At 42.3% G+C, this 576,716-nt stretch overlaps 3 protein-coding genes, 3 long non-coding RNA genes and 1 other non-coding gene across 11 annotated transcripts; 2 read left to right on the forward strand and 5 right to left on the reverse strand.

Moving 5' to 3' along the window:
* Window positions 1-28,755: 28,755 nt before the first annotated feature.
* ADAMTS18 (ADAM metallopeptidase with thrombospondin type 1 motif 18) lies at window positions 28,756-186,400 on the forward strand. Its single transcript, XM_033406432.2, has 22 exons — window positions 28,756-29,500; window positions 32,424-32,740; window positions 102,912-103,194; window positions 105,437-105,630; window positions 105,898-105,981; window positions 107,526-107,685; window positions 112,379-112,484; window positions 115,811-115,948; window positions 117,981-118,134; window positions 123,576-123,671; window positions 127,941-128,089; window positions 133,994-134,166; window positions 138,210-138,340; window positions 139,167-139,290; window positions 140,232-140,476; window positions 157,051-157,192; window positions 160,043-160,169; window positions 163,474-163,678; window positions 166,008-166,193; window positions 172,061-172,273; window positions 178,086-178,233; window positions 185,421-186,400. Exons 1-22 carry the CDS (start codon window positions 29,227-29,229, stop codon window positions 185,534-185,536), a joined length of 3,765 nt encoding a protein of 1,254 aa, XP_033262323.1. The 5' UTR covers window positions 28,756-29,226; the 3' UTR covers window positions 185,537-186,400.
* LOC125962755 (uncharacterized) lies at window positions 170,828-174,753 on the reverse strand. The gene is made up of 3 exons (XR_007474461.1): window positions 173,677-174,753; window positions 172,181-172,304; window positions 170,828-172,071 (listed from the first exon to the last, which is right to left on the reverse strand). It is a non-coding gene; the product is annotated as an uncharacterized LOC125962755 (long non-coding RNA).
* Window positions 174,763-251,572, reverse strand: LOC117196727 (uncharacterized). Its single transcript, XR_007474460.1, has 7 exons — window positions 250,932-251,572; window positions 189,128-189,312; window positions 182,101-182,189; window positions 179,660-179,826; window positions 178,097-178,221; window positions 177,276-177,342; window positions 174,763-174,854 (listed from the first exon to the last, which is right to left on the reverse strand). It is a non-coding gene; the product is annotated as an uncharacterized LOC117196727 (long non-coding RNA).
* LOC117196737 (U6 spliceosomal RNA) lies at window positions 217,926-218,032 on the reverse strand. The gene has a single exon (XR_004477068.1). It is a non-coding gene; the product is annotated as a U6 spliceosomal RNA (small nuclear RNA).
* A 7,705-nt stretch (window positions 251,573-259,277) lies between the features above and the next one.
* SYCE1L (synaptonemal complex central element protein 1 like) lies at window positions 259,278-271,170 on the reverse strand. 2 transcript variants are annotated; one of them, XM_049703843.1, is made up of 12 exons: window positions 271,055-271,170; window positions 265,842-265,904; window positions 263,836-263,895; window positions 263,570-263,644; window positions 262,953-263,060; window positions 262,630-262,684; window positions 261,366-261,449; window positions 261,055-261,118; window positions 260,043-260,112; window positions 259,869-259,956; window positions 259,607-259,685; window positions 259,278-259,419 (listed from the first exon to the last, which is right to left on the reverse strand). In XM_049703843.1, exons 1-12 carry the CDS (start codon window positions 271,113-271,115, stop codon window positions 259,351-259,353), a joined length of 876 nt encoding a protein of 291 aa, XP_049559800.1. In that variant the 5' UTR covers window positions 271,116-271,170; the 3' UTR covers window positions 259,278-259,350. The 2 variants fall into 2 exon arrangements, with proteins under 2 accessions (XP_049559800.1, XP_033263193.1); XM_033407302.2 differs by having other exon boundaries at window positions 259,278-259,685; window positions 262,953-263,000.
* Window positions 269,087-280,680, reverse strand: MON1B (MON1 homolog B, secretory trafficking associated). 4 transcript variants are annotated; one of them, XM_033407299.2, is made up of 6 exons: window positions 280,463-280,680; window positions 279,763-279,920; window positions 277,570-277,890; window positions 276,225-277,044; window positions 275,716-275,863; window positions 269,087-272,556 (listed from the first exon to the last, which is right to left on the reverse strand). In XM_033407299.2, exons 2-6 carry the CDS (start codon window positions 279,908-279,910, stop codon window positions 272,347-272,349), a joined length of 1,647 nt encoding a protein of 548 aa, XP_033263190.1. In that variant the 5' UTR covers window positions 279,911-279,920; window positions 280,463-280,680; the 3' UTR covers window positions 269,087-272,346. The 4 variants fall into 4 exon arrangements, with proteins under 4 accessions (XP_033263190.1, XP_012392518.1, XP_004280722.1 ...); XM_012537064.3 differs by having other exon boundaries at window positions 280,333-280,472; XM_004280674.3 differs by lacking the exon at window positions 280,463-280,680 and adding an exon at window positions 280,137-280,320.
* Window positions 280,681-280,690: 10 nt separating this feature from the next.
* On the forward strand, window positions 280,691-283,302 carry LOC125962756 (uncharacterized). Its single transcript, XR_007474462.1, has 2 exons — window positions 280,691-281,049; window positions 283,198-283,302. It is a non-coding gene; the product is annotated as an uncharacterized LOC125962756 (long non-coding RNA).
* Window positions 283,303-576,716: the final 293,414 nt, after the last annotated feature.

Raw genomic sequence — 576,716 nt, forward strand, 5'->3', positions numbered from 1 at the left:
AACTGTCTTCTCACTTTCTTAAGAATGTCCTTTGGTGCATGAAAGTTCTTAATTTTGATGACGTCCTATTTATCTATTTGTTGGTCATGTTGCACATCCTTTTAGAGTCTGTATTAGTTTGCTAGGACTACGGTAACAAAGCACCTCTGGCTTTTTGTTTTGCCATAACAGAAACACCTTTGGTTTCCTTTGAGATCTCTCTCTTTGGCTTGCAGATGGATGCCCTCTTGCTGCCTCTTTACCTGTTTTTTTCTCTGCACACACACATCCCTGGTATCTTCGTGTGTCCAAATTTCCTCTTCTTATAAAGACACCAGTCCTATTGAATAAGGGCCCACCTATACAACCTCATTTAGCCTCCATTACCACTTAACGGATTCTGTCTCCAAATAGGGTCACATTTTGAGGTACCACCAATCCATCCCATAAGAGAGTCATATCTAAGAATCCATTGTCAAATCCCATTCGTTGAATTTTGCTTTCAACAAATACTTATTGACTGCATAGCCTACGGCAGAGAATGTGCCAAGAACAAGATACATAAGACAGAAAGACTCCTGCCCACATGAAGCTCACTTTCTTGTTAAAGGAGACAGAAAATAAATAAATAACATTTGACATTTTTATAAACATTTTAATAAACATTTTTATCACGGGACTTGTAACAAGTCCTGCGATTAAAAATAAAATAAATATTAAAAAAAAATTTAAATTAAATGCCAGAATATAATAGGATAGAGAGTGACTGGGGGAGAGAGAGGGTACTTAAACTGAATGATCAGGGAAGCCCTCTCTGAGGAGTTGCTATTTCACCCGGCACCTGAATGATTAGAAAGGACCTGTTATTGAAAGACCTAGGAGAAAATTCAATCTTAACTGCCTTGAAAACCACACTCTTAAATCCAGACCACTTGCCCATAGTAGCAGAGGCAAGATTTGTGCCCACGTCTCCCAAGTTCCTTTTGAAACAAATTGTATTGTGCAATTCAAGATTAATCAGTCAAGTCTGAATGACTCAGTAGTTTATCGCTAGTGGGAGAAAAGGTAAAGGGTAAAAAGGGATGTGATTTCTATTTATTTATGTATCAAATTTAAAGAATCTTTGGCAGCCGTGAGAGGGTAATCAAATGACATATTAACTTGACCAGTATTTTGACAAGCTGCCCTGGAATGTAGGTTCCCAGAATTACTTAAAATCAATAAACAACATTCCTTGCTGGGGAAGGTGGCAGGCACCCTGATCAGCTATCCTGGAAAGGAAAGCAACGCATGCATTCCAGGCTGGCCGAGGGCTGGCCACATTAGGATTTCTGGGTGGCCAAGGAGAAACAAGAAGATACAAACGCATGGTCTTTGGTGAACTCGCCTGATGAATATCGAAATGACAAATCGAGTCTTATAGTGCCCAGTGCCTGATGGCAAAACACAGTGGGAGCTCAGTGTACAAGTCGCACTGCACTCTTGCAGGATTGCGAGGAACCCAGCCCAGCTGTCAGAGTCCTTCTGGATCCCAGACCAAACTCTTCTCCTTGAGAAAGCACCGCCCAAAGAAAATCTGCCCCAACACACTGTCTTTTCTCAGAGCGCAGCTCCCGGATCGTTGCATTTCCCAGCACAATCTCAGCACACTACTGTCTATAAAATAGATAAACAACAAGGACCTACTATATATAGCACAGGGAACTCTACTCAGTATACTGTAATGACCTATATGGGAAAAGAATCTCAAAAGAAATAGATACATGTATATGTGTAACTGTGAATCACTTTGCTGTACACCTGAAACTAACACAACATTGTAACTCAACTACACGCCAATGTAAAATCAAAAAGTGAAACAAAATAAAATACAAAGAGTAAGAGAAGACCCTTTTCTAGGGAGAGAGTTTATTTCTGATTGCCTAGGAATCAGTCTTATTTGCGCTGTTCTCTAACTTGAGCAGCAGAGACAATGTCTCTTTGGGGTTTAGCTGAGTCTTAATCGCCATGAACTCCACCACCCCGCTTCTTGCCCCAGGCAGAGTGTTTTAATCCCAGATTCATTTCTCCAACCTTTGCACATAGCATTTTGTACACTCAGGGCATTTTCCATATTCTGCCTCCTTTTTCTGTGGGTTTTTTTTTCCCTTTATTACTCCTCCTCAATTACATGTCTCTGAATATAAGGGCCGTGTCTTATTCATCTTTGCCTGTACCACCGCACCTACCATGCTTGGAACAAATGCTTTCTCCATAAATTTTGGGTTTTTTTAAACGGCAGACAAATTCAGTGAGTTTTGAAAGCTGGTTCACTGTTTGCCTTTACAAATTGAGAGCTGCCATTGTAGGTTTCTGCATAGCTGTCATAAGCTAGCTCTCTGATGAATGTACTAGGTGGATACTATAGAAAAAAATGATGTAAGGTTGCCACATCAGAAAATCTAATTGCCCTGTTTCAAAAGGAGAGGAACAAAACTAAGTAGAACAAGTTTGTTTTTAATTTACCAACTGGGGAAATTGATATAACAAATGTCTACTGTCTAACCATCTACAAGCCACAAATGTAAGACTTGATGCGACAAAGACAAAAGAGTTATTAGAACAGAGCATTCGAAAAATGAACAGTATATATAACGCAGGTGTAGTTTTAACCAACACATCTGTGTGTGAGTGGTAACACTATAAATTATTTTAAACATAAATAGTAATATACATTAAAAGGAGTGAGAATACTCATTTGCTTAGACCCAATTCTCTGTGTCAGGGGAATTCGTATCAAGGAAATAATTCAAATAGATAAAAGGCAATTCTTTACTAATTGAGACAAGATTTTTTTTCATATCTATATAAAAATTAAATTTACAAATTTATAGTTGTTCGACTTTCAGTATTTTAACAGCAGCATCATAATTCAGGCAGCTGACGTATCAAACTTTGCTTGCTTGTACCACTAGAATATGAAACAGCACAAACTAGGATATGTTTTGAGACTAGTTTAAAAATGCAACTGTAAAGGTATGTCGGTGATTTCCAATAGCTAAAATATGCTGGTCTGAAATGAAACTTCAGGGATCTGTCTTCTCACAGCAAAGAAAAGATCACATACATTTTTGTGGAAACTTTCCTAGACAGGAAAAAAAAAAGTGGAAACTTCCCTAGATAGGAAAGAAGATAGTGATCGCATGCCGCAAAGCAGGTATCTTCCTTCAGGGCTTGTGAAAACAATGCTGAGATCTGAAAGTTCATTAGCATAATTTTCCATAACCTTTGAATTTTCTTAGAGACTAGGAAAGATGCCATTAGTTAGAAACACCCAGTGCTCTAAGAGGGGGACTATTGAAGTCACTTCTAGAAACCGAATAAATGACTTAATCTTTTGAAAGAGAAATAATCTTCTCTAAAGAGCCTAGTGCCTTTTATTAAATTGATGAGCATTTACAAATGTGTGTTCATATTAAAAGGCAGTTTGTTTTTGTGCCAAAATAACTCTGCATACGTATGAGTAGTTTTCCTACGAGGCTGGTGAGTCAGGGGACAAAGGCGAACTGGTGTGAGAGAAGGATTTGATCAAGTTGCCCTGATGGTTGTGTGTGCAGGATTATGACATGGGAACTAGATGATGGGACCCCTGAACACAATCATAGATGATTGAGGAGGTTGATTGATAACTTCTTGTCAACTTGGTGGGAGGTCTGCAGCAGCGTGACGTAGGGATCACTCCCTGACTCTGTCCTGTTTGTCATTTTTTTTACCAGTTACTTGGGTTGAAACTATGCTTATCACATTTTCAGCTGCCACAAAGTGGGGAGGGGTTGCTAATAGCACAGATGACAGAACCAAGGCACAATGAAATCAACAGGCGGGAACAGTGTCCGAAAATGGAATGCAAATAGGGAGAAAAGGAAATCTTGCTTTGGGGGCTAATAGTAAAATCAATAAGTTTACCATGGGAGACATGAGACTTGGTGAGAAAGCAGGAAAAAGAGGTCTGATTTTTTTTTTTCCCCATGCATTTCCAAACCCAATAGGGATCTTTGAAATCATGAAGACATTGAAATTTCAAAAATCAGTGTGTTTATGTCATGAAGTCTGATGGTTCTACCTTCCTTTGCCTCAGACTACCCCTGGAGTACTGTGCGTAGATGAGAGCCTCGCATTTCAGGGGGTTCACTAAAAAAACTAGGAATCAGAGGAAGGTCGACAAAAGAGTGAAAGGGAACACAAAGCCAAACGGTACTAGATTGTTATTCTGTGCCTGGCACTGTGCTATGCTGGAACCTTCATATTTTATTTCCCCAGAGCCCTGTGACATGGGCTGTGTTCATCAATTTATAGATGAGGGGACTGAGGCTTAATTTAAGGAAATTGTTTACAGATTAAAGGGTAGCAAAGGGCCAAATTGAGATTCGAATCTAGGTCCATAAGTTGCCTAAACTTAAACTTTCTCCTCCAGAGAAGCCATCCAAATTCATTGAGGACACAAGCATTGTCTACATATATTTTAAGCCTTAGCATATGGAAGAGGAAACAGACTGAATGATGTGGGTTTCCAGACACAAGAACTAAGGCGTTTGGTACAATTTCGTGGAGCAACTAATTTCTGCTTAATTTAAGGAAGAAGTGTTACTGAGAATTATCCCACCATGCAAAGTTCTGTCCACATAAATCTTGAATTTCCTTTTACTGGAGCAGTTGAAGCAAAGAATAGAAGGTCATCTATCATGGATATGTGGAAAAGATTCCTCTCTTTCTGAGCTCAGAGACCTGCACCATCCTTTCCAGCACAAAAAATTCTGCGTCAATTAGCCAAGCCCACAAGAAATTCAACTATATTCAGAAAGGACCCATTTGCCAACTTCTCTGCTTTAGTACTTTTGAGCTCCTGCTGTTTAATCCCATGTAACATTCCAGATTGCTGGCATTTCGTTTCCAGCCCTACAACTCACTGGCCCTGTGACCGTACATAGATCAGGTTACCTAACCTTTTCAGTGTCATTTTCTCCACATGCAAATGGGGACGATAATACTGCCTTCTTCAAACGGTTGTGCAAACATCAAATAAGACATTCATTTTAAAAAAAATGCTAAGCACCCTTCCCAGATCATAGCAAAATCTCAGTCAGTGTTAATGATTGATAGTAACAGCATTGTGACTGTAGTTGTGATAAACAGAGTGACTTACATTTTGTTTTTCTTTTCTATTGTTTAATTCTTCAGCAAGGATATGAAGCTGCTCAATGAGGCAGTTTGAGGCTCAGATGGCCCAGAGTATCCGAGGGGCTGCCTTTCCTATTACTCCACTGCACAGTTCATCTTAGAATCAAGCCAGCCCCTGGCAGAGTATCATCAGTTCTGGGGAGGGACCCAGACATTGAATTCCACTGGGTTTCAGGACATGAGTCAAGGACCAAGAACCCCTTCCATGGGCACCTTTTATCTTCTTGCCGTTTTTTGTTCTTGAATGTCTTTTTGATCATTGACATTTATATGGGAAGCATGTTCATTTTAACTCATTCATCTAGTTTGGAAGTATGTAAAATACAAAATGGGAGTCCACCTGCCACGTACTGACCCCGGACCCCCAATCCCCAGAGCCCACCTCCACACGCGCGCACATCCCCAACAGGACAGCTTGATTGAGAACTTGACGTGTTGTCCTTCCAGATTTTTTTTTTTTCCTTTTCAACCACAGAGTTCCCACTTTCCTATTTCATTTATATGCTCAACAATCGTGAAGTGTCGCCGCTTTACACATGACCATAAGGATCAGAGCGGGCTATTCTCCCACAGACAGTAAGTAGCCATTAGGGTTGGAACTCTGCTCTAAATCTGCTGATTCTTGTCCCAACAGAGGCTGCCTTAAGGTTGTTTAAACCAGCCTTCTGGCTTATGGCATAAAGAATCATCAAAAAGATTATGCAGGGCTTCCCTGGTGGCACAGGGGTTGAGAGTCCGCCTGCCGATGCAGGGGACACGGGTTCGTGCCCTGGTCCGGGAAGATCCCACATGCCGCGGAGCGGCTGGGCCCGTGAGCCATGGCCGCTGAGCCTGCGCGTCCGGAGCCTGTGCTCTACAACGGGAGAGGCCACAGCAGTGAGAGGCCCGCGTACCGCAAAAAAAAAAAAAAAAAAAAAAAAGATTATGCAAGCAAAATTGAATTCATTAGTGTTTGCTTTGAAGATTTTACATTGAAGAGACTACTAATTTATAGAACTCTGCAGAGAAATATATAACCAAAACCTTTATCATCCAAGAATGTGTCATAATTATTTTCTTTAAAATGTAAGACAAAGAATAACACTTAAATTTTTAAGAGGCGATTTAGACATTTTGATATCTTATGTTTAGAATAAAATATGATTTGATAGACCCTCAATTTCTAGTTAGTTTAGTCTTTTCCTACCACCAACTTGTGGGACGGGTTCACAACACTGCAATTCAGGGGAAGAAAATGTCTGTCTTTTTCCATAATGCTTCCTTTTTTAAGAGTTGTTTACTTAATAATCAGAATCAGACTCTTTTTTTTTTGCCGGCTTGGCAAGTGGCTACCAGTTTCGGATCCATTCTGATTTGATTAATTGGACTGCAGAGAAGATACTGGAGCAAAACTGACTAGAAGTTTCCTTTTTTGAAACTAAACATTTGTGCTTTGCTGCATTTTTTTGCCTGTATACATGAGACCACAGTGTTATATGTTCCTAAGTCCACTGTTGCATTGACAACATTTTGGGTTTTATTTTGTGATACCTTCTCTTCCTGATGGATAACTTTTTGAATTTTAAATTCAGTGCTCGTGATACATGAAATTTTCAGACTCAAGGTGACATGTCTGTGACAGGTCCTTGGTGTAGCTGGCGGCCCTTTCATATGTCACAGGATGCCATGTGGTCAGGTTATACAGACCAGAGTTTCCCAGGCAACCAAGTCATGCCCTATGGGGATTCCTTGGGGAAGTTGAAAAAAGATGTCAGAGATGAGAGGTCTGGAGCCACCATGTCTCAAAGCCATTGTTTGCTTTCTTTTGTCTTCTTCCCCGCATTCCCCATCATTCTACCGGAGTGCATTGTGGGAAATGCATTCCATCACTGGCACTCCAGAAGGTTCTTGGGGACACAGAATTTTTTTTTTTAATTTTATAGATTTGTGCTTTAAACTAGTAAGATATTCACACTGGATAAAATCACTTTAAAGTGAAGCATGGTAATGTGAATCAAGGTACATAAAATCATTGTAAAGTGAATCAACTTACATGAAAATAAGTAAATAGCTCAGGTGATACACAGATTTGGGGAGAAAAAAGTAAGAAAAATTATGAGGTTGGCAGAGAACAATTGGACTCAGTTTCCAAAACTTCTATCATTCTAGTTTTTCTTTTTCTTAAGTCCTTAACGACAACGATGGTTGATACCTAACACTTTATTTTCCTTCAAATTCACAAAAGTTTCATATCTATCGATGCCTATCTGTGTAACTGTATGATCGTCCTTGAGTTTTTTTTCAACGAGGAGGAAGAGTTATTATTTGTTGACTGGAGGGAGAGAGAGAGACCTACAAAATTGCCTCCTGGTTCATGTCAAGAGAGCTCAGTCTGGAGCCTGATAAGCCTTTTTCTCATTCCCAGCCTCATCATTCACTAGTCGAGTGGCCTAGGGGAGTTCTTTGACCTCCCTGTGCCTCAGTTTCTTTCTCTCTACAGATTTTTTTTAAGTGATGAGCTTGTACACAGCAACTGGCATAATCCCTTCTTATACATATTACAGAGTAATACTTCCTTAGAGAATAGCCTCATGACAAAGATAATCTAATCTGTCTTAAAAAACAAAATCTTGCTAGGTTGAAATCAAGCCTCAGTTTTTTTGTTTGTTTTTTTTCCAATTTCTTCAAAGAGGATAGAGGCTCAAAATAAACGCTTAAGGTTACTGGATGGAATGCAAAACTCAAACACTTTTTCCCCCACCCCCGGCTCTATTACCGCAAAGTGGATCTCAGCAAAATAGTCCTTTGAGAAAGGGGATTGATTTACTCCTGTAATAGTTCCAAAGATAATATTAAAAGTCTTTTCTGTGCCATGCTCAGGGCAACGATCACTAAGGTTTGTTACTCATTTGCTATGTACGAAACATTACATCACATAATTCTCACGATACACATGTGAGATTTGGACTGCTTTCTCCCTGTTTTACAGATGGAGGAACTAAGGCTTGAAAGGAATAAGTAACTTGCTCAGATGACTGAACAGTTTTATCCCAGTGCAATCTGCCCTACTCTCATTCCCCCCCGCTTTCTTCTTCATGTTATTATACAAACCTTGACGGAGCCCTTGCTGCACGTGAGTCACACATGTCAGAGTCCCGCCAGGATGGGTCCTGAGACCTACTGTCTTCTCATTCTAGACTCTGTGGCTTCCACCCTGAGACACACACATGTGAGTCACTTCTCGTCACTTCACGTTTTGATATCTGCAGCCTGGATCTCTTCTCTGAGATCCTACTCCAGGCACACACCTGTCAGTCTCAAGGACAGGCCAGACTCAGCATTTGAAAAGCTTCCTTCTTTGTGTCTCACCTCTCACCTCACCTCGTCTCAAACTAAATGCTCTTCAGAGACGTCACCTCACTGAATGGTATGCCCATCCCTCTAGCTGCAAAGCCAGAAACAGCACTCTGTCTCCCTGCCCCCAGGACCAGCTCTTGCCAATGCCTCTCACTTCCTGCCATGTCTCTACATCTCCACCTTCACCACCCTGGCCTCCCGACCTCACCTCTGGCCTCCACAAGAGCACTGCCGTCCTAACTGTACCCCCGACCCTTGTCCCTTCCCAGTCCATCCTCCACACGTCAACCAGACTGGGATTTCTCCCAGTGCTGATTTCCTCATGTGGCCGCATCCCTGTCTTCAAGCTTTTCAGTGGAGGCCGTGGATCTTGTAATAAGGACCAAATTTTTAAGATCCCTCCAAGCCTCTTTTATGCGTCCTGTCTCATCATTCTCTGCCCTTTGATCTCTGCATGTCGGCCACCCTGATCTTCTGTCAGTCCCTTCAATGAGCCACCTTCATCCAGTGCCTTGACACGTGCTGTTTCCTTTGCCCGAAAAGCCACCTGCATTCCAAAGTTTACCAACATAATGTCTGTGTTCCCTTTGTATCTCAATAAGCAGAGATTCTTCGCTGAAGCTTTTCTTAATCTCCCATACTGGATCAGGTCTGTCGATTTCATTCACAGCACCTCGAATAACTGATGCTTGTATACTTATCTCTGTGTTTGACTAATATCAGTTCTCTTGGCTAGAAGATGAGCTTGTGAGCACAAGGACCATGTCTCTTCAATTACCATGATACCTTCCCATGCCAAGCCCAGAGCCTAGAACATAGTAGTAGCTCAATAAATATTTGACCCGATATGCTGTGATGAAACGATTATGACATAGTTAAACTGTCTTGTGTTCTAATTATCGGTGAAAACACAATCTCTGTCTCTAGAGCAGGGATTCTCAAACTTTAGTGATGATCAGAATCGCCTGGAGATCTAAAACAGAGTACTCGGTCCCATCCCCAGAGTTTCTGATTCCGTAGGTGTGGGTTTGTCCAAAATTTGCATTTCTAATGAGTTCCCTGGTGATGCTGCTGCTGTTGGTCTGAGGACCAGGCTTTGAGAACCATTGTACTACCCCACATACATTTTTAGAAAACAGTTACTACATCAGTGTCTTCCAAACATTTTTGAGAAATCACCCCTTCTTCATTTACTGCACTACGTACAGCCTTGGATGCTCTGGGAGAGGAACAGGTTTGCTCTTGGCTTAGTCATTTCCAGACCTGGGAGAAGCTTCTTACGTCAACCACTGTGCCTGGCGTTGCTCAGGGATTCAGTATCCAGCAGGGATTTGCTTTTTAGCAGGACTCTCCTGATTCTCAACAGGGACAAGTGCCTGCAACTGACAATAAAAAGGAGAGGGAGGTTGGGGAGGCTTAGGTTTCAAACATCTTTCAGTGAGGAATTAGTTTTAAAGAGACACACAACAATAAAGCGTACTCTGAGTCCAGACACCATCATTCACAGCAATCTTACCCCCTGCAACTGGCTGCATGCCAGCTGGGAGCCAGGTGCCTCTGTTGGATCTGAGTCAAGTGCCCTGCGGCCACCTACAGAGCACTCAGGTAGGATTCTGAAAGCCCCTCACCTCCATCCACTCTGCTTGATTACTATTTCAGGTCCCACCGAAGGACTCCCAGCTGGCTGGCCAGGATCCAGAGGCTCAGACGTGCCCCTCCCATCATACGAGCTGCCCTCGGGAGGGTGACCAGGACCCGCAGGAGAGGAATGACGATTGCACTGCCTCTCTGCTTGGAGCTCACCTCAGAGAGGTATTGTTTACACATGATGAGGTGTTTATAGCTTATTATCCTGGGCCTAGTGGCTTCGGAAAGAAACAGGAGGGCCAGACAGTCGAAGCAGAGATACAGGTTTTAATAGGAAGCAGAACGGCATCATAGATCATTCTGGGGCGAGGTGGGATGCAGTGAGAGATCACCTGTCCACGGAGAGGGGCAGGTATCACATGTCCTGCAAGCAGGTGAGCTCACTGGTTCTAAGCTAGCACCACAAGCAGATGCTCGAGTTCAGTTCCGAGGACAGGCAGGTGACACGCTGCTTGCCCAAAGGGCATGTGTTTGAGGACATGCATGTCTAGTTGAATCGAAGACAGATTTGTGGGTGTTTTATTAGACATTTAAAAGTACCTATGGGGCTTCCCTGGTGGCGGCATTGGTTGGGGGTCCGCCTGCCGGTGCAGGGGACGCAGGTTCGTGTCCCGGTCCGGGAGGATCCCACGTGCCGCAGAGCGGCTGGGCCCATGAGCCATGGCCACTGAGCCTGCACGTCCGGAGCCTGTGCTCCGCGGCGGGAGAGGCCACAACAGTGAGAGGCCCGCGTACCGCAAAAAAAAAAAAAAAAAAAAAAAAAGTACCTAGCATGGTAGTCATGAGAATATATCTCACAAACGCTCAACTCCAGGGAAGGGAACCAACCAAGGGCCCAGCTGCTGTACACTGAATTCCCTTGCTGCCTTCATGCCAGGCCATTTCCTTGGGCTGCACTGGGTGCAGCAGTGACACTAAGCAGGCCCATTCCTAGGAAACACAAGACGCCTCTGCTGGCTGGCTTTGGCTTGAGGCCTCTTCCCTGGCCTTCTGGAAACTTCCTTAGATTGCACAGAAGTCTGAGCGCTTCCACTCGACCATCCTTCCGTCTGTCCTTCTCTTGGGGTCAGACCCACATCATGGGCTGATGGGTTTTTCAGACATCCTGTTTCCTCCCTGTTTCTTCTTACGAACATGACCCCTAATATCCTTGCGGACTTATTCCTTCTCAGAGGATCCTGGTAAAATGAGAGGGTGCAGAGGAAAGGGAAACAGTTACTGAAAAGGGGTGGACTGAGATTCTAAGAAATGGAGATTTCTTTTTTCAGTTGGTCCAGGCTCTCCTCAATACTGTTTACCACGATTCTCTCTCTGTTTTCTGCCATCCACTAAATCTCCCCTTCCCAACACACACACCACACACACACACACACACGCATACACATATGCTCACACACATGCTTGTTCTCCTAAAAAGGGTCTGCAACAAAGGTTCATCATCCCTGGGGAATAATTTGGCATTCAATATTGTCTACAATCATGGCCACTTTTTAGACGTCCTGTCTTCTCTCTTTACCTCAAGTGACAGTCTAGCACCTGTCAAACCACCCACCATAGCAAAAGTCATTTTCAAGCCTCTAGCCTGAAAGCCTATTATATTCATGGAGTCATTAAACACAAAAAAATGAGGCCACATAAATAATCTTTATAACAGCCCTAGGAGGTATATACTATGATTCCCAATTGCTTTTAACCTGGTAGGCAATTGTGTGTGATAGTTAGGAATCAGGAAACCTGAGCCAGACCCTGTGTTGCCTTGGGAAAGTTACTTAACCTCTCTGAGCTTCTACTCTATCATTTGAGATAATGGCGTTACAGAGTTATTGTGAAGATTATAGAAGATAATATTAGATACGTGAAGAGTTAACATAGGACCCTACTCCCTTTAATGCTCAATAGGGTTGACGATTGTTATCACAAAAATAGTTACGGTAAGGAAACAGGCGCAAGTTTTCCAACCCTTAGTACAAGGTATGATACATAGACAGTACTTAATAAATATTTGCTAAATGAATAACCTTTAAGATCAAGGTTTCTCAACTTTGGCACTGTTGACCTTTTGGACCGGATAACTCTTCATTGCGGGGGTTGTGTTCTGTGCAGTGTAGGATGTTTAGCAACATCTTGGCCTCTGCACAATAAACGCTGGTAGCAACCCCTAACCCAGTTGTGACAACCCCAAAAGTCTCCAGACATTGCCAAATGTCCCCTGGGTATAGGAAATGACCCCGGTTGAAAACCACCATTTAAGATAGAATTGACATAGCCCCTCGATCTCAGAGGCTCAAAGTCCAATAGGGAAGCCATCCCACCTTATTTTAGTTTTTGATTTAATTCACTATACGGTGACAGAGCAAAATACTGCAACCGAGCAGGACCCTATGGGGCCTTCCCGGGAGAGACCTCACCCCCATATCCTCTGCTGTAGCGCCTCTCTGAAGTACCTAGATAATAGTATCTGACGCACATTCCCTGAGTTGTTTTACAGATGCTAAAACCACCACCAAAGGGAAGATTTAGCTACTTGATGATCACGAGCTCGTAGCCCCCAGACCTACTGGCACCTAAGTTTTGATAACATTAACCCCTGTGATACCACCCTGTTACCTCACCATCAACCAATCAGAGAATTGTGCACAAGCTGATCGCATACCCTGGGATGCCCCTCCCTCACCTTTTGCTGGGACTTCCCTGGTGGCGCAGTGGTTGAGAGTCCGCCTGCCGATGCAGGAGACATGGGTTCGTGCCCCAGTCCAGGAAGATCCCACATGCCGTGGAGCGGCTGGGCCCGTGAGCCATGGCTGCTGAGCCTGCGCATCCAGAGCCTGTGCTCCGCAACGGGAGAGGACACACAGTGAGAGGCCCACGTACCGCAAAAAAAAAAAACTTTTGCTGAAACCCATCAGAGTTCAGGGTTTTAGATCACAAGCCATCTGTTCTCCTTGCTTGGCGCCCTGCAATAAACACTGCACTTTCCTTCACCACAACCTGGTGTCAGTAAGATTGGCCTTCCTGTGTGCAGGCGAGTAGACCCAAGTTTGGTTCGGTAACAATACTGAGTGTTTAAAGATCAGAGAGCAGGGTCATCAACCCATCTGGAGGGGTTGGGGATGGTTTGAAAGGCTTCCCACTGAGAATCTGAGCTCAGGCTCATGCCAATGACGGTCTATTGGATCAACCTCCATACATGGACCCATTCGGTCAGTCTGAACTAATGATGAGAAGATAAGGCTTGGTCTCACTCCTAGCTCCATGGTTGAGAGAATGTATTCTAGCTTTTATATTTTAAAAGTTAACAACAGGGACTTCCCTGGTGTCCAGTGGTTAAGACTTTGCCTTCCAATGCAGGGGGTGCGGGTTCGATCTCTAGCTGGGGAGCTAGATCCCACATGCCTCACGGCCAAAAAACCAAAACATAAAACAGAAACAATATTGTAACAAATTCAATTAAAAGACTTAAAAAAAGTTAAAAACAAGAGTAATTTTTTATCTTAAGCCTAAAATGATGATTCCTATTTCTTGCTTCTGAGGGAAACAGCAGTCTTCAGAACCATGAGGAAATCAATCTCTTTCCAGCTTTTCTTTTTTTGTGGAGACTAGGTAAGCAGAAAGGAGATCTGAAACATCAGTGCTTTTGTTATTCTGTTCTACTGAAGAGTAAAGCAAGGCATGAATGACCTTCTAATTTTCAAGAGCCCATTAATGAGTTATTTGATATGCTAAGATAGGCCTGGACTGGGGCGGAAGCTAAATTGTCCTGCACAAAAGGTAGGGGAGAAGGAAAGGCAGAGAGAGAGAAGTCTTTGGGTTTAGGGAGATGGCACACAACCTGGTGGGTGGCCAGGTGACTTGTAAGAAAAGAATATCTGGGATCACTTTAAATCAGCTTAGACCTCTGTGATATAAACCCCTCTGATGGTGGTGAGGGTTGTACAACATTGTGGATGCACTGAATGCCACTGAAACGCACACTTCCGAGTGGTTAAAATGGTAAATTGCATGTTGTGTGGACTTATGATGCTTAATTTTCTGTGTCAACTTTTTTTTTTTTTAATTTATTTTAGGCTGCGTTGGGTCGTCACTGCTGCACGTGGGCTTTTCTCTGTTTGCGGCCAGCGGGGCCTACTCTTCGTTGTGGTGCGCAGGTTTCTCGTTGCGGTGGCTTCTCTCGTTGCAGAGCACGGGCGCTAGGCACGAGGGCTTCAGTAGTTGTGGCGTATGGGCTCAGTAGTTGTGGCTTGTGGGCTCTAGAGAGCAGGCTCAGTAGTTGTGGCGCACAGGCTTAGTTGCTCCGCGGCATGTGGGATCTTCCCGGACCAGGGCTCGAACCTGTGTCCTGTGCATTGGCAGGCAGATTCTTAACCACTGCACCACCAGGGAAGCCCTATGTGTCAACTTGACTGGGCTAAGGATGCCCAGATAACCCATAAAACATTATTTCTGGGTGTGTCTGTGAGGGTGTTTCTGGAAGAGATTAGCATTTGACTGGGTAGCCTAGGTTCAGAGATCAGTCCCCACCAATGCCTGTAGGCATCTTCCAATTCACTGAGGGCCTAAATAGAACAAAATTTCCCCAAAGTGGGAGGAAGGGTAAATTCCTTCTCTGAGCTTGAGCTGGGACATACACTTTCCCTTGAGTTTGGACATCAGCACTTCTGGTTTTCTCAGGCCTTTGGACCGGGACTTAGACCACTGGCCCCCGCCTGGTTCTCAGGCCTTCAGGCTTGGACTGGAATTGTGGCACTGGCTTTCCTGGGCCTCCAGCTTGCAGATGTCGATTGTGTGGTTATGAACTGGTCGACTGGACCCGTGCCAGGGTCCTATCCCAGGCCAAGACCCCTTGTCTTGGCCAGGGAGGTTCATTTTCCGCTCGGATTTGCACAGCCAATAAAGAAACCGATGCTGAGACTGGGACAGCACAAGCTTTATTCAACAGCCAAAAAGGGAGAAGCGGGAACTTAGTTCATAAATCAACTTCTCAGCCCAATTCGGGGGGAGACACCTAATATATTGGAGGGTTGAAGTAAAAGGGGGGCATTGGAAAGAGTAGGAGGAATATTCATGAGTTGTCTGAGAACCTGGGTATGGTTTGGACCCAGAACTGAAGCAATTCTCCTTTTCAGTCCTTACATGGGCTTTTCTGTTGTTGTCACGGCAATCATCAACATCGACTGTCATGGCGCCTGTGGGTGTGTTATTTAGCATATGCTAATGTATTACAATGAGCGTGTAATGAGGCTCAAGGTCGACTGGAAGTCAAATCTTCTGCCATCTTGGGCCTAGCTGGTTCTAACCAGTTCTTATGTTTTTTCTCTTTGCAGCTTCATCCTGAAACTTAGATAAGAGCAATTACTTTCCATTTGAGGGAGGGGCAGGGGTATGATTCTCAGCCAACAGGCTTGGTAACGATGGGGCTTCTCAGCCTCCATAATTGGGTGGGCCAAACCCAATCCCTCATAATAACTCTCCTATGTATCTACATGTGTCCTATTGCTTCTGTTTCTCTGGAGAACCCTGACCAAGATGATATTTTTCCACAATCAAAAATAAAAAGCATTTGGGTCCCCAAACTTTAGTGACAACTGCTACACACACAAATGCCTTTCTTGAGTGGTTTTGGGGAAACAAGAGATGCTGTGTTCTGTGTCTGGGTTGATGCAGGACAGAGAAGAGGAGAGAACAGTGGAGTAGGTGAGAGCCGGGGATGTAGTGAGTTTGGGGAGAGCCAGCGGAAACACGCGAGGCAGAGTCTAGAAGTCATTCCAATTCTGGCAAAGCCACTAGACTTCCAATAGTATCGGGTTGGCCAAAAGGTTCGTTTGGGGTTTCCCGTAACGTCTTACAGAAAAACCCGAAGGAACTTTTTGGCCAACCCAACACAACGGAGTCAGGGATCACACCACTTGTGGTCACATTTTAAGGGATAGGGTACACCTAGTCAATCATCTGGCTTAACATAAAGATGGAATTAAAAAGGTTCACAAAGACTGTAATCTACGTGCTAGCTTAGAGTTTATCAATTGCTATTTCTATTAGCAATCTCACAGGGCTGTTATAAGGGTCAAAGTTAAATAGCTGTAAAAATCTAATACCTACCAATTTTAATGTCGGGATGCTACCTTTTCACACACTGTTTCCTCTCTTTGCACCTTTTAAGTGGTTCACTTGTCTTCACATTACATTGCATCCATTTGATAGTTATTGTCTTTGGCTTTTGTTCTCCATGCTTTTGCCCTCAATTTCCTCGTCCCTCCAGCAGGCCCCTGATTTTTGCTTCTCTTAGCGCCCTTTCCTGATCATCTGAGCATAGAAATGCCATCTTGCATCAGGCCCGTGGCCTGCCAGGTGAGTGTTATAGCACCCGGGGATAATCTGGGTGAATTATGAAGGTGTTTTGCAATGTAACTCTGAAAGTTCAGGATGAATTTCAAATGCTGTCCATTCCCAGCTAAGGTCTTGTCTGGCCAAGCCTTCAGGGATGGCTCCACAGACATCTGCTGCTGGATCCCAGGAGTAGAGTGTCTTCTTCTGTTGAGACTCCCTGGAAACCTGAAACTCCTGCTGGCGTGATGGGGGGCAGGGGCGTGTTGTACCCACTGGCCCAAGGTTTCATGCTACCCAGTAAATTAGGAGGCTGAGATGAATCTGGCATCTGAAAAACAGTAGACCCACTTTCAGATTCTACCCCTGACACCCAAATTATGTCAGCGAGGAATTACTTTTTTGTGCATTTGACATTCTTACTTTCCTTTTCCAGATTAGGCAACGATGCTATGGAGTACTTTAATGCTTCTGCTCTTTAAATGTTCATGTTACCAAGTCTAAGCTTTCTCTTCTCGCTGCGCGACAGGCCAGTAAATTGGGAGACAAGGTGTTGAGGCAAGGAATAGAGACTTTATTCAGAAAGCTGGGCATCTGAGACGATGGCAGACTAATGTCCTAGAGTACCATGTTATCGGGGTCTGGGTGCCAGTTTCTTTTATAGAACAGAGAGGGGGAGGAGGTGAGGAAGTAAAAAGACCATAAGTCTTGCAAAATATCTCCTGGTTTTGGCCATCCTAGGGGACGGGATGTGTTAATTTCTTCTTTACTGCGGCCATTCACAGGTGGGCAGGGTCAGGGTGTTTCCCTGTGGCCTGAACAAAGGCACTTTAGTTTAACATTCAGGCAGGGGCAGGGTTCCCCAAGGGAGGCCATTGTGTATGCCAGTAGCTATAGACAGAACAAAAGCAGTGGAAAGCAAAGGTCAAAGTAAAAGAAACAGATCCAACATGGAGTCAGATTTTGTTCTTCCCTGTTACATTCACGGTGTTTGGCCCACCACCAAGTAAGCAATTAATTAGTGGGAGTAACTTCTATTATTTTCATTGTCCTCACTACATTTCTTTCTCAACCAAACTCGAGTCTCTGTCTACCACAGTGGAACTTTCTGAGACATACGTTTGCTTTGTGCCTCGATTTTCCTAGTTCTACATTATTAACTAAACCTATGATATCCTTCATACATAAAATTAAAATTTTAATTGGAGCTCTTGGGAAAAAAATATGCCTCGTGAATGTAACGTTTTTTGGGTGCAATCCACAAAAGGTTTTATGTTTGTGAGTGAGAGTACTCATGAAATTCAAAGTAGAATGAAAGGTACTTATGAAATATGTATTCATTGGGCGCTTAGCTTTTGCATGGTACGTGAAAGGACACTTAGACTCCAAACTCATGCCCTTTGAGTATGCTGCTGTGTCTCTTCAAATGGATGAGAAGGAAGAATGAAGGGAGAACCTGACACACTTGCGTCATCATCCTGGCTGTGTCTCACTAGCTTAGTAACCTTGGCCGGTGACCTTACCTATCAGTGAACCCCAGTTTCCTTCTGTGTTAAAGGGGATTAGAATGACCCCCTCGGAGTGCTGTCGGACAATGAAATGAGGAACCCTACAGAACATTACCTGGCAAAACGTTTGGCCCAGTGTGACTCACAGAATATGAGTCCCCACCGCTCTTCCCCATTCTGGGGGCAATGGCGTCGACGTCCCTGCTGCTGCTACTGTTATAGCTTAGCTGTTCTACAGCAAGAGAGCTTCCAAAGTTTTGCTAAGTGTGTTACGTTACACTCCTCTGATGGATTATGTCCCAACCATTAACAACGGTGGTGCAGGGAATTTTAATACCTGCAACATATATTCCACATATAATACTAGTGAAACAAAGCCATTCACAAAAGTATATTGAATGCAGTTCTCAACTATATAAAACAGTGCTTCCAGAAGGAAGGTACCATGATAGCTGTGGTCATCTTTGAGGGGTGGATGATGAATTACGCTTGTTCTCTCATCATACTTTATTTTTCTGAGGTTTTCAAAAACAGCTTGTATTGGTCTTGTCATCATTAAAAAACAAATACTTATTACTGTTTTTAACTTAAGCCCGATCTGCAGACCTTCCATACTCAGTCTACTTGTCAGGCAAATTATCTGCTTTCTTTGTGGCGGGGGCAGGGGGGGGGTTGTTTTTGTCTGCATTCTCTTTCTGTGCTTTTAAACCAGAGAACTGTTTCCTAATGAGAGCAGTGTGTTCAAAGCTGCATGTCTGCAAGAGATCTTTCATTTACTGTACGGTTAACTCATTGGGCAAAGCAATATTTAGGCAATCCTGAAGAAGGGTTTTTTTTTTTTTTTTTAGGCATGAGGGAGCATGGGGTGGGGGGTTTAATTGTGATGATTTTCCTCTGTGTAGTTTAGCAGTTTTCCAGGGCTTTTCATTATGGCAGCACTGGGCCATTTGAGGTACCTGCTTTCTAATCAGCGCTGGCTGCCTTCCAGTCAGCCTCGGCGGAAACTCACTAGGCACAGGGTTTAATTGGGGCCACCCACCATGGAAGCGCTTCCCCCCTTTGTCCGGAGAGATGGAAGCTCTTAATGTAATGCACATAAAAACGTCCAGTACTGCAGAGCAGGCACCGGCGCTCTGATGTCCCAAGGCTGTTATTATGTCCCAGTTCAATGTCAGGTTTTCAGAGACTCCATGCAATCGCAGGGGATGCTTGAACTCTCAGAAAGAGAGCAATAGAAAATATTGGGTTGTAGTCTGGACACCACCCCTGATGTTTGGAACCTCTCTAAATAGATCCCAGACTCCTGTAAAAATTTGAAATCAGCCCCCTCCCATCCCTTTTACAATGATCCCTCTGGCACCTTGGATTCCTTCAATTAATTCCTTGCAGAAGCCAGTTGAGTTCCAGTCCTTGGTTTTAAGTGATCAGCCTCTTGAAATGGTGCCCGGTAGCCTTTTGGAAACGCCAGCCTCAGGCAGGGTGGGGACCAAAGTGACTACGCAGCTTCTGGAAAGAGACTGCCTGTGCAACGGGGTGCAGGCCCCATACAGCACTCCTGGTGGGCAGGTGATTGTGTAATTGGGTAGATGGGGTGTCTGGCAGCCCAGATCAGGGTGGTGGTTCAGGTGATGCAGGTTAATCAAGGGAAACAGAACTTCTTTTGTGCTTAAAATTGGAAATGTTTAATGTGGATGTGACTGTGGCATCTGCCAGCCTCCTACTGGCTGTGCTTCCCGGGATAACACAGTTGGCATCCTAGAAATAAAGAGTGGACCTGCTTTGCCCACCCCCAGCCATCGCAGGGAGAGGGATGGAGAGAGGCAGGGAGAGCGAGAGAATGCATGCTAATGAGACTGTCACTTAGCAAGTGCTTCATCGAGCGCCGCCCCTGACGGTCATGAAGATCCCTAGTTCTCTTCCGTCCATCCCTGGGAGACAGTACTGTTTTTATCGCCATCTTGTAGATGGGGAGACTGAGACTTCTAGAGGGCACGAGGTTATCCAGGTTTACCCAGTGGTGTCGCCATCCTACCTGTTTGACTCTACGGCAGCCCTTCTGAAACGTTCACGTGTGGACAACCACCCGGGGACCTGGGTCTCATGCACGTTCTTGATTAGCGCAGGACGTGATTCAGGCCCGAGGCTGGAACTGAGATGCTGCAGGTGATGGGAGGCCTGCTGGTCCGGGGATTGTACTCTGAATATAGAGGAAACAGACAGCGGTTGGGTCTTGACTAGCTGCATTTTACATTCACCTGGAGCCAGGGGGCTTTAAAAATGCTCCTGATGGGCATTGAGACCCCCTAATTCAGGATCTCTGGGGTTGGGATTTGGCCAGTGTGCACCCAGGTTGAGGCCATCTGCAGAGTTGGGGAGTCCTATGGCTGAGATGATCACGGTAAGCCTCAAGGCCCTTAGGTTTACTTGAACAACAACGAGAATGAACGGTTTGGTTAGGAAGGGGAGGGGAAAAAAGAAAGACCACTGTGTCCTGGAGGGTGAGGTACGGGATACAAAATGAGGCCATGCTGGGGAATAAGGGAGGGAGTGAAAAAAAGAGCTGGAGCTAGTTCACAGGCAGGTGTGGGGCCAGTTGGGTGGTGGATTCTGTTCGTCACAGGAGGTGGGAGTAATGAGGTTCCCTGGTTGGGACTCGCCAAGGAGGGCTGTCTCAGCAGCCTGGATTGTTTTCCTTCCAGGCAATGAGGTTTCCATTCAACACAGTATCACCGTGAGTGAGCCCTGTTCCTGGTACTGGAAACAAAGATGTCGATGGCATCGTCTCTGCTCTAAGCAGGCGGTGACAGTTGGGGTGGGGTCTGGCCTCCACTGTGCTTGTCTCACTGACCGATCAGAGGCTGAGGGAATGGTAGGTTGTAGGAACACAGGGAGATGGACTTAACCCAGCCAAACTCAGCCCAACCCACCCAGCCACAGTGATCAGGGGAGTCTGTCCTAGATGAGATGCCCCTTCTCTTCAGTCTCAGGGGTGACACACGCTGAGGGCCTGAATTAAAGCAATCACGGTGAGGATGTGGGACTGATCTTGAGGCATCCTGAGGTTTGATGACAAATATCTCCCCCTCCACATCCGAAAAATACAACAAGCTAGTGAATATAACAACAAAATCAAACCACGGGGGGAAAGTGGTGGGGTGGGGGTGGGATGAACTGGGGGATTGGGATTGACATGTATACACTAATATGTATAAAATAGGTAACTAATAAGAACCTGCTGTATAAAAATAAATAAAATTCAAAAAAAACCCAGACCTAAAAACACACACAAAAAAACAGACCCACAGAAACAGAGAACAAACTAGTGACTTCCAGCGGGGGTGGGGCACTATAGGGTCGGGGAGTGGGGTGTACAAACTATTGGGTGTAAGACGGGCTGCAAGCATGTATTGTACAACACGGGGATATAGCCAGTATTTTGTAATAACTGTAAATGGAGTGTAACCTTTAAAATTGTATTAAAAATAATTTAAAAAATAAAAGAAGTTGATCAGCAGAAAAAAATAAATCTCCCCCCTCCCGGCTTTGCCTCCCAAATTCAGGGGAGATGCCCAAACTTCCCAGCTTGGGGTTCTGGGCAGATGGCGGCAGACGGAGAGTAGCTGATGGTTCAGGCTTGGTGCCTTGTTGAGTTTAGGTGCCTCTGATGCAGCCAGTCAAATTGCCCTGTAAGTGGCTAGAAATGTGTGTCTAGAGCTTGGAACAGAGATTTGAGCTGGAAAAAGAGATCTGGGAGACACCGGCACATCAGATGGGATGTGAATGTCCAGGAACGGAAGAGGTGATCTTATGAGAAAAGACAAGGGGAGGGAATGGAAGTCTGTGGATGCCAACCTTTAACGGACATAAAAAGGGTGGGAAATTTTTTGATAAGTAAAAATTAAACAAGAAAGGAGAAAACAGGACAAGGTAATGACCTGGAATCTGAGCAGGTGAGAGGTTTTTGAAAAGGAAGCAGTGACCATGAATTTCAAGTGCTACAACAATTTAAAGACGATACACTGCCAGGGGCTCAGTTTCTCTCTCTCACAAACATTTTTAATGGTTCTCTCTGAGTGAAAGGAGCAGGGTTTACACATTTTGATCTCTCTGTATTTTGTAATTTATTTATTTATTTCTTTTTTGCGGTACGCGGGCCTCACTGCTGTGGCCTCTCCCGCTGCGGAGCACAGGCTCTGGACGTGCAGGCCCAGCGGCCATGGCTCACGGGCCCAGCCGCTCCGCGGCATGTGGGATCCTCCCAGACCGGGGCACGAACCCGTGTCCCCTGCATCGGCAGGCGGACTCTCAACCACTGCGCCACCAGGGAAGCCCTGTAATTTATTTTTTTGTTGAAGTATAGTCGATTTTATTTCTCTGTATTTTAAAATAGCTTTTCTCATCTCATGATTATGAAATTACCGTTTGGAGTCTGGCCTTGGTGGGGACAGTTTCAGGAGACTGAGGGCAGAAGAAGTGAAGGGTAAATGACCAATGCATTTACCTTCACCTACACAGTCCAGCCTTTTGAAAGGGCACTCCGAGAGAGTGGGAACACATGGGAAGGATGCTGAGTACGTGGGGGGAAATGATGAAATTGGTCATTTAGAAATTGTAATGCAGTACTCAGCAGTGGGTGGGATGAATCTCTGCTCCCATTCACTTCCCCAAGCCAAGATAAGGAAAGGCTTAAGAAAAGATTGCAACCCAAGCTGGGCACTGTGGATGGCTGTGTCCTGCCTGGGCTTGAGTTGAAATGGAATCCAATAGCTCCTAGGCTTCTAAATCCTGCCCCCAAAGGAGTCAGTAGCCCAGAGGCACACTCTTGTCCTAATTTGCAGAGCTTCCAAATTTTGGCTACTTTACTTCGAATGCTGCCTCAGAAGGGCACACCATTTTTTTTCATTTAATTTTTATTTTATATTGGGGTACACTTGATTTACAGTGTTGTGTTAGTTTCAGGTGTACAGGAAAGTGATTCAGTTATACATACACAGAGAAAGATAAATATCATATGATATGATATCATACTATACGTGGAATCTAAAAAAATGATACAAATTAACTTATTTACAAACCGGAGACAGGCTCACAGACTTCGAAAACAAACTTACGGGTGCACCATTTTTGAATGCACACTGTGTCTAGGAGCTGCAGCCCTTAAATCTAATGGAAGATATCAGGGTCCAGCCTGGAGTTTAGATGAAAGAATATTCAGATGACATCCATCTCTAAGCAACAGTTCACAGCCGAAGGAAGTGGAGTGGCTACAGGAATAAGGTTCAAAGAAGTTCCCAAAAAAGGGGAGAAGAGCTATCCTTTAACAAGCACCAGTGGTTTGGGGTTCTGCATCAGACATTTTCTGTTTTATTCAACCCTCATGAAAAAAAAAAAAGATGTGAAATAAGGATCGTTCAGCCTGTGTGACAGATGAACACATAAAAGACTGCGTTCAAGGTCACATAGCAAAAATACAAGGACTACTTTGACTGAAACCCAATACAAACCAACTTAAAAGGCAAAGGAATTGGAAAGAGCTTTCTTGGCTTAAATGGCAGTGATTTCAAGGATTAAAGGCGCAGGTACGAGAATCATGGTCTCAAACTGGAGCGTGCATATTTTCCTCTTTCCTTCCTCCTCGATGGATTTCATTTTTGCAGCTCAAGAGGATGGCTGCTGCAATATCCAGGCTTTAATCACATATCGTGTCAACCTCAGCTGAAACACGGTTTATTCTCCCAAATTGTGTAGATCAGCACCAGCAAATGATTCTAACAAGTTACACTTGAGTCCAGACCACCGCGCGCCCCGCCCCCACCCAACCCCGCTTTGGCCAAACATTTTTTGCCCAAAAGAAAGTGTTATTATGTTTGGGCAGGTCTAAATCATGGATTAAACCAGAAGAATGGAGATGGAAATGTTTAGAAGGCAAATCACTCTCTCCAAACTTCAAAGATCTAATCAAATAACAAATCCTTCCTGCTCATAACTGTATCAAGGAGCCAATCCCAAGCCCGTCCTTTATTCTTTCTATTATACTTTGCTTTCTCCGTGAATAAAAAAAAGACTCAAAGGCATCTCAGAAGCTTTAAACCCTATTGGCTAGGAAGCAGTGCTGGCATTCACATGGAGGTGTAAGTACAGTGGGCCACAATTACGGGTTTGTAATATATTTAGTTACATCAGAAACACCCAGGTGTTGGTTCAAAGACAGATGTCTGGGCCTCATCCCAGACCCACTTAATTGGAATATTCATAGGGATGCCCAGAAATGTCAGGTCTAACAACTGCCCAGGTGATTTTGATTAGCAGTAGTTGTTCCCAATCTTGGCTGTCCCGGGCTTCGGGCAGATGAGCTGGTGTTAAACCTGTGAGTTTGGGAGTCATCAGGGCAGATGTCTAAGCCTGCGCGTGATGAGATCTGGTGGTTGAGAAGGAGAGAATACTTCAGGTAGACAAGAGTCATTTCCCTTTCTCCGGCAGCCTGAGATTTTCCAGAGCTTTGGCAAAATATATGCTCCATTCTTTGCTGCACAGAGAGTGCAGAACTTGGCCTTGAGTTCGTCTGTGGGAATAGGGAGTCTAGTTGTAACGCTGCCTCTCCAGTCTGGAACAGACAAGCTACTTTTAATTGTAGGGCTTGGGAAAGGGCTGAAAATAGAGCCGTGAAGCAGCACATATAGACAGAGCAAGGGAAGCTGAGATGAATAGAGAAAGTCTTAACACAGAGACAGTCAGACAAGCGCAGGTTGCAAAGAGAAGAAATTGATGCCAGTGTCCCAGGAAAGCGGCATGAACGACTAAATACAATTTGAGCTGAGAGAACAGTTGGTAGTTCCTAAATTGGGTTTGCGGACGATCTCCTGTCACTAATGAAAACCAGTCTATGCGTGTCATTTGCTTGAATTTCACTCTTTATTTTGCATGGTGAAGGAAACACTTTATCTTTCTGGATGGTTATCTCTAAAGAAGATGCTGCTCTGTCCTCCTCCCTTTCCCCCTCCCCACTGTTTTTGAGGACGCGGTTGTAACTGCACCTTGTTTTCTGAGACATTGGCCAGGAGGCAGCCCTTGCCTCTCAGGGCTCAAGGATGGAAGTCCGTTTCCGTCTCTTTATTTTTCTTTTTGGCTACTGTGTTGAAATAAGTCCTGCTTACTGTTTCTAGGTTACCCTGTTCTAGGTTCAGATACTTGGCTTTGGACATCTTTCTCTTTGGACATGAAAATGCTTTCTACAGGAAACCGTCAGGAACCTGACGCCATTCAGTGCAGCTTTAAAATGCCAGAGGAGGGGCAGCATCCCTCTGTGAAAGTCAGCTGTGACGGGAGAGGGGCTAAACGTTTCTTCCTTTCTGTGCAAGAGACCCTTGCATCCTCATGGAGCAGGAAAAAGTGAATCAATAACAGGGATCACCATTTATTTCTTGCTCTGACCAGGAGGAGGTATGTGACTTAAAGCATATTATCTTGAAAAAGAGGTTAAACTTATGTCGGTGTAAAAAGATGAGAAACCAATACCTAGAACTGTACCACTGATTTTAAAGGATGGAAAAGAGTGAAACTGTGTGATCTCTCCATTTCCATTTCCCCACCATTCCCTCCCTCCCTCACTCTGTCCCTCTGTCCCTCCCTCCCTTCCTTCCTCTCTTTCTCTTTCCTCCCTTCCTTCCTCCCTCCCTCCCTCCCTCCCTTCCTTCCTTCCTTCCTTCCTACAAATACTTACTGAATGTCTTCTCTGTGCCAGGGTCTGGGCTAAGTATGACAGAATACACCATGAAAGGGATAATTTTTTTCTTTTCCCCATTTGTTCATGCAATGTTTGTATCCCTCTCCCAAACTCATATATTGAAACCTAATCCACAATATGATGGCATTTAGAAGGGAGGGCTTCGGGAGGTGACTGGGTCATGAGGGCCGAGGCCTCATGAAAGGGATTAGTGCCCTTATAGGAGAGATCCCTCGCCCCTGCCACCTTGTGAGGACACAGCAAAAAGGCCATCTATGAACCAAGAAGCAGGATCTCACCAGACACCAACCGAATCTGCTGGTGCCTTGATCTTGAACTTCCCAGCCTCCAGAACTGTAAGAAATACATGTCTGTTGTTTCTAATCCACCTAGGCTGTGGTATTCTGTTATAGCATGTCAAATGGACTGAGACAGATTACTATGAACTTTAGATATTCTTTATAGTGTCTTAGATTTATAGTTTTAAAATCAGCTCAGATTTAGATTTCCAAGTAATTTAGAAGCTGGTGCTCCTTTGCAGTTCACAGCTGAAAGGACCATGTGCTCCCACCTCTCTGTCACCATCTAGAGGAAATTTATACATATTGCAGGGCTAGTTCCTGCAATATCGAGTGTGGAAAATCATCCCAGAAGTTGGGGCTTGCAGTGTTTGTGTGTCAGCCCTACAGAATAAATTGGACCCAGGCATCTGCAAATGAATGGAATGGGAAGTTTTGCTCACGTAGGAGTATATGAGACGGGGGTCTTGATTTCTGTACCAAACCATGGAGGGTCGGGATCTCCTGGGTGCAAACGTGTCCGAGGGTACGGGAGAAGAGCTGTAAAATCAGTGGGGGATGGGACACTTAGAGGAAGTTCAAGAGGAGGCCTCCAGTCCCTCAGTGGTGGGCACTCAACAAATACTTGTCCAATTGAATGAGAAGCTATGAGGCTCCACATCAATGGAGAAAAATGCCACAGAGTAGGACTGGAGTCCACACTATTCATCCAGGTTCTCACTAGGGGTGATTTTGTTTCCCAGCGACATCTAGTAACATCACAACATTTTATCACAATTCTGAGGGTGCTACTGGCATCTAGTGGGTAGAGACCAGGGATGCCGCTTAACATCCTACAATGCACAGGATGGCTTCCACCACAGAGAATTATCCAGCCCCCAAGGTCAATAGTGCAGAGGGTGAGAAGCACAGGTAAGAAGTGTTCTCTGAGACTCAAGCCCTGACCATGGTGAGGAACCTCTACCCCTGGTCGCAAAAGAGCAAGACCAAAGGGGTGTGGATGACTTCATGCAAAGGTGTCTCACAGGAGAGATGCAGATCAGGGACATGGTTTCATTGGGCCAAGTGTGAGCACACCATGCACCCCTCCAGCTTCCTTTAGAAGCATAAAGCACTGAAGTTACCTGGGTCAGAATCACCCACAGCTGCTTGCTACAAATGCATATTTGGGCCCAACACCGAATCTCCTGAATCAGAATGTCCACGGCTGGTGGCCCAGGCATCTGTATTTTAAGCCAGCATCATGGGTGATTTTGATGCACATTCAAGTGTGACATAAGATGGATAAGGAAAAGCAATTCCGGGTATCGTCTGTTCTTATTTTTAAAGCCCACTTATAAAGGGCTCAGAAGGACATGCACTTAATCCTTGCGATGCTTTTGCTATATTGTGCTGAACTCCCGTTTTACAGATTATACAATGGAGGCCACAAGAGCTTAAACAGATTACGTCGTGAAGCCCACGTGATTTGTTTAACCTAGATTTTCTCACCGTGAGGCCTTTCCACACAGAAGCTGTGCCACCTTCTCTGCTTTTCTAGCCCCAGCTTTAGATCTTCACTGATGCATCCAGTGAAACAGACTCTGAACACACACACACACACACACACGCACGCACACACACACCCCTTAAATCTAAGTTTCTTACATGCTTCACCCACAGCCCACAAGGTCCTGTTGACCTGGCCATCTGCTATTTCGGTCTCTCCCTCTGGCCTTCCATCATGGCAGGTACGTTTCCTACTTCAAGACCTTCACTTACACTGTGCTCTGTCTCCGGACATGCAAGACCTCACTCCTTTCTTTCTTTATAAAACTGACCCCCTCTCTTTGGTCCTCTTTGAAATGTCAGCTCCTAACAGACATCTTACAGTTACACGCCCACTCTTAGACCCCCTCCAATTAAATTAGATTCTGCTCTTATTCTTTCTAACTTAGGACCCCATTCTTTTCCTGTAGACTATTTGTGATCATTTTGGTTCTGGTATTGTCGAGTTATTCCTTGAGGGTCTTTTCCATTAGCCTGTGAGAAGAATATATTTTGTTCATCACTGCAAACAGTGGGGATCGAAAGATCAAATAAATGTGGTGTGTAATCAGCAGGGACCCAGCAGAGGGGATGCGCATTCGTGGCGATGGCAGCAGTGTATGTTACGGCTCATTTCTGCACGTTGCGGGGTCTGGGGCCAGGATTCAATCTTGAGGAGCTGGAAACGCGGTCACTTGAAGAGGTGAGGCCACCGCCGGCCAGCCTGGGTTTTCACACGCTGCAGCCGGTGGCAAGGCTCTTGCTTCCAGCCCTCCAGGCCGCCTGAGATTTGCGAGTTACCGGGATTACTCTCTGGGTAGCGAGGTACTCTGGAGCCCAGCCAAGCCCGGTTTCCTCAACCTTATCAAGGGGTTAATAAGGCCCACCTTTGCAAGGAGAGGGTCCGAGGTGAGCGAGATAAAGCAGAGGAGGGCAGCTGGCCCTTTGGAGGTACTGAGAACGCTAAATACCTGGGCTGTCTCGCCAGGAGACTTGTAAAACAGAAGTCTGCACCGGCAGCGAGAGAAGTCGCGCCACTCACCTGAGTGCCGCCCTGCTCGGCTCATCCCTCCGTGCGCTTCAGTGACGTTTTCCCAGCCTGGCCCAGGGCGCTCTCCTCCCTCCCTCGGCGGTCGCTCCCTCCCTCCCCCTTCCTCTCCCCCAGCCTCCCCTCCCCGTGCGCCCCCTCCCTCGGAGCGGGAGCGGGGAATCCCACGCCCTTGCACCAGCCCGGGGGCTCGGACGGGCCCGGGAGCCGCTGGTCGCCAATCACCGTGCGGTGGAGAGGCGGGCGCTCGGCTCCGGCGCGCTGGGGGAGCCAGCTGCCTCTGCTGGCCCCGGGAGCCTCAGACGCTCATCCCGACACAGACAGACGCACGGACGGGAGGACAGGCGCGAACAGAGTCCCCCGGCCATCTGCGCTCGGAGGCGCGCGCCAGCCCTGGTCCGGGGCTCCCCCGTGCCGCCTCCAGGAGCCGCAGGCGGCGCTGTGCAGGCCGGCGCCGGCGGGAGGGAGGGCGCGCGAGCTGCCGGAGCCGGGGAGGCCCGGCGCTCCCGGCCCGCGATGTGAGCGGCGGCGGCTCCCACCTGGCGCCGCACCTGGAGCGCCGCGCTCCGGGGCGGCGGGGAGGATGTGCGCCGCCCGCAGCCGCCGCGCCCGCACCTGACCATGGAGTGCGCCCTCCTGCTCGCGTGCGCCCTCCCCGCCGCCCGCTCGGGCCCGCCGTGGGGGCCGGCGGGACGGGGGCGCGTGGCCAAGGCAGGTGCCCGGCTGGGAGGCGCCGATGGCGGGTGGCCGGGGACCCCAGCCCCGCCGCGCCCCTCACGCACGGTGTCACCTTTTCTCTTGCAGGCGCTCCAGCTCTGCTGCCTTTGCTGTGCGTCGGTCGCCGCAGCCTTAGCCAGTGACAGCCGAGGCGGCGGCGGCAGCGGATTAAACCACGGTTCGTATTCGCCCCCCCGCCCCCACCCCGCAGAAGGGCTTCTCCAGGCACTTTGTCCCTTCCTTCCCCCTAAAGAGAGAAAGGGCAGACGAGGCCACCCCTCCCCCCCACGTGGCAGGTGTGCGCGCGTCCTGGAAACGGTTCCTGTTTGGAGAGGGGGATGTGGCCCGGACTCTGAACTTATCGGAAGAATCAGTGCCTCAAGCTGCAAGTCACATAAATGAGAAAACAATACTTTCCCTCGTTCACAGACGGCTGGTTTAAAAAAAAAAAAAAATCCGTGCTGTGGTGAGAAATTAGAAAGTGAGTGGATATTGACTAGGTAGCTGGTATCAAAGGGCACCGTCCTCATCTCCTTCCTCTTCCGGGAAAGGACATGCCCCCTTCTTCCCCCATCTTCTTTCCTCCCCCATCTTTCCTCTCCCCCATCTTCCTTCCCCCCGCTTCACTTCTGTCCCCTTTCTCCCTTTCCTTCCTTCTTTCTCCGTTTTCTCTTCCCTCGTATCATTGATTCCCAAAGATCACTTTTAGAGAGAGGAAAGCAGGTAGCCTCTGGTGGGGGGGCGGGGGGTTTTGCTTTATCTCCTTTGAAGTTCCGTCGCTTCAGACTTCCAGAACACTCTTTACTTCTGTCATTTATTAACTTCTCCCTGGCACCTGGAAGGAAAATCCTTGTTTCCATTGTTCCCAGGGGCTACTGGAGAACAGCTGATTCCTGATCCAAGGTTTCTATAGCAAGACCTTGATGTCTAGCTGGGGTTTTATCATTTTTTAGTTTTGCAGGGTTATCTCCTCCTCTCAGGGGACCAGGGATCATCCTGGGGAGAGGGGGGATGGCAGAGTCATGGAGAAAGGCTGTGCCGCCAGGGAGTGGGTGAGTGAGGGGACAGGGGAGAGCCAGGAATTTGCCCTTGAGAAATTCGCCTTTTGTCCAACCAGAAAAGCTGGCTGCAGTTTCTAAAACAACCCCTCATTGTTTCATCAGGGCCAAATGGCTGGAGGTCCCCTCCATTCCAGCTACCACCTGTAAGGACCTCATCTTTAGGTAGCCCCTGAGCCGATTAATCAGATCACTCACTACAGGGGCCCTGACTGCCCCTCGTCCCATCAAGGACTGAATATTACCATCAGCTTGCTTGTTCATTCTCCCCTTGGAAACAAACTAGTAGCAGGTGTGTGGGTGGGGGGCTTTGCAGGCTGATTCTGCAGACCGCTGGCTGGATAAGGCTTCTGCGTGTTCTCTCAGCTAAGAGCAGGCAGAGTTTCAGATGGCTTTGGTCAAGGAGGTAAGAATCAACTTACAGAGACTGTGTCTGAGCACATGTCAGGGATGCTTTTCACAATTAGGTTTTAGTATGGGGGAGGGAGAAGGTGGTTTGTCCCTAAGAAAAAGCTGTGTTTAATCAAAAGCCACATACCAGGAAAACGGCATAGTAGCAATTTTAAAGAGAGGAGAAATCATGTATATCCCACTCAATTTTTTTAAGGTTAAGAGAAAAACATTTTTTTCAATTGCTTTTTAATATGCATGTCAATTAGATAGTATTTCTAGTTAAAGGAGTGAAGAAGAAAATGGGGGAGAACGGCAAGAACCTTGTAAGAATGAATTTCTCAAGCAATATGAGTAACAGATGGTTCATACACAGAACATAGTTGAAAATTATTGTCATATTGGGATTTTTTTTTTAATGTAGGACCAATTAGAATATCACTCGTTGATCCCTACTAGCTACAGGGCTTCTGTTCATTCCTTAGCTTTTTTCTTTCTTTTCTCTTCTTGTTTTTTTTTTCTTTTTTCTTTTTTCCGGTTGTTGACTATTTTGGGAAAAGGGAAATTCCTCTTGCTTTTCCTCCTCCAGTAACCAAGGACCCAAGTGACTCAAACATGCCTCTTGGTTATTCAGAATCTTTCTAAACACGGTCCAAATTAGTTTCCCATTCTGTGGCTAGAAAGTGGAAATACAGAGCGTTTTTTAATGCGCAGAGGGCATATTCCAGATCATCTTGTGGGATGATACTTTTCAGTTTCAATGTCGTGTGATAGAAAACAGTTTGCTAGCCTCGTTTTTTCAAGCAGCAAATTGTTGTTTAACTTCTCTTCTCTGGGACAAGCAGTAATTAGCGCTGCTCTAGGGAGCAACAGTGAAGGTATTTTTAAACACGTCTTTCCAGGTGTCCCCTGATCTGACACGCCCCCACCAACATGTCTGAGCAATTTTCAGCAACAGACTGTAGTGGGAAGTTCTGACAATTTCGAGGCATTTTTATGTATCCACTCTATTTTATACTTACAATTAAATGGAATTGTCCCAGGGAAAGCTCGTTTGTAAAACGCTGAGTGATACAAGTGCTGGAGTTTTATTATCACATATAATTAATATTGGAAACATAAAACTACAGTTACTTGTTAATTACCTGAGAATTCATCTCAAGTTACTCAGTGCTGTGAGTTACATTTGAAATTTAAACTCTGTCCCCCCCACCCCAATGCTCCCAATGTAGTTTAAGCACAAAGGTATCATCTTGGAAAAAAGTGTTCCTTTCTTGGCTTTGTGGTTTTTATAGTTATTAATACTGTCTCCCCCAAATCAATTTTTATGTATGGATGACTCTATGACTAATATATAAAAAGTCCATCTCTCTCTGCAGACCATGAGAGTTGTGGCATTTTCCAGAAACATTCTTGACGTTCTACAAGATGGTGCCTGACTTACAGTTTCTGTAGGAATTGCTGTGGCAGAGCTAATTGTCAAGATCACACAATTCCCCTTGTCATGAGCTGCTCTGAATTATAGGTAGTTTAGGTGCGAGGCAATAGAACAAGTACCTTTCAGCTGTGTGTTGCTCTTTGCCAGCCTTTTGGAAAGGGACCCTCGGGCACTGCGGGCCGTGGGTGCTGACAGCGAAACCTTTCCCATTGCAGATTACGTCTTTGTCACGCCGGTAGAAGTGGACTCGGGCGGGTCATATGTTTCACACGACATTTTGCACAGCGGCAGGAAAAAGCGGTCGGCGCAGAGTGCCAGCAGCTCCCTGCATTACCGATTTTCAGCATTTGGACAGGAACTACACTTAGAACTTAAGCCCTCGGCAGTCTTGAGCAGTCACTTTATTGTCCAGGTACTTGGAAAAGATGGTGCTTCAGAGACTCGGGAACCCGTGGTGCCAAGATGTTTCTATCAGGGATTTATCAGAAACGACAGCTTGTCCTCCGTCGCTGTGTCTACATGTGCCGGCTTGGTAAGCACCCCCTACTCCCTCTTTCCTGTGTTTTGTATAACTGGAATGAACAGATGTCTGCAATCCTAAGTGCTCTTGCAGCCAACTCCACACATTCACACTGTCAGCTTTGATACGTATAATATTCTCAATTGAATTAATCTAATCTGCTCCCAGAAAAAGAAAATCTATCTAAAAGAACTTTAATTACCATTTAGAACGTTCTTTTGATGTTTAATGGTCTGGGCCTCTTCATTTTCCATGTTTGAGACGATCCCCCAAGGAAATTAATGTGATGGATGCCATTCGCTTTGGAAAGTCTTGAGAGACCAGGCTTTATATAAATCTAACAAGCTGCGTGCCTCCACAGTGCTTTGAAACAGGGAAAACCGTATTTAATGCAAAAGTGTGTTCGCTGCCCTGGGAAGCCCAACCTTCCCTGTGGAAGGGAGGCCTCTTGTTTTCTTTCAACTAATCTGTTCATGTTGTCCTGCTCACATAAAGCGTCCTTTCTGAGTGTGATGTGGTGTGTTCAGGGGCTGGTGGGATTACGTGTGGCATCCAGGAAGGCAGGACACTTAAAGAGATTTGGGACGAGCGTTATTTCCTCTTGTGTAATCCTCAGCTGTTGGGCTCGAGATCAAGAATATTGGTATAAATGATGCTTGTCTCAGGATTCAGTCATCTGTGAGACAATAAATGGTGATCTGGGTCGATTTCATCTTGTGTTGCAATTGAGACGTGTCTGTAACTGACAGAAGAGTTTGTGTGTGTTCAGACACACCATGGTCATGCTCTGGCATGGCTAGAAGAAGGAAAATGTGAGAAAGCCCAGCTGAGGATGTAGTTAGTGTGATGTACGTGATGCATCGTGACTGAGCAAGAGAGAGGGGCTCAGGCGCTGGTGAATGAAGACTCCCGTGTTCTTGGCTAGCTGAAACTTTATTATTTAACTTTTTTGTTTTCATATTGTGACTTGACATGTAGTTAAAATCTTTTATCACAACCAGAGTTACGATATTTTTTCGTATGGTCTTTAAACTACAGAGTGAAGCAAAGATTTAACGATTCCTGGCTAAGCTGGATCTGTTTAAATGAGCAATATGGCTTGCTAGTGACCTATATGTTCTAAGATAGTTACACACACCTAGGCAGCCCACACACACGTGAATATATCTTGTTTTTGTTGTTTGGTTGGTTTGGTTGTCATGAGTCTACTGCTTGTTTGGGAACGTCCCCCTCTTTTCCCTCTCTTCTATCTATTCCAGTATCCTTATGTCTTCAGAAGGAGGTTAGGCCCTCCATCACAGTGGCTTAAACTATCCCATTCCAGATAACCCAGTGGTGAAGGGTAGTCTGTCCAAGTTCATCTTTCATAGCAGCCCTTACTAGTAGGACCGTGGGCAAGTTATGAATCTCTCTGTGTCTTAGTGTCTCTCTCTCTCTACAATGGGAATAACAAGAGCGTTTACAGCACCGTGGGGATAAAGTGACTTCCTACATGGAAAGTGCTACAGCAGCTCTTGGAAGGCGCTTAGTCTCCCCGTGGTTAATGCGCTCAATATTCCACTTTCTGTGAGTGATAGGAAATCTGACCAATTATCCCGTATTCACAGATGTTAGGTTGTTTCTCCTAAGAAGGAGATTCACTTTTGAACAGGGAATGACCACTTAACACAAAGAATGAGGCAAATTAAAAAGTTCCATCTTTGGGCTGCAGGTGAAAGAAGTCATTGGCAACCACATCTGCCCGTGTATAAGGCCGAGATAATGTTTTTCTTTGCGTACCAATCTGACTTTTGTTTGTTTTTATCTTTTAAATTCAATTTTTATTTTATATTGGACTGTAGTTGATTTACAGTGTTGTGTTAGTTTCAGGTGTCCAGCAAAGTGACTGAGTTATACATATACGTACACATATATGCGTTCTTTTTCAGATTCTTTTCCCATATAGGTTATTACTGAATACCGAGTAGGGTTCCCTGTGCTCTACAGTAGGTCCTTGTTGATTATCTATTTTATATATAGTAATGTGTATATGTTAATCCCAAACTGCTAATTTATCCCTCCCCCACACCTTTCCACTTTGGTAACCATAAGTTTGTTTTCAAAGTCCGTGAGTCTGTTTCTTGTTTGTAAATAAGTTCATTTGTATCATTTTTTTAGATCCCACATATAAGCAAAATCATATGATATTTGTCTTTCTCTGTCTGACTTACTTCACTTAGTATGATCATCTCTAGGGCCATCCATGTTGCTGCAAATAGCATTTCATTCTTTTTTATAAGGCTGTTATAAATTGAAATCATGAAACTCACAATCTGTTCCTACTTTTCAACAAGCCAGCCACATACACTTAATTAACTTTAGTTCTGTAGGCCTCAGTTTCCTCTCCTGAGCCATGTGAAATTAATTCTAAGACCACGGCCATCTCTAGGCATCTGAGTCCAATTATCCAATTGTTTGGGCCCATGGGGCATGGGGTAGGGAGAGGATCAAGCTTATCCCCCTTGCATTACCCACCTCCCCAAGTCCCTGCCGAACAGCAGCAAAATACAGACACAGCCATCCTCAATCAAACAATAAGGAAAATAAAACAAGGAAGAGGACAGAGCCACAAATGAGAAGCTGAGACACTGCTCTGTATTAACGCCTGTAACTTCTATTGAGGTATAATGTGTATACAGAAAAGGGCAAAAATGTATACACAGAAAAATGCAAAAATCGTGGAGTACAGCCTAATGAATTTTTACAAAGTTCACACCGCTGTAACCCACAACCAGATCAAACAGGACATTACCAGTGTCCCAGAAGACCCCTACCCCACATCCCCTTCCAGTGACTGTCCACCAGAAGTAACCACTGTCCTAATTTGTCACATAGCTTACGTTCGCCTCTTTAAAAATTTTTTACCTAAGAGACGGTCATACAATAATTCCTCTGTATGAATATTCTACATTGTTTCCATCTAATTGTTGGTGGCATTTAAATTGTTTCCAGTTTGGGGCTGTTAGGAGGAGGAATACTAAACATTCTCGTCTATGCCTTTTGGTGAGCTTATGGACACATTCTGTTGGAAACATACCAAAGACTGAAGTTGCTGGGTCATAGGTTAATATATATGTTTTCCCTAAAGCAAAATAGCGAGCAGTATGGTCAGTGTCCGTTTGTTGGTTTTGCGGCTAACCCTTATACAGGCAGCGCTCACCCTAAGCAGGGAGAGCGGCACCGCCCAGCTCCTTCCCCAGGAACTGCACTTACCGCTCTTTTCCTAGATTCAGCCAAACAGCTTTTCAGAGCGGTTGCACTGATTTACACGGCCATCAGCAGTGTGTAAGAGTTCCAGTTGCTCCACATTCTCATCAACACTTGGCTGTTGTCTGTCTTTCCCATTTTTGCCGCTCCCACTGATGGATGTGAAGCAGTATCACACAGTGGGTTTGGTTTGCATTGTTCTGATGGTTAATGAAGTTGAGTATCCTTTCTTATGCCTACTGGCCACTTGTATACCCTCTTTTGTGATATCATATATGGACAAGAAGTATTATACAGGTTTTCCCTGTTATCTGAAAGTAGAGCGTCCCTATGAAGTCTTTCGTAAGCCAAAATGACAAAAGCAAAGAAGCAATTACCTTAGGACACATCTTGGCAATGAATGCACAGAATAAATGGACATAAAGCACAAGTGCTCACAGACGTAGTTCAGAGCTACAGTGACTTGATGCAGAGATGCTTAGTGCAGTTCCTGGGCAAGGAGCTGGGCAGTGCCACTCTCCCTGCTTACGGTGAGCGCTGCCTGTATAAGGGTTAGCTGCAAAACCAACCAACAAACACTGACCACGCTGATCGCTATTTTGCTTTGTTTTTTTTCCATAAAAACGAAAATCCTCTTCGTATTTCTTTTGGTTAGCAAAAACCAGGTGCTAATTGCGTTTTTCATAAAAGCAAAGTGACATAAAGCAAACTTGCGAAAGTGGAGGACTCCTGTATATGTTTTCAGCCCAAACTGTGGTGCTTTTTCCTTTCTTTGTGAAGAGAAACAAGGCTTCTGAGCAAAAACACCTTTGCCAACTTAGCATCTTTGATATCATGGCTTTGCATCTCTAACGATGCATTGACCTGCATATGAAACACTGTTGGATAGCAATAGTGAACTCTGGGAAATCACTTGAGGCTCCACATTGAAGAATCTCTTCTCTAGGCCCATTGAGAGATGGGGATGGAGGAAAATCATCACTCCAGGAGGAAGAATCTTTCCTTCTAGCTACCCAGAACCCACGAACACTGCTCACCTTCTTTGGTCAGACAGGGGGTTCCTAAGGTGAATTAGCAAGTGCTGTAATGCATTCAGAATAGAATAATTCAAGGCTTCAGGAGATGGGCAGGTCTCTAACATGCTTGGTGGACGGGCAGGTCTCTTACACGCGTGTCAGAGTTCACAAGCCGGAAGAGATAAACGACTCTTCTGGCACGAATACAGAAACTGGCATGAGGTGAAGGAGACTGAGATGAATCTTCTTTCACCTGAAATGTCTCCGTTGGTGTTTCCTCGAGACGGGGGCTGGCAACTGGCATCAGAGTGACTTTCAAGGTTCTAGCAATTTCCTAGTGTGCATCAGTGTGTACTAAAAAAGTGAGAAGTCCCCTTTAGATAATAGAGTACTGACAGGAAAGCTAACCATTAACTTGACTTGGTAGGGAAACTCCAAGAGCGAGCGAGAGAGGGTGGAGGGGTTCTAATAGTGAAATATATTTGCATACATACATATTCCGGTTAGGATTTCTCCGGCAGGGAATTCAGTAATTCAGAATTAAACTATACTCGAAATAGTCTCTTAAAATGTACCCCCCATACACGATGGGTCTCATTTTATTCAGGAGTTAAGTAGGCAGTTATTTACTTGGAATAATCCATTAAACAGGAGTTGTAAACTTCCACGAGTGAATCTGCCTACCGTTATGTCTGGAGGGGGTGTCCTTTAAAATTTTTTTTGGAGTATAGTTGCTTTACAATGTTACGTTAGCTTCTACTGCACAGCGAAATGAATCAGCCATACGTATACATATATCCCGTCCCTTTTGGATTTTCCTCCAATTTAGGACACCACCGTGCATTAAGTAGAGTTCCCTGTGCTCTACAGTATGTTCCCATCAGTTGTCTATTTTATATATAGTATCAATAGTGTACATGTGTCAAGCCCAATCTCCCAGTTCCTCCCACCCGTCTCCTTTCCCCCTTGGTGTCTGTACATTTGTTCTCTACGTCTGTGTCTCTATTTCTGCTTGGCAAATTAGGTCATCTATAAGATTTTTCTAGATTCCGCATATATGCATTATTATACAACATTTGTTTTTCTCTTTCTGACTTCACTCTGTATGACAGTCTCTAGATCCATCCACGTCTCTACACATGACCCGATTTCGTTCCTTTTTATGGCTGAGTAATATTCCATGTATATATGCACCACGTCTTCTTTATCCATTCCTCTGTTGACAGACATTTAGGTTGCCTCCATGACCTGGCTATTGTAAATAGTGCTGCTATGAACATTGGGGTTGCACGTGTCTTTTTGAATTATGGTTTTCTCAGGGTATATGCCCAGTAGTGGGATTGCTGGGTCGTATGGTAGTTCTATTTTTAGTTTTTTAAGGAACCTCCATACTGTTCTCCATAGTGGCTGTGTCAATTTACATTCCCACCAACAGTTCCCTTTTCTCCACACCCTATCCAGCATTTATTGTTTGTAGATTTTTTGATGATGGCCATTCTGACCAGTGTGAGATGATACCTCATTGTAGTTTTGATGTGCATTTCTCTAATGATTAATGATGTTGAACATCTTTTCATGTGTTTGTTGGCCATCTGTGTGTCTTCTTTGGAGAAAGGTCTGTTTAGGTCTTCTGTCCATTTTGGGATTGGGTTGTTTGTTTTTTTGATATTGAGCTGCATGAGCTGCTTGTATATTTTGGAGATTAATCCTTTGTCAGTTGCTTTGTTTGCAAATATTTTCTCCCATTCTGAGGGTTGTCTTTTCGTCTTGTTTATGGTATCCTTTGCTGTGCAAAAGCTTTTAAGTTTTTGTTTGTTTGTTTGTTTGTTTGCTGTATGCGGGCCTCCGGCCCCTCCCGCTGCGGAGCACAGGCTCCGGCACGCAGGCCCAGCGGCCATGGCTCACGGGCCCAGCCGCTCCGCGGCATGTGGGATCCTCCCGGACCGGGGCACGAACCCGTGTCCCCTGCATCGGCAGGCGGACTCTCAACCACTGCGCCACCAGGGAAGCCCCTGCTTTTAAATTTTTTAAATTTTGAATGCCTTTCAACAGGAACAAGCTCTCTCCAGCTCACCACTGCCCCCTATGCCTGGCTGCCTTACACCCTGTGAAGGTTATGTAGGTTTGCAGAACTTTGTCCCAGAATCTCAGGGTTGCAGATGAGCCCAATCTAATCACTCTCTGCCGTGCACGTTCTTTTGACCATACCCAGCATCTCCTTGACCACCATGTTGATGAAACTGTCATTACATCCAGGAAGCCTATGCCATTGTCAGGAGACCCTTCATCTTGATGTTGAACTACATACAACCTGCCTTCTTATGACTTTCACCTGTATTTCTTAATTTCGTTGTCTGGGATGCTTTGTCTTTCTTCCTACATACTAGGAGATCTCAAAGACCCTTTTGCCCCCAATTTTTCTACCTCGGCATTCCTTTTTCAGGAAGACAGTAATTTTCAGAGTGTGGTCAGCTGGATTAGCTTAACTTGAGGTGTTGAAAATGTCAATATCTCTACATACAACAGAAGGTCAGGGAGGCTGGGCCCAGGAGTACGTATTTTTAATTCTCCAAGTGATTCTAATAGGTATTAACATTAGAGAACCATTGGATTAAGACATTGGACATATAGGCAAGTTTTTTTTTTTCTTAATTGCTGTTGGTTTGACAGACTGAGCCCATTTCTGCAACTTAGTAGAAATGTCACATTTGGAGAACTGACCGGAAAGATACATTGAATGACTGTCATTCAGGTATCGATGGGCTTCTGTTATGTCAGGCACTGTTCAGGGCACAGGGTGGAAGAAGCTGCAAGCAAGGTGGATGCTGTCTTTCGTGTCACTGGATTTCATTCTAAGGAAGAAATGGAGTGGTGATGTTAGACCGAGAAATGCTATTTTATTTTGAACCAGGCTGTGAGGCAGCAGAGCCCTGGAACAAAGGGTTCATGGAGTATGGTTTTAGATTAGGGTGTTAACAACTCAGAAATGTCCTGTGTTAAAGACATTTGCTTAACTGTTTAAAAAGTTTCCCTAACTTATTTGACTGTGGAAACTTTTTTTCAAGGAACCTCTCTTCATAGTCTGCTAGTGACAAGAAAATCACCAAAGCACTAATTCCCAACAGAGGTACTATAATATTATGTATTGATTTCTAACTAAGAGGTATTCCAGCCATAAAAGGGTTTTATGACCCTATAAGTGGTATCATGGTCGTATATGCCGATAAAATTCGGGAAACTTTTATTAAGCAAATGTCTTTGCTCTAATACATTTCTCACCTTCTAATGTGCCTTGGGAAGCTCTAAGCGGTGGAATTTTGATACTAATTTGACTGCTTCCCCATCCCCCCTTTTAAGCCATGCTTCCATCCACAACTTGCCCAGGGTTCCATGGTTCACCACGAAAGAACAATTCTTAGGTCTGAGATTATTTGTACGTTATTGGTACCAGATGAATCCAGCTACTGCGTATGTCTTCCAGTTGGGAAAACGCACCTCTTGCTTAAACTCTGGACACTCAGCTCCAATGTGAAGATCAAAGCAAGAGGCATGCAAAAATGCCACCCCTATAGCATTTGTGCCCAGATCTGTGATACGTGGGTGCTTTGCCTCTGATTAATCCCCTCAGCAGGGGGCCCAGCTGGCGGGAGTGGTAGAGAGCTGTGCTGTTCCTTTGGCGTCTTCTGTCCAGTCTCTGATTAGGATCCAGCCTCAGCATCACATCAGGGGCTCAGAGTGGAATATGTACCACGAAATCCCTCCAGCCTTGACTGCCGATGCACCGTCCAATTCTGTCCCTTGGTTTTCCTTCCTTTCCTTTTGCTTTGTCTGCAACAATTAAACCATAAGTGGTGTTTCTCTTCCATGGCTGGCTGCCCTAATGTCCCCATTGTCTCTTTCTTAGTGGTGGCCTTTTCGGACTCCGACGGCAGGGACCCGTTCTCCGGAGAGCCTAGGTCCCTGAAAGGAGCTTTGGTAGCAGTTGGTTTCAATAGGCGGTAGGGGAACACTTTGATCTCCTTGTTTTTCAGAAGTATTTTATGACTCAGAAAGCTCCGCCATTGAGTTGTCTGTTGCTGGTCGCTGGCTGCCCGGTAGTCTTTAGAAAGATTTCCATTCATAAAAGGGCTGAAGTTAAATGACCTTAGTCCAGACAGGCAGAAAGAACGCAGGCTCTCCTGCTTTGTGGGGCCTCGTTAACCAGCAGAGGTTTGCTGCGTGACACACACCCCCTCGGCACTTTTTGGTCACTTGACAGGATCACGTGAGGTTAAGGATTAGACTGGGTTCTATTTACAAGTTTTTGGACACAGGCTGACCCAAATCAGAGATGTTTTCTTAGGTTATGCCTTGTTTCATCAAGGGTAAAAAGATTTTTTTTTTCCTCTTTCCTGTATGCTCCTTTCAGACGTGATGTGTGAAGATGATTATTTGCTCATAACAACACTTTTAGCAAAATGCCAGGCAGTCTTTTTTTTTAAAAAATTGTCAAGGTGTTCTGATGATGGAATGTATGATGTACACTAAAGTGGAAATGCCTTTGAACTTAGCTTTCAGTCTCCAATCCTAAGTTTTGTTTTTAATCACTAAAGACTCTTAAAAACAATTACAAAGAAAAATCTAAAAGATCAAGATTCATCATTTTGGCAACTGTGTAAAGTATCTTGTGAGTTTTATAGCTATTTTGACTGTGTCGTGTTTCCTGAGTACCAGTGTCTCTCTAGAAAAATTCACTTCTCTGTGAAGACTAGGAAGCGTGTTGTATATTGAACTACTTCTTTGTGTTATTTTGATATTTAAAACAAATGTAAAGTTCTTTCATCCTAATAAAGCATATCTAGGTTTCATTGAACAAAAAACAAACAAAAAACCCCACCAAGGTTCTTGCCAGAGAGCGGGACCCCCAGGCTGATTTGAAGGGTGCTCTCATGGGAGGGTGGAAGGCTGATCCTTTCTCCCCATGCTCTCTGCCTGTTAGAGGATGGCCACTGAAGCATCAGTCTCCCCGAAGGCCAGAATTGTGAATCTTGGGCTCTGCACCTCAGTTTTCTCATCTGTAAAGAGATGAGAAATGGGCAATGGTAACTCCCTCTCTCAGGATTGTGACGAGCTGTGAATGAACTCTATCCTCGATTATTCTTTTCATTGTTGTTTGGTTTTTTATTGAGTTATAGTTGGTATACAATATTATAAAGTTACAGATGTTCACTATAGTGATGCACGATTTTTAAGGGTCATCCTCCATTTATAATTATTATAAAATATATATATATATAAAATACTCCATTTATAATTATTATAAAATACTGGCTGTATTCCCCATGTTATACAATATATCCTTGTAGCTTATTTTATATGTAATAGTTTGTACCTCTTACTCTCCTACCCTTATATTGCCCCTCCTCCTTTTCTCTCCCCACCGGTAACCACTAGTTTGTTCTCTGTATCTGTGAGAGTTTACTTCTTTCCGTTATATTCACTAGTTTGTTGTAGTTTTTAGATTCCCTGTGTAAGTGATACCATACAGTATTTGTCCTTCTGTCTGACTTACTTCACTTAGCATAATACCTCCAAGTCCATCCATGTTGCTGCAAATGGCACAATTTCACTCTTTTTCAGTAGTATTCCATTGTGTCTGTGTGTGTGTGTGTGTGTGTGTGTGTGTGTGTGTGTGTAGATACACACACACACACACATCTTCTTTATCCATTCACCTGTTGATGTACATTTAGGTTGCTTCCGTATCTTGGCAATTGTAAATCATGCTGCTGTGAGCGCTGGGGGTGCGTGTATCTTTTTGCATTACTGTTGTTGCTTTCAGATATAGACCCAGGAGTGGAATTGCCGTGTCATATGGTAGTTCCTTGATTATTCTTGACTTTGGTCTCTGAGAGGGTCTAGGAAGGAAACGGTAATTGAAGCTCCTGCCCTGGAGCCTTTTCGAGCTCCTCAGAACAGGAAATGAGCCCTTGGATGTTGGCAATCGTCCTGGTGAGAGTCCTGGGGGTTTTGTGGGGGAAGGTAACCACTACTTGATCAACTGTGAAGACATAAAATGAGAGGAAGATAAAGAATCAAAGAGGAAGGAGCAAAGAAATCGATAAAGATGGGCATCAAGGTGCATAAGATAAAGCAGGGCAGTGTAATGTAATGCTACACTGCAGGTAATGTAGTGTAATTACAGGTAACGTAGTGTAATGCTTTACTGTGTGACCCAGGTCAGATTACTTACCCTCTCTGGGCTTAATTTCTTCACTGGCCAGATGAGGATAACAGTAGTTCCTCCCTCAGGTTTACGGATGCTTAATTGAAACAAAAATGGTCCGTGTACAATGCTAAAAAACAGTGCCTGGCACATAGTAATAACATTGATAGTGTGATAATATATCAAGTAGTAATTGGTATTATCGTAGCAGAATTGGCTAATGCCAATCCACCTTACCACCCACAGACAGTAAAGTTGTAGTCTAGATATTAATAACAGTTTATATTGATTGAGCATGTATTGAATTACTAAAACTGGCGCCATGGGCTTCCCTGGTGGTGCAGTGGTTGAGAGTCCGCCTACCGATGCGGGGGACACGGGTTCGTGCCCCGGTCCGGGAAGATCCCACGTGCCGCGGAGCGGCTGGGCCCGTGAGCCATGGCCGCTGAGCCTGCGCGTCCGGAGCCTGTACTCTGCAACGGGAGACGCCACAACAGTGAGAGGCCCGCGTACCGCAAAAACAAACAAACAAACAAACAAAAAACCAAAACTGGCGCCGTGGAGAGGAAGATTCAGCTAAGACACAGATGGAGGCCTTAACGATATTTAACCACCAGTCGGCATATTGCTATTCAAGGTCTAAAGTAGCAATTTTTTTTTTCCCATGCGCTTGAAAAAGACTTGGGCACTTTGGAGGGGAAAAAACTATATATATTTAGGCTCTGCTTCTGAACATTCAGTAGGTACTAGGTAGAGCCTGTGTGTCCACTTGAATAAAGGAAAGAAAAGCTTCACAGATGGTTCCGGGGGCACTGGGGCCTGTGAATCATTGTCCTAAAGAAGTCCGCAAAGAACCTTCTCCGGGGAGATAGAAGACTAGTGGAACATGCTTTTGGAGAATTGTTTTTGCTTTTGGAATGCATCACACCTTGTAAAAGTGTGGTCATTGATGCTCTGACTAGCGTTAGGCACTGTGTGTACTAAGCGGGGGCAGGTAGGGGTGGCTAATGTGAATCCAGGTGTACAGATGGTTCTTGTTTCTATATTATAGGACTTCTCAGTGGCAAGTATTAGAACAACTCCACCTTGAGCTTGGTTAAGCATAAGAAAATATATTTTTTGGCTCTGGGATAAACTTTCTTCTCTCTCTCTCTCTCTCTCTCTCTCCCCCCCCCTCCCCGCTCCCTCCTCCCCCCCCTCCCCGCTCCCTCCTCCTCCCCCTCCCTCCCCCCTCCCCTCCCTCCCCTCTCCCCTCCCCCTCCCTCTCCTCCCACCCCCCTTCCTCCTCTTTCCTTCTTCCCCTCCCCCACCTTGTACTAGATGACTAGTTTTCAGCAAGGCTGGACCCAAGCTACCCAATGACATAATCACTGCCCTCTTTCTATCAGTCTTTCAGCTCTCTTTTCTCTTCTATCTTGCCCTTCTGCATGCAGGACCACCCGAATTCCAGACATGATTCAGGCGTTTCACTGGGTGCCTGGGTATCTCTTGTGACTTACGGAGCAGTAACTCCGCAGTTGTAACCTATATCATGCGTGAGAACAAGTGGGTGGGGCTCTGGGCTGCATTTGCTCTCTCACCTGTCAGTAAGCCTCACAGGGCCACAGTCAAACCATCTGTGTGTCCAAACAAGACTAAATCGTGTTTTGGTTTCTGTATTGGCGTGTGAATTAACGCACAGAAGGAGGTCTGGGATCATGTACTGCAAGCCAAGAGCTCCCCAGTTACCTATCAGTTTGAAGCTCTTTTTGAAGCCAGAGTTGATTCTTTCTGTTGTGTGTGTGCCCTTAGGATGTACATAAATTGTGTTAGCCAGTACTATTTCTGAAGCGCTTTTTTTTTTGGTGGAGAAGTCCTTAAAAATAATGTGTATCTTGGAGTTCCTTATCACGACGTAAGCATCTATCTTATTCTTTTAACTGCTGTATATGTAATCATTCCCTTCCGGTTAATATATTTGTTTCCAGTTTTTTTTTTTTTTGCTGTTGCTGAAAGAGCATGCATATATATGAGTCTTCTTTGTGTGTGTGGCGGGCAGGGGGGTTATTTTTATAACATCTTTATTGGAGTATAATTGCTTTACAATGTCATGTTAGTTTCTGCTTTACAACAGAGTGAATCAGCTGTATGTATACATATATCCCCATATCCCCTCCCTCTTGCATCTCCCTCCCACCCTCCCTATCCCACCCCTCTAGGTCGTCACAAAGCATTGAGCTGATCTCCCTGTATATGGGTCTTCTTAGTTGCATGCAATTCTATATTTTATGAGAGAGAGAGAGACAGAAAGACCTACTTTGTGAAAAGCTGAGATGCCAAACGCATATGGGATGTAAGCTATGGCCAGAGATTGACTTGCTGATACTGACGTTATCCACCCAATATCACTATCACCTTGGTTGTATAACACGCAGAGTTACTGAGAACTCACTTCATTCTTTGTTTTCCATGAGCCTAAGACAGTGGCTTAGAAAACCAGTTCTCTCCAGGGGAGCATGTGTGCTGGTAAAATTGCATGGTTTCCCACCATCAACAATAAACAATTTAAGGGAAAATGGTACTGATTAATTCCTGAAGTCCAAGTATAAACAGGCCTAATGTTAACAGTGCACATGAAGGCTCTCATGACCCAAAATATTTGCCTGGCTTTCCTGCACATCTCTGTCCACAAACCCAGGAGTTCCTCCTCAGTTAGATCAAGTTATTCCCATGGAAGCGCGTTCCCACGGTTTTTCTATCCAGTTACAGGGCCCCGTACACTCAAATACCATAATACAAGTCTGGTGAGAGTGTGCTGTCTGGACTGCACGCTCACCTCTCCTGAAGGGATGCCTTTGATGTATGGAAGGATTTCATGTTCAGCTGAATTCTTTTGATTGCTTATTCATGCCACTGAGCTTTGAAATATCTTATCTGCCCTTATTACCACCACAAGTCAAGGGGGCATGCTTTCTAATATAAATTATAAAGTGCACATCACTAATTTACTAGAAGCCGGCTATGTGCACACCCTCCTTTAGAACCGGCACTTGAAAGGGATTGAGATAAGCTAGTCAAAGGAGATTATCTCTCTCATTATTTACTGAGTTCTCCCACAGCCGAGTGCTGCTTGAGTGTCTGTGGGTTCATTCTGTGACTTTACAATTCCTCAGCTCCCTTTCATATTTTCCTTTGTCACTTCGAGGAGGCGAATGAAGAGTTACCCCAGATGAATTTCTCTGTCGATAAATAATGAACGCAATTTTTATTTCTACCTTGATTGTCGAGTTGAGGTCTGTTGTAGGCAGCACAGAGATGTGGCTGAAAGAAAATGTTACTGAAAAGCGTTCTCACTCTTTAAATATGCTAATGTGTTTTCCTAAGGCTTAGTCTTGTCTCAGGTTTTACAGTCATTGTTTTCCTGTGAAAGGCACTGAAGTAAGATGAATTCCAGTCCCTTTAAAAGATTCCTTTTGTGCATAAAACAAATGCTAATTTCTGTCTAATATATATTTAGCACTGTCATTTACGATAAAATAATATCTAGATCAGTGAGTCTCAGCCTAGAGAGCTTTAAAAAAATGTAGATGCCCAGAGCCCACCCCAGGCCAATGAAAGCAGGATAGCTGAGGATGAGGCCCAGGTATCTGTGTTTTTAAAAGACTCCCCAGTTGATTCTAATGTGCCGTCAAGTTTGAGGACCCCTGCTCTAGATAAACGTCCTCAGGGACTTTAGAGATGCTGTCACCTTAGAAATGCCTTGTGCAGTAACTTAAGAAGGCAGGATGGTATGTTAAAATGCATGGGAGTTTTAGAAGTTCATCTCTTTCACTTAAGAATTACGTGATCTTGGTGAAATTATTCTTTTTAAAGACAGTTTATTTTTAATTAATTAATTAATTTTTGGCTGCGTTGGCTCTTTGTTGCTGCGCATGGGCTTTTCTCTAGTTGCAGCGAGCGGGGCTACCCTTCGTTGTGGTGCGCCGGCTTCTCATTGTGGTGGCTTCTCTTGTTGTGGAGCACGGGCTCTCGGTGTGCGGGCTTCAGTAGTTGTGGCATGTGGGCTCAGTAGTTGTGGCACACGGGCTTAGTTGCTCCGCGGCATGTGGGATCTTCCCGGACCAGGGCTCAAACCCATGTCCCCTGCATTGGCAGGCAGATTCTTAACTGCTTCACCACCAGGGAAGTCCAGACATTTTATTTTGAAATAGTTTTAGACTCACAAACAGTTGCAAAGATAATATAGAGAGTTCCCATGTATCCTTCACCCAGCTTTGGGACATTATCAAATTATCTGAGAATCTAGTTGCCCTGACTGTAAAGCAGAGATAAAAAAAAAAAAAAAAAAAAAATCAAAAACAACCTTCAAAGTGAAACCGTACACCTAAGGTTGGGACTTGAACCCAGCCAAAACCGACACTGGGACTTGAACCCACTGTCTTTTAATTGAGATCACACACCTGGTCTCAGGACTTAATGAAGCTCCCGTTCTTTCTCTAATTGCAGAAAGAATTCAGTGAGACAAAGTCATAGGTAAGAAGTGGATTTATTTAGAGAGATACACATTCCGTAGGCAGAATGTTGTCCATCTCAAGAGGCGAGAACGGCCCTGGGAGAAACACACTCCACAGACAGAGTGTGAGACATCTGAGAAGGCGAGAGTCCTCGAAATATGCATTGGTTAGTTTTTATGGGCTGGGTAATTTCATAGGCTAATGAGTGGGAGGATTATTCCAACTATCTTGAAGAAGAGGCAGAGATTTCCAGGAATTGGGCCACGCCCACTTTTTGGCCTTTTATGGTCAGCCTCGGAACTGTCATGGCGCCTGTGGGTGTGGCCTTTAGCATATGCTAATGTATTAGAGTGAGCACATAATGAGGCTCAATTGGAAGTCGAAACTTCTGCCGTCTTGAACCTAGTTGGTTCTAACTAGTTGGTTCTCACCAATTTATGTTGTATCCTCAAGGGCTATGTCATGCTTTTAGAGGTTGTGCCCTGCCCCCTTCCTTCCTGTTTCAAAAGGGTTACCTTGAGAATTAAATGAGATAATGATAACATATAAAAATTGTGGGAGTAGAATTCTAAATTGGCCCCCAAGCTTCCCAGCCTCTGGTATATGCACACCTTCTCCCAGTGATTCGATCAACTGCTAATTTAGGTGCTGCTGGGAAGGGATTTTGCAGATGTAATGAAGGCTTCACATCACTTGACCTTAGGACAGGAAGATTGTCCAGGTAGGTTTGACCTATTCTGTGATCACACAGAATCAGGAAAGGCAGAGAGTTTAGCTAGGGGGATTTGACATGTGAAAAATTCTCCATTGCTGGCTTTGGAGGTGGAGGGGGCCACGTGGCAAGGAATGCAGGTGGCCTCTAGCTGACGGCCAGCAAGGAAACGGGGCCTTGGTCCTATAACTAGAAGGGACTGAACTGTGCCAACCATCTGAATGAACTTGAAAGTGGATTCTTTCCCAGAGAAAGGAATGCAGCCTGGCTCAGGCAGAAACCCTGAGCAGAGAACCCAGTCACACTGTGCCCAGACTTCTGACTTGCAGAACTGTGAGCTAATAAATAGGGGTTATTTTTAAGCTGCTAACTATGTGGTAATTTGTTCTGTAGCAATAAAAAAACAAATGCAGAAAACGTCTAGAGTGCTTGCTCTGTAGCTGGCTCAAGCACACGGTCCCTTCCCTTTGCAGAATCACGGTCATCTGAGATTATCCATCAGCCCCTCATGCTGCCTCGTGGGGCAGGTGGGACAGTAGGTCCAAGGAGAAGCAGCAAAAGCCTCCTTCGATTTCACTGTTTACAACTGCGGAGGAAATTGTGATGTGTAGCCCACAGTTTCTCAGGGCACCATTGAGGCGGGGGGAGGGGAGTTTGCTGTGCATGGTAGGACAGACCTCTACCCATTGGATGCCGGTAACCCCCCCCGGCTGTGTCCAAACATGTTTCCAGACATGGCCAGGTGTTCCCTGGGGACATCTTTGTGCCCAGCTGAGAACAGTTGGTACAACACAATCACAAACTGGCCTCTTTAATAGAATGCATTCACGTAAGTTTATTTTTTTCAGTGTATAGTTGTTGATCTCAGTGCCATTAAGAATAATGATTTTAGGTACTTCACCTGCTTTTGAGGAATTTAGCCCAGGAGATCGAGAGGAATGGTATATGGGGACTGGCAGGTGGATTAGGTGGCAGCAGGAAAACCGTCTGAAAGTATATTGAAAGATGTGTATTTGCTTTTGAATTTCACAGTATGCCAATCCAGCCTGCTGAAAATAACTGGATCTCTGAAGGCACAGGGATATATTGATAAGAAAATTGACTCTTGTATTCTTGTGCGGGACGGAGTCTGACCATGTGGATGTAGGTTAGAAATGTGGATTCCGTTTCTGGATTTGCAGCTGAGCTTAGAGAAGAGTTAAATACCCTGTGTGTTCTCTTGATCTATAGGACGGGGGTCAGTGGGCAGTTCTGGGAATGAAGGGAGAATGTCCTCTATGTTTTGTGATCGTGTGTTCAACCCTAGGAGTCTTGTAAAGGTATATTCGATTTTTGTATCTACTGCATGGAGTGGGGCAACTTATTATACATTAACCTCTTAGTACTTGGAGTGGCGAGGTACTTGGAGGTGTTTGGAGAGGTACGGAGCTCTGTTTTAATTGGAATGCTGGGTAAGAAACCTAATTCCCTCATAGTCATAGACTCACCAGCTGACCTGATCGCTGAATCTATTTCTGTCATCCCTTCTTTGAATAGACCCTTCATCTAAGAGTGAGTAGTACATGGGTCCTATGTAATTTGCAACATTCTTTAAATTACTCAACCTCTTTATAAATATACCAGGGAAGCCAAGTCAAGGTCCCTTGGGGGCTTGTATTCTTCGTTCTCAGTAACGAATTGCTGACATTTCTTCTTTCTTTTCTCTCTATTCCTTCCTCTTTCCCACCCATCTACTCATCCTTCTAACCCAAAACATTTATTCCCAGCTTACTATGTGCCTCAGTCCTATCATAGACTATGAAAATACAAAAATGATAATATGGTTCTTAAATTTTAGGATATTCCAACATGAGAGTGGGGAGTATTGTGGACGGGAATATAAACACATAAGGACAGTGTAACAACATCAATATAATTGCTAAGGTGTGTTTAAAGAACCATGAGAGCACAAATAAAGTGATGAGACTAATTTTTAATTCAATGGGCAGGCAATTTCAATGATCCCATTAGCCCATGAGGATATATAAATACCAGGTGATCTTATGCACACGTCTGTGTAAACTTCATTGCTCACAGGTCAATTCAATACCCAGTTCCAGCCACTTCTTACCACCTTCACTGTCGCCACTGTGATCGAAGCCACTCTAATCTGGATTCCCCTGCAGCTTCCAATCTGATGATTCTCTTACGTTGTGTCCCTATGAGGTGTTTTTCTCAAGTAGCCAGATGATTTCACCCTCCTCTTCTCCACCAGCTAATGGCTTTCCATTACCCATAGTATATAATCCAGATTTCTTACCACGGTCTACAAGGCCCTGTATGATCTGGCTCCTTTGGCCTGAGGTCCTATATCTTCTCCCATCGTAAACTCCACCCCAGCCCTTCTGATATCTAGGGAAGGAGCAAAGGGCAGCCACAGGAGTGGGGGCCTTTGAACATCCCCAGAGCCCCCCACTCCTGTGATTGCGCTTTGCTCCTTCCCCCAGATACTCACCTGTTTTCTTCTGACACTTCAGTTCTCTGTGCAAACGTCATCATTGCAGAAAGTTCCTCCCTGACACCCGGTTACTCTCCCTCCCCTGTTCTTGCTTTATTTTTGTTCCTACTCTTTACACATACTACCCGGCTGACTTGTTTACTACCTTGCATATGCTGCCTTCCGCTCTTAAATATCTGTTCCTTGAAGACTGGAGCTTTGTCTCTGCTGTTCCACAGCTGTGTCTCCAGTGGCTAGGATAATCCCTGGCCACTAGTAGACACTCGGTTAACATTTGTTATGTGAATGTATGTAATTAATATGCTGGTAATTTAGAAACAGATACATCATTTCTATGTTTGGCATACATCAGGGATTGGATATTTCTTATGCACGCATGCATTCATTGGAAAAACTCATCAATTGTGTATCTTTTATATGCAGGTTAGATAATGGAGATTGAGAGAGAGCAGTGGCCACCTATAATTTTTTGTCTGCCCAGCATCTGTTTCCCCAGTCTTCTGGTAAAAACATTGAAGTTTTCCTTGGGGACCTACCTTCCTTACCTGTGCCTTGGAATTGGGTGGAGGTGACTTATTTTCCATAGTGACCAGTCAGAACATCAGCTATCCTTGACTACAGTGATTGGTTCAGGGGTGAACATGTAACAGGATCAGAGCCAATAAAATCAATTCTGGGACACCTGGGGGAAGCAGAGAGGATGGAATGTAAGTCCAGAGTTGCAGCCATCTTTACTATCATCTGTGATGATAGTAGAATCATCACAGCCTTGATGTCCAGTTACGCCTGAAATTAAAGTGTGTTGGCCTTTTCATTTCTATGAACCATAAACCGTCACCCCATTTTTTGGATTAATCTAGTTTAACTTTTTTCCCTTTGAAATGAAAGTCCTAACTGTGGTAGGGATGAACAAGTTCTGGACACTTTCTACGAAGAGCTCCTAGACTCCCAGAGTAAATAAGCTTACGGCAACCAGGCATTCAGCATGGAGTAGCCGATGGGTAAATGCAATGGGCAGCTTGCCTACGCGTTTCGTGATCAGCATTCCTTGGGTGTGACGCCCACTGCACAGAGTCTGACCGCCTCTAGAATTGTCAGTATCTGTTCCTTACAGTGCATCTTGGATGCATCATCTAACTTGTTGATTCACTACTTTATCTGTCAGTTGTCTTTTTACCACACACCTCTCTGTGTCCGCCAACCATGACTGCACAAGGGTTTCAAACAGCCAGTACAAGTGAGCACGTTACGTGCCTGTCAGTGAGCAGTTGGAGGGAGATGGGGCCTCCATGGTTGGCTTAGAGGATGACTTCACACTCTGAAACCACTTTTCATTGATTTCTTGGGACGATGACATGTGCACCGTTATTGTAAAGCAGGAATGCTTATCGATGGATTACGTGGTTCAGCGTTCATACGCCGTTCATTTGTGTCTTTGAAGATGTTTATTTTAATCAACCTAACTTTAGTCTGCAGGGATTTTTTTTTTTTTGAAATGATAACAGAAGTGGTTTTGTTCACCCCATGAATTCTTCTATTTCTTTTTTATGATGCATAGAATTCCATCTCCTCTTTGCTCCGGTACAGTGCTGTTCGATAGACTATAATGCGAGCCAACGTGTGTAATTACAAATTTTCTAGTAGTCACGTTAAAAAGAAAGTAAAAAAATGGGTGAGATTTGTGTTGATATTTTATTTGATTTAATCCAGTATATCAAAAATGTTATTTCAAAATATAATCAATACCCAAATTATTAATGAGATATTTTACACACAGGTCCTCAAAATCCAATGTGCATTTTACAGTTACTGCACATTCATTTCAGACCAGCTACATTTCAAGTGCCTGGTAACAGCGACTGGATTGGACCGGATAGGTGTATTCATCTCCTATCTTGAAGTTTCCTAACATGGACAGTGAAAGCAAACAGTCAGGAAAGATTCCCTTTTCATTGACTAGTTGGCTAAAATTCCAAATAGTACTTGGAGAACAGCTCCAGTTTTTATTTAGATACTCTCTGGTGTGGACATGTCGATAACTTTGACTCAGAGACGCCTCACCGTTACGTAGTTACGTAGAGAATTGTGCAATCTAATGGCGACAATCAGATTTAAAGTACAGATGTTGAATTAAATATTTCTCTTGAAGATAAGTGAAAGATACTATGTTTCGAAAAATTTCAGAATATACACATGTATTTTCTTCTAATTATACTTGGTCCAAACCTGCTAGTTTAATTAACGTTTGCTCTCTTTTGAATGGAAACCTCTTTATTTCCTCTCATCTTTCTAGTTTGTTTTCATTATAACTTTCTTAGCTATACTAATTAACATATTTAGAAGCCAAAGTAAAATTGGCATTAAAAGATTCACGGTCAGGACATTAAAAGTTAATGTTACATTTCTTATTAGGTTCCCCCTCTTATGGAGGGTTCGGTGGCCAAAGTCATCCAGATCAGTGACGATTCAAAAACCCATTGTATCTGATTTAGAATCATATTTAATGTATCATAAAATGTAGTTACCCCATTGTATTTCTGCTCCAGTGGATATCTGAGCCCATTTCTGTGGCTGGCGGCGTGACTCCCTGAAGCCAGCGGCTCCCACAGAGAGGTGGGAGCCGTCAGCAGAGGGAAGGGTTTCTCCAGGCCCTGGCCCAGCAGTGGCTTCTCCAGCTGCAGAGTTCAAGCTGCCTGACCCTGGTACTGAGGGTCTAGCCCTTGCTGAGTCCTGCCTGCCTTAGGCCAGAAAAGTAATTAATATATACTACATTAATACATTTAATATATATATTTAATATACAGTATATTTAATACATATATTTAATATGTATTATAACATTGTGTGTATGTATGTTTTTATATTTACATGTGTATGTGTGTATGTATATATATGGAATTGGCTCTTGCATTATTATATATATGTAAGGAAATGGCTGATGCATTATTATATATAACTAAGGGACTGACTCCTGCATTATTGTATATATGTAAGGAATTGACTCATGCATGATAAGGGCTTGGAACTCAAGATTTGGCAGTTAGGCAGCTGAGACCTCAGGGAGCCCATGGGGTGAATTCCAGTCTGAGTCTGAAAGCAGAAAACTGATGTCCCAGCTCAAGGACAGGCAGGCAGAGAGAGCAAGCCCTCCCTTGGTCAGCCTGCAAGAACTGACTGAGGCCTACCCACATTGGGGAGGGCCTTCTGCTTTCCTCAGTCTCCTGTAACTCACAGCTTCATGTCCTCTAGAAACACCCTGGCAAACCCACCCAGAATCACTTTTCACCAGCTGTCTGGGACCCTGTGGCCGAGACAAGTTGACACAGAAAATTCACTGTCACGGGGTCTTTTCACTGTCCTTCGGCAAAGTTGACTTTACACCCCTTCTTCTCATAACATACACCAGCTGTGCTTTCACACTTAGTAATGTGATGATTACAATAACGTCCGTCTCCTGGGCTAGATGACAAGTGTCCCTGAGAGTGTGAACTCTGCCTTAAGAATCTTCTTTCTCGTCATTGTATCTCAACGATCTGTTATAGTGCCCAGCACTCACTCTTTCTTCAAATATATATATTCAAGTATAAACGTATACAAGTGTTTTTCTGCATTCATAATGGAGTAATATAATCAAATAATATTTTAAGTATTAAAAATATATCCAGGGGCTTCCCTGGTGGCACAGTGGTTAAGAATCCACCTGCCAGTGCAGGGGACACGGGTTCGAGCCCTGGTCCGGGAAGATCACACATGCTGCAGAGCAGCTAAGCCCGTGTGCCACAACTACCAAGTGGGCACTCTGGAGCCTGCTAGCCACAACTTCTGAGCCCACGTGCCGCAACTACTGAAGCCCACGTGCCTAGAGCCCATGCTCTGTAGCAAGAGAAGCCACCACAAGGAGAAGCCCGCACACCGCAAGGAAGAGTAGCCCCCGCTCGCCGCAACTAGAGAAAGCCCACGCGCAGCAACAGACCCAACGCAGCCAAAAATAAATAAATAAAATTAATTAATATAAATAAATAAATATATATCCAAATGACTTCACTCAGTTATCAAATATGTATTGAGTGACAACCAGGTCCACCCAGGAGGTGTTCAGGAAGCAGTATAGCCTCGCGGTCCTGAAAGGGGACGTTAGTATTAGACTGATTGCATTGTGAATCTGAGCACATCCACATGTGAGCTGAGCAACCTTAGCTCCACTGTGCTTCTCATTTTCCTAATTAACAACCTGTGGATAAGGTCACCTACCTCTTACAGTTGTGTTGTCTTACCTTCATGCAGAACACATCTCAGGATGCACTGGAGAGGGCAAGCATCTATCTCTTAATCGTTGAATGTGTAATTTTTGAGTGCCCCCTGTCTGCCAGGATGCATTCTAGGTACTGGAGATAGAGCAGTGACTAGAGAGACGAAGTCCCTGCCTTCATGGGACAAAAAACAAACAAGTGAACACATCGTATGTCAGAAGGTCAAAGTGCTACAGAGCGAGTAAGGCAGATGGGGAATGCTGGCAGGATGGAAGGCTGGAGAAGGAGGCGTTTTTTCTTCCCTATCGGTGGTCAAGAAAGGTCTCACTGATGAACTGAAAATTGCATGGAGACCCAAAGATGTGAAGGAGCCAGTGGTGACCGTGCTGGAGAAGAGAACTCCATGAGGAGAAGCGGTGAGTGCACGTGCCTTGGGGTAGACGGGAATAGGTGGTGTGTTTCAGGAGCCCCCGATACTCAGTGGACATCTTCCATCACCGTAAATCTTTGCTTCCACACTCATCTCTCCTGCTTATCACCTAAAACGGGTAGGCAGTGGATATTTATGCCTCAATGACACTTTGCAGGAAAATAGGGGTTTCAGCTGGAGTAAGTGGGCCAATCTGAAGTGATGTGAGGGTCTTCCAAAAGTTCTAGGTAAACAGGGAGTATCTGAAAGGCCAGGATATTCTCTTGCTGGCCACACTCTGAGGTATGAGGGCAATAAGGAAGGTTTTGGAAAGGTTGACTCTGCTGAACACATCCTGTTGCCATATTAACTGGGAGGAAGAAGATGCTCTCGGCTTCCTGTACTCAATCCTCGGTTTGATTCTAGCTAATTCCTGAAGACGAACGTCTGGTGTTTGAGTTGCTCTTCCAACTTGCTAATGTGCAGGTTTTTTTCTTCACTCTCTGAATAGGGGTTAAAATAAGGGGAAAGGTCATTGGCCACCTGCTGAGATGGTCTGGGAGCCCAGAGACTTGGTTCTAGCCTCAGGACTCTTATTACCTACTCTGTGACCTTGTGCAAATCATTTCCCTTCTCTGAGCCTGGGTTTCCTCATCTCAAACTGGAGGGATGGGATTAGAGAAGCATTTCTCAAACTTCAGTTTACTTGCATAGGCATTGTTTGCTGTACTTGTTAGAAATTGAAATTCCTAGGCCCTACTTGAGATCTGTTAGAATCTCTGAGACAGGGGTCCTTGGCATCTGCACTTTCAATAATTCTCACGCTCACCACATTTTGAGAATCGGTGAAATGAAAAAATGATAGCCTGGGGATGGAATATACAGCATGATTGACTGTAGTTAATAATATATGTCATATGTTTGAATGTTGCTAAGAGTAAATTTTAAAAGATCTCATCACAAAAGAAAAAATGTAACTGTGTGCGGTGATGGAGGTTAACTAGATTTATTGTGGTGACCATTTTGCAATGTATACATAAATCATTATGTCGTATACCTGAAACTAATATAATGTTATATGTCACATTTCAGTTTAGAAAAAGGTTGCCTGGCTCACACATTTGGGAAAAAATTATAATTCCTTAGAGGAAATATCTTTTTCACACTTGGGGTTGGGATCAATTAGTGGATCATGAATCAATTTAGGTATTATGATGAACGTTAGTAAGAAAGGAAATACTACAGAGTGGCGTAAAAATAAGGTAGAGTAGACAATACCAGATTAACTGGTGTCTAGGAAGGGTAGTTTATGACATTTCGCAGTGTGGGTATGTATGTGTGCCTTCACTGAGTCAGGTTATAAAATGTGTGGGGTGTGTATGCTAATTTTTTAGACATGGCTTTTAGTCAAAATGGTTTAAAAGACACTGTTATAGAGCATTCATATTTAATGGCTGTGATATGGTCTCTGTCATTGTACCTCAAGAAAGTGGTATTGTGTGAGCCACTTAGATCCAACCCAGACAAACACTGAGAGTTGTGCTATGGTAACATAAACAGGAACTATGGAGTCATTGAACAAATGTCTTTTCTAGCACTGATAGGTCTTAAAGATTACGTACAGCTCTATACACTTATGCCATTTTTTCCCCTTTACTCCCAAAGTGCGAGTAAGATTTCCATTAAGTCGTTGAACAGAAGTGGAGCATTCTTCCTCTCCTGGTAGCAAATGCTTGCCTTTCATAGCCCAGCTTTTAGCTGAGCTCAGATTCAAGACAAGGCTTGTTTGACCAAGTAAGACCCGTCGGAGCGCTTTGCCGTAAATGCCATAAACGTGTTGATTTAAGGGTTTCACTGTATACTGTAGGTCATCAAGCCCTAAACAGAGCACACAGTTTTTGATCTGAGGATTCAGTTCTCCATTGTAAATCTGTCAGCCTCGGCTGTTGAGTCAGCTACTGAGGGCAGAATGTCTGTGGGGCTATTTATCCTGTCATATCAGCTTAGGTGAACAGTTTTTTGTTACTCTCTGTGGAATAAGCCAGTCCCCGTTAAATGTTCCTTGTGACTCCAGCATATAGCTCTTATCTCCACTTTCTGTTGTTGCCTGTGTCAGTAGGACAGGGCTTCAGGCGATGTAGCTTTAGTCTCGAGTTTTTGCCTAAATGTTGCCATTCCATTTACAAGGTGATGCTGAAATCCTGCATACCACTTCTCTCCTTTAGAGAACGTTTCTATTTCTGCTTTACAAAAAAATCGAAACAGCGTAACTTAGAAAGACGCACGAATAATGAATATGTAGTTCGCTTAAATTTTGTGAAGTGGCCGCTCATGTAACTAGATCGAATGTAGAGGATCAGCGGCATCCCTGCAGCCCTTCTTATGTGTCCCTTCGTTACGTAATTGCCTCACTGTTCAAAAACAATCGTTATCATGACTTCTATGACAGAAGATTCCTTTTGCGTGTTTTTTTTTTTTTTTCTCGGTACGCGGGCCTCTCACTGTTGTGGCCTCTCCCGTTGCGGAGCACAGGCTCCAGACGCACAGGCTCAGCGGCCATGGCTCACGGGCCCAGCCGCCCCGCGGCATGTGGGATCTTCCCGGACCGGGGCACGAACCCATATCCCCCGCATAGGCAGGCGGACTCTCAACCACTGCGCCACTAGGGAAGCCCCTTTTGCGTGTTTTTGAACTTTGTTTAAACACAGTCTACGGAATGTTCTTATTTGACTAGGTTACTTTGTTCAGCCGCGTGTTGTGATAGCCACCCATCTTGTTGTACACAGCTGTAGTTTATTCACTTTCATTGCTCAAAGTATGCCATTACGTTAATTGCCACACTTTATTCTATTGTTGATGGACATTTGGGTTGTTTCTGCCTTTGCGCTATACAAATAAGGCCGCTGTCAGTATTTTTTTGCAGGTCTTATTGTTCAAAGATGTAGTCATTTCTGCTGGGTATCTAGAAATGGAATCTCTGGGTCATAAGGCGTGTGCAAATTCAGTTTCACTAGAAGCTGTCCATTTCTGAAGTGGGTTTACCAATTGACATTCCCGTAAGCTGTATATGAGTTTCACTTGTTCCTCATCTTCGCCAGCACTTGGTGTTTGTTTGCTTGTTTGTTTTTTCCCCTTTTTTCATTTTAACAAAGCTGGAGTGTGTGGAGTATATCATACTGTGATTTTGCATTTCCCTGATGACTGAAGAGTTTAATGGACCTGTGAATAACTTCTTTTATCCAATGTCTCGGTTGGGATTTTTTTTTTTTTTTTTTTTTTGCCATTTTTCAATCGGTTTATCTGGAGATGAGATCTCTTTTGGATAAATGTATTTTCTCCCACCCTCTGGCGCATCTTTTTACCCCATTAATGGTTTCTTTTGATAAATAACATTCTTAATTTTAATGTCTCCCAATTGATCAGTCTTTGTCGTCCTCTATTAAAACCCTTTCCTACATCCAAGATCATAAAGATGTTTTCCAATGTAAAATTCTAGAAGCTTTATTTATTTACCTACACACTTAGTCTATACTTGGAATTTATTTTTGTGAATAGAATGAGGGGTGGGACAAGATACCTTTTCCCCCAATTGGATATCCAGCTGATATAGCACCATTCATTTCAAAGATGCTTCTTTTAAGAGTACTGCACTGCAGTGGTATCTTTCTTGTGAATCACGTGATAGCATGTGTGTTGTTCTGTTCCTGATTTCTCTATTTTATTCTATTTTTTAAGTCTTTCTTCAGTACCACACTTTATTAGTTACTGTAGCTTTCTAACCCGTCTTGATATCTAGTCGTGTAAGTCCTACGTCTTTGTACTTCAAGGTTGGCTTGGCTACGTTGGATTGTCTGCGTTTTTGTATGCAGTGTAGGATCAGTTTGCCAATTCCCATTAGAATGCTGCTGGGATATTTACTTGGATTACATTGAGTTTATAGGATAATCTTTACAGTATTACTTTTCAGTGCATAAATATGGTACATCTCATTTGTTTAACTCTTTAAGTTCTTTCAGTAATGGTTTGTAATTTTCGTTATAGAGGTCTTGTGTTGTTAGATTATTTTTCTTGACCAATGTTTTCAGTGTTGCTTGAAATGAAATATTTGTACTTATTTCATTTTCTAAGCTTTTGCCACTGATAAGTAGAGTGAAATTGATTTTTGCGTATAGAGTTTTATCTAGAAATCCTTCACGTCTCAATTTTAGAAATTTACTTATAAATTTTTTGACTTCTCTATATAAAACCGTGTCTTTGAGTGACAGTTTCTCCCAATCTTTTTGAATTTACTATTATTATTATCATCATTATTATTATTTTATTATCATTTTGCCTCTTGCAAAGTCAAGCACCTTATGTACGATGAAGAATAGAAGTGATAATTTTTTTTTTTTGCGGTACGCGGGCCCCTCACTGTCGTGGCCTCTCCCGTTGCGGAGCACAGGCTCCGGACGCGCAGGCTCAGCGGCCATGGCTCACGGGCCCAGCCGCTCCGCGGCATGTGGGATCTTCCCGGACCGGGGCACGAACCCGTGTCCCCTGCATCGGCAGGCGGACTGCCAGCCACTGCACCACCAGGGAAGCCCAGAAGTGATCATATTAAACATTTTTGTTTCAGTCCTGATATTGGGGGGCAATATTTTTACTCTTTCACCATTTAGCATGATGTTAGCTGTAGATTTCTTTGTTGATATACTTCATCAGATTGATAATGTTCCCTTTATTTGTAGTTTGCTAATAAATTGTACTTAAAACATTTTTAGCATCTGTTGAGATCATATGATTCTTCTACTTTTTTCAGTAAATATTGATATATTGATGTTTTTCAAATGTTAAGCCAACCTTGCCTTCCTTTACTCGTCCATGATGTACTATCACTTTCAGTCATTGCTGACTGTGATCTGAAAACATTTGTTTAGGTTTTCCCATGGATGTTTGTGAGAAAAATTAGCCTGTAATTTTATTTTCTTATTACATCCTTGTCAGGTTTGGGTAACAAAGTTAGGCTGGTTTCATAAAATGAATCGAAAAAATTTTTTTTCCTACTGCTTTCCTTGGGTTTCATTTGCTGTTCCTTTCTCTTTTTTTAGCATGGAGTCTTAGATCATTGCTTTTCAACCTTTTTCCTTTTCTAATATATGCCTTTAAAACTAAACATTTCCTCATAAGCATTACTTTAGCTATATATAACAAATTTTAATATGTTAAATCTTTATTGTCATTTATTAAAAATATTTTATAATTTCCCTTTGGATATCTTTTTCAACTCAAGGATTATTTTGAAGTTAATTGATTAATTTGCAGGCATTTGGAGGCATTCCAGTTCTTTTTGTTTTTGATTTCTAGTTTAGTTTCACAGTGATTTTAGAATATCCATCCACTTTTCCACTCTGAAATTTATTGAGTCTTGCATTATGGTCTGGGATGTGGCCATTTTTAGGTTCAAGATAAATGTTCCATATGCACTTGGAAGGAATGTGAATCTACTCATTGTGTGTACAGTGTTTTATGCATCAATTTTGTCAAGTATATTAACGATGCTAGTCAGATCATTTTTGCCATTACTGATTTTTCTGGCTGCTTGGCCTTTCAGCTTTTGAGAGATGTACATTAAAGTCTCTCATTATGATTGTGAAGGTATCTATTTTTTTTTTGTTAGTTTCATAAAATTAGCTTTATCTATTTTGAATTTCTGGTATGAGCTAATACAGATTTAAAATTTTTATCTCTTCCTGGTCAATTAAACCCTTTTAAGATATGAAATGTCTCCTTTTATCTGTAGTAATGCTTCTTGCCTTAAAGTCTACTTTGATTAGTACAGCAACAGTTTTATTTTGTTTGATGTTTTTGTGGTATAACTTTGTTCCATCCATTCACTTTCTACGTTTTTGCCCTTAGTTTTAAGGTGAGATATTAACTGATTAATTAATTTTTTAAATTAATTAATTAATTTATTTTTGGCTGAGTTGGGTCTTCGTTGCTGTGCGCGGGCTTTCTCTAGTTGTGGTGAGCAGGGCTACTCTTCATTGTGGTGCGTGGGCTTCTCATTGTGGTGGCTTCTCTTGTTGCAGAGCACGGGCTCTAGGCCTGCGGGCTTCAGTAGTTGCGGCACGCGGGCTCAGTAGTTGTGGCGCATGGGCTTAGTTGCTCCGTGGCATGTGGGATCTTCCCGGACCAGGGATTGAATCCGTGTCCCTTGCATTGGCAGGTGGATTCTCAACCACTGTGCCGCCAGGGAAGCCCCTGATTAATTAATTTTTAATTGAAGTATAATTGACTTACAATATTATATTAGTTTCAGATATATAATGTAGTGATTTGATATTTTTATACATTACAAAATGATCACCATGATAAGTGTAGTTACCATATGTCACCATACTGTTAATGTATTATTGGCTATATTCTCTATGCTGTACATTTCATCCTGCATGATATTTATTTTATAACTGGAAGTTTGTATCTCTTAATCTAAGATGAGTCATTTATAAACAGCACATAGTGAAGTTTTTAAAATCCATTCTGATGTTCTTTGCATTTTAAATGGAGTATTTTGTTCATATATTCTTAATATAATTACCTGTATATTTGGTATTAAATTTACTAGCTATTTGTTTTCATATTGTCCCACATTCTCTGCTTTGTTTTTTCTCCTTTTTTGCCTTATTTTGGATTAATCATTATTTTTATCTCTACTGTTCTATTTTCTCTCTTTCAGCTTATTATATGTGAATTATTATTATTTTTTTTTTGTGGTACGTGGGCCTCTCACTGCTGTGGCCTCTCCCGTTGCGGAGCACAGGGTCCAGACACGCAGGCTCAGCGGCCATGGCACACGGGCCCAGCCGCTCCAAAGCATGTGGGATCTTCCTGGACCAGGGCACAAACCCGTGTCCCCTGCATCTGCAGGTGGACTCTCAACCACTGCGCCACCAGGGAAGCCCTGAATTATTTTTTAATTCTTATAACGATTATCCTAAAGATTTTGACATCTATCTTTGTTTTGTTAGAGCCTAACGTAAATGAATACCTTTACTACTTCTGTTATATTATAGTAAACTTAGAACACTTGAAATCCATCTGCCCTCAGCTAGGTTATTATTGTCAAGTGTTTTAATTTTATATATACTTTAAATTCAACAAGATATTATCACTATTGCTTATACCATTAATATTCACTTAGATGTACCCACATTTACACATTAAAAGAAATAATTCTTTTATTTCCATTCTTCCATCTGGGAATGAATGTGTGTGTGTGCATTTGTGTTGTAAGTGTGTGTTTTCATTCATCTATGTCATGCTGAAGAAATCTCATTAATATTTTAGTATACATCTGATGGTGACAAATAATTCTCTCTGTTCATTTGACTGGAAATGTCTTTGATTTTTCTTTGTCTCCAGTGGCTTTAGAATTCTAGGTTGGCCTTTATTTTCCTTCATCTCTTTACAGATGTTAATCCATTATCTCCTGGCTTCCATTGTTTCTGTCAGGTCAACGACTGTCATTCTTACTGTTGCTTTTTTTAAGGTAATATATCTTAAATTTTTTTTTTATTCTGCTTTTAAACATATTTTTTTACACCTTTGGTTTGCAGCAGTATTACTATGATGTGCCTAGATATCTTTTTCTTTTTTATTTCAACTTCTTGGCCCTAGTAATGCTTCTTGGATATGCGGCTTGAAGTCATTTTCAGTTCTGGAAAGTTCTTGATCATTATCTTTTCACATGTTTCATCTTATGTTGTCTCACCTCGTCTTCTGAGACTCCAGTTGCCTATGTATTACACATAGATTCTCATAAAATATACCAATAACATGTATATTAAATATTTTCTACTTACCTGTTTTCCGAAATGTTAATCCTCAGCTGTATCTGAATCTTTTAAAAATCCATCTGAGTTCTTCATTTGAATTATAACTTCTAAAATTTGATTTTTAAAATAAATTTTGGTTTTCTACTGAAATTTTCTCACTTGCTACTTATTATTATTTTTGAATATGTTAACCACCACAGTTACTTTAATGTCTGTGGCTAATAACACCAATATTTACATCACTTGTGGGTCTTTTTCTAGGTTCTGGGGTTTCCCCCTGCCCCCCATCCTGCTTCTTGTTATGCCTTATAATTTTAATTAAATGGTGAGTGTTATGTATGAAAAACTGTAGAGATGCTAGTTCAGCCTTTAGCTTCTTGAAACAGTTAGGTGAGGGTATATCAGTTTATTTCAAACAACAGTTTTGAGGCTGAACTGCAGTCTTTTTAAAGTCAACTCTACTTCCAGTATTCCCCTGTACCTAGCATGTTCACCTTCAGGTGTCTCAACTGAAGACTGAGAGATGTTTACCAGTTTTCTTCTTCCATGATGATGAATGAGCTCAATCTTCTTTTTATCTCTGCATGAAACTACCAAGGCCTTAGTTTAGCTCCCTCAAACTTTGAGTTGTCACTTTCTGTTTGGCTTCTCTGAATCATCACCATTGATGAGTTAGCAACTTCCGCAGAGAGAAAAGCATTTCAGACTATTGCATTCGCTTCTATGTGCTCTTCTCTACGGAATGTTGGGACTTCAAGTCCTAGATATTTTGACAGACCCAAACACAAGTTTCAGTCCTCCTAGTTTCTTGACTCAGCAGAAAATTGGGCTGAGGTTTCTGTTTCTTACCATCTGGTTTAAATTACTCTCTTCAGCCTCTTCATTGAATGTCTTGAGGGGAAGATAATGTAGAATGCAGAGATCACTTCACAGCCTTTTCCTTCCCTCTCGGTTCGTTACCCTTTGGGTCCTGGGTATCTTTATAGTTGTTTAAAATCCTGAAATAGATTTTGGGGGGAGGTAGACATCTGATAAAGCTTATCTAGTTGTTCTTAATGGAAGGGATGGTGTCCTACAAGATAATCTCAATGTATGTCTTTATTGTTTTACTATTGAATTATTGAGGACACTGTAGAAAAGAGAGAAAAGTAAAATTTGAGAATGATGAGAACAGCTAACGTAAACTATTGTACACCTATTTTGTGGCTGGCTTTATGGGGAACTGAGAGACAAAGAAACCACACAGGTATTGAAAAGAAGAGTAATTATTTTGCATGTAATGCTACTTTTTAAATGAAGAGTTATACTTAAGGTAGGGGAACATTTCATTTCCTTATCAGCATTCCTTCTGTATATAGCTAGTAATTTTTAAAGTGTTTTTCTTGGTCCAGGGTCTGAGATTTTAAGCACTATACTGTACTATATTTCAATTTATAATAACGGTTTTTCCTTATTTTAAATATGTTCTAAGTGCTTTACTTAATTATTCATTTAAGTCTTATAATAACTGTGTTACAGAGATTTCATTATCATCGCCATTTTACTGGAGAAGAAATGAAGTATTAGGTGTTAGGAACTGAATGTTTGTGTCTCCCTCCATTCCCAAATTCGATGGTGAAGCCCTAACTCCCTAAGTGATTGTGTTTGGAGATAGGAAGTAATAAAGGTTAAATGAAGTCATAAGAGTGGGGCCCTAATCTGATAGAAACGGTGCCCTTATACAAAGAGGAAGAGACGCCAGAGCTCTTTCTCTCCCATGCCGAGGACAAAGCAAAAAGGTGATTGTCTGCAAGCCAGGAAGAGAGCTCTCACCAGGACCTGAATTGGCTGACACCTTGATCTCAGACTTCCAGCCTCCAAAACTGTGAAAAGATTAATTTCTGTTGCTGAAGCAACCCAGTCTGTTATTTTGTTATGGCAGCCTTAGCTGACTAATGTAAGAGGTTAATCACTTAAAGCCTCTTATGTGTTGAGGCAGAGGAATAAGTTTTGCAGGAGTAATACTGTTTTCTTGTTAATAACACACTGGATGAGTTAATTTCCTAAGCAGTATACTTGAACATTAAGTGGAGTTGAAATCTGATTATAGCCTGTCTGCTCCTTGAGAGCATTAAAATGTATCTGTTCTGTTGATGATTGAAATCAGGGCTGCATTGGACGATGGATTGGACATTGCAAGATGTTCTCCCACATGGGTTGGAGAGGTGCTGAAGATATTGAAAAGAATTCCATTGTTTCAGTTTGATTTTCATTCAGGATTGAAAAGTTTTGGATGCATTTTTCCAAGAGCTGCTTGTCTGGACGTGAATTTCGGTCCACGTAGCTGTCAACACACCACTGGGATGCCCAGATTTTCTCTTCCACTCCCAGCACAGGGGTGGCCAAATGCTGCTTCAAGACGAAGTCTTAAACTAAGTCTCTCTTTTGCATTCTCCTTGTCTGGATTTCAATGTCACTTTTAGTCAGAGCTGATCTGCCCAAAATCAGTTGGAATTTTTTCCTCACCAGTGGCTCAGACAATTAACAGCAGTGCTAAAAAACATATTTCTGGAGGCTCTGCCCTTGCCTTTCATTAAGATTTTGTTCAAACATCCTTTTCATCAAGAAATCTTTGATGCTCCCACACTGAGTTAAGGACTCAAGCTTTGTGCTTTTGGGGCTTACCTTGGTCATCATGCTGCATGGCAATTACCTGTTTACTTAGCCGTCTCCCCGACAGGTAACTCTTTAAGGAAAAAGACCAGATCAAAATCTTTGCAGTCTTAGAACCTGGCATAGAATCCGTCACATTAGATGCAAAGGATCACAGAGTGAACTGGGTAAGAAATACATAGAAAAGTAGATGGACAGAATGACCTGAGTTGAGCTTTGAGAGTTGATAGCTCTTCATTATACAAACAGAACAAAGAGAAAACCCCAGCATTATTAACTACCCCATCTCCATGTATTTGAGAGTCAAATCATGATGACTGTTGTTTCCCAAATTGAATTTTTTTTTTTTAGAGTGAGTCTTTATTTTTTTTATCTTTATTTTTTTTAACATCTTTAGTGGAGTATAATCGCTTTACAATGGTGTGTTAGTTTCTGCTTTATAACAAAGTGAATCAGTTATACATATACATATGTTCCCATATCTCTTCCCTCTTGCATCTCCCTCCCTCCCAACCCAAACTAAATTTTAAACAATAGTTAGCCTTGGAGTTTACTGTAAATTTTCTATGGTTTTGTTTCTTCTCATAATTATGTTGCTGTTATTGGTTCAGTCATTAACTTAGAAGCCCTGGATCCATATAATATAGTCGGACAGAATTGAAGTTCACCCTCAAAATCCATTTTCTCTCAAACCTCATTTTTTTGTGACCCTGAGACATTCTCCTCCCAATCTCTGTTCTTGTCCCTCTGAGAAGCACCTCCTTCCCCCTGGTCACAGGCATCCGTTTTCTCATGGGGCTTTATGATGGTTGTAGTAGGGATGCAGAACTCAGTTCAAGCTCTTGATTCATTCCTTCCAAGCCCTTTGCTCTTCTGCTTCCTCCTCCTCGTCCTGCAAGGAGACAGTCTTCTTAGAGGCCAAGACTTTCAAGTCACAAGAACCAGCACCTGAAGAATTTTCAGAGGTGGTACCCTGAAGAAACCTTGCTCCAAATCTAACTCCAGTTCTCCTTCAGACCTCTCTTCCAAGTCACATTCTTAGGAAAGCCCCCTTTCCAGACTAGATTCGTCCAAGTCCCTTCGTTTTACTTCTTTACAAACTTGTGATCTCCATTTGTAATTAGCATATTCTTCACTGTGTGAGTCTTTGGGTATTGTTTCTGTCTTCGACCAGACCTCAAGGACTGCGAGGCAGGACTGTGTTTTGCTCGTATTATCTGGCGTATACAAGTACCCCACATATATATTTTGAATGCAACAATTACTCCGTGTCCTGTAATAGATCATAAACTGGCTGAGATGTGAAGCTCGTTTAGACCTTGTTCAGAGGACCTGCTCAGATGGCAAAGGGCTGTATTCCAGGCAAAGGGATCCAGATATCCAGAAGCCAAAGGACTTCTAGCCATATCGGTCCCCAGGACCTCCTAACCCCCTTTCCCAGCCTCATATATCACATGCAGTGTGGTATAGTGGGTTGAAAGCATAGGTTCCGAACCTAGACAATCTTAAGTTCAAGTCTTGTCTCTGCTACTTAGGATTGTGACATTGGAAAAATGGCTTGAATATTCATTTCTTTATATCCTGCCTCCAAACATGGATAAAATATTCCTTCTGTCTGGATATCATTATGTGGATTAAATGATGTGAGTCAAAGAAAGCATACTCAATAAATGCTTGCTAGGGCTTCCCTGGTGGCGCAGTGGTTGAGAGTCCGCCTGCCGATGTAGGGGACACGGGTTCGTGCCCCGGTCCGGGAGGATCCCACATGCCGCGGAGCGGCTGGGCCCGTGAGCCGTGGCCGCTGAGCCTGCGCGTCCGGAGCCTGTGCTCCGCAACGGGAGAGGCCACAGCAGTGAGAGGCCCGCTACCGCAAAAACATAAATAAATAAATGCTTGCTTTATTATTCCCAGTAATATCAAATCTTAGCCCAGGGATAAAGTCTCTCCAGACTTGTGTTTACTGTTCACCTCTTAATGGTATCAACACCCCTTAATGATAAACTCCTCTTCTTTCCTCTCTTTATCTGTGTGATATTGGCCAAGGTACTCAGCCTCTTGGCACATCGTTTGTCTTAACTCTAAAGTTGACATTATTGTTATCAATCTCATAGTTGCATTGAGCATGAAATTGAGTTAATGCCGGTAGAGCGGTTTAAACAGTGCTTGGCACGTAGTAAGCAGTTAAGATATTAGCTTCCTTTGTTATAACTTATAGGAATTATTAATAACATATCACCGCGTGACTATTGTCCAGTGATTGCTTCGTGTGTATTTGGTAGAGATTGTGTTGTTAGGGCATCGTGGGGCGTTTTCCATGAGGAAGCCAGGTGCAGAGGTGAAGAATTCAGGGCATTCAACCATGGCTGGAGCTCTTGATCTTAAGCCAGGCATTTCTTAAAACTGCAGAGAGTTAGGATCATTTTGTAAGAATAAGAACTGGAAAGTTAAAGCTTTGTTTTTTGTGGGGGGGCCAGCAGTGCTAATCCAGCCTTCCTTCCTTTCTTTCATAAAAATGTATTTTCTATCTAGTCTTTAGACTAATGATCCGTGTTGATCCAATGCAGATTCATATATCAAGGGGATGAGAAGGCACAAAAACATTCTTCCACTTAAGGTCGATTTTTAAAGTTGTTTACATTCTGCTTAAATCTGGGACTTAAAATTTACTCTCAGAGTTTAAAGCCCATCAGGAAGCCCAGCCAGCACTCAGAAGTGGGCTCCGTTCTCTGCTTCCCTTGCTCGGACACTCCAGGTTGCACTCGGGGGGTTGTGGGAGCCTGGAAGAGCCCCCTGTGTGCTAGAGCATCTCTTTAGAAAGGTGCTCTCAGGACTCTCAGGGTAACGAACCCTGCCATCCCCTGCAGCTTCCTTCAGGAAGAGGACAAGAGTGATCAGAGGTGGAGGGGCAGATATCTCGCAGTAGAATAGCCCTGTCTTTGGGTGGGAAGCAAGTGTTGGGTCATATTTTGTGCTGTAACAGGAAACTTAGGAAATTGAATATTTCATTAAATAACTCAAGTTCTTTTCTACATGTGTTTTTCCAACTGTTCTAGAAGGATACAGAGCTTGTGAATTCTAGTGTCTGATGAGGACAGTATAACACAGGGATTAAGGGTCTGGAAGCAGACCAGGTGCAAACCCCAGTTCCACCATTGGGTGGCAAATGACTTAAATGCTCTGTGCCTCAGTTTCCACAGCTCTAAAGCAGAGTCAGGGACTTCCCTGGCAGTCCAGTTGTTAAGACTCCATGCTCCCAGTGCTGGGGGCAACAGGTTCGATCCCTAGTCAGGGAGCTAGGATCCTGCGTGCCGTGCGGTGTGGCCAGGAAAAAAAACAAAAAAAATCAAAAGCAGAGTCAGTAATATCACCTACTTCAAAGGACTGATGAATTCATTTAAGTAAAACTCTGGTAATGGCACCTAGAACACAGTACACATATTAGCTCTGATTATCTTGCATTATTCAGCCTTGACTCTGTCTTAATTTGGTCTCTTTCAAAGCAGAACCTGAGACAAGGATTTGGGTGCAGGTGGTTTATGTGGTGGGTGATCCCAGGAACCAGAAGTGAGAGAGAAGGGAGAAGGCAGTAAGGAAGGAAAAACGATAGTATTCGGGTGCTTTCTAGAGGATTCTTCTGGGGGTACAGTGAGCTCCATTCAGCAAGATATCTTGAGAAGCACAGGAATGCCTCCAGGAGTTCTCCCTGGAGGGTGGCGTTTATTGAGTCCCATCCTCCATTCGTTGAGGGTTACCCTGAGGGTCTTAACTCAGTCTCTCCTCAATGCTGGGCTGGAGAATGAGCGGACTTTGGCATTGAAGAAAGCTACGGGATAGACATGCAGAGATACGCAGTGGTGGTTTGAGGTGGGATGTGGCCAACTGGACGTAAACCTGAGCTCACTCTGAACTGTCCATCGCAGTGGGGCTGAAATCAGAGGCGGCTCGAGGGGATGTGATGTGAGGCACCAGAGGGGTCTTCTATGAGGTCCTGAATCACAGGGCGAGTTTTTCCATTGTGCGGTGTCAGAAATTCCATTTTCAATTTTATTAGCTTACTTGAGAGATCTGACTGCAGGCATTGATTCACTGTAACCAGTGCCACTGTACACTTCTTAGTACCAGAAAATCTTTTTGTTTATTGTAAGGAGAGATAGACCTGGCCAGGTATTTGTATAAGCCACTGTTTTCTTAGAAGTAGGCCGATATAAATTTTTAGATTGTAGATAGCAAGGTTATCTGTAATTATATATGTGATAGAATTACTTAGGATGATTACATTTGTGGTAATTATTATTAATAGTAGCAGTAGTAGTGGTAGTAATAGCAGTAGTAGCAGTAGTAATTAAGTCATGGTTGAATGCTGAATAGTAACTATTGACATGTATTATGTACTGAGTGCTTGACATCACCCAGGCACCATGCTCTGTCTCTGGCAGTATTAACCTACTTGCAGCCCAAGACAACTCTATGAAATGTATAGTGTCATCTTTCCCATTTGGTGATTGAAGCAACTGAAGGTCAGAGAAATTAAGTAACTTTCCAGGGTCCTAACACCTTACTTAGAAGAAACAACATGTACCACTTTATATTTTTTTAGAGGGAAAAAAGTGAAAAATTTAGAACTCCTTTAGCTTCCCTGAAGCTTCCATGAGGGAAAAGCTTGAGTTAACCGATTTGAGTGAAAAAAAGGAGTGTCCAGTTTGGGGCTTTTCTGGATTCAGGTGCTAAACAAGGCCATCAGGACTTGGTCTCTCTCCCTCTCTCGGGTCCGCGTCCCTCTGTGTCGGCTTCTTAATCAGGTCACTCTAAGTGGTGGTGAGGTTGGCCAGCACAGTCCTGGTCTCATTTCCTACAAGTTTAATGATCTCCGACTAGAGACGACCTCTCTCCCGTGAGATCCAGCTCCGTGCACAGGGCTGACTGTCCTCCGCCAGGATCAAGGTGGGCTCATCTCTGGACCCAGGTAAAGTGGCAGCTCCCAAAGCAAGTGGTGGGTCCACCTGGCACCTGCACCACATGGAATGGCAGGGGGGTTGGAAGGCATTTGCCCTTAAAGAGGTGTGGTTCTGGCCCAGAAGAAGGGACACCAGGCAGGTCAGAACGCTGACGGCCACTACTCAGGCTCATGTCATCTCTATCTTTACGTCCATACATAAATACGCCATCATTTCGTATACGCATCTCCCAGTGGCTGTCATCCTATGCCTGTTTTTTCTTCATCGAACCCAAACTTCTAGATACATATTTTCAATCCTCCCTCTCTTCAGTCTTGAATTTCTGCTTAAGCCTCTATCTGTTTTCTACCTAGAGCAGTTCTCAATCGTGGGTGATGTTGCCCCCGCCAGGGGGCGCTGGATGGCGTCTAGAGACACTTTGGGTTGTTCCCTCTGGGGAAGGGGGTGCCACTAGGATCTAGTGGGTTGAGGCCAGAATGCGGCTCAGCATCTTACAGTGCACAGGACAGCCCCCCACAAGTCTGCCCTGGCCCCAAATATCAATAAGGCAGAGGCTGAGAACCCAAGATCTAGATCAATGTCTTAAAGCTGTTGTGACCACTACTATATATAAAATCGATAACCAACAAGCACCTACTGTAGAGCACAGGGAACTACGTTCAGTATCCTGTGATAAACCATAATGGAAAAGAATATGAAGAGGAATATGTACATTATTATATATAGTACATATATATCAATATATAAGTGAATCACTTTGCTGTACCCAGCCTTGTAAATCAACTATACTTCAATTAAAAAAAAAGAAACCACCGAGACAAAACTATAATTTGAAAAGATACATGCACCCCAATGTTCATAGCAGCACTGTTTACAATAGCCAAGACATGGAAGCGACCTAAATGTCCATCGACAGATGAATGAATAAAGAAGATGTGGTATATGTATACAACAGAATATTAGCCATTAAAAAAGAATGAAATAATGCCATTTGCAGCAACATAGATGGACCTAGCGATGATCCTACTAAGCAAAATAAGTCAGAAAGAGAAAGACAAATACCATATGATATCACTCATATGTGGAACCTAAAATACGATAAAAATCAACATATCTACACAACAAAAACATACTCACAGACATAGAGAACAGACTTGTGGTTGCCAAGGGGGGAGGAGGAGTGGGGGAGGGATGGAGTGGGAGTTTGGGATCAGCAGAGGCAAACTATTATATGTAGAATGGATGAACAACAAGGTCCTACTGTAGAGCACAGGGAACTATATTCAATATCCTGTGACAAACCATAATGGAAAAGAATGTGAAAAAGAATATATATATGGATAACTGAGTCACTTGGTTGTACAGAAGAAATTAACACAACATTGTAAATCAACTCTACTTCAATAGAATTTTTTTTTAAAAAACTCCTCTTCGTTGCTAAAGCTGGCACACTCCTCTCAGCCCTTAGATTATCCAGCCTTTCCAAAAGGTTTGGCAATTTTGGCCGTGGCTTTCTGGAAACCCTCCATTGCCGTGGAGTATGTGACTGTGGACTCAATATGTGCCAATCTACGTTGCTTTTTAAGATACATTATTCCAGGGCTTCCCTGGTAGCGCATTGGTTGAGAGTCCGCCTGCCGATGCAGGGGACACCGGTTCGTGCCCCGGTCCGGGAAGATCCCACATGCCGCTGAGCGGCTGGGCCCGTGAGCCATGGCCGCTGAGCCTGCGCATCCGGAGCCTGTGCTCCGCAAAGGGAGAGGCCACAACAGTGAGAGGCCCGCGTACGGCAAAAAAAAAAAAAAAAAAAAAAGATACATTATTCCAAATCTAATACTATTATTTCCACCAGTAAAGAAGAAAGAGTAGCTTTCAAATCTGTTTGGGACACGGGAGCCATGTTTTAGACATAGTTTTAAGGCATTGATTAGATCTTGGTTTCTCAGCCTCTGCATGATTGATATTTTGCACCAGGTTAGACATTGTCGTGGAAGGTAGGAGCTGTCGTGTGCATCATAGGATGTTTAGCTGTATCCCTGGCCTCCTCCCCCTAGGTACTAGTAACAACCCCTCCCCCTGGGTTTCCTGGTATTCATTGGACTGCTTCTTCCTAGTTTCTTACCCTTATCATTGTTTATATCAGGTGTCCCAAATTCAAATCCTGGGCCCAGGCAGGATAAGCAAGTATATAAAGCAATATCAGTGCACCAATGCATGGAGGAGGGCACGGAGGGGGGACCTGTGGCAAAGAGGGGCTGGGCCTCAGCTGAAGAGGGAGCTACTTGTCACCTCCAGCTTCTCAGGAATGTGGCCCAGTGCTGCCAGCTTCCTTGAGTTTCCCAGACAAGCCATGCATCTGGATAGTGTGTGAAATCTTCCCGTGTTTAACGCGGGAAACTTATTCTGTGTTATCAGTGTGTAGCCACCTCTGCCTTCAGTATCAGAATTTCCTGGGGATTTTTAAAAACTAAGCTCTGTTGCGACTTCCCTGGCAGTCCAGCGGTGAGGACTCCACATGTCCACTGCAGGGACACGGGTTCAATCCCTGGTTGGGGAACTAAGATCCCGCATGCCATGCAGCACGGCCGAAAATAATGATAATAATCTGTTTTCTTCTCATGCTCTGTATAGTGGCAAACTTACCCAGTTTCTTGGAGTCAATTTATATATGCATATATATATTTGTTTTCTTTTTTGATGCAGACCATTTTTTAAAGTCTTTATTGAATTTGTTACAATATTGCTTCTGTTTTATGTTTTGGTTTTTTGCTCGCGAGGGCTGTGGGATCTTAGCTCCCTGACCAGGGATCGAACCCTCACCCCCTGCATTGGAAGGTGAAATCTTAACCACTGGACGGCCAGGGAAGTCCCTCTTGGAGTCAATTAACATCAATAAACTAATGACTCCAAATTCTACAAGGTCTGTATGTCTAGCCAAGATGATTCCATTCAGCTTGTCAAACAAAAGGGCGCTCTTTGGAAAGGAGTTAATTGTGCATTTCTGTGAATGTATTAGCCGCTGGGTGATGGTGCCGATGAAAATGATGACAGAAGAGGTCCTATGATGTATTAATATTCTAGCCACAGCATTTGATAAGTCTGACATCATCTTATATTTGTACTTAGGAATATTGGGGAAATGAGGATCCTGCCTTCCTTTATGTATATATATGAAGTTATATATATATATACTTTACTTATATAGGAATAGATAAAAGTTCCTCCTTTCCACATGGTTTTTTCTTCTTTCCCATGTCCGAAACAGATTTGCAAATGACTTTTTCATCTTTACTGGTGGAAACAGTAGTATTAGACTTGGTATAATGGGAGTACCCTAAACGGCAATGCAGATTGGCACAGGCTTAGTGGACAAAGCCGGGGTATGCTTTAATATGAAACTGTCTGAACACAATCACGGTTTTGGAATTCACCTGGTCTGTGACGTTGGTTTACAAAATGAACCAATCCCCGTTTCCGACGTGCTTTCTCGGAATCCAGACCTGCCCCGTATGCTGGAATTTAGAACTTGGTCTTTGCAGGTTTTCTCTTGACCTGTTGTCTTACCTTCAGCAGTCGTTTCTCCATTCAGATTTTTACCTTTGAAAAGTTCCTGCGGTTTTGGTCGAAAATGATTTTTCAACCTTGTGATTCTGATAACAACTTCCTTCAAAAATTACACTAATCATGTGAAACTGGTCCATAACCCATATGGCATCTGGAAATAGTTATTTTTAAATGACTTTATGCTGAAGTATAGTCATAGTTTTGTAGAGAGGCGGTGATCTGTTTTTAATTTGCAGCAGTTTGAAACCATATTGATACTTTTTTTTTTTTTCCTGCTGATATTTCAAATTTCCCTTTACGGCAAACACAGGAAGTCGATTAACCTCTTGGCTTCCCTTGCTGTCAAGTGGCTAGGCTTTACTTACCCAATGGGGATGTCTAGAGATTAAAAATGCTTTGATTCTGTGTAAAACTTGGATGGAACGTGTTGGAGAGTTCTAAATTGTTGTGGTTTAGTGCTCGAGCTTGGTAGTCCAATGGCTAGTGCAAAGCCTGGCTTCCCCTATCAGCTGGGTAGCCCTGGGCAAGTCGCTAAACTTTTCTCATCTACAAAATATTAATGGTATTTTTCCCACCTGACAATGCTGTTAGAAGAACTAAATGAGATTAAGCACCTTGGCACCCTGCCCAGCTTGTAGTGATAAGTGCTTCCTACACATTTGAAAGAACTACTACTGGGCCTGGTACTTGTAGTTACAGTGGTAGGAATAATAATTCTGTCCATCACATTTCTCTAGAGTGGATCTAAACATACCTAAAGGCTTTCCCAATTCTGATTTCTCCAGCATCCTGTTTGTTCATTCCATCCTTTCATTAATTTTGTTATTAACTCCTACTCGCTGTCGGGGCCTTTAGGAGAGGCTAGAGATGGAATGATTGCCTTTTTAAATGGTAGGTTCCTGCCCTTGTGGACTGCATAGCTTATAACCTTGTCAGAGTGCGTATGTCCGTTCAAGAATCCTAGAGACATGCAATTGCAACTTTGGTAGGTGCTTCAAAAGAGAGGTGCCGGATGCAGTGAAGGAATGCTTGACTCAGAGTGGTTAAGAGGAGGCATTTGCCGGGAACTTTCTGCTCATTGACAGCCCAGACCCACCCAAGTGGGAGGACCGTGGGTTTGTAACTTATGTGCAGGTGGTCATGTTATCTTACAGCTTGGCTGCCCACCCAAGTGTGAGAAGGACTGAGTAGTTTCACCTGTGGAGCTTATAAAAGCACAGATGCTAAAGGACCATCTCAGATTTGACGAATCCCAGTTTATCATGGTGTGGCCTGTACAGTGATATTTATCCCAAGCTCTCCAGATGATTCCAAGGCATATGGCCTTAGAGCATTAGCTTTCTAAAGGCAGTGACTACATTTTTGTGTGTTTGGACCCTTAAGCCAGAGATCTCTATTATATTACCAATTCCCAAAAGACAAGATTGGTTTTCAATGAAAAGAGAAGGATAAGAAATATATATGCATTATTTTAAGTGTGTGTGTGTGTGTGTGTGTGTGTATCTGTGTGTACCTATTCTTTGTCACCCATTGGTGATAAAATGTCCTAATTTTTATTTTATGAAATGATGTTGCTATAAGATGGTAGTTTGGGGAATAAAGGCAGAAACTACATGTAAATATTAATCAGCTACAGTTTCTATTTCCAGTCCAAGAATTCCAAAAGTCTAAGAACTCCTCGCTTTTCATGCTATGTATTTTCTTGAAAATTTCCTTGTAAATCATACTTTGGGTGGAAACATTTTTTCAGCAGCAGAATTTTTATTTTTTAATGAGGTGTAATTGACGTATAGCATGTTAGTTTCAGGTATACAACATAATGATCTGTTATTAGTAGCTATTGTAAAATGTTCACCATGTAAGTCTGGTTAACATCCATCCCCACACACAGTTAACAAATGTTTTTCTTGTGATGAAGACTTTTAAGATTTACTCTTCTATCAGCTTTCAAGTGCAATATAGTGTTATTGACTATAGTTGCCATGCTGTACGTTACATCCCCATGATTTATCTATTTTATAACTAGAATTTGTACCTTTTGACCCCTTCGTCCATTTCACCCACCCCCTGGCAACCATCAGTCTGTTCTCTGTATTTATGAGCTTGGTTGTTTTTGTTTTTTCTTCCAGATTCCACATATAAGTGAGATTATATGATATTTGTCTTCCTCTGTCTTACTTCACTTAGCATAATGTCCTCAAGGTCCATCCATGTTGTTGCAAATGGCAGGGTCTCATTCTTTTTTATGGCTGAGTAGTATTCCAGTGTGTGTGTGTGTGTGTGTGCGCGCGCGCGCGCAGTTCTTACATCTTCTTTATCAGTGAATATTAAGGTTGCTTCTATATCTTGGCTATTGTAAATAATGCTGCAATGAACACAGGGGTGTGTGTATCTTTTCAAATGAGTGTTTTTATTTTCTTCGGATAAATACTCAGAAGTGGACATGCGGGATCATCTGGCAGTTCTATTTTTAATTTTTTGAGGAGCCTCCACGCCGTTTTCCATAGTGGCTGCACCGATTTACATTCCCACCGACAAGCGTTCCCTTTCCTCCATAGCCTTGCCAAAATTTGTTATTTTTCATCTTGATAATAGGGGGATGTTATTTTATTCTTATTCATAAGGTAAATCAAATGCAGTTTATCTTCATCTCCAGCAGATCATTTTTCCTCCTCCTTTCTGTTTATTAAGGTGCTTTAAAATATTGATCAGTTCTTTTGGCAAATTTCTAATGCCTGTGTTTTCTCCTAAAACTTTCTTCTTGAAGTAACACTAATGACTCACATTTTTGTCTGTACCAGGTATTGAACAAATATCAAATTCTCATATCAGCCCCCAAATAAAGCTATTATTTTCTCATTTTTTAGATGAGACCATTTAAGCTCAGAGAGATTAAACAGCCTCTTAGCTAGTGAAAAATGTCACTTAGCTAGTGACCAGGACTTAAAACTAGGGTTAAATAACTCCTTGCCTATTCTGTGACGGTGGGCTGTCTCCACATACAAAGCAATGAATAGTCTGTAAACAAACACTTAAATTCATAGGGCCCTATATGTGAAGTGAAAAATCTCTCAGAAGTGAGATCAGTTTCCTTCCCACCCACACTCCACCCAAATGACTGCTAAAGTTGTATTTTTAATGTACAGTGATATCAAGTTTAATGGATACCGGGGAATAAATCTTTACACAAAGCTCTATACAAAGCTGATGGACTTGAAAAAACAAAATCATTGTCAATCTTGTGAAACCCTGTTAACTTGAATCAAATATCTTGGCAACAGTAATCCCACTGGGCTGCGTGCAGGGTTCATAGCCAGAATCAAATGAAATGCAGTGGTGCAAACCTGGCCTAAATGAATCCGACTAGACAGATATGTCTCCATGTGTGGCTTACATTTGCCAGAGATACTTGAAGAAAGAATGGATCTGGAGTGAGAGTCATATGAGAGGCCACTGGACCATAACAGGCTGGGCTCATGGAGAGTTTAGTTAGGCTGCTTTATATCGCAGCGTAGGGTTCAGACAACTGTCCACTGGGCTATGCGTGATCTCAGTACGAGCTGCCTGGCCCCTGCTGGCTCCAAACTACCCCGTTCCTCGTTTTGAATGGACTGCACTTCCCCAAGCAGCCTTTCACTTTGAGACGCCTGCATTAAGCCCATGGAGACTGTGCTGAACCAGGCGACTGGCTTGAAAGTGTGCACGTTGGGTTCTAAGCACAGCTTGGCTGCTCTCTGACCTCGCAAGCCACACCCTCCTCCGGCCGTCCGTTTTCACCTCCATGGTGACCAGATGGTGACTAGGACCCCTTTCAGTTTTAGAGCTAAATAGTATCCTTACAAATACAGCTGACTTTTGGTGAAGTTGTGATCAGCACATGACTCCTTTCTGGTACCCACTGATTTCCTACTGTGGGTCCTTTTCCTTCCTTAATGACTGCCTTCCCCTTCTCCTTTAGGTACGTTCAGCTCTCCATACTGTCTGAAAATTCCCTCTGCCAGCCCACTCATCAATCAGCACAGAAAAAGACTTGCTAGTTGCCATTTATGCTTTCTGATTTAATGCCTAATTAAACTTAATCGTAAATGAAATACACCATTCCTCTTACATCTTTTAGTATTTAATGATACTTTGCACAAGGTTCTGCCATCTAGGATGTATATTCCATAAAGACGGAGGCACTCGTTCATGGAACAAATATTTTTCATGCCAGGAGCCGGCTGGGCACTGGGAATACAGCAGTGAGTCAGTAGAAGTGCCTGCCCTACTGGAGCCTGTACTCAGTGGGAGGAAATGGACCCTAAGCAAACACATTTATAATTATCAGAAGGTAAAATGTTCGGAAGGAAAGTAGAGGCAGAGGATAGGCATGGGGAGGGGTGGGGTGGGAAGTTCATGCAGGGTGGGCAGGGAAGGGCTCGCTGAAATTGATGTGAGCAGGAAGGAAAGGAGGGTGCAAGCCAAGTTGGGGGGAGTGTTTTTGGCAGAATAAACAGGACTAACAAAGGCCCTACACAGGAACATTATACTTGGCGTATTTCAGGATCAGCCATCAGGCCAGTATAGCAGGTGCTCAGTTAGTGAAGGACAAGCATTAGGAAATAAAGTCAGAGAAGAATGGGTGAGTTCAGATCATGAAAATCATGAAATTAACATGACACCCCCAGGTAGGCCATAATGACCACTCTGAATTCTTTGTTTTTTTTAAGAAGATGTTGGGGGTAGGAGTTTGTTTATTTATTTTTGTTGTGTTGGGTCTTTGTTTCTGTGCGAGGGCTTTCTCTAGTTGTGGCAAGCGGGGGCCACGCTTCATCGCGGTGCGCGGGCCTCTCACTATCGCGGCCTCTCTTGTTGCAGAGCACAGGCTCCAGACGCGCAGGCTCAGTAGTTGTGGCTCACGGGCCTAGTTGCTCCGCGGCATGTGGGATCCTCCCAGACCAGGGCTCGAACCCGTGTCCCCTGCATCAGCAGGCAGATTCTCAACCACTGCGCCACCAGGGAAGCCCAACCACTTTGACTTTTGCTCTGAGCTGGACAGGAGCCGCCCAAGAGTTTTGAGCAGAGAAGGGAAGCGATAGCCCTTGACCTGGATTATCTCCTTTCCCATAACATTACCAGTTGTGCCCAGCAGGTAGTATGTGCTCAGCAATTTGATTAAATGCTTCTCATTAGTTTTGTTCAATTTCCTCTACCATGACTGGGTATCCTCCATGTGGAAGGGACTGCTTTTCCGGTACTGAAGTTTCCATGAACATAGGTAGTCAATGGAATTATTTTCTTAGTTAATAGCAGTGTGAATTACATTTTTCAAAGCAAAAGCACATTGTCCAATTCACCAAGCCACCTTCTCCCCCCTTGGCTGCCCCCTGCTTGAAGAAAACAATACCTTTTTTTTCCGTTCAACTTGAAACCAAATACAGTTGTCATAGTTTTTGTTACTGTTTTCAGATGTTGTAATTCGCATTAATTCTAACCCCAGCAGATTACAGGTTGTTCATAAGGCTCTTTGCAGGTATTAAAAGGGAAATTGGTAGAATCTTCTTGCTGACGCCTCCTCTTCCCCCTTCCCCTGGTTGTGGTTATTGATACTTTATCAGGAACACCCAAAGAATGACTTGTTATTTGATGTGCCTAGGTCCCAGCTTGTCCGCAGCAAGCCTTTTCTAGTTTTCTCTAAGATGGAGGAAACATAAAGGGTTGGTTTCTAATCCTGCCACTTTTCTCTTCCAAATGCACGTATGCAGTGGCATTTAATTTATGCATATACGTAGATAGAGATTCCTGTCTTTAGAAGTAGCTTGACATCTTTTAGATTGAAAAGGAAAGCAGAATTTAAGTGTGTGGGATCATGGACTATCTCCTGGATACTGTTGATGTAAGGATGGTGGCGTAGTATGTCCAGTACAACTTTCTGCGCTGTCCAAGGTGGCAGCCACTACTGCATGTGGTTAGTGAGCACTTAAAATGCGGCTGCTGTGACTGAGGAGCTGCACTTCTGTTTCATGTTAATGAATTAAACAGCTACATGTGGCTCGTGGCTCCTGTATTGAACAGGATAGATTTGATGGGTTGTAGGAGTTGTCTACAGGAAGTCAGCAGGGCGGGGTGACTCTTTAAAAATTGAGACCAAAGGCTCTTTTTACCTTTGATCTACCCAGTTGCCTGCAAAAGAGTTCCGAGTACCTTCCTTAACTACCCATTCCCAATTATTAAACCCTTGTAAGTCGACATTCTTTTTTTTTTTTTTTTAACTTGCCTGCTTTTTTCCGTCTTTACCACCATGACTTAATTTCCGTTGCCATTTTCTCTTGCAAAACCCCAGGCAGTAGCCTCTGCTGGATTTCTTCATCTCAATTCTTAACTTTGTTTTGATCCATCCTCCACACTGCAAGCACATTAACTCTCCTCAGGATTAACTCCCCAATGAATCTTCATTTTTGGAAGGATAGAGCTCACAGTCCTGAGCTTTAATGAGCTGAATGGCTCTTTCTCTTCGCAAGTTGTAAAATTCTGGCTGTTTCTGTGTCAGCTGAATGTAAGTTTTCCGAACGATGTTATTTTTATTTGGAATCACATGTGGTTACACATTATCTTTTTCGTATTTGGGGACTTTAAAAAGTCTGCCACTTTCCACTTCTAAAGCCATATGCATGCCAGTGCACAGGACCATTCTGTGCTTGACGTATCCAGTAGCTGCAGGCAACGGAGCCTCTCTGTCTTTCTTTCACCTTTGCTCCCTCACCTGGCTATCCTCCTCTGCCCCCTACCACCACCTTGTTCACCTGGCCTCATTCAAGATTAAAGACTAAGCTTAGATAGCCCTCCTTCTAAGAAGCCTTTCTAAGAATGTGTTGGGTGCCCCTCCAGCGGTCTCCCAAGCTCCTTGGGAGGATGGGGGCGGGGCAGAAGGAGACTGTCTTGGGATGTCTGTTTAGCTGCTGGTCTCCCTGGTCAGTATCAGAGCACCTGAGGCAGGGGCCGGAACTGTTTCGTTCCTAATCCCCAGGGCCTAGGTTAGCATATAGCCCATTGTAAATACTCAATATTTGTTGAATGAATTCATCTGACAGTCACGTGCCGTCAGGTGGGGAGTTTTCCAGACCCCAGCCTCCCCCACCCCACACCCCATAAAAGTAACAAACAAAAGAAAACCCAACTCCTCATGTAGACTGGAACCCTATATACAGTTCGTGGAGCTAGCTAATACAAGCTTTGGGATACTTTCGTTTTTATTTATTATTGAATCACATCCCGGGTTCTCCAGGTAATGACTACTTAGTTGACTGCCGACAGCGTCATTAGTGGCTGCTACAAAAACATCGTTTGGACATTATTCATCCAATCGGTGAATACTTACACATGATCTGCCATGTGCCAGACACTTTCTTTTATTGAAGTGTAGTTGCTGTACAATATTATATGTTACAGGTATGTAATATAGTGATTCGTAACTTTTAAAGGTTATACTCCATTTATAGTTATTGTAAAATATTGGCTATGTTCCCGGTGTTATACGATATATCCTTGTAGCTTATTTTTTACCTAATAGTTTGTAGCTCTTACACCCCTACCCCTATCTTGCCCCTCCCTACTTCCCTCTCCCCACTGGTAACCACCAGTTTTTCTCTGTATCCTTGAGTCTGCTTCTTGGTTATATTCACTAGTTTGTTGTATTTCTTAGATTCCCCACGTAAGTGATATCATACAGTATTTGTCTTTCTCTGTCTGACTTAGCATAATGTCCTCCAAGTCTATCCATGTTGCTGCAAATGGCAAAATTTCATTCTTTTTTATGGCCGTGTAGCAGTCCATGGTATATACGTACCACATCTTCTTGATCCATTCATCTGTTGATGGACGCTTAGGTTGCTTTCATACATCAGACACTAGTCTTGACGCTGGTAAGCTTAAGGATGAAAAACGGGCCAGGAACATACAAGGTCCCTCCTCTCTGCTACCCCACATGCTAGAAGGAAAGATAAACAGCCAGTCTATTGGGAAACACGATACTTTTAGGCAGTGAAGTAGCAACTGAAATAGGCCAGCCAGGCACTCACTGTGTGTCAGTCACTATTCTAATATTATACTAGAATATTAATATATTATTAATGCTAATGTTAATATTAATAATCTATAATAATTATTAATGATTAATATCTTTGCCCAGAGCAAGTCTATATCCTTCATTTGTCCTCAGGAAACTGAGGCACAAGGAGTCAGGCAGCTCAGCCCAGGTCACAAGTCTTAGTAGTGGAGCCAGAACTGAAACCCAGACATTGGGTTCAGGTCTGTGGCACAACCACAACACTGCCTGCAAGGAGGACATACAAGGGGTGTTTTAGATTAGATGGTCAGGAAGAACTTTCTGAGAAGGCGAATCCAGAGTTTCAGAGAACGGGGCTTACAGTGTTCCTAGTGGGGAAAGCCCGGAATAGGTCTGGCAAGTTGAGAGAACAGCAGAAAGACCCGGCTGCTTTAATACTTCATTAGAGGGAAGCATGGGACATTGGCGGGGGCGGGCGGGTGTAGTGGTGAGAGAGAAAGTCAGAAACAATATAAGAGCAGGGCTTCCCTGGTGGTGTAGTGGTTGAGAATCCGCCTGCCAGTGCAGGAGACACGGGTTCGAGCCCTGGTCCGGGAAGATCGCACATGCCGCGGAGCAACTAAGCCCGTGCGCCACAACTACTGAGCCTGCGCTCTACAGCCTGCGAGCCACAACTAGTGAGCCTGCATGCCACAACTACTGAAGCCTGCGTGTCACAACTACTGAGCCTGCGCTCTTGAGCCCACGTGCCAAACTACTGAGCCTGCGCTCTTGAGCCTGTGAGCCACAACTAGTGAGCCCACATTCCACAACTACTGAAGCCTATGTGCCAAGCCTATGTGCCACAACTACTGAAGCCCACATGCCACAGCTACTGAAGCCCACACGTCTAGAGCCCATGCTCCACAACAAGAGAAGCCACCGCAATGAGAAGCCTGGGCAGCACAACGAAGAGTAGCGCCTGCTCAATGCAACTAGAGAAAGCCGGCGCGCAGCAACGAAGACCCAATGCAGCCAAAAATAAAACAAATAAGATAAATAAATTTAAAAAAAAAGAATATAAGCGCAGGCGCCATCTTTCTCACTCAAGCTCTGTAGATGAGTCCACAGCACCCAACGGAAGGCAGCAGCTGTCAGGTAAAGAAAGAAGCCGCGGGAGAGCGAAGTTATAATTCTGCTCATAGTGTTGGTTGTTGACGGATCGATGTAAAGATGTTAGCTGTAATCTCAGTTCACGTTTTCTTAGCTATGGTTGCAGAATCAAATAAAACCTTTTTTGGCAGAAGTTAAAGAACTCAGCATCCTGCTACTGATTTTCTCAGTGTGATCATGGTAAACCACTGATACGCAGTCTGTAATCTCTGATTAAAGGAGAGATGTGACGGCAGGAGTAGTTCACTTTAAACTGCTTTACGTTAAAATAAAAGAATGGGTTGTGGAGTAAACTGCAGTGTGTGAAGCATCAGCAGCTGAGTTACGATAGAGCCGTCTTCGTGTGTACACTCTTAAACAGTGCCTTTGGAGATCGCTTCCAAGAACCTAGTTACCTGGTTTGTTTGTTTGTTTTAATTTTATTGAAGTGTAGTTGATTTACAATGTTGTGTTCATTTTTGCTGTACAGCAAAGTGACTCAGTTATGCATATATATACAGTCTTTTTCATATTCTTTTCCACTGGTTTATGTTGAATATAGTTTCCGTGCTGTACAGTAGGACCTTGTTTATCCATTCTATATATAATAACTTTGTAAACGGATCCATGGCCCATGACAGACTAATCTGTAACTACTAGCATTAGATGGAAGTGACCCAACATGGGGTAAGAAAACCTCTTCCTGTCTTCCTGCTACTCTGTGCTTGTAACAGGAAGGGAACTTGCATGGAGGTTGGATAAGTCAAGGAAATCTATGAGAGTGTGAGGAAAAACTTGGAAATCACGGGGTACACTCAGGTAATCCCTCAGTTATATGTTAACGAGTTAACAAAATATGCGTTTGCCTTACATCCTGTGTCATTTATGTCTTTCTGAAGCTGAATGGGTATTCGCTTAATTGAAGGCAAACAGTCCTTTGCTATTTTTGCCCCCAGGCTCCCTCCTCCATCCCCAGCATCTGTTTAGAGTAGTAATTTGGATGCTACGGAAGGCAAGTTTGGTTCACAGAGCAGAAATGTTTACCCAATTGCAGGCTTCTGTAGTTTGTTTCCTGCATGAAGGTACCGAGTATTTGCAAACTCACAGACCTCACAGGGTAAATAAACTAGGCTTCTCTTCCAGCCTTCTAAGAAAGCTGTGTTTATCTACCTGCCTCATGAATGTCTGTCAGCAAGCAGTGTGCTTTCCAGGCGTTTCTTAATGTCATCCCAAGCAATGCTAAAAATTAGAATTCAGTTATTGTCATTTTACGGATGAGGAAGCTCGGACTAAGGTAGGTCATGCAAGGTTGCAAAGATTTTATGTGTTGGGTGAGAACTTGAGTCTAAGTCCAGACTCTGAATCCCAGCTCTTCTTCTTTTTGCTCAGTATAGACTCAGGTATATTCCTCAGTTATTAGGTTTATGTGTGACAAGTTTCGGGAGTTAGCCTTGTCCTAGGTGATCTGGCAGGGTGTGAAAGAAGGATAAAGAACTGCCTTGGAAAATAAGACGTGACTCTTACACAAGCCATGCATCAAATGTAGGTTGAATTAGGGCAGAGGTCACAAAGGCAGATGTCTGCAAGAACCAGACTAGTAGTGTTGTGAGGGACACGGGACAGTGGGGAGTGGTGGGGACTGTGAAAAACTGGAAAGTATCCTATATCCTTGCGGGGCAGCCACTCCTTAGCAGTTGCCCAATAGTTGTACATACACATTAGAATTTCTGACTTCCTTGAATAATTGGATGAAATGACAATATTGGGGTCAAATTCCTACATGGGAGAAAACGTTAACGCAGAGCTGAGGAGGAGTTATGTCAACAAGATGGTGGAGTAGAAGTTTCCAGTGCTTGTCTCCTCTTAGAACTTCCATCCATGAATGGAAATATCTTCACAAAAGTGAACCTAAATAAATTAAAGACCTAAAAATAAGACCAGAAACTGTAAAACTACTAGAAGAGAATACAGGTAAAATGCTCCTTGACATCGCTCTGGGCCATGAATTTTTGTATATGACCCCAAAAGCACAGGCAAAAAAGGCAAAAACAGACAAGTGAAACTGCATCAAACTGAAAAGCTTCTGTACGGCCAAGGAAATAATGGAAAAAGTGAAGAGACAATTTACAGAATGAAAGAAAATATCTGTACCACGTACATCTGATAATTGGTTAATATGCAAAATATGTAAGCAACTCAATAGCAAGAAAACATATATCCTGATGAAAAAATGGGCAAAGGACCTGAATAGACATTTCTCAAAAGAAGACATACACGTGGCCAACAGGGCTATGGAAAAAAGACTCAACATCACCCATCAAGGAAAAGCAACTCAAAACAATGAGGTATCACCTCACACCTGTTAGGATGGATATTCTCAAAAAGACAAGAGATAACAAGTGTTGGAAAGCACGTGGAGGAAAAGAATACTGTTGCTGGGAACGTACCGTCACTAAGGAAAACAATATGGAATTTTTTCAAAAAACAGAGCTACCATATGATCCAGTAATTGCACTTCTGGGTATATATCTGAAGGGAATGAAACGAGGATCTCAAAGAGATGTCTACACTCCCATGTTTACTGCAGCAGTATTCGCGGTAGCCAAGATGTGGGATCAACTGAAGTGCCCATCAGTGGATGAGTGGATAAAGAAAATACACACGCACACACGTGCGCATGCAATGGAATATCACTCCGCCATAAAAGGGAAGGAAATCCCCTGTCATTTGCAACCACATAGATAAACCTGGAGGACATTATGCTAAATGAAATAAGCCAGATACAGAAGGACAAACACCGTATGATGTCACTTATGTGTGGAATCTAAAAAAGTCACACTCATAGAATCAGAGAATAGAACGGTGGTTGCCAGGGACAGGAGGGGAAATGCAAAGATCTTCGTCAGAGGGTACTCAGGCCAGATGAATAAGTTCCGGGGACCTAATGTACAGCCTGGTGACTATAGTTAATAGTACTGGATTGTAAACTTAACATTTGCTAAGAGAGTAAATCTTAAGTGTTCTCAGCACATACACAAAATGTATGGGAACTCTGTGACATGATGGGTATGTTAGCTAGCTTGATTTTGGTAATCATCTCACAGTGTATTTGTATATCAAAACATCGTGTTGTACATCTTAAAGATAAACAATTTTTATTTGTCAATTATACCTCAGTAAAGCCGGGGGGGGAAAGAATCCTACTGAGGGCCAGGTTGGGCCTGGAGGCATCAGTTTGTAGTCTCTGTTCTAGAAGATTGGTTTTGAAACCCTAGGCATTCAGACTCTAGAAGGGCAGAGTTGGGTACACGTGTCTTCATCTCTAAGCTGGGTGTTCAGCTGGGTTGAAGATCGGACCTCAGGGCTCTAAAAGGGCTCTGCTATTAGGCGACACAATCAACGAATAACGTTCCTTGCTATGTGTGTACCACGCTCTCAAGCGAGTTTGCTATCCTGTGCGGAAATTGTATTTGGCATCACAGTTAAGTTACCTGCGTGTCATACCAACTGATAAAAAGAAAAGAACGTCAGATGTGGAAGGGCCCTTAAATCAACTCCAGTCTCTTCATTAAGTATACGAGAAACTAAACCATCTGCTGCTCATCAGTTGTGAGACGCTGGGTACCTCCTTTGTTCTCCCTTGATCCCATTTCCTTTCTCTGTAAAATCAGGGGGGTGAAATACACAATTGCTAACACCCCATAATCCCGTGATTATTTTCCTTGGTTTTACCTTAAGGCAGGGGGTGAGGAGGGAAAGGAGAAGATAAATAACTGAGGAAAATTGGGACCAGGCGTTTCCAATATGGTGTCTCTGGCTCTCACACCCCACCCCTGGGAAAACTTGGGAAGTCCAGTCAATCATCCAGCCTCTGTGTGGCCGCCCAATGGGATGCCACCACGTGGCGGACGTCATCACATCACTAACAGCTGGTTACCGGCATGGCTTCCAGCTCCAGCTGTCTTTTTAACAAATGAATGCTGTCAGTTCCAAGGGAGGTGGGGAAAGGTGGGGTGGAGAGTTTGACATAAACCATCACCACTACAGAAACAAGTAAAAACATGTGTCTTCCTGATGCTGTGCATCAGCAGACAGCCTCCTTGAGCATGGAGGAGATCACTTATTCCAAAAACGGTCGCTCCACTATCTTGTAAATACAGCAGACACTATTTGTACAGCTCCAGCTGAATCATAAGACCCACATCAAGTCTTCGTTGTAGGAAAATCACTACTTTCAGCAAACATGTATTAAGTGCCAACTACATAAATACTCTACTCTCCAAACCCAGAAACCAAAGAAATTTGGATAGTGAGAATTTAAATAGCAAGTGATACCAATAATGTATTAATTATTTTCCGATAGTGAGCAGTTAGAATTTTGATAACCAGGGATACTAACCTTATATGAAGTATTCATCTTAATTGACACTGAGAGTTTAGGTTTCAATACTTGAATACCTCTAGCTAGTAATATTTAGGCTCTTTTAAAAAAGAAACCTGAAGCCAAAGATGGTGCATAGTAAGAATTGACAAACTAGATGTCAGTTAATATATGCTCATTATGTAATTTTCTTTTCTTCTCTAAATTTTTGACATATTTCCCAATAATGCCAGGCAGAATACAAAGTGTCTAAACAGTTTATCTTTCACCGTTAACAGGAGGCAGAGAGTCCCAACAACTTGGGTCCAACCAGTTTTCTATTCCATAGATCGATTCTTAGGGCTTTTTCCTTCAAAACCGTCAGTTGTCCCTCACTGTACAAGAGTTAGAATATTATCCTCAAGAGGTGGTGTGCCCTGACTTTGCACTCGCCCAAAATTTTGTGTATTCCCTCATTCATTGCAGGATGGTGGAGAAGCCTACACCAGAGATAGGCAAATCAGATGAATCTGGAAAAAGGTACAGTATGTCTGATTAGTTGGTTATATGTTTGTCTCCTGTTGTAGAAGCATCCTTAAGTGCAGGCTTCGGTGTCTTTTTGTCTCCCTTCGTACCAAGCATGTTTCCTTGTTCCTAGCTCATTAATTAGTTCCACAAATATTTACAGAGCACCTACCATGTGCCAAACGCCGACCATATGAAAATGAGCAAGAGAGAGACAAGCCCTTTAGGGAGCTAACAGGAGTAACAGACAATAAACACATAAGCAAACAGCTACACGATGGACCGTCAAGTAGGGATAAGGGCTGTACAGAAAAATAAAGCTGATTGAGATGGAGAGTGACAAGGTCTGCCTTATTTTTATAGTATGGTTCAAAGAGGTCGCCTTTGGGCAGAAATCTAAATGAAGTATTTGGGAGAAGAACGTTCTAGACACACAAAACAGCAATCACCGAGTTCCTTGCATGGGTTGGCTGTCCTGCTAATGGAACAACAATGGAGCCAACGTACCTGGAGTTCAGTAAAAGAGGGTAGAAGGTGGATAGAAAGGCTACCGGGGACTGGGCTTCAAAGTGGTTTGAAATCCACATTTCTTGTTCTGGCGCTCATCTTGTGATAATACAGCATGAATGTGACCTGTTCAAAGTGATGCTTTAGAAAAGTAATTTTGGAGCAGAAGAGGGTGGGGACTGCCAACAGAGAGATGAGATAGGAGGTCACTTCTTTATTCTCCACCTGGGGTGATACAGGACTAAGCTGGAGTGAGAACGCAGAAGGACAGAGTTTGGAGCTCAGAGGTCCCTCGCACCTCGATGTTGTCAGCACTGTGAATCGTGTAGTTCTGCGTTCTGTAGGACACTGTTTGAAGAAGATGGGATAGTGAGGTTGGGAGCCCAGATTTAGATTCTGAAATTGACATTAAAAAAAGCAACTTGGATATTAGTTCTGAACATCTCCTCCCAGACATTTAGCACATCCCGTCCCCCGTCTTCCAGAGGTTGCTGACATGTGACAGACTGTTATTAGCAGACACAGCACCAAAGCCTCCAATGATCTGGGGGAAAGGCTGGCTGCATGGTCCCGTGTGAAGTTTGTGGCACATCTGGTTTCTCTTAAATCCAGACATGCTAGCTGTCTCTACTTGGTCACTCACAATGAACCAACAGCCGTTACAGCAGTCACGTGTTTTCCAAATGACATCCTTCCTTAAGCTCCCTTTGAAATGATCTGATTCTTGAGAGGGAGCTGGAGCAGAGGATCATGTGACACAAAGCTGTCAGATGGCTCCTACCTTAGTCTTTCCTAGATGAGAAAATCTTCATGACGGCACTGCTTGTAAGGGTCATGTAGCTTTGACATCTGTCTTTCGTGTTGATGGTCAGGGTATAGCTGGCTGTCTGAGGGGCTGGGAAGATATGCTTTCTCTTCCTTATTACTCTGTGTAGATCTCTCCCAAAGACGTACGAGTTGCCTATGACGTCCAGGGTGTGACATAGCTGTTGCAAAGCAGAAGAGCCCAGCACTGCTCGCAGAGTACTTGCAGTGCACTAGAAGAGAGCAAACCACAGCACTGCAGGGTGTAATTAGAGCTAGATAGGCCTGTCCAGTGAGGCCACATTTGAAGGTTGAGCCAGTTTTCTCCAGATCCGTGGAGATGCTCTCTCAGTGAATACTGTTCAGCACCCTCTCTTTGGGGTGAAAATGGAGAGGAGAAGCCAAAAAGATGAGTCTCTGATTTTAGTGCCACTTGCCTCCAGCTTCCAGCCTCCATTTCTGGAAGGTCTGAGTTTGTGGCCATCTCTCTGTGTCCTTCAGGTCCCTCTGAAATGGAAGTAAAAAGTAATTGACAGGGAGTTAGGACCTAGGTTAAGCGTGCCTGGAAGTGTTTTGTTCTTAAGAGTCAGTTTGTGCTGCTACCCTACGCCCTGCAGGAAGTTATATCCTCTCTGGAATCTTTCTTTTCCTTTCTTATTTAGCTTTATTGAGGTACAATTGACAAATAGAAATGTAAGCATAAACTGAAAAAAAAATTGCACAACCTATAAGTTGAGAATTATGTTTTATTTGGCGGACAAAACTGAGGACTTAAGCTGGGGACACAGCATATCAGATCACTCTGAGAGATTGTCCCAAAGAGGTCAGAGAGGAGCCTGGATATATAGGAGTTTTTGCAACAAAGACCAGGTAGACGGAACATCAGAAGATGACTATTAATTAAAGAAAACCAGACATCGTGAGTTAAGGAATTTAGCGCTTTTCTGTGTATGGGGAGATGCAAGAGTCTGGGCTCCTTGAAATCTTTCCTTTGATGTGCACCTCAGCTATCTGGGGCCAGCATCCTGTGCTTTTTCATCAAGTCTCCTCAGGGGGTATCACTGGGGGTGGCTACAGTGGCTGACTGCTTGATGGCGGGGGTCCTGTTTCCATCCTGAGTTTCCTCAGGGCTCACCATGGGGGCGGCTGTCATGTGATGGCTGGATGGCTACAGCATCCTTTGTTTACTGACATGGCAGGCAACATTTTTCATTCACATAAGATATTTAAAACATGCAATGTCATGACTTGTATATGCACTCAAAGGATTCCCTTCATTGAATTAATACATCCATCACTTCACATATTTACCTGTGTGTGTGTGTGTGTGTGTGTGTGTGTGTGTATGAACATCTAAGTTCTGCCCTCCTAGCAAATTTCAATGACAGTGTTTCTGGAACTTTTCTTGACTCCTAGCAGGATGTGTGTTTAAGAGTGAGGGAAGGCTGTGGACTCAGACAGCCGTGGAATATCGAGAGGTAAATAAACGTACCCATCAAATGGAACTGCTCTAGGGGTGAGATGAGAGTTTGCAGGTACAATGCTTTGCACAGAGTCTGGTACGTAGGAAATCAGGAACTGTTCCTCCAGATGGAGCAGTATAGGAAGGTAGAGAGAGAGAGAAGGAGAGAGACTCCCCAACACCTACGGATCATGTTTAAACCACTTGGATTAATTTCTAAATGTTGAACCATAGATTGTGACTGCTTATACAAACTGAGTGCATTTTTGAGCATGTGTGCATTTAATTTTTTAGAAATTAATACTAAAATGTATACAGTTAGGCCAGGGTAAATATGTCAACCATTTTGATGTTAATAAATTGTTTTTAAAAAATAGTTTCTTAGAGGTATTTGCCCTTCTGAGAATGGGCACACGGATGAGTTGGACAGAATTGTCATACACCTCTCATCCCCATGTTGAGTTGTGAACCACTGTATTCTGGTCTCATGAGATTTGGACTGTGGAAGTCATTAAGTGTTTATTTCACTAGATTGTTAATTCGCCAAATAAAAAAGTTTCGTCAGCATGTTATGAATATCTCTTTAGAGCTGCTTGAATGGCATAATCTTTACCAGTAAAGATGGTTATGGTTGAAATGCTTTGAAGAAAGGGGCTGAGTCGTTTCATCTTTGAGTCAGTAGCATAAACAATTGCATACGGTCAAAGCCGTCTTAGTTAGTATTATTTGGGAGCCAGATTTGGTTACTGTAAGTGAAAGAAAAGGATGATTTATTTTGAGCCTACTGGAGTATTTGAAGAAGTAGTCAATCCCTGGCTAGGAAGGAAAAAAGCCAGGCATTTCTAAGAGCTCCTGCAGCAAGATTTTTGGACCTTTTTTCAAATCCATCATTATCAGTGTGATTCAGAAAGCCACAGGGACTGAGAGTACAGGGAGGCTCTACCTGCCTGGCTGAGGTCAGGGGTCATCTGGGTAAATCATCTTTGCCCAGTGATGCAGCTGCGTGTACCACAGGCATAGCGCTCAGTGAGCATCTCTTGAATGGCTTGGAGTGATCTGCTCAGGTGTTCACTGGGAGGAGGTGGGCCCTTACCTGTCCCATCTGAACAGATGGCCAGCTTGTAACGTGAGAACGCTAGTCCACAGTTCTGGTGCATTCTACCCTATACTCCAGAAAGTCCACTTTGCTTTTTTCTTTTTTCTCTCCCAGCAGCAACCATCCATCTAGTCTTTAAGGCTGATCAAAAGCATCCTTTTCTCCATGACATTGTCTCTTTTCAAGGAGGGCAGGTGGGTACGAGGTTGGGTTTTCAGAAGGGACTAAGCATAGACTTAATTTAACTAAAGAACATTGTGGAGGAGAAGTTGATGGGCACAAAAAGGATCTGTAGAGGAGCAGTCCGTGATTTCATCGCCCATCTCTCTTTCCCATCCCCATCAAAACCAACCACCAAGTTGAAACCAAAACCTAGAATTCCAGCAATTCTCCAAGGTAGAAAAATTCATGATTTCACCTCTGTCTTTAAATACCTTCAGTTATGTTTGCAAGAATTTCATTAATATGTCTCTTTTCAGGTCTTAAAGCCTTGTTCAGTCCTTTCACTGTTTTTCTCAATAACAGAACACTGATGCCACTTCCCAGAATTTCAGGTCCAATTGAAGGGGAGAATTTTAATACACACTGTTAGAACAAGGCCCGGCTTCTCTGCTCTGTTCCCTCAAATAATCAGATATAATAATTATAACAACAATAAACACATTTTGAATGTTTTCTTGCCAAGAGCTGTTCTTAGCACTTTAAAAGTATGAACTCACTTAATTCTCTAAAAACGCGATAAGGGAAGTGCTATTACTATTGTCGTTTTACAAATCAGGGACTTGGAAAATGAGAGGTTTGTTCTTGAGAGGTATGTAAACTTCCTCAGGAGATAAGAGAAAAGCTGAAAGGGGCACTTAACCATCACAGGACTGAAAATACCTTGTGGCTCTTATTAGCATCATACCCCCTCCTCTCTCGCCAGGCTGTGAGGAATTTGGGGATATTGATGGTATCTGATTAAATGTTTATGGACTGGGCTTTACAGTTTTTTGAAGAAAGATCACCATGTATATGACTCTGGAAAACATAAATTCCCCTCTAAATCGTATTTGTAGTGTGAGTCCCATTGATGTTCATATTAACATCAATGAATGGATGAGAAATGCTAGATTTTTGTTGACATACATATGTTTGGGTTTTTTCTCCCAGCATATGAGATTTTTTTCCCCCTTTGACGGGAATAGGGAATCCTGAACACACATTCCACGTGTAAGGGCCTGTTGTCCGTTAATCCAGCTCTGCATGTGTAGATGCATGTGGCAAAAAAATTCGATTTCAGTTTCTTAGAATTACATACTTTATAGAGAACTGAGGGTGTTAGCAGGGTCCACATGCTCTTGGCAAAATTTTATCAGATTTTGTCTCTTCTCTGATCATGGGACTGGAAATGGTTCCACATGTTTTTCACCTGGAACCTGTTTTGTTTGTTTTTTAATATACTCTCAAGTCCCTAATTTTCTTTTTAGCAGTCATTATGGCTCTATTTTTTATGTTAGCATTTACTGAGCAATACACAGCTAAGCACAGTACCTGATAAGTATTCATTTATTTAACCAATGAGAAACCCCCAAGGTCGGGATACATTTATTCCCATTTCACAGATGGGAAAAAGAAGGGGGATAAAAGCGCACAGAAGTTCAGAATGCTTAAGCCCAGCTACCAAGCGGCAGAGCTTAAATTTTGCCTCTAAACTTTCATTTTTATATTGAGTGCTTCCCTAATGTATTGTCCTTGTACCATTCCATTTTACCTTGATAATATTTGTTCCTTCTTCGCAAAATCCTAAAATATTCTATTGCCGATGGTTTTCCTCAGTTGAAGTCTTTCTCGGACTTTTCCTTACTTCCTGGTCTTTCATTTCTCTGATGCTTTCTTTTTCTCCTTCCCGAACCCCTGGACGGTGGAATTTTGTTTCATACTGATGACATTTCTTAAGCTTTTTGCTTATTCTGAACTGAGATTTCTCCTTTGGAGTGTCCTCATATATGTTGGACAACAAATTAATTATTATTTAGTACTATTATTTAGACAAAAGAGTGGGTTTTTTGTTTTTGTTTTTGTTTTTTGTAAGAATGTGATGTCTTCACCTCTCCCGTCCCACTGGGAGTTAAAGTAGTTGTTTATTTTTTTCCTGCCAGTTTTATTGAGATATAATTGACATACAGAACTGCAAAAGTTTAAAATGTAAACCATAATAGTTCGACTTAATACGTCATGAAATGATTACCACAGTAAGTTTAGTGAACATCTATCATCTCATATAGAAACAAAATTAAAGAAATAGAAAAAGATTTTTCCTTTGTGATGAGAACTCTTCAGATTTACTCTCAACAATTTTCATAGATAACATACAGCAGTGTTAATTATATTTATATGTTGTACATTACATCCCTGGTACCTATTTATCTTATAACTGGAAGTTTGTACCTTTTGACTGCCTTAATCCAATTCTTCCTCCCCCCAACCCCTTGCCTCTGTTAACCACTCATTGGATCTCTTTCTTTATGAATTTGTTTTTGAAGTAAAACTGACCTACAACACTATGTTAGTTCCTGGTGCACAACAGTGATTCAGTATTTCTATACATTTCAAAATGATCAGCACAATAAGACTAGTTATCATCCCTCACCATACAAAGATATTACATAATTACTGACTATATATTCCCCAGACTGTACTTTTCATACCCACAACTCATTTATTTAGTAACTGGAAGTCTGTGCCTCTTAATAGCCCTCACATATTTCTCTCCCCCTCCGCTTGGCAACCACCTGTCCTCTGTATTTGTGACTCTGTTTCTGTTGTATTATGTTTGTTCATTTGTTTTTCAGATTTCACATGTAAGTGAGACCATACGGTGTTTGTCTTTCTCTATCTGACTTATCCCACTTAGCATAGTACCCTCTAGGTCCATCCATGTTGTCGTAAAAGAAAGTGATGTCTTCAATGAAGTCACAGTATTTTTATGTTGCTGTAGCTGGAGATACGTTAAAAATTTTTAAAGTGAAAAATAATTTGATTATTGATAACCGCAAGTATATGTCTTTGCCATTACTTCTCCAGCCAGCCTCACGGGGGCTACTTTGTTGTTCTGTCAGTTAGTCCTTACTAAAAATAGAAATAGATTAATGATACTGCCTGTGGAGTTCTTTTTCAATTATTATTTCATTTGAAGTTCCGCTTCATTTTTAACAAACCTCATTAACCCATTAAGTCTTTGGTTTTTGATTATTTAATGTGTGTAAATGTTGGGATACAAGTCACGTAACACACAGACCCTGCTTTCAGGGAGCTTGTCTTGTCCTAATTTTCATTGATCTTTAAGGTTGTTCACTCCGAACTTTTTTTTTTTTTTTTTTTTGGCGGTACGCGGGCTTCTCACTGTTGTGGCCTCTCCCGTTGCGGATCACAGGCTCCGGGACGCGCAGGCTCAGCGGCCACGGCTCACGGGCCCAGCCGCTCCGCGGCATGTGGGATCTTCCCGGACCGGGGCACGAACCCGTGTCGCCTGCATCAGCAGGCAGACTCTCAACCAGTGCGCCACCAGGGAAGCCCAACTCCGAACTTTTGGAAAAAAATTGTGCCTTCATACCAGCATTTAATTCATCAACTGTTTCTAGAATCTGCAGTCTCCATTTTTCTGTTAAATCTAAAGCCTTTGATAGAGTTCAAATATGACCTATAGGGAGGGAGTTTTAAATGGAAATTGAGGGAAATTTCTTGAAGTCTGTTTTGTACCTGACATGAGTCCTTTGAGAAAACTTTAGGCCATTGAAATCTAAAATAGGAAACAACTGCTAACAAATAAGACATATTCTCTTACAGTATCTCCTTTTTAAAAGCATAAAATGGAAAAAATCTGATCTGAATATATTATTGACTCTTGGTCATTATCCATTGAATTTTTAAACTTAGCAGCTGAACTACAGGACTGAATTTCTAGGTCTTCAAACTGGAAGAGATTGAACTATATTGATTGGAAGAGATTGAACCATATTGATTGGAAGGGATTGAACCATATTGATGGAAAAGGTTGAACACGTGGGAACAATATTCGGTCCAGAAGGGGAGCTGGGAGCAGCTCTCAGCTTATTGCATATAGATAACATACAGCAGTGTTAATTATATTTATATGTTGTACATTACATCCCTGGTACCTATTAATCTTATAACTGGAAGTTTGTACCTTTTGACTGCCTTAATCCAATTCTTATTGCACCCACATCTTATTGCACCCACATCTCCATTGCACCCACATTTTTGCACCCACATCTCCATGGACCTGGGGCCTTTCCTGTCCTTCTAGCCTAGGGGACGCCTAAGGGTGTCCTCACGCTGCAGCCTCTGCTGAGCGGACCTCTAGGTCTCCACCAGCCTCCTCTGCCTGGCCAGCTTCTCCTGTCCTCAGTTCTGAGCTGTCCACCTCATAGTTCTTTCTAGGTTCCCCCTGCATGAACCAAGAGAGGGCTTCTGGTCTCTGTGAAAATACCTGTCCTCAAAAAAACTTTCGAAAACAGGGCTTCCCTGGTGGCGCAGTGGTTGAGAGTCCGCCTGTCGATGCGGGGGACGCGGGTTCGTGCCCGGTCTGGGAAGATCCCACATGCCGCAGAGCGGCTGGGCCCGTGAGCCATGGCCGCTGAGCCTGCACATTCGGAGCCTGTGCTCCACAGTGGGAGAAGCCATAACAGTGAGAGGCCCGCGTATCACCAAAAAAAAAAAAAAATTCCAAAAACAAACTTATGGTTACCGAAGGGGAAAGGGGGTGGGGGAGGGATAAATTAGGAGTTTTGGATTAGCAGATACACACTACTATATATAAAATAGATAAACAACAAGGTCCTACTATATAGCCCAGGGAACTATATTTAATCTGCTATAATAAACCATAATAGAAAAGAACATGGTAAGAATATGTATGTACATATATATGAGTGTGAGTGTGTATATATATAACTGAATCACTTTGCTGTATACCTGAAGCACTGTAAGTCAACTATATTTCAATTAAAAATTTTTTTTTCCTAAAAACCTTCCAAAATCAGTCTCCCCTCTCCCCTCACTCTTTCTGTTATTTTCTCTCGTAGAACCCTGCTTGTTTTCCTTCATACTTGACACAAAGGAATATTTCCTACCCAGTTGTGATCATTACTTGTTTCATCCCTGCTTCTCCCATTTAGTTGGAAGCCCATGGGACCACAGATCCATCTTCCAAGCCACGTTTTGTCAGAATGTCACCTGTGTTCAGTCACTCAAAACGCTTCATACACTCTACAGTTAAACAGATGGTTCCTTTTAGAGGTACTGGGTTTATATTTTTAAACTATAAAATGTATTTTTGGTTAGACTCCACTGTTTTCCATCAAACCAAACCCCCCAAAAGAAGATTTTTCTTCCTTAATATCGAGCCCTGTAAAATGCTGGTTTTGCTGTAAAGAACTTTTCTGAAGCTTTGTCCTTGTTGCCCTAAACTGTAATACAAAGGGTTGTTTGGGCCCCATGTGTTGTCCCAATATAAGATGCCCATTTTTTTTTTATTGCTTTCTTGATGCAGAAGTTGTCACTCTGCATTTGCGTTGCCTACGGTTCTCCAGAAATAACGAGGAAAGAGAAAGCTTCTAAACCGGTTAGTCCAGTTAAGGCAGTTGAGTGGCTTAAGCCGTTGATATAAGTTTAACCAAGTTAGGAAGTTAGCAAGGCTGCAGCGCTTTCATGGATAATTCCCTTTTTTTTTTTTTCCCTTTAACTGTTCACTCTGTCTGCTGGGGATTGTAAATGGGGTCTTTTGTCTTCCCGCAGCTTGGCGAGGTGAGGGCACTGGGAGGCCGGACTTAGACGTGAGGGCCCTGCTCAGGGAAAGGGGGCCTGAATCCTACCTGGGCTCCCAGCAGAGAGTCGTTCACAGGGTGGCTGTGAAGTTTAACTAAGGTATTACAGGGAGGGCTCCTGCCTTCACACTGCTACCCCAAAACTGGATTCGCCTCTTGGTGGGTATCCAGCCAGTAGACACAACCAAGCGAAGGGGGTATTACTACTTGCAGCAAGTGAGGAGAACACTGGAGAAGATGCTGCTTCCCAAAGCACCATCTCCCTGAACAGCACAATTGGGGAAGTTTGAAGCTCAGGGTACATGCGTATTCATGAAGGGGCTTGAGCAGAGAAGGACTCAGCACAGAATTGGGGGCCAGGGTCGACAGAGTGCAAGCTTTAGTTGATTGAAGTCAGGAGGGTCAACGTCATCATTCCATCCTCCACCTGAGTTGGGGTCTTAGTTCCTGCAGAACTCAAAGACAAAAATTACGTATATCCCTTGAGGAGGAACTAGGACCCTGCTTTATCACTGCACTGTTACTTGACTGCCTTTCCTGTGTTCCTGCATTCCTTTGTTCCCTTAAGATCATTGGCTACTGAGACCTGTTCAAGGGCAAGCATGGTGGCCAGGCTGAGATCACAAAATGGCTTAGGCCAAAATGGCTTCTCTCGTGTCAAGAAAGCCATGCCTGCTTCTCTTTCTCCAGGGACCCCATAACCGATCTGCTTACAAAATCTGTAATATAGAAAGAGTTCAAGGTTTTTATGAATTTGAACATGTCACTTCCCAGTTCTGGTTTCCCTGCCTGGGAAGGGAGGAGAGTGCTGGCATGCCCGCCCTCAGCATCCCCTCCACTCTGAGATTCTTCAGTTCACTTATTCCACAAGTGTATGTAGGATGAGAGCCAATTATTTATTGGTTGGTGATGTGTGGCATACACCAGGGATGCCAGTGTACAACTGGACGTTTAAACTGGACATCAGACGTGGTGGGAAGTTTGCATTTTCATTGTTTCCTTCATTGAAGTAGGACACACAGCAAATAAACTGTGGCCTGAAATATGGGAAGTGGAGAGGGTAGTTTTCAGCAGCATCCTGAGTCCTGTCTCTCTGGGAAGACAGTATTGAATCTAAGACGAAGCAAAGAGCATCAGAAGGCCAAGCAAGTGAGTCTGTGGAGGAAGAAGTTGGCAGAGGAATGGAAAAGGGTGTGTGAACTCGGTTAAGAGTGTGTAGGCAAGGAATAAAGACGCAGACGTAGAGAATGGACTTGAGGACACGGGGAGGGGGAAGGGTAAGCTGGGACGAAGTGAGAGAGTGGCATGGACATATATACACGACCAAATGAAAAATATCTAGCTAGTGGGAAGCAGCCGCATAGCACGGGGAGATCAGCTCAGTGCTTTGTGACCACCTAGAGGGGTGGGATAGGGAAGGTGGGAGGAAGACGCAAGAGGGAGGAGATATGAGGATATATGCATATGTATAGCTGATTCACTTTGTTAAACAGCAGAAACTGACGCACGCTGTTGTAAAGCAATTATACTCCAATAAAGATGTTAAGGAAAAAAAAAAAGAGTGTGTAGGCAAGGAAAGGAATTTTCTCTTTACCCTTTTAGGTTCTTGGCTAAGACCACGCCCCCAACTGTAATAAAGGAGAGATTAACAGGAGAAAACAAATAGACATTTAGTAACAAGTATACCTCCTGTGTGCACGGGAGATGCCTAGGCAAGCTGAGTAACTCCCCCAAGAGGCCGAAGCCATCCCCGCCCCCTTATATACCATCTCTAGCCGTGGGAGCCTATCAGGCAAAGCCCAGTAAACAAGGGTATGGCTGTTACGCAGACACAGATTTAAGGCAGAAACTTCTCAGTTGATAAGAATTTCTAGAGATTTAGTCAACCTCTCCTTCCTGGTAAAAGAGGGAGGCCCCCGACACATGGACTTTTCCCTTATAAAAGTAAATGCTCTGGGGCTTCCCCGGTGGCGCAGTGATTAAGAATCCGTCTGCCAATGCAGGGGACACGGGTTTGATCCCTGGTCCGGGAAGATCACACGTGCCGCGGAGCAGCTAAGCCCGTGCACCACAGCTACTGAGCCCGTGTGCCACAACTACTGAAGCCTGTGTACCTAGAGACCGTGCTCCGCAACAAGAGAAGCCACCACAGTGAGAAGCCCGCGCACAGCAACCAAGAGCAGCGCCTGCTCCCCGCAACTAGAGGAAGCCTGCGCGCAGCAACAAAGACCCAACACAGCCAGAAGAAAAAAGAAAAAGTCAAAGACGTGTCCTCTTCAGGATGGTATGAAGGAGAGGGGACAGACACAGCTGCCAGCCTCCAGAGTAAGCAGATGGTGGAGAGATTCGTGCGCCAGGAAAAGGGATTCGGATTTGAGATGAATACCAGGGCGCATGAAGTGAGTTGATTCATGTTGGCCGAGGACACTGGCCAATGTCAGGAGACCATATTGGAGAAGATGGGGGATTTGGAAGATTCAATGGCAAGTGTGCAAATGAAGGATGAAAGTATCTGCCAGCCTGGCACTGGGCTGGTGGGGGGGGGGACGGGCTGCTCTGAGGTACAGCCTAAGGTACGGTGGGTGGGCAGGATTTCTGGGATCGTGAGACTTGACTTCTTTAAATTTTGTTGCCAGTTGATTCTCCCATCATCTCTATGATAGCAGGAATGTGAACTGCTTCGTGACTTTGTGCCTCTTTGTGCCAGTGCCTAGAACAGGGCTGTGAATTAGATGCTCAGTGTGTTTTCTGAACGCAGGAAAGCATCAGGCTGGTGCCGCAGGCCATAAGACAGTCTTTGTTTTTTTGTTTGTTTGTTTTGTTTTGGCTTGGTTTTGGGGGGGGGGGGTTGGCCACGCCACGAGGCATGCAGGGTCTTAGTTCCCTGACCAGGGATCGAACCCGCGACCCCTGCAGTGGAAGCGCGACGTCTTAACTACTGGACCGCCAGGGAAGTCCTCATAAGACAGTCTTTAAGAAGGCAGCCGACTTCTGAAGCGGAAGGAAAATCAGGACCACATCACACATTCTGGAACTCCTTTTAGGAGTGAGAAACTGAATCATGACAGAGGGTTAAAATAAGGTCTGGGGACAGCCCCTCTGATGCCACCCGTCCACCCCACACACGCCTCTGTGTTCCCTTGGTAACCTGCCCTCACCCTGACACCCCCTTACGTCCTTGAATATTTACGTGTCTGGCTCCCCAGTAAACTGCATGCTGTGTGTGCGTATGTCCTGCACAGCTATGTGCTCGCAGTTACCTAAATGCCTGGCACCTCGCTGGCGCTCAGTGAATGTGGGTTGATTCACTCACTCATTATTGTCGGTCATCCAAACTGCTGGGATTGAGAGTGTTTAAAGGGCTTCTGCAATGGTTATTTTATCTCCCCTTGAAAGGTGGTCAGGGCAGGAAGAATTCTCCCCATTTTGCACATGAAGAAGGTGGGACCTGAAGCACTGGGTCACAAACTCTGTACTTTGGTGTCATCCTTGGAGCAGTTAAAAAAATTTGTGATACATGAGTCACAAGAGATTTGGTTTTTGATGGTATGGGATTTTGTCTGGGAGTGAGTGACTGTGTGTGTGTGTGTGTGTGTGTGTGTGTGTGTGTGTGTGTGTGTGTGTATTTAGATCTGCAGGCGTTTCCTATGTTCAGCAAAGTTTAAGAATTGCTGGCCTGTGTCAGTGCTTTGCAAACGTTAACAGGCAGATAATTCACCCGGGATCTACGTACAATGTAGATTCTGAGTCCGCAGGTCTGGGGAGAGACCTAAGAGTCTACATTTCTAACCAGACCCCCGGCTGAGGCTGGAGCTGCCGGTCCACAGACTACACTTTCCATAGCAGCGCCTGGAGATCAGGGAAATTCTAAGCCAAATGCAGAGAAGAGAGAGCACGAAGCGTGCAGGGGACAAGGCAGGGGTGTGCTGTGGCCAAAATATCAGGTACAAAGATAGACGTATTGTGCCATGAGCCTGAAAGTGACGTTGTGATTGGATGGGCTCGCCCCAGTCCCCTCTTTCCTCTCAGTTTAGCAGATATGTCTCTTCGTGATGGTGCAACCCATTTGATTCCCCAGACCTCTCCTTGGAGATAAGCGATAATCTCTCACTTTGCAATCCTTGCTACTTCTTTTGTCGAGCGCTTATGAAATCAAGATGGAATGTCTTTGTTTCCACTGTCTACACTATAAGCTCTTTCAGGGTGGGGCTGTTTTTCAGCTCATCACTCTGTCCTGTGTTTACCACAGTGTCTGCCATGTCCTAGATGTGGAGACTCCCAGGATGTGACATGGCTTAGCCCTTGAGTCCCAAACATCAAGCCTGGCAGCCTGGAATAGTAATTAACAGCCCTGCTCCAGTAGGTGGAGAATTCTGGGTGCCAGTACTAGCTTTCCTACTTACTATCTTAGCCTAAGTTTTCTCATCTGTAAAATGGGGGTAATAACAGTTGCCACGGCTCATGGTGCAAATAAAACGACATGATACACGCCAAGCATTTAGCGCAGTGCCTGCATATGGGAAGAAGCCGATAAACGGTTGCTGAAAATCACCACATCAAAAAAGGGATGCGCGGTATCCTTAATGTTTTCTTTGTGTTTGGCTTTTTAGTCAGGTCTCATAAGGACACGAAGAAATGAATTCCTCATCTCGCCATTACCTCAGCTCCTGGCCCAGGAACACAACTACAGCTCCCCTGCAGGCCACCATCCTCACGTGCTATACAAAAGGACGGCGGAGGAGAAGGTCCAGCGTTGCCATGGCTACCTGAGCTCCAGCGGGAACTCTGCTGGTCACCCCCCAAGTCGCACTCCCCACACATCTTGGAGTCCAGAAAGAAAACATCACCACGGAAGGTTGCAAAAGCAGCATTTTTGTGGACGACGCAAGAAATGTATGTAAGGAAACTTTTTCTTGTTCTGTTCCTCTCTGGGCCCTCGACAGGTTTTCCCAAGTGCCACTGGGTGTGCTGACTTTGCAGGTTAAAATTGGGCTGCACTAAGCCCCCACTGAAATTAATCTTGGAGATGAACCATAAATCATCCCTGTCAGACAAAAACTGGGTGATCATTTTTTCTAAGTTAAACTAGAAAGATTTATTTTCCTCTTTTAACATCTTTTACTTTTTAGTCGAAGGTCCCAATATTATTTTAGTTTCTGTACCCGTGAGAAAAGGACCCAGTCTTCCAAATGATGAAAGAAATCACAGGTGAATTCCCAGGTGTGGTTGGGTGTTCCTTTTGAGGATTTGAGGGAAAGACTTCCCAGTTAACAAGAATACTGGCACCTGATTGGAGGTGGCGATGAAACATAAGGACCCTTGCACTTGGTTTGTGACCCGGGCCCAACCGTCTGCATTTTTCAGACCAGCAGTGTCCAATAGAAATATAACACCTGCCCCAAATGTAATTTTACATTTTTTAAATCCCACATTAAAAAATGTTTAAATGGGTAAATTAATATTAATAATATATTTAACACAGTATATACAAAATATCTCAACATGTCATCAATATAATCAATGAAAACAAATTAAAATGAAGTATTTTATATTCTTTTTTCATATTAAGTTTTGGAAATCTATTTATTTAACACTTCGAGAACAATTTCAAATCAGACAATAAATTCTCACCAGAAATACTTCATCTGTATCTCGATTTCATAAAATTTCAAGTTCAAGTTTAAAAGTAGACTTACATAGTCAGACTGTTCCAAATATGCTTAAGGTTTTCAACAGCTGAAACAAATATTACTTTTTAAGTGTAAAACAAAATGAATAAAAATTCAATAAAATTAAAAATTTGGTTCCTTCAGTGGCGCCAGCCCCATTTCAAAGTCTCAGGAGCCGTAAGCAGCACATGACTAGCCAGTTGGACAGAGTGGCCAGGTGATGTCCACGGAGAAGAGGAAGTGGTATCCCTGCCGTGCTGATCAGGAGGAAGATGCAAGACTCTTTCTACCATTTTAATTGGTTTTGGGGATTTGGGTGTAACTGAAACATCCTTTTTAAAGAACATCTATTTGGCATGAATTTATACTAGTAGTGGCGTTAATTAATGATAGTAATGATATTTATAGTGGCAGTGATATGTATTTGATATGAGATGTAAAAGCTAATCTTTAGAGCAACCTTATGGTTGGATATTATACTCTTTTCATTGATGAGGAAACAAACTCAGAGTCATTTATCAAAATGGCGTACTTGAGGTTTTAAATCTAACTCTCAATGATTTGATGTTTTAATTTCTCTCTGGGGAGCGTTGACTTCACTATAATGACTATACCGGTTGTTAAAGTATTAAAATATATCTATATTAGTAGTACATACTGTCCTGAGCTTTTCAAATGCGTTTTCCTTCCCAGCAACCCTTGCATCTGTCACAGCCCATTAACTAAAGGGGTCGTGCTTAATCCAACGGGTACTTCCGGGTCTCTGCTCAGAGACTGTGGCCAGTATCCATGCCTGTACCTTATCTGTTACAAAGTATTAATTTTAAATATCACTTCTGACTGTGCTGTCTCCCCAGCAGCTAAATTAATATCAGGTCAAAGAGCCCTTATTGAGCACTTATTTTGTGCTACATTAAAGTTTGTGTTGATGAAACAAGAACATGGGCAGTGTTCTACAGGATACATATTTCTAAATTTTATTTAGAAAATAATGTACAAAGTGTGATAATGAATTCAGAAGCAAAGGATAATGTCTTGTTTCTGCAGTTTCTTAGCAATAAAATAAAATGAGCATTTCCTTCCCACCATACTGATTTTTCTTGACCCACTCTTCCAACTACAATTGTAGCTTGTTTTCTTTGACTCTTTAGAAGAACATTTTTGAGTTACTGAATCCATTTGTCCATCCGTCCGTCCGTCCGTCCGTCCGTCCGTCCGTCCGTCCATCCATCCATCCATCCATCCATCCATCCATCCATCCATCCATCCAACCTTCTTTTGAAAGAATCTCTCTTGACCATAGATTAGGTCCATAGCCCCAGGACAGGTACCAGTGGCGGCATTTATCAGGAGATGAGTGAAGTGTTGGTTACATGGTCTCTCTCCTCCCCTTGTTTAGATTTCTGTCTGTCTCCCCTGGAAGATCTCTGCTGATAGCCCTCCAAATGCTCTTCTGTTCCTTGTAGATGCCCCTAAGCCTCCCACAGAGGATACCTATCTCATGTTTGATGAATACGGGAGCGCAGGGCGGCCCAGAAGATCAGCTGGAAAGTCACACAAAGGCCTAAACGTGGAAACCCTTGTGGTAGCAGATAAGAAAATGGTGGAAAAGCATGGCAAGGCCAACGTCACCACGTACATTCTCACGGTCATGAACATGGTAAGGGAGATTATCAGGACCCCAACCCCCTGCCTCTCCAAGATAGCTAAGAATCATGGAATTCCCTCGCATGGGTTGAAGAGCAGGTGTAGCCACATGATTTTATTGAAAAAAATTAAATTTGGAGGAAATTGGCTTCATACCTACATGTATTTGGTAAAATCAAAACATACATGCTTGTATATATGTCTGATCTCCCCTGGCAGTTTTGGAAATTTTCCAATTTTGTTTCTTTCACTATTGTTTGATTTCAATTTGTTCCAACAGGTTTCCAGCCTCTTTAAAGATGGGACCATTGGAAGTGATATAAACATTGTTGTAGTCAGCCTCATTCTTCTGGAACAAGAACCTGTAAGTGCCAAACCTCATTTACTTCATCATTCATCCTGCCATTCAGAATACACTTATTGAACACCTACTGTGTGCCAACCCATGTCATTGTCATTAGAAGTTCAAATTGGAAAATTTCCAATTACCCTCAAGGAAAGTACAATCTGATAGGGTTGTGCATTTAAATTCTAAAACATCACAAAATAATTATTTATATATAAACATACAAAATATATATGCAATATATATTTTTCAATATACGGTGATATCCAATATGATTAAATGTGCATATATAATATGAATACAAAAGTAAAGTATGGATATTACGTTATATAAATATTATGGAAGCTTCGCAAGGCAAGTGCATTTGGTAAGAGCTTTAAAAGTTAGCTGGATTTTGCAAGTTGGAGATGCTGGGTAGGTACAAAGGGTATTTTGAAAATATACTGGAAATAAGTCATCTGAAAATTCTGGTGGTAAACCTACTGTCTCCCAAAACCAACCACCTTAGGTACTACAGAAACTGAACAAGGAATATTCAACTGCCCTTGACCTGCTTACAGTGAGATGCAAGACAGAACATATAATAAAGTGTTAAGTTGCATGGCGCCTACTGCTTTGTAGCGTTTTGATGTTGAAACTGTATTTTCTGAGGTGGGGATTACCAATACAACTATTTTTAAGTCCCCTGAGGCTTTTCCTCTCCATCTGTAACTCCAGTAATGAATGGACAAAGCAGAGAGTCAGAGACCAGAGAAAAATGAACCTAACTGCCCAGGTCTATAGCGCTACAGAGGTTAACAACGTATCAAATTATTCTTAGAATTTTGGAAGGGCAGAAAAGGTGTGTGTTGTTCGGGAGACCCTTCTGTCTAACCTACCACTCACACTTTGCCCAAGGACTCAAAGACAGCAACCTCCTAATTCACTGATAATTAAAGATTTTGCCTAAAAACGCTTTTGACCCAAGTCAATAGTTCTGAGAAAACATTTTGATAAAAATTATTTGAAGACTAGGTCCTTTCTTACCCTTTAGAATATTGTGGCTATTTGTTTCTTCATCCATTCAGCGAGCTTTCATTTTATTGGTTGACGGATTGTAACCTATGATGTGCCGAGCCTTTGGCTGGAAATTTTGACATGGGGTAAACAAGCTGTGGTCAGTACCTACCGTCCTCATGCTTTGTTGAAGAAGCCATGGAACTTTATCCCCATTAATTAATAATTATGTTCTAAAAGTAATAACAGTTCTATAAATACGGTACCAGCGTGAGATGAACAAAGGTGTTTCTAACTGATGCCAGTTTATTTGTTGTAGAAACACAGTTGGTCGTAAAGCCCACTACTGAAACTCTGTAGTAACTAGCAATACTGTGAGCATTTACCCAAAATATTTTTAGTTGTTTTTTTAACACCAGTATGTCCAGCCTTAGCTCAAATGTTTTCCTCTGCTGACCCTTCCCCCAGAAACAAGATGCTTCTGTGTGTGCCTGTACAAATGGAATGATGCAACATTCTCATCTCTGTGACAAATTCACACTTTAATTTGTGTGGGTTTCCCATAGGGAGGATTATTGATCAACCATCATGCGGACCAATCTCTGAATAGTTTTTGTCAGTGGCAGTCTGCCCTCATTGGAAAGAATGGGAAGAGGCATGACCACGCCATCTTACTCACGGGATTTGATATCTGTTCCTGGAAGAATGAACCATGTGACACTCTAGGTATGATATGAGCAAATGCTTCATGCACACCCATGTTAGCTAAAAACACAGTCTGGAAACTTTCCATTGGGTGGGTGGCCCTCAGGTTTCTTAATAAGGAGACTTAATCTGCACATTGTGGAGTATCTTCATTGTACCCTCTGCTGAATATTGTTCTTTTTAACTGAACTCAGTGTGGAATGGGAACCCCTTTACTTTATTCCTGTTGTGTTTTTCTTTAAACCTTTTGCTGATCCTTTAGGCATGAGATAAATTGTCATGTAACTACACAAGTTGTAGGTTATTCCATAAGCATCTTGACGGCAGAACTGGATAGCTGAAAAGAATTTGACTGGTCTCCGTGGCATTCAACTATGCCCCTAGGTAGCACGCTTCTTTTAGAAAGTTACTTGAACTTTGAAGCACTCAGCTCTTCCATATTTGTACAACACAGTGAATTAGAACTCTATCTTTCACATCTATATTATATTTTCTAGTATAGTCTGTTGCATACAGTAGGAATTCAACAGTGTTTTGAAATGAATTGATGCTCATCTAGATCGGGGTGGGCAAATGTTTTCTGTAAAGGGCAAGACAGTAAATATGTTAGGCTTTGCGTGTGTCACATAAGCCCTGTTGAAACTACTCACTTCAGCTGTATTAGTGAAAAAGACAGTATGTAAACAAGTGAGCATGGCTGTGTTCCAATAAAACTTCCTTTACTAAAACAGGCAGTGGGAACCATATTTTTCAGACACAACTGATAGTCCAGATTGATGGTAAAAATTTGGGGGTACTGAGAAAAGTTTACATGATTTACTCCCATTTTTTCCTCAAAATATATTTTTCCTTGAAGTGCTTTATAATCCTTCATAATATCTTAAAGATAAAAGTAGATTAGACTTTAATGGGCTTCCCTGGTGGCACAATGGTTAAGAATCCACCTGCCAATGCAAGGGACACGGGTTCGAACCCTGGTCCAGGGAGATCCCACATGCCGCGGAGCAACTAAGCCCGTGCGCCACAACTACTGACCCTGTGCTCTAGAGCCCGCGAGCCACGATGACTGAGCCAGCGAGCCACAACTACTGAAGCCCGAGTGCCTAGAGCCCATGCTCCGCAACAAGAGAAGCCGCCTCAATGAGAAGCCTGCATGCCGCAACTAGAGAAAGCCCGCGCACAGCAACGAAGACCCAACACAGCCAAAAATAAATAAATAAAATAAGTTTGTTTAAAAAAAAAGTAGATTGGACTTCTAGAATTTTTTATATTTTGTATTTTTCAAATTCTCTGTAATTGGTAAAGTAGCAGGATACAAAATTAATGCACAGAAATCTTTGGCATTCCTGTACACTAATGATGAAAAATCTGAAAGTGAAATTAAGAAAACACTCCCATTTACCATTGCAACAAAAAGAATAAAATATCTAGGAATAAACCTACCTAAGGAGACAAAAGACCTGTATGCAGAAAATTATAAGACACTGATGAAAGAAATTAAAGATGATACAGATAGATGGAGAGATATACCACGTTCTTGGATTGGAAGAATCAACATTGTGAAAATGACTCTACTACCCAAAGCAATCTACAGATTCAATGCAATCCCTATCAAACTACCACTGGCATTTTTCACAGAACTAGAACAAAAAATTTCACAATTTGTATGGAAACACAAAAGACCCCCAAATAGCCAAAGCAATCTTGAGAATGAAAAATGGAGCTGGAGGAATCAGGCTCCTTGACTTCAGACTATACTACAAAGCTACAGTAATCAAGATAGTATGGTACTGGCACAAAAACAGAAATATAGATCAATGGAACAGGATAGAAAGCCCAGAGATAAACCCACGCACATATGGTCACCTTATCTTTGATAAAGGAGCAAAGAATATACAGTGGAGAAAAAACCCACGCACATATGGTCACCTTATCTTTGATAAAGGAGGCAAGAATATACAGTGGAGAAAAGACAGCCTCTTCAATAAGTGGTGCTGGGAAAGCTGGACAGGTACATGTAAAAGTATGAGATTAGAACACTCCCTAACACCGTACACAAAAATAAACTCAAAATGGATTAAAGACCTAAATGTAAGGCCAGGCACTATCAAACTCTTAGAGGAAAACATAGGCAGAACACTCTATGACATAAATCACAGCAAGATCCTTTTTGACCCACCTCCTAGAGAAATGGAAATAAAAACAAAAATAAACAGTTGGGACCTAATGAAACTTAAAAGCTTTTGCACAGCAAAGGAAACCATAAACAAGACCAAAAGACAACCCTCAGAATGGGAGAAAATATTTGCAAATGAAGCAACTGACAAAGGATTAATCTCCAAAATTTACAAGCAGCTCATGCAGCTCAATATCAAAAAAAACAAACAACCCAATCCAAAAATGGGCAGAAGACCTAAGTAGACATTTCTCCAAAGAAGATATACAGATTGCCAAAAAACACATGAAATAATGTTCAATATCATTAATCATTAGAGAAATGCAAATCAAAACTACAATGAGATATCACCTCACACTGGTCAGAATGGCCATCATCAAAAAATCTAGAAACAATAAATGCTGGAGAGGGTGTGGAGAAAAGGGAACCCTCTTGCACTGTTGGTGGGAATGTAAACTGATACAGGCACTATTTAGAACAGTATGGAGGTTCCTGAAAAAACTACAAATAGAACTACCATACGACCCAGCAATCCCACTACTGGGCATATACTCTGAGAAAACCATAATTCAGAAAGAGTCATGTGCCAAAATGTTCATTGCAGCTCTATTTACAGTAGCCAGGACATGGAAGCAACCTAAGTGTCCATCGACAGATGAATGGATAAAGAAGAGGTGGCACGTATATACAATGGAATATTACTCAGCCATAAAAAGAAACGAAATTGGGTCATTTGTAGAGACGTGGATGGACCTAGAGTCTGTCATACAGAGCGAAGTAAGTCAGAAAGAGAAAAAGAAATACCGTATGCTAACACATATATATGGAATCTAAGAAAAAAAAAAAGATCATGAAGAACCTAGGGGCAAGACAGGAATAAAGACACAGACCTACTAGAGAATGGACTTGAGGATATGGGGAGGGGGAAGGGTAAGCTGTGACAAAGTGAGAGAGTGGCATGGACATATATACACTACCAAACGTAAAATAGATAGCTAGTGGGAAGCAGCCACATAGCACAGGGAAATCAGCTCGGTGGTTTGTGACCACCTAGAGGGGTGGGATAGGGAGGGTGGGAGGGAGGGAGGGAAGATATATGGGAACATATGTATATGTATAACTGATTCACTTTGTTGTAAAGCAGAAACTAACACACCATTGTAAAGCGATTATACTCCAATAAAGATGTTAAAAAAATTCTCTGTAATGCCTGTATTATGTCCTATGAAATAAGTTTATTTTAATAGTTCACCATTAATCACAGTCTTCAAAACACGGTGCATGACTGAGAATCAACCGTTTGGGGTATTGTTCCATAGGTTGGGTTTTTATGATGGAGGTGGTATACATTCAGTCATATTCTGAGCTTGGAATTTGCAAAGTGACATTTGATAGCCCAGTGCATTGTTGCTGTTTTGAAGAGGGATTCTGAGAAGAGGTAGTTTTATCAGTCAGTCAGAGACCAAAATATACGGAAAGGCTTGGAGAAACAAGTACAGTCATGTCAGGACATAACCCTAACAACTGGTGTACAAGTCACTTATTTAAAGCAGCATGTCCTATTGCAAAGAACATGGGTGTTGACTTTCGAATATGTCTGCACTTAAATCCTGAGTCTAGAGTTTATGACTGTGAGATCTTGCGCAAATTAATTCACCTTTCTGAGCCTCAGTTTCTAATATATAATTATGCACATGTAGATGTACACGAGGCATATAGGACAGTGTATGGTATTTAACTGCCATTTATTTAGCATTGATGATGATGGTGCCATGCACGATGTTTGCCTGCCTATACGTTAGGTTTACCAGATGACCCCACTTAACATCATGGCAGCAAGGTGGAAGCAGTCAATTCACAAGCATATATTTCATACTCTTGGGTACATATCCTTGTTCTCCTAGTTATGAAGACCCACACTTGGGAAGAAAGGCATTCAACACTATAACGTAGTTCAAGATAAACTCGAGAACAGGCTGGAATGATTTTATAACTGCTCCTAGGAGAAAAATAAAGTTAATCTGCTAACACTCTTTAGGCTTTTCCATGTTATCTGCTTTAGAAGAAAATGAGGGTGCGTCTCTTAGAAAATATACCTTGTTTTCTCTTAGAAAATACACCTTGAGCTTTGATGCTAATACTACCGTTAAGTGACTTTTTTACATTGGTTTAGCTGTCATTTTAGCAATTGTTCTGACCCAAATAATGAGCTTAGATCAGGCATATAAATACCCTGTGACTTGCTATCCATCCTGTATATAAAATGGGAATTACAATACTCATACTGCCTTCATACAGTTGTTAGGAGGGTCAGTTGATGACAATATCTTTTAAAAGCAAGAAAGTATTAAGTCCTACTCTTATCTATTTAGAGAGAACAGAGAGGCGTAAAACACCTTTAGTGTTTTTCTACCAAAAAAAGAAAATACATTAATCCTTTGAACTAAAACTGTACAGAACATTTTGAGGGCATCAGAAATGATCAGGTATCTGTGTGTGTTCCTTTTGAATTTGGGTTTGAAATTGCTCTTTCAACAGGGTTTGCTCCCATCAGTGGAATGTGCAGTAAGTACCGAAGTTGTACCATCAATGAGGACACGGGACTTGGCCTGGCCTTCACCATCGCCCATGAGTCAGGGCACAAGTAAGTGACCCCTTGATATACCACTTTATATGAAAACCAGTTGGGCGATTCATTGACATTCCTCTAATGATTATTACTGACCTGGGTAGAATCAACAGGATAAATCTTGTATAAAGCTTAGAGTAGTACTTGACTCTAAGGAGGGCTCAATCGAAGGCCAGTCATTGTCGAGGCTTTTGTTAAAGACATTTGATAGCTACTCCATGGTAGATTGTATGCATAAAGGGACTGCGAGTTATCTAATGGATCCGCTGGTCATTTAGGCATGTGTTTATTTTCTTCCAAGTTTTGCGGCAGTAAAGATACTTTTAGTTCATTATACTACAGAAATAGTCATGGGGACATGTCAATTCCTAGAATGTAATGACATGTTAATTGTTTAAAAACTTTTGTGTATGCTGGATATTCTTTTCCTCGGTGTCATTGCGTGTCCTTAATATTCTTTTAATTTAATTCTTTTGTGAGAGTAGGGTTAGAAAGGAGGAATAAGAAACCTAAGAGTAATGAGATGAATGTATTTTATGAAGCATATAACCTGGTACACATACAGTTCTACAGAGAATTTTCAAACATTATTTAAGCAGTAGCATCTATATTGGAATAAGCATACTGCTTCACAAAATGACTGTCTCAGAGGGTGTATGAGTTTAGGAGTGTATGTATGTGTGTCTTGTATTCAGCATTTATATTGAATGCTCGTTTTCAGAGCATTAGTTAATTTCTGACTTAAAAATAAAAGCAAACACGATCTGTTTCGCAACTATGATTTATATTTTGGTATTTTGGTATTAGTGTGTCTTGTGAGCTATTTATTATCTTCAGAAAATTTGAATCTTGACCATTACTGTTATCCAACAGTCACCCAGCATTTTATATCTATGCACAACTGCTTTTATAGCAAGATATGAATGAACCAATTTTATTGGAACAGTGGTGCAAAAATGCCCATTAGGCACAAGGTCCCTGATAAGTGCAGAAAATAAAATATCTAAATTTGTCTCACCAGCATGAGGTCCACATGAACCAGTCTCTCACTTTTAAAAAAGTATTGGCCTTTAGGGACTTCCCTGGTGGCACAGTGGTTGGGAACCCACCTGCCAATGCAGGGGACACAGGTTCGATCCCTGGTCCGGGAAGATCCCACATGCTGCGGGGCAACTAAGCCTGTGTGTCACAACTACTGAGCTTGCGCTCTGGAGTATGCGAGCCACAACTACTGAGCCCACGTGCCACAACTACTGAAACCCACGTACCTAGAGCCCGTGCTCCGCAACAAGAGAAGCCACCACAGTGAGAAGCCCGCGTACCACAACAAAGAGTAGCCTTCACTCGCCACAACTAGAGAAAGCCTGCGCACAGTAACGAAGACCCAATGCAGTCAAAAATAAATAAATTATAAATAAATAAATTTTAAAAAAAACGTATTGGCCTTTAAAAAATGTAATCATCTTTGGTCATGAGTTAAAGTTACCAAAATCAAAATCCAACACATTAGTAAGGAAAACCAAAGACATTCTCCAGGTGGGGTGAGGAGAGTCAGAGGTAGCAGGAAGAACAGATATAATGGAAAGTACATACTCAAATTCTAAATAACGTGGCCTAACAGAGTTACATTTTGAAACAGACAATTCATGAGATTTTGACAAGACTTTTGACATGTGCTAAAGAAAATGCATGTTATCTTCTAAAAGGGTGTTAAATCAAAGTAAATTAGAAAATTAAGAAATTTCAAGTTCAAAATTCAATTCAAACTTGGTTTTCTTATGTCCGTAAAACTACAGTGAAATGCTGATTTAATGAGCTTCTCCTCTTAGAGTAATGGCTTTGATCTCTCCCCACCTTATCCCCATTTCTGTGATTCTTACCCTTTCCTGTGTTGCTTTACATGTAAATTTCCTTCTGCTTTTGACTTTCACAAATATTTTTAGAAAGAGTGTCTCCCAAACTCACTCCCTTAGTTTCCTGGTTAGGTACAGTGATGAACTGAATTGGGCAAAGTGGAGGATGGGGAAATGCTTTCCCCGAGTGTGTTTTGAGGTTAATTAATACCTGTGTGTGAATCCGTCACCTCTAAAGCCCTGGGGTACTCACTGATAGGACCACAGTATACCACCATCCTACCATTCCTTGCCTGATAAATTGGGAGGAATGATGGGAAAATAGCTAGTTTGCAGACATGGGTCACAATAGGATCATATCTATGGTTATAATACAGTTGTTTATTTGGAATAGGCTACCTTCGAAGGATGGCTATATTGATAAATTATTATATCAGAGTAGCATGCTTATTTCCACAGAAATCCTACCTGCCTCTTAAAAATATGTTCTTAAGAGACACATTTTACTCCTCTAAATAATTAGGCTAAGAACAATCTAAATCAGTGATAAATTGGTATCCCTCCATTCTCTACCTCCAGAAAAAAGTCAGAAAAAGCTTTTTTGGGCCCTGAATTTTTTGGAGATGACCAAAGAAGCTTATTTTCCCATCCCCTTCCAATTTAATATGGCCTGAAGGAAGCTCTGTCTTTGTGGTGTGTGTATTCTATGTGCATATAAACTTTAATGTCACATTTATGCTACCAGTTAGGAGATTTGGGAGTCATTGAGTCACTGAGGTGTAATGTATATGATTTCTAGGTAAACCACCTAAAATTATTTTTACTCTGTTATTGCTAGAACCTTCTTTGGTGAAATAGACCAAATTAAAGTCTTCTCAAAAAATGCATTCAAAAGAAGTCCATCATGTGCCTTCAGTATATGGATTCAACCATTAATTTTCAAAGATGTTTATGGCTGTAGGTAGGGGAATTCAATTATATAAAGAGTCTGTGATTTCAGCAATAAAGTGATCAGCATTAGAAGTTTATATGTCACACTAATGCATAGAGTCAGTAAACAAGTATAATCAGCTTTTGTCTGTACTTACCTCCTACTCATTCTGAAGTTTCTTACCACAGTTCCATATGGGTGGCAAGAAAAAAATTTTTGCTGTTTGGAATAAAAGAATTTGACTGTCTCATCATTTTAGTTTAACTTGGAAATCTTGACCAAAATTTTCTTGCCCTTAAAATCTGTAGCACGTATGCCATTCTTTGATTTTGTGGCCAAGATATAATATAGAAAAGCCCTTAGCATTCTTTAGAATTTTCTACATGAATTTTACAACAATAGATAGTACCTCGTTTTGTCTTTCCCTTTTCTTACAATCTCAGTGACTCTGTCCCTCACTTGGGTTCCCTGATTCTCAATACATCTTTTTCTTCCTCTGCTTAAAGTTTGGGAAACGGGTTCCCAGAAGGCTTTCTGTTTTCTTCTTTGTGTTGTAGTTTCGGCATGGTTCACGATGGTGAAGGCAACCCCTGCAGGAAAGCGGAAGGCAACATCATGTCTCCCACGCTGACCGGAAACAATGGGGTGTTCTCATGGTCCTCGTGCAGCCGGCAGTACCTGAAGAAATTCCTCAGGTAACACAGACCAGAGCCAGGGGCGTTCCCAGGTTTGGAGTAGTGACCGTGAACGGTGCTCAACAGACATGAAAACAAATACTTGGTGGATTGATGACGATGATATTGTCATGATTATTGTTGAAGGTCTAACATTGTGCTAAGTGCTCCTCATATATTGCCCCATTCCATCCTCACGTCGATCCCATTATTATCCTCATTCTAGAGTTGAGGAAATTGAGTCTTAGGGAGGTTACTTGTGCTTAAGGGTCTATAGCTGGTAAGTTGTCAACATAAGCCTCACACTTAGGTCTGTTGTGACGCCATGGTCTGTGCTTAGAACTCTCTCTCCTCTATGATGTCCAGAGGTTGCTGGATATATTGCCTTTTTACTGTAACTGATTATTTTAATGTGATCAGTCACCTCAGTCATAAGAGTATTAAAAGTGCTAAAATGGTGCGCTTGTGTTACGGTGAATGGAGCCTTGTGTTGACTGGCTATTTTGTTTGAAATGGCCACGAGCTCGCTCAGTGTCCAAGAGACATCCAAAGGGCATGATGATAGCTACGTAAAATCCCTTCAATAACTCAAAACTCCTAGACTTCATTAGTAAAATGGGAGTTAGGAAGGTAGCACTGTTTGATTCATAGTAAATGATGACCACAAACTTGAAACTCTTGGAAATTTCCTTTGATTTTCTTAAATATTATATATATTTGACCATTTTACAACACTAGAGTTGTGGTTAAACATACACGTATTGCATTATTTTATATGTATGTAGATATAGCTTGTTTATGTTGACTCGTAAGAACACTCAGGTTCTTATCGCATCTCCCTTTGACCAGATATTAGGGAAACTAACCACGTTTCTTTGAGAATTCTTATTCCCCTGATACTTCTTGTTTTGAACTTGCGCCAGTGCATATTATTTGCAAATGTTTACAGAATTAGCCATACACACAGGCAAGGCTGATTCAATGGAAGGATGTCTAACCAAATGATGCCCCAAAGGACAGTAAAAAATGGACAAGCCTCTCGCTATGTGACTTTCGCACATAGAAGATTTTCTAATTCATTTTAAATTTATGATCCGGGGCCTGAAGTTATCTCTTCTATCTCATGTGAGAATGAAATCAATAAATATTATAAATCAAGGTCAATTTAGTATAGATTGAACTTCCATCATTTTTATGATATAGTTAAATGCTTTTTTGTGTATAATAATAATCACAGCAACAGAAGCTAACTTTGAATGCTTCCTGCGCTGTGGTGAGCAGGTTACATTGTCTCGCTTGATGTGTTAACAACTCTTATGGAAGTCTAATTATGTCAGTAATGAGATGTATAAGAGTTGATCTTGATTGCATGGTTGACTAGGACCCCCATCTGTCTGACTCCAAAATGCCACATAACCACCATACTGTTTTACCTCTCAGTGACATCCTAGTTTAATTATTTAAGTAAGTGGAGATAAGGTGCTTTCTATGAAAATCCATCCCATTAAGACTGATTTTTTTTTTTGCTCAACACATCCTTTCTCCTGATTCCCTGATTTGTTTCAAAATCTTTTCTGTTTTTTGCTCATAAAGATTATTTGAGGTAAAATACATCTTTGACCACTGCCCCATTGTCTGTAAAAAACACAGCGTGACTTTCAACTCTTTGAAGACAAGTAACTGTCTCTAACTAGTTTATTTTGTAACTTGAATACTCACCACAGAGTAGGCACTCAGACAAATTTGTTGAACATTGTTGAATGAGACTATTGGGGAAAGTTTTCAGATGTACTGACTTCTCCCATCTCCTAGTAGGTCAGGCCTCACAAGCTGGATGGCTATAACTTCCAGTACCATGTACAAAAACCCTTTGCAGTTGTGTAAATTTCATCTTCTTAGACGGGACAGGACTCACTCTTTTAACTTTAAGCATGTACCTATTTCTTTGCCGTGTTACATTTTTCTTCACATGAATGCCTTCAGAGGTATGTTGTTTTGTGTGGCCAGATGACAGATAGACATGGTAACTAATAAGGATGTGTTATCACTGCAGTACACCTCAGGCTGGGTGTCTGGTGGATGAGCCCAAGCAAACAGGACAGTATAAATATCCGGACCAACTACCAGGACAGATTTATGACGCTGACACACAATGCAAGTGGCAATTCGGAGCCAAAGCCAAGCTATGCAGCCTTGGTTTTGTGAAGGTATGTTTGCTTGTGATTTCAAACTTACGTTAAGATTCTATCGCGTGTCTGTGTATCTACCAGAAGTATAAACATTTGGTTTGCTGAGGCCAAGGGTTAGAGTCTGGGTTATCTCTACAATGTCATCTGTTTGGCATGATAATTAAGTGGCAATTTTACTGTCAGTGAATTATCCAGGCTTATCCCCTATAGACCGTGCCTGGTTTAAATACCATCTGACTGCGTCCTTGGAAGAAAATTCCTCCTCTGTAGACAAAGATTTTATCACAAGTAGTAAATCTAGATACAGTAGCTTTTACCTACTGCTCGTAACTGTTTTTGTTATCATTGTTTCATATTCCCTTTTAATGTAATTCATATAAGATCATCACCACCTCAGAAGACATACATATGCCTTTTACAGTAATAGGACCATGATCATTGGCAGCTAACTTTTCTTGTGTCTTGAGTAATCTTAACACTTCTTTTGTATGTATGTTGAGTAATCTTTTGTTTTTTTGAGTATCAAGGTGTATCTTGAGTAATCTTAACAAAATTTTTGTGTCATCTTTCATTCAAGAAAGACTTACATGTTTTGTAAATAAGTTGATTTGTATCATTTCTTTTAGATTCCGCATATAAGCAATATCATATGATATTTGTCTTTCTCTGTCTGACTTACTTCACTTAGTATGATAGTCTCCAGGTCCATTCATGTTGCCACAAATGGCATTATTTCATTCTTTATTATGGCTGAGTAATATTCCATTGTGTATATATACCACATCTTCTTTATCCATTCATCTTTGCTCTACACCTGAAAGTAGCACAACATTGTTAATCAACTATACTCCGATATAAAATTAAAAATTGAAAAAAAAGAAGGACTTACCTTTCTGTGAAAAAGATATATGGGAAGACGCAAAAGTCCAGGACGTAGAAATGAGAGAAGCATGGTTCCAACTGGTTGACAACTACATCACTGACCATCTCAACATCCCTAAAAAGTAGAATCATTTTTAAGTTGGTTAATTCCTAGTATCCAAAGAGAAACGTGGAAATTCTAGGTATCTGGATACATGGAAATTTTGGAGATTTATAGCTCCTCTTCCCCTCTCTATTTCTATTCCTTCTCCTCCTCCTTTCTTCTCCCTCTTCCTTTTTGTCCACCACCATCACCACTACCATTACCACCACCATCAGCAACACCACCGCCATCGCTATCACCATCACTGCTGTCCTCCGTCACCACCATCCACCGTCACCCCCCAGCAATTGCCAAGTGAGTGCTCCACATAAAGCATTACACTTAGAGACTTATTTTACTTTTCCTGAATCTTCACAAAAACCTTTTGAAGTGAGAATTATCACCCACTTTTTTTTTATTTTTTTGCGGTATGCGGGCCTCTCACCGCTGTGGCCTCTCCCGTTGCGGAGCACAGGCTCCGGACGCGCAGGCTCAGCGGCCATGGCTCACGGGCCCAGCCGCTCCGCGGCATGTGGGATCCTCCCGGACCAGGGCACGAATCCACATCGCCTGCATTGGCAGGCGAACTCTCAACCCCTGCGCCACCAGGGAAGCCCTATCACCCACTTTTTAAGTAGAGCTTAGAAAATGTATTCCATTGGCCCAGAGCCACAAAAAAAAAAAAGCTTCCTTGGTGGAAGCTAAACAAGCTTCATCACCCACATTGATGTTAAGCTTCCTCTTCTTCATTAGTTAGCACCAGTGTTTCCTAAACTTCAGCATTAATGTTCAGTCCTTAACAATTACCTTTATTAGTGGTGCCATATCTTTGTAGTAGTTTTCACTTGTTGCTTTTCTATGAATCAACTCACTTTAAAAAAAAATAAAAGTCCAGAGCTTCCCTGGTGGCGCAGTGGTTGAGAGTCCGCCTGCCGATGCAGGGGACACGGGTTCGTGCCCCGGTCTGGGAGGATCCCACATGCCGCGGAGCGGCTGGGCCCGTGAGCCATGGCCGCTGAGCCTGCGCGTCTGGAGCCTGTGCTCCGCAACGGGAGAGGCCACAACAGTGAGAGGCCCGCGTACCACCAAAAAAAAAAAAAAAAAAGTCCAGTCCTGAGAAATAATAACCACCAAAACGCCAGTTTTATATGGGATTGCATATTTTTCTAGTGCAATTTAAATGCGTAACCATTAGAAAAGTTTATGCATACACCATCCACATTTTTTGGTGTATCCTCCATGGTATGTGGATCTTAATTTGGCAAACGCTAGTGAGCTGGAGAAGGCTGAACATGGGACAGATTTGGGGGGACAGCTGGGGAATTTTGTTTTGGACATGTTAAGCTTGAGACGCTTGATAGAGTTTGGTATGCAAGGACCATTAACGTTTTGAGTATGTCATGCTTCCCCTGAAGGGGCATCCAATCTTTAGAATACAACAGGAGAAGGTGGCCAACAGGGACAGGACAGAGCAACATACAGCAAAGAGACTCTTTCCTTAAAGAGCCACATCCAGGCAACCTGAGACCTTTGGAGTCTCCGTGGTTATTTTCCTTTCCCTTAAATTATGACTTAAGACTAGGGAATTATATAGATAAGGAAAAGTTAGATGAATAGGCTGGGGGAAAAAAGAGGGAAGAATAAGCAAAAAAGTGCAAACTCTCATTTCTGTTTACTTTGAAAGGAAGCCTTCTCAGAGGGCTCTCGGGTCGTCAGAGCATGTCGTTGGCTATAATTACGTTTGACTTCTGTACTTCACCGCAAAAGAAATAACATGTTCATACAGCCTGTCGTATTTCACTCTGGAATCCCTGTGTTTTTGTGTTTTGCTTTATTTTCCTGGTCTTCTCCAGCTGCCCCCTTTCCTTAGCCCTGTGGCTTGGCGTTGGCTGTGGAATGAGGGGGTCTCCTTTGCTTTGGTCCACCCTGGGGTCATCTGGGTGGCTGCCACCTAGGCTCCGGGTGTGGGTTATGGCTTTCCCCTGGCTGTAAGAGGGAAAACAATTTAATTCTGAAAGCCTTTCGAACTGCGGCTTTGTTTCAATGGTTACCTCCCTTTCCTCCATTTTGATGTAGATTATCCTTTTCCCAGCTTAACTTGTCCCACCTATGACCCAATATGGGAGCACACGGAGATGATGAACGTCATTCATTTTGTCGGAAGGCTGCCTTAGGCTTTCTACTAATGTCAGTAGCAGGTCCATTTCCATGGGAAATGTTTCCATATTGTGTCTTCTGAGCTGTATCGAGCTTTGGAAATAGTGTGTGTGGTGCCTATCTGGGGCTGCTGCTGGTGGTGGTGTTTCCAAGCAGTGTCCTGGAGGTCCTTCCCTTCTCTTTTTGGGAGAAGAATTTTACGGTCCGTAAGACCAGGCTCACTGCCTGTATCTCTCGTTTCCTTGTGTTTTCTTTTCTCAGTCCTGTGGAACACTTTTTTTGTGAAATATTTCTAAGTATATTCTTGCCATATTTTCTAACCATGAAATGTCTGTTAACTGGAATGCTTGGAGAATCAGGTGCCTGCCTGGTTCATTGAATTTTCAGGAGTACAACAAGTGACCACAAAAATCATTTTGTATTCTCCCTCATCGTTACTATTTTCCCAAAAATAGATGTGTTCACTTTCTACCTTAGTCAGTAGAATGTGGTGAACAAAATGGAATGACTTTGGCGATTCATGATTTTGACATTCCATTAATGATGTCATTCTGAAAAGCAACTCCACCTTTTGAGCTGGAAGGAATCTGGTTCAGTCCCCTTCCTTTATTTTTTTCTTTTTTTTAATTAGTTTTTTATTTTTGGCTGCGTTGGGTCTTCATTGCTATGTGCGGGCTTTCTCTAGTTGCGGCGAGCAGGGACTACTCTTCATTGAGGTGCGTGGGCTTCTCATTGCGGTGGCTTCTCTTGTTGCGGAGCATGGGCCCTAGGCTCATGGGCTCAGTAGTTGTGGCATGGGGGCTCAGTAGTTGTGACTCACGGGCTCTAGAGCGCAGGCTCAGTAGTTGTGGCTCACGGGCTTAGTTGCTCCGCGGCATGTGGCATCTTCCTAGACCAGGGTTCGAACCCATGTCCCCTGCATTGGCAGGCGGATTCTCAACCACTGTGCCACCAAGGAAGTCCCCCCCCCCTCCTTTATAGATAGGCAGCCAAGGCCTGGAGAAGCTGAGAGCTTTCTAGCATCCATTGGTGGTACATCCAGGTCCAGAGCAATGGTCAAGGATCCGGACTCTGAAATCAGGCCAGTTTGAGTCCTGCCTTTGCCACTTACCAGCTGGGGGACCTCACAGCTTGAAACTGTCAGTATCTTGCTCAGTTTCCTCATCTCAATGAGTTTATAAGAGGAATTGCTGTTCACCACTAAATGGTGTTAACGACAGTATTTATTTCCTATGCCTGCTGTAATAAATTTCCACAAACGTAGTGACTTAAAACAACTCAGATTTATTTTCCTGCAGTTCTGGAGGTAGACACCTGAAATGCATCACACCAGGCTAAAATCGAGCGTTGGCCAGGTCGTGTTCCTTCTGGAAGGTCTAGAAGAGAGGCCATTCTCTTGCCTTCTCCAGCTTCCCAAAGTGGCTGGCATTCTTGGGTCACGGCCTCTTCCTCCATCTTCAGAATCAGCAACACCTCCCTGAGTTCTCCCCCCGCTGCCATCTCTCCGGTTCTCTTCTGTCTTCCTCTTCCCTGTTTAAGGACCTTTGTGATTACCTTGGGCCCATCTGGAAAATCTCAGCACTTCCCCATCTCAGGGTCAACGGATTAGCAACATTAATTTTATCTGCAACTTTAATTCTCCTTTGCTATATAACCTAATATAGTCACAGGTTCCAAGAATTAGGACATGGTTGTTTTGGGGGCCATCCTTCTGCCTACTACAATCCAGTATGAGAGTTACATTATTTCCTAGGCCTAGTGTAAGAATTAAATTGTCCAAATGCTTGAAAACTATTATAAAGGTGAAGAAGGAACGATGATGATCATTTACACCATTTATCCTTGAGAACAACCCTGTTGAGGCATGTGCTAATTTTATCACTTATTCACAGGTGAGGAAACTGCAGTTTAAAGGGCTTCTATAACATGTCCATAGGTCCTGCAACCTGGAAATGCAGGACAAGGATTTGAATCAGACATGCATTATTCCAGTCTTGGTCTGTTCTACTTAAATGATGATGATGGTGGTGATGATGATGGTGGTGATGACGGTTAGAAACCAGATCTCTTAGTTAAAAGGCAAATAGTCTCCAAATTAACTATTGTGACCTCCCAGTCATTACTAAACACACATGAATATATGGGTAGTGTAGAAGTTTCCTGCTTACATATTTGCTAGGACATATTACTGGTTACCTTGCTACTACTAACTTCACTTGACTCTGCTTTCTGGATAATGTCCCATTTCGGCCACCGGAAAATAGAATGTTTTATACAACAGCTTTGGATGTCTTTGTTTTTATTGCATCATCACCCTTGCCATCTTCTTTCCTTTCAGGACATTTGCAAATCACTTTGGTGCCACCGAGCGGGCCACAGGTGTGAGACCAAGTTCATGCCTGCCGCGGAAGGGACCGTTTGTGGCTTGAGTATGGTAAACTGCCTACTTGTTAGTTTTTAGTTCTAGAGGCTTCATAAAGTATAGAACCCAAACTATTTGTACTGTTACCTCAGACCGGAACACTTTGGCTTCATCTGTTTTCGGACTTTGCTTTCAATTAACCAGCATTCTTTAGCAGCTATTCTAAAACCCACTGCGAATATAACCGAGTTGGCTCCATCTTTTAAGAAGGTTTCTTTCCTTTTGCCTTTGTTTTCCATTTTTAGATGGAGGCTTGGGTTCAAATGTTTCTAGTTCAGTGAGCTGGAGGGCTTCATTGTTTACTGTTTGTTTTTTAAACTTGATTCAGTGTAGACAAGCCTTGGGAAGCAGATATTTCCTTTAGAAGCAAGGGAAGGACTGTGCCTGCATACAAAGCCTCTGTGATGCACCTCACAGGACCAGTCATTGAGCTTCTGACATGCCCGATAGCAGCATCCTGTCCCTTATAGCAGCATCTCTTGAGGGGCAAGCTGAATCTCCATCTAGGTTGTACAGAAAGGCTTTTCGCTCGCAATATCTTCAACCCTAAGAACCATTTCTATTACAGAAGATTATGGGAGATTTCTGTGTTTTGAAGGAAGGACTCTCATATATGAGTTTCTGTTTTTCTTCCCCTTTCCCAGTAGAGTCTGGAGGGGAAGATACACTTGAGGATGGGGCTTCCCTGGTGGTGCGGTGGTTGAGAGTCCGCCTGCCGATGCAGGGGACACGGGTTCGTGCCCCAGTCCGGGAAGATCCCACATGCCGTAGAGCGGCTGGGCCCGTGAGCCATGGCCGCTGAGCCTGCGTGTCCGGAGCCTGTGCTCCGCAACGGGAGAGGCCACAACAGTGAGGCCCGCGTACCGCAAAAAAAAAAAAAAAAAAGATACACTTGAGGTCCCAGTAGAATGATCCAGATTTGGGGCATAACTTTGAAAGACCATGACAGAGAAGCTGTGAACAATGAGAGAGCTGGAGATATTGCAGGTTTTTCGGTCTCTGCCATTGGCTCTCTTGAGACAGCCAAGCCTGTAGAAAAGAATTGGCCACTTAAATTGAATTCAATTCCATCATAACTTCTTGACCACTAGATATCAGTGAAATATCTACAGAGATAAATAAAACTCCATTTTATCTCTTCAAACATTTATAGTCCAATGGGGGAACCTGCACAGAAGCCAATAACTTTGGTTCTTTTTAAACACATCTTCTTGAAGCGCGTAGCTGCTATCGAAGCCCAAGTGAATAAGAAATGAATCCTGCTTGGAAATAGGGGTGCACTTAGAATAAACTACGATGAATGGGTACCCCAAGATGGCTGTTGGAATTTGAATTTGAAGTTCTTCAGTTGGGTGAAGCAATTTGAATTTGAAGTTCGTCAGTTGGGTGAAAGAGAGACTTTTTCGAAGAGACCAGCAATAAAGGCAAAGACACAGACACACGAAATAAATGAATATTGAGAAGATGCTTTCTGATATTCGTTAAGGCATTTCTTCAATACCTCTAAAAAGATTTTATTTTTTAACTCTTTTTATTTTAAAGCAAATAAACATTTAAAAAATTGAAGCATCATATGCAATTTTTAATCAGATGTCCTGGTCTTAGGAAATTTCAGTAAGGATTCTCAGCGAAAATGTGCAGAAGGGTGTTTTAGCTGTGGTGATACAAAACAATGAATTAATCGAATATGTAAATACTGCTCACATCATTTTTATTTTTGGAGTGTCAAAGTTGCAAACTTGCAACTTGAGGATTAGTGGGCATTCTTTCATTAAGAAAGCAACAGCATTAATCATGAGAGGGATGTACGAGAAAAGATTTATATAGTAAATGAGGAAAATAAGTGGTAAATGGCATAGATCAAAGGTCTGTTATGCAAATACACCCAGGATCTAGTTCGACAGGGGCTAAACTGCTTCTGGATTAGACTTAAGTTAATATAGCATGAGATTAATCAAGCCAGAATTAGAAAATAGATGTCCTTAGACCACTGCCCCCATCTCACTATTTTGAAACACCAGACTATGGTTATATAATAAACTGCGGAAAAGCCCTTACCGGTAAGGTCACCCTCAGTTGAGAGCATTCTGGTAACTTCCACCCAGCTTCACTCCAGTATAATTACACTGCACTCATAGATATGGTTCTTAGAGTCTTCTTTCCCTAGGGGATGTAATTGGCTATTCATTAGACTGTAAACTCCATGAGGCCAGGGCCATGTCCTGTAGAGTAGCAGTCACCCCATGTTTTGTTTCTTTCATTGTAACTGAAACCCACCTGAATCCTCCCTGCCCCCTTCTCGCTGGTCCTTCAGTGGTATTTGTGCCACGAATACTGGGTAAACACGTGAGGATATGAAAGTCTCATACTTCTATCTAGGTTATGTGTACGAGGAAAGAAAGGTTTGTGCTTGCTGTCTATTATAAAAGGTATTTGCCCAAGTCATGGCCATTTAATTTGAAATTAGAAGCAGTGATAGAAGCATATATGAATAGATCCATATAACTACATGTGTATATATCTTGTGTATTACGCTTTATATGTAATAAACATGCAGATCATGCATGTATGTGTGTATATTCCTATGTATTCCTGATTTCTCTACTGATTAAAAACGCCAGAGGAGACAAATCTCTGAGCAGCTTAACTTGATACCAGGATGAATATTGAAATAAAAGAAAGGCAAATTAATTGAAGGATTGGAACAGATCTCAAAACCATATTTCTAAAAAATAAAAAAAATTTTGAGTTAAGATGCATTGGTCAGTCATTTGCCTCCGAGGTGAGTAGTACATATGTCCTTAGGCTACTGAGTTTAAACCCAGTCTCGGCTGGTTGTGTAGCTAGTTGGGTAGTTTGACTCTGAGCAAGTTAGTATTTCTTTGCTAAATTTCTTTCACTCAGAAAATAGTTATTAACTGCGACGTGCTTTGTGAAGGTTACGTTAGATACTGCATCTGAAGTTTTCCCCCATCTCCCCCCCAGCACCATTGTGCACACAGTGAAGCAACTTAATAAACTGTAGCTGCTGTTGTTGTTAGTATTGGCTCTTGTTATCATTTTGTCCCAGCCACTGAGCTCAGTGCCTGAGAGACGCAGCCATTCTTGGTGGGGAAGATTCAGGTTCGTGCTTATGGTTGACAAAATCCTCAAATGACCCATTGCTTCCCCCGTCAAAGTTCTCAACAACGTTATATGATTTCATGCAGACTCTGAAGTAGCAATTAATCCAGGGGAAAGAAAAATGGAAAACAGAGGAATTCATCAGCACATGGCAAGAAACTGAAGGAAGGAAGCCATCTCTTGACCTAGTCAAAGCGCGCTAGCAACCAAGCCTCACAACAGACCGCCTCGAAGCCAAGTGTATCACGGGGGAAAAGTGGAGATTTGAACGCGTAACCAACTCCCCGTAATTCTGTAACCGATCCCCACTCCTCGGCAGAACCTGGCACGATCCAAACCCCAACCCTTTGGATCTAATTGCAGAGGCTTTTAGGCAAGTGTGCAATTATGCTCTAAATCATGCAGAACTTGCTCATAATAAAAGCGCCGCAGGGGGAAAAAGGAAAGCACTCCCAGCGATGAGTGCAACCCCAGAGGACAGAGGTGACCCACAGAACTGGACTGGATGACAAAGAAGAACTCAAATGGAAAGGTCAGCACAGAAAACAGCTCTCGGACTGAGCAGATCACCAGCACATGAGAGACCCAGAGCTGATTCAGAAAAGACACTCAGTTCAAAGTCATCAGAGGGTCTGACACAGGGACCTTTCATACAGACAGAAGGGCAAAGGTGTTATCTAAAAACACAATTTGTGTAGCCTGAAAGCTACTCGGTTTCAACAGAAATGCTCTATAGGGATGATTTGAAATAAAAACGTATGCATACTTAGATCTGTCTTTCGGATGTGATAATCATGATAAATTCTGTGTTCATATCTGAAAAGCTGATTCTCCCGGAAGAAAAATGAGCCCAAGGGTTCTCTGAGCCCCATTGTTTCCAAATGTCAGGGGAGGCTCGCCTTCGTGTCTGCGCTGCCTCTGTAGGCGGGAGGGTAGATCCTTATCTGAACACGTCACCTGGACAGCTTGCAAAGCCTGTCCTGTTATACTCAGCCTTCTGGTGACAAATGCCCCTTCTCCCTAGATGTCAGCCTTTCAGAATGCACGTGGGGAAGGCAGGGTACCAGCGTGTAAGCACAGCCAGCGAAAGGGATGCTATCAAGGCATCTCCGCGTGCTTTCCCAGGTGGTCTCTGAAAGTCACACATTCTTTTCACAGTGGTGTCGGCAAGGCCAATGTGTCAAGTTTGGGGAGCACGGGCCTCGGCCCATCCACGGCCAGTGGTCCGCCTGGTCGAAGTGGTCAGAATGTTCCCGAACGTGTGGTGGAGGCGTGAAGTATCAGGAGAGACACTGCAATAACCCCAAGTAAGGCTCTGACACGAAGTCAGCATTTGTAAGGCATGAACCTTCAGCCTGTTACATATTGGCATATTTGTCTGTCTTGTTTATACCTGTTTATAACTGTAGTTTTATTCCATCTGCTTAATAGCAATCAACGAATGAGGTTTTTAGTGCTTGTCTATAAAGGCTGTATGCGCTGGGGGAGGTATGATGGGCAGAAACCTCAAAACAGCAAAGGAGTTATTCTCTGTGTGAGTCTGCTGTCACGGACTCCAGTAATGGTGTGAATTACTTTCTGCATCTAAATTACAGCTGCATGCCTGGGATATTGTAGAACAGAGAAGCTTGGCTGGTAGACTCTGTGTGTGTATGTGTGTGTGTGTTGCAAACTGATGAACTGGAGAAAGTATGCTGATTTTTGCCTTACAGGAATGTACATCAACATGTGTTGACAGATCAGCCTGACTTTTCGAGAGAAACCAGAAATCCGAAACACTGTTGTGTGAAATTTCCCAATTTTTAAAATATTGACAACAAACTCAATTTTCTTTAGAAAGATCAAATGCTGGGAGGACTGATCAAAACCTCCCTGGGTTGAGATTGGCTTGCGAGCACCATCTGATCTGGTGGTGCTGGGAGTCTGAGCTGCCCTCTGTGCTCTGTGAGATGAAGGTGGTTTTAGGTTACTTTTATCTGCTCTAATTCCCCTGTGAAACAAGTGTGAGATGTACATTTCCTGACTGGAGTGCTGATGTCGAAAGAGCTCAGAACTTGGAGATGGAAAGATATGACTCCACATCCTGGGTCTGTCACTTATTAATTGTGTGGCTTTGGGAAGATCGCTTGAACTTGGAGGTTGGATTTATGTATAAAATGGAGATGACAGCGCCCACCTCACATGGTTTGGGGGGATTAGAGATTGTGTCTGTAGAATTCCCGGCACGCTGGGGAGCATCCAGTGGGCATTCGGCAGAAGGTTCTGGGGCCCATGTGGTTTTCATCATCCTCATCCTAAACTCGGCAGGAACACGGGTAACAGAGGGTCAGTGCTCAGAAGCAGCGAGCAGAGGCCTTCCTGATGAAATTGGACTTTGGAGAAGGCTATGGGGGTGAGAAGAAACTGATGGGACCCTGAAAAACTAGTGGATTTAATTTGACCACACGATTCGGTTGGTGACACAGCATGGAGGTTGAGAACAGAGACTCTCAAGCCCAGGAACCTAAGCGGGCCTCCTGTCCACCCCTTCCTTGCTAGGCGGCCTTGGATGGCTAACTCTCCCTGCTCTGGGTCCCTCATTTGTAAAAAGGGGATAATGATGGGACCTACCTCAACTGAGCTGGTACTTGTAAAGGGCTTTTCAAAATTGCCTGGTACATGGCAAGCATTGCATAAATGTTTGGTGGATTGCAAATTTAAATAAATAATGAAATTAGAGCAAAAGGAAATTTTTGAAAAGACAGATCGTACTTCATCTGAGCTGGATCAAGAGGCCAGTTTGTTCCAAAATGTAAGGGAGGGTTTGGAGATGCTTTGAGCATGGCTTGTTAGGTGCTTGCAGTATCTCAGGCTGATCTAGGATCACTCAGCTTTGGCACTCTTTAACATTTTAGGCTGAAAATTTTTTGTTTTGGGGGTTTGTCCTGTATGTGGCAGGGTGTTTAGTAGCAATCCTGACCTCTACCCACTCGATGCCAGTAGGATGAGTCCCCCTCCCCCCAACCTCCAAGTTATGGCAATGAAAATATCTCCAGACTTGGCCAAGCATCCTGTAGGGGGCAAAGTCATTCCCAGTTGAGATGCTCTGCTCTAATCTGACCCAATAACTAGGTCTAATGGTAGGGAGGCTTGTGATACATTTGCAGTTTATACCAGATTATTAAAAACACCCTCCTCATCCTTTGAATGTAGCCCGTGTCTTGGATAGAATTGTTAAAGTCATTGTATTACTTTTCATTTTTGCAGCACATTTCACGAATCTGGTTTTCATACATCGCAACATTTTACAATCTCGCTACTTTCCCAAGAAAGAAAGAGATTACCTAATTTAATAACTCTGCCGGTGAAGTGCATGAATGACGCCCCTGAGATTTAAATTAAAACCTCTCTCATATCTGTGGGATTGGGAACACTCATTATAATAGGGCCTTGTTCGTGGAAATAGCATACTGTAACTTTAGAGATGCCTATAAAAGAATTAATCACTCGAGTAGTTCTACTGGGTGCAGTTTTATCATTTTAAACAAGATTAAGGCTAATCAAGATTCTCTTTAATTATGCACGAAGTCACAACTAAAACAAGTAAATGATCGGCTGCTTCACGACAATTGAATCCGTTCTCCATTCTTATTTCACATTGTTGTCGTAAAGCTGTTTTTTCCTCCCTCTTTCAAGTTACTTATTTCTCGCTTGCTTCAGTTTAAACACTTGGTCTGTTCAGATCAGCTTAACCGTTTCATTTTTTCACGTGAAAAGCAGTGTGAGCATTTCATTGCACAGTAATGATGGTTTTCTCAGAACATAGTTTGTTTCATAAAAAATGAATTATTTCTGGTTGGGTCATGGATTTATCCAACTTTTCAGCTTCAAAAGAATTGAAAGGTTTTCTGGTTCTGGAATGGCCAGTCTCTGGCGAACGTGGTCCTTCTTCTTCGTCCGTGTCTGTGACAGACCTTATTAATTGATCAAAGCCTCCCCACTGTGCCTTCTCAAAAGACTTCTCCAGGCGTTTGCTCCCAATCAGGTTAGAACAGATACGCGAGTTGAAGCCTGTTGTTTCCTCTAGTTATTTTGCAAATGGGTAACCAGGGGAGACAGAGGGTCCCATTCAGAGGAGCAGCTCTTGCTGGGTCACCAAGCTGGACATGGGAGAGTCAGACCAAGATCCCACTTTCTTAATCCTTACAGCGAACATTTTTTCTGGGTCCCTGGAAGAGAGCCTCGTGAAATGCCTATACACTCTGTTCAAGAAAATTAATAGTGAAAATTCAAATAGAGATAAGTAAGCTTGCTAAGGCATTCTAGAACTCTCCTAAAACGTGAGTCGATTTGAGAAAGAATGTCATGCCACTGGAGTCACAGTGCCAGGAGAATTGTTGAATCATATCTCTGGCCCATTTTTCAACCAGTAAATTCTGGGCTCAGCTGATTATCAGAATCATCAAGTGTGCTTTAAAAAGCACTGATTTCTTGATATCCCTCATCATGTATTTTTATTGAGAAAGCCTGCAGAGGGCCCAGGAATATCATTTATGTATATGTGTCCGTGTGTGTATGTAAATCATATATATGTAAATATATGTACATATAAATATATATGTGTATATGTATGTGTTATATATATATATATTTTTTTTTTTTAAACAGAGCTTCCCAACTGATATTAGTGTTCAGCCACTCAGCCAACAATAACCATTTGTAGTCAGGACTTGGTAAATTATGCAGAAGCAAATATGGGTATACTTTATAGTAGCTTAATACAAAGAAAAAATCGGGTGCCTAGATATTTGTTTTCTGGTTTTTTTGTTTTTTGTTTTTAATGATAAAGAACTCATTGTACCAAGGGCCATCATGGTAGAATTTTCTGTTAATTTATCCTAATACTCATGTTCAAAGCTGCAGAAAAAAATGTATCTGTAATTGAGGATTTGATGGCAAAGTCCAAATTTTTGCCAGTCATTAAGAGTAGCAAGCACTTTAAAATAGTTACAGTTTATTTGTGCTAGCTGGGCTGTAGACTCTGCCCGAAATTCTTTACCAACGTTCTCTCAGGTAATCATCACAGCTGTCCTCATTTTACAGATTTAGGTGGTTAGCTAAAATTGCCTAAAGTTAAGCTGGGAAAGGGCAGAGACTGTTTCGATTCAGGTCTGCTTCACTGTCCAAGGCCAGTTCCCTAACCATTGGACATCACTGTCTCCCTCTCGGTCCTCTCATGCCCCGCCCCTGTAGCCTAACTCAGTTAAATGCATGCCTGGCAGGGCAGGACCGGCATCCGGGAGAGCGCAAAGGGATGAGGTTGAGCTCTGTTCTGTCTCTTTCTAGACATGTGACCTTCACTGAGCACATTTTGGAAGCTCTATTAGCCGTTTTCCACTTCATCTATAAAATGAGGGGATGGCTCTATGAGTTTTGAGGTCTTTCCCATGTTACAGTGTCTGAGTTGAAGCAGTCACACGTGGTCCTCTTTCACTTTATTGAATTTGAGTAGTCTAAATGAAGCTTATTTGTAAACTCTCCGACAAGAAAGACTTACGCTGAGAAAATTTTAATTATGACTCATGAAGATGACCGGGAATAGAGTAAGGCTCTCATGTGGCACTTTAAGGTTTTTCGAAACGCTTTTCGGATAATGATTTAAGAAGTCTTCAGGGATTTAATCTCGCACAGTGACTGCTGAATGTTTTAGTAGTTGTTCCAGAATGTTTTGAAATAGCTGAAAAATCTCATTCTGGCGGTGTGACACTTCCCGTTTCTGTTGAATCCATTTTAGCATAGGAGAATTTGATAAAATGTGCCGAAGCAAATCCAGGGGAGTTTTATAGCATTCCTGTGCTTCCTAAAGAGACAAGGAATTTTAATCACAGAAATTTATTAACTTGGAGCCTTCTTTCATGTTACATGTTTGCCCTGAGCTTTTGTACGAGGTGATCTGTAGTTGGTGTCTAGCCTTAGGAGAAAGCTACAAAAAAAAGTGGGAATGAAAAGAAGCAATTGCTTTGTGCCAGGAGTCAGCTGGGTAAGGTGTCCCTGGTAACTTTCAGTGTGGCTGACGCTCCTTTTTATTTTGCTTTCTGGTTTTTGCAGTCTGCCTAGCGAGATCTTAAAGAGCTTGCCATTAGATCACAATTATTTATGTTCTAATGGGATTCCCTACTCTGGAAATCCATTTCCCATTGTGCTTGGCAGGAAAGGAGCAGGCCACCTACAACGTTAAAAAGTGATGATGCAGATGAAAACAAGGACATGTTTTTTCCCCCAGCATTTAGAATCAATTAGAATAAAGCACACGTGAGTCTGACAGTCATCAAGCTATCAGCTCAGTGACTGACAAAGCTGGATTGGAAAATATGGCATGTAATATCCTCAGTGTCCTGACTGACCTTCTACGTCAGGGGTCCCCAGCCCCCGGGCTGCGGACTGGTACCGGTCCACGGCCTGTTAGGAATCGGGCCGCGCAGCAGGAGGTGAGTGGCGGGTGAGGGAATGAAGCTTCTTCTGCCGCTCCCCATGGCTCGCATTGCCTCCTGAACCATCCCCTGCCTTCCGCCCCCCACCCCGGTTCCTGGAAGAATTGTCTTCCACGAAACTGGTGCCTGGTGCCAAAAAGGTAGGGGACCGCTGTTCTACATCACAGCAGGTGCATGGCAAGCTGTAGGAAGATTATGGGAGTGGTCAGAGATGGCAGACAAGCTGGGGAGGAGTTGGGTCTGCGTTGGAAGAGCTTTGATGCCAACAAATGGGGCGTGTGTGTTTGCATGTGTAGCACACAAGCACACATCTACATTAACAAGAACATTTAGGTGTGTTTACAGATTTCCCTAACGCATGAGGTGATAGGATGAGTGTCAAGAATATGCCTTCATCAGTCTTTATGGAAATCGCCAGAATGTAAAAATTGGCTCAGAGGTGGCAAGTAAGTTTGGTCTAACATGGAAATTGATGAGCAGTGGTAGTGGCTGCCCAAGGGCTATGCTGAGAAAAGAAAGCAAAGAAAAAGAAAAATCCTTGATTGATTAGTTATGTCTGCCATGGGTATAAGAAGGGTTGGGACATAAGGGTAGTAGACTACATATTTCCATTTTTGTAATGGACTGTATGGACTGCATACACTGTGACCATGATCATCTTGACTGTCCCTCCTTATATTATTGCCTGTGACTAATAGCCTTTTGATTGCTAGTGTTGAAGATCTTTAATTTTCTTTTTAGGCCTCAGTATGGTGGCAAGTTCTGTCATGGCTCTAGCCGTGTATATCAGCTGTGCAATATTAACCCTTGTAATGAAAATAGCTTGGATTTTCGAGCCCAGCAGTGTGCAGAATATAACAGCAAACCTTTCCGTGGATGGTTCTACCAGTGGAAACCCTATACGAAAGTGGAAGGTAATTTGGTCTCTACGAACCTCAAACAAGTATGTCTCTACGTGAACAGTAACGTGAATGAACAGCACAGAAGAAATTGCTGCCTGTGTAAAAAAATTTCCATGTTTACCTTTCATTCCCCAGACCCGTCCTGGCCCAGTTTTTCATTCACTTCTTTAGGTTTTGTTTATTTTTCCACACTTTTTTTTTTTTCCACAAGACACCCCTTTCCTCCCACATGTATAAGTCAAAGAGTTCATGTGTTTGGAATGTACTTACGTTTCTAAACTTACCTTTGACATTTCAGCGATTAAGTCTCCCAGGGATGTTAATTGAAATTGGTATGAATTGTCCAGACCAAAAACTCATGAAACCATATATGCCCCATAGAGACACCACACTCGGTACCTGAGGTGGTAGATGATTACAAGCATGGAAAGGCCTGTTTGCAGAGTGTACACACACACGCACACGCACACACACACACACACACACGCATCATGAATAAAAAATGTCTCTATATTAAGTTCTTGGTACTTATTATACCTTAAAGTAATGGCTTGTATTTGACCTTTTATGTTGATTTGATCTTAGCTGAGCATCAGAATTTATTTTAGTTACCATGTGTACAAAGTACAAGTACCAAATTTAACGTACTTTGTGTTACCTGTGCAGAATACGCTGTCACCATTTTGGTTGTTTCCTTTTCATTTTTTCCATTCACTTGCTTTATCAAAACTCATCCACTCTTCCTTTGGAAAAGGGATTAACGTGAATCGCAGTTGTACATATGCAGGATGGGAAGAGACCAAATTTAATGATAATTCATGGGAAATAAGATGGAGGGCTGCTTCTGTGCGAAAGCTCAGAATGAACCTATATGATCAGAGACCAAAAAGAAGCTAATGTAATCAGAGACATCGTTATGACAAGTAACATCTCCAAATCAAAGGGGGTGGTACTCAGCTTTGCTTAACACCAGCCCAGCCGTTGCAGGAGTGTGAATGTAGTTCTGGGTCCAAAAGCTGCTTGTCTAAAACCACAAATTGGGACTGACATTAAAATTCTGAAATCTGTGTCTTAGGAGAAAGCAGTGAGGGACTGACAGATGTTGACTGTAGGAGAGAAACTAGTTCCCTTCAAAAATTCAGAGAGATTGAACAGAGGGAGATTTCAATTTATTGGAAATTGCTTCTGAAAACAGAATTAATTCACGTGCTCAGAAATTCCTATGGTTCCTATGGCCGTGTCCTCAGAGAGACCTTCCTTCCTGTCATTTTCTGAATCCTTTGCCTGCTTTATTCTGCATTGCTCTTGGTGCGAGAATTGATATTATATTGGCATTTATTCATTATCTTTCTCCCCACAAGAATTATTAGGTTCCCCAGGGTTGAAGCCTTTGTCCGTTTTGAGTATGCTTGTATCTCTCTCATCTAAGAACAGCACTTGGAACATATTTATAACTTTTGGAACAAATGAATAAATAAATATCAACTGTCCTTAATGGAAGTGTGTCCCATCCTGAGCAGTAAATGCTCTATCACTGGAGACATTCTATCAGGAACTAAGAAATTACCTAGGAAGGGTACCATGCAGCAGGTTCCCACGAACATTTAGGATAGCTGCAGTTGCTCTCAGTTCTGACACTTGAAGACTTATTTTCTCTTGGCTGTATTTGCCCCTAATTCCATGTTTCTCATCTATGGTTCCTTATCCAAGACTCTCTTGTCCTTCCTTTGCTTTGTCTTCTTGGATAATCCTTGGTCTTTCCCACATCTTCCTTTAAATATAGTGTGCACAGAATCTGTTGTTATCATCCTTTAGATAAGTTGTGGGTTGAATACATAAAGAGAAAGTGAAGCAGGTAAACTTTGTGACTTATAAAATGGTTTTTGATTTCAAATTTCTTTCACTAATATTATTGCAGTTTTTACCAGGTAGGGAGCCTGGCATTTCATTCATTCACTCAACAGATGTTGACTGAGTACTTACTGCCTGGGAGACACTCTGCTAGATACAGAGGCGAGTACATTGAATAAAACAGAGACCCCAGGAACTTCCCTGGCGATCCAGTGGTTTAGACTCTGCGCTTCCACTGCAGGGGGCATGGGTTCTATCCCTGGTCAGGGAACTAAGATCCCACATGCCGCTTGGCCAAAAAATAAAAATAAAGAATAAAAAACAGACACTTAGGGTCACACATCCTAGAGTGGGAGACAAAAAAGTTAAGGCCTTCTCATCCTTCCCTCTTCTCCTTTTGATACTTATTTAAAATCGAAAAGACTGACCATGATTTGAAGGTCTGTGCCATTCATGCAGTTTGGGAAAGAATTTATTCATAAATGTAGACAGTCTTTGTCTTCCAGTGATGAGTTTCCTTCTTCTTGTTTCTTTTTTTCTTTTCTTTTCTTTTTTTTTTTTTGCGGTACGCGGGCCTCTCACTGTTGTGGCCTCTCCCGTTGCGGAGCACAGGCTCCGGACGCGCAGGCTCAGCGGCCATGGCTCACGGGCCCAGCCGCTCCGTGGCATGTGGGATCTTCCCGGACCGGGGCACGAACCCGTGTCCCCTGCATAGGCAGGCGGACTCTCAACCACTGCGCCACCAGGGAAGCCCCTTGTTTCTTTTTTTTAATTGAAGTATAGTTGATTTACAATGTTGTGTTAGTTTCAGGTGTACAGGAAAGTGATTCAGTTGGTGTGTGTGTGTATATATATATATATATATATGTATGTGTATATATATTTTTTCAGATTCTTTTCCATTACAGGTTATTACAAGATATTGAGTATAGTTCCCTGTGCTATGGAGTAGGACCTTGTTGTTTATCTGTTTATATATAGTAGTGTGTATCTGTTAATCCCAAACTCCTAATTTATCCCCTGCCCCAGCTTCTTTGTTTCTTTCTAATAGACTAGTTCCTAAACTTTCCCAGGAACCTGTACTGGAAAAACTGAACTTTCTAGAACTTGTTAATTCCTGGGAATGAGGGAGAAAAAAGAGGGTAACATGTCTTCCAGCTTCCTAATCTCATATGCACAGGGTAGGAGGCGTGAGATAAAACTTCTATTAGAAAGAATTCCTAGGTGAGAAAAAAAATGGAATCCATCCACATGGCTGCATGTTTGGACCATAATAATTCCACTGCCTTCATATTTTTGACTTTGTCTTTTATTGAGAGATTTTGTGAAGCACAACCGTTTGCAAACTGTTTACACGTTTGTTGTAAAACTGTTATCAGGGATATCACACAGTTGCACATCAGGTCTCATGGGAGAAACGTCATCTGGAATTCCTGGTCAAAAAAGAACTCTTTCTGTTGGAGAAATAGGCACAACTCCTTTCTGATAACAAGTGCTCTATAGAGATAATACTTCTTTGTTTTTGCCTGTGATACCAGAAACTTCTCAGGGACTTAATGATCAATAAAAATTACATTTTTTTAGCCTGAATGTTTAGTTTGTTTGCTTCCTCCTCCTTTTCATGATATGATTCTTTTCTATATGTTTTATAAACATTATTGACCATATGCCTTTTTTCCAAAGTGCCTAGAATTTTCCCTCTTAAGAGACTGAATAAATACGTAAAATAATCCGTGTCCTAAATCACAGCCAGCAGACTATGACCTGTGGGCCAAATCTGGCCTGTTTTTTAAAAATAACGTTTTATTGGGACACAGCAATAGTCCTTCATTTACGTATTGTCAATGGCTGACCTCAGGGCCTGTAAAACCTTAAATATCTACTATCCAAGGAGGGTAGTGACACAACCCACCAACCACGTGTATTATGGCTCTTACTCAGGATTAGAGAAATAAAATTCTCATGTATCAATGTTAAAGCAGACTTTATATGGACTACTAAAAGGAACTCATGTTTTTAAAAGCCACACACATCTGCCCTCGGGCACGCCCTTGCACACACACCCCGCCAGAAAACCGTGTGTGACATCTTCCATCTTGATCATAATAGCTTTCTAATTAAATTTAACTCATCTTTTTGGTACTCGTGTCATTTTTCTATGATTTCCTCTTGACCATGACCTCTTTTGGTCTCTTTGCTTCTAGAGGAAGATCGATGTAAGCTGTACTGCAAGGCTGAGAACTTTGAATTCTTTTTTGCCATGTCCAGCAAGGTGAAAGACGGAACTCCTTGCTCCCCACACAAAAATGATGTTTGCATTGATGGGATTTGTGAAGTAAGAGAACATCTTTGCTTTGGGGTGTATGGTCATGCTTGTGTTGCCTCCTGTCAAATGCATAGCGTGAGAAGTGTTCCAAGAGATTCTTGGGTCTGGATAAAAGCAGGTGGTGTAGGGGGGAAGAGGGTAACATTTTCCAGTTGGATGTGAGTTTTATCTCCAAATTCCCTCTTAATTTCTGCGTGACCCCCGTCCAGTGTTTTGAGTTGCCTTTTCACTCTTTCCACATATGGAGATGATGATATATCCTACTTTACACAGTAGTTGTCAAAATTCAATTAGAATGTAAATAATAGTAGTAGACTTTTCTTTCGTGTTCACTAAGTATTTTCACTCTGTGATTAGAACCTCATAAGTGCGTTTGGAAAGAGCACTCTGTTTATTTCGGATTAGTTTTTCTTTTCCTTCCGGTATCCACTTTCTCTTTGGTCTTAATTGGATTGTGAGCTCTGTGATCTTTTAAGGGTTGTGTGTGTGTTCGTGGTGGGGAAGGGGGTGGTGTCCCAGCATTTTTATGTTTCACTGGTAGAGCTGGCCTGAATAAATTCCCCTCCCATTAGTAGCAGTGGTGACGTTTCATTCCAGTTTTACAGATGTCTGTAAGTTATGTAACTTACCTAATCTTACATCCAGTCATGACAGAGGAAGGATTTGAATGCCTGGTCAAACTTGAGACTCTGCTTTTAACCATAAAGCTGCCCTACCTTCCTAATGTTCAGTAAATATGGAAAACCATGTACCTCTTGGTTATTCTAAGCTACTGGCTTCTATAGTCTTTGACTTTTCTCCCTTTTTTTTTTTTTTTTTTTTTTTTTGGTTACAGCCAGTGGGATGCGATCATGAACTTGGCTCTAAAGCAGTTTCAGATGCCTGTGGTGTTTGCAAAGGTGACAATTCAACTTGCAAGATTTATAAAGGCCTGTACCTCAACCAGCACAAAGCGAATGGTAAGTGATGCTGCAAATTCAGTGCCGTCATTGGTGGGACACACCCTTTGCTGCTGAGCAAACTTAAGTCATGCTAAGTACGCTTGAGCCTTTTACTAACTCACCTGACACACAGTAGATGATGGCTTTTAGTGCTTATGCAAGAGCAAGGGAGAATTGGTGGGTTTTTCGTGTGAGTAGTTTCATCAATACATACATCCCAGGGCTTCCCTGGTGGCGCAGTGGTTGAGAGTCCGCCTGCCAATGCAGGGGACACGGGTTCGTGCCCCAGTCCGGGAAGATCCCACATGCCACGGAGCGGCTGGGCCCGTGAGCCATGGCCGCTGAGCCCGCACGTCCGGAGCCTGTGCTCCGCAACGGGAGAGGCCACAGCAGTGAGAGGCCCGCGTACCGAGAAAAAAAAAAAAAAATCCCAGAGGGGTGTTCAACAAACGCCTTTCTGCTTAGCAATTTCAATATTCTGACCAGGCTGCCATATGCCCCACGTGCATTTGTTAAACAAAGAATGTATTATGGAACTTAGATGGTCCACACTTACAATGTTAGATGAATATTTGAAGCAATTCTCTATCTTGAGTAGAATTGAACTTTGAGCCCTGTCTTCTGCACATCACTGTTGAGAATAGGTGGCTCCAAGTTTTTTCCAGGTAGATTAAAAATAAAAAGCATCCTTGAGTTGCATGGCCTTTGTGGTTCTGGAAAAGGGAAGAGTGTTTCCTGTCCACACACATGTGCTTGGGAAAAGGTCACCCATTTTCTCTCTCTGGTGTTCCTACCACTTGGAAAATGAAATAACTGAGTGTTTTCACTTCATAAGAGTAGAAAGGAATGTCAGCTGATGATCGAACTCCCCACTCTGTAAAACTGGCCACTACCTGTCTCTGAGCCCATCTCCAGTGCACGACGTGGATGTCAGAAATACTCTGTTCTTTTCCACTTAGAATATTATCCGGTTGTCACCGTCCCACCGGGCGCCCGCAGCATCGAGGTCCAGGAGCTTCAGATATCCTCCAGTTACCTCGCCGTCCGAAGCCTCAGTCACAAGTATTACCTCACGGGGGGCTGGAGCATCGACTGGCCAGGGGAGTTCGCCTTCGCGGGGACGGTGTTTGAGTACCAGCGCACCTTCAACCACCCAGAACGCCTGTCCGCGCTGGGACCCACCAATGAGACCCTGGTCTTTGAAGTAAGCCCCTTCTCTTTATTCAGTTCTCAGTGCCTCTTGCGGAATTTGTAGTGATGACCCCGATTTGAGCTAGCTTACAAAAATCCTAGTTCACATTTGCTTCCTAATAGGCTAAATCTCAATGTGCAAAGGGGAAAAGACAGCAGCTCCATCTGGGGGAAGCGGGCAGGGATCCAACGGGTCCTGGAGAGAATGTGTTGATGTTCACGTGCAGATGCCCACCTTTCACGGGTACACTTGGCTGTTGTGATAGCTGAGGAATATAAGGAATCGTCTTTACATGATTCCAGTTTGTGTGTGTCTGCTGTTGGGACCATCCATTGTGGCTGTTCATCACATAGATCAGTAGTTGCAGCACACGGGCTCAGTAGTTGTGGCATGCAGAGTGATGTAACAGAAAGCACACTTGCTTGATGTCAAGAAAGTCTTAGTCATAGCAAACCACCTTACTTTTGTAAGCTATCATTTCTTTAGAGGTGAGAAAAGAAAAAAAATAAGTGGGTAATGATGAGGATAATAAAAACAGCCACCATGTCTGCAAATGACTCTGTAACGCAATTATCCTGGGTCCATTTTCTTTGGTCCTCATCACGTCTCTGGGTTTGCTTTTTCCAGTTTGTAAAATGGGGCTAATTGTGCGCTTTCAGAGGCACGTGATTTGCTTGAGGTTGTGTAGAAGTCGTGGCCACCATGTACTGAGGACTCATGTGACCAGGCACTCCTGTTAGTGACATGGAGTTTCAATTTCTCACTTGCAAAATTGGGATAGAAAACCTACCTCACTGACTTGCCAGAAAAATAAGCAAGGAAGTGTGAAGAAATGTTAAAAGATTTGCCTAACTCACATAGCTAGGAAAAAAGCAGAGTTGAGTTGGAGTCCAAATCTTTTCCATCTACAAGTATGATATCTCCTCTCAGTCCAGTCATACTGCTATACTCTTCTGGAATCAAGGAAACATAAGCTTAATTCAACTATTATTATTATTGTTATTATTTAAGGTACTAGTCTTAAACATTTACTAAGGAAGATGAATTTAAAAAAAGATAGTTTAAAAGTATGCCTACATATAACTTTTTTCCCCCTTGAAGGGACCTATTTTATTTTATTTTAATTTTTGCTATGAAATACATTTTTTTTTTTTGGCTGTGTTGGGTCTTCGTTGCTGCACGCGGGCTATCTCTATTTGCAGCGAGCAGGGGCTACTCTTCATTGTGGTGTGCGGGCTTCTCATTGTGGTGGCTTCTCTTGTTGTGGAGCATGGGCTCTAGGTGTACGGGCTTCAGTAGTTGCAGCACACGGGCTCAGTAGTTGTGGCATGCAGGCCCTAGAGCGCACGGGCTTCCGTAGTTGTGTTGCGCGGGCTCTAGGGTGTGCAGGCTTCAGTAGTTGTGGTGCGTGGGCTCAGTAGTTGTGGTGTGTGGGCTCTAGAGCTCAGGCTCAGTAGTTGTGGCGCACGGGCTTAGTTGCTCCACCACATGTGGGATCTTCCCCGACCAGGGATAGGACCCATGTCCCTTGCATTGGCAGGCGGATTCTTAAGCACTGCGTTTTTTATTTTTTTAATTTTTATTTTATATTAGAGTATATTTGATTAACAATGTTGTGTTAGTTTCAGGTGTACAGCAAAATGATTCAGTTATACATATACATGTATCTATTCTTTTTCAAATTCTTTTCCCATTTAGGTTAATACAGAGTATTGAGCAGAGTTCCCTGTGCTATACAGTACGTCTTTGTTCGTTATCTATTTTAAATATAACAGTGTGTACATGTCAATCCCAAACTACCAATCTATCTCTTCCCCCCACCCTTCCCCCTGGCAACCGGGAGTTCATTCTCTAAGACTATGAGTCTATATCTGTTTTGTAAATAAGTTTATTTGCATCTTTTTTTTTTAGATTCTCCATATAAGTGATATCATATGATATTTGTTTTTGTCTGTCTGACTTACTTCATTTAGTATGTTAGTCTCTAGGTCCATCCATGTTGCTGCAAATGGCATTCTTTTTAATGGCTGAGTAATATTCCGTTGTATATAGACTAAACATAACTTTGGATTCTAAGTCAGATGTTGTACCCATTGTATGGTTAAGAGTACAGACTTGTAATTAGCTATGTAACTTGGACAAGTATCTTCACCTCTGTGTCACTTAATGTCCACATTCGTAAGAATGGGCAAACAATACCAGCTAACTGTCAGTGCTAGCATAAGAATTTAAGATAACTTCAGTGCTTACAGAGTGCTTGGCGCATAACGTTTCTAACTGTTACCATACTTCTGCCTTCTGAGCATATAACAGATATATTTTTTAAAAACCTAAACCTCAGACCATGATGAGCAAACTGGCAACCACAGGCCAAATCCAGCTCCCAGATCTTCATAATTTTTAAAAAATGGATCAGAGGTTTAATATCAGATGATTTCTTATAAAAATATAGATTTTGACATCTTTCACGAAAAAGGAACTTCTGGTCCCAGTAGATATTTGAGTTTGCAACCCTGGCCCTAGGTCTTGACCGTGAGTTAATTTCCCATTATCTTGTGAACTTGAGATACTAGGTCCTGTCATCTCTGTGTGATAGAAGGTCCTGCAAAGATTTCACAATTGAGAGCAGCTGTCTTTAGGAAATATTCTTCCAACCCTCTCAGGTCTTTTTTTTTTTTTTATTGGAGTATAGTTGATTTACAATGTTGTGTTAGTTTCAGGTGTACAGCAAAGTGATTCAATTATACATATACATGTATCTATTCTTTTTCAGATTGTTTACCCATATAGGTTATTACAGAGTATTGAGTAGAGTTCCTTGTGCTATACAGTAGGTCCTTGTTGGTTATCTACTTTATATATAGTAGTGTGTGTGTGTGAATGTGTGTGTGTGTGTTAATCCCAAGCTCCTAATTTGTGTGTGTGTGTGTTTACATATTTATTTTTTTAACATCTTAATTGGAGTATAATTTCTTTACAATGGTGTGTTAGTTTCTGCTTTATAACACAGTGAATCAGCTATACATATGCATATATCCCCATATCTCCTCCCTCTTGCATCTCCCTCTCACCCTCCCTATCCCACCCCTCAAGGTGGACACAAAGCACTGCCAAGCTCCTAATTTATCCCTGCCTGCCACATTTCGCCTTTGGTAACCGTAAGTTTGTTTTCTAAATCTGCATGATTGTTTTATAAATAAGTTCATTTGTATAATTTTTAAAAAATTAGATTCCCTATATGAGTGATATCATATGACATTTTTCTTTCTCTGTGTGACTTATTTCACTTAGTATGATAATCTCTAGGTCCATGCATGTTGCTGCAAATAGCATTATTTCATTCGTTTTTATGGCTGAATAGTATTCCATTGTGTATATGTACCACATCTTCTTTATCGATTCCTCTGTTGATGGACATTTAGGTTGCTTCCATGTCTTGGCTGTTGTAAATAGTGCTGCAGTGAATATTGGGGGCCCATGTATCTTTTCGAACCATGGTTTTCTCTGGATAAATGCCCAGGAGTGGGATTGCTGGATCATATGGTAGTTCTATTTTTAGTTTTTTAAGGAACCTCCATACTGTTCTCCATAGTGGCTGCACCAATCTACATTCCCACCAACAGTGTAGGAGGGTTCCCTGTTCTCCACACCCCCTCCAGCATTTATTGTCTGTAGACTTTTTGATGATGGCCATTCTGACCAGTGCGAGCTGATACCTCGTTGTAGTTTTGATTTGCATTTCTCCCATAATTCGTGATGTTGAGCATCTTTTCGGCCATCTGTATGTCTCCTTTGGAGAAATGTCTATTTAGATCATCTGCCCATTTTTTGATTGGGTTGTTTCTTTTATTTCAGAAGATGAGATTAGGAACCCCAAATCAAATTGGACTATTGTTAGGGTAGTTTGGAGCTCAACAATGAATCAAGGCCCTAAAATCACCCTGTAATTACGCCTAAGGCATAGGAATTGAACTTTCTGGTTAAGGATTTTGAGACTTTTTATTCAGTCCTAATTTTTTAGGTGCATATGTTTATTTCTTTCTATCAAGCATTTGAGCAGCAAACATCTTTTCCATTTCTTTAGAGAGGTATATTTAGCTTGCAAGGGATTCGTTTTAGAGCAACATGGTTTCATTAGTTTTGCCACGAGGCCTTTGATCCATCTCTAAGCAGATGTACACAAACCAAGTTCTGTGGCTAGAAAGTTACCAGATTGGAAGGTGGGTGTCTCTCAGGGCTTCTGCCTCGGGCAACCAGAACTACAAGCAGCCATTTTTTGTTGTTGCTGTTTCTCTGTCCAGTTTTCATCATCACAAAGCCATTCCGGTAGGTTTTCACAGTTCTGTTTGTAATTTAAGGTTTGCTGTTAAACATACGTTATCTGCGGGAAAACCACAACAAAGAATGAGACAAGAAGTGATGGAAAGTGCAAAGCAGAATCGCAGAGTTCCTTCTGACTTTCATCTTTAGAACCTGAATGTCCCCTGTCATTGTCTGTGTTGATCAAATTGACCAGATAACGGCCACATTGTCACCGAGCGCTATGCCAGCCTGAAGCTGAGAATTTTTATTTGGGCTTTGCTTAATTGAAGCGTAACTCCTTATCTCACTCATCTCCATTATTTAGTGCTGATTAAAAGTAAATCTTTGGACTGTTCACCAGGTCCAAACATTTTCCTGACGATTAGGAGCTATTTTTGAGAAATGGAAGGGTGGCCTCAATTGGTGATGGAGTTCTGCAGAATCGGTCAGGTTCGTCATCGATTTTCTTACAGGGAATTCCCAGGCGTGGTTAGGACTCCTCTTTCTCTCTGCCGAAGGCCTGGGTTCAATCCCTGGTCGGGGAACTAAGATCCCACAAGCCGTGGGGCACGGCCAGAAAACAAACTAAGAAACAAACAAAAACAGCTGGATTGTCCTTGCAGATACAGACACCTCCTCGGGGGAAAAACGCAAACACATAAACAATCAAAATGTAAGGATAAATTATTGGATAGATCTAGTAAAATTATAAAAACGTAAAGTCTTCCCCAGGTTCAACTGGATATGTACGGTTTTATAAAATAATTTTCCCTACTGTATAAATAGGGTAAAAACTATAATAAGATCTCTATAAATACAAAATTGTAGTTTCACCACAATGCAGTAAGGTCACATTCGCTTAGCTGTTGTTTTTACAAAGTCTTACTTTATGTATACATTCTACTTACAGATTCCATGAAAGCTTCAATTGATGTCCTAAGAATGTGACTTGTCTGAAAATATTCCAGAGGGAAACATGTATGATTAATTGGTCATGCCTTGCTTGTATTTTTTAAAGGAGTTATGGTTTCATTCAAAACTTGCAACTATTTTAGGAGATTTTAAAAAATCCAATCCAGTAACCTCGTATTATGTCTATTTTATCTTTTCAAAGAATTTGGGCTAATGACTTTAATATTTAAATTGTACTTTATTGCTCTCAGGAGAACATCATCAAATTTCAGGTCGGTTTTTATCGCATGCTCATGCCTTTCCAAAATCGAGAGAACACAGTGACTTTAAAAACTGAAAATCACAATAAGCGATAAATTACATTTTCCAAAACTAGGCTATATATCAACATCCAAGTAATCCATGGCCTTCTTCTTTAAAGGAAGTTAAATAAAGTTCATATGCCTTTCCATGCAACTATGAATTGAACTAAAATGAATACTTTTGGAGCCAAAAATATGTTCAGTCCAATACGAAATGTTGAATGTGTTTCACAATCCTGTGGGATGATGAAAGTGGGAACCTACCAAAATGGAAAGTGCTGTTCTATCCACAGAAAGTATAAGCCTGTGAAAGAAAGCACTTTCTCTCTTGGCCGCTTAAAATGACTGCACGTCCACTGAGCTCGTATTATAGTGTAAAATTCAGCAGAACACATGAGGATAGCAGTGTAAGGATAACGTCCCTTTTTATATCTCATTCATTTATTTTAATCAGATCCTCCCAATATCTTAGCTAAGTCTTATCTTCAACTCCTTTGGCATGTGTTGATTTAGGTAGCTACCTTCAAAGCAGTATTCCTCTGTTTATTTTCTCTTGACGTCTGATAGAAGAAAACTAAACTTTTGTTGAGTGCCCATTTGGGCCCAGCCCTGTATAGACATTGGAGATGCACCAGTGGTTAAGACATAAATCATGTCACCAGATCATTATAGTCTCAGGTCTTTAAAAAATGTAAAGAGTGAGTTTTGGTAGGTTGATCCCATTCTTTTTGGAAGCAACGTGGGTTTGAACAGGGAACATCTCTATAAATAGTTGGTGATACGGGTCACTCAGATACTACTCTGTCACTTTGCATGAGTCACTTAAACTATCTGAGGCCCAGTCTTCTCATTTGGGAAATGATTTCCCCAGACTAAACTAATATTTTCTACTCTGTCCTGTAACACTGTCTTGAAGCACTTCTAAGCACCTGAAACCCTATGTTGCCGAAAGATGACTTAACTCCTCTTCGTAGATTCCACAATTGGCACAGTATCTGGAACGTCGTGGTCACTCAAAAACAAAAGTTTACTGAATGAATGACATCCAATGATAAAATTCATTCATTCATTTAAAGAGTAGAAGGACTTCCCTGGTGGCACAGTGGATAAGACTCCACGTTCACAATGTAGGGGGCCCAGGTTTGATCCCTGGTCAGGGAACTAGATCCCACATGCATGCCGCAACTAAGAGTTCACATGCCACAACTAAGGAGCCCACGAGCCGCAACTAAGGAGCCTGCCTGCCGCAACTAAGGAGCCCACGTGCTGCAACTAAGGAGCCCACCTCCTGCAACTGAGACCTGGTGCAACCAAAGAAATAAATAAATATTAAAAATAAAATAAATAAATAGTAGAATCTTCTTTCCAAGTTGAAAAATCATACATGGAGACAATAAATCAAGTGCAAGGAGACTTTCTCTGACCAAAGTCAAGAGTGACAGGGCCCAGAGGCCAGCCTCTCCTCCCCATTTCTGTCCCAAACCACAGTCGTAATCTGAAGTTGTCTGAAAGGCTTAGACTTCTGCAGTACACATTTTAAAAACCACTGGATTTCATCATCTCTTAGGACTAGTCCTAGAATTGTACAGTTGAAAGTTAAGTACAGTGAAGGGCATTTAAATATTGAAATTTGATCTCCTCAATTGCATTTGAGGAATCGATCTGCTTTCTGAAAGGCTTGCCTTTCCCAAAGTGAATAATTTACACATAAGAACTTGCTGACCAGTTAGCTCACAGTTGACTTACCTTAATCTGGGAGAACAGCAACTTGCCCTCCCAGGGTGGGGGGTTTAACAGATCTTTTCACTTATTTCTGGGTGTTTTCTAGTGCAAGGCAGGGGTAATGCAGTCCTGGGACAGATTGACTGCTGTCAGTTAACCTCAAGAAATAAGTGCATGGCCTGACACAAAAGTGTCTTCTGCTTCTGGTTATTTTTAATGTCAGAACTTTACAGAATGTCTTCATAGGGAAGCTCAGTTTAAATGGAAAACAGATTTTCACTTTTATCACCAAGTCATGTGCCTGCCTAATTTTCAAATACAGTCTCTGTTACAAACCTTCATTCTTCTCGGAACCCGGATTCTGCATGGTCCAACATTAGCAACAGGTGGATGTCAATTTAGAGTGAGCTGGCCCCTTAATTTCCTCAGTGGCCAAGAGGAAATTCCTAAGGGTAATCAAGGATTTATATGATTGTCTGAGGTCTTAAATTTTTAGGCATTATTTAAGCCCATCAATCAACTTTTTATTTTGAAGTACAGACATACATATACATGTAAATGACTTGGAGAAATGGAGCTAATGTTCATGACCCTGTATCATATTTCTGCGTTGCCCAGGGGAAAATGACTCACACACGTGCACACCCCAGCACAGAAAGAAATCAATATTGATTTGGCAACCATATACTTTCTGAGATCACTACAGACACAGTTATTATAAACTAGATAATTTCCACATCTTTCTTTATTTCAGCTTATCCCCTACAACGTGAGTCTGGCATAGAGTCTAAGGAATTTCTCATTGAACTAGTGCACTCATTAGTCATCTGAAAGATTTAAAAGTCAGCTTATATTTCAATAGTCTTCAGGATACTATGCGTAGACCTACCGTATTTATTTTACTGGGTTTGGGAACACAAGAAAAACTAAATCTTCTGCACCTCACATAGCTAAATTGTGTGTGTGTGTGTGCGTGTGTGTGTGTATGTGTGTGTCTTGTACAAGGAATTAAATGTTGAAGTGGTAGAAATGTGAAAACTGAAGTTCAGAGTTGAAATTTACACGTCTTCGTTGAAAAATAATCTTTTAATCTGAAGTAGATGTCTGTATGCTGGGCGTTTTGAGTTTGGCTGAAAATTTAATGTTTTTCCGTTTTGAGATTGAGCTATAGGTAATGTAAGGTCACCGGTTTTGTCCTTTGTATAAGTGCAGTGCAAAAGGCCCGTTTAAGATATAATTTTAGGGAGGCTTGGCAGTGAGAATGGAAAACACAAAAATTTTCTTTTCGTGATTAGTGAAGGTGTCCACTTAGAGATGATACATTCTTTAGAAGTGACTGAAGATCAGCTTTTTTTGCTAGCTGATGCACTCTCACACTCTCTCTCTCCCCCCACTTCTCCCCACCTCCCCGCCTCCCCCTTCCCCCTCTCGTGCCCCTCCCCCCTTTCTTCTTCCTCTCCTTTATTCTCTTTCTCTGTTTCTCTCTGTCTCTGTTTCTCTATCTGTCTCTCTCTCACACACAACAGTGAATGAGTCATATTCTCCATCAAACTGTCATGCAATTGGAGGGTAGGTGAGGAAATTCATCATGAGTGTTTCATTTATAAAGTAACTTCATCTCTGTCTGATAAACAGTGAGTCAGGACGACATGATAACACAGGTTGCTAGTCTAGGACTGAAATATGATCCCCTGTGTTTTTACAGCATTCCTTTTTTTTAAAAAAAAAGTCTTAAAAATGAAAGCTCTCCTTTATGTTAAGGATTTTTTTTTCTCTCTCTGTTAAGAGGCAAAAGGGGGTGTTTAACTCTTTGAAAACCCTTTCCCAATGAATCGTGTACCAAGAGAGAATCCTGCAGCTGACAAATACAGCAGCCTTTGTAATGATAGTAAGTGAGAAATAGGTTAACCACAGGCCAGTTTCAAGGCAGAAAAAGACATCTAAAGAAAATTACTATAATAAACAACTTCCTCCGCTCTCTGGCAAAAGGAGATGATGGGGTGGCGGGGGACCAGGTAGACAGGCACATTGATCACTGAGTTGACAGTGTGCGAGCATCACTGACAGAGACTCACCTTCTCAGCCAGCTCCTTCCTTGTGACCCTGCTGTCTGCATCCCCCGCCCCCCACAAGGGGAAGGGGCTGAAATGAGTAAAGATGTGCCTCACGATAAAATCAGTGTAAGGGAAAGTAGATTATCCAAGGAGCAGGGATGGGGTGAAGACACAAAACACAAAAGAGGCAAAGAAGTAATGGAGAATAAATTCAGAACAGATGATAGGAAACTCCAGACTCCAGAGGACGATTCAGATGTGCTTTCATGATGCCACATGATTTGTCTAGAGATTGCCATTTGCTATTTGAAGTGCAGGCCCCCAGTTAATTCATGGCAAATACTTCTGTGACAGGTCGGAGAACACTATTTCTCTTCACTAAACTCTGAGGAATGTTGATGAGTTGAATTAGAACTGTAGTCGGGGTTCAATGTGTCAGCCCACACCTTTGAAGCTGCCTCACAGATGTACTTCCAAGGCCCCGATCGGGGTCTTTGTGGTGCTGTGTCTTGTCAAATCCAACTCACTCACACCTAATAGCAGTGGTGATACCTGGTCATGTTTTTCAGGCTTTGAAGCAAACAAGAAGGCAAAGACAACTGGCTGATTTTTCACATCACGAGGCTTCCAAAAAATCACAGGATTATACAAAAACAGGAATTCACACTACAAAACTATCCCTTCCCTGACTTAGCCAACGCGTAATGTACGGCGCAATTCATCATTTCTCGGAAGGGGTCAGTCTATAAAGTAGGTTGTATTTCAGCGGTTAAAACAATGGTGAAATCCAACAGATCTATAAATGCAGGGGAACATGGATTGAGGAGATTAAAAATCATGTATCCTTAAGTCAGATATTAGCGTGTTCAAGAAACAACGTTTTCAGGTTGGAACCCGATAGCACAATGTAAATGTTATAGCATGCTCTTGCATCCCAGTGACAACGTCTTTTCAACAGTTCATCCAGTTTTTAGAACTTTAAATTAGAATCCTAGATGTGACATTTCAGAGCTGGAGATGCAGTGTCCCAAGAGTTAAGATGTCCAGTTTGGGAGTCGGACAATATCAGAGACTTGCGTTCTCAGTGTTGCTACTGACTAGCTACGGGACCTTGTGTATTGGTGCATTCATCTACAGTACTAAGATATTAACAGCACTGTGCCTTCCTCATAGTATTGTCATCAGCTTTATTTTTTTTCTAATATTTATTTATTTGGTTGCCTCAGGTCTTCGTTGCGGCAGGCGGGCTCCTTAGTTGCGGCTCGCCGGCTCCTTAGTTGCGGCATGCATGTGGGCTCTAGTTCCTGGACCAGGGATCAAACCCGGGCCCCCTGCTTTGGCAGCGCAGAGTCTTATCCACTGTGCCACCAGGGAAGTCCCGAGTGTTGTTATCTGCTTTAAATGAGATAATGCTTGTACAGCGCTTTGCCTGGCATAACACTAAGTATTGCTGCTGTTATTTTTTTAAAGCGATCAAGTACATTACTGAAGACAAGAAATAAGCTTCCAAGCATGCACTAAATAAAAAGTCGGTCTTCAGAACCTATGCATAACTCTTTAGTTTCCATGGGAGAATTAGGACAACTTCCTTAAAAGGAAAAAGGGGCCTTAAGTAATGAAACAAAAAAGAAGCTGATTGAAGGCATTTATAGTTTGCACATTAAAAATTAAAAGTGGGAGTGACAGAAAGCAAGCTGTTTACCCAAGATTACTCAATGTGTCCTTTGTTTTAACTTCGTGTGCCCCAAGCAGAGCCTGCATCCCCCTTCCTTCAGAGGGCAGTTGGTAGAGTCCAGCCCCGTCTGTGGTTTTCCAACTTAAGAAGCTGTAAATTTTATAGCTCCGCACCCTGCGGTCAGAGCTGCTGAGTGCTGTGTCTGAAGTCAGGTGGTTGGTGTGTTAAAGGTAGACACTGAACAGTTCTACTGAGGACCTGGAAGCATTTAAGGAGGTTGCTTGCCAACTGTAAGTTAGAGACCCAGTGCCAGTTGGCTGGAAAATCCTCTGGACTGAGTCCAGTTAAGTAGACTGAACTGCTGGCAGTCTTTCCAAACTTGTGCATTTCGCAGCTGGGCTATACAGTCCGACGCGCAGCACGGGGCGTTATTGTGATGTTGTGCTATGATGGGGGGTGGGGAAGGGTTGTGGCATCCACGTGACCTGGAGGGCCTTTGTGTTCTCCACTAGTGCTGAAAAAAGTTATCGACTGCGCTTGACAGGGTCACTGAAAATATCTCTAGATGTGAGTGATGGGAATTAGCATTTTCAAATGACGTATTGTTTCAGATGTGTTCGCTCCTCAGCATCTGCAGAGGCAGTTAGAATCTTAGCTACGCGGTTATCACACATCGTTCCACGGTCCTGCTTCCGAGCGTCGGGTGGGTCGCACTGTCTGTGGTCAAGGTGATGGTCATGGTCACACTGAGGTACTTAGGTACAGCCGAGCCTGCCAGATTAGTGGGTGTCATCTCCACTGAGAGGAGTGGGCAAAGTCATTGTTAGACCGCAGGACCATTTAGAATTTGGAACATTTAAAATTGTGTCTTAAAACTGATGCAGGTGAGAAAACCTCAGCCTTCAGGTCGGGCAGAGGTGGCTTCATGGACGTGGAACCCGCAAAGTCACAGGGGACCTCGGACCCAGAAGTGCCTTATGTTTGGTTTACTGTTCTGTTGTCACCAGCTTGAAATCCTTAATCATTTTTTTAAACGAGGGGCCTTGCATTTCCATGTTCGTCTGGGCCCCGCAAATTATGTAGCCACTCCTGAGGGTGGGATTGACTTTTTTTTTTTTTTTTTGAACAAAGTCCAGTCTTTCTTCAGAATGGGGTAAAGAAGGGACTTAGAGATTCTTTCAGCCAGACGATCAGTCTATTTCCAAAGGATTGGCTATTGCAAGCATCAAACAGTAGAAGATAAGACAACTGCTGTGTATTCCATTCTCGGTTACTTTGTTCCTCATACAGGATTAGAAAAAGGGCAGAGAATGCCTAAATTATCATAGAGAAGCAAATAATGTAATTGGCAAATACTCATCTTTTATATATTTGGTCTTGGTGTCCATTTGTTTAAATAATTACTCTCTTTAAGAAGGCTTTGTGAGCTGATGTTAAAGTAAATTCTAAAGTGAGCTTTCTGCTGGTTTATACAAATACTGTCCTTCAGCCTACGTGATTACGCATAGAACTCCCCTGTGACCTTACAGATACACAGATGTTATAGTGAAGCTGTGAGTCATCTGATTTTTTTTAAAGTTGAGAGTCTTATTCATTTGTGCATTCAATGAATGCATTAATAATGTCCAACAAAAAAAATATAAACAATATGTCCTGTAGGCCATTGGCTATAGAACTATACTAGTAATATGACAGTAACCAGCTACGACATATGTTATGAGTTAGTCATTTAAAGTTGCATAATTTTGTGCACATTTACAGTAAATCGTGGGAGTTATTTCTCTTCTTGACGTGGCTGCATAAGTAAGCGTCTTTTATTACCTTGATAGTATGAAATGGAGTAGTTGCCTTCTTGCTATTAACTACTTTTAGCGCAGACGTTTTACTTTTCAGAGGATCTTTACATATTTTTGCTTCACCTAAGGGAAGGAAGGTGGGAAACTCAATATGAAAGTTTGTCCTTGGGCTTCCCTGGTGGCTCAGTGGTTGAGAGTCCGCCTGCCGATGCAGCGGACGCGGGTTCGTGCCCCGGTCCGGGAGGATCCCACGTACCGCGGAGCGGCTGGGCCCATGAGCCATGGCCGCTGAGCCTGCGCGTCCGGATCCTGTGCTCCGTAACGGGAGAGGCCACAACAGTGAGAGGCCAGTGTACCGCAAAAAAAAAAAAAAAAAAAAGTTTGTCCTTTTGGGGGGAATAGAAATCCTCAAAGAAAACAAATTCTATTGTTCTTTTGTGGCTTCTTGGCAGGAATCATCACCAAAATACTTCATTAATTAAGTAACAGCTACACAGTTTCCTTAGGCAGTCACGTGATCCCCTTCCCCCAGGTTCACAGGAACATTTGATTTCCCTTGGCAGGTTATACGACACTTCGTTTTTAACCTCTGAAGTAACCGTATTATTTTTAAGCGTGGATGTGTCCATCTCCTCCGCTAGAGAATACGGCTTCTTCTCATCCCTAGAGAGCCATGATCATGGAAATCCAAAGAGATGATGGCGGCTTAGACCAAGGAAGCAGCAGTAGCAATAGATAAAGTGAGACGTGGTCAGATTTGAGTAATATTGGAAGTAAAGATAACACCATTTCTTGGTCGATTAGGCGTGGGGTGTGAGGAAAAGAGAGGAGATCAACTTTCTATGTTAGCCTGAACAACTAGGAGGATTGGGTTGCCATTTTGTGAGACTGGGAAGAACAGCCTTTCGGAGAACAGGGTGGAAAATCCCGAGTTCGTTGTTAGACTTTGTTATACCTTTTAAACGTTCAAGTAGAGATGCTCAGTAGACAGTTAACTCTTCGAATGTGGAGGTCCAAGGATGGGCTTCATTTATAGCTGTCCCATATGGTAGCCACTACTCACACGGGGTTCTTTAAGTTTAGATTTAGATGAAATTAAACGTAACGTTTTACCCTTCAATCACAATGTATACTACGGCTCAAGAGCCACATGTGGCTTGTGGCTGCCACATGGACCAACACAGGTTTATAGTGTAATACTTGTCATCATTGCAGAAAGTGCTACTGGAAAGCGCTGCTGTAGAGTTACGAATTTGGGAGTGGTCAACCTGTAGATTGCACTTAAACTACAGGACTGGATGAGATCACCTGAGGGGTGAGGATAGAAAAACAAGAGGTCGAGAGGTTGGAAGTCAATCTGACATTGAATCATTAGGAAATAAGGATTCAGCAAAAGAAACTAGGAATGAAGGTCGGTCGGTCACTAAGGGAGGAGAAGAACTGAAATGATGGGTTTCTAATAGTGAGAACAGGAGGAAGTGATCAGCTATGTCCAGTGCTTGATGATTGGTTGAGTAAGACAAAGCCGTTGACTGTTGGAAATGACAAGGTGCCCTTGAAAGAGAGGTTTCAGTGATGTGGTGGGGAGGGATGCCTGAGAAGGAGGGACCACGGGAGAATGAGGGATACGCGGAGATCCAAAGTCAAGGCGACTCTTAGAGGGATTTTTGCTACAAAGGGAAACAGTGAATGTGAGCTGGAAGTGTACGTAGAGATGAGATCATTTTTTTCGTCTTGAGATGAGGGATATAATAGCATGTTCATGTGCTTATCGAATGATCCAGTAGACAGGGACATTTCAATAAGGTTCAAGAGAGAGGGGACGACACTAGCAGCGATGCCCTTAAGTAGGTGAGGGAAGATGGGATCCAGGGCAATAGTGGACAACCCGGCTGAGCATCCTGGGTAACAGAAGGAGAGGAGGAATGTGTGGGTCCAGACTCAGAAACACAGTTGACGGGAGAGATTGCCTACGTTCTCTACACCTGAAAGTAACACAACATTGTAAATCAACTATACTCCAAGAAAAAAAAAAAAAGAGAGGATCAGGAAGGGAGGCAAATAATGTGATAATGTGTTTGCCTAAACCAAAAACAAGGTGATATCCAGACACAGAAAACAAACTTACGGTTACCAAAGGGGAAAGGGTCGGGAGGAGGTATAAATCAGGAGCTTGGGATGAACAGATATACACTACTATATATAAAATAGATGAACAACAAGGCCCTACTGTATAGTACAGGGGACTCTATTCGATATCTTTTTTTTTTTTTTTTTTTTTTGCGGTATGCAGGCCTCTCACCGCTGTGGCCTCTCCCGCTGCGGAGCACAGGCTCCGGACGCGCAGGCTCAGCGGCCATGGCTCACGAACCCAGCCGCTCCGCGGCACGTGGGATCTTCCCGGACTGGGGCACGAACCCGTGTCCCCTGCATCGGCAGGCGGACTCCCAACCACTGCGCCACCAGGAAAGCCCTATTCAATATCTTGTAATAACCTATGATGGAAAAGAATTTGAAAAAGAATATATATACATACACACATATGCGCACACACACACACATAGATACACACACACCTATAACAGAATCACTTTGCTACACCTGAAAGTAACACAACATTGTAAATCAACTATACTCCAAGAAAAAAAAAAAGTGATATCTTACAGTCTTTAGGCACATTTTGTTGGAGGGCCGAAATTCTATTTTAATTTCATTCACCAGTCACCTGTGTGATCTTGCACAAGTTCATTCTTCTCAGTTTTTTTTTTTTTCGATGAAAAAATAGACACCTACATTATAGAGTTGTTAGAGGACTCTTGAAATAATGCATAGAAAAAGCCCGGCAGAGTGTCTGACACCTGGGAAGTGCCTGATAGTGTCAGATTTATCCCAAGTCCTTGCCCTTTTGAGGTCAGATCCGTTCCAGTATATATATTACCAACCACGACGTCTGATCGTATTTCTTTTTGTCTTATCTGCTCATCCTGGTACACAGTTAACAGACACCTACTCTTTGGGCAGATTCTCTTTGGAAATCCTATTGGGAATCTGCCTGGATTCTAAGGTTGATGATAGGGATTCTAAGTGGGGTGTTCTAAGGTTTTCTGAGTGCTTCCCTTGTGTCTAGCATCTACTGGCATCCAGGAGAGGGATTATAAGTTGTGGGCCAGGATAAATCATAAAAGTCTATATACGCTGATTCAATTTCAGCCGTTATCTCTGGAGCACCACCATGACTAGAATCTCTCTACGAGAGTTGTTGAACTGTCTGGTGTCATACCTAAAATAATAGAACAAAGATATATGGGCCAAAGGTTTGAGACCCTGGGGGGGGGGAAGACATTTCAGCATCCCAAACCTGGGAGGTTCCACATATATCTACCCAATATTCAATATGAGAATGATTTCTGCTGGGAGAGTTATGCCTATGTTGAGAGTTAGCATATTTTAGTATCATGCTAGGCTTTCAAGTTTAAAGTGAAGGTTGAGACCTCATAGTATAACCTCTCCTTCAACATAAGGTAAAAATCTATTTTCTTGCCTTATTCATTGGATATGCCTAGAACTGAGGGTTGTGGGCTTATAGCAATGTCCTGTTTCCCTACTGTCTTTCTAAATCCCAGTTCTGATGCTCTAGAGGTACACAGTTTAAAGTGTCATGGGCGAACTTTAAATCAACATAAAACCTACTTGGGAACAATGATGTGAACCGGCTTTGAGGTCAAAATGGCATGCAAATATCTCTAAAATGTTCAGTGAGATTTCTGGAATTCCAGGGTCTGACCTGTATCTTGATCTCTGATTTGTATCTTACACTGTCCAGATTCTGATGCAAGGCAAAAATCCGGGGATATCTTGGAAGTATGCACTTCCCCAGGTCGTGAATGGAACTCAGCCAGCCTCAGAAAGACACAGCCACACCTGGAGCACAGTGCAGTCAGATTGCTCCTTCTCCTGTGGTGGAGGTAGTTGATTTCCTCACCGTCTTCCACGTCTCTCCTCAAACAGGGTCTTTCACTGGTTTGCAGGGTAGAAATAGAGACATAGTTGTAGAGCACAAACATGGACACCACGGGGGGAATAGTGGCGGGCAGGGGTGGTGGTGGGATGAATTGGGAGATTGGGATTGACATATATACACTATTATGTATAAAATAGATAACTAATAAGAACCTGCTGTATAAAAAAATTAAATTCAAAAAAACATTACAGCAACAGAAAAAAAAATGAAATTATGTTCTTCTACTTCAAAGTCATCCATGGTTCCTCTCTGCACTTGGATGAAACCCACGCTCCTCGTTGTGGCCCACTGGACCCCGCGTGGTCTGGCCCCCGCCTCAGTTTCCTTTTGTAGAACCCCCCCTCACCTGCCCTGTTTTTTTTTAAAAAAAAAAAAACAGGTTCTTTCACTCCAGACATCTTTCCATTGTATGGTTTAAATAAGCAACAAAAGAACTATCTCTATGGGAACTGTCACTGTAAGAAAAAAAAAAAAAGCAAATATTATTTGTACTCTTCGGGGATTTTCCTAGGTAGAAAGGAACCCACTCACACAAATCTCAAGTCAGCCACAACCAGGACTCAAGAGTTACGCATCTGAAACTTACAAGGGGGGGAAATAGAAAATATGTGTCCATTTCTTATAAGGATTGAGTCATTGATGGATTTTTCAGCTCACAGCTTCGTGTGTTTCTGTCCTGACTTTTCTGTTGTTGTCAGCCTCCCAGTGGGACTTAGAGAAGGTAGGGGCAAGACAGTGAAAACACATGCAAGGCAGACTTAAGACAGCGATCTGACACGTGGAAGCAGTGGCATTCCAGCCCCGCAGGGAAATGGATTAAATCCGAGAAATAGCCCTTGTAAGGAAGGGAAAAACCACAGCCATCCTCTCAGTGCGTAGACGGGAGGCATTTTATTTAGGTCCCAAAATATCACATATTGGTTGGTAAGTCAATCTTTGTCACACTTGCCCTTTGGGAAGAAGAATGAGTCCATAAATGAGTCCATGAAACCAAAGCATGAAGGTTGGTCCCTCATTTCCTCATGCTCAGAGCACCTGGTGACAGCAGGTGTCCCTACTGTGTTCATCCCACTGAGCAAAATGGGGCATCTTGGGACCAGAGACAGAGCAGAAATACAGAAAGTGAAGAAATTCTGTCTTCAGCTGCCCATGCTAGTTAACAAAATATGAAGAAATACTTCTTTTTAAAAATATATATGAAATAATTAAAAGGAAATATATTTTTTATTAATACACATTTTAAAAGCAATATGCTATAAAGAAGAAAATAATCTCCCATAATCTTTTTTTTTTTTTTTTTTTTTTTTTTGTGGTACGCGGGCCTCTCACTGTTGTGGCCTCTCCCGTTGCGGAGCACAGGCTCCGGATGCGCAGGCTCAGCGGCCATGGCTCACGGGCCTAGCTGCTCCGTGGCATGTGGGATCTTCCCAGACCAGGGCACGAACCTGTGTCCCCTGCATCGGCAGGTGGACTCTTAACCGCTGTGCCACCAGGGAAGCCCCTCCCATAATCTTTTAATCAGCAATAGCCAGTGTTAATACTTTGGTCTATATCGTATTCTTTTTCTTAAGCAAACATAAAAACATGTGTTTCACATACTCAGACACATGCCACACATGTATCATTTTATGTTCTTTTTTTTTTTAACAGAACAGTAACCATAATCTTTATGCTGTTTTTCACGTAGTCTTCGAGCATGAGCAGTTGTTCATGTATCAAATGCTCTTTGAGATCATTCGCGATAACTTCCTGGTATTCCAGAGAGAGCACAGGTTCCTTGGGAAGGAGAGAGATTCAATCCATTTTCCATTTACAGGGAATAAATACAACCAAGGGGAGGATGCTGGACAAGTGCATTATGGGATTCTCCTTTGCCTTGAGTTAGCAACACCTTCGTGTGACTCACAGACCATAGCATGTCGGAAGTCTAAGAGAAGACAAGTCCAAATGAATACGTTCTCCAGAAGCAAACTCTTGACTTTAGGGAGTCCCAATATTTTGATCAGTTCCTCCTGAAAGCAGACCCCCTTCAACCTAATCATTCTAGCGGGAGTGACTTTTCACTGTTGCTCAGATTCTATTTTAAGGAAAAGTCCATGTGAATAAAGAGAATTGAAAGAGGGGGCAGCGTTCCTATGTGGGGAGCTGACAAATACAGTTAATCACACACAAAATAAAGTGCATCTTGATGAGAGGTCCTGAAATGAATATCGAAAACAAGGCAGTGGGGTGAACAGACAGAAACAAAAAACCAGAGTCCTTGCGGACAAGTATGAACACATATTCAGTGAGTTCAACTTTTTGTTTATATGTGCACGTACTCAGGCAAGTGTAGAAGATGCTTCATGAAAAAGCAAAATCTTAGAGTTTCCACACAGAATTCCCCCAAGATTTTTCTTTGCAGAACATTTTCCATTAGATATGTGCAGTGTGAGTTAAAGCTTCTGGGATACTTCCCTCAAACAGATACTGCCCCGTTTTCAAAATTGTTTTCAATTTCAAAATATTGCTCTGTCTTTATTACTATATCGTTCTAGAATCCATGGCAGTCCTGAAAACTAAGACGCTACTTGTTAAAAAGTATTAAAATATGAAAACTGTTGGGGGGGCGTGGCATGAGGGTGGAATTCACATGAGTTGTAGATTTTATCAGAAGGAAGTGTTTTCGTACAATATTTAGGTTCTGTATCTTCAGTAAATTATCAGAGCCCTGGTAAACCCGAAGCTACACTTGGAAGCTAAGTGGAATTGGTTACCTGCAATTTTCACTTTGTAACTTCTCATGTCTTATTAGGTTACATAAGTGTCAAGGCCATTTGCTTACGGGATCAAAACACTCAAGTCAATTCCTCATTCTGCAATGCGAGAGCCAAGCCAGCAACTGAACCCAAAATGTGCAATGCCTTCTCCTGCCCTGCCTAGTAAGTCATCTGGAAATGTCTTTCTGGTTGCATCTGTACTTGTGTGCCTTTATTGTTGATAGGAGACGGTTGAAGCCACTGTCGATGCCTCTGATCCAAAGTGATTCAAAAAAAAAAAAAAAGTGATTCAAAGATAGACAGAATACCCCCCGCCCCACCCTACCCCCAAAAAAAGGCAATATAAGAAAGGAGACGAGAGTTGCAGTTAAAATATATAACTTGAAAAACACAAATTTGCTTCAGACACTCAGACTCTGGCTATGCCAACATAAGCTTGGGGTAAAAAAAAGGCATAAAGGCATCTTTTTTCAACCTTTTCATAGAGACCCCTCTTCTCTGAACTAAAACAGGTATTTAAATAACACAGAATCGTATGTTAGTTAAATTTCTATGTGGTTGTATGCTTAACGTTTATAGAGTCATCCAAGAATTTAAAAATCATATTACTCTGCAACCCATGAAAGCCCAAATGCAAATTACACAGTAGCAAGACACAAAGTTAAAAGGAAGGGTGTAGAGCCCAAGTGGTAACCCCATTTTTGATGAAGAGACACGGTGGGGAGCTCAGTGGGTTTGCTTTTGGATTGATTTTAGCCACACTACTATTTGAACGCTAATTTTAACTAATGTTCCCAGCCAAATGGAGTCTCTTCTTGTTTGATTTATCTTCTGCCAAATGTATTTATATAGAGTTGACAGGGTTTCTTCTACAGCACTGTTGTGTTCCCTGCTGTTTCCGATCATCTTAATAAGTAGTGTTTGCTTTGTGGTGATGCGATTATATTGCACAGTCTTTTTATATACATACATATTTTTTTCCTTGTAAATAGTGTATTTGTCATAATCGTTTGGGGCTTCAGCTCCCCACCAATCCCCTAGGCCCAATTGTCAACTCCGTTTTTCCCTTAGAGTTTGGAACCAGCTGTATCCTGAACACAAAAAGGAGAAAGACATGTGGGGGGGCTTCCATGGAATTTTCTCTCTTGCTAAGAAATGTCTGGCTCTAAAAATATCCCGTGGCTCTAAGACGTGATAACCAGACAGTGTTACTGATCCTTGTGGAATAATCTCTCCCTTAGATGGGGGTGTGTGTGCGTGTGTGCGTGTGTGCGCGCGTGCCTGTGTGTGCGCGCATGTGTGTGTACGTTTAGGTACGTGTAGGGATTGTCAGTACACTTGAATGTAAGCTAATGTTTTCTTATTTTAAGCCTCCTTTCCATCATTGTTTATCTCCGCCAAGAAAAGAAAGAAGCCCCATTCGTATGTACCTCCATGAAAAGGGAGAGAGAGCGTTAGTCATGCTTAACTCCCAGAGCTTTCCTGATAGCTCCACGTAGAAATGATATTCTGTGCAGTAACAAGTTTGCTGGCTCTTTAAAAGCAGAACAGCCCCTGCAGTGACTCTGCAGAGTTGGAGTGAAATGGGCAGTGTCTTTTGCTTCTTTTCCCTTTTATGCCACCCTATTTTTTTTTTTTTTTTTTTTTTTTTGGCCTCGCAGTGAGAGGCATGCAGGATCTTAGTTCCCTGACTGGGGATCAAACCTGCGAAGTCCTAACAACTGGACTTCCAGGGAATTCCCTGCAACCCTATTATTTATCTCAGTATTTCCTGTTGAATAATGGGACCTTTTAGGGACTATTCTTCTGCAGAGATATACTAGAAATAAGGGCTTAGACTATTAGAGCTCTAAGGACAAAGGAGTTCATCTGATCTAACTCCATTATTTTCCCATGTAATGACCATGTTATATGTCCTACGGTACGCCAGGCCCTCAGCTGAGGACTGGAAGATGGAGATGAATAGCTTGTATTTCCTGCCATCAATGAACCCACCATCGAATGGGAAGAGCTGGATGTGTAAACAGATAATTGAGATGCAGTGAGATACGTGCTATAAAAATGATAAATATAAAAAAGCAGTAAGGGGACTTCGCTGGTGGTCCAGCGGTTAGGACTCTGCACAAGGCACAAGACACGGCCAAAAAAAAAAAAAAAAGGCAATAAGGGAGAAAATGGAAAGTAGAGGAATCAGGTCTGTGAGGTCGGGGTTGATTAAAACTAATAATTTCATGATAATATATATCTTTTCTTTGCATCTTACTGTAAGAGAAAATGATTATACAAATACAAGGAGTTCTTTTATTTGGTATCATCTCTTTAACTAAGATAACATGGATTATGCAATGTTTTAGAATCCTAGAACTCATGTGCTAAATTCTCTGGACTAACAGAAAGGTCTTTAACCTCGCACCTCAGGCTTGAGGGGGGCAGGGGAAACCAGAGCAAATATCCTAGGACTAGGAAGATGCAGAAATGCAGACGTGTAACAAACACACATTTGGTCTCGGTGATGTTTTTATGCTTTCAAAGGATACTTAGAAGATTTGTAAACCAAGAGCAGTTTTAGACATTGATGCTTTGAAACGTATCGTGATCCTATCTGGTGGATCTTTTTAATGCTAGGCCTTCGAATCAGAGAATTTCAATTAATCACAGCCAGTTGTTGACAAGGATTCTTGGTTGCAGTTGACCATTCTTCAGTGTACACCAAGTCTCAGACAGCTGTGAAAAAAAAAGTAGCGACCTGGCAATCTTTAAATAAAGAATTCGAGAGTATATCTCTAACCCATCAGTAAAGTTTAAGGCTAACCAGAAAAAGTTATTTCTAAGTAGGGAACCACCTACTTAGAAATAGTCTTTGTAAGACTCTCTCCGAATGTGCCCCTCTCTCTTTCAGATGCTTGCACGCGCGCGCACACACACACACACACACACACACACACACACACACACACACCCCTCTCTTCCCCTCACTGAACCCTTGTTTCATTAGTCTCATTATTGTACTTTTATTAACTTCTTTGTAGCAATTATCAGCAAGTATCTTCTTTATTTGTCCACATAGCCACCTCTTCCATAAGCTTCTTAATGGGAAAAGCATTGTTTCATCCATCTTTTCCAACCCTAATGCCTAGGAGATCCCATGGCGCAGGGTTTAAGATCCCAACTGGCTGAACGAATGAATCGCTCACACTTCCAGATGGCACATGTTTCTTTGCCTGCAGAGGACAGGAACGTATTTTTCCCCAGAATCACGTGGTGATTCCATGTGATTCCCTACAAATGGACCACACTCACGTAGGCTTGAAAATCTATAAAAGCAGAATCAGTATGAATTGGCCATATTGGTTCTACAGTTGACCTTAGACTTTCATCAGGTGGTTAATCTTTCACAGTAACTGCTTTGGAATTGATGATCCTTAGTCTTAGCTTCACCAGAAGTAATTCTGTCTTTCACTGAAAGCTGGAAGCCAGGTGAATGGAGCGTGTGCAGCCGGTCATGTGCGGGGGGCCAGCAGAGCCGGAAGGTCCAGTGTGTCCAGAAGAAGCCCTTCCAAAAGGAGGAAGCGGTGTTGCATTCTCTCTGCCCAGTGAGCACACCCACTCAGGTTCAAGTCTGCAACAGCCATGCCTGCCCTCCAGAATGGAGCCCTGGGCCCTGGTCTCAGGTAAGTGGCAAAGGCTTGGAGTCATTGGATTCATTCCCCATGGAAAAGGAAGGTGACAAAAATATGGGTGGTATCTTTTTTCCCCTAAGAGTGTCTCAGCTGTTGGTACGTTTGTGGGAATCACACTGAGTTAATGGGAAATGGGGCATTTGAATGAGCATTTGTAGCGATGCTTATGCAGCCGGAAGTGTGAGACCCCCCTGTACGACAGCTTAGAATACTTCAAAGTCTGATCTCCTAAAAAATTAGAATATGGAGGCCATTTAGGCTAGACTAATTGGCAGATGAAACTGGCTACTGAATTCTCCAAAGCAAACAGAAAATAGCAAGAACTAGGCATAGAAACGTAGAACGAGGCATCATCTTGCTTCAGTGATAAGAGGTGCAGTTATTAGGCTACAGAGAGGAGTTGGGCATGAAGTTGGCTCTTGCCTCGAACTCCCAATGAAAGGTACAAACTCATGAAGTTGGAAGAGCCCTAGAACTACCTGACTTTCACAACTCAGAGGGTCTCAGCTGGAGGCAGTTTGCCCCCCAGGGGAATTTGGCCGTGGAGACATTTTGATCGTCGCAGCTCTGGAGGATGGTGCTACTGGCATCTGGTTGGTAGAGGGAAACATCCTACAAGGCACAGGGCATTGTAAAAAATGTCTGGCCCCCCGACATTATCTGGTCCAAAATGTGCCAAGAACCCTGGTACACGGCATCCTTGCAGGTGAGAGCCCAGCCTCTGCCCAACCATGGATGGCAAGCAGAGGTTTCATCACCTGGACTATGAAGCCAGGTAGGAGCCCCTGGCCACATTTCTACCGAGTTTCCGCATAGGGTGCATTACATCCTGGACAGTATTGATTTCGGATGCAGTTTAGCCTTGCACCCTTACACCCCCTTTTATTTCACAGCTAAAACCAAATATGTCCTTTTGAGAACTTACTCAGTATGAAAGGGGTCCTTCAGAACTGTGATAGCCACCAGTTCTTCCATTAGAGACCATGGCTCTGGAAACCATTTGGGAAGCAATTTAAACATTTTACCATGCTGGAAAAAAATCGCGATAAATAAGAATTCTATTGAATAAGAATTTAACTACTTGGATGTTATGAACATGAATGAGAGATGTTTAGGGGTGCGGAGCCCTGGTCTGATATCAGACGAATTTGCCCATCTCCACAACTTGGCAGACGGTCGATTCATCTTGGTCAAGGTACCTAAGCTCTGTGACTCTCAGACACCTCCTTTGTAAAACGGGATAATAGCAGTTATCTCATGGGCTGTTTGGAGGGTCATGTGATATAGGCCCTGGTATACACTAAGGTATATCACCGTGCACAGAAGGCATTCGATAAACATTCTCTGCTGTGGTTTGCAGAGAGACGATTATTATGATATCATCATCATTATCCTGTCTCCATCTCCCTTAGAAATAGGAAGAATGAGAATTCCCACCGGTCCTCTGAGCAGGCTTGGAACGGTGCCCCAGATGTTTGCAAACTCACAGACAGCCAAGACAAGCGGGACCACATCTCGTGCGGCCCTTCTCAGAGGCCAACAAGAAGACTGTAAAGGCCAGGGAGGGGACACGTCCCTTGAGGGCACACCCCAGCCTGGGGCCAAAGTCTTCTAAGTGATCTTGGCAACTCGTGAAGTACAAATCTGAAAGCCAGGAGATGATTTGCCACCTTACATATTTCACAGTGCTTGTGAAGGTCAGGACAGTAAGAGTAGAAGAGCATGAGACCACCGTGCACAGTTACCTCCAAATATTTGACGAGTGTCGACTTAGTTTTTCCCCAAGAGTTAGCACAGTGCCCCGCCTAGAAACAGCAGATGTTAGGGGCAGGAATTGGACACTCCCAGCCCATTTTCATAAATGTCACGGTCTGCTGCCGTCCCTATTGTACATATTATACTTTGCTATTATTCTCCTTGTCCGAAGCACTGACGGTCCTCTTTCACCAATGCCCAGATTGACTCTGCCTTGTGCCAGAGAGAGATACAGTTACATCCATGAATAGGCCCTGTACCATTTTCCAAATTGTTATCATGTGTGCTGTGCACAGAACCCCTCTCTTCTCCATTAAGAATAAAACTTGTCTTCAGACCTGGGGCAACACAGCAACCCCTGGGCATTCAGAATGTTGAAAGGGAACAGTAATCTGTACTTAGAGGCTCTGGAGGGAGGAAAGATTTATTCTGCTGGCTGCAAGGGATTTTATTGGGCATTTGGTTCTAGTGCTTAAAAATTGCTCTGTAAACCCTTCATTAATGCATTCGTCTGGAAGACAGTCTTTTGAGACTAGCATGTACATGCCTTTTTTTAAATCTCAAGTGTTCTAAGACCTGTGGACGAGGGGTGAGGAGACGTGAAGTCCTGTGTAAAAGTTCTGCCACGGTAGAGGACGTCCCTGAGAGCTTGTGTGCCAGCAGCCCGAGACCAGAATCGCAGGAGGGCTGCGTCCTAGGACGATGTCCCAAGAACAGTCGGCTCCAGTGGGTCGTCTCTTCGTGGAGTGAGGTATGAGTTTAGATGTAGTGCTGGGTTTTGTTGGGAATGCTCAGCTCATCCCCCAGCATCCACTCAGTGCTCCTCTCTGTTCCACACGTGTATACCAAGTGGCTGCTTACTATTCATTCTTCCCTGCTGATTTCTTCCTCACACATTAATAAAGCACCCATCACACTGATTGGGCAGTGCCTGGGCCGTGGAGGTACCAAACCGTACGTATAAAGCATGTGTATAAAAATACAGGTGGGACTTCCCTGGTGGCGCAGTGGTTGGGAATCTGCCTGCCAATGCAGGGGACGTGGGCTCGAGCCCTGGTCCGGGAAGATCCCACGTGCCGCGGAGCAATTAAAAGCCCGTGCGCCACAACTACTGAGCCTGCGCTCTAGAGCCTGCTCGCTGCAACTAGAGAAAGCCAAGGCACAGCAACGAAGACCCAACGCAGCCAAAAATAAATAATTTATATAAATTAAAAAAAAAATACAGGTAAGGTAAGCGGAGTGCTGTGGTAGAGGTCTGTGATCCCACAGGAGAGCCTGAGGTCCACCCAACCCCCGCGTCAGGAGGAAACCTTGGCGGAAGAGACGTTCCAGGGAGTGAGAGCCTGAGGGATGAGCAGGAATCAGGCAAAGCCAGGGCCACGGCTGTTCAGACAGAGGGTGCACCCTACGCAAGGGAGAGACCGGAGAATATAACACAGTCAGGGCGGAACTGGGCAGGGTGTTGGGGTGGAAGCTGGAGGTTTCATCAGGCACAGCTCGTGAGGGCTGGGGGTGGCGGGCTACAAATATATCCTGTAAAGGTTGGGGAGCTATTTAAAATTTTAAATAAAGCAGTGGAACAATCAGGTTTTCATCTCAGACAGAGGGGAACCCAAAGCCAGAGGCAGGAAAGCCGCTTGCCTGGATGTTGCAATGATGAAAATGAAAGATGAAAGTTTTCCAGGGATGGCAGGAAGCAGGGTCTTTGAGAGTTCCCAAAGAAGCCGGCTGGTACCTTCAGGCATATGTTGGGTAGGGGAGAGGGAAGATTTAAAGATGCCCCCCAGACTTCTAGCTTGGGAAAATCCTTTGAGTTCACAGGCATAGGAAACATGAGAAAAGACGCCAAACCGCAAGTGTCCATCAGAAACACGTAAGGCGAGGTCTCTGCTCTTATGGAGTCCACCGTCTGGTGAGCAAGACAGATGCCCAGAAAGAGAAAAGGTCACTAGTGGGGCTGGTGAGGTCCAGTAGTGGAGGGGCTTCTATCCCAACAGCCTCTGGGTCTTTTCCATCAATGCCCTTTCATTCTATGTAGATGACAAGTATAGAGCAACGCGTCCGCCTCTCTCCTCCTCGCTCATTTTCTTTAAGAGACATTATAACCTAATGGCTAAAGGCATGGGCTTGAATCAGACTTAGCCCGTTAAAAAGCAGCCTTCAGTGATTACTACAGGTGTGACCTTGGGCTAAGCCTCATTTTCCTCCTTGGCACCTTGGAGCCAACACTTGCACCTCCCTCCCTCATAGAGCTGCTGTAAGTATAAGCTCAGTGTTATCCTTTATCATTTATTTATTTTATCTTTATTGAAGTAGAGTTGATTTACAGTGTTGTGCTAATTTCTGCTGTACAGCAAAGTGACTCAGTTATACACATGTATACATTCTTTTCTATATTCTTTTCCATTATGGTTTATCCCTGGAGATTGGACATAGTTCCCTGTACTATAGAGCAGGACCTTGTAGTTTATCCATTCTAAATGTAATAATTTCCATCTACTAACCCCAAACTCCCAATCCATCCCTGTGCCTCCACCCCTCCGTTTTGGCAACCACAAGTTTGTTCACTATGTCTGTGTGTCTGTTTCTGTTTCATAGATATGTTCATTTGTGTCATATCTTACATTCCACGTATAAGTGATAGCATATGGTATTTGTCTTTCTGCTTCTGACTTACTTCACTTAGTATGATAATCTCTAGATCCATCCATGTTGCTGCAAATGGCATAATTTCATTCTTTTTTATGGCTGAGTAATATTCCATTGCATATATGTACCACATTTTCTTTATCCATTCGTCTGTCAATAGACATTTAGGTTGGTTCCGTGTCTTGGCTATTGTGAATAGTACTGCTATGAACGTAGGGGTGCATGTATCGTTTTGAATTAAAGTTTTTTGTCTGGTTATATGCTGGATCATGTGGCAATTCTATTTTTAGTTTTCTGAGGAACCTCCATACGGTTTTCCACAGTGCCTGCACCAACTTACGTTCCCACCAACAGGGCAGGAGCGTTCCCTTTTCTCCACACCCTCTCCAGCATTTGTTATTTGTAGACTTTTTAATAATGGCCATCCGACCAGTGTGAGGTGGTATCTCACTGTAGTTTTGATTTGCATTTCCCTAATAATTAGTGATGTTGAGCATCTCTTCACGTGCCTATTGGCCATTTGTACGCCTTCTTTGGAGAAATGTTTATTTAGGTCTTCTGCCCATTTTTCAATTGGGTTGTTTTTTCTGTTGTTAAGTTGTATGAGCTGTTTGTATATTTTGGATATTAAGCCCTTGTTGGTTGCATCATCTGCAAAAGTTTTCTCCTGTTCCACAGGTTTTCAGTTTTTTTATGGTTTCCTTTGCTGTGAAAAACCTTGTAAGTTTGATTGGGTCCCACTTGTTTATTTTTGTTTTTATTTCTATTGCCTTGGGAAGCTGACCTAAGAAAACACTGGTATGATTTATGTCAGAGAATGTTTTGCCTATGCGCTCTTCTAGGAGTTTTACAGTGTCATGTTTTAAGTTTAAGTCTTTAAGGCATTTTTCATTTCTTATTTTGTTTATTTGGGTTCTCTTTTTCTTCTTGGTGAGTCTGGTCAGAGGTTTGTCAATTTTGTTTACCCTTTCAAAGAACCAGCTCTTGATTTTATTTTTTTCTATTGTTTTTTAATCTGTTTTATTTCCTCTAAACTGTATTGTTTCCTTCCTTCTGCTGCCTTACGTTTGTTTACTCTCCTTTTTCTAATTTACTCTCCTTTTTCTAATTATTTCAGATAGTAGGTTAGGTTGGTTGAGATTTTTCTTGTTGTTTTGAGGAAGGCATGTATTTCTAGGAACTTCCCTGTAAGAACTGATTTTGCTGCATCCCATAGCTTTTGTGTGGTTGTGCTTTCATTTCATTTGTTTCAAGGTACTTTTTAGTTTCTTTTTTGATTTCCTTGTTGACCCATTGGTTTTTCTAGTAGCACATCGTTTAGTCTCCATGTAATCGGTTTTTTTCTCATTTCTTTTCCTATGGTTGATTTCTAGTTTCATGCCATTGCGGTCAGAGAAGATGCTCAAAATAATTTCTATACTCTTAAATGTGTTGAGGTTAGTTTTGTGCCCTAGTATGTGGTCAGTCCTAGAGAATGTTCCATGTGTACTTGAAAAGAATGTGTATTCTGGTTTGTTTGGGTTTTTTTGATGTAATGTCCCAAAAATATCAATTAAGTGTAACTGTTCTATTGTATCATTTAGGATCTCTGTTGTCTTTGATTTTCTGTCTGGAAGATACGTCCATTGATGTGAGTGGGGTGTTAAAGGGAGAGATTGACAGGAATACAATAATAGTTGGAGACTTTATGTCTGTTAGGACTTGTTTTATGTATTTTGGTGCTCCTATATTAGGAGTTAAGGAGTGTAAAATCCTCTTCTTGTAGTGACCCTCTTATCATTATATAGTGTCCTTCTTTAAAACAGAGGCCATAAAGAAAAAGTCTATTTTGTCTGATACAAGTATTGTGACTCCCGCTTTCTTGTCGTTTCTGTTTGTATGAAGTATCTTCTTCCATCCCCTCATTTTCAATCTATTTGTGTCCTCTGCCCTACGGTGGGTCTCTTGTATTTTAATCCAGTCTGCCACTCTATGTCTTTTGATTGGAGCATTCAGTCCATTGACATTTAAGGTAATTATTGATACATATGTATTTATTGCCATTTTAAACCTTGTTTTCCAGTTAATTCTGTTTCTTCTTTGTTCCGTTCTTCTTGTTTTTCTTTTTGTGGTTTAATGATTTCCTTTTATTTTATGCTTGTGTTTTCTTGCTTTTGGTTTTTGTGAATCTATTGTACGTTTTTGATTTGTGGTTGCCCTGTTTTTCAAGTATGTTCACCTCTTCCTATATCTGCTTGCTTTAGACTGATAGTCAAATAGGCTCAAAGACATTCTAAAAAAAAAAAATCTACATTTTCTTACTCTTTCCCCACATTTTATGATTTTCATGTCCTTTTGTACATCTTCTTGTTTATCCTTTTGCTGTTCCTGTGTTTATCATTGCTTTCACAGATAGGTTTTTTTTTTCCTTTTGATCTGTATTTTGAATTCTTTAAGTGATTTACTTTCCATTTGTGATTTCCTCCTTCCTATATCTTCCTTTCTGTTTAGAAAAGACCTTTCAGTATTTCTTCTAGGATGGGTTTAGTACTGCTGTATTCTTTTAGTTTTTGCTTGTCTGAGAAATTCTTTCCCTCCCCTTCTATTCGAAATGGTAATCTTGCTGGGTAGAGTAACCTAGGTTGCAGACTTTCCCCTCCAGGACTTTGCTGCCGAGAGTGCCCTCACAGAGAAAGAAGCTCCTATGGCGGTCCTGCCCCTCTCCTAGCACACCCCCCCCCCCAAACAATAGTGCCTTGCCTCTCTAATGGGCCCAGGCTTCTTTCTCAGCTGGGGCATACCACGCCCTAGCCCCCTCTGGGTGTCTCCAAGCAACCGACCCCAGTCCTCTCCCTGGGTCTGACCTCCAAATCCCGAGCGTCAGCACCCAGCCCCTGCCTGCCTCAGCGGAGGAGCATCTCAGGCTAGGGGGTGCCGGGCAGTGGTGCCAACCCTCCATGCAGGTCTCTCTCCTCTTTGCCGTCTACAAACTGGTTGCTGTGCTCCTCCAAGGCTCCAAAGCTTCCCCTCTGTCCTGGTTGATCTCCCTGCCAGTGAGGGGACTTCCCAGGGTGCAGAAAGCCTTCCCCTTGCACAGTTTCCTCCCAGGGGCACAGATCCTGTCCTCTCTTTTTTTTCCTTTTTTCTTTTGTCCTACCCAGTTATGTGGAGATTTTCTTACCCTTTTGAAAGTCTGAGGTCTCCTGCCAGGGTTCAGTAGATGTTCTGTGAGAATCATTCCACGTGCAGGTGTATTTTTGATGTATTTGTGGCAGAAGGTGAGCTCCATACCCTGGTCCTCCAGCATCTCGATCCCATCCCTGTCCTTCGTTATTTATGATGGTTACACGGATGCCAGTTCTTACGGATTTATTCAGTTCATCAAGGCTTCGTACAGGATTCCATAATACTGTTTAAAACCAAAACAGGTTGTCTCATACGTTTCATCAGCCTCCATCCTTCTCTGTTTTTCCTGCCATACCACAGCTGCAGGTTGTATCTCAGCCAAGAGGGAGGCAGGGTAGAAATGAAGGCAAGTTACTTGTGATCTGACGGTTCTTCCCCTGCCCTGCATCTAACCCCAGTCTCCCTGCCCTGCTTCCTTGGCACACTGAGCCCTGACTCTGCAGAGAGGCCTCAGGTATTCCTGGACATCCAGTCACTATACAGAGATCCTGATCACATCCTCTGCCAATCTTGTCTCTCTCTCGGACTTTGTCTCACTCCCTCCACGTGGCGTCTCCTGGTCCTGCTGGGCAGGGCCTCATTTTGTTCTACGGTACGGATGCATTCTGTGACTCCGATTCTCTGGCCTCTACAGCACGAGGGACTGGGTGCAGTGCTTTCGGGATCCAGGCGTGGTGTGGTTGACCTGCTGCAGTCCCGTCCCTCGGATTACACGTGGATGGTGCCTCCTTAGGTCAGAACGCATCTGCGCAGCAGACGTAACGGTGGAGCCTGCACACTGACGCCTCTTTTCTTGGCCCCTAGTGTTCCGCTAGCTGTGGTTTGGGGGTAAGGAAGAGGGAAATGAAATGCAGCGAGAAGGCCTTCCAGGGCAAGCTGGTAACCCTCCCTGAGCGACGGTGCCGCAATATTAAGAAACCAAACCTGGACTTGGAAGAAACCTGCAACCGAGGGGCGTGTCCAGCCCGTCCAGTGTACAGTATGGCAGCTGGGTGGTATTCGTCGCCATGGCAACAGGTGAGTGCACACAGATTGAGGGGTTTTACACCTAGGAGAGATTCAAGAAAAGGAGGCAGTTTACAACTGCTGCTGTTACAGACCTGTCCAAACAACCTGAGCTCCTTGGCCAGCTCCACTGCCCATGCGGCCCTGGGGAGATTCCATCATCTGTGAGCCTCCATTTTCACATCTAGAAAATCGAGATGATAATATCTTGCAGAGCTGGGTTTTTTTTTTTTTCTTGCGGAGCACAGGCTCCGGACGCGCAGGCTCAGTGGCCACGGCTCACGGGCCCAGCCGTTCCGCGGCATGTGGGATCCTCCCGGACCAGTACACGAACCCGTGTCCCCTGCATCGGCAGGCGGACTCTCAGCCACTGCGCCACCAGGGAAGCCTTTTTTAATGAGTAAATAAAGTCCTTAGTCCCAGGGCCGTCACATCGTGCTGGTGTTCAAACCATCACGAGAGTCTTCTGTATTTTAGAAATGCTGCTCAGAGGCTTGACTCGCTTGGTTTTTATGTCATGTTTCTGAATAATATAATAGCTAACATTTGTCAAACGCTTTCTATGCTATGGACTGTACACGCATCCTCTATTCCCTCCATTCATCCTGGAAACAGTCTTATCAGTGGGTATTATTGTCCCTATTTTGAGGCAGGTAAAGCTCAGTGACTTCGGCAATTCAGCCAAAGACACCCAGCTTTTAAACTCAGATGTTAGAGACACCCTTTTCCTCGAAAGACTTGGAGGCAACTTTAGACACACTGCTTTGGGCTAGGATTGGTATGTGATGCTAAGTCTCAGAGAATGATACGCCCTCAGGAATCCAAAGCTGTGTTTTGGTCCGTGCGTTGTTACAACCAATGGGAGTTACATAGCTCTTCTGAGACCCCACTGGCTTGAGAGGTGCTACCCACCTCATCATGCAACACAGGAGCCAGGTAGGTTTGGGTATGTATTGGGGAGGCTCTGGGAACTAAAACATGGAGGAAAGATCAGGAAGTTAGCATGATTGCATATCTCTAATTGGCTAGGCTCCTACTAGGTGATATGCCTATTGCTATGAATTCCTTTTTACAATTTTAACAGATTTGGAAATTGATTCATGTAAAATCATTTAGATCAGGGATCAGCAAATAATTTCCAGCGGGCAAATCATCTCCGCCAGCTGCTGCCTGAATAACTTTTATTAGCGCACAGCCACGCTCATTTGTTTGTGGTGTTCACGGCTGCTTTAGTGCTGCAAAGGCAAAGTTGAGTAACTGCAACAAAAATCGTATAGCCCATAAAGCCTAAAATACGTACTACTGTGAGAGGAGAGTTCCCCAGATGACAGAGTAGGAGTTCACCCCCTCTCACGGGCACACCAAAATAACAACTATTTACAGAACGACAATTGACGACAAAGACCGGAACCTACCAGAAAAGATCTTCTGCAACTAAAGATGTAACGAAGGAGCCACAGTGAGATGGGTAGGAGAGTCAGAGTCGCAGTATACCCCCAGGTGGGTGATTCACAAATGGGAGAATAGCTACAGTTGCAGAGCTTGTCCGCAGGGAGCGAGGGATCTGCACAAGGAAGATGAGCCTTCAGGACGTCTGGCCTTGGAGGCCAGTGGAGCTTACTTTCAGGAGTTCCGGAGCACTGTGGGAAACAGAGACACCGCTCTTAAAGGGTGCACACAGAATGTCACACGCTCTGAGACCTAGGGCATAAGCAATGCTTAGAAAGGAGCCTGGGTCAGACCTACCTGCTGATCTTGGAGAGTCTCCTGGAGAAGAAGGAAGCAACTGGAACAAACCCTGGGTACAGACACTGGCATTGGGGGAGCTCATTCTACCACATGGACACTAGTGCTGGCAAGCGCCATTTTGTAACCTCCCTCGAGCTGATTAGCCTAGGGATCCAGCCCTGCCTGCCAGCCTAAAGGCACCAGTACTGGGACGCCTCAGGCCAAGCAATTTAACTGGGTGCAGATGCTGCCCCACCCACCAGCAAAGAGGCTGCCTTAAGACTCCCTGGGCCCAAGCCCAGCCTACCAGTGAGGCTGCTCTAGCCTCAGAACCAGCCTCACCCACCAGCAGGTGGACAGCAGCCTCAGGACAACTGCAGCCATGGCGGGACCCAGCCCACCCACCAGCAGGCCAACAACAGCTCTAAGATACCTTGGCTGCCAGCTGCCCTGGGATCCAGCCCAACTCATCAGTAGGCCAACACAAGCTGTGAGACATGCCAGACCCACAGCAGCTGTGTCAGAAAATGGCTTTACCCACCAACATTTAGACACAACCTCTGGGACCACTGGACTCTGCAGCCAGACGCCAGGACCTGACTTTGCCTGCCACTGGGCTGGCACTAGCCCCAGGACCTGGCTGAATGCACCAGTAGGTGGGCCTCAGCCCTGGGATCTCCTGGACCCTGACCCTGCTCACCAGCAAGCCAGCACTAAGCCCAGGGTTCTGCAGCCAGCCACCTTGTGACACAGCCTCACCAAGCAGCGGTCAGCAGGGTTCTGCAGCCAGCCACCTTGTGACACAGCCTCACCCAGCAGCGGTCAGCAGCCTCTGCACAAGGCAGGGCAATAAAAGGAATCCACGCTGGAAAAGAAGAAGTAACACTGTCACTGTTTGTAGATGACATTATACTATACATAGAAACTCCTAAAGATACACCACCAAAAAACTACCACAGTTCATCAATGGATTTGGTAAAGCTGTAGGATACAAAATTAATATACAGAAATCTGTTATATTTCCACACACTAATAACAACCTGTCAGAGAAATTAAACAATCCCATTTACAATTACATCGAAAAGAATAAAATACCTAGGAATAAACCTACCCAAGGAGGTAAAGGACCTGTACTCATAAAACTATAAGACACTGATCAAAGAAACTGAAGAGGTCATAAACAGATGGAAAGATATACTGGGTTTGTGGATTGGAAGAATTAATATAATTAATATTGTTAAAATGATCATACTACCCAAGGCAATCTACATATTCAGTGCAATCCCTATCAAAATACCAATAGCATTTTTCGCAGAACTGGAACAAATAATCTTAAAATTTGTTTGGAAACACAAGAGACCCTAAATAGCCAAAACAATCTTGAGAAAGAAGAACAGAACTGGAGGTATCATGCTCCCTGACTTCAGACTATACTAAAAAACTATGGTAATCTAAACAGTATGATACTGGCACAAAAACAGACACATGGATTAATGGGACCGAATAGAGAGCCCAGAATTAAACCCATGCACTTAAGGTCAATTAATCTACAATGAAGGAGGCGAGAATATACAGTGGAGAAAATAGTCTCTTCAATTAGTGGTACTGGGAAAACTGTACTACTGCATGTAAAAGAATGAAATTAGTACATTTTCTCGTACCATATACAAAAATAAACTCAAAATGGAGTAAAGACCTAAATGTAAGACCAGAAACCATAAAACTCCTAGAAGAAAACATAGGCAGAACATTCTTTTACATAAATTGTAGCAATGTGTTTTTGGGTCTGCCTCCTCAGGCAAAGGAAACTAAAGCAAAAATAAACACATGGGATCTAATTAAACTTAAAAACTTTTCACATCAAAGGAAACCATAGACAAAATGAAATGACAACCTACCGACTGGGAGGAAATATTTGCAAATGATGTGACTAATAAGGGGATAATATCCAAAACATATAAACAACTCACACAAATCCATATCAAAAAACAAAACAACCCAATCAAAAATGGGGAGAAGAACTGAATAAACACTTTTCCAAAGAGGACATGCAGATGGCCAAAGAGTACATGAAAAGATGCTCAACATCACCGATCGGCAGAGAAATGCAAATCAAAACCACAGTGAGGGGCTTCCCTGGTGGCACAGTGGTTAAGAATCTGCCTGCTAATGCAGGGGACACGGGTTCAAGCCCTGGTCCTAGAAGATCCCACATGCCACAGAGCAGCTGAGCCCATGCGCCACAACTACTGAGCCTGCGCTCTTGAGCCTGCGTGCCGCAACTACTGAGCCTGCGTGCCTAGAGCCCGTGCTCCACGACAAGAGAAGCCACTGCGATGAGAAGCCCACACGGAAGAGTAGCCCCCACTCGCCCTGCAACTACAGGAAGCCCGCCCGCACACAGCAACAAAGACCCAACGCAGCCAAAAATAAAGTTACATTAAAAAAAAAAAACACAGTGAGATGTTACCTCACACCTCTTAGTATGGCTATCATCAAAAAGAACGCAAATAACAAATGTTGGCAAGGATGTGGAGAAAAGGGAACCCCTATACACTGTTGGTGGGAATGTAAATTGGTGCAGACACTGTGGAAAACAGTATGGACATTCCTCAAAAAACTAAAAATAGAACTACCATATGACCCAGCAGTTCAACTCCTGGATATGTATCCAAAGAAAAAGAAAACACTAATTCAAAAAGATACATGCACCCTAATTTTCATAACAGCATTATTTACAATAACCAAGATATGAAAGCAAACTAAGTACCTATCGACAGATGAGTGGATATAGAAGATGTGGTACATGTATATAATGGACTACTACTCAGCCATAAAAAAGGAAATAATGCCATTTGCAGCAACATCAATGGACCAGGAAGGTATTATGCTTAGTGAAATAAGTCAGATAGAGAAGGATAAACACTGTTATCACTTATATGTAGAATGTAAAAAATATAGAGAACAAACCAGTAACAGAGTGGGAGGGGCATTAAAAGGTACAAACTACTGTATATATAATAAATAAGCTACAATGACATGTTTTACAGCACAGGGGTTATAACCAATATTTTATAATAACTATAAACGGAATATAATCTACAAAAATTTTGAATCACTCTGTTGTACACCTGAGACTAGTACAATATTGTAAATCAAATAAAAATATTTACTGTCTTGCTCTTTACAAAAAAAAGTTTGCCAACTTCTGGTTTAAATGATTTGATAACACTAATACAGCTATATTTGAATTTGGGGCTAAATGCAAAACTCATACTCTTTTTACCTCAACGTATTTTTTCCTCTCAAATGCCAATCCATATAGTGATGCTTGTCCAAGATGAAGTCCGCACCTGTCCACAATAAAATAAGAAAAATAATAAGGATAATTTAGTGAATTTTTTAAAAGCAAAATACATATAAAAATCTATTTAAAGGGCTATCTTTTCCCCTGATAATATTTTCTTGTTTTCCAGGCACAAATATCTTTATATGTGTGCCTGGAAAAATATAACTTGATACTCCTTATTAGTCTTTTTTTTTTTTTTTTAAACTTCAGTTGGACAGTGAAATAATTGACTTCTAGGAAGCACCATATCCACCAGGCTAACTCAGAATTCGGCTGGGCACAGAGGGCATAATTCCAAAGCTGTCTCAGAGAGTTACTTCTTTTGCTGTCCAAGTTTTGAACTATCCCCCCCACTATCGTATCTACAGAGATTGCCTGGAATTCTTTAAATACTGTGATGAATTGCCTAGATGTGTCTCTCTTTGTTTCTGCATTCTTATAGCAGCTTCTGTATTTCTGGAAGCTCTCTTCTTTATGAGTCACTTAACTGGGAGACACACATTCTTGGGGGAGATAGACAGCATTTGCTTAAGAGCCTTCTAATCAGATCCCATGGCTCCCACATGTTAGAAGAGACTCAGTGTACCACGAGCACATTGTGCCTGGCTCTGGACAGTCCCTGTTTTATGGACAGGCATCTTGGCGATGTCATGAAGCATGGGGATTCCTTTTATTTGATGTCACTGACATCACACAGGACACCATCCCGATTGTTCCTGACTCCTTCCTCTTTTCCCTTTTCTGCAGTGCACGGTGACCTGTGGAGGAGGGGTCCAGACCCGATCAGTCCACTGTGTTCAGCAGGGCCAGCCTTCCTCAAGTTGTCTGCTCCGGCAGAAACCTCCGGTGCTACGAGCCTGTAATACATACTTCTGTCCAGCTCCTGAAAAGAGAGGTAAAGGACCCTGCGTGCCAGTTTTACTGCTCTTTGGAATATTTTTCAAAAGCCTACCATATTTGATTGCGTAGCTTATGCATTGCACAACACTAGGGGGCGCCATTCACATCCAAGTCTATGTGAAGAGCACTCCTGAGAGGTGTACAAGGCACAAATCCAGGAAAGTTCCTGCTCAAAGTGATCTTGTTTGCATGGGTATGCAAGAACATTTAATTCTACAATTAATGGCTTTTTAGCCATTCATTTTTACTTTGAAAGGACGAAATGGTAATGTTGCAAGGCCCTTTTCTTAAACTAAGTTTAAATTGAAGAAAGTAACCACCATGTGCCAGAGCCATAAAAAAGAATGAAATAATGCCATTTGCAGCAACCTGGATGGGCCTAGAGCTCATCATAAGTCAGACAGAGGAAGAGAAGTATCATATGATATCACTTATATGTGGAATCTAAAAAAAAAAAATGATACAAATGAACTTATTTACGAAACAGAAACAGTCTCACAGACTTCGAAAACAAACTTACAGTTACCAAAGGGGAAACGTGGGGAGGGAGGGATAAATTAGGAGTTTGGGATTAACATATACACACTACTATATATAAAAGAGATAACCAATAAGGACATACTGTATAGCACAGGGACCTCTACTCAATATTCTATAATATCCTATATGGGAAAAGAATCTAAAAAAGAATGGATATATGTATAACTGAATCACTTTGCTGTACACCTGAAACTGACACAACATAGTAAATCAACTATACTGCAATATCAAATAAAAATTACATTTAAAAAAAGAAAGAAAAAAAAAGTTGAACAAAGTAACCACCATATGCCAGAGATAATGCTGCCACCAGAATGCAAGAGTGAACAAGAATTGCCCTCTAGGAACTTATGTACGCGGACCTCTCACTGCCGTGGCCTCTCCCATTGCGGAGCACAGGCTCTGGACGCGCAGGCTCAGCGGCCATGGCTCACGGGCCCAGCCGCTCTGCGGCATGTGGGATCTTCCCGGACCGGGGCACGAACCCGCATCCCCTGCATCAACAGGCGGACGGACTGTCAACCACTGTGCCACCAGGGAAGCCCTAGGAACTTACATTTTAATTGAGGCGACAGATAAATTACAATTGCAGTGAATATGCATTATCCTAGCACTACACCTTGAATGGTTTTTTTTTTGGTTCAAGTTAGGTCAAATGAAGTACAGTGAGTGCTGATGGCAAAATGGGAAATTCACTTGTCTGAGTGAACCATACTCTTCTTCACTAGTCCATCTTATTTTAAAGTAATCTGACAAACACCAGGAAATATTTCTTCAGCCTAATCAGATTTCCTTGTGCCCAAGAATCATTTTCCATCGTGTACCTGCTGAGTTTTCACTTTATCCAATCACAGCTTTTTGAAAACTGTCCAGTCTCTTACCCCAGGTTTTCCAATTTGTGGTGAATCAGGTTCAGCCCTGTTCCTCACTTCCTCTTTCACTGTCCATACCACTTCCCATCTCTAAATTGATGTTGTTGTTTATCTCCTTCTTACAGCCTTAGCTCCAGGCATCAATTTTCTCTCCTCTGCTCTTTCTCCTTTCTTATCTGGGGTTTGCACAAGATAAGAAAGCAAATAACATAGCAGAGCCAGATCACCTCTAAGGCAATGCCAGAATTCTACAAACCTGCAGCCTTTCTCAGCATAAAGCTTATAGGGGAAGAAGTAAGTGGTCATATACTCCCAGACTGACGACCCCTTTCCTCACCATCGGTGATTTTTCACTTTCACCCTTTAGTCAGTTGGCCACAGACAAACCCACACATACAAAGGCTCAGTCTGGAAGGGCCACAAATAAAGGGCATGCCCCCTCAGTACTTTCAGAAAGGCCAAAGGCCAATCCTGAAAATAAGAGTACGTATTTCCTGGGCAGGACTGTGAGGTAGGGAGAGTCAAGAGGCATGCTAGGGGCAAGGCGGTGGGGAGGCTGTCGATGTTTATTATTTTGTGCACCCGTCACCACACATGGCACACAGTAGGTGCTCAACACGTGTTACATGAACAAATGCAGGAGTGTATAAATAAAAGACTGTGTGTTAAGTACTCTTGTTTCCCCTTTACCGCTCTTCTAGGGATAAAAGAACATGGCAGGGTCTTGTTCTTAAGCCACAGGGAGCTCAGTGTCTCAAAAGAGGAGAAAGACACCCCTGCAAATAAAACAGGGGGAACGTCCCTAGCGTTGTGACGGCGGTGAGCTCTAGCTGGTTTGCAGGGATGGGGCGAAGTGAAAAAGGAGGATGTGGGGAAAGGCTTCCTGGAAGAGGGACTTCTCTCCATGCCTCTTGACCGAGTCAGGTCTCCTTTTAGAAAGAGGAGTAAAATGAGAAGGCAAATATGAAGGACACAAGCCCAGGTGTTTCTTCCTGGCCAAAAACGTGGGCTATAGTCTTACTAAGTTGGAGATTTCCTCTCAGTTCTCCCATTGCCATCCCCAGGGTAAGGAGGGTGGCATGCACACGCTACTGCCCAGAAGTCTTCCTTCTTATGTTGCTGGCTGGATGCCCACTGGGGGAAGTGATTTGAGTGTATTTTCGGCCCTGAGTTTTCAGGAACTGTGAGTGGGCAGTAAGCATTCCCGTGGGGATACAGGGAAGAGGTTTCAGTTCTCTGAATCTTCTCTGAGACCCCTGCGGGGGGCTGCGTGCTCTGCTAGGCACTGTGAGAGTTTCAGACATACAGTCTTGCCCTCAAGGAGCTGACAGTCAGGTGGAAGTTTTGAGGCATTGCAGTAACTCAAACTGGACCCCAGAGCAGATGTTTCTTCCATCCTGTCTTCCAGGACAGCCAAGCAGGTGTGACATCCCTCACACCCCCCGCCATGCTGGCAGCCGGTCTAGGGCATTCACCTCATACCACCATCACTGTGGGATGCTTTACCTGGATGTATTCATTGGATCTCCACTTTGGGGACGAACCCTATGACTTGGTATTACACATATTTTATGTGTAAGGCTTCTTCAGAAAAGAGCAAAGCCCTGGGCTGTAACCACCAGACACTTGTCGGTCACACTGCCCTGTAACTGGTAACCTCTGGAAGATGCCTGGACTGCAGACTAGTGAGATGAAGTTGGAGATGACTAGACACACAATACAAACAAGCTACTCCTCATGGAAGTCCTCACGTCTTCAAGTCGGGAGGGGGACGGGTGGGCAGCACTGTACAATGAAAGGAGCAAGGACTCTGAATTCATAAAAATAGATTTGATATAAAATAGACAGCTAGTGGGAAACAGCCGCATAGCACAGGGAGATCAGCTCGGTGCTTTTTGACCACCTAGAGGGGTGGGATAGGGGCAGTGGGAGGGAGGGAGACGCAAGAGGGAAGAGATACGGGGATATATGTATATGTATAGCTGATTCACTTTGTTATACAGCAGAAACTAACACACCATTGTAAAGCAATTATACTCCAATAAAGATGTTAAAAAGAAAAAAAAAGTTAAAAAAATGAATAAATAGTGTTGGTGAATTTAAAATAAGAATCTGGATTATTAAAGTTACAAATCTTTGGTCTTTATACCTTTAATAAAACATGCATCTATTAATAATGGGGAAAAAAATGGATTTGAGTCCACATTGTGCCACTTACTGTGTGGACATGGACAAGGTTTTAAACTTTCTGAACTATTTATAAAATGGACTATTTATAAAATTATTTATAAAAATAGTTTTTTATAAACTATTTTTAAAACTATTTATAAAACTATTTATAAATAGTTTTAAAACTATTTATAAAACTATTTATAAAAAGCATTTAAGGTAATGCTTACCTTAAAAGGTTACTGAGAGTTAAATAAGGTAATTCAGTTCTTAATACTTACCTATTTAGTGCTTACTGGGAACCAGGAACTGTTCTGATGTCTGACTGTAGATAGAGCAGGGAACAAAATGGGCAGTTTCACCTTCATACCTGGAAACAGACAACAAACCAACCAATTAATGTACAATGTTATATGGCAAAGTAGCAGAGAATAAAACTGAAGAAGGGTGTATGACAAGAGAATAGTTGGGGTTGAAGAGGTGGTGGGAAAACCAGTTTAGATAGAATAGTCAGGCAAGGCCACTTTGATGATGCGATATTTAAACAGAGACCTGAAGACAACCTAAAGGAAGGTGAGCTATGTATGCATCTAGGAGAGTGTTCCTGGCAGAGGGAACAGCAAATGCAAAGGCCCTGAGGCAGGAATATGTAAATCTGATCAAGGCAGGACAGCAAGACACCTGGAGCAGGATGAATACAGTGAAGGGGGGTTAAGCCATGAGCTAAAAGTGATCCTGGAGGCCCTGTAAGTTATTATAAGGACCTCAGATAAAAGTCTGAGTTCGACAGAAGGCAACAGAGAACTTAGAGCAGAGGTGCAGGAGGATCTGACTTGGAGATCATTGGCACTTATACTGAGATGAGGGCAGGGGACCTAGAACAGAACGAGGACTTGTCTGCTCTGCAGAAGGCAGCTCCAACAGTCCAGCGAGGGGACGAGTTCCCACTGGGGCAGTCGCAGGTGTGGGGGTGGCTGGATGCTGACTGTATTTTGAAGATGAAGCCAAAAATATTTGTCAGTTGTCTGCATGTAAGATGTGAAGCTCACTCTAGGGTCGTCCTTAATAGTGTAAATAAAATACCTGACTCATAATAGAAGCTCGAATAACAAGCTACTAGTAATGATCATGATAACTATAACCCAACACGGCACTTACACTGATAGCATAGTGAGACCCCTCACGTCTGCTTCGGGACTTACGTTTAGCTTACAGCACAAGCTGCAGCTGCCTGTCAAAATTCCATTCTTATCTCGAGAGGGATAAGTGACGATAAGCAGTGCAGTTAGGACCATGCTTTTAGTGGTCTGTTTTTATCCTCCAGTATTTCCACTGCATCAAGAAGATAATCTCTACAATCTAAATAGAAACTGATCCAGACATACATTCTGATTGATTAGGGTACATGCTAATGGGGTATAAGACACTGTACAAGTGTATATTAAAAAATAATTGAGGGGCTTCCCTGGTGGCGCAGTGGTTGAGAGTCCGCCTGCCGGTGCAGGGGAGGCGGGTTCATGCCCCGGTCCAGGAAGATCCCACCTGCCGAGGAGCGGCTGGGCCCGTGAGCCATGGCCGCGGAGCCTGCGCGTCCTGAGTCTGTGCTCCGCAACGGGAGAGGCCACAACAGTGAAAGGCCCGCAAAAAAAAGAAAAAAAAAAATTGAACTTGAAGATGTATAAATAGACACATAGGCAAAGTATTCATCTCATGTCTAGCTTCCATCTCTAACAATACATCCTAAACCAGTCTCCTGGTGCCCTACCTCCACTCCTGTAGAGGTCCCCGTGTCAGTAAACATGATCCCATTCTTCTAGATGCTCAGGTCAAACTCCTAGAGTCATTCTTGATTCTTCTTTTTCTCTCATACCCTTTACCAACCTTTCAGTAAATCCTTTAGACTCTACCTCCAGAATACACGCAGGACTTACTGGAAAGACAATAACAACTCCATTCCATCCTCACACCCAAGTTGACAGTATAGTCTCAGTTGGTTGTTTCAGCCATGAGAGGTACAGGGAGTTTATTTTTTCAACAAATACTTTTTGAGTAGCTACTCAGAAGACACTAGATGTTGGGAACAAAGCAGTGAAAATAAGTAGATAAAATCTCTGCTTAAGGATCTTGCACTCTAGAGAGGACCCAGATAGTAAACATAATATGATAAATACCAGTAAATCCAGTGTAGAAAAATAAAGCAAGGGAGGGCATAGGGAGTCCTTCCTGGGAGGCCAAGGGGCTTGCTGTTTTTATAGGGTGGTCAGAGAAGGCCCTACTGATCGCTGACCTCTGAGCAAAGACTTAAGGGAAATGAAGGAGAAGTGTCTCAGGTGTCTTAGGGGAACCAGATCCTAGGGCCTCCTCGTCAGTCATTGTAAGGACCATACCTTTCACTCTGAGTGGATGGGATCCAGTGGCAGAGTTAGGGGCAGAGACATGACATGAATGGATTTCTGTGTTAAAAGGATCACCGGAGCTACTATGAGACAGGGGTGAAGTGTATAAGAGGGAGTTTTAGGCAGAGGAACCAAGTCTTAAGGAAGGGAAGAAGGAACTGTAGGCAGTTCTGAATCGCAGGAGGACAGGATAAAAATTGGGAGCAGCAGGAAAAACAGAAGAGCGGCAACCTTTCATGACATGTCTAAAGGCACACAGGGGAGCCACTGAAGGGTGAATTCGGAAGGGACATGATTGGGTGCCTGTGGGCAGAGTGTGGTTTTGGGTGAGTTGAGGGTGACTTAAGGCTTTCATAGAGAAAAAAATTCCATCTATGAATGAGAGTATAGGGTAGACCCTAAATATTTCTGAAGTCAAAAATCCTTGAGAATCCAGTAGAATGACTGAACCCTAGCTCCTAAAACATGCATTTATGTTTACGTAAAGAGAAATTTACATACAACTTCATGTGCCTTCTGTACCTCCTGAGGCCCTTTTGGGTAAAACCCTTTGATGCCCAATGTTCTGCTTCCAATAGATAATCACGTCTGTTATCTTAAAGAACTAAAGAAGTTTGAAAAGATTGGTGCTGACTTAAATTCACTTATTTGCAAATTGGCCATGAGATTTTATTTAAACCTACACAGGATGTGGCAGCTGGGCCTTAAATCCAGGTTTCCTGACTCCCAATATATTAGGTTCACTGCTCCCCAAAGTAACATGCCTCGATTAGCAGCAGCAACCCAGGGGTGCTTGTTAGAAATAAAAACTCTCAGTCTTCACCCCAGACCTTCTGAAGCAGAACTAGTGGTTTAACAACACCCTCAGGGTATCCCTAATGCGCTGTTCTAGGGTACGTCCCTTGGAGGCAGAATGGTAGCCCCCGGGTTATTTGGGAGGATCTGACATTAACCTCAGGCTGGATATGACTTTTTTCAAACACCCACTTTCCCCCCCACCTGTTTACATTTTGTTAATGGTTATGGGTCCCTTTAGGTGTCTTAATCCTGCTTTCCCCACTCTCCCACCAAAGTCCTAATGTATAATGTAAGAACCACTCAGGGCACAAGGCAAGTCGACCCCAAGTCTTTGTTCTCTAGGCCCTGACCTTAAGAAAAAGGCTAAGAACCTATCCTAACGTGCTGAATGTGTTCTCTCACCTTAGAGGATCCATCCTGTGTAGATTTCTTCGGCTGGTGTCATCTTGTGCCTCAGCATGGTGTCTGCAACCACAAATTTTACGGCAAACAGTGCTGCAAGTCATGCACAAGGAAGAGCTGATCTTGACACCCTTCCAGCCCGGAAAGGGCCCAGGGTCTTACCTCCCAACCTCCAGAGAGACCAGCCACGTTCCCATCGAAAGCTGAACACTGCAAACCACGTGTGAGCTGACCGCAGTGTTGGAGGGGCCCGCTCTCAAGTACAGACAGGCTCCTTTTTCAGTTCCCCAATGCACATGGTACTCAGAAGCACTTGAAAATGGGAAGCGATGACAAATCTGATTTACAAAAACGTAAAACAGAAAGAGAACAGCTTTGATTTGCACTGTTACACGCAAGAAGTGATAACTTACAATGAGATGGAATTGTGACAAAGTGAGACTCTTGTTAACTTTGGGACAGACCCCCCCTGTGAACCTCAGAGGGTTCCATGACCAAGATGTCAGTTGTGAAAAGGCCCTTTAAGACTTCAAGTCAAAGACTGAGACTTGGAGCAATCAAATGTGGACGGAACACACTGCCTAACTTCCTTGGAGCTCACAGTTTGACGCAACTGTGGACACCCCAAACCAGAAGTTATACAAACGCCAGATGGTGCTCGTGACTGTGCTTGCTGCTGGACTAGCAAGCTTCATGTCCTGTTTATTTGGGGGTGTGTGTGTGTGTGTGTGTGTGTGTGTGTGTGTGTGTGTGTGTGTGTGTGTGTGTGTGTGTGTGTGTGTGTGTTGTTTTTTATTATTTTGTTTAAAGTATATTCTACTTATAGACAGTCTCCGAGACTAAAATTCACAACTTGAAAAGGAATATTCTGAAAACAGGGCAACGTGAACTAGTTAAGATCGCCACTTAATTGAAATTCACACTCTGAAAAAAAGGAGAAAAAAAAAAAACCCACAAAACACTGTTGCCCTACACACTCTATCAACCTCATAATTTTTGGTGCTAGTTGAACAAGTACTCAGGAGCCTCAAGTCTGCTCTTTGGGAATCACAATTGGTGAGATGTTCATTTCTGGTAAAAATCTAAGAGGAGCTAAACAGCAAAACAGCCCTGTTTTGAAGGAGAGGAAAACATCATTTATAATGCTCCCTACATATTATCAGGGATGCTTGGAAAATTAAAGGCCGCTTGTGGTTTTTTTTCCCTACCAACTGACATGTTTAAATTTGCCCTAGGATTTAGTTAACAAGAAAAAAGTCACAGTAGCAATAGAAAAATCCATCTGTCTTCTTGCTATGTGAATATTAATAAGTCATTATATGCCAAGACCCTTCAACGAATAAGAATGTTTTATAATCTTTCAGGTCATAGTTTCAGTGTTCAGAAACCAGCTGTTGGTAGGCACTAATGAGCTTAAAATTGCGCTCAACTGGAAAAATACCACAGTATTTTGCCAAAACCAAAGTAACTTACGAGACTGTGTCCTTCTGTAATTTTTTGAGATGTGGTTATTAAGGGCATATTTATATAATTCTTCTCTATTCCTCAATGTCTTTGATGAATGTAACCCAATTTTACTGCTTTAAAAAGTCTCAATTCAAACAGGGATTTGCCAGCTCAGCACAACCAACGAGACAGCGGTTTGTTAAATTTAGAGCATCCTTTGTTCCATTCTAATTAGAATCATGCATTCTCAGATCTCAGAGAAATGATGATTAGAATATTCTCTCAATCTCCTTGGCTTGGCCCAGAATAATGGCCATTTTATCATAAAAAAATATATATATATCGTGCTACGTCACCACCCCCTTGCCCTCTGAAAACTTGCAAGTTGTTTCTTTATATAATTATCATTTTATTATTTTATGGAGAATTAATTTATTAATTAATAGCCTATTCTTATGTGTTCTCACTTGCTTCGCTAAGTGATATTAATTCTGAGGAAAAATGTTGAATAAATAAACATGGGTTATAGAGAAAAGTCAAAATATATGTGTAATATTTAATTATTTTATAAGTTTTATAATAAAGTGTTCTGTTTCTTTGTCTTTGAAACTTGTTAAGTTCTTGAATAAATTAGTGAGAAGCCAGTGATTACCAAGGTGATATAAGTGTACAAATGTTGATTAAGAATCTCAGAGTAATTTCTCAAAAAGTTGAGAAAAGGTTTTGGGGTAAGATATTCATTAATCATTTTTTTTGTTTGTGTATGAGAAAATTACAAACCGTCAAATGCTGGGATGAAATACATGACATTTACCATCTTGTGGAGATACTGAATTATTTTTTTTCTACTCTTAATAGTCATGTAATCATTTATTTATGGACGTCATCCAAGTTAGATAAGCCATAAATGTAGTTGCATCTCTTTTTTTTTCTGCTTGAAAATCTTTTTGCAGAAAGAAAGAGAGGGAAGGGAAAGGAGGGGGGAAAGAAAAAAAAACTAAGTAATAAATTGAAAAGCAAATTGTTCTCAGGTTTTTGAAATTTTGAATATTCAGACCAGAGAAAAATAAAACTATCTGGGCAAAGTAAGTCCAAATGACCTGAATAAACAGTATTTTTTTCCTACATGTGTGAGAGAGATATATATATATATATATATACACACACACACACACACACACACATATATATGTATAAAACTTATGCATGCTATTTTTAAAATATATTTAAGAGGATTTTTAAGTGAATTATTGCTATTTGGCAGACATAACAAAAATTATGGTTAATAATGAAAAATGGAATAGATGGCAGATAAGTTACCTTTCTACTACCTGTTAATAAAATATTATTAATAAAAGCAACCATATGTTATCTTATTTAATCCTCACAACAGCCTAGTTAGGTAGATACTATTATCTTCCCTTTGCAGATGGGGACTCTGAGATTCACAGAGATCACATATTTGGCCCAAGGGCACATGGTCATTGAGTGATGGGTCAGGACTCAAATCCAGGTCTGTCAGACTTAAAAGGTTATTATTTTGTCACTGTGCTGCATCACCCTGGGAAAGATTTTTAAAAAGAGACAGAGAAAGAAAAAGAGAAGTCCATCTAGGCCTTAGAATTTTGTTATGGCCCCTGAGACACACGTGAAGAGGGTTTGACAATAAATGATTTAACAGTGAAGAATTATGAGGAGAGCTGGGATGACTTAAGGAGGGGCATTGGAGATGGGAGGCAATACATTCCCACTTAGCCTGTCTTTTCAATAAAGGATGCTTAAAGACTTGTTGGGACTTCCCTGGCGGTCCAGTGGTTAAGACTCCGCGCTTCTACTGCAGGGGGCGCAGGTTCAAACCCTGGTGGGGGAACTAAGATCCCGCATGCCGTGCGGAACGGCCATAAAAAGATACCTAAAGACTTGTTGCATAAGTCTTTATTCTTTAATAACTGTTTCCCTCTGGGATGGTAGTGTTTCCTGGGCAACAGGACCTCAGTGTTGGGAGCCTGCAACGCCAAGTCCATGATGATCGAGAGAGAGAGTGAGGAACAGTGCTCTTGGCATAGATTCTATATGCCAACTGTGGGGAAGGACGCTGTCACAGCAGCATGCATGATGCAAGAGATAGTTTATGGAATTAACTGCATAGAACCCGTTACTGCAAAACGTGATATATCGATAGAAAAGGCCACTTACTTATGTCCTATACAGGTTTATTTTGGAAACTAAAAATTTGTTGGCAGATTCCATGTATCGTCTGCCTTACCTTATCTTTCCCATAAGATCTTAAGTCCTCAACTCCTCTGTGGTCGCCACTGATGCTGAGGCTCTGAACACCTCATCAATCACCCCTGTATCTGGGTGATTTTTACCTTCGTCCTCCGGAAGGTACCACAGGAAGAAGTGATTCTTGAACTGCTGTCATTCATTTACTATAAATCTTGAGTTTCCCTGTAAGCACAAAACACCTCTACTAAATGTGTTATTTAAATTTATCTATTTAATTAAAAGTGATGTGATCTAAAGAAAATACTGTTTAAAAAGTAAACTTTTTATAACTCCTGTAAATGGAAAATTTATATTATTTCCCATAAATGAAGACAAAGAAAAGCCCACTGAATAGTATTAACATTTAAATTTATTTTAATGAAAAATAAAATATAGTCACTATGACTGGCTCACAGAATTCATATCTAAGAAAAATTTCTCCCTGAGAATAAGTGACTGTTCCTAGTTCCTCAGGAATATTCAATTTAGCATCATTAAGCTTAAGATAAAGTGCTGTGTCAATAAGATTATTTTGGTCTTGAATCCCACCTCATATTTGTACATAGAAAAGGCAGATTATATCCATTTAACTGTGCCTATGCTGATAGAATTAGACATTGAGAATCATACTTGACTTTTGTTCAACAAATTTTTGTGCACAAAGAAGACATGAGGAGAAATATCCAGAAAGTATTTTTCTAAATGTATCCAGTTAGTTGTTAGTTTCTGCAAAACAATGGCAAACTGCCTTACCCAGTGCACACAACGGGCATCCCCTTTTGAACACTATGAAGGGATACTTGCAAAGTATTTCTAAGTGTTTTCCTAAACTCTGTTTCATAAGGGACACAGCTGAGTTCATAACCAGGTCATTCAATTAAAAAAAAATTTATACGATTGTTGGTTGGTAAAATGGACAAATGATGTTCATGGATTGTTCCCAGCACGCTAACTGGGATGAGAAAGAGGCACCAAGGTCTAGGGAAAGGAAATCCTGTAGGCCATCTCTCCCCAACCCCTGTTTCCTTATTCCCCTCTTCTCTTCTTCCTTCCATCGCCTTGGCCTCCTGATTTAGGCTGCCTCTGCCTCATACAGGTTAGGACATCACCTGACATTACCTGGTGTTGCACCAGAGCGTCCATACGCCATGTTGGAAAGCACTACTCTAAAGGAACACTTGGTACGCCTGAATCCTCCATCCCCGTGGCTAACAGACTTAACTAAAACTGATGTGCGGTACGAAGAGTAGCCCTTTCTCTGTGTTAACAATCAGAGCCCTGGAGGAAATGGCCTTTCAAGGTGAACCAGGGCCAGGAGCTGTTCCTGCCAGAGACAAGGCCCAGACCTGTTTCTCTCTCTGACTTCTCCTCTCTTCTTTCATGTGGCCGGAACACAGGAAGGATGGGGCAGCCCCCCACTTGGCAGAAGGTCTACATAGTCTACCATTCTTGCAGATTTCCGTCTCATATACCAAGGGGCATAGTATCTCCCATTTCTTGGAAAGAGGGTCCTCTCTCCCCTGCCCCATCCCCTTTGAAAGGCAAGTTGTATCTAGAATAAGTCTCAGGACAATAATTTCTAAATCATGAGCTACATTACCATCACCTAAGGATATTTTACATAGAACTTCCCAGGCCTCATTCCAGAAATTTAATTAAGTAACCTGGGGGCAAGACCTGGGCATTTATATTTTAAAAGGCATTCAGATTGGACTTCCCTGGTGGTGCAGTGGTTAAGAATCTGCCTGCCAATACAGGGTATACGGGTTTGAGCCCTGGTCTGGGAAAATCCCACATGCTGCGGAGCAACTAAGCCTGTGCAACACAACTACTGAGCCTGCGCTCTGGAGCCCACGTGCCACAACTACTGAAGCCCGCACGCCTAGAGCCCGTGCTCTGCAACAAGAGAAGCCACCGCAGTGAGAAGCCCACGCACCACAATGAAGAGTAGCCCCCGCTCGCTGCGACTAGAGAAAGCCTGCACGCAGCAGCAAAGACCCAACGCAGCCATAAATTAACTAATTAATTAATATTTTGAAAAAGGCATTCAGGTTTCTTTGAGGAACAGCTAGGTTTGGAACCACTGGTCTAGGGCAAATAAGCAAGTGCCTTGGGTCTGTCTGCCTTATACAGGCAAGGGAGTCCCCGAGGTACCACGCCCTGCAGTGCAGCTCTGCAGCGGTCATACAGGCAAGGGAGTCCCCGAGGTACCACGCCCTGCAGTGCAGCTCTGCAGCGGTCTGGGCCAAACTCAGCTGAGAATGAAGGGCCTCTGGCCCCTTCTCATTCTTTGCATGTATGTTTCACCTGGAAAACTCTTGTGACGGTAAATCGTGTGTCAAGAAAAGGATTTGCAGGCAGGGACCACCTGCTCACCTTTTTCTCTCTTCTCATGCCCAAACATGTCAGTAGCCTACAGAGGGGTTTGGCGGGCAGTGGAACAGTATTGAGGGAAATTAGCCATTTCTCTCAGTCAAGCACCCACATGCAACAGCTACTGTACTGTCGTTTATTTTCTTAAAAATGGTGGGGGAGGGAGGGCCTACCATAGAGAAGCCAGTGAAATCCCCATCGGAAAGTGTCTTTTGGCAAATCACTCCCAGCGCTCTTGTGTGTGTGAAGAAACACACAGTGCATGAAAACAGTTGTAGTCCTGAGATCCAGAGTCAAGGCAGAATGAAGGCTTCCGTCCTATTTCCTGCCCGGTCATTAGGTGCCAGGAGGTGAATCAATCATTTTTAGGAATTAGGCCAACTGTCCCTTCGCTACAAACTGCAAAAAATGCAATGGCTGACTCGACTGAGTGAAAATGGTAACTTCAGCTTTTGTCCAACAGAAGACAAAAGAAACATCTTTTTTTTTTTGCAGTACGCGGGCCTCTCACTGCTGTGGCCTCTCCCGTTGCGAAGCACAGGCTCTGGACGCCCAGGCTCAGCAGCCATGGCTCACGGGCCCAGCCGCTCCGCGGCATGTGGGATCTTCCCGGACCGGGGCACCAACCCGTGTCCCCTGCATCCGCAGGCGGACTCTCACCACTGCGCCACCAGGGAAGCCCTGAAACAACATCTTTCATAATAATAGGGAAGAGCTGCTAGGAGGATGCTTTGGGGCCATGCTAAAGAATAAACAGTTTAATTCCATGGTTTGTGCCTTTCTGGGCCTCTTATTTTTCTTGTTTAATGGCTAATTTTATTAATTTATGGGGTTTTTTTGTTTTTTGTTTTTTCGGTACGCGGGCCTCTCACTGTTGTGGCCTCTCCCGTTGCGGAGCACAGGCTCCGGACGCGCAGGCTCAGCAGCCACGGCTCACGGGCCCAGCCGCTCTGCGGCATGTGGGATCTTCCCGGACCAGGGCACCAACCTGTGTCCCCTGCATAGGCAGGCGGACTCTCAACCACTGCGCCACCAGGGAAGCCCTGGGTTTTTATTTTTAAGATTGGTTCCAGATATTTAAAATGAACATGTCTGTCTATGTATATATCTGCATCATTTTAAAGCAATAAAAGAGTAATTGTTATTGTATACAGCGAATTTCTGCCTTTGTTATGAGGCCCACATTACCCAGAGCTTTTATGACATGCAGATAGGTCGGCAGACTTCACGTGTTTGTGGAAGTTAGTATTTGTTTTCACACTAAAATCTCTCTGACATAAAATCACATGTACTCTCTTGTAGTTCGCTCTACCTAAACTAACATTTTTTCCTGTATTTTTGCTATCTAAAACATAGTCTTCCTTCAGCAAGCATTTATTGAGCATCTACTACAATGTGAGATCCAAGCATAGAAACAGATCTTCTTCCTGACCCAAAGGGACGGATTCTTAAAAATCTGAAACGCTCATCCACACAGAAATGAGGCAATGGTCCAAGGTCATACAGTCCTAAGATTTCTTTAGAATTCCTCACTTTTACATTCACCCCACTCAGCATTTGAAAATGCTTGTTTGCAGCCTGTATTATTGTCCATATCACATAATGCAAATCAGGATCATGTAGATGTAGAAGGCGGGGTCCCCTTCTAAAATAATAAAATCACCCAATTATAATTGAGCAGAGTGGCCCACTTGCAAATTAATGTGTAAAAACTATGAACTGGAAGAGAATTTAATTATCATTTCCTTCTCTCTCCCTCACAAATGTAGAAACTGAGACCCAAATATTTGTGGGCCTTTCCTAAAACTACCCAGTGAGTTAATGGTAAGTCCAAGAGTAAACTCAGATGCAATAGTTTTATACAAGTATTCTTTTCACTGTATTACAAAATATTTGATCTTTCACTTGGTAAGGAAATGCTTTTATTGACAATTACTCTGGAGACCTCAGAGAATTTTAACGAGTAGTGAGCTTCAGACAGAAACCTAGTAAGAAAAACTGCTGGGTTCATGTGATATCTATGGTATTAAGTTCCCCTTCCTCAAAAGAAATACTCTGGGACCATAAAAAGCATAAAGATGTTGTCATACTTCCTCTCTGCAGGGCAAAGGGGACTTCATGAAAGAACAAAATTTTTTTAAATATCTGACCCATTTCCTTTCCCAGAGGCTGGTATCTTCAGGGAACTGAACTACTGCTTTGCTTTGAGCCATGAATTAGTAAGGATGTTGAAGGTGACAAAACTTTGTAAATATACTCAAATACATTGGATTGGACACTTTAAATGGGCGATTTTATGGCATGTCGATTATACCTCTTTATTGAGATATAAAATTGTTTAAATAAGAATGTGGTTGAGGGCTTCCCTGGTGGCGCAGTGGTTGAGAGTCCGCCTGCCAATGCAGGGGACACAGGTTCATGCTCCGGTCCGGGAAGATCCCACATTCCGCGGAGCAGCTGGGCCCGTGAGCCATGGCCGCTGAGCCTGCACGTCTGGAGCCTGTGCTCCGCAACGGGAGAGGCCACAACAGTGAGAGGCCCACCTACCACAAAAAAAAAAAAAAAAAAAAAGAATGTGGTTGAGATGAGGACTGTCTTTGCTCACACCTATGATCACATAGGAACTTGGCTGTGTAGCACTAATTCTTCCTGTACTGTTCACACCCCATTTACTTGGTTCAAGAGTGCCCCAAACCAATTTTGTTTACAGAAGGGGCAACTTCATTCACTATTTGCTATTTCACTCAACCAGACAAGGGTAACTTTCAGCCACTGTCCTTGGTACTGAAGATATAATTAGAATGTAAGGTCCATGAGGGTAGGGGATTTTTCTATCTTGTTTAGTATGGTATTGTCATTACCTACCATTTCTTGAATGGATGATACACAGGGGAACAAGATAGACATAGTCTCTGCCTCTTCAAACTTATAGTCTAGGTGTTAGGGATTCAGAAAATTAAATAGCGCTTTTTGGGGGGGGGGGTTTACAATACGCGGGCCTCTCACCGCTGTGGCCTCTCCCATTGTGGAGCACAGGCTCCGAACGCGCAGGCTCAGCGGCCATGGCTCATGGGACCAGTCGTTCCGCGGCATGTGGGATCCTCCCGGACCGGGGCATGAACCCGTGTCCCCTGCATCAGCAAGCAGACTCTCAACCACTGCGCCACCAGAGAAGCCCATTAAATAGCGTTTTTACTATAGAATTGAAATCATCTATGAAAGAGAACTCTGCAGGGCCAGAAAAAAGAGCACTAAATCATATTGTTTCTAAAGTTCTTTTTTGTGATTATCTCACTTGATGACTGAGATGAAAAGCTCAATGTTAGCACTTGTTTTAAACATTTTCTAAATGGATTCCCTTATACTCTTTCAAAAAGGAGAAACATTCACAGTATCAATATTTAGGACAGAGATAGCAAGCATGTTTTGACCCAAATGTTATCATGAATCAATTATGTTTAAAATGGCCACATATGCTAAGTTAAAATGGTAGTTTGATTTACTGTATTTGATCTCTTAATAAACATAGAACAATTGAAGCAATAGTTAAACCCTCCTGCCCCTGCTTGGATTGTATGAGGAAATTAAGCAGCTTGGAAGTCAACCCTTCATTTTTATTGGGATGTCACTGAAGGATAAGGACCTGTCAGGAGCTGGTCTGTTTCTGCTGGACAAGAGTAAGGTGGGAAGCATTTTTAAAGTTCTGGAATCTGGTTGTAGAAAACAGTTGGGAGGGTAGGGGCTACCCTTGGCATTATGCCTTACTCATTCAATCTACTCTTCAGGAGTTTGGCAGGGACAGCTACATCTGGCATTTCTAGCCACCTCCATCCCCCCAAAATTATGATAAGGTTGGAGTTGGAGAGGGTGGAAGGAAGAAAAAACGAATTTGATCTTACTCCCTTCTTCCTGTCCCACACATTAAAAGAGAAAATGAGGTATACCTGAGGGAAGGTGTTTTGGACCCAGTATTCTTTAATATCATGTGCATTCTATGAAACAGATTTTTTTTTAATGCTTTAAGAGTGATTTGATGAAATGTAAACGTTTCATTTATTTTCATAAAATTTTCCTAGGACCTACTTGGAAAACCAAAAATAACAATGTAATAAGATACTAGAGTGGGAACAGCAGGGAGAGGCAATGATGATGTGATGATGATAATAATAATCATAACTAACATTAATGCACATCTGCTATGTGCAAGGAATGTACTTGGTATTTTCCATATATTAATCTCAATTTCTGTAGTTATCTGAATCTTAAAACAACAATGTAAAATAATTATTATTAACTCCCCTAGTTTTTCATAAGAAATAAGGCTCCCAGACGTTTTATACGATGGCATTAGATTCATGGTGACACTATTATGTTGATTAAGAGCAAGAAATTTGCATCTACACAAACCTCAAATTCATATCCTGAATTCCCTCTGAGAACCCATCTCATTAGTGGCAATATCACTTCATTTCTTTGATCCTTAATTTCATCATCTAGGAACAGACACTGCATCATTTATTCAACAAAAGTTAGCACCACCTGTGCTGGATACTACACGGTTAAGGAAAAGTAGACAGAGTTCTGCCCTCTTTGGGTTTTTATTCATGGGTGAGTACAGCTATTAACCAAGGCATCGGGACTTCCCTGGTGGCGCAGTAGTTAAGAATCCGCCTGCCAATGCAGGAGACATGGGTTCAAGCCCTGGTCCGGGAAGATCCCACATGGTGCAGAGCAACTAAGCCCGTGCACCACAACTAGCGAGCCTGCGCTCTAGAGCCCGTGAGCCACAACTACTGAAGCTCATGCGCTCTAGGGGCCCATGCGCCGCAACTACTGAGCCTGCGCTCTAGAGCCCTTGAGCCACAGCTACTGAAGTTCATGCGTTCTAGGGGCCCACCTGCCGCAACTACTGAGCCTGACTGCTGCACCTACGGAAGCCCGCGAGCCTAGGGTCCGTGCTCTGCAACAAGAGAAGCCACCGCAATGAGAAACCCGCACACTGCAATGAAGAGTAGCTTCTGCTCGCCGTAACTAGAGAAAAAGCCCACACTCAGCAATGAAGACCCAACGCAGCCAAAAAAATTTTTTAATAAATTAATTAACCAAGGCATCTCATAGACAAACATAAAATTACAACCATGATAAGCACTAAGCAGAACAAGCATATCGTTGTAGCAGAAACTACATGGTATTCTAGCCATATGTGCTTGGAACCCTTAATCAATTTCTTGCACACCAGTCTGTGGTGTGATTTTGCTCCCAAAGCCAGCACCTGCATTTATTTTTCTTAAGATCATGCTCTCACTGCCAGCACCCACTTTGCCTGCAAGCACAGTAAACCACTGGAACTGTATTCCCTGACTCAACCCTGCACAAACCCTCAACCCATATGTCATTCATTCATTGGTGACTAACCTAGTCAGGAGTAACTCCAGTAACTAAAATTGTTTGAATGCTCAGTAAGGTACTGTTCACTAAATGGGAGATCCTGACCCACCGTAATACTGAACACATGGTACCCATAAAAATGACAATCAAGAAAAAGAAGACAGAATCGTGAAGAAGGCAACAGATGCTCTTGCAACAGCAAAGGAGATTTAAAGGGTAAAAGAAGAGTTTTGTGATTTTGAAGCTTTCCAGGAAATAACTTGAGAAGCAGGTTTATTCATGGCCAAGATTTCTTGAGGCCCTGGATCATCTGACCCTCAGCTGACAGCGTCCTGGCACAGGTGCACGGCTGAGGATCTCAAAAGTCTGAGAGCTGGCAGCCTGGGAATGGCCACCTGCCCAACTCCTCCTTTTCCCAGAGTGGGAGGAAGTTGGTTCCTGTGTGATTATTAATTAAATCCTGACTGGGTGGGCACTTTTAACGTCTTTTCCAAGGGGAGCCTTGCTAGCAAGATCTCATAACTGAACTGGAGCCAGCCTCAGTCAAGGAGCAGGAAACCACCTTTGGCTGGGGCCAGAGCACTTGTTCTCCATCCAAATTTACTCACCCAGGTAGAGGTCTGAGTTGGAGGTCAGCCTGCGATTCTCAATGGATCAATTGTTTCCACCCACCTCCCCTCTGCAAGGTCCGGAAGACATGAAATAGGATTGCGGGGAAGATTAATGTGTTTCTGGACCATATTGTCTACCTGGAAGGCACACTCTGGGTATTGTTCCTAGCACAAAGCGTCTTTCAGAGTTACCCTGTAAAAAAAACTGCTTTTCAGAAGATTATGTTTGGGAGTTAGGTGTCTCGGTATCCCCAGTACAAAGTGGCAGGGAGATTTAGCAGTGATCTAGATAATCTTATCAACTCAGATAATTCAGATGTTGGTTTTACTGCCTTCAAATGCAGGAGCCAGATAATCATCACCAGCTAGTTCAATTCCTTTCCAAAGCCTTTATTGCTGCACAGAGAAAAGTGGGCTGATAATTACCAAACCCCAATCATGTGCCAGATATTGTCCTATGCTCTGTTTCTGCATTCTCTCCTTTAATTCTCACATCAAATCCCTTATTATCATTTCCTCCCTTTTAAGGATGAGGAAACTGAGGTTCGATAAAGGTAAATAATTCTCTTGAGGTCACAGAGCAAAACATGATATTGCTGGGTTTAGAATATAAGTCTGTCTCAGGTAGTAAAATCTTTCCACTTAGGAAAGAGAGAAGCTAATTTAAAAAAAAAAAAAAACAAGCCAATAATAAGATTTGTTTAAAAATTGCCCTGTGACTTCCACTTACAGGATGATGGTTTAAGTCTTCTAGAGATCAAGTCTCAATCAAAAAAATTTTGGATAAAATAGGAACAGCACTTGCCTAATGATCTTGAGAGTAAACATAAACACGCACATTGTTGAAGGGACAAGTGTGGAGAAGCAAAGAGCAAAGAAGTTTCTTTGCTTTTCCTTTCTTTTCTTTCCTTTCCTTTCCATGAGGAAGCTCAGATATTAGCCTTAATTTTTAAAAAGGCTATAAATCAGCTATTTCAAATATTTCAAAAATGAAAGAAAATCACGCCTGAAGAACTAAACAAAAGTGTAAGAGTGATAGTAAAGTATGAGAACAATGGTCCAAATAGAGAATGTCAATAAAGAGGTTGAAATTATTAAAAAACAAACAAACAAAAAAAGAAACAAAAATTCTGGAGTTTAAAAAGTCCACTAACTGAAACCAAAAATAATTTACTAGAGGGGCTAAGAAACAAGTTTGACAAGGCAAAAGGAAGAAGCAGCAAACCTGAACACAAACCAGTTGAGATTATTATGGTTTTGTGATACAATTTGAAATCAGAAACTGATGACTCCAGTTTTGTTCTTTTTTGTCAAGATTGGTTTGGCTCTTCTGGGTTTTTTGTGGTTCCATATGAATATTAGGATTTTTTTTTTTTATTTCTGTGGGAAAAAAATGCCATTGGAGTTTGGATAAGGATTGCAACGAATCTATAGATCACTTTGGGTAGCATAGACATTTTTAACAATATTAATTCTTCGAATCCATGAACATGGGATATCTTTCTATTTGTGTCTTCAATTTCTTTGATCAATTTCTTACAGTTTTCAGTACACAGATATTTTAACTCCTTGGTTAAATTTATTCCAAAGTATTTTATTGCTTTTGATGCTATTGTAAATATAGAATTGTTTTTTTAATTTCTTTTTCTGGTAGATTGTTGATAGTAGAGAAGCACAACTAACTTGACCTGGTGAGGAGAGATCAAAGTGGCAAAGTAGGGAGACGCTGAGCTCACTTTCCCACACAAACACATCAAAAATACACCTACACATGGAGTAATTGTCACTGAAAACAAACAAGACTGACAAGGCCAATACTAGAAACTGGTTTTACCTGACTTGCAGTCCCAACATGCTAAGAGCTCTGCTGCCTCTCAAAAATAATAAATTCAGCCCAATTCTCAACAACAAGTAATAGAACCTGATATTCTAGTAACTGAGGATCCTGAAGCCCTGAGTTTCATTACTTAAAGAAAGAGATCTTAAGATTTACTGTCTCTCTCTTCGCTGAATTGATTAAGCAGATATTACTAAGTGCATTAATTACTAAATGCATTGCTATGGTGCACTGAAAAGAAGACCACATTGGAAGCCAGAAAATCTGGGGTTTAGGTTTTATTCTGCATTAATTCTCTGCATGAACTTCATTTATTCTCATACCCTTCTTGAACCCAGGATATCATTCGATCTTGCGATTCTCAACCCTGAATGTACATTACAGCAATGTGGAGAGAATGTAAAAAAGATTATGCCATGCCTCACCTCCAGAGATTCTGATTCCACTGATTTGCGATAGAGCTGAAAGTTTCCCAGGTTATTTTTATATTCAGCAGGACTTGGAACCATTGATCCAATTCCAACAACATTGTAGATGAGACATTTAAGGGCTCTTCCAAGCCCTTGAACCTTCCATAATTTTACGGTGGTTTCCAGTCTCTGGAAATCTAAGAATGACTTCAGCCTATTGTGTAAGTGGCCCAAAAGTGCAATTGCTGAAGAAATTTATTTATCTGCCCTGCGTGGGCTCAAAAAGCAAAGATTGAAAACATCTGTGCTGAGTTATTAGTTGCCTCAGTGACATGGGACACAATGAGGATGGGGGAAGATGGTCCTCAGGGAACTTGTTGGAAAACTCGAATCAAACCTTTTTAGTTGTATGTCACTGTTGCTATGATGCTAGCAGCAAACATCCTGCCTACACTCTATTGGTAGCTTTGGTACAACAGGCAGTAGAGTTCTCTGGCTCCACAATTACCTACTTTCCTTCTCACCTAAGAACATCTGAAAACGCACACTGATATTGTCGTAACTCTTGACAATAGAACTACTCAAACCACTTTTGGTTGGTGAAGATCACAGAGGAATGAGACAGGGGCATAAATGAGCCCTGCTCTACTGAGAAAAAAAATACAGCTTAAATTCAAGATTGAATTTGAAAAGTTAGTGTTCTCTCTCTGTCCTCTTTCCAATTCCCTAGATTCCCTACTCCTAAAAGGAAGTCAGTTTTACTGTTCGATTTTTTTTAAATAGAACTTTATTGGAGTATAATTGCTTCTCAATACTGTATTAGTTTCTGTTGCACAACAAAGCGAATCACCATATGCATACACATGTCCCCATATCCCCTTCCTCTTGAGCCTCCCTTCGATCCTCCATATCCTACCTCTCTAAGTCATTGCAAAGCACTGAGCCAATCTCCCTGTGCTATGCTGCTTTTTCCCACCAGCCAAGTATCTAACATTCAGTAGTGTATATATGTGGATGCTACTCTCACTTGGCCCCAGCTTCGCCCTCCCACCCCATGTCATCAAGTCCATTTTCTATGTCTACCTCTTTATTCCTGCCCTGCAACTAGGTTCATCAGTACCACTTTTTTTTTTTTTAGATTCCATATATATGTGTTAGCATACGGTATTTGTTTTTATCTTTCTTACTTCACTCTGTATGACAGACTCTAGGTCCATCTACCTCGCTACAAATAACTCAATTTCGTTTATCTTTATGGATGAGTAATATTCCATTGTATATATGTGCCACATCTTTATCCATTCATCTGTCGATGGACATTTAGGTTGCTTCCATGTCCTCAGTATTGTAAATAGTGCTGCAGTGAACACTGTGGCACATGTCTCTTTTTGAATTATGGCTTTCTCAGGGTATATGTCCAGTAATGGGATTGCTGGGTCATATGGTAGTTCTATTTTTAGTTTTTTAAGGAAGCTCCATACTCTTTTCCATAGTGGCTGTATCAAATTTACATTCCCACCAACAGTGCAAGAGGGTTCCCTTTTCACCACACCCTCTCCATCATTTATTGTTTCTAGTTTTTTTGATAATGGCCATTCTGACCAGCGTGAGGTGATACCTCATTGTAGTTTTGATTTGCATTTCTCTAATAATTAGTGATGTTGAGCACCTTTTCATGTGCCTCTTGGCCATCTGCATGTCTTCCTCGGTGAATGTCTATTTAGGTCTTCTGCCCATTTTTTAACTGGATTGTTTGTTTTTTTGATATTGAGCTCCATAAGCTGTTTGTATATTTGGAGACTAATCCTCTGTCTGTTGTTTCATTTGCAAATATTTTCTCCCATTCTTAGGGTTGTTTTTTTGTCTTGTTTATGGTTTCCTTAGCTATGCAAAAGCTTTTAAGTTTAATTAAGTTCCATTTGTTTATTTTTGTTTTTATTTCTGTTACTCTAGGAGGTGGGTCAAAAAAGATCTTCTGTGGTTTATGTCAAAGAGTGTTTTTCCTGTATTTTCCTCTGATAGTTTTATAATGTCTGACCTTACATTTAGGTCTTTAATCCATTTTGAGCTTATTTTTATGTATGGTGTTAGGGAGTGTTCCAATTTCATTCTTTTACATGTACCTGTCCCGTTTTCCCAGCACCACTTATTGAAGAGGTTGTCTTTTCTCCATTGTATATTCTTGCCTCCTTTGTCATAAAGTAGGTGCCCATATGTGCATGGGTTTATCTCTGGGCATTGTATCCTGTACCATTGATCTATATTTCCGTTTTTGTGCCAGTACCATAGTGTCTTGATTACTGTAGCTTTGTAATAGAGTCTGAAATCAGGGAGCCTGATTCCTCCAGCTCCGTTTTTCTTTCTCAAGATAGCTTTGGCTATTCGGGGCCTTTTGTGTTTCCATACAAATTGTGAAATATTTGGTCTAGTTCTGTGAAAAATGCCACTGGCAATTTGATAGGGATTGCACTGAATCTGTAGATTGCTGTGGGCAGTATAGTCATTTTCACAATATTGATTCTTCCAATCCAAGAAGATGGCATATTTCTCCATTTGTTTATGTCATCTTTGATTTCTTTCATCAGTTTTTTATACTTTTCTGAGTACAAGTCTTTCGCCTCCTTAAGCAGGTTTATTCCTAGGTATTTTATTCTTTTTGTTGCAATGGTAAATGGGAGTGTTTCCTTAATTTCTCTTTCTGATTTTTCATTGTTGGTGTATAGGAATGCCAGAGATTTCTGTGCATTAATTTTGTATCCTGCAACCTTACCAAATTCATTGATTAGTTCTAGTAGTTTGCTGGTGGCATCTTTAGGATTTTCTATGTATAGTATAATGTCATCGGCAAACAGTGACAGTTTTACTTTTTCTTTTCCAATTTGGATTCCTTTTATTTCTTTTTCTTCTCTGATTTCTGTGGCTAGGACCTCCAAAACTATGTTGAATAAGAGTGGTGAGAGTGGACATCCTTGTGTTGTTCCTGATCTTAGTGGAAATGCTTTCAGTTTTTCACCATTGAGTATGATGCTTGCTGTGGGTTTGTCATATATGGCCTTTATTATGTTGAGGTAGGTTCCCTGTATGCCCATTTTCTGGAAAGTTTCTATCATAAATCAGTGTTGAATTTTGTGAAAAGCTTTTTCTGCATCTATTGAGAAGATCATATGGTTTTATTCCTTAATTTTTTAATGTGGTGCATCACATTGATTGATTTGCATATCCTGAAGAATCCTTCCATCCCTGGGATAAATCGCACTTGATCATGGCGTATGATCCTTTTAATGTGCTGTTGGATTCTGTTTGCTAGTATTCTATTCAGGAATTTTGCATCTGTGTTCATCAGTGATATTGATCTATAATTTTTTTGTGTGATATCTTTTTCTGGTTTGAGTATCAGGGTGATGGTGGCTTCATAGAATGAATTTGGGAGTGTTTCTCCCTCTGCCATTTTTTGGAAGATTTTGAGAAGGATCGGTGTTAGCTCTTCTCTAAATGTTTGATAGAAGTAGCCTGTGAAGCCATCTGGTCCTGGACTTTTGTTTGTTGGAAGAGTTTTAATTACAATTTCCATTTCATTACTTGTGATGGGTTTGTTTATATTTTCTAATTCTTCCCGGTTCAGTCTTGAAAAATTGTACCTTTCCAAGAATCTGTCCATTTCTTTGTGGTTGTCCATTTTATTGGCATATAGTTGTTTGTAGTAGTCTCTTATAATCCTTTGTATTTCTGCAGTGTCCATTGTGATTTCTCCTTTTTCCTTTCTAATTTTATTGATTTGTGTCCTCTCCCTTTGAGGTCTCTCATGAGGTTTCAGGAAAGATGTTAGGGAGGTCTCAGTAATCTGAATGCTGGGCTGGGGAATCTGCTTCCAAGATGGCTCACTTACATGGTTCTGGGCGGGGGACCTCACCTGGGAGCCCAGCAGGCTTCCTGGGCTTGAGTGGGCGGAGCAAACACCCTCCTCTCCTCTCTTCTCTTGCTCCTCTGGTCTGGGGTCAGGAGGCCCCCTCCCACCTGCCGCTCCTGATCTCCCCGGCCTCAGGGGCGCCAATCTTGTCTGGCCTGCACTTCTCCTCCCCCTTTTCTCCCCCTATGTCCTACCGGTTCACTCTGGGGTTCCACCTGTCTCCTTGGAGGTTAGAGTCCCCCACCAGTGGCCGGCAGGCACCCTAGTTGTGGGGAGATGCTAACTCTACATCTTCCAACTTGGCCATCTTGAATCTGCCTCTGTTGTTGAATACTGATCTTCAGTACTTAGCCTCTGCCATTGTATTTATTTTTCTCTCTCCAGAGAAAAACCACCCCACTCTGGGAGTTAGGATTCTATATCAAGAACAGAGAATATTGGAGCTCAGACAGAGGTGAGTTGGGCCTCCTCCAAGCTTTCTCTTTCTTTTTTTTTTTTTTTAAAGACTTCTTTCTACCTATGCCTGGCACCAAATGCCTGAGTTTTCTCTTAATATTTTGGAGTTAATATCTGCTTTAATGAGATAATATCTCATTCAATTTAATTCACTCTGTTTCTTTTCTTTAAGGTGACTTATGGGGATGAAATTAGAGAATTTGGATTATGAAACGGATAAAAGAATAAAAACCAAATCTACTCAAGAGATTTAATTCTCTTTTTATCAAGGTTAGTTAACCCTCTTTTCCAGTTAAAATGTGTGTGAAAATGTGTGTGAAAAATATGTGTTACAATCAGGCCTCAATTTTTACAATTTGCAAAAGGAGAAATTTGGACAACATAACTTTAAAGGCTTTTTCCTGCCGTAACACTTAATTTCCATTTTGTCTCAACTTTTCCCTACAGAAAGTTGTTTCCTATTAAAATTATACTTAGGTTTAGGGTTTAAGTAAAAAAAATAACACTTGGTGCCTTTTACTTTGCCTTAGGTAGTATTTTGTACTTTAATTCACTTGTATTAATTTTGGCCCCGAAAGTAGGTTAGAGATGATAAGATGAAGAAAATGATACTAATTCATTGACATGTTCCATAAATACCTGTTATTTGCCAAAACTTAACTCAATATTAGAAACACTAGATAAGATGTGGCCCTTTCTTTTACATACCTCTTGGCCTCATCTTTTATATGTCTCTTAGTGGAGAGATAAAACTGTACTTTACAATAAAACATATCTTTTTATAAGAGATAACGTAGCAGTATGTACAAAGTGCTTTGGGAAAACAGAAAAGAAAAATTTTAGTTCTGTTTCATGGATTCAGAGAAGATTTCACAAATGGGATGGGATCCGAGATGCTTCTAGAAGGATGGCTAGAAGAGTAATAGGTAGAGAAGAGGCAAGGGAAATCAAGGCAAAAGGAACAGCATACTCAGAGTTATGAGTGTGGCAGCCAGCTTCTGAGAAAGCCCCCAGTGACCTCTGAGAAAGCCCCCAGTGACCTCTGTCACCTGGTATTCATGCCCTTCTGTAGTCCCTTCTTGTACTGAAGGAAAAAAAAAAAAAAGCCAACCTGTGTAACCTATAAAATATTGCCTAAATGATCATGTGTGTTTCCAAGGCTAGGCCATATAGAATATTTTCTTGTCTGTCTTGGTCCCTCTCGGAGTTCGCACTCTGAGGGAAGTCCATCACCATGCTGTAATGGTGCTCAAGCAGCACCATGGAGGTGACCCCACGAAGAAGACCTGAGGCCTCCTGACAACAACCAGAACCATGTAAGTGAGCCATCTTGGCTCAGCAGATTCCCCAGCCCAGCATTCAGATTACTGAGACCTGCCTAACATCTTTCCTGAAACCTCATGAGAGACCTCAAACCTGAACCACACAGCTGACCGCTTCTAAATTCCTGTGAGATAATACATGTTTATTAGTGAAAACCACTCAATTTGGGGGTAATTTGTTACACTGTAATATGTAGTTAATGTAGGTGGCATCCAAGTTTATGTCATGCTCTGAGATAAGAGGGGGACTGGTAAGGGATGAGGTCCAGAAGGGAAGGGGATGATGGGATTGGAAAGATCTTGTAGTCAGGGGGGACCATAGAGAGCTGTAAGAGGGGACTGTTGTTGACTTTAGCAAAAAATTGATGCAACTGAATTTGAGAGTTAGAAGGTAAATGCCTAGACACCAGAGCATGATCTGAAGAAAGCTGTTGGCAGATATGATATTAGCCTTGAATTACAGTGATTTTTTTTTCCTACTGGATTGTCTGTGTCTACCTTTATGAGAGGCTGACTTTCAGAGGAGTTGCAAGAGAATTTATGGATTCCCACTTCCTTCCCTCTTCAAGGCTCTTATCCACAGCCTACTTAACTGATAACCTTCCTACACCTGCTTGATTATCTCCAGGGATGGGAAGCTCACCACAAGCTGAGTCAGCCACCAACATGTTGATTTGAAGAGTTCTATGACTCCCTATAATTCTAATGGACTACTGGACTGGGTGTTAGGCTTGTCTCTCCCACTAAACAACTGGTCACCTTGGGACTAGAATTTTTAAGATCAGTGAAGACTTCGATGGGGTTCAAGATTCTAGGGGCTGCCACTAGTCTGCTCATTCTCTTGAGATGAGTTCAAACAGATCAGTAATAAAGTAATGATTCTGAGCTCTAACCCCAGAGGTACTCATTAACTCTAGGTTGGGGTCTGAGAAGTAGAGTGACTGAAACTTTACCATTACTACCATCTCTAGACCTGGCTTTACCAAACTGAGCAAAGGAATCATCTGAGGGAAAGCTGAACCCAACTCACTCTCTAGCTGATATCTTATTCTGCAGCTATTGTAAAGCACTGGATTGAAAGAAGAGGCTTTGCATTGATTCGTAGTTTTCTGAATACTCCAGAGAGTTCACACTGTAATAGATCAGGTGCCGTCTCACTCTGATGGCCCTCCTGTGGCCCTGGAAAAAGGTGGCGGGAAGGCTGCAGTCCTAGGATGTCTGTGATGAAGATGAGGTCATGGTTAATCAAGACTTGGCTCAGACCAAGCCCTGGTAGAGGAAGCCTGAGAAGCATTCCAGCTTGTATAAACCCCTTGCCTTTCCAGCCCAGGGTTACAACACTTGGCGACCATGAGAGGCCTGTTAAGCGATTTGGATGTCCATACAGTTGCTTAATCAGTAGGTTCAATCATGTGGAGTTCTAATAACTTTTAATCATTCAGTATATTATACAATCCCTGTAGGTCCTGCCAAGACACAGTTTCAAGAGAGAGGAAATAAAGTAATGGAAGCAAGATTGTGAATGAGCAGGTCACCTTTTCTCTTGTTTTACATAGGAGCTTAAACTCAAGTGTCATATTTATGTTGGTATCGTGTTAATGTTGGTCATCCAGTTGATTTATGAAACTTTATTTCAGGATATGTAATAGGAGGCCCCTTAAATTTCAGAAGTGTAGTGTAGTAAAAAAAAAAAAAAAAAGGCTTTAAAGTCAGAATGACATACTTGCAAATTGTGGCTTTGTTGGGACATCTAGATTCAATATGGCAGGGAGTACAGTTAGCTGAGAACTTTCAGCTGCAGTACCCTCATTGCTCACATCAGCCTTTGAGCACAGTGGGGATACTGGAGGATGACCATTTCTGCTCAACGTGGGACATCCCTAATGAGCAATCATTGCTCTGGAGCTCCCTGTTGAATTGGCCCACGCTTTGTCAAAGCCCCTGCCCCATCCCCCAGCCCTACACACACACACACAATGAGCCACTAGAACTACTAATTCCATCTCAATGTCTCCTTCCCAAAGGATCCAACTAACAGAGTAAGTTACTTAAACTCTCTGTGATTCCATTTTTTCCTCTTTCAAATTACATTGTTACCATATACATCATCAGAATTTGGAAGAGGTTAAATGAGGTACCATATGTAAAATATCTTGGCTCATAACAGACCAAGATTTTTTTCCTTCACCCAACTCACTAGAAAGACCTTTTCCACCACCGGTGTGTAAAAATGAGATAGCTTCTTCACTTCCATTCACCAACTGTGATATGCCTAGGATAGCATTAACCACCCTAAAGGGGATGGGATGCTGGAAACATACAACTCTAGAAGCAGCACAGGTCTGTGGGCATCTTGGGGGTGGGGACTTCGGGTTTCCTAAGTGCTATGACAAATGTAAATACAGGGTGTGAGAGGGGAGCACAGAGAAGGAAAATCTATCCTGAAACGTCAAGAAAAACTACCTGGGGAGAAAACACTCCATTTGAGCCTGGAAGAATGAGTACACCGTCACCAAGCAAAAGAGGAAGGTTGTTGCCAGAAGAGGGGCCAACCTTTGCCAAATCTCCAAGATACCAGAGAACAAGGTCAAGACAAAGGCAAGATGTTCCACAGATATTACAGAACAAGCTGGGGAAGAAGGAAGAGGGTCCCAGCAGAGCAGCCCCATGTGAGGTTCATGGCAGACATTATGTACCGCACTGCCCAGAAAAGGAAGCTGAGCAGGGCCAGGAGGGGTTAAATGCCTGGTCCACGATCGCAGAGTAGTAACGTCACTGAGCCACCCAGAGACAGCCCAGGTCTCTGATGCTCCTCCACCTGCAATTGTATGAATATCCCCCCCACTGGAAGTTCCTAGGGGGGGTCCAGACAAGCCCCAGCTAGGTCTTAATTAGCTGATCACCTATGGAGCACGGAGAGGGGCACAAAATCAACACTTCAGGCCTTTTCTGGGGAGAGGATCTCTGTGCTCAGTAGTTCAGGGAATTTGAGCTCCTTGAAAGCACAGTTTTGGAGAAACAGAAGCCAGTGTGCACATTCACAGGATTCAGTCCCCCCCGAATCAATTATGCTTAAGTGATGTCAAGAGCCTGACAGAGCCACAAAAGAAGGAACAATCTTTAACCTCAAAATTGAAGCTGATCCTCGTGCCTTAACCTAAGCCTTTGTGTCTGGCCCTCCTTGCAAGCCCAGGTCTGGTTCTCATTGCTTTTGTGGATTTAAGTAAAAGCCTTCACATAACTTAATTTAGGGTTTGCATTAGTATTTCTTTTGCTATAATATAAAAAAAGAAGAAAAACACCCAAATCCCTACAATCCAGGCCATTGATCTAGTGGACACAGGCTGTCCTAACAGAGCATTTTCCCCAAGAATGAAGAGGACACCGTACAGGCAATGGCATGAAGTGGGTGAAGTACAGCCCCTTTTAAACGAGCCAGAGGAATGACCTATATAGGAGAAGAATCTAAAAAAGAGTGGATATATGTATACGTATAACTGATTCACTTTGCTGTATACCTGAAACTAACACAACATTGTAAATCAACTGTACTCCAATAAAAATTTTAAAATTAAAAAGAAAACTTTTTTTTTTAATTAAAGGGCCAGAGGGACTTGAACTGTTCCCATCCCCTGCTATTGCTTATTGGTGCAGGGAGGCTAATACAAGCCACGCAGATCAGATGGCTACTACAGGAGGCTGCAGGAACAAACTGAGACGGCTGGACCAAAAAGCTGCCTTCAGATGCCATTTCTCTAGAAGAAACTGCATCTCATGCCGGGCAAGAACACAGAGACCAATCTAGCTCAGCTCCCTCCACCTTCTACGTGGAGAAATGCAGGATTTGACTGGACAGGTGACCTGCTCCAAATCAAGGTCAAGTTCATGGCACAGGCAGAAATGGAATCCGAACTTTCTGGTTTCCAGACCATCACTCTGACTTGGCTCAGCTACTCAGAAGGCAATGAAAGGCTCTGGGTCCAAGCTTTTCTCTCCATTTGGGTGAGAAAACTGGGACACGATTGGAAAGAAAAGGTTGCCCGGGGAACAGTGAAAAAATTTTTTAAAATAAAAACCAAACAGTTTTGGCAGCAATAGAAAGCTGTGAAATGCTTTTTTAGATGTTTCATATTCTCATCGTCTTTGTGCACACAGATGGGTGTGTATTTTATCCATGCAGCTCTGTGTAAATATAGACTTCTCAGCTGTCCATGCCACATGGTTTGGGATTGACAGATGTGACCTGTATCAACAATGAGAGCATCCTGACTTATACCTGAGGCTGCAACTACAGAAAGAAACATCAAACGTAGGTGATGTTGGCAGAGGGGAAAAGATCGTCAAAGTTGAAAAGGCTCTTAGGAGATAACCCACTTCAGTATGTCCCAAAGAATAATCCACGGGAAAGTAATTTGCTTTTATAAAGGGAAAAAGGTCCGGTGATCAAATGGCTTTGGGAAACTTCAGTTTAAACCCAATCAAACAGATTTCTTTATTATCGGACTCCTTCACTGCAGGGTCTTTACTATGGTGATGTGTACTGACGATTTCTAGGAGAGGAATCTAAGATACAAACTCCCCCAAACTTATATGCCCACCGAACCCCTTTTCATTCTAAGGACAATCTCATGAGACTAACGTTTCTTGGAAGATAACCTTTCAATGTTGACCTTTTCCAATATCCTAATGTTACAGATAAGAAGAAAAGAGTCTGAGAGAAAAAGTGACTTGGAATAGGTCACATTAATCATCAGTGGCAGAGTCAGGACTCAAACCTAGACCTTCAGACATTAACCAGAAAGACCAAATCCCTCTCTTGCTGCTGTATCCCTAATGTGCTTCTAATAGAGTTTTCAATAAGTAGTAAACCAGCAACTCACCAATAAGAGTTAAGTGTTTTACCTATATTATCTTATACGGTCTTGAACAAGATCTTAAGGGATAGATACTCATACTACCAGTTTTACAGATAAGGACATTGAAACGTAATATATTGGCCATTTGATCTCAGGCAAGTAGTAGTACACAGAAAATGAGTCAATGACTGAATGATACAGGATAAGATACTTTTTACTACACATATAAATGACTACCCCCAGATATTTCCCCCAAAAGAGGAAGCCATGGGGACAAAGGGAGAAATAATAAAGGAATTATGGTTTTCCTGTGACCACGGCAGAGATTCCTCTCTCAAACTTGAGCTGAAGACCGCAACCCAGATCCAACAGCTCCATAGTTCAGTCCCACGTCCAACACAATTTGTGCACAGACTAGAGAGACGATGTAGGTCTTGCAGTATAACCTCATTTCTGAGGCTCCCACATCAAAGCCTGAGAGGTCCAATCCTGGCCATAAGGAAGGCATTAGCCCAGCCTTCCCACACTTGCACTGTCTCTTGAAAGTTGCTCAAGTCTTTTCTACCACCACAGAAATCTCATCTCTTGGGATTTCAAATTGTTTCCCATCCTTGCACTTAATTCTGTGCTCCTGTGTCACAACAGAAAAACCTTACAACTTAAAGCTAGAATTCCTAAGATTGGACCCTGGCTCTGGACCAGGGTCACATGCTATGTGACCCTGGACAAATCATCTGAGGGATAAGAGAATCACTACATTCATCATCATCATCTAAGTGCCTATTATTATTATTATTATTTTTTTTTGCTCTACGCGGGCCTCTCACTGTTGTGGTCTCTCCCGTTGCGGAGCACAGGCTCCGGACGCGCAGGCTCAGTGGCCATGGCTCACGGGCCCAGCCGCTCCGCGGCATGTGAGATCTTCCCGGACTGGGGCATGTACCCGCGTCCCCCGCATCGGCAGGCGGACTGTCAACCACTGCGCCACCAGGGAAACCCTAAGTGCCTATTATTGACTTTACCTATCATTATCAGCTTTAAGCTTCACAGAAAACCATTGGGACAGCTGTTATAATTGCCCACCTTTTCTAAACAAGGAAATGCGGCACAGAGAAGCTCAACTAGTTTGAACACAGATAGTCTAGGTCCACTGCTTATTAACCACCTGGCAAAATAAGCACTTTTGACTTGCGTGTACTGTATGTTGTGAGTGTGTAACGTGAATGAATTCTGCTGTCACAAGCCTAGGAGGTAGGTATTGTCATCCCCACTGTAAACACGAGGAGACTGAGTGTCAAAGAGATTTTTAAATCTCAACGTCGTGCTTGCAGCAAATGACGGGAAGGTACAGAATGGGGGCTCAGAGCTGTGTGTCTGCAAGACCCAAGCTTCTGCATCCGTGGTGCTGACGTTCACAATTTCCTCGCTTACGCATGAAGGTAGTAATAATACCCCTCCCCTCAGTGACTGTAGCGAAGCTCATGGTATGTGAAAGCTCGCGCGAACTCTATGCCCGAGGACGGCTGCCTGTTCTCATCTTTGTCTATACAAACCAACAGTGAGGAATCTCTCTGGCAGGCTGCCAACTGCTGACTCTGGGTTCATGTGTTGGCTGGATGTTTGATTCACTCACCTAATTTTTTTTAGGGCCTTTTAAAACATATGAGGTAATTTGTCTTTGTGGGTTAAAAAAAAAAAAAAAAAAAATTTAGTGATGAATTCACCCAGCAGCATAATTAACCCCAGGCCTGTCTGTCCCTGAGGGAATCCTTCCTATCTTAGCAAAACACAGGCAACCCAGGGCCCAGGGGCACTTCATTTCCAGCTAACCTAACACAAAATGCTTTGAGTCAACAGGTTTTTATTCCTGCCACCTCTCAGAGCCTCCACTTCTCCCCAAAGCAAAACAAAGGAATCGTTTTTGCCAGCCTTAAGGCTGACCAAACAACACGAATGCCCACTGATAACTATTAAGAACGGCTGGATTCTTGGTTTGTATTTCGAAAGATGCTCCTTCGGGTTGAAAGGAACAACGGGGGATGTTTAGGAAGCGGAAGACACTTGTTACGCCTGCCATTGCTTCTAGAAACGTGCCCCTACTTGATTTTCAAAAGGCTTTCTCAGCATATAGGCTACGTGGTTGCCAGCCCACCTCAAAATGACAGAAGGATTTGCTCAAAACAGAGAGTTTGCGTTTTAATTTGAAATCATGCTTTGTTCCTGCCCACAGAGCCACCAAAAATGTGAGGAAATGTTTGCAATCCATCCGCAGTGGTTTAGATCATCTGGCTATCGTATGACCTTCGGTGATCTGATTCATCCCTCTCTTGGCTTTGCCAAAAAGTTGCTTGCTCTCCAGTTCTTCCTCTCACTGGCTGTTCAGCAATAAAATGTGTTCTCCCTACCAATTAAAGGTAAATGGGGGGGGGGGGTAGGGGGGAATCCTGTGGAGATCCTACTGTCAGCAGGTGTGTGTCGGTTTAGATGGCTTCTGCCCTCACGTGCTGAAGTCCATGTGCTTTCCTAACGGTCCTCAGACTCACTGGTTTGTGTCCACGAGGAAACCCAATGGAGTTTTTGCAGCCAGCTAAGAAAACAGCATTTCTCCTCTACTCCTAGGGAAGTAACGTGACCAAAACAGGCAGGACTCACAGAAATAATCGAACTAGGAGACGCAGCAAGTCCTAGTAATTAAGGTTCCAACCAAATCGATAGGAATGAAATAATTCTGAGGCTGCTTCATGCAGGGTCTGTGAAATGACACTTCAGATGTACAAAAACAAGACTTATGGTCTAAATCTCCTTATGTAAATGTTATCTTGCTGAGCTCCTACCTTGATCATACAGGGCCCTGTATGATCACTCCATAGGCATCCCAGTGCATTGTGGGATACTGTTGAGAGGTGAGGATGCTTTTCTCCTGCTGTGTCTTTTCCTGCAATTACTCCCCTGACTCTGATACCCAACCCTGTGAACTTCTCCAAACAGTCCAGCCATGCTCTCCAGCCTCCCCCTGCTATGCTGTGCTCCCTTCTGTTCTGCTTAATAAAATCTTATCATTAAAGACTGAGCTCAAACTTCACGTTTCTGGACTCACCTTTAATCGACTCTACTTTGGGTTTTCTCAGCATGATACTGGTCGGTTGAAAAACATGATCACAGTATTTTGCAATGCCTCCCAACAAAAATAGGATTCTAGTTACTCATTCTTTAGCCTTAAATTTGCTTTGAACAATACAATGTGGTGGAAGTGACACTATGTTAATTCTACAACCCAGTTCCCAAGATGCCTTGAAATGTCCTCTTTTGCTCTTTGGAAATGCTGGCCTGAGCCCACAATATTAAAAAATTCAGTCGTTCCTACTGGAGAATATAAAGCCATGTGGAGAAGATCCAAAGTGCCCCCAGAGAATGCTGACACCAAATGCCACCAACCCACCCAGGCTAACAGGTGACAGCAGCCCCATGACAGATCCCAGACAAGCCAAGAGAAGAACCACCCAGCTGAGCCCAGCCCAAACGGCAGAACCATGAGGAAACAAATAGTCACAGTTTCAAGACACAACATTTTGAGGTGGTCTGTTGGATAGCAGTAGATAACAGATGAAATAAGACATTTTTCCAGGTGTTTTAGAAAGGTTCACATACATATAGGAAGTCACAGGAACCTTTGTTTTGGGGAAGGTGGGTTATTTCCATAGGAAATGTCTCTCTTTCTCCATTCTCTTTATCCAACTAGCTCCTATTTGCTATTCAGGTCTCTAATTAGACAACCTTTCTGTGGGGATTCTTCTCCAACTCCCCTGAGATGTGATCAGGTGCTTCTCTGCCAGGCTCCCTAGCACTCTCTTCTTTCTCCTATTATAGTACCTTTCACACACTTATGGTTGTAATACCTGTTTTCCCATCCAACTGAAGGCTCAACAAAGCAAGCACAGAGCCTGCCTCAGCCGTTATTGTGCTCCCAGCTTTGGTTTAGCACATGCCATGCGTGGGAAGAATTTTCTGCTTGTGTGTCTCATCAGTCCATCAAGTGTTTACTGATGCCCTCACCAGGTCACCCATTCCACTGCAGGACAGTGGTACGTGTGCCAGTGTTTTCCTTTAAATGAGATACACTCTGCCTCTATTTCTATTTTCTGTTTATAGGCTTACATCTGATCACCGAGAGCTCCCAAAACATCCCCTGCATGTTTGCATATTTGAATACAGGTGCTATGCTCCCCCCTTAAACATCTCCTCTTCAGCCTACAGACTAAGAAATCGCTGAGGGCCCTGGAGAGGTATGGCCCAGAGTAGGATCTGACTAAAAAGTCTTTGTTTAATTCAACTGCATTCTATTTGGAAAAGGGAAAACAATCACAAGTGACACTAAATTCCTTTCAGGGGATTGACTATTTCTTGTTGTCCCTGTGTTGCAGGGGAAACTGTAGAAAGAGGCTGTAGAAAGAACAGTGTTTGCCATCAGGTAAATTTGGGATTGAACCTCTTTTCCACTACTAGGTAGTTTATGACAATGCAGAAGCGACTAAGAAACAACACTGAGAATCAGCTACCCAAAGTTTAAAGGGGGGGGATACAGTTACTTCTCTCACAAAATTGAACTGTATATATGTCTAAAATCTCATTGGTTACATACATTCACCGCATAGAAGCACACAGAGAGTCCTAGCTCCTTATTTGCTGTTGTTTCCTACTGGATACAACTTCTGTCCATCTGGTGCCCTGGTTGACCTGGGAGTCTAATAAATCCTGCCACTGAAACAGGTATTTAATGTAGAACACTCCCCGTGACTGCCAAAGTGTAAAAGAGTAGGTAAAGAAGAGATGACAGCTGCCTCTGAACCTTGAGATTTGGTAGCTCACTGGTCCTGTGTCAGCTTGGAAATTGAGAAAGTGAGTGAGTGAGTGAGTGAGTGAGTGAGTGAGTGAGTGAGTGTGTGTGTGTGTGTGTGTGTGAGAGAGAGACAGAGAGACAGAGAGACAGAGAGAGATAGTCACACCTCTGCAGACAGCCACAGGACCCTCTCTGTGAAGAGGTGTAGGGTGGAGACTTGGGGAGGACTGTTCCCTACGAAGTGCTCTGAACCAGCCCCATCTCTGACCAGCAGTGGGAACGTAGCGCCCTCTAGTGTTCCTTGAACACATTCCACGGTGCTGCGAGGCAGCAGCCGCTGCTTGGCGCATCTCTAGGTAGATGCTGCCATCTCCTGGTTAGAGTCACATTTTGCAACCTTCAAATGCTCAAAGTTCTAAGCCGGAAGCTACAGGGGCTGGGCGTTTTTCACCTGAAGCCCCAAAGTCGGCTTGTGGAAGGCATGAAAACACGAAGGAAAAGCGAGCTGGCTGTCAGCAGAGCCCACGCAAAACATGCTCTGGGTCCATCTTCCCGTACACATATCTCTGCCATTGCACTTTGCAAACTGGCATGTGCTCCCAGCTTTCCTTCTGGTCTTTGAAGACCCAGGATGAGAGTCATGATTCTGAAGCATCAATGTCATATGAAGATTTTGTTGTTGTTGTTGTTTGGGGTGGGAATTCAGCGATTCTACACATTTAAAAGTAAATTTGAAAAGTTCTTCATACACTGAAACATGTGGTCCAAAATACTGGTAGATAGCCTAAACATAGCAGTTATTTTTCACTTAATAACTCCCTTTCTAACCCTGGCCCTCAACACAACACACCCCAAACAAGCCTGTTATGTTCACCTCCCCAGAACTGCATACATCTGTGACTGCACACTCGTCAGCTACTGCCTAACCTGTTTGATTACCTCTGGTGATGGAGCTCTCACTACCCAAAGTGGATGCTGACTCTACTGTTGGACATTGTTTGTTAGCAAGTCCTCATCTGTCTGGCTCCTTTTTCGTGTGACCCCCGTTGAGAAGTACAAAGGGGATTTCACTATCCATGTTCATCAGAATTAATTTTCTTAGGTGCCTCAGCTCTCATGATACAGGTTTCAAAATCTTTATCGTCCTTCTCCTACTTATTTGGATATGCTTTATTTTGTTAATATCCCTCTCAAACTGAGTTTATCAGAGTTTTACAAAATGCCTTGATCAGCAGGACCATGATCTTGTTCTGTACACCAGAGTTGTATCAATGCATTTAAAGAAGCATACATGTGGGCTTCCCTGGTGGCGCAGTGGTTGAGAGTCCGCCTGCCGATGCAGGGGACTCGGGTTCGTGCCCTGGTTCGGGAAGATCCCACATGCCGCGGAGCGGCTGGGCCCGTGAACCATGGCCGCTGAGCCTGCACGTCTGGAGCCTGTGCTCCGCAACGGGAGAGGCCAAGACAGTGAGAGGCCCTCGTACCGCAAAAAAAAGAAAAAAAGACGCATACATGTGGTTTGAAAAGGTTAATAAACATTTTTATACAATGTCATCCAGCTCTCTTTCATACAAACTTCTACTAAATTTTCTATATACTGACCCTGGCCTTTCAGCCAGAATATAAAGTACCCACATTTATGCCATGACAGGATTGGCTCTGCCTTCTGTTTTCAGACTTGCCATCTACTCATCTTCCTCTTTGATTATGAGAGTTTAAGGCTACGGTTTCTGTTTACCACCTCTGAAGTATGGGAAATGCTGATTTTCAGGCATGTCTACACTGGTCATAACTGTGTAGAACCCACTCATGCTATTTTAAATATTTCTTTAAATAAACTCATTTTTTTTACTTAACTGTACTTAAAAAGAATCGTTTTATTACTATCATACTTGAAAACCTAGCACCATTTGTCTTTAGAAGGAAAGTGCAAAAATAAATTGAGGAAAAACTAAACAAATATTAAGTTCTAGAAAAACAGTTGCTTGTCAAAGGCTTTATTGAAAGAGGAGGGGGCATTAGACATTTTTGCGATGTATTTTAGGCATTTTAAACCAAAGTAAGAGGTTTTTTAAAAATTTTTATGGGAGTATAGTTGATTTACAATGTTGTGTTAGTTTCAGGTGTAGAGCAAAGTGAATCAGTCCTATATATACCTATATCCACTCTTTTTTAGATTCTTTTCCCATGTAAGTTATTACAGAGTATTGAGTAGAGTTCCCTCTGCTATACAGTAGGTTCTTATTAGTTATCTATTTTATATATAGTAGTGTGTATATGTCAATCCCAATCTCCCAATTTATCCCTCCTGCCCCTTACCTCCTGGTAACCCTAAGTTTGTTTTCTACATCTGTAACTCTATTTCTGTTTTGTAGATAAGTTCATTTGTACCCTTTTATTAGATTCCACATATAAGTGATATCGTATGATATTTGTCTTTCTCTGTCTGACTTACTTCACTCAATATGATAATCTCTAGGTCCATCCATGTTGCTGCAGATGGCATTATTTCGTTCCTTTTTTTTTTTTTTTTTTTTTTTTTTTTTAGCAGTACGGGGGCCTCTCACTGTTGTGGCTTCTCCCGTTGCGGAGCACAGGCTCCAGACGCACAGGCTCAGCGGCCATGGCCCACGGGCCCAGCCGCTCCACGGCACGTGGGCTCCTCCGGACCGGGGCACGAACCCATGTCCCCTGCATCGGCAGGCGGACTCTCAACCACTGCGCCACCAGGGAAGCCCCTATTTCATTCTTTTTTTACGGCTAAGTAATATTCCATTGTATATACATACCACATCTCCTAAAAATATCAAACACTTCACACATTTGCATGTCATCCTTGTGCAGGGGCCATGCTAATATTCTCTGTATCATTCCAATTTTAGTATATGTGCAGCTGAAGCAAGCACCAAAGTAGGTTTTTAATGTATTTAACTATTCTGAACAATTCTGAGCAGTGAATAACACCCCACCATGTGATTCAATGTTATTAAATGGGTCACCTGGACCACATGGATGACAGGTGATATGAGTCCCACACTTTGGTGAAACACTGACCTCAGCCATGGATAAAGAGTGTTGCATTCTGACCTATAAGGGAAAAGAATCTGAATTGCTGTGCTGTATACCTGAAACTTACATGATATTGTAAATCAACTATACTTCAATTAAAAATTTAAAAATAAATAAAGAACTACCCAAAACATCAAAAAAAAAAAAAAAAAGGAGTATTACATTCTGACAGATATATTTAGCATTCAAAGCTTCAATTCAGGGTAAATAAACAGAACTGCTTATCATTCCCATTAATATATAGACGCATATCATGAAATAGTGATCCCCTTAATAAGGAAGGGAGGTAAATTGACACGACCTTATTTCATCCTTACAGTAACTTTATTTAAACCTCTATTGCCAAAAAAAAAAACAAAAAAACCTCTATCTCAATCTCTACTTACAGGTGAGGTATTTGGCAATTAGGAAAATACTTTTTCCTGGGTCATGTTTTCAGTTGTGAGGATCTCAGGCTTGGACCTAAAATTTTCTACCTTCAAAGGCTGCCATTTTTATTATTATTATTGTTGCTGTTATTATCATTATTATTAAGTCTACGACAAGAAGAGACATGAAAAAGTACAAGACTTCAGAAGCTCTTCCTTGTGGTACTTCACTAGTTCTCAAACTTGGTGGGCAGGTAGTTTATGAGTGCTGATATAGATCTCCCCCTTTTTTCTACACTGGAGGAAAAAGTGGCCAAAAATGAAGTGATCGATGGAAGGCTGTAAGAGCAAATATGAATTAAAAATAAGAGGCTCAGTTCTTCCTGTTGAAAATAAGGGAAGAGGCTTCTCCTGCCTCTTCTTTCAGCATCTACTTTAGAAAACTTGTTGGCTCTATCTCTGTTTCTTTGAAATGCATATAAATCTTACTAAAAGCTAAATAAGCCTCTTACCACCTTTATGACCCAGGAGTGTCTTTCTCAAGGACCTAGGAACCATCTCTTTGAAATGTCATCATTAAGGAAGACAGCACCTCTATCTCGCATTTTCTGTGAGAGGGTCAGAGCCTGATTTGGCAGGTGCCTGGTTCCAAAATGACCTACTGTCATTTGATTTTTCCTTTGGATAAATCATACTAGCTAACATATATGGTCACTCCAATTACCAAATGAATTTAGGATAACCTATGTGGGACAAATGGTGCTGTCAAGCCTGCTGTTTGAGGATGAGTCATTGTTTATCACTTTTGGTCTGTTCTTTAGTGGAGTGCCTAGATGTGCATCACATTCTAGTTTAATGCTTATTCAGTAATAAAGCTGTCTTCTTCCTCTTCTACTTTTTGCAGAGGTTTTGTGGGTTGGCAGAAGATCTTGTTTTAGTAATCTTTCCCCAGCATGGTCACACAATGAACCAGGACTGAGTGAGTTAGAAAAGGAAACACCTGATTCCTGGCTGGATACTCTTTCCATTGGCCCTGCTTCCTCCTAACAGTGAAGGGGAGCAAAACATACCACCTCAAAATATGTCTCTTTGGCATACTGATTATTTTCAGCTGGTTATTTTTAAGAAAGAGCAGACATAGTGAAACTGAGCAGGACCGAGTGGGGCTCCTAGGCACAGAAGCATTTCTGTGTCCCTCGTTTCTTGTTTGTACAGAATGGGCTTCAGCTTCCATGTCCTTCCCTGAGTTCCAAGGGGCAGGTTCAAACAGTTGCTAATCACGGAAGGGAGGGGATACAGAAACAAGGGAGGAGCAGTCAAGAAACAATAGTGCAGCCTTGAGACAGGATCCTGGTCCTGCCTCAAGGGATACACATAACAATATCTTTGAGCTCTTCTACAGAACTAATACCCCCAACAAATGGAAGATGTTAACTAGCTGATGAAGCATTCTTCATTCCAGAGAAGGTCACAGTTTGATAACCTTGAGAACCACAGAAGCTCTTCAAGAGACCACCTGAGGCCAGATTACAGGAGTGCAGGCCCTGAACACACCCTGATCCTTATCAACAACCCCACCCTTGAACCAATGCTATAAAACTCCTCACCAAATCCTTCCGGGTTGAGACACACTGTTTTTGAGGGCACAAGCCCACTGTGTCCCCCTTTGCCTGGCAAAGCAATAAAGCTCTTCTTTTCTACTTCCCCCAAAACTCTGTCTCCGAGATTTGCTATGGCACCAGTGCAAAGAAACCGAGTTTTCAAAGCTCCAGGAACTCTTATCAGTGGAGAAGGCGATGACTTAAAGCTGCACAACGTCACCTCTGTTTACCGCGCTTCTCCTGGTCCCCTCCAATAAGTGGCCTCCCCTCCCCCAACAGCTTTTGTCTTTAGCTGGAGATGGTATTTAAGGCCGTGACTTGGGCCATTTAGAGGAGTTACTCAGTTTATCTCCCATGTATACAGGAGGTATACATGTTATTAAACTTCTCCTTGTTGTTCTCCTGTTAATCTGTCTTTTATTACAGGGGGTGTCTCGGCCAGGAACCTCCAAGGGTAGAGGAAAGATGATCCTTCCTGCCCCACAAATGCGTACTGTTTTATGTTTGCTACTGTTAACTGTGTAAGTCTTCTCCCTCAAGTGAGTCTGTAAGTTCCTTGAGAGCAGAACGTGTGGCTAAAACACTTTGTTATTTTCCCAATGACTAATAATGTGCCAGGGATGTGGCAGAGTCTCAACAAATGCAAGTTGAATCACTGAACTTCAAAGAATTAAGTCAAATGGACTGTGATCTTTACTCACTACCAGATTGTAAAAACAACAAGCTCAAATGGAGTTGCTTATGCTAAGCTCCACACTAGTTAGGTAACGTCCTAGGTAAGCACTAGTTAGGTAACGTCCTGATAGACCCCTACTACCCCCCAAAGGAAACTGACCTTGCGATAACCAGCTTTTTTGTCTAGTGTAACTTCCTTGTTCCCATTCCCTTCTGCCTATAAAAGTCTTTCATTTCATACAGCTCCCCGGAGCTCCTTTCTATCTGCTAGACGGGATGCTACGTGACTCAAGAATCATTACATAAAGCCAATAAGATTTTTAAATGTATTCAGTTGAATTTTTTTTAAACAGTTTAGTGGCATTGATGGGATCTGGACACTTCTGACAGCTTTAAGGACAAGAAGAAATGCCGGCATTGGTACCTGTGAACGTTTTGAGCTCTGTTTCTTTTTTTTTTTTTTGCTGTCTCCAAGGGCCGTGGGTAAGTTCCTCTTAGAACTAAGCTCTGCTGTCTGTGTGTTGAGCTCCTGATCGAACTGGCATTGCAGTCCACGGTTAGGGAGTCAGTCTAGACTGACAGGTGGCTCTCACTCAGCATGAGTCCTTAGCCACTGGTTAGCGTGTGATCCTGGCCCAGGGCTTCAGCTGGCAGACAGAACCTGAGTCCCCAGCCTTCGGTTGGCCCACAGTCCCCATTTGCTGGGTTCTGCTCGTTTAGTCCGTAGTTCCACTTGGGGAACTACTGGTTGTGAGCACCTAAGGCCTTCTCTTGGCCAGTCCGCAAGACCATCTCCTGGGCTGCTGCTGGTGTGCACAGCTCTGTTTCCTTGTTAACTGCTGATTCCTATGGATGGGTACATGAGGTAAAGGAATAATAAATCTATTGTTAGTGGGAGTCTTGGAAGCCAAAGCCACAGAATTGGTGGGCATGGATCGAGCACATAAAAACTATCCTAGCACTTGCCACCAAACTCTAAGGCTCCTGCGCTAGAATAAGTCGGTCATGCAATAGGTTGGATTGACAGTAAGCTGCTGGCCATCCTCATGAAAATTTCCATGCCATGAGGCACAGTGTAAAACACCACACGATCACCAACTCAGTGGCACATTTCTCTTGGGTACTAATTTGTCTTAGGAGAGACTTAATAAGTCTTAGCTAAAGAAACAGGGTCCTCACGTTTCAAAGAATTGAGCATGCCAGTGTCTGGCACAACCGCATTCTTTTCTATCTAAGAACTGTGGTCCTGGAAGCTGTAGATATTTATCAAAATGGCAGAATCTTACTGAGACAACCTAGGATTATAATTACCGTTACAGGGAATGTTCTCACAAGACAAGATCTTTCATCTAAAAAGGACACTTGAAAGGAATGGGTGCCAAACAGTATGGGATACCTGCTTCAACTGGCACGCTGAAAGCTCCAAGAGCCTCAGTGCTCCAAAGCAGCTTCACTGAAAGGTTCACCGCAAAAGGCTAAAAAAACCTAAAGACACAGGAGGTACCTACAAGACTCAGACTTACATGACTCCTGCTACACACCTCTATCCTCCTTTCCCTGAATATTCAGAGTCTACGAATCCTCTATCTGAATTGCTTTTCCACTTTGAAGAAACTACAAGACCATAAACAAAAGTCCAAGTCGGTGGCCTAACTAAGTGGCCGGAGTTAGTGGCCTAACAGACAAGCCCATATCTACCCTCCCATATGAGCTGCTCAGAGTTTATGGGACTCCAAGGGAGTCCCTGGTAAACTGTTACCAGAGGGGAAAATAAAATTAAAATTAATGGAAAACCTTGCCAAATTCTGGAAGATATCAGAGCTCTAGTCTACTTTAAACCTCACTAAGCTAAATGTATGCAAAGGAAAAACAAACAAACAACAACAACAAATATTCCAAAGACAAAGCTCTAAATCTATAACATGGCAATCTTCTGATTTCCATCGTAGGTGAAGATCCTCTCGCTGATATAAAGAAGAAACTTAAAGATAAGTAGTTAGAATGGGAAGGACGGGGAGCTTTTGAACTCATCCAGGTTGCAACCCAATTCTTTGAGGAATTAAAAACAACTCTCCTTGTCTTACAAACTGAGTCTTTACAATAACAGAAATGCAGCTCTGAAAGCAATTCAATGCCCACCTATCCTGTTCCCAAACCTCCCCTATTCATCTCAAAGTCTTGTAGATATTGTAAAATTCTGGCCTTAGGGGGGAAAAGTCCTTCTTGGAGGAACATGCGTTCTTCCTCTGTGCCTTTGAGTTGTAAATGTTCTACCAAGTTTCTCCAAGCACTCTTATCTAGGCCATCTCTTTGAAATGCAAACTTCAGGAAGGTAATTCTTATCAGAAGGGTAAAAAAGAGGGGGAAGGCTATTTGGAAATTAAGCAAGTGAAAAATCTTAAGTTTCTGTTCCACATATATCAGTAAAAAGCTTTAGCCATCTGAGCAGAAAATTCATTCCCTCTGCCAGAAACAATTTAGAACCAACTTTTTTTTTTTTTATAAACTAGTGGTTTTTGCATTATTGTACCTGTCTCATGGCTAAAATTTTAAAACAAAAGCTGTAAGATATCTGTTTTCATTTGTCTCTGTGTTTATGTATGTTATAAAATCTGTGATTTTTTTTGCACCTCTGTATGGTATTACTAAAATTAACTTGTAAAGAGCTCCATTTAATTGGCTGAAAGACAAACAAGCATTTATAAAAGAAATCAAGTATGCCCTCAGAAATATAGAAACTAAGCCAAATGTTTTAGAAGTTCACATGATCTAGGATAATCTTCAGTAAATAAAAGCTAGTTTGTTGATTGAATTAAAACATGCATGTCTTTAGAATTATCAGCATTAAATATAATACTTTTATTCTACCTAGGTTTACTAAAAGTCAAATAAGTGGAACTGAAATGGAGCAAGACACTGTGAGGCCCTCCCTGGTACAAATCTTTTCTATGTGCCCTGTTTCTTATTTGCAGGAAAAAGGCTTCAGCCTCCTTGTCCTTTCCCGAGTTCCAAAGGGCAGATTCAAACAGTTGCTAGTCAGGGATGTGAGGGAGTGCAGAAACAAGGGAAGAGCAGTCAAGAAACAACAGTGCAGGGCTTCCCTGGTGGCGCAGCGGTTGAGAGTCCGCCTGCCGATGCAGGGGACACGGGTTCGTGCCCCGGTCCGGGAAGATCCCACATGCCGCGGAGAGGCTGGGCCCGTGAGCCATGGCCGCTGAGCCTGCGAGTCCGGAGCCTGTGCTCCGCAACGGGAGAGGCCACAACAGTGAGAGGCCCAAGTACCGCAAAAAAAAAAAAAAAAAAGTAAAAAATAATAATAATAAAAAAAGTTAAAAAAAAAAATGAAACTGTGTATGAAAAGTAGATAAGGAAAGTAAAATGACTGATTGTTCCAGAATGAGAAAGAGGAAAAAAACCTTAAAGGAATTAGGAAAGCTTCACAGAGGCAGTGACATCTCAGCTGAGATCTAAACAACTATAGAGGACAATGAGGTAAGAAATGGGGAGAACGTTGTCCACTCAGAGCCAAAAATATACACAGAGGATGGAGAGTGTTGAGCAGCTAACAAGGTAAATCCATGCTGTAAGGTTTAGAATGTAAAGGGGAAGAGAAAATGGGGAAAAATGAGCATGGAGAATTAAGCAGAGGCCCTTGTGAACCACTGGAAACCAGGTAAAACCACATTTAAAAACTCCATCTCAGAATCAAAGAGTATTCTGAATTTTAGCATTCATCGGTCATTCCTGACAGCAACCAAAGATTGCATAATTGCATAATCACAGGATATTGCCTGTAATTATAACCATGGTGCAACTTCTCTCTGAAGTTAAAAAATAATAATAATAGGGTTGGGCTTCCCTGGTGGTGCAGTGATTAAGAATCCACCTGCCAATGCAGGGGACACGGGTTCGAGCCCTGGTCCAGGAAGAGTAGACGTGCTGTGGAACAGCTAAGCCTCTGCACCACAACTACTGAGCCTGTGCTCGAGAGCTTGTGAGCCACAACTACTGAGTGCATGTGCCACAACTACTGAAGCCTGTGCGCCACAACTACTGAGCCCGCGTGCCACAACTACTGAAGCCCATGTGTGTAGAGCCCGTGCTCCACGAGAAGCCACCGCAATGAGAAGCTCGCGCACTGCAAAGAAGAGTAGCCCCTGCTCACAACTAGAGAAAGCCCGCACACAACAACGAAGACCCAAGGCAGCCAAAAATAAATAAATATATATATTTTTAAATAAATAAAATAAAAATAATAGGGTTTATGGGAAAAATAAGTTTCCCCCCATCTACACAACCTTGTTGCCAGAATACTAACAAAAATAAATTTCTTCTGAGGAGATAAGTTTTTAAGGTCAAAGCAGGCAGACAGGCAGGCGAATGCTGCCACGGTAAAAGGCAACAGTTGTTTGGAAATGCTGCAAACCCTCTGCTTAGAGCGGGGATGGCACATGCTGACACCACGCAGGTGAAATGCTGTCTCTCAGGTGCCCCAAGAGGCAGTGCAAGATGCCACGGGCAAGGGCTGCACAGGGCTGACTTCGGCAAAAGTCATTCAAACCTAAACTGAAAAGATGCAAGGGACGATATTCCTTTCTTCTCTGCTCATTCTTATCTTTTCTACGTGATACCTGGAACCCCTGTAGCCATCACGCAACACAGGAAGGGAGGCTGTGTGGAAAAGCACAAGACAGAGGAGAGACACGGGAAGCACCAAGGTCCTTGAACACGTCAGTGAGGGCGTCACCACCCAGCCTGAAGCCGGCCACCCCTCCAACAATCGTTACGGCAGAAAACAACCTTCTCACTGCATTGGGCGTTACTGTAGTGAGGATACCGTCTCACCTGCAGCCCAAATCATCCCAACTGACAAAGGAAACCCACGATAATCTTAGTGAATGGAGTTGCAGAGAAGCAGCCCAGGGGGCCATGTGCCAATATCTGTTCCAGGCCACTGAGAAATTATCTGATTACATGTGTCATATGTGCTTCTAACCTCTGCAAGTCAGAGATGGAGATAGAGACAGAGATGGACAGACAGACACACACACACACACACACACATGCACGGAGCTACCACGATGTTTTGAGTGAGAATAAATATATGATGAACATAGGTGAAACATAGCTAGTAAAACAGAATTCTTCTTCTCTAATTTAACTTTTTAAAATATTTATAAATAAGTAAATATGTATGAAGTGTGTATTAAATTCTATTTAGAGGGTATACCTTACCCACGTCCTTAGTGTTTCAACGTGAGGTTTTATGGAATAGGAGGAAAGGTCACAAACCATTCACACCTTATTACAGTATGGAGAAAATCCCATCGCTTTACGCTGCACACCACAGGGTGTCCCCAGTTCTCGTTCTTTGGAAGGATCACATAATCATCTCTGTGCTGCTGTAACTGCATCCCTTTTCTGTGGGGCACAGAGTGGCAGATGAACCCAGACCAAGCCTATCTGTGTGAATTAGCAAGTAAAGCAGGTTCCCTGGTTTCAGAGACATCAGAGATGAGTCCTATGTATTTCACAATCCTCCTTTCCTCCTTCTAGGTCCTAAATGTTACATATATATGTAATGATTTAGGGAAATGGAATAGCTGTAGATATTATACTGGAAACGAGTATAATCTTTAAAGCACAGAGTTTTCTTTCAAGTAGTTGTTTTTGTTTTGGATGACAGGAAGAATAAAAACAACAGGATGGAGTAAGGTAAAGGTTTTTTGCTGAGAATCTGATGAAAATCAGAAAAGAGCACAGCTCTCATTTCCACCGTCCATTCCCTGAAAGTGCCAACAGTGAACTGTCCAATTATTTTGGAGGCAATAATGTCACTCAGATGATACAAGTCCAAGAAGACAAAGAATACAACATGGTTTTTGTTCTATAAAATTAATTGTCACGCTATCACTACAAATAGTAACTCTGGAGCACCCTCCCCGATGGGGAAGATATTTTTTGCAAAGAACTTTCTTTTCTATGGATTTTAGGGATTACGTAGTACAACCATCCTTTAATTTTCCTGTATACTCTACAGTGTATTCTCTAAATGGTTATTTACCTGACACCAAACAAAAGGAATTACAAGAGTGAAAAGAAAACCTGCTGTCTCTAAGCCTGGCTTCTAAAAAGAATCTCATCAAACAGTGATGACTCATGCTGTATTTTCAGAAATGACTGCTCTTTGATGGAAATGTTAATTTTTACTTCTATACCAGTGGCATTGTTAATAATTTTAGGACTGACATGATACTTAAATCTCAAGTGACGACAGATCACACTCAGGTTGAGCTTACAAGATGGCTCCCCAAGAGTTTGAAATTACAAAAAAAGGAAAAATAATAGTGACTAATCCTTGCATAGTGTTTTAAATTTACGAACCATTTTCTCGAGCAATTTACTCATCGAGGAAACCTAATTAAAAGAAGACAGTGCAGCCCCGATAGGAAGATTTCTTAGTGGTCAAGTTGTAATTCAAATGCTATGTTTAGAACTCAAGGACTGGAAATTCCCTGGTGGTCCAGTGGTTAGGACTCGGTGCTTTCACTGCTGTGGGCCCAGGGTTCAATCCCTGGTCAGGGAACTAAGATCCCACAAGCCACACGGTGTGGCCAAAAAAAAAAAAAGAACTCCAGTACTGGCCACTTCCCAGGGCAAACTCCTGGTTGTCATGGCACGGACATTGGAATGCCACCTAAAATAAATGTTTCCATTGTATAACTCCTCAAAGACAAACCATAAGATTAAATTACATTCAACTTCAGAAACAAGCTAAGCGATTTATTGTTTCTTCTCTCTGAGTTGTGCTTTCATGTATGATTTCTAATCGCTTGGGTGGGAAATGGTGGGATTTGAAGAACCCAGAGGAAAATGGGATTCTTGGTAACTTAAGTGAAACAAACCTTAGTTACCGCCCCCTCTATGGACTCCCAGGGCAGGGGGCTGAGTTAGAAAAACAGCTGCTCTCTTCATGCCTGGATTCGGTTGGTTTGCTTATGTATGTATTTGCTGCTTAAATCTGCAGCAAATACATACCTATGCAATACATACTATTATCTGCTGAACCTGTAGCCACTAAAACGAGGACTCTGATCACCCTGTTATGTGTGAACGTTCTTTGTACACAAAACCTGCCTTTAAAAGAAAATGGTGATCCAGCATGGCCAGGTTGAGTTAGTGCCTTGAACATCTCAATCATTTGGTGCCGGGGTGTCCCAAAGAGTTATATTTACCTCAGACGACTGTGGTTTTCATGGGGTTATTTGTGCTGGCTTTGGTAGGAATGAAACTGAGCCGGACCCTGTGGGGCTCCTAGGCATAAAAGTCTTTGTGTGTCCCCCATTTCTTATTTTCAGGGAATGGGCTTCAGCCTCCAGGACCTTCCCTGAATTTCAAAGGGCAGGTTCAAACAGTTGGTAATCAGGGAAGTGAGAGGATGAGGAGACAAGGGAGGAACAGTCAAGAAACAATCGTGCAGCCTTGAGGCAGGGTCCTGGTTCCCCCTGAAGGGATATAAGTAATATCTTTGAGCTGTTTTTCAGATACTGAAAGGCCCACCAGCTGGGAGGATTAAACTGTATGCTGCCCACAAGCATGTAGACCACAGACCAGTTGGAACCAGAAGGTTGATGATGCTGACTCCCACTTACCTCACCACTGACCAATCAGAAGAATGTGCACGAGCTGATCACCCCTCCTCTTTGAACCATTACTACAAAACTCCTCACTACCACCCAGGTTGGGACACACAGTTTTGAGGGCATTAGCCCACTGTGGCCCCCTTTGCCTGGCAAAGCAATAAAGCTATTCTTTTCTACTTAACCAAAAACTCTGTTTCCAAGATTCAATTCAGTATTGGGGTACGGAGCTGAATTTCGGCCACAGGAAGGGGCGAGAAATGATGTATATTTATTGTATCTTTACTTGAACGACAGTAGCATACTAAAAACACATTTAAGTATTTTTAAATGTTTGATGAAATTTGTAATCCAAAAGAATTTAGGATACTAAAGTATTGGGTGGGCCAAAAGGTTCATTTGGTTTTTTCCGTAAGACGGCTCTAGTAGCACTTAGTTGTCTTTAACTTCATTTGAAACAATTTTGTTCGAGTGTATGTGACAACCGTCATATCAGCATGCATTTAAAAAAAGACATCAGGGCTTCCCTGGTGGCGCAGTGGTTGGGAGTCCGCCTGCCGGTGCAGCGGACATGGGTTCGTGCTCCGGTCCGGGAAGATCCCACATGCCACAGAGCGGCTGGGCCCGTGAGCCATGGCCACTGAGCCTGCGCGTCCGGAACCTGTGCTCCACAACGGGAGAGGCCACAACGGTGAGAGGCCCGCCTACCGCAAAAAAAAAAAAAAAAAAAAAAAAAAAGACATCAAAATTGGTTAATTTTTGTGTAGACATTTTAGTATTGAAGATGGAAGGAAAAAAAGCAACATTTTCGGCATATTATGCTTTATTATTGGAAGAAAGGTAAAAAAGCAACCGAAACACACAAAAAGATTTGTGCAGTGTATGGAGAAGGTATTGTGACTGATCAAATGTGTCAAAAGTGGTCTGCAAAGTTTTGTGCTTGAGATTTCTCAGGGGACGATGCTCCACAGTCAGGTAGACCAGCTGAAGTTGATAGTGATCAAATCAAAACAATAATTGAGAACAATCAACATTATACCACGTGGGAGATAGCTGATATACTCAAAATATCCAAATCGAGCGCTGAAAATCATTTGCACCAGCTTGGTTATGTTAATCGCTTTGATGTTTGAGTTCCACATAAGTTAAGCGAAAAAAACCTTCTTGACCATTACTTCCACATGCGATTCTCTATTGAAATGTAATGAAAACGTTCCGTTTTTAAAACAAATTGTGACGGGCGATGAAAAGTGGATACTATACAACAATGTGGAATGGAAGAGATCGTGGGGCAAGCTAAATGAACCACCGCCAACCACACCAAAGGCTGGTGTTCATCCAAAGAAGATGATGTTGTGTATATGGTGGGATTGGAACAGAGTCCTTTATTATAAGCTCCTTCCAGAAAACCAAATGATTAATTTCAACAAGTACTGCTCCCAACTAGACCAACTGAAATCGGAACTCAACGATAAGCGTCCAGAATTAGTCAACAGAAAATGCATGATCTTCCATCAGGATAACGCAAGACCACATGTTTCTTTGGTGACCATGCAAAAACTATTGCAGTTTGGCTGGGAAGTTCTGCTTCATCTGTCGTATTCACCAGACATTGCACCTTCGGATTTCCATCTATTTCGGTCTTTACAAAATTCACTTAATGGAAAAAATTTAAATTCCCTGGAAGACTGTAAAAGGCACCTGGAAAAGTTGTTTGCTCAAAAAGATAAAAAGTTTTGGGAAGATGGAATTATGAAGTTGCCTGAAAAATGGCAGAGGGTATTGGAACAAAAGGGTGAATACGTTGTTCAATAAAGTTCTTGGTGAAAATGAAAAATGTGTCTTTTATTTTTACTTAAAAAACCCAAGGCACTTTTTGGCCCACCCAATAGATCTTGCAGAGACTTAATGATGGATATTTGCAATGAACAAATAGCTGTCAGATATGAAGTAAATAGACTCTCTCTCCATATGTACGTATATACATACACACACATATATATACAAACATACACATAAACACACATATAGTGTGTAAATCAAAATTTTTGAAAATTTACTTCTTACAGTTAGGATGTAGTAATTTCATAGTAAAACCCTACATTTTTAAGAACTATATCTAGATAAAGGATGCAACTGTCATAGGAGACCAAAATAGTAGGCTTCTCGTTGAAATATACAGCTCTATTTAAAAGCAATTCAGAGTTTATTCTTACCTGTCTCTGTAGGGTATTTTTAAATATTTTAAGATGCATGGAAATAATGAGCCTTCAGAAGAATTACCTCTTTGACAATGAAAACTACATTGAGAGGTTTTAGAGCCTTTGCAAACTGCCACTCAAGCGTATTATTTTATGAACTCTTTGCTCTTTAAAATTGAGAACAAAGCAATTAACTACAATTTTACACCTTCAGAAAGACTAAGAACGTGGTCTGCCATCTCTTGTAAATTCCAGAGTGTATTTCACTCAAATTTATAGTTCCATTGTGTGGAAATTTTCCTCTTCTTCCAAAGACAGTTCAAAAGTGAATCTTCTATTTTGTTCACTGAAAAGGGGCAATACATACCAATTCTGTTCCTAAGAAAATAAGCTTAATAGGTCCCATTGTAAAAATAATTGCGAGCCCAGTATTGAAGAACATGATACACACAGGCAGAACCTATCAGGCAGGACGTCTACTCCTTGGTTAGTTCACTGAACGTGGTGATCAGAGTTTAGGAACCATGTGCCTTGAGAAGTTTGCACACTAGCGAGTGAGATCGAGCACTTCCTGTGGGTCAGACACTGTGCTCGGGGCTTCACAGAAATCCCTTAATCCCCACGGAGGCCACGCTGCACTCAGTCCTGCTAACCTCGTGTGCACTTGAATCGGGGGATCAGGGAGGGTCAGCAGTGAACTCACAGGTACAGGTGGGAAGGCAAGGATTTAAGCCCAGGTAGTCTGAGCAGAACTTGAGCACCTCCCTCTGTGTACGCTACACTCTCCCTAACATGAGTAGGGGCTGAGCTCCACCAGACCAATGGCACGACACCAATAACCAACTCAACATGCCTTCCACCCAGATAGAGCAACAGGACGTTCCTTTTGGAGGCCAACAATCAAAGGAACACAGTGACTCAATGTTCACACTCCGGAGCGTCTCAGAGAAGGAATTAGAATTGAACTTCTACCCCTGTTCTTTAGATCCCAGTATTGTCATCTCTTTCTTCCTATTCCTGCTGCCGGGCTTAGGCCCCTGTTGCCTCCTCCTAAACTAGTAGATTAGATTCCAGTGCCATCTTTCCTCCTTCAATCTCCTGCTCAGTTAAATTTTTCAAACCGTGGTTCCGCTCATGACGGCTCCACCGCTCAAGAGACCTTTCAGGGGCTGCTTGTGACGAGATGACAAAACACAACCTGGTCTCCTGTGCCCTGCTTCCCAGCTGTGCTCTCAACAAGCCCTTCCTGTTGCCACCAAGAAGGAGCCAGCAATCCAGCCACTTCCACCTAATCCCCCTTCCCCAACCTCACCTCCAGGGCTCTCGACAATCACTAAGATCTTGCTGTGCTGAGTGGTCTGTGGTGGGCACTTGGATAAACGCACATAGAAACCCTACTTGGACATTTAGCAGTCAAGTGAACCAGGCACGTGTGTCACTAAAATAAAATGACTCAGAAGGAAGAGGAGAACTTTGGAGATTTGGTCTCATTTGGTTAGGAACTGGGTATTTAGTCAACGCATCTATTTAGTCATCTCATCAACTGAAGCAAATTAACATACCTGGTGTGAAAATGGTGCTGGATTTCCGACTGGGGAGATTAGGGTCATGAGGCTGACTTTCAAGAGGAGAGAAAGGCAGAGATTTCCTTCTCTCCTCTGCCTTCATTTCTGCATTTATTTTACTTACTTTTTTAAATTTTGGGGGGATACACAGTTTTGAGGGCATGAGCCCGCTGTGGCCCCCTTTGCCTGGCAAATAAAAGGATTCTTTTCTACTTCACCCCCCAAAAAAATTTTTTTAAATCTGCCACAATATATTTTCTCATTTTCCCACTCTTGGTCACCCAGTTTTCCTGGTCTAGAAGAATTTTTTTCTCACTCTCTGCCTAGGCAAAATATATACTACTATACTAACCTATCAAATCTCAGCATGTGGCCCGTCACCATCAATGACCATCCCTTCTGTGAGGTCCAGTAGCTCTCATTGTTCCCCTCAGTCCACACTTCTGTCCCTATCGGATATCTGGGGAAGCAATGTCCTTACTTCACTATCAGATCACACTTAATATATCTGTAATCTTGTCAGAGCCTAGGTCAGGGCCCTAAACATGTTTTGTTCACTGAATATTTTCCCCTCAAAATTCTCCTGTGTCACGTTATTTCTCTTTTCTTTTTTAAAAAATAACTTATCTTTCATTTGCTTTCTGTTTATCCTTTTTAAGTAATCTTTTCCAACTGCCTTTCCAATGCCAACTGCTTTAAACAACATGTTAAGCTTGTTTCCTCATCTGTAGACTGGAGATAATATTATTACCTAAAATACAAGGTTATTAGGGGAACCAAATGAAACAATGCATGAAACATTTAGCACCTGGCAGTAGCAACTGAATAATTGGTGGAGAAGCTTAGACTGTAGCCTGAGAACGCAAAAGGAAACATATTCCTGCCCTGAAGGATATGCTGTGTCACGCGACAGGGAAATATGTAGACAGAAAATAACAAGAAAACATGCAGAATGTCATTAGAGAGACGTCGTAGAGGTGAGAGCAGTCTTCCCATCCAGGATACACTGAAGCTGCATGTTTCACAAAAGCAGAGAATGTGGACTGAAGCATCTGAAGTTGTTTCTTGTCTACTTTTGCCGGGACAAGTCAGTGAATGACCTGGTACAGACTGGAAAAAGTTTGAGGTTCACATCACAGTGTAAATCATACTGAATTAGATGATCACACGTAGTGACTTTGTTAAATGCAGCCGTTCTTCTTATGCCCATATATTGAGACTGGAGCTAATGCAGGAGGAAAACTGGTACACGGATGTCAGCCAATCCTCCCTGCAGAACAGAAGCCAGCGGGCTGCCCCACGTTAAAACGGGCCCAGGCATTTACCACAGGGGGACTGTTCACCGTGCAGGACCACTTCTGTTTGCAAGAAAATGCATGAGTGACCACCAACAGCAAATGGCCCTGCCTTCCCACTTCCCTTTCGTCCTCCTACACGTAAAAATAATTTAACAGGTGCCAATAAGTTAGAGAAATGATTGTCATCCAGTTTCAGGGAAGGAAAAAAAAGATTTGTTCTGATTGGTCATTGTAATTATTTGTTTTGAAGTAATTTTATTTTGAAATAGCGAATATAGCTGTACAAGTGAGTGCCCGGCTTCCTGCAGGCTGCCGGCTGGAGGTGACTGCAGGTCATGGGGGCCCACGGGCCCTAGAAGCCTCCTGCAGATCTTTCCACGGGGCTTCTCTAAATGGCCACTCTTTTCATCAGGTTCACAGGGGGAGTCTGTAGCTCCAGTAGGATATGACACAGTCTTTTGTAACCTAATATAATCACAGGAATGCCAGCCCATCATGTTTGCTGTGTTCTACTGGTAAGAATATCATCACAGGCTCTCCTACACTCAAGGAGTGGGGATTTCACAAAGGCATGAACGTCAGAGGTTGGGAATCACTCGGGATCACTTTAGGGTCTGTCTTCTACATTAAGTTATGTGAGTAACTTATAAAAAACACATTTGTATCCATTTTCTCAATACTTAAAGGGTTGGGAGAAATAACCGATGAGCTGGACTTTCTTAAAGTTAAAAATGTCTGCTCTGTGACAATGTCAAAAGAATGAGAAGACAAGCCACAGACTAGAAGAAAATATTTATCAAAGATACAGCTGATAAAAGACTGTTATCCAAACTACACAAAGAACTCTTAAAACTTAATGACAATGTGTTTTAAAAAATGGGCCAAAGACCGTCACAGACAACTCACCAAAGAAGACATACAGATGGCCAATAAGCATATAAAAAGATGTTCTACATTATATGTAGTAAGGGAAACGCAAACTAAAAGAACAAAATACAGCTACACATCTATTATAATGGTGGAACTCCAGAACACTGACAACAGCAGATGCTAGTGACGACTGAAGCAACAGGAACGCTCATTCATCGCTGATGGGAGTATAAACTGGTACAGCCACTTAGGAAGACATTTTGGCAGCTCCTTACAAAACTGAACATACACCTACAATCCAATCCATCCATCACACTTTTTGGTCTTCCCCCAAAGGAGCTGAAAACTTAAGACCACACAAAAACCTGCACATGGGTGTTTATAGCAGCTTTATCCATAATGGTCAAGACTTGAAAATAACCAAGATGTCCTTCAGTAGATGTGGATAAAAACTGTGTCTAGACAATAGAACATTGTTCAGCACTGAACAAAATGCGACGTATCAAGAGTCTTAAGTGAAAGAAGCCAATCTGAGAGTGCTACGTACTGTATGATTCCAGCTATGTGGCATTCTGGTGAGGGCAAAACTATGGGGACAGGAGAGACATCACTGGTTGTAGGAGTTGGGGGTTGCGGAAAGGATGAAGAGGCAGAGCACAGAGGATTATCAGGGTAGTGAAAATACTCTGTATGATACCATAATGACAGAAACATGTCCTTATACACTTGTCCAAATCCATAGACTGTACAACACCAAGAAGGAACCATCATGTAAATTATGTATTTGGAGAATTATGATGTATCAATATAGGCTCATCAATTAAGACAAATCTACCATCTAATGGGTGGATGTTGATAATGGTGAAGGCTATGCATGCATGGGGGTAGAGGTATATGGAAAATCTCTGTACCTTCCCCTCAGTTTTGCTGTGAACCTTAAACTCTCACAAGATAATGCCTTTTTAAAAATTAAAGGATTGATCAAGACTTATGCAGAATAATACCTCAAGCCTCCATTTCACTGTGATCCTGTACAAATGTTAAGTTCTTAAATCAGATACCCTCATGACAAGGAGCTTTTAAATGTAATAAAAACTAAAGATAAAGTTTTAAAAATTAAGTCTCCTGATTATGTTTATCTACGAATTTTGCATTGAAGAATCAACACTTTCATGAAAATTGTTTTCTAATTTGCTTCTGGAGACCAAAATAAACGTCATACATAATAAACAAAATAGAATCATAGCCTTTTATATGGAATGGAGCCAGCTGCTGAAAATTAAATCTTAACCTGCAGCCAACATTGGTATTTGAATGTCAGGGACTCACTTGAGAAGGGAATAAGTCAACAGTACATTGAATAGCTGCAAATTAATAGTTTTTAAAGTTCTTTAAACATAATTTGAGTTCTGTAAAAAAATTATATATTTAGAACTAAAATTTTTTAAAAGACATTATTCTAGGTGTTGGGAAAAGTGTTAGTTATCTACTGATGATGCTTAACACAATCACCCCGAAACCCAGCAGCTTGATACAAAAACCATTCAGCAACAGTTTCTGAGGATGAGGATCTAGAAGCGCTTTAGCTGCTGATTCTGGCTCAGGGTCTCCCGTGGGGTTGCCCTCAAGACGGCGGCCAGGACTCGCTCGTCGGAAGGTTTCACTGGGGTTCCGGGATCTCCTACAAAGACCACTCAGGTGACTACTGGCTGCAGACCTCAGTTCCTCACTGTGTGGACCGCTCCATAGGGCTACTCATCACATGACAGCTGACTTTCCCTTGAGTCAGCGACCCAAGAGGGAGCGAGCAAACCACCAAGCCAGAAGCAGCAGTATCCTATGACCTCACCTCGGAAGCTGCTTTCCATCCTGTCTTCTGTATCATGTTTACCCGGAGACCAACCCTGGTGCAACGTGGGAGTGAACTACACAAGAGCGCGAATCACAGGGAACCTGGCTCCCACAGTGAAACAAACACAAATGAGCCGTATCAGGATACATATTTTTATCTTACTACGCGGGTTATTTCTGATAATAACCAAGAGGCACTTGGTGCCAAGCAGGATGAACCAAGTAAGTGAGCAAGGTGGAGAATACTGGCTTGTGTCCAAACAAACCATCAGTCGGCGGCATCACCCCGCTCTCCTGAGGATGTGCGCGTGCCCGCCTCCCCTCCGCTCACCGTATTCCTTCACTGGGACCTCCTTTCCCGACCTGCACAATAACGCCCACTCTTCAAATTTCACTTCAAGTTCCGCCGTTTCTGTAATTGTGTGCATCCTCCCTCCCAACTAAATGTTGTCACTTTCTCTTCTAAATTCCCCCCGCAGATGTTTTTTTAATAAATTTATTTTATTTTTATTTGTTTATTTTCGGCTGCACTGGGTCTTCGTTGCTGCGCGCGGGCTTTCTCTAGTTGTGGCGAGCAGGGGCTACTCTTCATTGTGGTGCGTGGGCTTCTCAATGCGGTGGCTTCTCTTCTTGCCGAACACGGGCTCTAGGCGCACGTGCTGCAGTAGTTGTGGCACGTGGGCTCAGTAGTCGTGGCACACGGGCTTAGTAGCTCCGCAGCATGTGGGATCTTCCTGGACCAGGGCTCGAACCTGTGTCCCCTGCATTGGCAGGCAGATTCTTAACCACTGTGCCACCAGGGAAGCCCTGCAGATTTTTTTTTTTTTTTTTTTGCGGTACGCAGGCCTCTCACTGTTGTGGCCTCTCCCGTTGCGGAGCACAGGCTCCGGACGCGCAGGCTCAGTGGCCACGACGCACGGGCCCAGCCGCCCCACGACATGAGGGACCCCCCCGGAACGGGGCACGAACCCGCGTCCCCCGCATCGGCAGGCGGACTCCCAACCACTGCGCCACCAGGGAAGCCCCTTGCAGATGTTTTTAATTTCTGTAGCACCAACTACAACTCTCTTTCCTGCATTGTAGTTACTAATGTAAATACTTCTTTCTACTGATACAGTTTCACTATTTGAAAGGCAGTATCTTATTATATGTCCTGAATAGAAATTATTTTTAAAATAGTGAATTACTGCGTGAAGGGGGATATGTTAGACAGCACTCTGTCGAAAGAACGCAAAAGGAGGGAAGAGCCCAGAGGGTTGGAAGACATGAAAAGGCAACTCATAAAGAGAAAAATACATTTTGAGATTGAAAGTAGGGCAGACAAATCATTATAAAAAATGCTTTAGGTGACAACTCTACCACAATACTGACCTATCCTGCATGCCTTTCCCCCCAGCTACTGTAGTAAAGGAAATGCTCCACATAATTGGGGACATTTTTGGTCCAGCTCTTAATTTTAACATTCTTGACACATATGAGTTACCGCATCTCATGATATTTTAAGTTTCTACTCATTTCCGTCTTCTTTAGGAAGTATACACAACCGAACTGGAAAACGGTTCCACCTCCATTACATTATCCTTTTCTAAATCCTGCTTGTCATACAGTGTGTTTTGTCACCTTTTATCGTGATACATCAATACATCCCGGATTTATTTTTTCAATCCATTGATGCTTAACAGAATCATGTCAAAGGTTAAACATGAATTGAGTTCTAAATCTGCTTCCACCACTTAACCTTAGTCTATGTCATTTCAAAGTCATTATCATTTCCCTCAGCCTGTCAGCCCTATCACAATGCTTGTACTTTTCCACTGGATGGTCTGAGATCATTTGTTTTCAGGATTAAAGTAGGTATAAAGTAGTTGATATATCATTCAATAATTTGTGCTTGTTCAATCATTTATATTGAGTAACAGAATGCCAATTAGTAAAGAAATGGAATTAAAATATTGAACTATTTTTTATCTGTACGCTGAACACCTTGCATGATTTAAAAGGCCCTAAATGATCCAAACTACATCTCCCCTGACTTCAGTTCTGTCTCCTCCTCAGCACACTGGCTCCCTGTGCCCTTTCTCAAATATGCTCAGTTTTGTCCATCTTCAGACTTCTGCTCATGTTATTTCCTTTCCCTAGAGTGGTATCACCGAATTTTCACAGGGTGAACTGGTCCTATCTATCATTGAGTCTGGGTTTAAATACAAATTCCTTGAGGGACTTTCATAACCTTTATTTCTGAACAGGAGCCCAACGAAATGATTCTCTATCATAACACTCATCAACTATAATTGTATTATAATACAGAATTTAAATTTTTACTTGTCCACTTGTTTATTCTCTCCCAGATTAAATTTTGAGTTCCCAGGGGTCATGTTGTTTTTTTTAATTTGCCAACTATAACCAAGCATAATACAGTGCCTGGGACATGGAGGGCATTCAGAAATATTTCTGAATAAATGAATGCACATCTCAATCAAACCCAATCTTTTACTACTAATCCTTTACAAAATTTCACCCTACATTCTTGATTTTCTTGAGTAAACATTTTTAACATTTTTAACTCAGTTTTACAGAGCTTTTGTGTTATCATTCACCCAAATGATCGGCCTGTCTAAAGCACATTTTAGGAAATGAAGTCAAGCTATGCCCAGGATGGGACTCATCATGGTCACCTGCAGTGGACGTGCCAGGCAATAACACACCATCATCGAGTCTAATATGGTAGAGAGCCACCACACAGAAATAAAGCAATTTCCTGGAACTGAAATGAAAAGAGCACTAAAAATCTCTTTTAAAGAAAAGAGAGTGAAAATGCCAGCTAAACCTCTATTCCAATAGGTGCTTGCACTGCAGAAGGTTGGAGAAATTTCTTTTTTTTATTAAACCATATGGGAAAGGCTGAAAAGAACTGCATCTGGTCTGGAAGTTGCACAGCTATACAGCAAAGAGTGATGGGACTAGGCTAAGTGGCCTCGTTTTTCGGTCCTCTCATTTTCACCGTTTACCTCTCCACTCCCCACTCTCACACACCCAGCACAGGAGCTCGTCTGTACATTGTCTTCAGAGGCCTACATTTGTGAAGATCATTTGCCTGCACACACGCACAGTCGTTGTTGTGCATTTACAGTGGAAACCACCGGACGACGGTTATTCCTTTTTCTTCCCCCCAGTACGATGTAAACTTCTAGGAGAAGCTGATTACATACTGTCAAATGCCTTAACAACTAAGTCTAAAAATTCTTCTGGTTATATAAATGTTAGTCCAAAAGTTTTATTTTCAGAAATATATATTTCTATATAATATTCTTATAAATATAGGAAAGAAATCCAGGCATTTTGGCATCACTAATATTCTTTAAAAACAACTTCTGGAAAAATAAATGAATACATACATACATATATACATACATACACACACACACGTACATACATACATAAATTCCTGGTCTGACCAACTTTGTTTCAACGTAAGAATTCTACTCTATTTTCTTCAACCAGAGAAAAATCAGAAATCAAACTAATGATAACAGCTGATTACATTTATGACCTGTCTTCTAGGTTCAGAGAGTAAGTATCTGCTATTTAGAGCTCATGAATCTTAACAAAAAATAATGGTGTGGGGAATTCCCTGGTGGCGCCGTGGTTAAGAATCCGCCTGTCAATGTAGGGGACACGGGTTGGATCCCTGGTCCAGGAAGATCCCACATGCCGCGGAGCAACTAACTCCGTGCACCACAACTACTGAGCCTGTGTGCCGCAACTACTGAGCCTGTGGGCCTAGAGCCGGTGCTCTGTAACAAAGAAAAGCCACCGCAATGAGAAGCCCGTGCACCGCAATGAAGAGTAGCTCCCGCTTGTCGCAGCTAGAGAAAGCCCGCATGCAGCAGCGAAGACCCAACACAGCCAAAACTAAATAAATAAATTTATTAAAAAATAACTTATAAAAAAAATAATGGTGTGTAAATACCCAGAAGAGCATTTCATTTGAATCTTGTATAAATATATAATACGCGAAATAAATCTGGACATAAGTGCAATTATAATAAGGAAACCCTATCTGAGAGAATTGTGGGAATTCAAAAATTTATTTTGGGGCTTCCCTGGTGGCGCAGTGGTTGGGAGTCCACCTGCCGATGCGGGGGACGCGGGTTCGTGCCCCGGTCCAGGAGGATCCCACATGCCATGCCGCGGAGCGGCTGGGCCTGTGAGCCATGGCCACTGGCCCTGCGCGTCCGGAGCCTGTGCTCCGCAATGGGAGGGGCCGCAGCGGTGAGACGCCCGAGTACCGCAAAGGGAAAAAAAGAAAGAAAAAAAAATATTTTGAATTTAATAAATATTCGTTCCTATTTATGTCACACTTGTGTTTAAAAGTAATCTTAATGTATTTGTATTATTAATAGACTCTTTTTTTGTTCCTGTGATGATCCAGGGAACATAAAATCTGATCTCCCGAAAACTGAGTATATTAACAGATGAACAGTGCACTCCTAATGTTACAAATTCAAGAAGTAAATATGCATCTTCCGTTCAGTTTTTACATAACCAGGCCTAGACAGAGGTCCCCATCATGCTGACGGTCTCAGATATTCCTTAATCCTGGCACATAGAATAATATGAGTAAATACGATTTCAGACAACCCTACCAGCCACAGGCAGAATGTGACTTATGGGATGTGAATCACTCTCCCACAGTGACTAATGTGAGAAGCCAAAGGAAGCCAAATTCCGCTCCAGGGTCTCAACTAAAAGCTGGCTCACAGGTTTATCTCTAATTATTTACCTGATGCTTTGTGTGATGCCTATCCAAGTGGTCTGCAGGGAAATTTTAGGGCTTTTCTATTGGATGTTTAAAACTTGTATTTTCCCAATAAAGAAAAGAATAATCCCCAATTTTTCCCATTGGTGTTTATATGTATAATTTGTAAGTGTGGTGACTTGGTATTCTCCAAAGAAAGTGCATTGACACTCATCCTAGCATTACACTGTGGAAAAAGCACTGAATCTAAAGTCAGTAAACTAGAATTCCTATTTTACCCCTAACCAAGTTTTCTGGCCACAGACAAGTCACTTCTCTGAATCTCAGCTTTCTTTCTCTCTAAAATGTAGAGCTAAAATATGTCCATATGAAAAAAAAAATGTATACCACTCGAACAGATTGAGATAACCTAAAGATTTCAATTATGTACCCTAAACAATCCTTAAAATAACTAATATACTGACGCTGGAGATAGCACGGAATAAAGAAATACACAATCCAGAAGAAGTTACAAAAAGAAGGAAAAAATAACAAATACTACATGAGACTAATTTATAAAAAAAGAAAAAAGAACAAGATGGTGAATTTAAATCCAAGCATAAAAATAATCTCATTAAACGTAAATAGTCTAAACATGCTATTGTAGACAGAGACTATCAGATTGGACAAAAAACCGAGACCCAACTTTAGGGTGCCTACAAGAAATTCACACTGAATACTGAGATACAAATAATTTAAAATGAAAAGTATGGAAAAAGATATCAAAGTAGATTTTAGAGAAAAGAATATACCAATGACAAAGAGGGTCATTTTATAAAGATAAAGAGTTTCAATGAAAAATTCACCGAAAGCACACAACCCTAAACTTTCATCCTACTACTAACAGAGCTTGAAAATGCATGAATATAAAAGCAATAGAACCGCAAAGGAATTGGCAAACCCACCACTGCAGTCAAATATTTAAACCATGGGTTACCTCCATTTCACCTGACTTCACGACTCAAGGTCATTTAAAGACTTGCAGTTCCTTCAAGCAGCAAGTAGCCTCAACAATAAAATGTTGCCCCAAGTTGTTTTCCAGGAACTTGGAGTCAGCTGCATCTAGTTGAAGCTGAGCTGCCTGAGACTGGATAGGACCTCTGACCCTTCAACTGGGCATGCGCGACTGTCCTCTCAGTGACCTTAGAGGACGGAAAACTCCACCCTCAGAACAGAGGCCTGCAGCCTAGCTGCATCTGCGCAGAACCACGACTGCCACACCTTTTTCTCATCACCTTTCCTCACTCACCCCACACCTCAGGCTGCCCAGCTTCTCTATTCTTTATCCTATAAATACCACAAGCCCCTTGCCTTCAGGGGGACAGATTGGAGATTTGCTCTCCTGTCTCCCCACTTGGCTGTCCGCGAATGAACCCCCTCTTTGCTGCAAACCCCTACATCTCAGGTTTACACAAAATGAACCTGGTTTGGTAACATAAACACTCCTCTCTCAATAATACACAGAAAAAGTACACAGAAAAACCAAGAAAGATATAAAAGACTCAAACAACATTAACCAGCTTGACTTAATTGACATTTATAGAACCTTGCACCAAAAATAGCATGATATACATTGTCTCAAACGCATGTCTATAGAGAGAATTCTATGAAATCCACCAAAAAACTCTTAAAACTCTAAGTTTAGTAAGCCGATACAAGATCAATATACAAAAAATATATTTCTGTCTCTAGGAGCTAACAATTTGACATTCATAAAAATATTTGTAATATCAGGCTTCCCTGGTGGCACAGTGGTTAAAAATCCGCCTGCCAGTGCAGGGGACATGGGTTCGAGTCCTGGTCCGGGAAGATCCCACATGCCACGGAGCAACTAAGCCCGTGCACCACAACTACTGAGCCTGTGCTCTGAAGCCCACGAGCCACAATTATTGAAGCCCACATGCCTAGAGCCCGTGCTCCACAACAAGAGAAACCACCGCAATGAGAAGCTTGCGCATAGCAATGAAGATGCAAAGGAGCCACAAATAAAAAAAAGAATATTTGTAATATCAAAATATGTAGGGCTTCCCTGGTGGCGCAGTGGTTGAGAGTCCGCCTGCCGATGCAGGGGACGCTGGTTCGTGTCCCGGTCCGGGAAGATCCCACATGCCGCGGAGCAGCTGGGCCCGTGAGCCATGGCCGCTGAGCCTGCGCGTTCGGAGCCTGTGCTCCACAACGGGAGAGGCCACAGCAGTGAGAGGCCCGCGTAGAGCAAAAAAAAAAAAAAAAAAGATTTACATGGCTGAGCAGAATCTTCGGAGGTGGTTTTGGGGGGGAAGCTGAGTCCACCATCTCCCCAGATTGTTGGCATTCTGATTAAAGGCGCCTTTCCTTTCTACCATTTGAGAGTACTGATTTTGTAAGCGGCGAGCAGTGGGAACCCACATTTGATAACAAAGAAATCTAGACATAGAATTTTGTAAGATGGGTGTTTAATCGTCATATTTCCAGTTAGGCAAGGAGCTAGAATTTGAACTAAAAACCTTCCTGAGCCTCGCTTGGCTCTTTTTCTAAGAATTTTTCCCCATCTGTAGTGGGTTCACTACTGTGCTCCAAAAGCCAGAACATCTGAATGTGACCTTATTTGTAAATAGGGTCGTTGCAGATTTGATTAGTTAAGGATTAAAGTAAGATCATGCTGAATTTGAGTGGGTTCTAAATCCAATGAGAGTGTCCTTAGAAGAAGAGAAAAGGACGCACAGAGGCACAGGAAAGAGGACGATGGAGATGGAGGTGGAGACTACAGTGATGTGTCCACAAGCCAAGACACTCCAAGGATTTGTTACAACCGCCAGAAGCGAGGAGAGAAGCACAAGACAGTTTCCCTCAGGGCCTCCTGAGGACACTAAACCCTGCTAACACCTTGACTTCAGACCTCCAGCCTCCAGAACTATGAATGAGGATATTTCTGTTGCTTTAAGTCACCCAGCTTGTGTTATTTTGTCACATCAGCCCTAGGAAGCTAGTACACCATCCCTTATAGGAAAAAAATTTTATTTCCTCATAAAATCCACTTTCTTCACGAAGCCAAATGCCCTCTCATTCCAGTGTCTCTTGAAACATGTCATGTAGACTTTTCTAGAGTGAATCTGAAAGTTGTGAGGAATCAGAATCATTTATAGTGCTTAGATTAGCTGTAAAAGGAACGTAGTGATTAATTTCCCTTTGAAATTCGCTAAAGTTATGGTTGGTTTTATTTGAAGTATAGAGGCTCCTTCTAAAATTCTCTCCAGACCTCAGTTTATCTTCTATTTTTATTCAAAATAATTTAATTACGCTCACTGAGGGTGAAAAATCATGTTTATATCCATTTAGTTGGTTACCTGTTGGACGGAACAACTGAAAAGTCATTCACTGCCTTTTTAACAAACCCAACCCCTGAAGTGATTTATATTGTTTCACTTATTTCTGACTCTCTGAACCTGACACAACAAAACCATGAACAGAAACTTTTCTAGGGCTAAGAAAGAGAAAAATCACGTTACATTATTTGGAGTGTTTAAATACTGTGAATGCAGTGAGACTTGCCAACCGACCACAGCACTCCATCTCCTAAATGTTTTCTTTTTCAGATTGAGCCTGTCCCTCTTTCCGGAAATCATGCAGCCATTATACGCTTGAGGATGGAATGTATTCCCTGCAATCTTCTCATCTTTTTACCTCACCTCTCCAATCTCATTCATCTTTTCCTTTTTATTTAAAATCCTACCAAGATTACTTTTTCCTGAAACTCATTTTCGGCAAAAACCTAGGACTTAACTCTACAGATGAATAACCATTAAGACTAGATTATAGCCCAAGCTTAATATTTACAATCAGTTCATTATTAATAGCACTTAAATGCAATACCATTTCTTTCATGACTACTTCATTGTGCTTGGAATTGAGAGAATGAATGTACAAATGGACAACGGCCAGAACACATATGAAAGTAGAACTGACCCAAATCTGCGGCAACGACAGTCTTCAAGACACCAACCCATGATACCTAAAATCTATAGCAACCCATCCAGGAAGCCAAACAGCAACTCCTTTAGCAATTGTCCCAAAACGACCAGGACTTGATTAACAACTGACAGGTCCCCTAACTCTTGCACTTACTTCCAACTTAGGACCAACAGGAGACAGGTTTTACCAAGCAACAGGAGAACACGCCTCCTAACCAACCACATGGATGCCCTTCTTGCAGTTCACCCAATCACAGCTTCCCCACCCAACAGCCTCCAATCAGGGCACATCTGACGCCTTTTTTTGGGGGGGGGCACTGTAAAGCTTTCTTCTCCCCTGCCTGCCTTTGAGTCTCTGACAAAAGCAAGTGATGGTGGCAGACACCCTTTCTACAGTAAATTCTGCATAAACAGCTTCTGCTCATTCTCACTTGGGTGGTCTTCACTGATTCCCACAGAGGAGTGAGAATGTTCCTGCTCAACTGGTACTTGATAAGGAGATTTCAGTGTGACTGTTTCATAAGCAGAAACACAGATCCGGCTATTGTCATTTTCAGTGGCTGATTCTTCTCTGTAACTTGAGCTTATGCAATAATCTGTCCTGTTTTCCAACACATACTTTGTACTCATAATCCAACTTTATAAATATGTATACAGAGGCAACTGTTTCCCCTGATGTGTTATTTAACACACGTGATTCATTTTGTTAGGTAATCTCTCATAACACTTGCTTGTGTTTTTATTTCTGCTCTTCCACGTGGGTTCCAACTTATCAATGTCAGCATGTTATAAATTGAACTGAAATCACCTAAGGATTGACTTCTTATTTTTAGCTTGTGCTATGTTCACAAGGAAAACTGGGAGATTTGCCAAGGATCCTCTGTTGTCTTTGTTCAGATGCCTTATAATACACAAATCAAGGCTCAAATATTTAAAAAAAATTTTTTTAAAGCTAAGAGTGCTAATGTTTTAAGGGGAGATGTAATTCCCAGGAGGGGGGGAGGGGAGGGGGAGGGAGGGAGGGAGGGGAAAGGGGAGAGAGGCAGGGAGTATCTGGAAGCAGAGATGAAGTCGTGCATTACTCAGGTGGCCACTGCTTCCCAAAGAGAAACAGCTGGGCCAGCCACACAGGACATCTCTGGACTGTGTATAGCATCAGAGGACAAAGAGAGGACAAGTGTCTCCAGCTCCCTGTCACCTCCCGTCTCTCACTGGCCCAAGTCTGGCCCACTAGGCGTTAACTCCTCATTGCCAGCTCGCATCACCCAAGCGTTTCAGGCCTTCTCAGGTGAAGCCACACGGCACGCTCTGGACCACGGCACTTCATCCTTGCCCAGAAGCTGTGGGAGGAACCAGAGCCTCAGGGGGTCCATCAGGTCGGGGCTGCCTGGAGCTTGTGCGTCTCCATCCAGTGGTGACACAAGAGTCCTTCCAGATGCCAGCACTCACCCCGGGGGGAGGACGAGAAAGCCTGTGCTATGAGATGATGGGGCAGTAGCCATGGTTTGAAGGTGGCAGCAAAGGCTGGGACTCGCTCCATAAACAAGTAGCCAAAAGCCCAAGATCCAGTGAAGCCAAGAGAAATGTGACCCACACAGGTGTAACCTGGGAAGACTCTGACAAACGAAGTGTCAACACAATAAAGCTCCGAAGTAAATAAGTTCTCCTAAAAGGGGAAACAGAAAGCTGTAGGATGCCGGAATGTATGCTACTGGAATATACAGCCACCTGCCCTTCAAACAGTGAGCAGAACACAGTCATACTAATGGATTCCCATTTAATAATGGGAATCCTGGGGGCTTCCCTGGTGGCGCAGTGGTTGAGAGTCCGCCTGCCGATGCAGGGGACACGGGTTCGTGCCCCGGTCCGGGAGGATCCTACATGCCGCAGAGCGGCTGGGCCCGTGAGCCATGGCCGCTGAGCCTGTGTGTCCGGAGCCTGTGCTCCGCAACGGGAGAGGCCACAACAGTGAGAGGCCCGCGTACCGCAAAAAAAAAAAAAAAAAAAATGGGAATCCTGAAACCACTTGTCTTCAGCTAGTGTGAGTTTAGAGAAGCAACAGTGAAAATAATCTACCCTGAGATTAAGGATGAATTTAGGCTGACCAAGACAAAATATAAAGAGGACATAGACGTTTTTAATGTCGGAAAATAGTTATTTTGAGGGAAAAGATCACTATTGCCTTTGATGTATAAACATAGTCCTACACCCATAACAAGTATAGAGCATTCATTCAAGGAAAAGCCATACTAAATGAGACGTCACAATGTTTTCAACTGTTTAATTGCATAAGAAAATACTAATATTTGTATTTTAATATGTATTTGTTTCACAAGAACTTAGCTATGAATGAATCAGGTCCTGGGGCACACGTGGTCTTGTAAGACTATCGTCAGCAAAATTGGTCCTTTTTAAGCATGTTAATAAGAAGACATTAAAGCTAATACGTGTGGGATATGCAAATATTTGGATACTCGATTCCTTTTCCCTCTATTTCTCTAATCCCTGTAGCATGCAGCACAGGAACGAGCTCCTCGTTTGTGTTCGATAAAGCTTCAGACATGAGAGGGCACCGCTGCCACCTCTGTCCTCCTTCCTGACTGCCCAGGCAGGGGCCCTGCTCTCACCACTTCACGGGCGCCTTCTCCAAACTACCACTTACTAGTAAAAGAGTTCCAGAGACAAGACCGCTAGTCAGTCAAGAGCAGCCTTATGTCTGTTAAATCCCCAGCTGGGGGCCTGCATGGACTAATGACTGATTTCATCTGCGACACGATGTCATGGGAACCACAGTGAACTTGGAGTTAAAAGATGTGGTTTCAGTGCTAAGAGACTTCCAGCCCTCTGCTGTCGGGAACGCAGTTTTACCTGAGCATCAGTTTCCTACTCAAACAAGGGAATTCTAACATCTAGTTAGAATATAGAGCCGATGGTTGTAACAAACCCCAAACAGGAGAAGCTTAAACAAGGTAGAAGTGATTTCCCCTGTGCCTCATAGTAGGCTCCTGAGACATCCACACCTGACACGGCAGCTCCACGGGGCCAGGAACGCGGCCTCCTTTCCTGTTCTCCCGTCACTGATGATGTAGCTGTGTCCGCGGGGTGAAAGGAGGCCCATAATCACACCGGCTGGGGTCACATCCCAGCTGACAAGGGGGAAACCGGAGTGGAACACAGACCTCTTTATTCTAAGGGCACAAGCAGTGCTGTGCTGGGGATGGTCAGAACCAGCCTATGAGAGCCAGTTTTCTACTTTTCAGGAACTACAGGAGCTGGTTGTTAAACACAGCCTTTGTTAAAAATTATAGAAATTCACAAATTATGTAAAAAAACAAGGGCAGCAGAGGCTCAGATCTCAACCCTTCCTAATTACAGCACTACATTTCACTGTTACCCCTGTTTTGTGGTTATTTACTTGTAGTGTCTCTGTGTGGGCACACTGCACCACCATGTGCTGCTACAGGCCTGCAGACAGTAAAGAGCCTTCATGTTGCAGCTTGAAATCCATCATGTCAGTGTGTTTCCACTACAGAAATTGGCAAAGACTGCAATTCAGGCCTTAATTTATTGTTCTGTTGATTATCTAAGACCAGGAGCTAGCAAACCACCCAGAACCTGTTTTGGTTTAGTCCTTAAACTAAGAGTGATTTTTTTTTTTTTTTAAACATTGTGAAGTACCGGAGGAAGGAAGAAAAAGAGGGAGGGCGAAAGAGCAAAAGCATGAAAGCAAGAAATAAAACATTTGATGGTGGCAGGCTGTATGTGGCTGCAAAGCCTTAAATATTTACCAGCAGGGCTTTTGCAAGAAATGTTCCTGAACCTGATGGACAAAATATTAAAAATGCAAATGAAACTGAGAAGCCTCCTTGCTGGCTGTCGCCCTCAGGGGATGGAAGCAGCCTCATTCCTCGTCATGTGGCCCCTTGAGATTCTATGACAGTGAGGAAGAATATCCCTTGTGTTGAATTCCTCTCAGGCTTCGACTCTTTCACCAGGAAGCACCCAGTGCCTTCGAGGTGCTCACCTGAATAGCTCAGGGGATAAGCACCCTCCCTGGAAGTCAGCTGTGCCACATCCCACACTCTCACCACCACGGGAAGGCCCCGCCCCGCATTTGTCTCTATAGTTACAGGTCCCGCCCCCAATCAAGAGGATGGATTCCACGTGGCCTTGGATCACTGGCTCATCCTAGAAGTCTTTCTACTACAAGGGGAACCTCATCGTTGGTGCCACATCTACCTCTTTTATTTACTTTTTTTGGTGTGTGTGTGGTATGTGGGCCTCTCACTGTTGTGGCCTCTCCCGTTGCAGCGCACAGGCTCCGGACGCACAGGCTCAGCAGCCATGGCTCACGGGCCCAGCCGCTCCGCGGCATGTGGGATCTTCCCGGACTGGGGCACGAACCCGTGTCCCCTGCATCGGCAGGCGGACTCTCAACCACTGCGCCACCAGGGAAGCCCTACATTATTATTTTGAGAATTTAATGAGATCATGGATATATAAAAGCACTTTATTAAAATAGAAAGTCTGTAGTGTTAAAAAGTGCTCTGTAAAAAGTTACAAGTGCTATGAAGTCTGAAGTTATTCTTCCTGACCTCTACTCTTCCTCAAATTCATGTATCTGAATGTTTGATAACAGAGCTCCTTTCCAATTCCTACCTCAGAACCCAGGATGCAGGTACACCTCTGACCCTGCTCTGGTTTTGTAACTTCTTCCAAGTCTCCCTGAAGAGCTTATTGAACATGAGGAATACAAAACCCCTTCGTGGTCTATCTAGCAAGTTCACTGTTTACTGAATAAATCCTTCTTTTGGTAACGAGAACTCAAGATTTTCCGTCCTTCCTTCCCTGTCCCTCCCCCTCCCCCTCTTCTTCCTCCCACTTTTTTTTTCCTTTTATTTATTTCACTAACACATTAGGAAAGTGTATAAAAAGCCTTCTAGAGTTTAGCAATAAGAAGTTAGCTCGCACCTCTAGTCAGCTCCCAGACACTGCTGCGTCAGCCAGAGGCCAAAAGATAATAATTACAGTTTTTAAGTTCATCTTTATAACGTACATCTGCTGCCCCACCATATCTATTCATAAGCTAGTCCTAAATTTTCTAAGGAAATAAGGAGGCAAATGTAACAGATTCTCCCCCCAGTGGAGCCCAGCCTTTCAGTGAGATGTTATGCACCCAGGCACACGAGGATCTTTGAGGCTTCTTTCAACAGGAGTTACAACATTTGATTTGAGCTTCTTTTTAACTGAAAGCAGTATTTTCAGTGTTGATGGTTAACAAGAACTTACTTCAGGTGCAGAAATAAAGCAAAAACCAACCAGCTGTATTTCTCACAAGGTCTGCAGAAACACTGGAAACCCACGCGCACATGGATGACATGTAAACAAAAGTTGCATCTGCCATTTCAAGTGCCCACGATGTCACCTCCACCCCATCCTTTTAACAAAGATAAAGATAATGCCCCCAGCCTTTGTTAAAAACAAGACAGCGGGCCCAAAATACAGTAGCTTATCCTAAGCCTCACATCACCAAACCGAGACAATTTCAGTTCTCCCAGAAATCGAATCTTAAATAAGTCAACCAGAAATGCCATGATTGGCGCTACTCAGGTAATCTGCCTGATGGGCCCCTGCTATCCCCTAAAGGAAAGTAACTTTGCAATAACCAACCGGCTTTTTTGACTAATAAAACTTCCTTGTTCTCACTCCCTTCTGCCTATAAAATTCTTTCATTTTGTGCAGCTTCTCAGAGTTTCTTTCCATCAGCTACACTGGATGCTGCCTGATTCAAATCAACGTTTGCTCTTAAAGTTTGTAACATGCCTCGGTTTATCTTTTAAATAAATAGGCGTCAGAGAGGGAACCTAAGGAGACCCCCTCCCCCGACAGCCCCCAGGAGCGCTGAGCAACCAGGGAAGGTACCTGCTGAGTCCCTGGAGCTGGCTGTTTTCTCGCTGCCTCCGGAGGTGCTGGGCAAGTCCTCGCGGTCCTGGATCCTGGACCCGCAGCTCTTGCCTCATGAGCTTTCCGACCATCTGAGCCTTCCTTTTTCTGGCCTGGGTCCGGAAACCTGATGGAAGCTGATTGGTCTGACGTAGAAAGGCTCACGCCTGGATCTGACTTGAGCCGGAGCGAGCCGGTATGAGGCCTCAGGTGAAAAAAATTGTGTTTTAAGGCTGAACTAGCAGGTTAAACTTATCAAAGATAATCTTGAATTAGAGAGGCCATAGTGGAGAACTTTCAACTTCAGTAAGCTTATCCATTTACAAGATGCCCTAGAAAAAGAGAAGTCTCAGCCAACGACTCACTATAAAGGGGAGAAGAAAAATTCCTCTTCCTCTTCTCTAGAGCCTGCAGACGGCATCCTGGGAGAGCTAGCGGAAGCTGGCAAAGCGTGAGACTTTTTACCAGTCACTTCTCCCCGGTCTCTCTCTGTGGTGCCTGGTTGAGAGAGGAAGGCACAATTTTACATTGTCCTTTTCTTTGCAAATTCAGACTCTTATTAATTTGGTTCTGGGGATCCACCGTGGTTTTTTATTTTGTTTTTTTTTCTTTTTTGGCCATGCCGCGAAGCTTGTAGGATCTTATTTCCCCGACCAGGGACTGAACCCCAGCCCTGCAGTGGAAGCGCTGAGTCCTAACCACTGGACCACCAGGAATTCCCTGTTTTTCCTTAATTGAAGTTTAACTGACATACATTATATTAGTTTCAGGTGTAGGACATAACGAGCCCACATTTGTATACATTGTGAAATGATCACCACAGTCTAGTTACCATCTGTCACAATACAAAGTTACAAATTTTTTTTCTTGTGATGAGAACTTTTAAGATTTACCTTCTTAGTAACTTTCAAATTTGCAATACAGTATTACTAACTATAGTCACCATGCTGATGACTAGATATTTAGTTGCATCCCCATGACTTATTTAATTTTAAAACTGGAAATTTGTACCTCTTTATCCCCTTCACTGGTTTTGCCCAGCCCACTTCCAACCCCCTCCTCTTTGGCTATCATAATCTATTCTCTGTATATATGATTTCTTATTTGTTTGTTTTGTTTTTTAAATTCCACATAAAAGTGAAATTCTACAGTATTTTTCTTTCTTTGTCTGATTTATTTCACTTAGCAAAATATCATCAGGATCCATCCATGTTGTCACAAATGGCAAGAGTTCATTCTTTTTCATGGCTGAGTAGTAGTCCATTGTGTGTGCGTGTGTGTGTCTGTGTGTCTGTGTGTATCTCACATCTTCTTTTCCATACATCTATTGATGGACACTTAGGTTGTCTCCACATCTTGGCTATTGTGAATAATACTGCAATGAACATAGGTGGGCATATATCCTTTCAAATCATTGTTTCATTTAATTCAGATAAATATCCAGAAGTGGAATTACTGGATCACATGGTAGTTCTATTTTTAATTTCTTTAGGAACCTCCATACTGTTTCCATAGTGGCCGCACAAATTTACATTCCCACCTAGGCTCCCTTTTCTCCACATTCTCACCCATACTTATTATTTCTTTTCCTTTTATGATAACCATTCTGACAGGTGTGACATCATATCTCATTGTGGTTTTGATTTATGGCTCCCTGATGATTAGTGATGTTCAGCATCATTTCATGTGCCTGTTGGCCATCTGAATGTCTTGTTTGAAAAAATGTCTATTCAGATCCTCTGCCCATTTTTTAATTGGATTGTTTGTTTGTTATTGAGTTTTATGAGCTCTTTATCTATTTTGGATATTAACCCCTTATCAGATACATGATTTACAAATATCTTCTCCCATTCAGTAGGTTGCCTTTTTATGTTGTTGATGGTTTCCTTCACTGTGCAGAACCTCTTTGGCTTGATGTAGTTGCATTCATTTATGTTTGCTTTTGTTTTCACTGCCTTTGAAGTCAGATCCAAAAAAATATCACAAAGAGCAATGTCAAGAAGCTTATTGCCTATGTTTTCTTCTAGGAGTTTTATGGTTTCTGGTATTACGTTCACGTCTTTAATTTTTTTTTTTTTTTTTTTGGCTGCGTTGGGTCTTTGTTGCTGCGTGTGGGCTTTCTCTAGTTGCGGTGAGCAGGGGCTTCTCTTCATTGCAGTGCACGGGCTTCTCATTGTGGTGGCTTCTGTGGTTGCGGAGCTCGGGCTCTAGGCGCAGGCTCAGTAGTTGTGTCTCGTGGGCTCTAGAGCGCAGGCTCAGTAGTTGTGACGCATGGGCTTAGTTGCTACGTGGCATGTGGGATCTTCCCGGACCAGGGCTCGAACCCTGTCCCCTGTGTTGGCAGGTGGATTCTTAACCACTGTGCCACCAGGGAAGCCCTTTAATCCATTTTGAGTTAATTTTTGTGTATGGTGTAAGAGAGTGGTCCAGTTTCTCTCTTTTGTATGTGTCTGTCCAGTTTTCCCAACACAATTTACTAAAGAGACTGTCTCTTCCCCATTGTTTTGATATATTCTTGCCTCCTTTGTCATAAATTAATTGACCATATATGCTTGGGTCTACTTCTGGGCTGTTTATTTTATTCCATTGATCTATGTGTCTGTTTTTATGCCAGTCCCATGATGACTGTAGCTTTGTAATATAGTTTGAAATCAGGAAGCATGATGTCTCCAGCATTGTTCTTCTTTCTCAGTATTGCTTTGGCCATCCAAGATATTTTGAGGTTCCATACAAATTTTAGGATTATTTGTTCTATTTCTGTGAAAATGCCACTGAGATTTTGATGGGGATTGCACTGAATCTATAAATTGCTTTAGGTAATATGGAAATTTTTACAATATTAAGTTTTTCCAATCTATTTATGTCTTCTTCAGTTTCTTTCATCAATGTCTTACAGTTTTCAGTGTACAGATCTTTCACCACCTTGGTTAAATTTATTCCTATGTATTTTATTCTTTTTGATGCAATTGTAAATAAGATTTTCTTGATTTCTCTTTCTGATAGTTTGTTGTTAGTATATAATAACACAATGGGTTTTTTTAAATTTATTTTTTTATTTTTGGCTGCATTGGGTCTTCGTTGCTTTTCATGGGCTTTCTCTAGTTGCGCTGAGCGGGGGCTACTCTTCGTTGCGGTGCGTGGGCTTCTCATTGCGGTGGCTTCTCTTGTTGCGGAGCACGGGCTCTAGGCACATGGGTTTCAGTAGCTGTGGCACATGGGCTTAGTAGTTGTGGCTTGCGGGCTCTAGAGCATAGGCTCAGTAGTTGTGGCGCATGGGCTTAGTTGCTCCACAGTCCGGGATCTTCCCGGACCAGGGCTCACACTTGTGTCCCCTGCATTGGCAGGCAGATTCTTAACCACTGCACCACCAGGGAAGTCCCCACAACAGGTTTTTGTATATTGATTTTTTTAACACCTCAACTTTACTAAATATGTTTATTAGTTCTAACAGTTTTCTGGTGGAGTTTTTAGGGTTTTCCATATACAAAATAATGTTGTTCACAGTGACAGTTTTACCTCTTCCTTTCCAATTTCAATGCTTTTTATTTCTTTTTTCTGACTAATTGCTCTAGCTAAGATTTCCAATACTGTGTTGAATAAAAGTGTCTAGAGTAGGCATCCTTGTCTTGTTCCTGATCTTAAGGGAAAAGCTTTTAGCTTTTTTTCACCATTGAATATAATTTTAGCTGTTGGCTTGTCATATATGGCCTTTATTATATTGAGGTACATTCCATCTATACCCACTCTGTTGAGAGTTTTTTTTAAAAATAATAAATGGATGTTGAATTTTGTCAAATGCTTTTTCTGCATCTATTGATACGATCATATGATTTTTATCCTTCATTTTGTTAATACCCATTGGTTGTTGAATCTTTCTCTCCCAGAACAGCTTTTGCTTTTTTGTCTGTCTCATTTTGTGTCCTGAGAACTTAGCTTTGGAACCATCAGGTTGGGTGTCCCAAAATGTGGCCAGAAAGAAATGCAGGTTGCACTCCATTGGCAACTAGAGTTCTACTGATTGTTGTCAGCTTTCAAGGCAACTGTCTACATCTTTCTCTCTCAGCTGTCTTTTGGGAATGGTTTGGGTCTTGGGAGGGTAGTATCTTTTGCACCCCCCTTGGGAGTATCTCTTGCATCTGAAGGGGAGCAGGCTTTGCCACCCCAAAATATGCCACTTACACATGAGGATTATTTTTTGAGCTCTTGATTATTTTTGAGTTCCTGAACCCAGCAGATTCAGGAAAAGCCCTTTACCTTCCCTTCAACTGCCTAATTTACATGGGAAAGAAGGCCTATACCAGGAAGAAAACTATTATCAGAGATATCATTTTGAAACAGGAGGGAAGGCAGCAGGGCACAACCTTTAAAAGAAGGACATAGCTGTTGAGGATATGACATAAACTGTTTAGAACCAACTAGGTCCAAGATGGTGGAAGATTTGATGTCCAGTGGACCTTGAGCCTCATTATAAGCTCATTGTAATACATTAGCATATGCTAAATGACACACCCACAGGCGCCATGACCATTCCGAGGCTGACCATAAAAGGGCAAAAAGTGGTTGGTGACCCAATTACTGGAAATCCTCACTCTTTCCCCCAAATCATTGGAATAAACCTCCCACTTGTTGGCCATGAAATTATCCAGACCACAAAAACTAACCACCCCATATTTCAGGGCCACTCTCGCCTTTTGAGACGGACTGCTTTCTGTCCATGGAATGTGTATCTCTAAACAAATCCACTTCTTACCCATCACTTTGCCTCTCACTGAATTCTTTTTGCGATGAGACATAAAGAACTTGAGCTTCATTAAATCCTGAGACCAGGTGTGCGATTTCAGTTAAAAGACAGTGGGGGACTTCCCTGGTGGTGCAGATGGTTGGGAGTCAGCCTGCCGATGCAGGGGGCACGGGTTCGTGCCCCAGTCCGGGAGGATCCCGCGTGCCGCGGAGCGGCCGGGCCCGTGAGCCATGGCCGCTGAGCCTGCGCGTCCGGAGCCTGTGCTCCGCAGCGGGAGAGGCCACAACAGTGAGAGGCCCGTGTACCGCAAAAAAAAAAAAAAAAAGACAGTGGGTTCGAGTCCCAGTCCATGGGTTCAAGACCCAACCTGAGTTTTGGTCTGGTTTGAGTCACATCTGAGGTGTGTGGTTTCAGTTTCACGTAAGAAACTTATGTGCCTAACCAGGCAATCTTTGTTTTCTGAACATCTGCTCTGCCTTCCTGTGAATGACCTTCCTCCTCTTGGTATCATCAGACCCCCTAGCACTTTCCTTAGCTCAGGTATTATATAGGATGTCGTTACTTGGCTGTCTTTTGAGCCTTCCTATCTTTACAGCGCTCCGTAAATGTTTGTTTCTCCTGTTAATCTCTCGTATCAATTTAATTATTAGACCAAAGAACTTAGAAGGGAAGAAGGCGGAAAATTTTCCATCCCTACACATCCAAGCTGTTGTTCAATACTGCCAGGAATATTTACTGTTTTTCTCGGCTGAAGCCTGACAAGATATTTGAAAGGATTCTTTTTTTTTTTTTGAAAGGATTCTTTTTAAAAATAGCTCTATGGTCTGAAGTTGGCCAAGTTGGAAACTGATATTCAGAACCTGATAAGAACTTTTTTTTTTAGGCTTTCTCCTTTAACCTAAAATAAAACTATGTACCCACAGGGGGGAGAAACATTCTGAAGCCTTTGTGGAAGGATTTACTAAAACATTCCAAAGTCACACAGCTCTAAATCCAGAACATAGAAACCTTTTGATTTCCATCTTAATGGAGGTGGAAAATCTTCTCCCTGATATAAAGAAGCAAATTGAGGATAATGTAGCTGGGTGAGTGGGTCAACCTCCATATTATTCAGGTGGGCCCCAATCTTTTGAGGAATTAAGAAATGTACTTGTCTTACAAATCTGGTCTTTACAAGACCAGACATGTGGCTCTAGAAACTATTCAAAGCAAACCTATTGTTTTTACCAAGCCCCAAACATTCATCTCGAAAGGCTTGCAGATATGTGCAAAACCTCTGAATTTAGGAAACAAGAGCCCTTGGTGGCAGAACTTGCATTCTTTCCCAGTGCCTTTTGAGATGTGAGTATTCCACAAGCTGGGTCGGGTCAGTCTCCACGTTCAGAGAGTTCAGTCTGGGAGGGGCAGTCCCGTGCACCAGCCATCTCCTTGTGTATCACACTGTATTCACATGAGGAGGAGATTCAGGTTCCCTCAGAGGAGGTTTTGGAGGAGCGAGGAGTTGGCCAGGTTTATAATAAGTTCTGTGCAGTTGGTGGTACCATTTTGCAAATTTGGTAACTGAGTTTTGGAGACATTAAACAATTTGCCTGAGATCACTCAGTGAGCAGGGAAGCCAGGATTTGAATCTTAGGAGGAAAGTGATGTCAATGGAGTATCCAGGCTGTCCCCATTTGTGTGACATAGAGAACATTTAAGTTCCCTAAAGATCCCTGGATGGTGGTCTAAGGCATACAGGCAGTGTCAGTGGGGCAGGGGATCAGGACCCAGGCCTGGGGGGTCAGCTGGACCTGGTGTGAGCCATGGTACAGGGATTAAAGCCTTCTGGGCCTTGTCTGTGGACTTGGGATAATAATAGCAACAACGGTGAGACCCCACATTTATCGTGGGCTTACTGTATACTTTCACTGCCTCAATTTTCCTCATCTCTAGACTGGGAATAACAAGACTAGTAATGAGAATAATAAATGATAGGTAGCATTTATTGAATATATTTTGCATGAAACTCTCTGTTCTAAGAGAAATACACACCCTGGTGTTCCTCATCTGTAGCCTGGGAATAATAATAAAAGTAATAATAAGAATAAATGATATGAATGATTTATTAAATACTTAATGGATTATAGGCCCCCGTTCAAAGTGATTCATGCATCTGAGTTTCCTTCACAGATGGATTGGGAATAATAATAAATCATCATAGTAATTAGTGATAGCTAACATTTTACTGAGTGTTTACTATATGCCAGGTCCTGTTCTGAGAAGAACAGACTAGACAGACAAGGGCCATGGGTCCCCAGGAAGTCTCTCATATTGTTAAGGGAATCACTGACTGAAACCACCTGCCCTGGCCAGGCCCAAGAGTACCACCTGCAGGAGTTCTCTTACAACAGGAGGTCCTCGTAAGGAACGCAGAACTAACAAACTACCAGCAACCAGAAGAATTCGGGAAAGGTCAAAAGGAGACAAGGAAGGACCCTGAGTCAGAATGATTGGCCAGAGACAACCCAGAAACTAACCCCATCACCATAAAACCTGAGACTGCGAGCCACGTGGCAGAGCGGTCCTCCTCGGTTCCCTTACCCTGCTGCTCTGCGCCCGGGCGCCTCTCCCCAATAAAGTGTCTTGCTCTGTCAGCATGTGTGTCTCCTCGGACAATGCATGTCCGAGTGTCGAAGGCATCCCCCTTCCAGGGCCAGCACTCTACCACGTGCCTGGTCACCTCGCTCGGCTCCACCACACTGGCCTCCTCCAGACGCTCCTCGCACTGGACAAACTCAGTCCCCTCCACAGCCCTTGTGGGCGCCATCCCCTCTGCCCAGCGCCCCTTCGCCCAGACACCTACGGGGCTCACTCCCTCGCCTGCCCTCTCACCTCCCTGCTCAGGCACCACCACCTCAGTGACATCCTTCCTGACACTGCTACTTAAAATCCGGGGCCTACCATAGTGCCTGGTACACAAGCAGACATTCAGCAAATGCTTGTTTAACCCACACGTGCTTAGCAGGTGGCAAGGTGCCCTTTGGAACTGGGTCCCCCAGGCCAGCCTCCTGAGCTGCTGACATCCTTAACAGTCCTGCACTCCGAGGAGACTGGGGTAAGGGCACCCCAGATGACGACACAGCAGGGCAAAAGCCCTGAGATGACAAGGTGCTTGGAGAAGGGTGGAAAATCAGCTGTGTGGCTTGAAGCAGACGTGTGAGGGTGTGAGAGGTGAGGCCAGGTAGGCGGGCAGGTCTGAGGGAGCCTGTGGGTAATGCAGGGACTCTGGGAGGCTGGGATTTTACTCTGAACCACAGGAGACTGACAGGACCTGCAGCGGGTTTTTAACACGTCCCTTCTAGCCCTTACTGGTAAAACAGACGGTTCAGGAACCCGAGATGAGTCCGTGGAGATGGAGTGGTCTTGACACCCACGCAGTCATTGAGCTGTCGGGGGCGTACACAGAGCTCCCGCGTCCTGTGGGCAGAGTCCGGCGAGGCCCCGCCCAGACTTCCTGAACCACTCCCCCTTCTCCCGGAGAGAGGAAGGGCACGACCCCCACCCCCAATGACTCCTGTGGCACAGACTCAGCCGGGGAGTTGGAGGATGCTCCGCAAACGTCGCCTTTATTTCCGGGCGGCACTTGAAGGAAGGTGGGGCCGGGTGGGTCCTACTGGCCTAGGGGGGCGTCAGGGCCAGCTCCGCCGGCGGCGCCAGGTCGCCCTCGCTTGGGAGCTGGGGGCCGTCCTGCGGGGGCTGGGAGTCAGGCTTTGGGGCCCTGGCGCCCGCCCACGCTGGCCCGCGCCGCCCTTTCCCTGTCCCCACCGCCCCGAGGACGCCCTGCACCCGCACACCCCCCTCTCAGAGGGGCTCCGGATCCCAGATCCCGCCCGCTGTGTCTCGGCCCGTCTTGCCTCCATCCCGGGCTCTCTACCTCTCCGGCCTGGTCCTCTGGGGTGGTCTGAGTCTGGGCGGGGACCTGCCCCCCGAGTTTCTCCAGCTCCGCCTTCAGCCTGCGGAGAAGGGTCAGAGGAGAGGAGGAAGAGAGAGGGAGTGCGGAGGGGGCACAGGGAGGAAGCGACTGACACTCTGAGCCCTGAAGACTGCCCGCGGAGGCCCCGCCCTTCTGGGAGGGGCAGAAGGGGAGGTGTTGGCGGGGCGGACCTCGGGCCCCCCCTCCTCCTTTCCCCTCTTACCCGTCTTTCTCTGCCGGGGCGCTCTGGACCTCGGGCGGCGAGCGCAGCCGCCTCTCCACCGTCTCCAGCTTTGCCCGCGCCTGCCTCTCTGCGGGTGGGCGGGGCGTCATGGGCGGGGCCGGGAGCTCCCGCCTGCCGCCCCGGCTCCGACCCCACCCCGCGCAGGAGTCCCACCTTCGGTGAGCAGCTGCTCCTTGCTGCTCTGCAGGGCACGGATCTCCCAGGCCAGTCGCTGCTTCAGCATCTGTGAAGAGCGAGAGGAGCCCTGTCCGTCCAGCTGTCCTCCTGGCCCCTCCTCCTTCGCGCCTCTCGGAAAGTCCTTACTTGAATTAGGGCGTTCATTCATTCATTCAGCTCTCCGTTAATTCAGTGTGCAGCTTCTGCTGTGACCGGGCGCTGGCATAGATGCTCTCCCCCTCAATCACTCCCCATGTCCCCGTGTACCTTAAACCTCATCTCTTCCCACTGTCTCATCCCCCAGCCTCACTGTTTGCTCTTCCTCAAATACCCCAGGCACAGTTCAGCCTCCCAGGGACATTGGCACTCAGATACCCGCATGGCTTCCTCACTTCCTTCGTGTCTGTGTTCAGATGACACCTGCTCAGACAGGACTTCCCCACTGGCGTTACATGATCTATCTACTTATTTTCTTGTTTAGAGTCTGGGTATGCATCTCCTTGCTCCTAACCAACTTGGGGACAGCAAAGACTTGGCCCCTTTGGAATGCTGTTGGACACATCCAGAGACATGGGTTGAACGAAGGAATGCCCTGAACATGTCTGTCTGGTTCGGAGTTCCCATTTGCCACTGCAGGATAAGCACTGTAGGCACGCAGGAGGGAAGCACGATCAGCAATGGCTACTGCAACACTCTGGTCATGGACGCTGGGTGTGGCAGTGGGGGATGATGAGACGTGGTTGGGTTTAAGGTAGAAGCTGAAGGACTGAGTAGAGGCGGTGAGAGGAAGAAAGGAGTCAAGGACTACCCCCCGGCATTGGGGATGATGAGACGTGGTTGGGTTTAAGGTAGAAGCTGAAGGACTGAGTTGAGACGGTGAGAGGAAGAAAGGAGTCAAGGACTACCCCCCGGCATTGGGCCTGAGCAGTAGGTGGACCCTGGGCTGATCAGCAGAGACACTGAAGCCAGGGGAGGAGTGGCTTTGGTTGAGGCAATGATAATGGCTCACGTGGAATTCCCAGGGGTCCTTGTGCTGGCCTGTCAAATCCTCCAGACGTTCTTCCACGTGCAACCTAGGGGCCGACATCCAGGAATGAGAAAACACATGCTAGGACTGACACCCAGCCTGGCCCAGTCCGGGGGTTTCTCATTCATAGGCCTTCAGATCTTTGCCTGGTGGTCCCTTGCTAGGAGCCCCTTTATGGGCTTTTTCCTCCAAGCCTTGCTTCCAACAGCACCACTTCCAACAAACTCTCCCTCATGCAAGCCCCACTCCCATTCCCCACACCGCGCCACCCCAGGCCTTAGACCCAGGGTTACCCCGGCTTCCTCTGTCCTTGACTCTCTGTGATCTGAGAGTTATGGATAGAAATTTGTTCCATGTGCTCCGCCAACATGTACTTCCTGAGAAAGGCAAGAGAACCCTCAGTTATATTCTCTGAATGAGCCCCCACTCCTTCCAGCAGGAGAGGGGCTGGGAGTCCTCACTCTCCTTTCCTCTGAGCAAATGTGAACCTTCATAGGCCTTTCTTGACACTATCACCCTGTCCATTCTGTCCCCCATCAAACCATGCCTTCCCAAGAAACCTTTGTGAAGGGTACAGTAGTTTAGTTTCATAAATTATAAAGTCCTAGATTGAGGCCTGGATCTGCTATTCCACTGTGATGTGGACAAGTTATTTAACCTCTCTGGGTCTCAGTTTCCTCATATGTAAAATGGTGGGACTGTCATTGCGAGGATTAGTTGATAAATGAACATAAACTGCTCATCAGACAGTGGTAGGTGTGGTGGGGTTAAGCATATATACACTGTAACTATCATCAAGTTTTACCACATTATTAAAATCATGATGTGCCAGCATTTGAGACTTCTGGTCACAAGAATGTAAAGGTTCAAAGGATGGAGAGATAGATGGATAGATGGCTGGATGGACAGTGAACTGGATGGGTGAATGGTAGGCTGGAGAGATGATGTCTGGTTAGAGAAATGATGAGCGGAGGGGTGATGGATGGATGGAGAAATAAAGGAAAGATTGTCAGAAGGATGGATAGCTGTCTGGATGGATGGTTGGGGAAAGACATGAACGGTTAAATGGATGATTGGAAAGGTGGAGAGAAGATGAATGAATGATTGGATGGGTGAAAGATGATTAGATGGAAGGCTGGAGAGATAATGGCTGTCTGTCTGGATGAAGAGTTGGATAGTTGGATAGATGTATGTATGGATGGGTGGGACAGTGGGTGGATGGGTGGGTAGATGGATGGCTGGGGTCATAAATGAGTAGACAGATAAACAAATGAATGGATGGCAGAAGAGCTGGCTAACCAATAGGGGAAGACTTAGAATAATACTAACGGGTGAAATTTATTTGATAAAGAAACTAGCAATGAATGATTAAATGAGTTCATTTTAACACCACCACTTAATACTAACGGTGAGCAGGGGTGTCTCTTGTCTAGCCACTCGATTTTATAGAAAGGGAAAGTGAGGAGTGTGTGTCCAAGATTTATTTTCCCTAGCTCTTGCCCACTCCTCCCTCAGGCTGGGGAAAAAGGCGGGGAAGAGCTGGGCAGGACCTCTTACCTCTGAGCCTCACTTTCCTTCCTTTGGCAGTGCAGCTGGAGGGTCCTCAGTGCCTCTGTGGGAGGAGGAACCAAGGGGCTTTGTGAGAGCTCTTGAGAACTCAGGGCTGGGGAGAAGCAAGGGGCCTCGCATCATGCTGGGCATTGGAGGGCACTGAGGGACTTCAGTGCTTCCTCCGAGTCAGGTGGCAGCCAAGGGAGAGATGAGCAGAGAGGGGGCCACCCTGACTCAGGTGTCAGGGGGATCCCTCTGGCTGGCTGAGAACTTCAGGCATTTGTGGGGTGATGCGGTGGAATAATGAGGACGAAGCAGCTGGCAAATACCTTGCTTTTTGCTCAAAACCTCCTCCAGGTGCACTTTCTCTCCATTCACTGGAAAACACAATGACACTTTGGGTCTCCAGGGGGCCTCATCCTGTGCCCTGACTGCGGCTTCATGCAAAGGGAAGGCCCAAGGTCACAAAGAAGATATGATACAGCCTCAGGGGAGGACAGGCATCTCCTCACCAACCGTGCACCCATCTCCCGCTGGGGACCATCCTGGTCCAGCTTTTCCCGCTCGGGGCACACATTCCCTGTAAGTGCCGAAGGAGTGAAGGGCTGCAGGGCTCCCTTGTGTAGGATGTCTATGGTTTATACTGAGGGTAGAGATGATGAGAAATACAAAAGTACACCACGTCAAGTAGAAATAAAGGCTGTGAAGAAATAAATCAAGCAGGGGAGTGAGAGAAGGTGGTGTTCTATTTTTAGAGGGGGCCATCAAGGTAGACCCGTTGGGGTGAAGTTTCAGCTGACAGCTGAAAGGTGACTCGAGATAGCACGAGGCAATGTGGATTATGTAGGACGAGAACCTCTCAGGTGGACGGAACAGCCCTTGCGAAGACCCTGAAACGTCAGCACTGGTCATAAGATCTCTGGGTCCCTCTTCTGGTCCCACTTACAGGAGTCCAGGTCCCTACGCAGGGCCTCCCAGAGAGCTTGGGCTTCTCCCAGTTCCTCGCTGGACTTCTTCTTTGCTGGGTCAAAAAAGGGAAGAAGACATGGTGTGAGTGCAGCCACTAGCCTTGCTATTCTCTCACAGACCATGACACTGCACACTCATCTTCAGACAACCCGGAGGGGCCTGGATCTCATAGATGAAGAAGTGGAGACTTTCAAAGCCCAGGTCCCTCTTGGGCAGCTGGCCGTCTTACATCCCGGAGCTTACCTTGCTGAAGCTCATTAATCCGGTTAATCAGGTCTTCGACCTGTGGCTCCAGGCTTCCCTCTGCAGAAGGAAAGAAAGATTGAGCCAGAGAAGGCAGATGCCTGGCTGTCTAAGGCAGAAGGAGGGGGCGGGTGTTGCCACTGTATCTCTGCTGCTATGGGTCAGCATTTATTGAGTGTGCGCTGTGTCCCAGGCTCTGTAAGAACCCCTTGCAGGGCTTGCATTCTGGGTGGGAGAGATGGACACTAAACAAAGATTCATGATGTCAACGCTGGTGGCAGGAAACGCCAGGAAGGGAAATAAAGTGAAGCAAGGGGCTGAAGAATGAAAGGGTAGAAGGTGCCTCTTGAGATGTGGAGAGGCCCCAAATGATGTGAAGGAAGACAGCCCTGCAGTTCCGTGGGGTGGGGAGTGTGGAGTGGGGGACATGCCGGACAGGAGGACGATGAGTGCAAAGCCCCCGCAGTGGGGCTGAGTGAGGCGCATGCCCCAAATATACGGCCAAGCGGTCTGCTGTGGCTCATGTGGCTCTAGTGAGCTGGTGGAGAGTAGCTGGAGGCCAAGGGGGAAGTGGGAGTGGCAGATCGCCCAGGGCCTCCCGGGATGTGGTAGAGGCTGCTACATGGAAGTCTGAATGTGGTGGGAGACAAGGGAGATGCCCCTGCCCCCCCATGAAAAGGCTGGCGGGGTGGGTTGTCGCTTCTGTCCACCTGGACTCTGGTGCTGACCTCATATGAGATATGGGGAAAATGCCACTTTTCATTATGACAGCTATCAAGTTCTCCAATGACAGGGAGATCAACTGTCTCTTTAGGGCGTCATCGCTAACGTCTCACATTCTGAATTTCAGTGTTCCGTATGGGGAAGCCCTCCTCGTGTCTCTCTGGCTTCAAGGTTGGAAGCACAGGGTTGAGATAAAAATCTGCCCAACCCTCGCTGGGTCTCACTACCAGCCTATGAGACACTCTGGACTTAAGTTCAAGTTCTGGATTTCCAGAGGCCACCACCTTCATCTCCTGTGACTTCCAGGAGACTGAGTGCTCTCCGAGGTGCTGATTATGATACAAATCCCTGGGGTCTTTGTTTTACTGGAGACGGGCAGAGTCACTGCATTTTCAATCACGCAATTCCTCTACCTAAGTTTAGTCTAGGCGGCAGCTCCAATGTACTTTTGCATGTGGCCACAGAGTTGGGGAAGGGGAGGTTCCCCTTCATTTGGAACAGACCAGTGGATTGTAGTATTTTAAGCTGCTGATGGACTGGGGGGGGATCCAACCTCAAACACGGCCAGAACTCTGCCCCAGCGCTGTTGTGGGTACTGGATGCTGGCTGGCTCCCAGTCTCCCATCAACAAGCAAAGCAAGGTGCAAAGCTGTTTGCATTGCCATTTGTATATAAAAAAGGAGGGCAAAGAATACACACCCAAGAATGTATTTTTTTTAATGTCTAGAAAAATACCTAAGAATTTAAAAATAGTTGCTGCTGGCCTATGCGTCAGGGAAATGGATGGCTGGGGTGTGTGTGAGTGTGTGTGTGTGTGTGTGTGTGTGTGTGTGCATGTGTGTATGTGCGTGCATGCATATGAGTGTTGGAGGGTAGGGTTTTCCATCCCTTTATACTTCTCGAATTCTTTTTTTTTTTTTTCGGTACGCAGGTCTCTCACTGTTGTGGCCTCTCCCGTTGCGGCGCACAGGCTCCGGATGCGCAGGCTCAGCGGCCATGGCTCACGGGCCCAGCCGCTCCGCGGCATGTGGGATCTTCCTGGACCGGGGCACGAATCCATGTCCTCTGCATCTGCAGGCGGACTCTCAACCACTGCACCACCAGGGAAGCCCTACTTCTTGAATTTTGAAGTTGTGTTTTTGGTTTAAAGAATTAAATTGTATAAGAGGGAGAAAGTGCAACGGGATAATTTCCCAAGGTTGTGAGTTGAGAGGGTGGGTTTGAACCACATCTTCCTGACTCAAAACTTCCAGCTAAGCCTCAGACACGAGGAGACACATGACCTTTCTGCAGCTTCTTCACCATTTCCAGCAACTCTTCAGTCTTCTTTGAAGACTTGGTCTGACCTATGGAGATGAAAATCAGAATTGCAGCATCCAGTGACAGTGAGAGAGGACTGAGGAAAGGTCCAAGCTAATCTGGGCAGGGAGGAAGAAAGCCTCACTGGGTTCTGAGGACACCCCTGGGCTGAACCAAAGATAGGCTGAGGGGCAGCTCTCCAGCCAGAGCAGGGACCCCTGTCCTTGTTTTTTTTTTTTGGCTGCACCACACAGTTTGTGGAATTTTAGTTCCTTGACCAGGGATTGAACCCAGGCCCTTGGCAGTGAAAGCATAGAGTCCTAACCACTGGACCATCAAGGAGCTCCCGGAACCCCGTCTTGTGTCTCTAGGGTTGATGGCGTGTGCTAGATGAATCAGGACCCCTAATGGCCGTTTCTTCCTGAGAGGTCCAAGAACACCACAGACATCCCTTTAATGAAATTCAGGTGTGAGAGAAGGGGATGCACTTTTGCTGCTACTGCTGTTCAAAATCAGTATGAAGTTGTAAGCAATGCAGTAGGACAGAACAATTTCATATGAATTCCTTTAAAATCATTATAGGCCACAATTTGCAAATTCTTAAAGAACTGATGGGTCTAGGAAATGGTTTACTAATGGCTGCTAACATCCACGAAAGACAACTGGATATTATAAGCCTCCTGATGGAAGAACATAACACCACCTGTGAAGGATTCTCCTCCCCCTCAATCCCAACCGAAAAAAAAAAAAAAAGGAAACTTCAACCTTTGTCACTTTTGCCAATGGGATAGGCAAAAACAGCATTTCATTTCAAACTTTCTGGTAGTAAATATTAAAAACTTACCCAACTCCTCTGGATCAGAAATTCCACCTCTAGATATTTTAAGGAAATAATTAAGGATGGTGGGCAAGATTTTTCCATTGTTCATAATCTTAAAAGACGGAAGCAACTTAAAGGTACCTTAGTTGACTACAGTACATTCAGAGGATAAAATTCTTTGCAGCCATTAAAACTCATGTTGTAAATCAGGGGTTCTTGGGAATTCCCTGGAGGTCCAGTGGTTAGGACTCAGCACGCTCACTGCCGGGACCTGGGTTTGATCCCTGATCAGGAAACTAAGATCCCACGAGCCTCGGGGGAAAAAAAACAATCAGGGCTTCTTGACCTAAGCTTATTAAATTTTGTTTGGTGGTATGTTCATTTTCTTTACATCTTTTTGTCTTGTCTGAGATCTTTTACAAATTGGTATGCATTAATTTAATTTTGCATAAATCTCATTGCTTTTCTCTGGTATCATTGGTTGGTATGTCTCCTCTGGAGACTTTTATGTTCTTTAAATATTCTTAATATTTGGAATGAAATAAAAAAATTAAATCTACTTTAATAACGAAGGGAGATATTTGTGATTACTTGTTTTGTTTTTAATATTATGAAAATTTCCAAAGGCACATGGAAGTAGTGATGAACTCCAGTTTACTTTGTCCAGATCTGACAATCATTAATATTTGCTTCAGCCAAAAAAAACATATTTGCTTCAGCTATGTTTTTCTTGTGCTAAAGTATTTTCAAGCAAGCCCCAGACTTCATGACATTTCATCCCTAGATACTTCATTGAGTCTCAACTAAAAAAAAAAAGAAAGTCTCAACTACTAGAAGACATTTTCTTAGATGACTCCAATCCTATAATCACACCAACAAGATTAGCAATCGTCACTAATCATCGGATCATTTATATCATAAAATGCCCACAGCATATGTGGTTTCCCCTGATTGTCTCCATGTCTTTCACAGCTGGCTTGTTGAACCATTTCTGTGAAAGCTCCGTCTGTGTTTTTCCTCTCCACTGCATTAATTTTTTTATTGCAGTACAGTTGATTTACAACGTTGTGTTAGTTTCAGGTGTACAGCAAAGTGAATCAGTTATACATATACATATATCCACTCTTTTTTTTTTTTAAAGATTCTTTTCCCATATAGGCCATTACAGAGTATAGAATAGAGTTTCCTGTGCTAGATAGCAGGTTCTTATTAGTTATCTATTTTATATATAGTAGTGTGTATATGTCAACCCCAATCTCCCAGTTTATCCCTCCTCCCACCCTTATCCCCGGGTAACCATAAGTTTGTTTTCTACATCCATGACTCTACTTCTGTTTTGTAAATTTGTACCCATTTGTACCTTTTGAAGATTCCATATATAAGCAACATCATACAATATTTGTCTTTCTGTGTCTGACTTACTTTACTCAGTATCACAATCTCTAGGTCCATCCCTGTTGCTGCAAATGGCATTATTTTGTCCTTTTTTATGGCTGCGTAATATTTTATTTTATATATGTACCACATCTTCTTTATCCATTCTGCTGTTGATGGACATTTAGGTTGCTTCCATGTCCTAGCTATTGTAAATAGTGAACATTGGGGCACATGTATCTTTTAGAATTATGGTTTTCTCTGATATATGCCCTCAGAATGGGAGAAAATATTTGGAAATGAAACAACTGACAAGGAATTAATCTCCAAAATATACAAACAGCTCATGCAGCTCAATTAAAAAAAAAAACCACAATCAAAAACGGGCAGAAGATCTAAATAGACATTTCTCCAAAGAAGACATACAGATGGCCAAAAAGCACATGAAGAGATGCTCAACATCACTATTAGAGAAATGCAAATCAAAACTATAATGACGTATCACCTCATACGTCAGAATGACCGTCATCCAAAAATCTACAAACAATAAATGCTGGAGAGGGTGTGGAGAAAAGGGAACCCTCCTGCACTGTTGGTGGGAATGTAAATTGGTACAGTCACTATGGAGAACAGTATGGAGGTTCCTTAAAAAACTACAAATAGAACGACCATGTGATCCTCTCCACTGCATTACTAGTTCTAGTCACACAGTAAGATCATAGGTGATCAGTAAATCTTTCAAATAGTCCAGCTAACATGTTGACAAAAGTTAAAAAAAATCAATGCGACAGGACTTCCCTGGTGGCGCAGTGGTTGAGAGTCCACCTGCCGATGCAAGGGACACGGGTTCGTGCCCCGGTCCGGGAGGATCCCACATGCCACGGAGCAGCTGGGCCCGTGAGCCATGGCTGCTGAGCCTGCGCGTCCGGAGCCTGTGCTCGGTAACGGGAGAGGCCACAACAGCGAGAGGGCCGCATACCAAAAAAAAAAAAAAAAAATCAATGTGACAAAACAAAACAGCCTATAGAGCATGAACCCCTTTGAAACACTTTATTTTGAAATAATTTCAGATGTATTGAATACATAAAAGTTGTAGAAATAGGCCACAGGGCTATTTGCCCTTGTATCAGATTTCCCATTTGTGAGCATTACTGCACATGAATTGCAGGCATCATGACCCATTATTTCTTAATATTCCGGTATATATTTCCTATTTATAAGGGGACTCTACCAGGTAACTGCAGTATAACCATCAAAACAGAGATGTTAATATTGACCAATATTAATGTATGATCCTCAGATGCCATTCAGCATTTTTTCTCTTATATTTTAATATTATTTAGCACTACTTACATTTTCCTTTCTAAAAACTTACAAAAATGCTTCCACCTCTACACAGCCCCCAAAATCCAAGTCCCTTGTTGAGAGTCACCAGTTAGGCCTTTAGCCTTCAGACATTTTTCTAAGCAGCACACGTAGGGCTGTAGTTGAACTGCCTCTTCTTTTTTTCTTTTTTTTAATCCCAACTTGCTTTTCTCTCATAAGAATATGATCTCTTTTGAAGCTCACTCTCTGTTAATGAATCACCACCTTCTCCTTTTAAAATTAATTTTAATTAATTAAATTAAATTGGAATTTTTTTCCTGCCTCTTAAGAAAAAATGTCCACTATACAGGCATTCCATAATGCATGGATATACCTAAATTTAGTCATTTCGTGATTGCTCCTGTGTTTTGCTTCCATCAACAACATTCCAATGACCCTGCTTGGTCCACACATCTGTGTATTCTAAGATTACCAAGCATGGTGAGTGAAGATATGAAAATACCAGATATATTTTTCTAAAGCCAATTTTGATGGGTTAGAAATGGTAACTTGATATGCTTTTCAACTTTCTCCATTGCTGGTGAAGTTGATCATAACTTTCTTTTTTTTTTTTTAAAGCACAGTGGCAGCTATACTAAGTGCTTTATAAGGAAGATTTATTGGCATCTGTCTTATTTCTTGTTGAAAACTTGCACTCAGTGTGAGGCCAAAATCTAAGAGAGCTCTCAGTGTTAGTTATTTCATTATTCATGCAGTAAAAAAATTACTGAGCACCTACTATATGCCAAGCAGGCATTGTTTCAGGTGGTGGGGAAATGGCAATAATTGGTCTGTTCTCATGAGGCTCACATCCTAAGATAGACAATATACAAGTGCATAATTATTGTCATCTGCATAGATATATCTGGAAAGATGCAATCCAATGTGCTCATTAATATGATGGTTTAAAGAGTGTGTAGGAAAGGTGGTCAGAGATAAATGAAAGGAGGACCAAGAGTCGAAACACTTGATACAGAGTGATGGGTACAAGGGCATTCATCACGCTATTTCCTGTGCTTTGGTACATTTTGAAAATTTCTATAATTAAAAAAAAATGCTAGTGGCTAACAGGGGATCATTGTCTTGGGAGATTTTCTTCTTTTGGCTAGACCTAAATTTCCAACTCCCTCTAGGAAAATTTTGTCTTTCCTGTCACTGGGGTGTGTGGTGTCAATATCAACAAAATGCCCTGGAGAATTTTCTCCAAAGAAGCCGTCTGTGGGAGTGGCCATTCACAATTAAGATTTAAGAGTCCATGCAAAGTGTGATATGGGCTGGGTGTGAAATGATGATATTGGGGAATTACTGTTAATTTTCTTAGCTATGGCAGCAGCTGAGTGGGTTCTGCGAGACCATCCACCCCTCTTTTGTTTGAAGAGATGCATACTGAAGTATTTAGTCTATTGTTTACTTTGAAATACGGAAGCAATATAGCCAATAAAGTTGACAGCAATTAATCGACCTGCTGAGAATATACATGTTATTTATCTGCACTTTGTTAAAGAGCTTTTTTTTGTTTTTATAAAAGGCTTACAATTTTTCTTCTTTAAGTACTGCTATCAATGTTTCATTATTGTAAGGGCACGAAGCCTCCCTTCCTTCTACCCTGGCCACCAGACGCCCACTTGCCCTCACTACCTTCAGCCTCCTCAAGGACTACCGGCGGCGCCACCTCGGAAGGGTCCAACTTCCCCGCCATTTTCCAACGCTCGCACGACTGGCGCGCCTGCGCTTGGGACGGTGATTGGCTTAAAAAAAAAAAAAAATCACGCGAGTGGGAATAGGCTGTGCAGAGCGCACGCGTCCAGTGCGTGTCTGTGCGTCAGTTGACCAGGGTGAGGAGAAATGGGCTTTCAGCTCCCGGGAGGGGATAGCCCAGAGCCCCCGAGCAACAGTTGGCCCGCACGCGTGCACCACGAGGCCTGCAACTCCAGGTTGGAGAAAAGAAGGGCAAAACTAGGGTCTTGGTCGTTGGCGAGTGAGTGCTGCGTGCACGCATGGAAATTACAGGCAGGCCTTGCCATCTCCCTCTCTAGGATTCTTGTGTTGTGCAGGTTGTGCAAGTCTGGGACAAATGTCCATACGCTGTGTGGTGGTACGCATGCGTTGAGTCCCTTTTCGCTCACGAATCCTCACTTAACAGCCTATGAGAGGTTAGGTATCTCCATTTCACGAGTAGAATGAGCCGTGGAAGGTAAGCGGATCTACGTAAAAATTCTGGACCTCAGCCACCATGTGAAGTCAGGTGCTTTGCCGCGGGTTACAAAGACAGGTAGGCGCTGGAGGCCATCTTCTCAATACTAGCAGCAGCCAGCACTGAGGGGGTCATTTTTGACTGGGTAAAGGTGACGTACGGGAAGCACAAAGGAATGTCCTTATGGGGGTCGGTTTTAGGCTTTTTATATGCAGTTTTTTTCTTTAAAATATCTTCAGGCCGTTTCTGGGCACAGGCTGGTCCTGCATTCCAATTCCAGAACCCCCGTGGGCCACCCAAGGAGACCCTGGCCAGCCCTGGACCCTCAGTGCTGAGATCCCGTGGGGGAGGCAAACCCCTGATGCAGGACGGAGGGTGTGGTGCCCAGGACTGGAGGAGACGGTCCCTGATAGAGGTTGTAACATCATCCAAGTGAAGGAGGTGTGGCAGAGGGAGGGGAAGAGGGAGTCCTAAGGATTTCCCCAGCGGTGGAGGGGCAGAAGGGGGCTGGGGAAGCAGCCTGCTCACCTGTGTGCAGTCACACTGCCACCCATCTCTCATGTGTGGGCAGCCCCCCAGATCTCGCTCCATTGCCCGGGGAGACAGGGACCAGCCACAGACACCACAACCAGCAACCCCCCCTCCCCCCTGCCCCGGCCCATTTCCAGGGTGGAGACAGGAAGTAAAAGCCAAAGGTGGTGGTTCCCCACACGGCACAGTCTGGGAGCTCCGCCTCTCAAGGTCCAGTAAACAGGCCGTTATGGGAAGCTTGGTCCGCGGAGGCAGTTGGGGCTGCTGGGGGCGTGGAGTACTTGGGTGGGTAACGAATGAACAGACGATCCTCCTCTTTCTTCACCCAACGCAGGAGTTTGGTCACTACGAGGATGGCACCTGCCTTGGTCACCAGGGGGCTGAGGCAGGTGTATAGCTCAAATTTGGAGGTCACCTGGGGGTTTGAGAGGAGACAGGGTCAGCTGGGCCGGAGCTGGCCATGCCCGGTGCTGTCCACCCCACCCTAGCCCCATACCTGTCCCATTTGGAAGGTGCACCTGGCAGCAGCTCCTCCTTGGTGCTGCCTGGTCACTGGGCTAAAGTGGGTAAGCTGATGCTATCGTATCATGAGTGGGCCAAGGGATCAGCGAGATCTAGTGGCTTCAGCTGGGTGATGCTGGCTCTGCGTGTGTGTATGTACACTCTCCGGACCTCAGTTCACTCATGTGTGCACTGGGGATGGTGACAACAATGCTTAACGTTTAATGAGCAATGGTTGTATACAAAGTCCTGTTCTAAGCTCCACACACCTGTTTTTATCATCTGTAGCCTGGGCATAATAGGAGGATTAACGCAATTTAATCTTCATTCCAACCTGAGAGGCTTAACCTGACCAGGTCACCAGCACCTTTCCACATCACCTCTCTCTGCTCTCCCCCTCGCTCTCTCTGTTCCAGCCACTCTAGCCTCTCCTTGCTATTCCTCAAACATAACCAGGCTCAGCCTCACCTCATGGCATTTGCACAGTCCTTTCCCTCTGCCAGGTGTACTGTTCCTGGAGATACCCACACGACCTGGGACCTCCCCTCCTACGTGGATGTCATTTCCTGACCACCCGATTTAAAATCCTGGGCCTACCAGATCTTGTTTTTGAAATACCGTCCTCCACTGAAAGGTACAAGGGCTCATTGGACAGATGGCCAATTTCAGGACTGGCACAGAGAAAGTACAAAATGAGCTTGGAATATCTTGTGCCAGAAAGTAAGAAGTGCTTAAGCGGTCACGCAGACGTGTCAAAAAGATACAGGGGCCAGTCTGGCTGAATCATGGCTCCTGCTGGCTAACTCAGAGACGATCTGAGCACAAAAATAAATGAAAGGAAAAGACTTTAGCCCAATGAATTCAAGAAAATTCCATAATATAAAATTCAAAATTCAACAAATAAATAGGAGCAGGGAAAGTTCTTCCATACAGTAGAATCTCAACCAATAAATGAAGTTATGATGGAGTTAGAAAAGTAACCATCTGGTAAATACTGGAGAAACAACTGTCAAAGGCAAAAATCATTAATGGATATTAAAATTAGGGGATGAAAATACGGTGAAAAAGAGAACACTGACATAATCACCACAAGATATTTACTAATTACAAAATCACCACAAGATATTTACTAATTACAAAGGGCAAAAACACCTAACTTTAAAGTGGAGAAACCCGGCAGCTACCACCTTAATGAAGCGACAGAAGTTAACATCATCAATGGGATACAGTGACATTGTGGTCCTCCTGATAGGAAGCAGAAAAGGACACAACATCACTTCTGTGATACACTTGCCCAAAATGCACGACCTCAATTTAGTCTTGATAAAATATTAGAAAAACCCAAGTTGAGGGACATTCTACAAACTAACTGGCTGGTACTTTCTAAAAGTGCCCAAGTCATAAAAGACAAAAAAACGACTGAGGAAATGTTCCAGAATAAACGAGGCTAGGGAGACACAGTAAACAAATCTAATATGTGATCCTGGACTAGATTCTGGACCAGTAAAAGGATATTAGTGGGACAAGTGGTGAAGTCTGAATGAGGTCTGTGGATAAGATGTGATCGTACTGATGTTAATTCCCTGATTTAATGAGTTCCTGTGGTTATGTTAACATCTGGAGAAACTACGTGAAGGACCTATTTAAAGTAACTTCTTGCAACTTCTTTGTAAGTCTAAAATTGCTTGAAAATGAAAGCTAAAGAAATTTTTTTTGATTAAATAAAATTCTCAGCCTAGAACAATGCCTGATACATAACAGGCATGCAAATAAATGATGTAATAAATACGCACTAAATAGCAGAATCTAGGGGAAAGTCCCGTTTCCCGTGGGGTCACATGACCAAACGCCCTGAAGCTGACCTTGAATAGACCCATAGGAAGTGAGGACAGGAGCCCTGAGGAGACCCCAGGGAAGGATACCCCAGGTGGAAGGCACAGCAGGGGACCAAGCCTGTAGTGTTCAAGAGTGCTGGGAACTCATGGCGTCAAAGCTAAACTGGTACCTGCAGACACGTGGGCGGGGCTCATGGGAAATCGGCGAGCACAGTGATGGTGGATAACGGGGCCTCTTGAAAGTCAAAGACACTCTACTGGTGGCTAACCAGGAGACACTCTACTGTAGACTGGTGGTTTGTCTACAAGTGTCAATGCATGTGTCTAAAAAGAAGAAAACTTAATTTCTGTTTTATGTGAAGAACAAATTCAGATTTGGCACTTTTGTGTTTTAAGTGCCTAAGAATGGAAAGAGATAATTAAAGAGTATTAAAGAAATTTAAGATCATGAACTGGGAGAGTCCTAGGCATAACTGCTAAGAATCTTGGAAACAAAAAGAAGTTGAGTGTCTGTCATGCAGTTTCCTTAAGCTACAGTGAACACCATCTTCTCTCTGGAAGAAGACAGAAACAAGGAGCAACTGTGCATGGTAATTTTCACTAAATTCTTCTAAGAATATTTACCTTGTTTACAACTGGATTCATTTATTCCTTCTAGTATTGACTGGAATACTCCAGTCAGATACAGGAATTTTTTGTGTAACTGTAATTTCAAAAATTTCCACATGATGGCAGAAGATCCTAATATCTGGAAACACGTTATTGAATGAAATTCAGAAAACTCTGTATTTCAATTTTACCTGAAATAGTATGCGTCTTTCCATATTTCTGCTAGTAATTTTCACACTTGTATTGTCTGATAGAGACAGTTACTGCTACTTAGAACATTTAAAATGTTTTCAGTAATTTTAAAATTTTAAAAATAAATTTGTTTTTCCAGAAAAAAACCCAAAAAACCAACAGACTCTCTACTGGTTGTTTCTCTGGTATTTACCAGATGGTTACTGTTGACCGAGGGAACGGTCAACAGAATGATGGAACTAAAGGTTCTGGGCACTGCAACTGCTGGGTTTCACAGACACACGGAGTGGCCAGGACACTTCTGGAGGCAGAACCGCAGCCCAGGCCAAGGCGTGGTGCACTTGAAGGAGGCCGTCACAGCTGGAGGGGATACAGGGGAGGGAAAGAAGACTTGAAGTGGGGCAGTTAACTCCCTCAGAGCCCCCCACTCAACTCACCCAGGCCAGCAGCGTCTCCTTCTCAGCCACGTGGTAAATGAGGCGCAGGGGCCGGGAGGTGTTGTGGAGGCGCGCGTGCAGGCGGTGGTACAGGTCGGACAGGCGCTGTCGCTCCTCCTGTCTGCTGTATGGGGCCTCCAGCTCGGGGCTGCAGTGATGGACGGTGGTGGGGGACAAGGTCAGTCTAGGGCTTTCTTGGCTGGCCTATCTCCCCTCAGTCTAGGGAGTTAAGTTAGGAGCTGAGCCTCCCCCATTAGACTGGAGGCTTCACAGGGCCTAAGCTCCCCATCAGACTCGGGGATTCCTTAAGTCCTGGGGCCCTCCTCTCCATTAGAACAGGGGAATTCTCGAGGCTGCTGGCTGAGCCTCCCGCATCGGGCAGGCCCATTCTATTGCATCTCTCTAGAGCATGGCTGGCTCTCTCTCCAGACTCATGTCTATGAGTTGCCGAACCTTCCACTTAGATAAGCCTTCCCACCGGGCCACTTGCCTGCAGGGTAGGGGCCCACCTGGTAAACTGGGGCAGCTGGCGGTGATGGTCGGGGATGTCCAGCGGCTTATAGAGGAAGTGCCGGAGGCCGGCGGCCTCCACAGCCTGCACACTGTAGGCCGAGGCACCGGCCGATGGGGTGTTGGAGAAGCTGGCAGCTTCCCTGAGGGTGCGCATGGCCCCAAGGGAGTGCATGCCGTCCTCGACCAGGCGCCGGCAGGTGGCCATGTCGTGGAAGGCCTCGGGGTCGGTGCCGAGCAGCAGCAGGCAGACAGGCAAGGCGTCCAGGCGGGCCACGTAGGCGTAAAAGAAACCATCGGGATTGAAGCGGGGCAGGCACACAGGCGCCCAGGCCTCGCCCGCTGCAAAGGCTGGTGCCCCCACCCAGTCCAGCAGCAACTGCAGGTCGGCTGGGTCCAGCCGGCACTCGGCCAGCACAGTCCGCTCCTGGGCTGCTGTCACCAGGCGACCGCCAACCGCCAGCACTGAGAGGGCCAGGCCAGGCGCCGTGCAACGTCGGAGCAGCGCACCCAGCGCATCCCGCAGCGGGCGAGCGAGAGGGACGCAGCGCACGGCGCCCAGCAGCAGGGCACCCGGGTCCCGCTCCACACTGTCCAGAAGCCGGTCTAGAGTGCGCTCCGAGCCGGCCAGCAGGCGGCGGAGGTCGTAGTTCTGCTTGCGCGCGAAGATGCGGGCCACGCTGGCACGCGTCAGGGTGCTCACGATCTGTGCGTGCACGGCCATAAGCTCCCCCCGCAGCTGTGCTACTGACTGAGGCGTCCTTGACACGGCCACCAGCAGCAGTGGGCCCTGCTGCAGGAACACCAGCTTGTGGTCCTCTGGGGGAGGGAAGGGGCAGGGGGTAGAGATGCGTCAGTGATGACAAGACGGGCTCAGGTGGGGCTCTTCCACCCTTCCCCAGAAGGCATACACTCCTGGTCCAAGCCCACACGGTCACTCTAGGGACACAGCACTAAGGTAAGGACAAACTGGGGGAGTTTGGACATTTGCAGTGACACGATGGGATGGTCAGGGAATCAGGCACACAGCATGGAGTGAGGAAGATGCGGCAAGGACTAACAGAGCTAGAGAGGCACCAACTCAGCCCAACAGCCCCCAAACCCACCCTCTTAGGCAAGAAGGAAATATCCAGCCAGTTACTTAGATCCCAGTGAGTTAATCACTCAGAACCCATCAGGGCCAACAGACAGACAGATGCCTGGCCAGCCTCCACACACACTGACTCACTCCTAACTAGCTGGATAGTCCCCCAGGCAGCCAGACAGACAGAAAGACCTACTGCCGGACAGACAGCCACAGTCCCAGTCACCATCACCTGTTCTGCCTCCTGCCCCTTTGCTCACCAGCATAGATGGCGCGAATGGCATCTCCTGCACTCTGCACAAAGGACACGAGAGCTGTCATCACACCCATGGTAGTTGACAATGCCTCCACGCTACCATACCGCGAGTAGATGGGCTTGCCAGCCTCACTCAGCACAAACACGTGCTTCCGCTTGCTGCGCCAGTCCTCGTCACTGGGGTCCCCGCCCTGGCCCCCTGAGCCACTCTCAGGGCCGCCCACGGGACTGTTCTCAGAGGCTGCCGGACCCCAGAGCCCATAGGTGCATGATGGAGCCTCGGACTGGAGCAGCAGGCCGGGTGGCTGGTCCTTGGTCTCGGATCCTGAAAGGGAGCCCCTGGTGAGTCATCTGCCTGTGGACTCCCATTAACCCCATGTGCCCACAGACCAACCAAATCCCTACCAGCCCTGCAATGACCCCCTGCTGCTGACACAGTCCTCCAGGTGTCTCCTCTGCCCCTCAATGACATCCACTAACACTTACGTTTCAACGATCCCCCTAAAACTCCAATAATCCCATCTCACTGTCATTACTGAACCCTTTATATCCCTACAGACTAATTATTCCCCTTTCAATGACTGCCATTCCGAAGTCTTCAAAGCACTCCACTGCCTCCGAATGAGTATCAATATCTTCATCTTCAATGATTTCCCCCATTAGTCTCGGACCCCTCATTTATTTTCCTGGTGTCTACTCACCCCTCAATAGCTACCATTACATCTATTAACATCTGTGTCTTTGAATGTGCCCCTCACCACCCTAAGCCCTTATTTATTCTCACTGATCCTAATGACCCCATTGACTCTCCCAGTCTTGGTGATGACCACTAATCCAAATTCTGCCATGATTATCCACTAACATCTGGATCTTTAGGACTCCCCTCACCCCCTATTCATTCCCACTGCTGTTCACTAACATTCCAATGACCCCACATTAACGTCACTAATACCTGGGTCTTCAATGACCTTCAATGACTGCCCCGACCCACAATTTAATCTACTCCATGTCCACTGCATTCCCAAGAATGACCACCGTTAACCACCTCTACTAACATCCAAGACTTCCAGTGACCTCCACTGACTCCCCTGACTTTTACTCTCATTGATATGACTTCCCTTTATTCTCACTGTTATCCACTCCCCTCCCTACAATAACCACCATAACATCCACTAACACACAGGACTTTAATGATCTCTGTTGCCCTTCACCATGACCATCATTAACATTCACCAATGAAATCCACAATTTCATTGCCCTCTACTGACTACCCTCCCATTTATTTTAGTTGATGTCCACTGATCCCCAGTGACAGCCAGTGTTATCCACTGGCAAACTATATATCAGTACTTTCCTCATAAAATCCCAATGACCTCATATTCCCTCATTTTCTCATTGACAGTCCCCAAGTACCTACTCCCAATACTTGCCAACAAGCTCTCAAAGACGCCCTCCCCCCCCAATTACTGACTGATTTTCAGTGAAGTGTACTGATCCTTCCCAATGACCCCATTAACATCCACTAATTCCAAAGTGGTCAATGAGCACTCATTCCGCAATGACTTCCGCTGATCCTCCACTCTATACCTTTACACGTACACCAGAGTCTTCAAAGATCTTCCTACTGGTCCTCTGACTCCCCAGATAATTTCACTGATGTCCACTGTCTCCCCATCAATGATCATCATTAACGTCCACTAAGATCTGGTTCCTTAAAGACTCCCTCCAACAACTCCCATCAACTCCTCAATGATGTAAATACTCTGAGCGCCCACTGGCCCCCACTGATCCCCTTTCCCACCTCAATGATTTAAAGACCCCAAAGGGGTCAAAGGGGGACTGACTTCTAAATAGTCCCCCTTTGACCATATTAATATTTTTTTGGTCATTCACTGACCTTAACATCCTCAATCCCTAGTGCCCCTCTCTAACCCCAACGGATCCCTTTCTGATTCTTCCATTACCTAAATTCATACCAACTCCCCAGTGAACATCCATTGACGCCCATTCATTTCTTTTTCACTCCTCAATCATTTAAACTACAACCTGAGTACACAATGACTTCCCACTGACCCAAGCTATGGTTTAAACTACTTCCCGAGTCCCAAAAGGCTCCCCTCTGGTCCCCCATGGACCTCCCCCAACAATAACACCCACTAGGGATTCCTTCCAAGACCCCAGTGAAGGGAATGCATACCTGTTTTCTCCACGCTCGCATCTCCAGTACCGGGTAGGTCCCTGCAAATCCCTCCACCGTCTCTAGCCTCCCCACTGGGGAACCGCATCTCCTCCAAGTCCCCCGCGTCCCCGGGGGCTGGGGCAGCAGTGCCTCCTCCGGCCTCCATCTGCACATCCCTGTGGGGGAGGGGAATGGAGAGTGACCCGCAGCAAAAGAAACTTCTTAAAAGCTGTTACTGAACCTGGCCCCCTTGTACACACTCCTGGGGCTCGTTTCCCCTCGCGTTTCAACAGGATGAGACATTCAAAAACACGACCACATACTTGCAACCTCCAACACTTTCCGAAAAGTGAGGCTCTACCGAGCCTCTGGAAATAAAGATATATAAACACCTGTTTTAACTCCGTATCTCAATTGGCCAGGTACCATTACTTCCCGCAGCCGCGGAAGCATCACACTTCCGGATGTGGCCGCTCTCCTGCCACACTTCCGGGTGCGACGCGGCTCTGAAGACACTTCCGGTTGCGGACCTTCATTCGCTCGCTGGGCTGGACCCCTCTCTCCCGCCACCCACTTGTGTTCCCTCACCGTAGAGAAGGCGCGCGCCACTCCCGGATCTACGTCGGATCTGGCCCGGAACCCAGAGCCCCTTCTGCCCTCGTTCCCACCGCACCCGCACCAGCGGCTAACAGGGGCGAGTCCGGGCCACTTCTCGTACCCGAGGTTGCCGGCGTGAGGGGAGCGCGGCTCACGTTCAGCCAATCCGGAGTACGGAGGGCGGCACTGCCTCCTTTATGGCCCAATCAAGCGAAGCCGGTGCCCTCCGACCGTTCCGCCGCTTTCCGTCGGCTTCGTCTCTCCACCAATACTGTGCGTCGGATTGCTATTGCACCCGCCGATCCCTTGACTGACATCTCTCTGGACCCAATCGAAGATTCGAGCCTATTGCTCTCTTCACTGGAGGAGGTTCGCAGCCTAGGTCATGATAGATGCCCGTGCCTGGTCTATAGACGTGCTCGCCAGAATTGAGGCAACTTCACCCTCCTTTATCCACCAGGAAAGGCAGGGGCGTGAGGGTGGAGTGGAGTCTGACAGAGAGAAAATGATTGACGGACAGTCGCCGCTTCCAATCGGAGTGCCGTGCGCAGGCTGGCCAGCCTATGGGACTCAGATTCTAAGGCGAGAGGCGGGCCTTTCAGATGTAGGAAGTATTCGTGGGTGTCTGGGTATTCAGGCAGGCGAAGGGCTTAGCGGCCTCTGGAAAAAGGCAAGCGCGAGCCGTGGACATGCTCATGGCGCAGAGGGGTGAGTTTGTAAAGGCAATGTGTAGGCTGACCAGGGCCTGCCCAGACCGGCAAAAGGCCGAGCTGACCTCGCTTCCGAAGATAGGGCTCTGTGGGCGGAGCCATGCAGATTAGGAGCCCAGGCCTAACTAGGGTGCTTGTGGGCGAGGCTTTGGGAGCCTTCTGAGACCTCGTTGGTTGAGGAAAATGCCCCTTCGGCCTCTGAGCGCCACCACTGGCTGGACGAGGGTAGGGCAAGATGCCCGCCGCTGGGATCCGTCCCCTGGAGGGTGTCTAAGCTAGCTTAGAGGAGTGCGCGGTCCGGATGATCCGATATTCTTTTCCTGGGCTGCATCAGGCGGTCCTAGCCGACAAATTTAGTGTGAGGGTGAGCGCAGATGTAGACAGTCCTGCTCTGGATTCTCCTTCTTTGCTCTGAATGTCTCTGCCCGCGACTCCTTGTCTCTGAGCCTCTTTCTCTCTCTGTGTCTGGATGTCTCTTTGCGTCTGCATCTCTGTCTCTCTTCCGATGTTTATGTCTCCGTGTGTCTGTGTGCCCTCCTTCCTTATCCCTTTAGCTCTTTTTACGTCTTTTTCTCCAGGTCTTTGTCTTAGTCGTTCTTCAGTTTTCTCTCCTCCAATATCTCCCTTTCTCTCTCTTCCTCTGTGTCGCTCTCACTTTGCTCTCAGTTGATCTCTGGCTTCCCACTCTTTCCCCTTTGGTCAACCGAATGGAGCTCAATGAGGCAAAGTCCCTGAGGACCAGCCTACTTGGAACCCCGACCTCCACTGCCCACAGGATTCCCATTTACGTTGAGCAATCTTAGGAGAAGTTGACTCTCATTGTTACCGAGTCCAAGCTCGTTCTGCTCGCCGCATGACAGAACAATAAATCAAGACAGGAGGTGTTGGGGCAAGGAATAACAACTTTATTTGGAAAGCTGGGAGTCTGAGAAGATGGCAGACTAGGGTCCTAGAGAACCGTCTTGCAGGGGGTCTGGATGCAAGTTTCTTTTTTTTAAATTAATTTATTTTTGGCTGAGTTGGGTCTTTGCTGCTGCGCACGGGCTTTCTCTAGTTGTGGCGAGCGGGGGCTACTCTTCCTTGCGGTGCTTGGGCTTCTCATTGCAGTGGCTTCTCTTGTTGCGGAGCATGGGCTCTAGGCGGGCGGGCTTCAGTAGTTGAGGCTCACGGGCTCTAGAGCGCAGGCTCAGTAGTTGTGGCGCATGGGCTTAGTTGCTCCGCGGCATGTGGGATCTTCCCAGACCAGGGCTTGAACCCGTGTCCCCTGCATTGGCAGACGGATTCTTAACCACTGCACCACCAGGGAAGCCCTGGATGCTAGTTTCTTTTATAGAACAGAGAGGAGGCAAGTGAGGAGGTAAAGTAAAAAGCCCATACGTTTTGCAAATATCTTCTGATTTCACCAGACTCAAGGAGGGGATATGTTAATTTCTTCTTTCCTGCAGTCATTCACAGGTAGCTTGGGTCAGGATGTTTCCCCGTGAGCTGAACGAAGGTATTTTAGTTTAACTTTCAGGCAGAGGGGGCAGGGTTACCTGAGACGGGCCATTAAGTATGTATGCTTCATGCTATAGGCAACATCCTTTTAGTGATTAACTTGTAACAAAAGCAACAGAAATCAAAGGTTAAAGTAAAAGAAACAGATCTAATATGGAGTCAGATTTGTTATTCCCTATTACAATTCCCCACTGTCAATGTCCATTCCACAATCTTACGGGAAAAGGGGCAATGACCCCTCTGGCTACTTCCTGCTAAATAGGGGTGATGTGGGTGATTGTAGAATGGAATTGATCAGCCTTGGGCTGATAAGAATATTCTATTCTAGTCTAAGAATAGTCCTTAGAATCTTTGGTAGATAGGACAATTCTCAATTATTTGAACCCGATGAAATCCCTCAGTCCTTCTGTTGTCTAATTTGTAATTGGACTTGGGGGTTTTGGTTCAAGTTTCTATACATATCTATTAATTTTAACTTTCTGACTGTGTCATAATTACACTAGATTGCTGTGTTGTTCAGTTGAACAAGATTAAACAAGTAGGTTGACCCACCCTTCTCCAGTTACAATGAAATTGCAATCTCAATACTTATCATTTTTGAAGAGCAAACTTAAGTCTTCTAAGGGTTCACAAACCCATTGCTCTCTAGGCCTTTCGGGAGTTGGGCCATTTTCTGATGACAGTAGTGCTGCTTTTATCTGAGTGTGATAAATCCATGGCTTTTCTTCAGCTAACTTGACAGATGAGTGCACGGTAAGTAATACCACATGTGGTCCTGTCCACCTTGCAGTCAGCTGAACTTCAGGCCCTTGTTCTCTCCAGGTTTTAAGGAAGACTCAGTCTCTGGGTCGGAAAGGATGTAAGGCTACTTCAGTTGGATAGGCAGACCTGTTGGAGGCAAACTCTTGAAGAGAGGTCAGTATAGTGCCCCAAATTTTAACTAATTAGCAACAGCTAGATCTTTCAGACCGTTTACAGATTCCCTGGTCCAGGTAGACACCTGGACCTACCATAAAATATTTCACAGGGGCTTAATTTAAGCCTGCTTCTGGGAGCCACTCTGATCCATAGCAGGGCAGCTGGCAGAGCCTTATCCCCAGTTAAATTATTCTCTTGACCTATTTTAGCAGTGCTTCTTTTTAATATATGATTCATTTTCTCATTTTTTTCCCTGTTGATTGTGGTCCTAGGATGAATGTAACTGCCCATTAATTTGTAGTGCTTTAGACGTCATTTGTTGGATTATGCTAGAGGCAAAAGCAAGCCTGTTATCACTTTGACGGGTGTTAGGCAGTCCAAACCCGGGGATAGTTTCCTTAAGGAGGGCTGGAACCACTTCAGAGAATTTTCCTGTCCTGGTGGGTTATGCTTCCGCCCATCCTGAAAAAGTGTCCACAAACTCTAGCAGATATCTGAAATTTCCTACAGCTCAAGGCATTTGAGTCAACTTTATTTGCCAGTCCTCAGTGGGGCAGGTTCCTCTGTGTTGGGTCCCCATCTGGGGAGGCCTAACAGAAGCCTTTGAATTATTTTTAGCCCAAATCATGCAATTCTGAGTGACTCACTGGATGGTTTTTTGTAGGTTAGGCCCCATTATATACTTTGAATCCATCGTAAGGTGGCATCTCTCCCGTGATGGGTACGATTATGAATGTGCTACAGCACAGTGTCCAGGAGTATCTCAGGAATCAAAACAATTCCTTGTGCACTACATTTCCAGCCAGGTGATGTGTGGTCAAGAGTGAAACCCCACTCTTCGGCCCTCTCCTTGTCCTTTTCTGAATACACTGCCTGGTGTTTTGACAAGTCAGTCTGTGGGAGAAGTGATCCTATCATGGCTTGATGGTTGCCTTCTTTGCTCCCTTCTTTGCAGCTTTGGTCAGCTAACCAGTTGCCCTCTATTATATGAGTTTCACCCTTTTGGTGGCCTGGGCAGTGCATTATGGCCAATTGGGAGGGCTTATGGACTGCTTCTAACAGTGAAACCACTAGGTGGCATTTCGGGGGGCTCCAGGGAGCTCCGGTTCTTTATGTCTCAGCACAGAAAGAATTAAGCGAGAGGCAAAGTGATAGATAAGAAGTGATTTATTGGAATAGGACACTTGTGAGGCTTACAAGTGGGTGGGTGAGAGGGTGCTGCACCCTGAGAACTCAGTGGGCTACAGTTTTATAATCAGAGGAAAAGTGGGGAGGGGGAGAAGACCACCTTCTTCCTCATTCTTGAGTAGATGTCACAGTTCCATCATCAGGTCATCCTCCAGGTTGGGCAGGGGAGTTTTCTTGTCCCTACATGGTCAAGCCAGGAGTGTCATGGCACTATGGAAAAATGATTTCAGCTCTCGGTACAATGAGGGTCTTTCACTTTGAAATGTCACCTTTCCATAAATTATTGTTTTTTATGTGTGCAGAGAGCATGTCCTAGGGGTCATTAACTTACTGAGCTCACTGGGCAGGATATGGCTCTCATGACACCATTGTTTTATTGTTTTGGGGCATTTCTCATGCTTCTGTTCCATGGTTTTATTGCTAAGCAAGACTGCTTGGTTTTGCGGTTAAGCAAACCTGCTTTCTTGAGTGATCATTAACTTACAGGGGTCTCCCACCCCTTTTTCTTTACCTACAATACCCTAGTGGGATTAACTATTTAATTACCTACTTTGTCCCTTTACTCTGTCTCTATCAATAGTGACAGGATTTCAGAAGAACGTTTTATGTCTTTATTGTTCGAAGTGAGGAACCCCTTTTCCTTCCAGATTGCCCCGTGAGCATGCACCACGGAGAACACATAGCAAAGAGTCTGTGTATATATTTACTCCCTTGCCTTCAGTGGGAGTAGGGCTCTTGTCAGTGCAATGATTTCCGCCTTCTGAGCTGAGCTCCCTGCAGGGCAGGGCTTTTGCTTCAACAATCTTTTTAAGGTTTACCACCACATACCCAGTGTGTTGGCTACCTTGGTCCATGCAGCTGCTTCCATCGGTGAACAGTTCCATATCTGGCTCAGCTGAGGGTTGGTCCGTTAAGTCTGGTCTGCTAGAGTACACTAGCTCAATGAAGTGTAGGCAGTTGTGCTCTGGGAATTGTGCAGCATCAATTGGGAGCAATGTGGCTGGATTTAGGGCTGAAGTGACCTGAAGTCTTACGTTGGAATTGTCTAAGAGAATGGCTTGGTACTTTCCCATTCTCCCAGAACTCAGCCAATAGCCCCCTTTTTGTTCCAGTAAAGAAAGGACGTGGCGAGGGACATCCACAGTGGTGGGTTGCCCCAGAGTAAACTTCTCAGCTTCCTGAAGTCTGTCACATGTAGTGGCTACAACTCGAAGGCAAGGTGGCCGTCCCTTAACAGTCTCTTCTAGTTGTTTTGAGAAGTAGGCAGTGGGTGAGGGGATATTCCCCAGAGCTTGAATTAACACCCCAAGACTTATGCCTTGTCTTTCATGGACATACAATTTGAAAGGTTTCTTTCAGTCTGGTAATCCCAAAGTCGGGGCTGAGACTAAGTTTGTTTTTATTGTTTCAAAGGCTGTTTGGCACTCTTTAGTCCAAGTAAGGGTCTCAAGATCATGTCCCTTTAAAGCCTCATAGAGGGGTTTTCCTATGAGATCCAAATCTGACAGAACCCTGCCATTCCCAGGAACCCTCTCAGTTGCCTGTGGGTCTTGGGTATTCCCAAGCCTGCAATTGCCTGTTTTCTATCAGGCAAAAGATCCCGCTGTCCTTGGGAGAGGAAAGAGCCCAGATAGGTGACTTGCTTACATATCTGGGCCTCTTTCTGGGAGACCTTATATCCACAACTGGCCAAATCGTTCAGGGTTCTGATGGTATCTTATAGACATTTATCATATGTAGGACTTGCTATGAGCAAATTGTCCACATATTGGAGTTAGACTCATTCATCCAATATTAAGTTTCTGAGGTCCCTAGCCAACATTTCCCCAAACGAAGTAGTGTTACTGAATGAATCAGGTCCTGCAGCTTGCCGCTTACAAAATCAATACTCACAAATGTCGGTAGAAAGAAAAGGTGCCTTTAATCAGAACACCAGCAATCTGGGAAGATGGTGGCCTCAGCCCAAAACCACCTCCAAAGATTTTGCTCAGAAATCAAAGTTTTGAAAGGGAAACAGAGAAGGAATCTCAGTTAATCATTGAGATGGGGGTCAGAGTTAGCGCCACCGCCCACTGTGTGCAGGCTTGTCGACTTCTGATCTTCCTCTAGACATTATCTTGTTCACAGAGTTTGCTCACACAGTTTGTTCCAGAGTTTACTGAAAGGGAAGCTAGGGAAGAGATCTGGTCATCTGTTAATTACTTATTCTTCATTTTTACTGCTTTGATCTATGGAAAGAACCGAAAAGTTAGGTAAGGTATTGTTTGATTAAAAGATTTGAAAGGTGTGCTTGGGTCAGATATGAGTAGAGCATGGGGCTGCTTGGTTTAAAAGTTAGTTACAATATAGCCTTGCTAAAGTGACAAGGAAAGGGGCTTCCTGCTGAGGGCGGTTTCCTGCAAAGAGCAGCTTACCGTAGGGGAATTCTTAAATCCTTGAGGCAGGACAATCCAACAATACTGTTGGACTACCTGTGTTTCTGGGTCCTGCCACGTAAAAGCAAATAGCTGCTGTGATTCTTCTGCGATAGGAATGCAGAAAAAAGCATGTTTCAAGTCCCAAACCAAGAACCAGCTGTATTCTCCAGCAATTGTTGTGAGCAGTGTACGGATTAGGTACCACAGGGTGCAAATCTTTGACTATTTCATTAATAGGCCTCAAGTCTTGGACAAAGCAATACTCTGCCGAGTTTGGCTTTGACCGGGAGAATAGGGGGGTTGTTCAGGGACTTGTAAGGTTTAATCAGTCCTGTTTTCAAAAACTTTTCGAGAATTGGCTGAATTCCCTTTTGGGCCTCTTGACTCAGAGGATATTGTTTTAGATTAGGTGTCCCAGCATTCCTTTTTAATGGGATTCATATTGGCCATGCATTTTTGGCTTTCCCTGGGGTGCTGTCAGCCTACACTTCTGGCCTTACCTTTTCGTAGACTTCAGGGGGGAAAAGAGCTCTGTCTCCTTTTCTGGGGTTTCCATGAGCCCCATCTGTAGGCTCAAAGCGTGCTCTGGTGGGTCCCTGATGTCAAGCTATTCTGTCAAAAATGTTACTTGAGCTTTTAATTTACAAAGGAGGTCCTGTCCCAAAGGAGGGATTGGACACTCTGGCATATATAAGAAAATGTGTTTCAGGGTGAGGTCCCCTAGTTGACATTCTAGAGGTTGTAAGAATGAACGATTTTGTACTTCTCCAGAGACTCGCATGACCAGGATGGATTGAGATGTTTTCTGTGCCACCTTGGTGTTTACCACAGAATATGTTGCACCCATGTCTATTAGAAAGTCAATCAACTTGTTCCGCACTGTCAAAGTTGCCCGGGACTCCTGTGGGGAGATTGGAATTTGATGCCTCAAGTCCAAGGGAGCCCCCGGGCCTCTTCACTTACCATGAGCTTTCCTCTCTTTCTACCATGCAAGAGAGCCTCCCTGCTTCCTTTTATCGTTTTTGTTCCTATGTTTCAGCCTAGGGCAATCTTTTTTCCAGTGCCCTTCCTCCTTAACAGTAAGCCCATCGTTCTTTCCCCAGTGGTGGCTTACCTCTCTTTGGGTTACTCACCTTCTGGGAATCCAATGCTGCTGCCAGAAAAGTGGTGTTCTGTTTTGCATCTTCTTTCTTCTGTCGTCATCTCCTGTTGTTGAACACGTTAAAAGCAACACCTACCAATTGAGAAGGGTCCATTCCAAATGCACCATCTAACTTTTGTAGTTTTCTTCTTACCTCTGGGGAGCTTTGCCCGATGAAGGTCATATTTGCCATCCTTTTATTCTCGGGCCTCAGGATCTGCATCCCTGTAGCATCTATGAGCTTGATAAATTCTATAAACTCTGATGGATTCTCACTGGGTTTTTGTTCTATCTCCTGAATTTTGTTTAAGCTCTTTTGCCTAGGTACCCCCTTTTGAAGACCCGCTACACTTTCTATTGATATAATGCTCTAGGTGTGGCATGCGTCCATTTTTAGGTCCCAATTAGGCTCAGCAATAGGAATGCCAGATTTGCTTCTGGAGTTTCACCTGGATCCGCTAGATGGAGCTGGTGTGCTTCCTCTCTAGCCTTGTCAACAACCATCCTCCTTTCATCCCCAGTAAGCATCCTATTCTTAAGAGTGTGAATGTCCGCCTGAGTGGCATGTTGAGTGGCAAAGACAGATATAAAAAGTTCAGTCATGCAGAGGGGGTCCTCTCGGTAAGCAGGGTTATGGTCTTTCCAGTTAAGCAAATTGTAAGGCACGGCACCAAAGACGGAGGAGAGCTTAAACAAGCTTTATTTGGGAACGCTCCCGGGCGAGGTTCACTGGTCCGAGAGAAAGGGGCCAGAGAAGTCGCGCCCGGGTGCGGGCATGAACAAAATTTATAGGGGCGGACGCAGGGGAGGTGCTTGCTGTGTGAAGCAGCCCTTTTTTGGTAATCTCTCGGGTGTTGTGGCAATGTCAGGTGTCGGTTGCCTCAGCCTCAGAGCCGTTGGTTCCGCCCCTCGGGGAGCGGGAAGACGGGGGCCGAGTGGTGTGGCAATGTCAGGTGTTGGTTGCATCAGCCACTTTGGCGGGGGTTCCGTCTGGCTCCCTGGGCCCTTCCCCGGACCTGCTGGCCTTACACAAATATGAAGTTGAGAATGGATTGTGCATCCATAGAAACCTATCTGGTTGGCCATTTGCACTGAAGCCTTCTATGGGATATCAGCACAAGGGAAATTTCCCAGCTCCGGAAGTGGCTCCAGGTCCAAACTGAGTGCGCTGTTGGGTTTTAAGTGGTGATACCAAACCAGGTCTCCGTGCCCCAGCGGTTAACCTAGAAACGTCTACTTGATCCCCATTAGTAGGGGAAACAGGAGGCGGTAAAAGGGGTGAATATATTGGCGGCATGCGGACGGTCGGCACAGCTGCTGGTACAATCGGCTCAGCCGGTGGGGGACGCGGATAGGCTACAGTTCCGGGTTTTTTTTTCTTTTTTGTTTGTTTGTTTTTTTGCGGTACGCGGGCCTCTCACTGCTGCAGCCTCTCCCGTTGCGGAGCACAGGCTCCGGACGCGCAGGCTCAGCGGCCATGGCTCACGGGCCCAGCCGCTCCGCGGCATGTGGGATCCTCCCGGACCGGGGCACGAACCCGTGTCCCCTGCATCGGCAGGCGGACTCTCAACCACTGCGCCACCAGGGAAACCCCCGGGGTAAGTTTTGACATAACATGTACCCGCTGTCATTTCCTCTCTCTCCCTCTTGTAGAACAGATTTTCCCTTGGGTTTCCTTTCAGACCGATGCACCGTAAGGCGTTAGCCCTCTGACTCCTTTTCCTCCTGATGTAATAGTATAAATGCTTCAATGTGTAGGATCTTGTCATTTTCCCCTGCTCTTTCACAAAACAATTCTAACTGCAAGATCGTGTAATAATTGAGTGAGTTATTCAGGGGCCATCGCTCTTCTGATCCTAACACATATTGTGGCATACACTATTACAATATAATATCATCTCTCTCTTAGTTCTAGGCTTGTTATCGAGTCCAAGCTCATTCTCCTTGCTGCAGGACAGGCCAATAAATCGGGAGCGAAGGTGTTGGGGCATGGAATGACCACTTTGTTTGGAATGCCGGGAGTCGAAGAAAATGGCGGACCAGTGTCCTAGAGAAGCGTCTTACTAGGGTCTGGATGCTAGTTTCTTTTAGAGAACACGTAAAGGGGGAGGTGAGGAGGTAAAATAAAAGGCCATGAGTTGTTGCAAACATCTCCTGGCTTAATCCAGACTCCCGGAGGGGATGTGTTGATTTCTTGTTGCCTGCAGCCATTTACAGGTGGGCTGGGTCAGGATGTTTCCTGTGAGCTGAATAAAGGTATTTTAGTTTAACATTCAGGCATGGGGCTGGGGGTGCGGCAGGGCTCTCAGAGAAGACAGGCCATTATGTATATTTTAAGCTATAGGCAACATTCCTTTAGTGATTATCTTGTAGTAAAAATAGAAAACAAAAGTTAAAATAAAAGAAAGATGTAATACGAAACCAGATTAGTTCTTCCCTGTGACAGGGCCTGATGTAAGGCCGGGCACGTTACAGAAAGCCAGGCTCTTGACATAAAGCTAGGCTCTTGAAGAAAAGCAGGGTTAGGAAAGTTAAACCGGGATAAGACGGGTAAAGCCAGATCACCTGACGAAAACCCTGAAAACCTGACATCATGCCAGGCAGGAGGAATGCCATAAAGCAAGGTCAGGTGAGGTAAAGCAAAGTCAGCTGATGTAAAGCCTGGAAGTGTCGTAAAGCATTGTCAAGTGATGTAAAACAGGGTAAGGTGACGTAAAGCCTGGGAAATTAATGTAAACAAAGCCTGGTAGTGCCGTAAAGCATTGTCAACTGAAGTAGAGCAGGGTAAAGTGTCATAAAGCAGGGTCAGGTGACGTAAATGCCAGGAAACTGAGGTAAAGTCTGGGGACCCTTGTATTTAGTGCCAGTTATGTTACAAAAGCTGGGCACATGACGTTCAGCCCAAGGACCAGACATAAAGAGGGAACGTGAAATAAAGCTGTGGCACCAGCTATGAAGCCGGGAACCTGAGGTAAGGCCGGGGCACCTGACCGAAAGCCGAGGGATAAACGTCAGGAAGAAAACATCCTGGATTTCATCCTAGGGGTCTGGCTCCGTTCTCTTTGATGTTGTGCCTTGTGGAAGCTTGTCACAAGCCTCTAGGGTCTGTGCGTCATCCACATTATATTGACATAGTAATGTTGTGGTGATGTCAGTAAGGTTACTGATAATACACACTTCATGCGTTCATCGTCAGGCAGGTATATCCTTCAGTGTTTCCTCCTACTTGTAGCCCCAGAACCCTTCACCCCCCACCCAGCCCCCCACCCCAGTCTCATGTAGCTGACGGAGCCAGGTGGGTCTCAGGCCTCCACCAGGTCCTGTTGAAAGAACAAGACTCTGGCCCTTCATCCCACAGAAACTCTTCTGTCCCATTTCATTCCTTTTCTCCCTGTAGATGACCAAAAGCTTTGTGAGGACATTTGCTGTCTTCTGATTAGCCACGTCATTGATTCTGCTTGAGAACAGCCATGAGGCTGGAGTCCCAAGCAAAGCTTTCCTCGTGTGGGCTTCGTGACCCACGCCAGTCTCCTTGCCCTGCACGATTCCCTGTAGCTGGGTCTCAGACATGGGCCTGGCCACACAGAACCTCTCACGTAAGGTCTTCTGCCCTGAGTTGACTCCAGGACACTGTGCTGCAGAACAAGGAGTCCTAGAGGATTCCTTACCTGCCTCAGCGTCCTCTGAGCTTCTGGAACTGACCCTTGTGAACCACAATGTGTCCTTTTATGGAGCTATCTGGACACATTGTCCTGGCTCTAATGTTGTACCGTGTGTTCCCTCAAAGTTATCTGTATAACAGGTTATCTGAGTCACAGTATTTGCCCTATGGATTCCTGGATGGTGCTGCATTTTGAGCAAAACCAGGTTTCCTGGTACACAACACGTGGGATGAAACGGCACCACAAGCAGCTGACCCTGCAGCTCTCCAGGACTATGGCTTGTTTTCCCTCCATGTTCCCTACTGCTTCTCCGTGTTCCTTGTTCTCTTCTTTTTCTTCTCCTTCCCTGCGTTCACTCACTGACCCTGCTCTCCTTCCTCCTCCCCAGTGCCTGTCCCTGTCCCCAGCTCCTTTACCACGTTCCCTGATCCCTGTCTTCCTACTTTCTGATCCCGTTGCTGTTCTCTGTGTGATCTGGTCTCTGTTTTTCCTCCCCGTTCTCTTCCCGCTCACTCTCAGCCTGTCTCCATCTATCTGCTCCGTGGCTTCACCAAGACTCTGTTTCCTCTTCTCAAATATTTGATTCACTTCTCTTCTCTAGTTGGGGTAGACTGCAGTAATGGAGAGCAGACGGGGACCCACTTTGCTGTACTTTGAACTCTGTAGCTAGATTTCAAAACAAATGTGGGTTGCTGCTTTCCTGAATTCCTGTCCCATGAAGAAGCCCCATTTGCATGAAAACGTTGAGTTCAGTCCACTTGTTGGTGACCGGCTCCTGAGGCCCTCTCTGCTTGCCCACTGTCAATGAAACTATATGAATAAGAGCCTCCCGCATTTCACTGCACCTCACCCAGTTGGTTAGTTGTCTTAATCTCTAAGCTCGTAAATCTCCCCAAGCCTGTCAATGCTCCCAAACACCTGAAGACTGCCAGGCTCACCAGTCACTCCAAACACACCATTCTTGCTAATCCCATCACCCCTCCTCCAAGCCCCCAAAGCTCACTAAGCACATGAATTCTTATCTGCATGTGGGCACTTGTTTTGTTTTGTAACAATTCACGGAGTTGTACACTTATGATGTTCACACATCAGTATAATAGAATAAATAAGTATACCCAAATTGTCCTCTCCTCTCTGCCTCTTCATTCTGTGTACTTTGCTATTTGAATTCTTCCTCACCTGCAAGTCACACTCCTGGCGCTGTTTTTTCCTCAATCTCAAGTGTAGTCTGCATCTTTACCCCACTGAGAGTATAAAACCTCAAGCTAGAGAGGGTGCTAGATCCAGAGTGTTTTGGGGGTAAGAAAACTTTCATCTTGTGAGCCTCTCTTAAAGATCATGGAAGCTTTGAGTCTGGGATAGGGAGACAGGGAGAACATCTGGCCTGTTTGGAGGGTTGAGTGTTACACTTGACTGGTAAATCGCACAAGGTCTTAGACACACACAGGAGATGGTCTTGAGATGTGGGTGTAGTTCGGAGAGTAGGGTCGTGCCTCATGGATGCCATTGGCAGCTTGACCCTGTTCCTCTGATGAGCCTGTAAGCCTGGCTCCCAGTCCAAGGCAGGGACAGGGCTATGGCTCATGGGGTAATGGACAGGTCTGTGGAAAAGGGCATGGTGCATGGGGAGAGGTTCCTGTGCTGCCTGTGACTTCCTTCTATCTACAATCTGGTTTTCCTCTGAATCCCAGTGGCCCTATATCCCTCTTCCTGCTCTCCTGTTCTCAGAGGGTCTTTGGGGGACTGCACGGCTCGAGGCAGGAGGCACTCACATTGGGAGTTCAGGCGTCATCATGGCAATCATGGCAGACAAGATGAGCTAGTCAAGGCCCATCCTGCCAAACCCTGTCTCCTCCACTGTACCCTGGGGACTTTGAGAGGTCCAGAGCGTGCCTGATCGAATGGATTTAATTCTGAAGTGAGTGATCTCCTGCTGTGTACGGAGAAGATCTTGGAGAATGGTTATGACCTGGGGTCACAGTCCAAGAGGAGAGCCCTGGAGGAGAACAGGGCCACCAGAGCCTGACCTGCCTGCGTCCTCTAGCCAAACACCCGCTTGGCCCTGGGCCTTGCCAGGACTGGGAAGGAGCTGATGGTCTGGTTACAGACCAGTGTGTATCCAGAATTTATGAAGCATGGTGACTGCTTTCTGACCCGTAATTGCCCTCTCACTAAGTCCTTGATTCAATCTGCACACTTCCTTGCTTGACTTGTGCTCTCCTGTGATTGCTGCACATAGGGTTTCCAGGGGTCAAGGAGACCTGAGACCTTTTAGGATGTCAGCAAGCTGTAGGGCAGACCAGATGAGCTGGTTGAGGCCTCAAAGACTCAGATAAGAGAAAGCCTGCTTTTCTCCCCGTCCCATAATGAGGCATGGACTGGCCTTAGTAATGGCTTGGGCATGGCCAGCCCCATAGATTGGGGTGGGAGCCACGAGCATTGATTATTGACCTGTGCATCTCCTTCCACTGAGGGCCTGAGAGGTCTTGGACATTCTTAGGCTGAAGATGAAGCCATTAATGTTGCATATAATTAGCCCAGTCTAGGACCTGGGAGCTTCATAACTGGCCTCAGATCTTTGTGTGACCTTCCACAAGATCTAGCCAGGGCCTTCCTAGGGCCTAATGTATGGCTACATAAGTACTTGAGATCTCTGTTCCCTTGCATGAAATGGGATGATTCTAGTAATTTGCAAAAGGAAATACACCAGAGGTGTTTCACCCATACCTGGACCTGATCTAGATGATAAGATTCCAGATTTTTTAGCTTATACTTTAATGGGAATTTGGGAGTCCTTGGGAGGGGATGAGAGTATTTTGCCTGTGGAAGTGTTGTGAATTTTAGGGGCCAGAGGGTGAACTGTAGTAAACAGCCTCTAAGATATCCTTCGATTATTCCTGCCTCTTGTTGCTCATACTTGTGTGTAAACCCGTCCATCTGAGTGTGCACTCGATTTAATGACAGTTCTGAGGCATGGAATGTTGCAGAGTGATGGGATGCCATTTGCTGATTAGGTTATAAAGACTGCATCTTCCTTCTTGGGCAAACTCTTTTGATCTCCCTCATCTTTCTTGCTCTGGGGGAAGCCAGCTGCCATGTCATGAGGCAGGTGAAGAGGGTCTCAAGGCAAAAAACTGAGTTCTTCCAAGAGACAAGTAAGTAACCTGAGAGGCATAGCCTCCTACACTAGAGTCTTGAGATATCTGTGGTTCTGATTTTCTTCTTGATCATAGTCTCACAAATCACCCTGAACCACAATCACCAAAGCTGAAAAAAGAACCTTTTGAAACATTGGACTCCATTAAACTTTAAATTATGCTATTTGAAAGATGTTGTTAAAAGAATAAAAGGAGGGCTTCTCTGGTGGCGCAGTGGTTGAGAGTCCGCCTGCCGATGCAGGGGACACGGGTTCGTGCCCCGGTCCGGGAAGATCCCACATGCCGTGGAGCGGCTGGGCCCGTGAGCCATGGCCGCTGAGCCTGCGCGTCCGGAGCCTGTGCTCTGCAACGGGAGAGGCCACAACAGTGAGAGGCCCGCGTTCCGCAAAAAAAAAAAAAAAAAAAAAAAAAGAATAAAAGGCAAGCAACAGCTTAGGGGAAAATCACATAGCTAATAAGGGACTGTATCTTGAATACATAAAGAACTCTCAAATTTCAACAAGAATATGAATAACCAAATATAAAATTGGCAAAAAATTGAACAACTACTTTACAAAAGAAGTTCTACATATGGTAAATAAGCATATAAAAAGGGCTGAACTAATTAGTCATTGGAGAACTGCAAATTAAAATCATAAAGAGATACTACTGCATATTTAATAAAATGTCTAACATAAAAAAGTAATGAAATTTAAAAAATCAATAGGATAAACAATAGCATCAACACCACAAGACAGTTAGTGGGAATTTTAGCAAAATATGTGCAAGACCTGTATCCAGGTAACTATAGAATTTTGCTGCAAGAAACCAAGAAGATGTAAATACGTTGGGATGTATACTATGATCATTGATTGGAGAACTCCACAGAAGTTTCATTTTTTAATATAATAGTAATGAAAACCGTAATGTGCATTTTTGAGGAAACTTATGAGATTATTTTAATATTTACATGAAAATGCAAATATTTTAGAGTAGTTAAAACCATTTAAAAAATGAGGGAAGACCTACACTAGCAGGTTTAATCACATACTTAGTTTATATTAAAGAAATATAGGGCTTCCCTGGTGGCACAGTTGTTGAGAGTCCGCCTGCCGGTGCAGGGGACACGGGTTCGTGCCCCGGTCTGGGAAGATCCCACGTGCCGCGGAGCGGCTGGGCCCGTGAGCCATGGCCGCTGAGCCTGCGCGTCCGGAGCCTGTGCTCCGCAATGGGAGAGGCCACAACAGTGAGAGGCCCGCGTACCGCAAAAAGGAAAAAAAAAAAAAAGAAATATATATGATATTGAGAAAGTTTACACATATAGATCAATGGACCACACTAGAGAACTCCCCCCCCACCACGGTGCAACAAAAATGACAAGATAATTCAATGGGGGAAATGATGGTCTTGCCAACAAATGGAGTTGGAACAGTAAATATTCATACAGAAAAAAAAATACTCAACCCTAAATTAACACCATACAATGAATTAATATAAAATACGTCAATCACCTAAGCATAAAAGTTAGAATTATACATTTCTAGAAGAAAACAGAAGAAAAATTTTCACAGTCTTGGGTTAGGAACGTTTTTTTTTCACTTATGTCTCCAAAAGCATCAATCATGCAAAAAAAACAAATAACACAGACTGAGAGAGAGAATATGATAGATTAGATAGATAGATAGATAATTGACAAAGAAATTTTACCAAAGAAAGTGTGCATTTGGTAAATAAGCACATACAAGATGATCAACATCATTAAGGATTGGAGAAATGCAATTTAAAACCACAGTGAGATACCACTGCACATTTAAAAATTTTTAAATGTCTCAAATTCTCAGACAAAGAATATATGGAAAGAACTCTTAATAAGAAGAATACAACCCATAGATACTTTTTAAACTAAGGTACGCACATGACTAATCAGTACACGACAGATGCTGAATATCATAAACCAAACTGGGAATTCACATTTAATCCAGAATTATCTGCTATTTGTGGCCAGTCCCCTCAGTGTCACTGCAGCCTCCACAGGAAAACAGATTGTCCTGCATTTTCTTTTTTTTTTTTTTTTTGCGGTACGCGGGCCTCTCACTGCTGTGGCCTCTCCCGTTGTGGAGCACAGGCTCCGGACGTGCAGGCCCAGCGGCCATGGCTCACGGGCCCAGCCGCTCCGCGGCATGTGGGATCTTCCCGGACTGGGGCATGAACCCATGTCCCCAGCATCGGCAGGCGGACTCAACCACTGCGACACCAGGGAAGCCCATGTCCTTCATTTTCAACCCCCATCAAATCTCCCAGATTGCACAGGCCCATCGATTCATGTTAGGGGAGCCTGGAAAGGGTCTCTGCACACTTTCTCCTCCAAAGGTTTGGGTATATGTGTAAGGATAAATTCTTTAGTCTCTTCATAGCAGGGAATTCCTGAATTGTAACTCCTTTCTTACCCTGGCCAGCATCCTGTGTTAAATTGCAGGATCCTGGCCATATTAGCAGGAATATGCCTGTCCATGAAATTAACATTTAAACAAATGAACTTTTCCAACCTCCATGTCCCCACCAAAATACAAGGTCTTTAAAAACAGCTCTGGGTGAATGGGGTTGGGTGAATTCCTAGAGCCCAACAAATTCTCTTGAAATATTAGGACTCTGGATTCCCACAGATTCCCTTGTATTAATCACCTCTTACTGCTTTAACAACTTATCACAACTTCAGTGGCTTAAAACAGTACAAATGTGTCTTATTACAGTTCTATAGGTTAGAAACCCAACATGGATCTCACTCACCAGGGTAAAAATCAGGATGTCATTGGGAGGGCTTCCCTGGTGGCGCAGTGGTTAAGAATCCGCCTGCCAATGCAGGGGACACGTGTTCGAGTCCTGGTCCGGGAAGATCCCACATGCCGCGGAGTAGCTAAGCCTGTGCGCCTCAACTACTGAGCATACGTTCTAGAGACCGTGAGCCACAACTGCTGAGCGTGTGTGCCACAACTACTGAAGCCCACATGCCTAGAGCCTGTGCTTGTGCTCTTGTGCTCCGCAACAAGAGAACCCACCGCAATGAGAAGCCCATGCACCACAATGAAGAGTAGCCCCCACTCACCGTAACGGGAGAAAGCCTGCACATAGCAACAAAAACCCAACTCAGCCAAAAAAACAAACTAATTAATTAATTAATTAATTTAAAAAAGATCATTGGGGATGTGTTCTTTTCTGGAGGTTCTAGAGGAGAACCTGTTTCCTTGCTTTTTCTAGCTTCTACAATCTTCCTATATTCCTTGGGTCATGGTCTCCTGCCTTCACATCCAAAGCTGACAGTGTTGCATCTCTCTGAGTACTCTTCTGTCGCCACATTTACTTTTCTGACTGAGATCTAAGAAAGGTTCTCTACTTTTCAATATTCACACAGTTAAATCGGGTCCACCCAGATACTCCAGAATAATCTCCCCAACTCAGTGTCCTTAAATTTAATCATGCCAACAAGCTCCCTTTTGCTATGTAAGGTAACATAATCACAGGTTCTTGGGATTAAGACACAGACATATTGGGAGGGGGGCATTATTCTGCTATGGATTGAATTATGTCCACCCAAATCCATATGTTAAAGCCTTAACCCCCAGTGTGATGGTATTTGGAGGTAGGGCCTTTGGGATGTAGTTAGGTTTAGACAGCCGTGAGGATGGGTCTTCATCATGGAGTTAGTGGCCTTATAAGAAGAGAGCAGAGAGCTTGCTCACTCTCCACCATGTGAGAATACAGTAAGAAGGAAGTGATCTGCAAACCAGAAAGTGGGCCCTCACCAGAAACCAAATCTGTCATCACCTTGGTTTTGGACTTCCCAGGCTGCAGAACTGTGAGGAATAAACGTCTGTTGTTTAAGCCACCCAGTCTATGCTATTTTATTATAGCCGCTTAAGCTGACTAAAACACTTCCATACTCTTCAGGCCATGCCACACTCCTGTTTTTCATTATAGATGATCAAGGCAACTGAGAGAGTATATGAGTTCATTTGTATAACTTCTAAGGAGGATAACTATTTACATCCAAAAGTAGACATAGCGGGAGAAGTTGAACTTCTCAGGAGGCACTTACCTTGGTTCCTCATCTAGGCTAAGTTGACCATTGTCCAGACTCCTACCCCTAACCCTTGGTCTGCGTTCCTCAAAAGTATACCCAACCCATCTTCCCAGGACAAAAGGTTCCACTCCCTTCACATTATTCTTCATGAGTCTCCCAGTACTGACCAGCCATGTCCATTCTATACCTGCCCCAGGGTGCCCTGAGTCTCTGGAACAGACTATTTGTAAACCACAACGTGTTCTTGTCTGTGGATATCTACACACACTGAGGTGGCTCCGGGCTATGACCTCTGTTCCCATGAGCCTTTCTGAATCACAAGAAATTAAAACTGAATATATGCAGCAGGAATTACTAGGGAAGATTTCTAGCTGGGAGTAGTAGCAAGGCAAACTCTGGGTCTACAAGGGAGAATGCAGCTATGCTATTTTAGACTGTGTCTTGGGCTTGTTGAATATTATATGGCATGGTTCCTTTTATTTATTTATTATTTATTTATTTATTTATTTTAGGGTGTTGCATTTGCTTTTTTTTCTTCCAGTTGTATTGAGATGTAATTGACATACAGCACTGTATAAGTTTAAGATGTACAGCATAATGATTTGACTTATATACATCATGAAATGATTACCACAATAACTTTAGCGAACATCCATCATTTTATGTAGACAAAATTAAAGAAACAGAAAAAGATTTTTTTCTTGTGATTAGAACTCTTAAGGTTTACTCTTGTAACAACTTTAATATATAACATATATATGAGCACTGTATATGATGGTGGTAATTATATTTGTTCATATCGTACATTACATCCCAGGTACTTATTATCTTATAACTGGAAGTTTGTGCTTTTGACAGACTTCTTCCAATTTCCCCTTCCCCCAACGACTGCCTCAGGTAACCTGATCTCTCTTTCTATGAGTTTGTTTGTTTGTTTGTACATGGTTCCTTTGAAAATCTTCCATTTTAGTAAGTGATCAATCTGTTTTGGTTTGGAACGCATATTCTGACCTGCTTTTATGGGCTGTAGCTCAGCTGTGAATTTAGCTTTCAAAGCCTTTGCAGTGTGACTCTTGTCTCCCTCACGTGTGTGCTACCCAGAGGCCAATTTTGAAACCTGTTTGGTTTTCTATATTGTAATTCACTTATCAGACCTTCTTCTGTGTTGGTTATAGCCCCTTTTATACGTACATTTCTTAAGGGTCTACCAGGACATCAAATACAGATTTAGTGAATCCCTTTCTCCTGCTCCATCATTTCCATAAAGCTCCCCATACTCTCTAGTTGGGATAGGAAAAAATGCCATCTTGTTATTTTAGGGAAGCAATGAGGATGTAGGAATGGAATTTCAAGCTCTAGGCAACAAGATGACAGCAGTCGCACACACACTGAGGGAGAGGCAGACTACAGAATTAGTCCAGGGAAGTCACTAAACAGACAAATAAAAATCCATCAACTACAACCACCCACAAGGCAGCAACAGAATCTAAAGTTAGTATAATATACTGTCTAAAATGCCAGTTTTTCAAGAATGCATGCAAAGAAGTAGGAAAGTGTGCCTTATACACAGGAAGAAAAAAATCTGTCAATAGAAATCTTCTCTGAGGGGGCTAAGATGTTGGACTTAGTTGAAAAGGACTTCAAAACAGGTGTTATAAATATGCCTTAAAAACTAAAGAATCAAAGAAAATACAATTACATGACTCATAAAATTGATAACATGGATAAATACATTGAAATCATACATATGAACTAGTAGGAATATCTGGAGTTAAATAAGTACAATAACTGGTATGGGTGATTCACTGGAGAGGTTCAACAGCAGATATGAGCTAGCAGAAGGAAAAATCTGCAAAACTGAAGATAGATCAATACAGATTGTCCAATTGATGGACATAAAAGAATGTATTCAAAGAAAAATAAGAGAATCTTAAGAGACCCTTGGGAAACCATTAAACATACTACATTAAACATGCAATGCTAATCCCAGAGAGAGACAGAAGGAAGGAAAGGAGGAAGGGAGGGAGGGAGGAGGGAAGGAAGGAAGGAAGGAAGGGAGGGGTCAAAAAGAGACATTTAATGGCTGAAAGCTCAGATATGAGGAAAAGTATTAATATGTGCATTTAAGAAGTTCAACAAATTCAGAATAGGTTAAGCACAAAGAATTCTACACCTAGATGCTGGGGATGACATATACCTAGCCTAAGCCACTGTTCTAAAGTGCTGCTCCTTTGGCATTCTTAGCTGAGACACTCCACAGAGTTTCTGCAGGGCTCTCAAGCTACTTAGGAGATAAATAGTCAACTGTATTTTATTTTCGTCTTTTGGGCATATCTGTGAGAGAAATACAGGCTGATGATGGGTTCACAAATCGATTGGAATCATTCTTCTTAGGTTACTTAATGCAAGTCACCAACTCCACCTGCCCTAGACTCCTTTGCTTTATTTTGTTTATTCTTAGGAAGGGCCTTTTCACAATTTTGTTTTTACATTTTAACTTGTTAAATGAACTTTAATTTTGGAAATTTAGTATGGAGAGTTCCTGTATACCTTTCATCCGGTTTCCCCAGGGAAAGTACATAAAATACATGGTATGCAACCATTGTACATTCGTTAAAACTATGAAATTAGCGTTGGTACGATATTATGAGCTAAACTATAAACTTTATTCATGTTTAATCAGTCTTGCCACCCATATCCTTTTTCACTTCCTTGGTCAAATTCTGGATAACAGATGACATTGACTCCTTAAGTGCCATTAGTCTTCTACAATATGTGGCAGTTTTCAATCTTTCCTAGCTTTTCATGACCTTGAGAGTTTTGAAGAGTACTAGCCAGGTATTTTATAGAATATCCCTCATTGTTGTCTGTCTGGTGTTTTCTCTTGTTTAAATTTGGGTCATGGATTTTCAAGAAGAATACCATAGAGGTATTCCCCTTCTCATTGTATCATATCAGGTGACACATGATATCAGTATGAACCATCACTGGTGATATTCACCTTGATCACTTGGTTGAAGGTGTCTGTCAGGTTTCTCCACTGTAAAGTTGCTAATTTTACCTTTTCATACTTTATTCTTTGGAAGTGAGTGAGTCATTAAGTCCAGTCTGCGCTCAAAGAAGGAAGTGAAGTCCTCTAGGGCAGTGGTCCCCAACCCCCAGGCTATGGACCTGTAGTGGGCTGCAGCCTGTTAGGAACCAGGCCGCACAGCAGGAGGTGAGCGATGGTCAAGGGAGCAAAGCTTCATCTGCTGCTCCCCATCGCTCCCCATCGCTCGCATTACCGCCTGAACCATCGCTCGCATTACCGCCTGAACCATCGCTTGCATTACCACCTGATCTATTCCCCCCAACTCCTCATCTGTGGAAAAATTGTCTCCCACAAAACCGGGCCCTGGTGCCAAAAAGTTGTGGACCAGTGCTCTAGCGCTATCTACGTAAGTTATTTGGAAAACTTTTGTAGGAAGGATTTGCCTCTTTTCCTCATTTATTTCTTTATTCAATCTTTAATTTATATCCATATAATTAGTGATATTTATTTTGTTCTTTTTGGGCATAATCCTATACTGTCACTGTATATTTTGGGCTAATTATTCCAGCTTTAGCCATTGAGATCTCCTTGAGATCAACTCCTGTTTCCTTTTGGGATATCTGTAACTCTTACGTATTTATTTAAATTTTGTGCTTTCTTCTCGGCCATGGTCACCGAGGGGTGGAGAAAATGGAGGAGAGGTGGGTTCAAGGGTTACAGACTTTCAGTTATAGATAAGTTCTGGGGATTGAGTGTACTGCATGTGCCATAGTTAATGATACTGTGCTGTATACTTGAAACTTGCTAAGAGAGTATATTAAGGGTTCTCACAGCACTGAAACAATTTTTTAAAGAAAATGCAACTATATGAGATGATAGATGTATTAATTTAGCTTGACTGTGGTCATCATTTCACAATGTATACATATATCAAACCATCATGTTAACTTCTTTAAATAGATACAGTTTTATCAATTATACCTCAATAAAGCTGGAAAAATCTGCACATCCTTGATTTGTGGCACAAGATGATGCCCTGGGATCATTTTGCTTTGTCCCTGCTTCTGTCCTGGAATCAGCCATTTCTCCCTGGTGCTGCACTCTTTGTCACATTCTACCAAATATTTTCCTAACTCAGAGCCTTTCAAGGGCTTCCCACTAAGTCAATACCTATGAAAAGGTCATAATGTATCCCAGTGAGGGACACATTGAGCCTGCTAGGAAAGTAGAGACAATGTCTCAGTATAATGACAGTACATAGATATCATGTACTGGCAAGAGCCATGGAGTGGATGTGGAACCAGACTCTGAGGTTGCTGGCCAGGTGGTATTGAAGATTCCATTTGGATCGGAACACCAAGGATACAGGATTTAACACCAAGGCAGGAACTGTTTTAGATGGTGTCAACCTGTCTCTAGGATGGCTCCTAGCAATGTGTAATAACTAAAGTACTTGATGGAGAAAAACCAGAAATGCCATAGCAGACAGAAGAAGGTAACACAGACCCACAGAAGTAGGCGTGTTGGAGTGGATTAACTACGTAAGACCAGAAAAACTATCAGACCACTCAGTTCTTTAAGAGGGCCCATGAGATAACCGTTTATATCATCCATAAGTAATGCACTGGGGAGAAAGGCATCAGAATCATAGAAAGTTATTTAGTGGCTCCCCTCGAAGCTCAGTGCTGAAGATAGGAAATGCCATTCAGATCTGAGATCGCTAATAGCATTGGAAATGGTAGGTAACCAAGAATATAGGTACTAGGTATAGGACTTAACCGTCAAAAGCCTGGTGATACAATTATCTTCGTGAGCTACAAGGTGGGAATGGAAGACAAAGGGGCCTGAAAGTAATCGAGTTAAGTAATAGAAGAGTCCCCCTCAAGCAGATTGGATGGGCAGCCATCATGGTAGTTCTCAGTCTGTACCATCAAATGAAGTAAAAGAGGGATGGGAGGCTCAGGGAAGCTGTTAAACTGAACACTTCCCCAGTCCTGAGCCACTGTCTTTACTGGGAACACACTAAATGCTGGAGAGGATTGGTCCACAGAAGGGAAGACCGTATAACACCATACAGTAAACATTTTCCTGGTCCTCCAATGGGACTGTGGACCTTTTGGTAACTATATACTGGGACAAGGAGTCTAACTGAGCATTTCCATCACTGTTCAGCGCGGGTCTGAGTTCACATTGCTATCCGGAGAAACAAGTTTGATTGGGATCATATGAGAGCCAGGTAATTAGTAGAATCCTGGCCCCAATACAGCTCACTCTGGGTTGACCAGGTCCACATAAACTATGCTTGCACTGGATCATTCCCAGGTGAAAACTTAGGATCCTCTCAGGTCTGTTCTGAGCATGTGCCTTGTCCTGGGCCTGTGCATAACCTTCTAACTTCCCTGTCTATGTGAGTGCTTTTGAATGCGTGATTTCCCAGAGAAAGTCTTCCCAGATTTTGCTCTGAAGTTTTGCTCTCTGGCCTTAAGCAATCTATTGAATGTTTTGAAGGTAATATTTTTGCCCCAGGCATCTGAGGGTAGTTAATAGGCCTTGTAGTGTTTCTGAGGAATGCCTGTTACTTTTCTGCTCTGTTGTGCTGGCTTCCAAGTTAGATGAAACAGAGATGAGGAACTTTTATTAGTTTTATAGGTAGCCCCCAGACAGATCTGAACAGATATACAGTAATTTGAAAAAAAGATCTACTCAGTTCCTTCCTGATCCAGGGAGAAGCGTTCCTTTCAGGGAATGCAGGTTGCTACTGCTTTAAAACTGCTGCTTGGCTGGGGAGAGGGGTGGAATAAGGGCAAATAAAATAACCACAAAACTTTTCTGCAATTTTGAAGATTCATTTTTTTCTTGATTCAGCATTGGCTTAATTGAGGTACATTGTTGATTGCTGGAGAGTTCTGATAAAATTGGTTCTGATAGTTTCTGTTTTTGACGTGTCTGTGGGGAGACAAGAGCTTAGAGCTGCCATTTTGCTGACATTACTCTTCCAGATACTGGCTTTTAAATACCATTCTCTGATTTTAAAAAATATGGGGTTTGCAAATGGGTACAGGAGCCAACCTGAAATTGCTACCAATAAGCAAAGCTGGAACAATTTGAGCAAATACATAGATAATACTAGTACTGGATTATATAACCCAAGAAACTAAATATCCACGAGTCTATGAAAATGTGAATGAATCATTGAATGCATAAATAGATGGGGGGAAAGGAGGTCGATCTTCCTTATAGAACAATTTGAACTGATTCCAATTACTTTCCCTTCCCTGGAGTGTAGGCTGGACTTCTAGCTCACTTCCTAATGTTAGGGTATGGAGGGAATTCCCTTGGAAGTCCAGTGGTTAGGACTCTGCACTTTCATCCCTGAGGGCGCAGGTTCAATCCCTGGTTGGGGAACTGAGATCCCACAAGCCTTGCGGTGCGGCCAAAAAAAAAAAGAAAAGAAAAGATAGGGTATGGAGAGAGAAAAGAAAAAGTGGCTTTACAGTGGAGAAGACATGGTAGAAACCACCTTAACCAAATGATCAGGATTAACATCACCAGAGATACCACGGGCATATAACGTACTCCTGTTATGATTTCATGAGAAGGGTACTTGCTCTTCGGGGATTTTTTTCTCCCATAAAAAATGTAACCCTAGTCTAATAATGAGAATACAGGAGACAGAAATCGAGGGATATAGTACAAAATATATGATCAATACTGTTTACATTTTCTAAGTTGTACAAAAAAGGACTAAGAAACTGTCGCAGGTCAGAGGAGACGAAGGAAACATGGTGACTAAATGCTGCGATCTGGATTAGATTCTGGCACAGAAAACGACATTAGTGGGGAAACTGGTGAAATCTGAACAGGGTCTGTCATTTAGTTAATAGTACTGTGCCCATATTAACTTTTCAGTTTTGACAAATGTACCCTGGTTATGTAAGATATTCTCCTTAGGGCAAACTAGGTTAAGGCTGTAAACAATTCTGTGTACCATCTTAGAATCTTTTCTGCAAATCTAAATTTATTCTAAAGTCTAAAAATGAATAGAACAAAACAAAATAGAGAATGCGCTGTCTTTGAAGGACTCTAGAAAAGTTTGGTGTTGTGAAATTATGTTAAAAGGAGACATTTAATCAGTTCCCAAAATATGAACTGTTCAGACTCATATCTGCCGTACATCTCCTACAACTCTAACTTGTGTCTGCACCTTACTGTGTTGTCATAATGTTGGCTGTGCTGTATTTTATTTTTGGAAACATGTTTTACTTAAAAGTAGTCAAACTCACTAACAATTTCCTGCATATTTTGTGCCTTTTGTATCTTGAAGTCCTAAAGATAGTCTCCTTTGTGTTATGATAAAATTTTAAAAGTTTTACTCTTTGGGAGCTAGAATACCCTCCCTTCTCTTGCCCAATGATTCTTGGGTTCAGCAAATCATCTAGGGAATGTTCGGGGCATGTCAGGTGGAGTTTGACTCCAGATCCCACTGGATCTATTTCTTTGTCCAGGCTGTGTTTTGCTTTGGATGGAGTGAGAAGATGGCAGGAATTTTCGAATGGGAAGGGTTAGGGTCAGGCATGAGTTTGCTGGATGAATAAGAGATAAAAGGTAAATGAAGGGCTTCCCTGGTGGCGCAGAGGTTGAGAGTCTGCCTGCCGATGTAGGGGACGCGGGTTCGTGCCCTGATCCGGGAGGATCCCACGTGCCTCGGAGCGGCTGGGCCCGTGAGCCATGGCCGCTGAGCCTGCGCGTTGGAGCCTGTGCTCCGCAATGGGAGAGGCCACAACAGTGAGAGGCCCGCGTGCCGCAAAAAAAAAAAAAAAAAAAAAAAAAAAGTAAATGAAGAATACAGAGGATCAAGGGGATTTTTCATCAGGATGGAGTTTGTTATCCTGAGATTTATTTTCATAAATTTTATTAATGCATATGTTACTTATAGAAAGTAAACAAACTTAAGGGTACAACTCAATGAACTTTCACAAAATCCCCCCAGCTTGTCCCCATTTCCCACATCAAGGAACCAAACATTATAACCCTACAGTGAAAGGACAGGCTGAAGTACTGCTTGGACTACTTCAAGTAGTTTAAATGAACTGGAGGAGTTTTTGCATTCCACTTAGTTGTTACTGGTCTGGATGGAAAGGTCATAGGATTAACAGTTGGATGAGCTGGTGGGGTCCTTGGGTGGAACGGTAGAGTTGTGTCCAGAAAAGTTATCATGTGTGCTGGGGAACTGTTGGGATTCAGGCTGTGAGTGGGCAGGTGTACATCAGGATTCTTCTTTGGAGGGGAAGGATTGGGCGCCACATCAACTTGGGTCCATTCACAGCCACCAGTCATGGAGGGCACACACTTGGAGTGCAAGGACTGGTTTCCTACCCATAAGCGGCAGCCTACATCCAATGACTGGTCTCGATGGGATATAAAAGTCCACAGACAACCCATTCCTGAAAATATAAACCCCATTCTGTAAGCCCACAGATCGATACTCACTACCCCACATATGTCCATCAGTGTCTCCATACACCACCGTCATCAACCCCAAAAGCCCTGTCACTTATCCCACAAACCCAGTTCACACTCCACAGCTCCAGTGAGGTTTGTGGGCAAGGCCCCAGGTAGGCCAAGAAAGAAGAGAAGCATCAAGACCCTCCTGCCATCTCTGCTCACGTAAAGACTATGGTCCTTCTCAGAAATGACCAGTAGATGGCAGGAAAATATATGATTTGGATATGTAGACATGTGCTCCCAAAATTATGGAGCTTTGACAGTCTAGAGTTTTTCTAAGGACACCGGCTCATCTGCCTGGTGAATACTGAGAATTACAGATCATCGTGATATCATCAAATTTTCCATCAAGACGTTTTGTTCTCAGCCCACCACTTATAACACTGCCCACCTACTTCTATGTCACTTGTCCAAATCTGTACTTGTCAGAATAGTGTTGTGGTTAATCTCACCTTTCTCTTTGTTAAAACCCATTAGGAGGAAATAATCTACTTTTCTTTTTTTAAGGGATTTAAAAATTTATTTATTTTTTTTGGTTGCATTGGGTTTTTGTTGCTGTGCGTGGGCTTTCTCTAGTTGAGGTGAACAGGGGCTACTCTTTGTTGCAGTGCGCGGGCTTCTCATTGCAGTGGCTTCTTTTGTTGTGGAGCTCGGGCTCTAGGTGCATGGGCTTCAGTAGTTGTGGCTCACGGGCTCTAGAGCACAGTCTCAGTAATTGTGGCGTGCAGGCTCAGTAGTTGTGGCTCACGGGCTTAGGTGCTCTGCAGCATGTGGGATCTTCACAGACCAGGGATTGAACCCATGTCCCCTGCATTGGCAGGTGGATTATTAACCACTGCACCACCAGGGAAGTCCCTCTACTTTGAAAACTATAAAAGTCTTGAATGTGGTATTTCACGTTTCCTACTAGAGTTTTCTGCATTACAATAGAGATTCGGCAATCCAAAGTGATGAATGTGTAATAGAATGGTGTGTGAATAATTTTGGACAAGGAAAGAGTTCATGTGCTTTTGAAATTAACTTGGTGGAGGCAGCCCTATAATTTTAGTAATAATAATAAAAGCTGATATTTATTTAGCACTTACTATATGCTAGGCACTGTATGAAGCATTTCATATTGGCACATTTAATTTTCACAATAACCCTAAGAAGTGATGGCTATTTAACAATTTTTTTTTTTTTTTTTACTAAGAAGTACACTGATGCCCAGAAAGTTCAAGTAATTTGTTCAAGGTCCTACAATTAGAAAACTGCTCGGGACTTTTCCTTTTTATCTGTTCATACTACATGCAGTTAACAATGTGGTGCTTGTTGTTAGCATTGCTGGAGCCTTATGAATTCAGGTGAAATGTTATTGTTCTCTTGACACTGTGACGCGTGGGTTAAAATCTTCTTCCTAGATCTGGGAAACAGTTTTAGCTGTGTTATCTTGAGTAAGTGTGACCATAAATGAATGCTTAAGAGAGCACTGTGATAGCATCCAGGCTGATGTTAGAGAATATTTTCAACCAGGACTGTCTTGCTGGCCCCAGGTTACATGACCCTATTTTATATTATGTTCTGTTATGTTGTTATGTTATTTTTCAGGCCATGCCGTGTGGCATGTGGGATCTTAGTTCCCTGACCAGTGATGGAACCCGGGCCGCCTGCATTGGGAGCGTGGAGTCTTAACCACTGGACCGCCAGAGAAGTCCCATGTTAGTATGATGGAGTGGTTAAAACACACATCCTAGCTGCCAGGGACCATCTTGAGTCTATCTTCTCCCTCCTGCACAGGCAGAACATCACTCAGTCCTTCCAACCTGGTGTGTTTCTCTGGTGGTCTAGTTTGATGCTCATGGGCTTTGTGGAACAGCTCAGCCTCAGCACCCCTGGGACTGAGTGAGTTTTGTCAGCGATGTGTTGTGTTGTGCCACGGTCCTGTGCCTAGAAAACAGCCTCCCTACTCACTGGCCCATCTCCTAACACTTGTTATAGTGGTTAGGATGCTGGGTTGAAAGTAAGAGAACCCAGCTCTGGTGAGCTCATTAAAAGGGAGGTAAGGAATCAGAGCCTACCTCATGGCACATTGGATGGAAAGCAGCTGAACTTCAGGAGGGATGGAATCAGAAACTGGAAATCCTGAGGTTTCTTTCTCTGCCCTCTGCCTATACCTCTGTCCAAACATCCTTATACCTCTCTCCACACCTCTCTCTATATCTTTGTTATTTACTTCTGAGCCCCCTGCTTTCCTTGTTTCTGAATGAAAATCCTAACCACACAAAGCTCTCAAATTCCCTTGTTTCGTGTTTAGCCACATAGGAAGATCTGCCTTGTCGGCCCCAATTCCAAGTTCCTCAGCAAATATCTGATGAGTTCAGTTCTGAGACTTGCCTTTTACCAGTCAGCTGTGGGTAGAGCCAAATCACGTGGTACACACATGGCTTCTGGGAGCCTGTCCCTACGGTGTGAGAGAGAGGGGCTCCAGAAGGAGTGCACAGATCCACGAAGCTGCAACAGACAGAAGCGTCTCTCCATAGCTGTGCTTGGGTAGACCTTGCTCAGAACAGTAACAGGGTAGTGAATGGTGTATGAGGCCCGCTCTGGGGCACTCTCTGAGTTCCTGGTGGATGATTGCCATGTGATCACAGGTGTCTCTGGTCAGAGAACACTTTTGCTTGAGAGAGCTGTAAGGGCTGTGATCTCCGTCTCCTGTTTTCTGAAAGTGGCGCTCCTCTTCTCTTTTAGGAACTTCTCCTCCCTCACCCTTGTGGCCCTTTGGTCCATGAATCACCTGGCCCCACCCTTCCCTGGACAGAGGAGTCAAGGCTTGGGCCAAGCCCGTCCAACTGGAGTACCACAGCCCAGACCTTAGTGACCGGTCGGTGAAGGGCACATGACCCCGGGGTGGTCTCCTTGGAAATTTTCATGCCTGAAAAGAGAAAAGACTGCCTTTTTTCAGTGGGGTGGCTGAGCCGGCGGATAGGAGCCCATCGGAGGAAAGGCGCCAAAAGAATCCAGAGAGTGTGAGGTGGAGAGGCAGATCAGGAGGCCTCAAGGTACTCAGTCTTCGCGTCAAGCCAGGTCTGAAGCCAGAGGCAGTTCTGTATTTCCTCACTGTGAGATCCCATAAATTCTTCCTCTTTTGCTTAAGTTACTTTGAGCTACTTTTCTGTCTCTTACAACCTAATGCACTCTCTTGTTTGCCTAAACCCACAACAGTCTCTGAAGGTCTTCACAGGCCCTGTTTAATCATTTCATTCACGGTTGTTTGTTTTATTTGTAAGTCTCTTCAAAGGAGAGCATCTAACTAATCATCAACAGAGCCCCAGAATGTCACCCTTCATCACCCTTCAAAGTAGGCTCACATCTGATGCTGGGATTAGTAACACTTGGTGTTGCATGATGAATGAATTCACAGGCTTAGTGATGTTATCTTGTTATCTGTTTTCGCTTAGTTGAATCATTAAGGGACAAGATCATGAAATAAGTTTTAGAAAATTGCCTAACTTGAGGGGAAAATCCACTACATTTTTTTCACCCTTAATGTTAGGCATTCCTAAAGCCTAAATACAGAATCATATGTGGAAAGGAGGGATAGTTACATCCACATAGAAATGCTGTGGTGTCAAGAGCATGTGTTAACCACACACCCAGATCACTTAAATTAGTGGAAGATCTGATCCTTATCATTTGTTTGCCTTACTCACCTCCCTGACAAGCAATGGTGGTATCAACCAAATGTTATACAGATCCTAAATTTCCCTCAGCCTGCAAAAATAAAAACTGAGCTCAGATTATGTGAAAGAAATATGGAACATGCTTGTAAGAAAATCTGGAAATTACTAAGAGCATTATTTTTTAACATATATATACCAAGCATCATGAAGGTTAAGACATTTCCATCTTCTGTCATTAACAACATGAGTTGCAGTCTCATAGGGAAGGACCTCATTTGAGTCACATTCTCAGCAAACATCCTGAAAGACCAGAAGGCAAGACCCCTACACTCCAGTAGTCAAATTTTGAGGTTAAGTTTTTGCATTAACTTAGTGGATCCTAGATGAGAAAATTCAACAAGAAAAAAAAATGAGGGCAAATCTGTAATGGTCAGCATTTAATTTTTTTGCATTAGTTTAGAGTCAGTGGTTATAGATATAGTCATAAATTTAGTACGTTATAGCAGAGGCTTACAAAGGAATTGTAATTTAAATATAATGCATTCATTACATATTTAAGTAAATTTCACTTTGAAAAGAGAGAAAGTATATTTCTAAAATATACTCAGAGGTAGAGTGTGTTTCTCATTGCATCATGTCAGGGGATATATGGTTTCAGTAAAAATTATCACTGCTGAAATTAGCTTGATTGCTTGCTTAAGATCTTTCTTCACTACTTCTCTATTATAAAATCATGATTTTCTTCTTTCCATATTCTATTCTTTGGCATATGGCAAGTCCTCCCCATACTGAAGGGGAAGGAAATGAATTTCCACTTCTTAGAAGGCAGGTATCTCAACATGTTATTTGGAATTCTTCCATAAGGAAGATTTGTTCCCTCCATTTATTTATTTATTCAATATTTTATAAATATTGGTATGGGCTGATGGATATTTATTTTTTTCTTTGGGGTATAATTCAATATTATATATTTTGCTAGGAAAATTGTCCCATATTTTATTTATTTATTTATTTATTTATTTATTTTTGCGGTGCGCGGGCCTCTCACTGTTGTGGCCTCTCCTGTTGTGGAGCACAGGCTCTGGACGCGCAGGCTCAGCGGCCATGGTTCATGGGCCTAGCCGCTCCGTGGCATGTGGGATCTTCCCAGACCAGGGCATGAACCCGTGTCCCCTGCATCGGCAGGCGGACTCTCAACCACTGCGCCACCAGGGAAGCCCTGTCCCATATTTTAATTTTTCCATTTGTTATATAGTTTTCTAGGAAAATGGTTCCAGCCTTGTCTATTGGGCGTTCTTTCATATTGATTCATGTGTCCTTATAACATAGATGGGATCATCTTGTGTTTTACCTGGCCCAGCCCTGTATTCAGCCCTTTTTCCAAAGAGCTCTGGTTTCCCTTTAATGGATAATGGTGTTTAGAAACCAAGATCTGTGCACTGAATGTGCTCATTGCTTTCAGGGTGTCAGTGCTTCTAGGTCTGCTCAGGAGACAGAGCCAAGAAACAGACAAAGAAACAAATGAATAAATAAATATTCAGTAAATATCTATTCAATAAATAGATTTTTTATATATATATATATATATATATATACTGCTAATTTTGTATATAAGCATATCTATAATTATTTCTGCATCTGAGTATCTGAATATATAGTAAAATAGACATGAATACTCACTGCACTGATATCTCTGACTATTCTGTCACCACCAAATGCAATGTATTCAATAGCATTTCTCTCCCTTGCTTATGCAGGGGGGCTGGATGAGTTCAATGGTGGCGCCGAGAGGCCCTAGAAGAGGGCATGGGGACAAGAAACTGATCTTTGACCTATTTGTGACCTCCTCCTGAGGCAAAAGGCAGGGTGTGTGATTGAAGTCAGGGCTTATAGCCTCAAAAAGATTGTATGTTGTTTGTTGGGGTATGTTGTGGCTGTGTGCTTGCGTAGACTTGGGCATTCTCAGAGGAGGGGGGAGACTAGGGCATGGCCTCACTCTGGTGAGTGGCCAGCATGGGGTGAGGGTGTAGGGACATGGCTGTGTCCAAGAAAATTCACGGCCAATTTAGAAGGAAAATGGGGGGTAACGACTGTGGGGACTAATCTCTGAGCAGATTACAGAGTTTACTCTACAGAGTTCTTTCATATCCCGGGACCTTTATAACCAGGGCCAAGAAAGTCGTCATAAGAATGTTGGCGTTCTCTTTGGGAGTATTGATTTCCCTTTAGGAAATGGGGATGATTTCGGTACACTGTTAATTTACATTAATATAACATTATAACCATGATTAATACTACCCTGGTGAATCCTGTTGTTGTCCCTTAATCTATACAAAATTGGGATAGTTATGATGCATCGTTGATATTACTTTTGCCTTTATAATTGAAATTAATCCTATAATTAGGAATGAAGAGATACTTGTAAATTAGGGGGTTAAATCTATATTTTTATGAGTATTTGTGAGGTGTAAAAGAGGTAGATCCTTACTTATTAAAGCTATGTTAGTAACAGTAACTACTAACCATAGAGTATACAATACAAATACATAGTTTTTGAGTGTTCACTTGGTTTCGGGTCATACCTCAAGTGTATTCCGTGCATTAAATGTGTAACCTTGTCGGTAATCCTGTAAGAGAAGTTCTGTGATTACCTGCATTTCATAGTTGAGGAATCTGAGGCAAAAAGCTGTTGAATGACTTGTGCTGAGGTACTTCGGTCGGAAGTTCATGCAACTTGGATTTTAACCCAAGCACCTTGAGTCCATGCTCTATTTATTTAACCTCTGTGTTTCTCATGGTGATTAAAAGAATACTTATCATAAGTCACTAGTATTATTTATCTACATCCTGTCAATATTATGTCAATTAAAGACAGGGAGACTGCAAGAAGGTCTTTTCCTAAATCTTTCCTTATCCCCTACGCTCCCACCTGGCTCCCACCTTCCTGGTGGTCTCTGCCTCTTCCTGCCTCTCATCACCATGCCTGCTCTTGTGCACTATTACACCACTGGATTGTTGCTTAGAAGTTGGGGAGTCTGTTAAGAATGCAAGGTCCTGGGGACTTCCCTGGCGGTCCAGTGGTTAAGACTTCGCCTTCCAATGCAGGGGGTGCATGTTCGATCCCTAGTCGGGGAGCTAAGATCCCACATGCCTCACGGGCAAAAAACTGAAACATAAAACAGAAGCAGTATTATTACAAATTCAATAAAGACTTAAAAAAAATGGTCCACATCAAAAAAAAAATCTTAAAAAAGAAAAAGAAGAATGCAAGGTCCTTTGCTGTGGTGTTTCAACATTTGGTTCGAAGGGGTGAGAGTTCACCCTGCTCAGGTGGTTGAGGGAAGGATCCCAGGTGTGAGTGCAGTGGGGCTGCACATTTTGTATTTTGAGTCTTGGCTGGAGGCACATGAGTGGGATCTTGAATACCTAGACATGAGGGGTCCCATGCATACTCTTTCCACCCTCTCAATCATTGCTGCTTTATTCTAGGACTTGCCCATGTCAGCAGGAAAATGTAGCCCTATGAGAGCGCATTAGCAGGGAAACCCTACCAATTCCTCCCCATAGGTGTCTCCCCTCGAGAACAGAAGATTTTGGCCAACGGAAGATTCTGACTGAGAGAGTGTGCAGGGAGGGTGTCTGGAGTCTAACAGGTCTGGGTTACACACAAACACCACAGTCATTCCACCCCACACATATTCCTGAGTGCCATATCACTCTCTTTCCTCCACAGGTGATCAGATCTCTTGAGGAGAAATTTGAATTTATCTATGCTAGTGGTAAGGAAAATTAGCATGGTTACATTCCTGAGTGGAGTTTTCAGCAAAAATACCTAATCTAGGATGGTCACACACCCCTTAGCCCTTTGCCTTCTCTCACCCACTGGCATGGAACCCTCAGTTTTGGCCAACAGAACAGAAATATAATCTGTCTTTAGTAACTTAGAACATTGTGCTCCCTCCCGGGACTGCTCATCCATAGCTGATTTGTTTCCCTGCCCGGGGTTTCCTGAGGCCATTAGGACTAGATTCACTTAAACCACAGAGTGGACACAGTGTGCTGACCTTCCAAATTTGACTTCTGTCTTCATGAGCAGTTTTGAGTAACAGTAAATCAAAATTGAATAGACGTAGCATGAAATACGGAAAAGAGTATAACTAAGATACCTTCTCCATATCTACAGGACAGGTCATTCTACCATGAATGACCCATCCGCTGTTCTTTCAGCCCAGGACCTGGTGCCTACTCTCTTTGTGCCTTGCTGCCTCTCCCTCTTCCTTTCCTCCTCTCCTCTCTATCCTCTTGGCCGTTCCGTAGTTCCTTTTTTTAAATCTGTGTTTGCCCTTTCTCTTTGATGAGCTTCTGATCTTCCCTGTTCTCTGTTGTCACTACCTGCTTTACTTGCTACTGTTTGCTCCACTTGCTGTCTTTTTGTTCCTTCCCTCTCCTCCCAGGACTCTGCCAATCCTTCATCTTCTGTTCCACCTTTTTTCTATTGTCTGCATTGAACAGGGCACAGAATTAAGACGTGGTAAACTTTGCTCTGCTTTCTGCATCCTCCAGAGAGATTTCCGTAGGGATAGTGGTCACTGCTTACTCATACTCATACAGTCATATAGGCAAGATTTCTCCTGCCCTGTCTTCAAGGTGTACAATTTACCAAACCAAGCACCTGTCTAAACTGTGTGAACAGTTGTTCTGAAATAACTTGAATAAGACCCTCAGAGACGTCATGCCAACCTCCTCAAATCTAATAACACTTAAGTGGTTTGTGTTTTCTTTCTTGATCCAGATTCTGGTAAGAGGAATACTAGGAGTTGTAGAATTTGATAGAGCGGTGTCCATAGGAAACACACACATTTCTCCTTGGAGTTTTTTTTTTTTAATTGAAGTATAGTTGATTTATAATATTGTGTTAGTTTCAGGTGTAAAGTGATTAAGTTGCATATGTATATTCAGATTATTTTCCGCTATAGGTTATTATGAGATACTGAATATAGTTTCCTGTGTTATACAGTAAATCCTTGCTACTTATATATTTTATGTATAGTAGCATGTATGTTAATCACATACTCCTAACTTATCCCTCCCTCCACTCCCTTTCCCCTTTGGTACCATAAGTTTGTTTTCTGTGTCTGCGAGTCTGTTTCTGTTTTGTATATAGATTCATTTATATTATTTCTTAGATTCCACATATAAGTCATATCATATGATATTTGTCTTTTTTTCATAAATTTATTTATTTTGTTTATTTTTGGCTGTGTTGGGTCTTCATTGCTGTGTGTGGGCTTTCTCTAGTTGCAGCGAGTGGGGTCTACTCTTCGTTGTGGTGCATGGGCTTCTCATTGCGGTGGCTTCTTATTGTGGAGCATGGGCTCTAAGTGCTTGGGCTTCAGTAGTTGCAGCATGGGGGCTCAGTAGTTGTGGCGCACAGGCTCAGTAGTTATGGCACATGGGCTTAGTTGCTCTGTGGCATGTGGGATCTTCCTGGACCAGGGATCGAACCCATGTCCCCTGCATTGGCAGGAGGATTCTCAACCACTGTGCCACCAGGGAAGCCCCTGATATTTGTCTTTGTCTGACTTACTTAGTATGATAATCTCTAGGTCCATCTATGTTGCTGCAAATGACAATATTTCACTCTTTTTTATGGCTGAGTAATATTCCATTGTATATATATGCCATATCTTCTTAAACCAGTTGTCTGTTGATTGGTACTTGGGTTGTTTCCATGTCTTAACTATTGTAAATAGTGCTGCTATGAACATTGGGGCGCATGTATCATTTTGAATTAGAGTTTTCATCTTTTCCAGGTATATGTTCAGGAGTGGGATTGCTGGATCGTAATGCAGCTCTATTTTTAGATATTTAAGGAACCTCCATACTGTTTTCCATAGTGGCTGCACCAATTTACATTCCCACAAACAGTGTAGGAGAGTTCCCTTTTCTCCACACACTCTCCAACATTTATTATTTTTAGGCTTTTTGGTGATAACCATTCTGTCCAGTGCGAGGTGCTACCTCACTGTGGTTTTGATTTGCATTTCTCTAATAATTAGCAATGGTGAGCATCTTTTCATGTGCCTGTTGGCCATCTGTATGTCTTTTTTGGAGAAATGTCTATTTAGGTCTTCTGCCCTTTTTTCGATTGGTTGTTTGTTTTTCTGATATTGAGTTGTATGACCTGTTTGTAAATTTTGGAAATTAAGCCCTGTTGGTCGCATCATTTGTAAATATATTCTCCTTTCAATAGGTTGTCTTTTCATTTTGTTGATGATTTCCTTTGCTGTGCAAAAGCTCTTAAGTTGGAATAGGCCCCATTTATTTATTTTTCCTTTTATTTCTTTTTGCCTCGGGAGTTGGATCTAAGAAAATATTGCCACAATTTATGTCTGAGAATGTTTTGCCAATGTTCCTTTCTAGGAGTTTTATGGTGTCATGATTTATAGTTAGGTCTTTAAACCATTTTGAGTTTATTTTTGTATATGGTGTGAGGAAGTGTTCTGATTTCACTGATTTACATGAGGCTGTCCAGCTTTCCCAGCACCACTTGCTGAAGAGACTGTCTTTTCTCCACTGTCTATTCTTGCCTCCTTTACTGTAGATTAATTAACTCTAGAGGTATGGGTTTATTTCTGGGCTGTCTATTCTGTTCCATTGATCCATATATCTGTTTTTGCGCCAGTATCACACTGTTTTGATTACTATAGCTTTGTAGTATTATCTGAAGTCTAGGAGGGTTATGCCTCCAGCTTTGTTCTTTTTCCTCAAAATTACTTTGGCAATTCTGGGTCTTTTGTGGTCCCATATAACTTTTAGGATTGTTTGTTCTAGTTCCATGAAAAATGTCATGGGTATTTTGATAGGAATCACATTAAATCTGTAGATTGCTTTGGGTAGTATGGCCGTTTAAACAATATTAATTCTTCCAATCCAAGAGAGTGGAATATCTTTACATTTCTTTGAACCATCATCAATTTCCTTTATCAGTGTTTTATGATTTTCAGCATATATGTCTTTCACCTCCTTGGTCAGGTTTATTCCTAGGTATTTTATTTTTTGATGTGACTCCTACTAGGGCTACAGACAGTCAGTGACTTGGATCTTGGTCTCCAAAAATATAACTGGGATAGATATAAGAAGTAATAAAATGATGGTTACCAATTTAATCAAATATGTTAAAGAAATGGACACACAACACGACATGCACATTTCAATCACACAGTCTAAAGAATTTTTATGAATAAACACACTATGTAACAATACCTCGGTCAAGATACAGAACAATAGCATAAATACTCCAATTCCCTCATATCCCTTTGGAGTTAATCATTCACCCATGCCAGCTTTGGACAAACATTGACCTAATTTCTATAAATATTGATTAATTTTGCATATTTTAGAATTTAATATAAATAAGTTAATATAGCATAATCTCTTTGGTAAATGGCTTCTTCCTCTCAGCACAGTCATTTTAAAATTTATCCATGTTGCCTGTACTAATAGTTCATTCCCTTTCTTATTAGTCACTGTTACAATGTATGAATAAACCAAAATTTGTTTATTCAATCAATTTCTGATGGAAAATTGTTTTCTCTCAAGATTTTGGCCATTATGAATAAAGCTGTCATATACAGTCCTTACCAGTCTCTGTTGTCATATGCTTTCATTATTTGTGTAAATTCTAAGGCTGTAATCTGTTGATCATATGATAATTTTATCATTAGCTTCATAAGAAACTGTTGGGCTTTTTCCAAATTGGTTGTCATACTTTGTACTCCCAAGAGCAATTTAGAAGAGTTCCAGGGGATTCCCTGGGTGGTGCAGTGGTTAAGAATCCGCCTGCCAATGCAGGGGACACGGGCTCGAGCCCTGGTCTGAGAAGATCCCACATGCTGCAGAGCAACTAAGCCTGTACACCACAACTCCGGAGCCTGTGCTCTAGAGCCCGCGAGCCACAATTACTGAGCCTGCGTGCCTCAACTACTGAAGCCCACGTGCCTAGAGCCCATGCTCCGCCACAAGAGAAGCCACTGCAATGAGAAGCCCGCACACCGCAAGGAAGAGTAGCCCCTGCTCACCTCAACTAGAGAAAGCCCACACGCAGCAACGAAGACCCAACACAGCCAAAAATAAATAAAATAAATAAATTAGGGGCTTCCCTGGTGGCGCAGTGGTTGAGAGTCCGCCTGCTCATGCAGGGGACATGGGTTCGTGCCCCGGTCTGAGAAGAACCCACATGCCGCGGAGCGGCTGGGCCCGTGAGCCATGGCCGCTGAGCCTGCGCGTCTGGAGCCTGTGCTCTGCAACAGGAGAGGCCACAACAGTCAGAGGCCTGCATACCGCAAAAACAAACAAAAAAACAAATAAATTAATTAAAAGAAAAAAAAAGAAGAGTTCCAGGTACTTCAAATCCTTGTCAACACTTGGTATTATCAGTCATTAATTTAGCCACTGTAGTGGATGTGAAGTTGTATCCTGCAGAGGTTTTACATATATTTTTCCAATAAATGTTGTAATGGACTATTAGACATTCATGTACCATGTTTTATAAAATATTCAAATACTTTGCCCATTTGTATTGTTTCTCTTTTTATTGTTGAGTGGTAAGAGGTTTTTAAATTTTCTTTAATGTATTCTGGATACAGGTTGTTTGTCAGATAATATATATTTTGCATATAACACTTCTTTCCGAAGCTTATTGTTTTATTTTTGGAATTACAGCTTTTGAAGTGTGGGAGTCTTACATTTTAATGAGGCGCAATTTGTCAGTTTGTCTTTTATAGATTTTTGCTTTTTGTGAGTATCTGTTGCCTGGGCCACTGATAGATTTTATTTCACTTAGGCACTCACCACACTAAGCTAGGAAATATATGTTATCAATGTATACACAAATATTTTAAAACATTTTTGTAACTGTGTGTGTGTGTATGTGTGCGTCTATGTGTGTGTGTGTGTGTGTGTGTGTGTGTGTGTGTGTGTGTGGCCTTGTAGTCACAGAAAACCTCCTTGTGCCCATTTGGTTCCCCCAGTCTGTGACAGGTATGCCGTCTGTCCCATAGTTGCTCTATTTTTTGAATCATCCTTTGATTCCAGGGTGGATAGTTGAACTCCAGGGAGGATGAGATCACAGGCAATTGGTCTATGGATTTTGCAGCCTCCCATTATGCTTATTAACCATAACTATACCCACTCAGATTCTTAATTCTTTTTCCAGGAGCTCTGTCTTATTCTGAGAGCTTTTAATGGGAGGACCTCCTTCTTGGAAACTTGAAATTGGGAGTCTGGATAAATTAGGTGGGGATTGTAGAGGTGTAATTACCAGGCAGTGCCTTTATTCCTGACACCGCATGTAAGTCCGCCCAGATTTCTGAGTCTGGGCCAGGAACACCATCTCCCCTGCAGGGCTTCCTCTCTCAGAATGGACACAGATGCTTCGGGAAGCTTTGTGCCCAAGGGTAGGGACCATAAATCTGAGTAGATGTATGTAAAAACTACATAAACCTGATACTCTAGTTGATAAAATTATTTTCACAGGTGTATATGTTGAAAATTCTGAAACTACTTTATATGTATACTAGAGTCGAACAAATAAGTAAATAAATTATATAAAATGGGAATCAGGTTTCTTATTGTCAGAGAAAAAATGTACAAATAATCAAGGGTTGAGGGCTAGAATTAACCCTGTATTACTCTATAGTTGGAGATAGTATGAACTCATGTTTATTTAATATATATTGAGGGAGATATAGAAGTAGTTATGTCTATGTGTATATACATGAATTAGTAGCTCTGTTTACTGAGAGGGCCTGGAAGCAGTGACCCCAGTGACAGTGAACAACCCAGCGCCCAGGTATGGGTTTCTAAATTCCATTGTTCAGTTATAGAAAAAAAAAATAACTATGGGCATGGTCAATAGAGTGTAGAAAAGGAAAAATCATGGCTTTACAGTGGAGAACCCTGGCAGACACCACCTTAACCAAGTAGTCATTATTAATATCATGAGTGATGTAGTGTCAATGCTATGTACTTGTGATGTGGTGCAATGAAAAAATATTTCCTCTTTGTGGTCCTCTTCCCCAAAATTGATAGCCCCAGTCTGATCATGAAAACACATCAGCCAAACCCAAACTGAGGAACAGCCTGTGAAACACCTGACCAGAAAAATTGCAAGGTCATCAAAAACAAAGTTAAACTAAAAAGCTATCACAGACCAGAGAAGACCGAGGAGGCAGGTTGACTAATTTCTGCAGTATCCAGGTTTGGGTTCTGGCACAGGTGAAAGGAAAAGGTGTAGAAGTCTGAACAGAGTGTCATTCAGTTCATAGTATTGTATTCATGTTAATTACTCAGTTTTGCCAAATGTATCATCATTACATAAGATGTTATCATTAGGGCAAACTAGGTAAAGGGTACATATGAATTCTCTGTAATCATTTTGGTACTTTTTTTGGTAAATCCAAAATTATTCCAAAATTGAAAAAAATTAATTGAATAAAATGAATAAAGAGAGAAGACACTGTTTTCAGAAGGACTGTGTGGAGGACTTCCGGGAAGATGGCGGAAGAGTAAGACGCGGAGATCACCTTCCTCTCCACAGATACACCAGAAATACATCTACGCGTGGAACAACTCCTACGGAGCACCTACTGAACGCTGGCAGAAGACCTCAGACCTCCCAAAAGGCAAGGAACCCCCCACGTACCTGGTTAGGGCAAAAGAAACAACTAAACAGAGACAAAAGGATAGGGACGGGTCCTGCACCAGCGGGAGAGAGCTGTGAAGGAGGAAAAGTGTCCACACACTAGGAAGCCCCTTCGCGGGTGGGGACTTCGGGAGGCGGAGTGGGGGAGCTTGGGAGCCGCGGGGGAGAGCACAGCGACAGGGGTGCGGAGGGCAAAGCTGACAGATTCCAGCGCAGAGGATCGGGCCGACCGGCACTCACCAGCCGAGAGGCTTGTCTGCTCACCCGCCGGGGCGGGCAGGGCTGGGAGCTGAGGCTCCGGTTTTGTCGGAGCGCCAGGAGAGGACTGAGGTTGGCGGCGTGAACACAGCCTGCAGGGCGTTGGTGCGCCGCGGCTGGCCGGGAGAGAGTCCGGGGAGGGGTCTGGACCTGCCGAAGAGGCAAGAGACTTTTACGTCCCTCTTTGTTTCCTGGTGCACGAGGAGAGGGGATTAAGAACGCTGCTTGAGAGAGCTCCAGGGACGGGCGCGAGCCGCGGCTAAGAGTGCGGAGCCCAGAGACGGACATGGGACGCTAAGGCCGCTGCTGCCGCCGCCAGGAGGCCTGTGTGCGAACACAGGTCACTAGCCACACGCCCTTCCGGGGAGCCTGTGCAGCCCGCCACTGCCAGGGTCCCGGGATCCAGGGACGGCTCCCCCGGGAGAGCGCACGGCGCGCCTCAGGCTGCAGCGTCACGCCGGCCTCTGCCGCTGCAGGCCCGCCCCGCACTCCGTGCCCCTCCCTACCCCCCGGCTTGGGTGAGCCAGAGCCTCCGAATCAGCGGCTCCTTTAACCCCGTCCTGTCTGAGCAAAGAACAGACGCCCTCCGGCAACCTACACGCACAGGCGGGGCCAAATCCAAAGCTGAGCCCCTGGGAACTGTGAGAACAAAGAAAAGAAAGGGAAATCTCTCCCAGCAGCCTCAGAAGCAGCGGATTAAAGCTCCACAATCAACTTGATATACCCTGCATCTGTGGAATACCTGAATAGACAACGAATCATCCCAAATTAAGGAGCCCTGTGGATGAAAGGCTCTTGGTGCTGCAGCCAGGAGTCAGTGCTGTGCCTCTGAGGTGGGAGAGCCAACTTCAGGACACTGGTCCACAAGAGGCCTCCCAGCTGCACATAATATCAAACAGCAAAAATCTCCGAGAGATCTCCATCTCAACGCCAGCACCCAGCTTCACTCAACGACCAGCAAGCTACAGTGCTGGACAGCCTATGCCAAACAACTAGCAAGACAGGAACACAACCCCACCCATTAGCAGAGAGGCTGCCCAAAATCATAATAAGTCTACAGACACCCCAAAACACACCACCAGACGTGGACCTGCCCACCAGAAAGACAAGATCCAGCCTCATCCACCAGAACACAGGCACTAGTACCCTCCACCAGGAAGCCTACACAACCCACCGAACCAACCTTAGCCACTGGGGACAGACACAAAAAACAACAGGAACTACGAACCTTCAGCCTGCAAAAAAGGAGACCCCAAACACAGTAAGATAAGCAAAATGAAAAGACAGAAAAACACACAGCAGATGAAGGAGCAAGATAAAAACCCACCAGACCTAACAAATGAAGAGGAAATAGGCAGTCTACCTGAAAAAGAATTCAGAATAATGATAGTAAGGTTGATCCGAAATCTTGGAGATAGAATGGACAATAGAATGGACAAATTGCAAGAATCAGTTAACAAGGACCTAGAAGAACTAAAGATGAAACAAGCAACGATGAACAACACAATAAATGAAATTAAAAGTACTCTAGATGGGATCAATAGCAGAATAACTGAGGCAGAAGAACGGATAAGTGACCTGGAAGATAAAATAGTGGAAATAACTACTGCAGAGCAGAATAAAGAAAAAAGAATGAAAAGAACTGAGGACAGTCTCAGAGACCTCTGGGACAACATTAAACGCACCAACATTCGAATTATAGGGGTTCCAGAAGAAGAAGAGAAAAAGAAAGGGACTGAGAAAATATTTGAAGAGATTATAGTTGAAAACTTCCCTAATATGGGAAAGGAAATAGTTAATCAAGTCCAGGAAGCACAGAGAGTCCCATACAGGATAAATCCAAGGAGAAATACGCCAAGACACATATTAATCAAACTGTCAAAAATTAAATACAAAGAAAACATATTAAAAGCAGCAAGGGAAAAACAACAAATAACACACAAGGGAATCCCCATAAGGTTAACAGCTGATCTTTCAGCAGAAACTCTGCAAGCCAGAAGGGAGTGGCAGGACATATTGAAAGTGTTGAAGGAGAAAAACCTGCAACCAAGATTACTCTACCCAGCAAGGATCTCATTCAGATTTGATGGAGAAATTAAAACCTTTACAGACAAGCAAAAGCTGAGAGAGTTCAGCACCACCAAACCAGCTCTACAACAACTGCTAAAGGAACTTCTCTAGGCAAGAAACACAAAAGAAGGAAAGGACCTACAATAACGAACCCAAAACAATTAAGAAAATGGGAATAGGAACACACATATCGATAATTACCTTAAACGTAAATGGACTAAATGCTCCCACCAAAAGACACAGATTGGCTGAATGGATACAAAAACAAGACCCATATATTTGCTGTCTACAAGAGACCCACTTCAGACCTAGAGACACATACAGACTGAAAGTAAGGGGATGGAAAAAGGTATTTCATGCAAATGGAAACCAAAAGAAAGCTGGAGTAGCAATTCTCATATCAGACAAAATAGACTTTAAAACAAAGACTATTAGAAGAGACAAAGAAGGACACTACATAATGATCAAGGGATCGATCCAAGAGGAAGATATAACAATTGTAAATATTTATGCACCCAACATAGGTGCACCTCAATACATAAGGCAAATACTGACAACCATAAAAGGGGAAATCGACAGTAACACATTCATAGTAGGGGACTTTAACACCCCACTTTCACCAATGGACAGATCATCCAAAATGAAAATAAATAAGGAAACACAAGCTTTAAATGATACATTAAACGAGATGGAGTTAATTGATATTTATAGGACATTCCATCCAAAAACAACAGAATACACATTTTTCTCAAGTGCTCATGGAACATTCTCCAGGATAGATCATATCTTGGGTCACAAATCAAGCCTTGGCAAATTTAAGAAAATTGAAATTGTATCAAGTATCTTTTCTGACCACAACGCCATGAGACTAGATATCAATTACAGGAAAAGATCTGTAAAAAATACAAACACATGGAGGCTAAACAATACACTACTTAATAATGAAGTGATCACTGAAGAAATCAAAGAGGAAATCAAAAAATATCTAGAAACAAATGACAATGGAGACACAACGACCCAAAACCTGTGGGATGCAGCAAAAGCAGTTCTAAGGGGGAAGTTTATAGCAATACAAGCCCACCTTAAGAAGCAGGAAACATCTCGAATAAACAACCTAACCTTGCACCTCAAGCAATTAGAGAAAGAAGAACAAAAAAACCCCAAAGCTAGTAGAAGGAAAGAAATCATAAAAATCAGATCAGAAATAAATGAAAAAGAAATGAAGGAAACAATAGCAAAGATCAATAAAACTAAAAGCTGGTTCTTTGAGAAGATAAACAAAATAGATAAACCACTAGCCAGACTCATCAAGAAAAAAAGGGAGAAGACTCAAATCAATAGAATTAGAAATGAAAAAGGAGAGGTAACAACTGACACTGCAGAAATAAAAGAGATCATGAGAGATTACTACAAGCAACTCTATGCCAATAAAATGGACAATCTGGAAGAAATGGACAAATTCTTAGAAATGCACAACCTGCCAAGACTGAATCAGGAAGAAATAGAAAATATGAACAGACCAATCACAAGCACTGAAATTGAAACTGTGATTAAAAATCTTCCAACAAAGAAAAGCCCAGGACCAGATGGCTTCACAGGCGAATTCTATCAAACATTTAGAGAAGAGCTAACACCTATCCTTCTCAAACTCTTCCAAAATATAGCAGAGGGAGGAACACTCCCAAACTCCTTCTACGAGGCCACCATCACCTTGATACCAAAACCAGACAAGGATGTCACAAAGAAAGAAAACTACAGGCCAATATCACTGATGAACATAGATGCAAAAATCCTCAACAAAATACTAGCAAACAGAATCCAACAGCACATTAAAAGGATCATACACCATGATCAAGTGGGGTTTATTCCAGGAATGCAAGGATTCTTCAATATATGCAAATCTATCAATGTAATAAACCATATTAACAAACTGAAGGAGAAAAACCATATGATCATCTCAATAGATGCAGAGAAAGCTTTTGACAAAATTCAACACCCATTTATGATAAAAACCCTGCAGAAAGTAGGCATAGAGGGAACTTTCCTCAACATAATAAAGGCCATATATGACAAGCCCACAGCAAACATCATCCTCAATGGTGAAAAACTGAAAGCATTTCCACTAAGATCAGGAACAAGACAAGGTTGCCCACTCTCACCACTCTTATTCAACATAGTTTTGGAAGTTTTAGCCACAGCAATCAGAGAAGAAAAGGAAATAAAAGGAATCCAAATCGGAAAAGAAGAAGTAAAGCTGTCACTGTTTGCAGATGACATGATCCTATACATAGAGAACCCTAAAGATGCTACCAGAAAACTACTAGAGCTAATCAATGAATTTGGTAAAGTGGCAGGATACAAAATTAATGCACAGAAATCTCTGGCATTCCTATATACTAATGATGAAAAATCTGAAAGTGAAATCAAGAAAACACTCCCATTTACCATTGCAACAAAAAGAATAAAATATCTAGGAATAAACCTACCTAAGGAGACAAAAGATCTGTATGCAGAAAATTATAAGACACTGATGAAAGAAATTAAAGATGATACAAATAGATGGAGAGATATACCATGTTCTTGGATTGGAAGAATCAACATTGTGAAAATGACTCTACTACCCAAAGCAATCTATAGATTCAATGCAATCCCTATCAAACTACCACTGGCATTTTTCACAGAACTAGAACAAAAAATTTTGCAATTTGTATGGAAACACAAAAGACCCCGAATAGCCAAAGCAATCTTGAGAATGAAAGAAGGAACTGGAGGAATCAGGCTCCCAGACTTCAGACTATACTACAAAGCTACAGTTATCAAGACGGTATGGTACTGGCACAAAAACAGAAAGATAGATCAATGGAACAGGATAGAAAGCCCAGAGATAAACCCACGCACATATGGTCACCTTATCTTTGACAAAGGAGGCAGAAATATACAGTGGAGAAAGGACAGCCTATTCAATAAGTGGTGCTGGGAAAACTGGACAGCTACATGTAAAAGTATGAGATTAGATCACTCCCTAACACCATACACAAAAATAAGCTCAAAATGGATTAAAGACCTAAATGTAAGGCCAGAAACTATCAAACTCTTAGAGGAAAACATAGGCAGAACACTCTATGACATAAATCACAGCAAGGTCCTTTTTGACCCACCTCCTAGAGAAATGGAAATAAAAACAAAAGTAAACAAATGGGACCTAATGAAACTTAAAAGCTTTTGCGCAGCAAAGGAAACCATAAAGAAGACCAAAAGACAACCCTCAGAATGGGAGAAAATATTTGCAAATGAAGCAACTGACAAAGGATTAATCTCCAAAATTTATAAGCAGCTCATGCAGCTTAATAACAAAAGAACAAACAACCCAATCCAAAAATGGGCAGAAGACCTAAATAGACATTTCTCCAAAGAAGATATACAGAGTGCCAACAAACACATGAAAGAATGCTCAACATCACTAATCATTAGAGAAATGCAAATCAAAACTACAATGAGATATCATCTCACACCAGTCAGAATGGCCATCATCAAAAAATCTAGAAACAATAAATGCTGGAGAGGGTGTGGAGAAAAGGGAACCCTCTTACACTGTTGGTGGGAATGTAAATTGATACAGCCACTGTGGAGAACAGTATGGAGGTTCCTTAAAAAGCTACAAATAGAACTACCATATGACCCAGCAATCCCACTACTGGGCATATACCCTGAGAAAACCATAATTCAAAAAGAGTCATGTACCAAAATGTTCATTGCAGCTCTATTTACAATAGCCCAGAGATGGAAACAACCTAAGTGTCCATCATCGGATGAATGGATAAAGAAGATGTGGCACATATATACAATGGAATATTACTCAGCCATAAAAAGAGACGAAATTGAGCTATTTGTAATGAGGTGGATAGACCTAGAGTCTGTCATACAGAGTGAAGTAAGTCAGAAAGAGAGAGACAAATACCGTATGCTAACACATATATATGGAATTAAAAAAAAAATGTCATGAAAAACCTAGGGGTGAAACAGGAATAAAGACACAGACTTACTAGAGAATGGACTTGAGGCTATGGGGAGGGGGAAGGGTAAACTGTGACAAAGCGATAAAGAGGCATGGACATATATACAGTACCAAACGTAAGGCAGTTAGCTAGTGGGAAGCAGCCGCATAGCACAGGGAGATCAGCTCGGTGCTTTGTGACCGCCTGGAGGGGTGGGATAGGGAGGGTGGGAGGGAGGGAGACGCAAGCGGGAAGAGATATGGGAATATATGTGTATATATAACTGATTCATTTTGTTGTGAAGCTGAAACTAACATACCATTGTAAAGCAATTATACTCCAATAAAGATGTTAAAAAAAAAAAAAGAAGGACTGTGGAAAATTTTCAAGGGGAAAAATTGTGTTCAAAGGAAAACTTCAATTAATTCCTTAAAACATTCATTGTTGAGACCTCATTTTTACCATAATGCTGTAAGTCTGCTATCATTCCAATCTATGTCTGCATCTTATATTTTTATAGTGTTCATGGTGCTTTATTTTACTTTTGGAAAGATGTTTTATTTTTAAAGTAGTCAAATTTATTAATATTTTTCTTCATATTGTGTGCCTTTTGAGTTTGAAGTCCTAAAAATATTCCTCTTTTTGTTCTTGTAAAAGCCTGAGTTTCATATTTTATTTTCAGGACTTTACTCTGACAAAGAATGATTTTTATATTTGCAAAGGAGTCTTGATTCAGTGGGAATAAGGAATATTTTTTCTCCCTGGCCCAGTAATTCTTACTTCTGCATATCATGTGGGAAAGGGTCAGGGCATGTCAGGTGGAGACTGACTCCAGTCTCTCTGGATTTATCCCTTTGTGTGAGCCCAGGGCTCTTGCTTTTGGTAGGTTGAGGAAATGTCAGGTACTCTGGAATGAGAGGGATTAAGGTCAGGCATGCTGTTGCTGGATGAATAAGAGATAAGAGATGATTGAAGAATTGAGAAGATAAAAGGAATTTGTTACCAGGGTTGGGTTCACAAGCTTGGGATTTATTTTTATAAATTTTATTGATGCATACACTACTTGCAGAAAGTAAACAAAACTTAAGTGTTCATCTCAATGAATGTATACAAAACTAACTCAATTCTGTTAAGAATAGCCACGTCAAAAAACAATATTAAAACCCTATAATGTAAAAGGTAAGCATCTCAGGAATTGTTTCTGGAGTAGTGGTTTCGGGTTGATAATTATGGGTCTGGATTCTGGTCCATTCACAGTGACCATAGCACGTGAGGGCACACATGGCGTACAAGGACTGGTTTCCTTCCCATATATGGTAGTCACAGGCTCTCTGTTGCCACACACACTCTTTGAAATCAGGTTGAGGGCAAGGGCGCCAGCAGAGGAGGCATGGCTGAACCTAGAGGTGGAGAGAGACCCAGGGCTTGTTGCCACCTGCTACCCACTCCTGTTCACAACCCCACCCTAAAAAGACAAGGGTCTGAATACAGGTAGAGGCTAAAGGAAAGAGTGAGGGGGGCAGGGAACAGGAGGGAAACGGGCAGGAGGCGGCCAGGGAATAGGAGGAAGGTGAGAGAGCAGGGGTCATCCACAGAGGGAGATAGAAGGGAGAGAGCCCTGGACACAAGGACGTGGGACAACCACCAGTGCCTGGGCTGCAGAGAAAAAAGGCTTAGGAGGCCACTCACGTGACATTTGCATCTTTTTTTGTACAGTGCCTTGAAACCTAGTCTCTGCTCACTGGTGAGCCGGTACCAGAAGTATACCGGGTGGCATTTTGTGAAGTACAGCGCCTCCCTCCTCAGATACCCTGCGGTGATCAGAGTGCACGCCCTGAGTGTCAGCACAGCCTGTGTGGGTGACCCCAGAGAAGGACACGCTCTGGCCCCTAGGTAGTTGGCCCCAGAGGGTCTGGAAACCCTGAGGCTGGTATGGAGTTAGCCATGAATGATGGTCCAGCATTCTTCCCTGGGAAGTATCTGTCAGATCATGGAGAAGGGGCCCTTGGTCCTCGGTGGTGCTACAGTTGCAGAAGTAGAGTGGGTAGCAAGGTGGAGGGGCTGCATGTGGACAGGGTGCTCGCCTGCAATACGTAATTGTGATTGTTGAGAAGTCCTCACCTCATAACCACAGCTATCCCAATCCTTGGATGTGTAAACATAATTGATTTTGGGGGCCTTCCTGGGAAACTTGAGTATCTGTGATGGGAGGGATAGAAAGAGTAGGACCTCAGTTTTTCATAGAAGTTGCTGGTCTCTAGAAAACATCCAATTCCCTTGGCAAGAGCAGATTGGACAGCTTGTGATTTTGAGGGAAGAGGGTAAGAAGGAAGTGTTGGGTAAAAAATTAAAATGCTGTACTAAATGGTTTTAGCTCTGAGAGGGGAAAAATCCCTTTCATAGCTGTTGACTACAGAGCAAAATTAAATCCCTGTTACCATTCAGTAAAGCTGGTTATGAACAGCTAAGCTCAATTTTGAGTTGAGAAACTCAGAATTTGACCATCTTGCTATGTCGCCTAAAGAGTAAATGGTCTAAGTAAAGCCGAAAGTACTAATTAGAACATAAAAAGATGGAGAGTTTTACGATGTTTCAGTTGAGTGACAAAGTTTGATAGAATGACTAAAACAAAACTATGGCGGCAGGGCAGGGAGAAGAGCAAGGAAGTTTTGAATTAATTTTTAATATTTATTTTCACATTTGCTTCATTGACGATAAGAATAGTATCCATACCTCATTCCTTGATTCAAGTATTGTTTATTGAGTGCCTAGTATAAGCCAGGACCTGAGGAAATGGGACGAAGACAGTCTTTGCCCTTAAGGGTTCCAAGTTAATAGGAGAGTATGTTGGTGGTGGTAGGTAGCTAAGAAGTGTGTCATAATAGTGTGACAAGTGCATTAGGACACATAAGAGACACCTTATATGGTCTTGAGGGTGGGATAGAGCATGAGAGGGATTTATTCTAAGCTTGAAACTTAGAGAAATGTGCAAAAAGTAACAATAGAACAGGAATCTTAATAGTTAATTACTATGTTTTGATGGAATCAGCTCTACAATGGGAGATAGAATTGACCTGGCTGGTGACAAGGAACCAGTCTCACAGTTGTCGTTTTATGTATCTATAAGATTAAAAAGAGCAAGTGAAGGTAACTTAAGATCTTGTTTCTTTATAAAAGTTATAGATACAATGAAATATATATTATGAATAATATGTGTGTATATATATATATATATATAAAAAACATGAAAGACATGAAAAGGAAATCAAAGACAGGTGAAAAGATTTTGAGTCAAAAGATAATAGGGACATATGACTTTAACAAGCAAGAGCAAGCTTAAATAACTATTAAGAATAATTAATACTAATATTTATTCTTATAATTAATATTCTTGACATACACACTGCTATACTTAAAATGGATAACCAACAAGGACCTACTGTATAGCACAGGCAGCTCTGCTCAGTATTATGTAACAATCTAATCAGGAAAAGAATTTGAAAAAGAAAAAAAATATTAACATGCACAATTTTGAAATAAAGCAAGCGATGACAGCATGTCCTTTCAAAGTCATACTAGGTCATTGGTGAAAGGTCTCATCCAAGGATTATTTAATTATCTAAGCGAATGCGTCCGTGTTTAACTTTTTTCCTTATTATTTGATGGGAGCATTGAAACTCTGATTTTAGACGTTAAATTTTACGTTTCTGTCCAGTCAGAAATCTAAACTCCAAAGATTTCAGTTTATGGCCCTGAAGGGCATTAACCAGTTTTGCATCTATTAACAAATTTGTTTCAGCATCCCATTGAATGACTATTAAAATTTCTGTTCCTTGAATTCTACTTTGAACCAGGTGTACCATCTAAGTGATTTCTTAAGTTATTAAATATATATTGAATTAAATAGTTGACATGTGCTTATCGTATGTTTACATGAGTCAAATTTTTACCTTTTTGAAATTATCCTTCAGTAAAAGTCATTACTTTTCTAGGGAAGTGCAGCAGGAAATATTGATGTTTTGAGACATTATTTGATAAGGGACAACACACGACCACTCGGTTAGAGTAATTCGAAAGCCTCATTTGCTATTGGCCTGCAAACTGGGTCAAAAGACTGAAGTTCCCAATGGGCTCCATCCCAGAGATAAGGCCCTAGAGATAAAATGGTCCTCCAGCCCATCCAGATCCAGTCTTATTGTTGAGTGAAGAATCCATTATTTTGTTCTAGCAGTATTTTTATATGTGTACAAAAACAAATTTGAAAGGATAATCACCATATCTCAGAGCAGGAAGGTATAAAATTATAAGGGATTTTCACTTCCCACTTTATACAATTGTATCATTTAAACATTTGAAAGTGAGCATATATTAGCTTTAATAAAACAATAAAAATATCCCGCATTGAAAAATGTCAATTTCGTATTACTTATTTATGTCACCCTTTGCAATCATCATGGATAATTTGAGGTGGACTCTCCTACTTAAATGTTTTCCTCCATTGGATGAATATTTAAAGTTCAATAATAATAATGCTGTTACTGGCAGTGTGCTCCTCTCCCCAATTGAACCTATTCCCTGAACCAATACTGTGTATCATGTATGAGATATTTGATATATGTTATCTCATTTAATCCTCAGTACTTTCTTTGGAGTGGATGTAACTATCACATTTTAGGGATAAGGTAAACAGAGGCCTTAAAAGGTTAAATTATTTAGTCAAGCCAAGTTGGGATTTCATGGTCCCCAATTCCATGCCTCTTCTGCTATTCCACACCACCTCTGTTCTACTGTGTAGTGTTCATATTAAAATGCAAAAACATGAGCAAATTTCCAGAATGCAAGGCCACAGTCATTTCATTATTCCTTTGAGATAAATCTAATCTGGTCACAAAAAACTCGGAAGGTGTAAATTGCATAATGATGATGGGTGAGGGCCACTGTTTTCACAGATCTCTCCATCCCAGATTCGTTTCCCTGTAGAAGTAGTAAAGCCAGTCGGCAGCATCACTCTTCAAAGAATTAGAAAACAAGGAACACAAAATCATTTCCAAGTCACCTGCTGCCAGAAAATAAGATTTGAATGGATTTTCTAATGTTTCAAAGTACTTCCTTGCAGATAGATAAGAAATTCATAAAACCAGCCATGAGAGTTATATTGCCTGTAAGTGTAAACAGTCATGATAGAAGAATGACTGCAAACACCCAGAGAGCCTTTTAAGAGGAGACGGATAATAGGTTATACATCTCAGAGAGGAAGAAAAAGGCCCCTTTGATCATTCTCATGCAAATCCCCAGTAGCCGACAGAAAGCTGCTTTAGGTTGTGCCGTATTTTCTTTTTAAAATGCGTATGGAACAACTAGCTTAGAAGTAATGATGTCCTTTTGAAGATGTTTTTTCTTAAATTGGAAACAATTATGGGAGTTAGACTCTTCCTTTTTTAAAATAGAAATTTCTCTGTAACTCATCCGCTGGAAAATTCCTTCAGAGGCGAAGAGAACACAACAATGCAATTAGCTTCTGGATTTGTTTATCACAGTGGCTTAGAGTCCCCTCTCCTTTCTCTCCATCTTGTATGTAATCAGAAAAAAGAGGCACAAAACACCAGCACCAGCTGCCTCATTTCCTATTCCTTGGATTTCAATAGAGGCACAAAAAATGGTCTCCTGACTCAGCTGAATGAGGTAGAACGTTGCAGTTAAGAACCTTTTTTTGTTTGTCTGTTTAATTTGCTGCGACCTATTTCTCCAAACACAATTCCTTCCTGGTGCCCTTGACTTCTCTGGCCATTGTGATGGGTCACCGGTGGTCAGATCACGTGGGATCCCTTATTGGTTGCTTCCCTCTGGCTCTCTCTCCAATTGTTTGGAACAGTGATATAATTCTGCAGGGTGTAGTGGCACTCCCCAGTCAGATGGGGAGGTAGGAGCATCTTTGCCCAAGTCCTTCTCCCAGCCTAGAATGCCCTACTCCCCTTCCTCCACCAGTATCTTCAAGGTACAGCTTCAGTGCCACCTCTCCCACTGACAGACTCCTTCCCACCATCAGGCATTGCAGAACTTTCACAAACTTAATCACCAGACCCACAGAAGAGACCAGGACTTAATTATTCTCTAATTATTTTTGGGTAATGTAGCTTAGAGTTATTTGTTTCTTCATTAATTGAACACCATCCTTGGGTCTTCTGGAGGATGGATTGAAGATGAAGAACACACAGTCCATGCCCTTAAGGACCTGCCAGTTTCCTGGCAGTGGCAGACAAGTCAGCAGCTTTCACAGCTGGGTAGGAAAACTCCCCTCAAATTTGAATTGTTCCGAACTGAACCTTGTCTCCTTCCCCCAAACTTAATGGCAACAGCAATCAGTCCCGAAGTGACTCACGTCCATCCCCTTGGGGTCACCCTTGCCTCTGCCTTCTCCCCATTCCCAGGTCCAGTTATTAATGACCAAGTCAGCAACCCCAGAACCTGATGAGAACTCCTGGGTCTTCACCCACACTGGGCCTTCTGCCTGAATAGTCTGGTGAGATCAAAAGAAAGGAGTCTGTGAGGACTAACGCAAAGTCTAGGAAAAGTTGGCGTGGGACCTATATGAGTTATGACTTATTATTTGAAAAGGCAGAAAACTCAACTCAAGCTGCCTTAAATAATCAACGAACTTAATTGGCCAGTAGGGAAAGGGTGAGCCTTGGTCCGGGGCTCCAGTGATCTGACCAGGATTCAGTTTCTTTCTCCATTTCTTTTTTTCTTTGGTGCTTACTCCAATTTCTAGTAGTCTTTCCCCTCTCATCCCCAAGATGATACCAGCAACTTCTTTGGCTACATATGTCCTGCTTCTGTCCAGAGGGATTGGAGAGAGTCTGTTTCTCAGAAGTCTGCAGAAATTTCATTGATCACTGACTCAGGTTGGATTATGTGTCCACCCTGAACCGACCACTGTGGCCATGAGAAGGGTCATTTAGAGTGGCCTATGGCAATACAGATTCACTCTAGACTTGGAAGTGAGGTTAAGACTACCCAAGCCATAGCAGGGAATAGTTTTTCGAAGAAAGTTCGGGTGCTGCAGCCGGTAGGGAAGTGGGGAGGCTGAGAAAGCAGTAAACAAATGCCCCTTCTAGGGCCCAACCCATGCATACTTTGATGGCATGATGCAGGTTCGGACTGAGTGATGGCAGCTGTGGGAAGCCAGCGGGATCTTAAGGAGTCCATTCTTTTCAGATTTCTCTCTCTTAATTATTGGAAAGAATAGTGATGAAGGGAAAGGAGAGATTTGAGAAGCCAGTAGAATGTTAGAGAGTATGATAATGTGTAAAGAGTATGGCAGTCCTTTCGGGGAAGAATTAAACCAATCTGTGTCATGACAAATGGAAAAACCAAGGTTAAATAAATCCCACAAATGAATACATGACTGTGTATTAAAGCCTTTCTGTCATTCATCCAGGAAGAGCTGAGTATTAGAAACAAGGCACTTGTTCATTGCTCTTTGCATTTTACGTATGGACTTGAGAGTAAATGAATCCGTTTCATACAGTCTCTCTAAGGCAATTAAGAAGGAAGAGCTCCCCCAAGTGGCAGATGATGTAGAAACATTGTGCTCACCCACCTTACCACTCTGTTGTCCTAGAGACTAGTAAATTAGTTAACCGTCTAAATGTTATAATTTCTCCTCAATTTAGTTTTATTTAAAATTTTTTTTGTTTTTAAAGATTTATTTATTTATTTTGGCTGCATCGGGTCTTAGTTGCAGCACGTGGGATCTTCGTTGAGGCACACGGGATCTTTCCTTGTGGCATGAGGGCTCTTTGCTGCGGCATGTGGGCTTCGCTCTAGTTGTGGTGTGCGGGTTTTCTCTTCTCTAGTTGTGGCGCGCGGGCTCCAGAGAGCATGGGCTCTGTAGTTTGCGGCTCGCGGGCTCTCTCGTTGAGGCGTGCGAGCTCAGTAGTTGTGGCGCGTGGGCTTAGTTGCCCCGCGGCATGTGGGATCTTAGTTCCCTGACCAGGGATGGAACCCGCATCCCCTGCATTGGAAGGTGGATTCTTTACCACTGGACCACCAGGGAAGTCCCTCAATTTAGTTTTATTAATGAAGGAAGTATAGATACACTTCTTTAAACAAAGATTTACAATCTGAGGGGACACTAGAACATCAGAGTATTAGAGCTAGCAGGGACCAGCCAGGATGACTTATCTGATCGATGAGAAAACAGATTGGGAGAGAGAAGTGACAGGCTGATGCCATGTGGAGAATCAGTGGCTAAACTATCGGTCTTTGAATAGCCAGTCTGGGGGTTGAGCCTCCTTGAGGACTCAGGCCTTTGTTTTTCTTCCCCTCTCATGTAAGATCTCAGGGGCAGCTCCTGGAAAGTGTTAAGCTGGAAAAGATGCCTGGGAACCAGTGAGTTCTTCTTCTTCTTCTTTTTTAATGGCTTTATTAAACTATAATTGATATGCAAAACCTGCACATATTTAATGTACATTAAATTTGATGTGTTTGGACATATATGTACACCTGTGAAATTATGATTCCACTTATGTGAGGTACTTAAAATTGTCCAGGGTGGGATGCCTTTTATGCGGTCATAAAGGCTGTTGTCCTAAAAAATGACCAGTAGATGGCAGAAAAAATCCATGTACCTGGTAAGGAGGCACCTGTTCCTAAAAGTCTGAAGCTCTGAGTATCTGTTATATCAGGAGATCAGTTCTCTGCCTGGTGAGTATAGAGACTTACGGAGCACTGTGATACCAGCCCACCCCCACGTCAGTCCTCCAGATCTTTACCTCTTTCAAGAGTCTGATGGTTAATCTCATTCTTTTTTTCATTAAAACATATTAGGAGGAAATAATCCACTTGGAAAACTATTTTATAAAAGGCTTGAATGACCGACCATTAGGTCGTATTTCATATTTCCTACTAGAATTTTCTTGCGTTACAGTAGAGATTATTTGACAACCCAAAGTGATGAATCTCTGATGGCCTGAGTGGTGTCTGAAATAGTTTTGGATGAGGCAAAGTTCACCTGCCACTGAAATCGAATCAGTGGAGGCAGCCAGGTACTTCTAGTAATAATAATAACGTATATTTATTCAGCATTTATCATGGGCCAGGTACTATACTAAGCACTTTGTATTAGTAAACTTATTTAATATTCACAATAATCATATGAAGAAATGCATATTAAAGCTGTTTTACAGAAAAGTATACGGAAGCCCAGAGAGTTTAAGCAATTTGCTAAAGGTCATATAATTAGAAAAATGTAAGTGATTTAAAAAAATGTATTTCTACTACACGGAATTCACAACATTGGTGCTTGATGTCAGCCTCGTTAGGGCTTCATGAATGCAGATGGAAAGTGATTGTCTCTTTGGCCCTGTGATGCGTGTACTAAAATCTTCTGCTCATCACTGGACCACTGGAAAGAATGAATCTGGGAAACTGATTTAGCTGGACTTTCCTGAGTAAGGATGAGCATAAATTCTTAAGGGAGGATTGTGGCAATGTCAAGGCGGATGTTAGCAGAGTATTTTAAAGTGGGACTTTCCTGCCAGCTCCAGGTTACATGGCCTTCCTTAGTGCCATGGAATAGTTAAATCACACATCCTAGCTGCTTTGAGATGCCCGCTCAAGTCTACCCTCCATCTCCTTTGCAGACAGAACACATCCAATGTGATGTGTTTCTCTGTTGTATAACCTGATATTCAAGAACTTTATGCGGGATGTCAGCACTCCTGGAACAGAGTGAGTTTTGTCAGTGATGTCGTGTGTTGTGTCACAGCCCTGTGCCTCGCAAACAGCCTCCCTATTCACTGGCCCATCTCCTAACACTTGCTGCAGTTGTTAGGATTCTGGATTGAAAGTAAGAGAACCCACCTCGAGGCAGCTCATTCAAAAAGTGGCTACAAAATCAGTTCAGGTGTACCTCATGGCACATAGGATGGGAAGGAGCTGGACTTCAAGAGTGACGGAATCCAAACCTGGAAAGATCCTGAGATCTCTTTTTCTGTCCATCTCCTGCCCCTGCTTATGCTTCTCTCTGTACATATTCATTCATTTTATTTCTTAGACCTGAACTTTTCTTGCATCTTCATAAATATCCTGGCCACCCACAACTCTAAAATCCTCATGTTATGTGTTCTGCCACACAAGAAAATGTGACTTGTTGGTCCCCTAACCAAGTTCCTCACAGAAATATATGATGGGCTTCTTCTGGGACATTATTATGCAAACACCTTAATTTTTCTTCGTCTCAGGCCATGGCATGTTTTAGAAGTTTGTTTTGCTTTTTCATCATAGTGGGGCTTTTCTTGCTTACTTTTAGATAAGGCTGTGGCAGTTCTTCCAATATAACCTGTTAATTTCAAAAGACTTCGTGAGTTGGCTGTAATTCACATTCTCAGAATTGGGAAAATCTGTGTCTTTTGAGATAGAAGCGTTCCTTTTTCTTTTTCCTTCCCCCCCCCTAAAATATGAGAATGCTAGTTTCAGGTGCCATGCAGCTCTTTGACAACACACAGGCTGCTTTAGTTGTTTTCAATGAACATTATCGGCAGCTGCTCAGCTGTGAGAATGCTATTTTTTTTTTTTTTTTTAATTTTCGGGGATGATGGAGAGCCCTCTGTAAGCTGTGCACCCTGAAGCTCGCAGAATCACTGATGACCTCCTGGGTACCAGGGACGCCCCTTGCGACCTGCAGGGGGCGCAAGCACTCCTCGTTTCTTTAAGCACGTGACCAGGTGAAGGCTCCGGTGAGAGTGTCAAGTGGGCACCATCTAAGTTTGGACCGCAGTTTCCTCTTTGTATTGCCCTTTCTCCCCTGCATGCTCACGCTGGTGTGATGGGAGGTTGATCTGTGGAACTTGGCCAGTTGCCAGATCCTCACAGAAGTCTCCAAGCTGTCTCTTGGTGCCTCAGTCGTCATTCCAGTCACCTTCCCTGCCAAGCTGATATAAACGGAAGATTAGGAAGATGGGCTGGGGTGCGCCCTGGCTCTTCCCGCTGCGATTCTCCACCTGCACTCCAGCCTTTTAGAGATTTTCCAAGACCATCCTTTAGGAAGAATGCAGGCTTTCAGAAGACAGGCAATCTCTTTCCCTAACTAGATGTGTCTGCTTATATAGGAAACTGGCTTGAAGAGTAGGAGAGAGAGTTGATACAGGCTGCAAGGAGAAAGGAAGATAGATTGTGGTGGAACCCCAGTAATTCTGGAGGATCAAGGTCATGAATCAAGAAGAGTCTACTGAAGAATAAGCTGGTCTTGAGTATCCTCACCGGCTTTATCTTATAATAAATAGTTATTATAAATTCCTTTTCTCATACCATAGAACAAAAATCAATTCCAGGTGGCCAGTAGACCTAAATATGAGACGTAAAACAAGAACGGTTCTAGAATATCATTTAGGAGAATATCCTCATGACTCGGTGGCTGACAAGAGTCTCTTGAACAGGATACACCCACACACCCACGTGCCGTGTGCCAACGCTCTGCAGGACCAGGTGTTTTACAAAGTTTGTTTTCCACTCACACAATCCATTGAGGTAAAAACAACTCTCCGCTTTTGAGTCTCGGGAACTTAAAATTCCACATCTGACAGGTTGCCGGTTTTGCAAAGCTGATGAGTATGTGATGAGAAGTCTGATTGGCGTTCTCATCCAAGCTCTCACCCCAACCCACAAGTTGGCTGCAATGATATTTGTAGTTAAAATCAGGGCTCTTTTCAAACAGAAGTGTTAGTCTCAAATTATGAGAAAAAAAATCTAATGTTAAAAAAAAAAATCTAATGTTCATTAATCACCTATCATGCCAGGGACTAAGTGAGCTCATTCATACACACGACCTTGCTCAATCCTTACGATGGTCCTACGAGGCAAATATAATTGCGCCCATTTTTATAGCTGATGAAATGAATTGATAGAGAAGTGAAACGTCCTCCCCAAGGTCACAAAGCTAGCAACCGCAGGAGCCAGGATTGGATGCAGAGAGTCATCTTCATTTACTATCCATGAAGCAAAAAGGGTAGGGGGTTATTTGGATTAGAAATTTTCCAGAACATACGCTGCCCACTGCTGGCCTCCATTGTAGGATGACCTCAGTTTTCCTTCCATGGAACCGTAGGGTTTCTATGTACCTTCTTCTCAATAGCCAGGCGAGTGTTTATTTTCCAGTTAGACTCAGATGTGTTTGGGGCCAGATTCATTTGGCTTTTGGAAATGTTTGCTGAGTGATTTTAAATGGCACGTCTAGCCACGGGGGTATAGGTGTTCTGTGCTTGATATTTCAGAGTAGTGATCAGTGCTTCCTTGTTTTTCTTTCTTTCTTTCTTTTTTTTTTTTTTGGCCGTGCAGCATGGGGGATCTTAGTTCCCCCACCAGGGACCAAACCTGCGCCCCCTGCATTGGAAGCACGGCGTCTTAACCACTGGACCGCCAGGGAAGTCCCGATCAGTGCTTCCTTTGGAAACATTTAAATTTTCAATTTTATCAGACATATAGAATTGGAATACATATGGAAGAGTACAGTGGGGCAGAGTATAATATCTATTTTGTTGTTTCAGGAAATATTTCTTTATTGTCCGAAAACATAAAAAAATAAATGTTCAGAAGCAGAGAGAATATCATTGATGAAGATCAGTTATTCTACTCTTTGACTCAATCCTTTTTATTTTTTGCCTTCCCCTATTTCCCTCCAAGATTATGCACAGACTTTTCTGTGAAATCTGTTTTTCATTCAGTCTCTCTCCCTCCCTCTCCTTCCCTTCTCTCTCTCTCTCATTCTAAGGGCCCAACACTCAAGACAAGAAGTAGATGCAGGTTTGACACTAGCTTGAGGGTGGAGAGGGCCATGTGAAAGTTGTGAGAAGGAAATGAATTAGGCTGCCTCTTCCCCTCCTGTAATCAAGAATTGTAGAAAAGATGCTTCCCTAACATCTGGGAGTGGACTTGGTGGGCAGTGATTGCCATCTCTGTGGGATAGCCTCAAATACAATAACATAAACTAACCTCAGAGAGAGATGTTGAAACAGCAGGTGGAACCAGAAACACCCAGCCTTGGAGCTGATAAACCCAGTGGTGACTTTATTAGGAAACAACCACATACTGTAATAGGATAAACCCATCCATGACTTTTTTTAAAGAAAATAATGATATCACCTTATCTTGTATTTTAAATTATTTTAGGTGTTTTGTTGAAAGTCACGAGTGAGTACAGCTCCTTTGAGAAGCGGTTTATCCTGGATGGAGAGTTAGAGAATAATAAAGTTATGCAGCTGCTAAAATACTTATTTAGAAGGATGGGATCTAGATGTGAGACGTTTAGGAACTTGGGACTGCAGGTTTGGGGGAGGGTGCTAACCTGTAGAATTAATCAGATTCTTTCAATTTCAGCTTACCTCAGGGAGAGGCAAAGTACGTTCAGATGTTACCTGTGAGGAAGGACAGCTAACAAGTCACAGAATGCCCGAAGCGGGCAGTGTCCCTGGATCCAGAAACTTCAAGCAGTAGGACCTGGGAGAATATGCAGTCTATGGAGTCTGTGGCAGATAAAAGACAATGAATTTCTAACATCAGACAGCTTCAGTCTGATGGGTGGGCACCAGAGCTAAGTTTAAAGAGTGGTGCCTAAAATACCACTTGCTGGTTCCGTGTATCCATCCTCGATGAGGGGTCTGTTTCTTTAAGTCTTATTTCACATCTTATTTAAGGGCTAACATAAGAAACCGGTTATGTTAGTTCAGAGTTGAGTTCTAGTTTTTTACTAAAATGAATTTTATTAAACAGCAACAACAATAGCAATGAAACAGGAAGATCTGATGGAAGGAATTAGGTTTGAAATTAGATATCACTGGAGTTTAAAACCTTAAAAATGTTTTTTCCAATTTTATTGTGATACAATTGACATACATCACTGTATATGTTTTAAGGTGTATAGCATAATTATTTGACTTACATATGTCATGAAATGATTACCACAGTAAGTTCAGTGAACATCCGTCACCTCACATAGATACAAAATTAGGGAAAGAGAAAAAAATTATTTTTCCTTGAGGAGAAGTCTTCGGATTTACTCTCTTAATTTTCATACGTAATATACAGTAGTGTTAATTACATTCATCATGTTGTATATTACATCCCTAGTACTTATTTATCTTATGACTAGAAGTTTGTGCCTTTAGAATGCCTTCATCTAATTATCCCTTCCCGCATCCCCCTGCCTCTGTTAACCTCAAATCTGATCTCTTTTTCCATGAGTTTGTTTGTTTGTTTTGGAAGTACATTGACCTACAAAGTTTTGAACACTTCCTGGTGAACAGGACAGTGATTCCATGTTATTATACATTTCAAAACGTTCGCCATGATAAGCCTAGTTACCATCTGTCACCATACAAAGACATCACATGATCATTGACTCTATTCCCCACACTGTACATTTCATACTGTGACCTTTATTTTGTAACTGGTAGTTTACACCTCTTGATCCCCTTCACCTGTCTGTCTCCTCCCCTCACTACCCTGTCCTCTGGCAACCACCTGTTTGTTCTCTGTATCTGTTACTCTGTTTTTGTTGTGTTTGTTCATCTGTTTTGTTTTCAGATTCCACATATAAGTGAAGTCACGCAGTATTTGTCTTTCTCTGTCTGACTTTCACTAAGCATAATACCCTCTAAGTCCACCCATGTTATCACAGATGGCCAGATTTCATTCTTTTTATGGCTGAGTAATATTCTGTGTGTGTGTGTGTGTGTGTGTGTGTGTGTGTGTGTGTCACATCTTCTTTATCCATTAATTTATCAATGGGCACTTAGGTTGCTTGAATATCTTGGCTATTGTAAATAATGCTGCAATGAACCAATGGGTGCGTATATATTTTTTCAGTTAGTGTTTTCATTTTCTTCAGATAAATACCCTGGAGTGGAATTGCTGGATCATATGGTAGTTCTCTTTTTAATTTTTTGAGGAATCTCCATACTGTTTTTCATAGTGGCTGTACCAATGTACATTCCCATCAACAGTGCGTGAGGGTTCCTCCTTTTCCACATTCTCGTCAACACGTGCTATCTGTTGTCTTTTGGATGACAGCCATTCTGATAGGTGTGAGGTGATATCTCATTGTGGTTTTGACTTGCAGTTCCCTGATTCTTAGTGACGTTGAGCATCTTTTCATATGCCTATCGGCCATCTGTATGTCTCCTTTGAAAAAATGTCTATTTTGGGTCCATCCCATTTTTCAATTGGGTTTTTTTAAAAACCAGTTCTTTGTGTATTTTGGACATTAGTGCTCCTCTCTGTTTTTGGGTTGTCTACCTGGGGGTGTAGGTCTTGACTATATCACATCACACTCCTCCTACCCATCTTGTTGTGGTTCCTTTTTTATATCTTTAGCGATAGAAGATCTTTTATGCTAGTCTTCTCATCAGTAGTTGTTCTGTAAATAGCTATTACTTTGGTCAGCCGTGGGAGGGGGTGAGCTCAGTGTCTTCCTACTCCACCATCTTGGCTGCCCCTCCTGGGGTTTGACACCTTGCTTTGCCATTTCTTAGCTGAGTGACCTTAGTCAGATGACTTAATTATTTTGGTTTTCAGCCTTCTCAGTTCTAAAATTGGGTAATTGATATGTAACCTTCAGGGTTGTTGTGAAAAACAAGTGAAATCCCTACTTCAGTGCCTGAAAGTTTGTGTGCAGTCAATAAACAATTGTGTGTAAGTGAATATTACTTCAGTCTCTTGGTTACACACATCAAGGGATTTATATTTACCCCTACTCCTTTGTCCCTGGCTGGCACTAACCTTTCTAATAAATACAGAACTTACAGGTATAGAGTTCATGAAGAAACAACCAATTTTTTGTTAACTTACTTTGCAGATGCAAAGCATTTTAGGAATAGTAGATTCAGTGCTTGCAGCTGCAAAACTTCCATTAAGTTTTATGTATCGTCCTCTTCTCTTCCCTTGATGAAATAAGATGCTAGAGATACGTATATTGAGTAACAATTAGAATTAGTGAGAGACAATGACCAAGTCTTTTTTTTTTTTTTTTTGCGGTACGCGGGCCCCTCACTGTTGTGGCCTCTCCCATTGTGGAGCACAGGCTCCAGACGCGCAGGCTCAGCGGCCATGGCTCACGGGCCCAGCCGCTCCGCGGCATGCGGGATCCTCCCGGGCCGGGGCACGAACCCGCGTCCCCTGCATCGGCAGGCGGACTCTCAATCACTGCGCCACCAGGGAAGCCCTGACCAAGTCTTTAAAACTCTCAAATAAGAGGAAAGTTGGCCATCCTTTGGGAGGAAAGAAAGCCCTCCTTTACCTCAATTAACAGGATTCTGCCTAAATAACAAAAGTAATTGAAGTTGCATTTATATGTCACAAGAGAATCTTTTTTTTTTAAACATCTTTATTGGCGTATAATTGCTTTACAATGGTGTGTTAGTCTCTGCTGTATAACAAAGTGATTCAGCTATATGTATACATATATCCCCATATCCCCTCCCTCTTGTGCCTCCCTCCCACCCTCCCTATCCCACCCCTCTAGGTGGAAACAAAGCACCTAGCTGATCTCCCTGTGCTATGTGGCTGCTTCCCACTAGCTATCTATTTTATATTTGGTAGTGTAAATATGTCCATGCCACTCTCTCACTTCGTCCCAGCTTACCCTTCCCCCTCCCCATGTCCTCAAGTCCATTCTTTACGTCTGCGTCTTTATTCCTGTCCTGCCCCTAGGTTCTTCAGAAACTTTTTTTTTTTTAGATTCCATATATATGTGTTAGCATACGGTATTTGTTTTTCTCTTTCTGACTTACTTCACTCTGTATGACAGACTCTAGGTCCATCCACCTCACTACAAATAACTCAATTTCATTTCTTTTTATGGCTCAGTAATATTCCATTGTATATATGTGCCACATCTTCTTTATCCGTTCATCTGTCGATGGACACTTAGGTTGCTTCCATGTCCTGGCTATAGTAAATACAGTTGCAATGAACATTGTGGTACATGACTCTTTTTGAATTATGGTTTTCTCAGGGAATATGGCCAGTACTGGGATTGCTAGGCTGTATGGTAGTTCTATTTTTAGTTTTTTGAGGAACCTCCATACTGTTCTCCATAGCGGCTGTATCAATTTACGTTCCCACCAGCAGTGCAAGAGGGTTCCCTCTTCTCCACACCCCCTCCAGCATTTATTGTTGGTAGAGTTTTTCAGTGATGACCATTCTGACTGGTGTGAGGTGATACCTCACTGTAGCTTTGTTTTGTTTTGTTTTGTTTTTTTGCGGTGTGCGGGCCTCTCACTGTTGTGGCCTCTCCCGTTGCGGAGCACAGGCTCCGGATGCGCAGGCTCAGCGGCCATGGCTCACAGGCCCAGCCGCTCCACGGCATGTGGGATCTTCCCGGGCTGGGGCACGAACCCATGTCCCCTGCATCGGCAGGCGGACTCTCAACCACTGTGCCACCAGGGAAGCCCCTCACTGTAGTTTTGATTTGCATTTCTCTAATGATTAATGATGTTGAGCATTCTTTCATGTGTTTGTTGGCCATCTGTATATCTTCTTTTGAGAAATGTCTGTTTAGGTCTTCTGCCCATTTTTGGATTGGGTTGTTTGTTTTTTTTTGATATTGAGCTGCATGAGCTGCTTGTATATTTTGGAGATTAATCCTTTGTCCGTTGCTTCGTTTGCAAATATTTTCTCCCATTCTGAGGGTTGGCTTTTCATCTTGTTTGTGGTTTCCTTTGCTGTGCAAAAGCTTTTAAGTTCCATTAGGTCCCATTTGTTTATTTTGTTTTTATTTCCATTTCTCTAGGAGGTGGGTCAAAAGGATCTTGCTGTGATTTATGTCATACAGTGTTCTTCCTATATTTTCCTCTAACAGTTTTATAGCATCTGGCCTTACATTTAGGTCTTTAATCCATTTGGAGTTTATTTTTGTGTATAGTGTTAGGGAGTGTTCTAATTTCATTCTTTTACATGTCGCTGAGAATAGATGCATCTTTGAGGACAAAATTTAAGGTGTACTTTGAAGATAACTCAGAGATATTAGACACAACATCAAAACTTGATTTCCTATGGGACAGCTTGAGTGAGAACTCACTGTAGTAGTGTTTAAAAAGTGAAAGCTTAGAGAAATCCAGGCCATCTGCTTCCCCTTAACTCCTTTTTCCCAGAGCTCAGCCCTCTGGCATGGAGGTAAGATCTTCAAGGTAGTGGTAAATTTCAGCTCTGTGTTTAACTGAGCTAGCTGGGAACCAGGTCCATTGTAGTTGTTCCTTTTTCTTTTTTTTCTTTTTTCATTTTCTTTTTTTTTTGCCACACCACAAAGCTTGCAGGATCTTAGTTCCCTGACCAGGGATCAAACCCAGGCCGGCCCTCGGCAGTGAAAGCGCAGAGTCCTGACCACTGTACTGCCAGGGAATTCCCCAATTGTAGTTTCTTTTTTTTTTAAAATTAATTTTGATTGGAGTATAGTTGCTTTACAATGTTGTGTAAGCTTCTACTGCACAGCAAAATGAATCAGCCATACTTATACATATATCCCCCCTCCCTTTTGGAATTCCCTCCCGTTTAGGACACCACAGTGCATTAAGTAGAGTTCCCTGTGCTCTACAGTAGGTTCCCCTCAGTTGTCCCCAGTTGTAGTTTCTTACAAAGACAAAGCTGATGGCTGAATTTCAACCATTTTATCTCTTTATTCTGTGCTTCTACTGTTGATACTAATATTTACAGCCAGATCCCTACATACGTTTTACAGTTGCTGAATCAGAATAGTGACATAGAGGGCTGTGGCCCCAACGAATGGAAAATGACTCCCCGTAGCTTACATGCAAAAGAAAGTTATTTCGTTATAACCAGGTTAAAACCAGTTATAACCAGGAAGATGACTGGTTAGCTCAACAGATTGAAGGGAGAATTGAAAATCAGTCAGGCACAGTGTCAAGGCAGCTCTAAGAGTCCAGTAGCAGGTGCGATTGGTCATTCTTCTTTGGAGACAAATGAGAATATATAGCAATGGCTTAGATCCACCTTCATTCCCATGGTGCGTCATTTCTCTTGAGACTCAAGTTCTGGGAAGTGGAGTCAAATTGTCCTGAATGTCCAGTGAGGAGGGGAAGAGTGTAGGGCACTATGATTGACGCAACGAAAGGCATTGATCAGTTTTGCAAGGAAAAATCAGAGCGCTGTTACTTAAAGAACATTGGAAGTATTCTGGGCAGGCAAGACCTGTCCCTACAAGTGACATCTCGCTGGCAGGTAATGATTTTACCTAGAGTGGAGCTTTCCCAGTAAATCAGTTGCTAATGATGAGTGAAGTGTAATGGCAGCTAATTATCTGACTGACACCTCACTCCTATTAGAGCTTAGCAATGGCAGGCCAATGGCATAGGTGACGTTACAAAAAAGGGAAAAAGAGGAGAGAGCAAGGAAGAAGAGGAAGAAGGAGGGAAGAAGAAACAGTGGCTCACATCACAGCCGCCATAACCCAGTACAGTGCCCTTCACATAGCTCTCTCATCATGCCACGTGGTGGCTGGAAGGGCATGCAGGTAGGACCTATCCCCAGAAAGAAAACCTTTCATCTAGATCAGCACTGTCTGGTAGAAATATAGTGCCGGCCATGTAAGTAATTTTAAATTATCTTATAAGATACACTAAAAGAAAAGTAAAAAGTAACAGGTGAAATTATTTTTAATAATTTGATTTCTTCTCTCAAAATATTTTGAGGTCAATGTATAATTAATGCAAAATGTGAGTGAGATACGTTACCATTTCTTCATGCTAAAGTTTTGAAATCTAGGGTGTTTTTTATGCTTACCGCACCCCTCAGTTTGGACTAGCCCCATTTTAATAGCCACAAGTGGTTAGTGGCTACCATATTGGACAATAGAGGCTTAGACGATTCTGGCATTCCGGCATTACTTTGAAACATCAGATCACTTGTATAATTATTGTACAGTTGTACCATTGTATCTGAGGCGTGTGTGAGGGCCAGGTGTCCTGGTTGTCTTTCATTTTAAGCAAAAGTAAAGGTAAACACACTTTACTTCCATTCCATGTTTACTGAGCTAAGGTGGTTGGTTTGTTTTTCTGATTCACGTTTGTCGTTTTCCCCAGTTCCTCTTCTGAGGAGTAATCAGTGTTCTGTGAAACTTCCGCAGAAGTTCCTTGGAGACAAAAGAGAGGACCCTGGTACCTATGAGGAACATGAGTCCAGGAGACAATCAATAACTTGTCCAAAGATTTGCCAGCTCGGTGGTTGCTGAGCTGGGATTGCAGTCTCGTTTGCTTTCTCCGCACTGTAGCCCTGAGCTTTGTCTTGCATCAGACCCATCTCACTTCTTTGCTGTTGACCTTGGTGTGTAGCTTCCTGGACCCTGAACCTCCAGGAGAGGATGGAGATGGTCAAAGGAGAGCCGCCCTGCCCCGTGAGGGTGAGGAACTAGATCAGGGGTAAGAGGAAGCTGCCTCTGTTTAGTCTGCTCTGTACAAAGGTGGTCACTTACATCCACGTCTTTAAAAAATTTATAGCCTAATGACTACATGTTTGCTGATGTGAGCATTTTAAACCTTCCGTTTCTTGGTTACAGGGAAGCTTGGAGAATGACTCTGTTTGTCTCTATCAGTGGTTTCCCTTCAAGCTCATAGGCCGGTGTGGAGCATTTGTAATTTTTTTAAACAGTAGCTTTCTTGTCATTATGACAAAAGTACGTGCTTAAAGTAGAAAATTTGGGGAAAAAATAGGTCTGTGTCACAAACATAAATACATACATACATACAATACATACATATGTAAATCAATAAATAAATGTCACCTGTTTTCCCAGCGGTTGGGGCAGGGGAAGAAGCTCAAAATTTTGTATTTTGCTATATTTCTTTATGGTGTTTTTTCAAGATATATGAATATAACATTTATACAGTTTATTGTTTCAATAACAATGAGAGTCTGCTGTACAATTGGTTTATCACTTACTTCTTTTTACCCTTTGCTTCACTGCTTCCCATGGTAGATTTTGATTTCTGATCCTTCCCCTGGGTCACCAGGATGGCTTCACATAAGTCCTTTCTCTCTGGCCTCGTGGTCCAGCTGTGCCCTGGGTGTCCATGGAGGGAAGGCATAGACCAGTGCTCACCATGTCTTCTGGGCTCAGCGCACCTGTGGGACAGGCCTGGCAAAGGAGGAAATTGGGGGACCACAGAATCGACCAGCCACTCTGACTCCCATTGGGTTCCCTGAGGAGCCCCAGGACTGAGTATCCCAGTAGGTTAATATTTCTGAATGTACAAAAGTCTGTTTTCGTACAGTTGCAAATATAGCAAGAAGTATGTCCAAGGGCTTCTGTGAATTTGGAAGAAGGGTGTTCACTATGCTGGGGCTCCACCAGAGGGGGGACTGGAAGGAAACAGAGTTCAGGACTGTGAACCAATATGTGTTCGTAGCCCAGTTTGCGGTGGGCAGACACAGTCACGTGAAAGCTAGGACCATGCCATCTGGCCAGCAGATGCCTGGACCCTTCTAGCCCCACAACACACACTCGCCCCATCAGTCCCCAGAGAGGCTTAGCAAGCAGACAGCGAGGGCTAGCCTTCACCTCCCTGGGGATACGGAACCCAGATGGGCCTTGGGAAGAGGAGCCGGTTGTCCAGGTGGTAGACATGTTGATGCATGTCTGCCCCCATGAGTTAATGCTCCTACTTTCCAGGCACATATGGTTGGAGCAAAGAGTTCACTTCCACTGAGGGAGAGACCCTTAGTTTCCTTCTCCCCCAAATCGGGAAGCAATTGATGGTATTCTTCCCACTAGCAAACACCGAGAAATTTTTCTTTTACTAGCTTTTTACAGATGCCTTAGTTGACCTACTCCCAAAATTCATCCTAACACGTGCTGATGACTACAACAGAGAAGCAGGGGGAGAGAGATTTTTCAGCCTGCTAATGTATGAATAACAACACCTCTTTTTTTCCCCCTTTACTTAAGAAATAAAGTATACTGTCTACCAAGAGAGAAGATGACAGGCGTGTATGCAGAGATAATTGCATGAATTTGCCTCTCTGTTTGTCTAGTGAAATCAGCTCTGTTTCAAAGAAGATTTTTTTTTAAATGCTTTCCCGGAGTTACTTTCCTCCTGTTGATCCCCTTCTGATGGTTGACAGTAAGGTTTGCCAGTTTCCTTTTCCCAGAAATGTTATGCTCACATCAGGATTCTCTCCAGCAGTGTTCCTACAGAGCTCTTGACTGTTCTTTTCCTCCAGCCAGGCCAGTCTGGTTCTAGAACCAGATCAAGCATTCTGCCATTTACACTCTGTCTGGCTCTGGGCAAATCACACCACCTCTGTGAGCCAGATTCCTCACCTGCAAGATGGGGATGATTCTCTCGACCACACGGGTGTGGTGTGGATACAACGAGATGGTGATTGTGAAGGCTCCAGAGACAGTGCACGGCTTATAAAAAGCACCAATCAATGTCATCGTCCATCTCTCCTGCCCCACGGAATAATGATAACAATTCCTACCATTACTGAGCATGTGATGTGCGCCAGGCATCTCACTGGCATGTTCTTGTTTAATCCTCAGGATGTGGGAACAGTCTGACGAGGTGAGCATTACAAGTCCTTTTGCAGATGAGGAAAATGAGAGATTTAGGGATTCAACTCTGGTCCATTCACTATAAATGAGGGAGCCAGAATTTGATGCGTGTAACTTCAGAAGGGATCATCTCAAGCCCCGCACTGGAGTTCTTCCTCACAGGGAAATCTTATTTTCTAAAACATCCTAAATAAGCTTGCTCGTGGGAGGGGTGTGTGTGTGTGTGTGTGTGTGTGTGTGTGTGTGTGTGTGTGTGTGTGTGTGTGTGTTACCACTTGGGAATAAAATGTGAGTACATGTTAGGCACTTAAAATTACTCCTCTTCGGGCTTCCCTGGTGGCGCAGTGGTTGAGAATCTGCCTGCCAATGCAGGGAACACGGGTTCGCGCCCCGGTCCGGGAAGATCCCACATGCCGCGGAGCAACTAGGCCCGTGAGCCACAGCTACTGAGCCTGCGCGTCTGGAGCCTGTGCTCCCCAACGGGAGAGGCCGCGATAGTGAGAGGTCCGCGCACCGCGATGAAGAGTGGTCCCCACTCACCGCAACTAGAGAAAGCCCTCGCACAGAAACGAAGACCCAACACAGTCAAAAATAAATAAATAAATAAATTTAAAAAATGACTCCTCTTTTCCTACCCGGTGACGCTGCTGGTTTCCCGTAACTCTGCACTCCAGAGCACGTGGAAACCAAGCCCTGCCCCAGGTTCCCTCCTTCCTGGTGGAGGACTCCCTTTCAGAGTAGAGGGACCTAGAATGCCATGTCCTCTGTCCCTCAGAGGCACCTGACCACTCAGTCCCTTGTGATGCAAACTCAGAAGCTCACTGGAGAGGTTGTACCACCCCTGCAAGCAGCATCTACTCCTGTGTCAACTTAGAAAGGTAGTGAGCCAGCCCTGGGAGACAGTCCTTCTCCTCCTTATCAACACACGCTGCCTGTCAGTTGCCGCTTTCTTTGAAAATAACCAATTTATTTTCATCATTATATTGATGCATCCTGCTTCCCCTGCCACAGCAATGCTCTCGGACTCCTGCTCTTTGAATCCGTGAATTACTTCTTAGGCCAGGTCCTGGGCTGGATGCTGGGGAATCAGTGGAGGCCAAATCAGGTTATGTGAGGAACGCCACACTCTCTGGCCAGGAGAACAGACATTAAACAAAATATTCCATATAAATTGTTTGCAAGAGAACTACCTGCAGTTAAGAGAAGTAGAGAATGCTATGCAAACACAAGACGAGGGGGCCTAAGAGGACCTGGGATGTAGGAGTAGAGGGGTATTAGTTTCTCGTTGCTGCTGTAACAAAATATGCATGGAAGCTTAAAAAAAATCTTAAGGTTCTGAAGGTCAGAAGTCTGAACTGGGTCTTACAGGGCTAAAATCAAGGTGTTGGAAGGGCTGTGTTTCTCCTGGAGGCTGGAGTGGAGAATCTATTTCCTTACCTTTTCCATCTTCTAGAGGTTGCCCACATTCCTTGGTTTGTGACTCCCAGCCAGTAATTACATCACTCCAACCGCCACTTTTGCAGTCATATCTCCTTCTCTGACTCCCCTGCCTTCTACTTTTCCTGGATCGCGACCCTTGTGATTTCTTTGGGACCAGTGAGATAAGCCAGGATAATCTTCCCATATCAAGATTCATAACTTAATTGCACCTCAAGATCTCTTCTGCCCTGTAACATACTCACAGCTTTCAGGAATTAGGGTGTAGATCCGTGGAGAGGCCATTGTTCTGCCTACCACCTGGAGTAAAAGAGGAGTTGAGGAAAAAAACCAGGAAGAGCAAAAGCATTTAGAAGAATACACACGGGATAGTAGGAGGGAAGCAGGTGTTGTGGACAGCAAGGACCCACCACCCAGAGAGAGTGCCCTGTGGAAAGGTCCAGAGGTGGGCAGAGATGTGCTGCCTGGACCCGAAAGAGTCCTGGGTTGGTGTTGTAGGGAGAATGAGAGCACATGAGATCAAAGCAGCTGGCAGTGGTCCACTCATGAAGGACTTGGCTCTGCTCTGAGAGGACTAAGACGGAGGACTTCAGCAGGGAAGGGGTGGCTTCACATCCAGGCTTTAAAAGATGACTTCGGTGGTGTCTGGGGGATCACATTAGAGGGGGGCAAGAATGAATTCCAGGGGGCATGGCAGTGAGAAGGAAGAGATCATTGTGGCTTGTCTAGGATGGTGGGGTCAGATTCAGGAGATATTCAAGAGGTGGATGAAGGTGAGGTGTCAGGGGTAACCTCAAGGCTTCCGGCATGAACACTAGGGTGACTGGCGGCACCTGCACGAAGACAGGAAGCTTTGAAGGAGTGAAGGTGTGTGGTGAGTTCAAGAATAAAGTTTTGGACCTAGCTTGAGTTACCAATATGACATTTAAATTGAGCTGTTGAGTAGGCCTACTGGTATGGCATAAGTCAAGGCCGGTCCTCTTTTAGAGACATTTATTCAAGCAGTATGACAGGCTACAAGGAGATAGGATTTGGAAGGAAAGGTTTACGTGAGTCCTGTTTTTCCATCAATGTTCTGTATGACTGGGTCAAGCCATATAGATCCTCAGAGCCCCAGTTTCCTCATTTTAAAAATCATTAGTAAAATTTCTGTCCTGCTGATAATACCAGATTGTTCTGAAAATCAAATGATAAAGTAAATATGAAAGTGCTTCGTAACTTTTAAATGTTTTATAAATGTTATGTTAATGTTTTTTTAGTAGGATTAATGATTCAGGTACGTAAAGTAGGAGGGGGCATATTACCGTTATTGATTACAAAATCATCTTAATCACATTGTATAGTATTTTGTCCACCTTCTCTCTCCATGGACTAAATAATTCCACTTCCCATATCGTCTTTGAGATTCCATGTTCTAATCATTTGATCATCTCTGTGGACAGAGCTGGCCCTGGACAAAACTGCCAGGAGAGTGGGGCGGGGAGGCGGAGTCCTATGATGCGGTGGCGGGAGAGTTGACAGGAGAGTGCTCATTGGAGAGGAGGTTAGGAGAACGTTCCTGAAATGTTTACTGTCTGTCAGCACCTCGCAACTGCTTTACGACATGGGCGTTCTTTTCCCATTTTACTGATAAGGATGCAGAGTGTTCGGGGCGTTCATTGACCTTGTGGATGGAGGCTGGTGGGTGATGCAGCCCTCAGCATCTGGAGTCCATGCTTCCCTCCATGCCCAAAGCCTCCTGGGAACAGGAAGAGTGGGACTTTTGTGCCCCGTTGTCCCCTGGAGGTGCTCATTGAGCTGACACTTTTCCGGTTTAAAAAAAAGAATCTGACTGATATTCACTGAGGTGTTTTTGACTTCACTGTGAGCTCCTCAGCCCAGAACAGAGCTCTTTGAAAATAGAAACTCTCCGTGTTAGCCATATTTATGGAGGTGATCATTTTGCCATGTATACAAATGTTGAATTATTATGTTGTACACCTGAAACTGATACAATGTTATATGGCAATTAGACTTCAATAAGAAAAAAGAAAATGGAAGCTCTCTCTTTTATTGTTGTTCTTTAATATTCTGAAGCTTCTAGTGGGTGTGCGATACAATTTTTTATAACTGAATAAATGATTCCTCTCAGTGTCATTTCTATTATAAAAACGATTCAGAAATGGCAATGGCTCCCTTTGGCAGTATTTCAGATGGAGAGAAAGCCTGGAAGAGTAATTGACGGTGTGCATTCTGTAATCTAAGGGGTCATCCTCCAATGTGGCTCCCTACTTCGTAGACTCATAATCCTTACTGACGCTGGAGCTCTTCTCTGGAAGGCACCTCTCCAAATTCTGCGTCTGACCCTGCTCTCATCCCTGCTTAGCACAATGAGGCCCAAGTTCCCAGCCTGCCCGGGATACAGGGTGGTATTTCCTATTTGCTTTCTTTCCTCAGAAAAACAATTCAGTGCATGGAACAACAACAACAAAAACGTAGCAGACACAAGCATTTTCATTTGTAGTGGCAAAGTCTGGGATATATGCCTTCTATAACAATTAGGCTTTTTGTTGCCTTCGATCTTCAGTAATATCTTACACCTTGACATGATTTCTGATGTGACGTTTCCCTGTAGAGATGCGAGTTAAGACGTTGGTACTGACTTTGCATTTGAGAGGAAGTTGTTACCGCAGCACTTGCAGTTTAGAAGATACAGGAAAATAAGTCATCTTTGCATGATTTATTCCCAAAGCCCATTATCACAAAATGCCCCTGATAATTCAGGTTCATATTAAATTTCTGCCATTCAGAGAAAGGACAGTTTGGGCAAATAAGTGCTCATTAAAATTTATTTAGAGGGAATATTTTCCATTAGGGTGTTTCATTATTTAAGAAGGAAATAGAAGCCTAGGCAGTAATGCATAATGCTCACACCAACATGGCGTTTCAGATAAATTACATGTGGATAAGGGTGAATGTGTTTGGGTTGGGAAGGCTGAGTGATTCTAGCAGGTACTGTAGTTGCATAATTATAAGCCAGGTTGAAAGAAGTTGCTGAAAAACAAGGATGAGCCCAAAGAAATCCACCAACAAGCCAATAAAAAATTATTCCATGCTGGTCTAATTTTTGTTCCTTTTGAAACTGAGGGTTGGGGCCTCCGTATCGGTGGAGCCGGCGTGTGTGCATTACTGTGAGTCTGTGGGTGGTTAAGAGGCTAGACAGGCAATACAGGGGGTGAGCAGAGAATAACGGGCACCCTGAGGGATACCGACCCTAACTCAAGGCACCACACTTCATTATTTTTAAGGCAAAGGAAGGATGGCTGGGGCCAGATGTGGGGTTTGGTTCACCAGTGAGCAGCCAGGACATTTCAATAACCACACATCTCTCTTAAAGAGCTGCATTTTCACTCACCACTGAGGCTTGATAATATTCTTTCACACAGCCTCAGGGAAGTTCCCAAGGTGCCCTCTTTCTGCGTCGAGGAGGTCCTTTGTGCAGACGCCTTGGATGATTTCCCTTCCTCTCAAAACAGGATCTGGTACCACTTCCATGTGTGTGGGGGGATGTTCCCCACACCAGCCAGCGAATCTTGGGACACCAGCTGCGTGTCTTACAATTCAACTCAATTCAGCTACTTGAAGACTACATCATATTCCATGAGTTAAGTGTTCAGTCCTACAAGGCTGTCTGATCAGGCCTCCCAAGGTGGCTGCATTCTTGCTCTCTGTACCTCTCCTGCTTCACCTATACTCTACTCACGTGACTGACCTTCCTACGTACTTACCCCTGCCCCAGCTAGTGATTGTTCTAATCTTTTTTTTTTTTTTGCGGTACGCGGGCCTCTCACTGCTGTGGCCTCTCCCATTGTGGAGCACAGTCTCCGGACTCACAGGCTCAGCGGCCATGGCTCACGGGCCCAGCAGCTCCGCGGCACGTGGGATCTTCCCGGACCGGAGCACGAACCCGTGTCCCCTGCATCGGCAGGCGGACTCTCAACCACTGCGCCACCAGGGAAGCCCTGTTCTAATACTTAGATCAGAACATCTCCACCTGTTAGCTTATCAAAGGGGCCAGGAGGGGCCTCGTGCCCCTTTGCTAGTTTCCCTGGTAACCGATGAGCCCACCCGATGTCAATTCTCCCTATGACTAGGAACCTCCCTCTCCCCTGGGAGCGAAGACTTCTGCCACATCCTGCATGCCGCCGGAAGCACACGGTGCGATGTCGCTCCAGGACCTTGCTGCAGATGTGTAAAGTCCCTCTAACCATTAAACCACTGACGTCTCTGTCTCTGACTCCAGGCTCTTTCTTTCGTCTTAGAGCTGGGTAAGTACCGACCTTGCAGGCCTGCGGGGTGCAGCCCAGCAAACACTCCTCTCCCTCCCTCTTCCTCCTTCCCGCCCACTTCAGATGCAAGTTGCAAGGCCAGTTGGTTATCTGTGCTTCTGACCTACTGGCTAGAAATCAGGGGTTCCCAAGAGCCCCTCCTTGGGTTCAATTAATTTGCTAGAGTGGCTCATTGATTTTAAGAGAAACATTTCACTTACTAGATGGGCAGTTTATTATAAAAGGGTGTAACTGAGGAATAGGCAGATGGAAGAGATGCACAGGGCAAGGCGTGTGGAAAGGGTGTGGAGCTCCCAGGACCTCTCCAGGCCTGCCATTCTCCCAGAATCTCCACCTGTTCACCAACCCGGAAGCTCTCCAAACCCTGTCCTTTTGGGGGTTTATGGAGGCTTCATTACATAGGCACGATTAATTAAATCATTGGCCATTGGTAACTGGTTCAACTTCCAGCCCATTGTTCCCTTCCCGGAGGTTGTTGGTGGTGGGGGGATACTGAAAATTCTAACCCTCTAATCATGTGATTGGTTCCCCTGGCAACTAGCCCTCATCCCTAAGTTACCTAAGGGCTTTACAAAAGTCACCTCACTGACATAGTAAAAGACACCTTTATCCCTCTTATCACAGGCAATTCCAAGGCTGAAGACCAAATACATATTTGAAGAACCTCAATTAATACCAAGCCAAACAACTACAGAGAACACCACACCCAAGTACATTATATTCAAACTGCTGAACACCAAAGATAAAGAGAAAATCTTAACAGTGGTTGAGCTAGCTGTGCGTTTTGTTGTTGCTCTGGTTACCCTCAGTGGACCCCCAGCTTTGAATTCTTCCAGCTTTGCCTTGTGCTTGAGATGGGGACAGGTTATCAGAGGTTTTCTCCATGTTCTTATGCCCCCCGCCACCCCCTCAGCTTTAGGCTTTCCCTCTGAGCCAGAACCTCAGAGATCATTGTTCTGCATGGTCTTGCCCCATTCTGTGTGATGGACAGTTGATCTTTGTAATTGATCCTCACTGGCCCCATTGAGGTGCGAAAGGGTATTCTCTGGTTTTCCTTCTTAGGCTTCTGTTGTATTCCTGGGGCTCATTGGTGGAGGTTACTCAGTGATTCTGCCACTCCTGCAAAAATAGAGAATTTCTAATGATCTGAGCCCACATGGTTTCCTGAGACTCTCCGAACAGTAGTGTGAGTTGTGCCCTCCTTTCTTTGCTGCAGTGGGTCTTTGCCTGTGTTCTAAGTTTGGCAGTTCTTGCCACCCTTTCCTCAACAGCTTAATGCTTTTGTTCCATGGAGGAGGAAGATCTGGGTGGGGATTTAGGCTTTCTGAACCACCCTGTTCTTCATCTTGCTTCTGATGTCCATAAAGAATAACCTGTGAGTTGGTACAAACTCCCTTTATATCTGAATCTTCCAGGGGTTCTATACTCTCACACTTGCCTAAACTGGTCTTCAGCAAGTTGTTAGAATTTTTAGCTGAAATCTTGCCCACTTGTGTGGCATATGTGGCTTGACTTGGTGAAGAAAGTAGAATAATCATACTCAAGGCAAAGTGCTATCTGTATCAAGCCTTTCTCTGATTCCGGGGAGTGCAACCCATGCTGGGGGAAGGAATTCTTAGCCAACCTTGGCCATGGGGTTAGTTCTCTTGGTCTAAACTCACTCTCTGCACCTAGCACCAATGCTAGGCAACTACTGCTTTTAGATAGTTCCTTTTCCGGGAGCAGAGGGCTGTGGCCCAAGCTGCAGATAAATTCCTAAAACTGTATATTTATGTTATGATTTAGCAAATTATGTACTCTTTAAGATTAAATGTGGTAATCCATTAAATTCCCTATGAAACTTCATAACCTGTGGATACATGCAGAGCAGAAGGAATCTTCTCAGCCCCTAATTAGGCACGTGTGCATTCAATAAGTTACCCCAAATTGCAACTCACACAGGCTAGAGCACCGCAACTGATCTTTCTGGGGGAAATGTATTTGTAAGATTTACTCTGAGGTCCAAACTTTAGAATAAGGGGAAAGTACTTATGCTGGGAGAAGAGGGATCCCTTTCAGTACCTTACCAGGACTTGTTGGCTGCTTATATAATAGCCATTACGCCCATTTTGCTTTTTAAATATCCCAGGTTTTTCTCAGGTACCCACCTTCTTTGTTATGGTGAAGTTTAATCACATTAATTTCCCTGGCTAGGAATGGGTTTAGGAACAGACTTAGGAAAAATTATGACCCAGGAGGTGAGGGGTGTGTGTGTGTGTATGAGGCAAAGGACTGCTGGGTGGGTTGCTAAGATTTATTTTTTGGAGGGGACATTGTGACAAAAGCCCTTCTTTAACTGGATTTTGTTGGCTGACACCTGGGGTGGTGGCAGCCAATCTATGTTGTAGAAGAGCAGGAAGAGAGAAAGAACCTAGCTCCTTGATAATGTCATTGAGACACTAAAATAAAAATAAAGCCACCATATAAATAAGCAATATAAATAACTAATGAAATGATAGTATAGGTAACTTTAAAATACGAACCAACATTCTAATTTAATTAAAAAGTATTTTATTTCCTGTAACAGTCAAAGGAAGATATATCCCTAGTGTGAAAGATATATATAATATAAAAGTATATGGACTTAAATGTGGACCTTTCGCTTTACCACAATCTTCCTTTCCTGGGCCTGATCTTACTTCCTGAGAGGTAACCAATGACCACTGTTGGGTATGTATTCTTTTCACTCTTTTACTTTGTACTTAAGTACTAATGTATGCTTACATTTGCCCATATAGTTTTCTTTTACAAAATGGAATCATAGCACGTGTCTTCAATGGGATTTTTTTTCACTTAATTTTAACGTGTTTAGGTTATATTTCCTAGTCATCACGTACAGTGTATATCTGTGTACATATAAAAGCAATTTAGTAAGACAGACTCCTAGAAGAGGGCTTGCTGTGTCAGAGGCTGTGCCTGTTTAACTTTTGGCTGATGTGACCAGATTGCTATCTGAATCAGCTTCAGCAAGTTATGCTCTCACCAAAAGTGTATGGGAAAAAGCATTCTATATTTCCTGGAAAACTTTTTGGAGGGCAAAAGACGATCAAACTAATAAGCTGTTTTGTGATAGGTATCAGATTTTACCTTTTTACACTCTTTGACACAGCCATTCCACTTCTAGAAATTAATCCTACAGATATATTACACAGGTAGATAAAGATAAAAGAATGGCGGATACAGCAGTACTCATAATCTTGAAGAATTAGGGACAACTCAGTGTCTGGCAAAAGGCAAGTCGTTCAATGAATTTTGATACAAGAGACTGTGTGCTTGAGAAGAGACATTTAATATGTCAAATAACCACCCAGCTCAGGGAATATATGTTCAAAGATCACAACCTGAAAATCTAATGGTTTAGTTCCAGCTGTCTTGGGACAGCTCCATAAACATTTACCCCACTGGTAAAAGGTTGAGATCTAGCAAATGAGGCAAAAAAATAGAGGACTTCAAATTTATATTCTCAAGTGTTTTACTGTAATTTATTTAAAAGACAAAAAATAAATAAACTGACCTCAGGCTTTAAAAAATGAGTATCAAAATAAACCAACAGAAGTTAGGAAGAAAAGTTAATTGACATGAAAGCTATGAAAATTTAAAGCAGAAGTGCAAGCAGAAATGTTTGACAGGATACATGAAATTGTGCAGATAACCTCCAGCCCCCCCCGCCAGTATCCATACCTGTCGTTTTATCCAGGAATAGAAGTTTGATTTTTTTTGGGGGGGGGGGCTGGAAATCTACTCAGGCTGCATTCCTAGCACTCCCTTGCCTCATACTGTGGCTCTATGATTAATTCAGGCAGATGATACATTAACAAAAGTATGGTCAAGAACTTCTGGGAAGGCTAATAAGGGGGCTGAATTACTGGTGAAGTGATTCTTTTATCTTTCCCTTCTTCTGCCTGCTACTGGCCAGAAAGACGAATCTGATCATTAGAGCACCACAGTTGTTGTGAATGATAAGATCACAAGGATGGAAGCTAGGCTGGGGAATCACAGCTTGAAGACTGTGTCTGGGTCCCTGATGATGCCAGAGTGCTAACACAACAGTCCCAGGCTGCACACCTCTGGACCTCTTTTACATGAGAGAGAAATGAACTTTTTCTTGTTTAAGACACTGTTCCTTAATTTTTTTTGTGAGATATAACATGTTCTATGTTACATGATACAGAATACACATTTTTGTTTAAAAAGAATAATAGAATAAAAAAGGAAATTCCTGGCAAACGTAATTAAGAGGGAGCGAGAGAAAGAGAAAATAAATGTACAATGTTAATAATGAGATACATTACAGAAAAGCTTAAAGATTTATATTAAAGCATCTTGTACAAACTCATAATAAATTTGGAAACTGAGAGAAATGGACAACTTACTATCAAAACATAAAATATCCCATTTGACCCAAAAATGATACAGAAAATTTGAACAGACCAATAACCATAGCTGAATTCAGTGGCAGGCTCAGATGGTTTTACTGCTAAGTTTAATCTCAGTTCATAGATCATGTAATTCCTATGCTATTTAAATAATTGCAGTCCACAGAAAGAGATGAAAGACCCCTAATTCATTGTATAAAGTATCATAAAGATAGCACACCAGAGAAAATAAGATGAATTTTGTTTACAAGTATAGAAGCAAATATTTCAAATAAACTATTGGAAGTCTGAATCCAGCTATCCATTTATAAAATTATGATATAAACAAATGGGATTAATTTCAGTAATGCAAGGACTTAAGAAACAAGAACTTTATCAACATATTTCATTATACCAACAAACTAAAGGACATCAATAGATGTTGAAAAGTTATTCAGTTAAATACAGAGCTACTGTGAATAACTGCAAAGAGTTGTATTAGAAGAAAGCTATTTAAACAAATGCTATTTATTAAAATAACCAGTGATATATTTTTTAAAATTTGTTTATTTTATTTATTTATTTTTGGCTACGTTGGGTCTTCGTTGCCCGTGCGTGGGCTTTCTCTAGTTGTGGTGAGCGGGGGCCACTCTTCATTGCGGTGCAAGGGCTTCTCGTTGTGGTGCCTTCTCTTGTTGCCGAGCATGGGCTCTGGGCGTGCGGCGGGCTCAGTAGTTGTGGCTCCTGGGCTCTAGAGCGCAGGCTCAGTACTTGTGGCACATGGGCTTAGCTGCTCTGCAGCATGTGGGATCTTCCTGGACCGGGGCTCGAACCCGTGTCCCCTGCATTGGCAGGTGTATTCTTAACCATTGCGCTACCAGGGAAGCCCCAACCAATGATATTCTAAAGGGTAAAATATTAGTGTCATTTACCATTAAAAACTGGAATCAGCACTGCTCACTTTGCATATTCCTTAATTTTCACTTTAGCCCTTTGAGAAGGAGACTTAATATCCTCGTTTTCAAGGTGGAGAAAGTGAGGCTGAAAGCGGCTAGGGTAATTTACTCTAGCTAGTTAGCAGGGAGTCAGGTTTTGCACTCAGGCAATCTGGTGCAGGGCATTTTTTCTTTCTCCTGCATCTAAGCCTGTTTATTTGGTTTCCCCTGACCTCTGCCAGCAGCTTCGCCCGCAGCTTCTGGAACCCAGGAGGCCCGGCCGCCCACTGCAGAGCCACGACATTGAGGTCCACGGGGGTGTCACGGTCAGGGGGTCCACCACTTCCTTCCGAATCAGCCTGTCATACAAGCAAGGGTGGCCATGGCGCCCGGCACGGTGTAGTCCGGGCCGGCGCGGATCACGGCGCACACGTCACTCACCGCGCATGCGCCGCGACACGGTCCACGGGGTCGCCAAGTGCGGCGGGAAGCGAGTCGTAGGCCAGACGTGAGCCTTTTCTCCCCCCGCGTGGGGCCTATCACGATGCGCGACAGCTGCGACAGCTGCGACAGCTGCTCTAGCTTGGTTGTGTACAGGCTCATAAAACCTTGGCCTCGGGGGCCAGACGGAGCCGGAAGCTGGCAGCGCCTTGTCCTTGCCTGCGGGCTGCCCTAGGCCTGGTGGGGCGTCACCCGGGAGCTCCCCGAGGCGGCCCTGGGCGTGCGGGGGTTGAGGAGCCTCTCACGGTGACCGCCTCCTTCTCCAGAGAGCCGCACGCCCCTGAGGCCGCCGTGTCCTCGTTCTCACGGTGAGTGTAGACGGCCCCTGCCGTGCAGTTCTTCCTGTGTCTGTTGACCCTCACAGTCGCCTCTTCTTTCCTTCCTGGCTTTTCCAACATCGCCCCTCCCGCCGGAAAGGAACCAGAGAATTAGGTCTCCTATTAATTCAGCCAGCTCTCTCTGGATTGGTGTTTTCATGCGGTGTCTTTTTCCAGCCTTTTCCTGTTTATCTGTTCCTTCTGTTGAAAGTTGGTATTTTGTGGGTGACAGATAGTTCTTTATTTTAAAATTCGGTTTGACAGCCTCTCTTACTTGTAGTGTTTACACAATTTATATTTAATGTTATTATTGACATGGTGGGATTTAAATCTGCCATCTTGCCTTTTGTTTTCTATTTGTCCCACCTGTTTTTGGATCCTTTCCCCCTCTTTCCTGCCTTCTTTGGGGTTAATAGAGTATTTTTTTAAGTGCTGTCGTTTTGATAAGCTCACTGTGTATCCAGATGAATAAACTCTTGTGCTTCCTTATAAAAGAGTTGTTTCTCCAACAGTGCAGACTATCTGCCTGGATAAAGTGAATTGCAAGAATTTTCGGAAGGTAATAGTGAAGTTATTTCTTAGGTTGCTGTCTTATCTTTCTGCACTAGGCTCTGCTGGAGCAAATAGTTAATGCTATGTTTGACACAGGTCATCTCAGCTCTCAGAACAAATATTTAAGTTTAATTTATCCACAGAGTAAGAGAATGGATGAAGCATGGCATTATTACACTCTTGAATATTTTACAGCAGTGAAAATTAATGTAGCCAAAGGAATTAGCATGAAAATGCTGAATCTCAAAAACAGTGAAAAGAAAGCAAGTTGTTAATGATTACATACAGTATGAAATCATTCATGTCAGTTTAAGAACAGATAAGTAGTCAAACTACAAATCAAATAAAACAGGAACGATGAAAACAAAATTCAGAAGAGTTCCTTGCCCCTTTTCCCACAAGATAAAATAAGACAAGACAGTGATCAGGGAGTGTCCCAGTGAGAGTTTCAATAGTTCTGTCCATTTGTTAAGGTAAATGGACTATTCATGGTTCTTTAACTTATACATGTGCAAACTCTGTATACATTATATATTTTTTTATTTTTAGAAATATTCATTTTAAGAATGCGAAATACTAAGCTTTCGTGGTACTGAAAACATGCAGTCCTCCTCTTCTTGTTTCATCAAGTATCATCAGGCACGCAGTCACCAGTAAACCGAGGTCTTTACAGGTTGCCTCCACACTCCAGCCCTCAGTTTTATCTGCAAGACAGGGAGAAACGTTTTATGACCACTAAAGTTCCTTACAGATAAATAAAATGCTTTGGTTTTATAACGGTATTTGAACCTGCTCCCCCCGGAATCTCACCTGGAATCAGAATGTATCATTACTTGATTTCAATCTTTTTTTTTTTTGGAGCAGCAGCTAATGCAATGTGAACAAGAAATATTTACAATAAATATTGGGGAAAAGAGACATGTTGGTGACGTGGTTGTAAAGTTAAAAAGCCCATAAAGTTCTATAAAATATGAGAATTAAGAAAAGAATTTGATAACGTAGTGAAGGAAATCATGAAGTGCCGAGTGCTGAGGGTGCTTTCTATGATAAGTGCTAAGAAGAAAAAAAGAGTAAGATGTTGTGTAAGAGATTGTGAAGAGGCTAGTTGAGAGGGATCGAAGAAGGTGTCTCTGAAGAGGTGACATTTTAGCAAGACCTTGAATGATTAGACTTGTGTTGACCTGAGATGCAGGATGAGTGTCAAATGTTACACCTTGAGGTACCCCCAGTCAGCGACGCATGGTTTCAGGGAAGGAGGTGGTGATAGCTTTAAAGGACCCGAAGGACACAACTTTTTCCAGGGGAACGTTGGAAGGTACTGGCAGGAGTCCGCGAAAGGAGCTTACTCTGCATGGTCGTAGGCAGAGAGCGTCTTGCCCAGCTTCCAGCCATTCTGCTGTTCCTGATGGGCTGGCCGATGGTGAGCCAGGCCAGGAGCTGGGAATGGCTCTTTACAGATCTCAGATTTATCCTCATTTTGGGGGAAGAACAAACCCTTCTACCCAAGCCTGCTGGTTTTGGACATGTTGGAAACATTCTTTTCCTGCAAGGGAGAGGAAAAATTCCAACAGCCAAAGACGACCAAGGCAAACTCTTTGTCCAACAAAGAAGATTTACTGACTTACTGCAACGGGGCGGGGACTGGGGGGGGGGGTATGCTAGTGAACTGTGAAGTGTCTCTTGATAAGAAGGAGCCGGGAGGGTGTTTTTAAACTGAGGCTTGTGCTTGAGTTAAATGATTCTTAGGAAGGGTTAGAGGCAGCAGGAATCATCTCTGAGTTACTTGCTATCATGGAGAGGTGGAAGTTGCAAAGCTGGGCTAGGGATATCTTTTGTGAGAAACCAGTAGCCCTCAAAGAAGAGGGTCATTATGATACTCTACGGCCGCAGCATGACCTTTGGAGAAATAATCTTTAATGTTAACTTTGCAGTTGGCTTTATTGTGTCTGTTATCAAAATCTGGTTAATGGCAGGCCTGATATTTAATACCTCAGAGGAAAAGTGTCCCTGACATCTTTAGGAAATCAGGGGTGTGATCAATAGTGTTTTTAGCCCCGTTGTGCTTGAAGTGCAGAATAAACCCACAGAATAGCCACAGGCTGGCTTAAGTTGGACCAGGTATCTTCCATCCAAGGCAGATTGGCCCTAGTTAGGAATAGAGTCTGAATTGAAATGGCCTATTTTGCTGAACTGCAAAGTGAATCTAAATACGTATTTTTTTATTGAACCAAAAAAATTTTCCCCAAAAACTATTACTCAAGGGAAAACAACCTAACAAACCAGTTCAAATGAAAATGTGACCAAGCTAACTTTTTTGTTTTTTATTATTGTAAAAACACCTAACATTAAATTTGCCATCTTGGCTATTTTGAAGTGTACGGTTCAGTAGTTTAAAGTATATTCACATTAGTGTGTAAAGTATATTTACATTATTGTCTAAATTCAGATCTCTAGAACTTTATCATTTTGCAACACTGAAACTCTACATCTGTTAAACACTACTTCCCTCCTCCCCTCCCCTCAGCCCTTGGGAACTACCTTTCTGTTTTCTGTTTCTATAATTTTGACTCTTTTAGATATTTCATATGAGTGGACTTATATATTTATTTGTCTTTTTGCACCTGACTTATTTCATTTAGCATAAATGTCCTCGGGGTTCATCCATGTTGTAGCCTGATAGGATTTCCTTCCTTTTTAAGGCTGCGTAAAATTCAATCTTATGTATATACCACATGTTTTTATCCATTAATCTGTTGTGGGAATTTGGGTTGCTTTCACCTCCTGGCTATTGTTAATTATGCTGCAATGCACATGGATGTGCAAATGTCTCTTCAGGATCCTGCTCTGAGTTCACTGTATATATACCCAGAAGTGAGATTGCTGGATCATATGGTAATCCTATTTTTTAATTTTCTGAGGAAGCTCCATATTTCCTCCATATGGAACGCCATTGTTTTCCATAATGGCTACCCCATTTGCATTCCCAGCAATGCACAAGGATTCTAACTTCACATCCTCCATAACACTTATTTTCTTTTGATATTGGCACCCCAGATGGATATGAGGTGCTATTTCATTGTGGTTTTGATTTACATTTCTCTAATTATAAGTGATGTTGAGCATCTCTTTATGTGCTTATTGGTCATTTGTATATCTTCTTTGCAGATATATCTATTAAAGTTCTTTGTCCATTTTTTAAATCAGATTTTTAGTTTCTTGTCATTGTTGAGTTACATAAGCTTCTTATACATTCGAGATGTTAACCCTTTATCAGGTATATGATTGGCAGTTATTTTCTCCCATTCTGTAGGTACCTTTTCACTCTGTTCATTGTTTCTTTTGACATGAAGAAAATTTTAAGTTTAGTATAGTCCTTTTTGTCTATTTTTAATTTTGTTTCTTGTGCTTTTGCGGTACACTGGCCTGTCACTGTTGTGGCCTCTCCCGTTGCGGAGCACAGGCTCCTGACGCGCAGGCTCAGCGGCCATGGCTCACGGGCCCAGCCGCTCCACGGCATGTGGGATCTTCCCGGACCGGGGCACGAACCCGCGTACCCTGCATCGGCAGGCGGACTCTCAACCACTGCGCCACCAGGGAAGCCCTGTTTCTTGTGCTTTTGGTATATCATATCCGAGAAATCATTACAAAATCCAGTGTCCTGAAGCTTTTCCCTTATGTTTTCTTTTTTTAATTTAATTTAATTTTTTTATACAGCAGGTTCTTATTAGTCATCCATTTTATACACATCAGTGTATACCTGTCAATCCCAATCGCCCAATTCATCACCACCACCCCCACCCCCGCTGCTTTCCCCCCTTGGTGTCCATATGTTTGTTCTCTACATCTGTGTCTCAATTTCTGCCTGCAAACCGGTTCATCTGTACCGTTTTTCTAGAATCCACATATATGCATTAACATACGATATTTGTTTTTCTCTTTCTGACTTCCTTCACTCTGTATGACAGTCTCTAGATGCATCCACATCTCTACAAATGGCCCAATTTCGTTCCTTTTTAAGGTTGAGTAATATTCCATTGTATATATGTACCACATCTTCTGTATCCATTCGTCTGTCGATGGACATTTAGGTTGCTTCCATGACCTGGCTATTGTAAATAGTGCTGCAATGAACATTGGGGTGCATGTGCCTTTTTGAATTATGGCTTTTTCTGGGTATATGCTCAGTAGTGGGATTGCTGGGTCATATGGTAATTCTATTTTTATTTTTTTAAGGAACCTCCATACTGTTATACATAGTGGCTGTATCAATTTACATTCCCACCAGCAGTACAGAGGGGTGCCTTTTCTCCACACCCTCTCCAGCATTTGTTGTTTGTAGTTTTTCTGATGATGCCCATTCTAACTGGTGTGAGGTGATACCTCATTATAGTTTTGATTTGCATTTCTCTAATAATTAGTGATGTTGAGCAGCTTTTTATGTGCTTCTTGGCCATCTGTATGTCTTCTTTGGAGAAATGTGTAGGTCTTCTGCCCATTTTTAGATTGGGTTGTTTGTTTTTTTAATATTGAGCTGCATGAGCTGTTTATATCTTTTGGAGATCAATCCTTTGTCAGTTGCTTCGTTTGCAAATATTTTCTCCCATTCTGAGGGTTGTCTTTTCATCTTGTTTATGGTTTCCTTTGCTGTGCAAAAGCTTTTAAGTTTTATTAGGTCCCATTTGTTTATTTTTGTTTTTATTTCCATTACTCTAGGAGGTGGATCAAAAAAGATCTTGCTATGATTTATGTCAAAGAGTGTTCTTCCTGTGTTTTCCTCTAAGAGTTTTATAGTGTCCGGTCTTACATTTAGGTCTCTAATCCATTTTGAGTTTATTTTTGTGTATGGTGTTAGGGAGTGTTCTAATTTCATTCTTTTACATGTAGCTGTCCAGTTTTTCCAGCACCACTTACTGAAGAGACTGTCTTTTCTCCATTGTATATCCTTGCCTCCTTTGTCATAGGTTAGTTAACCATAGGTGCGTGGGTTTATCTCTGGGCTTTCTATCGTGTTCCATTGATCTGTATTTCTGTTTTTGTGCCAGTACCATATTGTCTTGATTACTGTAGCTTTGTAGTATAGTCTGAAGTCAGGAAGTCTAATTCCTCCAGCTCCATTTTTTTCCCTCCAGACTGCTTTGGCTATTCAGGGTCTTTTGTGTCTCCAAACAAATTTTAAGATTTTTTTGTTCTAGTTCTGTAAAAAATGCCATTGGTAATTTGATAGGGATTGCATTGAATCTGTAGATTGCTGTGGGTAGTATAGTCATATTCACAATATTGATTCTTCCAATCCAGGAACATGGTATATGTCTCCATATGTTGGTATCATTTTTAATTTCTTTCATCAGTGTCTTATACTTTTCTGAATACAGATCTTTTGTCTCCCTAGGTAGGTTTATTCCTAGGTATTTTTTTCTTTTTGTTGCAATAGTAAATGGGAGTGTTTTCTTAATTTCTCTTTCAGATTTTTCATCATTAGTGTATAGGAATGCAAGAGATTTCTGTGCATTAATTTTGTATCCTGCAACTTTACCAAATTCATTGACTAGCTCGAGTAGTTTTCTGGTGGCATCTTTAGGATTCTCTATGTATAGTATCATGTCATCTGCAAACAGTGACAGTTTTACTTGTTCTTTTCCAATTTGTATTCCTTTTATTCTTTTTTCTTCTCTGATTGCCATGGCTAGGACTTGCAAAACTATGTTGAATAATAGTAGTGAGAATGGACATCCTTGTCTTGTTCCTGATCTTAGAGGAAATGCTTTCAGTTTCTCACCATTGAGAGTGATGTTTGCTGTGGGTTTTTCATATATGGCCTTTATTATGTTGAAGTAGGTCCCTCTATGCTCACTTTCTGGAGAGTTTTTATCACAAATGGATGTTGAATTTTGTCAAAAGCTTTTTCTTCATCAATTGAGATGAACATATGGTTTTTCTTCTTCAATTTGTTAATATGGTGTATCACATTTTTTTGTGTGTATATTGAAGAATCCTTGCATCTCTGGGAAAAATCCCACTTGATCATGGTGTATGATCCTTTTACTGTGTTGTTGGATTGTGTTTGCTAGTATTTTGTTGAGGATTTTTGCATGTATATTCATCAGTGATATTGGTCTGTAATTTTCTTTTTTTGTAGTATCTTTGTCTGGTTTTGGTATCAGGGTGATGGTGGCCTCACAGAATGAGTTTGGGAGTGTTCCTTCCTCTGCAGGTTTTTGGAGGAGTTTGAGAAGGATGGGTGTTAGCTCTTCTCTAAATGTTTGATAGTATTCACCTGTGAAGCCATCTGGTCCTGGACTTATGTTTGTTGGAAGATTTTTAATCACAGTTTCAATTTCATGACTTGTGATTGGTCTGTTCATATTTTCTATTTCTTCCTTGTTCAGTCTTAGAAGGTTATACCTTTCTAAGAATTTGCCCATTTCTTCCAGGTTGTCCATTTTATTGGCGTACAGTTGCTTGTAGTAGTCTCTTAGGATGCTTCGTATTTCTGCGGTGTCTGTTGTAACTTCTCCATTTTCATTTCTAATTTTATTGATTTGTGTCCTCTCCCTCTTTTTCTTGATGAGTCTGGCTAATGGTTTATCAATTTTGTTTATCTTCTCATAGAACCAGCTTTTAGTTTTATTGATCTTTGCTATTGTTTTTTGTTTCTATTTCATTTATTTCTGCTCTGGTCTTTATGATTTCTTTCCTTGTGCTAACTTTGGGTTTTGTGTGTTCTTCTTTTTCTAGTTCCTATAGATGTAAGGTTAGATTGTTTATTTGAGATTTTTCTTGTTTCTTGAGGTAGGCTTGTATAGCTATAAACTTCCCTCTTAGAACTGCTTTTGCTGCGTCCCATAGGTTTTGGATCGTTGTGTTTTCATTGTCATTTGTCTCTAGGTATTTTTTGATTTCCTCTTTGATTTCTTCAGTGATCTCTTGGTTATTTAGTAACGTATTGTTTAGCTTCCATGTGTTTGGGGTTTTTAGGTTTTTTTCCCGTGTAATTGTCTTCTAATCTCATAGCATTGTGGTCAGAAAAGATGCTTGATATGATTTTAATTTTCTTAAATTTACTGAGGCTTGATTTGTGACCCAAGATGTGATCTATCCTAGAGAATGTTCCATGTGCACTTGAGAAGAAACTGTAATCTGCTGTTTTTGGATGGAATGTCCTATAAATATCAATTACATCTATCTGGTCTGTTGTGTCATTTAAAGCTTGTGTTTCCTTATTAATTTTCTGTTTGGATGATCTGTCCATTGGTGTATGTGAGGCGTTGAAGTCCCCCACTATTACTGTGTTACTGTCGATTTCCTCTTTTATAGCTGTTAGCGGTTGCCTTATGTATTGAGGTGCTCCTATGTTGGGTGCATATATATTTACAATTGTTATATCTTCTTCTTGGATTGATCCCTAGATCATTATGTAGCGTCCTTCCTTGTCTCTTGTAACAGTATTTATTTTAAAGTCTATTTTATATGATATGAGTATTGCTACTCCAGCTTTCTTTTGATTTCCATTTGCACAGAATATCATTTTCCATCCCTTCACTTTCAGTCTGTATGTGTCTCTAGGTCTGAAGTGGGTCTGTTTTAGACAGCATATATATATGGATCTTGTTTTTGTATCCACTCAGCAAGCCTGTGTCTTTTGGTTGGAGCACTTAATCCATTCACATTTAAGGTAATTATCAATATGTATGTTCCTATTACCATTTTCTTAATTGTTTTGGGTTTGTTTTTGTAGGTCCTTTTCTTCTCTTGTGTTTCCCACTTAGAGAAGTTCCTTTAGCATTTGTTGTAGAGCTGATTTGGTGGTGCTAAATTCTCTTAGCTTTGGTTGTCTGTAAAGCTTTTGATTTCTCCATCGAATCTGAATGAGATCCTTGCCGGGTAGAGTAATCTTGGTTGTAGGTTCTTCCCTTTCATCACTTTAAGTATATCATGCCACTCACTTCTGGCTTGTAGAGTTTCTGCTGAGAAATCAGCTGTTAACCTTATGGGAGTTCCCTTGTATGCTATTTGTCGTTTTTCCCTTGCTGCTTTCAATAATTTTTCTTTGTCTTTAATTTTTGCCAGTTTGATTACTATGTGTCTTGGCGTCTTTCTCCTTGGGTTTATCCTGTATGGGACTCTCTGCGCTTCTTGGACTTGGGTGGCTATTTCCTCTCCCATGTTAGGGAAGTTTTCGACTATAATCTCTTCAAATATTTTCTCGGGCCCTTTCTTTCTCTCTTCTCCTTCTGGGACCCCTATAATGCAAATGTTGCGTTTAATGTTGTCCCAGAGGTCTCTTAGGCTGTCTTCATTTCTTTTCATTCTTTTTTCTTTATTCTGTTCCGCAGCAGTGAATTCCACCATTCTGTCTTCCAGGTCACTTATCCGTTCTTCTGCCTCAGTTATTCTGCTGTTGATTCCTTAGTGTATTTTTCATTTCAGTTATTGTATTGTTCATCTCTGTTTGTTTGTTCTTTAATTCTTGTAGGTGTTTGTTCTTTAATTCTTCTAGGTTTTTGTTAAACATTTCTTGCATCTTCTCGATCTTTGCCTCCATTCTTTTTCTGAGGTCCTGTATCATCTTCACTATTACTATTCTGAATTCTTTTTCTGGAAGGTTGCCTATCTCCACTTCATTTAGTTGTTTTCCTGGGGTTTTATCTTGTTCCTTCATCTGGTACATAGCCCTCTGCCTTTTCATCTTGTCTGTCTTTCTGTGAATGTGGTTTTTGTTCCACAGGCTGCAGGATTGTAGTTCTTGCTTCTGTTGTCTGCCGTCTGGTGGATGAGGCTATCTAGGAGGCTTGTGCAAGTTTCCTGATGGGAGGGACTGGTGGTGGGTAGAGCTCAGTAAAACTTTAATCCCCTTGTCTTCTGATGGGTGGGGCTAGGTTCCCTCCCTCTTGGTTGTTTGGCTTGAGGCAACCCAACACTGGAGCCTACCCGGGTTCTTTGGTGGGGCTAATGGCAGACTCTTGGAGGGCTCACGCCAAGGAGTACTTCCCAGAACTTCTGCTGCCAGTGTCCTTGTCCTCAGTGTGAGCCACAGCCACCCCCCGCCTCTGCAGGAGACCCTCCAACACTAGCAGGTGAGTCTGGTTCAGTCTCCTATGGGGTCACTGCTCCTCCCCCTGGGTCCCAACGCGCACACTACTTTGTGTGTGCCCTCCAAGAGTGGAGTCTTTTTACCCCAGTCCTTTCGAAGTCCTGTAGTCAAAGCCTTCAAAGTCTGATTCTCCTCCCATTGCCGGACCCCCAGGTTGGGAAGCCTGACGTGGGGCTCAGAACCTTCACTCCAGTGGGTGGACTTCTGTGATATAAGTGTTCTTCAGTTTGTGAGTCACCCACCCTGCAGTGATGGGATTTGATTTTATTTGATTGCGCCCCTCCTACCGTGTCATTGAGGCTTCTCCTTTGTCTTTGGATGTGACTGTATCTTTTTTGGTGAGTTCCAGTGTCTTCCTGTCAATGATTGTTCAGCAGTTAGTTGTGATTCTGGTGTTCTCGAAAGAGGGAGTGAGAGCACGTCCTTCTACTCCACCATCTTGAACCAATCTTCCTTACGTTTTCTTTTAGGAGTTTAGTAGTTTTAGGTCTTATATTTAGATCTTAAATCCATTTTGAGTTAACTTTTGTGTATTATGTCATTGATGACACAAATTTCTTCTTTTTATATTGCATATCTATTAACATAGTCTTATAATTACTTTTTATGCTTAAAAATTCTATACATATTTATAAGGGATTTACTAATCTGTTTTCCAATACAGCAGGCTTCTATATTTGTCTATGTATTTATCCTTACAATGACCCTGATGAGAGAGAGTGGAGTGTGTCAGGAAATCCCGCCTGGGTTTTTTTTTTAATTTGTTATTTATTTATTTGGCTGCACCGGGTCTTAGTTGCAGCATGCGGGATCTAGTTTCCTGATCAGGGATGGAACCTGGGCCCCCTGCATTGGGAGTGCAGAGTCTTACCCACTGGACCACCAGGGAAGTCCCCCCGCCTGGGTTTTGATGCGGTTGTCTTCATGCTTACCTGGGGGTGCAGGAACCTTGTAATTGGTGTCTGGATGTCTCACAGAGGTATTTTGTTGGCTTTCTGTTGTTAAATCCCTGTCTCTGTGGGGGAAGGAGGGTCTGGGGCTTCCTATTCTACTGTCTTGCTGATGTCACGCCTCCCAGCCTACTTTTCCAAACCAGAACCTCCAAACACTATCCACTTGGTTTAGTTAAGGGTCTTTAGCACAGAGTTTTTAGAGAATCTGTGTGGTTGGAAATGTCTGGAAGAGACTGGAAGGAAGCATAGCAACTTACATTCGAGTTTATTAAGCAGAAGCAGTGTGCTTTGCTCCTCCCTGCCTCAGCCTTCTCTTCAGAAGTGTTATGGACACACATTTTCAGATTTCATGACAGGCGCTGGGGGCACAAAGAGAAATGGCACTACCCATGTCCTCATTTCATATTGGCTTGGCCAGAAAGTTCATTCAGGTTTTTCTGGAACATCTTATGGGAAAACCAGAATGAACTTTTTGGCCAACCCAATAGAATTAGAAACTGAAGTTTAAAGAAGTTAAAGAAATTAACCAAGAAATACATCTGGTAATTGACTAAGCTGGGATTTCAGTTCATGCCTGTCTGAACCCAGTTCCTTCAAGAAAACTATTGTTGGAAAGGAAATAAGACTTGGACAGCTCTAGGCAACTACTGTAGATGTCTCCTAGGTGTTTTCTGCTCACACAATCCTTTTTCCTCTTCAAAGTTTTTTATTTTCCTGTCTCACCTCTGCTCCTCGATCTGATGGCTTATTTCTCCCTTTGTTACCCTCCTTCACTTAGAAGCCCAACATAGATTTGTATGAAGCAATGATACAAGAAAGAGCCATCCTTAGCTTTCTCTGGGTTCAAAGAGAAAATTAGGCTTCAGTGAGGAACCAGAAATTGACTGAGCTGATATATGATTTTCAGTAGATATTCTTGGCTGTGGGCTTCTTTTCTTCTGTTTATAAAATGAAGGTTAGTTAAGCCCACCTCCAAGTGAGAGCTTCTACCCTCGAGATTGACAGAAACTCAGTGGAGGTGGCACAGACATTTCAAAGAGTGCTATGGTTGAGCCTCCTGCAGTTTTCAGTTAGAAGGTTACTAGGAATATAGCTATCAGTGTAGAAAAAAAACATCTTTGACTGTCCACTCAAGAGTTTAGGTGGGGCTTCCCTGGTGGTGCAGTGGTTGAGGGTCCGCCTGCCGATGCAGGGGACGCGGGTTCATGCCCCGGTCTGGGAAGATCCCACATGCCGCGGAGTGGCTAGGCCCGTGCATCCGGAGCCTGTGCTCCGCGGCGGGAGAGGCCACAGCAGTGAGAGGCCCGCGTACCGCAAAAAGAAAAAAAAAAAGTTTAGGTGGCAAGCCTGGGACGCTAGTGGGATATCAGGGTGTTGTTATTGGAAGAAATACCACCTCTTATTTTCCTCTCCCCATAAGAGGTTTGAGCAGATCAATGAAATGGGAACTAAATTCAGAGTGCTGCTTTTGAAGGCCTCCAGCCAAGAGAAGGGTGACCTTGCATCTCCCTCCAAACTGGCGCAAACAGTGAGACGCTAATATGGAAGGAAGGAGTTTTCTTTGTTAGTATTTGTTTCGGTTATGAGGTAAAATCAGAAGAGGGACTGACGTGCAGTGCAGTGCAAAGTATTTAATCTTTCTCTTTGGTGTTTTCCCTCTTCCTTTCTCTCCATCCTGTAAGTGGCTGCTCACAGAGAGAGCACTTAACGCACTGTGGCAGCAGATGCCTGCTTGCTCTGCAGTCCTTCAGTGCATATAGATAAAGCAGACCTGAGGAGTGAACAGTATTTTTCTCCAGCCAATCCAGAATTGAGAGCACTAGTAACTGCTTTGAAGGAAAGATGGTCCTCTCCGGACAGCGATGGTATTCTGTGGGTAGCCGAAGAAGATTATTTTTTATTTTCTTAATTAGGTGGATCATATAATATCTGGGGCATGTGTGCCTTAGGCAGAGAACCTTAACTGTGGGCATTCTTATGTCTCATAAGGATTTCAATATTCCCACTTTTAAATTAATGAGTACACACACACAGCTGTTAGGACACACTCTGCTAGAGGAAAATAACTAATCAAAATATCTCCAAGTTCTGTTTAAAAAAAAAAGAGGACTACTTAATTTTCTCAGTATCTTGAGGAGATTTAAATTTTTAGTACAAGATTTGTTTCCTTTACATGTATGTAACTGGGAAGTTATTGTATTTGTGAAATCTAGAAACCTGGAATTTTAGCTTCTACGTAAAACCCCTTAAAATGTGAATATGTATATACCATATTTTCGAAATAAAAATAGTTCTTGGGGGCTTCCCTGGTGGAGCAGTGATTAAGAATCCACCTGCCAATGCAGGGGACACGGGTTTGAGCCCTGGTCTGGGAAGATCCCACATGCGGTGGAGCAACTAAGCCTGTGCGCCACAACTACTGAGCCTGCGTTCCAGAGCCCGCGAGCCACAACTACTGAAGCCTGTGCACCTAGAGCCTGTGCTCCACAACAAGAGAAGCCATGACAATGAGAAGCCTGCGCCCCGTAATGAAGAGTAGCCCCCGCTCGCTGCAACTAGAGAAAGCCTGCGCGCAGCAACAAAGACCCAACGCAGCCAAAAATAAAATAAATTTTTAAAAAAAGTTCTTGGTTCACCTATATATAAAAATTGCATTCTCATAAACATAGAGATTTCCTGTGATTTAATTTCCTAAGCACTGCTTTTGCGCTTTTGTCTGCCTTTCTCTTTCAGCATGCTTTTATCATTCAGGGATACAGATATAGAAGGCAAGTGTTTTGAAAACACTAGTTAATGCTACAAGCACCATACAACCTTACATTCATCAAGAATTTAGGATAAATTTGAGAAGTGCTTTACTTGTTTTTCTTATTATGGTTATTCTGAAATAGAAGGCCCTTCCCAAGACACACTAGCAACACTATTTTAATACAGCTCTGCAGCCAAAACACAGAACCTCCGAAAGTTCATAGTGGATCGAAGATCCACCAATTTCCAATGTTATCGGTGTTTATGAGACATATTTTATTGAACAAAACAGAATGCCCCAGTAGAATAGAATTTGTTTAGAGAGTATGCTCTCAAAGGGAGATCCTGGAAATGAGAGAGGCATCAAATGGCTGAGATAAGCTACCTACGCACCTCTGTCTGGGAAGCTAAACAGGCAAGAGTGACCTGAGAGAATCCAGTGGAAAGAGAACACCAGGGATATTGGAGAACTAGCTGTGACTTTGAATGCTTTCCCCAGAATCAACACAGACACAAATTGATTGGAAGAGGGTGGAAGTATTAGCAGCTTGAGATGCTCGAGCACAAATCTTGCCCCTATTATTAGCTAGCCAGTAAACAATACAGATATAGGAGCAGCCCCCAAGGAACCAGGATAGAAAATAAAAGAAAGAATAAACAGAACACACTACTTGGGAGAGATTTTTTTGCAGTTTAAGTCCAGACAAGTAAATAATAATAATAATAGTAGTTATAATAGTAATTATTATTACTCTTTATAGAATAATAATAAAAGGAATCCACAGCTCCTACAGTATATTATCTCGAAAGGAATCCACAGTGTCTACTATATATTATCTAAAATTTCCACTTTTCAACCAAAAAGTATAAAACATGCAAAGAAGTGAATGTGTGAGCGATGCACAGGGGGGGAAAAGCAATAAAAACGGACTCTGTAAGTACAGGATATTGGATTTAGCAGTCAGAGACTTAAACCAGTGTTCATAAATACGTGCAGAGATTTAAGGAAATTATATTCAAAAAATTAAAGGAAATACAGCATCAGTGATACTCCAAGTGAGGCATCTCAGCAGAAACATTGAAATTATAAAAATGAACTAAATGGTATTTTTAGACTTGAAAATGATAATACTGAAATTAAAGATTTACTGGACAGGATTACTGGTATATTTTAGATGTTAGAAGAAATAGTGAACTTTATGATAGGTCAACAGAAATTACCCAACCCAAAAAACAGAAGAAAAAAGAGATTGAAGATAAATGAACAGAGGAGGTCAGACTGGAAAATGGCAGAGTAAGGAGCTTGACAATTCTTATGTCCAAAAATCAGTGATGAAAGTGGACAGAGTTTTCCAAAACAACCATTTTAGGACTCTGGAAATTAACCAAAGGCACACAACAATCTGACAAGCATTTATTAAAGATAAATACTTGAACTTTGGATAAGAACAATAGGAGTTTATGGCATTTTAGCCTGGGGATACTCTCATCCCACCCCATCTCCCCCAATTCTCTCAGCTCCATTGGCATAGTAGTTCTACCAGGGCAGAATAAGATGTGAAAACCAGAAGCTTTGCTCTCAGAGAGGGTTGACTTAAATTGGACTGTGGTATTGAAAAAAATGAATGTTCCTGGGAATTGTTCCTGGGAAATGGTAGCAAATGAACAAGGAAGACCAATTTAACAGCTAGTCTGATGTTGTAATCATAGGTGGGGAAAGCAGTGGAGAGGCAGACTAGCCAGAAATGTAGCAGGGAAATTTGGGAATGAAATACCCATAGTGGATGACAATAAGCTCCCACACATCCTTGGAAGTCCTTGCAGTTGTGCACATGCATCAGGCTACATAAGCTTAGGAGACACTGAGAGGTCCCTAGCATTTTACATGTCCCTGGCTGAACATGATGCCTTGCACACAGCAACATTTATGAGACATGTAAATAAGTGGGAACATGTAACACATACACAGGGGAAAAAATTAGTCGATAAAAGTGGTCTCTGAGGGATCCCAGGTGTTGGACTTAGAAGACAGAGACTTCAGAGTAGCTATGATAAATAAGTTCCAAGAACTAATGGAAAGCATGTCATACTGTTACTCTTTATGGAATAATAATAAAAAGAATCCACAGACTGACTCATATAATAAATGGTCTAAATAAAGAGATAGACGTTATATTTAAAAAAAGAACCAAATGGAAATTCTGGAGTTGTAAGATACAATAACTGAAATGAAAAAGAAGTCACTAAAGGTGTTCAACAGTGACATGAGATGGCAGAAGAATAAGAAAACAGGAAGCTAGAACAATAGAATTTATCCAGTTTGAATAAAGGAAAGAAAAAAAGAATAAAGAGAAATGAACAAATCCTCAGAGACCTTGTGAGGCACCATGAAGGAACCATTGTATGCATAATGGGAATTGCAAAAAGAGAAGAGAGAAAGAAATGAATAGAAAACATATTTGAATACATAATGGCTGATATCTTCCCAAATTTGATGAAAAAAATGAATTTTACAGCTCCTTAGGAAACATTTGACAATCTTTAAAATCTTTAACATAGAGCTATGATCCAATCCAGTTATTCCACTCCTAGAAGTCTACTCAAGAGAAAGGAGTCATAGCCATACAAAGACTTACACATTATTCTTAAAAGCAAAAAACTGTCCAAATCCCCCCTTAGTTGTTAACTGGATGAGCAAAATATGGTATATCTATATAACACTATCAGGCAGTCAAAAGGAACAACCTACACCAACAAGGATGGATTTCAGAAACATAATTCTAAGTGAAAGCAGTCGGACACGTAAGACTGCCCATTGTCTGATTCCATTTACTTGAAATTCCTAGAAAAGTCAAAACTATGGAGACATGAAACAGAACAGTTTTTGCCTGGGGCTGATTCTAGATGTGGGGATTGACCAAAAATGGGCAGGAGGGAACTTTTGGGGGTGGTAGAAGTATTCTACAACTATACAAATTTACAAAAACTCACCAAACTATATACTAAAAATGGGTGAATTTTATGGTATGGAAATTTTACCTCAGCGAAGCTAACCAAGGTCTCAAATGACATTTCAGAGAGGAATACACAGGGGCATTCAGCCATGTGGTGGGTAGTTCTGATAGATTTGCATTTGGAGAGTAACTGTCTCTGTAGAGGTCAGACTTCTTGATCTTGTATTATTCTTAACAATATTGGTATTGCTGTTATTAAACAAGATGATATCACCTATTTCTAAATCAATGTCTAAAAAGTGTTCTGTATATTGGAAGCAACACCATCTCAAAAGATCTGATTCTTTTGCCTATACTTTCTTGGTTGTGGAATTGAGGGTTATATCCAAATATGCCAGACTCTTGGAAGACATAAGGAGGATAACTCTCGTCCTGATAAATCCTTCGCGTTCTTCTGATGGACTCTGGGCAGAGTGATAACACTGTGGGAGAAAGCAGGACAGGAAGATAAGAAAACACTGCATGGGCTGTGATGTTTTTCTGTGAGACTGTAACTTACGCATTCTTCTTCCAGAGCAGGAAAAATCATACTACACAGAACAGAAGAGATATGCTGTTGAGTTTGTAATTTAAAAGGGAACGAAAGCGTGTCACCCGTCTCCGAACCCGCAGCTGTCCTTCCTCTGCCTTGACATACTTTTTCAGGCTAGGGCTTGAGAGTTTCTTCTCAAAGGAGAAAGCCGCACATGGGACTTTCGGGATCAGCGTGGAGCTGCTGAGAGACATCACTGGTTTTGTCAGAAAGAGTCTCATCAAGAATAAACTCAAGGGCTTCCCTGGTGGCGCAGTGGTTGAGAATCTGCCTGCCAATGCAGGGGACACAGGTTCGAGCCCTGGCCCGGGAAGATCCCACATGCTGTGGAGCAACTAAGCCCGTGAGCCACAACTACTGAGCCTGCGCGTCTGGAGCCTGTGCTCCGCAACAAGAGAGGCCGCGATAGTGAGAGGTCCGCACACCGCGATGAAGAGTGGCCCCCGCTCGCCGCAACTAGAGAAAGCCCTCGCACAGAAACGAAGACCCAACACAGCCAAAATAAATAAATAGCGTTCCCTTTAAAAAAAAAAAAGGAATAAACTCAATTCCCTAGGAAAAAGACTGCACAGTGCCATTTCCGGAATAAATACATGCGATGATCTCTTTCAGGAAAATAGATGACTTCCTTATTCAGTCCTGGCACAGATGAGAGGCAGAGCAGTGCCTTTGAGTCCTGAGGATGGCACCTGGAGGTCCCGTTGAAGGGCAGAGTCCCCTTCAGCAGGGCTGGGGTGGGGCTCCGAGGTCACACTTTGAGTAGCAAGGAATGAGAGGGTTTTGTCAACGTTAGAAGAATAAAGTACAGTTTGTTTGAAGAGTGACTCAGGAAGAAATGATTTTCTCTTTCATTAATATTCCTTTCATTTCAGTAGGAGACAATGAGATTTTTGTGGAATTCAGGGAGATGAAGAGTAATTTGATTATTGTTTTTGAAGGCTTTAGGAAGAAACAGCTGTTTTCACTCAGCCAGTGGGCTAATCAAGGTCTCAAGTGATGTTTCCAAAGCTTACACTGAGTCGTTCAGCCATAACGTCAGGGAGAATAGTTCTGATAAGGGCTTGCATTCAGAAAGAAACTCTCTAAGATCAAATTCCTTGCCTTCTTTATTACATTTAACTACTTGTATTATTATCGTTAAGCAAGGGGAAATCACCTGTCAAGTGATTTCCAAAGTGGCTGTTACAGGGATGTGTGCCTCCTGAAAATGCACAAAAGGATCTTCTGGCTTTGGGAAGAAGAGACTAGAACTTCTATACTTTTTGAAATGTAAGAATGAAAAAATAAATTAAGCTTTACTATTACCCACTATAATTTTTTTTTTTTTTTTTTTTTGCGGTACGCGGGCCTCTCACTGTTGTGGCCTCTCCCGTTGTGGAGCACAGGCTCCGGACGCACAGGCTCAGCGGCCGTGGCTCACAGGCCAAGCCGCTCCGCGGCATGTGGGATCTTTCCGGACCGGGGCACGAACCCGTGTCCCCTGTATCGGCAGGTGGACTCTCAACCACTGCGCCACCAGGGAAGCCTACCCACTATAATTTCATAACATTTTAAAGGTGTACTATTATTGGGTATTCTAGAAATAAAAAAAAATGCTGACCATTAAACCATGACCCAGTGCCTTCTTTTAAATCTTATACTTACTGAAAGAGCCCCTTTCTACTTATCTAGACATAATATAGATTTTAAAATCATATATTGCTCTTGTGCGTACATGAAAAAGAGAATAAAGTTCACGTGTGCTCAGGTAATGACTAGGCCACAGCTGCTCTGGCCAACAGAGATCAATCATGAGATACATCTCGATTTCAGAGCCACTAGGGTGTGAAAGCCTGTGTCTTCAGATCAGTGAAATATGGTCAGATGCAGAGTAATCTTATACAGGCATACCTTGGAGACATTGTGGGTTTGGCACCAGACCACCGCAATAAAACAGATAACACAATAAAGTGAATCACATTAACTTTTTAGTTTCCCAGTGCATATAAAAGTTATGTTTGCACTATACTATAATCTATTAAATGTGCAATAGCATTGTGGCTAAAAATGTTGATATTTTGACTTCTTTCCATGAGTCATGAATGTTCTTCATGGCATCTTGAATGGTGAATCCTTTCCAGAAGGTTTTCAATTGACTTTGCCCAGATCTGTCAGAAGAATCACTCTCTATGGCAACAATAGCCTTACAGAATGTATTTCTTAAATAATAAGGCTTGAAAGTTGAAGTTATTTCTTGATCCATGGGCTGTGCAGTGGATGTTGTGTTTACAGGCATTGAAACAACATTAATCTCCCTCAGAGCTCTTGGGTGACCAGGTGCATTGTCACTGAGCAGTAATATCAGTATTTTGAAAGGAATCTTTTTTTCTGAGCACCAGGTCTCAACAGTGGGCTTAAAATATTCGGTAAACCATGTTGTAAACACATGTGCTGCCATCTAGGCTTTGTTGCTCCATTTATAGAGCACAGGCAGAGTAGATTTAGCTTCAGTCTTAAGGGCTCTAGGATTTTTGGAATGGTAAATGCGCAGCAGTTTCAACTCCAAGTCACTAGCTGTGTTAGCCCATAACTGGAGAGTCAGCCTGTCCTTTGAAGCTTTGAAGCCAGGCATTGACTTCTCCTCTCCAGCTGTGAAAGTCCTGGGTGGCATCTTCTTCCAGTAGAAGGCTGTTTTGTCTGCATTGAAAATCTGTCATTTGGTGTGGCTACGTTCATTAATGATCTCAGCTAGATCTTCTGGATAACTTGCTGCAGCTTCTGCGTCAGCACTTGCTGCTTCACCTGGCACTTTTATGTTATGGAAATAGCTTCTTTCCTTAAACTCCATGAACCAACCTCTGCTAGCTTCAGAGGAAGCTTTTCTTCTGCAGCTTCCTCACCTCTCTCAGCCTTCATAGAATTGAAGAGAGTTAGGACCTTACTCTGGTTTAGGCTTTGGTTTAAGGGAATGTCGTGGCTGGTTTGATATTCTGTCTGGACCATTAAAAATTTCTCCGTATCAGCAATAAGGCTGTTTTGATTTCATATCATTCACAGGAGTAGCACTTTTAATTTCCTTCAAGAACTTTTCCTTTGCATTCACAACGTGGCTAACTGTTTGGTGCAAGAGGCCTAGCTTTCAGCCTATCTTGGCTTTCAACATGCCTTCCTCACTAAGCTTAATCATTTCTAACTTTCGATTTAAAGTGAGAGACGTGTGACTCTTCCATTCAGTCGGACACTTAGAGGTCACTGTAGGGTTATTAATTGGCCTGATTTCATGTTGTTGTGTTTCAGGGAATAGGGAGGCCTGAGGAGAGGTAGAGAGCCAAGGAACAGCTGGTCGGTGGAGCAGTCAGAAGACACATTTATCAGTTAGGTTTGCAGTCTTATGTGGATGCAGTTCATGGTGCCTCCAAAACAATTAGGATGGTGAGAGCAAAGATCACTGAATCACAGGTCACCAAAACAAATATAACAGTACTGAAAAAGTTTGAAATATTGAGAGGATTACCAGAATGTGACACAGAGACCCAAAGTGAGCAAATGCTGTTGGAAAAATGGTGTTGATAGACTTGCTTGACGTGGGGTTGCCACATGTTTTATTTGTAAAAAATGCAGTGTCGGGCTTCCCTGGTGGCGCAGTCGTTGTGAGTCTGCCTGCCGATGCAGGGGACATGGGTTCGTGCCCCGGTCCGGGAAGATCCCACATGCCGCGGAGCGGCTGGGCCCGTGAGCCATGGCTGCTGAGCCTGCGCGTCTGGAGCCTGTGCTCCACAACGGGAGAGGCTGCAACAGTGAGAGGCCCGTGTACTGCAAAAAAAACCCAAACAAAAAACCCCAAAACAAACAAACAAACAAAAAAATTCAGTGTCTGTGGTTGCTGCCCACATTTCTAAAGAAATGCTGAAAGAAAAAGGAGGTGCTATGACACACTGATTTTGCCCCAGAATGACTGTGATGCTTATTTTTACCTCTTTTCCTGGTGGCACTCACAGTACTGGTGGACAAAATGGTTGGAGTGAACTCAGGTTGCCCAGGCCCTGGCCACCCTGCGTGCTGACACCAGGACAGACTGGAGCTGGCCCTCAGGACATCACAGGATGCGGACACTCCCACTCTCCAGCTCCCTCCTCACCTGCCTCCTCGGAACAGACCAGGCTTCCCCGCCAGGATCCACATTTATTATCCTGAAGCTCAATAAAATTAGCACCCTGTAAAGGGAGTTTGCTCAGTTAAGCCCTGTTTATTTTCTCCGGGATTAAGAAGCAAACTCCCAGGCATTGCTGACTAGTCATAAGTGAGCTCTGGTGAGGAAGACGGGAACAATTCTAATCTAGCGACCCCTTCTCTCTCTCTCTCTATTTGTTCTCTCTCTCATGTGATAATATGAGGTTTTGACTTCATTTATATAGCAAAAGGACTCTACCAGTGAAAGGGCCTTTTTTTTTTTTTTTGCTTTTAGATTGTAACTGATCTCAGCAGAACCTTACCCTGGAGTGTGCGATAAGCAGAGCAGACATCTGCTATGATATTTATTTGAGATGCTTATTTTAAGTATATGATAATCCCAATATTAACTAGACTTGCAGAAAAAAACATTAAAAAAAAGAAAAACGAATTATTGTTCATATGAAATACCAAAACTGTAATTGAGAAAAAAAAGTCGATAGGGTAAGTTAAGCTTCATTGGGAAATACTTTTTCATCTTTATGGCTTATGCCCATTTGGATACAATAAAAAAAAATGCTTTGTTCAATTCCCCATGGTGATGGGAACCAAATAGTTTTAGAATGTTCAATAAAAATGGAAAAGACATAAATATTTCTTACAGCTTCCTAGGTGGGTGATCAGTAGTACCAAACTGATCATAAGCAGATGCCTAAGAAATAATAAATGCATTAATTAATGAAGCTTAAAATGTGAACTAGATATGGAGCCAGCAATGCACTCATGCATAACGCCTATCTTTAAAAATAATAAAGATGGGGCAGAGTCAAGATGGTGGAGCAGTAGGATGTGGAGTTCGCGTCTCCTCACAGCTAGGACGCCTACCAAGCACCGGTGGGGGACCTTGGAGACCTAAGGGGATGGGAGGAACCCCCGAGTCACTGGGTAGGACATGGGGGGAGGGAGAGGGGAGGAGAAGTGGAGGTGGGACGGGACCAGCACCCCTCATGGGTGGCTGGGAGAGGGGAGGGGTTCCCACGCCCGGAGGAGCCCATTCACGGCAACAGGATCAACAGGGATGGGGAGAGACCCTCGGGGGATCAAAGGATTAGAAGGGAATGTGGCCAGCGTTTCCCCCACCTGCTTGGCCCCTGGCGAGCCTGCTGGGGTCCTGGACCAAAACCCCTGCACTCCAAGGCCCCCTCTGGCCGCAACGAGCCTAAGCCCCGTCCCCACACCCTCAGGGCCTTTTCCTGAACCTAGGCCCTGCCCCCTGCCTAAGCCCTGCCCCGCCACAAGCAAGGCCCTTTCTGGCTTTTTTTTGCTCTTGTGGTTCTGTTTTACCTTGTTGTTGTTTCATTTATATTTTTGTTTTTTCTAAAAAAATTTTTTTTTCTAATTTTATTTTTTATTCTTTTTTATTGTTCTGCCCCCGCCCCCCCGCCCCCCCGCCTTTTTCTCCTGATGCGGCTTGCAGGATCTTGGCTCCCAGGCCCGGTATTGGGCCTGCGCTCCTGTGGTGGAAGTGTCAAGTCCAAACTGTTGGACTAACACAACCTCAGACCCCAGGGAATATTCATCAGAGTGAGGTCTCCTGGAGGTCCTCATCTCAGCACCAAGACCCAGCTCTACCCACTGCCTGCAAAATCCAGGGCTGGATGCCTCAGGCCAAACAATCAGTAAGACAGGAATGCAGCCACACCCATCAAAAAAAATGAGATGGCAAAAATATATGTTACAGACAAAGGAGCAAGGTAAAAACCTACAAAACCAAATAAATGAAGAGGAAATAAGTAACCTACCTAAAAAAGAACTCAGAGCAATGATAGTAGAGATGATCCAAAATCTCGGAAATGGAATGGAGGCATGCATCGAGAAAATACAAGAAATGTTTAACAAAGACCTAGAAGAACTAAAGCACAAACGATGAACAACACAATAACTGAAATGAAAAGTACTCTAGAAGGAATCAATAGCAGAATAACTGAGGCGGATAAGTGAGCTGGAAGACAGATGGTGGAAATAACTGCCAAGGAGCAGAATAAAGAAAAAAAAGAATGAAAAGTATTGAGGGCAGTCTCAGAGACTTCTGGGACAACATTAAATGCACCAACATTTGAATTATAGGGGTCACAGAAGAAGAAGAAAAAGAGTCTGAAAATATATTTGAAGAGATTATAGTTGAAAACTTCTCTAACGTGGGAAGGGAAATAGCCACCCAAGTCCAGGAAGTGCAGAGAGTCCCATACAGGATAAACTCTAGGAGAAACACATCAAGACACATATTAGACTAACAAAAAATAAATTAAAAAAAAATTAAAAGTGCAAGGGAAAAGCAAAAAATAACATACAAGGGAATCCAGGAATCCACGTAAGGTTATCAGCTGATTTTTCAGTGGAAACTCTGCAGGCCAGAAGGGAGTGGCAGGATATACTTACAGTGATGAAAGAGCAACACCTACAACCAAGATTACTCTACCCAGCAAGGATCTCATTCAGATTCGATGGAGACATCAGAAGTTTTACAGACAAGCAAAAGCTAAGAGAATTCAAAACCACCAAATCAGCTTTACAGCAAATGCAGCAAAGGAACTTCTCTAGGTGGGAAACACAGAGAAGAAAAAGACCCACAAAAACAAACCCAAAACAATTAAGAAAATGGTAATAGGAACATACATATCGATAATTACCTTGAATGTAAATGGACTAAATGCTCCAACCAAAAGACACAGACTGGCTGAATGGATACAAAAGCAAGATCCGTATATGTGCTGTCTACAAGAGACCCACTTCAGACCTAGGGACACATAGTGACTCAAAGTGAGGGGATGGAAAAAGATATTCTATGCAAATGGAAATCAGAAGAAAGCTGGAGTAGCAGTACTCATGTCCGATAAAATAGACTTTAAAATAAATACTGTTAACACCCCACTTAACACCAATGGACAGATAATCCAGACAGAAAATAAATAAGGAAACACAAGCTTTAAATGACACAATAGACCAGGTAGATTTAATCGATATTTATAGTACATTCCACTGGAAAGCGGCAGAATACACTTTCTTCTCAAGTGCACATGGAGCATTCTCCAGGATAGGTCACATCTTGGGTCACAAATCAAGCCTCAGTAAATTTAAGAAAACTGAAATCATATCAGGTATCTTTTCCAAACACAATGCTATGAAATTACAAATCAGTTACAGGAAAAAAATGTAAAAAACACAAACACATAGAGGCTAAACAGCACACTGCTAAATAACCAAGAGATCACTGAAGAAATCAAAGAGGAAATAAAAAAATACCTAGAAACGAATGACAGTGAAAACATGATGAACCAAAACCTATGGACGCAGCAAAAGCAGTTCTAAGAGGGAAGTTTATAGTAATTCAATCTCACCTCAAGAAATAAGAAAAATCTCAAATAAACAATCTTAACCTTACATTTAAGGCAACTAGAGAAAGAAGAACAAAGAAAACCCAAATTTTGTAGAAGGAAAGAAATCATAAAGATCAGAGCAGAAATAAATGAAATAGAAACGAAAAAACAATAGCAAAGATCAATAAAACTAAAAGTTGGTTTTTTGAGAAGATAAAATTGATAAACCTTTAGCCAGAGACATCAAAAAAAGGGAGAGGACTCAAATCAATAAAATTAGAAATCTGAAAAAGGAGAGATTACAACTGACACCACAGAGATACAAAGGATCATAAGAGACTACCACAAGCAACTATATGCCAATAAAATGGACAACCTGGAAGAAATGGACAAATTCTTAGAAAGGTACAACTTTCGAAGACTGAACCAAGAAGAATTAGAAAATATAAACAGACCAATCACAAGTAATGAAATTGAAACTGTAATTAAAAATCTTCCAACAAACAAAAGTCCAGGACCAGATAGCTTCCGAGATGAATTCTATCAAACATTTAGAGAAGCTCTAACACCTCTCCTTCTCAAACTCTTCCAAAAAATTGCAGAGGGAGGAACACTCCCAAACTTGTTCTACGAGGCCAGCATCACCCTGATACCAAAACCAGACAAAGATATCACAAAAAAAACTACAGACCAATATCACTGATGAACATAGACGCAAAAATCCTCAACAAAATACTAGCAAACAGAATCCAACACACATTAAAAGGATCATACACCATGATCAAGTGGGATTTATCCCAAGGATGCAAGGATTCTTCAATATATGCAAATCAGTCAATCAGTGTGATACACCATATTAACACATTGGAGAATAAAAACCATATGGTCATCTCAATAGATGCAGAAAAAGCTTTTGACAAAATTCAACACCCATTTATGATAAAAACTCTCCACAAAGTAGGCATAGAGGGAACCTACTTCAACATAATACAGCCCTTATCAGGAAAAACACAAGGATGTCCACTCACGCCACTATTTTTTTTTTTTTTTTTTGCGGTACGTGGGCCTCTCACTGTTGTGGCCTCCTGTTGCGGAGCACAGGCTCCGGACCCACAGGCTCAGTGGCCATGGCTCACGGGCCCAGCCGCTCCGTGGCACATGGGATCTTCCCAGACCGGGGTGCAAACCCATGTCCCCTGCATCAGCAGGCGGACTCTCAACCACTGTGCCACCAGGGAAGCCCCACTCACGCCCCTGTTATTCGACATAGTTTTGCAAGTCCTAGCCACAGCAATCAGAGAAGAAAAAGAAATAAAAGGAATCCAAATTGGAAAAGAACAAGTAAAACTGTCACTGTTTGCAGATGACATGATACTATGCATAGAAAATCCTAAAGATGCCACCAGAAAGCTACTAGAGCTAATCAATGAATTTGCTAAAGTTGCAGCTTACAAAATTAATACACAGAAATCTCTTGCATTTCTATTCACTAATAATGAAAGATCAGAAAGAGAAATTAATGAAACAATCCCATTTACCATTACAACATAAAGAATAAAATACCTAGGAATAAACCTACCTAAGGAGGCAAAAGACCTTTACACAGAAGACTATAAAACACTGATGAAAGAAATCAAAGATGACACAAACAGATGGAGAGATATACCAAGCTCTTGGACTGGAAGAATCAATATTGTGAAAATGACTATACTACCCAAAGTAATCTACAGATTCAATGCAATCCTTATCAAATTACCAATGGCATTTTTCACAGAATTAGAACAAAAAGTTTTACAATTTGTATGGAAACACAAAAGACCCCGAATAGCCAAAGCAATCTTGAGAAAGAAAAACAGAGCTGAAATAATCAGGCTTCCTGACTTCAAACTATACTACAAAGATACAGTGATCAAGACAGTATAGTATGGGCACAAAAACCGAAATATAGATTGTGGTACAGGATAGAAAGCCCAGAGATAAACTCATGCACCTATGATCACCTAATCTATGACAAAGGAGGCAAGAATATACAGTGGAGAAAAGACAACCTCTTCAATAAGTGGTGCTGGGAAAACTGGACAGCTACATATAAAAGAATGAAGTTAGAACACTGTTTAACATCATACACAGAAATAAAATCAAAATGGATGGAAGACCTAAATGTAAGACCAGACACCATAAAACTCTTAGAGGAAAACATAGGAAGAACATTCTTTGACATATGTCACAGCAAGATCTTTTTTTAAAAAATTAATTTTTAGCTGCATTGGGTCTTTGTTGCTGCGCACAGGCTTTTTCTCTAGTTGCAGTAAGCAGGGGCTACTGTTTGTTGCAGTGCGCAGGCTTCTCATTGAGGTGGCTTCTCGTTTCAGAGCACAGGCTCTAGGTGCGCGGGCTCAGTAGTTGTGGCTCGTGGGCTGTAGAGTGCGGGCTTAGTAGTTGTGGCGCACGGGCTTAGTTGCTCCGCGGCATGTGGGATCAGCCCGGACCAGGGCTCAAACCTGTGTCCCCTGTGTTGGCAGGCAGATTCTTAACCACTGCGCCACCAGGGAAGTCCCTCGGCAAGATGTTTTTTGACCCACCTCCTAGAGTAATGAAAATTAAAACAAAAATAAATGGGACCTAATGAAACTTAAAAGCTTTTGCACAGCAAAGGAAACCATAAACAAGATGAGAAGACAACCCTCAGAATGGGAGAAAGTATTTGCAAACAAAGCAATGGACAAAGGATAAATCTCCAAAATATACAAACAGCTCATGCAGCTCAATATCAAAAAAACAACCCAATCAAATAATGAGCGGAAGACCCTAAATAGACATTTCTCCAAAGCAGACATACAAATGGCCAAGAGGCACATGAAAAGATGCTCAATGTCACTAATTATTAGAGAAATGCAAATCAAAGCTACAGTGAGGTATCACCTCACACCTGTCAGAATGGCCATTATCAAAATATCTACAAACAATAAACAATAAATGCTGGAGAGGGTGTGGAGAAAAGGGAACCCTCTTACACAGTTGGTGGGAATGTAAATTGATACAGCCACTATGGAGAACAGAATGGAGGTTCCTCTCTTACCTGAGGCTCTGCCTCTAACAAGCAGTGACTGTGGCAGAACCTCAGAGGTACCCATCCCTGCTCTTCCCTCAGGCTCAGCAATCCCACTACTGGGCATATACCCAGAGAAAACCATAATTTAAAAAGACACATGCACCCCAGTGTTCATTGCAGCACTGTTTACAATAGCCAGGTCATGGAAACAACCTAAATGTCCATCGACAGATGAATGGATAAAGAAGATGTGGTACATATATACGGTGAAATACTACTCAGCCATAAAAAGAAACGAAATTGGGTCATTTGTAGAAATGTGGATGGACCTAGAGTCTGTTATACAGAGTGAAGTAAGTCAGAAAGAGAAAAACAAATATTGTATCTTAACGCATATATGTGTAATATAGAAAAATGGTACAGATGAACCTATTTGCAGGGCAGGAACAGAGAAGCAGACGTAGAGAAGGGACTTGTGGACACAGCGGGGGAAGGGGAGGGTGGGATGAATTGGGAGATACGGTTTGGCATAAATACACTACCATGTGTAAAATAGATAGCTGGTGGGAACCTGTGGTATAGCACAGGGAGCTCAGCTCGGTGCTCTGTGATGACCTAGATGGGTGGGATGGGGGGATGGGAGGGAGGTCCAAGAGGGAGGGGAGATATGTATACATATAGCTGATTCACTTCACTGTACAGCAGAAACTAACATGCATTGTAAAGCAATTATACTCCAATAAAAAACATAATAAACATATCTGCATATAATTATATTTGTAGATTTTGATTAGTGTTATAGTAGCTATTTGTCCTAAAACTTAGAGTAATTTATCAGTAACACAGTAAAAAGTGTACACTACCTTAATTAAAAAGAACACTTATACATGCAGGTCTAGCTGTTTTTAAAATGTCCTACTGGCTCCCAAACCTACATGACCTCTGATCTTACTTTCTGTGGTTGCCCTAAAATGACTCTCCACTTAATGCTCATGGAAGAAGTCTCCTTTCCTCCCTCCCTTCCTTCTTTCATCAGTGAATTGAGGACTCCAGGGAAGCTGAGTCTGACCCTCCCTGCATTTGCAGGTAACTCACTTGGACCCTGGGATGAATGCATGCACCGTAAGATGTGATACTCTAGGGAGCATTACGACTCTCCTCCCTCAGCCTGGGGCATGACGACAGTGGTGGGATAACCCTGAGCAATGCTGGGGAGTCTCTTACCTGAGGCTCTGCTTCTGACAAGCAGTGACTGTGGCAGAATCTCAGAGGTTCCCCTCCCTGCACTTCCCTCAGGCTCAGCTGCTAGGAAGGTAGCCCTTGGGGTCACCCATGTTGATTTTCAAAATAACAGTAATTACAGTGCTCACTTCCTCATCTTAAAAATTACAGAACAGATATTTGTACAGCCACATTCATAGCAGCATTATTCCCAAGAGCCAAAAGGTGAACACAACTCAGATGTCCATTGACAGATGAATGGATAAACAAAATGTGGGATATACGTGGAGTGGAATATTATTCAGCCTTAAAAGGAAATGAAGTGTTGACACATGCTATAACATAGATGAACCTTGAAAGGTTCATCTCTGAACCTTAGTTCATAAGGTTCATCGATGAACCTTAGTTAGTTGAACTAAGCCAGACACAAAAGGACAAATACTGTGTGATCCTACTTACAGTAGTCAAGCGCATAGAAACAGAAAGAGCAGTGGCTGCCCGGGGCTGAGGGAGTGGGGAATGGGTAATTATTGCTTAATGATTACGGAGTTTCAGTTTGGAAAGACGGACAAGTTCTGAAGATGGTTGCTGATGGTATTTGTGCAACAGTGTGAAAGTACTTAATGCCACTGAAGTGTATACTTCAAAATTATTAAAGTAGTAGATTTTATGTTATATATATTTTATCGCAATAAAAAATATAAAACAAGAAGGCTGTTCTTTCCCCCAGTCTAATAAATTGCACCCAAACCCAAAATCCCCCACATAAAACAAGAAAGTAATCTCAAGGAGATGCTTGATTTCATTAGTGCAGGTTCCCCTTTCTCTTAAAGTAGAGCGTTCCTAGGAGATCTTTCGTAAGCCTAAATGGCGTAAAGTGACGAAGCAACTACCTTAGGACGCATCTTGCTAACAGATGCACAAAATAAATCGAGATAAATCACAGATACAGACACCGTTCAAAGCTATGGAGGCTTGCTACCGAGATGCTGGGTGCAGTTCCCGGGGAAGAAGCTTGGGGGCGCCACTCTCACTGCTCAGGCTGCGTGCTGCTGCTGTATGGGCTCAGCTCACTTGCAAAACCAACGCTGAACACCAGTTTTGCTTTTCGCCTTTTTTCTTGAAAATGAAAATCCTCTTCGGATTTTATTTTTTCATCAGCGGAAACAGGTACTAATGTAGGTCTTTCGTAAAAGTGAAGTGGCATAAAGCAATCTTTTAAAAAGCGGGGGATACCTGTGTTGTGGACAGAGGTATCAAATCGTGGGCGAGTCAGTGGCCAGATGATTTTGAGGGATTTGAAAGTGCTATTTGGGTGTGGCACTCAACGTTGCAGTGGTGAAGGAAAAATGCATATATGCTGTAAATACTAAAATAGCAGCTGTGTATTTCCAGTGCTTTCTTTCCCTTCCTCACCAGCACGGGTTTGTCAAGGGCCCAGGAGCCCCTTGCAGGTCTGCATGAGGTTAACCATCTTGAAGGCGTGTTTAGTGTGGCCAATGCTAACTACTTTCCTACTTTCCTTGATCCATTTACAACCCAGGAAAGGACAGGGAGCCAACAGGCATGTTTATTTAAAAAGTGAAATAAATTAGAAGTCCAAGTTTACATTTTTACCCCAGACACTCTCCTTTTTCTTACCGTTTTTGAGGCATCGGATTCGTACAGTGGACAGAACATGAAATTCGGAGCCACACAGTTGCTTCTCTTTAGTGCTGTAACCTGGAACTTCTCCGTATCAGTTTCCTCATTGGTAAATTGGGGGAAATGACACTGACCTTTCAGACTTTCTTTGAGTAAAGGAGATGAGGGAAGTGACAGACACAGCGAATGTTCAGCACGTGCGAGTTTTCCTTCCTCCCTTCCCCTTCCTCTTCGCAGCTGATGGAGGTGTCAGGGGTGTGGGTACTAGGCTGGAAGGCGTAGTGTGGCGTGGGGTGGAATGTGAGCAGAAGTGGATGCCGGCTGTCAGGAATGGAGTCCCAGCTCAGCCGTCTGCTGGCGGTGGAACCTCAGGCATGTTTCTCTCTCGTTTTTTGTAGGAATATATATAGCATATAAAATTGTAAACATACTTTACATATTTTTTGTTAATAGTGTGAAATAGAATTTATCAGAATTTCTACGTTTGTAAGGCAGTGTTCTGTAGTAGTACTGCAAACAGAAGGTACATCTGCATGTGAGGTTGCATGTTTTATGAACACCAACCGAAAAAAATTCAATCAACCATGCTAGAGGAAGGAGTAAATTAACATTCAATTATTTCTAGAGAACATGAAATGATCAAAATGGTTGCCATATAAGAAAGCAATCAAAGCGTATGCAGGTTACCAAAAAAAAATAGAAAGATATTTTCTGGATGTATGTTGGGTGGGTACCTAATAAAAGTGTCATGTGTTTGGATTTTGTGATAATGGTGGTGTTTTTCAGATTTTTATCAACAATTTTTATAATTTCTCTGTCAGTCTAAATAAGCACTCACATGTGTACATAAGTCTGTTTTTTCACTTTATGTTCTTTTTCTTCAATTGGGCACAAAAATTCATTCCTGGAATTGCCTCTTACAAGATTCTCTTTCAGGTGAGTTGATGGGGGAGCCCAGGCAAGAGGAGGTGATTCAGAGGCTTAGGAGGCAAGAATTCCACCTGCAGAATCATATTATCTTTCTAAGCCCCAGAACCTTGAGTGATGAAAATAAATAGAAGGAAAAAAATTTCATAACTGCTTTTTGAAGTTTTATTATTATTATATTCACATTTTGAGGCTTTTAAAAATGCCAGGCACTGTGACCATTCCACATGCATTATCTCTCTTAATAAGCACAATTCGATGGGGTCCACACTGTCATTATCTCAATTTAGTAAGTGAGGAAATGAGGTTTGGGGAAGTAAGCCCTTGTGCAGAGTTTCTGGGCTGGAGACCACATTATCAGGTGTTTGAAAAGCCTGACGAACAGAGATTATGAGGATCACTTGGGTGGCAGGCGTCCCACCTATGTGAAGGCACGTGTGGGTACATTACACAGTGAGTAACTGCATGTTCTTCTCTACTTATGCTTCTGCTGCAGGTTGATGAATGAAGAGGCCTTTGCAGAGACTTTGTGAGCCCGAATTTTTCTAGTTGCTAAGGAAGGGCTGTGGTACTTTTATAAGCTTGCATTTATCACACCTGAAGAGGGCTTGTTGGGGGAAGGGGTCAGGGTTTTTTTTTAATTGTGTGTGATTTTAATATGAAAAAATGCTTTCCAAAACTAGCATGTTTTTGCCATGATTAAAATGATCTTTCTACCTCATTTCATTTTTTTTTAAAGCTCTGAATGTCAGGGCTCAACTCCCTTGACATTTCTGTGTAATTAAAATGATTTACAAACTAAATAAATAAGTGACTTAATCATGTTTACATCAATAATATTACCATTATGTGACCCAGATTGGGGTCAGTATATGTAAATGATGTGAAATAAAGAGAAGGGGGCTCACTTTTTCTTTGAAGAGTGAAAAAATAATGTCACTGTCAGGTACTTTGTTTTCCAAATTTATTTTAAGATTATTTAATATTTGCATACTTTATATAAATGGAAACACGTTTTTTGACTTACATTCAGTAGGAACTTTCATATAAGCTAAATGGTTTATATTAAAAATAAAAGCATATATGTGCCAGAGGAATGGATTTGATTGTATGAAGTTTGGAAAAGAATTTAAGAACATGGCTTACAGTGAGGTTGAACCCAAACCTTTCTTATAAAGTTTCAGAAATGGCATCTAATATTCCTTTTAAACTCTTCATAGTTCCTTTTTCAGAACTTTGTATTATGAAAAAATTTTAAATCACACAAACTAGGACAATTGTATTAAAAAAAAATCCCCATATAATGAACATCCACATTCAGCAAAGATCAATATTGTATCCATTCCTTTTTTGATTTGTCTCCCTATGTATTTTTGCTAGGGTATTTTAAAGCAAGTTCCACATATCATGTTATTTCACCCATCAAAAGTGGAGTTAATAGAAGGCAGGTGTAATGCATGGTCCCTGAGATGACAGGATTTAAAATCTGGTTGAGGAGATAGCACCATGTACGCACAGACCATGAAACCAAAATATGGTGCACGTAAGTTTACAGTCATTTCCTAAAGACTTGCCTTTGCCTTTTTTTAAAAAAATTAATTAATTGATTAATTTATTTTTGGCTGCATTAGGTCTTCGTTGCTGCGCGCGGGCTTTCTCTAGTTGCGGCGAGTGGGGGCTACTCTTCGTTGTGGTGCGTGGGCTTCTCATTGCGGTGGCTTCTCTTGTTGCGGAGCACGGGCTTTAGGCACGTGGGCTCAGTAGTTGTGGCTCACAGGCTTAGTTGCTCCACGGCATGTGGGATCTTCCCAGATCAGAGCTCGAACCCGTGTCCCTGCACTGGCAGGCGGATTCTTAACTGCTGCGCCACCAGGGAAGTCCTTTTTTTTAAAAAAAAAAAATAAGATGACGGTAAAAACAATCACTGTGGATTGGAGCATTTGAGGTTGGATGGAGGGAGGTGTGTGGGGAGGGAGGGTGTGCCAGCCCTGAATGGATGGGAAGGGATTTAAGAAGAAGGCAATGGATACACCAGAGATTTTGAAGAAGTTTATGTAATAGCCTGGTGAGATGGTATTTAAGGAAGAACAGTGTGTGATACATATGTAGGATGCAGTGGAGCATAGATGTGATGGTGGGGAACCTTGTTTGGGTACCCTTGCAGTAGTTCAGTCGTGAGTGTATGGAAGATGAACTTAGAGTTGCAATAGTGGGAATTAAGAGAAGGGGTAAAATTCCTCAGATAGCATCAGTAAATACACGTTTTTTTCCAGAATAGAAAATTACTGCATTTAATAGTTCTAATAGTGGTTAATTTTGAAAATGCAGAAAATTATAAAAAAGAAAAGAAAAACCAGGCACATTTTCATTGCTCAGAGATGATTGACTATCAACAACATTTTCCCTCTACTTTTTAAAAATTACTAAGCTTTATTTTTTAGAGCAGTTTTAGGTTTACCAAAAAATTGAGCAGAAAGTACAGAGTTCCCATATAACCCCTGTTAACTCCACACCTACACAACCACCGCCCCTCACCCCCATCAACATCCCCTACTGGAGTGGTAAATTTTTTTTGCAATCGATGAACCTGCATTGACACATTATTATTGCCCCAATTCTGTACTTTACCTTTGGGTTCACTCTTGGTACATTCTCTGGGTTTGGACAAACGCATAATGACATGTGTCTACCATTGAAGTATCATACAGGGTAGTTTCACTGCCATAAAGATCCTTTGTGCTTCTCGTATTCATCCCCCCTCCCTGCTAGCTAATCCCTGGCAAAGGCTTATCGTTGGAATTACACAGTATGTAGCCTTTTCAGATTGGCTTATTTCACTTAGTAATATGCATATAAGTTTGCTCCATGTCTTTTCATGGCTTGATAGCTCATTTATTTTCAGTGCTGAGCAATATTCCATTGTCTGGACATAGCAAAGTTTATTTACTCTTTAACCTACTGAAGGACATCTTGGTTCTTCCCAAGTTTTGCAGTTGTGAATAAAGCTGCCATAAACATCTGTGTGCAGATTTTTGTGTGCACAAATGTTTTCAACTTTTTTTGGGTAAATAACAAGGGGTGTGATTGCTGGATCATATGGTAAAAGTATGTTTAGTTTTATAAGAAACTGTCAAACTCTTCCAAAGTGGCTGTACCATTTTGCACTCCACCAGCAGCAGATGAGAGTTTCTGTTGCTCCATATCATCGCCAGCATTCGGTGGTGTTGGTGTTCCGAGTTTTGGCTGTTGCAATTGGTCTGTTTAATTTCCATTTCCTTGATGACGTATGATATGGAGAATCTTTTCATATGCTTATTTACCATCTGTATATCTTCTTTGATGAGGTGTCTGTTAAGTCTGCCAGTTTCCCCCCAGCTTTACTGAGGTATGATTGAAGATACAAATTGTGTATACTCAAGGTATACAATGCGATAATTTGCTGTATGTGTATGTTGTGAAATTATCACCAAGGTGAAGCTAATTAACATATCCATCACCTTACATAGTTAATATTTGGTGTGAGTGGTAGAACATTTAAGATCTACTCTCTTAGCGAATTTCAAGTATACCATACATTATTGTTAACAATAGTCAACATGCTGTACATCTCCAGAATTGATTTTACAGCTGAAACTTTGTATCCTTTAACAAACGTCTCCTTATTTCCCCCACTCCTCAGCCTCTGGTAACTACCTTCCTGCTCTCTGTTTCTATGAACTTGACTTATAGAGAGCAGAGGTTATAGCTGGGTAGGCAGCTAACGTAGCCATGGCCGATAGGAGAGCATCCTTTTGGACATTTAGTTAAGAGTAAGAACTATTCATTGTATATCTTCTCACTTCGTATTTCTTCAGTAGAATGCCTGTCAGTTGGTAACTGCTCTTTAGCTATAGGTTGAATATCTAAGTGGATGAATAAAATGCTTGATCTTTGATAACTTGTAATTTGGACTGAAAATGACTCAAACTACTGATAGAAATAGAAAATCAGGAAGCAGAGTGTAAGTATCCTGAAATTTTGTGTCCAGAGAAAATTTTCAGTTATAACTGAAGAGAATCTAAAATACCGTATTAACTAATTTTCTAGCTTTTACATAGGCGTGGAAGCTTTGGAAGTATTAAAGATTTAATATCCCTTAGCAGGGCTCGAGCCTCAGAAGCAGACACGAATGGCTCTTCCGCTTAACCATGAAACCGAGAAAGTGCATGTTTCAAACTTCCTTTCTAGAAATGCTGCTGTGGCAAGACAAAAGCTTCAGGAGCAGAAAGGTTTAATCAGAGAGTCATTTGCATTTTTATTACTGGTGCTGTGTCCTTGAATAGAGCTTTTCCATAATAGCTCCTGGTATATGTGGGACTGGGTGACCAGATGTGTAATTCTCCTCTTTGTGTGTAAATCTGGGCTTGTTATATTACAGCTGATTTTGCATGATACATCCTGATAATGTACAGTGATTTTTTTCCTGTTATATAAAATTTGGATCTTAGAATTTGAAATTAAATTATTTGAGAACTGTAGGGGAATACGTTTTCACTATTGATATATGATTTAGCTATTAAATGTCAATATAATACTCTCATAATCCTATAATCAAGACACTTGATGTTAACATTTTGGTGAATTTCCTTACTAGATCTGATTTAATGTCATTTAAATTATAAAAGTAATGTATATTCTTTGTAAGAAATAAAAGTGGTATAGAACATACAAATAATTGATTCCTCAAACCCCAATGCTTACTCTCCAAAATTAACTACGGTTAACGGTTTATAGTTTATTTTTCCAGATATTTTAGCATGCTTGTGTTTAAAGCATTTACTACCATCCATCCTCTCGTTCCAAGGGAAAAAGAAGAGCTGGGTTTTATTTAATGCCAAGAGACTTCTGAGGGTCCTAATAGATGCTGCTTTCAACTTGGATATGAAAATCTTTTATTTCAGCTCAGCTGAAGACCCGTTTCTGCAATTCACTTAAGTTCTCACTTAAGTTGTCTATTTACAAAGAGATGATAATACCTTCTCAGTGTATAATTCAGTTATTTCATGAATATTTATAGCACACATACAATGTGCTTGGCATGGTGCTGGTACTTAGAGGGCTGTGAAGAAGGCGCTGAGCAAAGTTCCTGTGTTTAGTGCAAAAGAAAGGGTGAAAGTTTGGTGATTGGCTGTTCAAGTTATCTGTATTTACATAACACATGCCCCCAGTACTTAGTGGCTTAAAAGAACAAAAGAATCACCTCACAAACGTGCAGTTTCGGCAGGGCTCAGCAGGGAAGGCTTGTGTGCTCCACTGATGCAGCATCAGTGGGGCAGCCTGACTAGGGGCTGGAGGATATACTTACAGGATGGCTTACTCGCAGGACTGGCGATGTGGTCCTGGCTGTTGGCTGGGAGCTCAGCTTGGGTTGAGAGCTTCAGATTCTGCTCCCTCTCTGCCTGGGCTTCCCCCACAAACTTCCCTGTAACATTGTGGCTGATTTTCAAGAGTGGGCATTCCAAGAGATAGGGTGGCTGCCAGTAGCTTACTTTTTTTTTTTTTTTTTTTTTTTTTTTTTTGCGGTTCGCGGGCCTCTCACTGCTGTGGCCTCTCCCATTGCGGAGCACAGGGTCTGGACGCGCGGGCTCAGCGGCCATGGCTCACGGGCACAGCCGCTCTGCGGCATGTGGGATCTTCCCGGACTGGGGCACGAACCCGTGTCCCCTGCATCGGCAGGCGGACTCTCAACCACTGCGCCACCAGGGAAGCCCCCAGTAGCTTACTTTTTGGGCCAGAAACTGGACAGCATCACTCTTACCATATTTCATTGGTTAAGCAGGCACAGGACCAGATCCTCGTCCAGGGGACTTAGATCCATTTCTAATAGGAGGCATATTAAAGGAATTTGAAGGTGTGTGTTTGTGTGTGTGTGTGTGTGTAAGTAATGTAGCACTCTCGCCCTTCCAGTGGTAAGGTCACTCACCTTTCTCTGGGGAGCTTCTTCATCCCTACCACCCATTCCATAGCATGCTGGTGGGACTTCCACTCAGTTTTCAGTGCATGGACTGCAGGGTGGGTATATGATCTCAGTCTGACCAGCAGTAATACCATATGCAGATGGCCAGAATGACTGATTGGACCTGAAGTGAGCGCATGCCTCATTAGGCCAACCATAATCCTTCACTGAGATTATGACAACAGAATCAAAGGTAGAGCATTCCTCATGCAGCTCAATATTAAAAAAACAAACAGCCCAATCCAAAAATGGGCAGAAGACCTAAATAGACATTTCTCCAAAGAAGACATACAGATGGCCAAGAAGCACATGAAAAGCTGCTCAACATCACTAATTATTAGAGAAATGCAAATCAAAACTACAATGAGGTATCACCTCACACCTGTTAGAATGGGCATCATCAGAAAATCTACAAACAACAAATGCTGGAGAGGGTGTGGAGAAAAGGGAACCCTCTTGCACTGTTGGTGGGAATGTAAAGTGACACAGCCACTATGGAGAACAGTATGGAGGGTCCTTAAAAAACTAAAAATAGAATTATCATATGACCCAGCAATCCCACTACTGGGCGTATACACAGAGAAAGCCATAATTCAAAAAGACACATGCACCCCAATGTTCATTGCAGCACTGTTTACAATAGCCAGGTCATGGAAACAACCTAAATGTCCATCGACAGACGAATGGATACAGAAGATGTGGTACATATATACAATGGAATATTACTCAGCCACAAAAAGGAACGAACTTGGGTCATTCGTAGAGACGTGGATGGATCTAGAAACTGTCATACAGAGTGAAGTAAGTCAGAAAGAGAAAAACAAATATCGTATATTAATGCATATATGTGGAACCTAGAAAATGGTACAGATGAACCGGTTTGCAGGCAGAAATTGAGACACAGGTGTAGAGGACAAATGTATGGACACCAAGGGGGGAAAGCCGCAGGGGGTGGTGGTGGTGGTGTGACGAATTGGGCGATTGGAATTGACATGTATACACTGATGTGTATAAAATGGATGACTAATAAGAAAAAACAAAACAAAACAAAACCCCCAAAAAACAAAGATAGAGCATTCCTCCCCAGTTCTTCTGGTGTTGCTTGGGACAATAGTAAAAGCCTGTGACCATGATTTCACTCCTTGCCACATAAAAAGAGCTTGTCTGCTGTAGGTTTGGATCCCATGTGCTATGTAAATACCTGGATATAGCTTCCCTGGGTGTCAGTTTCCTGCCTTGGTAATAATATCGACCTTGCAAGCTTGTTACAAGGACTAAACGGGACATCGTAGGCACTTACTAAATGGAAAATATGGTTATCATGGCATTATCCGTATAGGCATAAATGGATGAAAATCTTGAAGTTTTATAAAACAAAAGTTTCCACATATTTGAAGTTTTATAGATCTTACCTTTTGGAGGGCATGAAAAGCTAATCAGAGGAAGAGATGTTAATTATCTAGTTAGCAAAAGTGACACACAAAATATATGTTGGATTGCATCTAGGGATCCAGTTTATGTCTAAAATACCCATAATCATTAGAATAACTACACAGTATGGATGTAATTGTAATATTTAATTATTTGTTTTTCCTTATCTAAGATATGATGAATCAAGCTTTATGTACACATGTGACACAGTGGTAGTATTTACTTCCTGTCAGTAGCATCTCAGCAAGTGCGTCCAGAAGACGTGCACTGTTACAGGGATGCAAGAGGGTGTGTGATGTCAAGATAAGGGAGCAATTCTGGGTTCAGAAATGATATCCTCATAAAAGTTTGAAATATAGACACTTCAGAAAAATGAGAGTGTACCTACAATTGCAGATGATTCCACAATTTAATTATGACTAACTTGTTTTTTTTACTCTGTACATTTTATAAATAAAACCCACCATTTCACCAATGATTGAATACATATCTCATCTGCGATAAACTCTATTTTCAGTTTTGAAACCATATGTAGCTTAATTTTGTAGTCTCATCTTCCTCAAAACGGTCTGAATATACTTTTATCAAACAGAAAGCGGGTATCACATGAAGTTGTCCCTAGGCTAAGTACTGTTACTACTCAATGGCCATGTTATATACAATTCAGCATAAAGCATGAATTAGGTGATGGTTAAGGCAGTTGTTATTATTGGGCTATTCACTTTCTGAAAAGCATAGACATATGCGAGCAATATGAAATAGTAATAGGAAGCAAAGTATGGCTGCAGGAGGAGCCCAAAGGAGAAGCTTAGAGAAAGGGAAACATATGGTGTGTGCTCTCCGGAAAGTTTATGCAGCAGTGAAAAGTACTGCGGGCCGTTGGAAGTGTTCATTATGCTTTGCATCAGTGCGTTCTCATGCAGGAAAGCTAGATCTCTAGACGTGTAGAAGTTGAAGTGTCGGTGGCTAGCAGATGGAAACCCTTGCAGAGATCCATCTGGTCACTATGCCGTTCCCACTCACAGGAATGGCCTGTTGTGTGACACACAGGCATGCATTGCCATGGTGTGTCTTTGAGCTTTAGTTTGGAAGTCTACTGGTTGAGAGATGAGAATCTGGGGTCCATGATACTTTGCCTTGTAGTTTTTAGCCTTTATCACTACCTATATTTTGTTGTTATTCTCAGCGTTCCCATTGAGTAAAGACTTATGTCCGTAGCATTTTTTATATAAGAAACCGTAAGTTATTAAGGTCTTTTTTCCTCTTTAAGGCTGGGAGAATTGAGGGAAAATCAATAAAAATTACAACTCAAGATAACTGAGGAAATGGCTCTGCAGATGTTCTAGTTTCCTGGTGCTTCTGACTTATATCCCAGGATGCTGGGGTGAAGAAATGAGGGCAGGATAACAATATTGTTAAATGGGCTCATAGCCCCCTTGAGAGCTAATTACTATCTGCCAGGGTGGGGAGAGTTGGCAGTGGAGCGCTACAGGTTCATTCTCTCCTTTGGTCTGTTGTTCTTCAACATCTGCATGAAGACACAGGTGACACTTTCATGATTTTTTAGGTGAAGCTGACCTTGAAAAGCTGGAATAGTTTCCCATGGTGCATTTGAGAATATAATAGTGAGATATAATAATATCCTTCATGTAGATCTTTATGCTAACTGTACTGTGTATCAATACACAGAGAAAATCACTGGAAGTATATAGGCTCCCATTTTGTAGGGAAAAAAACCCAAGGGCTACACGTTTACATAAACACGCCTGTGTGCATATATATCGTAACTGGTTGTTATAGAGAAGGGCCTCAGGGAGTGGGGATCTTGGACAGCAAGCGATGCTTACCTTATATAACATACATTTTTCCATCATTTGAATTTCCTTTTTAACCATGTTTATTTTTTTAATGGCCATGTGATATTTTTTTCTAAAAATGTACTTAAATTAATCAGAAGGAGTAAGTGAAGAGGCACAGGATTAAGGAGATGTGGATTAACAGGAGCCAAATTGGAGAAACCTTAGGGGTTGTGATGGCTGTAAATTCAAATTTGAGTCAACTTTCAGATGCAGTTAATTGGCAGAAAGTGAATCCCTTAGGTCTCAGTAGTTCACCTTCCTTATTAGGCCATGATGGTCTCTGGTGGAATGCAGAGTATACCTTCTCAAAGACTAAGAGATATGTGAAGGACTGAGGTTGAAGTGCCCATTGCTTAAGGGATTTATGTTTGGAAAATTGGGTCTGGCCAGGGAGACCTGGCACCCTATTCAGCTTACCTGGTTCAGAGAGCAGGTGTAATAGTCCAGGTGTTATGCCTAAATTCGTTTTTTTAAAAAGTCCTTAAACGGCTCTTCCATTTACGGGGTGGGCTGTTCAGTGTTACTCTATGGGCTTCTAATTTTCCTCCAAAACCGAAAGATGACCATACTAGGTGCTTAGACTTAAGCCAAGACACAAAATAAAACCAAACACACCCAAAATGAGGAACTGATTTTACGTTCAAAGAAAAGTTCATTGTCAATAAAGATTTCTCAACATTAGCCTAAGTTATGAAAGGTGGTGGTGAAATTAACTTTCATGACATTCATCTTAGGATATTTAAAATAGTATAAGAGAGTATATGATGACCAAAGACGTTTTCCATTTTGAGACTATATGCAGTGCTTATTTTTTTAATTTTTTAATTTTTTTGGAACGCGGGCCTCTCACTGTTGTGGCCTCTCCCGTTGCGGAGCACAGGCTCCGGACGCGCAGGCTCAGCGGCCGTGGCTTACGGGCCCAGCCGCTCCGCGGCATGTGGGATCTTCCCGGACCGGGGCACGAACCCGCGTCCCCTGCATCGGCAGGCGGACTCTCAACCACTGTGCCACCAGGGAAGCCCCAGTGCTTATTTTTTGATGGAAAATATGTTGTTGCTCATTTTGGTACACTGAACACTGCTTTTAGCAGAATTCCCTTTATATTTGATATTCTTACTGGTATCTACATTTGTTTTTGCCTGATGTTCAGTAATATCAGCATAACTTTGGAAAATGGTAGCCCTACAGCAGCGTCTGATGATGCAAAACAATTAAACCTACCAACTTCATTTAAACACAAGGATGTAATATGATTAGAACATTTGAGGCTATGTTCTAGGTTGAGCATGTAACTCACATTTCCTGTGTTGATTCATACTCCATGAGCCATCAGTTGCACCAGAGCATATTGGAACGGTGTTTGGCTTCCTTCAAGGCAGCCATAAATACCCTACTTTCATCAGAAACTATATACATATTTTTTTTATTTTTATTTTTTTGTGGTACGCGGGCCTCTCACTGCTGTGGCCTCTCCCGTTGCGGAGCAGAGGCTCCGGACACGCAGGCTCAGCGGCCATGGCTCACGGGCCCAGCCGCTCCGCGGCATGTGGGATCTTCCTGGACCGGGGCACGAATCTGTGTCCCCTGCATCGGCAGGCGGACTCTCAACCACTGCGCCACCAGGGAAGCCCTTTAATTTATTTTTTATTGAGGTATAGTTGACTTACAATGTTTAGTTTCGGGTGTACAGCAAAGTGACTCAGTTTTATATATATATATATTTTTTTCATATTCTTTTCCATTATGGTCTATTACAGGGTATTGAATATATTTCCCTGTGCTATACAGTAGGATCTCATTGTTTATCCATTCTATATAAAATAGTTTGCATCTGCTAACCCTGAACTCCCAATCCATCCCTCCCCCAACCCTCCTCCTCCTTGCCAACCACAAGTCTGCAGAAACTATATTTTTAAGATAGCTTAAGACTATATAACTATATAGATGTATAGAATATATAAATATATAGAATATAAAATGGTGACTGGGAGATTTACAACCATATCGGTCTCTGTGTGCTCTCCCCCTGCATTTTTTTTTCCTATGGGAGAAAAACAGACACAAACTGCATGCCGGGGAAGCCTGAGCCAGCTTGGCATTAAACAAAGAGGCACAGGAATCCTCCCTAGTCCCCTTAGAGCTTTCACCCAGTGCTTAAGCTGAACCAGCAGTGCTCCCAAGCAGATCTATCTTAACCACGATTTAAAGAGACTATTGACCAAAAAAACCTTCCTCACAGGTGCAAATCACTTTCACCTAATCTCTGTCTTCCACAGAGTGGGATTTTAGAATAGTTTCTGTTGGTCGCATCACCGCTGGAGGAGATGGAAGGTACAAGGAAAGGGTGTATTGAACACCTGCTGCAAAGCAGTCCACATCATCCCTCCACCTGCCAGGACAGCTGGCTCCCTCCTTGGGGACAAAGACACAAAGAGCCCGTTTTCACGAGTTACCTCTTTTGATCTGAGTCTGAGGGAAATTTAGTATATTGGGAAAAAACTCAACAAGATCTTAAGCATAACTGCAATGTTTCTAGATGGGACATAGCTAGACAGATATTAACAGTGGTTATTTTGGGATTGTGACATAATGATTAATATTCTTGTATTTTCTGGGCTTTTCATATTTTCTACAGTAAATGCCAGTATCTTTTATAATCAGAAAAGTTGAAACATTTTTTGCTTTATTCAAGCATCTCATATATAAAAGGATAATAGGATAACAATTCCGTAAGCAATTTTAGGATTGAAGTATTTTGTTATCCTGATTAACTTCCTTGACTCTTGTTTTGGAAATAGAAAAAACTAAGAAAAAGCATCTCTCAAAGCATTTTCTTTCCTGGCAGAGATTCTTAGCTCAGATTAAGGCGGAGACAGACTCTGCTTAAGCATCTTTCTTGCAGTCTTAGATTTTCCCTGTTACGTAGTGCTGTTGCTGGTTGGTTCCAAGGTAAGACATTTTTCAGAGCTCTGCGGGAAGACAGGTGGTCACTTCGCCAGATGGAAGAAGCTGAAACTTTGCAGGAGATAAAAGCAGATAATAAATCACTCAACTAGTAAAAACTGACCCAACCCAGTCTAAGAGCCATTGATTACTTTGATCAATTCCTCAGCTGCTTAACTTACTTATAGGGCGGTTCTGGCTCTGTGGGTCTTGAAACTGGAAAACAGGTTTCTTAATAGGTAAATCCTTTTGAAAGATTACTTGTAAGGCCAGTTGCGTTCACAGCAAAGCAATTCAGATTTATGGGAAAAGGCACAAGAAGCTGGCAATATTCATTGCATCTGGAGAGGAGACTTGGGGTTCTGGATTTGGGGGATGACCTGCTTTTCCTCGTTTACCCTTTAATACTGTGTGCGCTTATGTCTGTGTATTCGTGTTGCTTCTCAATTAGGCAACACCTAATAATTGTGCATGGCTCAAACTTTATCTTCTGACTTTTCTTGACAGATTTTCTGTATTCTGCCAGTGATATCACCATTAAAAGTATGCGAAAAATTTTTTTCAGCAAAGACAAGTGTATAAGCTGGTTCCTAAAATAAACATTTAATGAAGTATTATTGGGTATACTTGGCTCTCAACATACTTTTTTGCGCCATGCAAAGACTCTTGAGTATATCACTATCCTGAGGAGCAATGTTTTTATTTTGTGAGGTGTCATGAGACAGACCTTTGTGTACTTTTAGAAGGGGAAGGGCCTCACCCCGCCTTCTCCGAGAGTGGTTTGATGTCACCATCTCCACTCTCATTACCCCTCTTGCTTTTTGGATATCGCCTGGAAGTCACACAGACTCAACTCACACTCAAATGTTTCAAAACACGTTTTTCTGCCTTCTCAACCAGGTGGGAAGGCTGGGAGTCACTTGTAATTCCCTCTGCGTTGTAATTCCTCTCCACCCCCTACCCTTGGAGGCCGTGTGGGCAAGCGCAGGTGCTGCAGCAGCCCCCTCGTTAGGATCTCTCCTCCCACCTCTGCACCCTGCCCCGCTGCTGACTGTCCTGGGTCAGTTTCTCATCTCGCATCAGTGTAACATCTTCCCGTGAGTATTGTGGATTCTCCTCTGCTCTCCATCTCATCCACCCTTCAGTTGGCTGCAAGGTGATTTTTCTAAAATGCAGCTGGAATCTTTTTTATTTAAAATCTAACGCCTTACCTTCTTTCTAGGATATTGTTCTCAAGGTTGTTCCTGACCTACTCTGGATGGAAACTTCCAGCCGCATTTCTCGGCCCTTGTTTACACTGTAGCCCCACCTGAGCTCTTGAAAGTCTCGGTGGGTCGTGCTCTCTTTCTCCCACGCTGCTACACATCCTGTTTCCTTGGCCAGAAATACCTTCCTGCCTTCCCGCCTTCCACTTCTCCACCACAACGTGGTGCCAGGTGCGCCTTCCTGGCTCCTACTTAACACATCCTCTCCTCTGCTCGCTGTATTGACTACGCATAGATCTGCCCTTGCTCTTTGTCTGTAATTCTAATGGTTGCTTTACTTACTGCTTTCTGTACTACATTGTAAATTCCAATTTACAATTTGGAGGGGGCAAGCATCTTTAAAGGGAACAGTTTGGGGGGCAGGAGTTTTTCATAGGAACGGGAAGAGAATATGTACTTATTTTGAATTGCTGTTTCTTCATCCCCCTGTAATAAAGAGTCTGACCCCATTTTGATGTTTGCCTGTTGACAGCTTCTCATCCCCATTGCTTTTGCCTCTCCTTTGCCCCACATTTGGAAGGGTGATGAGAAAGTCCAGGGTCTTCCTTACGTGCAGTAGCGTGATGCTCCAACAGCGCAAGCCCTGGCCCGTGGGCAGGAACCTGACCCCTTCCCTCCCCTGTAACCAACACAGAACCCCGGTCCAGCCTCTTTTCTCCTCTCTCGGGGCATCCTTAGGCAAACTTAGGATCCACTCAGCTGTCCCCACAGGGCTTCATTTTGTGAGCAATGAATCTGCCCATACCTTCTTGGTGAGCTTGTGGCATCATCAGCCTCAGCGTCTGAACCACATTTTGGTTGAGAGCCTCTATCTACTCGTGAGAGGTGGACACAATACTTCTCCCCCCCACCTCGGAGCGTGAGTCTCTAGACCCAATTTGCTATTTTATGCACACGATATTCACGTAGTATTTACTGCGTATGTAGAAGTAAAAGGACAGATCCCAAAGCACTCCAGCACGTAGTCTCCTGCTTGCAGACAAAACATGAGAGGAGACGAGAGCGCGAATATAAGCACTAAGAAATCACCAAGGAAATGTATACATACGAGTTATCGTTTACTGCATCCTATGTGCTTGCTTCTCCAAGAGTGTGTTGTGGATGTCTAAAACAGATTCTTTTTTTTTTTTTTTTTTTTGCGGTACGCGGGCCTCTCACTGCTGTGGCCTCTCCCGTTGCGGAGCACAGGCTCCGGACACACAGGCTCAGCGGCCATGGCTCACGGGCCCAGCCGCTCCGCAGCCTGTGGGATCTTCCCGGACCGGGGCACGAACCCGCGTCCCCTGCATCGGCAGGCGGACTCTCAACCACTGCGCCACCAGGGAAGCCCCAGGTGTTTTTTTTTAAACATCTTTATTGGAGTATAATTGCTTTACAATGGTGTGTTAGTTTATGCTTTATAACAAAGTGAATCAGCTATACATATACATATATCCCCATATCCCTTCCCTCTTGCGTCTCCTCCCACCCTCCTTATCCCACCCCTCTAGGTGGTCACAAAGCACCGAGCTGATCTCCCTGTGCAATGTGGCTGCTTCTCACTAGCTATCTATTTTACATTTGATAGTATATATAAGTCCATGCCACTCTCACTTTGTCCCACTTACCCTTCCCCCTCCCTGTGTCCTCAAGTCCATTCTCTACGTCTGCGTCTTTATTTCTGTCCTGCCCCTAGGTTCTTCAGAACCTTTTTTTTTTTTTCTTTTTAGATTTCATATATATGTGTTAGCGTACGGTATTTGTTTTTCTCTTTCTGACTTCACTCTGTATGACAGACTCTATGTCCATCCATCTCACTACAAATAACTCAATTTCGTAAAACAGGTGTTTATTCGCTTCACAGAATATAAATCTGTTTGGGAGTATTCCTTTTGCCACAAAATGTCATTTGAGCAGGGGGCTGTCTTCCACAAAGCTGCTTTTAGTAAGAACACAGCACTGCCCCAGAGCTTGTTTCCTGGCACCTGCCGACTTCCATGGAAGAGTCCAGTGGGCAAGACTTCAGTCTAATCAGGTCACTCCCCGCAAACAGGTATAGTCAGGTCACATCAATCTATTTAGGTCCTGTGCCTTGTGGAAGGTGTGGGGTTGGAGGGCAGATGATAAATCCAAGACCCCTTGTTTGAATGGTGGTATCGTTAAAGTCCAATTCATTCTCTTTGGGGATTTTCAAGGTCATGGTGGCCCAGCCCTTAAAGGACCCAACAAAGTGATGAATTCTGCATTTCAGGCCGAATTGTGTTAGTGACTGAAAGAACAAGAAGCCTCTTACTAAGTAACTAATCCTGATTCAAGCACTTTGAAAATAGCTATAATGAAAATCACACCAGGAGGACATCAGATGTCCGTTACCAAAACAGAGCATAATGAAACCCTTTACCTTAGCTTTTACAAGGACCCAAATCACAGGCTACTGAAGACACTTTATAGAATACCATTTCTTTTTTCCTTCCTTTCTTTTAAAAAAATGTCTTAACACGTTGATGTAACAACACAAAGGAAATGTTAAATATAGAAAATGTGTCCTATAATACAGTTCTTTTCAGTATGCATTATTACTGTTCAAGCCTTGTTCCAATGATTATATACTTTTAAGTAGGTATAAATCTTTTATGTTCTATTTCATTTTAATGGATCGTATATTTTTCCTTTTGGAAGCATAGTTTTCAATATGATCATTTTAAAATAACTGCATGACAATACATGTTATTAATGAATCTCCTTTTCCAAAACTGTATTCCTCTGGTTGGGCATTTAAAAGTTTTCCAGTATTTTCTATTATAATTACACATAACAAATGGTTTTTTCAAGTGTAGAGTCCATCTATATGTTGAATCTTCTATAGAAACACAGTGGGCATCTCTTAATTGGATCTTTATATTGATCTCTTTATAAACAGGTGTAGGAAACTGCTAGTAGATTTCAAAAACAGTGGTAGTAATATGATTGAAATTCCTTTTGACCAAATGGTAAAGCTGGATTTAGTTGTAAGTGTAATGTTTCTAACTTTCAACAAGCATATCAGAGCTGTCCTATGCTCTTTAGTGCTTGAGCGCATTGATATTAAACAATTTAGCAAACTAGGTCATTACTCCCTAATGCTAAAGAGCTCGTTTTTCTAGATAAAGACGTATTTGGAAAAGAAATTTCATTAGCTTCTACAGCTCTCAAATATTCTACTCGAGGGAACAAACACATTATGGTGGCTTTTCTTGACCAATATCTTCCAACAAAACAAAGAAAATATTAATTTATTGAAACAAGAATTAATATTTAAAACAAAGACAGCTTTGGGCTTTTTCCTTGGGAAGTTGGCATTTTAATGGAGGAGATGGACAAGTAAAGAGGCAATTAACAAGTAGTGAGTTGCTAGGCCAATCCTAATGAGACTGCCTTTTTTCTGATCAAGAATAATCTTTGAAATTATTATGATCATGGGAGGGAAGCAGTTAGGAAATGTGAAAGACTTTGAAAGGAGCAAAAATGATAAATGGATGTCCTTCTAGTGTACTCTTCCAGGTCATATGTTTGAGCCATTTTACAACTCTGTAAGTTGTGGGAACCTGATAGTAATGCAAGTGATTATTGTCTGTAAAGATTATTGTCTATAAAGTCTGGTTCCATACTTGCCTTGGGGCTGTTCACCAGTTTTACATCTATTTGTAAACTCATTTCAGTATCCCTGACTGCCTCTATATGCCTGTCTTCTCAGAATTCTTTGAACAAATTTTAACTTCTTACTGGTTCCCTCATTAATTAATGAATTGAATAAGTTCTTTTGCAAGTGTTCATTGTACATTTGTATGACAGTCATGATTTTAACTTTATTTTGTTTTTCCAAAGAAATATCTTCTAACACTAGGGTACAGTAGCTGCTTAGTAGTTCTCTTAGACAACCTGCAGTAAAGGCCACATTTGGCATTTCATAGGCTTTCTAACAAGACTGACTTTTGGTGACATAATTTTGCAATTATCCAGCCTAATTCAAGTCTACAAAGATTTATTGATCACTTGCTCCCCACATGCAGACCAATGATCAGTAAGATCCACCTGGGTGCCAGAGAGCCCACATGGGTACAATTACAACTCCAGGCCTGACCGTGCTGTGTGTTATGTGTAATAATAGAATCCTGTGCCGAATGCCTTGGGAGGCTGAAGAGGAAGCAGTGAATTCCAATGAGATAGACTGTGCTGTGCTTTAGCTAGAAGGCAGTATTTGAGTTGAGTCTTGTAGGATAATAAGTAAGGTTTTTTACTGACAGAAAGAAGAGGAAAGGACAAATATTCTGGAAAGTCAGTGGGATATGGAAGGGCATTTTGTCTAGATAATCCCTCGTGTAGATGGGTGTGGGTAGGGTGGGGATACCCTGGGGGTACATGGGGAGATGTGAAATTTGGACAGGACCAAATTATGAAAGTTTTGAGGGTCAAGCTTTGGAAATCAGGACTCAATTCTAGAGTAGTTAAGCCATATCACAGGTTTTTCTACAGAAGGTGATGCTGTCACATCTTTATAGAGGGGAGATGGTTGGATTGGGGCATCTTGAAATATCCCAGCTGCTAAACTATTAGAGGAGATTTGTGATACAACCAGTATATATGGGTTATTTTCACCTCCTATATAGCCTGGAATGGTACACTAGACAAAAATGTCCTCTATTGTTTTTGCCCATTTCACTCTTTTACCTATATTCATCATGCTCTCCCCCATCAAGAACTTAATATTCTCGAGATTATTCTTGATCACACACACAAAGGCTGGTCTCACTGTCACACTTCCTGTCAGGGAGTGATGGAGAGGTCACAGGCATTTTGGGAATCCAGCTATAGAGAAGTTGATTCGGACATACATTTGGTTAGGGTTAATAACATATGTGGTGTGGTTTGCGGTCATCTCCATGTATAGTTAAATTATTGCTGGTCATACCAGTATAGGAATGTTTTCCAGGAATATTCTTACCACCCACTAGCTGACCCACTTCGCATCATGACATGAAAGCACAGGGCCAGAAAATCTGTGGTTGTAGAATCACATCCTATGGCTCTGGGCGTCAGAAGTGGTGAGAGGAGAAAGGCATGAATGTCCAGAGCCAGATGTGAATATCTGGAAAATTATTATTGAAGGTGTGTCAGACAAATATTTTCTGATGTTTTTGACATTTGTGTTTTCTTATTCAAATAAAATTTTATATTACTCATTTTCTTTTTCTTAGACATCCCCAAATTGTATAAGCTTCAGGTTCTGTAAGCCAGAATGCATCTTTGGGTGTGTGACAGTAGGTTTACCATAATAAAATGGTGCAGCATGAAGGTTTGGAGATGATCTCCCCATCAACTGCCATCTTCTGGCCCTCACCCCACCAGGGTGCTGAAGATCTTGCCAAACTTATTAATGACCTAATTACCATATCTGGGTGGGTAATCTTCTCATTTAATTTAAAAACAATTCCAAAACGATTTGTAAGTGTAGGTAAGGAGTGCAGGAATTATAGAAATGACTTCAGTGTAAGTTGTCCTTCATCCCATCCCATTCTCAGTTCTACAGGACTCCTTGCATGTGTCACTGTGAGTAGTTTGGAAGGCTCTTCCATACCTCTTTTTCTGTGCATTTGTGTGCATATCTGTGTATATGTGTATGTATTGATATATGTGTATGTAGTTTTGTTTCTAGATAGACAACTAATTTTGTACTTTTTTTTACATAATGGGGTATACTATACATATTATTCTGCAGCTCCCTTTCTTTCTTTGTTGAAGAATAGTTGATTTACAATGTTGTGTTAGTTTCTTCTGTACAGCAAAGTGATTCAGTTAAACATATGTATACATTCTTTTTTATATTCTTTTCCGTTATGGTTTACCAGAGGATATTGAATATAGTTCCCTGTGCTATACAGTAGGACCTTGTTGTTTATCCATTCTATATATAATAATTTGCATCTGCTAACCCCAAACTCCCAATCCATCCCTATCCCATCCTTCCCCCTTGGCAACCACAAGTCTGTTCTCTATGTCTGTGAGTCTGTTTCTGTTTTGCAGATAAGTTCACTTGTGTCATATTTTAGATTCCACATATAAGTGGTATCATATGGTATTTGTCTTTCTGACTTACTTTACTTAGTATGATAATCTCTAAGTCCATCCATGTAGCTGCAAATGGCATTATTTTGTTCTTTTATGGCTGAGAAGTATTCCAGCCATATATTGTATATATGTACCACATCTTCTTTATCCATTCCTCTGTCGATGGACATTTAGGTTGTTTCCATGTCGGTTATTGGGAAAGTGCTGCTATGAACATAGGGGTGCATGTATCCTTTTGAATTACAGTTTTGTCTGGATATATGCCCAGGAATGAGATTGCTGGATCATATGGCAACTCTAATTTTAGTTTTTTGAGGAAACTCCATACTGTTTTCCATAGTGGCTGCACCAACTTGCATTCCCACCAACAGTGTAGGGGGGTTCCCTTTTCTCCACACCCTCTCCAGCATTTGTTATTTATAGACTTTTTAATGATGGCCATTCTGAGTGGCGTGATGTGGTGCCTCATTGTAGTTTTGATTTTCATTTCTCTAATAATTAGTGATGTTGAGCATCGTTTCATGTGCCTGTTGGCCATCTGTATGTTTTCTTTGGAGAATTGTCTATTTAGGTCTTCTGCCCATTTTTCGATTGGGTTGTTTGTTTTTGAGCTGTATGAGCTGTTTGTATATTTTGGAAATTAAGCCTTTGTCAGTCACATCATTTGCAAATATTTCTCCCAGTCTGTAGGTTGTCTTTTTGTTTTGTTTATGGTTTCCTTTGCTGTGCAAAAGCTTGTAAGTTTGATTAGGTACCATTTGTTTATTTTTGCTTTTGTTTCTATTGCCTTGGGAGACTGACCTAAGAAAACAGTGGTATGGTATGATTTATGTCAGAGAATGTTTTGCCTATGTTTTCTTCTAGGAGTTTTATGGTGTCATGTCTTATGTTTAAGTCTTTAAGCCATTTTGAGTTTATTTTTGTGCATGGTGTGAGGGTGTGTCCTAACATGTGGCTGTCCAACTGTCCCAGCACCACTTGTTGAAGAGACTGTCTTTTTTCCGTTGTATATTCTTGCCTCCTTTGTTGAGGATTAATTGATTGTTAAGTGTGTGGGTTTATTTCTGGGTTCTCTTTTCTGTTCCATTGATCCGTGTGTCTGTTTTTGTGCCAGTACCATGCTGTTTGGGTTACTGTAGCTTTGTAGTATTATCTGAAGTCTGGAAGGGTATTGCCTCCAGCTTTGTTCTTGTTCCTCAGGATTGCTTTGGCAATTCTGGGTCTTTTGTGATTCCATATAAATTTTAGGATTATTTATTGTAGTTCCATGAAAAATGTCTTGCATATTTTGATAGGGATCCCATTAAATCTGTAGATCACTTTGGGTAGTCTGGCCATTTCCTGGTCGGGGAACTAAGATCCCTTAAGCTGCGCAGTGCAGCCAAAAAGAAAAAAAAGGTATTGGCCTGTAATTTTCTTTTCTTGGTGGTATCTTTGTCTGCTTTTGGTATCAGGGTGATGGTGGCTTCATAGAATGTCTTTGGGAGTGTTCCCTCCTCTTCAATCTTTTGGAAGAGTTTGAGAAGGATCGGTATGAGTTTTTCTATGTATGTTTGGTAGAATTCACCTTTGAAGCCATCTGGTCCTGGGCTGTTGTTTGTAGGGAGGGTTTTTTTTTTTTTTTTATTACAGATTCTTTTTCACTTCTAGTGATTGGTCTCTTCAGAATATCTATTTCTTCATTCAGTTCAGCTTGCTTTCTTTTTTTAAAAAAAATATCTATCAGAAATTTTCCATGTAGGCACAAACAGGTACACCTTCTTATTTCTAGTATTATTAGTTACTTCTAGGATGGGGATACCATGGATTTATTAACCGTTGCCGTACTGAGAGACACTTAGGTGTTTGCTAATTATTTGCTAGTGCTAATAACATTGCATGTGAGCATCCTTGAATATTCAACATTATGCAAAAAATCCTATGTGCATTTTTATATGATAAACTCATAGATGCAGAATTGCTCTTGAGATTGGAAAATAAGGGATATATGTGCCCATAAGATAGGTGAGAAGAATGAAGAGAAATGAGAAATTGAGAAGACGAGTTAACTGGGATTCATCAAAACAGAGAGGAAATTTACAGTGAAATAGAGGCTGTGCTTTCAAATAGGTTTGGAGGGTAATGACGGGGCATTTGGGAATCCCATGGGATTTGTCCTGAATATTTAAATAGCAGCTTGTCTCATGGACATAAAGACTGTTTTCAGACAAATTCTCTGTGGGATATTGTACACCAGGGCCTGGAGACGACGCTGACAATCACAGGAGGTTTTGCACAGTAGTGGGGGTCTTGCGGACAGTGCCAGTTGGCAGACTGACTTTCCTGGGAGGGAGGACTCACAACAGGAGCCTCCCCAGGAGTACAGAACAGTGGCTCAAGGGTGACATTACTGGAACCATAGAAGGCAAAACATCAGAGTCTGCTTCATAGCTGGGAGCAACTGTGAGGCACCTCTTTTCGCCTTATAGAAATACTTGCAAAGGAGTGACTGAGTGAGGAAGAGATGCATCAGCACAGGTTAACTGAGCTGGTGAGATTTAAGGGAAAACATGAGCAGCTACATCTTGAGTGCCTATGAATGATGGTTCCCAAACCTTGGCTGTACATGAGAATAACCTAGACCCTGCTTTTAAAAATCCTGATTCCTGGGCTACCCAGACCAATGAAATCAACCTTTGTTAGTGGAACTTGGCGTCAGTATTTTTAAAGCTCTCCAGGTGACTCTAATGGAATTAGAAATAACTAACAATGAATATCCATCAGTCACAAGGAATTATAGAATATGGACTTAAGCAGTAATGCTCAGATCTGGAATATGTCCTCAAGTTATATAGCATTTAGGAAAGATGCTTTCCCTTTGCTCTCTCACTACACTTCATTCACTCTGATCTTAAAGACTTTTACTGACTGTTAGCAGATAACTATATCTGTGGGTATTAAGTCTATGGTATGTTTCCTGTTTTACTGATTAAAACTCCATTGCAGGTGGAATAACGAGCTCCTGTTAGCAGGTATTTGTCAAATGTGCTTTTCCTTGGGTTGATTTTTTTGGACTTGACACTTCCTTGTAATGTTGTGGAGATGAAAGTGTTGGCGTTTTTCACAGGGTGGCTTTGTCTCTCGGTAAAATTTGTCATCTGAGGTGGGGGAGCTACCTTGTATTTACCTGCAGTTATTTCTTGTAATTAGAGCTGCCCCACATGTAATAATGTTCTCTCTCCCGTGAGATCGCAGAGAATACATTTAAGGGTAAGGATCATATAATTCCTCTCCCTAGTGAACTGATTGCTTGCCCAAGTGTTACAATTTGTACTAAAAAGTGCTATGTGGGGTTAGTCCCTATTTTTCTTTTTTAAGAAAACTAGATCCAGTGGCAGATAAGGAATGAGAAAATGCTTTTTTTTTTTGGCCCTGCCACGCAGCATGCAGGACCTTAGCTCCCCGACCAGGGATCGAAGCGGTGTTCCCTGCAGTGGAAGCGTGGAGTCCTAACCACCGGACCACCAGGGAAGTCCCAGGTTGGGTTCTTTAGGAAGCACACCGTGAGTTTATTAAGCAGGATGCTTAATAAGGAGTGACCTGGGGACCAACAGTTGTTGAAGGGAGGGGAAAAATTAGGACGTGGAGAATCTGAGCGGCAGTCCAGGCCCAGCAGTACTCTTGCCTGAACCCATGGGGAGCTTTAGGGCTAGAATGGCCGCCCAGAATCGTCCAGAGCCATGCATAGAGGGCCAGGACTTTACACTTAAGCATCTAACAGCCATTAGATATGGGCCACCCCGGGGAGATGCATGAGCTTGGGCGAGGCAGCTCTGCAGCTGAGGTGGTCGCCAAAGGCTCACAGCATTCTCAGCCCGGGGCAGCGAGCCCTCCCTTGCGGGGGTGTCTGGGCAGCATATCTCAGGGTCCAGCACAAAGGTGAAAGAAATCTGCTCGTGGCCTAGTGAGCCAGAAAAGGCAGTTTTTATATCTTCAGATGCTTTCCACGAGTCAGTGCTGTGACTGAGGAGGAGGCAGGCTGATAAGGATGCTTGATGTGTGAGCATGCGCACACGGAGGAAGGAAGCGGGGGAGGCAGTGTCCCGACACGCAGCATGCGGGGGTAGTGGTGGGGCGGGGGGGTCGGTCCAGCACGCAGCCGCAGAGGCACCCTTACAAAGCCCTGAAGCCATTTGCTGACGAGGGATGGGAAGCAGTTATAACGGGGCAGAGAGCAGAAGCGTAATACTATCTGATACCTGTTTGGTGCTCATCAAAAGTGGAGTGATTGGTCGACTTTAAACAGCACAAGATACGAGCCAAATACTTCCTGTAAGGGAATGTGCATCTTGCTAGATGGGCAGATGCACACTTGGCATGATTTTTTTTGGTTCCCTAACAAACAACAGCATCTTCTGCAATCCACACACTGTGATTAGGTGAAAAGTAATAAATACCCAGGCCCCACAAACTCCCCTTTCTTACCATCAGCAACATCGATCTGAGCTCAGCTTCCACGGAGCATTTGCAGCCCAGTGGCTGAGTCTGTCGATATAAAAGCCCGACTCCTTTTCACACTGACACATGTTCCACTCTCCCCCTTCCTTTGGCCAGGAGGAGGGGTAGATGAGAAAACTGACCATGGAACAGCCGCTGATTTATACTTCTTTTCTGGACCAGGGAATCCATATTGATTAGTTGGATGAATAAGTCTGTCCCTTTGTTTCAAATGATTAGAGTGAGTGTCTGCCCTTGGAATATATCACAGCTCCACTGTGACATAAGGAAGAAGATCCACTGTGTTTTTTGAAATCTCAGTGCCTTTCCCATACTTATGAAATACACCTGTCGATGATACTTAACCTGGTTATGGAGAAATAGGGCTTTCCGGAGTTCTGGAGAATGTGTGTGCCAGCAGGGATGTCAAAAAGTGTCAGATTCCTTCCTCGGGCTCTTTCCTGGTGCCTAATGTATGAATACTGAATCTGTCATCAAAGTGGTTGATGACATATTTTTTAACCCATCTGAAGTCAGTTTTCTTCTTCTTATTCTGTTGTGGGGTGTCATAATTGATCAGTGCTTATCCAGATAACTTGTGGCTGGTTTTCTCATCTGCAAGACTTGATTAGCTACTGGGGGAAAACAACGACAATAGAGTAAACGTCTATGTTTGAGTGGAATATTTGTCTTTTTACATTTGTAATTAACATGTTTACAAAAATATACTTAACATTTTATGTTTTCCAGGAATTATCTAGGTGAGGTGACTGTTTATGTGGAGAATACGCTCTTCCTGTTGGTCTCTTTGCTGCATGTAGAGTTTTGAAGGAAAAGGTAGTCTTTTTTACAATAATTGACTTCAGTCTTAAATTGGTAGGAACGAGTTTATGTTGTGGAGCTCAGGTTTGCCTTTCTGTATTTCCCCCTTGGTACGTCTTGGGTTTTCTCTCTGGAAGACCTCAAAGCAAACACTCATTCTTCTCAACCTGGCAGTCCTTCAAATATTGAAAACAATTCTAATGTTTTCCACTGGTTTTCTCTTCCCCTCATAGATTGTATTTTCTTCAGTCATTCTTAAGTTAAATCAAAAATGGATAATTTTTGATGCTAAAGTCTACCTACTGATACCCCTCCAGGTGGTCACGGTCCAGAAGAAGTGGCTGGAACCCTCCTTTCTCCACCAGCAGGAGTTCATCTCTTCCTTTCTGTGTTCCAGTGGAATTAGGCACCTCAGTGGTAGCACCGATCCTGCGCTACGCAGGTGATTTGTAATTATCTTAGCTCCCCTTCCAGCAGTGCTCTGAGCCCCTTTGTTGCCCAGTGACCTGGAGACATTTCTAATCAATTGGGCCTCCCTGTCTCAGGAAATTCATACACGGACAGGATGAGAGGACAAGGGATATGGTGAAGGATGAGCAAAGTGTAGTTAATGAAAAAATTTTGGGAAAGGACCATCATCATTTTTTGCAGGGCTTCCTGGAGTCAGCTTCTCTCATACAGAATTGTCTCTGAGTGAAAAAATATATACTCCAAATATGATAACTTCTTATCACAGTTCAACTTCAAGTAATACCTTTTTCACAATACTTAAGACTTTGGCTTTAAGTTATATTCTCATCTCTTCTAGATGTGTATGGAATATCCCTAAATCTCCACAGATGCTTCCAACTCAGACATAAATAACCATGTTGATGCTTCATCACTGTAACTACATAATATATCTTTGTGAATGTTATAAATTCAATTCAGAGAGCACCCCATTGCCATAACCTGCCTTTCCCCCACCCAGTGAGTGGACACGGGGTCATTCCTCTGCCACTCCGAGTCCACAGGGCCACTTACAAAGGTTTTGCTCCGCTTTCTCTTAATTGTTGGCATGCAACTCTATCCTTGTCTTGCATTTAACTTTTGACTCAGTGAAAAGTTCATGCTATAAAGCATGCGTTTTGATTTTTAAATATGTGGTGTGTTCTTCTGAAAGAATGAGGAGGCTATAAACCTGTAGATCTCTGCAGATGCCATCTGATGAATTTCTCGAAAGGTGTGATTGGCAGGCTCCTCGTCTTCTGCTGTTGTTGGCATCTTCACCCTACAGTGTCCTGCTAGATCATTCTCCTTTCCTTTATCCACAGTATCATGTTCAGTCAACAGCTGGCGACTGTGATTAGTGTGAAGCAAAAACTAGTGCTGAGGACTTCCCTGGTGGCACAGTGGTTAAGAATCCGCCGGCCAATGCAGTGGACACGGGTTCGAGCCCTGATCCGGAAAGATACCACATGCCGCGGAGCAGCTAAGCCCATGTGTGCCACAGCTACCGTGTGCTGCAACTACTGAAGCCCCCGCGCCTAGAGTGTGTGCTCTGTAATGAGAGAAGCCACCGCAATGAGAAGCCCGCGCACCTCAACGAAGAGTAGCCCCCGCTCGCCACAACTAGAGGAAGCCTGCGCGCAGCAACGAAGACCCAACTCAGCCAAAAATAAATAAATAAATGCATAAATTTACTAAAAAACCCCAAAAAACTAGTGCTGAATATTTAGTGGGTAAAATAAAACATAAACAGGGTTGAGAGGAGGTGAAGCAATGAGCAAAACACAGATGAGGGCAAGTTGCTGAGCCCTGAAAATCAAAGATACAAGGACAGATGAAGTGAGAATTTACTGGGCTGCCTGTTCCCTCACAGTGTCCCTGCAGAACCTCTGAAACAAGGAGTTCCGCCCAGAGCAAGTCTTGCTGATGGTGCCCGAAGCCCCCAGTTCGCTTCCCACATGTCCACACTCTCTAAGGCTCTTCCCGCCCCAGTTGCAGCAGCTGACTTCTCAGGTGCTCTTTGCATAGTTGGTACTCTCCCTCCAAACCTATCCGGATTCTTGAAACCCAGGATACTCCCATAGTCTGCCCTAGAAAATGATAGTAATTCTCCTTTACCTCTCTCTTCAGACATCTCCTAGATTGTACCAGCTAATTGCTGGTGTCTCCGAAGTTACCGTTACCATCTGCTATGGTTTATTTGGCTTTGATGTTTTTTTTCTGTGTCATGAAGAGGCTCTGATCTACCCTGTGCAGTGTAGTTCCAGTGTGGCCCTAGGTATCCTGCTTTATGGCTGGGACAAGTTCTGGCATTGGGGCGACCCAGGTTTCTTTCTTTCTTTATTTTATTTTATTATTTTTTTAGGTTTCTTTATGAGACTGCAGTGCGTGTCGGTCCACTCAGAAGTGAGCTCTCTTAGGTATGTGACGTGTGTGCCTGAGTACTTTAAGGGGAAACCACAAGGAACTATGGTTTTGTACCAGCATATAATATGAACTGGTGAAATGAATCCAAACTCCTCAGAAATTAAATTCTTAAGTGTAGGGATAGCTTGTGAGGTGCCAGACTTGGCCTAAAAGTGTTGGGAGGAGTGTGAGTGATGGTCCTTGGCCATCTCTGTGCTTATACACTATATAGTGAGATAAGCCATGAGTGAGAAAAGCAATAGAATACATTAGAACAGTGGCAACAAGAAGAAGGTGCTAAGCAGGGAGTGATATGCTGAAGAGTTATGAGCCATCTTTACCCATCTGATTTAACCCTGATTTATGAAATGCTGGTTATCTGTAGGAATGAACTTTAGCAGTTTGGCTGATGAATGACTGGGCTTTGTGATGTTACAAATGTGAGCTTTCAGAGTATCCGATCATTAATAGATTGCTTTAATGGGAAACACATCTTCCTATGGAAACAGATGCTAAAAATGGTGGTTGGATCTCCAGAAGTCAACTTAACTCAAAATATAACTGAAATAGAGAGATGCTGTTGTTACAGGTTTCCATTCTTTGTACAGGGACTAAGCAGTCCATACTCCAAGTCACCTAGCTGCAGTCTTATTTTCTAGGTGCACCTCTTTGCTCCATTATGTACCCAACCTTCAGATCTACTTTTTTTTTACTTTCCAGCCCTGAAACAGTATTCTTTTCTTCTTAAACCAAGAGAGGGTGTCTTCCTTCCCCTGCCTTTTTTCAACATCTGGGTAATGGAATCCCTTCCCCCCACCACTCTGCCCCAACCCGTCAGACACACACTCTCTGTTTCTGGAGGGTGTGGTTCGAAATAGTGCCGGTGGAAACAGTGAAAGAGGTTCTTTGTGTTAGAAAAGAGCTGGGAAGTGTACTTCAGGGGAAAGGTTGGGGGTGATAGGGTGGGGTTAGCTTTAGTAGTAAGACAGGATTGGTGAGGGTGAGCTGAAAAGTAAGGCTGCACATTGTGGTCACATGTTTCAGTGACAATTGTTAAAAGCTGTGGCTGCCTATGGTTTACCATCCAAATGTCTCCAAAAAGCTGGACAATTCCTGTTGACCTATGTGTTTCTTCTATTTTTCTAAATGGCTTAAAACAATACCTATTCTATTATCTCTCGCAGTTGTGTGGTTTGATTGGGTTCAACTGGGCGGTTCTTCTGTAGCCCTGGCTTGGGAATTTCCCATGTAGCTGTGGTCACGGCAGCTGAGGCTGGATTCATGTGGAGGATTGACTGAGATGCTAGGACAGCGAGGCCTCTCGCCAGCATTATAGAGTTTGTCTGCTTTTCCGCTCTGTAGCATCGCTGTGTGGTTTCTCCATGTGATCTCCCCAGAAGAACATCCTGACTTCTTATATGATGGCTTGGGTTTCCCAGAAGCACCAGAGGAAGCTGCAAGAATTTCTTAAGGGTCTGGGCAGCCTCTGTTGCTATGGCTTCAAGTTCACTGATCTTTTCTTTCTGAAGTATCTAATTTGCTGTAAAGTCCATTGATTGAAATACTCATTTTAGATCTTCCATTTTTCATCTCTGAAATTCCCACTTGCTTCTTGTTTATATCTTATATTTCTCTTTTTATTTTTATTTTTGTGTTTTTCTTTAAAACTGCAGTCCTATTGAATGTACTTATATAAGGTGTTTTAATGTCCTCTTCAACTAATTCTGCCGTTTCGGTCGTTTCTGATCTGTTTTTGTTGACACATTCCCCGCCTCCCCTCCCCTCCCCCCCCCCCATATGGATTACATTTTCCTGCTGTTTTCATGTCTACTGGTTTTTATTGGCTCTAGGAGGACAGCGTGAGAGTTTACATCTTCCATTGCTTTTTTTTTTTCTTTTAAAGACTGTGGACATTTGGGGATGGGCAGTTAAGTTACTAAAGGATAAATTTGATCTTTTAAAAAAAATTTTTTTTTGATTATTTACTTATTTTTTGGCCGCACGGCATGTGAGATCTTAGTTCCCGGACCAGGGATCGAACCTGAGCCCTTTGTGTTGGAAGCGCAGAGTCTCAACTACTGGACTGCCAGGGAAGTTCCAAATTTGATCTTTTTGAGAATTTCTTTTAATCTCTTTCATCACGAATCTAGAGTAGGTCGACCAACTGTCCTGGTTTGTCTGGGACTGAGGGGTTTACAGAGATGCAGGACTTTCAGTGCTAAAACCAGGAAAATTGTGGGCAAACCAGGGCAAGTTGGTTATCCTTGGACTCTAGTGTAGCTTAACAGAGAGGTGTGTGGAAAGTAAAATTTTTGAGACCATGTAGACTAAAAGTGCCTTTATTCTCCTTTTAAAATTAACTGATTGAGAGTAAGCTGGGCATAAAAATATGTTGGAATTTATTTTCCTTGATAATTTTGAAGACATTGTTTTGTTGCTTTTAACTTCTAGTATTGTTATTGATTGACAAGTTGGAATCCATGTAAATTCTTAAAACTTTGTACGTGACCAGTGATTTTTCTTTGTAGGGGGGTTGCGTCTTTCGTTTTGTTTTTCCTTTCTGAGAACCTGGAGATTCTGCCTTCCACCTCCCCCCCAACTCCACCTGCCTCTTCTGAAATTTTGCAATAATATGCCTTGGCCTGAGTCGCTGTTCTCATATTGTGCAGTTGTTTTTTTTTTTCCTTTTTTTTTTTTTTTTTGCGGTATGCGGGCCTCTCACTGTTGTGGCCTCTCCTGCCGTGGAGCACAGGCTCCGGACGCGCAGGCTCAGCGGCCATGGCTCACGGCCCCAGCCGCTCTGTGGCATGTGGGATCTTCCCGAACCGGGACACGAACCCGTGTCCCCTGCATCGGCAGGCGGACTCTCAACCACTGTGCCACCAGGGAAGCCCCTTTATTATGCAGTTTTAAACTGGCAGCACCCGTCCTCTAGCTCTAGGAAATGTTCTTGTGTTTACATGTGAACAAGTTCTTTATCTCTGGTTTTCCTCTCTCACTCTTTTCCTCTCTCTGGCACTCCTGTACATGTTAGACCTGCTGAACTGCTCTAACTTTCTAATCGTCCTTCTCAGTATTTCCCTTTGAGTTGTTCTAATTGCTGAAAGATGCCTCAACTAAATTTCCAGATTTTCTATTGAGTTTTTCACTTCTACTGTCATATTTTGATTTGCGTAAGCATTTTTGGGGAGGGCTTCCGTATGTGAATGTTTTCTTTTTCATACCATCCTGTTTCCTGGCTATATTGTTTCCTTTTGACTCTCTCAGGAGAATAATAGTTTTGCTTTTAAATTTCCCTCTTCTAAGGTACAGCCTCTTGTTCTTCTCGAAGAATATAGAAAGTGTGAGCCTTTTTATGAATGTGTGGTGCAGATCTAGGCATCTGTCTCTTTCTTCAGCAGAGTTTCAGCCCATATTCCTACTTTCAGCCTCAGACTTTCGTGCTTGTGTCCTGCTAATTTGAGGATGCTGGATGTAAATCCTAGTTGTCTCCATTTTTCCCAGTGATGACTTAAGATTCACTTTTCTCAAGTCGGCCAAGTTAACAAACGCTTGTTCTTCTGTTTCTCAGCTTCTAAAACATGGTTGTTCTTTTTCCTTTGTTCTTATGTTTTAGTGTCTAACAATATCTTTACTCTCACTTTAATAGAATTTGGGAAAGGATCCAAGTGTTCTGTGCGTTCAGTCCATTAAATTTATCCTGGTTTTGTTTAACATTATAATCTACATTTTTTTTCTGTGAACCAGAATATTTACAATATGATGTTTAATGAATGCATCTTAGATATTTTATTAACACTGTGTAGGCTTACTCTGGATGAAAAAAATGAGGTCCAAGGGTCTTTAGAATTTTTCAAAATTTGTATAGAAATCTGAAAATATTACTTATTTTTAACTTCTCAGAATTTACAACTATATAGCAATGATTCAAAAGTATGAATTAATATTTAATGGTAAATAGAGAGTATTATGACTGAGAAACAGTGTTTGTAGTCATAAAATGAAATTAATACCAAATTAAATTTTTAATGCTAACAGTTATACTTGGATTACAAGTATTGGTACATTTTGTAATTTTATTTCTTACTAAGAGCCTAAGCTCATTGCATGTTTTCTTGTGTTAAGTTCTTGGATACAGGTAAATGTTTTTTTAATTGTACAGATTAAACTAACCAGCCATTGAGAAGTCTATGAAGAAGCTTAATATGTATTTTCCGATTTGTTCTTTCCCACTATGGACACTTCCAGTAACATATTCATTTGGAGAGAAGCATCCCAGTGTTCTTTCTTTCTTTTTTTTTTTTTAAATTTTTGGCTGTGTTGGGTCTTTGTTGCTGTGTGCAGGCTTTCTCTAGTTGCAGCAAGCGGGGTCTACTCTTCATTGTGGTGCACGGGCTTCTCATTGTGGTGGCTTCTCTTGTTGCAGAGCACGGGCTCTAGGCATGTGGGCTTCAGTAGTTGTGGCACTTGGGCTCAGTAGTTGTGGCTCGCGGGCTCTAGAGCATAGGCTCAATAGTTGAGGCTCATGGGCTTAGTTGCTCCACGGCACGTGGGATCTTCCCGGACCAGGGCTCGAACCCGTGTCCCCTGCACTGCGCCACCAGGGAAGTCCCCAGTGTCATTTCTTAGAGATGAAAATCAAAGATGCAGGAGACAGAGTTGAAAGCTGGAGCAGGATGCATTTTTAGATGGCCAGACTGCTGAGTTAAAATAGCTTTATTGCTTTTTAAATTGCCTTATATTTTTTCCAAATTCTTAAACAGGCTCTAGAGAACAATTCATCCCATGTCTTTCAAAACTAGCCACTCTAAGAAATGCTGATTTAGTTTTTTCGTAGGAGTTGCAACAGTTGGAGAAGATGATCTAAGATTTTGGTCTCGCTGTTGGTGTGAGCTCACACAGCAAGCCTCTGGCTTATTAAATGTGATGACAAGAAGCTTTGAACAGGGATAGGAAAAACAGTTCAGAGTTGATCATTCTGTTCTTGTATCTTTCCAGGTTTAATTCATTTGGTTCTTTTCTGTGTGCTTCTCCACATTTTTAGTGTTCTCATTTATTCTTTTTATTTTATTTGGGTCGGTTTCCCAATACAATCTAATCCAATTGAGTTAAATAAGCATTCATGATATTCACCTCACCTCCACTTCCCTTCTCAAAGAAAGTCAGATGGGAGTTGACACACAAAATGCTCAACCTTGCTTTAGTTTATGCTCCTGTCCTCTTTCTTTCCTGTTAGGCCTGAAAGCTCTGCATAGTCTGGTCCCATTGCACACCAGGCGCCCACTTTGCTTTTTACTTAAATCACATGGGCTCTTTCAATTCCTCAATTTAAATTCTCCTTACCACTTCACCGAGTATTTGCACACGATGTTTCCTCTCCTCGTAAGGCTCATCACTCTTCTTGCCTGGTGAAACCCATGTCTTCCTTTAGATATCAGATCTTTCCTTTAGATACAAGACTTTTCAGTGTTTCTCGAGAAACACCTATCCTTAATCTCTTTGATTCGGTAAGTTTCCCCAATTTATGGCCTTGCGTGCAGGTGATGCTGTGGGGTACCACCAAGGTTGCTCCTTCACCAACAGAAGGTTTGTCCTTCCACCTGCTGGGAGTTTTGGCAGCTGTTGGCTCCCAGCTGTGTCCCTCTTCAAGCCCTGCCCTCAACTGAAGGATGCTGCACCACTCATAGGTATATGCCCCATTCCTGGAGGCAGCCTCCATCCAGCGCTGGGTCAGTGGAGGGCAGGAGGCTGTAACCCTGGCTTCCTCCCCTCAATTTTGGGACATCTTCAAAGGATCCTCCTGGCTCTGGTGCTGCCGGTCACATAGGTAAGGCCTCTGCTGTGACTGTCTGTTTCTGTGTCTCCCTATTCCTAATCCTGCTTCCCTGCTCAATTACACATGTTGTTCCAAGAGCATTCTCTGAAATCCTCCTACAGGTACATCTCTATCTCAGTGTCCGTGATACCCAGCCTAGGGCCCCGTTTGCTGTTCCTTCCCAATGTTTATCATGCTTAAAAACATGTGCTGGCCTCTGCATCTTGGCTCTGGTACCTAACAGCTGTGTGGCTCTGCACATGTAAATTACGTCACTTGTGCCTCAGTCTCCTTACCTATTTCATTGTGAGAATTAAGCTGCTTTAGAACAGTGTCTCAGTGATTTCAGGCTGGTATAACAAATTATTATAGATTGGGTGGATTAAATTGAGAGGGAGAGATAGAGATCCCCTCTTTGATAAGGGAATGAATCCCATCATGAGCGCCCACCCTCATGACCTCATCTAACCCCAATTATCTTCCAAAGGCCCCACCTCCAACTACCATCACATTGGGGGGGGTTAGGGTTTCAATGTGTAAATTTGGGGAGGACACAAACATTCAGTCCATAGCAAATAATGTCGGATAACATAATCAATTCTCAGTGATGGCTTTAATATTATGTTATTTTTATCCTGAAGGAGTATTGCTGCTTTTATCTAGAGGCAACCTAACATATAAATACCTTCAGGAGAGGTATTGCTGTTACTCTGACCCCGTGAGTTCATACACAAATGAAGTATTGTCTGTTTCAGTAAGTGTGAGAAGAGCCCACAAAACCCACTTTCGGAGCCTCAGGGCATAAAACTAGAAGTGGCGAACAATAATCTGCTTCACCTTTGTCTACTATAGAGACATTTTCTCCATTAACACCTATTAGTCCTTTGTGGATCCATTAGGAACTCCTCCGCAGGGGTGATTTTTTGAAGAGTAAGACAGGTTTAATGTGATTGTAGGGCAGGGAGGGGCAAAGGGGTCGATTACCCAAATGTAATGACTGCATCGCCACCACCGTAAAGGACTGCATCCAAGAGATCACAGCCCAAAGCATGGTAAATTACTGGTGAATATGTGGTCTTGTAAAGTCCCAAACTGCCTAAGATCTCCTTCTTTCGCTGTCAGCAAAAGCATCCAACAGAGAGACTTGTCATGTCCAGCTGCGATGGGGAGTGTGGCCTGTTCCCTGGCTTGTCATCACTGTTTCCAGGTAACAGTGACTGACGTTCTCAAGGGAATCCCACACCCAACTGCCAAAGCTTCTCATTAAACAATTCCTTTTAATACACTCTACTGACTTAAACACAGACACACGCATACACAGAGTTTTCCTTTGGATAAGCACATTTCCTTTTTACTGAACTGGACAAAGTACATGAATGGTAATTCTTTGTGCACGTGTGGCTAATAGAGATGAAAGAAAATGGAGGAAAAGGAGAGAGAAGGCAAAGAGGTACTAAAATATGATGAGCAGATGCAGGAATTACTAAGCAGCCTCAGTTTCCACAGAATGTTTGAGAGCTGGGAGTAAAAATACATTATATTGTATTATATATTATATTATATTATATTATATTATATTATATTATATTAAGCAATGGTCCTTTTGTGTCCCCCTAAAATTCATACATTGAAACCTTAATTCCAGTGTGATGGTATTAGGAGGTGGACCTTTGGGAGGTGATCAGGTCATGAAGGTGGACCCCTCATGAATGGGATTCATACCTTGTAAGAAGAGGCCGGAGAGGTGGCCAGTTCTCTTTCTACCATGTGAGGACACAATGAGAAGATGGCCATTTGCAAACCAGAACTCAACTCTTACCAGACACTTGATCTGCCACCATCTTGATCTTGGACTTCTATCCTCCAGAGCTGTAAGAAATAAATGGTTTTTGTTTAAGCCACCCAGTCTATGATAATTTGTCATATCAGACTGAACTAAGACAGAAATATTATATATTTATGTATGTGTGTGTATATATGTGTATATATAATTTACCAGAAGAACAGTCAAACCTGTTTTATCCATCCATCTGTCCAGCTGTCCATCTACCTGTTTTTTTCATCTGTCCATCCATCTACCATTAATTCATTCCTTCAAGCAAACATGAATTGAGGTCAAATAAAAATAAATTTTGTTTATTCAGCCTTCTTGCTTATGAAAGACTGATTTCCCAGATATCCCCTGTTAAGTTGTGGGTAATCAAGAATCAGTAGCTAATGAAGCATGCTAATTCAGCTAATTCTCACAAAAGGGGAGATTAGGACTATACTTTAGAAAATGTTTGTCTTGAAGTAATTTATTATCTGCTTCCTAACTCCAGAAGGTTTAAGCTTTTTCATGATAGAATGGCAGTGAAAACAATGTTTTGGAAATGCCAACCATTGCTAAATGGTAATTCATGCATGGAATTATTGCACAACTTGATGTTTTAGATAGGAAGGAATTTGAGATGAAAAAAAATTAGGGTACTAAACGTGCCATGCTGGAAAAATTTCAAGTTCCCCTGATGATCACCAACATGTTTCTAACAATACCAGAAACAATTGACCTTTCTGAGACTCATTGGCACTTCCAGGTGCTAATATACTTGAACTGAGGAAATTGTAAGTTTCTTTCCGTATTAAAGTTAGCTAGCAATTTCTTCAGAACTCAGCTAAGTGTCTGCCCTCATCCCTAGTATGTACTGATTTCTCCATTTCAAAGATAAGTTCTTAAACTGTGGACTGTCTTGTCAAAGGTATATCTATCTCTCTATATATAGATGTATCTATATGTCTATCTATGTAGATATATATAGAGAGAGAGGGAGAAAGGAAAAGAGGGAGGGAGGGAAAGGGGAGGGAGGAGGGAGGGAGAGGCTATATATTAAAAACTCTGGACACTTTCCTTTGTGTTGGATTAAAGGTTAGCTGAAACGAGGCCTTTGGAAAACTTTCCATTTTGAAGATGTATTCTTATCTTTTATATCTTGTTAATTATGAACAAAACCACAGTAGAATAAACATAGTAAAGCGAGGGAAATAAACCATAAGGGATTAAAAGGAGAAAAAGAGAGGCAAGATAAAGGACTGTTCGGAAAGCAACGTTATTTTTTTTTATTATTTGGTGCAGAAGACTGTGAAGCACATAAAACAATCTAGAGGAAGCGGGAAAGATTTCTTCTCATTATGGCCTTGAGGCAATTTTTTAAGCTGTCATCAGCTGACAGACAGACATGATGGATATCATTATAAAATACCCTGAGTTGGAAAAAGGCACACAGAATGAAATGGTCCACATCAAAAGGGGAAAAAAAAGTCCCACAGAGTAAATAGCTCCAAGACTGTTAAAGACTGATAGCACAAAATTAGCCCCAGCCTTGCATTATTTTTTCTGGAAGACCATCTGATCTTTTCTCTATTACTTATATCTCGTGATTCCGAAATTCATGTCAAGACCTGTCAAGTAAAATCAAAGCTAGTAGCCCTAGTCATATCCCTAACAAACAGCAGTTATAATCGCCTTCACATTTACATAATGAATTTCAAGGGCAGAAGACGTTGGAGCAGATTTCCCAACTGTTCAAACTCTTTGGTGCATGTGAGCATTAACTCTTTTAGGCCCACAAAGACACGTTTGCACAAACACTAAATTGTTCCAAAAGAGTTATTAGCAATTTCTTCAACACTTCTTTGTACCCCTTCTGTTCTGAGGCCTCACAGTGGTCAGTGAAGGGCCAACCCTGTAGGAAACCCTCCTCTGTTCCTGCTCCAGAGCCTGTTGGGTCATTGCCAGATGACAGAAACCATGCAGTTATAGCAAGACTGTGATGTGACACAGACACAAATCTGCCAGCCTTGGGATCCCCAGCCCGGCCCTGGGCTAAACCATGTGGCATGTCACTTAAGTTACTGGCACTTGAGTTTTCTTGTCTTCGAAATGGATATAACAAAGTCTACCTTGAATGGTTATTGCAAGAGTGAAATAAAATAAATTATCAGTGACATAATCAATCATTACCCTATCTGTATCTGTTGACTGTTCTTAACAGGATGCCCCTGGCTAAGGGTTGCATATAGTAAATAATCCCACAATCTATGGATTGATGAAGGCTGGCTTCCTGCATACGATCGGATAAGTAGGAGGATCGGGTGGAATTGCTTCATCACTAAACATCCCCCCATAGGAGGTAGTATCCTGCTCATCTCAGAGACTTCATCTTCTGTAGGCCAGAGAAGGAAAGTCTTAAAGGAGGGCCGGAGGCCGTCCTCCCTCCGTGACCCATACCTGTCCCTGCTTCATTGGAACGTGTCCTTGAAACTATTAGTAAGGCATGATAATACATTCTGTTTCTAGGTATTGTCCGTATCCTTGAAACTGTTAGTAAGGCTTGATAATGGGTGCTGTTTCCAGGTCTCATTTTCCACTAATTTAAATGGGACTAGTGATGCTTACCTCATCTCTGTCAGTTCTCTTGTGGTGGAAGTAGTACTAGAGGTGCATGTAGCTTGGTGACTTTTAAGTTTGACACACAAATAGTTTTATTAAAAGCAAAATTCTTGAAATACAGTACAAATAACAAGTTTCAAGAAAACTGGTCGTCATGGACTTCCCTGATCTCAGTATTCCACCCTGCACATTGGTTTAACTATCAGTATTTCCATCGTATTTAAAAATTCTGCTTCAGGTTTTAATTTCTGGTCTCATGTTATGGTGAGAACATGTGAGAGCAGGAAACATGCCTTTTCAACTACCTTTCATCCTTCCTGTGCCTGGGAAAATGCCTCACTCACAGTGGGGTCTGTACATGTTCTGCACATTGAATATTTCAACTGGAATGTTTTCTCTGAAAATTTTAAACACCTCTTCACACTTCACAGAAAGCCTGGTATTGGAGATATTCTTTAAAGGGAATTTTTATAGGTGCTAACATAGTAATAGCTATAGAACCATGGCATTTTTTAAGCTTTGTCTTTATTTTGTTCTTTTTTTCCTAATTTCTTGGATTATTTATTTGATAGCTTTCCCCCCCAATATAATCGTTTAATGCTAAAATTTTCCCTGCAAGGACTGCTTTAGCTGCGTCCCACAGATGTACGTGTGCTATATTTTTATCTTCATTCGCCTTGAAGTATTTTCTAATCTCTGGAGATTTACCCTTTCACATGTGGATTATTTGTGTGTGTTTTGTTTCATTGCCAAGTATTTGTGTATTCTCCTATTATATTTCTGTTAATTCCTGGATTAATATTTTATGGTCAGAGAACATACTTTTTATGATTTCAGTTCTTTTGTGTTTGTCAGGGTGTGTTTTATGACCCCGGATATGTTCTATCTTGGTGAGTGTCCTATGACTACTTGAAAAGAAGGCTTCTTCTGCTGTTATTGGTGTTCTGTAAATGTAAACTAGATCCAGTTGGTTGATGATGTTGTTCAGTTCTTCTAAATCCTTGCTGATCTTTTGTGAACATTTTTTTAAAGAAAAAAAATCAGAGTGGTTTCAAGGTTATCCCATTAACAGTGTGCTGTTGAAGTGGACACAGTGCACCACTCTGGGTCTGTCTGTGGAGTGTGTCTTACGTTGCCCTCTGGTGTGGGCGTGCCGTTAGTGAGGAGGACAGATTGAGAATAGCTGATACACACTGGTGACAACACAAGACAGAGTGAGGGACAAAAAACCTGCCACAAGACCACAGGAAAGGAGTGATGAATTCCGGCATGAATTGTATTCACAAAGGAAAAGCAACAGAAGTAAAGCATAAGTGGAATCGACACCTAACCTTAAACAATAAATAAGGCATACTGGTGAGTAATCTTTGTGCTGGTCTCTGCGGTGTCCCTTCGATGTATGTGTCATGTCACCATGGAGAGTCTGCATCCAGAGCTTGGGGAATAAGCTGGTGCTGGTTTTCCTGTGAACTCATTTCTGTGGGTGCCCAGCGACCTAATTTCCTTATTTCTTGGCATTTAGCCAGATTTCCTATTCCCTGAAGCTTAAGAGTTAAAGTAGGGCTTCCCTGGTGGCGCAGTGGTTGAGAGTCCGCCTGCCGATGCAGGGGACGCGGGTTCGTGCCCCAGTCCGGGAAGATCCCACATGCCGCGGAGCGGCTGGCCCGTGACCCATGGCTGCTGAGCCTGCGTGTCCGGAGCCTGTGCTCCGCAACGGGAGAGGCCACAGCAGTGAGAGGCCCGCATAGCGCAAAAAAAAAAAAAAAAAAAAAAAGTTAAAGTATTTATCTTTTGGTAGTCAAGCATGAGTGTATGTGGCAACAGTAGCTCACTGCCTCCTGTTTATAAAACTGCAGCAAGAAAGCATTGCTCCCACCGCCGACTGGAGAGATGGATGAGGACGCCGGGGGCTGGCCGAGAGGGTGAAGGGGAGCCCTTCATCTTCCACCAGAGCCACAGACTCCTCGGGTTTTCTCCCATCTAGTGCAGTGAGTGTTCGAGCAGCAGCAGCCCTGTTATCCTCTCAGGAGAGGCATTTGAATAAATGCTTTGAACTCATATAGTATATTTTATCGGTAAGAACGGAAGTACATAGTTCACCCTGACATCTTGTGTATTTCAGATTACTATCAATAAGCGCTAAGCTGACATTTTTTTAGAGGATAATTTTCCAGTATCTTAAAATAACATTTTAGATGCTCGTTGTAATAGCTATGTGAAATTGGGCCAGGTATTATCCTTCTTTTCGTAAGATATGGAAGCAGTGGCCCCAAAGGAAAATGCCTTTAGAGGAGATGTGCTCATAATCACTTCGCACAGTTTAAACAGTCTTTCACATCAGAATGGTATGTTTGCATTTCTAAACCCACTTAATAACTGCTAATGTATTTTATACAAGCAGGGTGGCCATTATTGTGCTCCTTTTACAGAGACAGAAATTGAGGACACGGAGGGTGCCTATGATAAGAGAGTCCAACAGACCATATATCTTATAATTCCTCTTTCAGCCAGGAAGCAGAAGGTGGTAGAATGGGTAATTGAGTTACACACACACACGCACACACACAGTCTTTAACACGGATGAGGCAGCTCCTGTAAAGGCAAAGATCCTGCTGGAAGACATTTCCAGGAAGCTTATGGCCAGAGGAAATCTATCCATGAGACTCTGAAGGCTGTTATGAAAGGAGATGCAATCATGAGAGCACACTGATTCAATAGCAGGACTCGCCCAAGAGATGTGGACGGAAGTTTAGGTCTTAAGCTCTTGGAACAGAGAAAATCGTTACAGGTATAATAGGAGCAGGCTCAGGGTGACCTGCTCTTATCCTGGGTGGAGCCAGGTGCTTTGAAGTTAGTTTTTTTTTGGTGTTTCTTTTCTCTACATATACCATTAGAATAAATCTTTTGTTCTTTGTAAGTTACGTTGTCCTTAAACATAATTTTATGCATTTCAAAAGTGATGTAAACTCCTTATAGAAAACTTGGACAATAACCAAAATAGTACAAACAATTATATTTACTACCCTTTCCCCTTTACTTAGCATTTTGTGCCCGGATTATAAAGGTACTTTAATAAATATTTACTGACTGAGTGAAGTGAATTCACAAACCCAACCAAAGATTCACATTTGGTGTTCGGTGTAAAATGAAAATAGTTTTGTGTGTTTTAATTAATACACAGACACCTTGCTCTCTGTGTGTATATATACATTAACTATATTATATATATGGCTATATTATATGTAGTATTTTCATATATATATATGTAGATACAGACGCACATCAAATGTACATCCACAAAGGATAACTAGATTTATTTGATACTGATTGTTCACTGTTGAGCACTTTCCACCCTTTTTACTCACTATATAAACCTGGAGAGGTGAGAATGGAGGCTCAGGGATTTTACATACATGGACCAAGGATGTACTGGTAACATGTGATTGGCTCAGGATGTAAATGCAGCTCTATTTACATAAAAGTTCGACTCTGAATTACTGTCCCAAGTATTATGAATCAGCCTTAAAAATAAAATATTGCAGTCATTTTATCTTATTTAATTTTTTCTGTCAAATACCGTTTTATAACGGTATGATAATTTTCCATTGTGTAAATAGACCAAATCTTATTGGAAAATTCTGCCATTTGGGACATTTTTGTTTGTTTTCTATTACATCTGTTAGGTCTCTCAACAAAGGGTCTCTATCCAGAGGGAAGGGCTCTGAATGCCGTTTCTGTAAATGGACCCCTTCATATGAATTCATAGATTCAGTTATTTGGAACAGCTCATCCAAATTTGCAGCAGGACAGCTGGCCATGTTTTTGTTGCTGGTATTTTACCCAAAGACATGAGGGCATGTGAAGACAATGCCAAAGGAGGTTATAGAAAGTGATTATTCCGTTGTTTTATGACCGCCCCAATGGGAAAAGGATTCAAGTGCAAAATTGTTGATGAAGAGAGTACCTCTCTTTCTCTCATACCTGTATCCAGTGTTTAATGACACCATCAGCATATATTCTGAATCTGATATCTCCTGCTTTACCACATAATAGGAGATATGTCTTGAGAGATGTATTGCAAGGAATTGGTTTACGTGATTGTGGAGACTGAACAGACAAGTTGGAAATCTGCCGGGCAAGCCATGGGAAGGATTGAAGCTGCTGTCCATGAGGGGATTTTTTTCTTCTTCAGGGAAGCCTCAGGTCTCCTGTTAAAGGCCCTTCAACTGATTAAATTTGGCCCACTCAGATTGTCCTAGCTGATCTCCTTTACTTAAAGTCAGACAGAGAAAGAGAAATATCATATGATATTGTTTATATTCGGAATCTAAAAAGAAATGATATAAATGAAGTTATTTACAAAACAGAAACAGACTCACAGACTTAAAGAATGAATTTATGGTTACCAGGGGGGTAAGGGTAGGGGGGAGGGATAGTTAGAGAGTTTGGGATTGACATGTACATACTGCTATTTTTTAAAAATTAATTATTTTCACACACACACTATTTTATTTTTTTACAAGAGATAAATAAACTGACACCAAGCATTGTAACTGGATGACCACAACAAAAGCAACAATGATTGCAGTTACCAAACATGAAACACACTCACACTGTGTCATGATATTGACATTCAGTCCACATACTGCTATTTTTAAAATGGATAACCAACAAGGACCTACGGTATAGCACAGGGAACTCTGCTCAATATTCTGTAACAACCTAATTGGGAAAAGAATTTGAAAAAGAATAGATACATGTATATGTATAACTGAATCACTTTGCTGTATACCTGAAGCTAACATAACATAACGTTAATCAACTACACTCCAATATAAAATAAAAAGGTAAAAAACATAAAGTCAATAGATCATGGACTTTAATCACATCTATGGAAATACCTTCACTTGGATTCATGTTTGATTGGGTGACTGGAGACTATAACCTAGCCAAGCTGACACATCGAAAAGACTGTCACACCCATCAACACCTTAGTCCAAGCGGACATCACCTGTCACCTGGATGGTGTCATGCTAATTGATCTTTCTGATTCTACACTTAGACTTCTACCGTCCATTCTCCTTTCAGCAGACCACAACATCTAATGCTCTGACACCATTTTTCTCTGTTTCCCTCTTGCGATTTTGCTGTTTCTTGAACATGCCAAGTGTACCCTTAATCAGGGCTTTCACACTTGCTGTTCCCTCTGGGGTAGTCTTTCTTCAGGTCGTCACGTGGCTGACTCCCTTGCTTAATTGAGGTCTCAGCTCAAAGTCACCTGCTCAGTCACGGAGCGGTACTAACATGATGATTAGGAACATGGACTCAAGCCACACAGTCTGAATCTGAAATAACTGTGCCGCTTTCTAGTTGTGCCCTTGGGCAGGTTGCTAAGGCACCCGGCGTGTCTGTTTCCTCATATAAAATGAGGAACATCATAGCACACTTACCTCATACCATTGTTGTGAGGATTAACTGTGTTAATGTATATAAAGTGAACTCTGTAAGCATTCGCGTTCTTAATACCCGTGCCTCGCTTTGTTTTTTCTTCATTGTGCTTCTTTTTTTTTTTAACATCTCTATTGGAGTATAATTGCTTTACAATGGTGTGTTAGTTTCTGCTTTATTACAAAGTGAATCAGCTATACATATGCATATATCCCCATATCTCCTCCCTCTTGCGTCTCCCTCTCTCCCACCCTCCCTATCCCACCCCTCTAGGCGGTCACAAAGCACTGAGCTGATCTCCCTGTGCTATGCGGCTGCTTCCCACTAGCTATCTCTTTTGCATTTGGTAGTGTATATATGTCCATGCCACTCTCTCACTTTGTCCCAGCTTCCCCCTCCCTGTGTCCTCAATCATATTGTAATCTAAGATTCATATAACGTGTTGTTTGTTTTCTCTGATAGTTCTCCATGAGGACAAGGGTTTTGTTTTGTTGACTGTTTTCTTCTTACTGCATAGAGCAGTTCCTGGTACATTGTACACACTCGGTGAATGTTTGTTGAATGTGTGAATGAATAAATGACTGCCAAGTGGATGCTCCTAATTATAGGCAAACTGTATTAGCTTGTTTTTCTGTTTAAGCAGCTGTAATACTTCCATTTGACCCAGGCTTTCTAATACAAGGCTTTAAAATCTTGCATTCCACTCAGAGATCACAGCTCCTGATCTTCTGACCAGGGACCAAAGACCTGGGGACCCTCGGGTTCCCACAGATGTTGTGGCTGGTTTTGCTTTTTCGTATCTACACACCGAACCACATGTTCCATCCCATCTCCCCGGAATGGACATCTGTCTGCCTTCCTCTTTACTAAAACGTGATTCAAAATTCTTCCAGAGAGTAACCTGTCTCAAAGCCTTTTCCAGCCAGCACTCTGTTATTCTGGGTATTATCATTCTGGGTTCTTTAAAATTTGATATTTTGGACCTTTTAAGGACTTCCATGTTATTTGATTGCTTTTTTCCCTTTCTTTTTGTGTTCTATATGGATGAAGCATATTGAGCACAATGTCAGTGTTACTTGCACATGATCATAAATTTTCACTAAATGCTTCTCCATAAACTTGGCTCACGTCCCTGACTTTCCATGTCCTGCTGTGTGACTTTGGGCTGTGTGCCTTGGGATACTCTAAAACACAGTGATAGAAGAAAAAACTAAATCTTATATGCCATTTTAGCTCTCATCTGTCAGTAGGTTTGAGTCTTCCTGTTTCTTAGCTCTATCTTTATCTTATAATGTGCATCTGATTTCTTGGTTTGAAAATGTATTTTAATTTTTAAAAATAAAAGTGCCTGCATTCTTCTTCAAAACTGCATTTGGTGTTTAATAAATGTGAAAGTGTTTGCACATTCAAACGACTCTTTTCCGTAAGCCGTAATATTTTTAAGTCTGAGAAAAAACTGTAAATGCCTAGTCATCAGGTAAAATCAGGGCAAATTCTGCTAAATAGAGAATATTCTCAAGTTTGTTTCACATTGAGACATATAAATGTTTCAGCCTAAATATTTTGATGGGCACTAGCTTTTTGCCTGCATGTAAAGTACTTTTCTTTGTCGAATATGTTTACAAGCAAAACTTAAGTTGTTTCTATTAATAATTATTTTGACTGTTTCATCACATGTATATGTTTTCCCTACTTGTAGCCTTTTTCAGTATAGTTCTAAGATAGAATATAATATTTATCCAGTAATAAATAGGAACTTGGGATATTCTAAAACACTGTTATAGAAGTACAAAACTAAATTTCATATGCCAATTTAGCTCTCATCTGTAAGTTTGGGTCTTCCCTTTATTTTTTAAGAGTCAGTATCATTACTATTCTCTTTGCAGACTTTATTTCAATAATACCAGGTTCCAAGTTTCCAAAGCTTCCAAAGCTGCAGCTTATTAGGTTGCCAATTTGATATGACATATTTGCCAAATTTAAGTACATTAATGAAATGGTTGATATGAAATGTGATAAATGCCAAGTTTAAATACATTTCTAATCTATAGATTTCTTAATTTATTAAGAACATAACCTTTACCAAGATACTGTGGGCTACCAAAACTTCTGAGTTACCACTACAAAATCAGTCATATTTTCTTCCAAATAGAATTGTACTGAATTTTTTATAGCACCTACAATGACAATGGACGTTTTACCTTCCATCAAATAAACTTCCCAAAGCTTAAATTGGATTCCAGTAACTGGATGGAAACATAGAACACTTACTGAAATGTGTTAACACATAATTTTGTATTTAAAATGTGTGACGGTCCTGATGTAAAATGGTATCATTTAACTTTTGAGGTGGTGTTGATGTTATTATTATTGTTTTACAAATGGAGCTAACATATTAAAAGTAGTCGTTTTACTTTTTGTGTGTACAGAAAATATTTGGAATCAAATTAAGCAAAGTTAATTTAGGAGGACAGTTCCTTGATCTCAGTGAAAAGTTGGGTACTTTGCTGCTGAATGAGGATTGACGACTTTGGTGCTGTCTTCTTAAAATAGCAACTGACCTTGAAATAGATGCTGGTGTCTTTCCAGCAAATCTGTGTTTTCTGGTTTTCCTTTGGTTGGTGAGATCTAGACACTGTATTCATTTGACATCAACTCTCCAGATTTAAAGTAGTTAACACGATTTTGGAGCTCATTTGTGTCGAAGGTTTATTTCAAAACAAAAGAAAAGAGCATTAACATACATAAATGAAATAAAGCAGACTTACACATACAACCAATGACAAAACCTCTGTAGCAAGAGTATCAGACTGTTAGGTCTTTGCACACTTATTTCATGTAACCTAACTTGTAAATACCTAACCTGTAATTCCCCATGCTCCCCACTCCCCTGTCTGCCTTGTGCTCCCACAAGCAGTGGTGCAAACCACCACACCAAGGGGCCAGCAGGAGCTCGTGTTACTGCCCAAGACCTGATGGGATCACTGTCCCTAGCTGCCCCTGCTCTGGAGCACTTCATTTTATCAACGAGTGCCCTGCACACTGTCCTTGAGAGGGAGGTGTTAATTACCTTGTGTCTGAAAAGTGCTTTGGAAAGGAGAGGTTACAGCCAGTTGCCGTCCAGATTGGATCACATGTTTCAGTAAGCCCTCTATTTTTCTGCATCTGTGACTCAGACATTTCGTTTGCAGGCTCTGGCAGAAGCTGAAAGGACACTGTGTTGCTCTAGCAAATCCAGCTTAGCTCATGTGGGTGCAAGTATTAAAGTAATACCTTATTAAAATATGAAAAATCCGGGACAAGTGCCAAACCAGACAGGATGAAACAATATGCTAGGACAGCAGGGATAAACGGGGACACATGCCTACTTTATTTATGAGGATAAAACTATACATAAGAAAATTCTATATTGAACTATAAATGAATTGCCTATAAATGGTAGTAGCTACTATCATATTGGCTTAACTAGTAACTGAAAATTGGAGAATCATTTGTTTCTCAAATCCAGGTAGAATCATTATTTTCAGTAAAGGCCAAGTAATTTAAATACTTTATATCTTTCATTTATTTATTCATTTATTCCACTTAAGCATCAAGTATTTCCTTTACAGAAACACTAGATTTTCTACAAAGATAAGCAAAAAAATGGCTATCCTCAAGACCACTGTTTTTTTTTTGTTTTTGTTTTTTAACATTTTGCGGGTATCTGATACCTGGATTGAGAAGGAATGAAATTTCTTTTCAGAAAAAATATGCCCATACACATATGTTTCCACAATAATTGCAAGATGTCTCTGATTCCACAGACTCAGGCTGTGGGTCTCTTTGTCTAGGATCTAAATCTATATGCATGTATGAAGATGAAGACCACACAAGGCAGTATGTGAAGATAGGGTTCTCTGAAGAAACAGAACCAATAGGATATGAGTGTGTGTGTGTGTGTACATATATACATACATATATACACATACATATATATACATATAGAAATATGTATATAGAGAGAGATTGACTGATTGATTATAGGACCTGGCTCACGTGCTTCACGTGCTTATAGAGACTGAGAAGGCCCACCGTCTGTTCTCTGTGGGCTGGAGACCCAGGAAAGCCAGTGGTGTAACTCAGTCTGAGTTCAAAGGCCAGAGAACCAGGAGCTCTGATGTCCAAGCAGGAGAAGGAGGATGTCCCCAGCTCAAGAAGAGGGAGGATTTGCCCTTCCTTCTCCTTTTTGTTCCATTCAGGCCCTCAGTGGATAGGATGCTGCCAGCCCACATCGATGAGGGCTGGATCGCTTTACTCAGTCTACTGACCCAAATGCTAACCTCATCCAGCAACCCCAACCCAGGCACAGCCAGAAATGATGTTTTTACGGGATCTGGGCATCCCTGAGCTCAGTCAAGGTGACACAGAAAATTAATCATCACAGTTAGTAGCTCAAAAAGTGGTAGAGCCAGAATGTCCTTCCTTACTTTGTTTTTATTAAAGGATAGCTCAGTGTGAAAAGTAAAGCCAGGGTCTTTGAGGTCAGTGTCAGTGAAGTAAAGATCATTACCGTGATCACCTGGTTAAAGGGGTACCTGCCAGTTTTCTCCACTCCTCTTTCCCTTTCCATAACCTGTGTCTTAGCAGCAGCTCACTAAGTCCAGCCGACAGCCACGGGAAACGTGATCAAGGTGTACCTCCTGGGCAGAGGAGCTTCAGAGATTTTGTGGATTTAGGTTAAAACTGCTCCAGTGATTAATAAATGTTCTGTTGGAGACGCTTGGAGGCCGTGCATGTGCTCTGCTTCTTCTGAAAATTTTAACCCCAATTTTAGCATTCTCCCATGGATTTTTGCCTGCCCCAGTTAGTACTAATGGTGATTTTGCACGTCCTTCATTGCCTCTACATTTATGATCCGGAATTCTTCTGTGACAAAGATGGTCTCTTTTCCCCTGTTTATTTATTTATTCAATCATTTATTAATCGGTACAGACTCATGGATATTTCTTTTATTATTTGGGCTATAGTCCAATACTGTCAGTATTTACTGCTAAGGTTTTTCCCAGCTTTGTCCATTGTGGGCTCTTTCAGTCGACCCCTGTTCCTTGTGATATGCCTCCATTCTTTTTTGTTTTTCTCTTGTTTTGTTTATTAAGCACTTCCTTCTTTCCTGGCACTATAAGATATTTCAGTCTCAGTGTGTCTTTTTCCTGACCCAGTTAAAAATCAGCCATTTCTCCAAAGGGCCCTGGCTCCTTTTATTGGAATATGGTATTTAGAAATTAAGATTTGGGCACCAGGTGTGTTCACTGTTGCTACTGGGGCGTCACTGATTAGGCTTCCTTGGCGAACAGAGCTAGGAAATCAATGTATACTAACTCATGTATACATACACACCTATTTTTATTTGTGTCTTATCTATAAACATGACTTTATACTCTCATCCACATTCTAGCCTTTCCCCTTGCTTTTCCGTAACCTCTTCCTGGGATAGTGAGAAACCTGACTCCTACAATGTACAAGTTATTTACTTGTTTAATCCTAGTATGCATATAAAGTAGTTTCAGAATGGCTAGGCCTGTATTCCTGTGAGAAACAAAACTTACCCATTAGAGTACAGTGTTTGCGTGTAGTTCTTTTTGTCTTTAATCTTCAGTAGCCAATCAGAATACTGGTTTCCAAAGTCACGTAGGTCAGCTCATTTTTCCCCACCGTCTCCAGTGAGGACGTGCCATACATTTGTAAGTCAGTGTATCCGTTTTCTGTCACCACAGGCGAGCGGCTGCAAAAGAATACGCATTTGTTAGCTCGCAGTTGGGTAGGTCAGCCAGCGCAGGTGGGCTGCACCAGGCTCTGCTTAAGGTCTCACAAGGCAGACGTCAGGATGCTGGGCTCTCGTCTGGAAGTTCTGTGGAAGAACCCGCTTCCAGGCCCATTCCGATTCTTGGCAGATATCAGTTTCTTGCAGCTGTAAGACTGAAGTCTTCATTTCCTTGCTGGCTTTCGGCTGGGGTCACTTTCAGCTCCTAGAAGTTGCTTTCTGGTCCTTGGATGTAGCTCCCTCAGACTTCAAAGCCAGCGATGATCCATTGCTTCAAAGTCAGCCTAGAATCTCTCCTCTGCCTGGAATATAACTTCTGTTACCAACTGGAGAAAACTTCCTTCTTTGAAATCGCTCACGTGATTACGTTAGAGCATCTGAAAAATCTGTCTTTTGATTAACTGGAAGTCAACTGCTTAGTAATTTTAATTACATTTGAAAAATCCCATTTGACATGTAACATAACATAGTCATGGGTATGAGATCTCATCATATTCCCAGTCCCAGGGATTAGGGTAGGAAGTCCAGGAAGAGTTTTAGAATTCTGTTTACTCTGTGTAGTTAGATTCATTTGTCACCATCTGCATTCCATTTTGGGATCCCCTGATATCAAGGTTGATTTTTTAATTTTTTAAACTTTAAAATTTTATATATTTTTTTGCCACTCCACGCATGGCACACGGAATCCAGATCCCCGACCAGGGATCGAACCCCTGCCCCCTGCCAGTGGAAGTGCGGAGTCTTAACCACTGGACTGCCAGGGTAGTCCTCAGGTTGATTTTTTTTTAAAGTTATGGGAGGTGTTGGATATGTCTACTTCCTTGATTATGGTGATGGTATCGTGGGTGTTTGCATATGTCTAGACTCATCAGATTGTATACAGATATGTGCAGTTCTTTGGGTATCAATTATATATCAGTAAACTGTAAAAAATAAAATAAATGTTTGCATATGGTTAAGTTCATTCTTGGTGGTGTAGAAATGCTTAAGGTTGTGTGTCTACCAACAAAGTAGCATAGAACAGTTTCATCACCCTAAAATCCCTTTGTAGTCACTTCGTAGATATCCCCTTCCCCACAACCAACTGTTGGCAACCTCATATCCAAATCTGCTTACCTTCCAGACAGTTTGTGTTTTCTAGAATGTCACATGAATGGTATCATACAATATGTAGCCATTTGGGTTTGATGTCTTTCACTTAGAAAAATGCATTTAAGATTTATCTATGTTATGGCATAAATCAAGAGTCCCTTCCTTTCTTACAGTTCAGTAGTATTCCGTTGTATGGATGTACCACGTCTGTACCTTTAGCTAAAGTCTTAAAGTAACATTATAGTGTTTGCTGAAATGACAGGATTCATTTTATAACATTGTCTATAGCAACAAAGGAACTCAGATTTGTCTTGTTACAGAAGTAAACTTTCATAAATAGCCTTTGTAAGTAATAAGGGATACACATTCATACACATTTGTGTGTGTGTGTGTGTGTGTGTGTGTGTGTGTATATAATTGACTTCTGTGTCAACTTGGCTTCTGTATCAAACTGACTTCTGTAAAATATACAAGAGTCATAGTGACACCTCCAGCTGGTCTTAAAGGGAGTATCTCTAGCCTGGAAAATGAGAAAGTAATGTTTTAATTCTGTCTGCATAAAGCCTTCTACAACCAGCCTCATTTATTTCCTAAATGTCAATAGTGATACCCAACTTTTTTGATGGTAGAGGCTCAGTAAAAGTTCCAAATATTTACTTAATGGCTATACAACAGAGAAAGGACACTTTATAATCTTCAGGCAATGACTCCAAAGAATATCACTTAAATTAAAAATTAATTGTGAAGCCCTCTAAGACAGCGGTCCCCAGCCATTTTTTGGCACCAAGGACTGGTTTCGTGGAAGACAGTTTTTCCACGAACAGGGAGTGGGGGATGGTTCAGGCAGTAATGCGAGCAGTGGGGAGCCGTGGGGAGTGGCAGGTGAAGCTTGGCTCGCTTGCCCGCCGCTCACCTCCTGCTGTGTGGCCCAGCTCCTAACAGGCGCGGACCGGCACCGTCCATGGCCCCGGGGCTTGGGGACTCCTGCTCTAAGAGAAGGAAATAATTTAAAAAATAAGAAATTAATTAAACCTTTAAATGATCATATTTTCCTGCAACTTTGAAATTATAATTTCACATCCTTTAATTCTGCTACTTTAAGGAATATATTGTAAAAGGCGGAATATTTTCCATGAAAAAGATGGAAAAAAGGAGAAAATTTGGACTTATTGGAAATGCATAATTTATGGACAATTGATTTAAAAATACTTTGTTCCAAACGCTCTTCTTGTCTTCATACAAATGAATGACTAAAATAATGCATCTTACGCAATTATTTTACTCAAATATGTTGCCAAAACAAACATGTCATTTAAAAATGATTCTTCCAGATACTGTGTATATTTTTCAATGTATGTATATAAATATTAAAAAGAAAAAAATAAAGCAGCATAATAGAATATTACCGTAGTGGAACTATCTTATGGATTTGAATGTAGTGCTTTTCAATGCAGTGGTTTTAAAACATTTGCATTATGTGTGGGTTGAAAAAGTATTTAGAAAACTAACTTATAGAACAGAATGTAAATATGAATTTTAAAGCAATATTCATGATTGAGGGCAAAATAATTTTCAGAAAAGAAAAATATTTCCTTCTCTAAGAAACTTCCTATCATACTACAGATGTTAGACAATAGGTACAAAACACACTTAGGTGAAGTCATTTTGTGATGCATTAAGTTAATAGCAAGGTTTGCCTCAACTTCTTCTGTTCCTGGTTAAGTTTTACTGGAATTCACTTTCTTTTTTAGGACAGAAAAGACTAGATTGTCCACCCACCACACATACACAAAGACAGGTGTATGGAAGTTAACGCTTCATGGAACCAATGAGTCACAAGTTGTACCATCTAGTTACTAAAACTCCCTACTCCCAGGTGAAATGTGGAAATACTCATCTCTTTTTATAGAGATTCCAATAATTGCTACAGACTGGATGTACTTGGAGTTATATCCCCTCTCTGTTTGCTTTATTGAGGAATGCAGATCTCACTTTAAACCTCACTCTTTTTTTGAGAGAAGGGAAAAAACCAGCGAAAATACAAGCAACTCAAATCCCTGTGATTTTAAATGGAAACCACAGGATTCCCTTCTCTCTCCAGAGGACTTTTCTCACCCTTCTTGGTTGGCTCACCTAAACAGGAGCACCCGTGATACTTAGTCCTTTCTTCTTTAAAATAAGAGTGTGCTTCTTAGAAGGCTAGATCTCCTCTACCCTGCTTATGTGCAGGCAGCTTATCTTGGAAAGTGAAGAGACGAAGAGTAACAGGCAGGGATGTAAAACAAAGACAGAGGGTGGGCCAGTACAAGGTCTCTCTTTGAGCTGTTTAGAACATGCCTCAGAATTTCCACCCAACAGGTAGATTCGGAAACATTCATCTGTCAGCTCTCATCCCACTGATCAAAGGCTTCTCAGTGGGGCATTAATCACCCCTACCTGTGCATAATAGGTTGTGGGAATATGGGGACAAGCTAATCTTTGAGGGCACCCCAGATGGCTGGAGACCAGGAGCAAAGTGAAAACTTAGTAAGGCAGGGTGTTGCCAGATGACACCTGTAGGAAGCCATCGTCTAGCAAGCCATTGCTGCTGTAAGATGAGCGGAGAGGGCGTGAGGCAGTGCCTGGGAGGTAGTTTTGGGAAGCCTCAAACTGGAGCAGACATCAAAATGCCCTGAAGGACTGGCTACAACAGATGGTTGGGTCCCACCCTGACAGTTTCTAATTCGGTAGGTCCTGGATGGGGGCCGTGTGACACTAATACTGCTGGTCAGAGGATCACACTTTGAGAACCGCTGGATTGGGGATCTCCAAGCCCTTCCTGTTCTCTTAGGTTATGATTTTAATAACTAAAGGAGAAAATTACATAGACAGAAGAGAAACATGGAAAAGGACAGGTACAGGCTAAAACAAAATTCATTGAAGCAATAAAGGAGATAAACGTTTCACAAAATGTTATTTAGATGTGCTTGATGAACAAAACAGGGCGACTTAGGGTAATTAAAACTAACATCTCTAGCATTTAGGTTCTTCTTATCTCTTTTTTCTTCTTCCATTCATCTCTCTCTCTCTCTCTTCTTATTCTCACTTTATTGCTTCAGATAGAAAAGCGCTAGGCAGTGCTCATATTGTAGATTTTACATTTTGGGATAATGTCCTACATGTTTATGTCCTGGCTTGTATATCAGGGTTATAATGAAAACATATGGAAATATCAATTTTGGAGCAAAATTAACAGTACTCAACTGCAATGTTATTAGGTAGTTTTGAAATCTCCCATCTGAGTATCAAGCTGTATCTTCTGAATGAAAAATTTAGAAGCTTAAGTCATTAATGGTGGTATAATGTAAATTACAAGAGGAGAAATACAGTCCACATCCTTTGCTGGGTGTTGGACCTTAACAGCATGCATAATTCATCGAAAAGTCCTGTGTAGAGGAATATGGAGTAACCTTCAAAAATAAATCAAGGAAAACCGGTTACTAACCTACAGAGTAGTTTACCTGGAGGAAGGTAATGTGAAGGAAAACAGTCCATCATTTCACATGGCTTAACGCCATCCGTGATGAAAGTTACCCAGGGCTACGTATTACACATGGAATAGAAAATAGTTACGCCCAGATACCTGCCACTTGGAGGGAAATCAGCCAAACAATGATAAATGAATTGAGCAAAGCGGGTATTAAGTTAAGCAGACACATTTCACTTTGATTGTGAAGTTCAGTCAGAGGGGAAGCAGTTGGAAGGGGAGGCCACAGCCAGAGGCGTCCGTGTCTGCTGTAGACGGACAATCACGTGATCAGGCATTAGGACCCAAATTACTCACTGTCCGTTCTATCCATGAGAAGCTACGAGGCAGTCTGATTTTCTTGATAAATGGTAAATCTCCAGATGGTGATGGAAAACAATACTCAAAAAACTCACCTAAGGAAGACTTTCCTTTATATATACTTCTAGTTTCATATTAATTTCTGATGAAGTTTATAGACTTTGAACGTTTTCTTTGATACTGGTTAAAGGTATTAGCCTACACTTGACATAAATTTTGCTTGAGTTATGCAAATATAAAATGGTAACTAATGTTACGGTTTCAAATTTCGAATTCTCTTATTTACAAACGAGTTTCTATGAAAGTTGGTAAATGAGGGAGGTTCCGGGAAGATACGGTGATTTGAGGATCAAACCTAAAGTTTACACTGTGTCCCAAAGAAAATATCTTCTTTAAGGTACTATTATGCAAAACACTTGGTTTGGCTTTGATTTGTATGAAAACACACTCATGGCCTGCTTTTTTTTTTTTTTTTTTGCGGTACGCGGACCTCTCACTGTTGTGGCCTCTCCCGTTGCGGAGCACAGGCTCCGGACGCGCAGGCTCAGCGGCCATGGCTCACGGGCCCAGCCGCTCCGTTTATGTGGGATCTTCCTGGACCGGGGCACGAACCCGTGTCCCCTGCATCGGCAGGCGGACTTTCAACCACTGTGCCACCAGGGAAGCCCCATGGCCTGCTTTTGATTACCTATGACACCTGGATAAAAGGAAGGAATGGGTAAAGTAAATTCATAGCTTTGCCCATCTAAATCCTCTTTGGTGATAAGGGAGAAAGTTAATTTGAGGGCACATATACTCATCCACTATTACATTCTGGATTGCTTCTTACCTGTTTAGAATTCCACTTTCAGAGGAGTTGCTAGGGGTGGGACAAGCTCTGCATTCCCTGATCTGTTCCTCCTGTAAGCTGCTCTGGACTTACGGTGTAATAACCTCTGTTAGTTTACCGCAGAGCACACTTTAAACGCAAGTGTTTGTCTGGGTGGTAATTCCAGAAAGCATTGACAGGGGAGTGAGAAGCATGTTTATGGAGCGATTTGCCACTGGGCTGCAGGGGAATCATGTCAATAAACACTGGAGATCTGTCAGGTTCCAGAATTATCCAAGCAAGGGACAATGAAAATGGACAACTCCGTATCTGCCAACTCCGTTCCACCCTTAGTTTCCTAGCACTTTCATTTAGTCTTCCATGCAGGGGCCGAGAGCAATAGGACATCTTCGACATGTACTGCAGTGTCAAGTGCCGTAGGGAGATGAGCTGGGCACAGACCACATTTACTATTTATACGTATTTCTGTGTTCCCTTGTAAGTTTCTTTGATAATTATACCTCCTTTACGGGTTGTGTTGAACAATGAGATTGAGGGGAAGTGCAAACCAGGCCACTCCGTCCAGTACTAGAGAGAATGTACATTGACGTTGGCAATGTTTGTCCCCAGAGGTAGCATTTGGGGATAAAGGTTGGATTTTAAGAGTTATTTCACTCATTGATCCCAAAGGCTGATTTGTCTCCAACTTATCTAAACTTGCATGAATTTGCAGCGATTTGAATTCCATGGAGAAAAGTGGACTGCAATAAAAGCCTTCATGGATTTTAAGAGGAGGCTCATTGTAGAAATTAGAGGTGGTGATTTGCACAGTGATTTGTTCAATTTAATTGCGTTGATTCCACTCTTGTTATGGGGTAAACTTCTGGAAAACAAACCTCTTGGAAAGAACCGAAGGGAAAGTGGATGAAGATGGTTTCGTGCACTTTATGAGTCAGGCTCTCTCTGAATACCCATCAATTAGAGGTGAAGACAATAAAAGGAAAAATCTGCCCCATCCGGTTCTACATAAAACTCCCCGAGAGCTTTGACAAAAAGTCTTTTCTGCAAAGAGAGACCAGATCTCTGGAGAGGCATTTGTTTTTCAGCCTCGCTGAAATGCTTTTCCTTTGCAGGGATGTTATTTCAGTAGAGCCAGATGAGATGCACTTGCTACTTTTGTAAGTTTTTAAGGGCTTAAGCAGGGCAAATATGTCTTTTCAAGCTGCCTTCTGCAATAAGCCTGGTGCTAAAGCAGCTTTATGTCCCATATAGAGTAACATTAGCCTCACGGAGCTGTAGGCGATTTCTGATAATCTTGAGCATGATTCCTTAGTATCAGATGAGTGTCGGGAAGGCTTGTATTATTTTCCAATTTTTAAAAGCTACCGGTATAAAATAAAGTATATTTTGACCAAAATACTTTTTCTCTATTTGACCAAGTTAAGCTTTGACAATCTATATTTTTACAGGATATAGGAATTCAGGTATTTGGAGCATTAAAAAAAATTTAATATATAGCTATATCTCACATTTCTGTATCCAGCCCTGAGCATTAATGTTATAATTGAATTTTTGTTTCTCCCCCTTTACGTGGTATTCCCACCTGGGAGACCTTTGCCATCTAAAATAAAGTATATTAAAGATGAAGTTCATATTCTTTGTCCAAAATCCAAGTTTTCACTGTCAATCTTTTATTTGACTCACAAACTTGTATTCTTAGATATTAGTTTATTTTGGTCCTTGAATATTGAATAAAATCTCCAGGCTTTACTCATTTATCCCTCCATCCAAATTCTCCTGTGATGCCTATTTCCCTCCTGTTTCCCAGTCATACATCTAGCTGACCCCCAATTAACAGTGACAGCCCTATTTCTGGCTTTCTTGCTCTTCTAGTTTCTGCCGCCTTTAATCTGTCCTACTTGCAGAAGCAAGATTTATCAACAAATTAAGTTTTGATTATATAAAACATGTTTTTTGGTAATTTTTAAATGGCTTCCAGTCGCTTCTTGAAATTAAGGTCCCAGAGTGTAGTTCTCCATAAATTGTTCACAGCCCACTTCACTCATTATCCCAACAGTTTTCTCCCATCCTCTGTGTCCTTCTCGGCAAATCGTGACACATACTAGTAGTGCCTCTGTCTTTGAGCACGTTGGAGGTGATATTTGCAAATGGATATCCGTCTCTTTGCCAGCTCTATCATGCACAAACACGTGCGCACACATACTTTCTCTCCGTTTTCTTATTCTGAAGGCTGCTCAAGGGTTGACCCTGGGTGGCACTGAGTCTCAGGGTCCCTGGATTGTAATGTCAGCTCCATCACTAATTTACTGTGCAACTTGGGAAAGCCCTGACCTCTGTGAGCCTCACTCTCTTTGCCAATAGAAGGAAGGAGATGAAAGAGAGGTTTTCCAAAGTGGATTCCATATTGAAGCTTTTTTTTTTTACATTTTATTTATTTATTTTAATTTTTGTCTGTGTTGGGTCTTCATTGCTGCGTGCGGGCTTTCTCTAGTTGCGGCGAGCGGGGGCTACTCTTCATTGTGGTGCGCGGGCTTCTAATTGCAGTAGCTTCTCCTGTTGCGGAGCACGGGCTCTAGGTGCCCGGGCTTCAGTAGTTGTGGCGCACAGTCTCTAGAGCGCAGGCTCAGTAGCTGTGGCACACAGCATGTGGGATCTTCCCGGACCAGGGCTTGAATCCGTGTCCCCTGCACTGGGAGGCGGATTCTTAACCACTGCACCACCAGGGAAGTCCCTCCATATTGAATCTTTGACGATTTGCATTGCAATAAGAAATCTTTTCTTTTTTTTTTTCTTTTTTCTTTTTTGCCTCTCACTGTTGTGGACTCTCCCATTGCGGAGCACAGGCTCCGGACGCGTAGGCCCAGCGGCCATGGCTCACGGGACCAGCCGCTCCGCGGCATGCGGGATCCTCCCAGACCGGGGCACGAGCCCGCGTCCCCCGCATCGGCAGGCGGACTCCCAACCACTGCGCCACCAGGGAAGCCCAAGAAATCTTTTCTTGATTAACTACGCCTGGCTCTTGCCACGAGTCACACTTTTTCAGACTGTTTAACGCCCAGTTGTTTATGTGCAGTTAATGTATGTCTTTGTCCCTTACTGCCACTGTGAAATGACAGGTTCCTGGAGTTAGCCTAGTGCCATCATACTGGGGCTATTCAGGAAATGTGCAAATCATTAGCTCACGTAAGAACTTTCCCACACAAGTTGGTTGTGTTTGTAATAGAGTTCCATGTGCTGAGAAATGCAGTATCAATGATTATGATTTCCAGTTATGCCTGGATGGAAAAATATAAACTTGCATTTTGAAAATGTGCTGTTTTTTCTAGCTTTTGGAACAACAAATGCCAGATTTCAATTTCAACATTACCTTTGTATTGGAGCTCTTTGCCAATTTCTCTTAAGTTTATGCCCCCCCAACGAGCTGAATAATGATCCGCTGGGAGCTGAGTTCTCGCTCTTCATTTCTCTGTCATTTCTCTTTCGTTGCCTTACAAAATTCCACCATGCAGCAGTGCCCAATGTGACCATTAAATAAAACCAATTAAGGTGACATCGGCAGTTTTGGTAATTAGAGTCTTGCCGTAACTCTAAGAGTAAAAATAACATTCCCTGGTGCTGAGAGGGGGCAGCAGTGGGCTCACGCTGGTCATGTACCTTGGCAACTTAACATGACTAATTGTAAGAGCACTGCTTCACAGGGGATCGTGTTCATCTTCAAAAGTTCTATCTCCGTAGTTTCTAGGAGCCGTGTATTTTCTGTTTGTCCAAGCGCTGCTATTTCTCCCTTGTTTTATAACAGCCCCACGTCCAGTTTCATGGTTCTCAGTTGAGTTTGATGGGTCTCATCCCTGTAGCTGTCTTGATGGGCTGCCAGTTCTTTCTGATTGACAAACGACTTAGGACCAGGCACGCAAGCAGCACGCAGGTGAGTGCTGGCTGGGGCCCGAGGGGGCGTTTTGTCAACTCTTCCTTTCTCAGTGGAGTTCTCTGCATATTCGAATAAGTGTGTTGTCCAAAGTAAATGAATTATGTAAGGTTTGTGATGGCTTCAGAATCTGGCCACATATCAAAGTCATCAGAAGAAAGCTTTCCTCCCATTCTGTTGAGCCTGTTGAGGGACTGTTTGCTTCAGCTCTGTGTCATCCTCCTCATTTCCACATGCCTATTCCTTAGCCTTCCAGACCTGGATGTAACGTCAGCAGCCTTGTGAAAGACCCAGGAGGTCAAACAGAAACATGGCGACTCTCTTGATCTCCTCCCTTGATTTCTTTCTCACCCTCTCAATCCTTCTTCACCTTTGATTTCTTGTGAGTAATCTCTTCTGTTCTTACTGCTTCTGCCATGGATGGAGCAGGCTAAACACTTCTCTGTCTTGACCTGGCCTCTTGGCCTTAGCCTTTCTAAGCCGTTCTCCAAGCTGACTTGAAGTCCGTCATTCTGGCACACCCATTTGAAATCATGTCCCTCCCCGGCCCCACACCACATTTCCGTTCCACTTTACTTTGAGGATAGAGCCTGATTCCACAGCAGGACGTACAGGGCTCTCCACGATCGAGCCCTTACCTACATTTCTGACCAGTCTGGCCTCTCCCCATTCCACATCCTTACCCCTGGGTTTTCAGTAATATTAACTGTTTGCAGTTCAGAGTTAGCACTTGAACAATCCTGACCATGAATGCCTTGAAGTATGTATCTTAAGGCACCTCTCTTTCCTTACCTGGGTCCCCGCCCTGCATGACTGTGGCCAAATCTCTGTTTACGATGATTGCCTGATGGTCCAGGCACACATTAAAGCATAGATATACGTTATTGGTTGGACTTGCTGAAAGTATGGAGGAAAAAAGTCTTAAAGTAGGAATCTGAAGAAGTAAACCGACAACTAATATCATTGTATAAAAGAGAATAGACTGAGTGTTTAGAGGCAGAAGGATATGCCACAATTTCCATAGAAGGCAGCTCTTCGGGAATTGAGGGAAGAGGGGAACAACAATGGCTGGAATCACCATGCAGCACGCTCTTAATGAAATGGTAGATCAGAATAAAAGTGAGAAAACAGCCTTCAGGCAAGGGAAACAGCGTTAACCAAGGCTGAGAGAAAGAAGAGCATAACGTGGTAGGGACAGAAAGGTTATGCAGATACAATATATATATCTCTGTATATAATATGTATGCAGATATTATATATATATACATATACATACATACAAGCTTCTACATATGTATGTAGTCATGACAGAGCAGATTATGCTGCGACAGGAAACAGAGCTAAATCTTGGAGGCATAGTATAATCAAAGCTTATTTATTGTGTCATTTAGGAAGCTGGATCCTATCCCCCATGGAGTAGCATTACTTCTGAGTCAGGAAGTGGAGAGACAACTCAGCACTTACGGAGATGGGTAGTATGTACACACAGGACTTCTAGCCAGGTCAGGGAGCTGGCAAAGGAAGTAACAGCCTGGTCCAGGAAGTCAAAGCATCTTTAGAAAGAAGATACTGTACCATTTTTCAGTCCTATGTAATAACTCAAATTTAGTTATTTCTGCTGATTATCTGTATGTTAATAACACAATCATTTTCTTAGATTTGTCCCTTGGAGTCAATTTCTATTTCTTGTTCCTCCACTATGTTCAATCAACTGTTGGTGTTATATAGAATCATCCTTCACAAATCTCACCCATCTGTACTCCCCAGTGCATTCTCAGCTAGGTATTCTAAGCATCTTTGTTCATTCTAGTGAGAAATGGTATTCAGATTTAAATATCTGGGTGCCAAGGGTTCACTGCTTATGGTCTGTGTAACTGTTTCCAGGCCTTGTCAATAGACATAGCTAGGAATATATTTTTGTTTTTGTTTATGTTTTTCAGAGAAAATACATTATCTGCTCATACTGAAGTTTCTAATTCAAATTTAGAATTATAGGGTTTTAATTCTTAGATTTAATATTCATATGTCTTTCACAGTGAGATCTTTATTAAAATAATTACTCATTTCTTTTAGTGTGTACATATAATAGTTTCAGATTAACAGTATCAATATGATTGCAAGCAATATTACTCAACAGAATTTAAGATTTCTTAACTTGCTTTTATCCTGAGGATATTTCCTACTAGTCAAATTGTTGTGTTTCAAATTCACTTGAGGTAAATACTTCCTGGGTTGTTAAGCAATCATTGTGGTACTTAGCTTGTATGTTTCCCTTTGCTTTTGACTTTTGGGGATTAAGTTACTTGGAAACAGTTTGATCCCCTCAGATTTGCTTTTAAGCTTTATTAGGTGGAACCACAGCAACATTTAGTATAGTACTAATTTTGACCTACTACTGAGGTCAGACCTCCAAATTAAACCTTGATGCAATTGAGTTACATATCGGTAGATTATCCTCTGTTGGTGTTGCACCATTTTTCCTTCCTATCAATAATGTATGAGAGAGTCTGTTTATTCACATCTTGTCAACCAAGTAAGTGGTCAATCCCTTTGCAGTATAATAAGTGATGAATGTGTTGCTTTGCAAACTAGCCCTGGTACACAGAAGGCAAGGAGAGACCAAAGAAAGAGGCAGACCACTCCAGATGGGTAGGTAGAAGGTTTTAATAAGCAAGGGGACTGACTTACAAGGCTTGTCTTGGGCAGCCACAAGTCGAATAGATCACCACATACACATACACCTGTGAGATTAAAAGTTTATACAGAGGCCTTAACTGAGTTCAGTCACCTATGTCATCCAGATGTTCTCAACAACCCCTTACCGTTGCAAGGCTGCATCCTTGAGACAGTTCCTGAAACCTGAGCGGGACCCTGTGGGGCCTTCCTGGGGACAGACCTCCTCTCCACCGTGTCCCCCACTTCTTGTTTATAGAAAAGCTTTAGCCTCCTAGGCCTTCCCCGAGTTCCAAAGGGCAAATTTAATCCGTTAATAATTAGAGAAATGAGAAAATACAGAAACAAAGGAAAGCAGTCAAGCAAGACAAAATAATAATAGCTTAGCCATAAAACAGAGAAAACGACCCCTTAGTTCCTCCTAAGGGCTACATACAGGTAATATCCAGACACATGTCCTTGGGTTGTTCTGCAGAAACTAAGAGGCCCCACCCCCCCCACCCCACTGCCCATACCAGGTGGAGGAAGTTGACTGCATGCTGACCACCAGCACGTAGACCCCAGACTGGTTGGAACCAGAAAACTGATGATTGAGATTCCTGAAATACAACCCTGTTATGTCATCACCTCCCAATCAGAAGACTGTCCACGAGCTGATCAGGCAGCCTGCAACTCTCGCCCCTAATGTTGCCTTTAAAAATCCTTCCCTGAAAGCTACTGGGGAGTTCAGGTCTCCTGAGCATTAGTTGCCCATTCTCCTTGCTTGGTGCCCTGAAGATAAACACTGTACTTTCCTCCACCACAACCTGGTGTCAGTAGACTGGCTTTGCCGTGCATTGGACAAGCCGACCTGAGGTCGGTTCGGTAACAGTCCCACTGTGGGAACGGTGAGCAGAGTGTACATTCCAAGTCAGGGGAGGGAGCGAGGACCCTGCTGTTGCCTAGGTCCAGCTTGTAGGTCAGCTGGTGGTCACATCTCTCAATGTCCTCCTCCAACAAAATATGTCTGAATTTTATATTTTTCTCTTGTTATGGGTGAGGTTGAGCATCTTTAAGATGAGAGCCATTTGCATGTGATTTGCTGTGAACTCCTGTGCATGGCTGTGCCCATTCTTCTCTTAGTATGTTCTCTATTTTTAAAAGAACTCTTTAAACAGTAGGAATATTAACCGTTGGCCTGATATTAATTGCAAATATTGTCCTAGTTTTTCATTTGTTTTTTTATTTGCTCTGGTATTTTTAAATCACATAATTGTTTTACATGGTTAAACTTATCTTTTCTCAAATTGTTTCTAGATTTTGAGTCATATTTAAGAAAAGCTTGGGCTTCCCTGGTGGCGCAGTGGTTGAGAGTCCGCCTGCCGATGCAGGGGACACGGGTTCGTGCCCTGGCCCGGGAAGATCCCACATGCCGCGGAGCGGCTGGGCCCGTGAGCCATGGCCGCTGAGCCTGTGCGTCCGGAGCCTGTGCTCCGCAACGGGAGAGGCCACAATGGTGACAGGCCCTCGTACCGCAAAGGAAAAAAAGAAAGAAAAGCTTTTCCTAGTCCTAGGTTATAGAACAATTTGTCCATGCTTTCTCCTAATATTTGCTATCCTGTTATTATCCCAATACAATTTTTAAAAATAATTCATCTTTTCTTTACTGCTTTGACATAAAGCCTTTATCGTATATTAAATTTCCACGTTGGTTGTCAACTTTTGCAATATCCTTTTTTTATTTTGCAGTGTCAAAATGGAACAAAGAACTTTTAAAAGCAGAATTAAAAATGTTTTAGTAACCAATAAACATTAATCTAGTGATAATTAACTGAGTTAAATCTAAAATTGATTATATTGGTAAATTCTGATTATTTAATTCATGTAATACGACAAAGAATTTCAGGAAAATTAAAGTATAATCAAGTGAATAAATAATATCCAAATTCTCTGTTTTGAAACGATGTTTATCACTTCCATGATTATGAAACAGTGCAGTATTATTGAATATGGCTTTATGGAAATCTAGTTCTTCAAATAGCACAGATAACTTGGCATATTATATATATGTATCTTTAGCCTGAAATAAACTTTTTAAAGGATCTGATGTATAAAATGTGCTTTTTAGAAATTTAGCTTGCTACTAAGAATTTTTCATTTTTTTAGGGAAAGCTGATTGTTGGATCCACTTTGCTAATCTTTGCTAGATAACTTTAAGCCACAGCCTCGTGTAAGATGTTGGATTTGGAAAGGACATTGTCAGATCTCCTGCTCCGTGGCTGCCAGCCTCCATAGGGTTATAATCTGCTTTCCTTGTGGTCGCAGCTGTAGTTTTCCTCTGACTCTCCTTAGGTAATATAATCGCTAAAGTTAAGTGTTCCGTATTTGCATATTAAAACCCAAAATGAGGTAACATTTTTGCGTGTCAACTTGCATTTTCTAAAAGTACTCTTTTGGGGTTGTATGTGTGTGTTTGAGTCTGAGGAAATTGGCATTCTTAACTTGATACTGAGAGCAAAAATGTTTTGAACCTTCCTAGAGGAAAATTTGCTCATTTGTGGAATGACTTCCATTTCCCGCTGCCGTTTGTCTGACCTCACTCATCCTTACAGTTTCTGCTCAAGTGTCGTCTCCCCCAGGAAGCTTTCTGTGACCACTACTCACACCACGTCCAAAGCATCCTTATTTGTCCCCATCAGAGCGATGGCCTTGCTTTCCTGACATGTTCTCTTTTTGTGTGTTTGGCCCCGATCTGGCTGGCATTCCTCGAAGATAGGGATGATATTTTATTGGACTGTGTGGCTCTGTATCTCGTGCTCCATTCACAGTGCCTGGCACAGAGAACGCAGACAGCTCGTTTTCTGACTTGCCATTTTTGATTTGTGATAAAGTGTCCAAAAAGTGTGTCATTGATATGTAGTCATTGCGCTATTATGGTAAGGCATTTGGCACCTGCTACATTAGTGCCTTTTTAATAAAAAAGTGCTACTTTCTATGTTATCATTGGCCTCATTTCTCTGAAGTCGGAGAGTTTATGGCATTTTACACCCATGCTACAAAGGAAAGTGCTAGTTGATGCTCAAGATCTATTTGATGTGTAATAAACTTGAGTGATACCCTAGTCAGAATATGCTGTATCTGAGATCTGTGATCCAGGTAGAACGATTAATGTACTATGAATATTTCAGAATAGTCACAGAGAACACCAATTGCATAGTGAATAATTACACAGTGAAGACATAATGAATCTTTGCATGATTGAAAACCTGACAGAAGATTGAAGGGCAAAGCAATGCCCAGGAAAAAAGGCATAAGTTTTAAAAACTAGTCAACTAATTTAAAACATTCCTGACCTGAAATAAGAAAGAAGCAAATTATCATTATACTAATAATATAAAACACTGAAGCTTATGAAAGGACTCATTGGCAGCTGTGACTGCCTTTTCAAAATACACCGAGGTCGTAAAACTTGCTTGGTCACTATTAGATTGTAGAGATAATTATCTGGGTTTATTCCATTTTATCTATAGTTGCTTCTCTGGAAAGATTTTATTTTTTGGCCACGCTGCACAGCATGCAGGAATCTTAGTTCCCCCACCAGGGATCGAACCCCTGCCCCCTGCAGTGGAAGCGCAGAGTCTTAACTACTGGACCACCAGGGAAGTCCCTGGAAAGATTTTTGAAACACACGTCAGCTTCATTTTGTTTCTTGGTACATTTTCAGGGCTCATCGTGCATTTTCTGAATGAAATGTTCCCAGCAAGGGTGGCTGTTTTGTTTTAGAGACAGGTTTTAGAAGAAACAACTGTACATTTGGCATTGGAAAGCCTGGGTCCTGTTCCTTGCTACTACATCCCTGTGTGAAATCCTTCGAGCCTGTTAACCAGCTTTGTCTGAGCCCCATGGTACTAATCGCTAAAGTGAAAATGAGAAGATCTGTTCTGCCAACGGTAGAGAGCTGTCACAGGGAGCCCGAGTGGTGATATGTGAGGATACCTTTGGTATCACCCACGGAATCCTAGGCCCAACTACGGTGTCATGATTGTTACTCACAGGCCTTTCATTATATGACTATCAGTAACAAAACCAGTTATCTTCCTTTTGTTTTCTTTGTTCTTTGTTCTAAATGTGAAACATATTGAAAAGTCCAAAGGAACAAAATTGTGATTTCTGTCCCTCCCCACTTCCAATTCCAACCCCTAGAAGTAACTGTTAACAATCTGCTATGTGCACTTTCTGACAGTTTCCAGGTTATATAATCCGTGTGTGTGTGTGTGCGTGCGCGTGTGCACGCGTGTGTTTACAAAAGCGAAATCACTGGACACTGGTTCATATTGGGCACCTATTTAACATGCTGCTTATCACACTTGGACCGCGTGTCATGGGGTTATTTTCCTTTGTAATTTGGCTTGTCTCCACAGGTTCTGTTCTGTTCTTGGGATTGTTGACTCCAAGAAGGAATATAAAGAGAATGGGTTAGAATCTTAGGGAGCAAGAGATTCACTGAAAGTTCAGAGCAGAAAATTTTACAGTTCTCCAAAATGTATTTTTTGACAGTACATATTAAGTATTGCAGATTTAATTCATTCACTGCATATAGTTTTAGATATGAGGGTTAGATTAAAAAAAAAGGTCAACCATAGCATTCGTAGTGGATTAAAATAAAAAGTTAAGCTGAGTATAGCATTCCTGTTAAAAGAGTCAGAGTTTTATAAAAGTTAGATTTCCTACATATGTGAAATCAGTACCTTATGATGTTATATTTTTAAAAAAGATGGACTAGCAAAGTTATTCACGTGTGGCCATTCATGACCCCCTTCCTTTTTTTGGCAAATGGTGCAACCTGTTTCCCTGTGGAAGCCATTTATTTCCAGGTGTTTTCCTATCAAACATTTCAGTGACAAGCACAGCTGGTCACAACTCCAGAGAGACATTAGGAAGAAAGCGGTAACCTCTGAAAATGAATGGAGTTTATAAGCACAACTGGCTAGAACGGTCATTTTCACTTTATATTAGGAGAACGTTTGTGTTTGGTAGGCACTTCACTTTTTATATTTCTCTTTTATATCACGGTTTTAAAATGCAAATGCAAGGGCAACCCTAGATCTTATTTTGAAAAATATATGAACATTCTTATTCAGAATGTGAGGAAGGACAACAGCATCTAAAACAAAATTTTTCCAAAATGCAAAAGCAGTTCATACTAAATTAAAAAATTCCAATTCTGTTCCATGAACATTGCTGCTGCATTTTACACATAGGCAACTGAAACCTTGGTTATTCATCTTAAGTTGACTTTTTTTTTTTTTTTTTTGCGGTACGCGGGCCTCTCACTGTTGTGGCCTCTCCCGTTGCGGAGCACAGGCTCCGGACGCGCAGGCTCAGCGGCCATGGCTCACGGGCCCAGCCGCTCCGCGGCATGTGGGATCTTCCCGGACCGGGGCACGAACCGGTGTCCCCTGCATCGGCAGGCGGACTCAACCAGTGCGCCACCAGGGAAGCCCTTAAGTTGACTTTTTAAAATATAAAAAAATTCCTGGACCAAAGTGAGGTATATGTGTATATATCTATATCTATATCTCAATATATTGCTCAAATTTCATCTGTGAGAGGATTAAACATTAGGCTGCTATCATAATTATAAATAAAACATTTTAATGTGTTTAAATAAAGTATATAAAAGTATAGAATCACAATACTAAATGTTTAACATGAAAAATTGCAGATTTATGTTTCCACTCAATTGTGTTAATTTAGAGTGATACTATCACTCATTTTTTGGGTAAAGTTTTATACTCTGAATTACTTTGCTTCAGGTAGTGATATCACAGGAAAGGTGATCTAGACCTGTTAGTTGTAATGAAATAGCATCACTGTCTTGGAATTGCAGTCCTTTCTAGTGTAATACGTCCATTAGATATGACAAGGGGGGCCGTGCAGGCTGCCCTCTCAGAGTGATGCTCACCGCTAGATGTGAGGTACCCACGGGTAAGCCTTATGAGAACTCTGGTAGACTTTATCTGGAAAAGAGAGGAGCTGGGCACTGGGAGGGAGGAGGATGTCTTCACATATCAGAAGAGGAGTCATCTGGAAGAGAGAATAGTGGGTTTTTTTTTTAAAATAATTTTTAATTTTATTTATTTATTCATTTTGGCTGCGTTGGGTCTTAGTTGCGGCATGTGGGATCTTTGGCTGCGGTGCCCGAGCTTCTCTCTAGTTGTGGCGTGTGGGCTCTAGAACGCGCAGGCTTAGTTGCTCCGCAGCATGTGGGATCTTAGTTCCCTGACCAGGATCGAACCCGTGTCCCCTGCATTGGAAGGCAGATTCTTAACCACTGGACCACCAGGTTAAGTCCCCAGGAACAGAGAATAGTTTTAACTCAGGTGGACATAAAAAGCCAAACAAAGAACAATGATTAGAAGTTACGGGGGTGCAAGTGCATACACGTACAGGGAAGAATTTTCCAAGAACTCATTATAATTGTCCAAAAGTGAAAGTGCTCTCTTGGGAGAAAGGCTGAGGCTTTCCTTCCATATCTCATGCTTAGCCCTAAAGAAAGCCGATGGTGATTCAAGAGGCCCCTTGTTTTAGTTCTCTGACTACTGGTGAATCGTTGTAAGTAAGGGAGATGGTTTCCCATGGACAGAAGAGTGGTGAAACTCGAAGTCTGATTTTCTTCTTTTTGAAAATACTTTGTAGTATCATAATGTTCCTACATATCAGGAGATACAGGAATTCAGATGAGCTTAGGAAAAAAAAAAGGAAAGAAAAGCATGCTGAAGTCCCACAGTGCATAACAGATGGCATCAAACCAAAACTGATGTTGACAATCAATGTCAAAGTATCTTAGGGTGTTATTGACAGAGGTATGGGATGAAAGTTAATCCAAGAAGCTTAATGAAAAATGCAGAACTGAGAGAATTGACAAAAGAAATAACAGAAAATGGACCTCTAGGATATTTTGAAACATAACTTGAGCAATATTTGACTTATTTCTAGAGTCTCTGAAGTGTATTTCTTAGTAAGTGTGAAGCAGAGAAATCAATAACGAATAGACTCTGCTTATCCATGTTTGTTTTACTTTATTTGGAAGGACCATGGAAAGCCACTGAGAGATGGAATAGGTATTGACATTATTGTGTGTATACTAATTTTTTGAGAGTTTGCATTGTAAACTCAATGAGCTGGTGTCTGAAAGGTTCCTTCGTGGTGTTGTAAAAAATCTCTCTTCACACAAATGTGTTTTTAAACATTGTCAAGGGAATTGTCATGCACTTTTTGAAATACTTAGTATAATACTGTGTCCTGATTCATGGCCTCGTAGCATCCATGAACCTCCTACTATTAGATTGTGGCAGAGATCATCTTTTTTTAAAAGATGGTAATGCCAGAAGTAAAAAGGTAAGCCATCTTTTGACCTCATACTGTCTGAAATAGACCTGAGAATATATCATCACAGTCGCCGGATACTTGCCTTTTCACCAAGGACCACCAGAGGCCAACAACCCAAGGCTCCTACGCACTTGAAGAAGAGCTAATGAACCTGTATTATCTACTGGCAGTTACACAGATGCCAAAGGGTTTTATTTTGCCCTGTGCTTTAATTATTTGTGACTTTTTTTTTTTTTGCTGTAATTTCAAACTTACAGAAAAGTTGCAAGAATCCTACAAGGAAGGCTCTTATACTCTTTAGCCAGATTCATCAGTTGTTGGCTGTTGATTTGGTCCCATCAGCTCCTTCTGTCTGTGTCTGTCTCTATTACTCTTATGTCTCTGTGGGAGTGAAGCAGTTGTTTATTGCTCTGTAACATTTTACCAGAAACACAGGGACTTAAAGCCATGCAAATTTCTTATCTCACATTCTGTAGGTCAGAAGACAGGCCTGACACAGCTGGATTCTCTGCTTCACCCTCACAAAGGTGAAATCCAAGTGTCAGCCAGCCGGGCTTCCTTCCTTTCTGGAGTCTCTGATGAGGAACTCACTTCCAAGGTCATTCAGGATTGGGCAGAATTCAGTTCCTTGCAGTTGTAGGACTGAGGTCCTACTCCTCAGTCACTGGCTGCCGGCTAGGGACCTCTCTCCGCTCCTAGAGACCACTCACATTGCACTCCTTGTCCTGTGGTTCCCTCTTTCTTCAAACCAGAAACAGTATGTCAGGCCCTCCTCACACTTCATATCTCTCCTTCCCAGCCTTCTGCCAGCTGGGAAAGCTGTGTGTCTTCAAGCAGCCCTGTGATTACCCCCAGGTAATCTCCTATTTTAAGGTTAACAGTGCCATATAGCACCACACGGTCACTGTGCCGTGTTAGATGGGAGTAATGGTGAGGGACATCTCATCAGACCCACAGCTTCCAGGGTTGTGGTGTGGACTCTTTCTTTTCTCTTTTTTTAAATTTTAATTATTTATTTTTTATACAGCAGGTTATTATCTGTTTTATACATATTAGTGTATATATGTTAATTCCAATCTCCCAATTCATCCTACCACCCCCGCCTCCCCTGCTTTCCCCCCTTGGTGTCCATACGTTTGTTCTCTACATCTGTGTCTCAATTTTTGCCTTGCAAACCAGTTCATCTGTACCATATTTCTAGATTCCACATATATGCATTAACATACGATATTTGTTTTTCTCTTTCTGACTTACTTCACTCTGTATGACAGTCTGTAGGTCCATCCACGTCTCTACAAATGACCCAGTTTCATTCCTTTTTATGGCTAATATATTCCGTTGTATATATGTACTACATCTTCTTTATCCATTCGTCTGTCGATGGGCACTTAGGTTGCCTCCATGACCTGGCTGTCGTAAATAGTGCTGCAGTGAACGTTGGGGTGCATGTGTCTTTTTGAGTTATGGTTTTCTCAGGGTATATGCCCTGTAGTGGGATTGCTGAGTCATATGGTAATTCTATTTTTAGTTTTTTAAGGAACCTCCATACTGTTCTCCATAGTAGCTGTGTAACTTTACATTCCCACCAACAGTGCAAGAGAGTTCCCTTTCCTGTGGTGTGGAATCTTGGGGGTCATTTTTAGAGGTTTTTTTTTTAATTGAAGTATAGTTGATTTAAAATGTTATGTTACTTTCAAGTGTACACCAAAGCAATTCAATTATATGTACATACATATATATATATATATATATATTCTTTTTCAGATCCTTTTCTATATAGGTTATTAGAAGACATTGAAGATAGTTCCCTGTGCTATATGCTAGGTCCTTGTTGTTTATCTATTTTATATATAGTAGTTTGTATTTGTTAATCCCAAACTCCTAATTTATCCCTCTTATGTCTCTGCTTTCCTTTTGGTAACCTTAAGTTTGTTCTCTATGTCTGTGAGTCTATTTCTGTTTTGTAAATAAGTTCAATTGTATCATTTTTTTTTTTTTTTTAGATTTCACATATAAGTGATATCATATGGTACTTTCTCTGTCTGACTTCACTTAGTATGATAATCTCTAGGTCCATCCATGTGGCTGCAAATGGCATTATTTCATTATTCTTGTGGCTGAGTAATAGAATTTTGTTGACCATAGGAAAGGATTAAGAAAATAAGACTCTGTACCTTCAAAAGTAGTAATTACCTCTTAGTATCGTGAGAATGCAGCTCTTTGCAGAATGGGGGATCTGAAGTGAGGGTATGTGTTTGGAGAGGGTGTTAGAGGGTTTAATGAAGACCAGCACGACTACTGAGAAGTAATCTCATCAGTTCATCACAACCCCTTGAAGTCAGTATCGGTCTAATTTTAAAACAGAAGAGCAGGAGACTTCCGGGAAGATGGCGGAAGAGTAAGACGCGGAGATCACCTTCCTCCCCACAGATACACCAGAAATACATCTACGCGTGGAACAACTCCTACGGAGCACCTACTGAACGCTGGCAGAAGACCTCAGACCTCCCAAAAGGCAAGGAACCCCCCACGTACCTGGTTAGGGCAAAAGAAAAAACTAAACAGAGACGAAAGGATAGGGACGGGTCCTGCACCAGCGGGAGAGAGCTGTGAAGGAGGAAAAGTGTCCACACACTAAGAAGCCCCTTCGCGGGTGGGGACTTCGGGAGGCGGAGTGGGGGAGCTTGGGAGCCGCGGAGGAGAGCACAGCAACAGGGGTGCGGAGGGCAAAGCCGACAGATTCCAGCGCAGAGGATCCGGCCGACCGGAACTCGCCAGCCGAGAGGCTTGTCTGCTCGCCCGCCGGGGCGGGCGGGAGTGGGAGCTGAGGCTCCGGCTTTTGCCGGAGCGCCGGGAGAGGACTGAGGTTGGCGGCGTGAACACAGCCTGCAGGGCGTTAGTGCACCGCGGCTAGCCGTGAGAGAGTCCGGGGAAAAGTCTGGACCTGCCGAAGAGGCAAGAGACTTTTACGTCCCTCTTTGTTTCCTGGTGCACGAGGAGAGGGGATTAAGAACGCTGCTTGAGAGAGCTCCAGGGACAGGCGCGAGCCGCGGCTAAAAGTGCGGAGCCCAGAGACAGACATGAGACGCTAAGGCCGCTGCTGCCGCCACCAGGAGGCCTGTGTGCGAACACAGGTCACTAGCCACACGCCCTTCCGGGGAGCCTGTGCAGCCCGCCACTGCCAGGGTCCTGGGATCCAGGGACAACTACCCCGGGAGAATGCACGGCGCGCCTCAGGCTGCAACGTCACGCCGGCCTCTGCCGCCGCAGGCCCGCCCCACACTCCGTGACCCTCCCTACCCCCGGGCCTGAGTGAGCCAGAGCCTCCGAATCAGCGGCTCCTTTAACCCCGTCCTGTCTGAGCAAAGAACAGACGCCCTCCGGCGACCTACACGCACAGGCGGGGCCAAATCCAAAGCTGAGCCCCTGGGAACTGTGAGAACAAAGAAGAGAAAGGGAAATCTCTCCCAGCAGCCTCAGAAGCAGCGGATTAAAGCTCCACAATCAACTTGATATACCCTGCATCTGTGGAATACCTGAATAGACAAGGAATCATCCCAAATTAAGGAGCCCTGTGGATGAAAGGCTCTTGGTGCTGCAGCCAGGAGTCAGTGCTGTGCCTCTGAGGTGGGAGAGCCAACTTCAGGACACTGGTCCACAAGAGGCCTCCCAGCTGCACATAATATCAAACAGCAAAAATCTCCGAGAGATCTCCATCTCAACGCCAGCACCCAGCTTCACTCAACGACCAGCAAGCTACAGTGCTGGACATCCTATGCCAAACAACTAGCAAGACAGGAACACAACCCCACCCATTAGCAGAGAGGCTGCCCAAAATCATAATAAGTCTACAGACACCCCAAAACACACCACCAGACGTGGACCTGCCCACCAGAAAGACAAGATCCAGCCTCATCCACCAGAACACAGGCACTAGTACCCTCCACCAGGAAGCCTACACAACCCACTGAACCAACCTTAGCCACTGGGGACAGACACAAAAAACAACAGGAACTACGAACCTTCAGCCTGCAAAAAAGGAGACCCCAAACACAGTAAGATAAGCAAAATGAAAAGACAGAAAAACACACCACAGATGAAGGAGCAAGATAAAAACCCACCAGACCTAACAAATGAAGAGGAAATAGGCAGTCTACCTGAAAAAGAATTCAGAATAATGATAGTAAGGTTGATCCGAAATCTTGGAGATAGAATGGACAATAGAATGGACAAAATGCAAGAATCAGTTAACAAGGACCTAGAAGAACTAAAGATGAAACAGGCAACGATGAACAACACAATAAATGAAATTAAAAGTACTCTAGATGGGATCAATAGCAGAATAACTGAGGCAGAAGAACGGATAAGTGACCTGGAAGATAAAATAGTGGAAATAACTACTGCAGAGCAGAATAAAGAAAAAAGAATGAAAAGAACTGAGGACAGTCTCAGAGACCTCTGGGACAACATTAAACGCACCAACATTCGAATTATAGGGGTTCCAGAAGAAGAAGAGAAAAAGAAAGGGACTGAGAAAATATTTGAAGAGATTATAGTTGAAAACTTCCCTAATATGGGAAAGGAAATAGTTAATCAAGTCCAGGAAGCACAGAGAGTCCCATACAGGATAAATCCAAGGAGAAATACGCCAAGACACATATTAATCAAACTGTCAAAAATTAAATACAAAGAAAACATATTAAAAGCAGCAAGGGAAAAACAACAAATAACACACAAGGGAATCCCCATAAGGTTAACAGCTGATCTTTCAGCAGAAACTCTGCAAGCCAGAAGGGAGTGGCAGGACATAATGAAAGTGTTGAAGGAGAAAAACCTGCAACCAAGATTACTCTACCCAGCAAGGATCTCATTCAGATTTGATGGAGAAATTAAAACCTTTACAGACAAGCAAAAGCTGAGAGAGTTCAGCACCACCAAACCAGCTCTACAACAACTGCTAAAGGAACTTCTCTAGGCAAGAAACACAAAAGAAGGAAAAGACCTACAATAACAAACCCAAAACAATTAAGAAAATGGGAATGGGAACACACATATCGATAATTACCTTAAATGTAAATGGACTAAATGCTCCCACCAAAAGACACAGATTGGCTGAATGGATACAAAAACAAGACCCATATATTTGCTGTCTACAAGAGACCCACTTCACACCTAGAGACACATACAGACTGAAAGTAAGGGGATGGAAAAAGGTATTTCATGCAAATGGAAACCAAAAGAGCTGGAGTAGCAATTCTCATATCAGACAAAATAGACTTTAAAACAAAGACTATTAGAAGAGACAAAGAAGGACACTACATAATGATCAAGGGATCGATCCAAGAGGAAGATATAACAATTGTAAATATTTATGCACCCAACATAGGTGCACCTCAATACATAAGGCAAATACTGACAACCATAAAAGGGGAAATCGACAGTAACACATTCATAGTAGGGGACTTTAACACCCCACTTTCACCAATGGACAGATCATCCAAAATGAAAATAAATAAGGAAACACAAGCTTTAAATGATACATTAAACGAGATGGAGTTAATTGATATTTATAGGACATTCCATCCAAAAACAACAGAATACACATTTTTCTCAAGTGCTCATGGAACATTCTCCAGGATAGATCATATCTTGGGTCACAAATCAAGCCTTGGTAAATTTAAGAAAATTGAAATTGTATCAAGTATCTTTTCCGACCACAACGCTATGAGACTCGATATCAATTACAGAAGAAGATCTGTAAAAAATACAAACACATGGAGGCTAAACAATACACTACTTAATAACGAAGTGATCACTGAAGAAATCAAAGGGGAAATCAAAAAATATCTAGAAACAAATGACAATGGAGACACGACGACCCAAAATATATGGGATGCAGCAAAAGCAGTTCTAAGAGGGAAGTTTATAGCAATACAATCTTACCTTAAGAAACAGGAAACATCTCGAATAAACAACCTAACCTTGCACCTAAAGCAATTAGAGAAAGAAGAACAAAAAAACCCCAAAGTTAGCAGGAGGAAAGAAATCATAAAAATCAGATCAGAAATAAATGAAAAAGAAATGAAGGAAACGATAGCAAAGATCAATAAAACTAAAAGCTGGTTCTTTGAAAGGATAAACAAAATTGATAAACCATTAGCCACACTCATCAAGAAAAAAAGGGAGAAGACTCAAATCAATAGAATTAGAAATGAAAAAGGAGAAGTAACAACTGACACTGCAGAAATACAAAAGATCATGAGAGATTACTAAAAGCAACTCTATGCCAATAAAATGGACAACCTGGAAGAAATAGACAAATTCTTAGAAAGGCACAACCTGCCAAGACTGAATCAGGAAGAAATAGAAAATATGAACAGACCAATCACAAGCACTGAAATTGAAACTGTGATTAAAAATCTTCCAACAAGCAAAAGCCCAGGACCAGATGGCTTCACAGGTGAATTCTATCAAACATTTAGAGAAGAGCTAACACCTATCCTTCTCAGACTCTTCCAAAATATAGCAGAGGGAGGAACACTCCCCAACTCATTCTATGAGGCCACCATCACCCTGATACCAAAACCAGACAAGGATGTCACAAAGAAAGAAAACTACAGGCCAATATCACTGATGAACATAGATGCAAAGATCCTCAACAAAATACTAGCAAACAGAATCCAACAGCACATTAAACGGATCATACACCATGATCAAGTGGGGTTTATTCCAGGAATGCAAGGATTCTTCAGTATATGCAAATCAATCAACGTGATACACCGTATTAACAAATTGAAGGAGAAAAACCATATGATCATCTGAATAGATGCAGAGAAAGCTTTTGACAAAATTCAACACCCATTTATGATAAAAACCCTGCAGAAAGTAGGCATAGAGGGAACTTTCCTCAACATAATACAGGCCATATATGACAAACCCACAGCCAACATCGTCCTCAATGGTGAAAAACTGAAAGCATTTCCACTAAGATCAGGAACAAGACAAGGTTGCCCACTCTCACCACTCTTATTCAACATAGTTTTGGAAGTTTTAGCCACAGCAATCAGAGAAGAAAAGGAAATAAAAGGAATCCAAATCGGAAAAGAAGAAGTAAAGCTGTCACTGTTTGCAGATGACATGATACTATACATAGAGAATCCTAAAGATGCTACCAGAAAACTACTAGAGCTAATCAATGAATTTGGTAAAGTAGCAGGATACAAAATTAATGCACAGAAATCTCTGGCATTCCTATACACTAAGGATGAAAAATCTGAAAGTGAAATCAAGAAAACACTCCCATTTACCATTGCAACAAAAAGAATAAAATACCTAGGAATAAACCTACCTAAGGAGACAAAAGACCTGTATGCAGAAAATTATAAGACACTGATGAAAGAAATTAAAAATGATACAAATAGATGGAGAGATATACCATGTTCTTGGATTGGAAGAATCAACATTGTGAAAATGACTCTACTACCCAAAACAATCTACAGATTCAATGCAATCCCTATGAAACTACCACTGGCATTTTTCACAGAACTTGAACAAAAAATCTCACAATTTGTATGGAAACACAAAAGACCCCGAATAGCCAAAGCAATCTTGAGAACGAAAAATGGAGCTGGAGGAATCAGGCTTCCTGACTTCAGACTATACTACAAAGCTACAGTAATCAAGACAGTATGGTACTGGCACAAAAACAGAAATATAGATCAATGGAACAGGATAGAAAGCCCAGAGATAAACCCACGCACATATGGTCACCTTATCTTTGACAAAGGAGGCAGAAATGTACAGTGGAGAAAGGACAGCCTATTCAATAAGTGGTGCTGGGAAAACTGGACAGCTACATGTAAAAGTATGAGATTAGATCACTCCCTAACACCATACACAAAAATAAGCTCAAAATGGATTAAAGACCTAAATGTAAGGCCAGAAACTATCAAACTCTTAGAGGAAAACATAGGCAGAACACTCTATGACATAAATCACAGCAAGGTCCTTTTTGACCCACCTCCTAGAGAAATGGAAATAAAAACAAAAGTAAACAAATGGGACCTAATGAAACTTAAAAGCTTTTGCGCAGCAAAGGAAACCATAAAGAAGACCAAAAGACATCCCTCAGAGTGGGAGAAAATATTTGCAAATGAAGCAACTGACAAAGGATTAATCTCCAAAATTTATAAGCAGCTCATGCAGCTTAATAACAAAAAAACAAACAATCCAATCCAAAAATGGGCAGAAGACCTAAATAGACATTTCTCCAAAGAAGATATACAGAGTGCCAACAAACACATGAAAGAATGCTCAACATCACTAATCATTAGAGAAATGCAAATCAAAACTACAGTGAGATATCATCTCACACCAGTCAGAATGGCCATCATCAAAAAATCTAGAAACAATAAATGCTGGAGAGGGTGTGGAGAAAAGGGAACCCTCTTACACTGTTGGTGGGAATGTAAATTGATACAGCCACTGTGGAGAACAGTATGGAGGTTCCTTAAAAAGCTACAAATAGAACTACCATATGACCCAGCAATCCCACTACTGGGCATATACCCTGAGAAAACCATAATTCAAAAAGAGACATGTACCAAAATGTTCATTGCAGCTCTATTTACAATAGCCCAGAGATGGAAACAACCTAAGTGTCCATCATCGGATAAATGGATAAAGAAGATGTGGCACATATATACAATGGAATATTACTCAGCCATAAAAAGAGACGAAATTGAGCTATTTGTAATGAGGTGGATAGACCTAGAGTCTGTCATACAGAGTGAAGTAAGTCAGAAAGAGAGAGACAAATACCGTATGCTAACACATATATATGGAATTTAAGAAAAAAAAATGTCATGAAAAACCTAGGGGTGAAACAGGAATAAAGACACAGACTTACTAGAGAATGGACTTGAGGCTATGGGGAGGGGGAAGGGTAAACTGTGACAAAGCGATAAAGAGGCATGGACATATATACACTACCAAACGTAAGGTAGATAGCTAGTGGGAAGCAGCTGCATAGCACAGGGAGATCAGCTCGGTGCTTTGTGACCGCCTGGAGGGGTGGGATAGGGAGGGTGGGAGGGAGGGAGACGCAAGCGGGAAGAGATATGGGAACATATGTATATATATAAATGATTCATTTTGATGTGAAGCTGAAACTAACATACCATTGTAAAGCAACTATACTCCAATAAAGATGTTTAAAAAAAAAACAAAAAACAAAAACAGAAGAGCAAAGCGTAGCGAGAACTGAATTACGTAACATCGCACGGCAAGTAGGTAGCAAACCCAGGTATCAAACCAGGTTTGCTTGATGCGGAGGTCCGTGCTCCCTCTGCTGGGATACCAGCCCTTACCTGGAGCCTGAGCTGTCTTGTTTTCGTAACTACACGTTCCAGGCTTTTCCTGACCCTCTTCCCTGGAAATTTTATCAACACTTACTTGTCTGTCTGCTCTCATATTTATTTGAAGATTTGCTTCTGTCCAAATGACATGTTTGCTGAACAGAAAAATTTTCCATGAAGTGAATACCTTCTGGTAGGGCCTTCAAGTCCCTCATGCAAGGAATGCCTGGCTCCCAGGATGTTATTTCTGTCCTGGAGCAGGCAAGGGCCTTGACACGTCCACAACCCTGGGGCAGAAACGGCCTCATCCAACTAACACTTGCTTGCATAGTATTGAGTGGGTTTAGTGGCTTCAAATGTTACTGTTTCTTTAAACAGAATAACTAGCAATATAAAACATACTGTCTTAGATTCCTCTGTTTTTTTAAAAAAATATTTATTTATTTATATATTTAATTTTGGCTGTGTTGGGTCTTCGTTGCTGCACGCGGGCTTTCTCTAGTTGCAGCGAGCGGGGGCTACTCTTTGTTGTGGTGCGTGGGCTTCTCATTGCAGTGGCTTCTCTTGTTGTGGAGCACGGGCTCTAGATGCACGGGCTTCAGTAGTTGTGGCATGCAGGCTCAGTAGTTGTGGCTCGTGGGCTTTAGAGCGCAGACTCAGTAGTTGTGACACATGGGCTTAGTTGCTCCACGGCATGTGGGATCTTCCTGGACCACGGCTCGAACCCGTGTCCCCTGCATTGGCAGGTGGATTCTTAACCACTGCGCCACCAGGGAAGTCCCAGTTTCCTCTGTTTTTAATGCTGGGTTACCAAAGACTTCTACCTTTTTCTTCTTTTAAAGATTCAGTGTAGACCTTGTGGTTTCTACTTAGGGAAAATGGGCACACGTTAGAGTCAAAATGTTCACAGTAGGTCAAAAGAAAAATATTAAATTCTGCTGGGAATAGCTACTAATTGGTTTCTCAGGCAGGGAGGGACGTTTTCCAGGGGAAAATACACATTTATTAATAGGAAGGGCACTAAGGAGCTGGTTTTCTCCAGTGCGCTTGCTAGGTCCCAGCAGTAGTGTGGTGCTGTGGTGATGATGAAGTGAATCATTGCTACGGCATGATTGGAATCCTTAGGGGCCCCTACTGAACTTGAGTACTGGGGAGAGAAGGTTGGGAGTATCTTGGGAACGTGAGCAAATCTAGCTCTTTTAGTTGAAATACCTTGTTCTGCGGATGGCAGCACCTGCTTTTGTTATTTACTTGACTGTGAGAAGGAATACTATAAGAACAATATAATTCATATATATCTAGGGGATAAGGTTATATATATGTGAATCATATGTGTATATATTCTTATGCATGTGTATAGAGAATTATGTGTGTGTGTCTATAAATTATATATTGGGTTGGCCAAAAAGTTTGTTCAGGTTTTCTGTAAGATGTTATGCAAAAACCCTAATGAATTTTTTGGCCAACTCAATACGTGGTATTTTTTGCCAAAAATCTTTCATGTAGGAATCACTTTCAAGTACATATACTGAAATCTGTTTAGGAAACCATCAGTTCAAGCCAAGGAACCACAGTCTTAAGAGAACCCTAAATTTTATTATGTTCACATTGTTGAGTTACAACCAACACTTTCCCCCAGTTTTAAAAACAAAATAGGATGCCCTGGTGATATCCCCTTTTATTTACCTTTCTCTAATGTATTTCAAAAGATTTGATATTTTAACGTGTGTGGTCAACATGGCTCATGGATGTCTAATGTAACCGAATGATTTATTTGGCTAAAAGCTGCTCTATTTGATTATGTCTTTAGTTTAACTTGTTTTTGTTTTTTTTTTTGACTATGTACACTTGAGCATTCTCTAACCTGTTCTCATGTTTTGTCTTTTGGGCTTTATAAAAAAATTTTTATTTAAAAAAATAAATTAATTTTTTTATTTAAAAAAATTTAAAAAAATTTATTTTAAAAAATTCTTTCAAAGTTGAAAGCCAACAGAGATCTCCATTAAGGAAATGTCCTGGAGCCACAAGGTGGGTATGGGGATGTGTGGTACCACAGCTAAGGGCAAAGGCTCTAAAGACAGACCGACCAGGTTCAAACTCTCTTCACTCCCTACAGATTGCAGGACTTGGGACAAGTTGCATTCCTCACTTTCCTCAAATATAAAATGGAGGCAGTAATAAAACATACTTCCCTGGAGTTTGGCAGAATTAAGTGAAGTAGTCCATGTAGAGTATGTAGCAGTGTCCCTCATATCTTGTTTTTGGCTTCTAATAACAACATCAACCAAAACCAAGCTCTAACTAGTTGAAGGAATTTAGGGGGTGTATTGACTCAGGTATCTGAAATATTCAAAATATATGGAATGCGAGCATGGTTTGATCAGGGCTCTGTCTTAATTCTTCTGTGATTCACTTGTTTTGACATCCTCTGTGTACCAGAGGTCAGACTGTGTTTCCATGCTGAGCTCTCTCAGGGTCACCAGATAGATTGAAAAAGGAATTGAGGTATCATACTTGCTCATTCTCCTCTAAGAGGCAGGAGATAGAGTTTCACTTTCATGATTATCGAATGAAATTATGAATGGACAATGCCTGCACAAGTTCTGTAGCCCAGGGAATGTCATATACTGATTAGCTTACGCCTGGGTTGCTGACTGTCTCTGAACCACTGTTGTGAGATCCGTGGGATTCCCCTGAATGGCTTGAACATATCATGACTCAGCCTCAGGAAAGGTCTGGGGTCACACACACCCAAATCATAAGGCTGCAACACAACGGAAGAGGGTGGAGTGGCTTTTGGAAGGCAGCCGTAATACTTTTTACCATGTTTCATAAATATCAGTGATAATTGTGCACAGTAATATAATAATAATGACCATAAGTAGTATTTTGTTTGCTCCCAGGGCAAATTAGTAGCCCTAGCTTTGTTCCTGTGTATGCCAGAGGGCACTAAGGTAAAATCATTGCTGACTTTTCTCTTTGACTTCTGGGTTATTTGGTATGTTTTCAGGTTTCAGTGTTTGTGTAACACAGCGTGATCATGGGGGATAGTACGTGGGTTTCAGCTGGAGGCCGTTCTGTGCCAGAAGCAGCTGCCTCTGTCACTCCATATATCATAATGTGTTTTTTAAAGCGTAAAAATCTGCTCCGTTGTTGTGATGGTTATTTGCCTGTTTATACTCGGAAGCTTTTTCAGCTCTTCTGTGATCTGCTCAGTTTGCAGGGGTTCCACTCCCGTCATTTACGTTGCCTGGGCTCCCATGCCAGCTGGCTGCCAGCTAAGACCAGCCAATGGAAAAAGCCAGGTGTTTCTCCCTTTTTCTTTCCACTCCATGCAGGGTCTTCAGCTCCAGTTGTGTCTCTCCTAGATTATTTTAGCTCCCTCCTGGCGGTTCTGGCCTTCTGCCTTGGTTCGTCTAGCCCTGTGGTGTGTAGCAACCTAGCTGCTGTTGCTAATCTCTAGCTGGCCTCTGCTCCCTGTTTGCCTTTCAAATCTTCCAACACTGTTACTGGTGCCTCATATTAAATTCCCTCTATTGAATTACCTGGGCTGGGCTCTGTATTACCGCCTTGACCCTGACTGATAAAAGTCATTGAACTTCAAAATCCTGAAATTCTAACCTGACTAATGACTTTTTTTCCAGAAAGAAATCCTATTGTCTATAATGCTAATGTGATTTATTTTTTCTAAAAATATAGATTTCCTGGTGAAAAAAAAAGTGATAGGAATTTTCTTTGAAACCTGTAATTCCTATGATGACTTAATTTCTTAACTTCAAAAAGGTGTGAGATTTATTAAAACCAATTATAAGCACATTGTTTGAAAAATACTGTGTTTCAACTCATTTTGATCAAACCCCTATATCTGAAATACAATTTCAGACATCTGTGATACTAAAATCTAGTTATTGAGGTGGGAAACTATATTCTTCTAATCAAGGCTTGGGTATTTTATTGAGACACTCGTATTGAACAAAAAGCACTTTGGTAAAGTACACAAAATACAAAACTCGACAGCCATTTGGAGCCTTTGGAGAACTGACCCTTTTTGATAGCTGGATTGTTTTTCAGATGACTGAGATTTTGCCCGTTTGTCTTAGTGATGAATTGTTTGGTCACAAGGAAGAGAAATTCACTGGGATTGGGTTAAGCCAGAATGAGTAAATAAGAAAAATGACTGGAAAGACGGTAGGGGCCTCAAAGGCAGAAACTGCAGCCCCGTCTCTGGAGGGAGTGGGAGTTGGAACCCGGAGGCTGTCATGGTCCTTCCTGTGTCTCACAGTTGGCTTCTCCCGAGGCTCTGCTTCGTCCCTCTCCCCGCGTCTACAGGCCCGCCACAGGCCCAGCCGGGGCCACACATTCCACAGGGCAAACACGTATGTCCAGGGAGTGTGGTCTCACAGTCTGTTATCTCCTCAGCAGGCCTGGTGGGAGCAGCCACATTTACCAACATGTCTGTGACACTGCATGTGCACCCAGTCTTGTGTTAAGAATATATTAGCCTTTTCCAATGAAGTAAAATATTTCTGTAATATTTTGAATTTAACTTAGTTGTTTCTCAATGCCACACGGTGGCATTCACCAGTAGCAGTGTCTGCTCTGATAACAAATGATTGCTATTTGTGTCTGTATGTGTGTGGTAGATGTTTTATTTACGTGTTAAATGTTTTTTGATTTCTTCTTTCTTGCCAGATGTCACTTGTCATTGTTGATTGGTATTTGCAGTTTCTTATTTGTTACTGCTGGGTTTGTTTGGTCTTAGACGCCAAGTAACCTTTATTAGAATTGCATGTAAAATAGAGTTAATTAAATTTTAGCGAGAAGGTCTTTGTTTCCACTGAGAAAACTCATGGTCCTAAGGGCATGCACGTTTCTACATCTGACTAGGTGTGAGAAGGGAAATCACTTGATTATATAAATGGTCTTAATGTATGTGGAGTCGCTTCACGGAGGCCCCAGAATCATTGCATTTAATTTAATTCCATTGCCATGGTCTCTGTTTAATCAAACACGTATGTCTGTGGTAGGCCGAATTATGGCACTCAAAGGTACCCAGTCCTAGTCCCCAGAATATGTTACCTTACATGGCCAAGGAACTCTTCGAATGTGATTCACGTGCTAGAACTTATAAGGAGATTACCCGGGATTTTCAAGGTGGGCGCCATCTGATCATGTGAGCCCTTAAAAACAAAGGATTGGGCTTCCCTGGTGGCGCAGTGGTTGAGAGTCCGCCTGCCGATGCAGGGGACACGGGTTCGTGCCCCGGTCCGGGAAGATCCCACATGCCGCGGAGCGGCTGGGCCCGTGAGCCATGGCCGCTGAGCCTGCGCCTCCGGAGCCTGTGCTCCGCAACGGGAGAGGCCACAGCAGGGAGAGGCCCGCGTACCGGTAAAAAAGAAAAAAAAAGCAGAGGATTTTCTCTGTCAAGGGTCGGTCAGGGCGATGCCATGGAAGACAGGGAGGAGAGAGGAGGTGTGAATGTGAGTGTGAAGAGCTGTTGCTGGCTTTTAAGCTGGAGGAAGGGGGCCATGAGTTAAGGAATGCAGGTGGTCTCTAGCACCAGGGAACTGGGCCCCAGCTGGAAGCCAGCTCGGGTTCAGGGACCTCAGTCCTCCAGCTGCAAGGGAATGCATTCTGACAACAATCTGTTTGAGCCAGAGGACCACGTCTCCCTCAGAGCTTCCGGAAGGGAGCACAGCTCTGATGCCACCTTGAGTTTATCCAGGAGAGACATGCAACAGATTTCCGAGCTATGGTATTGAAAAATGATATTCAATAAATTTATGTTTTAAGCCATTACATTTGTGACAACTCATTACGGCAACAAAGAAAACTAATACGGGACTTCCCCCGTGGTCCAGTGGGTAAGACTCCGTGCTCCCAATGCAGGGTTCTCGGGTTCGATCCCTGGTCGGGGAACTAGATTCCTCATGCATGCTGCAACTAAGAGTCCACATGCCACAACTAAAGCTCCTGCATGCCACCAATGAAGATCCCACGTGCTGCAACAAAGACCCAACCTAAAAATAATAAATAAAATAAATAAATAAATATTTTAAAGAGAAGAAAACTAATGCAATGCCCAGGTCTTTCTTTCCTCCCAATAAATTGGAAATTAGTTCTTAAAATCACCGGCGTCTTCTCATCCCAACTAGCTTTTGGCAGATCATATTTTCCAAAAATGGCTGCAGCAGTATTTCCCACCTCAAATGCTTTTCGAGAAGTTTGCCATACTCCCAGCAGGAGGGGGATGTCTGTAGCCTCTGTGACCAGCTCCATGAATGGAATTTGGCAGAAGTGATTCCGCATGACCTCCAAGACCAGGTGTAGCAGGCGATGATGCTTCTAATGGTTTTTTCTTGTGGTGCTCACTCTGGAAAGCTTTGGCCATCATGGAAGGAGACTGGCTACCCTGCAGCTGCCATGTGGAGAGGCTGCTTGGAGTGACTACATAGAGAGGGATGTCCACAGAGCCCTAGACATTCCATTGTCCAGCTATTTAAGTTTTCTCAGCCCAGGCACCGGACATGTGGGTAGAGAAGCCTTTAAGATGACCCCAGCCCCTAGCAGCATCTGCCTACGCCTATGGGAAGAACCTGAGCAAGAGCTCTCTGATGGCTCCAGTCAACACCAGATCCATTAAGTGCGTAAGTTATTATTATTATTTTTGCGGTACGCGGGCCTCTCACTGTTGTGGCCTCTCCCGCTGCGGAGCACAGGCTCCGGACGCGCAGGCCCAGCGGCCATGGCTCATGGGCCCAGCCGCTCTGCGGCATGCGGGATCTTCCTGGACCGGGGCACGAACCCGTGTCCCCTGCATCGGCAGGCGGACTCTCAACCACTGCGCCACCAGGGAAGCCCAAGTTATTATTATTTTAAGCCACCCTTTTGGAATGATTTGTGATGTAACAATAGTAACTGGAAAATATATTTTTGGCTATAAATATAATTTTAATGAATTTGTACAAAGCTGTGTGGTTTTAATTCTAGATGTAAGAAAATCTATATACCCATCATTTAATCAGTAATTACACCATGTTTAAGACACAATTCACTTACTAATACTAACCAGTTTTGTTCTCAGTTACCTCATATTCTTTACTCCTCATTTTCTTGGAACTGTGGAGAACTTTTCCTGATTTTTGTCCTGGGCTGCTCTGTGCCCAGCCACCTGTGGTCTCTGAACTCCACATGACCTTAGGGCACGCTTTTAGTTTTTATAGTGAATCACAGTTTTGTTTCATGCCTCGGCTCTTTGGCAGAAAACCATGCGTGCTTTGTTATTCACTCAATGCTTGAGAGACCTGGAACTGGTCTTCCAAATCCATTCCTAGGTTCTTGAGGTGAATTAGATGAATCTGTTTTCAATTGATATCGATTAAGGAGAAACAGTGGAACACTATTTAAAACTTAACCCAAGCTAAAACTTGACTTCCTATTCCTTCATATACCTTACAATATATAGCTTAGAATGTATTTCTGCAGTTTGTAAGAATTTCTTGCGGCTGTGTAGTACTCCATCATTAATAACAATTGAAGACTTACACTCCTCCTATCTGAGAACTTACTGTATGATATAGTGAGGACATTAATAATCCCGTATTTTGATTGCAGTTTATTTTGAGAATTCTGCTATATCCTTCTTCTTCAGTCCACAGTTTGATACATCATACATGGGAAGACTGGGGATTTAGCATATTTTAATATCACTGTGAAACAGAATAATGAAAATTATAGAACTGAAAGAGATGTGAGGGAACATCTAGTCCAGTCCTAACATTTTTTAAGATGTGGCCTCATTAATCCAAAGAAACCAAATTAGCTGGTGGCAGAGACAGAACTAGGAAATTCATTTATCTGAGTGTGTCCCAGATACTTTCCTGTGAGGTAGGTGACAACTCTGGGTGTGCTAATGGCACTGATGCCTTATTAGGCTGTAGAACTCAACAACAAAATTCTCAAGATAATTTGTTTGTGGAGTTCTCAAGAGAAGCCATGACATCACTGGCTGTCTAGAAAAAAGTGAATCTTTTAAATGAATGAATATCTGTACCTATATTGCTAGTGTGGCTGCATACTATTTTTAGAATGCTATTTTTTTCTACCTTTGGGTTCCCTGTTGCCTTTGGGCTTTTCTTCCTTCACTTCCTCCCCTCCCACACTTTCCATTTGGTCAGAAGTTAAACTCCTGTTGGGTCAGGTCTCAATGAAGGGATGAACAGCAGAAAGCTTGGGAATAGGAGTCCTTTCCTCTCTTTTTACTTTCGAAATCCCAGGATCTCCTTCGCCATATGACACGGTTAACAAATCTAGGATTGATCATGACCACAGCTTCCCAAATCCAATGTCTCATTTTGAGTAAACAGTATGTTCTTGTATATGGAAGATGTTTGTTATCAGAAAAAAAAGTTTTCAATCTTGGATCCTATTTGCTCTTGCAAAATTAAAAATATAGAATGCACATGTAATGCGTATATAAATACATACATATGTGTCTTAGGGATTGATTCATCTTAAGGGATTGCATCTCTATGCTACACTGCTATTTGCAACAGGTTCCATTTTGAGAGTTCGTTTTCAGGTCTGCCCATACTTGAGTTTATCTTATGTATTTCATGTTTCATATTAATGACTTATTTTACTCTTGGTAGGTTGTGCTTCTGTGTTGTTGCCAGTTTGGGCTGCTATTACAAATTACCATAGATTGGATGGATAAACAGCAAACATTTCTCCCAGTTCTAGAGGCTGGGACGTCCAAGATCAAGGTGCAGGAAGATCCAGTGTCTATTGAAGGCCAATTTCCTGGCTTCTTTTCTTGCGTCCTCACTTGGCGCTAGGGCAAGCAAACTCTCTCCTGTCTCTTCTTAACTAATCCCATCAAGAGAGCTCCACCCTCATGACCTAATCACCTCCCAAAGGCCCCATCTCCGAAAACTGTCACATTGGAGAGAAGAGTTTCAACATATGAATTTTGGAAGTATAAAAACATTCAGTCCATAGCAAGTATCTTTTTTTAGAAAAAGCTTTTAACACTTTGAACTATTTCAACACTTATTTTAAAGCTTTTGTCTGACAATTCTGTGAAATGACTGTCACCAGCAGTGAATTCCTGTTCAGTGTCCTGGTTGTGTTGACTGTCATTCTTAGCATTAAATTTCTCCATGTGATTTTATTTTATTTTTTAACATCTTTATTGGAGTATAATTATTTTACAATGGTGTATTAGCTTCTGCTGTATAACAAAGTGAATCAGCTATACATATACATATGTCCCCATATCCCCTCCGTCTTGCGTCTCCCTCCCACCCCCCCATCCCACCCCTCTAGGTGGTCACAAAGCACCGAGCTGATCTCCCTGTGCTATGCGGCTGCTTCCCACTAGCTAGCTGTTTTACGTTTGGTAGTGTATATATGTCCATGCCACTCTCTCACTTTGCCTAGAGTCTGTCATACAGAGTGAAGTAAGTCAGAAAGAGAAAAACAAATCTCCATGTGATTTTAGAATCTGGGTTCGGAGGCATATTTTGCATAAGAATTTTGTTTAGTCTTGGTTTTGTTTCCCTCTCATTCCCTCTCTTCTGTGCTGCTCGCTCTGTCTGTCTGACTCTTCCAGGCTCCTTCAAGCCCCATTTCTGAATCTAGTTACGTAAGTGGCCACGTGGAGCTATTGCTTCAGAAGCTGTTGGTGTCACGGACTGCCAGTCCATCTTCAGAGCCAGGGACTGTACTGATGTCTCCTCCTCTTTGGCACTGCCACTCACCAGGAGCCTGGGTCCAGTTGCGTTCAGCCTCCTTTCATAAGTGCTAGATGTATTCATTTTCTATCGTGGCCCTAACAAGTTAACACAAATACGCTGGCTGAGACAACATACAAATTCATCGTTTTATAGTTCTTGGGACAGAAGAAGTCCAGCATGGGTCTCATCAAGCTGAAATCAGTCAGCAGGGCTGCCTTCCATTTCCTTGTTTTTCCTGCTTGTAGAGTCTTCCCTTATGCTTGTCTTATGACCCCTTCCATATTCAGAGCCAACAATGGCCAAGCAAGTCCTTCTCATGTCACATGACTGACACTGACACTTCTGCCTTTCTATTCTGCATTTCAGGACCCTTGCGGTTGCATTGGACCCACCCAGCTAATTCAGGACAGTCTCCATATTTTAGGGTCTGCTGATTCGCAACCTTAATTCCATCTGCATCTTTAACTCTCCTTTGCTGTGTAAGGTTATGTATCCATAGGTTTTAGGAATTAGGTTGTGGACATCTCTGGGAGGCTGTTCTGCCTATCACACTAGGATGCAGTGATGGCACTGGGGATCCTCTTACCTGCCCTGCTTTCCAGGTGTGCGCTTGGATCCAGTGACCCATCTTGAGGAGCAATGCTGGTCCCATTGATTTCTCCAGCTGCTTTCACTCCTGGAGACCAGCAAACGGGGATCTTCACCCCTAGCTGTTTTGGATATTTGTTGTATTTCTGATTCAGAGAGCTATTTGTTTTGTCTTATTTTTTGTGCGTGTCTTTGTGATTTTCTGTTTTTCTATTTGACCTTTCTTAAGAGTCTGGAGTGGTGAGGGTTATGAAGTATGAATCTGTCTTATCATCTTGATATGGAAGTTCTGTAAATCCTAATACTAGCTCAGTCTGGAGCACTCAAATGCATTGTTAGAAGCAGTTAAAATACTTGGCCAGTTGTCATATAGGAGCAGTGAGTGTTGTATTAGTTTCCTAGGGCCACCATAACAAAGTAGCATGAAGTAGGTGTCTTAAAACAAGAGAAATTTGTTGTCTCACAGTTCTGGTTGCCAGAGTCTGAAATCAAGGTGTCAGCAGGGCCGTGCTCCCCTGAAGGCTCTAGGGGAGAAGCCTTCCTTGCCTCTTCCAGCTTCTGGTGGCTCTTGGCATTCCTTGGCTTTAGGCAGCATCACTCCCATCTCTGCTTCTATCTTTATATAACCTTCTAACCTCTGTGTGTCTCCTTTGTATGTATCCCTGGGTCCAAATCTCTCGCCTTCTCTTATAAGGACAACAGTCACTGAATTTAGGATCCATCCTAATCCTGCACAATCTTACTTTAATTTGATTATATCTGTAAAACCCTATTTCCAAACAAGGACACATTCACAAATGCGTTAGGGAGTTAGGAACTGAAAGTATCTTTTGAGGGGACATAATTCAACCCACAACAGATGTTTTTTTTTTTTTGCGGTACGCGGGCCTCTCACTGCTGTGGCCTCTCCCGTTGCGGAGCACAGGCTCCGGACGCGCAGGCTCAGCGGCCATGGCTCACGGGCCCAGCCGCTCCGCGGCATGTGGGATCTTCCCGGACCGGGACACGAACCCGTGTCCGCTGCATCGGCAGGCGGACTCTCAACCACTGCGCCGCCAGGGAAGCCCACAGATGTATTTTAAAATGTATTTCATATGTATTTGCTTTACTTCCCCATTTAAAGTTGACACTTACACTATAGGGATTAAGTCAATTACCCCTTCCCTGTCCCCCTCTCCCCCACCCCCGTGTTTTCTAGAGAGTAACTGCTCAATAAATGCCTACTGATTGACCAGGCGACTGTTTGCCTTAACATGCTAACCCTTCCAAGATCTGCTATAACCAGAGGGGAAGCGGACTTAACAGTATTTTCCAAAGCAACTGTGTTTGTAGTTTCATACTACAATGAGATATTGTCTCAAGGGGGCCTTTGTGGAATGCAGCGTGAAATAAAGGAAAGATACAGAACTAGGAGACATTCTGAAATTAAAGAGAGTTAGCTGTACATTTGAGGGGTGGGAAAGACGTTTCTAAGCATGTTGTTAAAGGTGAAAACCAAAAAATATATCTCAGTAGATTTGATTGCCTTTTTATACTCGTCGTGTCAAAGAAGATTATTCCCTAAGTTGAAAGTAAAGGACAAGGCAGGGACGCAAAAGCAGTCAGGAGAACTGGTGTCTCCTCAGCTCTGGGTGATGCAGTGATGAAATAAACTCAGGAGTCTTCTCAATAGAGGACTATCAATCAGTATTGCTATAGCAGGAAGGTTGCTCGTTTTTAGTTTAATAAGACATGATGCTTCAATCTGGTTTGGTAAAACTAAACTAATAATTCTTTTTTAGTGATTGCAAATTTTATCTTATCTTTTAAAACCATGACTGTTTGAAAATCAAGATTGTATTTACAAAACTTTTATGCGTGTGTGTGTGTGTGTGTGTATAAAACCACATTGCACTGAATTTTAATTAAAGTAAGATAAAACAATAAATATTATGGGAGTAGAGAGATTAAATCATGTTTAAAAAGCTAGTTAAGCTACTCGATATAAATACGTTTCACCACGTTTGTAGAGTTTCTTTTCTTTCAAACAAAACTGCCAAGTAATCATTTTAAATTTTAACTCAGTTTATGAGGTGTTTCACTTTGGCTTTAGGTGCAGAGAAATTCACAATCCCTATGCACATTTCTCAGCCACTCTGCCTACCTTCTCTCCCCACCCCTCGTGCTTTTTTCTTCTTTACCCTAAAGGCTCACCAGCTTCTTCTCAGGTTGCCACGGCTGCGTTTGTAAAGCAGAGATACTGAGTGCTGGTTCTGAGGTCTCCTCCAGCCAGAGCAGGTGTCAGGATCCTCCGTTTACCGTCGCTGAGAGCGCAGCTTCAGTATCCGTAGGGGGAGAGGCGTCTCATAAAGCCAGGCATCCCTCGTGCTGCCTGAGACGCTTGTCCCGCTTCCCTCCCCTGCAGTCCGGGAGCATCTCCATTCACCAAGTGGCTTTCATTCCGTGATGGTGGTCTCATAGGGCAGGTACCAGACTGTGCACAAGACCACTGTCACCAGGCCAGGCCTCTCCACTCCCCAGAGGCACTGAGGACACCCTGGCTAGGACCAGCCTCTGCCTTACTCGTAAGCAGTTCCCAAAATACCAGAGGGGTGGGGAGAGGTCATGAAACACGTAGTTGTAAGCAAGTTGTATGCATCCTAAAATTCGGTGACACACAGAAGTATTTTCAGGCTGTTGCTATGCCCTTAATGATCACTCGTTAACGGCTACTTTGTTTTTACCCCTGAGGTGTCCTCTTTATTAAGAGGAAAAATCCAGAACCTGGGGTTTCAAACAGAAATCAGAACAGATTATGGTATACCCCCGGGTTCAGGAAACGGGAGTGATCATTTGTATTTTGAAGGAGGGACAAACTCCCAGAGATAGTCCGATTTTCAACTCCACCCTGCACTTTCTGTTAAGAATCACTGCACAGAGTTTGCAGGGTATTTCAGCTGTGTCTGTGTATAAGAAATGAGTGTGGGTGTAGCGAACATACAGGCGCCCTGGTTTCAACACCAGTGATTTTGGCTCCGTCTGGAGTGCACTCAGGAACCTGCATCTTTTTTTTTTTTTAAGTACCATCCTAGAAACTCTCTCATAAAGGAGGCGTGATTGCCACTTTTTACTAAGGCTTAGAGAGATTCATTTGTTTGCCTAAAGTCGCCTAAATATCAAGGGGTAGAACCAAGGTTTCCCTCCCGTTCTGATGCCAAAGCCTGTGTTAGTAATCTCTCCACGAGACTCCCGCAGTGCACGCAGCCAGCTTCCCTGCTAATCCGGTAGACAAACGTGATGTAATAAAGGACTGTTTTTGCTGAGCCTTGAGCCTGTGCACATAGACGTGACCCCCACGTGACCCTTAGCTTGGAGGGTGTGAGAGGCTCCAAGGTGACAAGTAGTCGGGCCCCAGAAGGAGGAAATAGAGCTACTGCCTCTTTGGAAAGTTGAACAGAATCGGCAGAAAAAGAGGTCAGTGGTGACCATGCACCTGTCAGTGGTCTAGACACAGTGATACTACTTGGCTGCAATCTAACAGACCTAATGAGTCACTGCAGTTCCTAAAAGTCAGAAACAGATCTGAGGGTCAGTGATCAGTCCTTGCTGCTCCACAGTAGCTGCCTCCCCGCCCCCAATCCAGAGCTGCTTAGCCCTGGACTGACTTAGTCTGACCCCTCCTTGTGAAATGTGTGGGCCCCCATTAGGGAGCCCCGCCCTTGCCTTGCCTGTAGTCCAGGACACAGGGCTGGTGTGCCTCTCAGTCCCCATAGAAGAAGACACCCCTCGTGTTTTAAAGTAACGGTTGTCGGAGCACACTTTAAAACGCGGCAGTGCTCATTTGTCTGATGAGTCTCTGAGAGGTAGACGGGGGCTGAAGGTTCGTGTGGGTCATGACCTGTCCGACGCCATGCAGCCGTCTGGCCTAGGTTAATGCTTGAAGCTTCAACATGTTGTGCTTATTCAAGACATTTTGTCTAACAGGCATTAGATGCTGCTCTGGCTGAGTAACTCGAGTATACGTAGAATATTATTTCACTTCTTCTGGGTAGCAGAACTTGGGAATAACAGGGAATCTTCTATAGAGCATAGAAAAACGGTGAAAGACAGAGGCTCTTTGTAGTAGGGAAAGACACAGCAGAAAATGGGTGAGCAGGGACGTGAAGAAGACTGTGGAAAGGGGGTTTTCGATGTGTGGAGAGAAAGCTTGGGATGATGGATGCCCAGACAGGGAACTGGCACTGGGCCTGGCCAGGTGGAAAAGCACGTTACCCACATTGATTAATGGCCCCAGTCTTACGCATGAGGATGTCATATTGTTCTAGTTCTGTGAAACCCACAGAAAGGATCGTTCTAAACGTGCAACAACAACAACAAATACAGTGATTAATTCTTCTCTAGCCACCTGTGGGGATGAGCAAACAGGCCCACTCCATCTGGCGCTGTGAAAGCCGTCCCAGGGTAACCAGAGGCTGAGATCCAGTCACGGGCTTCCTTCTGAAGCGCCATGGTTTCTTGAGGTTATCCACTTTCTTTTGAAAGGCAGTATCCTGTTCCCTTGTGATCAAACAGACCGAGGGCACAGAAGCGAATTAGAGTACCTATTTAGAGTTTTAAATCTTTATCTTGTTATTTGGGATTGAAGCTGAAGAAGAGTAAACCAATTAGATAAAAAAAGCAGAAAGTCTAAACATCACTACTTGTGTTCTGCAGCTTCTCCACAAAGAATAGTATTAGAGGGAAAACACTTTAATTGACATAAGAACTTTAATTACAATGTGAGGTAGTTACAGAGAAACGCTGTTTTTGAGACTTGGGAAAAAATTGAGTTGATGCGTTTATATGAATGGCAGGATTTGATATGCACCTTTAATTAATTGATGATGACGCATAGGCGTAATTAACGAGTTGGATGAAAGATAAGAGTGAGTGTGTTTCTGAAAGTGGTAGCTGCCGGATCACATATAAAAATGGGGAGACAGTAAAGCACGAGAGAGCTTTCATTTGGAATCAAAATGCCCATGTTCAGGTCCGAGTTTTGCTAAAGATCACCAATTTGAGCCTCAGTTTTTTTTTTTTTTAATCCATTGAATTGGAATAATAACCCTAGTCTTGCTAATATCATGCAAGGTCCTGGGGATCTAATGCTGAGGAGGAACACACACAATGCTTGCCAGTCATGGAGTTTACAATGTGATGGGGGTAGGGGGAGAGATACGAAAATGACACAATTTAACGCATGACTGTAAAATTACAGCTGACTGTTTTATCATCACAGTCTACGTTTGGAATTCTGAAAATCAGGAAATTAAAGGCCCTTTGAAATCTGTCTTTGGCCATCAGCAGTTATTTCCTTAGAGGCAGGCCTTATTAAAGAGGACCCCTAAAGAGTATACTTAAAATTGATATGAGAATAATGGTTTAAAGCCAGAGAGACAGTCTTGCCTTTACTTCTGGGCTTCTCCTCTGTGCTTCAAGTAAGTACTGCAAATTAGTAAGTAGGTGAGAATTTTTATTGCAGATACTCAGAATTCAAGACCAGACAGCCTGTCTTGCACTTAGATAACAGCAGTCAGAACAGGTCCCACCATTTCTTATTGTGTGAATTGTAAAATAAAAAGCCTCAGTGGTGGACAGAGGAAGTAGGTGAGGCTGGTCCCGTGACCCTGGCATCTGAGGACCACCCCCTTTGATTACTGCTCTCAGGCGCGGCCCAACGTTCTCAAGATAACACCTCCGGGCACGAGTCAAGACCAAGGCAGGTCGTGCTACTGAGTTCTTTTTTCCCAAGTGAGCAAAATGTCTAACAGAGAAGTTGGAACCATGCAGAACAAAGGACGGTAAAAGGAAGCTCTGTTTGTGTTTTGGTGATTTACGTAGCCTCGCTTTCCCTCCTGTGAATGCTGCTGTTTTTAGAGATCTTATGTCAGGTGGTTTATCAGGCATAGTCTCACCTTTATTACATAACTGATCACTTCCCCCCTGTTCCGGGGACTCTTTCCCTTTCATCATCATCACCAAGGTAGTAAAATATGTTTGATTTAGTATCTTTATTAGGACCGTCTGACAACCGTGATTTCCCCTCAGCCCTATGATTAGCCAGCATTACCACCACGTGTGTCAGGCTCCAGCTACGTGTGTTTCCCTGTGACTCTTCCTCACTAGGCAGGACGTTGCCATCAATCAGACATGGGCTAAATTTATTCATGTGGTTTGCTGGCAAATAATTTCCCTTCCGCACTTTATAATGGTCTCACATCATTTCTTGCAAATACAAATAGATGACTAATTCAGCCACATTACTGGCTTTTAGAGCATGGAAATAAACGTTTTTTGAAATGTGAGCGCAAGAAAGAAAATTCTAAGGAGCACCTTTATCTGAAAGGAAGCAACTGCAAAATCATGGCCAGCCACATGTAGGAAAAAAATTCAGTATTTTGCTGAACCAAGTTGGACGAATTCTAAGACATGCCAAGGACTCTTCTCTCGTTTTTTGTTTTCTGCTCTCATTTAAAAAATTTCTCCATAGTTTATTTCCGGGACTGTTTTTCAGTAGTTCAAGTAACCTCAAGGGTCATACATTTTACCTGTATTTGTTTAAAGTGTCTGTGCTGCAAAAAAAAATAGGGCAGTGGGATGTTTTGGTTATAATGTAACTGGTCCACCTTTAAAAGTCTTTATACTTTTTCTTTAAAGAAGTAAGAGAGCGTCTCAGCAGTTTGTAGGAAATTGTATTGCTCAGACAGTCAGTGCCGGTTCTTTTTTTTTCTTTCTAGCAAAGATCTGGATGTCACAGTCATTCTTGGTCTTATCTTTTCTCACCTTTGGCACCTAATAGGTCAGAGGCTTCCCAGATACATGTATCAGCACCCCTGGGAGAAAGCAGTGTGAGCCTCTGGGGAATCAGTGCATGGAGATCTCTAGACGTTTTCCATGGGAAAGAAACAGTGGCAAGGACTTTGGAATCACACCATTTGAATATATTCAAGGTGAAGCTTCTCTTTCTTTCTTCTTCCTAGGCTGCTTTTCTTCTTATTTTTGCATAAAGAAAAGCAAGAGAAGGAGTATTTTCCTTTGTCTCTGCTTCATGACTTTTCATACAATGACTAAAGTTCTAGCGTTTATTAGTGCTTATTATTACTAAAATGTCTGCTCCACAACTAAGCCTACAGATAAAACGTGGTCCTTTTGAAAACTACAACAATATAACTTATAGAAGAAAGCATAGGACAATATTTTCATGAACTTGGGGTAGACAAAAATCTTCTTTAATAGGACACAGAAGGCACTAGCTTTAAAGAAAAAAGTTGATCAGTTGAACTACATTAAGAATTTTTAGTCATCAGAAAACATCCCTGAGAGAGTGAAAAGGCAAACTACAGCATAGAAGACATTTATCTGCATTTATACATTTATCTGCTGAAGGGCCTATTTCAAACTATAAAGAAATTCCTACAAAACAGTAAGAAAAAAGAGAGCCATTAAAAATGTGCAAGAAACTTGGGCTTCCCTGGTGGCGCAGTGGTTAAGGATCCGCCTGCCACTGCAGGGGACACGGGTTTGATCCCTGGTCCGGGAAGATCCCACATGCTGCGGAGCAACTAAGCCTGTGTGCCGCAACTACTGAGCCTGTGCTCTAGAGCCGGCGAGCCACAACTACTGAGCCCGCGTGCCACAACGACTGAGGCCCGCACGCCTAGAGCCCCTGCTCCACAACAAGAGAAGCCACCACAATGAGAAGCCCGCGCACCACAACAAAGAGTAGCCCCCACTCGCCGCAACGAGAGAAAGCCCGCACCCAGCAACAAAGACCCAACTCTGCCATAAATAAATAAATAAAATAAAATAAAATTAAAAATTAAAAAAAAATGAGCACTAAACTTAAGTGAGCACTTTATAAAATAGGCTATTCAAATATGAAAATGGGTTCAGTATTTCTTATTGGGTGAGGAAATAGTAAAGTCATAACATGATAGAATTATATGCTCACAGAGATGGCTAAAATGAAAAAGACTGAACATTTTCAGATGTTAGTAAGGAAATGGAGCAGCCAGTATTCTCATACACTTCTGGGGGGAGTGGTACATTCTCTCTGGAAAACGGTTTGATGATATCTATTCAAGATAAATATTTGCACAATGCCGAGCACTTCCACTCCAGAGGTATTTACACATCTTCACCCAAAGACACGGGTAAGAATGTTTGTCGAAGCATTGCTTGTGATAGCTTCAAACTGAAAATGACCTAAATGTCTATTAATACTATTTTCTGCACAGAGAGCCATTTTGCCAATGTGCCACTGGACAGATCTCAAGAAGTTTCTAGGCAAAATTGTGGGGATGTAGTGATTGATTGTTTATGGGGCGGCAGAAGGAAGAGACTAGTATGACTCCTGGATTTCTGGGTTAGTCGTTCAGGTGGGTGGAGCTGTCACACACCAAGACAGAATACAGGAAGAGGAGGGAAATCTTGGGAGCTGCATGAGATATGCTGGGTGCCTATATGGGTTGAAAATTGGGTTTGGAATCTCTGAAGAGTGAATCGGGTTTGTGTTGCAGATATGCTAAATAGATAAGTATGACTAGATATGACAAGATAATTTATAGTTTACATCTCCAAATTTTATTTTTCAACACATTTTCTGTGGCAGTGTATAACTGTATGTTAGTAGATTTGGTCTCTTGGCCTCCAAGCTTCACAAACTTTAGATGAAAAGCTTTGAATTTTCATTTATCACGATGATAGGTGATTTGGCTTAGAAGTATCTTAAATAATATCTCTTTGTTTTACAAAATATAAAGGAACCAGTAATTTGCTGGATTTATAGTCAGCTTCACTAGACAGAATGAAACAACTGGGCTTCATTATATATGCTATTTTTTTAGTAAAAATCGATGCCTTTTAATGAAAATAAAGAATATGTGAGGATTGGGAAGATAGGTTAAATGTATATTCATTTTAATGTACACAAACGAAAGGGGAGTATATTACATTTTAGGTATTTGGGTATGTTTCAAGGATATTTTAAATTTGCTGGTAGGAAAATGAAGGTAAAAATTAAAATTGGAATTTGTAAACTCAGAGCGGAGGCCAAAATGCATGAACTTCCTTAATGCAAGCCTGAGCATTTACATTTAATAATTCAGTGATTCCAACACATTCACCACAAATTGAGTTTCTGTTATTGCTTTCCTGTCGGGAGCAGTGTCAGTTGACCCTGTCCCTCTTCGTCTAAACTTGTCTTCTCCTCATGGATTCTCTTCTCTGGTTTATCTGGTAACAGGTCATTTTTCATGCTTCAATGGCCTAGACAAATACTTAATGATACACTTTTTAAAAATTAAGTTGAGGGCTTCCCTGGTGGCGCAGTGGTTGGGAGTCCGCCTGCCGATGCAGGAGACACGGGTTTGTGCCCCGGTCCGGGAAGATCCCACATGCCGCGGAGCAACTGGGCCCATGAGCCATGGCCGCTGAGCCTGCGTGTCCGGAGCCTGTGCTCCGCAATGGGAGAGGCCACAACAGAGAGAGGCCTGCGTACAGCAAAAAAAAAAAAAAAAAAAAAAAAATTAAGTTGAAATCAAGGTGATAAGCCATAGAAGTGCAACTAACTGTAAACACCAAAAATTCCAGAGATTAAAGTTTTAGAAGCTCCTATTTCACAGGTGCCCCTGTCAAGGACCATCAGTATTATTTTTTACTGATTTCTACTGTTGTTAAATGTTAGACCTTCATTCATATTTGCATTGAGATGCAGAATATTTTTTGAGCTATAGTTGACATATAATGTTATGTTTTGATTAGAGTATTGCACAAGCATAATGTATTTCTGGTCATAATTGTATTTTATATTAGGGTCCATTCAACATTTGCTTTTTTAGAAGAGCGGTTTTTTCAGATGTTTCTTCTCCATGCAGTTCATACAAAAATCATTACTGAACTGTTTTTGTTTTATAATTGTATAGCCCTAGAATGCTTTGGTATTCAGGATAAAATAATAGCAATTATAATGAAAAAAAGAAAATCTTGATCTGCAATCAGAAAAGACTTAATTTCCTTCCTAAGTGACCAATTGATTTGAACCAGCCATTCAAATCATAAGTCTTGGAAAAAATGTGCAAAATGGCTTTAAGTCTTTAAAAAGAAAACCGTTTTAGAAAGAACAGTCTGTGATTGATTGCACATTGATATAAACACGCACATGGGTCTAGTTCTGCAGCCCAGAGATGGAAAAATTCCTGTTGGAATCACAGAAAAATAGATGCATTTAAAGGGAGCCTTAAGGCAGTGGAAGCAAGAGGATTGAGGATTGGGGAAACAGCCTGAATTGCACTATTTGAATGTTATTAGAAGTGTGTGTCTGGGATGCCCTTTTGAGTAGTTCATTTTAAGGAAGTATAGCCTGTGGGGTACAAAGAAGAATCAGCAGGAGCTGTTGGCGTAGCCCTGGCCGGGACCTCACAGAGCACAATGTGGACTCAGACGTGTGTGTTTGTTCCCCAGACCCTTGAGACGGAGTGAGACCGTGAAAGTAGGCGAGCACAGACCCGAGTGGAGACTCTGAGATCCGGGCACCACTCTGTCACCCCTGAGCTGGCTGGACTCTAGGCAGGTCACTTCACCTCGCTGGGCTTGAAACTAAGAGGACTCATCACCACGTGGTGTGTAAGACAGCTTCCAGTAGTGATGTTCTGGCACTGGTGGTGGGCTGATATTTACCTGTGAGGAAAACGTCTGTCAAACAAGGTGTTTAAACAGAATCGTGGGAAGATGGGACATTAAGCGGAAAACAGCACCCCGCCCCCCCCGCAAAAAAAAATAGCCCTCTGGTTCTCTCAGAGCACTCAGTCAGGGCCATCTGCAGACACTGTGCATTCAGTGATTCACCAGCGGACAGCTGTTGGACAGTCTGCAGGCCAGACCAGTGCCAGGTACTGGGGCTGGCGGGGTGCAGGTGGCACAGAGCTTCCGCACAGGTGAGATCCCATGGGTCCAGCGAGGCTCGTTACGAAAAGGCAAATCCAAGGCGCTGTCAGAGTCAGGGAGGGACATCTGAGCTGAGAGTAAGAGTAGATGTTGCCCAGGTGAAGGTGTAGACAGAGAGAATTCTGTGTGAAGGTCTGCAGAGGAGAGACACCGTGATGAGGTCCAGGCATTCAAAGAACTACGGTCTAGTTGGAAATAGGGAAATGGTGGGAGGTGAGAGCGGAGCGTAAACACAGGCGGTTTCAGAAGATGTGGGTGTTTGTCCTTCACCAGAGGAGTGGTGGGCAGGGGCTGGGAGGGGCAGGTGTGTGAGGTGGGGCCTCAGGCCCGTGCCTGCATCTCGCTCCTGGTGCCTTGGACACCCAGCGCCTCTGCAGCCTCATTCTCCTTCCCCCTTGTGAGGGAAGGGGAGTCCCTTTCTCCCTGGAGGGGTTTGGGGTGAAGAGGGGCAGCTGGTGCCAGGCAGGTGGAAGGGGTGGAGTCCAGTCACCTGGTGTGCCCTCTGGACGTCAACGGAAGCCTCCAGAATGACAGCCACCTGGAGTCCCCAGCCTCGGCTCTACCCAGTTAGGACCACCAGACGTCGGCCCAGGGTTGGGGGCAGGTGGACAGGCAGTTCCCCAGGCGCCTGGAGCGCTCCGTCTTGTTCTGTTTTTAGAACGAGCATTGGAAAGATGCCTGACTTTGGTGTAAAAGAGGATATACTGAGGAGGGGAAGACAGGAAGATAATTTGGGGCTGTTTGGGGTTGAATTGTGCCCCCCACCCCTAATCCATATGTTGAAATCCTAACCTCCGGTACCTCAGAACGCTCCCTTGTTTGGAAATAGGGTGATGGCGGTTGTGATTACTTAAGATGCGGTGATGCTGGGGTAAGGTGAGCACTTCCTGTAACGTGCTTGGTGTCCTTATAACAAAGCGGAGATTTGGGCACAGACGGGCACACAGGAAGAATGCCACGCGAGGTGCGGGTGACGCCTCCACTAGCATCCCCAGGAGACTAACACGGGGACAATTCAGGTAATTTAGTGTGAATGTTCTACAGGAGCTATTGCTTTCAAATTGCTGAAATATACGATAAAATATAAATATATGCCTCTGATGAGGACACTGAAGCTTCATGGTTGTCTAGATATTAATAAGAATATAAGATATTAATTTAAATCCTGGTTTGGGACCAATACTTGTATTGATACGATCGACCTGCCCACAAATATTAAATGTGAAATAAATGTCAGCATGTTTTCGAGCTTGGAAATAGTAGTATCGAGGCTATTGCTTTTGCACAATTTAAAACTATTATTAAATAGATATAGACATGCCTCTTTATCCCTAGAGGAAACTACTTAGAAGTATTGAAGAAATGTTATTACCTAAAAGCGACTTTGTTGATATTTTATGAAGTCTTTGGGAGTTACACATAATGGAATGAAAACCAGCAGAATGGAAATTAAGTTTCTGACTTTATTTCTGACTCATTAGTGACCTAAGGGCACCTACTAAATTAATATGTTATATTCAGTTTCTCCAGATGCAAGCTAGAGATTAAAAATTACCTATTTTATTCTCTTTTGATTTTGTCAAGAAATTTAAGGATTCCATATCTTTTTCTTAAATACAAAGGGGTATTATTTTGTGCACACAGCATAATTGAAAAACAACATAAAGATGTGTGTTAGTAAATGCCAAAGGAGCAAAATGTACCTGTGTAACTCTGTGATGAATATTATGACTGCTTATAGACCTAGGAGAGTGAATGTAATTATGCCCTGGATTGCATTCTGTTCCAAAATAAGCCCCAGTGTATGTGCTGTGTGTGTCGAAGAAGATATGTCTTGATGACATGTTTCAGGTAAGTGGGAATAGTCGCTCTTGAAATCATGAATGTAGAGGTAAATTCACTTATAAGATTTTTAAAATCAAATTCATTAGGGCATAATTTACATACAAGAGAATATACCAAAAGTGAACAATGAATTTGGACGAATGATATACCAATAGAGCCACCACCGTAATCAAGACATAGAACATTTCCATCACCCCAAAGTGTTCCTTTTTGTCCCCTTAAAAACTCCAGCCCCAGACAACCAGTGATCTGCTTTCAGTTACTATAGATTAATTTTGCTTGTTCTGGAACTTCATATAAATGGAATCCTATAGTATGTACTATTTTGTGTCTGCCTTCTCTCACTCAGCATGATGTTTCTGAAACTCACCCATTTTCCTGTGTGTGTCAGTAGTTCCCATTTTACTGGTGAGCAGTGTTCTGCTGGATGGAAACACCACATTTGTTTATCAGTTAAACCTCTTGATAGACATTTGAGTTTGAGTTGTATCAAGTTTGACATTTATGTATAAAGATGGCGTGATCATTATGGTACATGAATTTTAACGGACATACTACTTCAGTACACTGTGTTTCTTTTTTTTTCTTTTTTTTTTTTTGCGGTACACGGGCCTCTCACTGCTGTGGCCTCTCCCGTTGTGGAGCACAGGCTCCGGACGCGCAGGCTCAGCGGCCATGGCTCACGGGCCCAGCCGCTCCGCGGCATGTGGGATCTTTCTGGACCGGGGCACGAACCCGTGTCCCCTACATCGGCAGGCGGACTCTCAACCACTGCGCCACCAGGGAAGCCCCAGTACACTGTTTTAAAACTTCTGTACCTAGTTAAATTCAAATAAATCTGTGAAAATTGTTGATGATATGCTACCAGGCAGTATATTGAAATATATTTATTTATATATTTACTTGAGCCCACTTAATTCTGAAAACATTCTTTTTATGCAGACTACCAATTGTAAAAGTCCAGAATTTAAATAAGTTATACAACTTGAGCCAAAAGAAAGAAGGGTAGAAGAACATTTTGTGCGTTTGTATACTTTTTAGAGAAAAGAATACATAACCTTTATTGGATTCTCAACAAAAAGTGTTAGGACCCAAAGTAGGATAAGAATGCTGCTTTTAGATTCTCCAGTTTTTTAGGGACTTTCCTGGCGGTCCAGTGGTTAAGACTTCACTTTCCAATGCAGGAGGTGCGGGTTCAATCCCTGGCTGGGGAGCTAAGATCCCACATGCCTCGGGGCCAAAGAACCAAAACGCAAAACAGAAGCAGTATTGTAACAAATTCAATAAAGACGTTAAAATTGGTCCACATCAAAAAAAAAATTAAAGAAAAAAAGATTCTCCAATTTTTATTCCTGCCCTAAGAAAGATCATCTGATTTGTAATATTTAGGGTATATTGTCTGCATTTCTCTCCCCAAATGTTACATTAAAAATTTGTTTTCTTATGGAATTAATCACTGGTCTAACCCTACACTTGACCTTTTTTTCCCACATTCTCACCAACACTTGGATCATCAGCTTTTTAATTTAAGCCATTTAAAAAAAACTGATAATAGTGTCTCACTGTGGTTTTAATTTATATTTCCCTAAAGACTAGTGAAGTTAACGATCTTTTTATGTGCTTATTGGCCATTCTTATTTCTTCTTTGGTAAGGTGTGTATTTAGTTTTCTGACAATTTAAATTTAGTTTTTGTCTTCTTATTCAGTTATGGGTTGAATTTGCTAGGTAGATGTACTGCAGATATTTTCCTCCATTTTATGTCTCGACTTTATTTTCTGAACAGCGTCTTATGAAGTGTGAAGGTTTTTAATTTTGTTGAAATCTGATTTGTCATTTTTTACTTTTTTGGTCCTTTTATTTATTTTTTTGTTATGTACTATCTAAGAAATCTTTGCCTATTTCAAGGTCACAATGATCTCCTGTATTTTTCTTCTTTAAATATTATAGTGTTTGCTTTTACATTTGGGTCTATGGTTCATTTTTGCTTGTCAACTAGATTTGGTAATACTTTCTTAAAGTAGACTTTTCTTTCTCACTGTATAACATTTGTTATTATTTTTGTGGTTGTTAAAACTATCTTATAGAGAACAATTTTCATTGAAATGAGATTGTATAGAAAAGTCTTTTCTTGCATAGAAACTTACAAAGAACATCCAGAAAAGTAGTCTTCCAGCCTCATGTTGAATATGTCCAGTGACATGAGATTTGCCCTCCTGTGAGAGCCCATTCCATAGTTGAGAGCCTGACAGTCAGAAGAATGAAGGTGCCCATGGGATTCTTTAGAGGTCCTTGTGAAGCTCTTGGATTCTCAGGTGTGCTAGGCAAAAGGAAAAGAAAGTAGCACATTCTGTGAAAATAACTTCATTTGTACCTCTGCATTAGATGATGAAAGTTGCCTTGTTTTGATAATCAGAACTTTTTTTTTTTTTTAGAACTTTTTTTTTTGAATTTTTTTTTTTTGAATTTTTTTTTTTGCAGTACGCGGGCCTCTCACTGTTGTGGCCTCTCCCGTTGTGGAGCACAGGCTCCGGACGCGCAGGCTCAGCGGCCATGGCTCATGGGCCTAGCTGCTCTGTGGCATGTGGGATCTTCCCGGACCGGGGCACGAATCCGTGTCCCCTGCATCGGCAGGCAGACTCTCAACCACTGCGCCACCAGGGAAGCCCTTTTTTGAATTTTATTTATTTTTTTATAGAGCAGGTTCTTGTTAGTCATCAATTTTATACACATCAGTGTATACATGTCAATCCCAATCGCCCAATTCATCACGCCCCCCCACCCCCTGCCACTTTCCCCCCTTGGTGTCCATATGTTTGTTCTCTACATCTGTGTCTCAATTTCTGCCCTGCAAACTGGTTCATCTGTACCATTTTTCTAGATTCCACATATATGCATTAATATACAGTATTTGTTTTTCTCTTTCTGACTTACTTCACTCTGTATGACAGTCTCTAGGTCCATCCACGTCTCTACAAATGACCCAATTTCATTCCTTTTTATGGCTGAGTAATATTCCATTGTATATATGTACCACATCTTCTGTATCCATTCGTCTGTCGATGGGCATTTAGGTTGCTTCCATGACCTGGCTATTGTAAACAGTACTGCAATGAGCACTGAGGTGCATGTGTCTTTTTGAATTATGGTTTTCTCTGGGTATATGCCCAGTAGTGGGATTGCTGGGTCATATGGTAATTCTATTTTTAGTTTTTTAAGGACCCTCCATACTGTTCTCCATAGTGGCTGTGTCACTTTACATTCCCACCAACAGTGCAAGAGGGTTCCCTTTTCTCCACACCCTCTCCAGCATTTGTTGTTTGTAGATTTTCTGATGATGCCCATTCTGACTGGTGTGAGGTGATACCTCATTGTAGTTTTGATTTGCATTTCTCTAATGATTAGTGATGTTGAACAGCTTTTCATGTACTTCTTGGCCATCTGTATGTCTTCTTTGGAGAAATGTCTATTTAGGTCTTCTGCCCATTTTCCGATTGGGTTGTTTGTTTTTTTAATATTGAGCTGCATGAGCTGTTTATATATTTTGGAGATCAATCCTTTGTCCATTGATTCGTTTGCAAATATTTTCTCCCATTCTGAGGATTGTCTTTTCATCTTGTTTATGGTTTCCTTTGCTGTGCAAAAGCTTTTAAGTTTTATTAGATCCCATTTGTTTATTTTTGTTTTTATTTCCATTACTCTAGGAGGTGGATCTAAAAAGATCTTGCTGTGATTTATGTCAAAGAGTGTTCTTCCTGTGTTTTCCTCTAAGAGTTTTATAGTGTCCGGTCTTACATTTAGGTCTCTAATTTATTTTGAGTTTATTTTTGTGTATGGTTTTAGGGAGTGTTCTAATTTCATTCTTTTACATGTAGCTGTCCAGTTATCCCAGCACCACTTACTGAAGAGACTGTCCTTTCTCCATTGTATATCCTTGCCTCCCTTGTCATAGATTAGTTGACCATAGGTGCGTGGGTTTATCTCTAGGCTTTCTATCGTGTTCCATTGATCTATATTTATGTTTTTGTGCCCATGCCATATTGTCTTGATTACTGTAGCTTTGTAGTATAGTCTGAAGTCAGGGAGTCTGATTCCTCCAGCTCCGTTTTTTTCCCCTCCAGACTGCTTTGGCTATTCAGGGTCTTTTGTGTCTCCATACAAATTTTAAGATTTTTTGTTCTAGTTATGTAAAAAATGCCATTGGTAATTTGATAGGGATTGCATTGAATCTCTAGATTGCTTTGTGTAGTATAGTCATTTTCACAATATTGATTCTTCCAATCCAAGAACATGGTATATCTCTCCATCTGTTGGTATCATCTTTAATTTCTTTCATCAGTGTCTTATGCTTTTCTGCATACAGGTCTTTTGTCTCCCTAGGTAGGTTTATTCCTAGGTATTTTATTCTTTTTGTTGCAATGGTAAATGGCAGTGTTTCCTTTATTTCTCTTTCAGATTTTTCATCATTAGGATATAAGAATGCAAGAGATTTCTGTGTATTAATTTTGTATCCTGCAACTTTACCAAATTCATTGATTAACTCTAATAGTTTTCTGGTGGCATCTTTAGCATTCTCTATGTATAGTATCATGTCATCTTCAAACAGTGACAGTTTTACTTCTTCTTTTCCAATTTGGATTCCTTTTATTTCTTTTTCTTCTCTGATTGCCGTGGCTAGGACTTCCAAAACTATGTTGAATAATAGTAGTGAGAGTGGACATCCTTGTCTTGTTCCTGATCTTAGAGGAAAGGCTTTCAGTTTTTCACCATTGAATGATATTTGCTGTGGGTTTGTGGTATATGCCCTTTATTTATGTTGAGGTAGTTTCTCTCTATGCCCACTTTCTGGAGAGTTTTTATCATAAATGGTGTTAAATTTTTTCAAAAGCTTTTTCTGCATCTATTGAGATGAGCATATGGTTTTTCTTCTTCAATTTGTTAATATGGTATATCACATTGATTGATTTGCATATATTGAAGAATCCTTGCATCCCTGGGATAAATCCCACTTGATCATGGTGTATGATCCTTTTAAAGTGTTGTTAGATTGTGTTTGCTAGTATTTTGTTGAGGATTTTTGCATCTATATTCATCAGTGATATTGGTCTGTAATTTTCTTTTTTTGTAGTTTCTTTGTCTGGTTTTGGTATCAGGGTGATGGTGGCCTCATAGAATGAGTTTGGGAGTGTTCCTTTCTCTGCAATTTTTTGGAAGAGTTTGAGAAGGATGGGTGTTAGCTCTTCTCTAAATGTTTGATAGAATTCACCTGTGAAGCCATCTGGTCCTGGACTTTTGTTTATTGGAAGATTTTTAATCACAGTTTCAATTTCATGACTTGTGATTGGTCTGTTCATATTTTCTATTTCTTCGTGCTTCAGTCTTGGAAGGTTGTACCTTTCTAAGAATTTGTCCATTTCTTCCCGGTTTTCCATTTTATTGGCATAGAGTTGCTTGTAGTAGCCTCTGAGGATGCTTTGTATTTCTGTGGTGTCTATTGTAACTTCTTTTTCTTTTCTAATTTTATTGATTTGAGTCCTCTCCCTCTTTTTCTTGTTGAGTCTGGCTAATGGTTTATCAATTTTGTTTATCTTCTCAAAGAACCGGCTTTTAGTTTTATTGATGTTTGCTACTGTTTTCTTTGTTTCTACTTCATTTATTTCTGCTCTGATCTTTATGATTTCTTTCCTTCTGCTAACTTCAGGTTTTATTTGTTCTTCTTTCTCTAGTTCCTTTAGATGTAAGGTTAGATTGTTTATTTGAGATTTTTCTTGTTTCTTGAAGTAGGCTTGTATAGCTATAAACTTCCCTCTTAGAACTGCTTTTGCTGCATCCCATAGGTTTTGGATTGTCGTGTTTTCGTTGTCATTTGTCTCTAGGTATTTTTTCACTCCCTCTTTGATATCTTCAGTGATCTCTTGGTTATTTAGTAGGGTATTGTTTAGCCTCCATGTGTTTGTGTATTTTATGTTTTTTCCCTGTACTTGATTTCTAATCTCATAGCATTGTGGTCAGAAAAGATGCTTGATATGATTTCAATTTTCTTAAATTTACTGAGGCTTGATTTGTGACCCAAGATGTGATCTATCCTAGAGAATGTTCCGTGTGCACTTGAGAAGAAAGTGTAATCTGCTGTTTTTGGATATAATGTCCTGTAAATATCAATTAAATCTACCTGGTCTATTGTGTCATTTAAAGCTTGTGTTTCCTTTTTAATTTTCTTTTTGGTTGTTCTGTCCATTGGTGTAATTGAAGTGTTAAAGTCCCCCACTATTATTGTGTTACTGTCGATTTCCTCTTTTATAGCTGTTAGCAGTTGCTTTATGTATTGAGGTGCTCCTATATTGGGTGCATATATATTTATAATTGTTATATCTTCTCCTTGGATTGATCCCTTGATCATTATGTAGTGTCCTTCCTTGTCTCTTATAACATTTTTTATTTTAAAATCTATTTTATCTGATATGAGTATTGCTACTCCAGCTTTCTTTTGATTTCCATTTGCATGGAATATCTTTTTCCATCCCCTCACTTTCAGTCGGTATGTGTCCCTAGGTCTGAAGTGAGTCTCTTGTAGACAGCATATAGATGGGTCTTGTTTTCGTATCCATTCAGCAAGCCTGTGTCTTTTGGTTGGAGTATTTAATCCATTCACATTTAAGGTAATTATCGATATGTATGTACCTGTTACCATTTTCTCAATTGTTTTGGGTTTGTTTTTGTAGGTCCTTTTCTTCTCTTGTGTTTCCCACTTAGAGAAGTTCCTTAGCATTTGTTGTAGAGCTGGTTTGGTGATGCGGAATTCTCTTAGCTTTTGCTTGTCTGTAAAGCTTTTGATTTCTCCATCGAATCTGAATGAGATCCTTGCTGAGTAGAGTAATCTTGGTTGTAGGTTCTTCCCTTTCATCACTTTAAGTATATCATGCCACTCACTTCTGGCTTGTAGAGTTTCTGCTGAGAAATCAGCTGTTAACCTTATGGGAGTTCCCTTGTATGTTATTTGTCATTTTTCCCTTGTTGCTTTCAGTAATTTTTCTTTGTCTTTAATTTTTGCCAGTTTGATTACTATATGTCTTGGCATCTTTCTCCTTGGGCTTATCCTGTGTGGGAGTCTCTGCGCTTCCTGGACTTGGGTGGCTATTTCCTTTCCCATGGTAGGGGAGTTTTCGACTATAATCTCTTCAAATATTTTCTCTGGTCCTTTCTCTCTCTCTTCTCCTTCTGGGGTCTCTATAATGCGAATGTTGTTGCGTTTAATGTTGTCCCAGAGGTCTCTTAGTCTGTCTTCATTTCTTTTCATTCTTTTTTCTTTATTCTGTTCCACAGCAGTGAATTCCACCATTCTGTCTTCCGGGTCACTTATCCATTCTTCTGCCTCAGTTATTCTGCTATTGATTCCTTCTAGTGTATTTTTCATTTCAGTTACTGTATTGTTCATCTCTATTTGTTTTTTCTTTAATTCTTCTAGATCTTTGTTAAACATTTCTTGCATCTTCTCAATCTTTGCGTCCATTCTTTTTCCGAGGTCCTGGATCATCTTCACTATCGTTATTCTGAATTCTTTTTCAGGAAGGTTGCCTATCTCCACTTCATTTAATTGTTTTTCTGGGGTTTTATCTTGTTCCTTCATCTGGTACCTAGCCCTCTGCCTTTTCATCTTGTCTGTCTTTCTGTGAATGTGGTCTTTGTTCCACAGGCTGCAGGATTGTAGTTCTTCTTGCTTCTGATCACAGTGTAGGCTTCCTTACTGGTCCCAGCACTTCAGCACCTGTCAATAATTGGAACTTTTGTCTCTGTCTGTCCTCAGCTAGGACCCTAACATCCACCACAACTAGGAGGGGAAGGTATATAGCTTGTCTTACAGCTGCCCTCAAATGGTGCTGCAGAGAGAGCAGTGTGCAATGGGAGACTCACCCAGCTCTTGGAGTGGGTTCCAAAGCTGTTTTTCTTTTAGAAATCATCCCCAGTTTCATCATCACTACACCAGGTGTGATTTTCCCATGGTTCAGATACTACTGGCTTGTACTGAATTGAGTGAACCTGGAAGATGCCAGGCCAGGAAATGATTACATGTAAGTAAATGACCTGTCACTGCACGGCCCCCTCATGTCATAGCTCTGTCCAGGATAGGCATGGGCTGGACATTAGTGTCTTGGAATGTGATTTGCCATAATTAACCAACTTGGTTACAAACAAGCAACAAGTGTTAAATGCATCTTCAGCTGCCATGGAAAATATTGACATTTTTATAGAGTAGAATTTTATTCAAAAAACAGGGACTATTCCAGTTGGCTGAAGACAAATGTGTGTGTGGGGGGGTGGGGTACGGGGTGAGAGTGGTATCAGTGTTTGCTTTATAAATTTTCTCTATCATTTTCCTTTTTGGACAGTGTGGCCCAAGAGTAAAGGATTTATCTATGCCTATGGGAGATTAATACTTTCAGTGGTTACTAAGGGCCAGAAGTGCAACAGGGGAGGTCAATGAGAATGTGATCTCATGAAATAGTTTTACATATACAGGTGACTAGTTATTTTAATAATCAGATGGTTTGGCTTTTCCCTAAGAGACAGCTAGTTTTCAGAGTCCCATTGCTTTCCTTTGATGAAAGTCTCAGGAGATTTAGTGTAACAGAGAGAATGGTCATTTACTACAAACCACTATTTACCATTCAGCTGACTATTGTGATATATATGTTCATTGCACAGATAGGATTTATGAAGAAGCAATTCATTTACTTTATTTGTCTGTGTGGTAGGCATAATAACGGCCACCCAAAGAAGACCACGTACCTTGGAACCTGTGAATATGTTACCCTACAAGGCAAAAGGCATTCAGGAGATAAGTTAAAGTTTTTTTGTTTTTTGTTTTTAAAATATTTATTTACTTATTTGGCTTCACTGGGTCTTAGTTGCAGTATGCGGCATCTTCGTTGTGGCATGCAGGATTTAGTTCCCTGACCAGGGATGGAGCTCGGGTCGCCTGCATTGGGAGCATGGGGTCTTAGCCACTGGACCACCAAGGAAGTCCCAAGTGAAAGTTCGTGAGACAGGGAGATTATCCTGGATTCCTCAATGTGATCACAAGGGATCTTTGAAGCTTTCCCAGCTGTGATCAGAAGGATACGTGACCACAGGAGAAGGACACAGAGATGTGCAACATTGTTGGCTTTGAAAATGAAGAAGGAGATTTCGAGGAGCTAGAAAAAGCAAGGAAATAGATTCTCCTCTAGAGTCTCCAGAAAGGACATGCGGCCCTGTCAACACATTGATTTTAGTCAGTGAGACCTCTTGGTCTTGTGACCTACAGAAATTTAAGATAGTACATTTATATTGTTTTAATTTTGCTACAGCAGCAATAGGAAACTAATGTAGACTGTGTACTTCAGGTGTGGGAAGTGGAACCACAAAATCATCATTAATTATTTCTTAGAGCCCAGGGATACACATATATAAACACATGCATATATATGTAAACACACATCTGTACACACAGGCATACATACATGGGTATATATTTGTATATTATATAATCTCTAATTGCTAAAATTAAAAATTTCTGCTGAGTTGCTGTCTCAGTAGAGGGAATTCATATAGTGAATGATATATAAAAGGAGTAAAATTGGGATAGTTCCCTCATAATAGGAAATCCTGGAAAAAATGGTATTTTTAAATATTTATCAATATCTTTTTAGTTATGCTTTACACCCATCTGGTTATTATAAGTGCCTCTGAAAGATTAAAAACTTTGAATGCTATTGATTCTGATTCAGAAAATATGGATTTTTCTTCTTTCCTTTTCAGAAATGACAATAAAATAAGCAATTGTTATAATGTGTATTTCATTAAGATAAATGACATTATCGATGATATGCTAAAGCAACAAATCTCCAACTTTTGGCTTTGGATAACTTTATAATCTTAAAAATTATTGAGGACCCCCAAAGGGTCTTTGTTAAAGTGGGTTATATACAGACTTGGTTATTGTACTAGAAATTTAAGCTGATGAATTTTTAAAATATAGTTCAATAATTCATTAAAAATAATAAAATGAACCTATCAATTGATAATGTAAATTATATATTTTATAAAAATAGTTGTATTTCAAAAATTAAAAAACAGAAGAATGGCATTAATATTTGAAGATTTCTTTAAAGACTGGATTAACAGAAAATAGCTCGATTTCCACATCTGCTTCTACTTTCAGTCAGTTGCAGCCTGTTTTGGTTGAAGTGTGTGAAGAAAAAACGGCCTTGGACAGATACGTAGTTGTGCTGGAGTATTTTAATAGCCTTTTCAGATAATTGTGCTCTTTCTTCTTTCATTCTGTACCCAAACTTGAAAACTGCTCGTTTCTTGAGGGCTGGTTGCAGTGTCGAATCTGAAAACATATCTGTTAATGTTTTCTACCTTGTTATGTTAAAACTCACTGCTGTATCCTGGGAAGCATCTTTTACTCATGGATAATTTTGTAACACAATGTATTAGACATCTGGGAAATATTGGCTCACCTCCAAATTTCGGCCTAATTCATACAGTATCAAAAGATTACACTTGTTAATGTTATGACCATTCTCATCAGAAGAGTCTTTACTGTTTTCGGGAAAGATGTCAAGCTCCTAGTAGCAGGTACAAATTTTCTCACTTTTTTTTTTCCTAGAGAGCTCAAGTTGGTAACAGATACTGTTAGTTGTTTTCCTTGAAGTGACAGCTCGTGTCATTCATTTTCAAGAAGATTTCTGGTAAATATTAGTTTGTCAGCTGTTCTTTTAAAAAAAGGGGGATTTCATGAAAAATGAAGCTATTTCAGCTCGAAATACAATCACACAAGTGCTATTATCAAAATAGCACTCCTGCAGTTTTACCACCGTTTTTGCGCTCTAGGTGCAAACATCAACACAGGGAAAAGTCAGTTAACATCTTTATTACGAAAATGGTTTTGACCTCTAGATGCCATGGCAGGACCATGGGGACCCCACAGACTACAGCTGAGAACCACTGTGCTATATAGATAAGGGCGGCTCTGTTGTATCTACAAACACCTCTCCTCACTGTGGATTCGGGCATTTTCACAGTGTTAGGAACATAGTAAGAGGGGTATTACGAGCTCATGTGTTTCCCTGGGTATGTAGATTACACCTGTATCTGGTATCAGACACGAGGAGGGCTTCCAGAGTACAGAAAATACGAGTGTTTCCAGAGGAAAAACAGCCACCTCTCCATTCCAGCCAATGCTGCCATACAGAAGCACAAGCCAGTGTGGCCACATCTGTTTCTGAAGAGACATCAGAAATTGTCTTGTATGTAAAACATTTTGAATTTTAGAATGTGCCAGCTGATGAAGTATTTGAACCTAAAACACTAGCCAGGTGGAAACAAAACACTTCTTCCCTCTGGATTTGGCCTGCAGTACATGAGCAGCAACTACGTGCTGAATAAATGAATCAGATTCAGAGTGACCAGATCAAAGGGCCAGCAGTTCATAGCCCCTTGTGTAGGTTGTATAGGATTTACTGGGATTTGGTCCTCTGAATCTTCAGCTGTCACAGATAGAGGAGAAAGTTGTCATCATCTTGTCCTCAGTTCAGGTCTTAGCTGTCTTAGGTATCAGACCCAGTCATGCCAGTGTAACATTACAGAACTTTTCCTTGTGAGTCAAGGCAGAAAAATCCAACTCAAAAATGAGAGATGCTGCCACCTGCCAATGCAGGGGACACGGGTTCGAGCCCTGGTCCGGGATGATCCCACATGCCACGGAGCAACTAAGCCCGTGCGCCACAGCTACTGAAGCCCACGTGCCTAGAGCCCGTGCTCTGCAACAAGAGAAGCCACCACAATGTGAAGCCCACACACCTCCAGGAAGAGTAGCCCCTGCTCGCCACAACTAGAGAAAGCCCCGCGCACAGCAACGAAGACCCAGCGCAGTCAGAAATAAATAAATAAATTTGTAAAAAAGAAAAAAAAAAGAGAGATGCTGAAGAGCAGCTGAGGGAATACTGTGATAGTTATGGATGTAGCCAAACATCTAGAGTTTAAAGAATGCTGGGGATGACCATTGTGATAAAGCTAAAACAAATTAGTACCAACTCCTTTCTTGGATTCACTAGATGTAGCTACCTACAATGATTATCTCACGAATGATCTGTGATTTTTTAATATTGTTCTAACATATTTTATAGGGCAGCTGGGTCTCAGGCAATTGAACTGGTAGGATAGTCATGAAAACTACCCATTAAAAAAAATATTGAGATACAAACAAACTGATCGTATTATAGATTTTTTGTTAAATTCACATTCGGTAGTAAACATTTTTTTATGTTCAAAGCACCACAGGTGGTGTTCTGGGGCTGAAAAGCTGATCAAGATATAGATTTTTTTTTTCCTGCTCAGAATTTCCTCTGTGGTGAGTGGTAGTCAGACATGCATAGCAGGTGTGGCAAGTGCTTCGTGTGCCCGTAGCGTGTACTGAACCCGGGCTCCTGGCCATGTGCTATTCTAGGCTTCAGGGAAAGAGGAATGAACAAAACAGCAAACATCCTTGACCTCAAGGAGTTTACATTCTAGTGTCTTCTTGAGTAAAAAGATAAGTAGCATGAAAGCAGAGGAGATGGTGAAATTGACTCCACTGGAAGGATCAGAGATTTTAAGCAGAATGTGGCATTTGAGCCCAAACCTATGACATGGATAACTTTTACAGGTAGAAATGAGGAGTTGCAGGGCTTCCCTGGTGGCGCAGTGGTTGAGAGTCTGCCTGCCGATGCAGGGGACACGGGTTCGGGCCCCGGTCCGGAAGGATCCCACATGCCGTGGAGCGGCTGGGCCCGTGAGCCATGGCCGCTGAGCCTGCGCGTCTGGAGCCTGTGCTCTGCAACAGGAGAGGCCTCAACAGTGAGAGGCCCGCGTACCACAAAAAAAACAAAAAACAAAAACAAGAAATGAGGAGTTGCACTAGAGGTAAGGACCGTCTCTTTTATTATTGAATTATACCTGACATATTAGTTTCAGGTGTACAACATAGTGATTAAATTTTTTTTTTGCCGTACGCGGGCCTCTCACTGCTGTGGCCTCTCCCGCCGCGGAGCACAGGCTCCGGACGCGCAGGCTCAGCGGCCATGGCTCACGGGCCCAGCCTCTCCGCGGCATGTGGGATCTTCCCGGACCGGGGCACGCACCCGTGTCCCCTGCATCGGCAGGCGGACTCTCAGCCACTGCGCCACCAGCGAAGCCCCTAGATATTTTTATACATTACAAAATGATCACCAGGATAAGTCTAGTTACCATCTGTCACCATACAGAGTTTTTACAGTATTATTGACTGTATTCCGAATGTCAGAACAATACTTGCAAAGGATGAAAATCTAGGGTACCTTTAGAGAATTACAAGGGGAACATGGTGGCTGGAGAATTAACCACATTAGCTTCCCACACTGCACCACAATGTAATTTTTTTATGTAAAAAACTAGGGCTGTGGATTGAATGTTACTGAGTTTGCAAGCTCAGAATTTCTGCATTCTAAATTATATAAACGATGACAATAAAATTCCATTTGTGAATGCATTCAGCACAATGTGAGAATCCACTACAACTCAATAACTATCAATTGATACTGAAAGTTTTAAAAACAGTATTAGTCTTTGCTAAGGTTTTGGTTTGATAATAAAATATCCGTAATTTAGAACCACACAGATTTATATTTCTTGTTCTTACTGCGTTTTAGCTGCAGTCTCTGTAGCTTAGCTGTGCCTTTGCTCTATTGTCTTTTTCTAGTCAGGATCCAGGCTAGAGGAGCTACCACACTTGGGACGTGGTGTGCACAGAGCAGAGCGAAAAAGTGTCAGTGGACAAAAGAGCAAGGACTTTTAAGCCTTCTAATTGGATGTGGTGTACGTGACTTTCATTGTGTTCTGTTGGCTAAAAGAGGTCACATGACCAAGCATGTCATTTATGGGACAAAGGAGGCATTGTAAGTCACATGGCAGGGCTTAGGAATGTAGGCTGGTAATTGGGAACAGTAATACTATCTATTGCAATTATTTTCCTATTGTGCCCCAGGGTAGGTTGAGTTTTGGGGTATATAGAATATAGGGTGGGCAGAGTGGCTTTACCACAGTGGTTTAGAAGCAAAGTCCAAGAATTTTGTACAATTCAATGATAAAACCAAAAGAAGGGCTTCCCTGGTGGCGCAGTGGTTGAGAGTCCGCCTGCCGATGCAGGGGACACGGGTTCGCGCCCCGGTCCGGGAGGATTCCACATGCCGCGGAGCGGCTGGGCCCGTGAGCCATGGCCGCTGAGCCTGCGCGTCCGGAGCCTGTGCTCCGCAACGGGAGAGGCCACAGCAGTCAGAGGCCCGCGTAGCAAAAAAAAAAAAGAAATTTGTTGTCCTAGTTCTGGGCCAAATTCCAGAGGCAACTGTCTTGAAGATTTATACAGTCTGGCTGGTTATACAGGCTGTAATTCATTCATGAATTCAGAAAAGAACAGAGCCTATGAAAGCTCCAGTTTGGGAATGTTCCTATCACTCGGTAAAATTCCCCTAATAGAGATGTGAGTATCTTTAATACAGTTTTATAGACTCAGCCGAGAAGAATCACTTATACTTGTCCGAGAGTTCAGAATATGCACCTTTTCTGAGCTAGAAGCCCACAAGGTCATTTTCCGTTCTAAGCCTGAAGAAAAATCGCTTTGGAGCATTTAAAAATCCAATAGTGGAATTTATCTAGCAGTACTAAGCACCACATTGCTTTTCAAGAGTTTTCAGATTTCTGTAGTCCAGGCACTGAGGACAAATTCTCAGTCTCCATTTTTTTTCTCAAGGATGCAGGAGGGTCTGGACAGAGCTCCTGTTGTTACCCATGATTCTTCTCTTTAATACAATGAAGCATTTACTGACACATGGGCAACACTTCAAAGTAGTGTGATTAGCTGCTCACACCACCCCATGCCTTGTTTGATACTGAATTGTGAAACTCAATCATTGATTTAAAACAATGAATATCCCTCTGGTCTTAACTTAGGTGTTGCTCTGCCTGCGTTGCTGTTCCTGAAAATGCCATTTGCAGCATGTGCTGAGAAGAAATTTGGGGGGAAACCTAGTCACTCAAGAAGCAGATCTCAGTGTTTACTTTTAAAGCTTTTCTGCAGAAAAGAAGACTGCTTGCCTCTGCTTTATAGCACTACAGCATCCTTGTGGAATGCTTAGCTCCCAGAAATTCTGTGTGAAACTGCTCTGGTTCCTCTGTAATGTTAGATTCTTTTGACAAAGTATAATACAAACAATTAAATAGCAGTGTTTGGTGCACCCCCTCCCCAACTTCTATCAAGTAGGGATTTGCAAGTTGATGTAATAGTTCTGTATCATACAGTAGATTTTAATTAAAATCAGAATGCTGCGGAAGATTGAGCCAATTGTGTTCCATTTGAAGAATTAAAGAATTACGCAGGCTTGCCAGCATGATCTAAAATTCTAATTCTAAACTCTGCTATGAATGCCAGATGCACAGGATTCTTGCTGTCCATCAAATACCACCTGAAAGTATTTATCACAGCAGAAGGAGCAAGCCTCTAATATCCTTTTTGGAGGGAGAGTTTTATTAAAATTGGCTTCTTTTGATAACGTCCACATTTATAATAAATGGAATCCATGAAAGGTCCTTAACTATAATCAGGAAAGCAGAAATGATTACAGTGTTTTCACGACCATATAAAAGATAAAACCCTCAAAAGATTTTGCTTCACTGGTAAACCAACTCTTTATACACCAAAGAGAAACACAGAAGCGAGTAGAAATTTGGCGAAATAGCCTTATTTGTCATCAGCCGACTTGAAAGAAAAGAGTTCAAAAATATTTCCTCCTCCTGGAAGAATACCAGTTGATTTGGGCCATGAAGTCCTTTACAAGTTCAGGAAGAGAAGAGTGCATTAGAGTTTGTCAGCAGAAACTCCAGCTTTTCATGGTTTTCATCATCTGTATTTCAGTAGCAGTCAGAATTTGCTATCAATGTTTCGCTGGATTAAAATGAAAAGATCATGAATAAAATGATGTCTTGAACTTGGAAGGAAGTTTGATAATTTGTATCCTGTCCTGAGAGTGGAGCCCACCTAATTCATATCCTAAAATTGAGATTCCGACCTGTTAGAAACGGGGCTTTTCCAGTTTTCCTTAAAATCTATTCCTGAAGTTAGGGAAATTAAGTAAATACACACATTTACTCCCAACTTATGTCCCTCTATGGTGACAGTCAAAATGGTTTCCACTTCCTTTGTCTCCTTTGCCTTCCTCTCTTTCCACCCTCTCTCCCTCCTTCCCTCCCTTCTTTTCTTTTCTTTTCTAGGGATATTTATTGAATATAAATATTTTCAATTCAATATATTGAATATGCAATATGTATTGAATATCTAAGTCCTACGCACTAGTCTAGGCATTTGGAAAATGCCAGTGAACAGAACAGACAAGAAGCATTACCCTCCTAGACATTACATTCTAGTGGACGGAGACAAGTAAAGATTAAGTATAACAATTACACTGTACAGGTGTTTCAACAGATCAGGTCATGGTGGATCATTCTGAGAAAGTAGGCAAGTTATCGTTTCAAAGTGAGTTTAGTGGTGCTCTTCTCACCAGATGAGTGTTGATTTATCTAGCTGACCTTCTCTTCACGTGCACCTTGCTTATTTCTTCTCATCTCATAGAGAACAAGCCTCATTATGCCTTTCTGCTAAATTGTTCTGCAAAGACCACGTGTAAGGTGGCATAGCTGAGTATTTACTCAATTCACTGGAATGTGTTTTTGTGTAAAACAACAGAAAACAATGGAAGAGGTCATGGAATATTCAAGCTTAGTGCCTAAGAGGGTGAGTTTCGTGGACAGACGTCTGGATTTGAATCTCACTTCCTCCAAGCAGGGTGATCTTGGGCAGAGTAGCTAATCTCTGAGCTTTCACTGCTTCTTCTCTGAAATGTCAATACTAGTAATATCTGTCACCTGGAGCTGAAGTGGTGAGGAAATAGTGTATGTAAAGCACTTAGTACAATAACCCCTCAATAAATCTGGGGGTGTGGGTGCTGTTGACCGATGTTGGCCGTAATTCCTCTTTCTTCCTTTTAAGTCCTAAGAACCCTGGATCCTCTCTCACAATAGTTGGCCGTATCCATTTGTCGTGCAGTCAGGTTTCCTTTGCTTTTAAAATAAATCTTTTGTTTTGAAATAATTTTAGTTTTACAGGAAAGTTGAAAAGAGGGTGGAGAAAGTTTCCATATACTCCTCACCCAATTTCCCTTGGTGTTAGCATCTTACATTACCCTAGTACCTTAATCAAATCAAAGAACTGACATCAGCACAATATTAACTAGATTCTCAACTTTATTTGAATCTCATCTGTTTTTCCACTAATGTCCCTTTTCTGTCCCAAGATCCTAACCAGGATATCACATTACATGTAGTTGTGATGTCTCCTTCATGTCCTCTGGTCCGTGATAGTTTTTCATTGTTTCCTTATTTTTCTCGACCTTGACAGTTTTAAAGAATACTGGTCAGGCATTTTGGAGAATGTCACTCAGTTCGGTTTTGTTTAATGTTTCCTAATGATTGGTCTGGGGTTGTGGGCTTTTGGGAAAATACCACAGAGGTAAACTTCCCTTCTCATCACATCAACAGGGACTACATTATATCAACCTCAGTTACCACTGGTTATGTTAACCTTGATCACTTAGTCAAGGTAATGTTTACCAGGTTGTCGCATTTCTTTTTTCTAATTTATTTATATTTGGCTGTGTTGGATCTTCGTTGCTGTGCGCAGGCTTTCTCTAGTTGCGGCGAGCGGGGGCTACTCTTCATTGGGGTGCACGGGCTTCTCACTGCGGTGGCTTCTCTTGTTGTGGAGCACCGGCTCTAGGCACGCGGGCTTCAGTAGTTGTGGCACACGGGCTCAGTAGTTGTGGCTCGCGGGCTCTAGAGCGCAGGCTCAGTAGTTGTGGCGCACGGGCTCAGTTGCTCCACGGCATGTGGGATCTTCCCGGACCAGGACTCGAACCTGTGTCTCCCTGCATTGGCAGGCGGAATCTTAACCACTGTGCCACCAGGGAAGCCCACCAGGTTGTCATATTTCTTTTTTACCTTGTGGCATCACCTGACTTCATCATGACTCTTTCTGGTCACTGCTCCAATTTCTTAGCGACATTTTTTTTTTTATCTGCTCAAGCAAAGTTTATTAAATGTTAGGAAAATGAATGTTCCAGAAAAGGGGAGAAGATGGCACTCCAGAACAGGGAAGGTGCAAATGGTAAACTATATGGACAGAATTTAATAGGGAGAATTTAATAAACTTTAAGCAGGGTTAAAGTGTCTGCAAATAGCAAATAGTAAATTAAAACTAAAGCTTTTAATCATGTATTTTTAGCTGCATATACTGCAATGGGGGATAAATTTATTAGCTGACGCTTTGCTCCATGCTAATCTTGGAACCTGCAAATATGTTATCGTATATGGCAAAGGGAGAATTGGGGCTGTTGATGAAATTAAGGTTGCTAATCAGATGACCTTAAAAACCCAAGATTACTCTGAATGAGCTGGAATGGCTCAATCTAATTATCAGAGTCTTAACAAGAGAGAGGCAGAAGAGGAGAGTAAGAGGGAGATGTGACTGCAGAAAAATGGTCAGAAAGATGCAACTTGGCTGTCTTTGAAGATAGCAGAAAGAGAAGTCAGGAACCAAGGAATGTGCTCAGCCTCTAGAAGCTAGGAAACGCCAAGAAATGGGTTCTCCTCTGGAGCCTCCAGAAAGAAACATGGCTCTCCCTACACCTTGATCTTAGCCCAGTGAAACTCATTTTGAAATTCTAACTTACAAAGCTGTAAAATAATAAACTTACGTTGTTTTAATTCACTAAGTTTTTGGTAACTTGTTACAGCAGGGAATAGAAAATTAACTAAAGAGGGTAATGATTTAGCGCAATTACACACCTATCTCTTTTCCACTCAGCAGTCCAATACAGTGACAGTACTGTTTTTTGTTTCTTCTTTTGAATGCAGGGAATTGGCTTCTTTATGTCCACTTGCCGTTATGTATGGTGCCTTTCACTTATTCTGTACAATAGATTTCTCTTCTGCCTTCTACACTCAACATTTTCTATTCAACCATTACCTTTGGTTTGTTTCTAAAATTATTTCATTTTCTTTGTGCAGGATGGCACACAATTGTGTTGACTCAATTCACTGTGCTCCTCAGTTAGATGAACAGTATCATTATTGTTCTAGGTCTTCTTTTTTTTTCATTCCTCTTTTTGACGTCTTTACTCTTATTGCCAGTTCCATTCTTCTCCTCCTGCCTCATGCCCCCATTTCATGGTCTGTAATCCTTCTAATATGTATATATTATGTTGTGTTGCTTTAAAAATATATGTAAATTGTATCACAGTTTAGGTGTCATTCTGAATCTTGCTTGCTTTACTAAAGATTGTGTGTCTGAACTCTATCTTAACAAATGTAGGTTTATTTTATCGCTTTTACTGCTCTATGGCATTTTGCTTTATGAATTTGGCAAATTTCATTTCCCATTCCACTCTGATGGACGTTTAGTTTGTCTCCAACTTCTAGCTAGTAGAAACAGGGATGAAAAGCACATAGTTGTATAGATACACGCATTTTCAGTTTTGTCAGATGATGCCATTGTATTTCACAGAGTTGTCCTATCAATTTACCTCCCAGGGAACAGTGTGCAAGGATGTTTATCCCCAGAGCCTCTGTAATATTGTGTTGTTTAAAACTATGTTGCAGGAAGTGTGGTATTTCAATATTTTCATTTCATTGATTACTACTGAGATTTTAACACCTTTTCCTATGCTTGTCACTTGTGTGTTTTTTTTCTATGAAATGTGTTTTCACATTCTCTGCCTATCCTCCAGTATTGTGTTTTTTTGTTGTTGTTGACTTTAAGGACGTGTTTATGTAGTCTAATGCATATTAGTTATACACTTTACAGATGTCTTTTCAAGGCCTGCTACTTTAATTTGATGGTATCTATGGCATTCTTCATTATAAAATGTTGCTAATTTTAACATAGCCAAATCTATGAGTCTTTTCTTTTGTACTTCATTTTTTTTCTTCAGACTTACTTAAGAAATCTGCTCTTACCCTAATAACATCATAAGTTTTTTATCCTGTAGTTTCTTCTAATCTTGCCAAGATTCAGTTTTCACACTAATAGGTTTCCTCTACCTGAAATATTTTTTACATATTGTATGAGGAGGGATTTAATTTTTCCCCAAAACGATGAACTCCTTTCTCTGCACTGTTTGTCCTAGAATAAGTTGTAGTAAACTAAGCCCTTTATTTGGTTCCATCAATCTATTGTTTTTTGTTCTGGTACCAAATGTACACTCTTTTAATTACTATGACATTTCAAGTTACCTTTGTATGATTTCGATATTTTTAAGCTATTTTCAGACCTTTACTGGTACAATCATTCCTCAGTGTAATGTATAATAGCAGTATGTCAAGTTTCCAAAAAAATGCAACTGGATTTTGTTTGGAATTGCACTCAGTTTTAGATTAATTGCATTCTCTAAATTTAACCCACACGTTACAGTGTAGAGCCTTTCCCACATAAACATGGAATATCTTTTCATTCATTAAGGTATCTTTTATGTCTTTTAATAAAGTTTCAGAATGTGCTTCATAAATATTTTACACAATGCTAGTTATTTTCTCAATATTTTAAGATTAATTTTAAAGTTAATTCCTGCTGTTCCTTTTTTCATTATATTTTCTCACTTACTTTTGCTGATGGCGTTCAGAATGGACTCTTCTGTTACTTAAAATGTCTTGGTTCTCTAGTAGGAAAAGACCCAGACTTCAGTGGTATGATGTTGTCTCCAGTGAAGTATATTTCCTTTTGAAAAGCCTTGCATGTTGGTTGGCCATCTTGGATAACTCTATTCAAATTGGTGTGTATCACTCCTAAAAGTATATAAACTGCCTGTTCTGTTTTTAAGGAGATAGAATTTCAAAATGTATCTCTATCTCTTCTACCTCTAGGCCCAAATGTAAATTGCTGACTCTGGAGGAGTCATTACCATTAAAAAATGATCAGGAGAGATATTGTATCATTATGTGGATTTTGAAAGTTTGACAAAACTCTATAGGACTGCTTACAGAGTGGGTGAGGTGACTTCTGTGAAAGAACACTTATCACTGTTTTGATTTTTCATGATCTAGTCATGTTTTCCACTTCTCAGGTCTATTTTGAATGTTCATTTTTTAATCAAGAATATTATCCATTTTACCTATATTTTCAAATTTACTGGCAGATGACAAAGAAGTGCTCTTTTATTTCCCAGAACATACGGGATTTTTAAGCTATGTATTATTGCAGTCTGATCCAATAATATAGCTTTTATAATATTAGTTCTGTAAAATTGTTCAGAATTCTTTTATGATCTCTACATGGTCTTTTTTTTTTTTTTTTTTTTTTTTACGGTACGCGGGCCTCTCACCGCTGTGGTCTCTCCCGTTGCGGAGCACAGGCTCCGGACGCGCAGGCTCAGCGGCCACGGCTCGCGGGCCCAGCCGCTCCGCGGCATGTGGGATCCTCCCGGACCAGGGCACGAACCCACGTCCCCTGCATCGGCAGGCGGACTCCCAACAACTGCGCCACCAGGGAAGCCCTCTACATGGTCATTTTTTAAATTTGTGTTTGACGCAAGTACATTTTCTACTGAGGTATAAAATTCCACTTTTTAAATCATATTATCCAAATGTTATTGTTGCTATTTTCATATGCATATCTCAAAAGTTCTGAAAGGACTGTATTAATATCTCAAAATTATAGCTTTGTTTTTTTCTGTATCCTTTCAATTTTTACTTCATTTCAAGGATACAACATTGCTTTTATGTACATGACACTTAAAATGACGTCTCGTTGCATAATATGGGAGAGGGAGAAATCTAATATGTGGTCATAAAAAGGGTTGGGTGGAGGGAAAAAAATGACAGCGTCATCACTGGTTTAGTACATGAGTGTATATCATGTATTAATGAGTTTATAAAAGATGTAATAGAATTAGCCTACCTGCTGCAATAGTTAACATTCTGGGCTTAGAGGACAACATGAATCCTGAAATCAATTTCAAAATAAATATAAAGGCGTTAACTATAGTGTATAATTATTCTTTAGGAAAAGTTAGTTTCGGATATCAGGAAAGGAGAAAGTGATTAACATTTGTTTTTGAAAGCCTAGGCTTTAAGAGAATTATAGGTTATTAACAAGGCCTTTAAAAAAGTGAAGATTTTAGAATCATGGAGAGAAGGGATGTGGTGGTCACAGTCACAAGAGAAAGAATAAAGGAAGACACAAAACTAGAAGAAGGTATGAGCTTGTGTAATCTGAGGCCACACGGCTCAGTATTTAAGCAGAATCCCTGTCGAAGAAGCATGGCCCAGGAATCAAAGAGTTCATCTACATTAATTTAACTTGCTTGTTGTTTTTATACAAGTCTTGGCCATTTCGTTACTTTTTAAAAAGTATGTTGAATAGAAAGGAGAGTGAAAGAAATCCTAAGATCTCAGACCACGGTTAGGAAAGCATTATTGGGGGGTTAAGAATGTTGAGTATGGTTCTGAATCACCACAGACACTCTGAAGAGGAGACAAGAGTTTTTTTTCAAAGTTCTATTTTAAATGATCATGACTGAAAATTAAGTCCCAGTAGTATAAGAATATACTTTCCGTCTCTAGGCTCCAAAGCCACTCTTTAAAAAAAAAATCTCTTGCATCATTTGTTTATTGAATAAAAATATATAGTTAATAAGCTATTACAATAGCGAGCTTATCACTGAAGTAAGCTCCACAAATGCTAATCATTTTTCTTGTTTAACTACTTAATCGTAACCTATTAATACTAGGACACCGTTGAGATTGTTAGTACTAGTATAGAAAAGAGAAAAAAAATCTTCCCAAATACGTATAGCCCCAATAGGGGAATATGCATTTGTGAAATTAATTTTACAGAGAAAAATTGCCAAGTAATACAGAAAATCTGCTTTGGGTCTATCTTCATGCCAAAGTCAGTTTGTTTGCTAAATTCTGGGAGAGCAGGATTCTTCCCTATTGAAGAAAGTGGAGGTGGATGAGCCACTGCTTGTAGAATGCAGATGGTGCAGAGCTCTTATAAAAAGGTTGGGAATGTAACCACCTTCTGAAGGATGCAACTGTGTAAACGCCACGCACATTTCTTCAAAAGCTAAATGTTCGTCCCTTTTTCCGGTTTGATTTTCTCAACTTGAAGCTTTTTGTCTTCTGCCAGGAGCCAGAAATCTTGGAAGGAGAAAAAAGTTAAGAAGTTGCAATAGTCACTGCCAAACAGTCTGGTTAGCCGGACAGGGGCATCTGGGGCTGATGTGGCTCTAAATCCCTGGCTGGATAACTGTGTAATTGGGATGCTTGTCCACTGTGGTATTGCTTCTGAGATTGTTTACTTCATTGTAATTCACTTCTGTAAGGTTTTTTAAATTGAGATTCCTCATACGGAAATATCTTATGTTTTATTGCCTTGATGATGAGTGGAGATTCCCTTTGCATTTGCAAAATTAAATTACTTTCCCAAAGTATTTCTTAATTTTCATGCAGATGCCACTGAAAATTCCAAGAGAGTGAAAAGCTGCACTTTAAATACCAGAAAATCTCTGGGTGGGAAGGAGAAAGGGAACGGGTGAAATTACTTTTATTTTAAAATTGAACATAGGGGTATTCATTCTAAAGAATACACCTGGAGAATAAGTACCTAAGGGGAAAACACTTTCATAGTTCAAATTTTGAACATTTTAGTGTCAAATGTTTGCATCAATATCATCTACCAAGGAAAAATAAAAGGAATTAAAATTGAGGGGTGAACAGCTCTACTACCGTGAGAACAGGATCCTGGGCTCATCTCAAACTTGTTTCTGAGAATTCAGCTTCCCCCAAATTTTATAGATGAATTGGGATATATCACAATAGTACCTCTCCGATGTCCTTCCAATTCCATACCCCGTTCTCATCTCCAAATCAACACGTTCCAGGAATTCCACGTTTTACCCTAGTATGATACTTTCTGGGGGGAGATAAACGTTTTCCTCCTCCCTCTTAGGTTCAGTGACTGGAGACTGTGAATTAAATTGACAAAAGATGAGAAGATAAAAGGTTTATTTGTATGCCCACCAGAGCCAACAAAAGAAATAGCTTGCTGGTTAAATGGTTAAAGTTAAAGGGGAAACTTACTAGGGGAATGGAAGTGGGGAGAAATGGCTTTTATGGGAAGAACAGATAGGGTTCTTTAGGAAAGATAAATGGGTATTCAGGAGAAAAAATGGGAGATGAGTTGGTGGTAATATTTGTCTATGCAGGTATTTCTATTTTTATTTTCTGTCTTCTTCAGTGTCTTTCTGTTTTCTTCAGGGTCATAAAACTCTCCCAGAAAGGGGATTTATGGTAGGTTTACTCTTAGTTTCTGTCCTTGGAGTAGAAGCTGCCCTGAAGAGGGAATTTAAGGCAGTCCTCATTTCTCAAAATTTCTGTTTTTAGTCAGATATGAGAAGCTCTGAAAAGGCTTCTATCTCCATATGTGAATTTCAAATGTCTTCAGCTTAAAATAATTCTTCTACCAACTCTGGGGTTCCAAGTGAGTCCCCACACTTTGAAGAATTCAGGTTTCCTAAGTTGACACTTCAAATGTGCTAAAGTTACTCTACGATCAGTTACACCATAAAATATAAAGAGAAAGAAATGTGGAGAAAATATTCTTAATCCCCTTAAACCTGAAAAGCTCCCCTAGGGTATCTCTGTAAATGAATTGGCTACCTTAAATGGCAAAAAGAAACTTTAAATTTTTGTCAGTAAACTATCCACATAAATGGTTATCTAATTAGGTACCAAGTTCTGAATAACCCATATGTTATTAAACATTTGATCAATCAGCTAACACTTAGCAAGGTAGATGACTGACATAACTTCTGAGTGTGATTGAGCCTTTTGTCACTTGCCGTCTTCTGGAAAACATCTAGATCAGTAACAAACATGGGCAACATGAAGCCTTAATTAGATTGTTTCATTGTGAGCATGTAATTATTGTATGCATTTAGAGTTTTAGTCTTGTTTTTACCTCTTTTATTGGAAAATGAATAGCTTCACTGTTCATGCTATGATAGATGAATCTCAAAGTTTTGAAGGGTGGACTTTGTTCATTATTCAGATTGGACTTACTTATTAAAGACCATATTTCTAAATCATAATGAAAATCAGTGGCAGAATGAATCAATGTATAAAGTTATCTTTACATCTATTGAAGAAACAAATCTAATAGGTAAAGTAAAATCAAGTTCTGCTGGCATATTGTACATTTATAGAGCAAAATTAATGGCTTTAGGTTTTGTGGTTTGGGTGGGTTTTTTTTGATACTTATTTATCACAGGAAAACTGGCAATAACATCACAATAAGTCAACTTTGTTTTCTTTTCCTTCGTCATTAAAGCCTCATGTTATTCTGCACGGGTAGACTCAACCAGCACGAGGATCTTCGAATAAGCTATCAAATGTCTCACAGTGCTGCAGCCTTTGTGTTTGACGTGCTTTTCTGGATGGAAGGTTAAAGACCCTCTCAACCATCTTGATATTTAGTTATTAGGGAGTGGTGCGTATAATTAATACTGAACTTCTTAGTAAGAATGTCGTGTTTCAAGTATCCAGTGTTCTGGAGTCAGATAGGCAAAACATCCAATTGATGTCTCAGCTTTTTTTTTTTTTTTTTTTTTGCGGTACGCGGGCCTCTCACTGCTGTGGCCTCTCCCGTTGCAGAGCACAGGCTCCGGACGCGCAGGCTCAGTGGCTATGGCTCACGGGCCCAGCCGCTCCGCAGCATGTGGGATCTTCCCGGACCGGGGCCCGAACCCGTGTCCCCTGCATCGGCAGGCGGACTCTCAACCACTGCGCCACCAGGGAAGCCCTGATGTCTCAGCTTTTGAGGTTTTATCCAGACATCCCAAGGTGTGGCGCTGTGTTTGCTGGCCTGTGGCCACAGAAACCAAACCTATACTGTGCTGTGTACTCTGCTGCTTCCTATACTAGACTGTGAGCGCCACACAGGAGCTGAGCGTTCACGGGCCCATATTGCCGACATCCAGCATATCATACTGCCTGAGCACGTAGTGCCCTCTCTCTCTCATTTGGGATTAATTATAAGAATTATTAGGAGAAAAAACCCCAAGAATGTGACCTGTGACCATGATAGGTAATAGGTAAGAGGAAGTCATTGTGTTGATAGCATGAACGCAGCTTATTCTCTGCTAGGAAAAGAAAGCCTAGAAATCACGTAAGATGCAGAATCCAATATTCATAAAGGTGATGTTTGTAAATTTTAAATAAGACCATGATTTATTTATATATTGTCCTTTGAGGTTTTGAATTATGACTTAAAATTTCTGCATTATCTTTTCTCCCTTCACTAGGATATATTTTTGCTTAAAGTGGGTAAGGCAGGAATAACTGAAGACTAGAGTGTATTAACCATCTGTTTCTGATTCTTTGACATCTGGAGTTTTGCTGACCCTGGAGAGACTCCCCCCTGACAGGGTGGGCCAGTTGCTAGAGATAGAAGGTGCCTTTCATGTGTGAACAACCAATCCAGATCCCGTCCCCCAACCAGCTGCTTCTGTTGAGCTCTCATGGAGCTCTCACACTCTGGGCCACTAGCCACCTGCCCTAAGGAGCCCAGGGCCGGGTGCCAGACAACTAGGGGCAGCCTCTATGCCTCAGAACCTACTGCAGTGAGTCAGATTCACCAGTCCCAAACCTGCTTACCCTGCCTGCCTTTTCCTTCCCGCAGAAACCACCATAGAGGCTCTTGCCTACTTTTCCCCCTTACTCTCTCTTTCCTCGGGAGGGACCCTAGCGACCCCCATATGGCCCCCCTGTGGTGTGGCATGCCCCCTCCTCTCAGGAACTGTGAGCTATACAGTTTCTGAGATTGTCCTCTCATAGAACTATCTTTCTATGGCAGTCACCTCCTGATCTGCTGGCTTCACCATATATGAATAGTAATATTTTCAAATAATAATAGTTAGAACAATTTTGAAGAGATAGATGGTGTTAACTTCGAGGCGACTAAGCATCCGATGAATTAAGCTGGCCGGATTCACTCTGCAGCTTCATCAGTCAGCGTGCGGTGGATGCCACAGTCTGCTCATTTTAAAACGGGTGCCCGGAGCACCTTCCGTGAACTTTTTCTCAACTTTGAGCTTTTTTATTTTCCAGCTGAGAAGACATCCCGTGCTGTTGTTAGCTGGGATCTTCTGAGGTCTCCCAGAATAATACAGCCTATAATACTGTTTTCTTGATTTATAATTGCATGAGTTGGATGGGATAGTATGGGAGAGGCTATATATTTCTGAGAGCAGAGGACTTTCACTTTGGAAAGGACAGACAGACGTTACAGAATCTCATTACAATAAGGAGTCTCTCACCTAACTACCTCCTGACACATGCTGGGCTTCTGAAACGATAAACTGCACCTCCTTTCTTCACATCTGAGTTTGGAAACAGTTGAAGGATAGAAACAGGAGTTAGATGAGACAGAAACCGAAAATGCATGCTTTCCTACAGAGAAAACTTCCCACATCAAATTGCTCCAGCTCTGGTGGCGTAAGTGGGCTTCCTTGCACTTCCCTCAGAGATCGGCCAAGTAACGGAGCCTGACACAGGCAGCAGGACAAGTTTGGATCTCTTGGGACATTGCCGTGAAAAGATGAGGGCGTTCTCTTGCCCCTGACTGGAAAGGACAAGCCTAGCTTGCCGGATCTGAAGGGAGAGCTTGAGGAACAGGGGACGAGTGTCCACCACTGTATTTGTTTCAGCAAAACTGTTTTCCAAGTGACACCAGGGAGCCAACTGAATTCTGACTTTTCCAATGAGGAGTCATGTGACTTCAAGAAACCATATAACTCATGTATTGCTCAGGTTCCCCATCTGTAAAGAGCGCATTTATAATGAGCACCCACTGGACTTTTGATTATTAAACGATAGAATATTTGCTCAATAAACACTAACTGGTAGCTCTTGTTCTAATTAAGTTCTTTTTCAGGTTGTTTTCAGAATTAAGTTCCATTCTGTGACACAGTAATTGCAAACTAAGAAAAAAACAATTCTTCTCTCGTGAAAATGTTTTTTGCAATATTTGTTTATGTTCAAAGAGGTATAGCATAAACTTACTAAAATTATCAACAATGGACGACAAAAGGCCATTCCATTCCCTGTCATGTGAGACACGTTGGAGAAGGGAACTAATCCACGTACATACTAAACTTAATTGTATTTATTCATTTATACAGATAGATGGGGCAATCTTCATGGAGAATTATAACTTATTTCCTGCATCATCATCTGTTTTTGCAACGTACACTTACTAAAGGGTTTGTATGAATAATAGTTTCCATTGACTTTTATTGAATTGTACTCATACAAAGAGTTACCATTTTTGAGCCAATACTGTGGGCCAGGGCTCTGCTGAGGGATCTCACTCAGCCCTCCCATGATCTCAGGGAGCAGGCAGGTGTTTCTGTTTTACCTGAGTTCCCTGGCAGCTAAGGGACTTGCCCCCACTTCTATGGCTTAGGTGGCAGTTAGAATGTAAACCAGCCCTGACATTGCTCTGGAGCTAAAGCCAACCCTATGCTGAGATTCACAGGCAGGTGCTACCCTTATCCTTCTAACCCTTCTTCTAAGCTTCCATCATGCAATATTTATTCTTCAAATAAGTTAGGTTTGTCTTGTGACTTGTATTTAGATTTTTATTCCATTTCTTTTCAATAGATAGTTCAAAAGTTAAGCCTTTTCTCTAGGGACTAGATCTTAGAAGTCTTTCAGAAATCAGAGTTTCTCAAAATGCCATATCATCAAACCTGCCCTTAGGACGTTTGCCTTTCACACTGAGAATATTTCTTTCTTTCTTTTTTTTTTTTTTCATGGATCAGCACAGCATCTTTATTTATTTATTTAATTTATTTTTTAACATCTTTATTGGAGTATAATTGCTTTACAATGGTGTGTTAGTTTCTGCTTTACAACCAAATGAATCAGTTATATATATACATATGTTCCCATATCTCTTCCCTCTTGCGTCTCCCTCCCTCCCACCCTCCCTATCCCACCCCTCCAGGCGATCACAAAGCACTGAGCTGATCTCCCTGTGCTATGCGGCTGCTTCCCACTAGCTATCTATCTACCTTACGTTTGGTAGTGTATGTATGTCCATGTCTCTCTGTCGCTTTGTCACAGCTTACCCTTCCCCCTCCCCATATCCCACACTGAGAATATTTCTTAAATCAGCAGAAAAGAAACTTGTGGTTTCTGTTTGGTGTAAAGCTCCCACGATGGCTTAGATCAGCTGTAAGATGACTTCTTTGAGGCTATTCTCCAAGCTAAGCAGATGGCAACTTTAATTGGTCAGAGAAGCATCACTATTTATTGACATAATTTATTCCTCTATGAATCATCTTTTTAGACATCTAAGGGGAGAGAGATGCCCAATATTCTAATTCAAAGAACTCTGGTATATTCTACCCAAGAAACAGGGCTTCTTCTCCGGCCCCACTTGATTTAACAAGCACCGCACAGGAAGCCTTCTCACTAAAAACACTTGTTAGCCTACATTGGCTGTGGTACCGCTGACAAGATTTCTAATGTTATTTGAAATGCTAGCTAATTTTAGGTTGTTATTTCCATGCTGAGTGGAATGAAATATTGTAATATATGCTCCTCAAAGGTGTAATGGCAGACTTGTCGGCAGCTTCATTTGTCTCACCGTCTCCCTGACAAACAGGAAAAGTAAGATGTGCCGTCACTACATCCTGGCTGCTGCCCGCCATCATCATAGGCCGAGGGACCAGACGGGTCGTGTCCTCAATGAACATACTGTATTCATCACCTGAGCATCCCATCCATCCAGCGCTCGGCTGGGTGAGGGTGGGTGTTCACGCATGGTCCACGTGCACATGCCTATGTGTGCTTTGTTAATGAGGTTAGGCATACAAAGAGGAATTTTCAGTCTGTTTAAGGCTTGTTCTGATTGTTTTTTTAATTCTTTGAAGAGAAAGAGAATAGAAAACACCAAAAGTTGTACATACTTATATATTTAAGGTATTATTCTGCCACTTTCTGAGCTCACACACACAAAATCATGATACAGAAATATAAAATGTCACAACAGAGTGTATATTGGATCCCTATGACTTCTAGGAGAAATTCTAACTATCTAAATATTCTTACCATAGTATAGAAAAAGCCACAAGTGTAGGGATTGAAGAAGCTTGGGTTTGAATCTTGTATCATCGATTTATACTGTCATTTTTTTTAAAGTTTGTTTATTTATTTTTTGCTGCGTTGGGACTTCGTTGCTGCACGGGCTTTCGCTAGTTGCGGCGAGCGGGGGCTGCTCTTCGTTTCGGTGCGCGGGCTTCTCATTGCGGTGGCTTCTCTTGTTGCGGAGCACAGGCTCTAGGAGCCCGGGCTTCAGTAGGTGTGGCACGTGGACTCAGTAGTTGTGGCTGTGGGCTCTAGAGCGCAGGCTCAGTAGTTGTGGCACAGGCTTAGTTGCTCCACGGCATGTAGGATCTTCCTGGACCAGGGCTCGAACCTGTGTCCCCTGCATTGGCAGGTGGAGTCTTAACCACTGCATCACCGGGGAAGCCCTATATTGTCATATTTTGATTCGTAACTCTCCATCACTTCCTATCTCTGTGGCATGTGGTAGTAATGAACTATGTAAAATAATAACAGCAAAACCAAAGGCAATGGATAATATTTCTTCATCACTTAGTATGTGTCGGGTCCGTCTTTAGCACTTTACACGTCTAATCTCACTTAATTCCCAAAACCGCTTTATAAATAAGGACTTTTTTTTTTTTCGGTATGCGGGCCTCTCACTGTTGTGGCCTCTCCCGTTGCGGAGCACAGGCTCCGGACGCGCAGGCCCAGCGGCCATGGCTCACGGGTCCAGCCGCTCCGCGGCATGTGGGATCTTCCCAGACCGGGGCACGAACCTGCGTCTCCTGCATCGGCAGGCGGGCTCTCAACCACTGCGCCAGCAGGGAAGCCCTATAAATAAGGACTTCTTGTAGTCTTGCTTTCCAGATTAGGAAGCTAAAGTTTAAAGAGGCAGCATGCCTAATATCACTTAAAGAGGGAGTGGCAAGGTGCAGGGACGGAACCTGGGTGTGTGTGATATCTAAATCCATACTCTCAACCGCTCACCCTGTCACTGTGTTTCCTAAGTCTCAATTTACCCAACCAAAAAATGGAGGGGTAATGAGTTACCATAAGGAATAACTTTAAAGAAAAAAACCAAACAAAAAACTGAAGAGCTGAGGACAGTGCTTCAGACATAGCTTACATACTACTAGGTCACATTTCATTTAGAGATAGATACTTTAAAAAATTTTAAGGTATTACTTACTTACGTCAAATTCAACCTTTTAGTGAACAGTTCTGTGAGGGTTCTTTCTAGTTTTATTGAAAAATAATTGACATCCATCACTGTATAAGTTTAAGGGGTACAGCACGATGGCTCGATTTATATGTGTTGTGAAATGATTACCACAGTAGGTTTAGCTAACATCCATTTTTTCATATATATACAATAAAAAGAAGAGAAAAAAGGAGAGAAAAAAGGAAAAAACATTTTGTCCCTCTGATGAGAACTCTTAGGCTTTGCTGTCTTAACAGCTCACCTGTATATTGTACAGCAGTGTTAACCATAGCCATCCTATTGTACATTACATCCCTAATATTTGTTTATCTTATAACTGGAAGTTTGCATCTTTTGACCACCTTCCTCCATCCCCCCCACCAAAAAAATGTAACAATGTTTCCAATACTGGATTATGAATATGTCTAATGCTGTATGCCATAAAAATTTTATAACCATTCATTAGTGTGTAGGCTAGGCTACCATAAAGCAATCATATTGCTGCTTTTTCATTATCAGTGCACGAATCATTATACCTGTAAATAAACATGAATTTCTTTTTCACATTATCTTTTCATGTGTGGGGTCTAGTGGTAGTAATACATATACTACAGTGATTTGTATCATAAGAAAATATTGATGTAGGTACTGACAGATGATTTATTTTGTAAACAGATGACGTAAACTTATGGTATTGATAAATACAGTGCATGACTATAAATGTATTTTCTCTTCCTTCTGATTTTATTAATAAAAAATTATTTTCTCTAGCTTACTTTATGGTAAGAATGTAGTCTATAATGCATATAACAAACAAAATACATGTCAGTTGACTGTGTTATTGGTAAAGGCTTCTGGTGAACAGTAGGCTATTGGTCATTGAGTTTAGGGGGAGTCAAAACTTATATGCAGATTATCAACTACATGGGGGGTCGGCACCCCTAAGCCCACCTTGATCAAAGGTCAACTGTATTCCCAGAAGTGGAATTGCTGGATCGTATGGTAGTTCTATTTTTAAAGTTTTTTGAGCATCCTTTATACTGTTTTCCATACTGACTGGACCAATTTACAGTCCCACTAATAGTGAACAAGGGTTTCCTTTTCTCCACATCCACACCGGCGTCCGTCATCTCTTGTCTTTTCGATGATGGCCATAAAAATTGATATTGCTGTAAGTGACAAGAAACATGAATATGATCAATTAAGAAAATAGAGGTTTACTTTTCTTATATAATAAAAAGTTCCAGAGTAAAGCAGTCACTGGAGTCGGTTCAACAGTTCAGTCATGTGAAAGCGGACATTGGTATGATTTGTTTGGTAGTGTCTTATGTTTGCCAAGTAAATGCTGCTACGGCAGATATTCTGTCTGCCTTCAGAGATGAAAGAATAGGGGAGAAGGACTCCAGCTTCATCTCTCCCTCTTATCAGGAAGACGGGCCATCGGTCTTTATCCCGTGAGAAAGAACTAGTTTACTGTCCACTGCTCACTGCTAAGGAGGCTGAGAAAATGCATTTTGATGCTTTATATTTTTCCAGTCTCTGTTGTTGGTGGCAGAAGGGTTGGCGATGCCTTATTTTTTCAGGGAAGCATCAATTTCTTCCACAGCCCCGCCTTTTCTGCTTGTAAAATTCTTTCTAACATAAACTGATTTTCAGCTGTGAAAGTATGAGGAACTATGTGTATAGGTAGGACAAGGGCCAGACGGGAAACGTAGCCCCTACTCTAGCCAGACTGATGCTTGGTATGAACGTGAGACAAATCAGCAGTGAAACTTGGCTGTTTGATCTTTCATATTTCAGACCATGAACTTGATAACCATAAGATGGGAAGGAGGATGGTAATAATTCATAGAATATCTATTAGATATGTAGGACCTGGGGATATGACAGATGAGGGACATAGAGGGAGGTCATCATGTCCCTTTCAACTTTATTAAAATATGGTTTAAGGAGTTTTAATTGTATTCTGCAGGCATTTGCTGAGCATACAGTGTGAAGAGCCAGGTGAATTCTCAACCTCGGAAGGGATATTTATATTTTGTCCTATAGATGGTACTACATACAGTTGGAGTTCTATAGATGGAGTCCGGTTGTGTGAATGGTGCTGCTTTGAAGTTGCATCAGAGAATGACCAGTACCGTACACTTAGCTCTATACTTGCAACACAAATTAATAAAGTGTACTTTCTTCTTAAGAAGTACTTATAAAGGTGGGAGGATAATTTTGCTGAACTACAAGACAGAAGGTGAATATGATAAAGGAGCATAATAATGGCTCAAAAGTGCTTTTTCAGTCCCTAGTGTGATTAATTCTAAGGCTTTACAGGGGAAATGTTATTTTTAACTGGAGAAGATTAACATATTTGGCAAGTAGAAAATAAGAAGGGAAGATGTGGAGTGGGGAGGATACAAGATCTACTGAGTGAAGTAGAATGGTGAGGCTTGAACTCAGGGTGTATGAGGCATAAAAGAGAAAAGTTCATGTGGAATCAAAATTTGGGAGATAATAAATGACTCACTAACTTTAAAAATCAGGTGTTCTGATCTGGCAATGAGAGTTATCAAAGACTTTATTATTTGAGATGAAGTTGGAAATCATTATCAGTGTGGATTCTAGAGACAAATTAGTCATTGTGAAAAACCCAGTGGAGAGCTGAGTTTAGAGGAAGAATGACAGGTGGCGGTTATTAAAATAATATAGGCAAGAGAAATGGGACAGACTGGAGGGTGAGGAATGTAACTGGAGTTTAAGGTAGGAAATCTCTCTCATTTTATAAATCAGAAAATTGAAAAAAAAAAAAAGACTATGTAGGGGGACTTAAATTCACTCGACATAATATCCCCCCGAATTTCTACTGTGTGCAGGTTAGATAAAAAGGATATAAATGACTTGCAATAATGGTGAAGTAGCTTGTATTAAACTAACACTGTCGGGTAGCAATTATAGCTATAGACCAATATAAGAAAGTAATATATGAATGCACTGGAGAATGACCAAAAGCAGTCAGAAACTGTAGGGTACATGGTCTTTGAAAAAAAAGGAGAAGTGCCTTGGATATGATTTGTTGCACCAGTTTTGTTTTGCATGGGACCAGGACATCAGGAAGAAAACCACTGGCTTACTAATTGACAGTCAGAGAAATGGAGCTTAGGGCTTCCTAGGTGGCTAGAATGTGAGGTGAGGAATCCCACAAAGAAGGAAGCCACAGAAGGGGAGCCCCCTAATCTTTGTCCTACCCTTGCACTTGGCACGTATGGGGGAAATGTCACAGTTGCCACTGAAAAACAGCCGGAAACCTGAAAGGACAAAGAGATTTTCACTGCTATTCATCTCAGTGAGACAGAGTTTAAAGTTTGGGTCCAGGCAAGTTAACTGTTTGCTAAAATAAACATCAATATTTCAAAGAAGAATAAGAGATCCCGAAGTCTCTATAACATATCATGCGCAATATCTTGGATTAAAAAAAAAAATCCAACCTGTAAAGGAATAAGATGATGTGACCCAAAATCAAGAGAAAAAATACAGGCATCCCCTGCCTTTTGAAAGTTCGCTTTCCACCACTTGGCTTTTACAAAAGACCTACATTAGTACCTGTTTTCGCTAACTGGAGGAAATCCAAGGGGGATTTCCATTTTTAAGAAAAAAGACCAAAAGCGAAAATAGGAAATAGCGTTCAGCGTTGATTTGTTGGTTTTGCAGTGAGCTGTTACAGAGGCAGCGCTCACCCTCAGCAGGGAGAGTGGCGCTACTAAGCTCCTTCCCCGGAAACTGCACTCAGCATTTCAGCATCAAGCCACCGTAGCTTTTTGTTTTCTTTCAGTTTCATTGAGATATAATTGACATACAGTACAGCATAAATTTAAGGTGTCCAGCGTAATGATTTGACCAACATACATCAAGAAATGATTAATGAAATAGTTTTGTGAGCACCCATCATCTCATATGGATACAAAATTAAAGAAATAGAGGGCTTCCCTGCTGGTGCAGTGGTTAAGAATCTGCCTGCCAATGCGGGGGACACGGGTTCAAGCCCTGGTCTGGGAAGATCCCACATGCCACGGAGCAACTAAGCCCGTTCGCCACAAGTACTGAGCCTGCGCTGTAGAACCCGTGAGCCACAACTACCGAAGCCCACGTGCCTAGAACCTGTGCTCCGCAACAAGAGAAGCCTGCGCGCTGCAACAGAGTAGCGCCTGCTCGCCGCAACTAGAGACAAAGCCCACACGCAGCAACGAAGACCCAACGCAGCCAATCATAAAATAAATTTAAAAAAAAAAGAAACTTCGTAACAAAAAAAAAAACTTAAAAAAAATTGAAATAGAAAAATGTTTTCGCTTGTGATGAGAGCTCTTAGGATTTACTGTCTTGGCAACTTTCATATATAACATGCAGCAGTTACTTATCTTCTAACTGGACGTTTGTACCTTCTGACTGCTTTCATCCAGTTACCTCTCCACTCCCCTGTCCCTGGTAAACACAAATCTTATCTCTTTTTCTTTTTTTAAAATAAATTTATTATTTTATTTATTTTTGGCTGTGTTGGATCTTCATTGCAGTGCTCTGGCTTCTCATTGCCATGGCTTCTCTTGTTGTGGAGCTTGGGCTCTAGACGTGTGGGCTTCAGTAGTTGTGGCACGCAGGCTCAGTAGTTGTGGCTCGCGGGTTCTAGAGTGCAGGCTGAGTAGTTGTGGTGCATGGGCTTCGTTGCTTCACGGCATGTGGGATCTTCCCAGACCAGGGCTCGAACCCGTGTCCCCTGCATTGGCAGGCGGATTCTTAACCACTGCGCCACCAGGGAAGCCCTGATCTCTTTTTCTATGAGTTTCTTTGTTTGTTTTTGAAGTATAATTGACCTACAACACTGTGTTAGTTCCTGTAATACAACATAGTGATTCAATATTTCTACACATTTCTACACATTTATTATTTCTACACATTTCACGAGTACTGCAAAATTTCAGTTACAATTATCACCATAAAAAGATATTACGTAGTTATTGACTATATTCCCCACACTGTGCATTTCATACCCATGACATTTATTTTGTACCTCTTAATCTGCCTCACCTATTTCTTTCCTCCTCCCAACCCCCTCCTCTCTGGCAATCACCTGTTTGTTCTCTGTATCTATAATTCTATTTCTGTTTTGTTATATTTATTCATTTTTTTTTAGATTCCACATATAAGTGAAATTATGTGGTACTTCTCTTTCTCTGTGTGACTTAGTTGACTTGGCATAATACCTTCTAAGTCCATCCATGTTGTTGCAAATGACAAGGTTTCATTCTTTTTTATGGCTGAGTAATATTCCAGTGTACATGCATACCACACCTTCTCGATCCATTCATATACTTATGGGCACTGAGGTTGCTTTCATATCTTGGCTATTGTAAATAATGCTGCAATAAACATAGGGGTGCATATATTTTTTCTAATTAATGTTTTTGTTTTCTTCAGAAAAATACTCAGAAGTGGAATTGTTTGATTGTATGGTAGTTCTATTTTTAATTTTTTGTGGCATCTCCGTACTGTTCTCCATAGTGGCTGCACCAATTTACCCCAATTTACATTCCCACCAACAGTGCAGGAGGGTTCCCCTTTGTCCGCATTCTTGTCGAAACTTTTTATCTGTTGCTTTTTTGATAATAGCCATTCTGACGGGTGTGGGGTGATATCTCATAGTGGCTTTGATTTGCATTTCCTTGATTAGTGATGTTGAGCATCTTTCCATGTGCCTGTTGGCCATTTGTATGTCTTCTTTGGAAAAATGTCTATTTCAGGTCCTCTGCCTAGTTTTTGTTTTTGATGTTGAGTTGTATTAGTTCCTTGTGTGTTTTGGATATTAACCCCTTATCGGATATATTGTTGCACATATCTTCCCCCATTCAGTAGGCTGCCTTTTCATTTTGTTGATAGCTTCCTTCACTGTGCAATAGCTTTTTACTTTGGTGTAGTCCCGTTTATTTTTGCTTTTGTTTCCCTTGTCAGAAGAGACATATCCAAAAAAAATTACCAAGATCGATGTCAAAGCACTAAGCTGCCGTAGCTTTGCACTGTATCTGTGAGTGTCTGTGCTCTATCTCGATTTATTCTGTGCACCCATTAGCAAGATGTGTGCTAAGGTAACTGCTTCTTTGCTTTGTGCCATTTCAGTTTATGAAAGGTTTCACAGGAATGGTCTACTTTTGGGTAGTAGGGAGAACCTGTAGTGCATAAAGACTCAACTCGTGATAACTCAGATATTGTGATCAACATACAGAAACTTTAAAATATGTGTTATAAATATATTTTCAAGAATGTGAAGGGAATTATGGCCATAATGAGGGAGTAGAAAAATTTAAGCAGAGAATTACAAACTATAACATAGAATCAAATCATTCTAGAACTTAAAAGTAAATATGTGAGATGGAAATTTTACTGGACGGATTTGACAGCATCATGACGATAGCCGAAGAATGCGTCAGTGAATTTGTAGATATAACAAGGAAATTATCTTTTCTAAAGTACAGAGAGAAGTAAGATTAAAGAAACGAAGAGCACTTCAGTGACTCATGGGACATATCACATATGTGTCATTTGAGCCCCAGGGAAGGCAAAAATGGGACAAAAAGCATTTGAGGAAATAAGGACTTAATTTCCAAACTTTGGTGAAAAACACAAACATGCAAATCCATCATCCTTAGCAAACAGCAAATAGGATGAATGAAAAGAAGAGCTCAGCTAAGCACATGGTAGTCAAACTGCTAAAAACCAGAGATGCAGGGCTTCCCTGGTGGCACAGTGGTTGGGAGTTTGCCTGCCGATGCAGGGGACACGGGTTCGTGCCCCGGTCCAGGAGGATCCCGCGTGCCGCGGAGCGGCTGGACCCGTGAGCCATGGCCGCTGAGCCTGCGCGTCCGGAGCCTGTGCTCCGCAACGGAGAGAGAACCGCGTGCCGCAGAAAAAAAAATAAAAAATAAAAAAATAAAACCCAGAGATGTAGAGGAAATGTTAAAAGCAGCAAAAGAAAATTACACATTACACGATGGGAACAAAAATACAAATGATAGCTGATTTCTCATCAAAAGAAGCCAGAAGGCAATGTGAAAAGTTTAAAGTGCTGAAAGAAAATAATAGTCTAAATTTTACATGTATCAACAATCTCCTTCAAAAATCAAGGTGAAATAAAGACATTTACAGATAAATAAAAGTGAGAGAATTTGTTGCAGTTAGATTAGCACTGCAGGAAATGCTCAGGTTCTTCTGGGTAAAGGAAAGCGACAGAAGACGAAAGTTAAAACTCCAGGAAAGAATAAAAAGCACCAGAAATTGTAAATATGTGGGAAAATATCAAATACTTTCATTCTTTAATTTTTTTAAAAGACACATAAATGTTTAAACAAAATAATGCCACCTCAATGGTGATCATAATGCTTTCGGAGTAGTATATGTGACCATACCCCAAATGACGGGGGCTACGTGGAACTCCATTATTACAGTGTCTTTGTATTTTATATGAAGAACAGACTGTGATAAGTTAAGAGAAAATACTATAACTCCTAGAGGAGTCTTAACCACACAAATTTCCATGAGAGAATTAAACAATACAGACAATGAATGTAGGGACTGTTTTCCCAATTGCCACCCAAATGGTCCATAGTTGCTGTCATTCTAGTGCATAGATAAGTTAGTTCATTACATTCAGTGGATATTTTGGGGCCTTAATTTTCTCATGGAAACTCACTTGAGAAAGTTGGCACACAAAGGAAAGACCATCAATGATCAGTATCAGGGATAAAAGAAGAGCTATTTCCACAGAGTCTACAGATATTAAAAAGATATGCAAATATTACAAACATTTTAATGTCAATAAATCTGAAAACCTAGCTTAAATAGACACATTCATAAAAGCCAGAATTTATCCAGCTGGCACAAAATGAAATAGAAAACTGAACACACACACACACACAATTGAATTTTTTCCAGAAAACCTTCAAATACATATAAGCATACTCAAAAGTGAGATAGTTTCACTGGTTAAATTCTGTAGAACATTGAAGGAAGAAATAACACCAATCGTACAAATTCTCCTTCAGAAATTAGAGGAGGAGGGAAGAATTCCCAACTTGATTCTTGGGGCCAGCAGTACTCTGATAGCAAAGACATTACAAGAATAGAAAATTACAGACTGCTGTCTCTCGTAAACGTAGCTGCAGGCATCCTTGATGAAATATTAACAGTTTGATTCTAGGAATATATCAAAAGGATAATGCATGATGAAAAGTAGAGTTTATCTCTGGAATGCAAGTTTGACTTTAACATCAAAAAAATCAATTAGTGTATTCACCATTTTAACAGACTAAAGGAGAATTTTTCCTCATCTCACCACACCTGTCCTAAGAGAGAAGAAAGATCTTTTCAGAACAATTAATAAACTGTTTCTGGTTCAGGTTGGTAATCCTGTGGTGAAAATGGCTATATCTAATTCGTATTGTATTGTTAAGTTTTCAGCAATGCTGGCTTTGTCAATGCCAAGACCTAGACACCAAGACAGAACTGGGCTTAAAAACGAAGGTAACTTGGGGCTTCCCTGGTGGCGCAGTGGTTGAGAGTCCGCCTGCCGATTCAGGGGACGCGGGTTCGTGCCCTGGTCTGGGAGGATCCCGCGTGCCGCGGAGCGGCTGGGCCCATCCCGCGTGCCGCGGAGCGGCTGGGCCCGTGAGCCATGGCCGCTGAGCCTGCGCGTCCGGGGCCTGTGCTTCGCAGCGGGAGAGGCCACAACAGTGAGAGGCCCACGTACCGCAAAAAAAAAAAAAAAAAAAATGAAGGTAACTTAAGCCATAGGTTATGATATGAGGGAACAATAATTTTAACCAGAAGCTTTAAAAAAAACCCACTGTAATTTCATGTTAATTATATTTAAAATATTCATGTATTGTTCCTTGCTATTGGGAGTCATCTAAGATAACTCTGTCTTAGCTTCTATTGACCATTTCACAGTTTATTTCAAAAGACATTAATCTTTTATACCTATTATTTTAATTTCCAAGGTTTCATCTGGAAATATGTGTGTGAGAGAGAGAGAGAGAGAGTGTGTGTGTGTGTGATTGCCTGTTAGTGAAAGGAAAACTTAGGAAAACTAAAAATTTGAAGTCCTAAAAATATTCATTTTGCCAAGTATATATTCACAGAACCTATCTTTTTGAAATACTCTGATACATTGTTATAGCAGGTAATCTGCTTTTTGGTTTGAGAATTAGTAAATTCAAGGTGAAATGGCTAATTGGTGGCAGGGTCTCAAGAGGTCTCTCATGTCCTAAGTTCTAGGTCATTGCTCTTTTGCCCATGCCCTTTATCTACCAGAGTTGTATTTTTGGATTGCATTTAAGGTGGACCTGGAAGAAAACATAAACATAATGTGCCAAAATGAATTTGGTGGTATAAAATATATTTTTAAATGGTAGCACAGGATAGACTTCTTGTAAATATAAATTTCTATTATACTTTTTTTTTTTTTTTTGCGGTACGCAGGCCTCTCACCGTTGTGGCCTCTCCCGTTGCGGAGCACAGGCTCCGGACGCGCAGGCTCAGCGGCCATGGCTCACGGGCCCAGCCGCTCCGCGGCATGTGGGATCTTCCCGGACCGGGGCACGAACCCGTGTCCCCTGCATCGGCAGGTGGACTCTCAACCACTGTGCCACCAGGGAAGCCCTAAACATTTTTATTTAGACTGGAACAGAGGAGAATTATTAAACAGATTTCCTGTTCATGAACAACATAAAACAATATATGAATCCAAGATGCAAAGATTAATTAAACAAAAAGTATAGCTTGAGGGCATTAATTAAAAAAAAGCTGTAATAGCATCACAAGTTAAAAAAGCCAACATGGGCTTTTTTCCTTTCCATTTTTTCTTCTTACGGTGTATTACTATATTTCTTGAAGTTGACTTGTATTTTAAAACTTGGATATGTCCAATACAAAAAAGGTGCTTTGGGAATATGCTCTATCACATTTTTCCCTTTGAAGAAAATCCTGCAAGATTATTCATTAAAAAACCCCATAAATCTAATGATGATATTTCTCTGTTAAAGAGTTTTCAATACCTCCCCATCTTCTATCATCTAAAATTCAGATTCCTTAGCACTCTATTGTAGACCTGTCATGAAATGCCACCTTTACTCCATCCACCTCTTTTTTTTTCTCTTACAATATTACTTCGCAGATACCTGTACTTCAGTCTTGCCAAACTACCTACTGTTTCTCAAATGTCCTGTATCTAAAATTTTCTTATGCTGTCACCTCTGCCTGGAGTATCCTTACCTTCTTGCCTAATTAATTTACTAACGTTTAGATATATTTCTCAAATGTTTCTTCCCCTGAATACCTCAGGCAGGATAAATCACTCCTCCCTCTGTGATTCTGCGGTGGCTTATATATGCCACCCTCAGGACATATGTTGCATTGTAATATATTTATGTAATTGATTTTTCCAGAGATGGGCAAACTAAGTCAGCCCTCATCCTGTTTTTGTCAATAAAGTTTTATCGGCACCCAGCCATGTCCATTCATTTATGTACCGTCTCTGGATGATTTCATGCCACAGTGGCAACATTGAGTAGTTGCAACAGAGATTGAATGGCCCACTAAACTTAAACTATTTATGATCTGGGCCCTGACAGAAAAAGTTTGTCAACCCCTGTACTAGGTTGTGACCTTCAGGAGGGCAAGGACAAAGATTTAGTCACATCTGAGTCCCTGACAGTTTGCTTTGTGCTGCCTCATAATTATTTGTTGAACCGGCTACAGATAAGTATATTACATACAGTGGTTAAGAGAATAATATCTGACGTCCAGCCATCTGAGTTCTAATCGTTCCACATTCTACATGTGAGTCCTAAAATGAATGACACCATTTATCTGTGCCTCCTTCATCTTTTCTGTAAAATAAGGGTAATAATAGTGCCTTTCTCACATGGCTCATGTGAGGATTAAATCTCATAATATACGGGTAGCCCTTCATTTACTGACTAAAGTAGATCACATCCTCAGTACACACCCTTGTTATTATTACACATCACTCATAACATGCCGTAGGGCTTTAATAATTAGTTTAAGGACTCCAGTCTCATTTTATCTCCCGTAAAAGTAGAAGAGTTAGCTTACTGAGTTCCCTTATGCTTCTGTAATCTTTGGATCAGGTAGGTCCATGCGTGGTTCTCAGTGCTGTACTGAGCTTACTCAGGGTTCATATGGAACAAGCAGAGAGAAAAGTGACGTCAGCTCGGGCAGCAAGAGCAACTGAGTCAGCCATAGCATCTGAGTCACCCTCAGAGCCAGAGCCACCACTTAGAAAATAGGCTTTTATAGTTTATGGGGTTAAAGCTTTATGGTCTGAGCTCAGCTACAGCAGGGCCAGGGGGCCACCCGGCTAAGCAGAAAGAAATAAGTTACCTTCTAAATCTCCGAGAAATGTTTAGATGAGTCAACTTTTGCTCTACATGGTAATTCTGTTTTTAAAATGTATTTTCTCAACCAGCTTATAAATTATGCAAAGGTTTTCTTTAAAAATATATATTTAAATAATATAAAATATAAGTTTTTCTTTAAAAATATAAAACTTAAACATCAAAAAATGACATCACATTTGTATTTTACTGTGTTCTCTAGAAAAGTTTCTTTTTCAGCTTTCAGTAATCGGGAAGATACACAACCTCAGCTTCAAGACCGTCCGAAGTATGGACAAAGTATGGCAGAGGTACAAAGAACAAAAACAAAAACATGCTCCCCAACCTCTGAGAAGTTGTGTTGTCAGTCAGTTACAGCGACCTGATAGTTAACTCATACCGGTCCTCGACTCCTTTCTCTAGGTAGTAAAGAGGACTTTGTATGCTGAACATGGCAGGGAGCCCTGAAGACATACTTCTAAAAGGTTGTTGCACAAATGAAGACAGTGAATGTCTATACTGAGGATTAACTTAAGTTTAGACCCTTAAATACGAGAGAAGGGTTGACTAAAGAGTAACATAAGAGAGTGTTTTAGAGCAGATTTGTTGGTGAGATTGAGAATATCTGGGTAAAAGACCTTTTCTGCTCTCTTCTAATGTTGATCATTTATAGCCCGATTACCACAAAATATTCACTTGTGCTAACTGATTGCGAGCAGACCCATATTAACTTTCATAACACTGTAAAGTTTATTATTGAAAATCAGAGACTACTCTCACTTCATACATAAAATACATTTGTTTTTCTTGAGTTTTGTTTGTTATATGATACACAGTGAAAGCCGTATCTACAGAGATGTCTAACTTTAATTTCTCATGACTGCGTTATTTGTTGCGGCACTTACCAGTGCCTTTCAGAAAGAGAACATCACAGGCGTTTCTAAGATTTACAAGAATTTTCTGAGTACTTTAATTAAAGAGAAATGAATGGGTTGGATAACTTGAGAAACATGTAGAACTTTATAGATTAGAAACAGACGAACACTACTGCATCATTTTGGACTGTGCTGTTGGCAGGTAATAATTACATGTTTTGTCTAAGGGCTGTGAATTTCAAATGCTAACACTCCTCTCACCTCAGTGTGAGAAATTGAGTCTCTATAATCAGCTCAGGTTATTCCTGCTTTACTTGTATCCCCTGATTTAAAGCATACTCTTTTTCAGTAGTTAATGATTATATATTATCTTCCCTATAATTATTTTTTCTTTTCCCGCCCCACTTATTTTTAGACGTCACCATTGCACTTAGTTGAATCCTAGATCAAAATACATTGAGTCATTGCAATCTTACCTCATTACTCTGCCCTTCCACTGCTCTGAATCTTTTTTTGGAGGGGGAACTTCCTGGAACGCCTTCCAATTTGTCTTCTTCTCTGTGTCGTTTCACGGCGCTAAACTAAAACCCAGGAGCAGCCTCTGCGAATAAAGGCAAGAACTTCCCTGCCCTGGAAGGGAGGGCCAGTTCACAGCAGCACTTCTTAGTGGCGTGTATTTGTTAGAAAACTCCTTCACTTATAGTGGATTTGTTAATTTCCTGGACTTTTCCACCATGTATAATGTGCTTTGTTTTCAGTAGGCTTGACTGTAAGTGTTCTAGCCAGAGTTGATAGAACCAGAAGCTTCTCTAAATTTCTCGGCTCTCTGTGCTGTCCAGCACTGTGAAATTAGATTTTATTCTGCAGCATAATTTTGTATGTCGTGATCAACATTCTGCATCCACCGCCTAGGACGGTACCGGACTCGTCTCTGCTCTAACGGTGCTAACTAACGCCAAAGAGTAAAGAGTGAATGTGATCTTCGCGACAGGGTGGTGGTATAGAGATACTGTTGGCGCAGGCCTGCTCTGGTACGGAGACAGGAGTCACATCAGTTATTTTAAGAGAGAAGGAAAGTTGCTTTAAAGAATTGTTCATTTGGTCTAACACATTGTTTGCTAGGCGACTGAAAAAGCCAACAGAGAAAACTGAGCTCTCACAGGTAGCAGTTTCAGAAAGCAGCTGTCACCACTCAGCCTGAGGCTGGAACGATTACAACTAGAACCTTGGAGGGCAGCCTCAGAGGAGGAGGCCTTGCTTGGCGGATGCTGGTGTCTCTGGTGTCAGGTGGAGCCACGGGGGACTAGGGTTCTGGGCTTTGAGATCGAGTGTTGCCACTGTGCAGGTGTCTCTGATGGGGAGAGGCCGTGATGAGGCTGGTCCTGCAGCAGTGGGACAGTTCCAGCCTGTGTTCAGAGGCTGTTATGGGAATGAAGTGCTGCTGCCAGGGTGAAGAAGCAAGGCCAGCGTCGTGCTGACAGGAGCAGTGGGGAGACAGGCAGGCTGGAGGGAGTGACAGGAAGCAGTCAGGAAGGAGCAGGTCCCTGCTCCAGCCTCAAGGTCTAGCTCTGGCGCCTGCTATGGCAAAGCCCCAACAGAGAGGGACGGGCTGAGGGGAAGTATTAGACAGAGTCCCGGCCCAGCCCAGCTAAGTGTCATTGTCTTGTTTTACAGGTAAGATACGAAGGCAGAGAGAAGTTAAATAACTTGCCCATGTCCATTGTTTTCCAAGTTCACACGATTATGAGAATAGGAGAGTAAAAGCCCAGATGAATACCGTTTCCCAGTGAGTCATGTTACATGGTCTGGGGGGTGAGTGTGGGAAAAGATATTGTTAGCATTACATTTGTTACAGTGTCAATACTATGTGTGTTATAAACATACACATAAACTACAGGAGGGGTGTTCAGGCATCTTTGTAAAGCTCAGAAAAAAAAATTTTCCTTATATTTCTTGAAAGATTTTACCTCTTGCAACCATTGCATCACAAAAGTAATTTCCTTGGAGGAAACAACAAATCAAATAATTCTGTTTACAAAATAATTCTAAATACTTTTTATTTCATATTTTACTTTGCATTATTTTCAGACATTATGCTTCTTCATAAGCGTCTGTATTTTAATTTAGGACCACTTTTTTTTTTTTAACATCTTTATTGGGGTAAAATTGCTTTACAATGGTGTGTTAGTTTCTGCTTTATAACAAAGTGAATCAGTTATACATATACATATGTTCCCATACCTCTTCCCTCTTGCGTCTCCCTCCTTCCTACGCTCCCTATCGCACCCCTCCAGGCTGTCACAAAGCACCGAGCTGATCTCCCTGAGCCATGCGGCTGCTTCCCACTAGCTATCTACCTTACGTTCGTTAGTGTATATATGTCCATGCCTATCTCTCGCCCTGTCACAGCTCACCTTCCCCCTCCCCATATCCTCAAGTCCGTTCTCCAGTAGGTCTTTGTCTTTATTCCTGTCTTACCCCTTAGGACCATATTTTTAACAGTTATAATTACTTTGTTTAAGAAGAATGATTAAACTCCAAAACAGGACAGTAATTCAGGAGCCAGAGATCCGCTGTCACTGACAGAGTTACGGATCTGTCACCAGGTGCTTATCATTGTAAAATATCCCCTTTACGTTGAAACATAGTGTACGAGGTATTTGCACAGAAGCAATTTTCTGCTACTGAATAAATTTTGTTTATATTGATTTGGCCATTTTTAGGACTCTTTTTAGTCTATGCTGTTGACTAACATCGTCTGTTGAAAAATATTTGCTAGTTTGGAAATGAGGGAGTTTAAAGAGCATAGTGTTCCATGGCAGTTTGTCCGAGAACTTGAGAAGACAGTCCTTCAGGTTCATGGGTAATGCGAGCAAGGGTTTGTGGCTTAATCTTTTAACATTAATCATGACGATTCTCATTAACAAGCACCGTGTGGAGAATCCAGTTGTGTGAAAATCTCCATTATAAAAAAGAATATTTCTGGTAGATTTAGGTCATGATGTACAGTTATGTGTCTAAGATAATATCAATAATTCTAATGCTTTTAAAGAAAAGATAAAAGTGATCAATGGGCCTAGAGAGCAGTATACAAGTTACACTCATTTCAAGAGATTCCCTCGTCTCAAGATGACAGAGTACAGTAGCTGACATTTATAAAATATTGGCAAACATTATTTTTTAAAGTATGTGAACCAATCATTCATGTAACAAGAGTTTTATTCATTAAATTCACTGTTTTCGGCACTGGTAAACACTGGGGACTGCAAACAATGACCAGGACGGTGACTGCCAGCAAGGAGACATCAATTAATCATGGAGACAATGTTTTTTACCCAGAAACAAATTTGAGAACAATTTAGGGCACTAATTAATTATAGTCAACTTTTCATAGTAACTAGGGAAGTAAGCCAAGTGATGGGATTTGGCTGGAAGTGAAAATCTGTTTCTAATTATTTTTGGTGGGGAGGCTCTAAAGTGGATGGGTCCTTCCGCTCTTCACCTAAATGCCTATCTTTCTCCAGACTGACTTCCCTGGCGTCGCCTACAAGGGGTCCTTTCCTTCCCACCTGCCCACCTCCATGAGACTCCATTAGGTGTCCTTGTTTTGATCTTCCGTAGCACTATTTTTAATGCCCTAGTGCAGACTGGATCATGCAGGATGGAAGTTTCTGTCTTGTTTTCTGTCTCTGAGGGCAGGGACAGAATCTGTCTTGCTCTCATGGTCTGTCCAAGCCTCATACAGTCCCTGTTCGGAGATGAGCTGGTGACTTGTCGGGACCTATCCTGCCTCTTTGTCCATTCTGTATCCGCTGCATCTGCCCTTCCGGTTGCTCAAGAAGTTTGCGGCAGCATCTAGACTTTTGGCAAGAGAGCCAGAGGCTCAGGTAATTCTGTGAGAACCAAATGTGACCTGCCTCTTAAAGGGAGACATCTCTCAAGAATGGAAACTGGACTGCCTGCACATTATAAGGAGGGTCTTCTTCCAGTCTCTTGCAGTGGTGCTGGAAGGAATTAAAATCATAGATGGGTGGGGGTGGGTGAGGGCAGGGCAAGTCCAGGTCTTGGTCGAGACAAAGCACTGATGTTTCGTTTGGCAGCAGCAAACACCGCCTGGCTCACCTGGGAGGGAAAGTTCACAGCTCTTGATCTTGGGTCAAGCTTAGCGTAGAAAGTGAGTTTCTGGTCAGGCCTGGGAAGGTAGCCTTCCCAGTGCGTACCCTGAGGGTCTCCAGGGTCATCTGGGTTTTTCCCGAATGCCCAGGACATTTCTCCCTGGACCGAATACCATCTGGAACTCCCCCTCGTTGTCTCCTGGGGCTCCTACACTGGCTGCACTGTCCTTGATGCCTGCACTGCATGCACTGCCCTTCTTTCCTGCTCTGGCCAGAAGAGGCATTCTAGAAGATTCTTGAGTAATCTGGGAGCCTGAATCCTGCCTCTTCACCCTGGGTATGGCTTATAGTGACTTCCTTCCTGCCTGTCTACAATTTTTAGGTATTAAACTATTATGCATGATTTAAATACATAATGATAATAATACTCAGAGCAATAATTGATTGAAAGCAGTGAGAGAGAAGTGTCATTATCAACAAACCAAAGGACACCAGCTGTTATAGGACACCAGCTACTGGAACCCCATGCTGTGTGACGTGGCTATTCACAGATAATGAGGGGCCGGCCAGTGGAACCTCTCAAACGTGGGCCTTAGCCTAAGTCTTTCCATTCACCGTTGTTAGCACTTTGTGAATAAAAGAGTATCGTTATGGATCATTTAGATAAATGAAAAATCTAAGCATGGACGTGGTCTTACCCAGTAGGCTTTTAAGAGCTTTGAGAACATGAGTAATGAGAGATGTTTATTATTTGGCTCGGGAAAAAAGTAGGAAAAGACATCTATTGCAAGTATTACCCATTATCTATTTAATGGATATTCGATAAATATTCTAAACTGCTGGGGATGATACTTTGAGAAGCAGTGTCTGCTTTTAATCAGTGACAAACCAATTCACAGCTAGTGATTTGGACTAAGAAATAATACCATACAAGTAAGGCACTGTTTTATTATTCAGAATCTTGTCAGTTTGCATCAGCAAAACATGTCTTTGTGTTTTCACAAGTAAAAGGGCAAAATCAAAGTGAATATGATCTGTAGATTGTTGGTTTATATTAACTGAACAACAATAACAGAGAAAACCCCAAAGCTTTTAAGAACCCAAAATATCTTGTTCTTTCACTGAGGCATTATATCCTTAATCTTTGTTCAGGTGTAATATTTATACGGGTGCTAAACAGCACTGAAAACAGGATTTTTAATGATGAGACCCACAGGCTCTTAACTGCATAATATATTGAGCAGTGCTATAACTTAGCACTTATAGGGCTTTCATATCTTTTGGAATAGTTTGTTTAAAACTGTTCTAATGTGTTTATCGCTCTTTTCCTGCCAAACCTGATTTAAACTGTGCCTTACCAAATTTTTACTGCACATACAGGTGGAAATACTTGTTTTGTGTATTTCTTTAGCTGAAATCCATAAATCAGATAGCCACAATGCAACTGCACAACTGTATTGGATTTCTAATAAACTTGAGAAGGCTTGAGTCACTGCAGACTAATGACAAAGCACCCTTCCTGGGAATATTCAGGTACAAAAATAAAGAGAAAATAAAGGAGGGAGAAGCAAAGAGAACCACAGGATAAATGAAGTCACGCTTTTAAGACCACGAGTCTTGCTTCAAAATCGATTATGGTGCAACTTCCTATTGTACATTGTACTTTTTTCTGATAATTTTGAAAAAGTGGTCTTGAACCAAATCAGGGAACTGTTTCAGTCTTGCAAGGTCAGAGTTCAAAGAACTTTCTGCTTGTTTCTTGTTTTACTATTAAAGACCCTACATGTTTGAATGTCACAAACCACAAACAGTAAGTCACGAGCTTTGAAGCTTAGTAGTTATTAGAGAGATTATGTTGGCAGTTAACGAAGGGATTATGTTAAAGCACATTTGATGCCTGTCTGGAATGCTTTCTCCACAGACCCAGCCAAGCCCATGGGCCCTGTAAAAATAAATAATAAGAAAAAGTATAGAAGGGCACACTCAGGATGGTCAAAACAGGAAGCATAGCTGACGTATCTAAATTCACGTATCTTTTACAATGGCCTAAATTATTATCAGAATAAACTATGGCTGGTAACTATTGGACTATGTCTCAGAGAGTCAGATCAGACTCAAACACTGGGATTGGTGTCCAACATGAATAATGATGATGGTGGGTATATTTTCCCCTTCAAAATTGGAATTCCAGTTCTGTAAAATATAGTGGGAAAAAGTAGACAAATTATTTGAACCTGGGAAAGTTGTGGAGTTTGGGGGATCTCCTTCTGTACTTTTTTATACTCTCCAAATATTATTTAAGACTGTTTACAAAAATACATATAGGATAAATATTAGATCCTAGAAAATGAAATGTGAAGACAATGAAAAGTTGGGGAAACCGCTGACTGACAATGCGTGTACACAGGCTGGGGCTATTTAGCGGCTGGTGGCCCTGTCCTTTGCAGGTAGCGGGTCTTTATCCTTGTTTTTCCCTCCCCCTGGCATGCTGCCCCCTACTTTTTCAACTGCTGGCCTCTTCTCAACTTCCAGGTCTCGGCTTACATGTGACGGCTCCCTTGAGTTCTTGCCTACCCGGATGCTCTTAAGCTGACTGAGCATGGCGTAAGTAACTAAAGGGCTGGGGAGTCCAAGGTTTATCAGCTCAGCAGTGCCATCCAGGACCCAGCTCTGTTCATCTCTCTGCTCTGCTATCCTCCGGACATGGGTGGACACAGCCTTGTCACCTCACGATTGGAAGTTGTCTGTTGCAGTTTCAAGCATCACAGGGCTTTATGGTGACATTCACCCAAAAAGAAGGAACCTTTATATCTATGTCTTTTTTTCTTAGAGAGAAAAAAATCCTTCCAGGAGGGTGCCCCATGGATATCCCTGTATGCCCCATTCAGTGGGGTCGTGTGTCATGCCCAAGCTTGAATGACTCAGTGTCAAGGGGGTGGAATTACCATGATTGGCTTGGAGTCACCAACGTTTACCTCCTGGAGCTGGGGATGAGCCATTCTCTTGGGTACATGAGAATGTAAACACCTGAACTAAAGCAGACAATGGAGAATGAGGGGGACACCAACCGCCGCCGCCCCCCCCCGACTCGTCCTGTCCCTCAGATCGAGAGTCGCCTCCTTCATGGCTTCACCTGACTGACTCCTTTCCTATTAACACCAGAACTCATCTCTACTTATTTTGTTAATTTCATTTTTTTTTAATGTCTTGAAACTCCATAAGAGTAGGGACCTTGTTCACTGCTGTATCCGTAGTACTAAGCACAGTGGAGATAAATAGTAAATACGTTTACTGAACAAATGAATAGTAAATATGTTTACTGAACAAATAATGACAAAAAGGGAATTACAGTTGACCCTTGAACAACACAGGTTTGAACTGGTGGTGGACCCACTTATACGGGGAGTTTTTTCAATAAACATGTATTACAGGGTACAGGAGCTGCGGTTGGGTTGAATTTGTGGACAGAGAACCATGGATACGGAGAGCCGACTGTAAAGTTATATGTGGATTTTCAACTGCACAGGGGTCAGAACCCCTAATCCCCTTGTTGTTCAAGGGTCAACTGTATGTAATTCCCAAGTATCATCAAACATTAATGTCTTTACTTAGAAGAAATGAAGCCATCCCCATACAAAGACCTAAGGACAATTTTTAGCTCACAAAAGAGAACATTATGTAATGATACCTTGTGAGGGTGTATTGTTCCCAAAGTCTTGGGTCACTGTGTACAGCTGACCTGATATTCACAGACATGACAACCGTGGATGAGTCGGGCCCCGGCAGGCAGCAGATGGCATCCTCTGAGTGAACTAAGAGAGTGTAACGAAGAGCCCAGGTGGAGGCGTAAGTGAAGAAAGAGCAGGCAGGGGCATCAGGAAGTCACCAGGGTCTGGTCACCACGGACAGTGGTCCCTTTGCCGAGGCCCGAGGGGCAAGACGCTGGTCCGGAACTTCGTCAGAGCTTTAGCAGTGGCAAGAGTGCTACTTACTGGTTTGTTGTTTTGTTTGTGTTTTTCACAGTCTTTTTTTTTTTTTTTTTTAATGCCTATTGCGCCATGAATTGGTAGGCAGTGGGTCCCAGCAGCTCAGCCCCTTTCTCGGTGGTTCTCACAAAGCTCTTCTGGGCAGAGCAGGCAGGCGCTTCAGCCCAGCCCACTTGACTTTCTGTTCAGCCTCCTTTCTCTCTCTGATCATTCCCTTCACACGCTTCAGGGAGCAGTCTCTGCTCTCGGAGTGTATGTGCTCAGTTCGTAAATTAATTCTCTTGGCAAGAACCTTGGTTTCATTGCTGCAGCAATGCCAACAGCTTGCCGCCTGACACTGTGGACGCTTCTGGTTTCGCCCTAGGAACACGGGCTCGGGGCTCCTTTGTGAACAGTGCCATTCCCTTGATGTCTGCCACATTGCTCTTCTAGAGGATTGGCACATACATGGCCAGAGGAACAGCGCCATACTCTCTAAAAGGCCTGGAGAGCGGAGAGCGGGGCCTCTCCTCTGTCCCTTTGTGTTGGTAGTTTTGGTGAATTACCGGGTAATGGTGGTTCTGGCCATCAGGGGAACGAGGCCATATAAGGCTTGGGCACTGGCTCCCGCTGCTGGCAGCGTGGACACTCAGTGCTAGCAGCAGCCAGGTCAGATGTGGAGAGTTCCTGCTGTTGAGCTCACACTGAGCCTCCGTTCTTGCTACCTTGGCCACTTTGTATGTGGGGCCATTGAACGAGCCCCAGGGTAACCGGAAAAAGGAGGTGCCGTGCATCCACAGGGGTGGGTCATCTGGGCGGCTGACTATTGAGGGCATCCTGAGAAAAGCTCTTCACAGTGGTGTCAGCCTCACAACAAAATATTTCATGTTTTGTGAAAGTCATATCCCGTCCCTTCCTGGGGTATGTTTAGGGGTAGCTGAGCAGTTTGCATAGATTAGGTCCATTTTCTAAGTCATTGGCCCCATTCATTCACGATTTACCTTGAGGAGTTCTCATTTTAACCTTTTTTTTTTTTTACTATAGATGCCTGTTGATGAAAGAATTGCTCCACCATGCGGAATGCTAATACCATTCCCGGGCGCTTAAATCAATTTATTAAATCCCAAGTTTGGGATGATATGCACCCATATAATCCCAAATTATGTGGGTGCATATAAATAAATTTAGCCCCAATTTAATATTATTTTTTTCTTCAGTCGTATACTTCTGATGGTGACAGAGAGATTCGGAGATTCTGATTTTTCAGCCTCAAGTATGCTTCGGCCACTGCCATGCAGAATCCCACTTCTTTTCAACCAAGGCTTTACCTTGGCCTGGGAGACCTGCAAGTTGCGTGTTTAACTCTGTAGGGCAGGCAGGGTTGAACATCACCCTGTGAGGCTTGCAGGGTTGCAATCCACAGTACTTGGAATTAAGTCAACACTTTAAATGTATCTGTTCCCTTGGTTACACTTCCCAGGGCAGTCAGGAATAGCTATCCCACCTTACATCTTGATAAATAGTATTGTTGCTTTGGTAACTAAGTGCCAACCTTACCCTCCCCCCCACCTTCATCCCATGCTACCAGGAGTGTTGGTGTGAGTAACAGTGATGCCACTGCAGGCCACAGAGCTGTAAGGTCCATTTTCCCCATCAGGGAGGCGTTTTCTGCCTTGATGAAATACGGGAGCAATCCTATCCCATTATCCTATTTTGAGGGTACGCTTTGGGGGTAACTCTGGTAGTCATTACGCTCACGGTCAGGAGACAGTTGTCACAACCAGAGAGTCAACTGAGGGGAGTTTTAATTGATGTGCTGTTGAATCACCAAGGAACTGATAACTTCTCAAAGCTGTCACCTCCATCCGGTCGGAAGGGCTGTGGAGAGGAAGCTGTTCTTGGGATGTGATGGAAGCTGTAGCAGAGGGAGAACAGCCACACGACAGGAGCTGTGGCTGCAGAGAAAAGAACACAGCCACTGCCAACGCCATAATCTGGCGGGGAGGGGACAGGAATAAAAAGATCTTGACTCTCTCCTCCTACAGTTCATGTTCTTGTGTCTCTCACTGGCTGCATCTAATGAGCTGAAGGTGGGGAAGCCTGGAAATCGTAGTCTGTAGATTTCAGCCTCGCAGGGCATAGAGCAGAGCAGAATGGAAGAAGGGGAAAAATGAAATGTAACCAGAACATTCCATTTTTATTCTTGCGTGAAAGTAAGAGAAGATGAATAGGAATGAATACCGTCATTATTTCACATGGTTCTGAGCGTACTGCATTTGTAAAATGTTAAATACCATCTAGTTATGACTTTGTAATTATTTATCTCCTTATTTTCCTAAAAGCACTCTAGGGAGATGAAAGCACATTAAAAATAATTGTGTTTTGATTTTTTCCTATGGTATTTATAAAGTTTTCTTTTTGATCCTGGTTAGATATATTGAGGATCTGAGACACAGAGCTTGGAGGTCATTGTTCAGAAGCCGCTGCGTCAAATGGACTTCATCTTCAGTAACAGTAATTCTAAATGGCAAACTGTACAAGGGCAGTGGAGCCCTTAACTAATTTAACTGGGGGACAGCAAAGAAGAGGCAGAGAGCGGAGAATGAGACGCACCTGGGCAGCTTGGCAAGGCTAACACTCGGGGGCCAGTGGTCTGGGTTGTGAATCCTGGCTTTGCCATTTGCTAGCTCCGTGAACTGCAGAAATTATTTAAATTCGGAGTCACAATCGACTCATCTATAAAATTGCAATAAAATAATAATCGTCTTAATATTAGAGAGTATGAGCCACAGTAAACATGCTTAGCACCTGCATTACGATAGGACCTGGGTCATAGTGTATCTTTTCCTCTCACTTCTTTTCATGGTTTCTGAGCTGCCTCAAAAACTTTGGGGAGCTTAGGAGAGGAGCCTGGAAGCTAGAGGAGGTGTAATACAAGCAATACATATTTTGTGTTCCGACATGGCATCCTCCAGAAAGGGATGGGATGGAGAAGAGTGCAGGAAGAGTGACACATGTAAGAAGACATTCGGGGCAAGAGGACACACTGGCTTATTATCTCCCATTCTCACTGCCTCACCAGCAGCTGGAGACTCAGAATTAATAATAAAGAAATAACGCATAGATGGGGGAGCTCTGGAATACATTATAAAGGACACATGGCCAGTTTTTCACGCAGAAGACATGGGGTTATGGTCCCTTGCTAACAGTTGCATTGAAACTTGGTACAGAATGAATGAGAACATAAAATTTTTACATCAAATTATAACGGACTATAGTGGCACACTGTAATTCTTTTTTTTTTTTTTCTTTTTTTGAGATAACATTTCTAGATGCTGAGATAGAGAGAGAGAGGTTGTTGTATATGTTGTCATTTAGTTCATGGTAGAATTGGCAAATTTTGGTAGATGGGTAAATTTTGTTTTCTGGCCAGGCTTTTCTCCATATCTTGCAGGACCTTATGAATTACAAGCATCATGTACATATTTCTGTAATACCAAGAACTTGATTGTATAGAATTCTACCAGAGTAGAAATATTTCTAAAACTAAGTTTACTAAGTAGAAAGATAAATAAAATTCATCCTATTTAAACTTCTTGTCTAATATCTATTATCAGACTTTACAAATATCTTATATTGAAAAATATTTTTTAAAATTTTATTCTCTTATTATGTATTTATTGAAAACTTTCTCCTCATACTGAACTACACTAGGGGTTCTAAGTCATATAGGGAAAAATAAAGTGAGAGTGTTGCCTCCAGAATGTCCAAACTATACATCTCACATAATGTCTTCCGCTAAAAAACTGAAAGATAATATATACTTGTAATCCACTTAATTTGATAAAGGAAAAACTATGATGTCATATTAAATGATAAAAATCTACCACCCCTTTTGTAATTTCTTACTGAGGAGAGATGTGCTGAGCTTTAAGAGTTGGTGTGTGTAAATTGCTAAATACTGTTCAATAAATTAATGCCATTTCTCCTGTGTAAAGGAAAGAGATTCATTTGAACATTTCTTCTGATTGGTATGAGTTCAGACCCATTTAAAATCCTCAATGAATATTTTATTTTAGAATATACAATAAGAATTGTATTCTAGAATATAGAATACAGACTCTCTAGATCTTTTGTTGCAGAGCATTGCTCCTTTTGATGCAAAACTTTATTATTATTATTGCTATTACTATTATTTAGGAAGCATGAGATACAAATCAAATATGTTAATTAGGAAATTGATACACATCTTGGGGGACATACACGGACGTTCCTTTGATTTTTCTCTCAGACATGGGGCAGGTTTTCGATGGCCTACTCACTGACAGCACAAAGTAGACAGTTGTCTCTGATACTCCCAAGTGCTAGTTGAGCAAAAACTAAAGTCAGAACTTTCACTTGCATATATTAAAAACAGGATCCCATTCCACTGAAAATAATCTTCCCTCAGAACTCTCAGGCGATTTTTCTAGCATCTTCCTGGTGTTTCTTCTGAGAAGTCTGATGCCTTGTTGATTTTCCATCTAATTGAAGATGGAATGGCTGGCCCTCTGGACACTTTCAAATTTTTATTTTTTGAAAAATTCTGAAAACCTGTTTGACGTGGTTTTTTATACGTCGTGCTGGATTTGGGGAGCCATCTCAATCTGAACTTTCATGTCAGTTCTGGGGAAATTTGTTGGCTGATTTTGGGGGGACAATTTCTTCCCCTTAATTTTTCCATTTTGTCTTTCTGGAAATCCTATTGTTGGATTTGGGCCTCCTGGATAGATACTTAAATGTTCCTATCTTTCCTCTACTGTTTTCCTTTTCTTTTGCTGTTTTGTTGTTTGTTTTCTGCTGTTGTCTTCTTATCTTCTTGGAGAGTCCCTTAAGTTTATCTTTCAAACTTTTTTTGAAAGAAAAAAATTTCATTTTGGTTACTGTATTGCAGTTTCCAAGGGCTCTTTAGTGTCCTCCAGGTGTTCTTTTCTTATATTCTCCTGTTCTTGTTTCTCCAATACAATACCTTCTCAAATCTCTTTGAGGATATCGATTATAGCATTAAAAAAAATCTGCTCCAAGCACCAGTTTCCCTTTGTTCTCTCTTTTTTGGTTTCGTGTCTGTTACGGTAGGAGCTTTACTTCAATGCCAGTTGGACTTGCCTGTCTACTCATGTTTCTGAGAAAGTTACATAAAACTTTTTTGGAAGCTCAGGAGTGAGGGTAGCTTGGGCATTGTTCTCCAGTGGTCCTCCTTGTGTGGTGACCCAACAGAGCTATCTCCCAAGGGACCTCTAGTTGTCTGCAGATTGGCTTGGTGTCCCTCCCAGTGTGGCTGGAAATTCTAAGACTGATTGCATGAATTTGGTTGATGCCTCAGAGTCTTGCTTTTCAGTGGATACTTTCACCTGGTCCCTTTGTTTTCAGCACGAGACTTGTGCCCTGGAGTCCTAGTGCCTGTCCAGAGTGCAGGGGAGTCAAGGAGGCAGCCAGATGCAGGGCGTGTTATGGAGGAAACCTGGGGCCTCTGACTGATCCTTCTGTTTCTAATGCTTCTACACTTTAGCTTCTAGAGGTTCCTGGTGCTTCCCTTGCCCTAGGTTTATGGGATCTGAAGCACAAACTAGTCTTCTATGCTCAGCGGCTTAAAATAACAACAAGGCATTATTTCTCACAGTTCTCTGGGCAGGCTGTGTTCTTCTGCTACCTTTGCATATACATCCAGAAGGTTGACTAGGGAGGGGCTTAGCTAGCATAACTGACTGTGTCCCTCTGTCTACAGGTCATCTCCCATACCCCGAGATACTACACTGTTCTTCCTCATATGGTGACAGCCTTGTCCCAAGAGGGCTCCAACGTCCTGGCACTTACCAAGCCTCTGTTTACTTTCCATTAGCTGACGTTTCATTGGCCAAGCAAGTCACGTGACCACGCCCAACACAAATGGGAGAGTAAATGGGAGCCAGTAGGGTAACAGTCTGCCACAGTGATTGCACCAACTTACATTCCCACCAGCAGTATGAGTGCTTCTGTAACTCCATAGCCTCGCCAATACGCAATAGTTTCCATTTTTAGTGGTTACACCATTTTTAGTGAGTCTGGTGTGTATAAACTGTCTTCTCATTGTGATTTAATTTTTATTTTAATGTCAATGAATGATGTTAAACAACGTTTTGTATACTTGCATTTGTTTCCTGTTGCTGTTGTAACAGATTACCAGAAATTTAATGTCTTCAAACAACACAGATTTATTATCTTACAGTTCTGGAGGTCAGAAGTCCTAAAATTAAGGTGCCAGCGGGGCTGAATTCCTTCTGGAGGCTCTAGGGAAGAATCTATTTCCCTACCTTTTCCAACTTCTAGAGGCTGCCTGTGTTTCATGGCCCCTAGTCCTATCGCCCATCTTCAAAGACAATGACAAAATATCTTTCAGTCTCTCTCTCTTTCTGTTTCTGATCTCTGCTTCTAACACCACGTCACCTTCTCTGATTCTGACTCTCCCTCTTCCATCTTTTAAGGACCTTGTGATTACACTTGGCCTGAACAGATAATCCAGGATAATCTCCCTACTTTAAGAGCCATAACTTGCTTATATTTGCAAAGTCCCTTTATCACATAAAGTAATCTATTCACAGTTTCTGGGAACAGGGCATAAACATCTTTATGGCGGGGGGGGGGGAGGAGGGGGTGCATTATTCAGCCTACCACATTACTTTTGGCCTATTTTGATAACCTCTTTTATAAATAATATTTGCCTTTGCCATTTAAACGAATTAAAATAATTTTGAAAATATTTAGTTGCACAGACCATATTTTTAATCATGTATTTTGAGTCCACTGCTGAAACTAGAAATTTAATGTAAACTTAAGGTACGTAATTTGGTAAAAGGAAAAATTCCATGACAAAATGAATAGTCATCCTAACTTTTAAAGACTTTTTTGGATCCAACTTTAAACCAACTTGCCAGCATCTTATCTACGGCCTCCTACTTAAAATAGCCTGAAAGGGTAGTCAGTGGAATTGCGTGTTCCTTTCATTCATCAGTTCATGAGTTTATTTCTCCCAGCAGCAATAACATAAGTGGTTACAGAATAGGGATGGAGTGACCTGGATCTGTCTTGGTCTTTCTTCCAGGACAAGGGGATTAATGATTGTTTACTGACTGAATTAATGAATGACTAAAAATACTGGTCTTATTTTCTGCTTCACCACCTTGGTTTCTTTTGTGTGGCTTGCTTTAAATATTCAGCTGTCTTCTCCTCAGTGCAAAGCAAATATTCTTCCTTAATCTTTAACTACGTCTTATCAACTCATACCTATGCAAGTCCTTATCTCCAATTCCTGCCACATATATTCTACTGTATATAAACTTATTTTTTATGGAGCTCAAATACTTATTCTTGAAACAAATTTTAATTAACTCAATTTGATTTTCCTTGAAAATAGGATTTCTCATTTTTCTGGATCTTCTATCATAACTAGCACTGTTAACATCTCTTGGCCCTCTTTTAGGATCTCAGCATTTGTTGCATCTGTTTATACGTTATCTATCTATCGATCGATCGATCCATCCATCCATCCATCCATCCATCATCTATCTATCTGTCAATCATTTATCCTTGTCTCTCTCTTTCTCTTTTCTTTCTCATATTATCAGGTGATACGTTTTTGCTGTAGGTAAGAAAGTTTTGATTTAATTTTATAATTGACAAAAGTCATCAAAGTTAATTAAAGGACCTTGGTTTTTTTGGATAATTTTATTGGAAATGTTTTCTAATAATTTTAGTGGAGAGGTAATTCAAAGGAACGTGGCTTGGTTTTGCATTCTCTTGACACACACTCTTCTATGGGAGGGCATCAATTAGTCTAGTCTGGGCAGATTATCCTAAGTGTTGCCAGGGCATACTTTGCATTAATGTACAAAACCCCTCTGATGATCATATTTGTATCAAGCTGCTTGGGATTTGTGGGAAACTGTGAAGCTGCCAGAGAAGGAAGCAATGACAGATGGGTGGAGAGTCAGTATTGGAAAGGAACATCTTTTCTCATGCATGTCAGTTTCCAGTTAATTTCATGTAGTCATTCAAGACCCTAATGCATCCGTTGAAAGAAAGTCTGGTAGGGAATGGCATTTGGGAGAGAGCCAACACAGGACACAACCCGAGGCTGCAAATGCTGGTCTGCTTGTCACCTGCAAGGGGAACAAATGTTTGACAACAAATTATTTGGTAGAAACCCTCTAGAATCAGCAAAGGACTAAAAACAGAAAGATGGGTTGGGTTTCTATGGCTTCCGAGAGAGAGAATTCAGTTCCCCTGACTGCAGAGATAAATCTGCAATGCCAGAACCTTTCTTAGAGTTTATATGCTGCAGTGTTAGATGACAACCAGAAATGGCCACAATGAAAGGAGTAGTTAATTCTGTTCTAAATCACTCTGCCAGTCATGCGCCATGACCTTGCATATTACTTAATTAAACTATATCTGAATTGGCTTATAGCATAATCATGCTGTTCCTCCCTCATAGGACACATTTCAAGGCTATTAAACTATAAGATGTGGGACTGATCATCTTGACGTGACTTTTCCGTAGAGCAGGATCCTCAGCCCAGCATTGATTTTATTCAAAATGTGTTGGTTGGTTTCCCACACCCTTGGCATATATTTGTATTTATCTTTCAGAGCATTCTCTCCTGTGACTAGGAATACATTTCTCTGTTACAAAGCCAAGAGTATTATTCTCTTTACTTTGTTCTTCTGAGAGTACAGCTGGTAATTGCCAATGAATCATAGATCCATGCTTCTCAAAATTTAATTTGCAGATAAATCACCTGGGATCTTGTTAAAAGACAGATTCTGATTCAGTAAGTCTGGTGTGAGAGGCTCTTTCGTTGCTCTAATTTTTCTTTCTTGAAGGCAAACTAGTGGCACGATCTCCCCAGTCCCCTGGTCTTAGGGTGGTGGACCCTGCTGGTCCATTTATCTTAACATAGGGTGCCTAAGGCTCTGATGGTGATTCTTCCTGGATTATACTTGGCTGCTCTTGGTGTCCAACCTGATTAGATTATTTGGTTGAGGGGGAGAACACGGTAGAGTTGAATACAATTCAAAGTATCTTATCCACAAACAGAATGTGGTTCATGGCAGACCTGCTGTATGACCTGGCCTCTGACACTTTACAGTGTCGTTCTCTTCCTGTTATCGGAAGCAGGGCGTGCTTCTTCTGTTTCTTTCTCCCAAGCTTGCTGTACCGGAAACCAAGATTTGTGCACTTGTTTATTTCTAAATGGATCACTAGAAACAGGGATCCATTTCCTACTGACTGGACTGCTTTATCTTGTTTAATGAGACTAAATTTGGTAATATCACGAAATAAGTTATTTTTGCAGTCCACGGTTTTTAAAAATGGAAGTATAGTTGATTCACAATGTTTCAGGTGTACAGCAAACGGATTCAGTTATACATGTACATATATATATTCTTTTTCAGATTCTTTTTCATTATAGGTTATTGAAAGCTACTGAATAGAATTCCTGTGCTATACAGTAGGTCCTTGTTGTTTATCTATTTTATGTATAGTAGTGTGTATCTCTTAATACCAAATTCCTAATTTATCCCTCCCCCCCATTCCCCTTTGGTAACCATAAGTTTGTTTTCTCTGTTTCTGAGTCTGTTTCTGTTTTGTAAATAAGTTCATTTGCATCACTTTTTTAGATTCCACAGATAAGTGGTATCATATGATATTTGTCTTTCTCTTTCTGACTTACTTCACTTAGTATGATAATCTCTAGGTCCATCCATGTTGCACCAAATGTCGTTATTTCATTTTTCTATGGCTGGATAGTATTTCATTGTGTATATGTACCACATCTTCTTTATCCATTCATCTGTCAATGGACATTTAGGTTGGTTTCATGTCTTGCCTATTGTAAATAGTGCTGCAATGAATGCTGGGGTGCATGTATCTTTTCAAATTAGAGCTTTTTCCTGATACATGCACAGAGGTGGGATTGCTGGATCATATAGTAACTCTATTTTTAGTTTTTTAAGGAAGCTTCATACTGTTTTCCATAGTGACTACACCAACTTATATTCCCACCAACAGCGTAGGAGAGTTTCCTTTTCTCCATACCCTCTCCAGCACTTATTATTTGTACACTTTTTGATGATGGCCAGTGTGAGGTGAGGCCTCATTGTAGTTCTGATTTGCATTTCTCTAATAATTAATGATGTTGAGCATCTTTTCATGTGCTTCCTGGCCATCTGTATGTCTTTTTCGGCGAAATGTCTATTTAGGTCTTCTGCCCATTTTTGGATTGGGTTGTTTATTGTTTTGGTATTGAGCTGCACGAGCTGCTTGTAAATTTTGGAGATTAATTCTTCATCAGTTGCTTCATTTGCAAATATTTTCCCCCATTCTGAGGGTTGTCTTTTTGTCTTGTTAATGGTTTCCTATGCTGTGCAAAAGCTTTTAAGTTTCATTAGGTCCCGTTTGTTTATTTTTGTTTTTATTTCCATCTCTCTAGGAGGTGGGTCAAAAAGGATCTTGCTGTGATTTATGTCATAGAGTGTTCTGCCTATGTTTTCCTCTAAGAGTTTGATAGTGTCTGGCCTTACATTTAGGTCTTTAATCAATTTTGAGTTTATTTTTGTGTATGGTGTTAGGGAGTGTTCTAATTTCATTCTTTTACATGTAGCTGTCCAGTTTTCCCAGCACCACTTATTGAAGAGGCTGTCTTTTCTCCATTGTATATTCTTGCCTCCTTTATCAAAGATAAGGTGACCATATGTGCATGGCTTTATCTCTGGGCTTTCTATCCTGTTCCATTGATCTATATTTTTGTTTCTGTGCCAGTACCATACTGTCTTGATTACAGTAGCTTTGTAGTATAGTCTGAAGTCAGGGAGACTGATTCCTCCAACTCCGTTTTTCTTTCTCCAGATTGCTTTGGCTATTCGGGGTCTTTTGTGTTTCCATACAAATTGTGAAATTTTTTGTTCCATTTCTGTGAAAAATGCCAGTGGTAGTTTGATAGGGATTGCATTGAATCTGTAGATTGCTTTGGCTAGTATAGTCATTTTCACAATGTTGATTCTTCCAATCCAAGAACATGGTATATGTCTCTGTTTGTATCATATTTAATTTCTTTCATCAGTGTCTTATAATTTTCTGTATACAGGTCTTTTGTCTCCTTTGGTAGGTTTATTCCTAGGTATTTTATTTTTTTTGTTGCAGTGGTAAATGGGAGTGTTTTCTTAATTTCACTTTGAGATTTTTTCATCATTAGTGTATAGGAATGCCAGAGATTTGTTTGCATTAATTTTGTATCCTGCTACTTTATCAAATTCATTGATTAGCTCTAGTAGTTTTCTGGTAGCATCTGTAGGATTCTTTATGTATAGCATCATGTCATCTGCAAACAGTGACAGCTTTACTTCTTCTTCTCCAATTTGGATTCCTTTTATTTCCTTTTCTTCTCTGATTACTGTGGCTAAAACTTCCAAAACTATGTTGAATAAGAGTGGTGAGAATGGACAACTTTGTCTTGTTCCTGATCTTAGTGGAAATGCTTTCAGTTTCTCACCACTGAGGACGATGTTGGCTGTGGCTTTTTCATATATGGCCTTTATTATGTTGAGGTAAGTTCCCTCTATGCCTACTTTCTGGAGGGTTTTTATCATAAATGGGTGTTTAATTTTGTCAAAAGCTTTCTCTGCATCTATTGAGATGATCATATGGTTTTTCTCCTTCAATTTGTTAATATGGTGTATCACGTTGATTGATTTGCGTATATTGAAGAATCGTTGCATTCCTGGGATGAACCCCACTTGATCATGGTGTATGATCCTTTTAATGTGCTGTTGGATTGTGTTTGCTAGTATTTTGTTGAGGATTTTTGCATCTATGTTCATCAGTGATATTGGCCTGTAGTTTTCTTTCTTTGTGACATCTTTGTCTGGTTTTGGTATCAGGGTGATGGTGGCCTCGTAGAATGAGTTTGGGAGTGTTCCTCCCTCTGCTATATTTTGGAAGAGTTTGAGAAGGATAGGTGTTAGCTCTTCTCTAAATGTTTGATAGAATTCGCCTGTGAAGCCATCTGGTCCTGGGCTTTTATTTCTTGGAAGATTTTTAATCACAGTTTCAATTTCAGTGCTTGTGATTGGTCTGTTCATATTTTCTGTTTCTTCCTGGTTCAGTCTTGGAAGGTTGTGCATTTCTAATAATTTGTCCATTTCTTCCAGGCTGTCCATTTTATTGACATATAATTGCTTGTAGTAATCTCTCACGATTGTTTGTATTTCTGCACTGTCAGTTATTACTTCTCTTTTTTCATTTCTAGTTCTATTGATTTGAGTCTTCTCCCTTCTTTTCTTGATGAGTCTGGCTAATGGTTTATCAGTTTTGTTTATCTTCTCAAAGAACCAGCTTTTAGTTTTATTGATCTCTGCTATCGTTTCCTTCTTTTCTTTTTCATTTATTTCTGATCTGATCTTTATGATATCTTTCCTTCTGCTAACTTTGGGGTTTTTTTGTTCTTCTTTCTCTAATGGCTTTAGGTGTAAGGTTAGGTTGTTTATTCGAGATGTTTCTTGTTTCTGAAGGTAGGATTGTATTGCTATAAACTTCCCTCTTAGAACTACTTTTGCTGCATCCCATAGGTTTTGGGTCATCATGTTTTCATTGTCATTTGTTTCTAGGTATTTTTTGATTTTCTCTTTGATTTCTTCAGTGATCTCTTGGTTATTACGTAGTGTATTGTTTAGCCTCCATGTGTTTGTATTTTTTACAGATTTTTTCCTGTGAATGATATCTAGTCTCATAGTGTTGTGGTCGGAAAAGATACTTGATACGATTTCAATTTTCTTAAATTTACCAAGGCTTGATTTGTGACCCAAGATATGATCTATCCTGGAGAATGTTCCACGAGCACTTGAGTAGAAAGTGTATTCTCTTGTTTTTGGACAGAATGTCCTATAAATATCACTTAAGTCCATCTTGTTTAATGTATCATTTAAAGCTTGTGTTTCCTTATTTATTTTCATTTTGGATGAACTGTCCATTTGTGAAAGTGGGGTGTTAAAGTCCCCTATTATGATTATTTTACTGTCGATTTCCCATTTTATGGCTGTTAGTATTTGACTTATGTATTGAGGTGCTCCTATGTTGGGTGCATAAATATTTACAATTGCTATATCTTCTTCTCGGATTGATCCCTTGATCATTATGTAGTGTCCTTCTTTGTCTCTTGTAATAGTCTTTGTTTTAAAGTCTATTTTGTCTGATATGAGAATTGCTACTCCAGCTTTCTTTTGATTTCCAATTCCATGGAATATCTTTTTCCATCCCCTCACTCTCAGTCTGTATGTGTCCCTAGGACTGAAGTGGCTCTCTTGTAGACAGCATATATACGGGTCTTGTTTTTGTATCCATTCAGCCAGTCTATGTGTTTTGGTTGGAGCATTTAATCCATTTACATTTAAGGTAATTATAGATATGTATGTTCCTATTATCATTTTCTTAATTTTCTTGGGTTTGTTATTTTAGGTCTTTTCCTTCTCTTGTGTTTCCTGCCTAGAGAAGTTCGTTTAGCATTTGTTATAAAGCTGGTTTGGTGGTGCTGAATTCTCTTAGCTTTTGCTTGTCTGGAAAGGTTTTAATTTCTCTGTCAAATCTGAATGAGATCCTTGCTGGGTAGAGTAATCTTGGTTGTAGGTTCTTCCCTTTTATCACTTTAAATATGTCCTGCCACTCCCTTCTGGCTTGCAGAGTTTCTGCTGAAAGATCAGCTGTTAACCTTATGGGGATTCCCTTGTGTGTTATTTTTCCCTTGCTGCTTTTAATACTTTGCATTTAATCTTTGCATTTAATTTTTGATAGTTTGATTAACATGTGTCTTGGCATGTTTCTCCTTGGATTTATCCTGTATGGGACTCTCTATGCTTGCTGGACTTGATTAATTATTTCCTTTCCCATATTAGGGAAGTTTTCAACTATAATCTCTTCAGATATTTTCTCAGTCCCTTTCTTTTTCTCTTCTTCTTCTGGGACCCCTATAATTTGAATGTTGGTGCATTTAATGTTGTCCCAGAGGTCTCTGAAACTATCCTCAATTCTTTTCATTGTTTTTTCTTTATTCTGCTCTGCAGTCCTTATTTCCACTATTTTATCTTCCAGGTCACTTATCCGTTCTTGTGCCTCAGTTATTCTGCTATTGATCCCTTCTAGAGAATTTTTAATTTCATTTATTGTGTTGTTCATCATTGTTTGTTTGCTCTTTAGTTCTTCTAGATCCTTGTTAAACATTGCTTGTATTTTCTCCATTCTGTTTCCAAGATTTTGGATCATCTTTACTATAATTATTCTGAATTCTTTTTCAGGTAGACTGCCTATTTCCTCTTCATTTGTTAGGTCTGGTGGGTTTTTACCTTGCTCCTTCATCTGCTGTGTGTTGCTCTGTCTTCTCATTTTGCTTAACTTACTGTGTTTGGGGGTCTTCTTTTCACAGGCTGCAGGTTCGTAGTTCCTGTTGTTTTTGGTGTCTGCCCCCAGTTGCTAAAGTTGGTTCAGTGGGTTGTGTAGGCTTCCTGGTGGAGGGGACTAGTGCCTCTGATCTGGTGGATGAGGCTGGATCTTGTCTTTCTGGTGGGCAGGTCCATGTCTGGTGGTGTGTTTTGGGGTGTCTGTGGCCTTATTATGATTTTAGGCAGCCTCTCTGATAATGGGTGGGGTTGTGTTCCTGCCTTGCTATTTGTTTGGCATAGTGTGTCCAGCACTGTAGCTTGCTGGTCGTTAAGTGAAGCTGGGTGCTGGTGTTGATATGGAGATCTCTGGGAGATTTTCACCGTTTGATATTACATGGAGCTGGGAGGTCTCTTGTGGACCAGTGTCCTGAACTTGGCTTTCCCACCTCAGAGGCACAGCCCTGACGCCTGCCTGGAGCACCAAGAGCCTGTCATCTACACGGCTTAGAATAAAAGGAATAAAAAAAAAAGAAAGAAAAAAAGAAGGTAAAATTAAATTAAATTAAAAAGTTATTAAAATAAAAAATCATTAAAAAATTTTTAAGTAATAAAAAAAAGAAAGGAAAAAGAGGCCAACGAAAACAAATCCAGCAATGATAACAAGTGCTAAAAACTATACTTAAAAAAAAAAAAAGGACAGACAGAACCCTAGGACAAGTGGTAAAAGCAAAGCTATAGAGACAAAATCACACACAGAAGCATATACATACAGACTCACAAAACGAGAAAACGGGAAAATATATATATATATCGTTGTTCCCGAAGTCCACCTCCTCAATTTGGGATCATTCCTTGTCTATTCAGGTATTCCACAGATGCAGGTACATCAAGTTGATTGTGGAGATTTAATCCGCTGCTTCTGAGGCTGCTGGGAGAGATTTCCCTTTCTCTTCTTTGTTCTCACAGCTCCCTGGGGCTCAGCTTTGGATTTGGCCCCGCCTCTGCGTGTAGGTCGCCGGAGGGCGCCTGTTCTTTGCTCAGACAGTACCCGGTTAAAGGAGCCGCTGATTCGGGGGCTCTGGCGCACTCAGGACAGGGAGAGGGAGGGGCACGGAGTGCGGGGCGGGCCTGCGGCGGCGGAGGCCGGCGTGACGTTGCATCAGCCTGAGGCCCGCCGTGCGTTCTCCCGGGGAAGTTGTCCCTGGATCCCGGGATCCTGGCAGTGGCGGGCTGCACAGGATCCCGGGAGGGGCTGGTGTGGATAGTGACCTGTGCTCGCACACAGGCTTCTTGGTGGCGGCAGCAGCAGCCTTAGCGTCCCATGCCCGTCTCTGGGGTCAGCGCTGTTAGCCGCGGCTCGCGCCCGTTTCTGGAGCTCCTTTAAGCAGTGCTCTTAATCCCCTCTCCTTGTGCACCAGGAAGCAAAGAGGTAAGAAAAAGTCTCTTGCCTCTTCGGCAGGTCCAGACTTTTCCCGGACTCCCTCCCGGCTAGCTGTGGCACACTAGCCCCCTTCAGGCTGTGTTCACGCCACCAATCCCAGTCCTCTCCCTGCGCTCCGACCGAAGCCCGAGCCTCAGCTCGCAGCCCCGCCCGCCCCGGCGGGTGAGCAGACAAGCCTCTCGGGCTGGTGAGTGCCGGTCTGCACCAGTCCTCTGTGCGGGAATCTCTCCGCTTTGACCTCCGCACCCGTTGCTGTGCTCTCCTCCGCGGCTCCGAAGCTCCCCCCGCCGCCTCCCGCAGTCTCCGCCCGCGAAGGGGCTTCCTAGTGTGTGGCAACCTTTCCTCCTTCACAGCTCCCTCCCACTGGTGCGGGTCCCGTCCCTATTCGTTTGTCTCTTTTTTCTTTTGTCCTACCCAGGTACGTTTCTTGCCTTTTGGGAGGTCTGAGGTCTTCTGCCAGCGTTCAATAGGTGTTCTGTAGGAGTTGTTCCACATGTAGATGTATTTCTGATGTATTTGTGGGGAGGAAGGTGATCTCCGTGTCTTACTCTTCTGCCATCTTGAAGCTCCTCCCTCAATATTACTTTCTTGTGATAATGTTTGTCTTATAAAATTATAGGTCAAGAATTCATTCTCCTTTCTTATTTCCCAAGGTTTGATGATTGCATGCAGAATTTAAAGTAATTTATCACACAGCTATAATTAAGACTATTTTACATGAGACATAATTGACTTTTTACACATTGTTAAAGTTTTATAGAGCTATACTCATTCAATATTCAGTATGCTGCCGTATAATGAGAATTCAAATTTGGAATGAAGTAGGTTTCTGTAGATATATTTCCTTTAAGAGTGTTTCAGGGCTTCCCTGGTGGCGCGCGCAGTGGTTGAGAGTCCGCCTGCCGATGCAGGGGACACGGGTTCGTGCCTCGGTCCGGGAGGATCCCACATGCCGCGGAGCGGCTGGGCCCGTGAGCCATGGCCGCTGAGCCTGCGCGTCCGGAGCCTGTGCTCCGCAACGGGAGAGGCCACAACAGTGAGAGGCCCGTGTACCGCAAAAAAAAAAAAAAAAGAAGAAAAAGAAGAAAAAAAGAGTGTTTCATAGACTGGTAAGAAGTGCTATTCGTCTTGACCTAAATAACCTGGCTTATTTGGACAGTTGCACTTTTCCCAATAAAAATGCAGTTTGGGGAATGAAACACAGCTGTGCCTTTGCTCATTATCTGAGTCATAATATTAAGAGTAAATATTCAGTAGAACATAATACCACTTTAGACATTTGCAGCAGAAAGTGATTTATATAGGGAATTTGGTGTTAAACAACGCTGGAAAGGCTGCAGAAGGCATCAGAAGCTGAAGCTTGTTTTCAGGCTTATCACTACAGTTCTGGTCCAGAGGGTCAGGAATATTACTGGTGCTGCCTAATAGGCAAATTGTAGGACACCAGTGCTTACGATCACTGAAGTGAATGAATCAGGGTAAGAACCTGTGGGAGTGCAGCCTCACATCTGGCACGGTGAGCCTTTGCTCACCAGATCTAAAGAAGAATAATATGGCATCTGTTGTCTTTGCATTTCCAAAATCTCATGTAAATGGATCTCAGTGGCAGAACATAAAGAGAATCTACAAACTTGGCGTGAAAGGAATGTGAGAAATGCAGATGTCAGGTGATGCTGGGAAGAGCAAAATAAAAGAATCAAACACTGGTTGCCAACACAATATTCATTACACAGAGAATGTGGAGTTTACTTGTTGAAAGGCTTAAAGTTGTAGGTTATTTATCTACTTAGTTTAACATCTCTGTTTTACAAGGTGAGAGACAAAACCTTTGAGACTTTCCAGGGGTCCTCTGGGAAATCTTGCAGTTAGTTTGAGGTCCAAACGACTCCATTTAGAATTTGATTTTGGGAAAAGGTCAAATATTTGAACATTTGATTAAATAGGAGCATAGATCATTATGAAATAATATTTAATTACCTATGTAACCAATAGAAGATTTTAAAGGCAAATACAGAAGTTTACATAGTGTGAACAAAACTTAGCTGTTTTAATGTTGAGAAGCCTGGGTTTTCTTAAGTAATTAAAGATATATTAAGACAATGTGAAGCAGAGTAAATTATTTGGTAAGCCACAAAAATCTTTGCTTTCCAGGAAGATTACTCAAAAGTTAAAAACAAAACAAAATAACCTCCCCATCCCGAACCTTTAACAATCACTTATCAAGAACAGACCAATAGTCCATAAAACTTTGTCATTTTAATAGAAAACTAAATTCCAACTTTGCTCCAGTACACATTTGATATTAAAACTCACTCTTTTAAAGACTTAAATAAATCCATTCCAATCTTAGCTAATGTGGCCACACATAAAATTCCTTTCCCAAGATTCTTTTTCCACAAGCCTTCTACAACTTTTTTTTATATCCATTTAGATTTTGCCCTTGGTTTTTTTCCTCTTTCTCATTCTGGACCAATCAGTCATTTTACTTTTCATACACAGTTGTTTCCTTTCACCTTTATTATTTCTAAGTAGTTTTAATTACATATATTAATTAGAATTATTAACCCTTATAGTCCTTCGTTTCTAGTGAAAACTAAGAAGTCAGCAATTGTGGACTGTCTGTTACACTAGCATTCTCTGGGTTGGAAAATTTATAAATATGTACATTTCACAGTTTCTAGAAGTATAGTCTTCCTCATAGTAAAATTTTCAATGTGGCACAAGACATGTTTACTAATAAACCCCAAAATCTTTGGTGCCTCTGTAAAAGAACAAAAATGGATAAACCTATGTTCAGTAATTAATGTTTCAGTATTTTGTCTTATTTGGAAATGATGTAGGTAGTGAATATCCATGATTTAACTTACCTCAGTATAACTTTAAGGTTTAAAGTTATGAAAAAAATTATGGAAACCATTTTTAAGTAGACATATTATAAAGCATAATTATTGTTGAAAAGTTCATTTATAAACTTTTATCTTATTTACATTTATTTAATTCAGTTGTTCTCAACAATTATATTTAGATTAGTCTTGAAATTTTCGTGAGACATAAACACTCATCTGTCTTTTTCGTGAGACATATAAACATTTTCATATAAACATTTTCATATAAACATATAAACAATAAACATATAAACAATTTTCGTGAGACATATAAACACTCATCTGTCTTTTTTTAAACATCTTTATTGGAGTATAATTGCTTTACAATGGTGTGTTAGTTTCTGCTTTATAACAAAGTGAGTCAGCTATACATATACATATATCCCCATATCTCCTCCCTCTTGTGTCTCCCTCCCACCCTCCCTATCCCACCCCTCTAGGTGGTCACAAAGCACCGAGCGGATCTCCCTGTGCTATGCGGCTGCTTCCCACTAGCTATCTGTTTTACATTTGGTAGTGTATATATGTCCATGCCACTCTCTCACTTCGTCCCAGCTTACCCTTCCCCCTCCCCGTGTCCTCAAGTCCATTCTCTAGATCTGCTTCTTTATTCCTGTCCTGCCCCTAGGTTTTTCAGAACCATTTTTTTAATTTTTAGATTCATCTGTCTTTAAGTCAGTTAAATAGAACTCTTCACAAATTAATTTTGGCAATGTTATCTGAAGGTAGAAAAAAGTCAGTATCCTGATTTTAGCCACAGGATAGATACACTAATGCAAAACTCACTAATTTATAAAAGAGCAGTTGGATTCAAATTGCTTTTCTGGCAGATGGAATAAGTTAAGATTACTTGCTCAGATGGCTAAAGCTTTTTACAAATATTTGTGGAAGAGACTTTTAAGATTTTCTTATAGGCTTAGTTTTCAAAATAGCCTTTATGTTGTTGTTTTTTCTTTCTGATTAAGAATTACCTTGGCTACTGAAGAAAACCATGTAGAATAGTTACATCTCAAAAGGCACCGGAAAACAATACAAGTTCTACCATGAAGGGCTTCTGTTTCCTAAATCCAAATTTTTTAAGATATTGGCAGCCCTTCTGAGATGAGTAGGGGAGGTTTTGGGCTTGGTAAGAGGATAGGTGTGCTTTGAATTATTTCTAGGGCCACATTTCTGATCTTCTAAAGGCTAGAGTTATGAAACTAGTACAATTCTTTTTAATTTTTCAAAGAGTTGGGGCTCACCTGAATGATATGGAGACTGACCCACCCATCCAACTACATTATTTTCAATTTGCTTCTTTATATTAGGGAGAAGATCTTCAACTAAAATGGAAATCAAAATATTCTTATGTTCTACATTTAGAGCTTTGTGTTATTTGAATGTTTTAGTAATCTTTCCACAAATGCTTCAGTTTTTCTTTCCTTCCATCTAGGTTCATAGTTTCATTTTAGCTTAGCTGAGAAAACCTAAAAAGAAACGTTCCTATTGGGCTTTGAATATCAGCTTCCTATTTGACCGATTCTGACCATAGAGCTGCTTTTAAAACATTCCTTACAAACATCTTGTCAGGTTTCAGCTGGGACAAACAGTAGATACTCCTGGCACTATTGAACAACTGCTTGGATACAAAAGATGTCCCCAAAGAGGGTGCGAAAGACACGACTCTCCCAAGATCCAGAGCCACTCCCAAGGACAGCCAGAGGAAGAGAGACGTAGACAGTTCCCCCGAGAGCTGGCAGCAGTCGGCAGAACCCTAGCTGCCAAGGGAGTGCAATCTGCATTTCTGTCTGGCCACATCTTGGGGCCCCCAACCTGATGGTTGCCAAGCTAAGTTCTCGGGACACAAAACAAGAGAAACAAGAAGGCAAGAGCTGTCCTGGGTGAGAAAGATCAACAACCAGTGGGTACCAAATTCATAAGAGTCTGAATCTGCAAAGGGAAAGACAACACGAAATTTTATCTTTCTCACCCAGCCACCTCAGATAGAGATCCGGGAGAGGCAATTTTGGTAACAATTGTCACCCTTTGCCGGCTTCTGCCAGTTTTCCCAGGATGCCGTCTGCCAGCTCTGGAGTGAGCGGACTGTCCCAGGGGGTCTCACCCTGGTCACCAGAAACTGTAAAGGAGGAAAGTTAATTTTCCCTCCACCCTTATGGTGAGTGCTTGGTTGAGACCCCTTTTCCTCTAGGGCATCTTATAAATGGATTAGTTTATTGTTTAGGAAAACAACTCAGTTTTCCTACTCCTGACTGGAGAAAAACCCAATTCTTCCCCAACGTGTGTTTCTCTCCTGTAAGTCTCTGAAGAACACTTTACTTCTAAAACAACTGGTCACCAGATGCGTGGAGGTTCTTCCCCGTAGCAAGCAATTCTCTGAGCCAGCAGCTGGGTGTCCTACAATTTATAACTGACACTGTCTACCCAGAGAGAGTGTCAGATCCCACAGATTACAGGCTCAGTCCCACAAGACTGCTCCCCGCTCTGCACCCCCAAACACACTTCAGATGCCAGTGGCAGCTAGGTTACCACCTGTGCTAACAACCAACTGGCTCTAGATGGGTGGTTCCAACAGCCCCTCCTCATGTTTGATGAGATGAACCTGCTAGAGCAGCTCATAAACGCAGGGAAATGTTGGCTTACATTTCTCAATTTATTAAAGGGTTTGATAAAGCATACAGATGAGCAGCCAGCTGAAGAGATACACAGCGCAAGGTCTGGGAGCGTCCCAAGTGCAGGATCTTCTGTCTCCCTGGAGTTGGGGTGCACCACCCTCCTGGTAGAGATGGTTCACACACCTGGAAACTCTCCAAATCCCTTACTATTGGATTTTTATGGGGACTTCCTCATGTAGGCATGACCAAGGATTAACTGTTTTTAGCCCCTCCCTGAAGGATGAGGGGTAGGACTGAAAATTCCCAGTTATTAACCATGGCTTGGTTTTTCTGCTGGCCAGCCCCCATCCAGTATCTCACCAGGGGTCCCCCCCCCCCGAGGGTTGCCTCATTAGAAAACAAGATGCACCTGGCGCTCTTCTCACTAGGAATTTACAAGAGTTTAGGAGTCCTGTGTCAGAGACAAATATTAGAACAAGACTTGCTGCTAGTGTTCTTTTAATCTTTTTTTTTTTTTTTTTTGCTGTACGCGGGCCTCTCACTGTTGTGGCCTCTCCCGCTGCGGAGCACAGGCTCCGGACGCGCAGGCTCAGCGGCCATGGCACACGGGCCCAGCCGTTCCGCAGTACGTGGGATCCTCCCGGACCGGGGCACGAACCCGCATCCCCTGCATCGGCAGGCGGACTCTCAACCACTGTGACACTAGGGAAGCCCTCTCCTAGTGTTCTTATCACGTAGGAACTTAATAAGGATTTTAGGAGCTCTGTGCCGGGAACCAGGGGCAGAGACCAATTTATATATATACACATATATATTTATTTCACACTTACCTAGGTTAAAAAGTTCTCCACTGTGGCCCCTCTAATTCAAGATTATCTTTGATAAGTTTAACCTGCTAGTTCAGCCTTAAAACACAATTTTTTTCACCTCAGGCCTCATACTGGCTCGCTCCGGCTCAAGTCAGATCCAGGCGTGAGCCTTTCTACGTCAGACCAATCAGCTTCCATCAGGTTTCCGGACCCAGGCCAGAAAAAGGAAGGCTCAGATGGTCGGAAAGCTCATGAGGCCAGAGCTGCGGGTCCAGGATCCAGGACCGCGAGGACTTGCCCAGCACCTCCAGAGGCAGCGAGAAAACAGCCAGCTCCAGGGACTCAGCAGGTACCTTCCCTGGTTGCTCAGCGCTCCTGGGGGCTGTCGGGGGAGGGGGTCTCCTTAGGTTCCCTCTCTGACGCCTATTTATTTAAAAGATAAACCGAGGCATGTTACAAACTTTAAGAGCGAAAGTTGATTTGAATCCGGCAGCATCCAGTGTAGCAGATGGAAAGAAACTCTGAGAAGCTGCACAAAATGAAAGAATTTTATAGGCAGAAGGGAGTGAGAACAAGGAAGTTTTATTAGTCAAAAAAGCCGGTTGGTTATTGCAAAGTTACTTTCCTTTAGGGGATGGCAGGGGCCCATCAGGCAGATTACCTGAGTAGCGCCAATCAGGGGATTTCTGGTTGACTTATTTAAGATTCGATTTCTGGGAGAACTGAAATTGTCTCGGTTTGGTGATGTGAGGCTTAGGATAAGCTACTGTATTTTGGGCCCGCCGTCTTCTTTTTAACAAAGGCTGGGGGCATTATCTTTATCTTTGTTAAAAAGATGGGGTGGAGGGGACATCGTGGGCACTTGAAATGGCAGATGCAACTTTTGTTTACATGTCATCCGTGTGTGCGTGGGTTCCCAGTGTTTCTGCAGACCTTGTGAGAAATACAGCTGGTTGGTTTTTGCTTTATTTCTGCACCTGAAGTAAGTTCTTGTTAACCATCGATACTGATAATACTGCTTTCAGTGAAAAAGCTCAAATCAAATGTTGTAACTCTTTCTCTTGAAAGAAGCCTCAAAGAGTCTTGTGTGCCTGGGTGCATAACATCTCACTGAAAGGCTGGGCTCCACTGGGGGGAGAATCTGTTACATTTGTCTCCTTATTTCCTTAGAATATTGAGGAGTAGCTTATGAATGGATACGATGGGCAGCATGTTATAAAGATGACTTTAAAAAACTGTCATAACTATCTTCTGGCTTCTGGCCAAAGAAGCAGCGTCTGGGAGCTGACTAGAGGTGCAAGTTGACTTCCTATTGTCAGACTCTGGATGGCTTTTTTTAAAATGTGTTAGTGAAAGAAAGAAAAGGAGGGAGGGGGGGAGGGGAGGGTTGGAGAGAGTGAAAGGAGGAGGGGGTGGGGGGAGGGACAGGGAAGGAAGAGTGGAATATCTTGAGTTCTTATTACCAAAGGAAGGATTATTCAGTAAACAGTGAACCTGCTAGACTGACCATGAAGGGTTCTTGTATTCCTCATGTTCTCAGACCCCATCCTACCCCTGGGCTCAGTAAGCTCTTCAGGGGGACTTGGAAGAAGTTACAAAACCAGAGCAGGGTCAGAGGTGTACCTGCATCCCGGGTTCTGAGGTAGGAATTGGAAAGGAGCTCTGTTATCAAACATTCAGATACATGAATTTTGAGGAAGAGTAGAGGTCAGGAAGAATAAGTTTAGACTTCATAACACTTGTAACTTTTTACAGAGCACTTTTTTTAACACTAGAGACTTTCTATTTTAATAAAGTGCTTTTATGTATCCATGATCTCATTAAATTCTCAAAATAATAATGTAAATAAAAGAGGTAGATGTGGCACCAATGATGAGGTTCCCCTTGTAGTAGGAAGACTTCTAGCATGAGCCAGTGATCCAAGGCCATGTGGAATCCATCCTCTTGATTGGGGGCGGGACCTGTAACTATAGAGACAAATGCGGGGTGGGGCCTTCCCGTGGTGGTGAGAGTGTGGGATGTGGCACAGCTGACTTCCGGGGGGGTGCTTATCCCCTGAGCTATTCAGGTGAGCATTTGGGAGGCACTGAGTCCTTCCTGGTGAAAGTCAAATCCTGAAAGGGGTTCAACACAAGGGATATTCTTCCTCACTGGCTTAGAAGCTGAGGGGCCACATGACAAGGAATGAGGCTGCTTCCATGTCCTGAGGGTGACAGCCAGGGACAGCCAGCAAGGAGGACTCTCAGTTTCATTTGCATTATTATTATTTTTTGCGGTACGCAGGCCTCTCACTGCTGTGGCCTCTCCCATTGCGGAGCACAGGCTCCGGACGCGCAGGCTCAGCGGCCATGGCTCACGGGCCCAGCCGCTCCGCGGCATGTGGGATCTTCCCGGACCGGGGCACGAACCCGTGTCCCCTGCATCGGCAGGCGGACTCTCACCCACTGCGCCACCAGAGAAGCCCTCATTTGCATTATTAATAGTCTCCATCAGGTTCAAGAACATTTCTTGCAACCTCATAATACATAATAGTCTGCCTCTGGCACATGTTTTCTGTCTCTTTCTCTCATGCTTTTGCTCTCTCTCTCTCTCCCTTCCGCTTTTCCTTCCTTCCTTCTATACTTTAAAATGTAAAAAAAAAAAAAAAATCCTTCTTAGTGGAAGGACCGAGTGAAAGCAGGTTCTCCGTGGTTTGTTAGCTCCTGATCTTAGACAATCAGCACAACAATAAACTTAGGCCTGACTTGGTATGTTTGCCAATTCCGTAGTGTAAACACACCAACCATGATGGATTTCAAGCTGCAACATGAAGGGTCTTCACTGTCTGCAGGCCTGCAGGAGCACGTGGTCGTGTGGTTTCCCACACAGAGACACTCCGAGTAAATAACCACAGAACAGGGGTAGCAGTGAAATGTAGTGTGGTAGTTAGGAAGGGTTGAGTTCTGAGCATCTGCTGCCCTTGATTTTAATGTAATTTGTGAATTTCTGTAATTTAATTTTTAACAAAGGCTGTTTAACAACCAGCTCCTGTAGTTCCTGAAAAGTAGACAACTGGCTCTCATAGGCTGGTTCTGACCATCCCCAGCACAGCACTGCTTGTGCCTTTAGAAGAGAGAGGTCTGTGTTCCACTGCGGTTTCCCCCTTGTCAGCTGGGATGTGACCCCAGCCGGTGTGATTATGGGCCTCCTTTCACCCCGCAGACACAGCTACCTCATCAGTGACGGGAGAACAGGAAAGGAGGCCGAGTTCCTGGCCCCGTGGAGCTGCCATGTCAGGTGTGGATGTCTCAGGAGCCTACTATGAGGCACAGGGGAAATCACTTCTACCTTGTTTAAGCTTCTCCTGTTTTGGGTTTGTTACAACCATCGGCTCTATATTCTAACTAGATGTTAGAATTCCCTTGTTTGAGTGAGGAAACTGATGCTTAGGTGAAACTGCGTTCCCGACGTCAGAGGGCTGGAAGTCTCTTACTCAGCACTGAAACCACATCTTTTAACTCCAAGTTCACTGTGGTTCCCATGACATCGTGTCGCAGATGAAATCAGTCATTAGTCCATGCAGGCCCCCAGCTGGGGATTTAACAGACACAAGGCTGCTCTTGACTGACAAGCGGTCTTGTCTCTGGAACTCTTTTACTAGTAAGTGGTAGTTTGGAGAAGGCGCCTGTGAAGGGGTGAGAGCAGGGCCCCTGCCTGGGCAGTCAGGGAGGAGGACAGAGGTGGCAGCGGTGCCCTCTCATGTCTGAAGCTTTATCGAACACAAACGAGGAGCTCGTTCCTGTGCTGCATGCTACAGGGATTAGAGAAATAGAGGGAAAAGGAATCGAGTATCCAAATATTTGCATATCCCACACGTATTAGCTTTAATGTCCTTTTATTAACATGCTTCAGGACCACATTTGATGACAGTAGTCTTTCAAGACCACGTGTGCCCAGGACCTGATTCATTCGTAGATCAGACACTGAAAATAAATATGCTTTGTAATCATTTTTGAATTGAAAATTTCTAAGTTCTTGTAAAAAAAATACATAATAAAATAGTAGTAGTAGTTTCTTAAGCAATTAAACAGTCAAAAACATTGTGACGTCTCATTTAGCATGGCTTTTCCGTGAATGAATTCTCTTTCCTTGTTACATGTGTCAGACTATGCTTATACATCAAAGGCAATAGTGATCTTTTCCCTCAAAATAACTATTTTCTGACAATAAAAATGTCTATGTCCTCTTTATATTTTGTCTTGGTCAGCCTAAATCCATCCTTAATCTAAGAGTAGATTATTTTCACTGTTGCTTCTCTAAACTCACACGCTGAAGACAAGTGGTTTCAGTCATCTGAATCCATTAGTATGACTGTGTTCTGCTCACTCTGTTGGAAGGGCAGGTGGCTGTATATTCCAGTAGCATACATTCCGGCATCCTACAGCTTTCTGTTTCCCCTTTTAGGAGAACTTATTTACTTCGGAACTTTATTGTGTTGACACTTCGTTTGTCAGAGTCTTCCCAGGTTACACCTGTGTGGGTCACGTTTCTCTTGCTTCACTGGGTCTTGGGCTTTTGGCTACTTGTTTATGGAGCGAGTCCCAGCCTTTGCTGCCACCTCCAAACCATGGCCACTGCCCCATCATCTCATAGCACAGGCTTTCTCGTCCTCCCCCCCGGGGTGAGTGCTGGCATCTGGAAGGACTCTTGTGTCACCACTGGATGGAGACACACAAGCTCCAGGCAGCCCCGACCTGAGGGACCCCCTGAGGCTCTGGTTCCTCCCACAGCTTCTGGGCAAGGATGGAGTGCCGTGGTCCAGAGCGTGCCGTGTGGCTTCACCTGTGAGGGCCTGAAACGCTTGGGTGGTGCAAGCTGGCAATGAGGAGTTAACGCCTAGTGGGCCAGACTTGGACCAGTGAGAGACGGGAGGTGACAGGGAGCTGGACACACTTGTCCTCTCTTTGTCCTCTGATGCTATACACAGTCCAGAGATGTCCTGTGTGGCTGGCCCAGCTGTTTCTCTTTGGGAAGCAGTGGCCACCTGAGTAATGCACGACTTCATCTCTGCTTCCAGATACTCCCTGCCTCTCTCCCCTTTCCCCTCCCTCTCCCCCTCCCTCCCTCTCCCCTCCCTCCCCCTCCCCCCTTCCCCCCGGGAATTACATCTCCCCTTAAAACATTAACACTTTCTTACTTATTTAAAGCATCGATTTGTCTCTTGTTAGGCAAAGATAACAGATGGTCATTCGAAAAAATTCCTTAGCTTTCCCTGTGAACGTGGCCCAAACTAAAAATAAGAAGTCAGTCCTTATGTGATTACAGTTCAGTTCGTTGCATATTGGCCTTGATGATAAGTTGGAATCCACGTGGAAGAGTAGAAATAAAAATATAAGCTTTATGAGAGAGAACCTAATCAAATGAATTGTGTGGTAATAACACATCAGAGGACTTGCGTTGCCCCTGGACAGATATTTATAAAGTTGGATTCTGAGTGCAGAGTGCATGTTGGGAAACAGGACCAATTGTGTAGGCTCCAGTTACTGAGAAGAATCGGCCAGTGAAAACAGCAGTAGCCTTATCTGTGTTTCTGCTTATGAAACAGTCAGACGGAAATCTCCTTCTCAAGTGCCAACCAGGCAGAAACATTGTTTCTTACTCTCTTGTGAAATCAGTCACGATCACCTAAATGAGAGCAGCAGAAACTGTTAACTCAGAGTTGGTACAGCAAGGGAGTCGGCCACCATCACCTGGGTTTTGGCAGTTCCTAAGGCAGGCATTAGAGAAGGAGGGGCTTATGACCAAGGACTTCAGGTGTGCCCTCATTGGGGCTAATGCTAAATATTGAAGCTGTGATTGTAATTTCGTCTTTTTTTTATTATTATTATTTCTCTGGAGAGGTAAGCCCTAGATTTTTGCTAACAATGAGCTTTAAGAAAAAGTGATATGATTTTGAGTAAAAAGGGATGAGTGAAATTGGAGAGACAAGGTAACAAGATAAAAAGATTACCAGGAATGCATTCCATCCTCTACAGTGTAATAGCTGTATTATTGACAAGATGAAGGATAAGCTTTTTCTGAAAAAGAAAATGTTTAGGAGGTGGGGTGATGTGGTCTGACAGCAAGTTGCACTGCATTCGCAGTATTTGTTTAACAAATAAGGTGTTGTTTTTCTTAGTCCTAGAGAAGTTTCTCTTCCAGGTTTTGTTATGTAATGTTGAGAAGGAGATAAGTGGAACAGTATCAATCCCTTCGGGGGTTTGGTTTGGTAAAAAGGCAGTGAGTGGTACGGGGTAATCAACTAAATGCAAACAGACATGATTTTCACCCTTAATGAGACTGTAATTCAGTTATTTTAAAAATGGAAGAACATTTGAATAAAAATAGAAGAAGATAAATCGAGGTCTGGAGAGAAATTTAGAAGGAACCTCTACACTTCAGACAGCATCAGCCATAACGCAAGCAAATTGCATTTGCAACTGCAAATGGAAAGAAGTAAATTAAACACTGTCAGTGGTTCTGCTCTCTCACAATTCCAGATTAACCACAGAAAAATCTACATTGCATACTTCAAGAGACACTGGACTCAAAGGGCATTTGGCTTCATGAAGAAAATGAGTTTCATTAGTAAATAAATTCTGTAAGTGGTGGGTAGACTGACATCCTAGGGCTGCTGTAACAAAATATCACCAACTGGGTGGTTTAAATCAGTAGAAATGTCTTCATTCACAGTTCCGGCAACTGGATGTGGGAAATCAAGGTGTTGGCATGGTTAGCGTCTTCTGGGGGCTCTTGGGGACAAACTGTCTCATGCCTCTCTCCTCACTTCTGGTGGTTGTAACAAATCCTTGGAGTGTCTTGGCTTGTGGACACATCACTACAGTCTCCACCTCCATCTCCATCTCCATCGTCCTCTTCCCTGTGCCTCTGTGCATCCTTTTCTCCTCTCCTAAGGACACTCTCATTGGATTTAGAACACACCGTAATTCAATATAATCCAATTTCAATCCTTAACTAATTAAATTTGCAAAGACCCTATTTTCAAGTAAGGTCACATTCAGATGTTCTGAGTAGAAATGCATTTGGGGGGATACTGTTGAACCCACTACAGATGGACTTAATTAATTATCTTAGAAAAAGAGTTAAGTGAGGCACAAACAAGGTTTTTACTACAAATTCTGGCTTGTTGCCTAATTGGAAATATGACCTTGATTAATAAACCAATCTTGCAGAATCCTGTGTCTGGATTTCTTCATCTGTAAAATATAAATAACTTTGATTTATCTATCAAAAACATGATTGTGACCTTTGAATGAAATACTAATTTTAAAATTTGTTGACATGCTTAAAATACTATTTCAGTGCACAGTGAGCTTATTTTTACCATTATTTACTTTCTTCTCTGTTCTCCATTGATCAGTTTCAAAAACTACTGGACATGCTTCATATCAGGGAAAGATTTTAGGAAAACAATTTTGCATATTTATATAAAACTTAAGTTTTCAGTAGCTGTTTTCTAGTCTGCTCTTTGCTGATTTTCATAATCATTGATACCATCAGAGAAAGATCACACATGAAATCCAAGTCAGTCAGTCATAGTCCTTTCCAGAAACTTGGGGAAGCGGTTTTCACGGAAAAGAAAAGATTGTTGGATTAAATGATATTTCTCTGTT

Source organism: Orcinus orca, chromosome 20 (genome assembly GCF_937001465.1).
Source record: "Orcinus orca chromosome 20, mOrcOrc1.1, whole genome shotgun sequence".
In the NCBI taxonomy this organism is placed as follows: Eukaryota; Metazoa; Chordata; class Mammalia; order Artiodactyla; family Delphinidae; genus Orcinus; species Orcinus orca.

Coding starts and splice junctions, on each gene's coding strand:
- ADAMTS18 (XM_033406432.2), top strand. CDS start 29,227: ATGGAGTGCGCCCTCCTGCTCGCGTGCGCCCTCCCCGCCGCCCGCTCG. Junction 128,090..133,993: donor AGACACTGCAATAACCCCAA/GTAAGGCTCTGA, acceptor TTTTCTTTTTAG/GCCTCAGTATGGTGGCAAGT. Junction 178,234..185,420: donor TCCAGCTCCTGAAAAGAGAG/GTAAAGGACCCT, acceptor CTCTCACCTTAG/AGGATCCATCCTGTGTAGAT.
- SYCE1L (XM_033407302.2), bottom strand. CDS start 271,115: ATGGCGGGGAAGTTGGACCCTTCCGAGGTGGCGCCGCCGGTAGTCCTT. Junction 261,450..262,629: donor AAGGAAAGTGAGGCTCAGAG/GTAAGAGGTCCT, acceptor TGCCTTTCTCAG/GAAGTACATGTTGGCGGAGC. Junction 260,113..261,054: donor AGGACCCCTGGGAATTCCAC/GTGAGCCATTAT, acceptor CGCTCTTCACAG/ATGCTGAAGCAGCGACTGGC.
- MON1B (XM_033407299.2), bottom strand. CDS start 279,910: ATGGAGGCCGGAGGAGGCACTGCTGCCCCAGCCCCCGGGGACGCGGGG. Junction 277,045..277,569: donor CATTCGCGCCATCTATGCTG/GTGAGCAAAGGG, acceptor TCCCTCCCCCAG/AGGACCACAAGCTGGTGTTC. Junction 275,864..276,224: donor CAGCTGCCCCAGTTTACCAG/GTGGGCCCCTAC, acceptor CCATCACTGCAG/CCCCGAGCTGGAGGCCCCAT.